At 43.7% G+C, this 576716-nt stretch overlaps 4 protein-coding genes and 1 long non-coding RNA gene across 23 annotated transcripts; 3 read left to right on the top strand and 2 right to left on the bottom strand.

Annotated features, from left to right (window-relative positions):
• The first annotated feature begins 68977 nt into the window (after nucleotides 1-68977).
• On the top strand, nucleotides 68978-164290 carry SH3GL3 (SH3 domain containing GRB2 like 3, endophilin A3). 6 transcript variants are annotated; one of them, XM_075897134.1, is made up of 11 exons: nucleotides 68990-69586; nucleotides 132514-132587; nucleotides 135965-136033; nucleotides 138734-138806; nucleotides 140842-140985; nucleotides 143821-143954; nucleotides 146417-146575; nucleotides 148173-148276; nucleotides 149778-149905; nucleotides 155234-155359; nucleotides 162599-164290. In XM_075897134.1, exons 3-11 carry the CDS (start codon nucleotides 136025-136027, stop codon nucleotides 162802-162804), a joined length of 1083 nt encoding a protein of 360 aa, XP_075753249.1. In that variant the 5' UTR covers nucleotides 68990-69586; nucleotides 132514-132587; nucleotides 135965-136024; the 3' UTR covers nucleotides 162805-164290. The 6 variants fall into 6 exon arrangements, 5 of the variants coding, with proteins under 5 accessions (XP_075753251.1, XP_075753249.1, XP_075753250.1 ...); XM_075897135.1 differs by lacking the exon at nucleotides 132514-132587 and adding an exon at nucleotides 96511-96843; XM_075897133.1 differs by lacking the exon at nucleotides 132514-132587 and having other exon boundaries at nucleotides 68995-69586; nucleotides 162599-164278.
• Nucleotides 164291-165777: 1487 nt separating this feature from the next.
• On the bottom strand, nucleotides 165778-191187 carry LOC102448632 (lamin-B3-like). 4 transcript variants are annotated; one of them, XM_014581649.3, is made up of 12 exons: nucleotides 190567-191187; nucleotides 185524-185680; nucleotides 183480-183605; nucleotides 182211-182381; nucleotides 180343-180468; nucleotides 179961-180181; nucleotides 179059-179287; nucleotides 176289-176396; nucleotides 173998-174114; nucleotides 173788-173901; nucleotides 173588-173653; nucleotides 167411-168453 (listed from the first exon to the last, which is right to left on the bottom strand). In XM_014581649.3, the coding sequence occupies exons 1-11, from the start codon at nucleotides 190932-190934 to the stop codon at nucleotides 173615-173617; spliced, it is 1776 nt and encodes a 591-aa protein (XP_014437135.1). In that variant the 5' UTR covers nucleotides 190935-191187; the 3' UTR covers nucleotides 167411-168453; nucleotides 173588-173614. The 4 variants fall into 4 exon arrangements, with proteins under 4 accessions (XP_075753246.1, XP_075753247.1, XP_014437135.1 ...); XM_075897131.1 differs by lacking the exons at nucleotides 167411-168453; nucleotides 173588-173653 and adding an exon at nucleotides 165778-165914; XM_006139250.4 differs by lacking the exon at nucleotides 173588-173653.
• An 11606-nt stretch (nucleotides 191188-202793) lies between these two features.
• Nucleotides 202794-575358, top strand: ADAMTSL3 (ADAMTS like 3). 11 transcript variants are annotated; one of them, XM_006139251.4, is made up of 31 exons: nucleotides 202794-202966; nucleotides 205504-205594; nucleotides 273607-273726; nucleotides 385508-385635; nucleotides 393636-393681; nucleotides 403478-403714; nucleotides 426647-426773; nucleotides 449588-449662; nucleotides 459185-459342; nucleotides 463212-463323; nucleotides 467462-467600; nucleotides 470174-470224; nucleotides 474532-474736; nucleotides 475635-475782; nucleotides 478320-478404; nucleotides 489796-490082; nucleotides 500311-500440; nucleotides 502651-502843; nucleotides 503509-503688; nucleotides 504529-504682; nucleotides 509106-510198; nucleotides 514136-514263; nucleotides 514580-514708; nucleotides 540867-541049; nucleotides 546684-546803; nucleotides 548232-548444; nucleotides 550244-550427; nucleotides 554727-554931; nucleotides 557004-557113; nucleotides 572669-572883; nucleotides 573416-575356. In XM_006139251.4, exons 1-31 carry the CDS (start codon nucleotides 202911-202913, stop codon nucleotides 573523-573525), a joined length of 5412 nt encoding a protein of 1803 aa, XP_006139313.2. In that variant the 5' UTR covers nucleotides 202794-202910; the 3' UTR covers nucleotides 573526-575356. The 11 variants fall into 11 exon arrangements, 9 of the variants coding, with proteins under 9 accessions (XP_006139313.2, XP_075753243.1, XP_075753242.1 ...); XR_012895741.1 differs by lacking the exons at nucleotides 202794-202966; nucleotides 573416-575356 and adding exons at nucleotides 203034-203238; nucleotides 572396-572498 and having other exon boundaries at nucleotides 572669-572806; XM_075897127.1 differs by lacking the exon at nucleotides 202794-202966 and adding an exon at nucleotides 203035-203238 and having other exon boundaries at nucleotides 478323-478404; nucleotides 573416-575358.
• On the top strand, nucleotides 256260-259436 carry LOC142818308 (uncharacterized). Its single transcript, XM_075897126.1, has 2 exons — nucleotides 256260-258452; nucleotides 258752-259436. Exons 1-2 carry the CDS (start codon nucleotides 258219-258221, stop codon nucleotides 259031-259033), a joined length of 516 nt encoding a protein of 171 aa, XP_075753241.1. The 5' UTR covers nucleotides 256260-258218; the 3' UTR covers nucleotides 259034-259436.
• LOC142818307 (uncharacterized) lies at nucleotides 319110-341288 on the bottom strand. The gene is made up of 3 exons (XR_012895740.1): nucleotides 341149-341288; nucleotides 335495-335633; nucleotides 319110-319240 (listed from the first exon to the last, which is right to left on the bottom strand). It is a non-coding gene; the product is annotated as an uncharacterized LOC142818307 (long non-coding RNA).
• Nucleotides 575359-576716: the final 1358 nt, after the last annotated feature.

Genomic DNA, 576716 nt, shown 5'->3' with positions numbered 1-576716 from the left:
CCTGCTCTGGCCCCTTCCGGCCATTTTGGAGTGCCTGCAGCTGCTGCTCCAGGCTGCTGCACTCGTCGTCCAGGACCTCGAGGCGCAGGTCACTCTGGATTCCCTCACCAGGGAGGCGGTGGTGTCCCTGTGGCATCCCCACCCCACCGTAGAGAGGCCCTTGTGGAGACTGGACACCAGTACTGACCGGTGGGACCGGCTGGTCCTGGGGCAATGGGAGAACTGCAATGGCTGACCAGCAATGGCTCTGGAACTTTCGGATGCGAAAGCAGACATTTCTGGAGCTATGTGCCTGGCTCGCCCCTGCGCTCCAGAGAACCACCGCCCAGCTGCAGGCACCCATCCCCGTGGACAAGAGGGTCGCCGTCGCAATATGGACGCTGGCCACCCCAGACAGCTACCGATCGGTGGCACACCAGTTCGGGTTGGGCAGATCGACTGTTGGTGCCGTTGTCATGCAGGTAAGTCCTGGGGGGGGAGGAAGGAGAAGGTGCTGCACTCCATGCCCAGAGGTAGGCAAGACTCCAGGCTGGGGCGATGGGGAATGCCCCATCACCAAGGGGTTTGGGCCATCCCTCCCTTGCACAGGCCTGCTGGAGGGGGGAGACCCTGGTGTGTGTGAGTGTGAGGGCAGAGGGCATCACAGGGGGGATGGGAAGCCCCCAAGGGAGCACACACTCACCCTGCCTTATGTGATGTTCTCCCCTGTGTTTCTGTGTTCTGCAGGTCGTCCATGCCATCAACGATGTCCTGCTCCAGCAAGTCATCCACCTGCGGAACATGGAGGCTACAGTGGCTGGCTTCACTGCCCTGGGGTTCCCCAACTGCGGGAGAGCCCTGGATGCAATCCACATCCCCGTCTGTGCCCCGGAGCATCGAGCGGACCATTTTATCAACCGAAAGGGGTATTTCTCCATCGTACTCAAGGCCTTTGTGGACCACTGTGGCCGCTTTCTGGACATTTATGCGGGCTGGTCCGGCAGGGCATACGACACCCGCATTCTACACAACTCCAGCCTGTTTGGCAAGCTGGAGGCGGATACTTTCTTTCCCCAGTGGGAATTTACTGTCGGGGATGTGTGCATGCCCACGTGTGTTGTGGAGAATGCGGCCTACCCCCGGCTGCCCTGGTTAATGCGGCCCTACACAGGGCGGACAGACCACAACCGGGCATAGTTCAACGACCGCCTCAACCGAGCCCGCAATCAGGTCGAGTGTGCATTCGGCTGTCTGAAAACCCGGTTTTGGTGTTTGCTCACCCATCTGGAGATGGGTGAGTGGAATGTCCCCGAGGTAGTGGCCACATAATGTGTGCTCCACAACATCGTGGAGCTGAAGGAGGAGGCCTTCCTCGCGGCATGGATGGCAGGCGAAGGCCAGGCCTTTCAATGGCCCCACACAGCTGCCATCCGCCAGGCGCACTATGATGGGGTGCGCATCCAGGAGCCCCTGACAGAGATGTTCTCCCAGGCCCCACAGTAGGGTTGCCTCTGTCTCCCTTGACATCTCCCTCCCATCCCCAACCCTTCCCTCTTCCCCTCCCCTTACCTCCCAATAAACAACAACACAGTTTTTTTTGGAACACAATGTTTAGAACTTTTTATTTACAATGGATGGGGGGATGTAAGATGGGAGGGAGGAAGAGGCTCTGAACTGGGGGGGGGAGGAGGCTCTAAACTGGGAGTAGGGAGGGGGCTCTCAACTGGGAGGGGGGAGCTACTGCTGGGAGGGGTGGCCCCTGCGAATGCCTCTGCGGGGGCAGACCTGGACATGGGGGTCAGGCCATGTTGGGGCAGGCAGCGTGGGAAGCTGGGCAGGAGGGGCAGGAGGAGGAGGGGGCATGGGCATTGCTATGGGAGGGATGGTGGGTGCATGGGTCAATGCCATGCCGTAATGTACGGCATGGCCAATATGCGCGGTGAGGGCAGTGATGGCATCTGCCATGCGGACACACTGGGCCTGGAAGGGGCCCCAGGCCTGCTGGTGCCACTCCAGGTCCGCCTCCACCGGCCGGGTGATGGCTGTCTCCACACGTTCGACGGCCTGCACATGCCACCGAAGCAGGTGGTCCCGCTGCTGGACCCGCCGGCTTGGTGCTTGGGCGGCTGGGGGTGCTGCCACAGGGCTGGAGGGTCCCCTGCTCCTGCTTGGTCCCACTGCATGGAACAGAGGAAAGGATGGGTCAGTCAGGCAGCCTGGCCACCATCCCTACACCCCATGCCCTCTGCCCCTGAGCCCAGGTGACACCACAGTAGTGTGGCTTGGGCCTCTCTCCTTCCCCCTTTGTCTCCCCCCCCCCCATATTGTATGTTTGCATACAGGACCGCCCCTGGAGTAGGGTCCTCCTTCATGTATTGTAACCACCGGTCTGTGTCCTGGCCCCTTGGGGGGTGGGAGAGCACGTGTGTTGTGTTAACCTGTGGAACTCCCTGCTGGTGGAGGCTCTGAGGCTTTGGGCCAATCAGTGATGTTTGACAGGGAGCAAGATGAATCCCCACACAGTGCCTGGAAGCACATATAGCAGATGTGGTGTGGGCGCTCAGATCCCCATCACGTGGGATGTCTCCTGGACGGAACCAGGAGAGTGACTGGGGAGTCTACCATCCTTGGAGCAAAACTCGGGTGGCCCTAGGGCCGGCCCCAGCGCTTCTCCCCTCCCCCTCCTGCTAGCCCTCACGTTCGGTAGCCCAGGGACATGTGTGGCCGCAGTGGGGACTTCCCTCGGGGGGCCCGCCAAGGCATCGGGAGCAGACGAGGGACTCAGTGGGGGCCACACTCACAGGGCTGTGACGCTGCGGTTTTCCCAGCAGCAGCTAGCTGTGCCTCACAGCGAGGCATTGGACAGTGTGCTGTTCTGTGTGCTGCACCCTTGCAGAGCTGTGGGCTGTGGCCTGAGCTCCTGGTGCCCTGGCTGGTTCCAGCCAGCAACCACCCTTCCCCCCTGGTCCAGACGTGAGTGAGCAGCACAGCCCCAGGCGTGCCCTGGAGCTGCCTGCCGCGGCCATGTGCCACTCGGTCACCAGGCTGCACGTGGCTGCACGTGCTGCATACTGCTAATGCTACACAGCGTGCAGCTCACGCTGCCTAAGTGACGCTCCCTCCTCCTCCTGTCCCCCCCGGGCACCTTGCTCCCCCCCGCCCTTGTGAGTGCAAAATGCAACACTCACCACTGGATCCTTCCCCGGCCTCCAAGGGCGCACGGGAGACATTGGGGCTGCCAGAGATGACCTCGAGCTGCAGGGTCATGCTGCTGCCCTGATCCTCCTCCTCATCTTACCTGCTGGCTGGCTCGTCTTCCTCCCCCGCCTCCCTGGGCCTGGTGACGGAGGGGCGCCTGCTCGTGTCCACGGGTACAGACGGTTCGTGGGGTGCTGCCTGGCCCTGGATGCGGTGGAGCCGCTGGTAATGGGGGCAGCTGTCAGCTCCTGCCCCCTGGCCCTCACTGGCCTGGACATAGCCCAGGCGCAGCTCTTTTACCTTAGCCCGGACCTGCTCGAGGGTCTGGGCTGGATGTCCCTGGTGTGAGAGTGCCTGGGCCATGTGGCGGAAGATATCCGCATTGCGGCGACGGGTGCCCCAGGGCCTCCTCTTCCGCCCACAGGTCCAGGAGGGCCTTGAGCTCCCCTGGGGACCAGGATGGGGCTCTCTGTTTCCTGCCTGTTGGAGCCTCCTGCGCTGGGGGTGCGGGTGGCTGTTCCCCCCCTGGAGCAGCCATCCTGGGCTGGTGGGCTGGTGGCTGTTGGGGAAGGCAGCAGAGCCGCGTGGCAGAGCTCTGGCAGAGGCAGCAGAAGGGCTTCTGCCTCATGGCCTCTGCAGGCTGTGTTTGCCTTTAAGGGGGCTCGGGTTACCAGGAAGTCCAGGAGCTGCCTGCAGGTACGGAGCATCCAAGCGGCCACTAGGGCTTTTTTCCGTTTAGACTGCTTTTGCACAAAATGTCTTGGCTGCCTGTCTACACTGGCCTCTTGCGCAAGAACACTTGCGCAAGAGGGCTTATTCCTGAGCGGGAATGTCATAGTTCTTGCACAAGAAGCCCTGATTTCATACATTAAAACGTCAGTGTTCTTGTGTAAGAACTCGTGGCCAGTGTAGACAGGCAGCAAGTTTTTGCGCAAAAGCAGCTTCTTTTGCACAAAATCTTGCCAATGTAGACGTAGCACTGTGTATAAATTCCTTAGAATGAAAAATAGCTTAAAGGAAAATGGCATTTGGGCATTAAAAGCAATTTATCCAATATCATGGTGATTTAACTCACACATAACCATGTATTCTGCTTTTGATATTTTAGTCCACCCTGCTGCCAGCAAATAAGTATCATACATGTCCATCCACAGAAGAACAACCAGTCTAATTGTACCCTTGAAAACGATGTGGTACAGCTTCACTTCTGGCTCTTCTTGTGTCTTCTTGTACCTTTATTATGGGTTTAAACTTGAAAGATTTTGATGAGCCTCAACTCAGTTTTTGATTATTCATGCCAGCCTCGCTAAAGGCTTAACGCTGCCACCCTTACTCCAGCTGAGTGGTTCCTCTTCTTGTGACACCTGGAATGTGAGTGGTGGTAGTGGCAGAATCAGGATCTATGTGTTCAAACTCTCTTTTTTTAACTAAAAGGTTGGCGGGTGGTTTCTGTGTGTTCACATAATAGGTTGTCAGGTCATATAATGTACAACATAGATACATGATATAAGGAAAGTGGTAGAAAACAAGGAAAGTGCTGCTGTTGTTAGCTAAAACTTATTGAAAGTTTGATTGTGTCTTGTAGATATTGCCCTGTATTGTGGGCAGAGCCCAGCTGCCATTCCCCCGAGGGAGCGCCAGGATGAACTCTGTGCACCCACTACTCTTCTATTTATGAAATACAGCAAGCTGCTCCACACATGGCTGGCTTGGATAGTGTGCAGGGGACGTATATATGTCTCCCTTCTTTCCCCACTGGGGATCCATGTGCCTATGGGAGTAGGGTGAGAAAAATCTGGAATTCTGCCATCACAGGCTATGCAAAAGTGTAGTAAAACTTCTTATGGCCACTTTTCTGGCCATCCACATAAGGGTCTAGCAGAATCTGGTCTTAATTTGTGAGAGATTCCTGCAAGTTGGCCAATGGTCACTATAATTCTAAAATTTAAGAGCAGACAAGAAAGTCTGAGTCACTTTGAAATACGGAATCTTTTTTTATGCAAGCCAGTACTTCTCTGCCCCTACTACAGCTGCAATGGCAGCATAACTGTGAAACCTTCCCAAATTATATGTTCTTCTGTATCATTATTTTCTTTCACTGTAAGCCTTGTTTAATAAAGTGCTTAGCATCTGGAATTACAGACCAGTTAGCTTAATTTCAGCTGTAGGGAAGATATTAGAAAGTAGTTTAACAGATTAAGAGGAGGAGTATGCAGTAAAGGCAACTTTCAGCCTGATTAAGGATAGACAACATACTTTAGGAAAAGAAAGTCACGCTTCACTACCCTTTTGGAATTCTTTGAAGATAACACTGCCAAGAGAGGGTATACAGGGGACAGTATATTCTTAGATTTTTCAGAAGCTATTTGACAATGTTTTACATGGGAGATTAATGTTTAAGGAGAAGAGGGTCAAGGTGTAGGAGAATGTTTGGCTCATTAAATTGAAAAGTAGCTATAAGGCAAGAACAATTAGTAGCTGAAAATGAAAAGCTTTATATTATAGAAGAAATATAACTTATGAGCCCTCCCCCATATATCTATGCTGAGTTAACTTATTTAAATACATTAACTAAGTGGAGGTTCAGTACTGAAACTGAAATGGCATGAGGATTATTTCTTTATAGTGCCTGGAAGTGCCAAATGAGATTGTGGTGGTCCCACCATGCTAGGCACTGTACAGACACATACTTAGGCTACACCTACAGTGTTCATTAGGGATGTGATTGCTAGCTTACACAGATATACTTGCACTAGCTCTTATCAAGGTAGTGTGCTAAAAACTGTAGTGTAACTGGGGCTGTGTTCAATGTTTCCTCTAATCTTTTCCATCCATATGTGGAATTAATTTTTTATGTGCACTGAGACATGCAAATGTGCACCTCCAATAAAAACAGAAAACCTAGCTGTGGATGCTCTGTTTTTTAGCTGGGCAGCATCTGAATTTTTTCTGAGTGGCCGCATAAGCGCACAGCTTCAGGGAACACTGGCCGCAGCAGCACAAGCTAACCATGCCATCTATATACCAATGAGTTTAGGCAGGTTTATAATCAGTGCCCCTAGCCTTTGCCAACATTTTCTACTGATCATGGTACCCTCACTACACTACTACTTTTAGTGGTCTAGCTAGATGAGAGCCAGCAGGAGTGTGTCTGTATGAGCTGGGAGTTACCCCTAGCTCCAGGTGTAAGAATACCGTAAGAGATGCTCGGAAAGGATTAGCATCTTAAGTACACAATACAGAACAAGAGTAGGAGAAAGGAAGTATTATTTCCTTCATTTACATAGGAATTTCTGAAGTGCAGAGAGTTACGTCTATACGGCTTCCTTCTTGTGCAAAAGCCTATGCAAATGAAGCACAGATTAGCATATTGCCTCACTTCACTTGCATCATTAATTAGGAGCCGTTTTTGCACAAAACCCTTCTCTTGTACAAGAGCCATTCTTCCTAATTTTTTCAGGAAGAACGGCTCTTACGCAAGTGGGGAGTTTTGCACTAAAAGGCACTGTGTAGACGGCTCCTTTTTGTGCAAAAACCTCTTGCGCAAAAATGGTTCCCAATTAATTATGCAAATGAAGTGTGGTGATATGCTAATCTGCACTTCATTTGCATAGGCTTTTGTGCAAGAAGGAAGCAGTGTAGACGTAGCCTAAGTGTCTTGTCCAAAGTTATCAGAATGAGGAATTGAACCCAGACTTCCTGAATCTCAGTCCAGTGCCTTAGTTACAAAACCATCCTCCCCCTGAATCACAGCTATTATAGTTTGCAGGTGACATTTTATAGGGAACAACAGAATATTCTGAGGAAGAGCAAAGCAGCCCAGTGGTGCTGAAACTAGAGGCGCTGGGGGTGCTGCCACACCTTTGGAATTGAAGTAGTAATAGCAAACACCAAACATATGGTTTTCTTCATCAGCATCCCCACAATAAAAATTGTTCCAGCACCCCTGGCAAAGCCATACACTGAAAGGAAAATATCCCCAGTTCAACAGATGTCAAATGTATTTCCACACAGATATTTTGAAACTTTTTTAACCAGAAAAGAGACTTGGAGTTTATTGTAAAAGAATATCTTGCAGTGTCACCTCAACATGCAGCTGCAGTTAAGTCTTTTGAATAGAGGTTAGACCTCGCTGGTCCAGCACCCTTGGGACCTAACTGGTCCCGAATGAGGGGACTTGCCAGACCAGGGGTCCCTCCCCTCATGGCCTGTGCTGCCCCTGGGCTAGAGCTCCAGCCTGCCCCTGCTTCTGCCCAAGCTCCCTTGCCCTGGGGCTCTCTAGGTGCTGCCAGCTGTGCTACTGCCAGGGCTGGAGTGCCATGGTCAGAGCTGTTCAACCCGGACAGAGGTCAGCAGCCACCTGGCTCCATGGCTGGAGCCAGAGCTCCAGGGCAAAGAGATGGGGCCAGAGCTCCGTGGCCTGGGCCAGAGCTTCCAGGCTGCTGCTGGGGCTGGGCTTGGAGCTCCCCGGCCACTGGGGCCATAATGGGGCTGGAGCACCCTTAACTGGGTTCGGAGCCCCACAGCCGCTGCCACGTTAGAGCTCTGCAGCCTCTGGAGCAGGAAGCTCCCCTGGGGCCAGCCAGACCTCCCTGTTCCTGGGCTCTGTGATCCAGGAACATCCGTCGTCCATGCCAGACCACAGATGCTGCTGGACCAGGGAGTCCCAGTTAAGGGAGGTACAACCTGTACATTGAGTAACTTGTGAGAGCACATTCAAATTAAGGATATAAAATCCCATTTAATTGGTTAACCAGTTAAACGTATTGTATAACTGGTTAACCAATTAACAGAAAGGCCGGTGGTGGGTGCTCCAGCCCTGGCCCACCATAGACAGAGGCTGCTTTGGATGCTGGAGCAGTCCCTATCTGCAGTGGGCCCTGCAGGGCTGGAGCAGCCCTCTGCCCGGCAGGCCGGGAGATGCTCTAGTCCTTACCGGTTAACCGGAACCGGTAAGCATCACCTGTTAAGCGTGATGCTTACTAGTTAACATTTCATGTCCCTAATTAAAATATGTAGTTAGCACTCTTTGGGGTTAATCATGTTGCAAAAATGATACAACGTTCGTAATTAAATCTAGCTTGAATCATATATGACTAAGTTATAACCTGAAGCCTTGTCTTAAATATCATGCCTGTACAAAGGAACCAAGTTGTACATCACTTATTTTGTTCCATTATATTATCAAACAGCACAACAAAGCAAGCAGGAATGGGAACAAATACGTCTTCAGCTTGGGTCTGCATTATAAAACCATGCAAGAGGTGAACATGACAGCACACATATTCCAAATATGTAGCTTTCCCACTTGTGCCTAACTCCTAGCACACTATGCTTGAAATCTAAATTAGGGATCCAGTTTTCTAAGTGGGTACTTAAATGAAATGTAAAAATCATGTGTTTATATGCACAAATGGATGTTTTAGATTTGGATGCATTTTACATGCCTAAGTGTCTTTTACTGCACACAGTTTAGGTGACTTGAAAATCAAGGACAGTGCCTTTGATCTAATCCTGCTTTTGTCCTGCCCTTAAGTATCCCATCCAAGAATCCTGCCTGCCTATGCAACTGGTACTGGAGCTGGCTCTCTTCTTACACTGGTATAATTCAGGAGACTTCAGATATTCCTGATTTACAATGGTATTAGTAAGATCTGATTCAAGTCTATTTTGTTTAGAATTGTTGCCACCTTCTCTGCTCTTCTGCCTGTCTTCCCCCAGAATACTGTCAGCTGTGCAAGCTATCTGACAAGGCTTTATTCAACATAGTTGATAGTTGCTGCTTTGCTACTTGCACACATATGATGGTATTCTCTAGGGCTGCATCACAGAAAGAACAGTGATCTGATACAAGGAGCAGGGAAAGGAGTTTCACTTTAATGCAAGTAGTAGAGGCCAATGTTTTGAAGCTGGGGAACAATGCTTCTAATCTCATGTGTGTGAGGGTGGGATTTGTTACATGTCAGATGAACTACCCAAATTAGCACTGCTATGGCTGACATAGGGGCCACTATAAAGCAGACAAAAACACAGTGGATTGCCATAGTTGGCACTCCAGAGAAGAGAGGGCCTGATTTATTATTCATTTACATTGGTGTAGATCAGGAGTAAGTCAGTGGAGTTACATTGGAGTGAGGGAAGGATCAGACCTGGAGATTTAATCCAAACTACAGTGAAATTTATTCTGTGTGCAAGATGTCTACATTAGAGTCTTCTAGGGGGACTTCAATATAAAGTGCAGCTGTGCTTAGGTTAGGAGTGCCACACCTCTTATGTGGCATAAGTATCTAAGCCAGCAAAGCTGCTCAGTGTGCTGTTATTGCTTGTGCTATGTCCTAAAGGAACATGAGTCAATCAATAATTAAGACATAAAGTATTATTTGTTGACATGGCAACCTGTTCACAGAAGTGATGTGAACTTAATGTCCTTCTTTCATGTCTCATATGCAAGTAAGACTCATGTGGAACAAGTTGTACAAATGGAATATATTCTGCTGGGGAAAAGGACAACATGTAAAATCAGGCAATTTCTTTTACACAGTAATCCTTGGGAGAACTGAGGTGTTTTTAACTTTTAGAGAGTTGATTTTGTAGACCCCATATGTTATTGCTAATTTCCTTTTAGAAATTTGAAAGCAGCTTCCCTCTGGATTTTTAACTGATTTTCTAAATGGCACATAAATGAACCCCACTTTTTAATTTACATCACTGTTTAGGCACCAGATGATGTCAGGAAGAATCTGCACAGCTCAGAGAATTTTAGTTGACAGTGGGTTATGCTCAGTGTTGGTGCTTAGTTCCAGATGTGGAATTGTCATCAGCAGCAGTTGTCTTTCATGCTGAAGTCTACAGATTAAGCAGGAGGGTTTTTGGAATTGTAGATTGCTAAAAGACCCCTCAATTTCCACAGGTAGCCCAGGAATACAAATTCATTTTTGTTGCTTGCATCTGCAACTCCTGTACACTCTCCGTGGATTGCCATTTATCCTCTTGTTTGTTGATTTGTTTTGCTTCCAAGCATTCTACACCAGACATTATTTTAATCCTGTGATCCAAAATGATTCATTTGCCACTGCAACTTCATACATGTTGCTATCTGTGTCGCAGTGGGCGAGGTCCTTTTTTTTTCCAGGGCATTTTTGTATTCCTGCTTGTATCAATCCCTTGATCTTTTACACAGTTAAAAAGTTTCCAGATTTTTTTTTCTTTCGGAGCCTTTTGTCCTTTATGTAAGGGACATGTCTAGTCCAGTTAAAGCTGTGCTTTTATAAGATTGCTTCAATGCTGTTTGTGCAACATCTTTGCAGAATTTTTTTATTCATGATTTTATCTTTCCACTTAATATGCATAATAACTCAAAAGTGCTGTTGATTAATTTTTTTTCCCAGAGCTTACATGTGCCAGTGCTACTGTTTCCATGTTTTCCAACTGTAAAGTAGAAATCAGTGGATCTGATTCTCCTTCAAAACTATATAAATCAGGAGTAAATCAAAGAAGTCAGTGGAGTTACATTAATTTAAAACAGTATAAAAATAAGGAGTTGTAGACACCGCATTCCAATTTGGCACACTTAAACCATGCTTTTTTAAAATTCAAGTAACAAGTTTTAATCAATAAGTCAGTTTTTGACAACATTCCTCGCAGGTAGGTGAAATGTGTTGCCTCGTAGGGTTCATCACTACTGATTGCTATACTCAGAGTAATGCATTCCCAAGATGTGGGTTGCTACACTGCCTTTGTTGTTTTCAGATTATTGGGAGAAGTCTATAAATTTTAGCTACCTAAATTTTTAATGATAAGCTCAGTTCCAATGGAATGTGTGTAACAAGAGCACTGTCATTGGCAAACGAGGGATGTAAAATTCCATGTAACCAGTGAACAAGTGAAATGTTAGGTTTAACTGGTTACCCAGGATCCTGTGGGTGGCGGGCTCCTCCAGTCCAGCTGGGCCCACCACACTGTAGCTGATTTGGTGAGGCGGGGCTGAGCTGGCCTTGAGTGGGGGCTGTTCCACCCAAGCTGGGCCTATCGCATTGCAGGTAGGTGCCTGTGTTATGGAGGGCTTGGCCAGGCTGGAGCACCCCACCACTGATTAACTGGTTACCAGTAAGCATCACTCAATTAACCGGTTTTATCCCTGCTTATAACTTCCTGTTAAGGAGGTTTCTGTGCCTTTCTGTCTGCTCAGCTTTAAAATCTTGTCAGAATGTCAAAATGTAAGAACTCCTGGCATAACCTCTCTCATCATTGATCATCGCTCCAAAGAAAAGCTATAGTGAGGGATTTGGTGCAAAACCACACTCTTCCCCAAATCTATTTTGCGTCACAAATATAGCCGATAATGTGTCGTCCATAGTTTCTATCCAGTATTCTGGTACACAGATGATGGATGAATTGTTCAAATATCTCTGAAAAGGCAAACTTTTAGGGGAATTTCTAAAATCTTAGGGCCTGATCCAGCAAAGCACTTAAGCACATGCAGAAATTTAAGCATGGGAAGAGTCTCACTGACTATGCAGATGCTTAAGAGTTTTAGTCAGCTGACAGCATGAAAAGTTTTGTTAGTCTGTGGGCCTGATTCTGATAATATGAAGTATATTTACTCAGCACTTTCAACTATAACTGTGTTTTCTTCCTGGAAGAGTTTAAAATTAAAATAAGAATAGATAACATTACAATAGCTAAGACTGTAAAATACTCAAAGCCAGGGACTATGTTCTCATGTTAAGAGCATCTCATGTCATCTTCTCGTGTTAACAGCTCCTTGCAAAACAGGGCACCAATCCCAACTGGAGACGCTTGGCACTGCTGCAGTTTAACTACTACAGATGGAACCTCTGTAGTCCAGCACTCTCTGGTCAGCAACATCTGTGATCTGGCATGATTTAAGTTTGCCAGATGTCCACTTATCATGAGTGTGTCCAAGTTTCCTGCAGTCCCATAAAGTTTGTTTACAGCCACCAGTCCTGGCTCTCAGTGTTCTGTGTGAAAGCAGATTATTTATCTCTAACTTATCCCTGAATTTCTTCTAAGAAAATAAGCAGTGGACATGGTGGTGATACCCTTAGACAATATTGACAGCCCAGGATACGTTAAATTGTCTGATTTGGCACCGGTCAGGTCCTGACTGTGCCAGACTAGAGAGGTTCAACCTGCACTACATAATAATAAAAAAATCTAGAGCAGGGGTCTCAAACTCTCAGCCTGTGGGCCATCCCCAGCTGGAGCAATTGCACAATCTGGCTTGGGAGCCCTGACAAGCCACAGAGAGGGATTCAGGCCATTACCCTCCCCCAAACTCCAATTCTTCCCACTACCGTCCTGCCCTCTCTCCACTATGGCACCCCATACCTGGAGATTTTGGGATCACTGGAGGGCCTGGCATGGGGCAGCAGCAGAGGTTGGTCCCCCCATATCGTGTGATGGCAGGAGCCACAGGAAAGCAGAGCAAGTGCACCTGCCCAGTGCTCTCTGCTTCCCCATGGCTCCTGCCACGGCAGCGTGGAGGGGTGGGGCAACCACTGCTGCCACCCCATTGCCAGCCCTCTCACCTAGAGATCCCCGAAGACCCATCCTCTGGGGACAAGGTGTGATGGGGAAGAGGAGAGGTCAATGAAGGAAAGGGGAGGGGTGTTGAGAACAGTAATGGACAGCCTCCCTCTCCTTCTGGCCTGCCAGGACTTGCAGGCTGGATTGTGCAATTAATCTGGCTTGGGATGGCCTGTGGGCTGGGAGTTTGAGAATCCTGATCTCATGGGTGCCATTTGGGGTGGGCTAAAGGATCTGCAGTGCAGTGCCCTTCCCCCCCGCAAATTTCCTGTGTAGCTAGACACTATCTCCTGCCTCCGGTGGCTGGACCTGTGTTGGTGGCCAGAGTTAAAACTACGTGGCTGGAGCTGCATGGTGGCGTCTAGGGTGGGGACTGTGTGGTGGTGGCCAGAGCTGGGGCTGGAGCTGGGGCCGGGTGGCAGTGGCTGGAGCTAAAGCAAGGTGGCTGGGGCCAGAGTTGAGGCCGTGTAGCTGGGGCTAGACCGTGGCAGCCAGAGCAGAGGCCGGAGCTGTGGTAGCAGGCTGGGATGGGGACTAGAGCAGTGTCCGGAATTAAGGCCGCGTGGCTGGGCCCAGAGCTGGGACCCCATGGCAGCAGCAGGAGCTGGGGCCGTGAGGTGGCGGCTGGAGCTGGGGCCACGTGGCAGCAGCAGAAGCTTGGGCCACAGTCGGAGATGGGGCCATGTGGCATTGGCATGTGGTGGCTGGAGCAGAGGCCAGAGCTGGGGTGGCAGCCGGAGTTAAAACCGTGTGGCTAGGGGCAAAGCTTCAGCCATGCAGCAGTGGCAGGAGGTGGGGCCGCGTGGTGACAGCAGGAGGTAGGGCCACATGGCAAGGGCTGTAGCTGGAATGGAATCATGGTTTAAGCTGCTCCTCCCAAAATTTGAAATGGCGCCCCTGCCTGATCTAGAGGGAGACTGCACTGCTATGCAGGGCAAGATGCTTATAAAGTGCATTAATATTAGTGCCTTTTCCTAGCTGGTTATAGTCTGAATCTGCATTTAAACTACCAACGAAACCCCAGTCACAGGCTGATGCACAATCTGAATCTTTTGGGGGCTATATTCCCTTGCAGTCTTCCTTTTCCTCTTCCAAACATAAGATATTTAAAGAAATAAGATACATATATCGTTTCATAAGGAAACAAGAGATTGCTAAGACAGTATGTGACGAAGTTGAGATTTTATTTGCCTTGTTATATAGCATTGTTTCTTAAACTGTATTCCGAGGCAGTCGGAGGTGTGCTGCGGAGAACAACAGAATTCAAAATGGCCGCCTTTTTCTTTGTTCAATAACTTTCCCCTGACCCCACCCCTTTTTTATTTTTATTTTTTGCTCAACAAAAAAATCCTTAGTGTTCCCCATTAAAAAAATATTGTTTGGTGTTCCTCGGTCTTAAAAAGTTTAAGAAAACACTGTTATATAGCATGTTCTGGCCTATAGTAACCCTGTGTGTGTGTGCCTCAGTTTCCCGGGGCACTGCACCAATAACTAGATGGTGATAGGAATTTTGGGTATTACTCTCACTGAGGGAGGCTACCTCAGCCTCAGCATGGACACAATGGCCAATGCCCTTTGTAACCTGAGCAGGGAAAAGGTGCAAGCAGGTATCACCTTTTGCCTGGTCAGCCGAACAAAGGCCAGAGGAGGGGCTTGGGCCCAGGCTTCTGGGTGTTATTCTCAGCTGGTCTGGGGTGCAGGAAGAGAGTCAGGCCATTGGCTGTATGTCCCCCTATCCTAAAGATGGATTGTGCTGACTGCTTCTGGTTACTGTGCTTACAAGTCTGTTCTATGCTGTGCCCTTGTTGACTAATAAACCTTCTGTTCTACCTGCTAGCTGAGAGTCGCATCTGACTGCGGAGTAGGGTGCAGGGCCTGGTGACTCCCCACTTCTTGGTGACACAACATGATTATAATAAATCCTTAGCCAGGCCACTTATGAAATTTCACATACTTCATATTCACTCCCTACTTTCATTACCCACTACTTCATATTCACTTCCTCTTTCATAAGGGAAAGCGTGTCCGATCTCTAGTTATTCACTTTCAATTGTTCACTACAGTACCTTGGCAATTTACTTCCTTGCATACTTGAACTCTTTTTAGGAAAACTTCTTACTCCTGCTATCTGTGCTGGAGTTTTGGGCACAAAGCTGCAAATTCAACTCAAAAGTAAGGTCCTCAGAATGAGGTTGAGCACTTCAGGTCCTTAGCTATATTCTTGGTTATCTGGGTATACTTCAAAAAAAAAAAAAAGACAGGAGACACTTGAAATGGGTTTTAATCAGGGCACAACTTTAATATACAGATCTCAGGGGTTAGCCGGCAGATAAAATGTACAGTATAGGTCAATTCATGTTACTTTAAATAATTACCTAGTGTAGTAAGATGAGGGCCTGAAACAAAAGTCCATGTAGCACAGACCTGGTTTGAGGCCTGAGGCCTAGCTAACAATGGACAAAACGTGGTTAATATAAGGCAAAGCTGAGCTGGGAGCAAGAGACAGGCCCCTGCTCACAGAACTTGGCATGAACACGACTGAGAGTGCAAAACACTAATTGGTAATAGGTCCAGGTATAGAATAGTAATTGGTACTAGTTACGGACTATAAAACAGAAATTGGTACTAGTCATAAGCTGAAAGTGCATTCCAGAAGGATGGTACCAACAGCTTGTGAAAAAAGACCTTGGTACCCACACTCTCCACAGCAATGAATCCAGGTTCAGGAAAGGGTCTAAAAAGACAGCATGATGGATAGAGATGTTCTTGTCGAACAACAAGGTGCAGGATGATGGTAGGCAGTGCTTTTTTTGTGATGGTACTGCCCGGTACGCAGTACCGGCACCTACAGATGCAGTACCAGCACCTCCAGACAGAGCTCAACAACTTTTCCCCCGGAGTACCGTCACTTTTTTTTTTTTTTTAAACAAAAAAAGCACTAAGTAGCATCAAAGGGTAGTAACGTGACATGTCAGGAGTGATGTGAAACTTGTTTATATCTGTATGTAAAGTGGTGTCTTAGAGGGGCAGTCTTTGTCTGACCTAGGGGGAAATGGGACTTCCCACTGTTTGAGCTGGGCCTTTGTTACAAGATTCGTATGCGTAATAGTTTGGTAGAGTCTACTGACAACTATTGTTGTACTTTGTTTAACAATAAACCTGGCTGGGCGCCTTTGATATTTATCTGATTTGTGGTCTTTGGGGGCTCTCTAGGAGTCTGCTGTGTTGACTACTTGCACAAGTCAACACTGCACACATGACTGAGCACGCATGCACACAGCTGACTGGTTATCATCATTGATGGAGCAGGAGACCTGTCAGGACACCACATCAGTAAGTCCTGACTGCTACACCCAGGGCTCCACCAGCCACGCTTACTTTCCATCCAGGTCTCCCAGCGAACCCATGGCTTAGACCTTACCATCTGCTACCCTTATTGGAGGGTTAAGGTGGGCAATGAGAACAAGAGGGGTGGGGGAGATTAGCTTCCTGCCATGTCAATCAGAGGAGCCCCAAACCACCTCCCCCTTTCTATTCCTTAATCCAGTACCTCCTTTTAAGTCTTTTATCAGGCCATTTATCTGGTCCTTGAATGCCTTCCTCTGTGGAGTACCTGCAATGAATATCTGCCGAAACTTATGACTTAAGTTGCAAAATATGGCCTACCACCTTTTCTTATCCAAAAAGAATCTCTCTGACTCTTGCTGTGGGGAAGATGAAAAAAACTTCACTCCACCAAAGCCAATCTGGTGGTGCAGGAAAAATTCCTTTCCAGTGCCCCTTAAAAAGGAGCAACTAATGTAATGCCCACAGTAAGTCCTAACCCAACCTGATGTTTGGCTCTACTAGGGGAGAGAAGTGGATGCTGGCTTTGCTTGCTGTGTGTAAGAAAGAGACTTCCCCCACCCAGTACTTGTACCTATATACCTTTTGAGACCTCACATTCATGAGAAGAAGAGTCAGTGCTGCAAACTGTCTGCAGTCCACTTCTTTGCACCAGTCTCTGACCTCATTCAACCTCTCCCCCCCCCCCCCCCCGCCCCCGTTATACTCCCTACAGTCATAAAGCAAAGCCATCTTTCTCCAGTAAGTCCAGGCAATCCCTCTCCTACTTAGTTGTGGTGCAGTCATTTTAGGTCTGGACAAGATGTGCAGTCGCATAGTGCATCTCTTGCACCCTTAATAAATAAACTGCCTCACTGGCTGCTTTGCAGACAAACTGGCAACTCTTAGGCATTGCTCATGTATCTTTGATAATGTTTGAAAGACTTCTACTGAGTTGTTTTATTAAAAAACCTAAATGTTCTATGTTATGGCAGTTATGGTATTGCTGTTCATTTAAAAATAATGTTTTAAGATGCCATACTTCTTGACGTGGAATTTTGCTCTGACTTTGAACATGTAAATCAGTATATAAACCATACAATCCCGGTAATTTATAAACACAAACTAAAGATATTTAATGGGATTTTTACAGGCACCTTATAATTACACCGGAACAACAGTATGAGGAGGGAGTGACCATAGCCACATTAGGAAAAAAGAAGCATGACTGCTTTCTATGCAAGACTTAACTTGATGGAAATCTAAAATATTCCCATGGTAATTCCAAACACCGGAATTATTTGTGTTAGTACTTAGTGCCCAATCACGAAATCTTTATTCTTGTGTGTAGTCCTTATTTGAACAAACACGACAGTGAAGTAAATGCATGAATGAGAATGACTCAAGTGCATAAACATAGCCCTGACATATTTTAACACATGCAGCCTTCTCAGACCACTCTCTCTCTGAAAAGTGTTTTTTGCTCATGATAAGCATTTTTCTACTTCATGCATGTAACGTTAATACCTAACCTAGTGGGAATAATTTAGCACATGCTTCTGAGTGGCTGTTTTAACAACATTTTTGTAAACTTTTTACTGAAGGAATTTTGGTTTCCTTCAGAGGATGGCAACCTACGGACAGATATAGCTGTCCCATAGGCATAGGGCTTACTTATTTTGTTTTTGACTTAAATGGTTGTTTACTATGCCAAATGAATGGAAGATAGGACCAATTTACCACGTGCTTTGGGACCCTTCTGGGAGGAATGTGCTGCGTAAATATAAAATACTAATAATTATTATTGACATCACAGTCAGTTACATGCATGAAATATGCTGCAGAGATCCCCTGGCTAAGAATGCAGCAATGCAGCTCTGAGAGATGTGGTGGTTTAGTGAGTGTTAAATTCTGCTAAATTCATAATAATAGAAGAAAAGGCTGCTAGACAAGACAGAATTTCCCCTTTAGCTGTTGCTCTGAATGATGTAAATGAGTGATAGTAATATGCGTTTTTAAACATGTGTTTTGCTACACATATTTATTACAGTTAAATAAAGTTCCCTACCTATGATAAATGAAAACATGTATTGTACACCATGGATTTTAACCACATGTATTCATTCTTTTTTGGGGTCTCTTCTGTAGGGATATTTTTTCTGTTAGATTCTAACATGTATCTCAAGTTTTAAAATTCCTGCAAACCAAGAAGTTCCCAGAGTCCAGACTGCAGCCTGAGCCCAAATGTCTAAACCACAATTAAACAGTCCTGCAGCCAAAGCTCCTTGACCTGGCACAGGCCAGATGCAGGTTTTTAACTGCAGTGTGGAGAGTCTCCCTTCAAATTGCAATACTGCAGGGGATTGCTGCATGCTAGCAGTAGCTTGCACATTCCAAATGAGGAGGTAATTTCCTGAATCCACAACATAATCAGAGTAATATGTGATATCAACAAGACAATCTGGTGAGGAAAACTTGAATTTGCTTAAAAGTTGCTAGGTCAAATTTCCAAAAGCCCCTAGTGAGTTAGAAGCAAGAGTTTCTATGAAAGTCAGTGACAGCTTGTGCTTCTAAGTAACAGGCACTTTTGAAAATACCACTTGTTATTCTTGCACTATAATAGCTTGCACCTGAGGCCATATGATATCTTTCTGCTGAAAATCAGGCATAATTACTAACTACAGGGGAAATGTCTAAATCACCCAAATGTACAAGATTATCATTTTCCACTAAGTAGCAGTGCTCATCTAATATCTTTGTAAGTGTATAAAAAACTTCTTTTTATTCTTCCAAATGTGTATAGCGTAGTGATTCAGGTAACTCCATCCTGGCGCAGTCATAACTTACCCTGCAGTTCTCCTTCTCCAGCAATGTTCTATAATGCATACATATTTTCTGATCATATTGGTCTAGGTGCCCTTTGCAGTACTCAGTAACCACACTAGGTGTGTGGGTTACATACTTCCCCTAGGTGAGAAAGCACTTCCCGAGCTTCCGAGACCCAGTTGAGATCCTGGACGAGCCCCCACTTGTAACCACCACCAAGGCGGAGTTGAAACTGGGACCTTGGGAGCTGACTATAGGAGCCTCTACCCTCTGAAAGCCAGCTGGTCATAGGTCGTCTACCATTTCTTGCCTCTATGCATCTCTTTATGGATCTCCCTAAGTTTTACAGGGGAAGCAGCCGTTTACATGCAGTGAAAGAATCTGATGCAGCAATGGGACTACTTAGATGCTTAATGATTACTAACATAACTAACTAAAAGTTAGCAGATCAGCATGAAAATATTACTCTTCAAAAGAGGGAGGGACCATATGAGCATTTTTTGCAATTTCAGAAGTAGTGCAGGGAATTTAGTCATGCATTAATTTTTAAATTAGTGAAAAATGTGTAGCTAAATTTCCTAATCAGTTCTGAAAATCTCAAACATCAACCAGAGTATTTTCTCGGGAGATGCACAGAGCCTCTACGAATGGTTTAACCTCCTAAATAATCATTCCACAAGGACAGATTGAGACATAGCCATCTGAATAGCAACAGTGAAAAATGGCCACTGCAGTTTAGTTGGATGTGATCTGCAGCTGAGCTAACTAGACCATTTTTACTGCTACACAAAAGTCTGGCTATCTCCTTTCCCTAGGTTAAACCATGTCCTCTTCTTCAGGAATAGTAGTGTACTCTCCTATCTCTGTGTGTTCATTTGAGGAACAGGTGGCTCAGATCAGCCAAATAATCCTGGCAGACCTTGAATTTAGTGGAATGGTATTGCTGTTTCAACCAGCTTACAAGTTCTTTTGTTTTCCTGCCATTGCTGTGGTAAATGCTCCTTCCATACACAATACATGCACACAAATTAGAATATACATAAAACAGAAAATCTAATGGGTTAAGAAAAGAGAAATGAGTCAGAAGAGCAGAAGCCATTCAAGAATTTGCTGCTTTTTTAATGTATGTGTTTGAGGGCTGGGGATGTGTATTTTTAGTTAAGGCAAAGAAGAGTTAATACTTTGGATAGTCTTGTAAGTCAGAAACAAATGCTCCTCATTATCCATTGATTAAAGGAAAAACAGTTTCCTAATCTAGATCCATGAACAGCTGGAGAAATCACAATACTTTTTAGATAAATTATTGCCAAATGTTTTGAAATGTACTATGTCCTCCCTGTCCTGAGCATTCAGACTGAATGTTTATACCATTTGATTATCTGAGATGACCAATTTGTTCTTAGACTGGGACAGAGCCTAAGACAACACATCTCTTATATCTATCCATACTCTGTAATTATTTCCAAAATCTAAACTGCCCACCATGCAGCTGGAGTGCTGAGACCACTTACAGACACTTTTCCAAATTATGACTCATTACATTAAGCCTTCTCTTCATGAAACTATGCTTAACTGTGCATGTGCTGATTGTTTTCTTTGTCATCTGACTTTCAGACTGGTTACTGATCTCCTTTGATATACTGTATATGACATCCTAACAAAACCAAGTCTTTAATCAAAATGATGAGGATTCAAATGAGTGCCACTGTCAGACGGCAGGCTAAGGCTAACATCCAGCAGATGTGTACTTGTAGGTCAGATGGAATGAATGGATTTAAGACATACAATTGGTAAAATCTTGAGATTAACCCTAGATCTGATTTTAAAACTCAGCTGGGACATTTTTGCAACGCTGTATGTTGGTTTTAAATGTCATTTAGAGAAAGACCTAACAAACATTTTATAAGTTTTGTTTGGTATAAGAAATCTTACAAGTGATAATCTATTAGGGAATGGGAATTTGTCCCTGGGAATGCAAATTCTTTAATGGCTCTGACTAAATGTCTTGATGCTAGAAATGTATGGATTGTCATAAATTAATTATTTTAGTGCTATTACAAAAATTAGTTTAGTTTTGATATAACTAGTCTACAGTATATGGAAAAGGAAAACTAGCAATCCAGGGTGGTTTATTTTTAACAGACTTTGTATGAAAACAGGTACAAAATACTAGATAGCTATAGACTTAATTTAAGCAATAACCCCAAGCATATCAGTCCCTTATTACTCACATAAGTACTTGTAAGAATCAGAAAGCACACAATGCAACTATGCCTCTATACTGCTTAGTATGATGTCATATTCACTGCCAAACTGGGTAAAAGTAAGGCATGTGGATTTCATTTTTTTTAAAATTCCTCAGTAGAACATTGCGTAATGAATCTTCTGTCCCAAGTAAACAATACATTAGGAAGGGGCCAATCCTGCCACTGTGCTAAGCACATTCTCCAACCCTAATGAGAGGTATTCTGCACATTGCAAGATCCATTCCTAAGTGACAAGTTCCAGTGTTTAAGCTTCAGTGTACTATTTCTTTTTTGAATTCCATAGGGATGCAAAGGTTAGAACTTGAGAAGAAGCTATTTAGCACAAAGTATTTCATTAAAGAAAATGCTACACGGTATTTATTTTAACAATTTTGATATGTTCCAGGGAAATACGGTAGATATAATTAAATATAATGCAGAGGAAAAAGCAGAAGAGAACTGAATATGCTATATGGATGGCTACAGCAAGATAGCAACCTGGGTAGTGACCTTCATTTCATAGTGATGAGAATGAACTCAAGAGCACCCTCTCATTGCTACTTGGCTTTGTCTACACTACATGTTTTTGGAGCAGAAAATATGTTAATGGGGGAGAGGCATAAGGATTTTGCATGAAACGGGTTTTTTTTTGCAAAATGGAAGCGACTACACTGCTTCTTTTAGTGCAAAAACCCTTTGCGCAAAAAGAAACAGCAGAAAATGCTAATGATGTTGTGACTTATGCTAATGAGTCCCTCATTAGCATATTTTCTGACGCAAAAACAAGTAGTGTAGACAAAGCCATTGTGTATGCCTACAATAGGTGAATTCAAGCTTTAATGAGCACTGGTTCATTGTAAATTCACTGAAAGTTTCCCAAGAAATACTGATGTCAATCATAAACCAAAAAAGCTTTAAGCACATCAAAACAAGATATCATGGTGAAGAGCACTGCATATATGCCCAAGACAGGGCCTAAGACAACACATGGGTAGATAGATTGTTCTTGGACTCAATTCTGACTCCTGCTACAATCCATGTTCAACTTTGGTGGCTCCAAAAGGCCAGAAACCTGGAGATTCCTCTTGAATAAGAACTATGGCATCCTCCTACACCATCCTTTCTCTGCCCCAATGCAGGAGTGTGCTAGTACAAGGAGTGGATGTGGCTAGAGCACACCGTGTTCTGGTGAACCCAGCTGATACACCAGCAACTTGGACATAATTTAGAGCAGTCCTGAGGGTATTCTTATTTATGCCAAGGAGTAGAATGGCCCCTGGGAGTTCTCAGGTTCAATTAACCCCTCAGCTGACCCCAGCATTACTGGGCATAGCTGAGAACTGAGGCTCTTCTCTTGTTCCTAATTAACAGCTCAGCCCTGTAACCATTATACAAACAGTCCTTATTCATGTAAGTCCCATTGAGGCCAATGAGACTATGCACAATGAGGCCCCACAGAAGGAATGATTGTATTCTGTCTTATTACATGGGGTATGATTTGTATGGTCATAGATTTCACTGGCTTTAGAGATAATACCACAAAGATAACATTTTTAAAAACATTTGATAAGACAAGAGCCAGTCAACTGTTCTGTTGGGTCTGCTAAACTGTGAAGCATACATTACAAAAACTATTTTTCGATTTGATTATTTTCTAGATTATTCTTACTGCTGCAAATACAAAGAAAAGCATTTGCACCATGTGTCGTCTGTGTTGAAAAGATATGGGGCCTAATTCTGATCTCATCCACCCCCCTATAAATCAGGAGTAACTCCGCTGAAGTTAGCAGAGTCACACCAGTGTAAAACCTGCGTGAGAGCAGTATGGTATGCTTCCTAGTTCCCAGCATACTCCACCCAATGAGGAACAGGCACATCAGACAATCTTGTCATGTTTCCCATCATAGGGGAAAATATTATATAAAAGTTTTTATAATTATGGAAATAAAGGATAAGAACTGAAAATGTACATTCAGACTTATGATCTTAAGTAGCACATTTTTCTTCATTATTGTTCAGCAGGCTGTGAAAACTAGCCATTTGAGGTCAAGATGAGAATATCCACTGTTGCCAAAGCAAAGCATAACATGCCAAGTACAGAATATTGTAACAGTTGAAGATATTAAATTGAATTCTCTCTGCATGAACATGACCATTGCAGTCGGTTAGTTTTGTTTACTAAAGTAAAATAAATGCTGTATAACTTATGTTGCACATTGCTAGAGAGGACTTGACTTGGATGCTTTCTACATGATATCACAAAACATCATGCTGTGTCAATGTTAATCAGTTAACTTACTCTGGTGTGTTATGAACAGTGACAACAAGAACCTATATAATTTAGTAGTTAACTTGTATCACCACTGTACATGGTGTTCACTGACAGTAAAGACTAGTGGGAAGTTTTGTGTTGCTGTTGCAAAACTCTTTGGGGCCAAATTCTGCCCTAGAATATATGCAACCACCCAGTTTTTATAAAGGTACAGCTAAGGCAGATTTTGTCACTGTAACTGGCATCATAGCATATTATCTTTTTATATTACACTGTAAACATGCTGCAGTAAAGAAACTCTTCTTAGTGATCTACACTTTCACCATTCTTGACAAGTAACTCAGAATAGCTCCAGGACTGTGAAAGACTGATACCTTTCTTTGCCCTAAAAATCAAAGAGGAGTATACTTTGTGGTCTGGTTGTCTTTCTTAAAAAAAACAACAAAACTCTCTCTTGTTGTGACAAAGAGGCTTTAGGCATCACAACAATCACAGCATGTTCTCCTCTTCACCATTCCTTCCCAAGATATACAATAGACCAGGAGACAGGGGTCTAATAAGGAAGCTTACTTTAATGTTATTAGCAAAGCTTCTCTGTATCCAGACCAGAAGGATCCAAGTTAGTATGTAAATTTCCCCTTTGATTAGCACAAGTGAAAAAGACAGCAATGTTTTCATAGTGCACTGATAACCAATACATAGACTGAGGAATTAAATACTTTCCTGATTTCCTAGTTTCCTGCACATAATGCTGCCCCAGGACTGGGCACAAAAACCCCCTCACTCATGAGCAAACACCCACAGGACAGTTCTTTCCCTGTTTTGCACCATGGCACAAGTGCTGAGTGCAGAATCAGAAGCCTTATGCACCCTTTGCTTTGCTAGACTGATGCAAACGCATGGGGAGAAATCCTGGAGATATGAGAATTTTCTTCAATAGGGCCAAGATTTCACCTTTAGTCTCTAAAGCAGGAGCGGGCAAGATCCGGCATATGGGCCAGATCCAGCCCACCAATCCTTTTGATTTGGCCCCTGGCCTGCTCCGCAGAGACCCTGAGGCAGGTTTTCAGCTTGTTGCAGCCTGAGGCTGCCCAAAACAGCTGGTCGTTCCTTTTAGGCACCTCATGGCCCTGTCATGGGGGAGACTTTACATGCTGTCTCCACCCCCAAGCCAATCATTGCAGCTTCCATTGATGGCACAGAAAGTCTCCACACCCTTCTGCCAGGGATGTGTGGTGCAGAGTGGCACCTGGAGGGAGCCTCCAGCCATTTTGAGCAGCCTGGGGCTGCGGCAGACAGGGAGCCTGCCTCAGAGTCTCTGTTGGGCTAGTGGCTGGGAGCTGTCTAAGGTAAGTGTCTTCTGACAGAGCCTGCTTCTGGCACCCCACCTCTTCTGGCTCCCCAATCTCTGCCCCAGGTCACCACCCAAATCCTCTGCACCCCCTCCTGCCCCAGGTCAGAACTCCCTCCCAGACTCTGCATCCCCTCCTACAACTCTTCCCCAGGTCAGAATCCACTCCTGAATCCCTACCCCTCCTGGACTTTGCACCCCAATCTCTTACTCCTGGTCACAACCATCGCCTTCACCCAAACTCCTTCCTAGACCCCACACCCTCTCCTTACCCCAATCTGCTACCCCAAGGTCCCTCTGCACCCAACCTCTGTCCCAGGCCCAGCACCTTCTCCATAGAAAAGTGCAACCCTTAAAATCTTGGAGTGGCCCCCATAAAAAAAATTATTGCCCACCCCTGATCCAAAGGAAGCACAATTATTTCCAAATTTGTCATCATTGTTGTTAGTTGTTCTCCTTAACTTCTTAACTATTAGTTGAACCAAGATCAGATGTGAAGCATTATACGTTTATGATCAAGTTAATTTATGAATACCCTTCTTGTAGAAAAAGCTCATGGCTTAATTTATTATAAATCCAGAAGTCTTATGTCAACAGGAAAATAGTAAATTTATGTGGACAAAATGGGTTAAATAAATCTCTGATGTAAATCTGTTGCAGTCAATGGAATTACACCAAGCATGAATTTGGTTCATTATATTCAGCCATTATTTTAGCATCTATACATTCTTTGAATCATAGTCTGAAAGTCCTCATTAAACTTCTCTTCAGTATCAACACACTAATGTAACATTCCAAGCTTAAATTAACTCAGCTATGTAAATCAATTCAAAGAGATTCCAGCTGTGAATTTCCTTATGTAACATACATTTGATGCACTAGTTCACCAATACAGGAGTTACCAGTCAATATCTGAATTACATCACTTTGTCATTATTTTAGTTTATTTTTCAAGTCTGAAAGTCAATATACAGTACAGCATTTCCAGCTGAACTACAGTGCCCTTGTGGACTTTTTTTAACAAGAGGGTTAAGAAAATAATGTTTTATGTCCTCCAATCCAAATTCAGTTTGTAGCTAATTGTATATCATTTTTACTACCTGTAGTGAACCCATACTTTAAAGTTACTTGTTTTTTGGTGAGAATTGTACTGCACCTATAAACTTAATGTTTCTATCATCTTTCATGAAAAAAGCTCTTTTCAAACTTTATTACTTAAATATCACTTGGATCAAAACAACCATAACTAAAGAAGAGCCTTGTTCTGAAAAGCTTGAGAAGATGCAAATTATTTAAGTCTAGATTGTGAACCACTTACATTCATGAGCAACTAAAAACATGGTTTACTATAATGAGGCTGAGGTTAGTTAATACTGAGGTATTTCTCTTCCTGATTGTAGTTCCTTTATTTATAGGGTTTTTATTCCAAACAGGCAGAATCTGTGGTCATGTATTTATGGGAACTTTCTGCTATCAGAATGGTTTGCTTCATATCTCCAACACCATCACTCTCAGAATATATGACTATGATCTATTTACTTATAGGCCAAAGCTTTTGATGCCCCACTATTTTGAAGGACTATGCAGCACTTTAAAGACTAACAAGATGGCATCTTGATAGTCTTTAAAGTGCTGCATAGTACTTTCTTTTGTTTCAGCAAGATCAGACTAACATGACTACATCTCTACTACTATTTTGAAGTAGACTAAGCATAACTTAGATTTTCTGTAGTCAAATTTCATTTCATTGTTTACTAGAGAAGGTAAAATTAATTAAATGACCAGATCACATAAAAACCTGAATGAAGGCAAGAATTCATCAATTCCAAATTGCTATACTTGTCTTTTAAATACATTAACGTATAATATTTGATATTTGCTGGTTGCTGCATGCTTTCACCGTCTGTCATAATATCACAAAAGAAAAATAGTAGAATGCTATTAGCTTAAAAGATTTAAATTAGTAATTAATTAGATTGGGAATAAAGAGTTTTTAAAATCTCATGCTAAGCTATCATCCTGTAATTTATAAAAACCAGTGTAATCTGTGTTACATTATCAGCGACATTCCAGCTAGGTCTGTGCTGGCTTGTTTGTTTAGTGTGTATAATGACTGTACATATATTCATCCCTTTGCCTGTGGGTCTTTAGCCTTTTGCAGTTCATCGTTCAATGAGTGTGTCTGTTTGCTTTTTTGTCTTGCTGAAAAAGAATTTCAGGCCTTGATGTTATCTTAGGGTACTTTGTCTATAAGACATTGATTATAAAAAAATTGAGATAATCATTAGGAATATAGAAAAAATGAGGTTGCACACACTGGAATTGTTAAATGCCTTTGGGGCAAGGGCATACATTTCTTTTGCTTATATTATACAGTCGCGAGGAACTAACAATGTAAGTATGGATCCAGACTTCACAACAGGTTCCTCTCTGTAGAATAAGCCAAATCAAAACTCTTGAGATGATCCAAAACTTCTGTGTTTTGGTAGGAATAATTTCCTGGATTTAAATTCAAAACGGGTTACCAGCGTGTCAGGATCTGATTTGTTTTACTGTAAACAGGAGGCCACCAACCTAGAAATCTCTCTTTTTTTGTATCTACAGCAGGGTCTGTTTGGATAACCTGTGTTACACTTCAAACCTTTAGAGCAACAAAATCCTGGGATCAGCATTACAAGGCCCACATCTGGAATTCTGTGTTGCAGAAAGAGACATTTAGAGCTGGCATCCCAGTCCTGCTAATGACTTAGAAAAGAAAAAGCTTTGTTAGTGCTGAGGCAATCGGAGTGACGCTGCACTTGCTTTAGTTTCTGCGGGGCTTTGAGTGATCTTTGGAACACGTGACTATTTTTAAAGTTTAGGAAGATTTGCTCATTATTGTGACTGAGAATGTGACAGTGAATTTAGTTGTCTATTGAAATCCATTAGCTCTGCAGCTCAAGTTAGTTTAACAGGCTACTTAGGGATTCACTGGATAAATGACTCCTATATTCCCTACCTCCTAGCTAGAGTGTAGGAGAGTAGCCGGGCAAAAGAGTGTGTGGCCAAGGAACTCCATGGCCTGCCTGATTCCCAACTTCCAGAAGAGCCCCATAGTCTGGAGCAGTCCTGAGGTTGCTCCATCATGTTATTTCCAACTCTCAAGGGTTCATAGCAAGTCTCATAATATTTGGTGTTTTTGCAAAGCCTCGGCTTTTGAAATCCTGTGTTTAGGTGAAAAATTCAGCTTTCACTTAAAAATAAAAGTTTCTAGCCTCCATGATTGCAGAGAAAAACTTGGAAATGTGACCCAAGAGTACCCTAAAGGCCAAGAAACCAGAAGGCAAATAAAAAACTAAAATTATATTTAAAAAAATAAATATTTTGATTGTTTTAAAACAATCTTGGGGACTTTGGGGAGCCTGAGTCATGTATTTCAAGCTGTTGGGGTTGACTGTGCTACGGTCTTGTGCTGAGACTTTAGAGCAGCAAAACTACATCTAGAAATGTCTGCATTGCTATTAAAAACCTGCTTCTACCAGCTGACTTGAGCTCATGGGCCCAGGCTAAGAGGCTGCTTAACTGCAATGGGGACCTTCAGGTTTGAGCTGGCATCCAGGCTCTGGTATCCTGAGGGATTGGAGGATCCCAGAACTTGAGGTGCAGCCTGAGCCCGAATGTCTACACTGCAATTAGGCATCTCCTTCACCCAAAGCCCACAAGCCAGAGTCAGCTGGCAAGGCATCCAATTGTACTGTACTGAGACCCTTAGAGCCATTACATCCTCCCCGCTTGCTCCGGGCATTCCCGTGAATCTAGGCTACAGTATTTAGGAGGATGTTTTAGTATAAAGGTGGACTGAAAAGCTCCTAAAAATAAACACCAATAAGGGTCCAAATCAGTAACAAAATATTTGCAATCTCAATATTACAAACATGTTTCTAGTCTCAAACATCACTGAAAATGAGTTTCCCCTTCACTTACCTGGCTAACTGAGTTTGATTCCATGTGTCAACAGCAGTGGTTGAGGGACACTAACTAAATATGGGATTATAAATTCCCATAGTTAGAGGGGTTTCATGTTCATATTAAGACTCCATGATGGTGTTATATAATGGTGCTGAGAATGTAGGAAATAAGCCCTGGCTTAGGACCTTGCTGCCATCATTTGTGGTAGGAAAAACAATACAAGACCGATTTATTAAACTTGTTCTCCCTTTTTGTACTTGCAGTTGGTGGGCACAAATTATTGCACTTGCATTTTGCACCCACAGCTATTTGCTCAGAGAATTAAGACCTCTGAGGACCTAAATACACCCATAAATCAAACTCTTGGGGCCTGCAAGGTCCTGGAAGTTTGGATCCAGATCCATAGGAGACCTTTAGGATATGAAGTTAAACATGTGCTTAAGTGCCATTCTGGATTGGGATCAGAGTGCAGCTCAGCCTTTGCAGGTTTGAGCCCTCCATAACTAAATGGCCTAAAGTGTGTAGTAGTTATTTGCACCCCAATATTTCAGACACAAAAAGGAAGACCCAGTTAACACTCATGTGCCAAAAAGGATGAAATTTTCAAATACTTGGTTTTAAAACATAATTAGTTCCGTGTCAGGCAGCTGGCTTAGTCCTGGGCCTCTGACCTGTGTTCAGGCCTATAAATAACAGTCCAGCGGCTCCTCTCAACCGCCAGGGCCTGAGGGCAGGGCAAACAGTAATGCAAATGCAGCTCCAGAGTCAGTGCAGCCCAGGCCCTGGTTCAGGGCAGAGCAGCCAAATAAATGCAGTTCCACAGGCACAAGCGGAGAAGGGGAGACTGGCACCCAGTAGGTGCGGTGGCAGGGGGGACACAGGCCCTCCCAGCTCCACTGCACCCTGGCACAGGGCCCTAGCAATGGCAGCCTTTGGGGTCAGCGGGGATCTGATCCGCAACACACCAACACACTTTAAAGTTTTAACTTAAAAAAAAACAACAACAAATAGTCTAGCAGCACCTTAAAGACTAACAAAATGTGTAGATGGTATCATGAGCTTTCGTGGGCAAAATCCACTTCTTCAGCTAAAGCCCATGATACCATCTACATGTTTTGTAAGTCTTTAAGGTGCTACTAGAGACTATTTCTTGTTTTTTAGACTACTCCTCTGAACACTTTAAAGTGTTATTAGATCAGCCTGACAGTCATCGGCTTCCCCTGGGCCTCTTCCTAACTCCCCCTCAGTCTCTACCTGGCTCCAGGTCAGCTGCTGATTCTTGGGGTGCTGTTGATCTGCACTCTGGGGTGGGGTGGGGTGGGGTAAAGAAAGTCTCCTCTTTGGAGCATCAGTCCCAAACCTTTGCCAAGTCCTTAGGGCCTTCCTGGCTTGGGCGCTCAGGGCAGGCCTCTGCTTCCTCTAGTGGCTGGGCCCTGACTAAGCTCCTGGGCTGGACTTTTATGCTCCCAGCCCCACCCCTTAGCTTCCGGGGCGTTAAACGAGCAGGTCCCAGCTAAGCCCACCAGGGCTCGGAAAGGGGTTCTTCCCCCTCAGGGTCAGTGAACAGCCACCCCTGCTTATTACATTCCTCTTTTTGGCTGTGTCTAGACTGGCAAGTTTTTCCACAAAAGCAGAACTTGCCAGCTGTCTACACTGTCCGCTTGAATTTCCACAAGAATACTGACTTCCTACTGTCTGAAATCAGTGCCACTTGCAAAAATACGATGCTGCTCCCGTTTGGGCAAAAGTCCTTTTGGGCAAAAGCTTTTGCGCAAAAGGGCCAGTGTAGACAGCTGAGATTTGTTTTGCGCAAAAAAGCCCCGATCGCGAAAATGGCGATCGGGGCTTTTTTGCGCAAAAGCACGTCTAGATTGACATGGATGCTTTTCCGCAAAAAGTGCTTTTGTGGAAAAGTGGCCATGCCAATCTAGACACTCTTTTCCGCAAATGCTTTTAACGGAAAACTTTTCTGTTAAAAGCATTTGCGGAAAATCATGCCAGTCTAGATGTAGCCTTTATGTTTACAAATAAATGTTATTAATTATTTAATTGAAGTAATTTAATTGTTTGAAAGCTTTTCAGTTCACATCATGTGAATTTAGGAACTCCTTCAAATGCCTATTCAAGTGTTAAAATATACTTTTATGAGGCTTAGTATGAACTCAGACCATAATGATTCTTTCAGAAAAGTTAAGGTCTATCTGGTAAATAAGTACGTAGGGATTTCTTAAAATGCCTATTATTTACTCTGTAGACTATAACTGCTTCTCTAGCACTAGCATACCAATACCTAGAGACTTATACTCCTAGGCTGTGTCTACACTGGCCCCTTCTTCCGAATAGCCATGCTAATTTAGAACTTTGGAATAGGGAAATGCGTGGGGGATTTAAATATCCCCCGCGGGATTTAAATAAACATGGCCGCCGCTTTTTTTCTGGCTTGGAGAAAAGCCGGAAAAGAGCGTCCAGACTGGCGCGATCCTCCGGAATAAAGCCCTAGTCCGGAGGATCTCTTATTCCTACTTCAAGTAGGAGAAGTAGGAATAAGAGATCCTCCGGAAAAGGGCTTTATTCCGGAGGATCGCGCCAGTCTGGACGCTCTTTTCCGGCTTTTCCCCAAGCCGGAAAAAAAGCAGCGGCCATGTTTATTTAAATCCCATGGGGGATATTTAAATCCCCCGCGCATTTCCCTATTCCAAAGTTCTATATTAGCATGGCTATTCCAAAGAAGGAGCCAGTGTAGACGTAGCCCTAGATTATTCAGCTGCCACATGTAAGAACAAAATCCATGAGTTAAAAACTTATGAAATTTTGATTTAAAAAATTGTGTATGCACTAATCAGGGGTATATCTAGACTGTCCTCTAAAATCGAAATAAGATACTCAATTTGCGCTAAGCAAATTGAGTATCCTATTTGATTTTATTTCAAAATCGGCTATTTCAAAATTTGGCATGTCTCAATGGTGCCAAATGTTGAAATAAAGCACTATTTCAAGACATCCTTTATTCCTTGTGGAACAAGGTTTACAGGGATGCCGAAATAGCATGTCCATGATTTAAAACATTATTTCAAAATGTGGACTCATTCCTTGAACACAGGGTAGCCATTTCGGGATACTTCTGGTATCCCAGAATAGCCTTGCAGTCTAGACATAACCTCATGTTGCAAGCTGGGGTATTCCACCAAATGTTTTTCTAAAATGCCAATAGGTTGTTTCCCATTATTTACTAACGACATGCAATATTTTATTTAAAACACATTACTATTTGTTGAGTTATAAGAGCACAAAACTGTAGGAGTGGTTGGCTCAGAAAATTGGTAGTGAGATATAAAGCCCTTTACTTCTGTCACCAGTATGAATTTGACTCAGTTTAGCAGTGTCCGAGAGCCATTACCAGTTGGTGACCTATGTCAATAAACTGGTGGTCTCACTCTCAATGTAACAGTTCATGGCTTTATACACAAGCACTGGTGTCCTGAACTAAAACATAGGTAGTGCCTGGAACGGCCCATGTAACTCATGACTGACTCCTTCAAAACAGAACCTGTTGCCACTTGATTCAAAAAATGCACCTGTGTTAGAAATTAATAGTGGCAAGTCTTATCCTGTGACAGCCACAGGGGACAAAACAGTCACAAATATTCAGGCAAGTCTGTTTCCTTCTGCTCGGACACTGGAATGCAAACCTACTAGCTGGAATGTTATATTGTACTACAAAAATACTAGATATACCATGTTAAGTATAGTTGTAGTTGCCAAGTAAATCCCTCACTCTGCCTAGAGTCTGTGAGCAAAAACTCAGTGAAAGAGAAACAGGGAACCAAAGTGGGGGCAAGGCTAGCTGGAGCAGTAAGATGAGGGAATGTTGCTGGAGAAGAGAGAGGAGAATATAGAAAGCAAAGGTGGCAAAACTAAGCAAATGCATTGAGGAGGAGGCTATGCTTTGAGAAATATCTGGGCCTCTTCTAGTTTTAATTCATACCCTGTAATGCAGATTCGTAGTGAACAGAAACCTGGGCCCAAGTTCAGGAAGGTACTAAAGCATGTGCCTAACTTTAAGCATGTGAGTCATCCCCTTGACTTTTGTGGGATGACTCACATGCCTCATGTCAGGTATGTACATAAATACATCAGTGGATTAGAGCCTTAGAGGTTAGTGATCTTAGTGGCCTGCCCAAACTAATGAACTTGGGTATGATTTTGAATGGTGGCTTAACTATACCACAGGATGCTTCATGACAACTAGGAAGCTGGCAAGGAGCGACAAAGGGAAATGAAAAGCCTTCCATGAACTGCAGCCTTTAAAAAGGGTGGGAAGGTTTTTAGAACTGGAACATGCTGGGTCAGGAATTTTTTCAAATTGTTTCACCCAATCTTACATTTGTTATTAAATATCTGTGACATACATGGGTTAATTCAGTAGTGAAAGGCTTAAGGATCAGGCCTTGTTGATATTTTTCTTGTAAGGCTCAATATCGTGAAAGCATTTGAAGGGTAAAGTGCTGCAGAACTGGCTAGTTTCACATGTCATACTGATGTTGTGTGGCTTGGTAAAAGAACTGATATACTTTGACGCTGTAGGCCTGAAGCAAATACAAAGCAAAGGACTTCTGAGCATGTTAAGAGACCGTGAAGCAGCAGCACAAAGTACCAGGTAAAATCAGATTCTGGCTGTCTTCCATATCTCTGTCACCCTGTGTATGCCTAATACACTGTTTTGCAATAGTGATAAGATATGACTGCCACCTGCATGATACGTAATATATATACACTATGTTGTAAGCACATTTAGCAGCTGCGAGATATTACCAGTTAAACTTAGAATATCTAGGTGTACTTTCATGAGCTTGCCGCTCTCTGAGCTGTGAAAGTGCTTAATCTGTGTGTCACTTTGTATTAATCTGCAATTTAATGTTATCAGTGGCTTGGCACAGGGGCATAACCAAGGGCAGAATCAGGCCTATCATTTTAAGTAAGATACAGTTCTTCAACCAAAAACAGTACAGGCCTATGCATGCTTATATTCTGCTTTCTTTCCACATTTCAAAATCAGTTAAGAGTGGTTCTTGCTCCTTTCAGAGCCGTAATGGCTAGTCCCTTAAAAAACCTACAAACCCATTGCTGATATATGCTAATCTATAGAGGATAAGACTATAGACTGGTTTCTGAAGAACTACAGGCAGTCCCCGGGTTATGTACAAGATAGGGACTGTAGGTTTGTTCTTAAGTTGAATTTGTATGTAAGTCGGAACTGGTACATATTGTAGGGGAAACTCTAGCCAAACATTTCTCCAGAGCTCCGTTTTATTCTCCCACACCTCACTTCCCTCAGTCCTTTATTCTCAAGCTGAAGTGTCTGCTGAGAAAAGCCACTCCGCGTCTCCCTGGTCTGCTGGGGGGGGGGGGGGCGCTAGCTTTGCGTCTCCCTGGTCTGCTGGGGGGAAGCAGCTAGTGCAGGGTTGTCTCACCCCGTTTGTAAGTAGGGATCCGATGTAAGTCGGATCCATGTAACCTGGGGACTGCCTGTATAGGAAAAATAACCAACTATAATTGGTTGTAAGCTGCTTTTTTTGTCTGACTGATATTTAGATTGCAAGCTCTTTGGATCAGGAACCCTCTTTTATTCAGTGTTTAGATGGTATCCAGCACAATGGGGCCCTAATCCTGATTATGGCCTCAAGCTATTGCCACAATAATTAATAACAGTTAAGTGTACTGTAAGGTCTTAGGCCATAAGACATTTGCTTTAGGGTGGGCTCCAAGAGACTTGTCAATGGCTCTGGTATGAAAGCTCCTTTTCTGTCCTTAATTCTTTCCTATTTTGTTATACTTTTTTGTCAGCTTCATTTGTATCACTTCATTCTTCTTTATGATTTATCCTGAAATACCAGTAAGATCTGCTTTGCTCAGAGGAAAATCTTTATACTATAGATATGCCAGAGGATTTTCTTGGTGTGTTTAACCCTTCACTGCAAACTTGTGATTTTTGTTGCTTCCTATTATCCGGTTGGCATAGCAGCCTTAAGTCTAGCTAAATTATAGCTATATTTTGTCTTTTGCATCCCACAATTGCCAATAAGAAATCTTTCAAGAGTGGGGAAAGCATCTCTCTACTTTCCAATAGGTAGCCACTGGTACTTCGTATGTAACCATTGATTTTCTACTCAGGGATATGCACAAAGAGCATGAGTAAGGATGCATCTAATAACATGTCAGACTTTTGCTGTTTCCACACTTGAATGCTCAGTCCAGAATACTGATCTACGCACCAGAGAACAACCATAGTTTACAAAGTCAATATATACTGTATGAAGTGGCTGTATAGTGATGATAGCTACCACAGGGAATGAAACCTAGAATTTTTAGATGCAAGCACAGAGCATAGGCAGGATCTGACTTTTCTCTGAAGTAGATTCAGCTAGAGGAAAAGTATTGATTTTCACCACAGCCATCCTTCTTTCAAAAGTTATTTCATGTTAGAAAGGAATATGTGAGGTTGTGGAGGAAAAGTCAAAGGGTGGGATATTATTTTAATTTTTATCATTATTTTATTTGCAGTCATTTTATTTTTGATCCTGCGTAAGAAGAAACAAATAGTGTGGAGGGTTTTCCTTTACTGAAATGCATATTGCAGTACTGTGCTGTGAGTAATGAGCATTACCAGTTACTCCAAGTAGCCTTAGCAATTAATGTGTGGGTAGACTTTAATAGTTATTTTTTCTTCCAACTAGATGCCATGGACAAAATGAAAAGCATCAATAAGCAAATCATGAATGGTTTGGGTCCATTTGGGTAAAGTCCCAAATGACGAGGTACTTCTCCAAATCATTCAAAAGTCTTGAGCCTGCAAAATAGGACAAGCATTTTTCTAAGGCTCTTTGAAATCTGCTAGTTTCAGTTCATGTGCGGTTCACAAATGAAAATCAGTATGTTTGGTCTGTAGACCTTCAGCTGATACTGACCACTGTGAGAAGCAGGATTCTGGACTAAATGGGCCACCAATCTGACCCAGAATGACAGTTCCTTCATTCCTATAGCTAGACCTGCTGTGTGAATGAGAAAAAATTATAATAAAAATTACTTATAAAAGAAACAAAGACTAATCCATGCAACTCTCACATTTTGACATCTTAAAGGGGATAACTATAATTAAATGATTACCGACGAGTTAGCGTGTACTGCCTGTGATAACATAAAAATAAAATTAAATGAGCAAGTGTACAATGCACAAATTAAAATATAGCCATGGTACATATATTCTGGTCATTTTAATTCTAATATGATTCCTGTCCCCTTTTTAAAAACCGTAACCCTGATTTTTTTTTTAAATGAAGCTGTTTCATTTTGTGTTCTCTTTGTACATTTTTCTGAAGGTCTGCCTGAAGCACTATTCCAGTATACTCAAACAAGATCTCAAGATATCAGCATTCTCCTGTATTCCAAACACTCTCTAACATTGCTGTGCAAACAGCTGAGACTGCATTTTTTGCAAAGTGAGACTTTTTATATTCTTAAAGAGTTGAAATATTTTGTAGTTCAAGAGCTCAACCCTGAACATCCTTCTTGGGTGGAACTCCAGCCAGTAGTTAAATGGGAATGGTATAGAAGGAAGGCACACAGGTTCATGCCCCAAATCTCTCAGAAATAGGTTGTAAAAAACCAAACAAACCACCAATCCACAATTCAACACCACCACCACACACCCAACAGCTTTGCCTATATTAAATGCAGCTCTTCTTTATAAAAGAGTAGATTTTTTTTTAGTGTATGGGAAATACCCGTGGGATTAAAGTACTGCAATCTAAATCAAATGCCTGATCCTGCATTCTTTGCCCACTCCAAGCTTGCACTGACTTCACACAGCAACAATACAGATTTTGGTCTATATACTATAACTATACTATCAACTTATATCAATGTAAATACATTGCTCAGGTGTGTGAATTGTCTGATCTAACTCCTAGTGTAGACAGAAGAAGCCCTCCTATTAATATAACTACCAACCCTTGGGGAGGTGGAGTAACTACACCATTGGGAGAGTGCAGGCCTGCCGATGGAGGTGGGGGACATAAAGGGGGCAATTGCATAGCAGATGGCATTTCAAAGGGGTCCGGAGCTCCAGGTTGCCACTGGTGGTACTTCGGCAGTGGCAGCAACCGGAGCACCAGGCTCTTTTGAACTTCCATGGGAACACCGCTCTGTCCAGCTTTGAGGACTGGGAGGGGCCCAGCACTGTGGTTTGGACCAGGGGCGGATATAGGGCAGGGCGAACGGGGCAGCCGCCCCGGGCCCCGCGCTTCAGAAAGCCCCGCACATGCGCCGTGGCACCGCTGCGCATGCGCCGTGGCAAAGGGGGGGGCCCCGCAGAATTATGCTGCCCGGGGCCCCGCAAAACAGTCATCTGCCCCTGGTTTGGGCAACACTAAAGGCTGGCTCCCTCCTCCCTGTTTCTTCCATGGGTGCAGAGCTAGGTCCCCCTCCCACCTTGCCCTAGGGCCTGCAATAGCTGCCATCCCCACTGGGAGAGTGTCTCCTGACTGCATAGGCAGTGTCTTCACAAGCACTATAGTGGGCAGCAGTACCAATGCAGCTGCACTGCTGCAGTGCTATAAATGTGGACAAGCCCAAATCTGTATCACTGTTATGACTGTATTTTTGTCTCCTGCAGAGACTAGCAACCATTTTGTGTTCCCTTCAGTGAACACTGTTATTACAGAAGAGAATTATGCACTAAACTTTCATGAAAACATCGTTTTTGTTTTCTGCTCTCATTTCCTCAATCCAGTCTGAAAGTTATTTAAAATGACAGTGCGTGTTTGCACTGTGTAGATGGTAATATTTACATTGTTAATTCCCAATAGAATTAATAAGAGAACATACCCTAAATGTTCTGAACATTCCTACTATATGATAAAGGGTGAAAGGTCAACTATAAAATATACAGGAAACATGATCCACATTAATGAAGTTGTTATAAGGAGTTATTTATAATCAGGTAATTATAAATCATATCAAGTGTACAATAAAAGGTTATGGACCTGAACTGAATCTACATGAAAATTGAGTGATGGTTTTTGGCAGATCCTGCTAAGGAACAGCAAGTTGCAAATTCACTGAGCCCAGCAGAGAGAATTAGATGAACTAGATACAAGATCATTCATTCCTCTCATTGACTCTGAAGTAAAACACTTCTGTATGAAATAGATATACTAAAGCTTTCAGCACTTACATATACAGTGGCTTATTTAAAATATCAGACACTGGTACATTATAGGAAAATTGGTGAAGATTTCTACTAGTTTGACAAGAAGCTTTAATACTATTACTTGTGCTCAGAAACCAGGTTCAAAAGTTTTGTATGCTGATATATGACAATGCCGTGAATGTCTGTCATTAAGCTGCATTATATAGCACATTCATAGTAAAAGCTGCAGAAATATGCCTTCAATTCTTTTATGAACAAGGTACATTTCTTCTGTCAAGCCATAGCAGTGTGTAAATTCCAAGAGAAATTGCAGATAATACAGTAGTAAAATGAGAAGGGTTTAATTACCTCATAATTTAAAATATGAATATATCTGGTATTTTACTTGCTTAGCATTGTTAAAAGAGATTTTTATAAGCAGTATTATCAGTATCCTTTAAATATACTTTAAATGAGGTTATCAGTTTGGGAGGGAAACTTTCAAAAAACAATAGGGTCCACACTCCCATTGGTTCTTACTAGGGATGTTAAAATGTGTGTAACTAATTAACCATGTAACCATGGGCAGTGGGTGAAGGTAGGGCCGAGGGAGGCAAGCCCCCAGCCCTGCCCCTTCTGCCAAGGCCTCACTCCCTATAGGAGCCAAGAAGCCTCCCTGCCCTACACCACGGGGAAGCGGGGTAGCACACTGCCCCCTTGCCACTCCAAGCACTCGGAAGGCGGGCTCATGGCCCCAACCTTCCTGGCCCCACAGCAATGGGGAGGGTGCGCAGCACATGACCCCAGCCTCCCCAGCCCCAGAGCACAGGGATGGTGGGAGCTGGGGGTAGCAACACTCTTCCCCCAGTACGCCTACAGTGGCCAATACCAGATGCCCCAGAGGGAGTAAACACAACAGGTAATCATCACATAATCTCTCTCTTGTCATCCATTTCCAGACAAATAGATGCTAAGGACACCATTCCTACCCATCCTGGCTAACAGCTATTGATGGACCTAACCTCCATGAATTTATCTAGCTCTCTAACAGGGTATTTAAAAGTCCCTAGTCTTCACAACATCCTCTGGCAAGGAGTTCCACAGGTTGACTGTGCGCTGGGTGAAGAAAAACTTCCTTTTGTTTGTTTTTAACCTGTTACCTATTAAATTCATGTGGTGACCCCTAGTTCTTATATTACGGGAACAAGTAAATAACTTTTCCTTATTCACTTTTTCCACACTAGTCATACTTTTATAGACTTCTATCATATCCCCCCTTAGTCTCCTCTTAAAAGTCCAAGTCTTTTTTAATCTCTCATCAGATGGTACCCATTCCAAACCCCTAATCATTTTTGTTGCCCTTCTCTGAACCTTTTCCAATGCCAGAATATCTTTTTTGAGATGAGGCGACCACAGCTGTATGCAGTATTCAAGATGTGGGTGTACCATGGTTTTATATAGAGGCAATAAGATATTCTCTGTCTTATTCTCTATCCCTTTTTTAATTATTCCTAATATTCTGTTTGCTTTTTTGACTGCCATTGCATACTGAGTGGATGTTTTCAAAGAACTATCCACAATGACTCCAAGTTTTTTCTCTTGAGTAGTTGTAGCTAAATTAGTCCCCATGATATTGTATGTATAGTTGAGGTTATTTTTTCCAGTGTGCATTACTTTACATTTATCAACATTAAATTTAATTTGCCATTTTGTAGCCCAATGACTTAGTTTGGTGAGATCTTTTTGAAGATCTTCGCAGTCTGCCTTGGTCTTAACTATCTCATTCCCTGCACAAATCCATTCCATATTACATGTTCATATGGCCCTTTTCTCGTCTCTTCTCTTAGGGTGCTTGGTCACAGATCCACAGTCCTGTGTTAATTTGATCCAAACCCCAGCCCTGATTATTTTCAATCCATAAGAAAATGGATGAGCCAATTTAACAAGATGTTTCTACTTAATTGGAATAAAGTGTGAGTTTCTGGAGCTGCTCAAGGGGCATTCAGAACAGAAGCAGTGTGGGAAGAAAAACATTCTCATCTGTCAAAACAGAGTAATTTCTAGTCCTACTGTATTGTTTCACAAATTGAAAGAAACCCTCACTTTTCTTAAGGCCAATGGTAACAGATTCCACAATATGATAACAAAGGACTTTTTATCTATAATTTGCAGAGAAGGCTTTCTAGTGCATGGTAGTTTCAATCCCATAATGGAACATAAGTTATCAGCTGTTGCACTAGACCTCACTAATTAAACACCGGTGACTGGGAACACAGATATAAATTACTACATTTGCAAATCAGTGAATTGGCAAAAAGTGTTGCCAACTCTTGTGATGTTATTAATCTAATGATAGTTGGTGCTTTTTCTGAAAGCCCGAATCTGGGAGTCGTGATTACATGTGTGGTGAAAGGGGGGAACAATACCTGTTTCTGGACATTTCAGTCATTCAGTTAACTACATTGTCTGTAAGTTTTAAAACCATAAACAGTGGGTCCTAGAGAGTTTACAGGAATGCTAGGGAAGCAGGAGGTGAGTTGGCAGGAAGCCAGGAGAGCCAATGACAACCAAGTGTGGGTTTTTTAATTGGAAGCAGTGACCCTCCTGTTCCAGTCTTTGTGTGACCTGAGGAGAGCAGGGAGACATGAATTAAACTAGAGAGCAGGGCATAGAGGATCCAGTGACATTCATGCCTAGGAAAGGGCAAAACATTTGAACAACAGATATGAGAGTCGAACAGGGAATGTTTAGTCAGACACAATCAGGCAACAGCATGGGGAAGGAGGGTTGCATGTAACCATGGTTAACTGTTTAAACATGTATACTAATACTAACCCATGTCTAGCTTCAGAGCAGATTGTCAAAACGCAGCACACACACCTCAAACCAGTGATATGTTCTATAATTAGATTTAATCAGTAACAAATGTGAACTCCTGAAGCACTATAATAGTCTTACTCTCGAGTCACAGACACAGAAACAGACTTAGGCACTTCAGATAATTGAATGCCTAAAGCAAAAGTTTGGGAATCAGGGAACATGTTCTACCTCCAGTTTTGTTGTCGATACTCATTGTGTTCTTGGTCTACCCAATCAATGTCTCTCTCTCTCACACCCTCATAAATCTTCATCTCCTCAACTTCTTTGGTTATCAAGGACTGTACTTGGTCTGTCACATCCATTTCACCACATTTTTTAAAAGAATTTAAAGTCAAAGTTTACTATGGAGATCTTCCTATATAAACAAATACACGCAAGGAACAGAATCTCTCTGGGCATTATTCTAAAAATACATGCTAGAATATTAAACAGAAATTTATATAGACAGAAATATAGAACTCAATAAAATTTGAGAAGCCATGTTGTTTTAATAGCTACATCTGTAGAAGGCAGCTCTATAAACCAGAAATCTATGAAAACCAATTGATTTACACTGGTAAAAACTGGTGTAAAGGAGTTCAGAAGCAGGGACCAATATGTGTTTTGTATATTATGTGCAGTTTTTCTGGTTTCTCTAAGGAATAGATGTGTCAGTCAACCAAAGAACAGGACACTCTTGCATTAGGTTTATAGGCGGGACCATCTGATATTCTTGGTACTCATCCCATTTATGGAAAGTGATTTCAGCAGAGGCATTGACTACACATTGAATATGGACTAAATTCCCAACATGGCACTCCGAAGATGCCAAAGAGGAAGGGCATTTTTAAATCATCCTGTGGGAACTGTGATTAGCCTGCCTGACTCTGGAGGTCAGAAGACATGAAAATCTCCCTTAGGTACTACAAAGGCAATTTTGTAATAAATCAAGCCTTTAAAGACAAATAGAAGGTGGAACAAGAGCAGGTACCAATGGGATTCTGACATTGTACCTTAAGTCATGTTTCATTAGTTTGCTCAGCAAACTTTCACCAAAGGTTGCCTGGAATTCTGTATATTGATTCAAGTCATGCTTCAATAAACGTTCAACATTACTTCAATGGATGAATGAGTTTATATTTGTGGCTGCTCAGTTTACTAGCAGACAATGCTTCTAATCCCTGTGGAGATGCTATTAGCCATTGGTTGACCTGAAATTCACATGAGTTGGCTCAAATTCCAACGTTGGTCTGCTCTGCATGGTTTGCCTAATTTTTTTTTGACCAGTGGCTTAAGTAAGTGATGTTTGAGTTTAAAAAAAAAAAGTGGAGAGAACCAAACATGTTTTTAAGAAGTTTCATCAGAGTCTTCACTAATGACTGGTAGCTTGATGGGGATATAGGTCTTAAAGGACACTGAAGAAGTAAATACTATGGACTTTATTTCAGACCCATGTATGCAAATCATCCCACTGGCTGGAACTGAGTTTCCTAACTCTTCCATTCAGTTTTGTAGGCTTTGCATTCAATAAAATTATTAGATACCAATATAAAACACTTTCTTTGCAAAGGGACCGAGCAAGGCAGACTTCTATTTTAAATATTGGGGACATGAGCCGATATTACACTGATGGACCACTGTCACCAACATCTCTTGTCTCCTCATTGGTCACACAGCTCACTGGGAAGAAGGCACTACTTAGACTGAGAATAATAGAGGGGTGTATTTTCCAGAAAATCTGTAGCTTTCAACATCTCTCTTTAGAGATTCATAATAACTACAACAATGATTTTTTACAGAATCCAAGATTTCCAAAAGTGACTAATGATTCTGGGTACCTCTGCTTTTGAGTGCTCAGCCTAACATGACTTCAAGAGGCTTGATTTGCAGAAAGTGCACCTGTTCTTGAAAAACAGACCCCGTTAGCTTTCTCAGATTGGGCATACCAAAAAACCCTCCAAAAACAAAACACCTTGAGACACTCAAAATTACTAGTTCCTTTCTTATCCAGAGGGAAAATTGAATTAAACAAAGGATTGTTTGGCTTAATTCCATCTAAATTTACAGTTCTTAAAAGCAAAACTAGGTAGGTCTTTTCAGCGTAGTTACAGAAAAGTAGCAGATAGGAAATTTCTTTCAGGAGATAAGCTTTCTCTGATCCTTACGGCCAGCCTCTCAGTATCATGCTGTTGTCCATATAGCAACTTCTTTGCATCCGCAGATCTTTCTTTATCAAACCCTTGTGGCTGGGTGAACTTTTGTGTTCTGTCCCAGCTCCCTTGATCTAGGGTAGCTACCTCTCACTTCCAAGTTCCCAGTTTTCTCTTGTTATTTATGCACACAATAGCATTTGGACTCACCATTTTCTGTTGGAGATGGACTACTGTAGGTAAAAAGACCAATTAACAGTGACAAATATATGACTTTTGAAGGCTTAATGAACTCTTCAATTACATTCAGGCATCTTGTTAAAATCCCCTAAACATTTTTTCCCCAAAAGGAATGTGAATTAAGGACCAAACCCTTTGTCATAACTATAAAAGTATTTAACTATATAAGTATTTAAATAGACGGCTACAGATAGATGTGGTGCTGCACTGTTAATTTGGCCTTGTAGAAGACAGTTGACAGGCAAATAGCAACAACAGCAAAAGTTGAAGTTTACCACTTCCCCAGTCTTGGTTGTTTCAAGTAGATGTAACCTTCAAAGAGATCGTCTGCACAGGAAAGTTATTGCAAAATAAACTCAGGTATGAATTTAAAGTACAATTGCTATTCTCTGCTAGCTTACATGTTATTTGGCATTTTGCACTTCAGATCAGTCCACTTTCAAAGTGGATTAATCCTGCACTAACTATTCTGGACTATCTCTCTCTGTAGATAAGCCCTCAGGGTATGTCTACACAGCAAATTTATTTCAAAATAAAAGCCATTATTTCAAAATAACTTTCTTAGCGTCTACACAGCCAAACCACTATTTCAAAATTAAATCGAAATAGCAGAGTGCTTATTTTGAATTTGGTAAACCTCATTCCACGAGGAATAACACCAAATTCGAAATAGCTAAATCGAAATAAGTGCTGTGTAGATGCTTATTTCGAAATAGGGGACCTCCAGCCCTTCCCAGAGTGCCCTGGTGGCCACTCTGGGCACAACCAGGAAAAATCTTCTGCTCCCCCCCCCCCCCCCCGAACCCTGGAGCCCTTAAAGGGGTAGACTCTGCACACAGTGCCTGTGCCAGCTGCAAGCCTGCCAGCACAGTCAGCAGTCCGTGCACCTGGCCCAGCATGAGCCAGCAACCCAGTGGCACCCAGCCCTCCATTGCTCCCCAGGAGCAGGCTGGCAGCTCCGAGAAGCCTGCCAGGGGCCGCAAAAGGCAGGCGCCTTCCTGGTCTAGTGCGGAGATCGTGGGCCGCATTGAGGTTTGGGGGGAGGCCTCCAATGTCCACAATCTCTGCACTAGATGTAGGAACGTGGCTGTCTAAAGGTGGAAGGCTGACAGCCTGGCCATCAAAGGCCACATGCGCACCCAGGAGCAGGTACACATGAAAATCAAAGAGCTGCAGCAGGCATATGCCAGGGCCTCAGGGGGCAGCTCCCAACCAAGGACTGACCCGGACCCCTGCCCCTATTATCATGCCCTGGACCACATCCTGGGGGGTCAGATGGTCCGTGCCCCCAAGGTGGTCATCGACCCTGGGGCAGAGGGCCCTGCCCATGACACGGAGGAGGAGGAAGAGGAAGAGGAAGAGGACGGCCAGGAGCTGCAGGAGCCTGGAGGGAGCATACTCCGCACCCAGGACCTCCGAGCTGTCCCAGCAAGCCTGTCGCTGGTGTCATCCGAGGCCAGGGAGGCCTTGTCATGTGAGTGCCACCACTGTCCCCTTATGCAAGGCACATGGTGATTCCAATTTTATTGTGCATGTCCATCCTAAAATGATGCATGGTTGCCTACCCCAGTGATGGACAGGAAAATAGCAGTGAATGAGAAGAAAGTCCTTTCCTCATTCATAAAATCATATTTTATAATGCATTTTATTCATGTATTGAAATTAGCAACACAGGGCTACCTTACAGTCCTGCAGAGGGGATGTGATCAGTGTTCCCTCAAAGGTGCGTGCCTGCACGGCTGCACACAAAAAATTCTAAGCCTGCCCACCTGTTTTGCAGAGCTGCGCAGCAGCACTCACCTTCCTGCTGGTCCTGGAAGGTTAGTGGCATGACTGCTCTGGTGTCTGGGGCTATGTAGCAGGTGGGGTGCTGCCAGGGGTTGGGGCCACATGGCGGGAGGGCAGCTGCTGCTAGGGGTTGGGAGTCACAGCCCTGTGGTCCTCTCCTGGACTAGGATCTCAGCACAGGCTGGCCAGGTGCCGACCTGACCTAGAGGACTTGAGTGCTGAACCCAACTGTGCTATGTGCCCCGACTGAGGGTGCACTCCCAGCATGTGCCTCAAAAAAGATCTCTTCCTCAAAAAGCTTCTTGAGCAAGAATCCTGCAGTGTAGACGTAGCCTGGATGTGGTTCTGCATAATATGTGTTTTTTTCTACTTTTTTGTACAGTTTGGAACTTTTAAAATAACTTTGAATATACCCCAAAAGTCATATAATTGGTAAGTTCCTTATTAGTAACTTGTACAAATCTTTTATAAATCTTCAATGCATGTAGTTTTCTAATTTGATTTAAGCACAGAGAGTTAGTAATAAAAAACATGAATGTTTAGACTACAAATACTGGTAAAAAAAATCATTGAGAAGAGTAAAATTGTGAAGCAATGCCAATGAATTAAAAATAATAATTATTTAATGTAGTGATAGTCAAATACAGCCATTATCTTTGCCTTGTGGTACATCTCATAACTTTAAGAAAAAAATAATCTGAACATTCAGAAGTAGTTGAACCTTTGTATCTGCTCATGGGTGACATTTTTGGAAGGTTTAACACAAAATACCTTAACACTGTGCCCCCATGTGTATACATGTCTGCTGATACTTTATTCCCTTTATCCATGCAGAGATGTGAGGGGGTCACTCACCACCATAGCGGGGGTCCATCGTCTGTCCCCCGGAATCAGTCCATTCCACCCGCACCGGCCTCCGCTTACGTGGCGTTTCCCCTCTGGAAGCTTCCAGTCGCGTTGCTCTCTTCGCCACACTGCCCTCCGGCAGTGCCCAAGTCACTCGCTCTGAGCCCCCCTTCCGGGGGTTTGGTGTCTCTCCAGCAGGCCTTGCCGTAGGCCTAGCAGGCTGGCCGGCTGTCCAAGCGCCCTGGCCCAGCCTGACTCTCTCTAGCCCGCCCTAGCTCCGGAGAGCGTCCTGCTCCCTCGGCAGCCAGGCTCACAGCCTTGCCACAGGCCTAGCAGGCTGGCCGTCCAAGCACCCTGGCCCAGCCTGACTCTCTCTAGCCCTGCCCTAGCTCCAGAGAGCGTCCTACTCCCTCGGCAGCCAGGCTCACACTCCCTTTGCTGAAGCAGCCCTTCCCTTTTATAGCTCCCAGCTGGGCCTTAATGGGCCAACGCCGCCCAGCTGGGCTGAACTCCCCGGGCCTGCTCCAGGCTGGGGTTTGGCTCTTAAAGGGGCCAGTACAGGGCAGCTGCCCTGTTACACACCCTCCCCCTTAAATATCTTCCGGGGGGGGGGGTTCCCCTGCTGCCTGCCCTGTTCCACAAGTCCCAGCCCCCATCCCGCTATGAGGCGGGGTCACAGTTCCAGGCGGGTCCATATCAAGTCCTCCTCCCGGCGTGGACCCGGGACAGCCCCGGGGGGGGAGGGGGGCGCAGGCCCACCCGTCTCACTGCGCCCCGGCCCAGGGACCCTGAGTGCAGCTGCGTTGCCGCGATTGGCTCAGTCCGGGCCTTGCTGGCCGTGGCGGCTCTCCCGCCTGAGCGATCCCTGGGCCTCTTCTTCCCCCCCTTCCCGGGTACCTGTAGCCTCTGAGGGCCCGTCAGGCTGTCGAGCTGTCCCAGTCGTCCTAGGAGGGTCCGGGCGGCCCACTCCAGGGGTCCAGGGTTGGGTCCTGCGAGGTCCCGCCGGTGGTTCAGCCACAGCGCTCCAGCACCCATCGGGGATTGAGCTGGTCCAGCCCGTCAGGCTCATCCTCAGGGTCCAGGGTCGGGTCCTGCGAGGTCCCGCCGGTGGTTCGGCCACAGCGCTCCAGCACCCATCGGGGATCGAGCTGGTCCGGCCCGTCAGGCTCGTCCTCGGGGTCCAGGGGTGCTTCTGCCGCTGGTCGGGGCCAGGCCCCCGTACCCCATTCTGGGAAGTTTCGGCCGGCCTCCAGGAACCCAGCCGGGGTCAGCCCCGCCCGGGCCTCGGCCTCCCCAGGCAGGAGTTCGGGGTCTGCCTCCCGCTCCTCCAGCGGCTGGGCCCTGACTGCCCTCTCCCGCCGTCTCCTTATCCTTCCCGCCCCGCCCTCTGGGTTCCGGTCAGGTGACGGGGTGGGGTCCGCGTCCGCCCACCCGGGTGTCCTGAGGGGTTCCTCCTCCTCTGGTTCAGTGGGCGGCCAGTCCGCCCTGCTACTTGCCCTCCCCCACAAGTCCAGGTCCCCCACCCCGGGGTTGGATCCTGGCTCCTCAGCCAGGCGGGACAATGCGTCCGCATTGGCGTTGGCCTTGCCCGCCCTGTGGCGTATGGAGAACACATAGGGTTGAAGGGCTAAATACCACCTCATGAGGCGGCTATTGGTGTCCCGCATAGTCTGTAGCCACTTTAGCGGGGCATGGTCTGTCCATAGCGTAAACTCACCCCCGAGCAGGTAGTACCTGAGGGCTTCAACCACCCATTTGATAGCCAGGGCCTCTTTTTCTATTACTGAGTACTGGCGTTCTCGGGGAAAGAGCTTACGGCTAATAAAGACCACCGGGTGCTCTTCTCCATCGACCTCCTGGGAGAGTACGGTGCCCAGTCCAGTGGCGGAGGCATCTGTTTGAAGACAAAATGGTTTATCGAAGTCTGGGCTAAGCAAAACGGGTTCGCTACACAGGGCTTCTTTAAGTTGTTGAAAGGCCGAGTCACACTCTGTGTTCCACCTCACTCTCTGAGGTTTGTCCTTTGTGAGCAGAGTGGTGAGGGGCGCCGCTATGCTAGCAAATTGGGGGACAAATCGGCGGTAATACCCCGCCAGGCCCAGGAATTGTCGGACCTTCCTTTTCGTGGTCGGTATGGGGTAATTTCGGATGGCCTCCACCTTCCCCACCAGGGGCCGGACTAAGCCGTGCCCCAAATGATAACCTAAATAGGTGGTCTCTTGCGCACCGATTTTACACTTTTTGGGGTTGGCCGTGAGACCCGCGTCGCGGAGCGTTCGTAGTACTGCTGCCACTTGGGGTATGTGGTCCTCCCAGTCGCGCCCGTAGATGACCACGTCATCCAGGTAAGCTGCGGCATATTCCAGATGCGGGGCGAGCAGGCGATCCATCATCCGCTGGAAGGTGGCGGGTGCCCCATGGAGTCCGAACGGCATGCGCACGAAATGGAAAAGCCCGGACGGGGTGGTGAAAGCTGTCTTCTCCTGGGACTCCCGATCCAGCGGGATTTGTCAATAGCCCTTAGTCAGGTCGAGGGTTGTTATGAACTTGGCTTTTCCCAGGCGCTCCAGCAGCTCATCTGTCCGCGGCATCGGATAGGCGTCAAACTTCGATATAGCGTTCACCTTTCGAAAGTCGATGCAAAACCTAATGCTTCCGTCCGGTTTAGGGACCAACACGATCGGGCTCCTCCACTCACTTCTGGATCGCACGATCACTCCCAGCTCCAACATGGTGCGGACCTCTTGTTCCACGACGTCGCGCATCCGTCGGGGAAGAGGTCTGTTTCCCTCCCTCACGACCTGACCGGGCGGAGTTCGGATGGTGTGCGTTATCGCCGAGGTTCAGCCTGGCCGCGAGGTAAAGGTCCTGGCGAAGGTTTCGACAAGCACCTGGGCTGCATGCCGTTGGTTCTGCGACAGGGTGTCCGCGAGCTGGGGTGTCACCTCCTCCTTGGCATCAGGGACCCTAGGACCTAACACGGGCTCGACGGGTAGGGCGCGACCAACATGCCTTCTCGCCCTTGCCAAGGTTTGAGGAGGTTCACATGGTAAATTTGTTTTTTTCTTCGCCGGTCCGGCTGATAAACTTCATAGGTGACTGGGCCCACTCGTCGGGAGACTTCATACGGCCCCTGCCAGCGGGCCAGCAATTTTGACTCCTCGGAGGGGAGTAACAGCAGCACCCGATCCCCGGGTTCAAACACTCTTTCCTGGGCTCCCCGGTTATACCCTCGCTCCTGCGCTCCCTGGGCCGCCTGTATGTTTTCTTGAGCCAAGGCCCCCACCTGCGTGAGTCTCTCCTGAAGTCGGAGTACGTATTGCAGGAGCCCAACCGAGGAGGAGGGGGCCCGTTCCCAGGTCTCTCTGACCAGGTCCAGGACGCCACGAGGTCGTCAGCCGTACAGGAGCTCGAAGGGGGAAAATCGCGTGGAGGCCTGTGGCACCTCCCGTACCGCCATCAAGAGCAGAGGGATGAGCTGGTCCCAGTGCTTCATGTCCGCCGGTGGAAATCTTCTCAGCATCCCCTTCAGGGTGCGGTTGAACCGCTCGACCAGCCCGTCGGTTTGGGGGTGGTAGACGGAAGTTTGCAGCTTGTGAATGCCCAGGATGTCGCAGACCTGACGCAGCAATCGGGACGTAAAGTTCGTTCCTTGGTCTGTCAGTAATTCCCGAGGTAGCCCCACCCAGGCAAAAATCCGAACCAACTCGTTCGCGATTGTGCGGGCCCGGGTGTTTCGAAGGGGGATGGCCTCGGGGAACCGGGTTGCATAGTCCATGATCGTTAAAATATATCGAAATCCAGCTGCGCTCCGCGGAAAGGGCCCCACTATGTCCAAGGCAATCCTTTCGAAGGGGGTCCCTACCACGGGCAAAGGGACGAGGGGAGCCTTCGGCACCCCGGGGGCTGCGGCGAGCAGGCAGGCTGGACATGACTGGCAATAGTCTTTGACCTCTTTGTACACCCCGGGCCAGAAGAAGCGGGCCAAGACTCAGGCCAGGGTCTTCTCATGCCCGAGGTGCCCGGCGGCAGGAAGGTCGTGCGCCAACCTCAGCACGGTTCGTCGATGGACCCGGGGTACCAACAACTGGGCCTCTTCTTCCTGCGTCTGCGGGTTCCGCCCGACCCGGTAGAGCCGGTCGGCTCGTAGCTCAAACCGGGGCCAGTGTGCTGCCCTCTGTGGATCCACCACCGTCCCATCAACACAAGCAAGCTGGACGTAGGCCTCCCATAGGGTGGGGTCCTCCCGCTGGTCGCGGGGAAAATCCGCCGAGTCCAGTGCAATCGGCACATCCTCCGTGTCTGAGCGCCCTGGGTCGGCCGGGTCAGATGCGTCGCGCTCGGCGGGGCCCTCCCGGTCGAGCGACCCCTGCGGTCGGCCTGCCTGGAGTTCCTCCCCCAGGAGTTCCACATGGGGCTCGGTCGGCGCTGGTAAGTCTGTAATGAGAGTTGTAAGATCTGGCCAGTCGCGACCCAGCACCATAGGGTATGGCAGGTGTGGCACCACGCCCACTCGCATCATTCGGGTGACCCCCCGCACCATCAAGGGGAGCCGGACCTGAGGATAGGTCTTCACATCCCCATGGACGCACCGCAGCTGCAGCTCCCCCTCGGGCGCCGCGGTGTCAGGCAGTACATCGGGGCGGATAAGCGTCTGGCTGCCTCCCGAGTCGAGGAGGGCAAACACCGCAGGGTCCCCCGCGGGTCCCCGCATGGTCAGGGATGGGGAGCTAGCCGGTGGAGTCGGGGCGGCCCCCACACCGGCCTGGTCCTGCTCCGCCACCTCCTGAAGATCCTGGCGGTACTGGGCATCCAGCTGCTGTACCAGCCTCTGCTGTTGTCGGAGCTGCGCCGCCAATCGTTGGGCTTGAAGCTTCACTGGCGGCGGTCGCCCCTTAGTCAGTCCTACGGGCATTGCCTCTCCCTCCATGGCCCTCCCGCCCGAGCTCACCGAGAGGGGAGGAGGGAACCCCGCAAACTTCTCTCTCTTTGCGTGGTTTTTTTTTTTTTTTTTTTTTTGTATTAGGGTCCACTGAGGGACACGCGGAGCCCTTACGTCAGGGCCGGGATCGCGTATCTTCAAGTGCCCACATTCTCCACCATCTGTGAGGGGGTCACTCACCACCATAGCGGGGGGCCGTCGTCTGTCCCCCGGAATCAGTCCATTCCACCCGCACCGGCCTCCGCTTACGTGGCGTTTCCCCTCTGGAAGCTTCCAGTTGCGTTGCTCTCTTCGCCACACTGCCCTCCGGCAGTGCCCAAGTCACTCGCTCTGAGCCCCCCTTCCGGGGGTTTGGTGTCTCTCCAGCAGGCCTTGCCGTAGGCCTAGCAGGCTGGCCGGCTGTCCAAGCGCCCTGGCCCAGCCTGACTCTCTCTAGCCCTGCCCTAGCTCCGGAGAGCGTCCTGCTCCCTCGGCAGCCAGGCTCACAGCCTTGCCACAGGCCTAGCAGGCTGGCCGTCCAAGCACCCTGGCCCAGCCTGACTCTCTCTAGCCCTGCCCTAGCTCCAGAGAGCGTCCTGCTCCCTCGGCAGCCAGGCTCACACTCCCTTTGCTGAAGCAGCCCTTCCCTTTTATAGCTCCCAGCTGGGCCTTAATGGGCCAACGCCGCCCAGCTGGGCTGAACTCCCCGGGCCTGCTCCAGGCTGGGGTTTGGCTCTTAAAGGGGCCAGTACAGGGCAGCTGCCCTGTTACAAGAGACAACACACGTAAGAGACTCCCTGCTGCAAATCATCAAACTACCTTGCAAGCTGTTTTTTAATTATTGTGAAGGTGTAGAATATAGCCATGCCCAGAGTCCCTACTTCCAGTGCATAGCATGGTGGCTGTGGATGTAATTATTTTAAATTATTATTTACTTGCATGACTGTAGTTTCTAGAAGACCTAGTCATGGACGAGGGCACATTGTGCTTGGTGCTTTACAAACAGAACAAAAACATGGTCCCTCCCACTAAGAACTTACAGTCTGGAGCAGTGTTTCTCAAAGACGCCCAACGTTTATCTAAAGGGTCCATAACCATGGAACTTCATGGCTCCCATTGGTTCCAGTTCACTGTTTCCAGCCAGGTGGAGCCACAGGAAGCGGTATAGCTATGGACCCTTTAAACAAAGTGTCAAATGCCATCTAGCAGCTTTCCCAAAGCAGGCCCACTGACTGCTTTGAGAAACACTGATCTGGAGCCTTGTTCCTAGTGCTCTTTATTTCAGTGGTTTAGGGCAGGCTCTGTTTGCTCTAAATTATTGTGTATTGTAACAGGAACAAACAGTTGCATGAAGCCTCAGCAGAAAGATCAAGAATTACATGTAAAAATAAATAAAGTTCTCTCTTACCTTAAGCCAGGGATGGGGAACCTTTTTAGGGTCGAAAAATCAGTCAGGGGCCACACACAAGTGAGAAGCAAAGTTAGAAGCCCCTGGATGAGAAGGAGAAAGACATTCCCCACATTCCCCTTGCACCCCAGAACCTGTGGGGGACCTAGGCTAGTAGATTGTGTGCTCCAGCCCAGTGGGTGGGTGGCAGAGGAACTGGAGTGCCAGCATGGGCTCCCCAATGCTAAGCCTCAAGGACCAGATCCAGCCCAGCCAGGGGCCACATCCAGCCCCCGGGCCTGAGGTTCCCCACCCCTTCCCTAAGCTGTCCCTGGAGGCCCCAGTTAAAATTTATTTGCAGGGTAGCATGGGGAAGTCTGCACTGATACTGTCTGGGATTGTTTTGTGGACAAACTGGAAACTTAATGCCAAACTATTCCTTAGTGCTAAATTCATCTATAAGACAACACACTTACTTGTGCAATGTCTACGGGAGGGCTTCTAAAACTTTGACACAGTTTTCCCTACAAATTGTATAGCTCCTATCCTGGTATTGTTTTATCCACTTTAGTGGGAGTTATGCATGCAGAAGGAATGCAGGCTCAGTAAGTATATCAGTTCCAAAACATACCAGGCCAGGCAGTTTGCGTCTTGAGATTGATGGTGAACTGTAGTGTCTAACAATCCTGACACATTAGCACAAAGGAAAACGATGACAGTCAGCTTCACTCCTTCTGTCCTATTTTGCAACCATATACGAAATGTAGTAATAGTACTACTGGAGATACTTGTTTGCATTAACCTTGGGTGACAAAATTCACTAGGAGACAACTGAACATGTTAATTTATGTTCCAAGAAAGCTGAATTACTTAGATATGCTTCAGGGGGTAGCCGAGTTAGTCTGTACAGGATAAACTTAAACAACAAATGGTCTGGTAGCACTTTATAGACTAACAAAACATGTAGATGGTATCATGAGCTTTCGCTGGCACAGCCCACTTCTTCAAATGACCGGAGTTTAACTTATATATGTATAAACTTAGATATGTTTACTCAAATTTATATGTTTTTTAGAACCTTGCATACCCATGGATATCTGCTTCATATCCGAGGATATCTGCATCCATGAAGGAAGGGCTACCGGGGAGGACTCTGTGCTATCGGCAGGAAAAGGATGCAAGAAGCCACATCCTAAATCATCCTAAATCTACCCCCACCTGGTGAGCACTGACCTGCAGCACCCCAGCCTACCTCCTGCCTCTTTGTTGTGCAGATACAAGTAAAATCCAGATAGCAGATTACAGATCGCATAAGAGTTGAGCCTAGCAGACACAAATCGGATAAAGATTCAATTTTTGTATCTGTACGAGGCTCTACATATTTCCTCTTCATATTTTATATGGCAGCAGGCCACCCCGAGCCACAAAGTTCTTTTAATAGAATAGAACTACATTGTTATCTATTTTCCCTACACCCCACAACTAATAAAATAAACCAGATACTCAAGTGTGCCAAGTTATCTGCATGTGGCTGTGTTTTACTGTCAATGCAGAGATGCACACACAGAGTAGGTATCTAGTCACTGGAAATTATCTACTTCATAAAAAGCAGTGTAGATGGCATAATATTGAATTTGAATAAGGTTCTTTTATTGCATTAAAAAAATCAAAAGGAAATTGGTACCTTGGTGGACCAGATCGACCACCTGCAATCCAGTGACATAACCGCTTCAGAGACAGCTTTCTAGTGTCAACAGCGATGTCTGTGGAAATGTTCAGTGTAAAACTGGATTTTCAGCTAATTACTTTTTCACTAAATGGTCTGCTTTCCACATAACACTTTATTTTTTTTAAATACCGAAGACCTGAAAACTGAAATATTTTGATCTGCAACGTTCTTGCAAAGCCTCTTGAGAAGTATAGTTTGAGTGCTTCATGTTCCTGTTTTCCCTTATGGGCTGGGCCCCCCAGTCAGACTACATCTCCCATGATGCACTGTGATCCTGTGATTGACTTGGTGCAGGATTTTCCAAGAAAGAAGACTGGTGTTATCATGGGAGCTGTAGTCAACCAGGGAGCCCCACCTATAGAGAATAACAGGAGCTTAAGACATCTAAACTACAAGTTACATAAGGCACTATGTCGGCATTTCAGAATAAAAATATAACAATTTTCAATATTTCATTGAAAAAATTCTATTTTCTGACTGGCTCTGAATATGGTGGTATGACATAGTTGAGGAAAACCATGCCCAGTGCGGGGCAAGTGCGCCCATCTCCCTTGTGGAGCACATGTGCAGTTCCCTGCTTTGTTCTTCCCAACCAGTGTCTATAGGTTCACCTTCAGTTGTGTGGTGCTATGGCCTAATAGCCCACATCAGAAAACTCACCCCAGTTCACTGGGAGGTGCGGTTCCCTGGTTAGGGTCAGGAAAGAGGGGAGGGAGTTACATCCCCCAGTAAGAGGATCCATGCCTTTCTTTTCCTCTAGACCTCAGCCCAAGGCCCTATTAGTGGCTGTAACTCCAGCCACTGAGTCAGCAGGGAAAAACTCCTACTGAAACACTCTGACTCCCCAACATCAATTCACTCACTGGTTAGCCATCACCTTCCCTTGGGCTACTTCGTGCTGCCATCCCCACAGCTGTGGGGAGGGCCTCCATCTCACCTTTCTGGTCTATAGGCTTTTCCTCTCCTTAGTGCCTGTGAACACCATGAGGCTCCTGGAAGTGTTCTATCTTCAATCTGGTTTGTGGTGTCTGTGTGCATCGGTTTGTGCAGCAGCCTGCCTGGAGTAGGCAGTGCATGTCCTCTTCCTCCAGCAGTCAACTGAGCTGCTCTCTTTTATACCCGTGCACCTGGGGCATGCCCAGTAAGGCAGAACGGGTGTGGCTTTCTGCACCCTCAATACAGGGTTAACCCTCTTTCACCCAGTGCAAGACAAGCACATAGCATCACAAGTGACCTGTTATCCTGTTACAAATGGGTAAAGAAAGGGTAACTGGAAGAAATGATAGCCTACACAACAGAAGTATCTGAAAGTCCCATTAATTCTATTGGGTTGTCCATTATCTAGAGAAGGAACCATCTCATGGAAACAAAAAAACATATTCTGATGGAGAACTGCCAAAAATGTTGGAGACTTTAAACTGTAATCTCGAAGTAGAGTGGATAATTTAGTGGTTATGGCACTAGATTGGCATTCAGATCAGAATGCAGTTCCTGGCTTGGTGAGTCACTTAATCTATTCTGTGTCTCAGTTTCCTATCTGTCACATGGCTTTGATCCTTACTTTGCAGGGATGTTACGAGGATAGAATCCATGAATTATTGTTAGGTGCTCAGATTCTACTATAAGGAGATCCATAGAAGTATTGACACAGACCAATCATGGAAGTAGAAAATGAGCTGAAGACAGTGTATATTAAAGTGTGTGTGTAAATGTATTGTCGTGGAATTAATCAGAAGAGGCAATATGAGAACAGAAATGAAAAGAGGTAGAACAGGAAAAAGGATAAACACAACTCAAGTGTGACAACAGAGAGCAGGACCAGGCACCACATAACTTTATTTGAGACTAAAAGTAATGATGTGTGTGTATATGCACGCTCATGCACATACACTTTAAGGACTCTGGTGTATTAAACAAATTATTTGAATTAAATTACATTAAGATGTTTTGCAAACTAACAAATTTACCAGATTTCCCTCTGAAACATTCACTGTGGCTAAGAGCATCTCCCAGAGATAGGACCAGCTGTTATTTCAATGCCATCTAATGTTTGTGTTTTGGGAATGTAGGAAGTTAGTTAATTGAACCTGAAAGTAAGTTCTTTCTACTAGATTAGTTTTTTAGAAATACAGGAAACAATTTGGGCACTGGCAATGGATTCACTGTGGTTTATTTTTTTGGCTAACAGCACGAGAGAGAGGGAGATTGTGTGTGTGCAATTAAAGGAGTGAAGTCTATAAAGAAAGGTCATGACTTCTCTTTTTGGAAGTCCTCCTTGGGGATTATTTGGGGAAAAGTGGTGACTATGTGTAGTACATCTAGTGAAGATTAAGAGATTGCTCCTCTGACAATTAAATGTAAGAGGTTCATTAAAAAGCACATCCATTTTTAGGAATTTACAAGGCATGTACAAACGCGGTGGGGAAGGGGAAAAAGAAGTGCTGTTCCTTTGCTTGATTTTGACTTCATATCTGCCATGTTCTTTTGTTTGTAAATGAAGGCCAAGGACATAGAGGCCTTGGATAGGCACCCTTTGGTGAGGAGTTTGCTAAGACCAAGATCTAAATAAATAAGTCCCTTGCTAGTATCATTTTTTATCCCATGTAAACGAAGCACATTAATAATAACACTGAAGTCTATACTAATAGGCTACGTCTTTACTGCGAATTTTTGAGGTAGAAAATATGCTAATGAGGGACTCATTAGCATAAGTTGCAACTTCATTAGCATATTTTCTGCCACAAAAAACTTGCAGTGAAGACAAAGCCATACAGTAATACTAATTCTGAGCTGTGTGTAACAGTGACTTCAATTGAATGACTCAGGTATTTAAAAGTTGTGCAGGAGCTTAAATGCTTTGCTGGATTGGGGCTTAAGTAAACATACTGAATCAATACAACTAATCTTCATTTCAGGAGGAATACAGAAAGAAAGTGGGAAATCCTTTCTTTGTTTTACAGTCTATAATATTTGAAAGGTATAACCAGTAAAGAAGGGGATGTTATTTAGCATAGCAAGAGGAGATGACAACTAAAAGTAACTGGATGAAATTAGGAAAAGGCAAATTTAGGTAGAGTATCAGGAAAAACCTCAAGATACTGAGACCTCTTAGGCTACCAGTAGGAGTGCTGATAGAGATGTAGCCGTGTTAGTCTGGGGTAGCTGAAGCAAAATGCAGGACAATGTAGCACTTTAAAGACTAACAAGATGGTTTATTAGATGATGAGCTTTCGTGGGCCAGACCCACTTCCTCAGATCAAACAGTGGAAGAAAGTAGTCACAACCATATATACCAAAGGATACAATTAAAAAAAATGAACAAATATGAAAAGGACAAATCACATTGCAGAACAGGAGAGGGATGCGGCGGGGGGGAGGAAGGAAGGTAAGTGTCTGTGAATTGATGATATTAGAGGCAGGGAGAGTGGGATGTTTGTGAGTTAATGGTATTAGAGGTGATAATTGGGGAAACTATCTTGGTAATGGGTGAGATAGTTCAAATGTTTGTTGAGTCCTTTTTGGAAAGTGTCGAATTTTAACATGAATGACAGTTCAGAGGATTCCCTTTCAAGTGCAGATGTAAAAGGTCTTTGTAGCAGAATGCAGGTGGTTAAGTCATTGAGAGAGTGTCCTTTCTGGTTAAAATGGCAAGAAACTGTTTTCTCTTTGTGATCTTGTCTGATATCTGTTTTGTGGGCATTAATCCTTTGGCGAAGTGTCTGAGATGTTTGTCCAATGTACATAGCAGACGGACACTTTCGGCACATGATAGCATAGATTATATTTCTGGATGCGCAGGAATATGTGTTCTTGATCTTATAACTCACTTGGTTAGGTCCAATAATGGTATCAGCAGAATGAATATGTGGACAAAGCTGGCAACGGGGTTTGTTGCAAGGGAAGGTACCAGGGTTGGTATTAGTGTGGTATGTCCTGTGGTGGTTGGTAAGAATCATCTTGAGGTTAGGTGGTTGTCTATAGGAGACTATGGGTCTGTCTCCCAGAGCCTCTTTGAGTATGGTATCCTGTTCCAATATAGGCTGTAGTTTATTGATAATGTGTTGGACAGGTTTAAGTTGGGGGTTGTAGGTGATGACAAGTGGTGTTCTATTGTTGGTTTTCTTGGGTCTGTCTTGAAGTAGATGGTTTCTAGGTATTCGTCTGGCTCTTTCAATTTGCTTTTTTATTTCTCTGGGTGGGTAGTTGAGGTTTATAAATGCTTGGTAGAGATCCTGAAGCTTCTGGTCTCTGTCAGTGGGATTAGAGCAGATGCGGTTGTATCGAAGGGCTTGGCTATAGACGATGGATCGTGTGGTGTGTTCTGGATGGGAGCTGGAAGCATGTAGGTAACTGTATGAGTCGGTGGGTTTTATGTAAAGAGTGGTGTCTAATTTTCCATTGTTGATTTGTACGGTGGTGTCCAGGAAGTGGATCTCTCGTGTAGAATGGTCCAGGCTGAGGTTGATGGTGGGGTGTAGGTTGTTGAAATCTCTGTGGAATATCTCCAGTGTTTCTTGGCCATGCGCTGGGAGACACTATTACTTCAGTAATATGAGAAATGCGAGCCCCACTCTACACTGCCTTATATTGGCTGAAATTCACCCGTGTGTAGAGTGCCAGCAAAAGTCTATGTATCATTTAACTTCCACCTAAGCACTCAAAAAATATCTTAAGTGATGCATAGATTTTATACAGGCTCTCTGTCAAAAATCCAGTTGACTGCAATGAGAGAAGTGCAGGCCCTATATCTACATCTTAGCTCTACTGACATGGCAGAGACATTGCTATGTGGACAGACAGAACAGTATAATTACTAATGACCCCGGAAGAGTCTGACTCAGTGCATACATTTTTCATGCAGTTGCTAAGGCAATAGAAATGTCTCAAAAATTACTCATCCTATGATAGCTAACACGCGTCCTGTTTAAAACCATCGTGGCCTTTTACCACTGGCTTAAAAGCCGATGGGTATTTTTTTCCTCTTTTCAGTGATAGGGCAAAACTTCCAAAAGCACGTAAGTGACTTAGGAGCCAAATTCCATATTCAAAAGTGATTTAGACACTTAGAGGGCATATTTTAAATGTCTTTAGGAGCCTAAAGATGCAGATAGGCAGCCAGTAGGATTTACAAAAATGTCTACACACAATACCAAACTCCCACAGAAGTAAATGCGAGTTCAGAATCTAACCTGCTTAAGCACTTCTGTAAGCTCTACATGCCACCTATCTGGATCTTTAGGTCCTAAATACCTTTCAAAATCTGGCCCTCAGTGCCTAAGTGAGATTCAAAAATGAAATTTAGGTGCCTGTGTTACTTAGGTACTTTTCCAAAATTTTATTGTCGGCTTTTCATGATAAGAAGCTGTATTTTACAATCCTGCAGCCAGATGGATTTCATCACTGTCATATTTTGAAAATCTTCTCAAGCAGTCATCAGGGATGGAGATCGAAGAACAAATACTGGGATGTGGGAGGAGAAAGGCACCAAAAAATGGCCCCAGGCAAGACCCAACCCCACTAAGAATTCCTAATACATGAGGCTTGAACTAAAGCTCACCGAAGTCAATGTTAAGATGGTCTTTGATTTCAGTGGGTTTAAATGCACCAGCTAATTACACTAGGAACATTATAAACTTTCAGTTTATCTTTTATCTGACTGGATACTGAAAACTAATTTATTACCAATATAATAACTATTGAGAGAAATGGCTGAAAATAAATGCAGGTGATTAGCTTCTAATTTAAAATCATTAAATCGGAGGGAGCAGAGCATCAGCAAAACACTGAACGAAATATATTTCAGTTAATAAAACAATGGCTCAGATAAACACATGAGAAGGAGATAACTCCAAATCAGGTTTCTGATAACATTAATCTACTTGTATTTCATTCTCTGGATTATGTCACCATCTTTTGATAGTCTAACTTGAAGAAATTAAATGTATAATTATTAATGGCATTATTTCTGTGGAATAAAAAGGCAATAATAATTTCCCATTTCATAAAAGAGACAGCAGATATTAGTTCTGGTATTCATTCTTCAAGTATAAAAGCTCGGTTTACAGTATTCACATTGGATCCAACATTCTTACTATATATTCATTTTTGCATGTTTTTTAACTTGCATACTTTTAAATTTGACTTGTTTTTACAAATCGATATGGCATATTTTTGAGTGTATTATTTTTCTAATCCAATAGTGGAAGGTCACTGCCACCTATGGATTGGAATTAGTATCTCAGTATTAGTATGTACTTTAATGAAAGATATGCAGCAATATAAAAGGTCTTTTGCCCAGAGATTCTGTCCCATTTCCCTCCCTGCTTCTACTCTCCCCTTCCTCTACTCAGCTGCTCCCTATCTGGAAAAAACAAAAACAAAAACTTACAATATGATTCTCCCTGTTTCCTGAAGGAACACCATCCTCGACTCAGCTTGTAGGAAAAGTGCACTGTGTTTACTGTGCCATACAGTAAAGAGCCTAGAAAACCTTGAGAAGTTTCATGCCCAGTTAAAAAGTCTCCCATGAACTTTACTGTAATATCATGTGAATAAAAGCCATTATGAATGAAATTTTCTGAAGGGCCTTTCAAATAGTGACGACAAACTTTGTGGATATTTGTATATTTGGTTGTGTAAATGGGCACCTAATTCCATAAACAAGACCCTAGCTGTATTTGCAATATGATGCACTTGCAAAATGTGGTGACAATTTTAGAAGACCTTATAAAAATCTGGAACTATAGACTGAAAGATTGCCATATTCTACCTTTTTCCCCCACCATGAAAATGCAAAGTAAATTCTGGAGTAAATTCTGGTGCATTTTTAAAATATTGCAACAGAACAGTGATGGGCAAATACCAGCCCATGGACCAGAGCTGGTTTGCCAGGGTTAACCCCTGGTGGGCTGCCTCCACTGTATATACCTGTGGCTCTACAGGTATAGGCGACTGCAACTTCCATTGGCTGCACATCACAATTCCCAGCCAATGGGAGCTGGGGGAAATGGTGTTCTTGTCTGTGCAGCTTCTCACACGTCCCGTTGGTTGTGAACAGTGATCCATGGCAAACAGGAGCTGCAAGCACCTGTACCTGCAGAGGTGCAGATAAATATAGTGGTGACAGCCCACCAGGAGCAAACTGCTGCCATCTTATTACCCACCCCTGCAATAGAACCTTACATATCTATGTCAGATAAAAGCCTATTATTCTTTAAGATAGATAAAGTCTAAAAACAATTGTACAAAAGACCAAGAGTAAAAACATAAGTATTTCCATATCCAAGGGCTTAAATATGTAGGTGGAAGGTCAGCTTATTTGTCTACAAAATATTTTTCTTACACTTTTGTATCAATTCTTTTTTGTTATCTGAATGCACATTGGTTCCCCATATTATAGTAATGACTATTTTAATCTTTTCCATTTGTATGTGGTTTCACTGATTCATTAAATTTACTGCACATCTATGTCCCAAAGTTGCACAAATATACTATATATTTGAGAGAGTTTGTGTATCTATATGTCCATCCATTTGTTCAAGAACTCCTCCTAAACTGTAAGAGCTAGGACCACCAAATTCAGTATGCAGCTTCCTCTTATCCTAACTTAAACCAAGGTCAGGGTTTGGTTGTGCCAGGACAATGGGATGTGCCTGGAATATGATTGTTTTGCTTCAAATGAAGAGGGGTGTGATAGCAGTGACAATTAAACTGACGAATGACCACAGAGGAGGCAGCAAGCTCTCCAGCCCCAGGGAACAGCCACAGGCTGGCAGCACGAACCCTGCTGCCCCAGCCTGCTCCCGGGGAGCATCTGCCTACTGTGCTACGTGACCCCTAGGCTGGCCCCAAGGAGAAGCCAGTGGGTGGGCCTTAGACCTGGGCAATGCTGAGTAAGTCTTCTAGTTTTTAAATAAATCATAGATCAGGCATATGTAAAACTGTTAAAATTTTGTATGATTGAGGTGACATGAATTGTTAGTTTAGGCCCAAATCCAACAGCATTACACACAGAAGGAGTAAGGGGAGAATGTGAAGAAAGATGGCTAAACTCTCATTGATTTTCATGAGTGGAGGATTAGGCTCATTTAAGTTATTTTTCCTTTTGTCTCAGGTTGACAATGACCATCCAATTAGGATAAGAAAAACTCAATGGAATCTGAATCAAGAATGGAATCTGATCATCTAATTAAGGATAGCTGGATAAGAAATATGTGAAATTAAAAAAGGTTAACAGAGTCTGCATGTGTTGGAGAGCTTACCTGCCCATTCACCCTCATACTCTCCTGAGTACCCATCTGCTGCTTTCCCAAGTGAGAGACGCTCCCTGGCTCTTTTCCCTTACTCCTTGTGCATCAGTATAATATATAGTAGGGTAGGATTTTGCTTTGGCAATTCATTTCACCTTGATCATACAAATATTTAATGAGCCACATTTAGTGGTACAGTCTGTCGGCAATGGGCTGCTTTGGTGGAACAAATCAGCTATAGGTCTATTATAATGCAGGGTTGCCAGAGTGCAATAGTGAATCTACCCCAACATCTTTTAAGTGGCCTGATCTGTGTATATTTTAAAATATCTTATTTTAAAGTGCTTGCAGGAACTGTTCAGCACCTTCCAGAATTAGACCTTCAAAATGGGATTTTGAAAATAATCCTAAAGGAATTAGGCACTTAAATCCTATTGCGTTGCAACAGGATTTGGGTACCTACCTCCTTAAAAACCCTTTGAAGATTCCAATCTCAATGTACAAGTACAATTCTCAAAATGTAGAGGGTGAATCTTGGCCCCATTGAAGTCAATGGCACAACTGCTATTGACGTCAGCTGAGCCAGTGTTTCACCCATAGTGTTGACTCAGCTGTAACTTTAAAGGATACGCTGCAATAGTTTCCAGGTTGTTTCTATGAAAAGTCAATGTCAGGTGTGTTTATTTTTTTAAAAGAAATTGGATAGCTTAGGAAAATAAATGTTAAGGCTTCTAAAATTCAATTTAGCAAGCTACAAAATGCATAGAAATTAGCAAAATATAAACTTTAAACTTGTGAAATATAATTTTACCAATTTTATAATCTAAAATAAATTTTAAAGAATATCTGGTAATTATTGGGTGAAGGTGCTATGATGTCTTCCAGACTTAAAATAAAAAAAAATTCTCTGTAAAGCCAGAAGGTGGCATTAATAGTTTATAAAATGCCATTTCTTCTTTGCACATTTCTGCATAGAACTCTAGTAAAAAAAAGCACATAGAAGAAAAAATAAAGTTTTTAACATAATGTAATTTACACAGCTAATACAGTGGTTACTTTCATGTGCACAGAAACTTAATATATTTTTTTCATGTTGTAAGGAATGACAGAATTATCCAATAGCAGACAGAGTCCATCACCATTTCCAATAAGCAGGGACTTGTGAAATTGTCCTAATCTCACTGTACAGATTTAATAGTAAAAGTGCTTTAGCAATATTATTTTGTTCCTCCAAATCCACATGTTTTTTAATAATTCATAAACTCCAGTAATCTCCACCACTGTCACAAAGAGGTCTTCCTTCTGCTTGTGTTGCCTACATGAACTTGATCAAGTCAAAGAAGCCTAATGAGATTTTGAAATCTGGGGTTCCCTTTTGTGATCCAGTGGGTCTGTGGAATGCTGCCATATTTAACATCTGTGATCTATCAGACCTCTCCTGTTGCCTCAATGATCAAGAGACAACATGTGATGATTCCCAGATGTTCAAACTTGGCAGCTCCCAAAAGACCTATTAAATTACACTGAAAGGAAAACAATGTCCATGCTGTAAAACTTGTTAAAAGTAAGCACATGTGAATATTCACAAACTCCTAGCAAGATGCAAAAATGTTTAAAGCATCCAGAACATGCAGCTGTCCAATTTACTTTCAGCAGCATTACAGATAAAAGAAGTTCCATTTTACATGAAGTTGCATTTATATTATACTAGAAAATTTACCCAGCTTTGACCGGGTCCTTAACTGACTTAATTTTTGTTTTTTTGGAAAATAAAATGAAAATGTACATGCTTCATTTAAATAATTGCTTTAGGGTAGGGCTGGTGACGAGGAGTTCAACATGCAGGCTGTCCCGAGAAGAGAAGACAACCCCAACCCTCTCCAACCACAGCAGCTTGGAGGTCAGGTAAGAAGTCCCTCTTCAAGGTCACTGCAGTTCCAGCAGGTATAGCCAGGGGGAGGGGTGCATATCCCCATGTCTAGAGCAGGTCCAGGTTTGTCTGCCCCTTGTGCTTCCCAGCCAATAGAAGAATGCAACAAACTGTGCACTTTCCCCTTACTCCCTGATGAAGGGGAACAGCCAGCAATGTTTCCCTATAAATTGGGGGAGAGGGAAGCTTTAAGTTAGGGAAGGCATCACAAGGAGTGTTACTCCTAGGGGAATTCTGTATCACTGTGCATGTGCAGAATTCAGGTCCTCTGCAGATTTCTTTGCTTTTCCACAGAAAAATAATTTTCTGATGGGAGAAGCAAAGGGAAGCTGCAAGAATGTTCATGCTCCCCTCCCCGACAGAGTGGGCACATTGTTTCAGGTACCCAGAGCAGCTGGTGAAGAGGTAAATCACCATAGAGAGCAGGGCTGAGGAAGCCCCATCCATTGGCTCTCACCCTGGACCAGGCCCAGTGCTAGTCCCAGCAGGGAGGACAGGACTTCCTCTCCCCTTTCAAGGAGCAGCTAGGATCAGGTAACACCCATTCCCAGAGACCTCCCCTAGCTGCAGGAAGCACTGCACCCTCCTCTCTTCCTGCCCTATTGCTGCTCAGCTGCGGGGTGGGGGAAGGGAGGATCACTACAGTAATTCCTCATTTAACACTACAGATGCGTTTCTGAAAATGTTTGTGCTAAGCGAAAACGTGCTATGCGGGGTCAATTTTCCTCTTAAAAATAATGGAAAACGTGGGGGTTGCATTTTAGGTGGTGGTGGCAAAGTCAATTTTTTGTTGGTGCTGGGTCATCAACGTCAACATTAGATATCTAGTAACACAAGTTGCTGCAGTTTGTTAAAACACAAAAATAAACACCTGAGTGAGCGGAGGAGCGCTGTGACCACATGGGTTCATCCACTCATGTGTATTACCACTGTTTTTACCAACTTATACCACCACACAAAGCAGTCTGCCACTTGATTATTTTTGTGTTATTTTGGGGAGGGTCGTGTTATTCGAAAAAATTCCCTAAAAAAAATCGTGCTATTGCAAAAACGTGTTAAGTGGGCACATGTTAAATGAGTAATTACTGTGTATGGGGAGCTGCTCCCTCTGCCTGCCACCTGTGCATCTGGAACTCACCATATCCAGATCCCTCACTTAGCCTCCCCCTCCCCCGCATCTGGTAACTCCCACCCCAGTAACCAGACCATTCCTTGCTGAACTCCCACGCTCAAACACCCAGCCCACCATGCCCCACTCCTCCAGCACCCAGATCCCTCTGCTGGTATCCTACAGTCAATTCCTCTGCAGTGGCCCATCCCTCTATACCCAGATTCTCTGCCAAGTCCCGGCCACCTTCACCTGGACCTCTTTTGCACCTGGAACCCCCCAACAAGTCACTGTATATCCAGATTCCCCCGCACCTAGATCTCCCCACTTAGCTGCCTACATACAGATTGCCCTCCACAGAACCTCCCCAAATGTTGATCCCTCCACACTTGGATCCTACTGGGATGAACATACCTGGTCCACACCTGGTGTGTTTGATGTGGAGGGGAAGGGTCCTGGAGTGTTTCTGGGACAGGCCTGGCCCTGGTGTTATGTCAGCATCAGGTGCAGCCTCGTTGCTGAGTCTGCATACTGAGGTAGGGTCACCTCCCACCTCCCTGCAGCCAGTGGCCTATGCTCTCCCCTGACATGCTGAAGCCTCCACATTTCATTATCGACAAATAAAATGTGCAGAATTCTATAATGTAAAATGTACTTTTGGGGCACAGAATTTCCTCAGAAGTAGAAGTTGGGGGGGATGAAGAATGTTGGGCAAATGTCTCTGGACATAGGTGCTGGAGCTAGGAGTGGAGGGGGGGGTGCTGCAGCAGCCCCTTGCTTGAAGTGATTTCCATTAGACCAGAGGTGGGGAACCTTTTTTGGGTTGGGGGCCACTGACACACAGGGGAAAAAAAACTACTAGGCCCAGCCCATGGTGGGGCAGTGGGGGTGGCTGGAGTGCCATCACAGGTTCCCCACTGCTGAGGAAGGGTGCTGAGCCTTGGGGGTCAGATCCAGGCAAGCCGGAGGCTGCATCTGGCCCCCTGGCTGGAGGTTGCTTACCTCTGCATTAGACAAAGGATATAGAGTTTGGTTCAATGGCACGTAGCACCCCCACAATAATAATTGTTCTAGGGCCACTGTCACTGGAGGTGAGGATCAAAGGAGAGGAGGCTAGAACTTCGCTAGCATCCATTCAGTCAGCAGTTATTAGGCTCTTGGTCCCTATTCCCAAACAATCACCACACACAGGCTGTGTCTACACTGGCCACATAACCCGTAATAGCTATGGGAATGAGAGAAGTCAGAATAGGGAAATGCGTGGGGGATTAAAATATCCCCCGCGGGATTTAAATAAACATGGCCGCCGCTTTTTTCCGGCGTGGGGAAAAGCCAGAAAAGAGCGTCCAGACTGGCGCGATCCTCCGGAATAAAGCCCTATTCCGGAGGATCTCTCTTGCAAGTAGGAATAAGAGATCCTCCGGAATAGGGCTTTATTCCGGAGGATCGCGCCAGTCTGGACGCTCTTTTTCGGCTTTTCCCCAAGCCGGAAAAAAGCGGCGGCCATGTTTATTTAAATCCCGTGGGGGATATTTAAATCCCCCGCGCATTTCCCTATTCTGACTTCTCTCATTTCCATAGCTATTACGGGTTATGTGGCCAGTGTAGACACGGCCACACAGTTCCCAACAGACCATAATGTAAACTTTAAACAAGCTAAAAAAAATACCCCAAAAGACACACAAGCTGCCCACTCATGCCAAGAATTAGTGTTCAGACCTTCAGCTTGAAATATTAAGAGCCCCGCAATAAAATTACAAGAGTTGGCAACATAAGTCTGAAGAGTAACAGGGATGGGAGGAGAATGAGGGATTTGAGAGAGAGTCTGAACAGGAGCAAAGGGAGATGGAGTGCAATGAAGGGGAATGTGGGAGCAAAAGGGAGATTGTAGATCAGGAGAAAAAGAGGACAGGCATTTAAAATGTGGGTCACCCTTTTTAGCATACTCAGAGGAAGAGGTTCCCCAGGCACTAAACCAATATCTTTATCCAGGTTTTTTAAATATTAACCTGCTCCTTACTGCTAACATATGGTGTAGTTATATTAACATTTTATTGCAACTTTGTCTTAATTAAAATTAAAATTAGGAGAAGACAGTGGGAATAGAGATTGGCAGAGCAAAAAATGTGGAGGAGTGATTGTAGGGGCTGAACTGGGAACAGGGGACTACAGGAGATCAGGGGAAGTGAATGGTGAGGAAATTAGGTGAACTAAGGAGGGGAACTGAGGGGAAGGAGACAGGATAATGATAAGGGAGGAGGCTGGAGAGGGCAGAATGGTAAATGCCCCATTCTAATAGCTAAGTCAAGAAGTTCAATTCAACAGCCAGATCCCTTCATTTGATACTTTGGTAGGTATGTTTCAGGTTGAACTTTTACTTTGAAATACACATGCCTTGGGGATGAACAGCTTTCCCCAAAAGCTCAAACACCTCAAAGCAAATTACCCCTCCCTCTGAAAAAAATATTTAAATCTCATGACTTTTAAGATAGTCTTGTGATTTTGGGGGCCTGACTCATAATCTTTGAATGCTTTAAGAAGGTAGTACTATAATCAGCACTGTCCACCCCACGCATTTGAGAATCTTGAGTCAGATCCCACCAAATTATTCCTTCACTACTGGCACTGTTAAATTAAAGAACAGTGTCATTGCCATTAGTGTTACTAATAAAGTAATAATTTCTATTATTATTACAGTGGGTTTAATTCTGAATACACCAAATCTTGAACAGATATGTTGGTTTTGGCCATTACACAGCCCTGTATACAAAGTTTGGATCCCTGACGAGTTGAAATTTGGGGGAGTTCAGGTAAGGGGTTTTGCCCATTCTTTGATCATGATTATTAACCAATTCCAAAGCACTCTGGAAATACCTTGCTTTTCCTTTACTGTAGTCATATCTTCCAAATGCCTTGTAGCAATCAAAATCCTGTGCCAAACACAACAGTGAAAGGCACTGTACGAATGACATAGGCAGGGTGGGGAGAGACATGCCAGATCCCTGGGTAAGGTGGGAGAGAGCTCGGCTCTGTGCCCTGGGAAAGGAGGGGGCCTCAAGCAGAAGGGCAGGGCTGTGGATAGCCTTCCACAACCAGCCCTTCAGGCACTCCAGCAGCACTTCAAACCCGTCAGCGCTCCAGGAACCCCAGGCCCTTTTAAATTGCCAGGCCCCCAGTACAGCTGTCCTCTTTGCCCTCCTTCCCTTCCTACACCCCATCAGCAACCCTGAACATAGGCATAGCATAGCTAGAGAGTTAAGCAAGTCTTGTGGTATCTGTAGGTAGACAGACAGACAGACAGACAGATAGATATTATCTATTTAAATAGAAAAAAATAAATTAGGTAACAAAGATGAGATAAAATATAAATATGGGGAAATAAGATTAGGCTGTTGGTGTTAAGACCAGAGCCCTTCATGCTCACTAGTAGTGTTGTCACTGTTTCTTTCTAATCTCCAAACTGTCTCTTATGCCTCGTAAAACGAGGTATACAGGATCTATCGGAAAAGGCTTTCTTTAGCGATAGGTCAGCCTCTAGACTGCCGCTTTTCTTCGACAAAGCTCCGTGCAGAAAAAAAGCGGTGGCCATTTTATGCTCCTACTTTGCTTCCCCGCTTCATTAGCAATTTTGCGCAGCCTAATCTGCCTTCCTCTGCCGGCAGACTGGTGCAGTCTAGACATACCCTCTGAGTCTACCTGTAGTCTCTTGTCTCATCCTTAGATTGTAAATGCCTTGGCACAAAGATTGTCTTTTTGTTCTGTGTTTGTACCATACCTAGCACGCTGGGGGTCCTGGTCCAAGTGCTACAATACATAATGATACTAGAGCTATGGAGCAGTGGGTGAACCTGTGGAGAAGACAGAGCTTTTAGCTGGAGATGAGGAGAGGTAAGGAAAGAGACAGATTAGGTCCAGAGGCTGAAAAGGAAGTGGATTGGGGAATGTAGGGAGCTGGACAGCCAGATGGACAGAGGGACCCGTGGCCTCTGGGGGCGTGGAGAGGTGCACAGCGTGGGCGTGATGCCCCTGCCTGTATTCAGAGGCATCCCTGAATGATGGTAGCAGCCTGGCAGGGACCTCTCCGGCAGGCTCCGCGCGTTGCTGGAACCTCTGCGCTCCCTCCTGCTGCGGTCTCCATGCAACACGGCAGCGTGGGCGTCATCTAGTTCCCCTTCTTTGCATAGTGCTCGCCATTGGCCAATCGGCAGACAGCTGTGGCTCTCTCATTTGCATAGGCCTCGCCGGGGGCCAATGGGCTGGCAGCTGTGGAGCTTGTTTGGAAGGCGATGTTTCCATCCGTGCGGGGTTCCAGCGCGGTGCTTGCCTCTGAGAGAGCCAGCGGCCGGGCTGGTACTAACTGGCCGGGCGCTCGGCCTGGGCAGCGCTAGGAGCCGCCTATTGTTCGCTGCGGTGCAGGCGGCTGAGCCCAGAGCAGGGGGCGCCGCGGGGACAGGATGTCGGTGGCGGGGCTGAAAAAGCAATTCCACAAAGCCAGCCAGGTAAGCGAAGCGGTCCCTGTGGGGCGGGGAATGGCAGTGCCCCCTCCCCCACCCGGACTGGTTTTCACTTATCTCTGCACACTCCCGTGCCCCCTCTCACGCAGGGGTTTCCCTTCGCCCTCTCTATCCAGGTGACAGCTCTACCCGTTGTCACTTAGGGGTTACCCGCTCCCAGGGAGGGTTACTCTTTAACACTTCTCCGCTGGGGGTGGTTACCCACTCACCCAGGGTGTTACCTCCAAGCGCTCCCCTTCCAGGAGAGAGTTGTCAGACTACTCTTTTTACACACACATCCTTTACCCTGAGATTCATCCCTTTTCTCCACCCCTGTGCCTTCCAGTAGGATGACCTCCTTGATCTGCCCTTCCTGAGTCAGGATTAATCCCTCCCCCCCCCCCCCCAGAACATTACCCCCGTAGGCTTCCGATGGTTTTATTCCTGTTAATTGTTTGATGACACTGCCCCCAATCAAGGATATGCTAGGTGCTGTGCACAGTCTTGTTCATCCAAGCTGTTAGTTATAGCATATCCCTCCACAGATTTCCCCTTTATTAGCCCATCTGGGGGACTACCTTGCTCTGCTGATTTTACTCTTCTACACCATGTTGTCACCCCCATGTCTCATAGAGTCTACCAAACCCCAAGGGAGCTTCCCTGTTTTCTGTGTCATATGTCATCATCCATTTCTAGGGGAACTTCAGCACTCTCCGCTTCCAAGGAACTGCCACTTCTCTTCCCCTCCCAGTGCTTCACCTTTTTCAACCATCCTTTTCTTTCCTATTTATTTTCTACCCCCTTTATGTCATGTGACTCTCATACATACTATGGCTGATTTTTCTCCAGGTTATGAAATCCCCTCTTGTGGCAGGTGAATTGATTGCAGTGTACCATGAGCCGGCATGAAAATAATGTATTTTTGCTGATAGTTTCAAGAGCCATTCTCTGTATTTGAAATCAGTTCAATGAAGAAGCTGAGGTGCCCCACACATCTGTGCTGGATAGACTGTTTGTTTGTTCAAAATCCCCAAGAGCTGTGTAATTCCATTTGCCATAATTAGTGATCATGGCAGCACTGAATTCAGCTGTAACCTGTTGAGTCTAGTTAGGCTCACTTGTTCTTGCTGTGGATAGGAAAAAATGAGGATTCAGTGCCTGATTGCCTAGCTGTCATTTTATTGAGTTGTATTGTCTTTAGTGCTAGTATCTTAGGGTATGTCTACACTACAGAGAAGATTGAAGCTGCTGCAGAGCTCGAATTAGCAGGACTAGTGAATACATGCTAATTCAATCTGAGAGGGGCACTCTGATTGATGATGGTAGTCCTGCTTCCATGAGGACTAAGGGAAGTAGAAGGGAGAGTGTTCTCCCTTTGACTTCCTGAAGTGTGGACAGTGCCCAGAGTTGAGTTAAGGTACTTCAACTTGTAACTGAAGTTGCATATCTTAATTTGACCTTATCCCATAGTGTAGACATAGTAGAGATGCCAAATTGCACTTAATCAGCTTATCAAGTAATTGATGGAATTTCCACTGACTAGTTGATTAGGGGGGAAACTGCAGAGCTTCAGCTGGGTTAGTTCCCGGTCCCTGGAGCTAACCCCACTGTGGCTCTGTCTTTTAAATGTATTAAGAGATGCCAGGCTCTTAATACATTTAAAAAGCAGAGGTGCAGCATCTGGAACTGGGCACAAGCTGATTTCCCTCCCCCCCCCCGTTGTTCCCCTGCTGCACCTCTGCCTTTTAAATATATTAAGAGCCTGGTGGCTCTTAATACATTTAAAAAGCAGATGTATAGTGTCTGAGACCCGGTGCGAAACAGGAATCAGCTGTTTCCCAGTTTGCACCAATTCCCCCACTATGCCTCTGCCTCCCCTGCTCTGCCCCCCCACCTCCCACAGACATGGTGCTGGGGGGGAATTGGTTTTTAAGCCAGCTCCCCCCCATCACTGTCGCCTGTCCCCTTGCCACCTCTCTCTGATAGAGGCAGCAAGAGGGGGGAGGAGGAATCGACTAGTTAAGTCACTATGTGACTACCTGATAAGCATATGCTAGTTGCTTACATCCCTAACACATACCCTTTACAGTTTATGAACAGTGCACATCTATCATGTTTGGGAGTCATGTTCTTATCTTTCCTTGTAATATTGTCTTTTCAAAGGATATGTATATGTTTGGATGAAACAGTGTTTCAAATCTATATGCTTAACTCTCAGCATGCCCATGACAAAAAGTGGAGCTCCCTGGGTAAAAATATACAAGGGTAACTTGAAGATCATTTGGGCTTGTTTTGTACTTTGTATGTAAGATCCCTTATGAAGATAAATGGTACAACCTTAAATATGATGCCTTCATAATACAGAGAACAAAAGGCTCATAGCCAGGAAGTTAGAGTTGTAACCACAACAAAAGCAACATATAATGTAAAATTGCTAGTGAAGGTGTGTTGCAATCTACCCAATCCTGTGGGAGATAATGAACTTAACAGAAACCAAAGTGATATATGTCTAGAACAAGCTAATAGAAATGTAGTGAGATGTGCTATTGCATTGCTTCCTGTACTCAATACAGCATATAACCAGGAAATTTAAACAGCATATCATCACCCAGAGCTTGATTTTGGACCTATTGAGGTTAATGACTAAGCTCTCATTTCTTTCCGTGGTGCATGATGGAATACATATTACGAAGTAAAGTGACTCAAGACACACCTATGATTCTCAAGGAAAAAAACAATGTAGCTGAAATTCCAAGGTGGGCTGGGATTGAGGAAAGCGTATTACACTGTATTTTTAAAATTGCTGGGGGAAAAATCCAAGGTAGTAGTTTCAGAACCATTTTTGGAAGAATTTCAGCAGAGAGTATTGGGTGAAATGGAACAGGGTAAGGTAGTAGATGGACAGCAGACAAAATAAATTTGGAGTTTATATGTGGTTAAAATGTATGTGCTATCTATCTACAGTAATATGACTAATCCCCTCTAATCCATCCTCCCCACACACATACTTCTATACTTTAAACCAATTTATAGCAGACAAACATGGAGAGCAAAAAATATGCCAGAGCAATAAAGAGGTTATACCAACTGGAAATATTATGATGGAATTAAATGTAGAGAGTTTACTTATAATAATGACAAGAGAAGCAAATAAGGAACATGAAAGGAATATTGCTTTTATGGGCTTTTTTATTTGTAAGTGCATACAGAATAAGAGATCATTGAAGGAGGCATAACTATCTCTCTGTATATGGAATGAATAAGAGATGCTGGGCTTAAAGTGCAGCAGGGGAGGTTTAGATTGGACATTAGGAAAAAATTCCTAACTGTCAGCGTGGTCAAATATTGGAATAAATTGCCAAGGGAGGTGGTGGAATCTCCCTCTCTGGAGATATTTAAGAACAGGTTAGATAGACATCTGTCAGGGATGGTGTAGACGGAGCTTGATCCTGCCTTGAGGGTGGGGGGCTGGACTCGATGACCTCTCGAGGTCCCTTCCAGTCCTATTATTCTATGATTCTATGCCAAGGATAATTATTGACAGAAGAGGTAGGAATTGCTTGGCGGGGGGGGGGGGGGGGGGGAGATTAAATTAATTCTTTGCTTTAGTGTCCTCAAAGGAGGATGGGGGCAGATGACAGAAATAGGCAAATTTCCCAGAGGACAAGAAAATACTGAAGGGAATGAGGATCATGCCAGGCATGTGATAAAGAAATGAGAACATTTAAGAACTGACAGAACTTGAAGACAAGAATCTGAAAGAAAAAAAGCAAATGAGATCAGAGAGTCTACACTTAAACAAAATGCATTCATAATGTTGAAAACACAGAGCTCTTTTTGCATTTCTTAGTCCAGTTACTACAACAGGTATGATATTCTGTTCTGAAAAGCTCTCTGTTCCAGTCTTTTTACCCTCACATTTTATTAGTATCTGTCTCCATTTATTGTAAACATAAGTTACAAAATTAGTCATTGAACTACTTGCTGCTCTTGGGTCCACTTTTTTCATTATTTTTCTGTGCTGCAGGCTTTACATCACCTTTCCATAAGCTTCTTGTTCTTTAATTTTAATTTCAAGTTCTGAATTTCAGGGAAAAAAACAATTACAAAATGTCCAGGAGCACAGAGCCAACCCTCCCCTTGCCTTGCACAGGAGCCCAGCAAGTGTGCCAGCCCTTCAGCCTGTGCATTATCCAATGTCCACCTTATATTTAGCTGTGAAACTCTGGATACAATTCCCAGACCTGAGGAAGATCTCTGAGTAAGCTCAAAAACTTGTCTCTTTCACCAACAAAAGATAGTTCAGTAAAAGATATTCCCTTCCCACCTTGTATCTCTAAAGAGAGTTTATAATTATTAACAGAAACAGAGAATGTAGTAACCAAAAAAAAAGAGGCAATTAATATGTGTGAAAGAATCACTAAGTCTCACTATTGAAATTGAGAGAGAAACTCGCTTTGATTAAATAACACTTATATTTGTGCCAAGGGGCCACAGACTATCACAGAGTCCATCAAATATGAAAACATTTCAGCCACTACTAATTTGAGTTAGATATGATGAATCAAGAACTTAAAAGGAAAGCCATTGTATCCTGTAGCCATATATCAGAGCTCAGTTTGCTATTCTCTTTTGGGTAGCAGTAAGCAGAATATTGGATAGGACAGGAGAGTGGAGAAAGGAAGTTGATTGTTTCATCTATTATTTTAGGTTTGGAGTTGTTTATAATTATGCCTGGGGGACTATTACATGTTTTGAATATTTAAAAATAGTGTTGAGGAGGTCAAAACATCAATGTCTCTTTCTTCGCCAATGTAGACATTCAATCAGGCAGTGTTTACAGTAATCTATTCCTCTTCCACTCATATTAGATTATATGTGGTTGGAGGTTTATTTTCTCGGTATCTGTAGATTAATAGGTGTAATACAGTAAGTGTAGATTTTGGCTGGATAACTTCTCATTGGCAAAAGGTTCTAGGGAGACTCTGTAGGCATCTGTATATTTAAAAAAATAATTTTTGTTGTTCTCACTAGAGAAAATGGTCCTTGGAAAATGAGATGTTCTTTCTCCATAGATTTTGTTTCAGTAGAAGAGTGTAAAGGCCTGGGAGGAAGTATGGTCCTATGGTTAAGACCTTGGACTGGGACTTAGGGACCTGTTCTTTAAAACCTTCAGGGTATGTCTACACTACCCTCCTAGTTCGCACTAGGAGGGTAATGTAGGCATACCGCACTTGCAAATGAAGCCCGGGATTTGAATTTCCCGGGCTTCATTTGCATAAGCGGGGAGCCGCCATTTTTAAAACCCCGCTGGTTCGAACCCCGTGCAGCGCGGTTACACGGGGCTCGAACTAGGTAGTTCGGAATCCTAGTCCGAACTACCTAGTTCGAGCCCTGTGTAGCCGCGCTGCACGGGGTTCGAACCAGCGGGGTTTTAAAAATGGCGGCTCCCCGCTTATGCAAATGAAGCCCGGGAAATTCAAATCCCGGGCTTCATTTGCAAGTGCGGTATGCCTACATTACCCTCCTAGTGCGAACTAGGAGGGTAGTGTAGACATACCCTCAGAGATTTTTTAACCTCCTTTGGTAACTTATTTCAGTGCTTAACTACTCTTACGGTTAGACATCAGGAAAATCTTCCTAACTTAAATCTCCCTGGGTACGTCTACACTAGCCCCCTCGTTCAAACTAGGGAGGCTAATGAGGACGACCGAAATTGCTAATGAAGCATGGGATTTAAATATCCCACGCTTAATTAGCATATTCCTGGCTGGTCGCCATTTTGGAAACTGACTAGCCCGAAGTAACTGCACACGGCAGAGAAGTGCAAGTCCTAGATGAAACCCCTTAGTTTGAATTAACAGTTAAACCTAATTTAATATGCTTCATTAGCAATTTTGGTCGCTCTCATTAGCCTCCCTAGTTCGAACTAGGGGGCTAGTGTAGACATACCCCCTTACTGCAATATAAGCTTATTGTCCTGTTCCCAAAGGTTAAGAAGAATAATGTATCACCCTCTTCTTTAGAATGATCTTTTTCGTACTTGAAGTCCCTAAGCCTACTCCTGAGTCTTCTCTTGACTAAACTAACCCAATTTTTTTCAATCTCTTCTTGTAAGTAATTTATGTTGCTTTCCTCTGGACTTTCTCCAACTTTCCCACATTGTTCATGAACTGGCCATGGGGGGAGTGGGGCTGGTGGGGGAGATCCGGGGGGAACCGGCTGGTGGGGAGCAGGGCTGGTTGGAGGAGATTGGGGGAGGGAACCAGCTGGTGGTGAACAGGGCTGGCTGGGAGGAGGTCGGGGGGAGTGGGGCTGGCAGGGGAGATTGGGGGAACCAGCTGGTGGGGAGCAGGACTGGTCGGGAGAGGGTTGTGGGGAGCAGGGCTGGCCAGGGGAGATGTGGGGGGAGGGGAGGAACCAGCCGTCAGGGAGTAGGGCTGGCCGGGAGGTTGGGGCGAGCGGGGCTGGAGGGGGCGATCGGGGGGAACTGGCCAGTGGGGAGCAGAGCTGGTCTAGAAGGGGAGAGGGGGAGCAGTGCTGGCTGGGGGAGATCGGGGGCGGGGGAGAACTGGCCAGTGGGGAGCAGGGCTGGCTGGGAGGAAATTGGGGGAAGCGGGGATGGCTGGGGGGAACTAGCTGGCAGGGAGCGGGGCTGGCCGGGCGGGAAGAGCGGGGGAAGAACCAGCTGGTGGGAAGTGAGGCAGGCCCGGGCACATGCAGATCCCGGGGCGCTGCCCGTCCTGTGCACAGTCACAGCGAGCACATGGGTGAGTCCGGTCCCAGTGAATCCATCCCACCCCAGCCCAGCCTCCCTCCTCCACTGCGTAGTTGCATGAGTGTGTCTACCAGCCAGCGAGTATGCAACTACGTACTGATACTCATGATAATAATAAAACGTATTTAATTAGAAAATATCAGACATTTATATGTCCGGTATTTTATCAATTTGTTTCCCGGACAGAAAGCTCAAATACCAGACTGTCTGGTTCAAAACTGGACACCTGGCAACCCTACATACAAGTATGGAACTCTGGGCGGAAGGTGCAGGGCTGAAGGCTAGCTTCCACCAGCCAGCCCTTCAACGCTGCACAGCGTGTGGTGCCTGGGGCTCTGGCTGCTGCCATGGTGGAAGTAGCAGTGGTGACCAGGAGCCTTCCAGGCCCTATTAAATTGCCAGGCCCTAGAGCAGCTGCCTCTTTTGACACCTTCCCAACCATCAGTTGCTCTTGGGAGGGAAGGAAGTGCCAGATCCTACCAGCATAGCTGCAGATTGCGTGGGGGGGTGGAAGAGGCAGTGATGTTAAAATGCTGTTGCCATTCGCTATTTATGGGCTGGTACTGACAGCCACTTCTTACCGGTGTGCTGTATCAGTCAGTACCATTCCACTTTTACATATGACTATTTATTTCTCTCTCAATGTAGTACTTCATATTTGTTCTTATTGAAATCCATTCTGGTTTATTTTCAGACCATTTCTCCGGTTTGTCAAAATTATTTTGAATTCTAATCCTGTTGTCCAAAGTGCTTTCAACCCCTCTCAGCTTGTTATCAGTGTGTTTTGTGAGGATAAAACTATTAACCACTGAGACACTGAAATACTGTGGGATGAGTCTTGAGGTGGCCAGGATTACTTACAGCTGCCATAAAAATGTTTATCTAGTCTGCACAAATGCCGTGTTCACAAAATGTTTGCCAGATTTGTATGTCTGTGACAGCTTCCCCCTCGCTATGCTGCAATCTCCTAATTTTTAAGGGATTCATATGCACAGCAGGAAACTATGTGAATGGTGGATGTAAACTTTAAACATTTATAACACTCGGGCCCTATTGGCAGGACGGGGTGGGCAGGAGGGTCATTTGGCCCCAGCCTTAGCAGACAAAGGGACCTCAAATGTTGACATTTTTCTACCAAGTCATTTCCATTTATTATACCATTTTATAACAACAAAAACAGCGAGATATCTGCAAAAAATTGATTTACATCATTGTGGGACCTTGGGCATTTGCCAGTTTCAGTCACATCTGAATTTTCATCTGCATGACTGGAGTAGCTTCTGTGATTAGTGAGTCTGTTATGAAACACTGTTTACAGTCTTTGCATAGTTTAGAGCAGAGGTGCGCAATTATTTTTGCCCACGGGCCACTTCAAAATTTTTTGAAGTAGCCCTGGGCCACTCTGGAAGGGGCGGGGCCTAAACAGGAAGGGGCGGGGCTACCCCACTCCCAGACCATGATTGGTCGGGGGGGGGGGAAGTCCCTTTGCCCCCCTTCCCACTAAGCACCCATGCCCTGGAAGAGGCTTGGCCCGCTCCCCCACCTCCAGGCCAATCAGCTCCTAGGGGTGGGGGAACGTGGGAAGCCTCCTCTCACTGTGCGAGGAGCTCGTGGCACTTTGAAGTGCCGTGGGCTCCTCGCAGGGCCGGGGTAGGGTGAAGGAAGCTTCATGCAGCTCCCCTGCTCCCAGGCCCTGATTGGCCTGGGAGTGGGGGAGTGCATGAAGCCTCCTCCACTCTCCCCCCGCCCTGCGAGCAGCATGCAGTGTTCCAAAGCACCACATACTTCTGGCATGGCAGGAGGAGGCTTCATGTGCTTCTCCACTCCCAGGCCCTAATTGGCCTGGGGGCAGGCAAGCAGCAGGGCCTCCATGGGCCAGATCCACCCGCTTAGCGGGCCAGATCCGTCCCATAGACGCCTTTTGCCCTCCCTTGGTTTAGAGGTTTTGGAAGTCATAATTATTTCTGTTACTGTAAAGTGATTTTTGCATGGTCTGAGGGTGAGAGTAACCTTTAAGTTAGATGTTTCTCTGCATAGGAGATTTTCATATTCCTGTTTTTTCTTATGTGTCTTCATATGCAATAATTGTATGAGGCTCATCTGTAAGTGACCTCTTCGTCCAGTTTTAGGTTCACCTTTAAAGGCTTTTTTTGTGATAAATGTTTAATTCTAGTTGTTTAATAAACTTTATATCTAATCTGGGAATAGCCTCATGTTCATAATAATGCACCAGTTATTAGAGGAATTTAATAACGGGATCATGTTAACCGATGAAATTTCAAGACTTTGAATTAAGGCTATAAAGCTGTAGTAAATAACACCCCCAAACTGTTATAATATTGAGAAGTATTTACAATTTTGTATAGCCTTTAGTGAATTAATTTGTTACTGTGATTTAAAGGAACCCCTTTATAAAAATGAAGTGAAGATTTGAAAGTGTTGCATATAAGAGATGTCAAAAGCAACAGAGCGAAGCAGCTGTTTAGAGTTTAAAGCCAACAACATAATTTTTCGTTGTAAAGACGCCTCAGCCAATAGACGGTGACTATACTGACAGTGACACTTCCAGTTCTGATGATGAAAACTTTGTACCCACCAATGATGTTTCAATGCCGCTGCCTCAAAATGGAGGAGGTTATTAATCAAGACATAGAAATGCCAACAGTAGCAATAGATGCAGAACCGATGCTCAATTTAGAGACTGTGTGGCAGAAAAGGAGGACCTGGGAGATGGTGCACAGCAGAAGCAAAAACTTATGACTAGCACAGGTCTCAGTGTAACAATAGTGGCATCAGAACCTGATATTGGACTTCTTGATAACAATGTTGCTCAAATGCAGTCATTTCTCAAAGTTAGTTGTTTTCAGATTCCAAGTAATATACCGAAAGTCATGCTTTTCCCATGCGTCTGCTGACAAAAACTCTTCTAGATGGAGAGATCTACACAAGAGACTGGCTCTGCTGGAGGATGGAAAAGCAGGCTTTGTACTGTGTACCCGGTTTCATTTTTAACAGTAATACTTCAAATGCATCAGTACTGTCTGATCCATCTGGTTGGAGATTCAGTAGAGGTCGGAGGAAGTTGAACGACCAAATACCTGCAAAGAAACTTCAGTATCCCATAAAGATAACTGTTACATGGAAATCAGCTAATAGAGCAGCACTAGTTGACAGTTCAATTAAAAACTTACTACTAAGTGAAATAAATACAGAAACTGATAACTGGAAAAAACTCCTTGAGCACATATTCAACATCATTCTTTTTCTTTCTGAATGAGGATTGACTTTGTTTGGTTCTAGTCAACGTATCGGTGACCCTACAAACGGAAATTTTCTTGGTATACTTGAGCTTCTTAGCAAGTATGACCCACTTTTAGCAGGCCAGGCTAAGCATGTTCGTGAATCACAAGAGAGTGGAAAATGCATGCAAGTCTTTTATCTGCCTACCAGAATACAAAATGAGTTTGAGCTATGTGGGACATTTGTGCAAACAGTTCTTGAAGAGATACAACATGCAAAGTACTTTTCAATTATTATTGATGCAACTCCAGACTCTTCTCAAAGAACAGATGACCTTGGTTATGTTAATTGCAGGAAGTTCAAAGGTTTCAATTGAAGAATGATTCATTTTGTTTGATAGTTACACCAAAAAAAGGAAAAGAAATTGCTGCTTGTGTATTAGAAATTCTTGGAGGCTTCAAATTAAATTTTCAAGTCTGCATTGGCCAAGCCTATGATAGTGGATCCAATATGGATGGGAAGTACAACAGAGTAAAAACAGACTTTCAGGAGCAAAATCCAAACTTATTTTCTCCAGTTGTGGCAACCACACACTAAATCTTGTCTGCATTAATTGTGCTGAATCATGCTAGGAAGCAATCGCATACTTTGGAACAATCCGGCTATTGTACAACCTATTCAGTAAGAACAGTGTTCCCTCTAAGCTGTGCAGCAGCACAGTTTCACAGGTGATTGATTAGCCCCACCTAATCAGAGGCTCAGGGCTGACTGACTGGGCAGGGCTGATTAATCACCTGTGAAGCTCTGCTGCCATACAGTTTAGAGGGAACACTGAGTAGGAGTTCTCAAAAGTGTGAAATTCCAAAGCAGCATCTGCCTGTTTCCCTTCATGGCATGTTGATAACGAGATGGTCAGCATGAATTGATGATGTTAAACCAGTTGCACAGCTTTTGGACTCTGGAAGAAATGCTTTAAGTGAGCTTGAATCTCTTACTCTCACAGCACAGGCTCACACAGAGCTTAAGTCAATTCAGAAGTATACATCCACATTTGAATGCATTTCAATGTTGCTCGTGTGGATGAAGCGGCTAAAAATGATCCACGAAACTAATCTTGTAATTGAAGCACACCGTGCCACATTAGATGTTGAGAGATAATATTGAACAACTTCTTAAAGATATTCTAAAGATTCATGATCAATTGGATGCAATCCTTTGAGTCCAAAGCAGTAGCACAGAGTATTGACATTTCATCTAGGTTTTCCGCCAGTCACAGCCTACCTTCTCAGTCTGATGCAGAAAGGTAATAGAGTCAATTTGTTATTGACTCCATCAAATCTGATCTTACACATCGATTGGAGTCACTGACAAATGTGTACCCTTTTTGGATTCTTTCGGGAGTTCAGAGAACTAAGTGATGAAGATCTATATTCAGCAGCTGAACAGTTTCAACAAAGGTACAACAATGAATTTTGAAGAGATCTGTGATGATCATCTTCCTGAAACGTATATACTACACCAACTTTAAATTTGAGCTACACAAATTGTGTATCTTACTTTGACCTTTGGTGCAGTGTAGATGCACCCTGAAAGACCTGATTACACTCACAACTCGGGGACAATAAAAGGGCTGCAATCAAGGTGACAAGAAAAAAGGTTGAACTTGTGGTTGATCACCAGACTGAAAACCAGTCTGGAATCTAGTCCCACTATTGTCATGTACTACCTCGGTAACTGAAGGCATGTTGCTTAAATTCTTTGTGTGTCAGTTTCAACATGTATAAAGTGGTGATAGTAATAGCTATTTCACAGGAATGTTGAGAGGCTCTTACCCGAACATGCAAAAGGCATTATGATACCAGATGGCTTTAGAAATGCAAATGATCACAGAATTTGATGTCTGTGCACAGCTATTTCCAGTTTTAGGACATCTTTTTAGACTAGACATTTTCTAAAAACGACCTGGTCTCTAAAATTAGGGCTACCAAGATGTTTAAATCCCTAGGCCAGAACTCCCACACGTGGGCATGTTTCCAAAGGAAGCAGTTGTGAGTGACCATGCATTCCCCTTACAGATCATGAACTAGCTAAAGATGATGATAAACATATGCATTTATGATTTCTAGAAATGGAACTTTTAAGGCATGCAGTAGGTGTGGTAACTGAGTTTGGGAGCTGAATCTAATCTGATGCAAGCTGCAGTGTGGCAGGCCTGCAGGTGTATGTTAAAAATTCCCAGAAAATCCTTATAGCAGAGAAAATTTGCAATGAGGTGAGATCTGGAACTGTCTCCCTTACGTTGTGTAGGTGGCAAAAAACTGCAGTATGACCTCCAGTTATTTTGGGTCAATGTTACTGCTACATCCCCAGTAGTATATGTCCTTCCATTGATTCTCACCAGAATTACTGCAGGGATAAATTTGGCCCTTTTCTTTAAGATCTGATTTTAAAAGGTGCCAAGTGACAATGTAAGAGCCAGGATTTTCAGACAGTGCTTAACCAGAATCTGTCTAAGATAATGTATATAGGGTATCTGTCTCAGGTTGTTGCTCTCCTTCACAATTCTGCAGTTTTTGGCAGAGGCAGAAACAGAACTTTTGAAAGGTGACTCATTCTCTGAAATCGCAGAGTGCCATCAGTACATACTTACTTTCTGACTTCAGAAGAGGATATATCACTTCTCAGTCTGGCTTCTGAGATAGTGAAGGGGGGAAGAAACCACATGAAAGTAAATTATTAATCAAAGCCTATAACTTCATCCATTTCAGCACTGGCAGTTTCATTTTGCTTTCTAGAAATCTCTTCTAAAGAAAATCATGATAAGTTTTTAAAAAAGAAAACAGGTCAAATGTTGCTGTCATATGGTACAAGTCCAAAGTAAATTGCACAGATGTCACTAGTGGAGTGTGTTGTAAACACAGGGAAAAATCTGCACACAACCTCACTCAGAACAGAATTTACTAGCTTCTCTTTTTTCAATAGCTAAATATTCTCCACTTACTAAAAAGTTAAGCAAAAATAATAAGACCATAGCTGATTTAAGCTAGATAGTGGTGCAAAAAGTATGAAATGTAGCAAAGCCAAACAAAATAGCAGCAAAACTTGGCATTTTCCTCACCATCCCAGCTACCCAACACACATAGGCTATGGCTAAATTCTGCCATCAGTTACAACGTTGCAACTCAATGGAATTGATTCCCTCTTATTATGTAATTTATGGTGATGCTAGCCTGCATCTCCATGCCTCTCTCCTTAGTGTTTCATTTCCCCTTTTTATTACATTAATGGTACACAGTTGGAAATACTGGCAAAGAAACACAAGTGATGTTGATTTTCAGCTTTACAGTAAAAAAAGATCAACTCAAAGTTGACTGAAGGGACTCTGAAGGCTATTTTTTCTCTGTGATTGAGCGGAAAGAAAAGGTTATTTTTATTGAAGCCTTAATTTTAATGCACCATCAAAATAAATTAGTTTGACATTCATTGTACCGTCACTAGTTCTAATGCACTCATATTAAATGATATTGGCCTTTCTTTTACAAGAGTTCTATGTAATTCAAATGAAATTGTGCCACATATTCAGATGAATATTGGAGACTAAGAGCTCAATGGGTCATGCTCCATTTTATTATCAAATTAAAGATGTTCCAGAGTTACTTAAAACCTAACTCTACTCCTTGCAGTTGCTTGGAAACATCCTCTGGAATGTTGCCAAGGTTATCACTCAGGCTACTGAATTAGACAAATACAAAATAAACTGGGAGAAATCTCAATTTGAGGAAAATGCAACAGAAGTCCCCCGTGCTAAATGTAAATGTCTCTAGTGGATGCTTTTGCTAGTCAGAATTGTGGAGTACAACTGACTTCTTACTTTACATATTTGCTTTGTTCCTCTGAAGACAGTTTATAGTGTAGCTTTTGCCAGGTTCAAGAGTTAGCTATAAGCAGTGCTCCTTCTAAGATTTTCCAACCATAAGCGGAGTGAGTTTTGGCTTGTGCACCAATATTGAGGTCATTTGTGCTGGTTTGGATGTGTGCCACCATGGCACCCAATTTCTTAAGACACAAACGTTCCTGGCCTACAGAGCAGAACCACCCCACCCCGTCTTCCACCATGCAGCATGTCCCGTTCCAAACTGCCAGAGCGGACCCTGCCCTCCCCAGGCAATGCAGCAGGTCTAGGGTTACCAGATGGTTTAAAAAAATACCAGACACACTTGAGCTCAGACTGGGGGAGGGAGGCAGGGGAACCGGCCAGAAGGGGAGCGGGGCTGGCTGGGAGGGAGTTGGGGGGAGTAGGGCTGGCCGGAGGAAACTCGGGGGGAACCAGCCGGTGAGAAGCAGGGCTGGCCGGGAGGGGTTGGGGGGAGTGGGGCTGGCCGGAGGAGATGGGGGGGGGAGGGAGGAACCGGCTGGCAGGGAGTGAGACTGGCCGTGGGGGAAGAGCGGGGCGGGGGGGAGAGAACCAGCTGGCGAGGAGTGGGGCTGGCCCGGGCACATGCAGATGCTGTCTGTCCCACGCACTCTCTCGGCATGGCGCATGGGCAAGTCTGGCCCCAGGGATTCCATCCTGCCCTGCCTCCACCCCTTTCCTCCCTCCTCTCTATTGCGTAGTTGCATACTGCCTGCCTGGTAGACACGCTCATGCAGCATAAGGCAGTACGCAACTATATACTGATCTTCATGATAATAAAAACGTAATTAAAAATACCAGGCATTTATATGTCCGGTATTTTCTCAATTTGTTTCCCGGACAGAAAGCTCAAATACTGGACTGTCTGGTTCAAACCCGGACATCTGGCAACCCTAGGCAAGTCCCATTCCTGGCTACCAGAGCAGACATCTGCCACTCCCACCATGCGGCAGGTCCCATTCCCAGTTGCTGCCCTATTTTGTGTTTGTTTGTTTTGGGGTTTGTTTGTTTTTTGTTTGTTTTTGTTTTCCCAGTATTCACTGCACATTAAAAGCTTAGATGAATTCATTTAGAAAAATTCATTGAAGCTGTTTGCAAGAATGACTCAAAATAACATGTCATTTTAAAGTCTTAATTAATGAAGGACAATGACAAATATTGTACAATTGTTGTCAGCCTCCACAAAAATGTCTAATACCCGATTGAATGCTACTTCTCTGTGGCTGCACAGAGATGGAGGAGTAAACAAGAATCTTTCCTACCTCCACCACTAGTCCCACAGCACAAGAGCAGTACACCACCTCAGGGACTGCTTGCTCCTGGACCCATTTCCCTCCTTCCTGAAAGCAGGATATCAAAAAGGAGGCAAAGAGATGTCGAAACAGAACCCTGGCTGAGCAATCCAGGTAAATAAGATGAAATTCAATAAGGGCAAATTCAAAGTACTCCACTTTCTTTGCCTGCAGTCCCCCATGCCCTGGGCTCAAGCTGCTCAGGCCAGGTTTACAGTATAGCTGAAGGTTGGCTTAAGGTATGTAATTCCAGCTACATAAAAAACACAGCTGAATCAGTGCTCCGTAAGCTGGGCTGTGATGCCATTCTCACAGCCGGAGGTCAACAGGAGAAATGCACCTGTTGACTTCACTTACTCCTCGCAAGGAGTAGGAGTTAATGGCGTTGATGAGGGCGCCCTCAGCATATGATTTAGCAAGTCTTTACTAGACCCAATTTCTTAAACTGTGTTCAAGACAGTCGGAGGTGTGCCGCAGAGAACAGAATTCAAAATGGCCACCCTTAAAGGGACAGGCAACTTTTTTTTTGCTCAGTAACTTTCCCCGTTTCTCCCCCCCCCACACACACTTTTTTTTGGTGTTCCTCATAAAAAAAATTGTTTAGTGTTCCTCAGTCTTAAAGTTTAAGAAATGCTGCACTAAACCAAACAGTTGATTTTCTCTATAGTCTAGATGTGGCCTAAGTCGTCCTCCTTGTAGTTGTTTCTTTTTCTGGCTGCAGGTGTTGCCTGCTGGTTACTGCAGCGTCCTAATGCTCCTCTACCTCACAAGTGCCACTCCAGCAGACAGTCTGCAAAGGACAGCCTGATCTGGCCTCACCCCACCCTTCCATGCTTTGACCTTGGTGGGACAGACCCTTCCTTTTTCTGGTGGTGAGACTATGCACTAGCCTAGGGGACCCCCTTCTAGCACAAGTGGGTGACAACAGCCAGTCTCCGTCAGGGCCCCTCGCTCATATCCTAAAATTGGTGTCCCCCAGTGCCCAACATCTCCTCCTTCCTCTGCACTTTCTCTCCTCTCCCAGCAATGTGTGTTGGTATGGGTTGGGGGTCCCTTGCCACAAGGCTCCAGGCCAGAGGAAAGCCTTTATCTTCGTGAGCCTCAGGGGTCCTCCTTGCCTTTTTCAGCTCTCCAGTAGTAGGCTCCAGCCCTGGGGTTCCCTTCCCCAAAGTACCAGGACCTAGAGACCCACAGCTCCACTGCCACCCTCCAAGACTGGCAAATTAAAGAAAAACCACAGAGGGTTTCCACCATTTTATGAGCTTTAAAACTCAACCTTTCTAAATGCTCTGAAATCTGAATAGTTCCTCTGATTGATTAGGAATCTGCCTCCTGGGGATGCAGAGTAGCACCGGAGATTCAAATTTGGGTCATTTGACCAAAGGACCCCTGAGTTACAGGCTGCTCCCCAAACCTGTCTCCTGTTCTGGTAAACAGAGAGTGAAGTTCTATGTCTGGTTTTTTCAGTCAGACATCAGTGAGATAGATGGTGAGAACTCACCCCAGTCAGTTAACATAACTAAGGATAAGCCAATCACAACCCCATTAACAAAAAGTTTTGCAACAGATGCCGGTAGGGTGCTACAATTTGTGAATCATGGGTGCTGGCAATTTGATTTTTTGACCTCCTTGGGGTGAGGAGAGGAATTAGGCATGTGGGTGCTTCCTGAGCAGGGACTAGTATTAGGTGTCAGAGTGGAGAAATTAGAGGGAGAGTGGTGTGGGGCAAGGGAAGAGGGTATTGTGGGAATGGGGGATAAATGGGGATGGCTGGGAAGGGAGAAAGATTGGGGGTTCAGGTGAGGAAGACACAGCACCACCCAACTCTTCCAGTGCACCTCCAGACCTCTGTACTCATGTCTGCACTGTGCTGCTCCTCCAGACTACAAGGCACCCCAACTCTAGACTCCAGCACACATCCCTCATTTTTTGAGGAAGACAGGATCTTTCGAAAAAGGGTTTATTTTAGAAAGATCTGTGTCTAGACTGCTGTTTTTCAAAAAACCTCCATTAAAAAAAAAAAAGCAGTGGCCATGTTTATGCTACTGAAGCACAGGATATTTAAATCCCTGCTTCATCAGCAATTTCAACATGCCTAACTTACATCTTTCTGTAGATAGAGAGGTGTAGTCTAGACACAACCCCTGAGAGAACAAGTAATGCCTAGCCCTTTGGTTTCTTAAAATACTTGACTGTGCCTCCCCAAGCACAAGAAAAGCTGTAGCTTCAAGTGAGTGAAGTTTTTCCAAATTCAAAATTATTAAGTATCAGAGGGGTAGCCATGTTAGTCTGAATCTGCAAAAGCGGTGAGGAGTCCCATGGCACCTTATAGACTAACCGAAGTGTTGGAGCATAAGTTTTTGTGGGCAAAGACCCACTTCGTCAGATGTAAATTATTAAGAACCATCTACAGCCAACTATGTCTCAAGAGAGGCTGGATGAACTTGCTATTCTGCCCATTGTGAAGGAAGTAGCATCAAATCTGAATTACCATGATCTGAATGGCAGAATTTGCTGTAAGAAAGTTCAGGAAGATGGATTTCAGAATGTAAGCGGTGTGACACTGATCTAATGAGCAAGGGTTTTTTAATTATATGAACTTCATTATAATTATATAAAAGTTACAATATAACAACTTGATAACACCCAGCTATATAATTATACATATTTAACCTGCAGACAGCAGCTGCCCATAAAGTTCACAGTAACCAGATTTTACTTGTATAAAAAAAAATACTAAGGGGGGGGGCCATCCAGGTGATTTGCTCCAGGCCCCACATCCCCCTAGAGACAGCCCTCTTTCCAGTTCTATAATTCTATGTCTGGAACCATCCACACTTATGCTTAAGAATCACAAGCCAAGCATATATGTGTGCATGTAATAAAGTTGAGACAGTTGAACCACTGGCTTGCTTTGAGGTGTAGCAATAAAATAAAGAAAGATGAAGCAGTGACTTCGTCATCTCAGTAGCAGTCATGCTTCCCAGCTGAGGTTGGACCAGGGACAGTGATGCAAACAACACGCTTTATTTGTCTGTTTTTCTTTTGTTACTGAACTGTGCTGTGGAATGAATAGTCCCCTCAACAGTCACAGTAAAGATTGAGGCTGGAGGTTTTCTTTTTGTTAAAATAATAAATGAGAATTGTAATTAGCCTTAGGGCAGCTTCTGTACAAAGCGCAAGCATCCTAGGTTCCTTTCGGATTGACCGAGGGCCTCATCCAACTCCCATTAAAGCTAGTGGTGCTGTGAGACTGCCATTGACTTCACTGGGAGTTGCATTGGGCTACTGTCAGAATGGCTCAGCTGGATTTTTACTTTCAGAATCTTTTTGCCTATAAAACAATTTACTGCATGGTAAACTCAATTATTTTGTAAAAGGGCACAAGAGCAGAAAGAAGCACTACTTTATTGTTCGAACATTGCATGCTTGAACTGCAAGGTTATTTTGGGATTCTGAAAAAGGTCAGCCATTTTAAAAAGAAACGCCAAAGTAACTTTAAGCACTTGCAAGCAAAAGAGACAAGGAAGTCTTGATAATTCAAAGGGAGGGTTGGTTCTTTCACTCTAGCAGAATAGGTCATTGCCTAGGGCAACAAAATATTAGTGTCCATATAGAATGTACAGTAACAATATGAGTAACTGAGTGGTTAGGTAAGGGATGAATGTTTTACTAATCCCCTAAAGGCAGCAGAAATCCTAATGCCAGCCCTCTTTAAAAAGTAAGAAATTACACCTAGGTACATAATTACTGCTACCTCAACCAAAATAATGGGTAATGAAAATCATTTGGGAAGGGGAATTAATAAAATGCATGAGGTAAATAAATGTTGAAACACTTTTAATCCCGCATTATGGATTAAACCACATAAAACCATTTCTTGATGTTTTTAGAAGAGCAATATAAAGTTTGCCGGATAGCTTGTCAACCGATTATAAATTTTTCATGCACACAAAATTAATTTGCTGCTTGTTGCTGAACAGAATATTGGGATAGTTCTGGGGGAGTAGTGTTTGAATAAAGAAAGAAATTAATTCAAAATCTTTCAAAACTAATCTTTTTTTCCATTCCAAATTAATTAATTCACTGTATTTACTTGTAAATAGCTGCTACAATTGAATTTGGCTAGGCTCTATAGCCGTGGTCCCCAACACGGTGCCCGCGGGCGCCATGGCACCCGCGGCGGCATTTGAATGCGCTCGCCAGGTGCTCGGGGCTGGCCTGGCCCCAGGCACATAGCGCACGGGCGCTTGCGGGGAGGGGCGCTCGGCAGGGGGGGGCGCGCGCCGGCCCCGGGCGCGCAGCGCTCGGCGGGGGGGGCGCGCACGTGTCCCTGCCCCCTGGCGCCCGGCAGGCGAACAGCCACGCCCCCTGGTGCCCGACAACCTGAAAAGGTTGGGGACCACTGCTCTATAGAATCAAAGACACTAAAAGACTGTACTAGGAATCAGACAAAGTAGCATGGACATGTTTTTGACAGTTTTGCATGGTGAAAGTGTGGCACTTCATCTGGGTATACTATACCTGACAATTTTGGAGACATTTATTCAACAGTATCACTTAAATGGATGAGATAAAGTTACCCCTTTGAGGTGCAGATTTATCAAGAAGTTTGTCTCAAATTAAAAGCATACCAGCGGCACAAGTTCACTTACACGATGACTTTCAAAATTAAAAATGTCACTCCTGATTATTTGCAATGTTGAAAAAACCTCCATGTTTTCTGTTCTGGAGTACAGACTAAATTAGGCCTTGTCTAAGCAAGGAAATTCATAAGCTCTGAGTGGAGAGGTGGAGGATAGTGTTAGAAATGTATTATCTGGTCCACAGTAGTCCTCCCACCATTGTTGTTATCAATAGAACTGTACAGATAAAGAAGAACAGCACATAAGGCATATAGGGCTCAATCCTGCTGTCTGTTATGCCATATTTACTCTGGAATTACTCCTCTGACCTTAGAGAAATTGATCCTGCTTTACTTTGACATTATGGGAAACAATTAAACTAGCTCTGCCCCCTCACCCTAGTGGGAGAAATAATTTGCTCATTCAGCTTTTATTCAGTCCTTACTCAGGCAAAGCTCCCCCTGAAGTCAGTAAGATGTGGAAAAAAAAATAGTGTGGAGGGACATTAGGGTCTGGACATGCTGGCATTGGAACATGTCTGACAAATCATGCAAAGGAAGAAAGAGTGAGCGAGCAAAGGCTTTAGGGGGTGGTCCAATATTCCCCTGTTTCTTTTTATATTTTTCTTCCTTTTAGCTGCACTATTTAGACCAGAGTGGATTTTAAATGGCTTTTTGATATTCTGTGAAAACAGTCCAGTAAATAGGAATCTCCCTGCTCATGAGTATCACAGCAGGGAAACTGGGTTTTCATGAATATTGCCACATGGTTTGGTGTATTCAGGGATCATATAGGATGCAAATATTTTAAGTATTTTAGTTGCCCATTACTCACATGGGCCCTGATACAGATGCTATGTAATATTTCAACATTTAAACTAGTTTTTTTTATTAATAAATAAAAGCCAGCTTATAAAGAAAAATATTGCAGGTTAACATTCCTAATCACAACTCTGAAGTGTCCACGTGAGACTTAATGCTACACGTAGTATTTTTGATAGATACTCAGCAATACACTGGTGCATCACTATGGCCTTGATTCGGCAAGATGCTAAAAAGTGATGTGCTTAGCTGAAATCTTGTGCCTCGCCCTACTGACATCAATGGGCTTAAAGTTAGGCTATGTCTGGATCATGATTTCTCTGCTCGTGTAGCTATATTCAATCTAGCTCTCACTGAGGACAAACAGCAATGTAGTGGCATTTGCACATGGCAACTACAGTGAGCGGCATGAGTAAAGTCATGCTGTGTACAGACCTGCCTGAAACCAGTGACTATGTACTCAACATGGCAAAGCAATATTTCCATTGGCACTGCTAGTGAAATTACAGCTATCAATAAAAACAAGTCCTTGTATGTGTATGTGAGCTCTGAATCACACACCTAGCTTGTGCTGTCGTTATAGCCTTGTCATACACCTTGCTGAAATGGGGGACCGGACCTTTAGCATTCGGTAGTGTTTTAATTAAAATGTGAAGTAGACCCTAGTAGCCACCCTGTCCTAATAAAATATGTTGCTGCCGTGTTATGGCCATGTTGGTTCCAGGATACAAGAGAGACAAGGTGGGTGAGGTAATATTTTCCATTGATGCAGGAGAGAAATTTTCAAGCTTGCATAGAGCACTTCAAGGTCTACCAAAATTGTGACTTGACATCCGCTCGTTTTTTCTAAGACAAAACAGAGAATAAATATGCAGTAGATGGAGGAGGAATTGATAGCTGCCCTGTGCCAGTGACAGAAATGTAGAAATGCTGTTCAGGTAAGGGAATATTAATTTATTTTAAGCACCAACATAAAGGAGATAAACATCTCAAAAGCAGGGGTTTAAGTTACTGTTGTGCCCAATTATTTTTACTATGCAGAAAAAGTATAGGTGTTTTGAATCAGTAAAAAATATCAGAGAGGTAGCCGTGTTAGTTTGAATCTGCAAAAGCGACGAGGAGTCCTGTGGCACCTTATAGGCTAACAAATTTATTGGAGCATAAGCTTTCATGGGCAAAGTCCCACTTCATCAGATGCATGTGGTGGAAATTCCAGAGGCAGGTATAAATATACAGGCATAAGAAAAGGGTACTAATCAAGAGTAAGGCTAGAGATAATGAGGTCAATTCAGTCAATCATGTGCCAGCAAGGCCCCTCTGCTATATACATCGGCCAAACTGGACAATCCCTACGTAAAAGAATAAAAAGACACAAATCAGATCTCAGGAATGATAATATACAAAAACCCTGTAGGAGAACACTTTAATCTCCCTGGACCCACAGTAGCAGATTTAAAGGTAGCCATCCTTCAACAAAAAAACTTCAAGAACAGACTTCAAAGAGAAACTGCTGAGCTACAGCTCATCTACAAATTTGACATCAGTTTAGGATTAAACAAAGACTGTGAATGGCTAGCCAACTACAAAAGCAGTTTCTCCTCTCTTGGTGTTCACACCTCCACATCAGCTGCTAGAAGTGGGCCTCATCCTCCTGGACTGAATTGACCTCGTTTTCTCTAGCCTTACTCTTGATTTGGTACTCTTTTCTTATGCCTGTATATTTAGTAAAAAATATGTATCCTAATTTATGAAAGACAAGAATAAAAAAAATTTTAACCCAGTCTATAAGAGGCTACAATGTCAGAATAAAACTCTGTGTAGCAGAGATGAAATAGAAATAAACTCGGCTAAAGCTCTAACAATAGACAGTAGTCAACTACTATGACTCTATTCTTGATTTTTGTGGTTGTATAACCACATGCAAGTACACAGTACTTTGCAATGCACACAGAAAGTAAAATCCCTTCTGCAAAAAGCTTACAGTTTAAAGAATATTAATATAATAACTGGAACAACAACACCCCAGACATGGGAAAATAGGGAAACATTGGTGAGAACACATGAAGGCTACATCTATACTGCAGAGGTTTTGCGCAAAAACTTGCAGAGCGGCCAAACTACAAGCGTGTTCTTGCACAAGAAAAAGTAAAGTCGTAAGAACACAGGGCTTTTTGTGCAAGAGTTATTCTTCTTTGTATGACGAATAAGCCTTTTTGTGCAAGAGCTTATGCGCAAAAGGCATGTGTGGACGGGCAACAGGGGTTTCTTCCACAAGAAACCCCTAAGGTTAAAATGGCCATCAGAGCTTTCTTGCGCAAGAGAGCGTCCACACTGCCATGGACGCTTTTGCATAAAAGCACGTATCTTGCACAAAAGCACATGGTAGTGCAGATGCACTCTTGCATAATAATGTTTTGTGCAAGAGTTCTTGCGCAAAAACTTCTTGCACAAGAAGCCTGCAGTGTATACAGGCAGTCCCCGGGTTACGTACAAGATAGGGACTGTAGGTTTGTTCTTAAGTTGAATCTGTATGTAAGTCGGAACTGGCATCCAGATTCAGCCGTTGCTGAAACTGATCAGTGGCTGATTCCAGGAAGCCCGGGGCAGGGGCTTCCTGTAGTCAGCCACTGGTCAGTTTCAGCAGCGGCTGACTTGGGGACGCCTGGGGCAGAGCAGCTGGGGTGCTGCTGGGTTGGTCCAGTAGCGCCGCCGCTCCTCGGCGCTACTGGACCAACCCAGCAGCACCCAAGCTGCTCTGCCCCAGGCGTTCTGATTCAGCCGCTGCTGAAACTGACCAGCAGTGGCTGAATCAGGACGCCTGGGGCAGAGCAGCTGGGGTGCTGCCGGGTTGGTCCAGTAGCGCCCAGAGCGGCGCTACAGGACCAACTGGCAGCGTCCCAGCTGCTGTACCACAGGTGTCTGGAGCAAAGCCGCGGAGCACTGGGGCAGCGGGACAGCCCAGACGCGCCGTGGCTGTCCTGCTGCACTCAGGCTCCGCCGCTTTGCTCTGCTTTGCTCCCCGTCCCCCTGGTCTGCAGACCAGAAGGACGGGGAGCAAAGCAGCTGAACACGCGGGCAGCAGATAGCCCAGACGCGCGTCTGGGCTGTCTGCTGCCCGCTGTTCCGCCGCTTTGCTCCCCGTCCCCCTGGAGACCAGGGAGAGGGCCCCGTTCGTAACTGCGGATCCGACATAAGTCGGATCCGCGTAACTCGGGGACTGCCTGTACTTAGCCGAAGACTTTGCAGATAGTACATTTTAAGGTGGCGTTTTGGGTCTGATCCATTGTATAAGAGGCAGCATGGAAGGAGATCATGAGCAGTTAGAACAGGGGATCTGAAGGTAGTGGTGAATGTGATGAGAGCAGAGACTTAGGTAGGGAGAGATTTGTAAAGAGACTAGAAGATAACAAAAGGGAACTGAAACTGATAATTTACTAAGAGATGCCTCCAGAATGATCAGACACACATGTATGTTCATGCAGTCTAACCTTCTCTACCCAGTTGTTGAACAAGCTACAACTTTCTGGACCTGGTCTCCCCAGGATCTGAACCCTCAGTTGATAAACCTTCTGACCAATATCCCCAAAACCCCACACTGCATATTCTCTGAAAAGTAACTGATCCTGACATCCTTTCATCCTAATGAGTGAATTTGCAACACCATGCATTGCTTCTCCAGGTCTCAGTGAGGAGTAATCTGGTCACCCTTTCAGCAGAATGTGTAATGTAGACATGTTCCTTAAATATTCTTTGCACTGAAGAATAAGCTTATTCTAGGTACTCTTGGGCTACGTCTACACTGCAGGCTTCTTATGCAAGAAGCCTTTTACTCAAGAGTTTTCGCAAAGACTGCTTGCGCAAGAGTACATCCAAACCTCAAAGTGCATTGGGAAAGTGATGTGCTTTTTCACAAGAGTGTCCACACTGCACGGATGCTCTTGTGCAAGAAACCTCTGACAGCCATTCACAGAATGGCCATCAGAGCATCTATGCTTTTTCCCATAGGGGTTTCTTGCTCATGAAATCCCTCTGGAGCGTCCACACTTGCCTTTTTGTGAAATAGTTGAAGTGCAAAAGGGAGTTATGCCTCGTAGAAGGAGGTTTACCTACACCAGCAAAAGCCCTCTGTTCTGCCGTTTTACTGCTGATTTACTTGCGCAAAAGCGCATGAGAGGTGTGGACGCTCCACAGGTTTTTGCACAAAAACGGCCATTTTTGTGCAAAAACCTTGCAGTGTAGAAGTAGCCTTGGAGTAAAATTAAATCTCTTCAGGAACCTCTGAATACTGGTTTGTTCCTGTCCATAGTCACAAGCTTCAAGCTAGCTGCTGAGAGCCTTCTCAAATGCAGGGAGATGAAGGTCAAGCAAGAGTTGGAGGAGTTACAAAGATGAAGAGTTCTTGTGTGTATGGGGAGGGGAACAGAGTGCAATGCAAGTACTCCCCTTAAATAAATGAATGTTGAGGTTTGTGTTATATCACCAAACCAGCCTCTCAGTTTTGTTAAAGGACACAAAAGAGGATGTCAGAAGAAAGAACCTACATAAGTACAAAGTACATCTTGAAAAGATATTGTTTGTTTTAAGGCCACGTTGAGAGTTAGAACCTGCAATTGTGTCCTTGCCCACTCCGTTTTTGCTTCAGTAGTTGCTCTAGTTTACAGTAAAAGGAAATATTTAATACGAACACATTTACTCTGTGATGTGGAGTCCTTAAGGAGGGACTCAAGTCAGGGAGCTGGGAATGAGGGGTGTAGGAGTTGGGGGAGTGAGGAAGGGCTCTGCGCAGGGGACTTTGTGTGTATGTACATGTATGTGGAATGTGTGTGTAAAAGGATAGGCAGGGAAGGCAGGGTGGGGAAAACTCATATCAGGACTGCTTGCTCTTCCCTTCCCTGTTCTGGTTAGGGAGCGAGAGCAAATTGCACAGATTGTCTTCTCCCCACGCTCCCCATCCACAGTGAGAAATGCAGCAAACTGTGCACTTTGTGCTCCCTGAAGAACGGAATGTCCATGTACGAATTTGCAGGCGAGGGCAGCTTCATCCCTTCCACACTCTGCCCTTCCTAAAGGGCCCCTGGGTATGGGAGGCTTAGGGCCTGGGCAGTCCCAAACGGGATTGTCCTGCCTGGTGATTGTCTCTTTTCTATATGGTTTTATGAGAAGTAATCCCATTCCAGGCACATCCTATTTTCCTGGCTTGACCAAACCATTGTATTGGTTTAAGTTATGATAAGAGGAAGCTGCATACCTAATTTGGTGGCCCTAGTTCTTACCATTTAGGAGGAGTTCTTGAATAAACGAGACAAACTCTCTCAAATATATAGTAGATACATTATATCAGAAATCTCCAATGTAATTCCTTGCCCTGTTTTCATAAATCTAACTCTTTATGTAGAAAGCATTGACCATTTATTCTACCATAAACAAGACATTTGAAAGAAGTGCAGTAAATGTAGTGCCATGCTACGTACTTAGCATTAATCTCATTCCATTCTCATCCATCGTAATAAATGCTGTGATGTACTGCATTTCAGACATGAAGCATCTTTCTCTTCATAATCGTGCTTTACTGTCAAAGTGGGTACGGTAATATCTATTATTGGGCCAGCTTCTACTGGAGAGAAAGACAAACATTTGAGCCACACAAGTCTTCTTCAGGTCTGGCAGTTGAACCTCAAACCGTTCAAAGTTAGCTGACCCTATTGAACCTCAAATTATGTTCACGATTCAGGTGACCAGCTTAAACTTATTTTATCCAAACCAGTTAACCCAATCCTCATATTAATATTCATTAGCAGTCTCTGGTACTGCTGACAAGATCTTTGCTCTCCTACACAGCTATTAATGGCGCAGCCATGTTGCTAATATCCAGCAGTGAGAACACTGTAAAAAAACCGGAGTGGTGTTCGTTTTGTCAGCAGGAGATCACCCCTGCAGACAAAGCACTGGTTACACTAGTACTTGCCACAACGTTTTTATTGTTGGAAGGAGGGGCTGCTTAAGCACCTGTGAATGACAAAAGCTTTGTCCCTCAATTTCCAGTGTAGACAAAGCCTTAGTTAGCAGGATTCTCATTTATGTAGCTCATTTTAAAATTCTACATAAAGCCTTAGAAATGAGTCCATTCCTTTCATCTTTTGGCAGAGCAAGTGGAGCAGGTGATTCCCTTGTTGAAATGGAGGTTCAGCCTCTAGTTAGATGTCAAAATAACAATAAAACCAATGGAAGTTTCCTAGTCATGATTATGTGTATCCATTCCAGGGGCAGAAAGTGGATTGCAGCTGAGGAGGGTTCTGTACAACCTAGGAGTTGGGAATGAGATTTCAAACTGCCTTCTTGATACCCTGTTCCTGGGCCATCCCAATGCTGATTGCCAAGGATCAGCTGGATATAAAGGATCCCCAGATCCAATGCTGGACCATGAACAGTAGCCAAGAAGGGGAGAACCATATGATGTCTCTGTTCCTATAAGGATTCCCCATGCCAAGTGCATCCACTTCTGCCTTGCTATGCCAACTTTTCACCAGCAGAGTTAAATGTATATGCATGCAATGTCCAGTTCCTCAGTTACAGCACAGCTACAGTTCTTAGCAGGTAGGTTGGGTATGCAGCACTTTTATAATCAGTGAAATGGGAACTGATGGGTGTGTTTTAAAATAGTCCTATGTGATTTGTTCAATTGCACATTCATCAAGATTTTAAAGAAAAATATCCGTAATGATTTGCAAACAGTACCTATGAAATAAAAAAGTACTTCTGATTTTGGGGAGCCAGTAATTTACTGTATGCTGCTGCCCTTGGGCAGGAGGAATTTCAGACAGTCTATTATAAGCGCTAAGGGCAATGTCCTTTGACTTTTGCCATTGATTTTCACCAGAGCCAGGATTTCACCCTAAAATTAGTGCTGATTCCACTTTAGAGCAGGAAACAAATTATTTTGTTTATAAGCAGAGGGACTTCAGTTCTGTTCCTTATTACGACCATGAAGACCTGAGCGGCTACTGGTACAACTCTGCAAAGGAACAACATGCCTATGTCTGAGTATATATTTTGTGTCTGATGTGTCCGATTTATTTATTAGATTTGAGGTTTTAGACGGAGACTTTCTTTTTGGGATACCTGCCATTGAATGATGATTCAAATTATTAATTCATGTGTAGGCTTCAGTGCCAATTCTTTAGGGAAGATTTGTGCAAGTCTTGAAGGTTTCGGAATACTAAGTAGCTTTTGTTGTACTATGCATACGCTTAAGAGTAGCTTTAGCAGACAGATTGGACTAGAATGCACAGTATTGCTGTGACGTGTCACTGCCTGGTGCAAAGTGACTCACTCTATACAGAAATGCAAAATCACATTGTGTAGTCCAATATCTCCTATTTCATTCACTTATGGACAAAAAGTTCCTTTGTTCATGGTGTTGTTTTGCTTCAGTAGTCGCATGCTGTTAAAGTAATCCCATGTAGAGTACTGGACTTGTGCAGGGCTAGCCTGTTATGCACATTCCAGATAGTTGCCCTGCCAGGGAAAGGGGTTTGACACTTCGTGTCATGACCAATATTAGGACCAGCATCGAGACTGGAATCTGGGTGTCTCAGCGTTGATGGAAGCTCAGCGACTGGCCCACCCATGGTATGACTGCCATTCTCTTGGAGGCCAGTGTGCAAAAAGACAAAGCTTGATTGGAAGAAGGGATGTAAAATCCAGTTTAATTGGTTACTGGTTAACATTCCCCCACGCTCCACCCTGGCTGTGGAGAAAGGCTGCTCTAGCTGGCTCGACAGCCAGAGAAGCCTCTGTCTGCAGCATGCCACCCAGGCCAGTACCGCAACAGACAGGGGCTGCACTGGCTGGCTAGCCGGAGTAGCCCCTGCCTGCAGTAGGCCCTGCAGGACTAGAGAAGCCCCCTGTCCATGGTGGGCAAGGAGCTGCTCTAGCCTCTCTTCGTTATCTGGAACTAGTAAGCCTCACCCATTAAAGGTGAGGCTAACTGGTTAACCATTCACATCCCTAATTGGAAGATGTCCCTCTGTATCTTGAGATGGAGGCCCTGTTTAAGAGTAGGCTTTACTCTGTGCATAAGGCTGACCATTGCCACACATAAGAACTTTCAAGAGGGACTCTGTCAAGCCTTGAATGCCTATGAATTATGGACTCAGGAGTCAGCTCAGACTAGGGGAGGGTGCATCTCTGGACTTCGGATTTTTTCAGAGATCTGTAACTTTGAGGTATTTTAAGTGTAAAATGGTTGGTTAAGAAACGCCTTGATTAAGCTTGTGTTCCTTGTTTTTCTGCTATGTTCTCTCAAGAAGGGTCAAATGAATGAGCCCAGACTGCCTGCAAGCCCAGCTGTAGGCCTGAGGGAGCATGATTAAGTGACTGGGAGCTTTTGGAAGACTCATGTTAGTTTCTGTTTCTAGCACTAGTGAATTGAGGTGCCCCCATCCCAAGGAAGAGCACTAGACGAGGTCTGAGTCTTGGGTGTTTGCCTGAGAATCCAGGGCTAGAATCAGTGACTAGATTTGACCCAGACCCATGGGCTTGAAAGCATTTGGAACCCAATGATTAGGTCCACTCACAACAGAAGGGTGACTTTACTCTGGGTTACAGTACTGGTTTGTAACAAGTAAACCATTACACTCAAGTAGTCCAATTAATTCCAATGGGATTTATTGGTATGTGTGATATGACTCCACATGAGTACAGGCAGGACTGGGCAAAATATGGCCCAGGGGCCGGATCTGACCTGCCAAGCCACTGGATCTGGCCCGCGGACCCTCCTCACTGCTGGGACTCTCAGGCACATGCAGCTGCTGCAGTTTAAAACAGAGTCCCTGTGGCTCACTGCTCTGCAGGGAGGGGGAGGCTTCGTGCAATCTTCCCCTGCCCAATCCTCAGTTCCTATTGGCCAGAAACAACCAGCAAATAAGAACTGACTTCAGCTAATCTCTCAGTTCCGATTGGTTGTTTTTTCCAGCCTATCAGAACTGAGAGATTGGCCTGAGAGACTGGGGTAGAGCAAGCTTCTTTCCCCACCTGGAGTGAGAGCCACGTGGAGGGAGCAGTCTGTTATTTTCAAGCCCGCTAGGGCTGCAACTGGCAGGGAGATCAGCCTGCCTTGTGGGTGCTGCAGCCTGTTGGCCAGGAGACACTTAGGTAAACTCCTCCCAGCCAGCGCCTGCCTCTGGCACCCCAGTCCCTCCTGCACCCCAACTCCTTCCCTCAGGTCATCATCCAAATCCTCTGCATCCTCTGCCCCAGGTGACAGCTCCTTCCTAGACCCTGTACCCCATCCTACACCTCTCCCCCAGGCCAGAATCCTCTCCTGCACCCACAGTCCCTCCCATATCCTACACCCCAATCCCCTGACCCAGGTCACAACCCCTTCCTCTACCCAAACACCCTTTCAGACCCCACTGTCTCCTTCACCCCAGTCCCTTACCCTGTGTGCTCTTCTGCACCCAACCTCCAACCTAGACCCCGCACACTCTACAAAGAAAGGTGCAGCCCTTGACCACTTACAAAAATCTTGGAGTGGCACCCCACCAAAAATTATTGCTCACCCCTGAGTACAGGTAATAAAATCTAGTTTAGAGGAATTGGGTTTGACTGGAAGGCTGGCCTGATGTGTTTGTGCTCAGATATTAGAAAAGGTGGGTGAAGTAATATCTTTATTGGACCACCCCCCCTCTGTCTCTAATTAATACCCTGGGACCAATGTGTCTAACAATACTGTATGCTCAAGTGCTCTCCTAATTTAATTGAAGGCAGGCTGATTCTTTTGTTTAGTGATAATATTTTCCCCCTCTTTCAAGAGAGGGATGCAAATGAAAACATTTGAAAGCGCAAATGAAGCCAGGATTTAAATATCCCGTGCTTCATTTGCATATTAGTGTTATGGCGCTATTTCAAAATAGCTGTATTTCAAAATGAAATAACAGTATCTGTTGAGAGAAAACCCTTATTCCTCATACAATGAGGTTTACTAGTTATTTCATGAGAAGAGTTCTCGTGACATAACCACGTCTTAACAGCGTCTGATTTCAAAATAGTTCCATAATGCGTATATGCAAATGAAGTGTGGATATTTAAATCCCAGCTTCACTTGCAATTTCGACTGTCTTCATTTGCATCCCTCTCTCAAAAGAGAGTGCAAGTGTAGACATACCCCCAGAGAACTGATTTTTGTACAGTTTTAGGACAGAGGAAAAGCATATAATTTTGTTCAAATAGCAAATTACTCTTTTTACCAGAGTACAACTCATGTGGCCAGAATAGATTGGATTAGCTCACCCTGACAGTCTCAACTGAGACTGGCTCTTAATTCTCTTTATTGGGAATCCAGCTTCTGCCTGATGACAGCTGATCTTTCTCATCTAGTGTATAACCCATATTTTTTCCCCATTATTCAGCAGCTAGTGTTTAAATTCTGTGATACTGTTTTAAAAAAGAATAAAGGATGTATGTAATTAGAAAGCTGGAGTCGCTGTTATGTGTTAATGGGGAAGAAATTAAAAAACAGCACTTTTACAGCTGTAGCACACTGTCTTGCCACAGATATTTATGTACTGTTACTGATTGCTTAATAGTTTGCTACAGATGCAGATGAGAAATGGAAGCATTGTGCCCCACGTACAGTGTGTAGGATAAGAAAAACATGTAATCTCTTTAAGGTACAGATGGCAGAATAGACTCCTTTAAACATGGTTAATAGTTTCATGATAGGATAACATTAAGCATTTCACATGTTCCTCAGACTGTCAATTTGTCTTGTAATCTTATCTGGCAGAATTTCAGAGCCTGACCCGCTAAGTTGAAGTAAAAAAAATTTTTTGCCATTGACTTTAGACAGAGCAGGATAAGACCCTAACAAACAAGCTTTTCATGCTCAGAGTTAAAGGTTTTGCCCATTTAATAGCTAGTGATGGTGTTTTTGTGCAAGTGAATAAACTTTATAGGAATCCTCTGCTCCTGTTAGATGGTTGAAACATGAGAATGCAATCTTTTCCTAATCCCTGTGTCAGGGGGCTCCCCCCCTCGACTGGGGTTGCTGCCCTCATCCGGGCCATAGTTCAGCCCACTTGGGCCTAGCCCCAAAGTGCAGTGCCCCTCTTTTAGGGGAAATACAGCCCACTGGCCTAGTCTCCAAATGTCCTGCCCCTGTAGTAGGGGGAATGCAGCCTCCTGGCCTAGTCCACAGGCCCTGAAGCATCTTCCCAAAGTAAGATGCCCCTTTATTAGGGGAAATATGGCCTCCTGGCCTAGTCCTCTGTACGCCGGCTCTGCAGCCTAGTCCTCTAGCCGAGCTCCCCACTCGCCGGGGTTCAGGGCAGGAGGGCCCAGGACCTCCCTCTCCACCGGGCCCCAACCCAGCACCCTATCAGTGGCAGGTGGCTCCCACCACTGGCTCAGCAGGGGTGCCTCCCTGTAACGCACCAAGCCCTTCGGGGCTTTTCCAGTTCCCTGCCCCAGGTCGCTTCCTACCCCCTTCCCATAGTGGTCCCACCTGTTGGCAGCACTTCCCCAGTCAGCATCAGGGTTGGCAGTGTCCGGTCCCGTGCCTGGGTCACAGGGGATCGGCCGGCAGCTCCATTGTTGGGGGCAAGCCTGGCAGTGGCACGTGCAGCAGTCCTGGCAACTCCCTCTCTGGCAGTTGGGCACTAGATCCAGCTCAGGCCACAGTCTGCCCCTTCTGAGCAGGCCAGCAGCCTTTTATACCTCTGCTCCCCTCGGGGCATGCCCAGTAGGGCTGTGTGGGTGGGGCTCTCTCCGGCCCCAGCACCAGGTGGTTTCCCTGGGCTTGAGTGTGGGGCGGGGCTGCCCCGTCACACCCTGCATTACAGTAACAGAATAGGCTTCCTAATAGCTAGCTGTTTCCAGCAAGCAACAAGATGGTGGTGTTAAAGTGTCAGTGTGTTTTGTGGAAAAGTGCTTTGGCAATTTCAAGTTACTAAGGCCTGAATAATCAAACAAAGAATCATAAACAGAGCATATCATTATGATAGGGATTAAAGCTTAGAGTAAGCAACTTTTCCTTATGAAGTTTTATTTCAAATCTCTTCTTGAAAGCAGAAGAGCAATATTATATTTCTTTTTTCCTTGTCTTTCCCCTCTCCCCTCATTATTATCTGCTTCTCAAAATAATAACAAGTACAGTTTCTTTTCTGGTCTGTTTGCTACAGTATTTGTCTCCTAGGACTTTTTATTCTTTCAACCTTGAGTTTCAGGCAGCATTAATCAATAGTATAAACCAGGCTCCCAGTCTGATAGAAAAGCAGAAGGGTGAGCCAATAAACATTTGCTGAACAGAGCATGAAAAAAAGCAGTGCTATATGTAACCTATTTTTATAGCCTCCGTGCAGAGAGAGGGTGTATGGGTGATTGAGAAAGAAGGCTGCACAAACTAACATCATCATAAATAGAATCACTAATTAACTCTCAGTCTCTAAAACATCACAGTTCTTGTGTGAATATAACAAAATTGCCTCCTGTAATTGCATCAACCAAATGCTCTTGGCAGTGGAGGGTTTGTTTTTCTCTTGATACTAAGGGTATGTTTACACAGAAACTTAGACTGTGGGTAAGTTTTCATTGCTGTATTGACTTCTTCTGGGCTCTGGGACTTTTTCACCTTGCAGATTCCTGGAATCCAGGCTTCAGTCCAAGCCCAAAAGTCTACACAGCAATGAAACAACCCCACAATCTGCACACCAAAAAAAAGTCCAAGTTGGTTGGGATGGGCCAACTGTGAGTGACTAGTCCTTGTGTAGACATAGTATAAGTATGAAATTCATCATCGTGCAGAGAGCCAGAAAAAAAAAAAAAGCATTGACAACATTTAGGGTGGCCTTCAAGATAGCGTATAAGTGAGACTTAAATGACACTCTGACTTTGTGCTAGTGCTTCTAAGAGAGGCCAATATTTTTTTTCTAAGTGAAGATTAATTTTGAATTGGTACTAAGCATAGTACATTCTATCGATAAAACGAAGACAGTGGTATTTGGAGATAAGGATATAGGAAGGAAGATCAGTGTAGATGGGATCGAACTAGAGAACGTAGAGAAGTTCATGTTTTGAGGAGCAACATGATGTATGATCTAGACTGTAAGAAGGAAATAGCGACTAGAATAGCAAAAGCAAGAGCGAGTTTGAAGGAGATGGATAAGATCTGGAAAAGCAAAGTGATTAGCTTAGGAACGAAGCTAAGCATCTTGAAAACGTGTATTCAGGAGCATGTTGTATGGATGTGAGACATGGGTGATAACGAAAGATTCAAAGAGAAGGATATTGGCATTTGAGAGGAGTTGTGATAGAAAGATACTGAGAATAGGAAGGATGCAGAAGGTCAGCAACAAGAAATTATATAGGAAGATGCAGCCGAAAGAGAACTTACTGCAGACGGTTATGCAGTGGAAGCTACAGCTATTCGGGCATATCTGCAGAATGAACAACAAGCGAAAAGTCAAGACCTTGGTATTTGGCATAATGGATGGTTAGAATATGAGAGGCAGACCCCGCAGAGAATGGGTAGATGATATAGTAGATTGGTGTGGAGCTAGTCTACATAATCTAAGCCATTCTGCATTGGACAGGGAAAGATGGAAGGAAATAGTGAGGGAGGCATCAGACACCAACGGGTGTTGAGCCCATGGTTATTGATGATGATGATAGTAAATTCTGACACATAGTGTCAAAGGCTAAAAGACTTGCATATGATGATCTGGGACAGTTGTTTGAACCTTGATAGAATGTAGATGGATTAGAAACTTTGGGACAATCTTTGCATGAATAATCTCTTGTTTTTTAATTGGTCTACTCTGGTTAGCAAGAAATACTGTTGTACACAAAGGCCAGAAAGCTGGGGCCCTTAGATTGGAAATCTCAAATCTATTTTGAAAGCACGTGGTTTGGATAGTTTACATCAAGCTGTAAATTAATGATGGACAATTATTGTTGATGATTGAAAGCTAGGACATTTGAAAAAATTGAAGTAATCCACATAATGTTGTGTAAATCATATCTAATTGGCTACTCTAGATTTTCCTAGTTATGTTTCTATCTCTGTGGTTGCATTTGTTTTAATTTTAATTTTAAATCTTCCTTGTGATGCCAATAAAAATGTAGTACAACTTGTATGCAGCCATAAAAATCTCATGGGACAGGAGGACAGTAATAGTCACCTGACCAAGTCTGACAGTCTGCTGGGAAGAAAAAGGGGCATGGCTTTTCTTTAGGGTAGTCATGATAGGTCTAGGGTGTTATATAGTGTTGGTTTATCAGAGGAGTATTTAATTGTTATTGGTGTTACTGTTATCCCAAGGATGAGAAGTAGGCAAGTAACTGGTGTTTGAACTAAATCTAAATTAACTCTCCCTACTAGATTTGCCTATTAGATTTGTACAAATTGACAAGACCCCTAATGCCACATAGAGGAGACCACCAATTAATACTTTGGTTATGCAGCTCCTGCTAGATATAATGGTTTACAGCTGACACAAAATGTGTGTAAACCCTAGTATTTGTAGCTTCAGAAATATCCTATTCTCATGTCATAGTCTATCGAATACGTCAGTTTCCTATGGATTTACTGAGAGCTTTTGTTGTTCTTATATGAATAATAATTCTGAGGTTTGATAGCTTGTAATATGTTATTCATATTCCCTGCTCTTGGGAATAACAGGGCTGGCACATCTAGGGCATGTCTACACAGCAGGGCTAACCTCAAAATAAGCTACGCAACTTGAACTATGCTAATTGTGTAGCTTAAGTTGAAATACCTTATTTTGACTTTTGGTGCTGTCTACACAGCAGTTATTTCAAAATAGAGCACTCTTCCCCTGACTTCCCTTACTCCTCATGAAATGAGGTTTACTTAAGTCGGAGTAATAAGCTCATTATTTCAAATGTATTTTGAAATAACAAGCTTGCTGTGTACATATGCACTACGTTATTTCAGAATAACTGATCTAATTCCGAAATAATGCTGCTGTGTAGACGTAGCCCTAGAGAACAGGTGCATTAGTTTCAGCTTCTAACACTTAATAATCATTGAAATTTTAGGTCACAAAATAATATTCTATTAAACATCTATTCTATCATACTTTGGGAAAATACATTCTACACGATGACCTTACAGTAGATAAGCTAGAACTGGCTTCATCCATTACTTCCTCCTTAGTAATCCTCTCATCAGAATTAGCCTTTCGCCTGAGTATTATAATATTGGCTTGTTTGTGTTAGCTATAACACCAGGGGATCTGTCACATAAAGGGACACCCTCAATTTGAAATGTGGTTACTTTTGAAACCGTTGTATTTATTTCTGATACTGCCACTGCCTTGGATTTCTCCTGTTAGCTTCTGTGGAATTACAGTTTTGTTGTCAAGTTAAAAAATAAACAAACAAAACTGTCCCTGCTGCTGTGTGAAATACAGGAAGAGAGGATACTGAGTAACTGACTACGAAAGGAAAACAGCAGAATTGACTAGACACAAGAAGTTGTCAGTTGCACATAAAATTGGAAAAAGAGAGATTCTGTTCTGGCTCACCAGTCAGTCCCTCCTCCGAGTTACTTAAGGCAAATATGTAATTTTGAAGTTGATATCATCCCTGTAAACTGAATCCCTCCAGGACCAGTTGGAGTCGCGGTTAAAATTGCTGTCTCAATCATAAGATAGTAAATGAAGTGTGGATAGTGTAGCAATATTTATTTTACAGAGAGAGAGACAGAGAGAGAGAGAGAGAGAGTAAGTAAGTAAGTATCTATATGTTTTGTGATAGTCACTGCTCAGGAATGGTTAATCCCAATTCTGGTTATACCAGATAAATACATATGTAAGCACATGAATGTCAGACTCTGGTACAGTGTCTATTGCAAAATGTACAGACTATGACAAACCTTGAAGGAGTCCTACAGAAAAAACTAACATTTTGTTTCCATAAGCTACAAAATGAAAATATAAGAAACCATATTTAAGGACAGTTAGGATTCATAGTGACAGTGTAATAGCAGCAAAACTAAGGGGTTTATTTTTCTTTCTTGGTTTATATAATACCCCACTATGATCACTGAGTTCTACCTGCATGTGTGGGGAAAAGAATATATCCCTAAGTTTGCAGTGTCAGTTGTACAATGAAGAAGTGACCCACAAATCAACAATAAATATGTAAAACAGTTTAGATTTAAATCCTAATTTTGCTCATTCTATGCACCCAAGAAATATTACATTTTATTTTTTTCAGTTCATGTACATTTTAAAACCCCCTACATATTCACTTGTTTCAGGATCTAAGTATTTTCAGAAACATTTTGAAAAACATAATAATTTAAAAACTAGTCATTTACAGAAACAGTGGATACAGCCACCCACACTCTTCTATGATGGAAAAAGCATGGTTTCTAGAATCAGTTTTGAAGCTTACTCTGGGGCAATGCTAAAGATGCCTATTTCCCATTCTAATTCATTCTGGAGATTTCCCTTTTGTCCAATATCTGTAGTCTCTGGGAAATCAGCAGTGTGTGTTGCTAGGATAATATGGTAGAATGGGAATATTTGGCCCATAGATGTGATGATGATGAAATTTCTGTGTAAAATATAGATAGATAAATAATAATATGATCAAGTAGCTACTCTGATGACAGTCCACACTGTTTTTTCTTACATGACATTATTATGTCACTTGCCTAGAGTACAACAGAAAGCTTTGCAATCTATACTTTTAGTTTTCTTAAGCTTTTGCAGTGCAGAGGTGCGAATACTTTTTATACTTAATGTGAATGGAAAACCATTTACATGCGCTGAAATTTAAAACCACGAGAGACTGAAAACTATATGGCTGGAAAGTCATGGGTTTTTTTTATAGTAAATTGCAGGGGCTAAGGGAAATGATCCATATGCCCAGAGCATGTCCTTTCTGACGATGTGCCATCTTATTTGCTAGTGTGCATCTCCCTCTGTTTTAGATTTGTACCAGATCTGAAATAGTGCCTTTTTGTCCAGGAACAACTTGTTGTACTCTTCAGGTGAGGAGAGGAAACTGAGACAAAAGGAAAAGAGAGAGTAAATGAAGAGGAGAGGAAAGAGACAGAGAGAGAGAGAGCACAAACCACAAGGTGTGAGGTAGCTGAGACCAGACTAAATGGAGATAAAGTGCAAGACAGAAGGCAAGGAAGTGAGAGTAAGAGGTAAATAGTCTTATTATCATGGGGCAAAAAAAAGTGTACACATCAAAAAATATGGAAATCAGATAGGAATTCTGCCTGTTTAGTTGGGGGAGGGGAAATGTGGAGCAGGTAAAATCTAACACTGGGTTAAATGATATGCCAGTATTGTAGGGTGCTTGGCAGCCATCTCACATTCTTGAAACAAAAAAAAAACCAACAACAAAAAAAGGAGAAATATCAGAAAGCTACAGAGCTTGGTAGAAACACTCAAGAGAGATCTGAGAAAGTGACAGCTCTGTGATTATGTACTACAGTGTGGTTAAGCATGCAAATGGGACTGTCAAGAAAAACGGCCATAGCTCAGCCAGTTAATTCAACTGACTGCCATTAAAATGTAGCTGAAGCTAATACAATAGCTGTCAATGATGAAGTGACTCCCTCCTTCCCTGTGTTTTTAATTAGGTTTATAAGTATTGGGCCAAATCGTGATCTCAGTTTCTCAGTTACATCAGCCCCACTGAAAGGGCGGTGGTAGAAGAGTGCAGGGTTTGTCCTAATGCATTTAAACTTGTTTGGCATCAGTTCACCTTTGATGATACAAAGGAATTTAAATTGTACTGTTCTCTTCCCCTGGGGAGCTGGGCAGTGTTTGAACAGCCTTCCCTAAGGAGTCCACTAAGGAAAGAAAGCTTGAACTGTGGCTACATAAGAACTCTGCTGCCAGAGGCTGCCTTGGGAATATGCTGAGGGCATCTCTGACTCCATCCTTTATCACTTCTGTTCACTTTTGAAACCGTATTGTCTAATTACAGGCAGTCCCCGGGTTACGTACAAGATAGGGACTGTAGGTTTGTTCTTAAGTTGAATCTGTATGTAAGTCGGCACTGGCATCCAGATTCAGCCGCTGCTGAAACTGATCAGTTTCAACAGCGGCTGAATCTGGACACCAGTTCTGACTTACATACAGATTCAGCTTAAGAACCCCAGGCGTCCCCAAGTCAGCTGCTGCTGAAACTGATCAGCAGCTGATTCCAGGAAGCCCGGGGCAGAGCAACTCTGCCTCGGGCTTCCTGTAGTCAGCCGCTGGTCAGTTTCAGCCGCGGCTAACTTGGGGACGCCTGGGGCAGAGCAGCTGGGGTGCTGCCGGGTTGGTCCAGTAGCGCCAAGGAGCGGTGCTGCGGGACCAACCGGCAGCGCCCCACCTGCTCTACCACAGGCCCTGGGCTTTGCTCCACGTCTCCCTGGTCTGCTGGGGGGGGGCACTAGCTGCGTCCCCCCCCAGCAGACCAGGGAGACGCGGAGCAAAGCGGCGGAGGACCCGGGCTGGACTGCGGCGCTGATCTGGAAGCGGCCGCGGGTCCGGCCCCGGGTCCTCCGCCACTTTGCTCAGCGTCTCCCTGGTCTGCAGACCAGGGAGACACTGAGCAAAGCCGTGGAGGACCCGGCCGGACCCGCGGCGCTTCCAGCTGATCTGGAAGCGGCCGCGGGTCCGACCCCGGGTCCTCCCCCGCTTTGCTCCCCGTCTCCCTGGTCTGCTGGCTCCCCCAGAAGACCAGGGAGACGGGGAGCAGCTTTTCTCGCCCCGGAGGAGGCGGGTGGCGGGACCAGGCGTCCCGCCGCTCCAGTCCTCCGGGGCGAGAAAATCCCTGTTCGTAACTGCGGAGTCGGATCCGCGTAACTCGGAGACTGCCTGTAATGGTCACTTGTACAGCAACAGTCCTCCTGGGGTTGGACTTCTTGCAAGCTGGTGCCCTGCCCCCTGGGTTATGCTGGCAGAAACTGATATAACTCTAGGGTGAATTGAGCCAATTATCTTTTATTTAAAAATGATAGGGCCAAGTTCTGCCTATGGAGTTGTATACATGAAATTGGAGGTAGAATTAGAGCCATGTAGGTTGAGGATAGTAAATAAATACAAGTATTAAGCCATGTATTTCAGTGTACCAACTATACTGCTCTTTCATAGTAACATTTTCCACTTCTATGATGCCATTTACATTTTTTACATTTTGCTAGTGCTGTCATTAATGATACAGACTGGAAAGTTGTCTGGGAAATCTTTCTGATTCTGAAAATATCTAGTTGATCAATCCGTACTAACATGACAGAGAATGCTAATGGTTGGGAAGTAGTAAGTCAGGAAGAAGAGAAAAATTCCTAAAAGAAATAAATGAGTCCATAATAGAAAATAATTGTTGTAGGACTTCTGTTAATAATAATAATACTAATATATAATGTTTAATTAATTATTTTTGTCTGTGCCATTTTTTTTCATTTACATTAGTTTGGATGTAAATGCTCTTTGTCCTATTCTATACAAGTTTTATCTTATGTTCATCACTGTAGTATCTGATTTGCTTTATAAAATGTTATCCAATTATAATTATTATTTTATTGCTGTAGACCAGGCCTGGGCAAAATATGACCCACGGGCCAGATCCGGCCCACCAAGCCACCAGATCTGGACCCTGGAGGCAGCAGGGAACCCCAGACAAGCTCCCCTGCTTGCCCTGCAGCCCTGCGCACCATGCAGAAACGTGGCTGCAAGGCTCCGTTTCTGTTTTAACACTGGAGGAGAGAGGGGAAGTTTCAGGAGCTGTCCCACCCCCAGCACAATCCCATTGGCCAGTTTCTGGCCAGAAACCGGCCAATGGGAGCTGCTTGTTGGAATAACAGGCAACCAAGACGAACCACACCCCCTTTCCTTGGCTCAGTTATTCAGTGAAGCACATGGCCAGGCAGGCTGGCTGGGAAACGTTTTAAGATTGAAAGTAGGTATAAGGGATCTTCCGGAAAAGGGCTTATTTTCCGCAAGATCCCGTCTAGACTGGCGCTTTTCTCCGGCAAAACCCCGAGCCGTAAAAAAGCGTCAGCCATGTTCATGCAAATGCTGCGGGGGATATTTAAATCCCCCGCGGAATTTGCAATTCCGAAGTGTCTCATTAGCATCCCTTTTCCGGAAAGGGGTGCCAATGTAGACACAGCCCAGCTGACTGTCTTCCAATTGTTTTTAAGCCTTTGTTGTGAAGGTTTATAAATACTTTCACATTTACACTGTTCCTGTTGAAGAATTGATAATTTTCTGCCTATTTGTCAATTTTGAGTATTTTACATTGCTAAAGCCAGGCAGCACAAGATTCCCTTCTCTGGAACCAGTTCTAGACAAAATGTTGAATTTGAAGGACACAAGAATATTTTCTTTCTCAAAGTGCATGTCCAACACTGTTCAAGAAAGTCTTCAGTGACTCTTGCACAAAACAGGGAGGAGAAAAATGACTCCTTGGTGAAAGAAGTTGCACTGCATATTCCTACCCTTGAATATAATTAGCATGAGGCCCAGAGGAAGATTTGTCACATCACATACAAAGACCCTGGTGTAGTCTTTGGTTGAAGGTGGAGAAATTAGGGAATAAGAATTTTACAATGCAGTCGAGATTTTTATTCAATATCTCTGAAGTAGTTTGAACACTGGAAACCGGTCTTAGAGTACACAGAAAACTTGAGTGTTTCTTCTTGAGGATACTGACGTGGGATAATGTACAAAGCTGTCTTGCCTTTGCCACACAGGAATTCCCACTGTAGATGACTTGAGAATAGATGAGAACCAATTTTTTGACAAATGGACAAATACAAACCCAATAATAGATTGTCACATGTCTGACTGGAACACTCAGAAAACCCCCATTTCTGAAAGGAGGTGGAATATTTTTGAAGAGATGCCTTATTTCGAAATAGCTATTTTGGAATAGGGGTTATTCCTCGTAGATTTCAGAATAAGTCATCTGTTATTTTGAAATTATTTAAAAATAATGGAATGGCTGTGTAGACGCTTACATTGTTATTTCAAAATAATGCTAGTTATCTCAAAATAACAGTGCAGTGTAGATGCACCCTAACTGACATAGCCATGCTGGCAAAAGCCACTATTGTAAACTCGTATAATCATAGAAATGTAGGTCTGGATGGGACCTCAAGAAGTCACCAAGTCTTTCCCCTTGCACTGAGCAAGACCACGTAAACTTAAATAATTCCTGATAGATGTTTCTCCAACCTGGTTCTTAAAAACATCCAATGATTGGGATTCCATAACCTAATGGAGTATAGTTGTTGCTGTGCTTGCAAGGTTTTGCTTTTCCAGAATAGTTTATTTTGTTCTGGGCTAGTGAAGTGAGCTATACGCGTGAAAGCACAACATTGCGGGTGTAAAATGATCATTCATAAACAGAAAAGCCTTAGCAGACAACTCGTGTACAATGTGTTTTCCACAGTGATGTCCTTACAACTCTTCTTCCTGTTACTTGTCATTAGTTTGATTCGATAGCTGCACTTTACAGATGAACATTGAGTTCAAACGTTAGTCTATTAGGGTATGTCTACACTTCCACCCTAGTTCGAACTAGGGTGGTAATGTAGGCAACCGGAGTTGCAAATGAAGCCTGGAATTTGAATTTCCCGGGCTTCATTTGCATAAAGCCGGGCGCCGCCATTTTTAAATGTCCGCTATTGCGGACTCCGTAGCCGCGCGGCACAGAGTCCGAAATAGCGGACATTTAAAAATGGCGGCGCCCGGCTTTATGCAAATGAAGCCCGGGAAATTCAAATTCCAGGCTTCATTTGCAACTCCGGTTGCCTACATTACCACCCTAGTTCGAACTAGGGTGGTAGTGTAGACATACCCTTAATTATTCCAGGATCTCAGTATGGTGCTAGTTTAAAATGGACCTTTTCATAATTACAGATGATGTTTTACTATTTTCCCCTCCTCAAATTTAAAAAAAATCAATTTGCTGTGTTGTTTGCAGTAATGAGAACACACCACGAGTTATGCTTTGGATTCTATTCAAGAACAGCCTTTTGCACTGGGTGTAGAAAGTTTATGTTCATTGTGCAGTTTCATTCATTATTTAACAGTGGCTAACAGATGAGTGGGGTTAATGTTTCAGTTGGCCACTTTTAAAATGATAACGTTTAGGTAGACATGTCTGCAAACTGTTATGCTAGACATGGAGCACAGATATTTTGATATCTCTCCCTTTCACTCCTACACCTAGCAATAAGACTCTGAGGAATTACAGACTTTGTGGTTTCAATTCTCAAAGGTATAAAAGTGGCAGGTATTAAAAAAATTCAATGCCTCCTAAGTAATTACATACTTTCTTCTGCCAAGTGTCCCGTTATAACTGTTTATTTTCTCTTTTCCTCCTTCTCCGTATGTTATTTTTGCTGTTCTCATTTTTATGCCATAGTTAAGACTTTTTTAAATATCATGTACTTATAATTTCTGGTTTCTGGTTTTACGAAAAAGGGATGCAATCTAGACGTACGTAGCCTTTGTGTTCAGCTTCCCGCAGAACAACGTGAAAGGGAATCAGGGTACATCTAGACTACAGACTTTTGTCAACAGAGGCTTTGTTGACAGATACTGTTGACAAAGCTTCTGTCGACAAAAAGCCTGTAAACTACATCCAGTTCTGTCGACAAAGCAAGCCGCTTTGTTGACATGAGAGTGTAGATGCAAAGGACAGTGTAGATGCAATAACGCCTGTCAAGAAAAGGCGTTATTCCTCGTAGAATGAGGTTTACCGCCATCAACAAAACTGCCGAGTTCTGTCGACGTTATGTTGACAGAACTTGGTGGTAGTGTAGACGCAGTTATAGTTTTGTCAACAAAAGTCCACTTTTGTCGACAAAAGCCTATAGTCTAGACACACCCTAACAGTCTAACCTCTCTTGATATTGTTCCTATGACCAAGGAAGCAGCTTCTGTAAAAAGTTACGGTACATACGTGGAATATATTAGAAAGAATATAGGTATAAAACAGAGGAAGAGCTTTAAGTACTGTTGCCAAAGAAAACAGAACTCAGCACTGATTTATTTCATAGCTATGGTGTAGAACACATTGAGTACAAATAATACTGTATTAATAGTCATTATGACTTCCATACACTGTAGGGCCATGACTAGCACAATATGGTGTTTTTACAGCTGATGAAACAATTAATGTTGGACATTTCAAGTTTTTGTGCAGTTATTGATCTTCCTTAGAGCAATCAGGAGTCAGGTCCATTGTTTCTCAGTTCAACCATTTGAAATTTCAAAAGCACCTACAGATTCTCCAAAGATATGGCAGATATTTCCAGACCTTCTGCACATTTTTGTCCTGTCCTTATTTAAAAAAAGCAGGAATCAATAATGTTTTAGACATGTGATGGTTATGTCAGAATTACTTACAAGGCTGCTAGGATTATTAAAAAGTGGTCAGATATCCACATCTCATGTATCACATACCGGTGGTGTTACCACAAAAAAACAAAAAAACAAAAAACCAACCCTCCTTATCTTTGTCAAAACAGTCTGCAGTTATATACCCTAAAACTTTATTTACAAATAATACGTGCAAAACAGAAATCCTTGGTTTTAACCATGCAAAATGTACCCGTTTTAATTATTTTTTAAAAATCTTATTAAAACAATTAAAAGAACTTCTGTCCCTAACCTAATGTAACTAACATGGGGTATGTCTACACTACAATGTTAGTTCGAACTAACAGACGTTAGTTCGAACTAACATTCATAGGCGCTACACTAGCGCTCCGCTAGTTCGAATTTAAATCGAACTAGTGGAGCGCTTAGTTCGAACTAGGAAAATCTCATTTTACGAGGATTAAGCCTAGTTCGAACTTATTAGTTCGAATTAAGGGGTGTGTAGCCCCTTAATTCGAACTAGTAGGAGGCTAGCCCTCCCCAGGTTTCCCTGGTGGCCACTCTGGCCAACACCAGGGAAACTCTATTGCCCCCCTCCCAGCCCTGGACCCCTTAAAGGGGCACGGGCTGGCTACGGTGCCCGTGCCAGGTGCAAGCCTGCCAGCACCCAGACAGTAGACCCTGCACCTGGCACGGCACAGAGCCACCCACCCGATGTCCCCCAGCCCACCCCCTCTTCCCGGGACCAGGCTGGCGGCTCCCAGGAGCTTGCCCGGGACCGCAAGAGGTGGGCACCTTCCTGGGCTAGTGCAGACATCGTGGACCTCGTCCACGATCTCCGCACTAGGCACAGGAAAGTGGCCGTCTAGGGCAGGAGAGCTGCCAGCCTGGCCATCCAGGAGCAGGTGTGCATGAAAATCAAGGGGGCCCACTGAGACCCCCCGACCCTGAGCCCTGAGCTTACAATGGCCGTCCTGGGTCAGACCAAAGGTCCATCTAGCCCAGTAGCCTGTCTGCCGACAGCGGCGAACCCTAGGGACCCTGGAGGGGATGGACCAAAGACAATGACCAAGCCATTTGTCTTGTGCTATCCCTCTCCAGCCTTCCACAAACTTTGGGCAGGGACACCACTCCTACCCCCTGGCTAAGACCACTCCATGGACCCAACCTCCATGACTTGATCTCACTTTCCTTTAAACTCTGTTCTAGTTGTAGCCTTCACAGCCTCCTGCAGCAAGGAGTTCCACAGGTTAACTCTTTGCTTTGGGAAGAAGAACAACTTTCTCTTACTAGTTTGAAGCCTGCTACCCATTCCTTTCCTTTGGTGTCCTCTAGTCCTTCTTTATGGGAACTCATGAAGAACTTTTCTCAATGCACCCTCTCCACCCAACCCCTGCTTTTAGAGACTTCTATCCTGTCCCCGCTCCATCTCCTCTTTTCTAAGCTGAACAGTCCCAGTCTCTGTAGCCTCTCTTCATCTGGGACCTGTTCCCAACCCCTGATCATGTTAGTTGCCCTTCCCTCTCCCAGCCTTTCTCTTCCCCTCTCCCACCTCCTTTTCCCAGTCTCCCCCAGTTTTGTTCAATAAAGACAGAGTCAATGTTGGAAGAAACGTTATCTTTATTTTGTACATCAGGAAGGGGGGCTAGGGAAGGGTAAGTGGAAGGAGGTGAGGGAGGAATGGGGTACGAGCCCCCGATGGGGAGGACTGGGCTGGCTCTGCGGGCTTCTGGGGGTGGAAACTCTCCTGCAGCCCCCCAATTGCCTTCTCTCCCCAGATGGCAGCCTACGGCAAGTGCAGCCGGTCTGATGGCTGAGTGCTGTGATGTGCCCAGTGTGGGCACTCCAGGCACTCCAAGCCAGGACTGCTTTGCAAGCGGGGCACCCCTGAAAACTGTCTGTCCGGGGTGGGGGTCGGGTCCCTTTAAGCGCAGCCCTCGGCTAGCCTGAGACAGCATCTCCACGCTCTAAGTCCTCCTCTGATGCCCTGCCGGCACTGCTTCCGGCCATCCTTAAGCCCTATTCAGGGTCCACTCAATGTGGACATGCTAGTTTGAATTAGCAAAACGCTAATTCGAACTAGTTTTTAGTTCTAGACGCGTTAGTTCGAATTAGCTTAGTTCGAATTAACTAATTCGAACTAAGTTAGTTCGAACTAACTCTGTAGTGTAGACATACCCATGGTGTATTTCTATTCCTAACCCAATGTGTCTCATTTCTTGAACTCCGTGTCTTTTTTCCTTTTTGTTTGATGTGACTTTTAAGCCCAGGTCACTGGTCAAAATAAATGTCAAAGCTATTATTTTAGCATTTGAATCTGCAACTCATAGTCCCCCACACTTACTGTAGCTTACTTCTAAAGGGATTCTGTACCATTGAGCATGCACAGAAGTCATGCCCACCTTCTCCACAGAAAATACATTCTGCTGGAGAGGCGCTGCAGTTATGCCTTTCATCCACCAGAGGTTGCTGAGGCATCTGCACAGAGGGGAGCCACTCCTGGGTGGGCACAGCCCTCTATGGATAGGGAGGAAAATCAGTTGTGTTCCTCACAGCACCTACCCTTGGGTCCACTGAGGTGGCACAAGACATAGGAGGAACAGATAGCATGGCCATGGGGGACTTTTGGAGAGGTCATAGACTAGGATTCAGAAGGGCTAATGTGGGGACAGATTGGGGTGAGGGTGCACAATATGTGGGATTGTGGGAGGTGGGATAGCTGAGCGAGGGTGCATGGCCATATGGTAACAGGGGCAGAAGTGCCTGACTGAATGAGAGTGGGTAGGAGTCAACCAGTGTGTGCATGGGTGAGGCTCCCAAAGGGCATGTCTACACAGCAAAGTTATTTCGAAATAACTTGACTAGCGTCTACACAAGCCAACCGCTATTTTGAAATTAATTCGAAATAGCGGAGGGCTTATTTCAAAATTGGTAAACCTCATTCCACAAGGAATAACGCCAATTGCGAAATTGCTATTTCAAAAAAGTGCTGTGTAGATGCTTATTTCAAAATAGAGGGCCTCCAGCCCTTCCCAGGATGCCCTGCTGGTCACTCTGGCCACAACCAAGAAAACTACTCTCCCCCCCCCGCCCCAGAACCCTTAAAGGGGTAGAGTCTGGCCACAGTGCCTGTGCCAGCTTCAAGCCTGCCAGCCTGACAAACAGTCTGTCTTGCCCATGACCCACTGGCCCCAATATAAGCCAGCAAGCCACCGGTAGCCAGCCCTCCACCGCTCCCCAGGAGCAGTCTGCCTGCTCCCAGGAGCCTGCCAGGAGCCTTCCTGGTCCAGTGAGGAGATCATGGACCTCATTGAGGTTTGGGGGGAATCCTCCAATGTCCATGATCTCCGCACTAGATGGAGGAATGCTGCTGTCTAAGGCAGGGTAGCTGCCAGCATGGCCAGCAAAGGCCACATCCACACCCAGGAGCAGGTGCGGATGAAAATAAAAGAGCTTTGGCAGGCATATGCCAGGGCTACAGGGGGCAGCTCCCAGCCAGGGACACAAACAGCAAGCTGCCCCTATTTTAACGCCCTGGACCGCATTCTGGGGGGTGGGATGGTCTGTGCCCCCCAGGTGGTTGTCAACCCTGGGGCAGAGAGCCCTGACCAGGGCATCAAGGAGGAGGAGAGCCAGGAGCCGCAGCAGACCAGACAGAGTGTGCTGAGCAGCCAGGACCCCTGAGCTGCCCCAGCAGACCTGTCACCGGTATCATCCAAGGCAACAACAGGTGAGTGCCATCACTGTCCCCTTATGTGGGTGGGGAGGAGGGACAGAAACCAGGGACTGCACGTGTGGGCCTTGTTGTCTAAGGATCACGCAGATACCTGTGCATGTGCAAGCATGTGCCATGCTACCACTGGGCATGTGGCCCTAGCTGGCTGCCATACAGGGGTCTTACCCTGTTAGCCACACGCATGAGTGAAGAGGCATGACATTCTCATGACTCCAAGGTGGACACAGCAGGACACCCTCCCTGCACAAGGCCAGTCTACACAGAGGCAGGGATATTCTCCCCTCCCCCACACGATATACAGCACAGGGACATTGGTGCAGTCTCGGGGCAGCTCCCACAACTGGGGATAGCTGGACATTCCGAACATGGCCTCTGTGCAAGCACATCGGCTCTGATGGTGCAGGGAACTGTCATCCTCACCTTGCAGAGGGGAACTGGGCTTCATCCACTGTATCCTGAGGGATAACTGACCACTTCTCTTTGTTTCTCCACAGCTGTACGTGCAGGGTGCACCACACCACCCAGGACATGCTCCTGCACTCGAGGGCTCTACAGGACCATCCGTGCAGTGGAGGGGTACCAACAGCAGCACCTGGGGGCACTGCAAGTCCTGCACTGCACCCTCCGGCACTAGGTGCAAGGAGACCTGCAGCTCCAGTAGGAGCAGCTTGCCCAGGGCCATGCCATCTGCCAGCACCTGCTGACCCTGGTGCAGAGCGTGCTGCCTCCTGCTGCTCCAGCACCTGCTGCCTTCCCAGCTACCACTCCTCCTCCCACTCCCGCTTCTCCCTCCTCACCCTCCATCCCCTCCCCATCCCACCGGCGATGCCGAGGCCCCCGCACCTGCGGTGCTGGGAGACAGTTGGCCCGGTGAGAACCCTAACCCTGAGCCCTGAGCTTCCCCTCCTCCTTGTTCCCCTTGCTTCCCCCTTCCAGCTCCCTCCTCTCAGGTTTCCCCCTCCCCTCTTCCATCCTCTCTCCTCCCTTCTCCCACCTCCTTTCCCCAGTCTCACCAGAGTTTCATCCCCCCCCTTTTGTTAAATAAAGAGAGTTTGTGTTTATGAAAATATGTGTATTTTATTTGACATCAGGAAGGGGGGTTAGGGAGGGGTAGGTGGAAGGACGTGAGGGAGGAATGAGGCACAAGCCTCCAGTGGGGCAGACCAGGGAGACTGTTAGTGCTCCTCAGGGTGGAAGCTCTCCCGCAGGGCCTCCTGGATACTGACAGCCCCCCGATGGACCTCCCAGATGGCAGCCTGCAGAAAGTGCAGCCAGGCTCACAGCAATGTGTCCGGGTATGTCTACACTACCCCCCTAGTTCGAACTAGGGGGGTAATGTATGCATACCGCACTTGCTAATGAAGCCCGGGATTTGAATTTCCCGGGCTTCATTAGCATAAAGCCGGCTCCGCCATTTTTAAAAGCCGGCTTGTTCGAACCCTGTGCCGCGCGGCTACACGCGGCACGGGCTAGATAGTTCGAACTATGTAGTTATTCCGAACTATCTGTACGCCTCATGGAATGAGGTGTACAGATAGATCGGAATGGCTACATAGTTCGAACTATCTAGCCCGTGCCGCGTGTAGCCGCGCGGCACGGGGTTCGAACAAGCCGGCTTTTAAAAATGGCGGAGCCGGCTTTATGCTAATGAAGCCCGGGAAATTCAAATCCCGGGCTTCATTAGCAAGTGCGGTATGCATACATTACCCCCCTAGTTCGAACTAGGGAGGTAGTGTAGACATACCCTCCAAGAGAAGCATCAGAGTGCCCAGGGGCAGCTCTGGCTCCATGTTGCAGAGTGCTGTAGTGTCCCGAGTGAGGACAACCAGAGCATGCAGAGAAGAAAATTCTTTGCTGTCCCTCATCAAGGTAGGCAAGCAAGCAGGGAAACCTGAGAACCGGCTGTCCAGGGTCGGGGGAAGTCTCTTTAAGCACAGGCCTCAGATAGCCTCAGGCAGCAGCCGCACAAGATAACTCCTGACCTAATGCCCTGTTGAAACTGGTTCCGGCCGGCCTTAAATACAATTCATTGTCCATTCAGTGTGGATGCTCTATTTCGAAATAGCCAAATGCTATTTCGAAATGCATTTTGTGTATAGACGCTTTATTTCAAAATATCTCATTTCAAAATAGCTATTTCGAAAATTAGATATTTCGAAATAACACTATAGTGTAGATGTACCAAAACATTTTCCCCACCCAAAATAACCTGTTCAATAATTATCCCACCCAGCCCAGCAACCCTACAGGTTCACTCCCAGGCTCCTTCCCAGCAATTATTTCCTTCTCCTTCATTACCCCTAAATCCTCCAAGCATTTGCACTGCTTCTGAGAGGTGTAAGAAATACATTTCTATAGAGTGGTTTAGATGAATTATTACTCAAAGTTCCGTATTAATATGCCTACTTAGGAATTGATCCATCTAAAACATTTCCTGAATCTTTGTTCTTGTCTGTATCGCTACAGACATATTTGCTGACAGGCAATTTGAAATAAACTACCAAAATAACTGAAACTGGTGGAATTGTATTGTGCTGTGACAAATCAAATAGGCAGAATTTTAAACCATGCACAGAATTTTTAATTTTTTTGGCACAGAATTCTCCCAGGGGTAGTAGTTACAAGGAACTGCCACTAAAATGAATGGGGAGCTCTGCTGAAAAATAGCACTCTGCTTACAGCATTGAAATCAGTGGGCTCCTTGGCTGAGTAGGAGCGAAACTTTAATAGACACCTCATCATGCTATTGGTTTGGAGACAGAACTCCCAATTTTTTTTTGTTAGGCAGTTTTGCTGAATGACAAATGTCATGGTAATTGCCCATGATTATCTGTTGTGAGAGTTTGCATGTGCCTGGTTTGCAAAGAAGAATTTTGCCCTCAGCTCTGCTGTTAGTGCAATACCCATGTATATAAAGGCACATACAGAGACTTAGTCAGCCCAGCATGGACTGATCAAGCAATTTGGGCTTCCTTTCTAAATAAAATCTAGCTGCCAATTCTGACTCTCTGCCAGGACTGTGCTCCTGCAGTTCAACAGCTGTAAGCTGTTCATTGTAACTACCAAGCGCAATCAGACTTAGCATTCCAAGAGCTGAACCTTTTTTCTTCTTCACATGGTAGCATACAGTGGTTGTGGTGGACTGAATCCACCCTTGTTGTTGCTGGCAGCTGTAGAATTGATTCTGATTCGTCTCAGCTGATTACCTGGCTGGACTACCTAGGTTTTGAATCATGTTTAGTTGAGAAAGATTTGCTCCTTGTTATAATGGAGGTTTAATAATAATGATTTATGTAGATCCATATGCAACCCATTATCAGTAAAAATGTTTCAGGCTAACAGTGGTATAATAGTAGCTCACACAATACAACTATACAGGAAACATTTACATGGGGACAGTCTTAGATCCCTGTTCCCAAGGCAACTGGAGACCAATCTCATTGCAAACAGATTTTCCATTTTCCTTATCATAAGGCTCATTACTGTACACCCTCTTCTAGGCCTAAATTTACCACTGACCTTTTGTGCTCTTACTTGTATTACTGTTAACTGTTTGCTTTACAAATACTGAATTAAGATATGAAGCATTTATACAGGGCGGGCAGGCTGAACCCCAGACAGGCAATACATCCAAGCTCCCTCTGTTTTTTACTGAGTGGGGGGAGGTGTCTCTCAGATTCAGAACTATCTGAGCAGAGAAGACATGTTTGAGAAAGTGTGGCCCTCAGTATTCTTTAAATAGGAGTGTTAACTTTACCAGGCTTTGGGTTAGAGTTTGCAGGTCGATCCACTGAAAAATAGAGAAAAATACCTTGGAGCACAAGCCACTTTTTCTACATTCTCAAACAGAAATACAGTATTGCTGTGGCAGATGCCTTAGGTTTTGTTACGTCCCTATGCATGTATATACACCTAAAAATTAATGTTATTGATAATAGGATCAAGTCCCTTGTGGAAATCTAAGGCCTTTTAGACGAGTAATTGGTCTTATTGTCCTTTGTATGTAGAATTGAGCTTTAGTAAATTACAAGAAGAACCATGCATTATATGACCATCCCATTGTATTCAATATTTGTTTGCCTATATCCTCATGTAGCCCTATAAAAATGTATCTCTGAACATTTTGTGTAGATCATTCTTTATACTCTTTAGCATTTAAAAAAACTGAAAAAGTTTAATATAAAATGACAAGCGGATTCCTTAAATGTCCATGTGTTTGAATCAGAAATATTTCACCCCTCATGAAAGAAGAGAGCCATATTTGATTTTGGTCCACAACTTTTTATGCCTAGGATTCCCCATCCGCAAAAGTGCTGACTGCCATAAAACAACGATTTCTGGGGGGAAAAATAGCATAGTGTGTGACACAGAAATAAAATATTTGAAGAAACTTGTGGGCAGTATAAAATTTTTTTTTAAAATAGTTACACATCTGAAGATGCTTAAGGCACCTGAATTTCAAAAACAAATGTCCTCTGCTGTGAGGCATATGTTCTAAAGTTGGATGGAGAAACTAGCACATTTAGAAATAAGAACAAATTTGGCTTCCGTGTGTTTAAACTATTAATTTTTGCAATGGCAAGCAACTTAAACAGCACAAGAGCAGGAGAACAGAAAATAGATCTATAAATGTAAAGGGACCCAGTTCAGTTGCTTGATTTTTTTTTAAACAAAAGGTTCTATTCCCTTAATATGTCAGGAAATAATGTGACTATTTCCACAAATGTTAGTGAGAGTTAGTATTACAGCTGGCCTTGTGTTTAGTGGGAGAAGGGGCTCCAACGTATTCATTATGCAGGTGATGCCCACTGGGTGTTCGGTCTGATCTAGATCCATTAAAGCTCTTAAGAACATGATTAAATGATTTAGTTGGTCAAGATCAGGACTAAAACAGGACTAAAATAGATACTGATATTGCAACAGACCCTCTCTTTTAGGAGATCTGCCCGGCAAAGCAGAAGAAATCTTGTTCAAACAAATCAAAGCATGATGGATAGCCCTGCTCTTCGTATTATTGCAGCACTTTCAGCACTGAAGTGCTTTCACTAAATTTTGGTGCTTAATCTCTACAATCCAGGTTGTTGGTTTTCTTCAGAGCCCTGGAATAACATAGGTCTTCGGTGCTGGTGATTTAAGTTAAATAAAAGAACAGCCTCAACTGCTGGTACGCTTTAATTAGACTGTTTTGCTCTCCGTTATTTATAGATGTCTCTTGGAATCTTGAAAATCTCTCTGTGTATTTTACCTATTTGCATTGCCAGATAATTATTCCCTTGTTTATATTTTCTTCCATGGAGCAAAGTTGCTGGGCGTGCAGCAGCCCTCTTAACCCCGGCTTTGAAGAAGTAATAACCAAATAAATGCTTTTGTTTTCAGTACCCCGCTACAAAAATTGTTCTAGCATCCTGCCATCGAGATTCCTATTCAACTTCTTGGTTTGTTTATTTGTTTGCATCAGCTAGTATAAACTGAAGGCCTCATCCTTGTATTCAGTGGGAGTGCATAGTCCTAGTTAGTTAATAAAGGCTGAATTTTGGCTTTGCTCATTTGATTCCTCGCCCTCTGCTGGAACTTGTGTAGCAAAGTAACATGCATCTCGCTTGCATTTAGACTGATATTTTCAAATATGCTAATTTTGGACACTCAGCTTGAGACACCCACAGCCTGATTTTCAGAGCTGAGCACACAGAATTTTCATGGAGCTCTGGAAATCAGGCTTTAGTTGTCCTAACCTGAGCACCCAAAATTAGTGAATGCTTCTGACAATGATCTGTGTAATCAGACTGAGGACAGACTTGGCCTGGCCTGAGGGAGTAGAGGTGGGGGTTGGCTCTGGGCTCTCAGGAAGAGACGGGGCCTCCGGAAAAAGGAATAGGACTGTGATCTATCCTCCCCCAGCCAGTCCTTCCATGCTGCTGGGCACCCACCACCCAGAACTTGGGGCAGGCAAATGCTTATCTGGTTTACATTGTTATAGTTCCACTAAGGATCTGCTCATTTGACCTGTATGTATATTCTAAGTTACAGCTTTTTAAGGTGAATTGCATTGAAGAGTAAACTGGTTGATAGAGGATAGTGTTCTTAGTTATACTATTATACATCTAGAGTGCCTCCCAGAACAGTTGCCCTATTTTTCCAGTACATCAACTAACCTATGTGCAATATAAGAGCTAGGAAAGAGGAAGAGCAAACCGTGGTACATCACAGCACAGTAGTGGGCAGGATGTAAATCAGAATTTTTTTACTTTGGAAGATAGTTTAGCATCTCCGACCTCCCTGAACTGAGTGACTGCTCTGTCCTCTCAGGAGGGCTTTACTTTGTAAAAAAATCTTTTTTCACTCTGAAAATCCCTTTCCCAGACTATCTACCCATAGTTTATGAATGGGCGTTAAAGGGATTCCTCAGAAAGTAATGAATATAACCTCACCGCATTAAATCCTTGATGCATATTAATTCAATGCCAAATGAAAAATATAACGTGAGGACAGGTCTACAGTTGAGAATTGTTATGCTTCCCTCTTAAAAAAAGGCTACTGGACAGTTATACTGAAAGGTAATATTTTGTATTAACTAGTGTTGAACCTAACTCTTATACCTTAGTATATGTGTGCACTATAATGTTACCTTTCCTGTGGAAGACAGAACTATGTGTGTTTAATTCCCTGACTTTCTACATTTTAATAGTTTTGAATTAGTCTATTTCCCTCCTAATTGCCTTGTTTCATTTAAGAGGTGGAGGTGAGGAAGAGAAAAGAAGAAAGAAAAATGCTGGTATATATCATTATTTGACTGTGCCAGACATTTCCCCTCTGTGCATTTTCTATGTTTTGGGTTTGTGGTTTAACATTTAACCTTATGATAGACATCTCTGAGTCTTACAATGCTTAAACTTTCAACAAATGATTTTTTCAGAATAAAGAAAATGTTGTCGTGGCTATATTCATTAAAGGCAATTCAGCCTTTGGTAAACAGTGAATTCTTTTGAGCAGCCATTAAGTATATTTAATGACAAATTAGCGAACTACACACATCAATCATATTCTTGCTGAGTAAGTAAGGGCCTGATCCCAGACTCTGACATTAGTGGAGCTGGATCAGGCCCTAATAAAGGGTTGTCAGCTGTCCAGTTTTTGACTGGCACTCCTGGCTGAACTCTGGTGCCTCTGCTTGGCACTGCCTTCTGGTCAGTGAGGGACTGGGCCTAAGGCAGGTGGACAGGAAGGCTTCACATGCTGCCCCTGATCTGAGTGCAGACTCTGCAGTTCCCATTGGCTGGGAACTGTGACCAATGGAAGCTGCAGTGGCAGTGCCTGCAGGCGTAAGGACAGCACATAGTGCCTCCGTGTGCTTCAGGGCCTCAGACCCCTGGCGGCTGCTTCCATGGTAAATGTTGCCGGGACCCCGTACCACTCACCCCCTACACCACAGCCTTGAGCCCCCTCCTGCTTCCCAAACTCCTCATCTCCACTGCAGAGCCTGCACCCCCAGCCAGAGCCCTCACCCCCTTCCAAATCCCAACACTTTAACCTCAGGCCAGTTAAAGTAAGGGGGGGTTAGGGAGAGGGAGCAATGGAGGGAAGAGGGGTGGAGCAAGTGGGGGTGAGGCTCTAAGAACAGGCAGAACAGAGGCAAAGAAGGGGTGTTTGTTTTTGTGTGATTAGAAAGTTGGCAACCCTACTCTAATAGACCAGCTGAAGGACAAAAAAATTTATTGTGATTTGATCCCAAATTAGGATTATACCACAAGAAAGCCAGTACAGTTGAAAGATAAGAATGGAGCACTGCCCATCCTGGGATTGCTTGGCTCAGATGCACAGATGCATGTTGATATGTATTATAAAATACACCATGTATGTGTGGTACTTATCTGAGGGTTTTATCAAATCTCTGTTGTTCTGGGAGATTCTTGGTGATTTCTAATGCTCAGTAATCTCTGTTAGCAGTTTGAAGTAGGATTATGCTTTGAAATTGGGTTTACTTGGTGTATCGCTGATATTATATATAATTTTTGCAAAAGAAGGTTTTCTAAAATTCACATTACAATATATATATGACAGTGGAAATGAACGGTGCCTGACTGAGACACATAGATTATAATTCCTTAGATAGTCCAGGCAAAATGTTGAAAGGAAAATTTTATATTTAAAAAGCTACATTGAAAGATGGGCCCTGTTTACTGCAAAGAGCTAACAAGCTGTAGATTTTATTGCAAATGATCAATGATCATTTTATACTCTGGCCTGAATCTGGTTTCATTTATAATGTGTATATCAGAACTCCAATGAAACTGGAAAAATTGCACTTATGTAAAACTGGTACAAGATCAGATTTGAGCCCTATGGATGTTTTAGCTTATGGAAGAGCATTTTTTCCACACAGCAAAAGCCAGAGGATGCTGAAGGGGTAAATTCTTTAGAAGATGGATGTTTACAAGTGCTGCATGAAGCTGTACTACTGAAAAGTTTTTTATATTTTCAACATTAATTGCGCGTATGAAGTTCGCTAAAGCATTACAATGTTTTGTTTCTTTTCAAATCCCAATTGAATATTTTCTGCAAATCTGTCAATCAGGCACATTCCAGAGAGAGGCTTTTAGCTTGTGTGTCTGCAACATTGTATGTAATGTTTCAGTATGAAAAAGAACAGCAGGGTCTGGGAAGTGATTGGAGCCAAGAAGTGCTTATGCATATGGAAGTGCAGTATTTCTTTATGCAGAGACTATCCCCTTGTATGCTAGAGAGAATACTGGCTCTATTATAGACTGTGAGTTGTAGCTTGCAGTAGTATGTAATTATGAATAAGAACTAATCAGAGCAGTAATAGAAATGGTAAAAAGGGTTTTACTGCAGCAGGGACATAGCAGTGGCCCACCCACTTTTCATGCAGGCCCACCCACATCATCCTGTCTGATGCTCCTGCTGGGGGGCAGGGTTGGAGCACAGGGGCTTAACCCCACACACTAGCATAGCCTAGCATACCCCACACACTAGCATAGCCCACTTACTCACCCTTCTGGCTATACCACTGTATTGCAGTCATGTAATTGGGCTCAACATTGTGCTTTAACACAGCCACTTATTTCAATCCAGCCCTTAGTATACAAGCATATATGTTGTATTGCCCAAGAGGGATCATGCTAATTTGTGGAATTTGTATGTTATAATATTACAGTTCTTCATTCATTATTTTCAGCCTACTGTATAAAAGAGAAGGGAGCAGGGAACAAGTTCTAAGCAGTGAACCCTTCTCTGCTCCCTTCCTCTAAGACAGGAGAATTATTGTGGGAAGTGAAGAAAGGCTCTTTTCACTTTGCTCCCTGACAAGCTGGAGTGGCTAGATGTGGTGCAGAGTATTCAACAGAAGTTTGAGAGGCAGCCATCTTACCCCATTGCCAAACTGCGGAGCTCCTCTCGAGTCACCAGAGTAGATTACAGCCAGATTCCTGTCCCATTTAGGTCTGGAACTGCATTAACTTGACCACCAGAATGGCCAGTGAGTCCATAGCTACAATTCAGGCCCTGAAGATGAATGTGCAGAGAGGCCTTATACAGTTTGTAAGACTCTCAGATACTGGGCTGTGTGGTGGGGTCAGGATTTCTAAATGGCTGCAGTGCACAGGACCATGTAAGTTGTAGTAGTGGGTTCTGAACCTGACTGACTCATCAAAACTGGTTGACTCATCAAAACTGGGGTGGCCAAACTGTGGCTTGCAAATTGCATGCAGCACTTTTACAGGTAAAGAGTGGCTCACGGCGCTCCTCTCTCCCCCCCCCCCCCACCAGACTTGTGGGGTTGGGACTTGGTAGCTCTATCTTGCAGCGGGAAAGATGGTCTCAGGGCTTCAGCCCTGCGGGATATGCCTGCTAGGGCTTGGAGCTTCAGCAGAAGTACAGCTGCCATGGAACTCATATATTGAACCCCTGAGCTCCTGCAGGCACCTTCCAAGGGCAAAAGTCCTGAGCCCCAACTCCAGGTGCCCTGCTTTCAAACTTCTGAAGTTTGTCGTGTGTGGCTCGGAGATAAGTTTGGCCACCCTTGATATATAGCTTTATAATTACACGGGGCTCCAGTCAACCAGGTTCCTGTTTAATTCCAAACTAAGGATGTTAATGGTTAATCAGTTAACCAGTAATCCTCACCAGTAATGGTGAGGCTTACCGGTTATGGTTAACTGGTTGGTGCTGGAGCAGCCCCATGCGTGCATTGTGGGCTGGGGGCTGCTCCAGCCCCATGGAGCTCACCACAGGTAGGGAGCACCCAACCGAGCTGGAGCAGCTCCCAGCCATGGTGAGGTTGTCCCTGGCATGCCCCGGGTAGGGATACTCCAACCTGACTGGAGCAGCTCCCAGACCAGCCAGGGAACTGCTCCAGTCCAGCTGCCGTGACCCCGCCCACCCATCCTGTTTAGTCAGTTAATCGATTAAACTTAATGTTTAGTTAACTAATGAAATGAGATTTTACAACTCTATTTGCAAACCATTGTATTGAATACATGTAAATGTTGCTTGTCAGATAACTAAAACACAGCAGCCATTTCCTGGGGCATACATTCTCAATAATTTTTTGGGTATCCCATGACTTTTCTTTGTCAGATTAGCTGTGCTGCTCTAACAACTGTTAACTTCAATCTGACCAGAGCAGGTGCCACTGTTGGAGAATTTACATTTCTTAATGTGAGAGAACTAAAACTGATGCTGAGCCAATGTGAAATTGATTATATTAGTAAAATTTAATAATAACACACCGATAACTCTGAGGGGCTCAAAGGAATGAATAAGTAGCCTCTCTGTGAGGTAACTGAGGTATTAATCACATTTTACAGCTAAGAAAACTAAGGCTCAGAGAAGCTGTATAGCTTTACCAAGGTTACACAGGTTGTTTGCAGCAAAGCCAAGAACTGCTTTACTAGTTGATGTTTGAACATCAGTTTGAAGCTGTACAACTGGATTTCTTTTTTTATTCTAGCCAATTCTTTTGCGCCTGGAATGTGTTGTGAGCATGATGTAGGTCATTAAGGGTACATCTAGACTACAGGCTTTTGTCGAGAGAAGTTTTGTCGACAGATACGGTCGACAAAGCTTCTGTCTACAAAGAGCGTCTAGACTACATCCAGTTCTGTTGACAAAGCAAGCTGCTTTGTCGACGTGACAGTGTAGACACAAAGGACAGTGTAGATGCAATAATGCCTTCTGTCGACAGAACTCTGTTGACAAAAGGCGTTATTCCTCGTACAATGAGTTTTACAGCCGTCAACAGAACTGCTGAGTTCTGTTGACATTATGTCGACAGAATTCAGCGGCAGTGTAGACGCAAGTATAGTTTTGTTGACAAAAGTGGACTTTTGTCGACAAAACCCTTTAGTCTAGACACACCCTTAGATGTGAAGTATGTGATTGTGTCTGCAACTCTAGCCTTTAGATATGAATGCAGTTTATGTAGTTTAGACACTAAATTTTGAATGCAAAATTGCTGCTTTATCATCTGTAAATAGTAGAAGTTGGGTAAATATTTCTTCAGTTGCCCACTTTGATGATGATTGCTGCAGAGAAATCACTTAACTCTTCTGCAGTGTCTTGGTCTTTCTTAATTGCTCTCACTACTCTCTGGCAGTGCAGCAGGCCTGCTGATTCCCTCACAGTCGGTGATTCATTGTCACTGTAAATTTTCAATCCTTGTATCAGTGGTGTCAAACTACCACAGTAAAAAAGAACACAGAAAAAGTTTTTAACTGTGCGTCAGAAATGATAAGCAAAATTGAACCTAAAATAGTAATATATAAGTAGAAGAATATCTGATGCATGTGTAAAATGAATCATTCAGAGTTACACTGTGTATATCTGATGGTATTGAAGATGTAAACTTCACAGACCCAGTGAAAACACATTATTTCATAAGAAGAGAGGCCAGCAGATACAACAGTCACAAAAACATCAGCTGCCTTGTAAGCCTGTAGCTTTTTATTTTTATTTACATTGACTTTGTAATGTTGTGTTACATCACCCTGCGTTTGGCTCTCGTGGCTACAATGTCAAGTTTAACAGAGTGAAAGTCACTTCTGCTACTTTCTTCAAAATTAGAGTCGCTGACAACACACAAAGACCGAAGGTAGTGACCACGCATACAATAAGTTTTATTAAAATTACAATGAAAGTTATAATTACCCAAGTGTATCGAAATTTGATACAGACCAGTGCACAAGTTACAAATAGTTCTACTCTCATCCTTGATGAGTGTCAGGGTATTATGGGTCTCTCATGGCTTGATCATCAGTAGAGGGAGGGCTTCTGATGGGGTCTCCCAGAGGGAGCTCAGTTTTTCCATTATGAGCATCCATCTTTTTGTATTGTGATTCTGTCTGCACCTATGTAAATGTGTCAGCCCTTTTTTCTCTTATTGATCTATATCTCCCAAAAAATTAAGGGAACTCAATTTCGTATAGGCTGGGAAAGTTCCCTTTATTAATACTGACATGCAACCTGTGTCCCATGATTAAGACACACGTCTAAGACAGATGCATATTTATGAGCTTTTTTATTATCAAATACAGGTTGGACCTCCTCAGTCTAGCACTGCCTGAACCTGACGATCCCAAACAAGGATGTTTTCCAGACAAGGGGGAAGGTCAATTCTGTCCCCTCTTCATGGGTCCTTCATGCTCCTGGCCCAACCGCTGGCACCTCCAGACACCCTTGCTGCTGACCCGGTTTACATAGAGCGCTGGGAGAACTCTCTCCCAGCACTTGTTCCATGGCCACACTTCCAGGTTAAAGTGCTGCCAGTAGCAGCACTGCTGCGGCTGCATTTTGAACTCTTAAATGTAGACAAAGCATAAAATGTTCTCCTAATCTGTTCAAACAACAGGAAGAGCAAGTGAAGGAAGTGTGCAGTTTTGGGAAATGAATGCCCTTGTTGACTACTTTAGGAATGAATACAGTGCATCAAAGATGGCTGGGAACTGTCAAAACTAGAGTGGCTACAAAATTTGGATTAGGATCCCTTTGGGGGCTGTTAGAGACTGGGGTTTTAGTTCAAGCCACTGTAGAGATAAAGTTCCTTTAAAAAGTTAAGGTCTGGGCTTGATTTTTGAAACAATTCCCCAACCCTCTCAAAGTCTGTATTTTTTCACTCCAATATTTAAAGCCAGGAGAGGCCATTCTGATTATCTAGTTTGAGTTCTTGCATAATACAGGGCATAGAATCTGCATCAAGCCCATGACTTCAGCTTTAGCTCTAGCATACATTTAAAAATAAAATGGCTTGATTTAAGACTCCAAATGATGGAAAAATCAACATGTACCTAGACACGTCCTCACTGTTAACAGTTTGTACCTTATTTCTAATAAAAGGAGGAGTCCCATGGCATCTTAAAGACTAACAGATTTATTAGGGCATAAGCTTTCCTGGGCAACGACCCATTTTGTCAGATGCATCTTTGCCCAGGAAAGTTTATGTCCTAATAAATCTGTTAGTCTTTAAAGTGCCACAGGACTTCTCATTGTTTTTGCAGATACAGACTAGTATGGCTACCTCTCTGGTACTTTCTAACACAGTGGTGTAAGTGGGAGTCAGATTTTTCAAGAATGCTAACTCCCATTGTGACATTTATGACTAGATTTCTCTGGCTCTTTTGAGAGTCTGGCCATATGTGGACAAAGGGCTAAATTGCAAGTGTATTTAGAGGAGAAATTGGAAACTGATGGTATGTCTGCACTGCATGCTTATTTCAAAATAAGCTATTCCAGAATAGTTATTCCAAAATAGCTTATTTTGAAATAGCATGTCTACACTGCAGGGAAGCCTCAAAATTAGTCCGAGGCAGGCTTCCCTAATGTAGATGTGCTATCTCGATTTAGATCCCCAGAAGCCACTGGGGAGATATAACTTAGAATGGCCCTGGTGAGGGGCTATTTCAAAATAGCAGCAGTGGAGCATCTACACATGGCTTAAGTCAAAATAGCTATTTTGGAATAGGCATTGTTCCTTGTATAATGAGGTTTACAGATTTCGGAATAAGACATCTGTTATTTCAAACTTATTTTGAAATAATGGAATGGCTGTGTAGATGCTCACATTGTTATTTTGAAATAACACTAGTTATCTCGAAATAACCATGCTGTGTAGTCACACCCTAAGGCTATGTCTAGACTGCAAGCCTCTTTCGAAAGAGGATTTTTCTAAAGATATTTTTGAAAAAGCCTCTTTCGAAAAAAAGCGTCTAGACTGTAAGCGGAACTTTTGAGAAAGCAAGCCGCTTTTTTGAAAGAAAGCAGAGAGAGAGTCTGGATTCTCTTTCTAAAAAGCCCTGTTGGCATTCAAGAACGCCTTTTTTCGAAAGAGCACTTTCGAAAAAAGGCGTTCTTCCTCGTGAAATGAGGTTTACCGCCGTCGAAAGAAAAGCCGCATTCTTTCGATTTAATTTCGAAAGAACGCGGCTGTAGTCTAGACGCAGGTGAAGTTTTTTTGAAAAAAGGACACAGCCTAAGGGTATTTGAAAATCAAAGAGAGGATATTGTAATGGGTGCCATATGGCATGGGAAATAAACTGTGTTTTTAAGTGCTGTACATCTAAACTTTGTTTCTTTGTAATTTTCTTCTTGAATCTGCCTCATTTATATCTTTCATTTCTGTTCCAAAGAAGAGGAAGAAATTGTATTGGGGTTTAATGGAGTGCTGTAAAAACTTGTTATGTGATGCTCTCCTTTCCCTTCTGAAGACCAAACATTCATACTCCACTACATTTCACTCCTAAAAACGTTATAGAAAATTAAAATAAAAGTATTTCCTTGTTCAAATATCTGTTGTTGATTTAACATTGTGGTGTTGAGTTTTTCTTGTACAACTTCCCAAGTGACTGGATGTGTTACATGAGTATACTGTGGGCTGCATATGTTGCTGTGCACTGACTATTTGGAAGAAGCTGCCTCTCTAGCCAGAGGACCATAGCTTCTTTAGATGATATTTTTAGTAAATCATTCTTGATCAATATTGTAAGTATCAGGAAAATCATATAGATAACAGATACAAATGTGAATTTTTCCATACGTTATTCAGTATATCAAGAAGAGTTTATCTTGTGTGGCTTGGAGCCTGTGTATGTGGATTTTTCCTTGTCCATGCAGGTGTGGGAGGAAGCTAGCCTCACCCTGTCATCTCTTACACAGATATAAGATGTTGGCACCCACCTTTGCTGAGCAAGTGATATCCGTTTTTGATTGTCCACTTGTCAAATTTTACAGTAAGCACCTTCGCGCTTTCTCTTCTCACCGCACCCCTTATCTTCTGGAGAAGCTCCCAGCAAACACCCACAAAGCCAACACATTCTCCTACTTCAAATCCTCCCTTTAAAACACTCCTCTGCCATGATACCTACAAAGAACCACAGAAAGTTTAAGCCAAGAGTCTCAAACTCATGGCCCAGGGACTATCCGTGGTCTGAGCAGTTCCACAGTCTGGCCAACACATGAGTCCCTGTACCTCTGGGGGGCACATCTGTACCCTCCCCCCAAGTCCAGCCCCTGCTCTGCCCTCACCTCACCTCTTCCTGCCCCTGCTCTTCCCTCTGCCCCACCACATCACACCCCTCTTCTAAAACCCCCTCCCCTGAGGGATGCAGCCGCAGGGATTATCAGAGGGTCTGGTATGAGGCAGCAGTCGGGGAGCTGTGGGGAAGCGGAGCAACGCAGCAGCCTTTGCCCTGTCTGAGGCCAGGCTGGGCGCTTTGCTTCACCATGGTGGCCGTAAGTGGAGCACCCTAGCCCCAGCTGGCTTGGAAGATGGCAGCAGAGCAGAGCAGGCTGCTGCATAGCTCTGTTTCCCTGCAATGAGTGCGGGGAGCCCAACCCCTGCTGCCCCCCGCCCCAGGCTAACCTGCGTATGGATGACCATCCGATCCATAGGATGGTTGGGATGCTGCTGTGGGGCGCCCCCAAAGTGTGAATTCCATGGCAGCCACACTAAACCAGCCTATGGACAGGATGGCGCTGCACGTACCTCCCTCAGGCCACCGGCTATGCCCACAGTGCCTAGAACTAACAGCTGGAAGCTGCTCTGTTGCCAGGGACCCTGGGTGGGGGTGTTATACCACCCAGGGGTAGCAGGTGGGGATGGGGAGGAGGGCCCAGTAGTATGCAGGCTGGCAGCCAGTGCCAGGAGACGTGTGGTGAATGTGTGGAGACCCTGCCCACTGGAGCCCACTAGGAGGATTTGCAGACCGGCCCTGGCCCAAAGGTAAATTGAGTTTGAGCCCCCTGGTTCAGGCAGTTGGTGCTCTGTGACTGCTGCTCTGTGACTGCTGCTGACCCGTATCATCCCGTCATAACCTTGTGCTCTCTGCTCTGTTGTATCCCTCTACTGTCCCTCAGCACTGAGATTGTAAGAGTATTAGGGCAGAGAACATCCCTGTGTGTTATTTCTTTGTACAGTGCCTGGTATAATAGCATTTGGGCCTCTAAGTGCTTCTGCAATGCATGCAAATAAACAATAATTAGCAACATAATTCTCTCTTCATCATCACTTATTTCCCTAGGCAGGCGTCTTCGGGTGCCCGCACACAGCAGCAGTTATATGAACACAGCACCAGGTTCTCCTGAGCTCCTTGTCTTGCTTCATCACTCCTTAATCTTTTGCTTATACACTCCGTACTGCACACCTGTACCATGCAGAATCAAGCCATGAACAGAGAACAGCTCCGTATCCAGTATCTGTGACCCATTTTCAGATTCTACAGCTCTCCAACGTCTGTTCTATGTTGTCAGATATATTCTAATTTGGGAGGCTTTTGGAAAAGGGAGAATAAAACACTCCACTCCATTTTGGTGCTTTCTGCATTTATTTTTCAATGGAGTACTTGATGCCCAACTTCTTATTGTGCTCTGTTTTTTAACATTGTTGCTGTTTTCAAATGGCAGCAAAGAGCTCATTTAAACAGATAAACACCTCTGAGCAAATTTCACATTAAAAAAATTTACTGTTTTTTGGGTATTATTATTAAAACACTGTCCCAAGTACAGTGACACTCGGGTATACCCTTTAACACCAGCAAAGGATCTTGCCCTTAGGGTGAATCCACACAGCACCCTTACCTTGAAATAATTTGCACTATGCAAATTGCGTAGCTTATTTCAAGGTAATTTTGAAATAAAGTGCTATTCCGAAACATCCCTTAACTCTTGTGCAATGAGGTTTACAGGGATGTTGGAATAGCGAGCCTGCTGTATTTCAATATAACGAGCCTGCTCTTAAGACACAGACTAGCTATTAGTAACAGGGGTGAGATCTTCAATTACAAGAAGCAATGACTTGTGAGATGTCATATTTTTTTAAAGCACTGAAGTGAATTAGGAGCACAAATCTCATAACTTTTTTTTTTTATGAAGACCAAAAATAATACTGATGGGCTGATGTATCTTGCATATCAAAAAAATTAGCTGACATTCCAAGTATCTTGAAATGGTTCAAGTTGCCTGGTTGGAATCCTACAAGTGAAGTTGCTTCTGTGAGATACATAGTTTTGAAGATAGTGTACCTTTTTTTCTTTAAAAAGTATAAAAGATAGTGGATTGCACAAATATGTTACTCTGCACCATTTTTGATAAGTCTGCTATCTGACCAGAGTGTGCATGCATAGGACCCATTAATGTTACTGGGAGTGTTATGAATGCACTCGCAGGAATCCAGGGCCAAAATCTAATCTCATTGTAAACTGTAGTAACATTGTTGATTTGAAGAGAATTACTCCAGTTTTGTACCAATTTAAATGTGATCTGGCTGGTTGGCCTCTATATCTGAAATCTACAGTGTAGCTTCTTAAGAGTACAAATGTCTCAAGCTTGAGAAATTTTCTGATCTTCTAGATCACTTCAGTGATTATTTAGAAACTCCAGTTTGGGCAGTTCCCCCTCCCTAGAGATCAGTGAGGAACAACCTAGGCTAGTGAGTGGGCCGCATGAGTGGTCTTCCTCATTTCAATGGACTGCAAGATTGTTGTAACCACATTGGTGTCCCCAGAGAGGGTAGTTTTGCTAATTGCCCTTGTGTACCTAAAATTTGAGGGGTGTGCCAGTTGAACCATAGCAGCTACAGATTGGATGCAGAGGGAACGAATGGTTCTCAGAGTGTTGTATGCAATAAGCATGCACCTCACTTCAAGTGCACTTGCTTTAAGTGTGTATCACTTTAGTAATATAGGTTGGACCTCCCTGGTCCGGCACTCCGGGGACCTGACTGGTCCTGGGTGAGGGATTTTGCCAGACCAAAGAAGGTACTTTCTGGTTTACCTGCCTCACGGCCCTCTATGCCCTGCTACTCCACCAGGCTTCCCACCCTCATCTCCCACCCCAATGGCAGCCTAGCTGAGCTGTGAGCCAGGCTCCCAGATCTCCTCACCTATTGCATCACACTGTGCTCCCCTCCCCCCACAGAGGGGTGGGGTTCTCTGATCCTGGAACATTGTGGTCCTGCTGGACCATGCATCTTGCCAGACCAGAGACTCTTGGTTTATAGAGATGCAATCTGCACCTACAGACACTTTACTTACATTTCTAATAACTTTCTTTAACTCTCAGGTCTACATGTTCTTTCATAAAGTAACAATGTTTTCTTTTGTTTTTGCAGTTGTTCAGTGAAAAAATTAGTGGAGCAGAAGGAACAAAACTAGATGAAGAATTTCAAGAGATGGAAAGGGTAAGGAAGCCAACATAAGTTTTTCAAGGTTATGCCATTGATTAAATACATTTTTTCATTTAATTTCTTAGTGTAATATACTAGGCAATCCAAAAATAAGTATGCAAAATATCCATATATATTATAAGATCCAATCCTGTCCTTGCTGAAGACTATAGGGAGAAAATTCTGTGTACAGTAACACAACAGTATTGAATGTAATGAAATATCAGTTTTGTAACAGAGGGAAGAATTTGACCCTGAAAGTTTTGTCTATGAGTTTATCAGGAACAACATTGGTCTCTAACAGTTTAATTTGTTAGCATGAACAGTAAAGTATTTGTTTTTCAGATATAATCTTGGTAGAAGTGTTTAAAAAAATTGTAAGAATTTTAAAACTGGTAAGAATTGCCCACTGTGAAAGCATTGCAGTATGGTAGTTGAAACAATGTTACTCTCAAGGATTTTTTGTTCCTGCTCTTTGGTTCTCAGTCCTTCACTGGGTCTTTGTCTGCTATATTGTTACATGTATAGACCCCTCTCCATAGGCATAGCTTGACTTCTGTATTTCAGGAACAGCTCCAGGCAGGCCAGTGGGGCTTTGTGTGTGGAATTCTGCCTCTGCCCAAGGCTTGCAGTTTTTTTAGGGGCAAATGGCCCCTCTTCCCCACCACAAACTACATTCATACCTCTTTGTGAGATTTTGGTATTGGTAGATTAAGAAAAATTCATTGCATACATTGTTTTTTCCAATGTTTTTCCACTTATTTTTTTAACTTCAGTTTTCTTTAGTTCCACAATAATTGTCTGATTTATAAGGAGAAAACACTGCATGAGTCACAGAAGGGAAAAGAGAAGAAATATTAGTATATTTTAGATCAGTGGTTCCCAACGTTTTTTGTACTGGGTAATGGCAAACCCATTTGGCAGATTGGTAACATTATATTTGCATATTCATTATGCAAATGAATATTCAAATATGCAAATAAAATGTTTCTGGTAGTCACTTCCCCCCTTGCTGCCTCTATCAAAAAGAGACAGCAGGGGTGGGGGGAGAAGAAGAGGTGCTTCAAAACAGCATTGCCATGTGGAGCTTGGAGCCAGAGCCTGGAGCCGGACCTTGGGCTCCATGTGGCGCTGCCACTTTAAAATACTGCATGCAGCCCAGGGCCAGCTGGGACTCCCAGGCTCTGAGTCCCCAGCTGATCCCAGGCTCCATGCGGCGCTGCCGCTTTGAAACACCACAGAAAGCACGGGGCCAGTGGTAGACTGCTTGAGTCCCCTGCTGGCCCAGTGCTCCCCGCTTTCACCTTTGAAGTGTAGCAACAGCCCTGGCTGGGGCTCTTGCTACACTTCAAAGATGGAGGCACCCTATCAACTAATCGAATAGTCAACGCAGATTGTGTCAACTATTCGATTAGCTGATTAATCTAAATTTAACATCCTTAGTCACCGGTCTGCCAAAAGTTTGTTTGTGGGTTTGCTGGTCTGTGGAATAAAAAGTCTCGGCCCCCACAGCCAGCCCTAATCCCTAGATCCCCTCACCACTCCACTACCTGCCCCAGCACCAGCCACTGACCCCAGAGTCCCCTGCACCCAGCTCCTCCAGTGCCAGCCTCTTGCTCTCAGAGTTCCCTTGTACCAGCCCCCCTCTGCCCCAAACACTTCAATGCCAGCTTCCTGTTTCCAGAGCTCCACTGCATCTCCCCAGGTCACCCTACTGAGCACTGTGGGAGCTGGGTTCACGTGGTGCTTGGTCCCAGCTTAGTGCCACCAGCTGGTCCCCTGCTGAGTAAGTGCAGCTGCAGTGCTTAGCCGGGGCCAAGCACCATGTGGATCTCAGCTGCCACAGCACTCCGCTGGGGCCAAGTGCCACGTGGAGCTGGGCTGCCACAGTGCTCACCTGGGGCCAAGTGCCATGTGGAGCTCGGTTGCTGCAGTGCTCAGCTAGGGCCGAGAGCCACATGGAACCTGGCTGCCACAGCAGCTGCGCTCCACATGGCATTTGGCCCCGGCCAAATGCTGCAGCTGCCCATCACACGGCCCCACCAGCCGGGCCACATAGCAGCCAGTGGCACTGGAATTGAGGCCACAGTGAGGCTGCCCCAGTAGAGACAGCTTCATTGCGGCCCCAGCTCCAGCTGCAGCACACCCGATTGTCTGCTGGACCATTCACCCTGCTGCTGCGTGGGGAACCCCAGTGGGCGGGGTTCATTAGCAGCTGGGGGCATGGCCTGGCAGTGTGCAGCCTGTGGCCTGCTGCGGGTTCATGGACTGGTGGTTGGGAACCGCTGTTTTAGATACTATCAACTATAGCTGCTATATGGGTTCATGCACTAAAGGGCAGAGAACATAGAACTGGGATGAAGGAATTCCTGAATCAGCTTCTCAGGTACATGGTTGATATAGTAGGGATAAAGAGGGCTGGGGAAGAAATTGCGAATCCAAAATATAGCAGTGTTTTTCACGAAGAATGACTATTAGCTCTGAGGGGTTAATTATCTTTCTACACTTTGATGCTGGCAACTGGGCTTAATACAACACTCAACTTCCTTTCTTTTCAGCATCAATAATGAAAGCTTTGGCACAACAAAAATTAAAGTGGATAATGTTTTGTACTGATTTTAATTAAAACTTCTTAGCTTGCCAGAATAATATATTGTATCTAGTCAGAGGATAAAGGGTTGTGGTATTTAATGTCCTGTTACATTTCTCTACTAGAAAATTGATGTCACCAGCAAAGCTGTAGCAGAGCTTTTGTCAAAATCCACAGAGTATCTTCAGCCAAATCCAGGTAAACTGAATTCCTACAGTTCCTTTATTATGAGCTGAACTTGAATAGCATCTGTACCAGGGATAATATTGAACTCCTGTGGGTTGCTCATATTTTCAGGGAATATGAAACAGATCAGTGAAAGATAAGCAGGCCTGTCTCTACCTTTTTTAATGGCTCAATCGCCTTTTCTGAACACTTCAACAGACACTGGGGGAGTTAATTTACAGGATTTTTCAAATTTCAGTCTGAGAACAGAGAAAGGAGGGACATTGATGCTGGCCATTGGTTTGATTTAATGTGATTAAGGCATGGGGCATTAAGAGACTGATCCACTGTCCACTCAGTTGAATGGAAAGAGTTTCATTGTCTTCATTAGAACAAAAGAAGAGAGACTGATCGCACATTCCCTATGCAATGTCAGAGAGATATCTACCCAGCGTGGGTGCATGAAATCCATGGCTGGAGGGAGATTTCAATGAGTTTCTCTTGAGTAAGTAGTGTAGGATTAGGCCTTATCAAATCTTAATGATTTTCTGGGAGGCTCCAGATAAAGCCAGTGATGACGATTGTTAATCCCATGAATGCCCAGTACAAATCCAGTATTGTATTACTTGAAGATTTACCTGGCATTGCTTGGGTCCCTACCTCAATTAATTTTTGTTTTTCTTCATTTAAATCATTGATCTGGGGTGGGTCTGGGGATGAGGGCTTCCCCAGTGAGGCTATGTCTAGACTTCAGACTTCTTTTGGAAGAAGCTTTTCCGGAAGAGATCTTCTGGAAAAATTTCTTCCGAAAGAGAGCGTCCACACTGAATGGACGCTAGCTCACATTTCAGCTGTGATTATTTTGGACAGAGTGGCCACCAGGGTACCTGCACTCTTTCCTCTTTCCTCTTCTTTTGAAAGAACTCCCTCTTCACCATCCACACACACCTTTTTCCGAAAGAGCTCGTAGAATGAGGATTACCAATGTTGGAAAAACCCTCTGTTCTTTCAATTTTCTTTCAGAAGAATGTGATTGCAGTGTGGACATAACTGAAGTTTTTTCGGAAAAACTGATGTTTTTCTGAAAAACCTCGGTAGTGTAGACAAACCTTGGTAGTGTAGCCGTCTCTCACCATAGTGTCTTGGGGCCAGGTGAGAAGTGCCTCTCCATGGCCACCACAGCTCCAGAAGGCACAGCCACAAGGTACATGTCCCCTGACTGGGGGAGAGCCAGGTTTGTCTGCCCCTTGTGCTCCCCAGCCAGAGTGAGGAATGGAGCAAACTGTGCATTTTCCTCTTGTTCCCTGAGAAAGGGGAACAGCCCGCCCCTCTCTTCTGCACAACAGAACCCTTCCCTTGCTTTAAGTTATGATAGGAGGAAGCTACATGGTCCTAGTGCTTACTCTTTAGGAAGAGTTCTTGAACAAACAGATGGACAGACTCGTTCGCTCACAAACTCTCTCAAATATATAGTAGATGAAGCTATGTTGTGATGAAAATTAAGAGTGGCGAGAGGAAAACTCTTTAGAAATAAATGTCTGCTTTTGACACTGCTTATACAGGATATGGATAAAATCAGCATTTTTCAGCATTGCAGCCAGTCTAAAAAATTAATTCCCAGTGTCTTGGCTGGTGGACCTGAGCAGATATGCCAATGGAAAGTAGTTCTCCAAACGGTAACTCAAATAAAACCATGAAGTTGACTTTGGCTACATTCATATTCCTTTTGTGTTTGCTTTCTGTAAAAACTCTTGCTAGAATTGTCATGGGAATAGTAAATATTGAAATTTATTGATAATGGTGATTATTCAACTCTTAAGTGCAGTTATGGATACCATAAACGTATTACAGCTAAGCTCATCCAATCAGGGAACAGAACATATCATAGGACCCATATGAAAACCCCTCTCACATTTTAATTATTGAATTCCCACCACAAAATGCTTACTGATCAGGCCAACAGTCACTCACTGAAATGATTTGTCAAATCATTTTATGTAACATAACAATTACAAAAAATCAGGCCATAAATGAATGGTTTTTTCATATGATTTAAAATATTTCTAAGCATACAGAGCCAAACTGGGAATGCTGAACACTATGTCGAAGATCAGAGGACAGGTTAAAACCACAGGATATCCTCAGACAGAAGGGCTATTGGGGGATTGTATGCTGCGGTATGGCCGAGAACTTGGGGAGGATTCCACATTTGGTGAGTTTGTGTAGCTCCCTTATGCATGTCGCAGCATATGTTGTATGTGAAATAACACTACTTATACATATGTGACTGTTGCTTAGAAGATGGATTGTTGCTTAGAAGTGCCTGCCTCTGGCTGGTTTTAAGAACTTTCAGCCAAAGCAGTTCAGTCATTTTTTAAAACAAGGTTGGGAAAATGTATGTTCATATTAAAAAAATCATAGCAACCTTTTTTGTGAGTTGCTGGAAGGCCCTTGTGCTTTGGAGCAGGAACCTGGAATTTATTAAGGGAGGTAGCCTTTGTTTCAGGATTGTAACTCTTGAAAATCCAACCCATATTTGGCCAAATTTTCAAGGCTTTGAAAACATTGCAATAGAGACTTGCTGAGCATGCTCAAGCTGCTAGTAGCTCCCAGGGTTGACAGATCTACGCCTGTATCACCCTACAGAGCAACTGAGCATGCTCCATCCCCTCACAACTTCTACATGTGAACAAACTGCACATGAGCTACAGAGTGACTGAGCATATTCCAACCTAAGGATATGGGGGCTCCGAAGGATTTTCATTGTAATGGCTGCTCTAGGCTGGCACTGGGGTCGGCCCTGGAACTGTCAGCAGGTAGCCTGTCTCTGCTGTGCTCTGATACCACTTCCCTGCTAGTTCCCAAGGAGTGTAGAGGGGGATGCAGACTGCACATTATGTAGGACTGTATCTGCAGTGTTGCATAAGAAGGCCTTGCTGAAAGAGCAACAGCAAGTCAGGCACTGAAGACCTAGGACTCCAGACCGGGCTTAGCTTCCCAGGCTGTGAGACACGTTGTGTAAGACATGGTTATTCTCCTGGGGGTTGTTTATTCTCTTAGGAATGAGGGAGGTGGTGCAATACCAGCCACAAGCTGTGTATATTTGTCTATTTGCAGGTGCCAAGGGGATGCAAATTGGAACCAAGGCCAAAGAAAAAGAAATGTCAAACAAAATGTTTTGCACAGGCACATTTGAACATGTTCGGTTTGCTTAACAAACAATCAAATACCCAACTAACATGCTTAGAAGTTTTTTTGTATGTGGACCATATATTAAAAAAAATAATGGTAGCAATTTTAGCCTAAGACTGGGACAAATGAAGTGGTATATTGTAAAATTACATTTTTGTGGCTAACAGATATAGACATTTGGGGGCATTTTGTATCTAAATTAGCCATTTAGTTTTATTTTAAAATAAAAGATCACTTATTGTCTTCATGTTGTTCTGTCTGTACATCTCTTGCCCTGAGACCAAAAGTTCTCACACTTGTAGGTACTAATTGTGACACACATTGGGACCATGCAGGGTATCTTTGATTATGAATGGTTTATGTATCCCTTTGGGCCAGGGACTCTATCTGACTCTGGTGTGGAGGGAGGGTTGCATTTAGCTTCTGTGGGAGCTAAAAACGGGGGCGAGGAAAGGGATGATTTGAGTGAGGTTGTGGATAGGTCCAGAGAGGCACCACTCCCTGTGGATGCTTGCCATCTTCTGAGTTTTCCAGAGACAACAAACAAAAGGCTTTTTCTTTATAAATATTTATATTTTTACCTTAAGAATAAACATGCTTGCTTGAAAGAGTTCTGTGATAACTTGCAGCAATACACTTTTCACAGCCCTCAGAGAGAAAGCAAAGTGCAGGCACTGGCCTTTAGGCAGACTGGCTTGTTGGAGGTATCACACTGTGGGTATGTCTAGACTGCATCCCTCTATCAGCAGAGGGATGCAGATTAGGCAGGACGACATTGCAAATGAGGCAGAGATTTAAATATCCCACGCCTAATTTGCATAAAAATGGCCACCGTATTTTGCCGACTCAGCACCTTGTTGGCAAAAAGTGGCAGTCTAGAGGGGATCTGTCGAGAAAGAAAGCCTTTTTCGACAGATCCCTTCTGCCTCCTACAAGGAGGTTTACAGCATCTGTTGAAAAAGGCTGTCTTTCTCGACAGATCCCCCTCTAGACTGCCACTTTTTGCCAACAAAGTGCTGAGTCGGCAAAACGCGGCAGCCATTTTTATGCAAATTAGGTGTGGGATATTTAAATCCCTGCCTCATCTACAATGTTGACCTGCCTAATCTGCATCCCTCTGCCGACAGAGAGATACAGTCGACACATACCCTGTATGGCAGGGAGCAGTGCAGCCTTCAGTCCCCCAGGGAGAAGGAAGAGGGAATCAGGTTTTCCTGCAAGAGAAGTGGCAGGTGGGAACTGGAAATTCTAATGGGGGGGTCACGTTGGGGGATACCCATTGCATTTGCCCTAAAACTGTAACACTAGTTCTGTTAAAGTGACAAACTGTATCTTTGGGCCTTGTGATGTTTCCGGAGTTCTACCAAATGGAGAAGCAGCTCTAGAAGGAACTGCATGTCCTATTTTGAATAATCCAAGATGAGAGAGAATAATGCAAGCCAATGATAGTTTTCTTGAGAGGTGGTAGAGAACGGTGGAAAACATTACGACAAAATTCTTTCTAGTTCTGGAAACTCTCTAGGCAGAGGGATTGACAGCCCTGCTCCATGCCCCGGAAGGTGTAGGGCCTCAGGCGGAAGGGGTAGGGGTTGTGCAAGGCAGCCCTCTGAACTACCGAGAGAGGGCTGTGCGGCGCTCTGGCAGCAATGTAAAGGGCCCAGGGTTCCAGCTGCTGCCATTGTCATGGCTGGGCCTGTCTCTAGGACAAAAGACTAAGGGTGTGCTCTTATATTCTGCAGTCTACATCTTAAAGGGCCTCCAGCCAACTTTTTTAAAGATTTAGCTAATAAAAATGTCTCCTATTTTTATAGAAAGTACAATATACTTTGTATAAGGATCCCGTTCTTCCCTGTAGGCATTGCACTGATAGATGCTGGTGAATGCATGAAGCAGATGGCAGAGGTGAAGGACTCTCTCGATATTAACGTCAAGCAAAACTTCATTGATCCTCTACAGTTACTACAGGACAAAGACTTAAAAGAGATTGGAGTGAGTTTTTAAGGTTAAGAATTAGCCTTATGAGTCATGAGTATGAATAAACAAAGTCATTAGAAATGTAACTAGGGTTGCTAACGGGCTAATCCTACAAACCATAGCTCCCTCGCTCTACCCCTGCCCCATCACCTCCCTGAGGGCCTGCCCCACTCCTTCCATTTCCCCTGTCTCAGTTGCTCACTCTTCCTCGCCTTCAGTCACTTTCACTGGGCAGGGCTGGGGGGTTGGGATGCAGGAGGGTGTGTGCGCAGGGCTGTGGCCAAGGGTTTCAGACTGGGGGATGGAGCTCTGGGCTGAGTCTGGGGCAGGAAATTGGGATGTAGAAGGAGGTGTGAGCCCTGGGAGGGAGCTGGATGCAGGAGTGACAGGGCCATGACAGGGCTTGGTATCTGGGAGATGGTTCAGGGCTGGGGAAGGGGTTTCAGTGGCAGGAGGGGGTGAGTGGTGCTAGAGCAGGTGTGGGGTGCTGGCTCTGGGAGAGGCTCAGGGCTGAGGTAGGGGTTGGAGTGAGGGAGGAGGTAAGAGTGTGGGCTCTGGCTGGGCAGCTCTTAGTTCTGTTGGTTCCCAGTTGGCAGTGCAGTGGGGGCTAAGGCAGGCCCTGTCCCCACACCATTCCTGGAATCAGCTGGCATGTCCCTTTGGCCCCTGGATGGGGGTAGGGGACTCTGCATGCTGCCCTTCCTGCAGGTGCTGCCCCACAGCTCCTATTGGCTGCAATTCCAAGCCAATGGGAGCTATAGAGTGGATGCTGGAAGTGGGGGGCAGTGTATGCAGGGAAATGCCAGCTGCTTCTGGAAGTAGCATTGGAGCTGGTAAGGCAGGGAGCTTGCCTTAGCCCTGCTGTATCTCCAGGGTGTTAGTGGCCTAAAATCTCCCCGTTAGGCTTTAGTAACCTCTGGAAGATAGAACCTTGTTTCAGGAGGTTTCTGGTGACAGCAGTAGGGCTGGTGACCCTATTACATTTACAGGAACCTTTTATGCAGTATATTACATCATCAAATTTTAAGCAGAACTCTCCTGTGAAATCAGTGATGAAATGTACTTAAAAAACAGTGTCAAGGATATATAGCTCATGGGCACCTATTGTATTATATTTGCAATATAATAAAATTGAATGCAGTAATGGACAGTAAAGAAAATGAATATTAATATTTTTGTTGCTTATTTTAATATAATGTGTCATTAATTTTATTAGCACGGTAGGTGCCAATTATTTTAATTTATTCTGGTTGATTTTAATTCTGTTATTGAATTGCTTGCCTCTGGCGCTGCTGTGCTGGAGTTAGCTCTAAAAAGGAGTCAAACAAGACTGCTAATAAAAAACTGTTTAGGGCAATAACAGTGTAGTGTCATATGTGCCTAAAAGCAGCATGACAAATAACATGAACCATTGTGACAAAAAATAGAAAACTGGGGAAAGAATTTTTAGCCTTCAGAAAAACGCTTCAGTACTTTTGCTTATGATAGAACAACAGTCCAGAAAACCAGGCAGAATTTAAATCTGAGCCTCTGGATTCCTGAAGACTAGGGTAATAAGGAGGTTAAAACCCTGGTGAATCACAGAAATGGAAGTTATAGTTACCTTACACAAAACGGATTGAGGAATCCATGTACAAATTAAAGAGCAGAGAGTCAGTAAATCTCCCAGTGGCTGCCAATTTCTCATGTGCCAGCTGACTATATTCTCAGTTAAGATTGTCCTAAATTGATGAAAAAAGAAGAAAAATCATTTAACTATGTTTTAATAAGCACCTTGCACAGTTGCTTTCACTCCATTTTGGGAGTCTGCAGTAATTTTGGGGACAGGAAAACTTTGTGCAATTTGTTCATCTAGGAATGTCAGATTCAGGCCTGCTGACATGGGGGCAAAAGGGGCAGTTGCCCTGGGGCCCAGCAATTCAAAAGGGCTTGGAGTGCAACAGCCCTGGGTCCTTTGGTCAGTCCTGAGGGGCTGGTGGGGGAGGCTAGGCCCAGCCCTGCACCTTCCAACTGAGGCCACACCCTTTTTCTCAGGGCCCCACTCCTTCAGTCTCCCCCACCTTGCGCAGGGGTCCAGCAATTCTGTCATTCTTCTTTCCCCCCCCAGTCAGATTAATACGTGACAAAGAATTCAGGAATGAAGGGGTTGGTTGAGTTCCACTCCTGTAATAGGAGGAAAAAATAACCCTTTAAAATTTAGCAATCACACTGCAAATAATACAACAGCTAGAACTGAATAAAGCAAAAGGACATTTACTATGGATCTTGCTTCTAATTAGACAATCTGCACTTTTGTACATTTAGGAAAGTTCATGAGGTGGGATATCTTGTACAGCAAATGTAGGTAGCCAGTTTTCAAAATGTTCATATATGAATATGTATAATTATATAAACAATCAAAACCACTTAGAATCACTAAGATGCTTGTTTTGGGTTTGTCTCCATTTGATTTAATGGGATCAAATTGTCTCATGTAGCATCATCTCAAGAAGCTAGAAGGCCGTCGTTTGGATTATGACTATAAAAAGAAGCGTTTAGGGAAGATACCAGATGAAGAAGTTAAACAAGCAGTAGAAAAGTTTGAAGAGTCAAAGGAGCTGGCAGAAAGAAGCATGTTCAACTTTTTAGAAAATGACGTAAGTCTGTCCTGCTGCTGCATGTCTGCAGGGCACAACGAAGGGGGAGTTTTTACGTGTGATAGGATATGTCATCTCCTCTCCTTCCCAGACATGTCAGGACTTAAAAGCAGAGAAATGCCCCTAGTTCTGTGGCTCAGAAAGAGACATGCTGCAGAGTCCTGAAAGGAGACTCCACTGCCCTGCACTAATATGGATCGGCACACTCCGGGGCAGTAAAAACTTTGTGGGAGAGAGGAAATTGGCAGACTCATAGCAACAACTAAGCTCCTCTTGGGTATCTTGCTGCTGATTTGGAAAAGAAGATTCTATCCCCACCTGAGCATGTCCCCTGAATGAGATTTCTTCATCCTGGCTTTACTCAGTGTCAGAGTTTGCTTAGCGTTCAGCTACATCATCAGATTTATGTCTAAGTTAAACCAGCAGCTGTAGCCACTTAGGTTAGTCACCCATTCAAACCATAATGGGAGAGACTGTCATGAATGTCTAGATATCTATTGAAATGCACACATGAAGTCTTGTAAAATGAAAAAAAATGTGCCAGTTCCTCAGCTGGTGTTGGTATCTTGACTTCAGTGGAGCTACGTCAGTTTACACCAGTTGAGATTTGGCATGTTGAATGGCAGTGTTTTGCTTCATTAGAGTTCTAGGCAAGTTTTCAGAACACTTTGAAAAGGAAAAAGCAAGTAAAATATTGCATCAAATTAAAACATAAACCAATAATCTGATCTTAACAAATCTACCAACACACACTGTCTCCTGATCAGGCCCTGTAGAGGCCTGACAGAGTGATACACTGCATTTCATTTTGTTGGGACTCAACATCAAAATGTAATGTATTCAAAAAAAGAGAGAAGAAGAAATAATGATTACTTTATCAGAGTTGCTAGTCATGGATTGGCCAGTTTGCTGTGGGACAGAGTATTTTTACCATTTTAAAAAAATCTTTTTGTGAATGTGGAAGGGAACCGAGTTCCCCTCCTTCCTCCTCCATTTCAGAATGCAGATTCTGGAACACTTAGCAGCAGTTTTAAAATCTGAGCAGAGAAATCACATTTTATTTCCGTTTATAAATGCTGCCACCTAGAGAGAGATATTTGGACTGCAGTTTGTGGTCTAATGCAATTAGAATACATTCATTGGTTGTGTAATAAGATATGGCATAACCTCATGTTGCCAGACACCACTGATCTGAAATCCACTGCTACCTGATACGGGATCTTATCTATGTCTATTTCAGGACCTTTCCCAGTTAAGAAAGGGGGAACTATAAATGTATGTGATCAAATTACTTCATTTGAATAAGTCCCATTATAGACACAAGAACAAATATTGTATTATGGTCCTGATCCTGCAATGAGCCCCACTCGGATTCAGTGTAGTCACATGGCTCTGCCCACATGGAGCTCACTGCAAGCTATGTCAAATCCTTACTGTACAGAAATATGACCCTGTAAGATCCCAAGCTCTTATAAGATACCTGGTCTATTTTGAGTGTTTTCAACTGGAGTTGTTATTGTTTTTTTAGAACGCTTATAGTTGACTCCATAGCGGATATGCAGCCTTTTTTAAAGTCATTTTCTACTTTATACTTTAGATAGAGCAAGTTAGCCAGTTGGCAGTATTTATAGAAGCAGCACTAGACTACCATAAACAGTCCACAGAAATTCTGGAGGAACTGCAGAGCACACTGCAAAACCGGTAAGAATACACCTGATCAGAGAATTCTCCCTATTGTTTAGAGCTAACATTCAGGAGTGCATGATGACATTGAATTGCAGTTCAGAGCAGCAGTGTCTCACAGGTACATCACAGATGCATCTTTTTATATTTGTGTTCATTTGTTACATCTCTGTATCTTACAGACTTAATCACCTTAAATCTCCTGTTAAATGTGACTTTTTGATGCATGGTAGGCCTGTAAGGATTTACACCCTTCTGTATAATGAAATCTGACCACAAAACTTATGATCATGTCAAGCACCACACCCACATATGCCGGAATTAATCAGGAGCATCTCCACTTACCATTGTATGTTTTGTGTGCACAAAATATTTGTATCCTTGTGCACACAAGTAAACACGGTCACACATTTTCTGAGCCACATTTTTTGAAGCTTTGTTAAAAAAAACTGACCTATTCATGATCATGTCAAGCACCACACCCACATATGCCGGAATTAATCAGGAGCATCTCCTCTTACCATTGTATGTTTTGTGTGCACAAAATATTTGTATCCTTGTGCCCACAAGTAAACATGGTCACACATTTTCTGAGCCACATTTTTTGAAGCTTTGTTAAAAAAACTGACCTATTCATTGTACCGAGTGTTGTAGACACAAAATCCTACAGTGCATGAAGAAATTGCCATTTGTCTAGGACAGTTCTGAAGTGATGTGTTGACGATTAACCATAGAGACTTTGTGTGATATGGAGCAAAAAGAAAAATAATTATCACTCGTAATTATGCTTTCTGCTCTCCGAGTTACAAGCAATAAGGATTTGAGTTCTAAAACATCATGGGTGTGTCTAGACTGGCAAGTTTTTCCGCAAAAGCAATTGCTTTTGCGCAAAAACTTGCCAGCTGTCTACACTGGCCGCTTGATTTTGCGCAAAAGCACTAATGTTCTACTGTCCAAAATCAGTGCTTCTTGCGCAGATGCTTTGACGTTCCTGTTTGGGCAAAAGCCCTTTTCCAGAAATGTTTTTGCGCAAGAGGGCCAATGTAGACAGCTCAAAACTGTTTTGCACAAAAAAACCCCGATGGCGAAAATGGCGATCTGGGCTTTCTTGCGCAAAACCGCGTCTAGATTGGCACGGACGCTTTTCTGCAAAAAGTGCTTTTGCAGAAAAGCGTCCATGCCAATCTAGACGCTCTTTTCCGCAAATGCTTTTAACGGAAAAACTTTTCCGTTAAAATCATTTGCAGAAAATCATACCAGTCTAGACGTAGCCCACTAGTTTACTGGATTTGTTTCTATGTTTGTCACTTGTGGCCCAGTCAACACAGCTATAAAACTGTATAAAAGCCAAGACTGTGAAATATTACATTGGGTTCAAGCAGATGTGGATGATTATATTGTAAAATGTTTTTAAACCATCTGCCCTTCAGTTGTTAAAGCACTAAATCCAAGCAGAAGCACTATGGCTTCTATGACATTCCAGAAATAAACGTCTTGTCAATCTTTCTCTGTGTTTCAGAATAAATGGAGCATCTAGTCGTCCTAAGCATGAATTCAAGCCAAAACCTATAATAACTTCAGCTCTGGAAGTTAGCGATAACCAGCAGCACAATGGGATCTCCTACAGTTCTTCAATAAAATTATCAGGTGAGCCCACCATTGTGGAATCAGCATGTTGATGTATGCATGTTATGGAGGAATAATAAGTATAATGCAAGTGGTAAACCCATAGGGTGCATCTACACAGCACCTTAAAGTCGAAATTAGATATGCAAGTTGCACTATTGAAATTGTGTATCTTATTTTGGATTTATTTTGAAATAGCTTATTTTGAAATTTGACATGTCTACAAAGCACCAAATTTCAAAATAACATGCCATTTTGAAACATCCTTTAACCCTCATGGAATGAGGGTTACCGGGATGCTGAAATAGTGCGCCCGTTATTTTGAAAAATATTTCAAAATAACGGGTGGCTTGTTTAGATGCGGGGTAGCTATTTCAGGATACCAGAGGTAGCCCGAAATAGCTGTGCAGTGTAGACATACCCATAGAGTCTAGCAGTTATCAATGCAACTAAGATGCCTATTGCTACAGTTAGCTACTCACAGCTGAAAATGGTCTGATGTATGTTTTTATTCACTTTTAAAACCATTAAAGTACAAAACTCTAGGTGTAACACAGACAATTAAATATGATCACAACTTTTTGCTAGCACGTAACTGCTTCTGGGGCCACAAGCCAGATCAATAACATGCAAAACTTAGCGTGTGTGGGAAATACTGCTATACTTGTTAATGTGTATCTGTCACTACTTCACATGCATAGACCCTGACCTAATGGAAAAAAAGATGGTCAGCTTTTTTTGAAATTTTCTTCAAGGTGCTTAATATTCTTATCTTGTCACTGGTCATTGGAAAAGCTAAACATTGTGGCTGTGTCTAGACTGGCCAGTTTTTCCGGAAAATCTGCCGCTTATCCAGAAAAACTTGCCAGCTTTCTACACTGTCCGCTTGAATTTCTGCAAAAGCACTGACTTCCTACTGTAAGAAATCAGTGCTTTTTGCGGAAATACTTTGCTGCTCCCATTTGGGCAAAAGTCTTTTTCCGAAAGACTTTTGTGGAAAAGGGCCAGTGTAGACAGCAGAGATTTCTTTTCCGCAAAAAAGCCCCGATCGCGAAAATGGCGATTGGAGCTTTTTTTGCGGAAAAGAGCGTCTAGATTGGCCACGGACGCTTTTCCGCAAAAAGTGATTTTGTGGAAAAGCGTCCTGCCAATCTAGATGCTCTTTTCCGAAAATGCTTTTAACGGAAAACTTTTCCGTTAAAAGCATTTCCGGAAAATCATGGCAGTCTAGACGTAGCCAATAAGTAATTTAAATGTTGGATCAGACCATCTCATCTCTCTGATGAAAGGCATTTTTCCTCTGTCTCTCTTGTATCCTTAGGGTATGTTTGCATTGCATTCCTTTTTTGAGAGAGGAATGCAAATGCAAATGAATGAAATTGCAAATGAAGCGCGGATTTGAATTTCCTGTGCTTCATTTGCATAATCACGTCCGGGCGCTATTTCAAAATACCCTATTTCAAGAAAAGCAACCCTGTCTAGACGCGGTTATTTCAAAAGAAAACCCTTTTTCAAAATTACCCTTAAACCTCATTTTTAAGGAGTAAGGGTAATTGTGAAAAAGGTTTTATTTTGAAATAACTATGTCTAGACAGCATTTTTTTTAAATAGGGTATTTTGAAATAGCGCCCGGTCATGATTATGCAAATGAAATGCAGGAAATTCAAATCCGCGCTTCGTTTGCAATTTTGTTCATCTGCATTTGCATTCCTCTCTTGAAAGAGGAATGCAGTGTAGACATACCCTTAGTAAGTCATATGCAGAGGCAAATAGCGAAACACAAGACAAACAATAATAAAGCAAAAGGGAAAGAGTAAAGGTCAAGTCTACATTATACTTGGAAGGTTGGGATAAGGTACTTTGCTCCAACAATATAAAATATGTAACTGGAGTTGGCTTACCTTAAGCCAACTGTGGCACCATCTTCATAAAGGGAGGCCAATGAGAGCAAATGCTCCCGTTGGCTTCCCTTACTCCTTTCAATTGCGAGGAGTACCAGTGCTGCCCTCAGCATTTGATTTAGCGGGTCTTAACTAGACCCGCTAAATCGAATGCCAAAAGTTTGCTCTCCAGCGTGACAAGTGAAGATGTGGCCTAAGAAGCCACCAATACTTTTTCCGTAAGCCAGGATCTGAAAGAATAGGCCAGGATCTGAAAGGAAGACACAGCGATTCATAGGTCCCATCCTTCACTTAGCTTGAGAATTAGGTGCTGGCTGGCTGTTTCTCTGAGTCAGTTACTCTCTGGGCTACTTTTCTACCCTGTGGCTTTATTCATTCTTTCCAATTTCTGTTTTCCTCTGTCTTGTTTCTTTTTTTACAGAGAACTGGGAGGGAAACAGAGAAAAAAAGAATTAGACGTGGAGGAGGATGGAAATATGGGGCTATATTTCATGCTTCCAGCTTGAAGAGAGAAAAAAGACTAAGGGTATATTTGCACTACACTGGGAATGTACATGTAGTCCATGTAAATGGACTCTCAATAGCTCAAGCAGAAATTGGAAGGTGTGAATAAAGCCAGAGGATAGAAAAGTAGCCCAGAGAATAACTGGTTGAGTCTACAGCCAGCTCCTAATTCTTCTTGAGCTAATGCCCTAAAAATAGAAATGTGGATGTTGCAACAAGCACAGTGGTTTGGGTTAGCTGCCTGAGTCCAATTCCACTCTTTAGTCCAAGCTCACAGGGAAATATTTTGTAACTGATCTATAAACTCTCTCTCTAATGGCACCAAAAACCATAATGTGGTTACCTCATCTAGCACTCAATTTTTTTTCAAAGAAGCTGGGGACTTTCAGCAGGTGTGATCATCAGTAAAGCCATGGGTGTTTCTCCTCTGTCTCCTCTTTCCTAGCATTTGGGGGATGGGAGGGGAGCATTAATACTATTGACTTCTGTGCAGCATGCCAGCGATAAATGTGGCTCTGGATGTATAATCTGGGAAGCTTGCTGTGATTATTTTATATCTAAACAAGAATAATGAAACAGATTTGACTTATCTTACTGTATATTTTAGAAATGTGCACCTGTCTGTCTGTCCATCTGTGAGTCCTTTTGTTCAAGAACTCCTAAACAGTAAGAGCTAGGGCCACCAAATGTGGTATGCAGGTAAGTGTGAAAAATATTCATTTCCATCAAAAGTAGAGGAGAGTTTTTAGGAGTGATTTGAATGAGGTGACCATGCTGAACATGCAGTCAAGCTTCCCCATTTCCTAACATCTAAAACACTCGGCACCATTTTGCATAAATTGTCTGACAGTATTTTGTAAATCATATACAGGCAGTCCCCGAATTACGTTGGATCCCTATTTACGAATGGGGCTTTTCTCGCAGCGGAGGACGCGGGTGGCGGGACCGCCCAGACGCGCTGTGGTCCCGCCGCCCGTGTCCTCCACGGCGAGAAAAGCTGCTCCGCGTCACCCTGGTCTGCTGGGGGGCCCCAGCAGACCAGGGAGACGCGGAGCAAAGCCGCGGAGTAAGTGGGCGGCGAGACCGTGGCGCGTCTGGGCGGTCCCGCCGCCTGCGTCTCCCTGGTCTGCTGGGGGGGGGGGGGGCGCACTAGCTGCGCCCCCCCCCCAGCAGACCAGGCTTTTCTCGCTGCTGGTCAGTGACCAGCGGCTGAATCAGGACGCCTGGGGCAGAGCAGCTGGGGGTCTGCCGGGTTGGTCCCACAGTGCCGAGGTGCGGCGCTACCGGACCAACCCAGCAGCACGCCAACTGCTCTGCCCCAGGCGTGTCCGATTCAGCCGCTGCTGGTCAGTTTCAACAGCGGCTGAATCTGGACGCCTGGGACAGAGCAGCTGGGGCGCTGCCGGGTTGGTCCCCGCAGCGCCGCACCTCGGCGCTGCGGGGACCAACCTGGCAGCGCCCCAGCTGCTCTACCCCAGGTGTCCCTAAGTCAGCTGCTGCTGAAACTGATCAGCAGCTGATTCCAGGAAGCCTGGGGCAAAGCAGCTCTGCCTCGGGCTTCCTGTAGTCAGCCAGTGGTCAGTTTCAACAGCGTCTGAATCGGGAACACCTGGGGTACAATATGTACCAGTTCCGACTTACATACAAATTCAACTTAAGAACAAACCTACAGTCCCTATCTTGTACATAACCCAGGGACTGCCCGTACTACTAGATGATTTGCCCGGTGATGCTCGGGTCCTTAACTCAAATAAGACCAACTCTTTGAAATATATAGTGGATAGCTGTCCCTTTCTCCATCTCTATACTCTGTTGGGCCAATGGGGCTATAGCTGTTCTGGTCCCCATCTTTGGCTCTTTGCTATCTCCTGTGGTCATTCTGCAGTATAACTGTTCTTCCTTTTCCATTAAGAACATAAAAACGTAAGAAAGGCCATACTGGGTCAGATCAAAGGTCCATCCAGCCCAGTATCCTGTCTGCTGACAGTGGCCAATGTCAGGTGCCTCAGAGGGAGTGAACCGAACAGATAATGATCAAGCGATCTCTTTCCTGCCATCCATCTCCACCATCTGACAAACAGAAGCTAGGGACACCATTCCTTACCCATCCTGGCTAATAGCCATTAATGGACTTAACCTCCATGAATTTATCTAGTTCTCTTTTAAACCCTGTTATAGTCCTAGCCTTCACAACCTCCTCAGGCAAAGAGTTCCACAAGTTGACTGTGCACTGTGTGAAGAAGAACTTCCTTTTATTTGTTTGAAATATGAAAAACTATTGAATTCCAGGCACATCCTATTGGCCTGGTGTGACCTTGCTTTAAGTTATTATAAAAAGCTGCATACCAAATTTGGTGGTCCTAGCTCTTACTGTCTAGGAGGTGGTCTTGAACAAACTGACATACAGATGGAGAGGCAGGCAGGCAGGCACGCACACACACACGCTTCTAAAATATATGAGATATTATGCATTGTACATTGTAAGCTCTTTGGAATAGGGGTGGTGTTTTCCTTTGTACAGTTCTTAACTACAGTGGGTCTACTTCCACAAGGGAAGTAGCTGACAGGCAAACAGTGCAGGATCAGCTCCTTAAAAAAATTATTGTATGGAAAAAAAGTCCTGGATGATTAACTGCTTTCCTAATGAAATATAGATGACAAATCTATGTTTTGTTCTAATTTGCTGTTGTCCTAATTAATCAGCAGAAGCTGAGAGTATCATCTGGCTCATTATGAAACAGTTTATATGCAAAGCCACATCTCGCCATTCATTCATTTTGTTCATCAAAGCAAAGTAGTTCTGGTTAGCTGCCCTAGGTTTGAATTTAATGGGACTAACTCATGGGAGTAAAGTTACTTATGTACCTAAAAATCAGGCTGCAAGAGAGGGCTAAATGAATCCTACCTGCAGTCACATCTAGATGTGATTCTTTCTTTACTACAGATTTCTGCTACTGTATGTGTGCTTCGGTGTGCAGCAAAGAGAGCAGCAATGCCTACTGGAAATTCCTTTTGGGGAAAGATGGCATAGTTAGATGGTCATCTGGCATCAGCTGGTACAGTCCCAAAAGTACACGCAGTCTCATGCTTTACAGTCTCTATGTTCTATCACTATAAATTCAGTCTGCATTTGGTTGGTCCAATAGATCAGGCCAAACAGTCTTTCGATATGTTTATTTCTTATGCATTATTTGCATTACTCTAGCACCAAGGAGCCGTGTCATGGAGCAGGATCCCTTTGTGCAAGATGCTAGACAAGCATAGAGCAAAAAGACAGTTGCTGCCCCCAAGAGCTTACCATCTCTATCCATGAACGGTTGGCTTAACGCAGCAGCTGCAGTAGGTGGCATGTTGCTTTGGCTATAATTAAAAAGAGGCAGGTGTGGTACAATAAATTAACAGAAATGCTGCTGCAATTTCCCCAGCTTCTTAAATCTCTGCAACAATCTTTAGAGAGTTTGCACAGTGGAGGATGGAGCCACGTGACCTCTTGGCGTTGTTAAATTGTGCACTTTAAAACTGGCGACCAGCGCTGCCTCTCTTCTGTTCAACAGGAATGCTTTGTTTTGCCGGACTGTACAGCAGTGACATCAGATGCAGTAGATTAGCAGCAGCTGCATTCTTCTAATGAAGACCTTGACTGATGTTAGGTTCTGGAATAGCTGTGGCCATTACTTTAAGATCCTTCCATGTTGCATTGAGATTTTCCACCCTCTCCCCACTGCCCAGATATTTGGAGGCTAAAAGGCAAAATGTTCCCTCCCCCTTCTCAATATTTTTATCCCGCCTTGTTTTAAGAAAACAAAACCAATGTGATTTGTCTTTATGATCGTAAAAGGCTCAAGCTTTTAAAACAAACACATTCTGCACCCAGTGTTAGCAGCGTAATATCACACATCTTGCTGTGAGAAATAAACTGGTTGCTGGAGTAAATGTTGTCTGTCAAGCCCCTACCAGAACAGCTGGTGAAAACAAGAAATATTTCCCATTATTCAGACAGGCTTTTTCTGCTGTTGGCACTTCAAATGACAAGATACAGCTTCCATATTCTATATTGAGGAAGCTGCTGTTTGAAAACACCTGATTATTTTTGCCACTGTTCACCCTATTTCTGTGGTAGAATAGGACCCAGATCCTGGCCTGTATGGGTGCGTCCAGACTGGCAAGATTTTGCACAAAAGCAGTTGCTTTTGTGCAAAAACTTGCCAGCTGTCTACACTGGCCGCTTGAATTTGCGCAAGAGCACTGACTTTGTAATGTACAAAATCAATGCTTCTTGTGCAAATACTTTCCCGCTCCCACTCGGGAAAAAGCCCTTTTGCGCAAGAATACTTGCCCAAGAGGGCCAGTGTAGACAAGGAAGAACTGTTTTGCGCAAAAAAGCCCCGCTGGCTAAAATGGCGATCGGGGCTTTCTTGTGCAAAGTCGCGTCTAGACTGGCCACGGATGCTTTTGTGCAAAAGCACTTTTTGCGCAAAAGCATCTGTGCCAATCTAGACGCTCTTTTGCGGAAATACTTTTAACAGAAAAGTTTTTCTGTTAAAAGTATTTCCGCAAAATCATGCCAGTCTAGATGCAGCCCAACTGAAATGGGCTTAGCACAGATCAGGTCAGGAAGAGGGTAAACAAAAGTAGATTTAAACTGTCATCTGATCTAGGGATTGCCTGATTTCTCACTGTGGAAATAGCCACAGCTCAGCACATTCTGTCTACACCCTATTCCACCTCATTATGTCCCTGAGTGCAGTGGCAGTAAAGGCAGTGGTATAAAAGCACTCCATCTTTGCTTTGCAACATATAAGATAGGGGTGGGGAACTTTTTTTGGGGTTAGAGGCTGCTGACCCACAGAAAAAAAAATCAGTCAGGGGCCACACATAAGTGAGAAGCAAAAAAACCAAACAACCCCTCACTGATGTGCCTCCTGACTGAAAAGAAGAGACAGTCCTCACATTCCCCTTGCACACCAGAACCTGAGGGTGGCAGGCTAGTAGACTATATGCGCCTCCAGCCCCACGGCAGGAGAGAGCGAGCACCATGTGGGCTCTCCAATGCTGGTGGTGGAGCCCTGAGCCTTGGGGACTAGATCCAAGCAAGCTGGGGACCACATTCGGCCCTCTAGGCCTTAGATTCCCCATCCTTGATCTAAGAGAATCCTGTTTTGCTGAGAGAATTCCACGGATGCCATTTCTGTTGGGTTGTGTTTATTGCCTTTTTATATTGATAGAGTGGTATAAATAGGCTGGGAAGAATAGAGAATCCATCTACAAAGCAGAATGTTAAGATTTTGGAGCAAAATAATTTAAAGTAATGACAAGTAGGGGCACAATGTTAAACTTCCTTGCTAGTGTTTGTCCACAGATACAAGAGCAGCATTTACTGGTTTGAGTAGTTTTGCTTGCTCGAGATGCTTGTTCTGCTTCTTTAAAAAACGAGTAGTCCCATGGCACCTTAGAGACTAGCAAAAATATATATAGTATCATGAACTTTCATGAAGAAGTGGGTTTTGCCCATGAAAGCTCATGATTCTATATGTAACCCCTTCTGCCAGGTAGCACTGGCAGCAGCCAGGGCCGGGTTCAATATCTAGGGGTCCCTTTTCATCCATCTCACACACAACCGGCTCAAGCCCCCACCCATAGCTTAGGAAATTCATATACCCCAGGGCACCTCTGAGAGGCAATGCTCCCCCATTCGCAAGCACAGAGCCTGAGCATAGATAAGAAACTTTTAATGAAAGTGAGAAAGAGTTAATGGTATTAACTTGGGAAAATACCATAACCAGAGTGCATAACCAACCCACGAGTAACCGTCCCAGCTCAAATGGATTGAGCAGTGTCCTTTGCCTTCCAGGCTCACTAGTCCAACAATGTAAGGGTCCCATTCGCCTACCCAAACTTTCTCCATACCCCACTTACAACTCTATCCAGTCAGTGCGGCCCCAGACACATCACCATGATGACTCCACTCATTGAGCCTGAGGCCATGCCGCCTTTGTGCTGCTCCTGTGGTCCACTTGCTCCTGCCAGCCGCCCCTCTGGGGCTGTGTCTAGAGTGGCCAGTTTTTCCGGAAAGTCAGCTGCTTTTCCGGAAAAACTTGCCAGCTGTCTACACTGGCTGCTTGAATTTCCGCAAAAGCACTGACTTCCTGCTGTAAGAAATCAGTGCTTTTTGCAGAAATACTATGCTGCTCCCGTTCGGGCAAAAGTCCCTTTTGCGCAAAACTTTTGCACAAAAGGGCCAGTGTAGACAGCTGAGATTTGTCTTGCGCAAAAATGGCAATCGGGGCTTTTTTGCGGAAAAGCATGTCTAGATTGGCCACGGATGCTTTTCCGCAAAAAGTGCTTTTGCAGAAAAGCATCCGTGCCAATCTAGACGCTCTTTTCCGAAAATGCTTTTAACAGAAAACTGTTCCATTAAAAGCATTTCTGGAAAATCATGCCAGTCTAGACATAGCCTGGCTGTCTGCTCTCGCCAGTTGCCCTGCTGGCCTCCTGCCAGCCGGCTAGCCAATTACTCCTGCCAGCCACCCTGCTGGCTGCCTGCCCACCAGTCACAATGGGGCTGGCTCCAGGCCAAACCAGTGACTTTAGCTCTTAGCGATTTCAACTCTGAACCACCACCTAGGCTGGCCAAAAGATTCCAGCTTCCATTGGGACAACAGAGAGACTCCTTATGGAGTCTGCTTTAGGTCTATCCTTAGAACGGGGGGGGCGGGGGGGGAGGGGAGAGGAGGGGGAAGGTAGCAGACAGGTTGAACCAGTCTTATAGCTCACACCTGGCAGGCATGAATCAGGCTGGCTCAAGCCCCTTCCCCCTCTTGCTGTCCCCCCCAATTTATCCACTCAAATCTGGAAGGGGGAGTCTTGTTCATCTGAGACCCTGTACAAAGATGGTGTCTCTCCTGCAAGTACTGGTGTCATATTTTATAGTTCCTACATTTAGGGGTAGTATGGTTTGTGACCCCACAACCACCAAATTAGTTACAATACATCACATTCCATTCCAAAAATTCACCCTCCAATCAGCCCTGGCTGAATTGGATTTACATAACCACACCCCGGATTCCTTCTCCATTCCCACCCCCCCCATTAGCTATATTTACATATCAACAGTTGATTATCTTGCAGGGCAGAATTGGTCTTACAGCTCACATCTGGCAGGCATGAAGCTGGCTGCATTGCAAACAGTCATTCAGACCATCCTGCTCTCACATATATATTTGTTAGCTCTAAGGTGCCACAGGACTACTTATTTTTAGAGTTACAGACTAACATGGCTACCCCTCAGATTTTTCTGCTTCTTGTTGCTAGAAAAGGTGAGCAGCTACTTTTTAGGGCTTTCTTTCCTTATATTTTAAAACAATAGCATTGTGATTAACATTTGTTTTTAAATCTGCCAATGTGACATGGAATTTAACAACTTTGCGTTGGTTTTGAAAATCTGCATGTGAATTACAACATTGAACAGATGTACAGACTGTTCTAGACAGAAATGATTTCTCAATCTGATTGCTTGATTAACATAAGATAGCCAAGATTAGAATATTTGAGAATGATGAAGATTGAGCAAAAAGGATATCTAGAATAATTTAATATTTAAGAGCCTCATTAGCGGTTTTGCTGTATTAAAGTGAGCATTAAAAAGTTTTGTCTTGATATAATGCACTCTGCTAAATTAGCAAGAAGCAGCATGAAACCTCTCCCTCTCCCCATTTTCCCTTTGTGAAGAGACTTATTCCAAATCATTGGATTTTTATTTTAGTAAAGTGGGTATAAGTTAAAAATCAATGGCCATACGAAAAAAAATGAACCTCAGCTAAACCCAGAGGCAGGCAATAATGTTTAAACGGAAGGGGTGGGGCCTTGGGCAGAAGGGGCAGGACTAGGAAACTTTTTGTGCTTTCCCCCCCTTCCCAATTGGCCTGGGGTGGGGGAGCAAGTCTTCCTTCTCTCTCCCCCCAGCCCTGCCAGATGTTTTAAAACAGCTGGTGTTCCCTCTAGATGCCTAGCCTGCTCTCCCTGCCCCCAGGCATATCAGGGTCTGGGGAGCACGTGAAGTTTCCTGGCCTCGCAAGAGCATGCAGTGGCTAGAGACACACGCCGGCTGTTTTAAAAGAGCCAGCATGTCTCTCTAGCCAGGGATGGGCAAAGGGCCCTCTGTGGTCCGGATCTGGCACATGGCCACCCTGCAGCTCCCCCACTCTCAAACCAATCAGAGCCTAAGAGTGGAGGAGTATGCAAAGTCTCCTCACTTCTGTGGTGGCTAGAGAGACACGCTGGCTCTTTTAAATCAGCATGTCACTCTAGCCGCTGCACACTCCTGGTAAAGCGGGGAAAGGAAGTGAGAGACTTTGAAGCTCCCCATCCCCAGGCCCTGATTCGCCTGGTGGAGGGGGAGCGGCAGGGAAGCCACAAGCCAGATCCATCAGCTTGGTGGGCCAGATCCGGCCCGCAGAAGGCCCTTTGCTCACCCCTGGCTAAACCTATGTATAGCCTCTGCCCACAGAACTGATATCTAGAATATGAATAGCTGAGTAATGCTGTCAGAATAATTTACTATTCATAGGTTGAATGAATGACTATAATAATACATGATTCACATATCTTTAGCTGGCTTGCATTTATGACAACCATCCATACATGAGAATGTCTACACTGAAAAAATTACATGTACAAAGTTAGCCATTTTGGCTAGCAGTGGAAATCTCTTGTATTTTATTAATCATACATGTGTAATAATTAGCCACGTTGACTCCCCTCCCCCCCCCCTGAAAAAAGTTTAAGTACTGGTTTTAGTATTATGTATATAATGCCACTAATATTTAAACACAAAAGAATGTTTGGAATGAACATCTTGTAGTATAACTAAGCCAATCACAACATTCTAAGGTCATAAAGAAAATCAGATACTGTGTACGTGGGACTGCAATTAATCATTATCTAAAAATAGTTTTACAAAAAACAACTTTAAGAGGCACTACTGTTCCTAATTTAACTGCTGATCTAGTTGAGGTAAAAGGCAGATGCAGTGAGTGGTTTGAACACCAGAGTTGCCATACCAGAGCAGATATCTATACATGCAGCTTTGAGATAACTCTCTCTCTGCACCTGGTGAAGAGGATAGAACCTCATGTCTGCATACGGCAATTAAAGGCCAGGTCCTGAAAACATGTTAATATGAAAGTAATGCTGCTAGAAATCAATAGGACCACTCTCAGGCAAACGTATTTTGTAGGACTGGAGCTTTAAACTGTTTATAGTTTTGGTGCATCGCGTGCTTGTTGAATTCCTGTCTGCTAGTAGAAACAAAATACAGGACTATGTAGCACTTTAAAGACTAACAAGATGGTTTATTAGATGATCTTTCGTGGGCCAGACCCACTTCCTCAGATCAAATAGTGGAAGAAAATAGTCACAACCATATATACCAAAGGATACAATTAAAAAAAGTGAACACATATGAAAAGGACAAATCACATTTCAGAACAGAAGGGGGATGGGGGGGGGGAGGGGTAGAAAGGAAGGTAAATGTCTGTGAGCTGCTAGTAGGTTTCATGCAGCCCAGATCTTAGTTTTATAGATTGAATGATTTGTTCAGCTGTTTGCCAACCTGCTCATCCACTCACCTATTTAAAAAGAATCCTCAAGCCTCCTTCCCCCAAAATATGGTAACAGAATCTTGGTCATGCCACCTGTTAAAGCCATTCAGGTTTCCCAAGGAAATTCAAAGAGCAGTAAAAATATAGCTGCTTTTAAGATCCTCTGTGCCAGGGATGGAGAACCTTTTATGGGCCAGGGGCCACTGACCCACAGAAAAATCAGTCGGGGTCCACACACGAGTGAGAAGCAAAAAAGAAAAAAAACAAATCCCCACAGACACAGCCCTCAGCTGAGAAGGAGAAAGATACTTCCCACATTCTGCTCGCACAGCAGAGCCTAGTGGGGCCCAGGCTAGCAGTTTTTGTGATCCAGCCTCATGAGACTGGGAGGTGGGGGGCTGGGATGCCAGCCCAGGCTCCCCAATGTTGGGAGGGAGTCCTGAGCCTCAGGGGTCAGATCCAGGTAAGCCAGGGGCTGGGCCTTGGGTTCCCCACCATTGCTCTATGCCATTCATCACCCTTCATGCTGTACGTGATATTACATAGCAGAAGCAGACCTGTCGGCAGAAGGGATGGAAAACTAACAGCAACCACACTATGGGCTCTTTGCTGCTTACAGCTAAGTTTGTCTCCTTATTTTCATGTTCAGCAGGTAAGTGGAATACTTAAAGCTGTGGTTAAATATTTTCTTTTTCTGTCAACCGGGGCAGGTTCTTCGGCGCACATGGATCAGCCTTGCTGTCAAGCGCTGTATGACTTTGAGCCAGAAAATGAAGGAGAGCTTGGGTTTAAGGAAGGCGACATCATTACTTTGACCAATCAAATTGATGAGAATTGGTATGAAGGCATGTTAAATGGAGAGTCTGGCTTCTTCCCCATTAATTATGTCGAAGTGATGGTACCTTTGCCTCAGTGAACACCTAATTCAAACTGCGAACATAATTTCATGATTGAAATGGATTCACAATTGTTTTATCAGTGTGGCATTCTGTGAAAGCCTTGCTATTTGACTGACTGATTTTTGTATGCATCTTTTAAAAATGTATTTATTTTGTATTCCTTTAGTTTGTATACAAAAAAAAAAAAAAACACACAATCCTTCCTTGGCTACGTGAAAATGCAAAAAAACTCAGCCTCTACTGTTTTTGCTTTGTGCCTGGAAGATTACTGTCAGGTGTTTACTGGTAGCTCACTGTTGCTCCAAAAATACATTCCCTTGCTCTTACTGTAATGGAGCCTTTTTTAATCTCCTGGCTGCAATGATTTTACTGTTAAACTATTTAAAAAAAAACTGAGTCAAGCTAACTGTAACCAGTTCTTAAGAGTTACTGATGTCACTGGGCCTTTTTCATCCATCACAATGTAACTTACTGTGAACAACCTAATCTGTGTTTCACATTGTATGTTGACAAAAGGCTAACATGTTGTTGTACTAAGTACAAAGTCTTAGAATTGAATATTCCTCTAATTTACTGACCATATTTAATAAATATTACTGTGGGGAAAGCATACAGACTGCTGCTTACTACAGCTGGATTTCTGGCATTTGTTTTCAAGCAGTGTTTTTTTATGTTTCTCTCTAGACATACCACTGTTTTCAGGTGGTGTTACAGCCAGTGAGCAAAATGAACTGTCAGGAACAATTCCCTGACTCTTCAGCTGCTGCATTTTTAACATTGTGGTCTGACTTAGAACAAAAGAGCTCACTCATTCTTTCATAATGCCTGCTAATATTATCCTTGGACAGGATAGGCAAAAGGCAGCCCCTCTCTTCATATTCATTTGAGCCCAGTACATACTAATACTAGATCATGTCTTTTGGCCAGTGCTGTATTAGATAACTTAATGGAGATGAATGGAGAAGTGTATTTCTAGAGACTGGCTTTTTGAAAGAACAGTGCTAGTTTAAGGGAAAGAGGACACAAGAGAATGTGTAGCTGTAAGCCTTTTGTAACCCGGGAAGCACAAAGCAAGGCAGGGCAGAGACTTGGCCTAATTCGGCAATAGCTTGTTTGATGAACTGCTGAGGCCGAAAGGGAAGCTCTGAGTAGCAACAGCCAAAAATCGGCTGGGGAGAACTGATGAATTTTAGCCAAAATGGCTTCTGGCTAAGACAGCAGAGACTGTGATTGATTGAAAGTAGGTAGTACAATTCAGGGATGAATTTGTACCTTGGCTCTCTTAGCCAGTCTCTGTCTGGGGCATCCTTTCCAGCCAGTCTCTGTCTGGGGCATCCTTTCCAGCCAAAGGCCTACACCTTCACTTCTTCCACTATGGCATCCTGTGTTCTACTTCTACTCTGACTAAATCACCTGCTCACAGTACTCCCTTACCAACTATATTAACTCTGCAGCCCTAACTAGGTTTGGAAGAGAGAAACTATTTAAAATAATGAATAAACCCACTCATCTAAATTTAGCATTTGCTTCATGATTAAGCAGAGGTCTAGGCACTCAGGCCCTGTCTGTTTTGCCGCAGACCTTTTTCCCCCTCTTTCCCCCTCCCCCTGGCTCAGCTTCTCTCTATTTTCCATCCATGTGTGGAATAAATTGTCTTGTGCATCACCAATACAAATGCAGGCTGGCAACTGTGGGTGCTCTGCTAAGCAGCTGGGCTGAATTTGAATCTCTCCTGGATGGCCACCCAAGCGCACAACTTCTAGGGAACACTGGTCTTCTGCTGTGGTCAACAAGCAACAGAAACTTGAGCAGCAACAGAACAGCACCAGCATGCTTCAGATGCTGAGAATTGTATAGAAAAAACCCAGGATGCACCCCCAATGATTTGTTCTAGCAAAAAGCAGCTTTCAAAATTGACAGCAAAATATCACTCCCTCCAAAGTCAAAGTGATACTTGCTTGACCTTTATGCCCACTTCAGCCAGCCAACAGCCACAACACAGTGAACATCCCTATCGCTACAGTTGATGGATGCTTTCCAGAGGTATTTCACTGGGAAACAGGGAGCTTAAACTGGAAGCTAGTTAAAGGTGTTTATATTCAGTGCCTAAGATTAGAATGTTCTTCTTAGCTTCCCTCCTAACACAGGTGGTGGTAAATACACGCAAGCAAGGAGCTCTACCAAAAGCGAGTAGGTACAGCTTCCTGAGAAGAGCACCCATGGAGCCATTATTAAACATATGTTTAGGATTTATTACTTTGCCTATACTCAGAACAAGTTATTTTTGCCCTTATTGTATACCTGGAGAACTATCAGTACAGGACCCAGTACTTTCAGAATAGGTTAACTTTACTGTCTGTTTACCAACAGTTAGCCCCAGACCTAAGGCAGAGAGCAGGATTGCTACAATTCCTTGTGAAAGCAGTGAGTGGCAGAAGACCCACTAAGGGCAGATGAGAGCTGATTTTATACTTCCTGGGAGTTATGCTTGAGAAACCCCACTAAGCAACAGCAGGGATGAGATATGTCTAAGGTTGCCTAACACAGAGCTGCTATGTTGCATTAAGCTAGTCTGGTTTACCAAACATCAGAAATTGTACAGCTCCCACAGACAAGCTGCAACTGCCTGGTTAAACCTGCCTGTGGAACTCGAATCAGGTTCTATGGCAGTGAGACCAGATTGACAGCTACAGCAGCCCCCATCTGTGCATTCCACCCTAGTAGAGGAAGGGAGTTGGCTACTGGATAGATCTGAGGGTTTTATTTTGGAATTTTTTTTTTAATTCTGAACCAATATTTTTAAAGTATTTCTTTTAAAGTGGATGTGAGCATCATGTGCAAGGTTTAACCAGTTCATTTAGCTGTTCTGTGGCTTTTCCCTCTTACATTAAAGGCTTAAATTTCCTGGCCTAGACATTGCATTTTAATTTATTCATGCAGCCCTTCAATGGAGGTACAAAGCACTGAGAATAAAGTTTAACTGTAGGTCCCAGCAAGGTACAGGTAAGATTCAGCAGCCCACTACTCCTCCTGTGAGACATAGCCATGCTGGAAGGAGGGGGGTTGTCCTGAGGGGCTCAGGAGGGGTATACATTTTCAAGCAGAGCATGGAGGCAAAGTCCTCTCTCTAGGTGGAAAGACAAGGGAGAGGGAATGTTAGAAAAAGGGCCAAAAGTGTCTGAACAAGAGATAGTTTGTCTCCCTAGCTCTGTTTTAAAAATAGGAAGACAGACAGGAGACGTGATCCTGCTTTCAGAATTTCTTCTAGACATAAGAGGGCAAAGTTCTCATTTATTTATCTTAAATATGAGCCCTTGTCTTAAAGGCTATGGTCTCTCCCCACAGCGATTAAAATAAACCAAAATATTAACTAAGTGGCAGTTTATCTAGTTACACACAAAAAGCATTTTATTCCCCTTCATGCCTTCTGTGCTCAGGGATTACCAAAATTAGGATTAACTACAATGGGACTGGAATATTTATTTTTAAAGGAGTAGACTATTAGCTTACAGTGAAAAATTAGGGTAGTTTAGTTTTTAATGGTGCTGTTTACATCTTTTGAGAAGGTGGATTTGAAAATGAAAAACAATGTACAAGATGCTAATAAAGTAGAGAAGTTGCAATAGTTTGAATTGTAGTCATTTCCAGCATTTAATCCCCAAATGCCTGTAGCCTAGTATAATAGTAACAGTTGTTACTATTTGACATACAAAACCCCACCTTTTCTTGGTACACTAGATTCATTGCAATTTCAGCTTTATCCAGAACATGTAAAAATGTGAGTTGCATGCAATAGTTTCTAAAGCAGATTAGTCTATTGTAGGCGTCTATTTGCTTAAAATAAAGGAGACAAGGTGTTTTTTTTAGGTGTTGCTTAGCTACATTTAGAACTCAAGCAATACAAATTTTCTAATGCTCACTTCACTATACAGTTATAAATTTAAACATTAAAACCTGAGAATGATAATGTATAGGGATAATCTTTAATATTAAGAAAATCAGTTGAACCACCCAAGACACACAGCAAGATCATGAATAGTTAAATTTAATTTAATTCTTTTAAAGTGACAGTGCCCCCCTCCCTCTAAAAAAAGTATGGATTTGGGTCTACTAAAATATGGAAGGCCAAATTCACCCACCATCTAGGTGTCCAGTGTCTTAAAATCCTATAATTATTCTAATTGATAGGAACTCAAAAGCATTTCAAAAAGAGCTTTGCATGAAAAAGTATGGTCCCAACATGGGCCAGATCTTAATTCAGTCATACTATATAATTGAAACTTTTGGCAAGACAAAGAAAGCTGAAAACTGTTCCAGTGTTCTGAGAGCTGCATTATCACTTAACATTTTAGCAAGGAAACACTTATGTTGCTGAACTAGGGACTCTTGGTAGGCCATCTCCCACTTTTCAGGATAACTACTAACAAGAATAAAGGTAGCGGCTTACTGTAATGGCTACCTATGACTAAGTGCTATATGTTCTAGACATTTCAAGTAGATATACAGCATAGTTACAAGGTGAATTCAGTGCTAATCAGAAACATATCTAGCTATTTTACAAAACAGAAGTTGTTCTCACCTCAATTATGAATGTAGAAGTAGTGACAGTGTAAACTGCACATCCTTATTTCACATGTTTATTAAACATCGGAACTTTCTTAAAAGATATCAAGACATGGCAATCATTGGAGTATGTGATCTCTATCTATACCAAACGGTTTAAATTCTGACTCAATGTTTTGCTATGTAAGCAATTAACTTAGCAATACGGTACTGTGGTTAAATACATTACTACCTATGTTGGCATCAGACTTTAGTTCACATTTATAATACAAAGCTACTCACCCCAAAGTTTCAAACACTTTAACTATGTACAGTAATAAATACAGAAGTTTAGGTTAACAGGTATAGTCTAGAGAAACAGTACAATGGTTGGTTTAACTAAAAGTTAAAAATACATGTTTTACAAATAGCTTGCTCAGTTTTAAAAAAAATCTTTACACCAGTAGATTATTATATCATTTGGCTTAGCCCAAGTGTTTGTACTTCAGTATCAGACTTCAAACACTAAATGACTACTGGGGTTTTTGATGTTCAAGGGTAAACCGTTTCCTCTGAATTTCAATTCAAATAGAGCTGCACAAGGTGTAAGTCAAGGTAGAATTTGGTTCACTTAAATTTTTTAAATTGGGTTTGAAACTGCTTTTCTTCTAAGTCTACTTTGGAGAAAAAAATTAAATTAGAAGTTCAGAAAACTGAAGCCATTAAGTTTGTGAGTAGTTCACCATCCTTCGCTAGGATGAGACATGCCTAGCAGTATGTTATCAAAAATTATGCACGGTCCTTTATGGCAAGTTTGTTGCAGCTGAATAAAAATCACAATACTTGTGTGTCATGGAAAGAGACTTTGAAAAGGAAATACTTTTCTCTAATTTCATTGAAGGCAGGGCTCAATATCTGCCAGAATGGGAACTTTCTATTTGTTGATAATTTTTTCAAGCAGGTCTGAGGGGGAAAAAAAAAGTCCAAAGTTCATGTATTCCAGAAGCTGCTAAAAATTCAAGCAGTCTGAACGGTCACTTTGGTTTAAGGAGTGTTGGTAGGTAGTCACTACCTTGGTTTAGTTACATGACACAACAGCTAGGATCTTCATTTTGCTGGAGACTCTATAAAGAGAAATTAAACAGGTTAAGCCTGATGAACTACTGGGTATAAACAGTATAGCACCCCTGCTGTAAATAAGATTGAGAGAGAATGCATGAGAGTACATAATTAGGGGTTTAGTTATTTAGAACCATAGAGCTGGAAGAGACCTCAGGAGGTTATCAAGCCCAGACCCCTGTCCAAGGTAGGACCAATTCCAACTAAATCAACCCAGCCAGGGCTTTGTCAAGCAGAGACTTAAAAACCTCTAGGGATGGAGATTCCACCACCTCCCTAGGTAACCCATTCCAGTATTTACCTTCTAACTAATTCCCATGTGTTTATTCTTTCTAGAGAAGAACTATTTTGAAGGTTAAGCTTTCCTTATTGCAGAAATAAATTTAAGTCATAACATAGGAGATGGTTTCTGGATTGCAAACTGCTCAAAGCAATCATGTCAATTTAATTCAAAGCTTGTCTTACATGCATGCAGCATCATGCTTTAAGATTAACTAAGGTGGCATAGGGCAGAAACAATAGGAAAAAGTTGAACGAGAGAGATGACCTCATTAAACAGCACACGTTCTTTTCATGTACACCATGCAGCAACACAAGACTTCTTACAAATCTCTTAATTACCCTTCTTGCTTCCCCCTCCCACTCCTGCCGCTTATAATACAATGGGGCCTTACCACTCTCACAGTATGAAGTCTTGCAAGTTAAGTCGGTTTTATTAAGAGGTAGCAAAATAGATTGAGTATAAAACTTTTAATGCAGACAACAGTGCATTAGGATTGTTTTAGGCTGCTTACAAAGGTGTGTGGGCATTTTAAAAGAGTCTTTAATACATGCAATACAGGTTGATCCTCTCTAGTCTGTCACTCTCTGGTCCAGCACAATTTTAGTTAGCTGGATGTCCACTTATGGGCATGGCCAAGTTTCCCGCAGTCCAATAAAGTCTATTTACAATCACCAGTCCTGGCACTCAGTGTTCTGTGCTGCTATTTACCCCTGATTTATCCCTAAATGTCTTTCAAGAGCCTAGTAAGCACTGGAAGTGTTGGTAATGCCACTGGACAGTACCGACCCCCTGTGGTTTGGCAAATTCTCTGGTTCGGCAGCAGTCAGGTCCCAAAGGTACTGAACTAGAGAGTTTCAACTTGTATTTGGATTTCATCTTTGTTTAAGAGCTTAAGCAATGCCATCTTGGCCACAGTGCTTATCTTTTCTCTAGATTATACAGCTTCTCCTCGAGTTATGAACGAATTACGGACCAAACACTTGGCCGTAAATCGAAATGTTTGTAACTCAGACCACATTGAGTTACACTGTGACCGCGCTGTTCGTAAGTGCGGGTCATGTTCGTAGCTCAGAGATCGCCTTTACGACCGCTCAATGGGAGTTTTGGTCAAATGTGAACGGCTGTAAATCGACCAGTCGCAACTCGGGGACCAGCTGTATATATAAAAAATTTTCTGCAGGATGATAGAGTGACATCATCATATCACCAGTGTTGCCTCATGCCCAGCTTCAAGCAGCTCCTCTGGCCCTTACATTGCTCCCCCCAAAGGGGCCAGGGGGGAAGAGAAGGGAGTCATCTTAGGTTGCCACCACCACAGTTGGGGGAGCCCCAAGATTACCTGTGCACTGCTGCTTCTTACCCCTCCCCTGGCTGGGGAAACAGCAGTGCAGGGACGCACTTCAGGGAGGCTTTTCTTGCTGCTGTTCCCCCTAGCTGGGGGAGGGGTAAGGGAAGTGGCAGCGCATGGGGAGCCTCAAGGCTTCTCCCCCCCCCCCCCCCACCATAGGAAGCTGGTGCTAGTGCTTCAGCCTCATGGGGTGGGCAAAGCTGGAGTGCCAGCGTGAGCTCTCATGCTCCAGCTCAGCCCCTCCCTCCGCTGCAGCAGAGGGTACTGGGTATGCGGGGTCTCAGCAGGGTGGTGACGGGGGGGGGGGTGGAGGAGCCCCCCCCTCCAAGCTGAGAACCCACAAGCCTGGAGCACTAGTGCAGGCTCTCAGCATGGCCCCATCCCCCTCACTCACTGCTCTGAGACCCTGCACTCCCTGCCCCCTCACATCTTCCACCAAGACGTCACACCCCCAGTGCGCTCCTGCCCCTACCCACTGGCCAGACTCTCGGCCCCCAGCCTGCTCCTGCACCATTCCCCCTGGCCAGACACCCTGCCCTCAGGGAGAGGGGGGTAGGCAAGCATAGTGAGCAGGGGGCACAACCTCCTAATACATCAAACACTAAACAATTTATTGATGAGCCACAGCCAATGTGCTAGATTCAAACAGACTGCAGCAGACAGATTAGTTTTCCTTCCTCAGCTTGAAGAAGGGCTAATGAAAGCAAAGTGTTGCATATTGGATGCTCAAATAATGGGAGCTAGAATTTCACACAGAGCTGGATTGAAAAAGAAATGGAGATATTTTCCCAGAAAGTTTCTATTTTGTTCAAATTTATGAAGTTTGCCAACCCAGCAGCAGATAAGTGAATCGTGGGATTGTGGATGGACGTGAAGTTGCTAGTTCACAGAGCAATAACAGATGAACAACGTTGAGTCCTTGTATCGGATTTTGCTGATCCTGTTACGAGTAACTTGGGATATAGGGTGTCATTTTAATTTTTTGACTAAGCATTAGTTTAATTATTTTAGACTGTTTCAATTTAGAGAGATTGACAGTTCTTCATAATGTCTAATACGAAGTGTAAGTAGCATTTTCCAAATAGCTTAGGAGTGTAGACTTGCACTTGTATTTGCATTCCTCTAAGGAATGGCAAAGGTGTGTTAATCCACAGTTTTTATTCAGGAGCTCACCTACATGACATCACAAGCCACTCAAAGATTAACAGATTAATTAACAGGATTGATTAAAGACGATCAACTTTACCAAGACAAGACAGTTTTATTAGATGACCAATGATTCCGTATCCATCTGCTCTTAAAAACAATCCACTCACCCAAGACACTAGTAGAGAGAAACATTATCTTCGGACTAGCTGGTGGTCAGTTTGTGCAGATGCACAGATCGTTATCTACATCAATGGTTCTGAACTGGAGGATGAGACACACACAATGAGCCCTCCTACCCATGCAGGGGTCTTGTAATGCACTTGTAATTGAGGTTTGGCCCAGCTGTCTCTCCATGACAGAGGGGAGTCTGGGTCAGGTTTCAGTAAACAGTAGTTGTGGCCAGCTGAATGGAGTCTCAATGCCCCCTCGCACTCTGGCACTGAAATGGAGAAATATTGCCCTGAAATCTTTGTGGGTATTAGTGAGCTTAAAAAGGTTGCCTGGTCTACTCAGTTAGGACAGGAGGATCAAAGCTGAGTTATTTGAAAGTAGATTCTACATTAGTTTGTTAGGGGACTTCCAAGTTAAGGAAAGCTCACAATTAATGTGCCTCTTCTCAACATGTTGTAAATCAGAAGTTCTCAACATTTGAGAGTTCTGAACCTGGGTTGTGCACTGCAATGTTGTCACCAGCTAGCATCAGGAAGAAGTTATCCTGCCAAAAGCCTAGCATTGTAGTTAGCTTGGAGCATGATATTTTCCCCTTTAAAGCACCTAATTGTATACTGAACAGAGGGACAACTGATTCATTTAATCTCAACTCCTGTATCCTTGCTTCAAGTCATACGCATGGAACTGGTTTTGTACAGCCAATGGTTTTACAGATGAAAGACTTCTGCAGCCAGGTCTCATGGGTGTCTACAGTCGGCTCCATACTAGAGCCATGTACTGGATGGTGCAACTCAAACCAGTTTTATTCTAATCTCAATCTCATCTAGGTATCCCTCCTAACACAGCTAGTATGAAAGCAGCACTTGGAGTCTAACCTCCTGGAGTCAGCACTTCCACAGTCACAACACCAAAAGGGCTGCCAACAGAACAGCAAGGCCCTTGGGTAAGGTGAAGGACCAGCTCTGGGCCCCTGGAATGAGCAGAAGGGACAGGGCTGGGGGCTAGCCTCCTGCAGCCAGCCCTTTAGCACTGCCTGGCCTGTGCTACCCAGGGCTCCAGTTGTTATTTAAAGGACCTGGGGCTCTGGCTGCTGCTGGGTACCCTGGGCGCTTTTTGAAAAGTTTCCAGGACTGAGGGCAGTTGTCCCTTTTGCTCCCTACCCTCATCAGCAGAGCTGCTGATAAGCTATTTGGAGGTATTCACAGCTGTGAGCAAGAGATGCAATAAAGAAAGTCTTGGCACCAAAATGTTTGGTTAGAATTCACTTAAGAGATTAATTTGGGCAACCAATGCAAAAGAAATAAAATACACCAATTAATCTTTATCACTCTGCGTTAGTTTGTAATCCACAACTTTAGCCCCATTTGGAGGGTGTCTTCGTGGGAGACTATGATCCTTCAAGTAGCCAAGAGACAGTACTTAAGTTGAAGCCATAACATGCTTCAGCTATAAAAGTGGGTTTACTCTAATAGCATCACTTGTATCTGTTCTCCAATCCCAGCTGGAAAGCAGAATAAGGGGAAGAGATGCTAGCGGGAGGTGAGGATTAAGCTAGACGGATATAGGCAGTGGGTAAGTTTCAAACACATCTATTAAATAATGGCCTTAGGCACCCAAGGCACTTACAAAAGGGTTATCCAGGGGGTTTTGATACATTTTAGTGGGGGGAAAAAAAGTTATATAATCCAGATTTGAAGCTTCTAATATGAAACAATAGCAAGGACACACTGAGATCAGATATGCCAAATGAAGGCAGTCACTCCCCAGTCCCTTTTCTGCTCTGTTTCCACAATCATGCAAGCAACAAAAGATTTAACTGGTTACAGTACACAAGATGTCTAGCTGCAATAAGGTAGATGTACAATGATGACAAAACACACACCAATATTCTAGTCTTGACTCTTCATGACCAGGAACTAATTCACAAGCTGACTGTAGTATGAGACCGTGATTGGTTATCTACTGGTTCAGTGTATTTTTCACTGGTCAGAGTCTTAAATAGAATGCTAGTGTCTATCACAACATTGTACTCCCAGATCAGATGTAAAGCATGGATGTCAGCACACATGCAAAGTCATGCAGACTACACAGAGACGAGATTTCAGCACTATGAGGAAGCAAACAATGCTGCAAGAAAACAAGTACAATGTGTACTCGGAAACAGGGACAACGCTCACTCCAGTCTCACCTATTTTGTGATGCTCACTGGAAACAATCATGACACCAAACAACATTTCTTTTTTCTTCTTTTGGTCTAACATATCAGGGAGAAAAATGGCAAGAATTGTAGGCTATCGATAATATTTTGGGAGCATGTTTTAAGTACTGTTTACTACAAAAGAGAAGCAACTTATTCCTAGTATGTTCTAAATTCAGAAAGATTCTTACCCGACGACGCAACTCCGTTTCACTCCCCGTTATTTCTTCTTCGTCACACTCATCTTCCCGTTCACCACCACTTTCTTCTCTGGGTACACGTATGATTTTCCGCTCAGCAGTCTCCTACAATAAGTTGCCACCCCCCCCAAAATAAGCATAAGTTTGTTCTTAAGCAAGTTGGAGACTGGAAGAGGTGCAACAGGTTATTACTTCACTTACCTCTCCATCAGCATTTATAAGTGTAACACTAATGTTATCCCCAGTTCCCCAAGACTTCTGAGATTTCCAAACTAGATCACTAGGACTTTGGTTTACACCAGCATCAGCACCCCAGATCTCGAGAGAGAGAGAGAGAGAGACATTTAACTCATGAGCTTTAAAGTCACTTTAAACAGTTAGATCAGTATTTAAACATTGAAAGCCAAATTCAGTAAGTGTGTCTAACTCCCATGTAGTATTCTATCTAAAAGTGTGTCTAGTGTAGACTCAGGCCTGTTGAGCATCTAAGTGGTAAACTAGTGCAGATTCCATTAATTGCCTTGAAGTTGGCAGAACACCTCTGCCCACTAGGGTGGCAGCATGGAAGAAGTGCAGCAGGAAAAGCTGCTAATGGGAGACTCTACCCTCTGAGCTGTGGTCTACCCTAAGACCTTATTTCAAAATATGCTCCTCCCAGTTCAGATTTTAAAGTAGTGTGTCCACACTACCAAACCCACTATTTCAAAACAACAGACTTCAGGATTCGAACTCTGTGCTCCTGGTTTTCATCAAGAGTAATGTTAACCATATATATAGTAGCCCAATGTCTGACTAACGCTGAAATGCTGGCTGCTCCCTCTGGGCAGCGCTGTTGCCTGAGTCACATCCTTCACCTCATGCCGTGGCTCTCAGCTGACTTCTGCGCTGCTCAGCCCAGCCGCTATGGGGGAACAAGTGGCGCAAGCAGCTGTTTGGGCACCGTGGTCCCCATGCAGCACACCTGCTGCATGGGAAGCACAGGGCCCAAATGGCCGCTTGTGCCTCCGCGGCAGCCTGGCTGAGCAGCACAGAAGTCAGCCAAGCGCCATGGCGGGAGGCGAAGAGGAGCAGGGCGGTGACATACATGGCCAGGGGGCAGGGCCTGGACGAGCGTGCATCTCCCATGGAAACAGAGGAGAGCAGAGAGAGAGGGAGAGGCAGGAGGTGGAAGGCGAAGAGAAAGGGAAAGAGAGGCAAAGAAAGGCAGAAGGCGGAGGAGAGCTGAGAGAGAGGGGGAGTCAGGAGGAGGAGGAGAGAGAGAGAGAGAGACGGAGCGAGAGACTGGAGGCTCAGGAGAGAAGACCGATGTGGAGAAGAGACCTGAAAATCCCGTCTTATGACGGCCTAATTGGCTAGTTCCAAAATAGTTGTTTAGAAATAACTATAGTGTTAACTCTCTAGTACTCCTATTGCGAACTATTTACTCCCACTGTTCCCTGGGGCTCCAAGTCCAAGGTAGCGTATACACATTCATGGAGCCTGCCTCTAATTTCAAGGCTTCTCTGTAGTGTGAACCCACTAGTTCAAATTCTTTACATTGGGAGTTCTTAAGCTGAATTTAATAATTTCGAAGTAGTTTCCTAGTGTGGACGTGGCCTGAATGGAGAGTTCTTATTTCTGGCAAACCATTCCTCCCTCCCCATCCCTCCATTGAGACATCAAACTTTTGGGGTCCTTAAGCTAGAGCTAGAAAATATGTTCCATGCTTAGTAGTGCCTTGTCTATGCTAGTCTAACTGCATAGTTTTTTCGTTGGACAACTAGATCTGTTCGGAGCAGGATTTAGAAGCTGCAGAGCTTAAACCTGGATTACACTTGCTTAGAATAGACCCAACAAACATTGAGCCTACCAAGGTGATGGCAGCATGGGTTTAACATTGCTACCACTAGAGCAGCTGAACCACTAGCACTAAATTGTTTTTGGCAAAAAAAGCCCAGCCACCCATGTAACAGAGCAATGCTCAGGTTCAAATTCACTATCTAGCCAGTGGCCTACATTGCTTCAACTGCCCTTGAGCAAGGGGCTAGGGAGAAGACTTGAAAAGCCTCCTTTCCAGGCCATAGAGCAATTCGACAACTGCTACTCTGGTCTGAGAGCAATCACAGCCCTTGCTCTTAGTTGTGTGGGAAGGTTACAGGAAGAATTGTACAGGTTATAAGGCAAGTTACATGCCACTTCTGTTCTCCTAGTCCATTTCCAGCTTGTAAATGAAGAAACAAACTCTTAGGCTCAGAATATGCCCCGCTTCAACAAATGCAAGTGAGGTTATTCCTCCAGGGTTGGGAATCGGGCCTCAACTATTAAAAATAATACTAAGTCACTTCATTCCTAATGTTACACTTAAGGTTTCACCAATCTGGTCATGGGTCAGCCTTGCTAAATTGTTTCCCAGCATAGGCACCAAGTATAGTTTTCTTATCATGAGGATAATAAAATGACTGTTAAAGTCAAATAGAATTACTTGCTTGGCAAGGCAGAGTTAAGATACTTACTGTGACTACTTGGCCTCCCTGAAGGACAAACCGAGCAGGGAATCTGTATATTATTTCAGACAAACTTCCAAGTCTTCGTCTTAGTACGCATCCGTTTAGAGACTGATCCTACAATTGGAAAGGGAAGATACCATTGCCAGCTTGAAACTAGAGGAGCATCCTACAGGGGTTACACCATTATGCTATCACCATTTGTAAGTATAGGTTTCTTGACATTTCCTACACTCTGGTTTTTAAAAGGTACTGTTCCTTTCAAGATGGAGGTCATTTGTGAAAGTATACATTTAGTTTAGCACTATGCTAGCACCGAAGAGTCTGGTAGCAGTGGTTGATCCCATAAGAGCTCCAGAAAATTGCTTGCAACGATGATCGGTGACTGAGTCGTAAATAACTTAAAGACTAACAAAATATGTAGAAGGTGCTACTAGACTATTTGTTGTTGAAGTTTTTCCTGTTACAGACTAACTTCGCTACCCTTCTGAAGCTTTTAAGTAGTAAGTATTAGACTTTAAGCAAGTCAGATTGGGTTATCTTCTCCCATGACAAATGACCATGCACTGTAGGATGCCACAACTATTAGGCTTCTTTATACCATTTCAGTCAGTGTTCTCAGCTAGGGTTAGGCCAACTGATTTGTGAGGTTTTATAATGCCCAATTTTTAATTCTCAACCTTATGCATAGAAGAACTCCCTTTCTGAGTTAGAAACAGAACTATGATCTGACTCTTCACACTTATGCATTCCCTTGCCCTGGGAATCATGACTCTCATTTAAGAGCCCATCCTCTGAATCATTGTACATTTCAGTTTCAAGTTACTCATGAGTTCAGAAGACAGGTCTTAACAGTCCCAATCAATAAGGCAAAGAGATTCCAACCCACTCTGAATAGTTCTAAAGTTCTCTACCTAGGGTCAGAGCTCAGACTAAGATGCTTGGTCTGGAAATCTAACCTCTATCCAATCCTGGAGTTGTGGTTTGGGGTTAACAAAATGAGACCTATCATTCCTCATATACTGAAGTCAAGCAAGCCTGTTACGAGTTTACACATTTGGACTGCTGAACTTTTCTATACTTCAGATGCCATCTTAAGAACTAAGCATCAAGTTATAACCCCTCTCAAAGTAAAAGCTACCTTTGTCTGACTGTTAGGCTAGGTCTACATTGCAGAGTTTGTGCGCAAAAAACTCAGAGCGTCCACACTACAAGCACATTTTTGCGCAAGAAAAGGTCCAGTAGATCATCAGAAGACAGGGCTTTTTTCACAAAAGTTATTCCTCTTTCAGCAAGGAATAAGCCTTTTTGCACAAGGGCTCTTGCATAAAAAGGCATGTGTGGACAGAAAAAGCACAGGAGCTCTCCAGCTGTGTCTCGGCTCAGCGCGGCAGCCATGTAAATTTAAATGAAGCGGCAATTTAAATCGCAGCTTCATTTTACTATGTCTGGTAGCCTAATCTACATGCCTCTGCCAACAGAGGCATGTAGTCTAGACGTACCCTAAGTGTCTTGGGCTCTGCAATTTTGGGATAATACCATCAAGCCACTTATTTGCAGAATCATCCCTTCAAATCTATAAGTATTACCCCTCTTTAAGATACATGTTTTTGTACATGATTTCCCGTCCACCCCACCCTAAAGCAGATAGGAAGTCTGTCCAGAGAAGGAAGACAACTGGCATTATTGTACCTTAGGAGCCAAGATCTCATGGGGGGGGGGGGGGGGAAGAGGGGGAGGAAAGAACATTGTGCCAAGACCTACAGCTCCTTTGCAAACAGATATTATCGAGTTTGTTGGGAGTCTTGTGCCCATGTTTTCCACAGGCAGAGCAGCCGTACAAGTACTGCCCATTCCACCTGACTTCTCTAGAGTGAGTATGATAGAGTCAGAAGTTGAGAGAGTTTCCTGGCCTGTCTGACCAGTGCCATCACCTAGGTATTCTGCTCTGAACCATTCCCTCACAACCCAACTCATTCCTAGCACAAGTGAAGCAGGGATTGTTTATAGCAGCCTCTCGTTCTGGTTCAGCAAGTCAAGTTTAGAATGTATGAGTGACTTAGAACTGTGAATGTTGCCAAAGGCTGGACAAGTAGTCATTCTAAAGTTAACCACTAACTGCCCAAGATTGGGAGAATTTGTTTTGGACCACTGAGGCCTAATTTGGTAGGGCATTTTGCATATTCTTAATATGCCAGTTGAACACAGGGATACCACTCATGACTGGCTTGTGCTAGTCTTCCAGCACAGCGTGTATAGAACCCTCCTACAACACCACGCAATTAGACATTTGTAGACTGTTGGACAGCTTTTACGCAGTCTAGGGCTATGGAGTAAGAACACTGCCACAGCAAAAAACTGGATGCTATAAGGGATCTAAACAGCTATTGTTATTATCCAGCACACTAGGCACCTTATGTAGCTAATCAGAAGTGCTTTTGTCCTTAATTAAGCTGGACTGATCTGTCTGTGCATGCAGAAAAACCTACAACTTTAGAGAAGTCACAGGACAGTTTGTGGGAAACACAGTCAATGAAAGGTGTACATTTCTTGAATATACCCGTCTCCATATTCAACTAAACTGGTTCTTGAGGATCAAGAGGGAACAACCAGGAGGGTAGTTAAAAGCAAAGTGCTGAATCTGCTAGGTCTTATGATGCTGGGGTCAAGAGCACTGCTTAGTTTACTGAGCCTATATTGGTTTCATGTGGGGGAGGGGGGGAGGCCGAGTTTCTGTAATGGCTGATAGCCTGTCTGACAGCAGGGAAGGAAGGAGTACCTCATCCAAGTTGTTTTTAAGCTTGACAAATTTCCCTTCTGTGTCAATTTCTTCTATGGACACATTTCCTGAGCAAGACACATGCTGAACAGTCTTGAAGCTGACACTGTGCTCTCCCTTTTGGGATTCTTTCAGTTTTCTCTTTTTTCCATGCAGGAAGCGACGCCCGTGGCTGGTTGTTGCCTGGATTGCAACACTTTGGGAAGATGGACTAGATGGCAGTTTTAGTCTAAAGAGAGCCAAGTGGTCATATTAGATAAGTAAGTTATGAAGGAGGACATCATCATTTCTCCTCCCTTTCCCCAACTCTCACACTATGCCCAGACCTAGCGTAGCTTCCCCTCTGCCCATGCCTGCTTAGTGGAGTCTGGAATGTGGTATTATCTTTCGGCAAGGAGTCGCCCAGTGAACAGTTTGGAAAGCTTAGCATTCCAAGTTTTGAATGAACAAAAAAAAATTCAGAACAAGCTATGAAACTCACCACCATCCCTCAGTTATTGCATTTTCTCTTCTCCTTATGGGCTCTTCAAGACTTAAGATCTCTAAGCAAGCTATGGTAAGTGGTTACACAGTGAAGGGACTGGAAGGCTAACATTACTATTTAAGGTTTATAGAAAAGTTTGAATCCCTTAGCTGCCATTTTGTCACTTTATAATGTTATTATTGACATTTGATTAAAAGTTGTGTATCTTTAATGCATTTTAATCATTTAGAAGAGATTGCATAGACTGAAGTACAAAGGCCTTCTTCATTATTATATACCAAGGCCATAGTGTGAGTGGTTACCAGTTGGCTACTGGAAGATGATTAACTGCATATGTTTCTCCCTCCCATTCAGCACCTAGACTTATACCATGATGTTAGAAGAAAGTCTTCCTGTATAGCACTAGATTGCATCCTACCTCTGTTCTTCTCCTTCCAGCATCTTTCTGTAGGCATTTATTTCCAGATCTAGAGCTAGTTTCACATCTAATAGATGCTCATATTCTTCCAACTGTGCTTGCATCTGCCGCCGAGTTTGTGCCATTTCTTTATCTTTTTCAGCCATATGTCTTCGATGCAGGTCACGGTCATAATCCAGGGTCTCCTGTAACTCTCTTAGTCTGTTCTCGAGTGCAGAATTCTTAGATTTAATCAAGAGGTCTAGTTATCAGTGAGCACTTTCAATAAGAGATGGCAAGAACTCAGAGCAATTGGAGGGAAGGGAAAGCAGATAATGTGTAGAATATGCTAGTATCGTTAAGGAAAAAACCCCAACAATCTCATTCAAGTATGAAGCGCTACCTGGTTTTGATAATGGTTAAGCTGGGATGTCAGACTGTCAACTCTCATCTTTGTTTCCATCAGCTCCTCCCGAGCAGCATTGGCAAAGTCACTATTTTTGGCAGCAGAAAGCTGGGCATTCTCGATCTATGAAGAAAAAGTTGTTAGGAATATCTGATTAGGATTTTGGTGACCTTTTGTTTTAGTAAAAAGCATCAAGTGATTTACAGATACATATTTAGCCAGGTATAAAGATGTAGAGTACCTGAACACAGTTTTATATAAAAACATTTTCAAGTTGCTTTCAGTGGATATTGACTTGCCAAGACAAATTCAACATCACATAACCCGAATTCAGCTCTCCCACACTGCCTAAAACTAGTGAATTGTTCCCACTACACAGACTTATAGAAAAGTTAAAGAAATGAAGCCATTAGAGAAGAAACTCAAGTTCACTAGTTGTACCATGGCTAATGGGATAGGAAGTTGCATTGGGACAGTATAGGATACTACTACAGATATGCCCCTTTGAGTGTCAGCCTCCAAATGTTTAAATACCAGTACTGATACCAGAGCTGTGTGAACAAAGGGGGCGTAGCCATGTTTAACAGTGTATTCAGGAATCAAAGTAGTCAGGTCAAGCAAAATGTTTGGGGTGCTGTTCCTTTAAGAGAAGGGAAAAGCTGGAGAAAAATGCAGTAATAGTTGCAGGACCCCGGGGGGGGGGGGGGGGGGGGGAGGGAGAAGAGAACAAAACAAAAAAAACAGGCAAAGGAGTTAATACAAACATGGTAAAGCTAAAGTAAGAGAGAGTTGAAGACAAGAAAAACAGGAAGAAAGTGACAAAACAGATCAAGGTATTGACCCAAAAGTACAAGCACATGTTTCTCCACAACTAGAACAAAGGATTTTAATATTAGAAGTGTCTTCATTAATACATTTTTGGGACGAGATTCCAATCTCTGGTATTTCAGTGACATAAGTTATTGTAACTGAACTCATTTCTGGAATGTGGGGAGAGAGGGTGACACCATTAGTATCAAGGTACTTTTAACCTGGTAGGAAGGCTGCAATTACATCAGCTACCAAAACCAGTGGATTACATTAAATGTCTTTATAACGTGTACATTAAGTTTAACCGGTTAACTGATTAAGTGCGAACCCATAGGCAGGAGGCTGCTCCAGCCCCGCTGCCATGACCCCTGGCCTCAGGGGGCTGCTGGCCTGCCCTGTTAGGGGTCTGGCAGGGCTGGAGCAGCCCTCTGATTGTGGTAGGCCACAGGCAAGGGGCTGCTCCCAGGTTTGGTTAACTGGTTACTGCAAGCACCACCCATGGTTAATTGTTCACATTCCCAATTTTAGAGGAATAGTCAGTCTTGTTGCATCTGGTCCACAGTTTCAAATTTTTACTAGTATATTTCCTAGGAACAAAGATCATATTGGAAATATAATAACTGAGCAGAAATTAATCTACCACATTAACTTTGGTAGAAAGTTTAGATATTTGTAATAAGCACTTTAGAGCCAAGATTGAAATTTGTTGATGGTATGAATTATAACTTTAAACATTCCTAAGTACTCCCGTTATGGAAGATAGTACATATTTATGCATCTCAACCAATTTTACTGGCCACAGTTAAGTCACAGCAGATAAGCTGAACTAGCAGATCTTAGAGAGACTATACAAAGATTCAATTATTAGGATAGGGGCTCCTACTACAGAACAAGCCATCAGTTTCATAAGACTACTACTTAAAGCAGATGGACCAAACTCCATGTTAAATACGTAAGTCTGCTTGTTTAAAGGAAGTGTCAAATGCTTCTGTCATATGAAGATGCAAAAACCATGACAGCTAGTCCATTGTATTTGCTACTTTTGAAGAACTTACTTTGGCACTGAATGTGCGCTCCAAGCCATCTTTGTATTCTTGAATTTGGTCTTCATGCTCCTTTCTGAGTCCTTGCAAAACATCTGAAAGTTTGCTCTCAAATTCCCTCTGACGGCCAGATTCTATTTCTGCTATCCTGCTCTCATGGAATCTTTTGGTTTCCTTGAGCTCCTAGGAGGAGGAGGAGGAGGAGTAAGTATATTGCTTAAAGATCAAGTGAAATACCACCATTTCATTTAAAGCAGTTACATAATCCCAATTAACAGTCAACCCATGTAGCAAGTCAGTCACTCAGTTTAAAAGCAGATGTTTGTGATCAAGTACTTGGTCATCTGTTTCTGAATCACAAGAGATTGACACACAAAAAGGCCCATTAAGTCATCAAGTTCATCTGACCATGCTGGGTTATTTTCTCCCCATAGTAAATTATTGCTTTCCATTCTTGTAAAGATCTCCAAGCTATGGGCTTCTCATTAGGTGAAAGCCTTTTCCTGCCTGTCAAAAAGTGCGTTGACAGCATAATCTTAGTTACCCATCTAGCTAGAAAAGATCAGAGGGTTTTTTTTTTTAAATGAAGGGTCTTAATTTGAAATTGAGAGATTTTAGCACTTAAACATTTTTGAAAATTTCGTCCTAAGAAGCTCCATTCTGAATCTGAAGCGAGACTAAACATAGTTAATTCTGTAGTATACAGAACCTGATTATATAGAAAAAAAGATACAAAAGGAAATAGGGAACATACATTCTTGTTTCTGTGAAGCTATGAAGATAATGGCTTTGTTTTTTACATTAGACATACAAGCAATATTAGGACTGTAGTTATTTTAGCAGGTGTAAGCTGAATGAGAAAGCTAAAATTGTAAAGGTTTCCAGGATTTTGCAGAAAGCCTAAAGTAAACAAACTTCATACTCCAGCAGGACACGGATTAAAAAAAATAAGCATACACCTCTCCCACATGTATTAGGAGAACTACCTAAACCTTCTCAGTCTGATTTACACTGGCATGATAAAATAACTCTGCCGATTCTGAGGAGAAAGGACAGAGACATGCTCAAACATATTAGGAGACATTGATGATACCTGAATGTGTGTACATCCCTGGAGTTTACCCACCGAGGTGGCTTTTGTTGGCTGGCAGAGGGTCATAAGATTCAGCTAGTTACCTTTTTAGGAATCAAATGCATTTTCATATAGCCCCTGGATAACCTTACAAAAATCAATGGCAATTGGCATCCAGGAAATCCTTGCTAAAATTAACTTGGACATACATCTTCATGCAGGCGTTTCTGGAATGTCATTTGTTCTTGCAGAGTTTTCATTTGGTTTTCCAGGTCCACTCTCTTCAACATTTCACTATGGAGATGCTTTTTGGTATCTTCCAATGCCAACTTAAGCTAGGAAAGGAAAAAAATTGCGTGGTAGGTCAGAGTGTGAGAAAAGTGAGTTTTACGTTAATAGCAAAAGTTACAGTACTAGGGATGTAAGTGACTAGTCAACTACCGAATAAGTATAGGCTTATCGGGTAGTCAAGTAGACTAGTCTCTCCCCCCTCCTCCTTGCCTCTCCCCCGCCCCGACTTGCTGCCTCTGAAAGCAGTCTCCATGGGAGAGGAAGGTGGCAGGTGAGGCAGTGGTGCAGCAGAAAATGGCCCCATGCGGTTCTTGTTACATTTCAAAGGTGGAAGCAGCGCAGCAGGAACCTGGAGTGAGTGGGGACTCAAGAAATCCCCACTCACCCCGGGTTCCCTGCTGCGCCACCTCTGCCTTTTAAATGTAGTAAGCGCTGTGGGCAGTTCTTACTACATTTAAAAGGCAGAGGTGCAGCTGGGATAGCAAGTGCCCTGCTCCACCCCTTATCAACCAATTGATTAGTCAATGGAAATTTCATTGACTACTTGGTTAGCTGATTAATCGAAATTTAACATCCCTATACAGTACATTAGGTTTCAGTTATTCCTACAGCCAACAGCTTTAAGGAAAGAAATCTGATTTAGATCACTATACATCAACAGGATTCAGAATATCTGTGGTGCTCTTCACACAGAAGACACTCCCAATTTTGCCCTGAAAAGCTTAATGGAACAGGGCAACTTTCTACTTCAGAAGAGATCAGATCTCTAGCATGAACAAGGCTATTGAACAGTCACATATACAGAAGCCTCATTAATCACTGACCAGCTAGAGTTGTAGAACTATTGTTTCCTAACCCTACCCCAGACAAGCAACACAGTAGTTATTTGCCCCAGTAACACTAAGTGATCCAAGCCTCTTAATTTAAGACAACTATGAAAATTCAAAGGCCTGAAACCAAATAGATTGTTTGCATTTATTGTAATTAAGTCTCTTACCTAAAGTTCAGCTACATTCTGCAAGTAGAAGTCTTACACTGGGCCACCACGTCTACATTTCATGGTAGTATTTTAAATCATTCTAGTGAAAGACACTTAATCTCATATCCAGGGCTGGTGACAGACTTTACTGTGCGCTGGAAAAAGCAGCCAGCCCCCAGTGCTGCCCAGGCTCTGGTGGTGATTTTAAGGACCCGGGGCCCTTGCTGCCTCTGCTGCGACAGTAGCAGCCTGGAGCCCTGTGCCCTTTTAGATCACTGGTCCCCATGGCAACTGCCGCCTACTCTGTTGATGGCCCTGCTCATATCTAACAAACCCCAAACTGCAGTATAGTAGTCATCTCCTCCAACCCCTGAAGAACTCAAAATTGAACTAATAGAATCCTAAATCTGAAATGTACATTTCAGGCAATCTTTACAGGAAGAGGGACATGTAACAAAACAAAAACATGCTTTAAATCAAATGGATCAAAGGTTTCCCTTAAAGTTTGGGTAAAGCACTCAGATCCTTCGATCTAGGTAAACAGGAAGACATGAATTTTCCCTCCCAAATATCTGCCATTTCAGGGTATGTAACACAGGCTTGACACTAGCATGTAACCAGAAAGTTTGGTCTTGTCCATATAGAGGAGTCTGAAGAGTGTCATTCATTTTTATCAAGTCAAACTAGATACCCACAGAGGCCATTCTAGCATGTGTGTTATGAAGCAGAATTACAAGACTTGTAATGTGGTTCTGAATGTGTTTTGATCCATGTGCTTTCATCAAAATTCCACAAGTCCTTCTCTCCCAATCCTTACCTATTAAGTAATAGAGACTTCATGAATGTTTAAACCTTTACAGACTTTTTGGGGAAAAATAATATCAAAACAGCAACAGAACCAAAGGACTCCAGTGAGGGAAGTCATTGTGACTGAACTTCAGTATCGACATCCATGAAACAACGTAGATTCTATGCAATCTTACAGTGACTATTTGATCCTTTAACTCTTGAAGGTCACCCTCCAAACTTCTTTTTCCACTCAAAGCTGTTGCTAAGTCAGCTTCCTTGGAGTTCAGCTGAGCATCAAGGTCTCTTACACGAGCCTGTGCCAGGTTCAAGTCAGCTTCTTTTTTAGTGTTCCTGAAAGTGAAAGTTTTAAATTCATAAAAATGTATAGCAGGTGAAGAGAAAAACTTGCCATTTCTTTTCTATTTAGAAAAAAGAAAAAAGAGTAATATAGGAGTATAATTCACCATCCTTCATCACCACAAGAGTAAACTAGACCAAAAAACCCCCAACCCCCCCATCCCACCAAACATTAACAGCTATATTATTCCATTAGATGCTAGACTTACCAGCTCATTCTGTACATGATCTTCCAGTCCCATTTGATACCCTCCCACCCATCTAGTAGTAGTCACAGATTTCCATATCTCCCTTTGAGTGTTTTCTGAACAGATATCAGCCAGAAATTCTTTCAGTAGTCATTATGAGGAAGGTGAGAAAGCTAGTCTTTCAAGTTGCTAGAAAAGCAATCTTTAAAGTTTGGCATTGGCTAACCAGAGAGGGCAAAATCCTTGAGTCCCATGACAAGGTTCTTTTCTCACCAATGAGTGGGCATTGCCCCTTTGACCTTCAAGTGGGACCCTCAAAATCTTTTCTTTCACACCTTCCCCTGGGCTAGGTGGCTTACATCTCTGGCTAGCACATGTCTGTTAAGTTTCAAGTCAAATTTACAGTGCTAGGACAGCAGGGGAATCTCAGTTAGCTTAGCAGTTCAGTTTCCTCAGCTGTGTTGCACCAGCACATGCTTTGCTTTACTTTACTTGGCTCTGGCAGTCTGATAGGATTAACCGGACACTAACATTACGGATATGTTGCCTCAAACTTTAGCCAGACCCCTGGTAAAACAGCACTAGGTGTCCAGGAAACGTTTCTGGAACTATCTGCTAACCCAAAAGCCAGCAACCTGTAATGGAACTTTCTGTGAGAGGGAGAAATTTTGGCCCCACCTTCCTGGCTCTGCTGAGGTTAGGGTACAACTGTACAGATAATCCCTTGAGCATGCTCACTGGCAAATAAGCTAAGGCACAGGCCTCCGGGAGCATGGGGATCAACATAGTGCAGTTACATGGAGGGGGAGGGAAAACATGAGTCAGGAGAAGGGCCCTGGATGACCAGAAGACCTCTGCCTCAGGACTAGATGGGCTGCCAGGCTCATCCACTTTATTCCGAGGGAAACTTGACCTGGCATCCAGGAAGGGATTCTGGTAAGGTGATTGTGTGGGGATGGGGGAAGAAATCAGGACACAATGGGCAGCTTGGTGAAAGCCAGGAAAATACGTATTAGAAGGTATGGCATGCCCACTTTTCCCAAACAATAGCCATTTCTGCTTTTGACCAAGCACGAAGGAAGACTCACACAGAACACAGAACTCATTCAGAGGCACTATAATGTTTCTGGCCTCAAACAGCTACAGATAAGGATGTGACATAATGGTTAATTGACTAATCGAGTAGCTGATGGAATTTCCATCAACTAGTTGATGTACATTTCAAAGGAAGAATGCAGAACTCCACATGCAGCCTGCGGCCAGCAGGCAGTCCCGCTGACTCTGGGCTGCACGCAGCATGCAAACTTTGAAATGTACAAAAGTCCCCAGTGGTGGCTCTTGTGCATTTCAAAGTGGCAGCGCAGCATGGAGTCCAGGGTCAACAGGGGACCGCTGACCCCTTTGAATGCCACCTGATAGAGGCAGCAAGAGGGAGGGGGAAATCAACTAACCGACTAGACCATAAAGCAAATGCTTATCGGATAGCCAGTCGACTAGTTGTTAACATCCCTACTACTGACATGGATCTGACACTAGAAAGTGATGTTCCTGATTATCACACAGTCCTCTGCTCAAGTTTGAGTATACAAGGAACATATCCCTTATTTTATTGTGTTGAGATAACAATCTGTGAGTGAGTGATTTGTAATTAATACACCAGTTTTCCCAGTTGGTCACTGAATTTGTCCTCTCTCCCATCCCACAGTACAGTTTAGTTGTGCATTATTGCTCTTAATACAAAAGAGAGATGACAATCATTGGTTCCCCAGATAACAGCTACTACATAAATCAGATGCTTGTAACTAGACAAACAGTAAATAAGTAAGAGGACAGATGTTGTACGTCATCTGTCCTCAGTGTGGAATTTGTGTTTTGTGGATTTGAGACCATTTCCCTTTCTGGACCTATGCTATCTCCACCTATCTAAAAGTCTATATAATCCCCTTTAAAACCAAATTAAACATTACTCATTAACACATTTGTTAAATGTGTTTATGCTAACTTTTAGACCAGCATAAGCCATTTCGTAATTAGTCAACCACTAAGCCAGTCCCACTAATACTACAGTGCAGAATTATTTTTATTCTTCCTATTGTCCTCAAACCAACGAATTGCTCATGTTGACTAGAAGAGCTTAAATCAGTATTGTCAGAGCCTCTTAAAGTTAAAAACATAGGTAAGTGCAATATTCTTCAGATCTGAGAACATCCAAAAACCATTGATTAGCTTTTGAAGCCACATTTTACAACACATTTGAGGCGGAACCATGATTTCAGAATGATTTCTCTGAAAACAGTGGTGGGCAACGTGCAATCTGCCCATTGGGGTTGCATTTGCAGGTCATGCACCTCCTCTCTCCTGCCTTCCCCCATGTCTTGCGCACACTGGGGCCCTGCACTTATTTACTCCTCCCTCCCAGAACACCATGAGTCAGGTGATTCGTGGCATTCAAGTTCTGAGAAGAGAAAGGAGAAGAAAAGGTATGGGATGAGCTTGGGAGAGGATGTGGGGGATGAGGGATTCTCTTGTAAAGTAAGTTTAAACTTTAAAAATTCTTTGAAGTTGATGACAGTTCATTAATAGATGAATGATCAAATACATTAATACAGGACATGCTGGATATTTCAGAACAAGTAGAAATGGTTTAATCTTATCCTTAAGGTCTGGGCCCATGTGCAGGAATTTTTTTGGGGGGAGGAGGGTGAGCTGTGGGAGGAGCTGATGGCTGCCCCACCCCTGCAGCTCAGCCCCCGCCCCTAGCCTCACTCCTGAGGGAGGGGGTAGGGAAATCAGACCCAGCCTTCCCCCAGCTGACTGTAGCATGAGGGGTGGGGGAGAAGGGAGACTGTGGCAATGAGCCACTCCAGCCTCATGCTTACTTGGAGGACCATGGGAGGGGGCGCTTGCACCCTTCACAGGACTATGGTTAGTGCACATGACCAATTTCAATCTTGTGACCCACTGAAACAAAGGATAGCCATTCATAAAGCCTACTTGCTAGCCTTGGCTGCCTATCACTGCTCTAAAACCAGCTAGACCAAGAACCTTTCTTTGCCCTCCTGTTCTGAACCTTCTGCAAATGTGATGAGATGATGAGTGAGCTGGCATGACTATGGCTTTGGCAGTTGAGCCATAAACAGTGTAAAGCTTCAAAGGTCCTTAATCACCTCACCCCCCCAATCTGCTCTTGCAGGGGTTGGAAGGTTTTTGTTGGCAAAAGCGTGAGCAGTGTTTACACTCTTGGACATTTAGTTACAAGACTTGTCAACACAGCCATGTCCCTAAAAGCTGTGTAGGGTAGACATCCTGCAACTAGCCAGTCAGTCTTGTCACATATCCTGCACCTAGCTTTTTTAGTTACCACTATTCATTATAGTATGCACTTCCATCTCCCTTCCTTATGCTTTAAGAGTTATACAAAACACACTTTAGTAAAACAAGTTGAACAAGTAATAGTTATTGCTTCCAGGAAGAGAGTGTGGGATACTGTTCACCCCATAAGAGTTCTAAACTATTTAAAGCATATAGCAAATTCATGACATCCAAGAAGATAAGGGCGTTTCAAGTCTGGGATAACTGCAGTTAGCCAGCACAGAAACAAGTATCTCTAAATATTGCATCTAGTACATCTTTTGCTGTATGTACAGCATACGTAAAGCACTTTAATTTTACAGCCTCCTAAAAATGGTAGTTATTTCTAAAGACTAGCTGCTCAAGAAAGGCCAAAAAAAACCACACACCACATCAATTCACAGGATTACAAATCAGCCAAGTCTACGTTCTATAAACAAAGCCTGTGGAGTTAAACACTAGAAGTAGTTGAAAATTTTAATAACTGGCACCAACCCTCTTCTTGCTCTGCAGTCACAAAATGAGAGATGTTTTTAGGAAGCTTAAACTTCTGAACCAAAACCAAGTATGCAAGACAAGCCCAAGAGTTTTAAGCAGCTGGAAGTAGGAAAGTAAAGCAAGTATTTGCTCCAGCCCTGGAACACCAGAAACTTCATTCCAAGAGAGGGCAAGAATCTATTGGTACAGGTTTGAAATAGGAACACTGCACAGACCTGCTAGTAATACAGGTAGGAATCAAGTATCAGAGGGGTAGCTATGTTAGTCTGGATCTGCAGAAGCGACCAGGAGTCCTGTGGCACCTTATAGACTAACAGATTGCCCACAAAAGCTTATGCGCCAATAAGAGACCCACTTCGTCAGATGCATGTCAGGTAGGAATGTTAGTGATACTTGGGGTAGGATTCTTAACCTAACAAGCAGCTGTGGACAGGAGTCAGTTTTGGAGGGCATCCACCCCCTCCTCTCACCCCATGGGCCCCATAAGGCCCAGCTCCTTCATAACCTGGTTGAGGCCTGTCATTTGTTGACAGGTGCACAAATCCCTGTGTTTCTGTATTAGTCCTAGGACGTGCACTAGATTTGTTTATCCCTGGTGCTAAGCACCTGCCCCAGGCCCACTTTGAGGTACTCGCAGGAGCTGGGAAGGGCCACTGAGCTCCCAGAGGGGAGGCAGGACGCCTGCCGCGGAAGAGGGCCAAGGAGACATAAGCGGGGGGGGGGGGGGGGGGAGCGGTATTAGTAGCCGCTGGAGCCAAAGGATACTCCCCCTGCCATGTGACAGGCCTTGAAAACAGCTTCTCGCCGCCCGGCTGGCGCAGAGGGAAGGGAGGGGCCACCGACCTGGCGTGCAGCTGCCGGTGCTCCTCGCTGAGCTTGCCCAGCTCCACCTGCAGCGTGGCCCGCTCGATAGCGATGCCGTCCAGCGCCTTACGAGCATCGGCCAGCTCGGTCTCATAGCGGAGCCGCAAGTTGCCCAGCTCCCGGCTGCTCCCTTCCTCCTGCTCCGCCAGCCGCAGCTGCAGCGCGGATTTATCGGCCTCCAGGGCCCGCACCCGGTCGATGTAGGCGGCCAGGCGGTCATTGAGCTGCTGCAGCTCCTCCTTCTCCTGCAGCCGGCTGAGCCGGGTCGGGCTGAGCGGGGACAGGGCGGCCGAGCGGCGCAGAGCTCGCCCGCTGCCTGCGGGAGTGGAGGACACCGCCGCGGCCATGGCAGCGTCCCTGCGGGCACGATCCTCGGGGCCACCTCAGGCTGGGGAGGCACCTTCAGGCCCCTGCTACACGCAAGGCAGGAAGGCAACGCCCCTTTGCAGGTCACCTCCAAACCCAGCCCCCGCACAACCAAGCCGGCGCCTCAAGGAGCCATGGTCTCCCAGCGCCCGCCCGCTGCCTTTTCCTGTCCCCGCTGAGAGGCACAGTCGAGCTCCCGCTGCTCCAGCCAGAGTATATAGCCTGCAGCTGGCGTTCCCGAGCCCTTCCGGCACCGGCTGCGATTTAAAGGGCTCGCGCTGCGGGTTGGAGGAGAAGGTAGCATCAGCCCGGGGGTCAGGTCTCGTTCCCGTACAAAACGGGCCGGGCAAAGTTGGTGTTTGCTTTTCAGTGGAGCACGCTTCCTGAGCAGGCTAACACACGCCATTGCTGGGAGTGCCCCTAGGTACCGTTACTCGCAGTTCTGGAGTGTGTATAGGCAACATCATAAGGGGACAGACTGAAAATTTCCTATTTAAAAAAGCGTCCTTCCTTATGTTACCCATGGCCGTGTTCGGGTGCTAGGGCTGAGACCTCCTCCCAGGTTTGGCGATTCATAGTCCCGGCAATGAATTGCTTGAGCCCCGGCACATTTTTGATTACGAATTAAGCATTACTGTGTTCAGATTATTACAAACAAAAGACTCTCTCAAAGATCCCTTACCCTTTCTGGTTGGTGTTTTTCCTTTTGTTCACTGTTATTTAATTTTACCAATTTATTGATAAATAAATTGGTTAGTGAAAATAAAAGTCCTTTTCATTGTTTGTTTCTAGCTATTTTTAGCTTCCAGATCAGGTTTTGGTTCTCCTGCACCACAATGAACAATATTTAGAATGCAAATTGTTGGGGAAGATTTTTACATGCAAACAAAAATGTCACTTAAATTTGAAGCCACTGTGAAAACAATTCTATTAATTATAGGCTTGATAAAACTGATTTTTAACATTTAAGTTTTTGGAATGTCCCTTTCATAAGGAAATTCACTGGGGATTGGTCAATTTCCTTTATTCTCATTTGAGACTGACTCTTAATTGTTTGGAGGGCAGAGCTTGTGTTCTTTGCATATTCAAACCACAGGCAAATTTCCACAGATTTTATGAGGAGTTTGAGTAACATTGCAAGGAGGATCTTAATATGTTGTTATTAATATTATGTATCATTTGTATTGCAATAGACTGTAGTATTGTAGTAGTGACTTGCCCAAAAGTCAGGGCTGGCAAATAGCAAACCTGGGACTAGAACCCAGGTCCCCTAGGCCAGTGCCCTATACATACAATGGTGCTTCCCACTAGATTGGGCCTCAAGTGCAGAAAAACAGGTAATATTTTAACACAAATAAGCGCTATTCTCTATTTTAATGTGGTTCTGTTTCTCAGACTGCACCATGTTTTCTAAAAAAAAGTATTCCTACATCTTTTTTCTTTACTAATAATATGAAATGCTTTAGGGTTAGTTTGTGACTGGTACTTTCAGCTGTGCTGGCCCATGAAGGTGTTACTTTGAATGGGGTATAATGAGCTTCTTCTTTTGCTCTTAACCAGCTCTCCTAGGCTATGTCTACACTTGCAGCTTCTTGCATGAGAAATATGCAAATGAGGCTAAGCGTGGAATATCTCTGAGCTTCACTTGCATACCTAATGAGCCGCCATTTTTGCAGAAGAGGCTCTTGCACCAGAAGGAGCTGTCTACACTGCCCCTTCATGCGCAAGAAAAACCGTCTTGCGCAATGACACTATGCCAATTATTTTCACACATGGCCTTGCTCCCAGGACATCCCCCTCCTCTGGCCTGAGGACTGTTGGTCTCTGCTCACAAAGGAGGGCATGACCTCAGGGACAGTGTCTGCATGGATGACGGACCGCCTCTCCCTCTTTGTGTTCTCCACTGCTGGACCAGCCGGGGCTGAGGGGTGAGCTACCCCACCACAGCCAGCTGCCAGAGCCCGGGGGACCCAAAAGTGCACCAGGGTCCAGGAAGACCTCATGCACTAGCATGTCAGCATCCTGTGCAACATACAGCAGACCCTGGTGCAGAAGATACGTGACAACGCTGAGTGGCAGAACTGCGCAAGGGACCAGCTCATGCAGCGGTGTGACGTGTGCCATCGTGTTATGCATGATGGCACACCCGCCTGCTGCTGCTGCTCCTGGCTTCCACCCTCCTGCCCCCCTGCTATGCCCATTCCCCCTCTGCCTGCCCCTCACATGATGCCCATGCCCCCTCCTCCTGCCTCCATTGCCAACACTGACCCTGCTCTAGCCCCCGCTCCCTGTCATCCCTGGATCCACCCGACCCCTACTCCAACGAGATCCCTGCACCCGAAGTGGCACATCTAGCTGCCCCCTTCTCCCGCCAGGTTATGAGCCCCTCTCCCCCTGCACACCTTTTTTTAATGTAATATAAATACAGACTCGTTTTGTAACAAATCAGATAGGTGTTTTTATTGAGAGGTCAGGGAAGGGGGGAAGGAAGGGAATGTGGGGGGGAAGGGACAGGGCAGCAAGCCAGAGGCCCCTATTGGGGAGGCTGTGGGAAGAGTTGCTGTGGTGCTTGGGGCTACGTCTGGACTACCTGTGGCTTCCGAAAGAAGTTATGCAAATTAGGCACGAATTTGCATATCTTCTTCCAATCCCTTTTTTGGAAGAGAGAAAAAAAGTCTAGATGGGGTTTTCACGCAAACCCCCCCCTTTTTCGAAAGAACCTTGTAAACCTCATTTTTTCAGGAAGAAGGGTTCTTTTGAAAAAGGGGGGGGTTTGCGTGAAAACCCCCATCTAGACAGCTTTTCTTCTTCGAAAAAACCTCTTCCAAAAAGGGATCGGAAGATATGCAAATTTGTGCCTAATTTGCATATCTTCTTTCGGAAGCTGCAGGTAGTCTAGACGTGCCCTGAGCAACCCTCTCCCTCAGGGCCTCCCGGATGCTCACCCTGGCAGATGGCAGCTGTCTGCAGCTACTGGAAGGCTTGTCCTTTGCTGCCAGCTTCTGCCCCCCACCCTGGGAGGAAGGCCTCCCCCTTCCTCTCCACTATGTCGCGGAGGACACAACATGCTGCGATCAACTCGGGGATGTTGTGCTCACCCACGTCCAGGTGGGTCAGCAGCCACCTGAACCGTGCCTTCAGATGCCCAAAGGCGCACTCCACTTGGATTCGGGCCTGGCTGAGGTGGGCATTAAATTGGTTCCTGCTGGGGTCCAGGTGACCTGTGTTCAGCTTCATTAGCCATGGCATCGGGGGTAAGCTGTGTCCCCCACAATGCACAATGACATATACACGTCCCCAACTGCAAAGCCATGGTGGGGGAAGAATGTGCCCACCTCCAGCTTCCCATACAGGCTTAAGTTCCTGAGACATGGGCATTGTGTGCTCTGCCCTACAAGCCAACAAAAATGCCCGTGAACTATACACGGTGGTCAACCAGGGTCTGCAGCACCATTGAGAAGTAGCTGAGGGATTTGGGCTTATTTAGTCGGCAGAAGAAAAGCGTGAGGGGGGATTTGATAGCAGCCTTCAACTTCCTGAAGGGAGGTTCCAAAGAGGATGGAGAGAGGCTGTTTTCAGTAGTGACTGATGGCAGAACAAGGAACAATGGTCTTAAGTTACAGTGGGGGAGGTCTAGGTTGTTATTAGGAAAAACTATTTCAGTAGGAGGGTGGTGAAGCATTGGAATGGATTACCAAGGGACGTGGTGGAATCTCCATCCCTATGGCTACATCTACACTGCAGGCTTCTTGCGCAAGAACTGTTTTGCACAAGAGCATCAATGGCATTGTGATTGCTCTCTTGAGGAGGAAAGCTCTGATGGCCATTTTAGTGATAGGGGTTTCTTGCGCAAGAAACCCAGTTGCCCGTCCACACTGCCTTCTTGCGCAAGAGGGCTTATTCCTTGTGGGGAGAGGAATAATTATTGCGCAAGAAGCACTCTGTTCCGACACTTTACTGTAAATTTACTTGCGCAAGAACACAAGTGCAGTGCAGACATTCTGCAAGTTTTTGCGCAAGAACAGTTGTTCTTGCACAAAAAGCCTGCAGTGTAGACGTAGCCTAAAGGTTTTTAAGTCCTGGCTTGACAAAGCCGTGGCTGGGATGATTTAGTAGAGTTAGTCCTACTTTGAGCAGGGGGTTGGACTTGACTCCTGAGGTCTCTGCCAGCCCTAGGATTCTGTGATTCTATGACCTGAGCATGTATGCATACCTGTATAATTTACGAGAACTGTTTAAACAAAAATGAGGTTTCAGACAGTACGCAGGCTGGGTTCATTAATATAAAAATAATTTTCCATTGCAGATCTCATTATAGGAGTGGATGCAGAGTTTACATTGGTTGTGAAAAACCTCCACTATCAGTAATTTCCTTTCACTTACACCTCTCCTTTTTCATGAAAGAGGCTCCTTTCCTAAACCATTTTTGCAGACAAAACAGGACAATGGACAGCCTTCCATATTGTACAGTAACAAAACAGAACAAAAAACAGTTTACAGACTACTAGTGGATGTCTTTGAATGTCCAAATAAACATTTCTTGTTTCAGTCAGTGTATGGACTAGACACCCTGAAATCAGCTTGTAAAAAACATTCGAATGTTTCTAGCTCTGGCATTAGCCCTCAATGCTTCTGTCTCTGCAGAGCCTCACTGAAGTGGAATTGTGAGACCTGGCAGCTTGATAACGGCTTGATAATGACTGTGCTAAAGTATTACTAATAATAACTGGATGGGAGATGGAAACTCCTTGAGAAAGTTGAGAGTCTCTCACTAAGAAATCAGAGCAACAACAGTTAAAAAAGTAGTGTAAATCACAGTTAAATACCAAACTAGAGGGCTACGTCTACACTAGCATGATTTTCCGAAAATGCTTTTAATGGAAAAGTTTTCCGTTAAAAGCATTTTTGGAAAAGCGTATCTAGATTGGCAGGATGCTTTTCCGCAAAAGCACTTTTTGTGGAAAAGCGTCCGTGGCCAATCTAGACGTGGTTTTCCGCAAAAAAGCTCTGATCGCCATTTTTGCGATCGGGGCTTTTTTGCGGAAAACAGTACTGTGCTGTCTACACTGGCCCTTTTGCGCAAAAGTCTTTCAGAAAAAGACTTTTGCCCAAACGGGAGCAGCATAGTATTTCCGGAAAAGCACTGACAATCTTACATGAAATCATCAGTGCTTTTCCAGAAATTCATGCGGCCAGTGTAGAAAGCTGGCAAGTTTTTCCGCAAAAGCAGATGATTTTGCGGAAAAACTTGCCAGTCTAGACACAGCTGAGCTGTTTGGCCTTTAAAATGGATTTGAAACAGGGCTGAAAAAGCATTTACTGTTTTTATGTGTCTGATTATAATTTACATAAATAAGGATTTAACTCCCTTCTTTGCCTTTAATCATGCAATATATCCATAAATGAAATATCTATGTGGTATTATATACATAATATCTGACTTGTCTTTATAAATAAATCAGGGCAAGTTTCATAATGCTTACTGTGTTTTTTGTCTTCTGTCAGCACTACTGGCTTCTTTTAAAAGACTGTCTTGTTTCGCAATGGTCAGCACTAAACAAAGAAACAGCCATATCATTTAAACTATGAAATCTATACTGACATCATGGCCAGTTCTCTTCCATTATACTGCAGAATTGATGGCTCATTGTCAACTAGACATCACATATTTTTACTAATAGATTTTAAGCAGTCTGAAAAAAAAAAGGTTTTGGAACTGAAAAATTACTAAAACATTTAAAAGTGTTTATTTTAAAATAAAATGACTTTCAAAAGTTACTTTAGGACCCAGAAATGCAGCACTTTATATTTCTACTTTATACACCCAATTATTCTTGTCTATATTTCCCCCATATCTACATGAGAAAAGTATAAAAATAAAATAATTGATTTTTTTCCCTGACAAAATCTGAAGTAGTGTGTACCCAATAGTGTTTTGTCACTGATGCCTTTCCCTCCATAAAGTGTCATTCTTTCTTTTTTTACTAGTGTATTAGACTATTTTGCTTTCATTTACAAATGCAGAATATCTCTATCCACATGATCAAAGTCTGGAAGGCCATCTACCTCCTCATGCTCCCACACCCTGACATTTGCCAAGAACACTCATAGATGTCCATACAAGAACCCCCGTGGAATAAGAAAATGGGCTGAAATTCTGCTCTCAGTTACTCCAGATTTATAACAGTACTGACTTAAGAGATACCCTGTGGATTCATTCCAGGATAACAGCAGATTTTGTCCCATAGGTCCCAGTATTAGGTCATATTTGAATCTATGTTTTCACTTTGAAGAAAAATGGCCTAGGTTATAAGGGAAAGGAAGTCCCAGTATATTGGATAATAGTGCTGGTAGGAAAATTGCTATTACAATTTTTGACAAATATATATTGGAAAGCAGTCACATTTCTTTCCCCACCAACTGCATTTGATGGACAAGTCTGAATATCCAGAATTGTCAAGTAGTCTGCTTTTAAATTTTTTAACCCTACTAAATCTCTTCTACTCACACTGCTTTTTACCCCTCACAGGTCCTACTGATCCATCAATTATTCCTCACTTCTCCTTCATTATTTCTCTCTCCCCTCTAGGTCACTCTTCATTTCCCTCTCCCCATTCCATCTGCACTTCAGTAATTTACATAGTGATAGGACAAGTAAAACTACCATACCTTTCATGCCCTTCCTATCATCCTTACTGCAGAGTATCAGTGAGCAAAAGCAAATAATACTATTTACCTACTGTTGAGTTTTGTTTATCTGCTGTTGTCCATGGCTTATGACAACACTGATGTCCTCAGAGTTCTGGGCTAGTTTATGCTTGAGGTGGCACTGATGTACTCCAGAACACTTTATTCCTGACCACTGCAGAAGTCACCCAATGAAACTTTGGAGAAATAGATCAGACACACATTTGCAGGAAGACAAACAACAAAACACATGGACTAAGAAATTAAAACTTGGCATGTTCATAGTCCTCTGTAGGGATGCATTTTTTGTGATGTTTGAAAAAAAACTGGTTAAGGAATACAGATATTATGAATAAATAAACATAACATAGTTTGTCTCTGTGGTATACTTTCCCTTTGACTTATCTGCACACAGATCTTCATCTCGGCATGTTTACATGTTTTCAATTATGCACATAATAATCTCCTCAATCCCTCTGTAAAAAGATATCCCACAAAACTACATAAACAATCATGTACATGTGTTAAAACTGAGATCCAAATGGAACTCTGACCATTAAAGAACAATAAAAAATAAATGTATGCCATCTGAATCAAATTGTACATATTTTGGAGAGGAAAGTAGTGAAATTTAAGACATCTGCTTCTACTGTACAGGATCATAAATATGCAAATGAATCACAATTTTTTTCAGTGAAGACTGAAAAGGAATTTGACTAAGAAAGATGGACAATTTTTATTAAAATACTTGAAACAATGACGCTTTGTGTTCATTGGAAGAGTTAATTATATTAATTTAGCCATAAATTAAAATGCCAAACAAAGGCACCGTTTCTCACCTGCTATTCTGGCCAATAGCACTAGATAAGGGGCAATGTGGAGCCCAATGCCTTCTGCAGCTCCTTATGATCAAAGCTATGCAACCGTTCTTGAGCTGCACCCACTTACACTAACAAAGAATTTGGTCCTTACATAGTTCTGTACACTTGGGAGGTCTGTCAGTGTATAATCCCTGCCTCAAAAAAATTTGTAATTTAAAAAGCAAACACCAGTACAAGACAAAATCCAGAACAATTTGTAGAATAGAAGTGATGTTGGTTACATGAAATATTTTTTTTAACTAGTCAATCAGATTTAGCTCCTGTTGAGATCTTAGGGCTCTGAAGCCAACATTCAGTTTCTGCAGTTGCAGCAACAAGGCCTCTGCAGGACACCTGCAGCTTGATACTCATTAAACTTAATTTTGACTTATGAGCCAAAAGCTGTTCTGCACTGTTTCAGTGGAGCTCAGACTTGTAGCTTTGCCAAACATGCCCTCACTAGTGTAGACTTTCCCTATATAGTGAAAATGGCCCTTGTGACCTCTAACTGACTCAGCTGAGCATGCTTTAAGAGAACTATGTCATGAATGGATGGATATATCTCTAAGGGTATGTCTAGACTACATCCCTCTGACGACAGAGGGATGTAAATTAGACATACCGAAATTGCTAATGAAGCGGGGATTTAAATATCCCATGCTTCATTAGCATAAAAATGGCCACCACTTTTTGTTGCCATGGAGCTTTGGCGACGAAAAGCGGCAGTCTAGACATGGATCTGTCGCTCATTAAAGCTTTGACGACAGATCCTGTATACCTTGTTGTACGAGGCATAAGGGATCTGTTGTCAAAGGCTTTAGTGAGTGACAGAGCAGCATTTAGACTGCTGCTTTTCGTCGCTAAAGCTCCGTGGTGACAAAAAGAGGCGGCCATTTTTATGCTAATGAAGCGCAGGATATTTAAATCCCTGCTTCATTAGCAATTTCAGTATGCCTAATTTACATCCCTCTGGAAACAGAGGGATGTAGTCTAGACATACCCAAAGAGAGTGATAGTTTGCTCTTGCTCTTGAATATGATGTAAAAAATATTTTTATTTTCTGTTTTAGGTTTGCACATCTTTTTGCACATACCTAGGAAGCTGAATTTTTATGGTCAAAACTCACTTAAATTGAGCTATGTAAACACCAGTAGACTAACTAAAATCATTTTTTTTATCTTTTTTTCTTTTGCCTTTGGCTATGCCCCACAAACATCTCTTTTTCTCTATATTTTTCTTATTTGCACTGTCTGATTACATTTGGAAAATTCAGTAGTCAAATCAAGCCTAAGTCAGGGTGTCAGAAAGTGTTTCATTGCTGGGATCACAGGCAGAGGCCCGTGGTCTTAAGCTAACTAAAAATAAATAAAGGATAATACTATCATAGTTCCAACCAACTTCCTTGTAAGATCATGCCAGCTGCACAGATGGAGAGGATCATAACTGCAATAGTTCAATGAAATAACAAGCATAAATATTCATATTTCACAGTTTTATGATTTGAGGCCTCACAATTGCCATGTTTAATATTAATCTAAATGATACATATTTTACAGGCCAGCAAAAAGAAAGAGTATGTATAATGAAAAATGTAACTACTGACAGCAGATTAAAAAAGAAATTGTGTGAGAGAGACTTTGGAGTTTATAAGAGTATCAGAATTGTTTCCCACTACATAGAATACATTTAAACTCCACATAGTCAATGTGGGATAACACTGAATGTAAGATTTGCGATATCGTCATCTATGCAGTTTATATTCCAAATACATTGTTGATTCAAGGGGCTTTACTGCAAGAAGCAACAGTCTAATTGGAGAGAGTCAAAAACAGAACAAAAAGGGCGGACTGGAAAGGAAAGGACAAAAAACAGTCATTTGGGTGGTTCAGGTCAGGAACACTTCCTATCAAATATGGGAGCTGCCTGCCCCCATGTGCATACCGGCTCCTGCCTGCCCCTCTGCACTGCTGCCTCTGTATCAGATACAGCAGCACCCGGGGTAGGGTGACAGGCAGCTCCCTGGAAGCCTGTTTAAAAGCTGGTGCCCTGTAAGCACTGGCTCCCACCTGTAGCCGCCACCCTCCACACTGCTGTCTCTGATGGGGCGGTGGTACATATAACCATGAAGATTAACCGATTTCAGGCTTATTGGTTAACAGTTTGCACATTTACACAAACACATCCCTAATTATAACAGATGTGTTGTTTACAAAATACCAATAGGAGACTGCACCAATCCAAGTACAAGTAGTACAATTAAGTTCATGCTTACATTGCACTAAGTGCTCTAAAAATACTGAGATAAGCATCGTTTTTCCCCCCAAACACTTTATAGTCCAAGGCCCTGCAAAGATTTTAAGCACATGTAACTTTATGCATGTGAGTAGCTTAAGCCACTGGATATACTCACTTGTATAAAACTAGGATATGGGCCTTAGAATCCACTTTTATTTTACTGCATTAAACTCTCTGCTGTAAAATGTATAATCTATTTTATAATCTATTTTACTGGTTATTTCAATACTTTTCACCCTTTTCACAACTGTGTTGCAGAAAATGAACCAACATTTCTAAGATTCATATTTGGGTTGATAATTTTCTCTGATATGCAGGTTCTCAGTGCCACTGTATCCTGTAGAAAAATGTATATTGTACTATAGCTGATTGTGCATATCAGTTTGGGAATGGGGTGTCAGAAGCAAATGATATCGTTAGGCTACGTCTACGCTGGCATGATCTTGTGCAAGAACTCTTTTTCAGAAGAGTTTTTGTGCAAAAACTCTTCCAGAAGAGAGCGTCTACACTGGCATGTGCTTTTGCGCAAGAGCATCCATGCCAGTGTAAACGCTCTCTTGCTCAAGAAAGCTCTGATGGCCATTTTAACCATAGGGCTTTCTTGCGCAAGAAATTCATGTTGCCTGTCTACACTGGCCTCTTGTGCTAGAACAGTTACGCAATAGGGCTTATTCCTGAGTGGGAGCATCAGAGTTCTTTTGCAAGAAGCCCTGATTTCATACATTAGAACATCAGTGTACTTGCGCAAGAACTCGCGGCCAGTGTCAACAGGCAGCAAGTTTTGGCACAAAAGCAGTTGCTTTTGCGCAAGATTGCACCAATGTAGACACAGCCTTAGAGAAAGGATTTGGTTGGGTTGGAAGGTCAGAGGAAGAAGACTGAGAAGCATAGTTAGAGAGGGGGAAAAAACAATTAAAAACACGCAGACAAGCACTCAAAGTAAAATATTCATTAGAACCATATCTCCAAACCTTATGTGTTTCTTCACTAATTTCAATACTCTTCACCAAAATAAGAACAAATGGGCACCACCATATCTTCATACTGCTATACTCTGCCAAAATTAGCCTATTTAGAAACAGAATTGTGTATTCAGTTATTTACTGTAGGATAGCATAGCAAAGTGTTTTTTCCTACTCTGCAACTTTTATTTTGGGAACAGAGAGATTTTGGGATCTCTAAAGTGCTACACATTTTAAACATGTAGTTCTGCTCTAAAAATGATTATGTAACAAGGGCACCTTCTTATACAGGAGATGGTGACCTATCTGCATTTAGAGTCAGATTTGCTTACTTTAGTGAAAATACACTTTTATTGTTAGCCATTCAAAAATAGCAGAGCTCTGGGACAGTGAACTATTGGTATATATTTTCCTGGCTCCTGACTCAATGGAACTGATAACTAAATTTCAATGGTGCCCCCCCCCCCCAACCTGATTGACTTCAAAGTTTATTCTTGCTACACCTGTGCAACTTCACGGAGGGAAAAAGGGCTAACTGAAAATAATAATTTAAGGACAATAATGTTGGATATTTATAACTGTTCCCTGTCTAGGGCCGGGAAAGACCAACCTCTTCATTTTAGTTATAATTCCTGGTATAATACAAGCCTATTACTGATGGTAATTCATGAAGAGGAACGGACACAGCTTTTCTCAATAGACCTGAGTTTGCAGAGCTCAGAGTTAGAGAAGCCTTCTCTTTACTTGCAAACTAAGCACCTTTAATAAGGGAATGACTGAAACACAAATAAGCCGGGATCCCACAAAACTATTTGTACAAAGTGAGTAAAGTTCAACAGAACTCTTACTATAAAATATGTTATAGTTGGATTTGAGGAGCTCCCTCAACACGGCACCTTCAATTCACCTTCCTAACTTCGCAACTTCTTTGGTTCTCTTCTCAAACTAGTTGTTTCACTAGAGGGCGCTCCGGTCCTAACCATGACAGTGAACATATTTAACTTGCTTTTGACGACTCTAAACAAAAAGTTTCCAATGCAACGGAACAAACTCTTGAACAAACCCTTCCTCGGTTGTTTAGTTCACTGGTGAATGTTTTAACTTCAGTGGCACGGATAAAACAATAGACCGCTTTGCTCTCTGTTGAATACTAATGCTATGTAACTGGAAGACTTCTTTGGCCCGGGAGAGAAAAGCAACAGGGCAAAGGTAAAAGCATTTTTACAGTGTTCCAGTTCATCATTTTCTAGTAGAGGGATAAAAAGTTACCAAAGTGCTGTTTGGGGCACACTCGTGAAAGCATCTTAAAAGACAGCGTGACTAAAATCGTCTTTGGTGTGTAAAGAAATGTGCAGCTGTATTGAGAAGTTATCAGGACTCTTGTGGTTCGGGAGTCGATTAGCGACAATTTGCTGCCTAAATTACCCTGGGGAAGAACTGCCTGCTACTGCAGATCCCTTCGCACGTGGGCTAGGCAGCGGGTGAGTGTCGGCATGTGAGGACTGGAGGAGAGGCTTCCGGAGCAGGACTAGTGTGCAACTACCTGCGCAAGCTGAGAACTCCTGTAGCGCGGGGCTCCGTCAGCCTTGGCCCGGGGGTTGCAAGTGGGGGCGCCGAGGCGGGATCTTTTGCGTTGCTGCAGGAAGCTGGGAGGCGGCCGCCCCGTGCATTGGTACGGAGGGGCTGTAGGATGGATGGGGTGGGGGAACCAGATGCGGTGGGTCCTGAGGGGGGGCTGGATACCGGGTCCCCACGCAGCGGTGCCACGGCTGCAGGTAGTTGGGAGCGGGGCTTGCAGGCCAGTGGCACCGAGTAGGGGGCGGTTGGCACCCGCGCTCTCTAGGCAGCCGCTGGGAGCTAAGCGGGCTACCCCCGTGCGGCAGGTGGAGGCGCGCGCGCGCGCTCCCGGGAGAGGGGCGGCCCGTTTCCAGCAGCCCTTGGCTAACGGGCTGCGGTGGGCTGGGGCCTGGCGCGAGGGAGGGGCAGGCGCTTTTAATGCGGGATGCTGTAACCCGCGGGCGCTGACAGGCGAGGCGCCCCCTGGCCAGGCGGTGGGAAGCAGCGCCTGCGCCGCCCGCCCCTGCACACGCCGCCCGAGCAGCCGAGGGACCCCGCAGAAGGTGGGGGGAGGTCGCGTCGGCTTCTGAGGTGAGGACGCTCCGGGGAGCAGAGCGGCGGCCGCCGCCGCCCGCTACCTTGGCGGGAAGCGCCCCTGCGGGGGAGGGACCACGTCAGTTAGTCATGAAAGTTTTGACAGGGGCGCAGGGGGGCGGTGCACCTCCCGGGTGCTACCACGAGTCACCTGCGCGCCCCTGGCTACTACGGGGCTCCGCGGCACAGAGGGAAGCTGCCGTCCAGGGGCCGCTGAAATCTGGGGGGCGCTGAAGGGGTCGGGGGTGGCTCCAGCTTCAGGGGAGCCAAGTGAGGGCTGAGAGCGGGACCCTTCCCCGCGCGCCCGGACCCAGCCCTCGGCCGCGTTGAGAGCTGGCAAATCCAGCATTTGCGGGTTCCATTAGCCCCCGTAACTCGTTCCCCAGGCTGGACAAAGCGATCCACCCGAAGAGGCAGGTCCTGTTCCGTGTCCGCAGGCCCCCGCCCCGCCGTTCGCTTGTGCATCACGGGGCTCCCTTTGCTACCCCGGCAGCTCACTTGTTTAAAATAAAACCCTCCTGGGCAGCGGTATAGACCAAAGCGTGTCAAATGCACAGCGCGGCTCAGTTGGGTCAGTCGCAGGCAGGAGCAATAACTGCAGGAGAAGGGCAGGGAAAAACCTTCATTCTTGAAATGTTGAGGTTGATTAAAACTTTTGAATGACAAAAGCATACGGCAGCCCATCTGAACGGCAAGGAAGTAAACAGCCTGATTTCCGTAAGGAATCTAAATTAGGGTTGCTTGGTTGAGCAGTGCAATAAGAACTGGCTGCTTGGATAGGTAGTTTTCTTTTGGGATATTTGGCCTATTTAAAAAGGAGAAGGGAGGGAGGTTGTTCGTTTTGTTTAAAGACTAGATTGGCGTTTAGATCATTTTGGGCTTTGCACAATGTCTCTGGAAGCAGGAGGGTGGTAGCGGGAAAGCCTGCAATATAACCTTTCTGATGAGATCTCTTTGGTCATGATTATATATCCCACTCCAGCTTTAAGTAGCAGGCAAAAAGACAGATTTCCATTTAAGGTCAGTAAAATATAGTGGGTTTATTACACGATTCCTTTGATGGGCTTAAATGAAAGTTTTCAGTAAAAATGGCCTTTTAGCTTGGAGATGATCTCTAATAAATTGATGGGTTTATTTTTCTTCTCTTGATCACTTGCTTATAACTTGTGTGGAGCTAGCAGGTTTGGAAGGGGAGTAAATGAATGGCAAAGTCCAGGGACTAGACTCCCAGCTCTGAGTGGGTGAGGATGCTGAAGAAAAAACTCATCATAAATCTTCTTCTCTGAGAATTGGGATGGGAGTGGTTGCTGATTTGATAAATTAACTTACAGGCAGGACAGAATCTAACTCACCCTCTGTGGCCAATTTCCCCAAAGGAATTTATTTCCCGTTTTGGAACTACCTCACTCTGCAGGCTGTGCCTGTGGTGTAAGCTGTAAGTCTGCTTTGCTGGCCAGCACAAACCTCGGGTGTTTAAGTTGCATCTCTTCCAAAGCCTGATTCCCTGTCCTTGCCCAATTTGTTTTAGTCATTGAGACTCTGGCAGGAGGTATTTGAATTTGTTTAATTATAACTGAAACCTTCTCTCTTGGCAGAGCCAGGGACAGGATGATGGCCAGCCCCAAAGCCAGAGGGCTCTCCTGGGAGATTACTTGGCTTGTATTTGCCATCTGTACCCATCTACAGGTAGGTGATGATCATGTTGCGGTATTAATTACCATACATTGGTTCACTGAACATTTCAGGCACTTCCATTTATTATTTTAAACAGAAAATTGTTGAGGCACCTGTGTTCCCCAGCCAGTGGTGCCAAGAACAAGAATTTCCATTGTTGAAGCTAGAATCAAAGGAATTGATGCAGCCAGTAGCATTCTACCTGTCTTTACAACTTGGGTTTCATGCTCTTATCAAATGGCTTGGTCTGCTTCAAGTTGAGGCAGCGGCCTCTTGCCCCCAGGAGACTTAGGAACAGAGAGTGCTCAGTTACTATGGTGACGAGGGCCATATAAGTACATGAAGAGAGCCAAAACCATAGAAGTCAGTGGAAGTCTTTCTATTAACTTCAGAATAAGCTTTGGATCAGGTCATTAGTGCATTCAGGATCCATGGAGAAAAGCCTTGGCTGCCGACTGATCCCTTGCCTGACACATAAGTCTAATCAGTTCCAATACATGAGTAGTTTTAAAACTTATGGAGTGCTTCCATGCAGCATAGATGTCATCACAGTATGTCATTCTCTGCACTAATATTTCCCATAGTGCAGTAAATCTGAAGTGCTCTTTGAAGTTTTACATCCCTACAAATCAAGAAATTTTAGAAGAAGAAAGCAAAGTAAGTTTGACAATTTTGCAGAAACAATATTTTTACCAGTCTTTGAAGATAATACAGTGATGAAACTTTCAAAATAAATACCTGGTGAAACAATGATCTTGAATTACACAACCACAGATAACATTGCTGTTGTTATTTATTTATTTGTATTGTGGTTGTACTGAAGGCCTATAGTCACTGATAAGAACTCCATTGTGCTGTTTACAAACACAGCTCTTGAAGAGTATGCAATCTAATTCAATAGGAGTAGTGGGACAGATAGCCTAGTTAATAATAAAATTAATAAGGCCTGGTCTACATTCAGAATTTCACTTGTTTTAGGTAGGTCATTCAGGGATGTGAAAAAATCACTTCTTAGGAGATGAAGTTAAGTAAAACTAAGCCTCAATACAGGCAGTCCCCGACTTACGTGGATCCGACATACGTCGGATCCGCAGTTACGAACGGGGATGCCCCAGAGTACACGGACTGTGGGACCTCGCGGTCCTGCCGCCTGTGTACTCTGGGGCTTTCTCTGCGTCTCCCTGCTCTGCAGACCAGGAAGACGCAGAGCAAAGCCGCGGAGGGGCTCGGGAGCCCAGGGACGCCTGGGCTGCCTGAGCCCCCCTCCCGCCCCCGCCCCCCCCACCTCCCGCGGCTTTGCAAAGCCGCGGGGGGGCTCGGGTAGCGTGGCACCCCAGGCGCGCCTGGGCTGCTCTGCTGCCGGCTTCCCCGAGGCTTTGCAAAGCTGCGGGGGGGAGGGGCTCGGGCAGCGAGGCACCCCAGGCAAACGTGGACTGCTCCGCTGCCGGCTTCCCCGCGGCTTTGCAAAGCCGCGGGGGGGCTCGGGCAGCGGGGCACCTCAGGCGTGCTTGGGCTGCTCCGCTGCCGGCTTCCCCGAGGCTTTGCAAAGCCGCGGGGGAAGCCGGCAGCGGGACAGCCCAGACGCCCCGCGGCTGTCCCGCTGCCGGTGTCCTCAGAGGCTTTGCAAAGCTGCGGGGGAAGCCGGCAGCGGGACAGCCCAGACGCCCCGCGGCTGTCCCGCTGCCGGTGTCCTCAGAGGCTTTGCTCCCCGTCTCCCTGGTCTGCTGGTCTCCAGCAGACCAGGGAGATGGGTAGCAAAGCCGCGGAGGACCCAGGCGGCGGGACTGCGGTGCATCTCGTTCCGCCGCCCGTGTCTTCCTGGTCTGCTGCGGTGTGTGGGGGGGGGCGCAGCTAGTACGCCCCCCCCAGCAGACTAGGCTTTTCTCCGGACGCCTGTGGCAGAGCAGCTGGGGTGCTGCCGGTTGGTCCCGCAGCGCCGCTCTGGGCGCTACTGGTCCAACCCAGCAGCACCCCAGCTGCTCTGGTCCTGATTCAGCCGCTGCTGGTCATTTTCAGCAGTGGCTGAATCAGGACGCCTGGGGCAGAGCAGATGGGGTGCTGCTGGGTTGGTCCAGTAGTGCCGAGGAGCGGCGCTACTGGAGCAACCCAGCAGCACCCCAGCTGCTCTGCCCCAGGCGTCCTGATTTAGCTGCTGCTGAAACTGACCAGCGCTGACTACAGGAAGCCCGAGGCAGAGTTGCTGACTTGGGGACACTTGGGGTTCTTAAGTTGATTCTGTATGTAAGTCAGAACTGGCGGTCAGTTTCAGCAGCGGCTGAATCTGGACGCCAGTTCCGACTTACATACAGATTCAACTTAAGAACAAACCTACAGTCCCTCTCTTGTACGTAACCCGGGGACTGCCTGTATAGACATTGCTAGATTGATAAGAGGAATTCCTCCATCAGCCAAGCTTGTTTCTGAAGCATCACAGTACAAATATTTGCTACAGTAGCACAGATGCAACACCATAGTTGTGCTGCTACAGTGTAGAGGAGGGATGTAAAATTTCAATTAATTGATTAATCGAATAGTCGATGCAATTTGCATTGACTATTGAATTAGTCGATAAGGGCACCCGTGCCTTTGAGGTGTAGCAACAGCCCCAGGACTGTTGCTACACTTCAAAGGTGAAAGCGCTGTAGGGAGCATGGGGCCAGCGGGGGACTCCAACAGTCCCCCACTGGCCCTGAGCTCTTCGTGGCGTTTCAAAGCGGCAGCACCACATGGAGCCAGGGTCCGCTGGGGACTCTGAGTCCCCAGCGGACCTTGGGCTCCATGCGGTGCTGCCGCTTTGAAATGCCGTGGGGAGCCCGGCATCAGGCTCCATGCAGCGCTGCCACTTTGTAACATTGCGTGCAGCTCGGGGCAAGCTGGGGACTTCCAGCTGGCTCCGGGCTACACGTGACATTTCAAAGTGGCAGACCCTGGGCTCCATGTGGTGCTGCCGCTTTTAAATGCAGCATGCAGCCTGGGCAGCTGGGGACTCCTACCTGGGTCTGGGCTCCACGTGGCAGTACAAAGTGACAGTGCTGCATGGAGCCTGGGGTCTGGCCCTGGGCTCCATGTGGTGCTGCCGCTTTGAAGCATCCCCTCCTCCCCCCCTTCTGTCTCTTTCTGGTAGAAGCAGCAAGGTGGGGGAAGCGACTAGTCGACTAGCATGTCCTATCTGATAAGCATTTGCTTATTGGATAGTTGACTAGTTGTTCACATCCCTAGTGTAGAGAAGCCCAGAGCTTGATACATTTATTAATGGTATTATAAAATGAGATTCTTCTTTGAGGAGTGTCCCTCTTGGTGTTCTGCTTCAGACTTATTTCAAGTGCATGTGGGCTTTTGATCAGAAATGTTTTACTGTAGTGCCTGTTGACTGGTGCATGCATGGTACACATCCTTGCTCACAGAAATGAGGATACATATGGGCAAACTGCCCTCAGTTCTTCATCAACTGCCTTTTGCCTAAAAAGGAGAATAGAGCATGATTGTTCTCTTCACAACTTACTTTTAGGATATATAGTATTGATCAAGTTCTTGAGACATTTCCCCTTTTTTTATGACCCCCTCAAAGAGATTGTTCTGGAGTTTGATCTGAGATATGTCAGGATCCTAGAGCTTTAAGAGATGTCTTTCCTTACAGGAAGCTATCCTGATCAGTGAGAGGCGTCCATGGTAATTCGGCTGTTTGGGAGACACTGATTTCCCTAACAAGTGAAAAATCTAAATGTAGATCTCAACTGTCCCCTCTATTGAGACATCGAGTTTAAATTATCCTTGATAATAGAGCAAGCCTTATGTCTGTCTTCTGACCTGAATGTTCTACCCCCCCCGAACATAAGCCCGTGAGTACTGCTAGTGTCCATCTGCCTCAAGAGCCTGGTCATCAAGAGCCGCCCGGGCCATATGTGTTGCTGCACCATCCATTGCAGGGTCTTAGTCACCAAAGTATCAGAACAGACAGTTTCTGCATCAATGTCCATAGTAAGGAGGGCTGTGTTATCTACATTTCTGGATATGAATCTTGTGATCATGGACAAAACCTAAGTTTTATGTTTTTTCTTTTTTTTTTAAATTCACTGTAGAATCAAAGCCATATTGGCATGGTTCCCTCATCCCCACAAATGGTTTTGGCTTTGCTTCACTTGTTTTTCTCTTTTTTCTTTTTAAACAACACACTGAAGTAATCAGTAGTCCATTGTAAGTAGCTTCATGAACATTTAAAACCAGGTCAAATTTTGGTCTTGACCATCCTTTTTTATATTCTAATATATGATTATAAGGCATGAATGCTTATCTTAGCCTTGCAGGAAGCCCTTTAAATTCCTAAATGGTAGCTATTATTAAATATAACATTTCTGGTTTGGAATAATTATTCATTATTTAATTGGTTGCGTAGGGCCATACTCTATGGGCTACACACAGCCATTCTAGCCTCATATTGAACCATAACTTACAGTTGTGGTGTTTTTGGCTGCTAAAATGCTTATGTCTGGAGCTCAGCAATTTGAAACAATTGCATGCTGGGACTGGATTACTTGTCTGTAATTGATTCATTTTATCCTAGTTGAAGCAGGTACTGAATCAGATAATGCCCAGGTTAAAAGAATCTTATGGAAAGGTGGCATGAATATGATGCAAAGAAAACTGCAGCATGAGTTGTCAGAAGAAGGTAGCTATTAAGGAAAAAATACAATTAACTTGAGTTATAGGAGCTCATTCTGATTCTTGGATGCCATGGTGATGAGCACTGCATACATGTCTAGATATATTCTAACTCTGGAATTGCATTCCACAGGTTTTCAGTTTCTCTCTCAAGTTTCAGCAAGGCTAGTTTGTCATGTGCAGATTAATGGCAGACAGTATTATTGGCAATGACTCCACCTACGCTGGATAATCCAGTAAATATTTGGCTAATGAAAACTTTAGTGTGGGCTTCCTCTTGAAGAAATCCATGTTGTGATCAAGGGTTATAGCACATATTTGACCTTTTGGGACAACAGAATTAATCAATTGATCATTCATAAACTTGAGTCTAGACCCTCCTCCCCCCAAAAAAACCAACCAACCAACCAACCAACCAACCAACCAACCAACCAACCAACAAACAAAAGAACAACAAAAACAACAATACATAGAGCTGGCTTCTTAAGTCACAGGTGACTCTAATGAATTCAGTGAAACTAAACCAGTACGACATGCATCTGACTAAGTGGGTCTTTGCCCATGAAAGCTTATGCTCCAACGCTTCGGTTAGTCTATAAGGTGCCACAGGGCTCCTCGCCGCTTTTGCGGTATGAAACTGATGTAAATCAAAGTAGAAGCAGATCTGTGCAGTTTTCTTCAGCCATTTAAAATGAAAAAGATAGCAGAAGTGTCATTAAAGTGTTAATATTTTCAAAGATTGAGGATGATGAGTCTGTATGTACAGTGACTTCAGTATTCCAACTCACCCAGAATCAGCACTTCAATTTGTGGCCATTCACTACATTTTTCTGTGGGCTCACACTTGCCATTGACTTGGTTTTAAATACTCCCCTATATGTATCTGAGCACAAAAATGATATGCTCCCTTGTGTTGCTAGATGGCAGTGGTCCAAAGGATGTGTTGCAGATATGGATGCTGAGAATATAAATAGTTTGAAAATTAGTATACATAATAGCCAGAGAGAAGTACTTGAATGCTTTTTAGTTGTTTTTATGTTTATTTCTTAAGGAGGCCTGATTCTGCATGATGATAATGGAGAGAGCGTCTCCCTTTCATCATGGAATTGATCTCCTGATTAACTTCACATGGTTCCATTTTTTTAGGTACACAGTTAGACTTTTCATGAAATATGTGATTTTTCTATTCTTAGTGGACTATCCATGGTTACTAGTGATCACTAGCAAATTCAAATGGACAACATATCCATCAATAATTTCAAACCCAAATTTTATACTATACGTTCAGTTATTCTGTGTTACTTTCAAAGCACAGATAAAATTACAGTTTAAGATGCTTCTGAGAGTTGAATCCAGAGCTCTGCTTTTGGGGACCACACAGTGGCCTGCTCCAACATGTCTATGGACAGTAGAGACCTGAGGAATTATAGTTGTAAGCAGGGCCGGCCCGAGCCATTCTTGCGCCCCGGGCGGCGGGTGCGCGGCGGGTGCACGGCGGATGCGCGGCCCGGCCCCGGATGCGCGGCACCTGATTGACGTGTACGGGGCGCTGCGCCCCCAGGCGCGCAGACCCGGGCGCATGGCGCATGCGTGGCCCTGCCCCCAGGCGGCAACCTGTGGGGGCGCCTGATGTGGCGCCCCTTACCACTTCAATCAGGCGCCCCCCCATAGGTTGGTGCTCTGGGCAGCTGCCCAGCTAGCCCCTCCCCCTTAATCCGGCCCTGGTTATAAGGGCCTAGTGAGGCAGCAGCAGGGGTTGCCTCACCCCTGTCCTTGTGCTCACTATGCAGGCAGTGGGTGCTGGAGTGGCCCATTGTTGTGCGTCTTCTCAGCAGCGACAGGAAGTAGGCTTGCCAGATGGTTTCAACTAAAATACTGGACACACTTGACATTACATCACAATCTACATTACATCTTATTTAGAAAATACCAGACATTTATATTTTCTCATTTTGTTTCCCGAACAGAAAGCTCAAATACTGGACTATCTGGTTCAAAACCCTAACAGGAAGCAGAGTGCCCTGCCCCAAAGTGCTCCGGTTCCTGGTGCTCTGGCAAAGTGAAGTGTAGTGGTCTGGAAGGGCAGTGCAGTGGGAGGGAGTAGGTTGCCATGCCACTCTGTCTCCTACTGCCTGTGAGGGGACGGGAGGGAAGGTGAACTCTGCTGCCACTGTGCCAGGCCCTCCGTAATGTCCTGGGACATGTTGCTCAGGGTGAGGCAGGAACAGAGCAGGGGCAGGACTTGAGGAAATGTGGAGTGGGAGCAGGGAAGGGCACAGGGGCGGATATAGGGCAGGGCGAACGGGGCGGCCGCCCCGGGCCCTGCGCTTCAAAAAGCCCCGCGCATGCGCCGTGGCGCCACTGCGCATGCGCCGTGGCAAAGGGGGAGCCCCGCGGAATTATGCTGCCTGGGCCTCGCAAAACGGTCATCTGCCCCTGGAAGGGCAGGGGGTGGGAACGGGGCTGTGTCCCCCAGACCTCCCTTGGGATGGTCTTGTCTGAATCTAATAACTTTATTTTCTGAGAAATGGAATTGCTGATATCTGAGGATAGGGTAGCAACAAATGCATCTTTCTAGACATTACTGGCATATTAAACCAGGCTTTCTTTGGAAAAGTGAATTTCATAGGCCACATATAATTGGAACTAGTGTTAGCCTTTGCTTTAACTTATGTTTCTGCAATCCTTACATGTATTCTGTTCTTTTTTTCTAATCTGTAATATTCTGGACTCAAAAGGTATACATGTTGAAAACATCATTTTGCTCAAATTGATTCTGCCAAAAACTACCAACATATTGAATGTCTTTAAAGTTAGGTTGATGTTGCAAGTCCAAAAATCTGATGTCCATTATATGACATAGTGAACTGGGAGATCATCTTCATGGAAAATTTTTGGAATACTGTTTTACAGTAACTGAGTTTATTGTATATTAATGTTCAGAAACTAGATTATGATCCACATACCATATGAGAGTCAGGATACTTAACCACTCAAGATTTTTAATGAAAAAATGTCATGATGAGATTTGCAAATCCTGAGCCAAAAATACACAGTTTCCATGCAGGTTTAGGCACTGTGGGTAAAATTCTGGCCCCACTAAAGTCAACAGGAGTTTGCCGTAGACCTCATTGTGTACAGGATTTCATCATGTATGTCTTGAAGATAAACCCTTACCGTTCCCCTTCCCTCAGTCAAGCAGCACTTAAGAGACTGCATAATATACTTTGTCTTTAAATATCTGTTGTCACTGACAAACTTGTTATTCAGTGACAGCCTTACCAAGAATCTTAGGTAAATTCCTTTAGTGAATTTATGACTATTAGTGATTGCTCATAGAATAGTCATAGAATTTGAACTGCTGCTGCCCTCAATTTTACAATCCAAAAGAACCAGATTGCCAGATATTTTTATATGAATTTGAGTCTGTGAGGATGAGAGCTCATTGTTTTAAAATTTACTCTAGTCAAAAATAGACTAAAATCAATATTGGAAGATGACTGAGGGACTGGGTTGTCACCAGTACCAATGAAGTGAATTCCTTTAATATTTTAGGAAGAGTTATCAAGGGTTTGCTGTTAAATTGGGAGGACGTATCTAGTAGAGTCCCTCAGGGTCATTCTGGGGACTGGTATTAGTATTTTCATTAGTGATTTGGATAATGGAGTGGAGCTCAGAACTTACAAAATGTTCAAGCTTAAGGAGGTGTAAGCAGTTTTGAGGACTGGATTAGAATTCAAAATAATAAATTGGAGAACTAGTTTGAAATCTACAACATGCAATTAAATAAATATGACTGAAGTATTTCACTTGCAGAAAGAAAAATCAAATGCACAACTGCAAAATGGGGAATAACTGGTTCATTTTGTAATACTGCTGAGGAGGATTTGGAGGTTACAGAGGATCACAAATTGAATGAGTCAACAGTGTGTTACAGAAGTGAAAAAGGCTAGTGCAGTTCTGAGGTGAATTTATGAGTGTTGTATGCAAGAAATGGGAAGTCACTGATGAGGCTGGAGTACCGTGTCCGATTGTGGGCTCCCTTATTTAGGAAAAATGTGCACAAATTGGAGAGAATCGCGAGAACAACAACAACGATCAAAGAGTTAGAAAATGTGACCTGTAGGGAAAGATTTAAAAAATTGGATTGGTTAAGTCTTGTTAAAAGAATTGTGTTAAGGGCTAGTATAAAGGAGGTGATCACTTGTCCTCCATGTTAACAGAAAGTAGGGCAGGAAGTAATGGATTTAATTTGCAGCAAGGGAGATTTACGTCCATTATTAGGAAAAGCTTTCTAACTATAAAGGCACTTAAGCTCTGGAATAGGCTTCTAAGGGAGCTTGTGGAGTCCCCAACAGTGAAAGTTTTCAGAAGCAGGTTGGTCTATATCTGTAGTCTCCAGTCTTTTAAAGCACAAGATCACTTTTTATATTTACCCACTTCTAGGAGTGGCAAAGGGCTAGGGCAGGGAGGAGTCTGCCTTAGCTCCACTGCAGACTGTCAGTGGCCAATATCCCAATTTATCTGCAAGAGCTTCCAGGCAATCAAGCCCAGTGCCAGGAGAATCCTGGCGAGTGTTCTGCATGGTGTTTGGAAAAAAATGGAATGAATTTTGTTATGTGCACCAATATCGAGGTAATGTGCATCACTACCAGCAAATAGAAACCTAGATATATTTTTTAAATTACCATGGGGATAATTACTCCAACCATGGCAAGTTAGCATTTTTAGAACTTACTACTCAGAGAATTAAATTTAAGCATAAAGATAGAAATAAAAATTATGAAATGCACAAACCAGTGAAAAACCTAAAATAACACACTTTGAAAGAAGTAAAAAGAGTAACGACAACAGCACCACAAATATGTGTTGGGTCAGGAGATGAGAATGAAAGACAGCATGTTTGTGTAAGTGACAGACACACTGTGTGAGACTAACAGAGATTTGCATTGCCTCTTTAAATATGCTGAACACACTCAGACATAGAAGCAGCTGCCAACAAGCTCTCTCTATCCCAAACCCTGTTAATATCCCCCCTGTGGAGATGAGATACAGTGGGAGGGGGTATACCTTCACATCAGTGCCCCCTCCTCTGCCCCTTCCACCATGTACAGCAAGCAGAAGGCTCCCAAAGGTCAGCTCCAACACAAAAGAAGAATGGCAGTGGGGGGGAAGGGCAACTGAAGTGCCAGCATTTATAGGCTCCTGGCCAAACCAGTCAGGATCACCTGTCAGAAGCTCCAGGATCTACCAGTAGATCCTGATCTACTGATTGGTGACCACTGGTCTAGATGGTGATTGGGTAAGGTTTAGATTTACTTGGCCCAGCCTCATTGCAAGGGTCTGAATTTCATAACTTCTCAATGTCCTTCAAGTCTTCTATTTGTATGATTCCATGATTTTATTTTTCCATTTTTTGAGTGAATATTTTTATTGGAATAGTGGTAGAAATGTAGCCGTGTTAGTCTGGTGCAGCTGAAACAAAAAACAGGACCGTGTAGCACTTTAAAGACTAACAAGATGGTTTATTAGATGATGAGCTTTTGTGGGCCAGACCCACTTCCTCAGATCAAATAGTGGAAGAAAATTATCACAACCATATATACCAAAAGATACAATTAAAAAAATGAACACATATGAAAAGGACAAATCAAATTTCAGAACAGGAGGAGGGGGGGAAGAGGGAGAGGTAAATGTCTGTGAGCTAATGATATTAGAAGTGATAATTGGGGAAGCTATCTTTGTAATGAGTAAGATAATTAGCGTCTTTATTCAAATTTGCGTGTAAAGTGTCGAATTTAAGCATGAATGACAGTTCATGTGATCCTATCTGATATGTACATCCTGTCTGATAAGTGTCCGTCTGCTATGTACATTGGGCAAATGTCTCAGACACTTCACCAAAGGATCAATGCCCACAAAACAGATATTAGACAGGATCACAAAGAAAAAACAGTTCCTTGCCATTTCAACCAGAAAGGACATTGTCTCAACAACTTGATTACCTGCATCCTGCTTCAAAGAGAATCCTCTGAACTGTCATTCATGCTTAAATTCGACACTTTACACGCACATTTGAATAAAGACGCTAATTATCTTACTCATTACAAAGATAGCTTCCCCAATTATCACCTCTAATATCATTAGCTCACAGACATTTACCTCCCCTCCCTTTCCCCCCCCTCCTTCTATTCTGAAATTTGGTCCTTTTCATATGTGTTCATTTTTTTAAATTGTATCCTTTGGTATATATGGTTGTGACAATTTTCTTCCACTATTTGATCTGAGGAAGTGGGTCTGGCCTACGAAAGCTCATCACCTATTAAAGCATCTTGTTAGTCTTTAAAGTGCTACACAGTCCTGTTTTTTACTTTTATTGAAGTGATTGTGAGCGACGTCACATACATTATGGCACAGCCCAAGCCAGTAAAGCTTATTCATACTGTCCCACAAAGGAATTTTAAACTGCCCGAGAGACACTACCTAAATGGGGAAAAGGTAATTCCATCTGCATCACCATTTTGACCTTGGAGTTTGAGACTTTCAACAACGCTAGTTAGTCCTGATTTTGTTGGTAGTTTTATGATGTGGTCACACAAAGAATTGCACAAAGATCATCCAGCTAGTTACACACTGCCTTCCTGACAACCAGAATAGTAGCTCAGCTACCAGTATATCAAAACCTAGGAACCTCAGTAAGAATACTTTTTTGTAAATGAATAACATTATCTAATTCATCTTGTCAAAGCTTACAAACATAAGAATAGGTCTGGTTTAATATTTTTCCCCTGGTTGAGGAGACATGAAGTAGGGATGTTAAGTAGCGATTAATTTGCTAGTCGAGAAGTCGATGGAATTTCCATTGACTATTTGACTAATTACGGCAGGGGTTCCCAAACTTTTTGACATGGGGACCAGTAAATCTAGTCATGAACTTTCGGAGGACCGGTAACATTCATTTGCATATTTGCATATTCATTAATCAAATGATGAATATTCAAATAAGTTGTTTCTGGTCCTCCCAAAACCCCCAGTGCCAGCTTTAGCAAAGCTTTTGAGATGGTCACCGACAATATTCTTGCCAGCAAGTTAAGGAATATGGATTGGATAAATGGAGTGTAAGACAGACAGAAAGCTGGTTAGACCAGTGTTTCCCAAACTTTTTACTTTAGTTGGAACCCTTTCTTTTCCGTTCTGTTTTTTGCAGCCCAAAAATATAAACACATAAAAAACAAACTGAGAAAATACCAGACATATAACATGTCTGGTATTTTCTCCTTAGGTAAGTTTTATTATTACTAGTGTATCAATTTGTAGTTTCGAACTGCCGGGCTGGTAAATGTGCTCAGACTGCATGAGTGTGTCTACCAGCCAGACAGTTTGCAACTACTCAAGGAGGTGTGTGGGGGGCACAGTAGAATCCCCAGGCTGGATTCACTTGTGTTTTGCGGGGGGGAAGGAGGACAGCGCCCCGAGATCCGCATATGGCCGAGTCATTCCCGCTCCCCGCTGGCCGATTCGCTCCCCCTGCTGTGCCTCCAGCCAGCCCCATTTCCCCCAATCCCCTCCCAGACAGCCAGTTCTCCCCCGCTTCTCCTCCCAATCTTCCTTGGCCAGTCCCGCTGCCCGCATCCAGCCCTGCTTCCGGCGGCTGCTTCTCCCCTCTGCCTCCATCCTCCCAGGCCAGCTCCCTGCCCCCAACCTCGTACCCCCCAGCCGCCCTGCTTCCGCCAGCCCCACAATCTCTCACGGACAGTCCCGATGTCCCAGGCAAGCCCTGCTTTCAGTGGCCTCTTCTCCCCTACTCCTCCTCCCAATCTCTGCTGGTCAGCCCCCTGCCCAGCTCTACTTCCGCCGGCTGTCCCTCCCCCAATCTCCCTGGCCCACCCCGATTCTCACTTCCAGTGCTGCTTCTGATAGCTGGGTCTCCCCTCCTCTTCCCTCCCCTCCCCCCCCGACCTCCCCAGATACACATCTGCTGGGAGCTGGAAGATCCAGCCGCAGACTCCGCCCAGGCCGGCCAAGGGCTTGGGGGATCCGGCGTCATACGGGCACTCCAGTAGCCTGGAACACCCCGGCAACCACGCTGAGGCCCAGTACTTTTTTCCTGCGGCCCGGTATCGGGCCGCGGCCCATAGTTTGGGAAACGCTGTGTTAGGGGAAGGCAGTTACAATGCTCACTTCTGGGTCTCCGCACAACCCCTCCCCTCCGCTCTGCATTCTTCAAGGGACAGAGAGGAGCTAACATGCAAAGAGGCTAGATCAATCTCTGGTCCCCCGCCGGGTCTCAGGAGAACCCCTCCCCCTCACTGCCACTCTGCATTTTGAAAAGGACAGAGCAGTGGCAGCTGGTTCCACGCGTCTTTCTCAGCACAAGCACCCCCCACCTCCTGTTGACACTTGGCAATTTTAAAAGGACAGAGCAGAAGCAGCTGCTTAAGTTGTCGCTGCTCTGTCCTTTTAAAAATGCAGCTTAGCAGCTGGGGGGCATAGGAGCTTGTGCTGAGACCCACGGGACTGGCTGCTGCTGCTCTGTACCTTTAAAAATACAGAGTGGCAAGTGGGGAGGAGGGCTTGTGCTGAGAGAGACCCGGGACTAGCTGCTCAGTCTGTCCCTTTCAGAATGCAGAGTGGCAGCAGAGGGGGGATTTGTCCTGAGACCCAGCAGGGGGACCAGAGATTGAGCTAGCATCTTTGTGAGCCTCTCTGTCCCTTTAAGAGCACAGAGCAGTGGTGGTGGAATGGAGGATGACTGAACAGTCGATAGTGCTACCCAATAATCTTCTGCTTATCGGGTAATCGACTACTCGTTCACATCCCTAATGTGAAGGGTTAATCACAGATAATTACTCATTCAGCCTATATTCTGTGCAAATGGATATTTCATCTTCCTTACCAAATCAGTACATGTAAGGAAACCGTATTGAAGCTGCAGTTTTGCAAAGCACTTCAAATTCCATTCCTGCTCATGTCCCACAGAAAATCCAAGGCCATGATTCTGCTCATATTAAAGTAGTGTTGCCAACCTCAGCTTCCAAAATCATGAGTTATGTCCCCTAAAGTAATGAGATAAGCTTAAATGTCTTGTTTTAAAAAAGTTTTATTTTAATTTTAAAAATTGCCTTCTGATCTCTGAGCCACTTTCAAGCTTTTCTATGCAAAAATGTGGCCTAAAATCTTATTTTATTTTTTAAATAATGAAAACTGAAATTCTTAAGTAGTCAGTTGCTTGTAAGTTCTGCGGCTTAAAAAACACCAGCTATCATGAAGGTTGTAATAAAATCACAAGAGTTGGCAACATTCTACAGTCAATTGCAAAACTCCCATTAACCTCAATGAGAGCAGGAGTAGGTTCTTAACTGGGCCCCTTTAAGAGTGTTGGTTTCATAAGCAGGCCTGCAGACTTGGGGGGAGGAGGGGCAACTGCCCGGGGTCCCAGTGATACAAAAGGGCATGCAGTGTCTCTCCCACTGGCATAACTAAACCACCCCCATAAGCACCGGTAGCAGAGTGTCTCCTGCTGACATAGTAATGTCCATACCAGCACTATTGTCAGTGGTGTTTAAGTCAGTCAGGGGCATGGATTTTTTTTTCTGAGTTTTACTGACAAAATTGCTAGTGTATACAAAGCCTTAGGTTGACCTAAGTTATGTTTCTCAGGAGGGCGAAAAAGCACTAATATAGACATTGCTACGTTTATGGAAGAATTCTTCCATCAAACTAGCCACCACCTCTCAGGAAGTTGGATTTATTACAATACTAAAAGAACCCCTTCCATCTTTGTAGTTAGTGACTCCACTTTAACAGTGCACCTGCAGCATTGCAGTTGTGCCACTCTAGCTTTTCGAGTGTAGACATCAAGGATGTGAAAGGTTAACATGTTAACTAATATGCATTACTCTTAATGGGTGATGCTTACCAGTTCCTGTTAACTTTTGGAGCAGCTCCCCATCCACCACAGGCAGGGGGCTGCTCCAGCCCCGCGGAGCCTGCCAAGGATGTCTACAATGGGCCTGGGTGTGTCGCAGGCAGGGGCTGCTCTGGATGTCTGGAGCAGCCCCTGCCTGCGGCAGGGGAGGGGAAGCAAGGGCACTCCAGACTAGCTGGATTGGAGTGGCCCTCCCTCTCTCACACCCTCTTCAATCGGTTAACCATAAGAACGGCCTTATTGGGTCAGACCAAAGGTCCATCTAGCCCAGTATCCTGTCTACCGACAGTGGCCAACACCAGGTGCCCCAGAGAGGGTGGACCGAAGACAATGATCAAGCAATTTGTCTCCTGCCATCCCTCTCCAGCCTCTGACAAACAGAGGCCAAGGACACCATTTTATCCCCTGGCTAATAGCCTTTTATGGACCTAACCACCATGAATTTATCCAGCTTCTTCTTCGAGTGATGTCCCCGTGGGTGCTCCACTACAGGTGTCGGGCTCATCCCGGTGCCGCAAACCGGAAAGTTTTCGGCAGCAGTAGCCCCCTCCGGAGGACCGCGCATGCGCAGTGTCCCGCGGCGTTCGCGCCTTTTCTGTGTCGCGCGGTCCGACTCGCCAGTTCCTCCTAACCGTCCACGGCCGCAGACGGATTTGGAACACGCTCCTATCCTGAGGAGAATTCGTATTGTTATTCCTTTATTCTTTCCCAGTTTGCCCCTTCCTACGTAGCGTTAGTCAGTTATTATCTTAGTTAGTTAGTTAGTAGTTAATAGTTTAAAAAAAACCCTTTTCTTCTCTTCCCGTTATAACCTCTGAGGGCCGCTTCCACGAGCTCCTCAAGTTTGCTTTCCCCTGGAGACCGCTGCACTAAACATGCCCGGCTCTCCTGGGTTTAAGAAATGCACTTCGTGCGGTGAAGCCATGCCGGTCTCCGATGGCCACTCCCGCTGTATTTACTGCCTGGGAGAGGGCCACATCCCCCAGAAATGTGGTCACTGTGCTAAGCTGACCGCACGCACTAGGCGTGACAGAGAAATGCGCCTGAAGATGCTACTCTTCAATAAGGCTCTCCAGCCCCCGTCCGTAGAAGTAGGGGAAGCTCCGGGCGCGCATAAGTCCAAGGACGGAAGAAGCTCCGCTCTGTCCAGGAGTCTAAGTGCAGGAGAGGCACGAGGCTCGTCGGGCCACCCTCCCACACGGAGTGGACAAGTTACCGAAAGCCCGTAGTACATCAGCGCCGAGCCCCGCACTCTCAGTGCTCTCGGTCCCGGCAGGTCGCCCGGAATCGGCACCATCATCTACGGCACCGAGTCTCCGAGCGGCACCTCAGCCAGATACGGTGCGGTCCTTGGCACCGAGACACTCGGCACCGTTGCCTCATGAATGCTCTCAGGCTAATCTGGCACCGGCGGTCGACCCGGCACCGAGAGTCAACCCGGCACCGAAGCCTAAGCAGGCACCGAAGACTAAGCCGCAACCAGCACAGACACTGGAGACGGCACCGAGAAAACACTCGGCGCCTGGGTCATCCCGCCCCCATTCAAGACCTGGGGATACAGCTTCAGTGCACATACAGGGCACGCCTGCACCTGCCCGCACCGACAGAGAAATGCGTGGCTGAACCGGCTCCGTCCGTTGCTTCGGAGCCGGCCCCTACGGGCCCGCAACCCAATGGCTCTGGGGATGAGACGGTACCACCATCCCCATCTTCTCCACCTCGGTCGCCATGCCTCCCGGAGGAAGTCTCTGACTTTGCCTCAGTCGTCTCCATTCTGGGTAGCCCAGTCCCCAGGCCTCCCCCATCCACGGGGGTACCGACTAAGGCTCAAAGGAAGACTCACCATCCTAGTACGCCTTCCCCCAGTCCCGATAGGGCGACGTTTTCCCCTGAACCATCGCTCTCACCTCGTCAAAGACGGCGGGATCACCATTACGGTTATTCCCCTACACACCGTTACTACAGATCCCCGAGGCGATCTATTACACCGCCCCGTTATCACCGTTCATACTACTCGAGATCGCCGTATCACTACTCATACCGCTCACGATCCCCGCGATCTCCTCCTCGCTCCTGATACTATCACCGCAGGAGCATCGCTTCTTACTCTCCGCAATATTCACACTGTGGCTCTCGCCATTGTATGTACACCTCGCCACATTCTGATCGTTCACGTTAAATCACACGACGCTCACCCTCGTCCCCAGACCGGCAGTAATTACTTTCACCACGGCCAATTACTCAGGACTCTATCCCGCCGGCTCAACGCCCACCAACGCCTACCGGGGATGCGTCAACAGCCTCTGCCCCACATGACGATATCACTCAGTCACCTGTAGCAGAGCAACAGCCCACGGCCTCTCCGACAGATGCCTCTTCCTCTTCCCCGGACGACGCGGTGTTTAATGACAAACCCTCTCTCACGGATGATTACAAACAATTCCATGAGCTTTTCAAACGGGTAGCATATTCACAAAACTTACGTACCTCCGAGGCGCCACAAAAGCAACATGCCCTCCTCAGAAACTTACAACAAGCCAACAAATCGAAACTAGCTCTCCCGTTCGATGCCACTATTCTTGAGGTAGCTAATGACATCTGGCAAACCCCGGCATCTGTGCCCCCTACCAATAAATGCACAGACAGGAAATACTTTATTGATGCCAAAGACGCAGAATTTCTTTTTACTCACCCCGTCCCTAATTCCATCGTCGTCGACGCAGCCCAGCAGAAGGCAAGGTCCGCGCAAGTGAGAAATTCTGCTGCGGACAAGGAAGCTAAGCATCTGGACCTGCTCGGCAGGAAGGTATATTCGTCGGCAACAGCCACACTAAGAATGGCAAACTACTCCGCCCAACTGGCCAACCACGACTTCGATAATTACTTGAAGTTGGTGCCGTTGATACAACTTCTACCACACTCCAAAAGGGATGTACTGAAATCCATCGTGCAGGAGGGTTATACAGCAGCCCGTAATGCACTCCAGATATCTCTGGATATTGCTGACTCGGCTTCCCGCATTACGGCGACATCGATTGTCATGCGACGTGCCTCTTGGCTCCACCTGGCTTCTGTACCAAAAGATCTACAGCCCAAGGTGGAAGACCTTCCATTCGATCGAGCCTCCCTGTTTGCCCAGAACACGGATCAAGTGTTCCATTCCGGAAAAGACTCCCGAGCCACATTAAGAACCCTCGGGATGTACACTCCGCCGTTCAGGCGTAGGAGAGCTTGGCCGTATAACAGACAAAGGCCTCCTCCTTCTTCTTCTTATTCTAACCAACGCTTTAGGCCCTACGACCAACACAGACAAAGGCAGCGCCCCCAACGTCGCCGCCAACAGCCTAACAAGAATCAGAATCAACAACAACCTCGGCAGCAAGTTTGACGGACTTGTCGAGTGTCTGAGTACCATCCCCCTATTGGAGTCCCCACCACGAGTAACCAAGCTTTTCCACCGCCGTCTGAACCCTTATTGCCTCCGTTGGTTCGCCATCACCACGGACCGTTGGGTCAGGGAGATTGTAACCTCTGGTCTCACCATTCCCTTCTCCACTCTACCTCCTTGGGCTAATTATCAGTCTACCAAAATCTTCTCTGGTCCCCGCCCAGTCCATTGTTTTCATTGGAGCCAAACTAGATTCGACAACCGCTATGGCGTATCTACCTATAGACAGAGCCTACGCCATCCGAGACCTATCGAGCATCCTGCTTACTGCCCTGACAGTCTCATACCTTACCTGCTTGAAACTGTTAGGCCACATGGCCTCTACTACATATGTCATAGCCCACGTTTGCCTTCGCATGCGGTGCCTGCAACATTGGCTTCTCACGACCTACAGACCCGGCATTACCAATATCAACAGTCTCACGCCTGTCAGTGCCTGTGTCAAGGACTCACTCACATGGTGGCTCCACCCGGCCAATACTCTTGCTGGTGTCCCTTTCCGGGATTAACCCCCGCCAATCCAGTTTACCACGGATGCGTCCCTCATAGGCTGGGGGGCACATATGCTGCACTATCGGGTCTAAGGCTTATGGTCCCACCATGAATCCCTGCTCCTCATAAACTTCCTTGAACTCAGGGCATTTTTCAACGCTTGTCGCCACTTCGTCCACCAGATACAGGGAACCACACTACAGGTCCTTACGGACAACATATGCACTGTATACTACATCAATCGACAGGGCGGAGCCAGGTCCAGGACTTTGTGCGCAGAATCAGTGCGCCTTTGGAACTGGGCGATTCGCCACAGTGTCACACTCACAGCCTCCTATCTCCCTGGCAAGGCCCATACAATTGCAGATGAACTCAGCAGATCCTTCCAATTCCAACACAAATGGGAACTCCTCCGCTCCGTAGCCCGCAATCTGTTTCAGTTATGGGGCTACCCAGAAATCGACCTCTTTGCCACTCGCAGCAACAAGAAATGTCGCTCTTACTGCTCAAGAGTGGGCATAGGCAGCCAATCGATGGGGGATGCCTTCCTGCTCAATTGGGGAACATACCATCTCCTATACGCCTTTCCCCCAATTCCACTGATACCCCGAGTAATAGGGAAAATACTATCCGACGCAGCGACAGTAATCTTGGTGGCTCCTTTCTGGCCTTGCCGGACATGGCTGACGCAACTCATGCAGATGTCGCTATCCAGACCTCAACGGCTTCCACAGCTGAGCAACTTGATCTTGCAGCAACACGGCAATCTCCTCCATCTGAACATCGACCATTTGCATCTGACAGCTTGGCTCCTAACTGGCTTCAAGGCATAGAGCTAACCTGCTCCCAAGCAGTCAAGGATGTACTGGTACAAAGCAGGCGTCACAGCACTCAGCGATCTTACCTCTACAAGAGGCATCGCTTCTTTGCTTGGTGCCAATCACAAACCATCGACCCTCTCAAGGCACATATCCAATGCATCCTAGACTATATACTCCATTTACATTCGCAAGGCTTAGCAGTCGCTTCCCTAAGAGTACATGTGGCCGCAATTTCGGCCTTCCACGCTCCAATAGAGGGTTTCTCCGTCTTCTCTCATCCACTTATGAAGAAGTTCTTTAAGGGTATTTCCAATCTCTACCCACCGCATAGGCCTATCTCAGAACCATGGGTCCTTACCCTCATACTGGACACTCTTACCCGTCCACCATTTGAACCACTTGCAACTTGTGATTTACAGACTCTCACCCTTAAAGTTACCTTTCTCCTTGTGATTACTTTAGCCTGACGAGTCTCCAAACTCGCGGCACTCTCAGCCGATCCTCCCTATACAGTATTCACTGAACAGGGCGTCTCACTGAGATGTCACCCAGCCTTCGTGCCAAAGGTTAATTCGTCATTCCACGTCAATGAGCCTGTAGTCCTTCCCACCTTCTACCCCAAGCCACATGCTACACCTGAGGAAGCTCATTGGCACACATTAGACGTCAGAAGGGCATTGGCATTCTATTTAGACAGGATGCGTCCCTTCCGAAAGTCCCCACGATTACTATTATCACTGGCGACCCGCTCTAAAGGTCATCAACTGTCGTCACAGCGTATATCGTCGCATATCGTTAACTGCATCACTCGCTGTTACACCCTCAGGGGCAGGCCCTTACCCTGTCCACCAACAGCGCACTCAACCAGGAGTATGGCTGCCTCCACAGCATTTCTAAAGAACGTACCGCTACGTGACATATGCCGTGCAGCAACATGGTCGTCCTCATCCACATTTGCTCGACATTATGCCCTTGATGGTCTCAAAGCGGCAGACATAGCAGTCGCTCAGGCAGTTCTTTCTTCCGTGCACAGATGATTCCGAAGCATGACCAGCTGTTTGGATGACTGCTTCATACTCACCTGTAGTGGAGCACCCATGGGGACATCACTCGAAGAAGAAGAATTTGTTACTCACCTTGTGCAGTAACATCTGTTCTTCGAGATGTGTGTCCCCGTGGGTGCTCCACGACCCGCCCTCCTCCCTACTTCGGAGCTCTGTTTTTCTCTATTTCAGATGTTCCAGCTAGGAGGAACTGGCGAATTGGACTTCGCGACGCAGAAAAGGCGCGAACGCCGCGGGACACTCTGCGCATGCGCGGTCCTCCGGAGGGGGCTACTGCTGGCGAAAACGTTCCGGTTTGCAGCGCCGGGACGAGCCCGACACCTGTAGTGGAGCACCCACGGGGACACACATCTCGAAGAACAGATGTTACTGCACAAGGTGAGTAACAAATTCTTCTCTTTAAACTCTATTATAGTCCTAGCCTTCACAGCCTCCTCTGGCAAGGAGTTCCACAGGTTGACTACACGCTGTGTGAAGAAGAACTTTCTTTTATTAGTTTTAAACCTGCTACCCATTAATTTCATTTGGTGTCCTCTTGTTCTTCTATTATGGGAACTAATAAATAACTTTTCTTTATCAGCCCTCTTCACACCACTCATGATTTTATATACCTCTATCATATTCCCCCTCAGTCTCCTCTTTTCTAAACTGAAAAGTCCCAGTCGCTTTAATCTCTCCTCATATGGGACCCGTTCCAAACCCCCAATCATTTTAGTTGCCCTTTTCTGAACCCTTTCCAAGGCCAAAATATCTTTTTTGAGGTGAGGAGACCACATCTGTACACAGTATTCAAGATGTGGGCGTACCATAGTTTTATACAGGGGCAGTAAGATATTCTGGGTCTTATTTTCTATCCCTTTCCTAATAATTCCTATCATCCTATTTGCCTTTTTGACCGCCGCTGCACTCTTGTGTGGAAGTTTTCAGAGAACTGTCCACGATAACTCCAAGATCTCTTTCCTGATTTGTCTTAGCCAAATTAGCCCCCATCATACTGTACTTATAGTTGGGGTTATTTTTCCCGATGTGCATTACTTTACACTTATCCACATTAAATTTCATTTGCCATTTTGTTGCCCAATCACTCAGTTTGGTGAGATCTTTTTGGAGTCCCTCACAGTCTGCTTCTGTCTTGACTATCTTAAACAGTTTGGTATCATCTGCAAACTTTACTACCTCACTGCTTACCCCTTTCTCCAGATCATTTATGAATAAGTTGAACAGGATTGGTCCCAGGACTGACCCTTGGGGTACACCACTAGTAACCCCTCTCCAATCTGAAAATTTACCATTTATTCCTACCCTTTGTTTCCTGTCTTTTAACCAGTTCTCAATCCAAGAAAGGACCTTCCCTCTTATCCCATGGCCATGTAATTTACACAAGAGCCTTTGGTGAGGGACCTTGTCAAAGGCTTTCTGAAAATCCAAGTATACTATATCTACTGGATCCCCCTTGTCCGCATGTTTGTTAACCCCTTCAAAGAACTCTAACAGATTAGTAAGACAGGATTTCCCTTTACAGAAACCATCTTGACTTTTGTCCAACAAATTATGTTCTTCTATATGCTTCACAATTTTATTCTTTACTATTGTTTCGACTAATTTGCCCGGTACTGAAGTTAGACTTACCGGTCTGTAATTGCCAGGATCGCCTCTAGAGCCCTTTTTAAATATTGGTGTCACGTTGGCTACCTTCCAGTCATTAGGTACGGAAGCTGATTTAAAGGATAGGTTACAAACCATAGATAATAGCTCAGGGTATGTCTACACTACCCCGCTAGTTCGAACTAGCGGGGTAATGTATGCATACCGAACTTGCTAATGAAGCCCGGGATTTGAATTTCCCGGGCTTCATTAGCATAAAGCCGGTGCCGCCATTTTTAAAAGCCGGCTAGTGCGAACCCCGTGCCGCGCGGCTACACGCAGCACGGGCTAGATAGTTCGGAATGGCTAGCTAGTTCGAACTATCTAGCCCGTGCTGCGTGTAGCCGTGCAGCACAGGGTTCGCACTAGCCGGCTTTTAAAAATGGCGGCGCCGGCTTTATGCTAATGAAGCCCGGGAAATTCAAATCCCGGGCTTCATTAGCAAGTTCGGTATGCATACATTACCCCGCTAGTTCGAACTAGCGGGGTAGTGTAGACATACCCTCAGCAATTTCCCATTTGAGTTCTTTTAGAACCCTTGGATGAATGCCATCCGGTCCAGGAGATTTGTTAACATTAAGTTTTTCTATTTGTTCCAAAACCTCCTCTAATGACACTTCAATCCGGGACAGTTCCTCAGATTCATCACCCATAAAGGACGGTGCAGATTCAGGAATCTCTCCAACGTCCTCAGCCGTGAAGACTGAAGCAAAGAAATCATTTAGTTTCTCCGCAATGGCTTTATCGTCCTTGATTGCTCCTTTTATAGCTCGATCATCTAGGGGACCCACAGGTTTTTTAATCAGGCTTCCTGCTTCTAATGTACTTAAAAAACATTTTGTTATTTCTTTTTGAGTTTTTGGCTAGCTGTTCCTCAAAATCTTTTTTTGCTTTTCTTATTACATGTTTACAATTGATTTGACAGTGTTTATGTTCCTTTCTATTTATCTCACTAGGATTGGACTTCCACTTCTTAAAAGATACCTTTTTGTCCCTCATATTAAACTGGTTATCCTTTTAAATGTGATTTTACATCTCTAGTAGACATATCCTTATTGTGTGTATGTGTCCTAAAAGAGGTTTTAAATCCTCATCAGTTTAGGGATAAGAGTATTGTTTCTGTTTTCTCTTTTTGCAACATTTTCTATGGGCCTTTTTTTAGAAATGGATATCAAACAGCTTATAAAATTGAAAATACGGGCTTTACTTTTGTGGATCCTCTGCACAAAAGAGAATTTCATTTGTATATGGATATTTGTACAAATACGATAAGTTGATCTAACCAACACACACAAGATTCACAGGATTCCAGTGCAGCTAAGGAATAGGCCACATTAAAAACAAATACAAGTAATGTGCACCATATAAGACCTACCCATCCTCACAGGGCTGCATGTGAATTATCTAGTTTAAGTTCCAGAAACAGGTCTATAAATACATTTTCTTCTGCACACTTCCATCACAATGAGGGTTTTCTTAAATATCTGCTAAAATCTATATATTGTTGACTGCTGTAGAATTCCAGGGCCACATTTTCAAAACAGCCTCATTCTGTTGTTATATGAAGTTTTTTCTCACTCTTTGACCACTTAACTTCATCTACAGATAGATGATGAAATTGTGTACTTAACCTGTTCAGACACTCTTGTAAATTTTACTTTATGTGCTTGATTACTATGAATGAAATAGAAGTGCAGGCCTATTGGGATTTTCAAAAACATCAATCTATATCTGTGGGCACCTAGATACTTTTGAAAATCTGGCTTTATGAGCGTAAATTGCTTTTGAGTTGAGACTTCAGCTCCTTAGTCATGTAGTCACTTCTGACAATTTTATTCTTAAATCTAAAAAATAGGTTTGTGATATGTGCAGATATCAGCTAATACTTCAAAAATTGCTTATGCAAAGGTTACATGTGCACAAAAGGAAAATTTGGAATGAAATATCACTTCCAGACATTGTGTTATATAAATATTGTTTTGGAATGGTGTTATTTCTGTTTCTAATGTATATTTATTAGTTTTAACATTATTATGGAAAGCAAATGAAAACAGTACTCCCAGTCAGTTTTGAGTAATGTGGTTTCCAGGAATTGTCAGTTTGTCATGCTTCTGGATCCACTAGAAAAACGGTGAACCAAGTCAACTTGACTGAAATGTAAAACAATGTTAAAAATGCACTTAAGGGTGTAATTACTTGATTGCTGCTGCATGCTAAATGTTGTCATTACTGTCACAGTGAGAGATCTCTATTGTTTATCAATGTAATTTTATAGGACTAAGTAAGTGAAGCTTTTGTTTATTTGGGGGAAAAATGTCTTATTTTTCCCTTTGTACAATGTTCTTTCTGTTGTTAGTTGGTTTGTCAAAAACTGAGATTTCTTAAGATTTATGGGATGCATTCTCTTGTCAGTACATGCAAGCTGCTTCTAGTATGCCTTGTGGATGCCGGATGACCTACAGTGGTTGGCTGTCTGGACCATGGCAAACTTCAGGAGAATATTATATATTTGGTCTGTATGTTTATTCCTTATTGCAATGTTCTCATTACATGCAAGTGCAGGTAAGGCAGGGTATCCCTCTGTTTGGTAAATGTTTCCTGGCCTGCACCTTTCAGCAGAAGCCCTTGCAAGTTTGCAGAAATTGGCTCCACTCCCAGCTTGCAGGTTCAGCAAGAAATTAGCTAACTCCTAAAAGAACTGCTTGTTTATGTTTTGATTGTAGTTATTTTGACTTGTGTATTTGTTTGTGGATACTGCAAACCATATCCTGGCATGCACAGGAGATGTGAATGCAAATAATGCAAATAATGGCCTGTTTTAAGGCATAATTTTGCTTCCTGACTTCTGACATGTCCCTTTTTATAAAAGGTCTTGAAGCATTCTTTGTTCATTTGGGCACTCAAACCTCTCCCCTATATAATCTTAAACTGTAATTGGTCTGACTGACATGGCTGCTGGCTGAGATCAGCAAGGTGTGTAGTACAGCCGGTCCCGGAGTTATGAATGCATTGACTTATGACCATTTGTATTTACAACCAACCTCCTGTGCAGCCGGAACCTGAGTTACGAACGAAATCCACACTTACGAATGTGAATGCAAGTGAATGCAATCCGACTTATGAACAGTGAAAGCGCGGCTGTATGTAAGTGAATGTAATCCGACTTATGAACAGATCGAATTACGACCTAGTGTTTGGTGCGTAACTTGTTCGTAAGTTGGGGACCGGGCTAAATTGTCTTTATAGACTGCTAAATAGGGCAGTTATATTCTAGTTGGCCTAATTGGGATACCTTCATCATACTGCTGACCTCATCAACACTCATTCGAAAGACAAGACAGAGAGTCTACCTTCTACCTACGTTCTGTATGTGTTGTATGGGTTCTGGACACAACTTACATTCAGTTGTACCAGGTAATTTATATTTAGTAGTACTATGTAATTCAGTAGAACTATGGGTTCAAATAAATACCAGAAGCTGACGGACCGTTTGGGTGGGCTCTGATTGTACTTAACTCAAAAGCAGTCTGATTCTGTAACCCTTGCTGACATGAGGTGTTTTAATGGAGCCAGTGAGATTCTTGATGTGGTTAATGGCTCGGCTTTCTGTCTAGGAGGTACAGCCTGTAAAGCTTTCACTCTTGAACTGTTTAAAAATTTACATTTTTGTGTTTTCAATTTCAGACTTTCATTGCCAGTTTGTACCAGATTTTTTGATTTACAAGCAACTCTTTATTTGTTTCATATCCTTTTCTCCTTCTATTCAGCTCAAAAAGTCTATAGATCTTTTAGGTTTGCAGAGAGACTGACTATGCTGATTGATTGCTGTGGTGTTCTGCCAGGCCCACACTAATATTTCCTTGCTACTGAGGGAGCCCGGCAAAGTAATGGCTACCGATATTTTACTGTATAAGTCTTGGCATAATGTCAACTTTCACCATGTGATCCTGTGAGCAAGATGCACATATTCGAGGCTCCTTCTCTAGTTGACTGTTTGTTTTGCTTATCCTCAGGGTGATACTGGGCACTCAAACTTTACATTTTCCCTTCTCACCCTTTTAAATTAGATTTAGAATACAATAGGTTGGTTTAATACCATAACTAAAGCTTCAGAATTTCATCTTAATATACGTGTAGCTGTTTGCCGTCTGCTAAGAGGAAACTATAAATGTATTTTTGATGCCAAGAGTTAGACTTAAAATGCATTACTCACCCTGTGGGAATAGCTTGAAAATTAGTAAGCAATTAGATTAGTAGGAAAACACATTTTACTTAGTTTTGTTAGTCTCATGGGCCTTTCGAATATCCTGTTAACATCACCTTTTAAAATCGCAACATTTTAAAATATAGTTTTAAATAACAGTTCTTTCAAAGAGAAAATTATCCATATTTAATGGGTCTAAGTTGCCTCATGGAAACATGATTAATATACAATAGGAAATATGATTGTCTGTGTCCTGAGCCAGCATAGGCTAAATGTCATATATAGTTTTTTTAAGTCACACAGTTTCTGTAAGGATAACAGAGGTGTATTTAGAAAAAACTAAACTTTCAGAGGTGACACAGCTTTTTGCAGAGGGCTGGCACAGGGCCTGTATATTGCTAAGGCTTCAATTAAGCTCTTTTACATAAGTAACCACTGTGCTTTACATGGTCTTGTTCTGACCCTCTGCACAGGGGAGAATGTCAATCTCAGTGGGCACATGTGAAATGTTATAACAAAAATGCTTATTTTTGTGGCAGACTTTAGAATTTTGTGAGCCAGACATCATTTAGAAACCGTTATTTAAAAAAACGTTGCACAAAAAGAATTTGTAGCCAACCTTGCTTGTTATTTCAAGTTGTAATGCCAGTATTCCATTAGGGGTAAATAGAACACAAAGGAAGTCCCTCCTCTCTTTGACTGTTATGTAGGAGTGGTAAATAAGGGCCTGATAATTCATTGTGGGCAAAATTCCCATTTATTTACTTTCACTAGTAGTTTGCCTGCATGAGGACTACAAGCCTGGCCACATAAGACCAGATACTGGAATTGGATCCATATTTGCAGAGCCCCATACACTTCAGAGGCTGTGTGCAGGCATAAATTCCACAGAAGTTCCAGGACTGGGATTTAAATGTGTAAAGTTCAGGATTTCTACTTCAGTAGGACTGTACTATGAATTCTGTGTGCAGGCAAACATGCCAGTGAAATGAATGGGAACTTTGCCTGAGACATCAGTGGGAGTTTTTTTTTTCCTGAGTAAGGCCTACCCATAATAAGCAAATCTAAGCTGAATTGCATTTGTGTTAACCAGTTAGTTATAATATCCTATTTTCTCCATTTTGCTGCAAAAAATGGATGACATTTAAAGCTGTTTCCACAGCTGGTAGTTGTCTTAGAAATTGGCACTTTTTATTCCTTTTGAAAAAAAGATCTTTAAGAAGATAATTTGCGTATTGCTTATAACTCTTGCAAAATTTGAAGTGATTCCCATTTTCTACAGTCACTTTTTATTGTGTGTCATTGAGAAGCATTTTATCAGGTGTTCCAGACAATCTCTGTTGGCTGGGATTCCCCTGAATTACTGCAGAGGGAAATATCAGAAACAGTTCTCAGTGCGTGTGTGCTATTTTTCAAAAGAATTGAAGCAGAACATGGAAATTCACTTTTAAAAATTGATGTGGCTTTGTGCCACAGAAGCTCTATTTAAAAGATTCTTTTGAACCCTTTAAGGGGGTGTACTCTGTGGTGCACAGTGCATTTCTTCTGATGTAAGTAAAGAGGAAAACATGAGTCCATCATAAATAAAGAGGTTTGATATAGAGTTGAATTCTACATATAGCATTTTTGTCCATGCATATGAAAATTGACATCATTGTGCTGGAATGTTGATCGTGTTTTGCATTTTGCAAGCTGCTTTTACTGGAAAGCATGTGTTTCAAAGGGCATTTTTGATTTTTATAAGTTTCTGTCTCCAAAATAGCTCAGTATTATTTTGAATGTGGAATTCAACTATGAATAACATTTAACTCCTGAAATAGGAGTTTGCTCTGGCATTAAATAATTTTGCATTATTTATTCATTACTAGTAATATGTATGCCCTTATCAGAAAACTCAAAGATAATAATTAACTAGATGCTTTCACCCTTACTCAAAGTTGAGTACTACTTTATTCTGACTCCTGCCATTGATTTTTTTATGGGGCTATTCATGAAAAAGAGATCTCAGTATGATTGAAGTGTAGGGCTATAATCTGGCCCCTATAATTTAGTAGTAATTGTACAGAAAAGAAGTTTGCTATGTTCTGATATTAATGCACTAGTTCAGAGTAGATGCCTTTGAGCTGTGATTGTGATTTCCATCTCAAAGTGTAGACATACCCAGAGTTATTCCCTGGCTTTTTAAATCACCTGATTTTCAGCTGAGAAGTATGTGATAAATCACAGGTGAATGTCGGTCCAGCATCCCACAAGGGGCTTGCAACCCCGTGTCTGGGTTTAAGAACCAGGTCCTCAAATGTATTTAAGCACCTAACTCCCAGACTTTATGTACTTAAATATCTCTAAGGATCTGGCTTCAATCCCAGGAACAAAGCCCTGTAGGCTGAGATCCCCAAAAATATTTAGGTGTTTAATTCTTTGTTTAATTTTAACATTTTAAAAGTGATTTATGTCCAGTAAATCACTGAGGAAAAGAGAAAGGGAGAGATGTTTCTTTGTAGTATGTGTAGTCCCCTTCTCCTCCCCCCCAAAAAAATAAGGAAAAAGAGGAGACATTTTAAAAATGGTGATTTAGAAATTAATTCTTTCTTTATTATGTCAAATTTGGAAACTGAGTTCATTACTGAAGTGTGAAACAAAGGGATTATAGTCCTGTTTATGTAGTCTCACTGCAACCTTAGCTATGGATTCAGCACTATAGCCTCTGTAATATTCTTTTCAAAATAGACAAAACAAACACAGAATCAGGTACAATGTTCACCTGAACTTTATTATAGTTTGTCTGACAGATGTGGGCATCTTGATGATAGATTTGTATCTATAGTTAAGCTTCAAGATTATTATACAAGAGCAACATATATATATGGTTTTGTGGTTACAATTTTAAATAGAGAAAGTGGACAAAATTAGATGTCTTGGCATGTTTAAACAACTGCTGCGAAAAAATGGGGATTGAGAAGGAGTTTCATGCTCCAGGCAGCTTGAATATTTGTCCTGATTTGTGGCTTCATACTGAGGAATGGCAGGTTTTGTAAGAAGATAGGCCTGCTTGCTTAACTTGAATGTTGAACTAGAAAGAGCTCTTATGGTGAACTTGTATGGGGGGGGGGAAGAAATCTCTTCACTCCAAATAATATTTTATAGCAATTTTATTAAGTTTCAGTAAAATATATTAGGAACTGGTTAGAGTAGGCATATTCTAAGAGAACTATTATATACTTAGTCCTTAGGTAGAAAGGTAATGTCTCTTTAAATATGAAATTTAGAATGCACTCAAACATATATGAGCATGACAGATGATCATGGATATTGCTTTCACAAACCTCTAATATTCTACTGGTCTTAACTTTCCATGAAAAAGGAAAAGACTTCAGCTGCCATGGCAAGTGGAAGAACGGTGTAGTGGCCACAGATCGTGCTGCACTCTTATTTTGGGTTGCAGGAATAGATTTCAACCTTCTAACCCACAGACATTTAATCTCATACAGCTTGTTGTGCTTGCTTTAGGCAGATGAATTAAATGTCATCCTAGCTGAATACAATTCTGGAAAAAATATTCAAAAGAGATAGTAAACTATTTATACAGAACTCCTAGGTTGGGCCTCAGTTCCACAAATGTTTATGTCTATGATTAACTTTATACATGTGCATACTCTCCCTGAACTCATTAGAATTTACACATCTACATCAAGTTATTCATGCATGTAAACAAATGCAGGATCAGGGCCTTTCACTATACTTTTAAATGTGTGTCTGATTTAATTAGCACTGATATCACAATCCCATTTCTGTATCCTTTTTTTAAAAAAAATCTCTTTCTTTTTCTCTTCAGTATCTGAGGAAGTGATTTGTAACTGCAAAATCTTATGCACTAACACCCTAATACATTTGTTAGTCTTTTAAGGTGCCACTGGACTTGTTGTTTTGGCTGAAACAGACTATAACATGGCTACTTCTCTGAAACCTAGAGTATCACAGAAGCATTTCATTTTCCTGCTTTGTTAAAAATAAAAAAATAAACTTGATGAATAGAGCTGAAAAATAGTGATACAGCTGATGCTTCTGTAATTGCATGAGCTCTTTTACTGCCCTCAACTGCTCTGTAAGGGTATGTCTGCACTACAGAGGAAGATCGAAGTTGCTACTGTCGATCTTCCAGGGTTTGAACTAGTGGTCTAGTTAAGACAGCTAATTCAAAGTGAGAGGGGCACTCCAGGCAATGCCAGTAACCCAGCTTTCAGGAGGACTAAGGGAAGTTGACAGAAGAGTGTTCTTCCTTTGACTTCCTGCAGTGTAGACGGTGCCAAAAGCCTACTTAAGCTTCTTCAACTTCAGCTACGCAATTAACGTAGCTGAAGTTGGGCATCTTAAATTGACTTTGTCCTGTAGTGTAGACATATCCTAAGGGACTAGGATGGTGCTCAGCTATCCCAGGATGTACAGGGCTTGTGTAACCCACTCTGTTGGACAGTTCTGCTTTGCATTTTCCCATGAAAGGTAAATTGGGGCTCTAGTTGTTTATAGAGTAATATGTGAATCTCAAAAGCGACGAGGAGTCCTGTGGCACCTTATAGACTAACTGAAAGTTAGTCTATAAGGTGCCACAGGACTCCTCGTCGTTTTTGCAGATTCAGACTAACACGGCTACCCCTCTGATATGTGAATCTCAGTATATCCTTGGGAATTTCACTCGTTGTTGATGTTTTTTTTCTTTGGATGCTCCAGTAGAGGGCTTTGAAGTAAAAGATAGGGAAATGACATACTTTTAAAAAATAAATAATATATAATTAAAATTAACTTTTATGGATGATTATTGTTTATTTTTCAATCATAACAGGTAAAACTCTACCAGTTAATTTTACATCCCCAGCGTCCAATTAAAGTTGCCGTTTTAGCTACCTAAGACTTCTTTTTATAGGTTAGTTCAAGACTCCTATTTCAAGCATAGCAAGCTTTGTGCAAGCTTTATTGTTAAGAATGAAATTTAAGCTTTATTAGGATTAAGTGTTTAATAGCATAATTTGCTGCATATGTTGCACATACAAATGGCTATGAATAGATCCTCTGTGACAAAAAGTATTTAATATGTTATATATGGACTTAAATCCAGTATGTTATCTTTAACTAAAGGAAATTTATAAAAAGACCTTTACAGAGGGGCGTTTATTCTATCAACTTTAATTTCTTTAAAACTTCAATTCAGAACTTAACTTGAATTGGGTTAGGTTATTTAGATTTTTTTTTACAGAAGTGGTGCCACTATTACTGCTATTATTTCCCGAATAATAATCCAAGTAATAGAACAAGATTGCCTGTGTTTTACATGTTTGACAAGGGGAAAATATTAGTAGGGTAATAAGTATTTGTTATCTTGGATAGCACAGAGTTTTTTCAACCTGTAACTTCATTGAGGATTTAGATATGTAACTTACTGTAATGCTAATGGGAATCGTGCATATACATTTCATATGTGTTAATGGGGTAAAAATAAATACCCCTGTATGCTGCTTATCCAGGAAACTGAAGAATGAAACTTGTTAATTAAGACTGATAGTCATTTTGGCTTGGGGCTGAGGCTTGATAATCGAAGTATTCCCCAATCTACATAAAATATTAATTAATCTAGTGCATAATGCAAGTGACAGGTTTGATTATCTCAGTGGGTTTTAAGCAAGCTGGGCTGTTTCCTTGTTTGTAAATAGTGGTGACGAATGGCTATGTCTTATTTTGTGATTTAGAAACTTTATTAGGTTATCTCAACAGAGGGCTTTGACTTCTTGCAGAGACTTAGAGATTTTATTACTGCTTCACACTTCCTTCTAAAGTCTTTTTATTCAGGAAGTTATTTTATATAGGTGGGTAACTTTCCATTTTAACTTTCTGCTTTTTGAATTTGCTATGTTATTTTATAGAACTCTAAATAATGTATGTTCCTGCTGTCGTTATGAAAGCTGAAATAAAAAAGAAGGAAAATAGAGGCATGTAGGAACCTTGAGAGAAGAGAGAAATCAGAAGTAAAGGACAAATCCAGCTCATCTGATTCTCAAAAGTACTCTGCAACATGTTGGTGGCAGATTTCAGGACCCTGTGTGTAGATGCAGGACTCTTCTGAGTCCTTTGGATGTCAAATGCTTGAATCTGCATGAAGGTGCAGTGTAGTGAGTCAGAAGAGCAGGTGGGTTTTGTATAAAATGGATTGGAATATCTCTCTGGATAGAGGGAAATAAGATCTGGACAGAGAGGACATTTGGCTGCTATTTGAATCACTAAATCCCAGGAAATGTGTATGTTTGGATTTCATTTAATGATTTACTTTTATTCAGAGTGTGGTTGGAGGTATGCTGTTTACATAGCCCCAGTGAAGTCAAAGGGATTACTTACATGATTAAGGCCAGCAGGACTTGACTGTGAAAGTAAGAGTGTTTTATATCACTTTTACTTGTACGGCAACAAAAGATGTGGAGCATTATGCAGTTAGGCAGATCAATATGGGCATCTGATGGCATGAAATTCTGGAGTTTTATTTGCAAGGATACTTATTTTACTGTACAAGTCATAGCTTCAGCAGCTTCTGATGACATGAGCTCCTCCCACATGAGGTTCGAGATAGGATTAATCAATGGTATATCTTCATTGTAGTTAAAACAGGGATGAATTTGGCTCCTTAATGTTTTCATAAGCCATCCCTTGTGTATACATTCTGGATTTTGAAAAGTCTGAGAAGGTTAAGTGATAAACATAAGAATGTGGAACCACACTAGAACTTTAGACTTGAGCTTCTGTGTTTCTCATAGTTACATTTAGCTTGTGCTAGTAAACCAAGCACTGACTATGGATAAAAAAATCTTTAGTAAGTTATTGCCTTTGGTTGATCCAGACATACTAAGGAAGAACTCTTAAGAAGTATCCTGTCAGAATTGTGGGGAATAAAACTACTTTTTGCTTAACTTTTAAAATTCATAGAATCACAGAATACTAGAACTGGAAGGGACCAGGAGAGGTCATTGAGTTCAGTCCCCTGCCCTCATGGCAGGACCAAGCACTGTCTAGATCAGTGGTTCTCAACTCGTTTCAGTCCACAGACCACCAAGCCAATCAAAAATTTTGTGTGGACCACCTCCTTTTTGAGACATGATAAAAAAAGAGCAGACAACGAACATTTTGGTTTGAAATTTATTTCTTACTAATAGATTTTTGGATTCTCTTCTCACTGACATGCTTTTCAATGTTTGGAGTGATACTTGATAATTCACAATGAATTATCCACTGCAAGCCGATTCCTCTGTTTGGACTTAACGTGCAACAAACACGAAAATCCAGTCTCACACATATGTTGATGCAAATGGCAAAAGAAATCTGACTGTGTATGCTGACAGATTTGGGTAACTCCCGGTCACGCTGGCCCAAAATTTCTCTATGGTAGACTGCTGGTACACGTCTTGAGCCACAAAATCATTTTTCAGATCCAAGAATTCCTCCTGCAGACCCTCTGGAACACTATTAACATCTGTTGTAAATGGATTCCTGATGAAAGATAATCCATTCCTTGTCCTTTCCACCTCCGGAATGTATCATTGGAATTTGTCTCGTAGCTTCTGTAAATGATCGAGAATTTGCATCTGAATGGCTTCCTTTTCCCCGAGCATGGCATCCACATATAGAAATTGAACCAAATTATTGCCTTCGACTCTTACGATCCAGAGTTCCAATTTGTCAAGAAAAGCCTTGATGATGCTTTGGTGAGAGAACAGATTTGCACCTTTCCCTTGCAGCTGAAGATTCAGTTTGTTCAAGATTCCAAAAATATCAACAAGATATGCAAGTTCTAAATTTTACTGCATCAGCATATTTTGGAATTCCTCTTTCCTTTGAGCCTGGAGAAATAAATCCAACTCCTCTCTCTCAAATGAAAAACTCTGTTGAATACCTTCCCTGCTGACAACCACCGTACAGAAGTGTAGAACAGCAACACATCAAAGTCAGAACCCATGTCCAGGCAAAATCTTTTGAACAGCCTGGTGTTCAGAGTCGATAATTTGATGTGATTCACCACTTTCACCAATCCTTTGAAAACGGCGTTCAGTTGATCAGGCAGTGTTTTTGATACCAAAGCTTCCCTATGAATGAAGCAATGAATTCTGGTTACCATTGGAGCGCGCCGTTTCACTAGCGTTTGGAAGCCCGATCTTGAGCCCAGCATGGCAGGTGCACCATCAGTGGTGACACTCACAAGATTTACCCAATCCAGACCATGTACTTCAAAGAAATTGTTAACAATTTCCATCACATCCTGAGCCTTTGTGGTGGTATCAAGAGTCTTACAAAAAAGAAACTAGTCTTTGAAGTCTCCCTCAACCATGTATCGTGCGAACACCAATAGCTGAGAGCACAGTGCGACGTCAGTCGATTAATCCAATTGTATGGCAAACAATGGAGGCTTCTTTATTTCATCCACAACTTGTTCACTGATGTTCTGTGGTATCTCATTTATCCGTCTCGAAACTGTTGTTAGAGACAGATATATCATTCAGCTCCCTTGCTGCTTCCTCGCCAAGAACAAGCTGCACCGTCTCTTTTGCACAGGGGAGCACAAGAGCTTCTTGGCCTGTGCAACTTTGTATGCAACAATGTAGGTAGTGCGCACTGCATTGCTTGTCTTATTGTAGAATGCACTTGTTGAGTTGAGGTGCTGCTGTTTCAGACCTGATAACCGCCGCTCAAAGTAATCTTCATCCTTTTTGCAACAAGTTGGGGTGACACTTTTCGAGATGGCGTTTCAGCTTAGCCGGCTTCATTAAGTTATTCCCCAAGACTTTGAAACAAATAACACGTGGCAAATCCACGCCTTCTTTTTCTTGACAAGTGAAGCCGAATTTGATGTGGTTCTCCGAATACTTGCGCTTGACATTTCTTCCTGTCATTGCCATTATAAACAAACTACACCACACCTGTAAAACAGCACATAAAGCAAAGGATGAATGACGCAGCAACCGCTCAGCACGACGGTGGCAGTTACACTGACACTCAGAGCTTCAGACGGAAGTTACTGGCAACACAATTGCATCCTAGGTGACGATATGGATGACGCACTGCATGCTTGTGAACACGGTGTAAAACAGCCTAACGGCGGTGCCTGCTCATGCCATGTGACTTTGGACAATGTTCCTGTGGACCACCGAAAAAGTCACCATGGACCACCAGTTGAGAACCACAGGTCTAGATCATCCCTGATAGATGTCTGTCTAACCTCCTCTTAAATATCTCTAGAGATGGAGATTCCACAACCTCCCTAGGCAGTTTATTCCAGTGTTTAACCACCCTGACAGATAAAGTTTTTCCTAATGTCGAACCTAAACCTCCCTTGCTGCCGTTTTAAGCCCATTGCTTCTTGTTCTATTGTCAGAAGCCAAGGAGAACTATTTTTCTCCCTCCTCCTTGTTACCCTTTTAGATACTTGAAAACCACTATCATGTCCCCTCTCAGTCTTCTCCGTTCCAAACTAAACAAGCCCAATCAATTCTTTCAGTCTTCCCTCACTGCTCATGTTCTCTAGACCTTTAATCATTCTTTTTACACTTCTCTGGACCTTCTCCATTTTCTCCACATTTTTCTTGAAATGTGGTCCCCGGAACGGGACACAGGGCTAAACTAAACTATACTATCAACAATTCTTTTTGCCCAAGCAAGAGATACTATAGGAGATGAAAGAATTACCTCTCATATGCTATTGGTTATATGTCCTGTGCATATTCATAGAATTACACAATTCCCAATACCCCTGTGGTGTTAGGGTACCAAACCTTGTAAAGTATCAGAGGGGTAGCCGTGTTAGTCTGAATCTGCAAAAGCGGCGAGGAGTCCTGTGGCACTGTGAAGGGGCGGCCCCGCCCCGCACTCAAGCCCAGGGAAACCACCTGGGGCGGAGAAGGCCCCACCCACGCAGCCCTACCGGGCATGCTCCAAAGGGAGCCAAGGTACAAAAGGTTGCTGGCCTGCTCAGAAGGGGCAGACTGTGACCCAAGCCGGAGCTAGCAACCCCTGGCCAGAGAGGGAGTCGCCAAGGGAGCTGAGGGTGCTGCTGCCGGGCCTCCGCCGGGCTCGGCCCCAACGCCGGAGCCGCCGACCGACCCCCCCCCCCCCGTGACCCGAGCACCGGACCGGACTCCGTCAACTCTGCGGCTGCCAGGGGGAGTACCACTACAGCCAGTTGACCGACGTCAACAGGTGGGACCGCGGCAGGCTGCGAGCAGGGGGTAGGAAGCGACCCAGGGCAGGGAGCTGTAGAAGTCCCTGAGGGCTCGGGGCGTTGCGGGGAGGAGCCCCCTCCGAGCCAGTGGTGGGAACCACCCGCCACTACTAGGGCCCTGGGTCGGGGCCCGGTGGAGAGGGAGGGCCCGGGCCCCCCTACCACTGCTGCCCAAGGCCCTGGCAAGTGGGTACCGGGGTAACAAACACTGAACTGTGGACTAGGCCTCTGGGCCTGCAAACTGTGGACTAGGCCGGGAGGCTGTATTTCCCTTAACACAGGGGCACTGAACTGTGGGACTAGGCCTCTGGGCCTGCAAACTGTGGACTAGGCCGGGAGGCCGTATTTCCCCTAACACAGGGGCACTGAACTGTGGACTAGGCCTCTGGGCCTGCAAACTGTGGACTAGGCCGGGAGGCCGTATTTCCCCTAACACAGGGGCACTGTACTTTGGAACTAGGCCAGTGGGCCGTATTTCCCCTAAGAGAGGGGTATTATACTTTGAGGGCTAGGTCCAGACGGGCCGAATTAGGCCCCAGATGGGGGTGGCAACCCCAAGACAGGGGCGAGCCCCCCGACAGGCACCTTATAGACTAACTGAAGTGTTGGAGCGTAAGCTTTCGTGGGCAAAGACCCACTTCGTCAGATGCATGTCATCTGACATGCATCTGACGAAGTGGGTCTTTGCCCACGAAAGCTTACGCTCCAACACTTCAGTTAGTCTATAAGGTGCCACAGGACTCCTCGCCGCTTTTGCAAACCTTTTAAAGGCAGTTGGAAGGGTATGCATTTTCATTTAGGGTATGTCTATGTTGCAATTCAACACTGGTGCTTGGCCTATGTCAACTGACTTGGGTTAGTGGGGCTCAGGCTATAGGGCTGGTCACTTAGGGTACGTCTAGACTACAGGCTTTTGTTGACAGAGGCTTTGTCGACAGGTACTGTCAACAAAGAGTGTCTAGACTACAGCCAGTTCTGTTGAAAAAGCAAGCCGCTTTTTTGACAGCAAGTCTAGAAGCTCTCTTTTGAAAAAAAGCACAGTGTGAATGCAATAGTGCCTTTTGTCGACAGAACTCTGTCAACAAAAGGTGTTATTCCTCGTAGAATGTGGTTTACCACCGTCAACAAAACTGCTGTTTTCTGTTGACTTATTGTCAACAGAATTCGGTGGTAGAGTAGATGCAGGTATAGTTTTGTCAACAAAAGTCCACTTTTGTCGACAAAACCTTGTAGTCTAGACACACCCTTGGAGAGTAGACATTTGGGTTCAGGCAGGATCTCTGAGCTTCAGCTGAGGGCGTCAAATTGCAGCACAAATACATGCACAGGGACATATGCAAAATCTTTCCAAAATACAAGAAAAGTGGGCCAATCAAAATTACATGCACTACTTTAGTGGAATGAAAGAATTAGTTAAGCTATTAGCTAGGGATGTGAACATATAACCATGTAAACAGTTAACTAATAAGCCTGGGCTTCTCACTAAACATTCACCATTACACTCAGGTTCCTGCCCCACTCCTGGGGAGCTGGCTGTTATCCCCTGCTCCATCCTCTGTATCAGAGTTTGGGGTGGCAGACGAGCTGGTATGCACCGGGAGCCAGCTTAAAGGCTGGCTCCTGAGGAGCCACCTGAGGAGCCACCTGCCAGGCCATGCTGCTGCCTCGGATACAGAGGCAGCAGTGCAGAAGAGTGAGTGCAGGTGGGCTCCACTGGAGCAGGTATGTGCGAGGAGCAGCTTTTAAATCAGCTTCCTGCATGTACTGGATCCTGTCTGCTGCTACACGATCTGATACAGAGGCAGCAGCGCGGGGCAGCAGCTGGCTCCATGGGAACAGCAAATACTGACACCCGGGGAGCTGGCTGCTGGTGCATGTAACTGTGCAACTCCTGAGTTTTATCAGCAGTTACACGTTTTCACAATTACCCACATTTTAACATCCCTACTATTATCCTCATTATATAAAACTGCTTCTGAATAGCCATCCATCAGTTAGCTGCACCTTTTGAAGCACAATTACCATCTCAATGTGGTAGAAGCACCTGAGAATGTGAAAGAAGGGATGGTGTGTAAAAGATGTAGTTCGCAACCTTGATGAAGAACAAATGTGACAGAGACCATTAGGCACACATTTCAGTACCTTGCTGTATTGAAACCTATAGTGGCTAGAAAATCTGCTATAAAGGGAGACAGGAGACAGTTTAACTTACTAGCCCTCTGACATGCCATGATAAAGTTCACTGCACTAGTCTGAAGAAGTAAAATCATATTAACATTCCTATAGAAAGACAACACTAAGGGAAAACAATGCCTGACGTATGACACGTCTTAGTTCAGTTGTTATGGGAGCTATTCATTGTCCATACACATCTGCTTCTAAACACCCACGCAGGATCAGGAGATATTCAGCAACAGGAAAGTCTTCAGTTCCCTCAACATGAAGGTTGAATATGTTGCCAGATAAGATTTTGTATATAATAACCAAGTTCCAAGGATTGAATCATGCTGTGTAGTTACTGAGGCAATATGTCCTACATTAGCTTTTGAATTGGACTAAAAAGTGGTTAGGTGATTAGTAAGTAACACAATCTGATCACTATTATTTTATTTTTTTCCAAGATCTTAACTAAGGACACCTAACTCTGTATTTTGCCATCTGCAGTTACTGTTGGTAATCCTTAATCTTTGGAGATTAAGTTTATAATATAATTTCTAATTCCCCAAACATCTACAGAGTTAAAGTATAAAGATAAAATGAGACTTATAAGATCATCACACCAGTTTTAGTACAGACTAGGGATGTTAAATATCGGTTAATTGAATGGCCGAGTAACCTCATGAATTCTAATCAGTCGACTATTCTATAGTCCCTGAGGGCGGGGCCGGCAGCCCCTGTATCAGAGACCGGAGTGTAGGGTGTTAGGAGGGAAATGGTCCACGAGGGGAGCCAATTTAAAACCCAGCTCCCCTTGTGGACCAGCTGTCTGTTGCCCAGTGCTGCTGCCTCTGATAAAAGATTCAGCAGAACAGGATGGCAGCAGCCCCTGTCTAGGGTAGGTCTGAGCTCCTGGACCTGGCATGAGCTGGAACTGAGCCAGGCTGCCTACCTGCCTGGCTCCAAATAAACTTCAAATGCAGAGCCTCAGCAGGAGTAGGTTCTGGACCTGGTATGAGCCATATCTGAGCTGGGCTGCTAGCCAGCTTGCTAAAAAATTTACTGGCAAGGGTGGAGGAAGGGAAATTATGTTGTCTATAGCATTAACCTATAAGCTTTTGCAGTGTTTTTTGGGGGAAAGTTGTTGAGCCCCCCAAAAAAGGGCACGCTGGGGGCTGAAATGTCATCGCAGCCCCTTTAAGAGCCGCGTGTCCTAAGTGGGCTTCCGTTGGGAGCCCAGCCGCCCCAGGAAAAGAAGTACTGGTACGCCCAAGGGGAATGCAATTAATTTAAGTTTTGCAGGGAAAATACGTGCCGGTACGCCGTCCCAGGGCGTACCATTACAAAAAAAGCACCGATCTTTTGCTTATCAGTTAATTGACTATACTGTTACATCCTTAGTACAGAAATCCATACTTAAAGCAGCATAGGCACTTAGATAAGTCAGGGCCCACATTCTGAACTACTCAGTTTCTTGTGAGATGTTTTGCCTGCTAATGAATAACCCATAGCATATTCTGAGATGAAGGGGAGCATTCAACTTAAGTCAGAGGTGGAAAAACTTTTTCTTTCACTCTATGGTAAATCATTAGAGATGTGAAAAGTCAGACAAAGGTAATTTGGATATAATTTTTGCAGCTAAATTCTCATCAGTATTCTACAGACATCATAAATGTAGGTATTTATCACTCACAAGAAGATCGTGCCTGCTCTCTGGACACATAGGTTCCAAAACAAATACCTTAAAATTAAATATGAGCTGGCACATCAATGTCATATGTGGACATGGGTTTCAATTGGTTTCATGTTCCATACACACTACACAGCAGACAGGACACTGGTGTATATATAGAACACAGTGAGTTCTCTGCCATGTTCTGTGGTAGCTTTTACCACTCTCCCTGGTATTGAAACACTAGATAATTGCTCATCCATGGGTTATATACTATAAGAAGGCACAGCCATGTTAATAGGTTCTACATCCTTCTTTCTCCCCATTGGTCTCATTCATTGCCATATGGCTGTCTGTAGTCATCTGGGCATCAGATTTAGAATTGATGCCTTATTAAACATTCATTGCTGGCCACAGAACAAGAGCAGCGTGATAGTTACATTCAGATCACTCTGATTATCATTCTAGTAGTCACCTTGTTTGAATCAATAGACTTTTTCCATTTTATATATAACTACTCAGCTCTTTTTACTCTTTTAAAAAAATATTCCTGTTAATTCCCAAAGTCCATTTACTTGCTCTTTTCCATAGAAGATCCAAAGAAGCTATCTTTTGCTTCCTCCTATCAGAGCCCTTCTCCCCTCGATTCTGATTGTGATTGCCTCCTGTGCTTCTGAACTGGGTTTGTGAGGCCAATTTCAAGAGCTCTGCATGGATACAAAATTGGTATCCGCATCTGAAAAAATGTTCTGCAGCTATCTGCTTCTACATATGCAGATACCTGTGGATATCTGCAAAATTGCAGGGTTCTGGATACAAAACTTGTATCTGTAAAAATGATCCAATTATATCCACATTAGGGATGTAAAATCCAGGTTAAAAAGTTAACTGGTTAAATAGATTGTTAAGTATGACATGGCATGTTGGGCCTGGCTGGGCTGGAGCGTTTCTCCTGCTCCACTGGAAGCATACCACACCTGCCGTCTACAGTACAGCACAGTGGATCCAGTCGGGCTGGAGTGTCCTCTGTCCAGCTGGGCCTCTGGTTAACTGGTTACCAATAATCATCAGCCAGTAAAGTAAACATCCCTAATCCGCATCCACATCTGCAGATACCCATAGATATTAATTTTATTACTATTTGTGTTTGCTGTATTGCCTGTTAACATGAGCAAAAAGCAGGCATTTCCCCAAGCAACTGTTACTGTTAAATCTTACCAATATGTTTGGTGCAATAAAGGACACACAAACTAAAACCAGCATTCACCCAGTAAAAGAGACACAGAGAAGAAAAGTTTCAGTGGGTGATCCAAAGGAGAGTCTTAGCATAGCTTATTTTAAAATTCACTTAATGTTTGTGAAGTTGAAGAGGAGAAGGTGTTTGATGTGGCTTAGTGCTGGCTATGCTGATGTGAGTCAGAGGGATTTATTTCCGGAGAGGGTATGGGACTAGAGCTGAGAGAATTTCACATGTGTGAGATATATGGGTCATCATGGTAGGGGAATAGAAACAAACTGGACAGGGACATGGGGTGGAGTACTGAAATTAGGGATGTAAGCAAGTAGTCTGTTGAGTAGTCAACTAACTGATATGCCTAGGTTTATTGGTTAATCTAGTCTGATCAGTGGGCCAGAAAGATACTTCTATCAGCAACAGATTTGATGGGGATTATTTGGTTGTCAGGACCAGGAGAGGAAGGCATTACTGGAAGAAAGAAAAGATGAAGGAATGGACAAACTTATGATGTTAACATAGAAAAAAATAGTTTGTAAGGAACTAGCATGCTTCATAAGTCTCTTGCTTTGTTAGTATTTTTTTGGTTTTGTTTTTTTGCATTAGCATAGTCCAAGAAAGACTAGGCGAGTGGAGTATTTGTAAATATGATTGAGATGTATAGTGGGGTTGAATGGGTAATGGGTTGCATGTTGTGCACAGAGTTTCTTTGGAAAATGTCTTTTAAAAAATCAATGCTGAAAGAGGTGTGCCTGAGTGAAGGGTGATGGCTGAGAGGCATTTTCCTTACATGCCTCATTACTTGTCTCAATCCAGCATTCTTCCAGCAGAGCCATAATCAGTTAACTTCTTTTATTGTGAAAATGTGGTTGGTTGCAGTCAGTGGGCTAGACTGCTCAGAACATAATCCCTATAAGATACTTATTGACAGTGGAACCACTGACAGACAAAGAACAAGGGGACTCTTGTTAATATGAAAATAATTATTAGAATATTTTTGTGATGGAGTATTAGGTCATGGAATATTAGGAATGGGAAAAATTGAAAATATTCCCTTTGTGTTAGAGTTAGTGATGCTTTAAGCTGCCCATCGGTTAGGAATGGAGTGAACGCTGGGTTGGGACTTTCTTGACTCCCCACTTTCTATCTGGCAAGACCAGAGATTTGCCAGAATTAGCAGGATTAGCAGAATTAGTTTAATGATGAGATTAAGAGGTAACTTGATTGTGGTCTAGAAGTAATTGCAAAGGGAAAAGATTCCTGGTTGCAGGCACTCTTTAATATAGCATACAAAGCCATAAGAAGATTCAAAGGTTGAAACAGAAGCTGGACAAAATCAGTAGAAATTAGATGAAATTTTTTTGACAAGGAAGGTAATTAACCATTGGAGCACTACTTGGCATTTGATAGATCCTTCTTTACATGGAAATCTTTCAGTCAAGATGGGATGCCTTTCTAAATGGAACACTAGAGTAAAATTAAGGGATCAATGCAGGAATAACTTGGTGAAATTCCAACATGTTGTGCACAATCATAATGGTCCTTTTTGGAATCTATAGATGAAAACCTGCCCCTTTGAAATCAGTGGAAAATTCCCAAAGTCTTCACTGGGATCAGGATTTCATTCTGTGAATCTGTGCTTACAAGCTTGTACTTTCATCAGAAGCGAACATATGCAAATAGGACTAAAGTCCATGAAGTAGATCAAGAAGCAATCTAGATTGTCCTCACTGCCTACACAGTTTAGCCTCAATGGGTTGGTCAATTTTACACCTATGCCAGAAACTTATTCTTTGGCTCCAGTTGTGAATTCACGTGGCTCGACTAAAACCACAAGTCCTAGTGACCTAAGTGCGATCATAGATGATTGTTTGCTGTCTATATTAGCTGTCATTTCCTGAAAATACCATGCTTAGTTCTTACACAAACAGCTGTAGTTCATTTGATATTTACAGGAATTACTGAAGTTATCATTTATGGAGCAATTTTGGAGCCTCTATGGCCTCAGGCATTAACTGCTCAATACTTCTTCCTTCTTGAGATCTTTAAGTTACTGTGATGCATCTGTGCAGAATTCAGGTCCCAGATTTGATTTTTTTTTTCTGTATAGAAGGTGGTGGTGTCTTTCTTGCTTCAAAGAATATTTTTTCTTTTGTGGGAGTGTCCCAGTCTTTGAGGACTGAAAGTTTGCCTTGCACGTGGGTTGATATTTTTTTATTAGAATTTAAATTCTTTCATTATAACTGTGCCACTTCATCCACTTTTCACCTACTCATTGAATCTTATTGCCAGCGATCACAATTGCCTGTGTAGTTTTGATTAAAACTGAGTAGTGTCTCTGGCTGGTCTTCTGTCAGGATTGGAATATTTGCCATCCCTCCTCCCACCCTCCTGACCATCTATAGTTGTACCCAGGAAAATTGGCATTACCTAGTTCCATAGCATCTCATGGTGACAGGACTTTTCTTTCCCTAGCTGTTGTGGTTGCAATACCATTCTCCAACCTCACACTTTTCCTTCTGTTCTTTCATTATGCAATAAGAATCCTCTTAAAAATCTGAATTCTCCAGTAGACATAGCAGGTGTTTGGCAGCAAATGCTATGGAGTTTTTGCTTATATGGCTTATGGATGAGAATTTCAGTGCCCTAGGGCATTATTTCAACCCAAGTATTGAAAAGCATATTACTGTGTCAATTCAAATTATATCACTATTAAAGAAAATTGCCAAAGGAAATTAAATACAAATAATTATACTAATGTAACATTAATAACCTTAAGGTTATAATTTAATTTAAAAATATTGTAAAATATAAGGACATTGAGTCAGGTTTCCCATGTCAACTTTAGCCAGATTTTTTACCTATTGTAAAAATGAGGATAATGACACCTTTGTTAAGTTAATTGAGATCTACTGATGAATAGCACTATTTAAGGGCTAAGTACTCATTTTGTGTGTGTGATCTGTTCTCTCTCATCTGGGGACTAGTATGTATGTTGGTAATTAATTACTTTTAAAGTGCTCAGAATTGTGCTAGGAGCTTTACAGTACTCATACTAAAAGTTACACACTCTAATCATTTAATGTTTTGTATTACATTTATACTTGCATGTAGATGTATGGCTGTTATGAACTTGAAGATATCGCTGGTTAAGCATTGGTCCTCAGTCACACCTGTGAGGGTGAGTCCCTTGCCTTCTCCAAACCCCAGTGAAATCAAGGAGTACCAAGTGAGTGCAGGAGTCTGCCTGTGCACATTTGATTTGAGAATTATGGTGTAAAATCACTAATGCTCAATACCTAACATTTGTTTACTTTTAGCTGGTTACCCAGTGCCAGCAAAGCTTTTGGATATTTAGGCATATACATATCTTTCCATTTTCCCATCTCTTCAGTGCATTGGAGCAGTTAACCTCAGCTGATTTGGTGGTGGTGCAGAATCATACAGCTAGAAAAGGGCGGGATTGCTTTTAAGACCATTTTTCCCACTAGAGATTCCCACCAGATTTTTTTGTGGTTTCTTTCTCTTTCTTGTTTCACTTAAACTACTGGGCTGTATTCATTCCAGTGCAAGTATTAATTCATAGGATTTTATTATTCATCTACCTCTGAGAGTAATCCTACATAACTTTAGCTGCTTTCTTTCCTTGCAAAAATAAATCAGCTGCTTCCCAAGTATGCTTACAGCCTCCTTCAGAATATCACAGAGCAAACTGCAGTCATGTGCCCATAGATTAACAAGCAGGATGGTCTGTTTATATTTTCTACAAATTAGTCTGTTCAATCTGTGGCAGTTTGCCAGTGTGGTAAGAAGAAATTCTTTCATCGTATAATGTTGAACATTTAAAGGGCAATTTAACAAATCTTTTAAAAATATTGTAGGTTATCCTGATTTATTCGGCTAAAGTCACTGACAAACTATCCTATTTATAATATATTTTTTCTACAGAGACTATAAAGACCCTTAGAAAATATAACTGAGTAAGAGATAAATAGATTTCCAGGAGAACATGCTGCTAATAATGCTGAAGGGGCTTGATTTATGAGAAGAATTTTGCCAATTATTAGGTTACTAAATAAATAATAAAAAGGTGGTTTCTGTTTGGAAAGGGGCTGAACATATGGTGTGGGAAGGGAAAAAAACCCTCTTCAGAACACTTTAGTTACCTCTGTCTGTGTCTCGCTCACAAGATTTTTAAAACAAGAAAATACACAGGTTTTAATGAAATAGTATTTTCTGTCTCCTTTCCAGACTTTTTACAAGAGATTTCTTCCCTTTTACTGTTTTAAGAGTTGAGGTGCTTTCCACGGAGAGAATTTTCATCCAAGACTTCGAGAAAACCTAAACTTAATCTTTTAAATGAAACTTAGCAAGAAAATAGTCTATGTGAAATTTCACTTTCCCCATCCTCTTTTTCATTCAAAATAACGTGCTCAATTACATTTTCACCGTGCAGCAGATATATACTTTATTTACAATACTTTATTTGAAAAAGATTTACACAAACCAATTTGTTTTCTTCTGTGCAGAGGACAACACAATAAAATTACATGACAGAGTAGTAAAGTGACTTTTATGGAAGATAAAAATCTGTGTTCTAGTTCCAAAGAATATACTTTTTGAACACCTTTTAGAGAAAGTTTTTTCCTCAGATGAGAAATAATAATACTTGATTCTTATATTGCACTTTATCCATAGAGCTGAAAGCGCTTTCAAATTGAGGTAAATATCACTATTCCCATTTTACATTTGAAACTTAGGCTCTATGAATATGTATGGAAATTGTGTGAATGTTTGTTTTTTTTAAGGATAGAATCTAATCCACAATAATTTATTTTCACACTGATATGAAGCGATCTGCTCCAGGGCCAGCCTTTCTCTTGGAAATTACTCTGGGGGAATTGGAACACTTTGTACAATGGGGGTGCTAAAAGCCATTGAACCAAACTGTAAATCTTGGAGATGAGGCAAATCACCGCACGTCAGAGAGTGTGGCATCACCTTCAGCACCTGGGGATGCTTACAACTTACATATTTTTCACCTTTTTTATGTGTCTAGAGTTGAAATGCATTGGGTAACCATTACCAATTACAGCAGTAACGAACATGCCATTTGTTTTATGTAATGTTGTACTACAGAAAATATGTCTACATTTAAGTCCTGATTCTGCACCACTGAAATCATTGGGAACTTTGCTAAGTGAGAGCAGGGTCAACTGAAGCCCCTCATGCCAGTGGTTTAAATATAAGCATTCAGATTTGGCCGGGACAGTCCCCCTTTTAAAGTCCTGTACCTAATATCCTGACTTCTTTGGCAAAACTAGGCATTTGTCCTGTTTGCTTTTGGCAATCTATTGTCAAAAGCAAATGGGGCACATTCCCATGTTTGCCAAAGGGGGAGGGGGCACTTGGAGGAATGTTGAAAGGGGCAAACAGCAAGTCTGGCTGATCTTGTGTCTCTGTTATACCTTGCCCCTCCAGTTGGGGAGCAGTAGGGTATCATATGTCACACAGCAACCCAGTCAGAGGGCAGTGCAATATGGGGCCTGATTCAGAGTCTTCTGACTTGTCGGCCTTGGCCCTGGCTGCAACCTGATTGTTAAGTGCCTGATCGGGTCCTGCAGCATCCTCTTATGCTGGGGTACCGAGTGTGGGATGGCCCTCTGAGCAGTCCCTGGAGTCCCCATCCCATCCTCATGCCCTTCCCATCTACTGCCCTTTGGGTCTGATCCCAGGAGTCCTCTCCAACTCCCACTCAATCCTACCCCATCCTGTTCTTTCCCTTCCCAGTCTGCCTTCCATGATCCATTTCTGTCACCTCTTGGCAGGGATACCATTTAGGGAGGGCAGTGGGGGCACCTGCCTCCCTGAGTTTCATACCACCAACTGTGAGCAATCCCTCTGTTGCTCACTTCCCTCACCAGCTGGCAGTTGCCGGCCCCTATTAACATCTAAAACAGTGACTCTGCATCCTGACCTCTCTTGGGCTGGTCTCTAGAGCAGGGCTACTCAACTTTGGAAGCCCAGGGGGCCACAATGATACTCAGTGCATGCCGAGGGCCGCAACTTAAGTGTGGCTGCATATACATGCAAATATATATGCAAATAGCTTCTTTCACACTGATGGGCATGAATACAAAGATTAAGGCAAGACTACACAACACACAGGCCACATTTAATTCTGATATTAATAAAATGCAATATTTACCGATTTCCACCCATATGACAGGCTATTCAAGGTTTGTGGGCTGAGGAGCGTGTGAAGCCTCTTATCCCTGCCTCGCCAGGGGTACGAAGTGGCTAGAGGGAATTGCCAGCTGTTTCAATCAGGTGGAGGTTCCTTCTGATACTGTGCGCTGCTGGCAGGAGAGGAGACCTCATGCGCTCCCCTGTCCCCAGATCTCGATTGGCCTGAGGGCAGGTAAGTGGCAGGGTGGCCACAGGCAGGATCAACTGGCTTGGCAGGCTGGATCGAGACTGTGGAGATTGTCTTGCCCACCCCAATCTAACACAATGTTCAGAAGCAGCTCAGCTGGGGGAAACAAATGTAAAATTCTAGACTTTATTTATTCTGGAAAAATGAAACAGAGTTGAGAGTTAGGTTGGATTTTAAAACTAAATAATATTTTGGCTAAGCACTACTGAAGCGTTTCAGTGAAATTTTAAATCTTTTAGTCAGACTATATCAAGAGAAAACACAATATAGTTGTTGATAAATATCTAAAAGCTTAATCACTAGAATAATTTTAAAAAGCACAGGAAAAATATTCAAATGCATTTGATCTACAGCCTGCAGCAAACATTCTGCCAAAGGAAATGCATTTATATTTAATCAAGATGAATTTTAAGAAAAATAGGCTTTTTAAAAGCGCCTGAAAGAATGACAGAACCATATTTTTAAAACAAAATCATGTGCAGTGTCTCTCTTCCTTTCTTTCTTTCTTTCTTTCTTTCTTTCTTTCTTTCTTTCTTTCTTCCTTTCTTTCTTTCTTTCTTTCTTTCTTTCTTTCTTTCTTTCTTTCTTTCTTTCTTTCTTTCTTTCTTTCTTTCTTTCTTTCTTTCTTTCAGTTTTGAATAGAACAAATCTAGGGCAGTGGAAAAAAATCACTCTAAGCACTCTGTGTGCTCTGGTTTTGATCTAGCGCCCATTTAAGCCAATGGAAAAGCTCCCATTGTCTTCAATGAGCTTTAGATCAGGCTGTATCTGAGCAGTTGAACTTGTATCAAATGTTGCCTTCTCACAAACATGGATCTGGCTGTAGAACTGGTTCATAGATATTTTCTTAGAAGTAGTGTCCATCTATGGGTAGAAAAATTTTATCTAACGATACCTCACTCTCTTTTCAAAACTAAATGGACTCTGAGAAATAACCCTTGGTAGTCTTTCAGATATCTACACGTGAACTTCTAGAGCCACTGGGACATTTCCCCAGGGCATGTCCTATTTATATTTGGACTAAGGGAGCCTAGAAGGAGTTAGCTGATGAGGGAAAAACATTAGGGCTTCTAGTCTGACGTTTGCTTTCAGCAAAGTCAGAGGGTACATCTACACTAGCTCGTTAGATCGAGCTAGATAGGATAATTAGGGCAAGCAGAGTTGCAAATGAAGCCTGGGATTTAAATATCCTGGGTTTCATTTGCATGTTCCCGGGCTCCGCCATTTTTAAATTCCCCTTAGTCCGAACTCCGTGCCCGCAGCTACACGTGGCACGGAGCAAGTAGTTCGAATTAAAGATCCTAATTCGAACTACCCTTACTCCTCGTGGAATTAGGATCTTTAATTTGAACTACCTGCTCTGTGCCGCGTGTAGCCGCGGGCACAGAGTTCAGACTACGGGGGATTTAAAAATGGTGGTGCCTGGGAACATGCAAATGAAACCCGGGTTATTTAAATCTCGGGCATCATTTGCACCTCCGCTTGCCCTAATTACCCTACCTAGCTCGATCTAATGAGCTAGTGTAGACGTACCCAGAGTGAGTACTAGAGAGAGTTTGGAGAGTCACACACTGGAATACTGTTGATCATGCCACTGACCATCACTGTGGTTTTTATGACCAAGAAATATTTTAGTTTCTGGTATTTTTTTTTAAATGAAAATGCTTGATCTCTGTTACTGCATTCAGCTGATAAAGAAGACTCCTCCATTAATATTTTACTGATATGGACCTATAAATATTAATTGTAGTGGATATTTATAAAGTGAACTTTCAAGGACTTAACTATTAATTAAATCTTATTCAGTATTTTAAATAAGTGGTCTTGTTTTCATAAGTGCAGTACACCTGGCAGCTCTTATGGAAAAATCAGCTCACTTTTTAGGTGCCTAAATGTGGAAGTAATGGACTAAGTTTAGGAGTGCTGTAGTAGTGTGGTGGCCATTCCATCATTCTCCCTTCTGGAAAGGAGTGGTGCAGCTGGTGAGTCCTGCCTCTTTTCCATTCACCCAGATTATAAACAAGTCTAGACAGACTTTTAAATTAAGGAGCACCTCTCTTCTAAGGGTCTTATGTTTATGACTTTTGATAATAAATAAGTAGGCATTCACTAGGAGACATCCGGAGACATCTGTAATTTCTATCTCAGTTCAACTAACGGTCTATTCTGGTTTCTTCTGTTAGGAGATTATTCTTTCCTATTCTTGTAAACAGTCTCTATTTCTGGAACCACTCCTAATATCATTTCTGAGTTACTCTTTTTCAGTCCTTCTTTAAACAGCTTTCCTTTTAGGAGTAGTGCTATACTGATTTAGTCTCTTGGGGTATGTCTACACTGCCACCCTAGTTCGAACTAGGGTGGCTAATGTAGGCATTTGAAGTTGCAAATGAAGCCCGGGATTTAAATATCCCGGGCTTCATTTGCATCTTGCCGGGCACCGCCATTTTTAAATCCCTGTTAGTGTGGACTCCGTGCCCATGGCTACACGCGGCATGGAGTAGGTAGTTCGAATTAGGCTCTCTAATTCAAACTACCGGTACACCTCGTTCCACGAGGAGTAACAGTAGTTCGAATTAGAGAGCCTAATTCGAACTACCTACTCCATGCCGCGTGTAGCCATGGGCACGGAGTCCACACTAAGGGGGATTTTAAAATGGCGGCGCCCGGCAAGATGCAAATGAAGCCCGGGATATTTAAATCCCGGGCTTCATTTGCAACTTCGAATGCCTACATTAGCCATCCTAGTTCGAACTAGGGTAGCAGTGTAGACATACCCTTGTTCTTTCCTTAAACAGGATCTTCCTTTCCACCACTCTCTTCTCTGGAGCTAGGTTCTATTGATAAAACCCTCTATTCCTTCTTAAGCAGGAACCCTTAGCTCTCCTCCCTGGAGCTGAGTTCTGGTGTAGCCCATTTTTTTCCTTCTGCTCACCCCTTTCCTTAATTAGGCTTCAGTGTTCTCACAAGGCCAGCTTTTCTCTGCTGATGTTTCCTCGTGTCTATCCTTCTATGAGAGAGGAGGCAGCCATTGTATTGGTCCCCTTCTTTCAGCTCAACCTCCAGTAGGTTGGGTGAGAGGAGAGTCTTGGTCCTAAGTTGTCAAAGAAACAGTAATAGGATTTCCTCCTGAACACTTCATACTTCTGGGACTGCTTCCCTTCATAGGCTATGTCTACACAGGCGTGATCTTGTGCAAAAACTCTTTAGTGCAAGAGTTCTTGCGTTGAAGTAGTTGTGCAAGAGAGCATCTACACTGGCCGGGACTCATTGTCAGAGAGATGCATTTTTGCGCAAGAGAGCGTCTACATTGGTGGGACGCTCTTGTGCAAAAGCATGAGCCCGGAACCACTTTGGAGAGGGAAAAAGGGCACCAGGCCTTTCCGTGGGTGGGGGCTGGAGCTCCTTTGTGACATGTGCTTAAAGGGATCTCCCTGGACAGCCGTTTCTCTCCTGCTGCTTGCTTTAGTACCTCTTGCAGGGACTGACAGCTGTAGCAGTTCTAGCTGTGGTTGCCCTCTGCCTTGTTGGACACCACAGCTTGTGCCTTAGTGTCATTTGGTGATTTTTTTGCCGTTCGCTCTTTTGTTGTGCCATGGAGCCAGTGGTGGCCTTGTGCCTGCTCTGGCCCCTTCTGGCCATTTTGGAGTGCCTGCAGCTGCTTCTCCATGCTGCTGCACTCGTCGTCCAGGACCTCGAGGCGCAGGTCGCTCTGGACTCCCTCGCCATGGAGGCGGGTGGCGTCCCTGTGGCATCCCCACCCTACCGTGGAGAGGCTATTGTGGAGACTGGACACCAGTACTGCCTGGTGGGACTGATTGGTCCTGGGGCAATGGGAGAATCATAGAATAATAGGACTGGAAGGGACCTCGAGACGTCATCGAGTCCAGCCCCCCGCCCTCAGGGCAGGACCAAGCTCTGTCTACACCATCCCTGACAGATGTCTATCCAACCTGTTCTTAAATATCTCCAGAGAGGGAGACTCCACCACTTCCCTTGGCAATTTATTCCAATATTTGACCACCTTGACAGTTAGGAATTTTTTCCTAATGTCCAATCTAAACCTCCCCTGCTGCACTTTAAGCCCATTACTCCTTGTCCTGTCCTCAGAAACCAAGAGGAACAAATTTTCTCCTTCCTCCTTGTGACACCCTTTAAGATATTTGAAAGCCGCTATCATGTCCCCCCTTAATCTTCTTTTTTTCAAACTAAACAAGCCCAGTTCATGAAGCCTGGCTTCATAGGTCATGTTCTCTAGACCTTTAATCATTCTTGTCGCTCTTCTCTGTACCCTTTCCAATTTCTCCACATCTTTCTTGAAATGTGGCGCCCAGAACTGGACACAGTACTCCAGCTGAGGCCTAACTAGTGCAGAGTAGAGTGGCAGAATGACTTCACGAGTTTTGCTTACAACACACCTGTTGATACAACCTAGAATCATATTTGCTTTTTTTGCAACAGCATCACACTGTTGACTCATATTCAACTTGTGGTCCACTATGACCCCAAGATCCCTTTCCGCCATGCTCCTTCCCAGACAGTCGCTTCCCATCTTGTATGTATGGAACTGATTGTTCCTTCCTAAGTGGAGCACTTTGCATTTCTCTTTATTAAACTTCATCCTGAGAACTGCAATGGCTGACCAGCAATGGCTCTGGAACTTTCGGATGCGAAAGCAGACGTTCCTGGAGTTATGTTCCTGGCTCGCCCCTGCACTCCAGAGAAGCACCACCCGGCTGCGGGCACCCATCCCCGTGGACAAGAGGGTCGCCATTGCCATCTGGAAGCTGGCCACCCCAGACAGCTACCGATCGGTGGCACACCAGCTCGGGATGGGCAGATTGACCGTCGGTGCCGTTGTCACGCAGGTAAGTCCTGGGAAAAGGGGGGGAGAGGGTGCTGCACTCCATGCCCAGGGGTAGGCAAGACTCCAGGCTGGGGCAATGAGGAGAGTGGGGGATGCCCCGTCACCCAGGGGTTTGGGCCATCCCTCCTTTGCACAGGCCTGTTGGTGGGGAGGAAGGGGTGGCCCATGGGGCGAGGGGGCCCTGGTGTGTATGAGGACAGAGGGCATCACGGGGAGGGGGGTGGGAACCCCCCAAGGGAGCATGCACTCACCCTGCCTTATGTGATGTGTTCCCCTGTGTTTTTGTGCACCCTTCTGCAGGTCGTCCATGCCATCAACGACATCCTGTTCCAGCAAGTCATCCGCCTGCAGGACGTGGATGCAACGGTGGCCGGCTTCAGTGTGCTGGGGTTCCCCAACTGTGGGGGAACCCTGGATGCAACCCATATCCCCATCCGTGCCCCGGAGTGTCAAGCGGCCCATTTCATAAACAGTACAGGGTACTTCTCCATCATGCTCCAGGCCCTCGTGGACCACCGTGGCCACTTCACGGACATTTATACGGGCTGGTCCGGCAGGGCACTCGACGCCCGCATTCTATGACACTCCGGCCTGTTTCGCAGGCTGGAGGCGAGCACTTTCTTCCCCCAGCAGGAATTTACTGTTGGGGACGTGCCCATGCCAACATGTATAGTGGGGGACAGGGCTGGCCTTAAGCCGATTCGTCTGAATCGGGCTCCTCACGTAAGGGGGCCCCACGCCCCTGCACCTGGAAGACGCCCGGACGTGACGTCACGCCCGGGATTTTAAAACTGGAAAGTGCCATGCCACCACCGCACATGTGGTTCACAGACCAGCCCCGCAGAAGGTAGGGGAGGGGGAGCGGTTTGTATAGAGGGGAGCGGCGGGGGGGGGGGGGGGGGAAGAGGAAGAGGCTTGTGTGGAGGGGAAGGCACCAAGAGGCAGGGTGAAGGTGAGACACATGCCAGGAGGCCAACTGCAGACAATGAGGAAAAGGGCAGGAGGGGAGGTGTCAGTGGGAGGGGGGATAGGGTGATGCTGGGAGAGGAGAGGAGGGGGGAAGGGCATTGGGGGCTAGAGGGGAAGGTGCTGGGAGAAGGCTTGAAATAAGGGGTGGGCATGAGAAAGGTGGGGATGGAGCAAGACGTGTGAGGGCACAGAGGGGCAGGAGGGGAATGGGGCAGAGGGTGGTGAGAGGGTGGGCATCAGGGAAAAAGAGGGCAGGGGCAGTGAGGGAAGGGGGAGGCACCAGGAAGGTGCAGGGCTAAGGGAAGGTGCAGGTGCCAGGGGATTCTGGGCATGAAGCAAAAGGGCAGACATCTGCAGGGGAGGGACCAGCACCAGAGGAGAGAGGCAGGGCAGGTGTGTAGAGGGAGGTATTAGAAGAGAAGTAACTCACCTGATCAGAGTGGGGCTACTGGAGGAGTGGGCACAGTGAGGAGAGAAGGTGGAGGAGAGCAGGTCGCAGGAGGGCAGTGAGAAGGGCAGGAGTCAGGATAGCAGAGGAGGGTGAGGAGTTGGGGGGCAGCAGGCACCAGAGGAAATGATGGAGCAAGGAGAGGAGACATGGCAGCAGAGAGAAAAGGTAAAGGTTTATAAAACATTTATTAATAACGTGGTATGCTGCCCACGGCCAGTTTGCTTGCGCCCCACGCTGCAGTTTGGGTTTATGTGGGGATCAACACATGGCCGGGAGCCAAAACAAAAGTAGTCAGTGTAATGATCTTCTGTTGATATGTGTTTTAGTAGTTAAATTCTTGGACTGTCATTGCTCATGAAAAGTGCTGTCACATGAGTAGAAATTGGGTAAATATTGCATTTTATTAGTATCAGCAGTTCGAATTGGGACCCACACTTCCTAAAGCAGGCTCTGATGGGGGACGCGGCCAACCCCCTGCTGCCCTGGTAGATATGGCCGTACACAGGGTGGACAGATCACGACTGGGCCCGATTCAACGACCGCCTCAACCGGGCCTGCAACCAGGTTGAGTGCTCCTTCGGCCGTCTGAAAGCCCAGTTTTGTTGTTTGCCCACCCGTCTTGAGATGGGTGAGCGGAAAATCCCTGAGGTAGTGGCCGCGTGCTGTGTGCTCCACAACATCGTGGAGCAGAAGGGGGAGGCCTTCCTCTTTGGCATGGATAACAGGCGAGGGCCAGGCCTTCAAACAGCCCCACACAGCTGCCAGGTGCACCCTGATGGGGTGCGTATATAGGAGGCCCTGATGGAGATGTTCTCCCAGGCCCCACAGTAGGGTCGCCTCTGTCTCCTTTCACATCTGCCTCCCATCTCCAACCCTTCCCTCCCGCCCTCCCCTTACCTCCCAATAAACAACACAGTTTTTTGTGGAAAACAACGCATTGAACTTTTTATTTACAATGGGGACGTAGGGTGGGAGGAGGGAAAGAGCTCTGAACTGGGAGGGGGAGAAGGGAGCTACTGCTGGGAAGGGTGGCCCCTGCGACCGCCTCTGTGGGGGCGGACAACTGCATGGCGTTCAGGCCGCATCGGGGCAGGCAGAATGGGGAGGTGGGTAGGTTGGGGTGCATCAGGAGGGGGCATGGTGGGAGCAGGAGGGGCAGCAGGAGGGGGCACGGGCATTGGCATGGGAGGGATGGCAGGTGCATGGGGCAATGCCATCCCATAGTGCACAGGGTGCCTGATGTGCGTGGTGAGGGTGGTGACAGCATCACACATGCGGTCACACTGAGCCTGGAAGCGCCCCCAGGCCTGCTGGTGCCCTCCAGGTCAGCATCAACCCGTCGTGTGATGGCCGCCTCGATCCTTTCGATGGCCTGTACGTGGCGCCGGAGGAGTTGGTCCCACTGCCAGACCTGCCGGCTTGGTGCCTGGGCAGTTGGGGGTGCTGCCGCTGTTGCAGGGCTAGAGGATCCCTCAGTCCTGGCTGGTCCCACTGCAGGGAACAGGGGAAAGGATGGGTCAGTCAGGTAGCCCTGGCCACCGTCCCCACACCCCATGCCCTCCGCCCTGAGCCCAGGTGACATCGCAGTACTGTGGCTTGGGACCACTCGGTCGCCCCCTGTGTTGTATGTTTGCATACAGGACCACCCCCGGAGTAGGGTGCTCCTGCATGTATTGTAACCACCGGTCTGTGTCCTGGCCCCTTGAGATGTGTTGTGTTAACCTGTGGAACTCCCTGCCGTGGAGGCTGTGATGCTTTGGACTAATCAATGGTGTTTGACAGGGATCAAGATGAATCCTCACACAGTGCCTGAGAGCACATATGGCAGACGTGGTCTGGGCTCTCAGATTCCCATCATGTGGATGTCTCTTGGACGGAACCAGGGGTGACTGGGGAGTGTACCATCCTTGCAGCGAAACTCAGGTGGCCCTAGGACCGGGCTGAGTGCTTCCACCTCTCCCCCTCCTGCTAGCCCTCGCACACGTAGCCCAGGGACATGTGTGGCCACAGTGTGGGACTTCCCTCGGGGGGCCAGCCAAGGCGCCGGGAGCAAGCGAGAGGCTCAGTGGGGGCCACGCTCACAGGGCTGTGTCGCTGCTTTTTTCCCAGGAGCAGCTGGCTGTGTCGCGCAGCCAGGCATGACAGTGTCCTGTCTGTGTGTTGTACTCTTCGGGACGGGTGGGCTCTGGCCTGAGCCCCTGGGGCCTTGGCTGATTCCAGCCGGCATCCACCCTTCCCCCCGGTCCGGATATGTGCGAGCAGCACCGTCCCAGGCGTGCCCTGGAGCTGCCTGCCGCGGCCACATGCCGGTTGGTCACCAGGCTGCACGTGATTGCACATGCTGCATACTGGTACACAGCGTGCAGCTCACACTGCTTGAGTGACGCTCCCTCCTCCTCCATCCTGGGCACCTGGCTCCCCCCCCCCCCGCCCTTGTTAGTGCAAAATGCAACACTCACCAGTGGATCCTTCCCCGGCCTCCGATGACACATGGGAGACGTCCGGGCTGCCTGACAGCATTTCCAGCTGCAGGATGACAGTGTTCCCCTGGTCATCCTTGTCCTCCTCTGACCCGGTGGGCAGCTCCGCCTCGTCCCCTGCCTCACTATGCCTGGTGACGGGGGCGGGGTGGGGGTGCCTGCTGGTGTCCATGGGCACTGAGGGTCCGTGGGGTGCCACCTTGCCCAGGATGGCATGGAGGCACTCATAATGGGGGCAACTGTCAGCTCCTGCCCTCTGGCCCTTGCTGGCCCGGACATAGCCCAGGCGCAGCTCCTTTACTTTAGCCCGGATCTGTTCGAGCATCCGGACTGGATGGCCCTGGTGGGAGAGCACCTGGGCCATGCAGCGGAATATGTCCGCATTCCTCCGATGGGCACAGGGTTCATGGAGGGCCTCTTCATCAGCCTAGTGATCCAGCAGGGCCTCAATCTCCACAGGGGCCAGGAAGGGGCACACCTCTTTGTGCCCCTTGGGACCTCCTGTGCTGGGGGTGCAGGTTGCTGCTGCCCCCCTGGAGCGACCATCCTGGGTGGTGCTGGTGGCTGAAGGAGCAGAGCTCTGTGGCAGAGCTTGATGGCAGAGTGCTTCTGCCTCGTGGCCTCTGCAGGCTGCCTGTGCCTTTAAGGGGTTTCGGGATACCAGGAAGTCTGGAGCGGTGACTGCGCATATGGAGTGTCCAAGTGGTTAACTAGGGCTTTTTTCCGTTTGGACGGCTCTTGCGCAAAATCCCTTGGCTACCTGTTTACATTGGCCTCTTGCACAAGAACAGTTGTGCAAAAGGGCTTATTCCTGAGTGGGAGCATCAGAGTTCTGGCGCAAGAAGCCTTGATTTCGTACATTAGAATGTCAGTTTACTTGCGCAAGAACACGCAGCCAGTGTAGACAGGCAGCAAGTTTTTGGGCAAGAGCAGCCACTTTTGCGCAAGATCGCGCCAGTGTAGACACAGCCTTACAGTGTCTCTTTGGAGACAGGTTCTTATTTGTGTGTGTGTGTGTGTGTGTGTGTGTGTGTGTGTGTGTGTGTGTGTATACACACACACACACACACACACACACACACACACACACACACACACCTTTTAGCCTCTTAAATGGCCATGCTACGTGACTGGGTGGATTGACCATTAAGACCCACTATGCATAAGAGACATCACCCCATCAAACCTATTTTTGAAAATATTGGCCCTGACACATATCTAGCTTTAGTCATGATTACTTTGATATCTTATCATAATTAATAATCATAGAAATATTGTGAAACTGCAGATCATTAGTGTAATTTTTCTTTATTTATATGATACCTCACAACTGGATGATTTATGATACAGTTTAGCAATGTAGCACACCCAAAGTTTTTGTGCTAGATTCCTTGAAAGTGCATTAATATTAGCTGCTCCTTAGCTGGCATATTTCTTCTCTAGGGCACAAATCATATGCTACAACAGTTTAACAAACTGGAAGATATTTAACTTCAAGAATCAAATCAAAAGGTGCACACTTTTTTGGTATATGATTGGACTTGCAGTGTATAGTAATCTGACAAACATGTATTTTCAAGTCAATAAGAATGTGATTCTGTTTTTTTTTCTGTTTGCCATCTGATCATTTGTCCTTTCTTGGGAAAAAAAATTCTTTGGACTCATTTTGCAGACTAATAATTTTTCTAAGTTATCCTTTCTAGCCACTGCCAGTTCAAGGCTCATTAAGCTACAGGGAACTTGCTGCTTTCTCTTAGGCTCTTGTTTTATCATAGAATTAGAGATGGAAGAGACATCTAGTTCTTTCCCTTGTTAATGAAAGATTATTTCCTACTGCACATTTTCTAGTGTTTGAGGCCATGATTCAGCAAAGTACTTCTTTATACATAAGTATTTTGCTGGCTCAGGGCCTCACTGCTATTTCAGTTGTAGACTGAATATGCTGTGTGTCTTTGCCCTCACATGTAGAGGATTAAACCATTGCCAAGAGAGTGCTGGGAAATATTTTTCTTTTATGGCATAGATCTTGGGGCTTTTTAACCTTCATTTGGAACACTGAACACCAGTTACCTATTAGACTCAGAGGGGTGTTAATGTGCATTAACACCCTTGCATGAAGGTGAGAGACGGGTGAATGTTGATGAAGCTCCCTCTATTCTGTTGCCTTTTTTTTTGTTCTTAAGTATGCTGTCCCCCTATGGTGTATCCATAGCTGAATATTATATAATCAACTTATACAATATGTGGTATAGTAGTGCTTTGAATTTGTGGTCTTCTGATTAGATCAAGATACTGGAAAGCAGGAGTATCTTGGATCTAATGATGCCTGAACCACGTAATGACTCTTTTTTGGCAAGTCACATGGTTTCCTTGTGCTTCGGTCAACCCAAATATAAATTAGGTAAATGCCAGGGCCTCTTTGAAAGTCTGATGCTACTTTTGAACTGAGCTTTTCTTGGAAAATATTGTTAACTTGTGTAATTGTGTATACTATATCTTGGTTTCCCTAACTTTTGAAGCTGCTCATGGGTGGCCAGTAATGTAGGCAAGGGAAGGCACAGCCTTCCTAAAATTGTCTACATGTCCTGGCTGCCTGGGAAGGCTGGGTGTACGGTATGACAGCCCGGCTCCCTGGCTGCCAGGGAGGGTTGGGGCTGGGGTTGGGGCTGGGGCTGCAGCATGGCAGCCCTGGCTCTCCATATGGCCAGGAAGGATCAGGCTGAGGGTGGGCGGGGCTTGACTCCAGGGCAGGGTCTTGAGCAGAAGGGGCGGGACTGGGACTTGCCTTCCCAAGCTGAGTCTTCACTGGCTGTCCATGGAGCTACTAACCTTCTTCTGGACTAAGAAGTATTTTGCCACACTCGAATCTCTAACCTCAAGCTCAAGCAGGTTATTTGTTGTAATCACACCAGATATAATTAACTATATATATTGTCAAGGCTGTTCCCCACTCTGCTATTTCAAGTGCAGAAGGTGAGGGCCAGCATGAGACTTTAAAAATACCTTTTTGCTAAAAGCTTGTGTTAAAACTCCATGAGGTCATAGATTTCCTGGCCTTAGATTAGTATTGCTGACATCCCTCAAGTACAAAAACCTTTTGAGAGCCCAGAAGTACCTTTCTGTGGGTTCTTTAAAGCTCTTTAAACCTCCCTCTGGAGAGAGCATGAAAAACTGTAATTTTTCCAAGTAGTATGGCTTGCAGACTTAGGCATGTACACATAGAACCTCCTGCTTTCTAGGACACTGGAATAAAAAAGTAGGGATGTTAACTATCGTGTAATTGTGTAAACATGTAATGGCTGGAAATTTTAGCAGTTACGTGTTTATATGCACGTGGGGGCAGACAGAAGCCAGCACCTCACAAGCACCAGCTCCCACTTTCCTCTCCCTGCTGCCTCTGATAAAGAGGCAGCAGCGTTGGGGGCAGGCAGCTTCGTGGGAGCCAATATGCATGAGAGCTGGCTTGAAAGCCGCTTCCTGCATGTACCAACTCCTGCCTTCCCCCCTCACCTCACACACTGCTTCCTGTCTAAGGCAGCCAGCTCTCCGCGCATACTGGCTCTGTTGAGCCACATGCTCCCTTTCCTCCTCCCCCATGCTGGTGCCTCTGATATAGAGGCTGCAAGGGGGGGAGTGCGCTTAGTCATTAAGGTTAACTGACAAGCCTAGGCTTATTGATTAATTGTGTAAACGATTACACACATCCCTATCAACAAAACAAAGAAAACATACTTGGTTGCTAGAGAACAACAACAAAAAGATTAAAACACAGAGGATTGCTCCTCTGGAATTCAGTTGGGAAAGTTACAGTGTGAGTGGGGTAGTTAGATATGTTCAGAATAGTGACGTGTGACAAACACCAAAATAAAGAAAATAACCTGATTGTATCTGACTAAACATTCTCTGTTCTGCTCTCATGTCCATTGTTCCAAGATTTAGTCCTTCCGTATACATGGATGTCAATGGATACTCCATGCCTGGGTCCCTGTCTTAATTCATGTCACATTGGTTCTCCTCTAGTCACACACTAACAGGAACAGGAAGAGCTTGGCTTCCAATTCAAGCTCACACACTGTTTCCATTGGCTCTCGTGGCCTCCTGCCAATTCATTTCCTGCTTCCCTAGCATTCATGGGGATTCTGTCTGTGATTTAACCCTTACAGGCAAGACACTTAGGGTTAAGTCTTAAGATTTTAGTTAACTCAATGTCTGAAATGTCCAGAAAACCCATCCATTCAACACATATGTCAAGCAGAAAACTTGAATTACTAAGATGGTACAAAATTTGAGCAGAGGCAGGGAAGTATAAATTATGTATTCCCTTGTGTGAGTTTGGGTGAATCTGACTTTTGGTCTCCAAATTGGCCTTTGTTTTTAAGCATTTAATAAGCTCCAGGAAAATGTATAGTATTTTATCTTTGAAATTTTTTAAAACCTGTTTTGATTTTTCTCATTATCTTTTCATCATTATGTAGTTCAGTTTGCTTTGAGCAGAGTATGTCTTTTCTTAGCTAACATACCACATAGGCTTAGAAGGGTAATAGCTGATTTATCTTAAGTTTGTATGACGGGCAAATGCACTATTAATGAGCGTTTAGCTCTTAGAAACCTGTGCTAAAGGTCTAGAACTTGTCACCATACTCATGTCATAAGCAATGAAAGAATTCAGTGAGTTGTGCTCAAGTCATTTTGAGGTTTTTTTTAACCTCCATTTTCTCATCTTCTTGACCTTTCATCCATAAGAATTAACAGAAGTTAAATCCTAGTGCTCCTATGTTGATCCCAAGCCTCAAACTAATATCAGAAGACATGTTTATATATACATATGAAACAATTACTTTAGATGTTCAGTGTTTATAGTAAAATAGAATGGAGGCATGTTACGTAATGTTCAGTTGAACTTTGTAATAACCTTCTTCATTTATTTGAGAGAGACGTCCTTGTGGGTGCTCCACAGCAGATGTTGTGTGTCCCAGCACCATTGACTGGAGTCTTTACAGCAGTGCCCGGGGAGCCACACGAGTGGTGCCCACGCTGCATGGATCCAGCATGCTATGACTGCACATGTGCGGCCCCCCTCTCCCTTGAGTTCCTTCTTACCGTCCTGCCTTGAGATGGAGCTCAGCAGTGCACTTACTGTCAATAGATCCTGTAGATAAGTAATTTGTTCTTACTTCTTTACTTAGTTGACTTTTTGTTCAATCCAAGTTCTCTCTCTGCCCTTAAAAAAAAAAAAAGTTCTCGATTGCTGTTGGATTTAGTTAAGTTTCAGTTTGTTATGCTCAGTTCGCTGGGATTCAAACGTTGCTCTGTCTGTAGTGATGCTACGTCTGTATTAGACGGACACTCATTGCTTCAGATGTTTATCTATTTCTCCCCTTTCTTTAAATCTTCTTGATAGGTATAGTAAACTCTTGCCTAGCCCATATGTCCTGCTTTAATGTCCATCTGACATTTATTTTAAATTTATTTGTAAAATATTTTATGTGATTGCTGTTTTTATTATGCTTGCCTACCTATATTGTCACATACCCCCTTTCCACTTCATTATAGTAATGCTTAAGGACAGCATAAAATCTGGTTTAAAATGACTGTTTTAAAACTTAAATACGTTTTTAATTCAACTGACGTTTAATTTGAAGCTAATAGTTTAATACTATCTTTTAAGTGTACTAAGAACACTAGAATGGTGTATAATTGTTTTCTGAAAGTAGAGGCACTTCAAATCTTCAGCTTTCATTTAAGTAATGAGTTTACTGCAGACTAGCCAAGTCATTAAAATTGACTAAAAATGTGACGATCTCTCACAAAGTTCTGAAATTTGAATTATATCTAAGCAAAACATTCATAATAATAAAAGCTTCACAAAGAACTCTGAAACATCCCACACTGGAAAAAATGACCCAAGGAATAAAACAGGATTTATTTATTCAAATAAATAAAGTGGAAGAATGATTGCTATTGGGGCTGTTCAAATATTATTTGTAAAACTGGTAGAAAAAATTCTAATTTTGATTATTTTGATGAAGTGTTTTGTGTTTTTTGATTAGCTGTATTTGACTTTGAGACTTTTCTTGAAATTCTTTTGAAAGCTATTAATTTTTGTGTGTGTTTTTGAGAGAACGCACTCAATTGTATCTCAGTATTGGCTTGCCATTGCAACCGACTCATATTAGATGCTAGTATAGAATTTTTTTTTAATCCAAATCTTTGCTATATATCTGTCCTTCAGTTCTATTGGATTCTTAGTTCAGCAAACTAGTTTCCACTGTAATCCCCACATTTAACTTTCTAAAACACTTACCACTTTGAAATTTTCCATGATGGTGGCCAGAGTTTGTGTGCCTTAATCTAGTAAGTAGTCTTGTATTTCACCCAGTGGCTAATTTAGCTTTTGACACTTAAATAAATGTGTGAGACACACATATCAATTTCTCTTCTATCACTTAATTGTTATTTCAGCTTCAAATGTTGGCATTTATATATCCAAGCTTAATGATATATATCTGAATGCTTTGCAGTTTAAATATTTACCTCATGAAGATGGGAAACACAAGTTAGTTAATCACTGCATATCTTTCTTGCAAACTTGTTTATGAGAAATTAAGCAACAGTATGTTATAGAACTTCTTCTGGGAAGTGTGGTGGAATAATTTGAATTCTCTTCTATGAGCTCAGTAATCAAACTGTTAGCGATTCATAACATCAACACTTAGCACAGTTCACTTTCAAAATATTGTACAGATATAAATTAACCTTCGCAACACTGTTGTAGAGTAGGTCAGTGACTGTTATCCACAGTTTAAACTTGGGGAAATGTAGGTAGAAATAAGTAATTTGTCCAAGAGCACTGTTCTTAGCTACCAATACTTTGCTCACATCACTAGATCACACTCTTCTAATTTATTCCTATTTTCTCGTATAAGGCCTGATTCATAGCTCATTGAAATCAATGGAAAATCTCCCAGCAACTTCAAAAGATTCAGGATCAGTGTCATACTAAACATGTCAAGACTGTGAAGTTCTTTGGGCATATTGGGGCTAGAACCTCCAAACATAGCTGTCTTGACAGAAGCATTACTGAAAACTGTGCTTATTTGCGTGATGGACTTTCGGGTACGGATGTTAAATATCGGCTAATTGAATAATCTAGTAATATCATGAATTCTTATCGGTTAGTCGACTAGTCTATAGTCCCTGAGGGTGAAGCCTGCAGCCAGCGTGCTCCAGCCTCACTCCCGATGAGTCCCCTGTCATGCCAGGTGACAGTTGGTCCACAAGGGGAGCCAGTTTAAAAACCAGCTCCCCTCGTGGAATGGCTGCCTGTTGCCCTGTGCTATTATCTCTGCTAAAGAGGCAGCAACGTGAGGTGGCAGAAGCTCCTGTCTGGAGGGTGTAGGGGGGTTGAACTCCCAGACCCGGCATGAGCCGGAACTGAGCTGGGCTGCCCATCCACCCAGCTCCTAATATGCTTTAAATGCAGAGCAGCAGCGGGGGAAGTCACAAGCCAGGACTGAGCTGGGCTGCTGGCCACCTGCTAAAAAATTTCCTGGCAAGTGGGAGTGGGGACTAGGAAATGCATGTAGTCTATAATATTAAGCTATAAGCTTTTGCTTATCTGTTAATCGATTAATTGACTACACTATTACATCCCTATTTTGGGGGGGACACTGTGATGAATGTGACCAGCTAACACAGGGGTGGGCAATAATTTTTGTCCAGGGCCACTTCAAAATTTTTTGAAGTAGCCCTGGGCCATTCCGGAAGGGACGGGGCCTAAATAGGAAGGGGTGGGGCTACTCCACTCCCAGACCATGATTGGTCTGGGGGTGGAGGAGCCCCTTTACCCCCCCCTTCCCACTAGGCACCCATGTCCTGGAAGAGGCTTGGCATGCTTCCCCACCCTCAGGCCAATCAGGTCCTGGGACTGGGGGAGTGCCCGAACCCTCCTCCCGCCCTGCGAGGAGCACGCTGAAGTGCCATGGGCTGCTCGCAGGGCTACTCGCAGAGCCAGGGCAGGGCGAAGGAAGCTTCACGCAGCTCCCCACACCCCCAGGCCCTGATTGGCCTGAGGGTGGAGGAGCACACAAAGCCTCCTCCCCTCTCCCCCCCGCCACACCCCTGTGAGCAGCGCGCAGTGCTTCCAAGCGCTGCGTGCTGCTCACAGGGTGGGAGGAGCGTTTGCACGCCCTCTGCCCCCAGACAGTTAAGGCCTGGGTGCGGTGGAGCGCCCAAAGCCTTCTCCATTCTGCTCCAATTAAGGCCTGGGGGCGGAGGCAGAGTGGAGAAGGCTTAGAGTGCTCCTCTGCCCCCAAGCCCTTATTGGCTTGGGGGCGGGGGAGCAGAAGAGCCTCTGCAAGTTGGAGCCACTTGCTTGGTGGGCTGGATCTGGCCCATGGAGACCCATTTGCCCACCCCATAGCTAACATCTACACCGTCATGGCTTGCCCTATTCAGGGCCAGCTCTAGGCACCAGCAAATCAAGCATGTGGTTGGGGCGGCACATTTCCAGGGGCTGCATTTCCAGGTAAGTAGCCACCCCTGGCAATGCCTGGCCCCACCGATTTTAAAGGGCTGCAGGAGCTCGGCTCTGGCTGCGTGTTCCTGGGAGTTGGCAGTGGGGCGTGGCGTGGCCAGGCTCCACCCCGCTGGCTCCAGTCCTGCTACGGTCCCAGCCCCCTTCGCTGGCGAGAGACCGCTCCTGCCCTGTGCCCCTCTGTCTCCGCGCCACCTGTTCCCTGCTCCCCGCACCCTGCTCCCCTGAACCCCGGTCCCCCTGCTCTCCCTGTTCCCTATGACTCTCTGGCTCTGCACTGCCCTTGCACCCTGCACCCTGCTCCCCCCAATCCCTGCACCCCTCTGGCTCTGTCCCCACTCTGCACCCCGCAGCCCCTTTTCACTGCACCCCTCTGGGTCTGTGCCCCCCATTCCCCGCACTGCCCCTGGACTCCGATCCTTCTGCCCCTCCCGTTCCCCACATCCCATTCCCGTGCCTCCCCTGCACCCCCCAATCCATGTGTCCCTCTGGCTCTGTGCCTCCCGTTTCCCTTGCCACTCCTCTACCCCCACACTGTTCCTGCACCTCTCTGGCTCTGTGCACCCCAGCACCCCAGTCCCCCTGCTTCTCCCGGTCCCTGTGCACCTCTGGCTCTGCACCTTCCATTCCCCACGGTGAACCCTGCTCCCCCTTTTCCCCACGCCCCTCTGGCTGGACAGGGCAGGGAAAAGTCTGTTGTGACCCAGCAGCGAGTTAAAGGGGAGGAGGAGGAGTTTACTTGAAGCGCCTTTGCCTTTATGGAAAAAAATAATTAAAATTATATTTGCTATTTATAGGGCAAAAATGCTGGGACAAAAATGAAAACAAAACAAAAAAAAATCCATTGCAAAGTGCAAACGTGTAAAAGCCAATTAAAAAAAAGGTTGGGGGGTGGCCACTTTTTTTTTTGCGTGGGGCAGCAAAAAAACTAGAGCCGGCCCTTGCCCTGTTTACCTGAGATATGAAGCCCTGTTTAAAATCCTGTTTGCTAATGCAATTTATAGACATGCTGTTTTCAAACAATTTTTAGACATATGATTCCTTAATTTAGTTGTTTTAAATTAACTTAGCACTCCTGATACATGAGCCCAGGCAACTGTCATCCCCTCTTCACTGCTGAATGGGTTCATGGAAGGCATTGTCTGGCCATACTGGAATAAGGAAAGGAGACATTGACATGGGTTTAATCAGGCTGCAACATTATTAGTAGATGCCTGGAACTACCTGATAGCTAACCATGTACGGTGCAGGGCTGTTACCATTTCTCTCTCTTTTTCTGTCCCAGTCCTTCCAGCAAATCTATTGCCAGGACCTTATCATCCACTCCTGCCTCATGGGAGAAGTAAGAGGGGCTATAAGAATAGGGGGTGGCTCCCTCCTGTATCAGTCATAGGAGCCCCAACTGCCCCCCATTTGAACCTTATAACAAACACCTCTTTTAAAGTCCTTTTCCAAGCCATTTAACCAGTCACTGTACATCTTTCCTCTGTGGTACATGCACTGGACTTTCCTCCTACACTTAAATAATGAGTTGCAACATATATGGGCTACTCTATATATGCCATGCATTTAAAAAAAACATCCTGAAACCTACTGTGGAGAAGGTGGAAAAAAAACCCAGCTGCACCCAAGCCAAGATGTTGGTAAGGGAAAAATTCCTTTCTAGCCCCCCTAAATAGGGATAGTTAGTGTAATGTCCACAGCAGGTGTTGGCCCAACCTAGTATTTTACTACTGAAAAAATGGGAGGGAGGTGGGTCCTGCCTCACTCTGGAACCTTCCCCATCCTGATCTGTGTTCTCTTAAAACCTGGCATTCCCAGGTGATGAGTCAGTGACTCATTGCCCCTTTTTACAGCAGTTTTTGTTCTCCCCACCCCAGCCATAAAGCACAGTTGCCTTCATTCAACCAGGCCAGAAACCCTCTCACCCATCACTTAAAGGTGCAAGTGGTCATGGTCATACGGAAGGGAGAAAAGACATCAACATGGGTTTAATAAGGCTACAAATTTATTATTAAATGTCTGAGACTACCTGGCAGCTAACAGCGTAGGTGCAAGTAACCTGCATCTTTATTCCATAATTACTTGGGGCAGAGGGCTTTTACCAGCCCTGCCCCTCCCTGTTCCATCCCTGTCCCTCCAGCAAATGCATTGCTGGGACCACATCTGTGGTGAGGGGCTTATACTTGCTCCTCCTGTAGCAGTGCAGGGCAGTCAGTAGCAATGTACTGTTCTTCATACCATTTTGCTAATGATGGGGTCACTGCTATGAGACAGTGTGCATTGCTATGAGACCAGTTCCAATCTTCAGCCTCTTTGTAAGGGGTCATGTCTCTCTCCCATTCAGTCCAGAGAATTAGTGTTCAAGTTGTGTGGAACATTTTTGAATGTTGTAGACCATTATTATATGCTGAATGCATGTTTCTGATAGATCATTAAGGTTATTTTCCCTATAATTGATACTTCCTTTTCAAATCAACAGCCCAAAATCAAGCAGGTAGCAACTATTGGCCTGTTTGTAACATTCTCATCACATATGCTCTAGACCAAATGTTCAAAATCCTGTGCACAAAATTGTGCATAAAATACATCACATAATTTTCTCATATGTAGGCATACAGTCACTATAATTGTGCTTGCAATTGTGTGCATGTAGTGTTTGAAAATCGTGTCACTTGTCACCAGAACACATAAAGTGACCTCTTTTAATTTCTTACAGAGCAGAGCAGAGCAGGCGCAAGGTGCATACTTCTTGCCTGAGTTTGCACTTTCTCCACAGGGGAGTTTTCTTGAAGATACAACAGGAGAACAATTCCTCACTTATCGCTATGATGATCAGGTCAGTGTGGTGTATGTAAAAACTATAGAGCTTTGTCATATTCACCCCAATGAGACACTAGGAATTGTTTGCATTTTCTTGTGAAACAAATCAGTATTTTCTGTTGCCTTCAAATGGTGCATCGGGTTGGAGTACAATGACTCAAATGGTAACACATTAAACAAGAAACAAAATTAGAGCCAGTGATGAGTAGTTGGAGAAATAATAAAACAACACTTATGGAAATGTCTTACAGAGTTTAATAGAGAGGGACTCTCTAATGTTCTGAGGCTATTTAATAGGTTTCCATAGAAAGTGCTCTAAAATACATAAAACCAATAACCATTTGTATCCTTTTTGTGGGTCATTTGTACTATCTGAAAGAATTCTATAGCAGAGAAGGCTGGTATCTATTGATATATTTAAAAAACTTATAGAAATAATATTCTATTTAACATCTATATGACTTTTTCACAGGGAAAACTAGTTTGTGTGTTAATGGTTTACACTTGTTCAGCATATAGATAACACGTGATTTTTCATAGCACCTTGACTTAGTGACAGATATCTCAGTTATTCTAAGGCTATTGTAGAGCCAACATTAGAACTCCAAAGTTTTTTACTTCTGGTTCTGTGTTTAGTCACTCAAAGCTTGTTGCCACTATTCACAGGTCACTTTAAATCAGAAATATTTATTATTTAGAAAATCTATTTTTATAAGGAACAATTAGTGAATGAGGATTAGTGAATTCTTAGGAAATATTGTATGAAGAGTGAAAGAAGAACTGTTTTCCAAATGACCAAAAGAAATGAATTAACATTATGTGCTGAATAATATTAGAATATGAAGTATTGTATCTCATACATTGTTTACTTGGTATTTTGTATTTCTAGCTTTAGAGGTCAATGACCTAACTTGTATTTAAAGTGAATTGCAACGAAACAGAGAGAACTTCATAGTGGATAAAGCAGATTACCTGGAAAGTAACAAACTTTGTATCTTAGTTTAAAAAAAAGTAATGTTTTTTCCAAACCTTATAGATAAATTATATTAAATATGGAATACACATATACATGTACAGGAAGTGACATGAAAGAAACCCTGTTAATCTTGGCAAAAGATCTAAAGTAAATCTAGGAAGTGTGTGGCATGCTGTGGAAATTTACTCATAACACAATGTATTCCAGAAGCCCATTGAGCTCCACATCCAAACTGAGTTGCATCTGTAACAGTACACTTCTTAACGTGAGCAAAATCGGAAGATTTTTTAGGAAATAATGCATGTAAAGTGAAAGAAGAACAGTTTTTGCTCTCCAATCAGGATATGTGGAATACAATTGATTGCCAGTTTTCTTTTGCTGTTTAACCTCTGACTCTAGGGCAAAGACTGAAGTGGGCTTTGTAGCCTCCTCTTGCCTAAAACTATGTATCTGCTCAAGAAGAGAAAAGAGAATAATTTAGAATTTGAAAACATGCCGAAGTACTGAAATTATTTGAATACTTTTGAAATATATGTATAGTAATTCATATTTCTGTTACCCTAGAGGCTTTTGACTGATCTGTAGAGAAGGTACTTAGATGAGAGATCCCCTGGACTAAACACCTGAGAAAGCAATAACTTATGGAATAGTAAAACACAGCTGCAGCACAGGCTGCATTTAATGACAAACTTGTAAAAACCCCAATAAGGATTATACTCTTTTGATCAAAATAGCTTTCATTGAATGGAGCAATATTTAGAGAAGAAGACAATAAATCCAAATGTAATCAAGCAAGTCAGAGACTTTGAATCAGTCACAGTATAAGGTGAAATACTATAGCTGATTTCGGAAAATGCCAGTTCCAAAGCCCGTTGGAGTTGGTGGAAAGATTGCTATTAACTTCAGTGTGGTCTGTATCAAATCCTGCATGTGAATGACCTGAGTAGTTCTTCTACAGACATCATGTAGTTCTGGAGCTTGCTTGTAGGAAAAGAGCTTGTTTTTAGAATTAGTCTGATGCTATACTACTTACAGCTCCTCCCAAAAAATGAGAATTAGTCATAATGAAAATAACTTTGGATTCCTGGAACTCTTAAAATAGTAGATCTACAAATGAAAAGCATAAAAGTAAATACAAACAAATAAGAGTACTGTTGCTTTAGAATGGAAATTAAGTCATATGAGTTTTTTTAGGTAATATCAAACTGTGGAATGCAAACAGTAATTGCGATAAGTAAGTCTCCTGTGAGTGAATTAAAAAGTCTTTCATGATTGGGAACATTCTTTGGCTGAATTGGTTGGTGATATTAATCAAAGAATTTATAATAATTAAAGCTACTTTTACTATTGCTTGTAAAAGTATAGACACCTGATATGAGATAAATGATACAACACACACACACACGCATACATTTTCCCCTATGTCTGTTGGTACACAGAAATCTTGAAAGTATTAATTCTCCATATTTCATTTTGGAATGGAAGAAACTCTAAAGCAGAATATGAAATTTGTTACAAGGTAACTCTCTGAATTCTCTTGACTAGTTCCTCAGCTGGTATAAATCAGCATCAATCAATAGAAATACCCTAGCATAGCATCTGAACCATGATTATCTTGGTCAGATTCTTCATATTGGTTACATTGTTGCCAAACTTCAGGAGCACCATTTCCCACTTTTCCCAGCTATCTACGAAATAGTCTGTATCTTGACTTGTATTTATTTTACATGGTTTTAATGTTTAAAAAACACAGAAATTTCAACATTCAGTTGTTTCATCATCATCATCATCATCATCATCATCATCATCATCATCCAAGATTAGTTTCCTTATGTTCTCCGAACACAGGAATGTTTTAAAAAAGTTTTCTTTGGCTGTTTTGTGTGATATTTTTCAAACAATGAGCCAGTTTAATCTGGACCATTCATTCCTTTGTTAGTAAGTAATCTTGGTAAAATAGAGCTGTTACTTAAATATTCAATAGTATTTGCTATCTTAAAATACAAGCTTAAAGCAAGAATTAATGGGAACACATTGTACTCTATTCTAGTCTGACAGAATTACTTATGGGTATGCAACATAGTACGTTTTGTTCTGGTTTGGTCTGGCAAGAGTGTGCTTGAATTTTTCTACAAGATTACACTAAACCTTTCACATGTTGGGTTGCTGTGATTATACTAAGGAATTATAGGTGAATGAAGTATTTTTGTTAGATGGCTTCTAAAATCACTGTTATATACTGTATATTTGTCTTAGAAAAACCAAGTGATCAATCTATGATTGCAGAAGAAACTTTGTAAGGCCTGCCTTTGTAAGATAATTTTGTGACTATAAAAATATGTAACAGTTTCTAGAACATTTTCTCTTCAGGGGAAAAATGGAAACAGTAAACTAAAACAGGTACATTCAAGGGTTCCCCAAAAGCAGAAACTAGCTCAAACATAGGAGGGTGCATTTAATAATAGCTCCTGGAATGTTAAATAAGCTACACATTGCATTTATACACCATGTACCATAGTTATAAAATTCTGTTGAATCAATGTCATATAAATCTAACTTAGTATGAAATACATTTTGATATGTGGCCAAGATTTTGCTTATTCTGAGATATGCCAGACCAGAAAGAAAACTTTACTTCTTGCCCCTCACTCTCAATCTGCTTTAAAAATACAACAACCCCACATCCCATTTTGAGATGCTAACTGTATTTTGCCACAAGGAATAATTTACTTTGCTGTTTTGTTTTTGGCTTCTCAACTTTTAATCAATTACATGGAAATAATTTTTTTTCCAAAATACTAGTAGTACTGGAAAGTTTTCTTAAATGAAATGAAGAAATAAATGTTCTTGTTTTTTGATACTGGAGGTATTGCTTCCAAGTATTAAAATTAATCCTTTTGATAGACCACCATCAAAAGGCGGCAGTGAGCACTTGGTTGGTGAAAAATTGTTTGAAGCACCTTCCCACTTTGGTTGGCAGGAGAAGACAGATTTTGAATAAAAAAGGTATCTTCTCTTGTTAAGTGAAAAAAGGCTTCGCCTTTAGTGGATGTTGCATCTTAGTGTTATATCTGTCATTTTAAACTCCTAGCAAGATATCGTGATTTTTGGCATCAGATGGGGAGCTAAACTGTCAAATCTTAGCAAGGAAATAGTGTTTCTAAACAAATCTTTTAAAACTTTAAGAAGAAAGGGTGGTAAATTTTACATTCTTGAGAAATCACTCAGTGAGAACTTTAATATACTGGTAATGTAAATCTGCACTTGAAGTGTTGAGGTGAGATGGACACCAATGTGTTTGTTCCAGTGTGTTGCAATATACTAGCTCGGGGGCAGGTAAGATATGGCTTGTGGGATGGATCTGGCCCACCAAGCCTTTGAATCTGGCCCACGGCATGGCACACGCCACCCATCTGGGATCCTCAGGCATGCAGCAGTCCCAAGCTGCTCAAAGCAGCTGGCTGCTCCATGTGTCTCTGCGCCACATGCCAGAGGGATGGGTAGAGATTTTGCGCGCTGCCCCTGCTTCTAGCATAATCTTTCATCTTCTATTGTTCTAGCCAATGGGAGCTGAGAGATTGGGCTGGGGCAGTGTGTGAATCCTTCTTCTCTCCCCCTCCTTGTGTGGCACAGAGAGGCAAAAGGAGCAGCCAGTTGCTTTGAGTGGTCTGGGGCTGTGGCAGGCAGGGAGTTGCCTGAGGGGTCCTCCTGGGCTGCTGGCTGGGAGCCAACTAAGAAAATGCCTCCCAGCCGCAGCCTACCTCTAACATCCCTCCCCCTCTGGCATCCCAACTTGCTGCCCTAGGTGACCATCCAAACCCTCTGCATTCCCTCACTTCCCCAGGTCACAATTCTCTCCTAGATCCTGCATCTCCTATAATCCTCCCCCAGGCCAGAATCCTCTCCTGCACCCATACCTCCTCCGAAGCCTTGCATCCCAATCCCCTGTCCCAGGTCACAACCCCCTCCTTTGCCCAAATTCCCTCTCAGACCCCCACACTCTCTCTTGCAACCCAGTCCCCTATCTTGAGCTTCCTTCTGCACCCAACAGCTGTCTCAATCCCCACACTCCTCCATAGAAGAGTGCAGCCCTTGACCACTTAAAATCTTTGAGTGGCCCCCCATAAAAAATTATTGCCCACCTCTGTACTAGCTGATGTAGTTATGGTAATAGCTAGACTTCTTCTGGTTTTGCCAGCAAAAGAAATCTGCCATAGGGTACAGGTCAAACTAGGGAGATGAAAATAAGCCTGTGTATGCCTGGTCCTTCAAGAGGACCCATGTCCTAGCTGTCTTGTAAAATAAAACTTTAGGAAGGTTATGAAGAAAAAGGCCCAAAAAAACCCATGCAACTCAGGACCTGGAGGATCTCAAGGATATTAAGAGAAGCTCCTTTTAGTCTTCTAAGTACGCACAGTAAAAGCTTTGTTGTCCAGTGTGTTGGGAGAATGAGGGGGGGGCCAATTAATCAAATATTCTGGTTAACTAAGAATTAAATTTTACCATTGGAATACTGGGGTAAAAAAAATTAGAACAGAATAAAGTGAATAAAGTACAAATTGATATAAAGGTTCTCACTAATCCAATAGTAGTACTGCACTGCTTTAGATGTATGCAGAACTTTACCTGTATACCATAGGATATGTAATGATACTACATATCACTGTTGGCAGTGAATGGCATACATACATGTTCCTAAACATGCATTTAATACTAACATTATTTTGAACAGAGGGGAGCCGACAGTGTCTGCGGGCCCCTGGGCAGGGTGGGATGAGGCCTGGCTCCGTATTCCTGGAAGGGATGGAGCTGGAGCAGCAAGACTTCAGCACCACCCAGAACATGGCACATCCTCCCCCTAATCCCTCAGAGCCACATAGAGTATGTGGTGCTCTCTCAACAATTTAAAGGGTCCAGAGATCCAGCTACCGCCACTCTCCTTTGAATGATTGGGTCCTGGGGCAACTGTCCCCTTTGCCCCACTCCCTGTTGGTGGGCTTGACTGAACATAATTTAATCTTTGATCATTCAGAAGGCACTTGAGGATCGTACAATGCCTCAGGGTCATCATTGTCAATATCCATTATCACTGAACATATAGAAAGTGTAGGAGATTGAGCTGAATCTGGTATGACCCTGTGACAAACCCTGGAAACTGCTTTTTTGAATAAATCCGTGATTTCAGCTTGCTTATCTTCTGCCTCTTTTGTGTCAAAGCAGAGTGCAGAATGTTGCAATTGTGGTATGTGCTGGGCAGTGTACTAGTCTCTGTTACTAGTCTGAAGATTTATATAGGGAAATATCAGAAATAATGGGCTTTCTGTTTGATGATGTACCAGATAACACAGCTTTTACTATAACTAAGTTAAGGTTCTTGTAATAACACAGTGCTCTTAAGTTGAAGAACTCACTAGTAAAACACAGAAAACAATGTGATAGGTCTCATTTACTTCATTAGAGTTATTCTGGATTTTCACAGATGTAACCAAGATCAGAATGTGAGATCTGTGACCACAGCTTGTTCAATAAGCATAAGTATATAGTTTGAAGCTAACTATATACCTTTTGATTTTCATATGAAATGTAAGGAACTGATGTAAAACCTTGCCAGCTCTTACTTCCAATGTGTCCATTGGCAGTTAGCAACATATTTACTGTGTAATGTACAACATATATTGTATGCATTATTTATGTAGCTGTGCATCCCAAAATAGTAAAGAGATGAGATGGATGAGTTAGTATCTTTTATTGGACTAACTTCTGTTGGTGAGACAAATTTTTGAGCTTACATTAAAGTTCTTCTTGTCTGGAAAACTTACTCAAAGTGTCACAGGTAAACAGATTAGTTAGCATCCCTAGTTAACACATGTTTTATGGTAAAGTGGCCTGTTATAACTCTTACCATCATTAATAGGGGAAATGAAGAAGGGTGTGTTAGAAGGTCATATATTGTAATAAACCAAAAATCCAGTGTCTCTGGTCCATGGTTTTTAGTGTCTAGCAAAATTATGAATTTAAGCTCTTACCTATCTGTAGTGTTGTCATTTCCCTATGTGAGTTCATTCAAGAGTATAGTAATTGTCTGGCTTCATTCATGTAATTGCTACTGGGAGCATTTAGACTGCTGGATGAAGTATACCATATGTTTGTGATAGGCATGAATAAGATTCAGGGAGGTGTGTCATAGTGGGGATTGATCATGGTAGCAGTGAAGATATGAAAAGTGAAAAACTTCCTAACTGCCAGGCTGTTTAAACACTGGAATAAATTGCCTAGGGAAGTTGTGGAATCTCCATCCCTGGAGATATTTAAGAGCAGGTTAGATAGACATCTGTCAGGGACAGTCTAGACGGTACTGGGTCCTGCCATGAGGGCAGGGGACTGGACTCAATGAACTCTCGAGGTCCCTTCCAGTTTAGTGTTATATGATATGTCTGTAGATTTGCATCTGTTCTTCTGGCAGGATCTAGTGCCACTTTGAGTTGTCTGTGCGGTGCTTGCATCTGATGAGGTTGAGGATTTGTTTAAAGGTCAGAGATTTAGAAAATATTTTTTTCCAGGATGGAGTACCCACTAAGTATGGGTTGCAGTTGTTTGATACCTGGTATGGGTTCCAGTTTGGGGTTATAGGTCAGAACTAAGGGTGTGCAGTTCGAAGGGGTTTGATTTCTGTACTGAAGCAGTTTGTCTAAGGGTATTTGTGTGGCTCACTCTGTGATGTAATGTGCTTCTCTGGTCGAGTGTCCTTGCTTAGTGAAGGCAGTTTTGAGAGTATAAATGTGTATATCCTGGACTTTCTTCTAAGAGCATATTCTGCGGTAGCTGACTGCCTTGCTGTAGATAATCAATCGGTTGATTTGTTTGGGGGTGGTTACTGGATCTCTGAGGATAGGTGTGGTGATCTGTGGGTTTCTTGTCTGTGGGTTGAATTGTTGAAGCTCATTGTGGTGTCCAGGAAGTTGATGCTGGTGTGGCAGTGTTCCAGAAAGTGTTTGAGTGGATAGTGGTTGCTGAAGTTGTGGTGGAAATATATGAGGGAGTTGTCTGTTCAGATGATGAAAAATTCTTCAATGTATCCCAGATATATAATTGGTTTCCTGGTGCATTTGTCCAGACATTTTTCTTCAAGGTGGCTTATGAAGATGTTGGCATATTGATGGCTTTTCAGACTTCAAAGGGAGTTTAATAAGGTCATATGTTTTTAAAGCTGTGTAAAGATGGAAGCATGAATAGGTGTTTTGTTGTTTGTGAAATTTAATTAAGGATGATGTTAGGTACTCATTTATATTGACTTCTCTTTTCCCTTTCATTTGCTTTCTGTCTTTTTAGGTTTGTTTTCTGTTTGTTGGTCTCTAATGTTTCTGTGAATTTAAAGAAAATCATTTAAATATTCAAATAAAGAAATTTAGTTCCTTAATCAGCTGAAGTGTATTTTTTATTTGGAGAGTCAGGAGTTGAGGATGGGAGGCAGCAATGAAGGATTAATGAAAATCACTTCCAGTTCCAGGCAGATCTTGTCTCACAAGTTGATTATAATATAAATTAAACATTATAGCCATGTTTGAAATGTTAGATGTGTTTACGTTTGTTTAGGCTGACTGGGTTGGCTGCATTTCAGTTAACCACTTATGGGTAGTCTATAGATAGCAGTAGTCATATATCCTTTGCATAATATATTGAGCTAAATACTATTTTAACAAATGTTAGTTCTTTTTGACAAAGTGGATTGGTATCTCCTTAAGTACTGACTAATGTGTTTAGGTTCAGGGGTTTTGTTGTACAGTTTATACTATAACTGCCACATATGGTAGATAAAGATTTGGTTTGGTTTTGTTCATGTTACTTAGGCTTGGCAGAATTCAACTGTAATTTTTAAAATGCTGATAGATTATATTGATTGTTTTTAAGCATTTATTAATTTTAAATTTTTACAGCAACAGGAAGCTAAAGGGGATCACAAGGGAGAAATTACAAACCTAGTCTCACTGTAGAAAAAGATCTGGACAGTTAGACCCTTAAGGGTGGAAGCCAGTGGGCCTCTGCACAGGTCTCTTTGCAAGAGCAGTGCTGTAATATGGCATTTGAAGATTATCATGTAATTTGATAAGGAACACCACCCTCTGCCTGTTTGAAAATACAGCTATCCAGTTATAAACGATATTACTTAAAGTTTGGTTAGTTAAACACTTGCCACAAATAGCAAATAAGAGTTTGGTCCTTTTCCCATTGAAGTCAGTTTTGGGTCAGAAACTTAATCTTATTGTGGTTGAGATAATTCTGTGTACCCAGCTAGTGGGGGAGGTACAGCATGAAGCAGCCAGAGCTGATCTTGTATTAACTTTGTCCAGGTGCTTCCCAGAAAGGGCTTGTTTGGAAAGGAAGAAGCAAGAGCAAGGCTTTTTGTAACAATTCTTGGATGCTGAAAGGGTTCATTGGGTCTCTGAGGCTGGTCCAATTTGCACAAGGGACTTACTGACTCCAGCTGATTCCAGGATTCCCCAGGGGCGGGGGGAAGGAGGAAGAGTGAGGGTCACAAATGTTAGTTTTTTCCCATATGCCGTACCTTGAACTTGGCTGAGAACATGTGGGATGTAACCCAGGATTGGGTCATTGACTTCCACAAGAATATGATCAGGCCCTAAGATGAGAAGAAGCATTTTAGTTTTGACCAGGCCCACCGATTGAGGGGGAGGGAAAAGGGGAGAACTGCCCTGGAGCTCCACAATTCTAAAGGGCCCAGGACTCCCAGCTGCCTCTTCTGCAGTAGCAGAGGCACCTGGAGTCCTACACCTTTTTAAATCACTACTGGAGTGCCATGAGATGCTCTCCTGGCAGGCCTAAGGACTGGGGGGTAGGGGAGCAGCACAGTGAGCTCCAGGTGATGCTGTGGGCTGGCTGCCCCCACCCCTTCTAGGAGCATTGAGCCAATTTCCCCCACCCCCACCTTTCCCAGGGTCCTGGCATGGCTGTCAGCTCCTCCTGGTTATGACAGATTTTGAGACAAATTTTACCTTATTTTTAATAGTGTGTAAAGGGTCCCCCAGTCAATGGGTGGGGCACTGCTGACTCCCTGGCGTGCCTACAAATCTGTGAGGCACGCCTCGGCCTCACTGTTGGCCGAGCAACAGTTTGTGAGGCCCAGCCCTGGGTCAGGGTGGGCGGACAGACGGGGGTTAACACAAATAGTCAGTAGTTCACAATTTAAGGCGCAGCCCTGGGTCACGGCGACAAGTGTCTATTACCAGTGGTTCAGCGGTTAAAGCTCTGGCTGGGTCCCAGCGGGGCAGGAGGTTGGGTCTCCTCACTCCAGGAGAGCCGACAAGTGCAGGGGGTTTTGCCCCACAGGGGGAACCTGCCACCCAAAGGGAGAGGTGGTGGGGGGATGCAGGCCCACCCACTCTACTGCCTCCCGGCCCAGGGCCCTAATAGCGGCAGCCTTGCAGCCACTGGGTGGGGGGATCCAGGCTGTTACACACCGACAAGGTTGAGGGTCAGCGGGGTTTGAGGCTGCAACATGCTGCCCACCCAACTTCCATGCCCTTAGCCACCCGGAGGTCGGCTGTCCCTGGGTTGCTTTCCAACCTCCCTGTGGGCCTATTAGTTTCTGATGATGCTCTAGGGGGTCCTCAGGTGACAGAGGGGCTAGCAGGGTATCCATGGGCTCTGGGTCAGGCAGGGGTCCAGGTGGGTCGGCTCAGTCGTTGGTGCCTGGCGAGAGTCCTGGAGGGGTCAGCATGGGTTCAGGCAGCGGCCAGTGTGTCAGCAGTCCGGGCCAGGGCTCTAGGATTGGCAGGGGTCCAGGTAGCCCAACCCAGTCCTTTGGCCAGGGGCAGTGCTTGACTCGGCTGCCCAGCTCTGACTGAGCCTGTGGCTGTTATACTCCTAGACCCGCCTCCTGGCTTCCTGTGGGTGGGTTAGGTGTGGCTGGACCCGCCCACCAAAGGATCGTAGAGGGTGCTTCCTCTTCCGGGTCAGCGGGTGGCCATGTTGCTGTCCCAGGCTCATTACATAGGGTGAACACAATCTAAATATTAAAACATATTTGTTTCTTATATTTTTGTCCATTTTAGTATTTTCCTTGTTTTGTTAAAATTTATTGTTGAAAATATAATTATTTCTGAGTTGTATTTGAGGTCTAATTTTTTTTCAAAGTATGTTTGTTTTGTGTGTGGTATTCATGTGTGTACCTCTCTCTCTTTTGCCCTGTCTCTCCATATGGATTGATCCTGCAGATCCGTACTCATGCAAGTAATCGTACTGAAAAACATGAGTATCAAAGTACATGCGTGTGCATATATACGGACTATTCTCATAAGTAGGATTTATAGTAAGATGGAACCTTCATTTCTTGTCTTTCTGTTTATCTCTCCATCCTCCTCTGTTTACTATATACTTTTACTTATTTTTTCCAGGTTCAGGGAGTGATAACTCACAAATTGTTTTAAATTCCTTGTGGTATTTTTAGATTGGTGTGTTAATTTTCTAAGAGCTCCTAGAAAATGGTTCACAGGAAAATAAATCCATCCTGAAATTTTTTGTTTCTGTTGTAATCAATTATTAGCAGAGAAAATATCTGTTCTTCTTCGGGGATGTCCCCGCGGGTGCTCCACTATGGGTGCTGGGCTTGCCCCAGCGCCGCAGATGGAAGCTTGTGATGAACAGTGTTCAGCTAGACCGCACATGTGCTGCGGGCTCGCGATTTTTCGTGCTCTTTTGTGTCTCGCACAGTCCGGCCCCCTGCCAGTTCCTCTTCACTGCCTCAGGCTGCAGACACTTGGAACCGCGCTCCTTACCTCACTCACTGAACTAGACTCCTTCTGGTTCCCCCTTGTAAATACAATCCTATTTCCTCTTTTCCCTTGTTTTTTCTTATTATTTAAAAAAAAAAAAAAAGAAAGAAAGAACTACCGGGAGTAAGAACAGAATCTGCGTATTGCTCTTACCTCCCACCTCTCAGCGGTTCTCCTGTCCGCTCCATTGTATATTGTTGCGTTCACCTGAAAAAAAACCCCCACAAGTAAAGAAAAAGAAAAAAGAGACCAAGACAACAGAACAGAGACATTATCACTAAATTAACAACATTTAAACAACTAGCCATATCTCTGCCGGCAAAATGTCTGCGACCGGCTTTAAAAAATGTGGCTCCTGCTGGGAGGCAATGCCAGCCTCCAACGGCCATTCGGAGTGCATCCGTTGCCTGGGGGTATCTCACATCCCCCAGAAGTGTACCCATTGCACAAGACTCATCTCCAGGGCTGGAAAAGATAGAGAGAGGCGCCTGCAGACGCTGCCCTTTGACAAAACCCTGCAGCCACAGCAAGCTGACTCTGATCAGCAGCCACACAAACGCCAGGCTTCCTCCCCCACTACGGGACTCCAAAAGAAGGCAAGGCTGTCCCCACGAGATCCCTGTCAGCTGCCTTTAATGGCAGGGAAAACCAGGCAGGCACACCTGGGATGTCTGACAATGTAAAGCCAGTCCCCCTGCCTCAGTGGCTCCAAAGCCTAAGCGGCCATGGGAGGCTTCTCAAATGCTGGCTTCCCAGGCAGCACCAGCTCAGTTGCTTCTCTTGACTCCGGTGCAGAGCGCAGAGCTGGCTCCGAGAGCAGCCTCGGACCTGACCATCACGGCACTGGCGCCAGCACCACCTCCGAGTCACCGCATGGTGCCGGACTACATGGCGCCAACCTGTTCCGCTACCAGCGCGGCGCCGATTGCTCCTGCTCTTGAGCTGCCAGAGCAGAGCAATCCAGCGGCTAGTGCTTCAGTGCATGCCGCCAGACAACCACTGCAGAGCCCTGCTCCTCTCCTATCTCCGCACCGCAGCTGCTCTCGCTCCCGCCTCCTATCCCCGGCACCATCCTCTCCTCTGCCGGCGCTGCGATCTCCATGCCGGTCCACTCACTGGCATGGGTCTCCCCATGCTTCTTCCAGACTGCCTTCTCCGTTTCTAGCTGCTGCATCTTCTCATCGCAGGCACTACTACAGGCAGCTCTCTGTTTCTCCTGCTTCCTCCAGGGCATCAGACATCTGCTCCTGTTTTCCCTGCTCCCCGTACCACTATCGATATTACACCTGCTCTAACTACCATGATGACCGTTCACCACGACATGGCACACACCACCGCAGCGACCACTACTCCCAAGATTCTCGCGGCGGGTATTCTTGCCGATCACAATCCGCCTTTGACTACGCTCCATGCAGGCGCACTCTCCAACTCCAGCTCCCCTTACTCCTCCGCACCATTCTCCATAACCATCTCACCATCCATTAGAGCCGGAATATACCCCTTTGCGGATCAACCATCAGGGACTTCCATCCCAGACTCGTCCCGCCAGATGAGGCAGTCACACAAGGTGACAGCTCTCCACCAGATTACCTTAGTCAGTTCCAAGAGTTGTTTAAGCGAGTAGCTATCACACAAGAGATCCCGCTGCAGGAACTCAAGGAGAAGCAACACTAACTTTTCAGGAATCTCCAACCGCAGCATAGGTCAGCCTGGCCATTCCTCTCGATGAGAGCATCCTGGAACTGGCTGATAAAGTGTGGCATGCTCTAGCGTCGGCTCTTCCGACCAACAAATGGGCCGACAGGAAATATTTTGTACCACCAAAGAGTATGGAATTCCTCTTTGCCCATCCACAACCTAACTCTCTAGTAGTCGACGCAGCTCAACAGAGGGCTAGAGTAGATAGCGTCCTACACGAGATTTTCCAGTATTGGCGTACTCTCCGAGTGGACCTCTTTGCAACTGCTGCCAATACAAAATGCTGCAAGTACTGCACCAGGGCAGGCCTAGGCCATGCATCCCTGGGGGACGCCTTCCTTACGACTTGGCGCGGAACCCTCCTCTATGCATTGTCCCCCATACCTCTGGTCCCCAAAGTCCTCCAGAAGCTGAAGGCGGACAGGGCAACGCTAATCCTCATAGCCCTGGACTGGCCTCACCAGCACTGGTTTCCCTTCCTCTACCATCTCTCTGCGCAGTCACCGATCTGCCTCTCCACAATCTCCTCACACAAGACCGAGGATGCCTGAAACACCCCCAGATAGGAACCATGCTGTTAGGTTCAGGGTTTGTAACTGGCTGACTCCATTCAAATCCCTCTGCTCTGTTCCACTCCAACACGTCCTAGTACACAGTAGACGACAAACTACGAGAAAAACTTACCTTCACAAGTGGTGCAGATTCTCCTCCTGGTGTACCTTGAACCACCACGATCCGATACATCCATCAGTCCCCTCCGTACTGGACTACGTGTTGCACCTAAAGGACAAAGGCCTCGCATTAGCCTCCATCAGGGTATACCTCGCAGCTATATCAGCATTCACATCACGATAGATGATGTTTCTGACTTGCCCATCCTACTACTAAGATTTCTCAAGGGCCTTGCCAACATGGCCCCACCGCACAACCCAGTCCCACCGGTATGGAGCCTGGATGTAGTCCTCGACACCCTAATGAGGCCGCCGTTCGAGCCTCTGGCGACTGTATCCTTGCATTTCCTTACTTTGAAAACTGTTTTCCTGCTTGCCATAACATCGGCACGCAGAGTGAGCGAGCTTTCCGCCATGATGGCCACGCCACCATATACAGTTTTCCGTAAGGAGGGAGTAGTCTTGAGACTACTCTTCATACCCAAAATCGTCTCCCATTTCCATGTCAACATCCTGCCAGCCTTTTTCCCGAAGCCCCATGCCTCACCACAAGAAGCGGCCCTACACTCCTTAGACACCCGGAGGGCCTTAGCATTCTACATAGATCACACTAAACCTTTCAGGCGTACGGACCACTTATTCGTCTCCCTGGCACAGAGGTTGAAGGGTCAACGCCTGTCTTCCCAGAGGATTTCCAATCTCGTAACCTCATGCATAACGCAATCTTACACAGTGAAAAGCTTACCCCTGCCATCCCAACCACGTGTCCACTCCACTAGAGCCATGGCCCCATCTACAGCGTTCCATAGAGGGGTATCCCTGAAGGACATCTGCAGGACGGCGACCTGGTCCTCACATGAGATCTTCACCAAACACTATTCTGTTTCTCTAGTCACTCGTTCAGATAGGGCATTGGCGACTGCGGTGTTCTCAACAGTGGATAAATATGGACTCCTTGCCCTCCTTCCATTCTGGCAACTACTGCTGTGCAGTCACTCATAGTGGAGCACCCGTGAGGACATCCTCAAAGAAGAAAGCGAAGTTACTGACCTTTGGTGCAGTAACTGTCGTTCTTCGAGGTGGTGTCCCCGCAGGTGCTCCACTACCTGCCCTCCTCCCTGCTTCAGAGTCCTCTCTCTCTCTCTCTCTCTCTCTCTCTCTCTCGGAGTCTCGAGGAGGGCACCGAAGGTGAGTAACTTCGTTTTTTTAAATTAACAGTGTATATATCAGACCTTTTATGTGACATCTTTGGAGAAAAATGAAGAGAGTGAAATGTAAAAATTGTTAAACCCACTTTAGCATTTCACAGAAGTAGTATTTTCAGGTTTGTACAAGGTAATTAGTAATTTTTTACACACTGATGCCCAAGCATCCCCTTCAATTGGCTCACATACTTATCCAAGAATGTTGATATTGATAAAGGTTTAGCGTTTACCTTCTAAATTAAGACTCTAAAAATGACTGGAGCTAGCCAAAGAGATTTCTTGCTTAAGCAGCTCTGATGCACCATTCTCATCTATCTCTGAGAGTTCATTGAAATACAGTAGAGCAGGGATGCTTCTAATTCAGAAAAGAGATTAGTTCAAGTACTACAGGAAGTGTAACCTTTGGAGTGGTTATTACAAGAGGGTTTTTAAAAAATCATTCAGATGCCTCGGGCAGTACAGGTTTTTTGGTGTGTGTGTGTGTTTTTTTTTTTTTTTCCCCAAAACAGATGGTGTGCCCAGAAATGGCCTTCTACTTGGATGGAACATGGGGTTGGATGTGAAGTAACTTTCTTGGAAACTTTTTCATTTTAGTGGCTGCGGTTATTTTAGGACTTGAGCTAGCTAATAAAAGGGTCTCAGAAGGGTAGTTGTGTTAGCGGGTATTGCAAAAACAACGAGGAGTCTGGTGGCACTTTACTGACTAACTGATTTATTAGGGCATAAGCTTTCATGGGTAAAACCCACTTCATCATAAAAGTTTGAATGGAAATTACAGAGGCAGGGATATATATAAGAACAAAAAAATAAAAGGGTACCTATCAAGTGTAGGACCGCTGTTAATGAGGCTAATCAAGTCATGGTGAATGGATCTCATTCACAGCATTTGGTGTGGAGATGTGAATATTGAGAGAGGGGAAATTGCCTTTCTAGTGTGTTAATCAGTTAAGATCCTTTAGTCCCGTGGTCCCCAACACGGTGCCCGCGGGTGCCATGGCGCCCGCGGGGGCATTTGCATGTGCCCGCCAGGTGCTCAGGGCTGGCCTGGCCCCAGGCACATGGCGCGGTGGTTGCGGGGAGCGTTGGCCCCGGGCGCGCGGCGCTTGCGAGGGGGAGGGAGCGCCGGCCCCGGGCGCGCGGCGCTTGCGGGGGGGGGGGAGGAGCGCCGGCCCTGGGCACGTGGCTATGGGGGGGCCCCGGCCAACCCCCCGGGCGCGTGGCTATGGGGGGGCCCTGGCCAACCCCCCGGGCGCGTGGCTATGGGGGGGCCCCGGCCCCCCCCGGGCAAGCGGCTATGGGGGGAGGGCCGCCCCGGGCATGCGGCTATGGGGGGGGCGCCCCTGGGCGCGCAAGTGTCCCCGCCCCCTGGCGCCCGGCGGGCGAACGGCCACGCCCCCTGGCGCCCGACAACCTCAAAAGGTTGGGGACCACTGCTTTAGTCAATCATAAATTGATTGTATTGCATTTCCAAATGAACAGTTCAACTATCACCCTTTATAATTGGATTTTACAGTTCTTTTGTAGAAGACTGGCTGCTTAAAAATCCATTAGTTAGGGCATGTCTAAACAGCAAAGTTATTTCAGAATAATGGCCATTATTCTGAAATAACTATGCGTGCGTCTACATAGAAGCAGCATTATTTCAAAATAATTTTGAAATAACGGATGGTTTATTTCGGCATTGGTAAACCTCATTCTATGAGGAATAATGTCTCTTCCGAAATAGCTATTTCAAAATAGGGGCTGTGTAGCTAGGGTAGCTGCAGTTATTTCAAAATTTAGGAGTCTCCAGCCCTTCCCAAAGTGCCCTGCTGGCCACTCTGTCCACACTCAGTCAAATTCTACAGTCCACTTTTCCCCTGGAGCCCTTAAAACTGCAGCCTCAGGGGAAAGGGCTTGTGGGAGACAGGAGGCCCTGACTGCCCTGAGCCACCTTGCAGCAGCCACAGCTTCCCTTTGGGCGACATGAGCCAGTCTGCAGCTCCCCCCCAGGCCCCAACTGCTCCCAGGGAGCAGTCAGATGGGGTGTGTCTAGACTACATGGTTCCGTCGATGGAGACATGTAGATGAGTTTACTAGACATAGCAAAATGAAGCGTGAAACGAGGCTTACAGGATCTGATGACAAAGGGTTCTGGGGTCGGCTGATCCCTGTCTAGACTACCGCGCTGTGCCAACAATCAGATGATCGGCACAGTGTGTGGCCATTTTGATGTAAATGAAGCAACGATTATTTAAATCGCTGCTTCATTTTGCTATGCCTACTAAGCTCATCTACATGGCTCCGTCGACCCATGGCTCCCAGGTGCCTGCCCAGGGCCGAAAGAGACATGCACCTTCCTGGTCTAGTGCAGAGATCCTGGACCTTATTGAGGTTTGGAGGGACGAGACCAACCTCCAGGATCTCTGCACCAGATTAGGAAGGCTGATGCCTATAGCCACATGGCCGGTAGCCTGGCCATCAAGGGGCACATCCGTACCCAGGAGCAGGTGCAGATGAAAGTCAAAGAGCTGTGCCTGGCATATGCCAGTACCAGGGAGGGCAGCTCCTACTCTGGGGCAGAACCCCACAGCTGCCCATACTACGAGGACCTGGACCGCATCCTGGGGGCAGGGCAGTCCCTTCACTCCCCCCCCCCCCGGTTGTGGACTTGGGGCTCAAGATGCCTGTTGTCGTCCTCCCACGGGACAGAGACTAGGAGGAGGAGTAGCCGGACAACACCAGCTTGATGACCATCCTAATCCTAGAGCTGGTAACTCATGCTGTGAATGTGTCCCATGCATCATCTGAAGCCAGGAAAGGCACATCATGTGAGTGCCATGATGGTCCCTTCACAGAGGGGTTAGAGGTGGAGGGCGGCAAGGCGTAGCTGGGCACTCGTCACTTAGTCCATAAAGCCTGAGGATCGCACAGCAGCCTGTGCATGTGGGAGCACATGCCGCACCACTCCTGTCCACACTGCCCCAGAAGGCTGCCACAGAGGACCGTTGTGCTATTGGCCACAGGGTGTCTGGAGGCCTGCCATACTTATGACACAGGATGGGACACCCTCTCTGCACAAATCACCTCTAGAAGAAGGCTGGGGACACACACACACACACACACACTCACTCAGCAATCCCGCACATGGGCATGCTCACCTTCCTGCAGCAGCATTACGTTTTCTATACATAGTTCAGTCAGTTTTTCGTTAGTCGTAGTATAGTTCTAGTTACTTCATTATATTAAAAATCCCCCCAAAACAGGTTTTTCTGTGTTAAACATTCCTATAAAAAATGAAAGAACACAAAAAAAGTAAGTTAGTCTGGTTATCTGCTATCAGGCAGCAGTGACTGGCTCCTTAACCATGCTGGGTTCACCTGGGTTTAAAACATGTCACATGCTGGGAGCCCATGCCAGCCACGCAGACTATATTAAATGTCTGGGTGAATCTCATGTGCCTCAAAAATACACGCACTGTGCAAAACTTATAGCGAGAGCGTGGTGTGATGGAGAAATGAGGCTCAGGAAGTTCTTATTTCATAAAGCCCTGTAGCCCGCACATTCAGACTCGTTGAGAAAAGAGAAATGGAGAGCTTCTCCTCCTACAGCTGCTCCTGTTCATATAAGAGCTTCACCAGCCCACTCTTTACCACTGGCCTCCACAAGTACAATAAGTACTGGAGAGAAGCTGGGAACATCTGGCACCGTGAAACCGCTTAAAATGGGCCATCTGCGGCACTGGTAGCTACAGTACCGACAAAATGATCAGCACCGCCAACCTTGACAATGCAAGCTGTTGTACAATCTTCATCAATAACATCAGGATTGCACATAACAATCCAGTTGACACCGGACCAATGAATGCAGACATTGGCATCGATCCATGCAGTACAAATGCTGACAACGAGTATGGTGCAGACACCGGCACTGACACAACCAGTGCAGACATTGGCACCGACGAATTCTGCACCATTATTGACACATGAATGTTTGGCACCAAAGAAGGCAACTCAAAAATCCCACAGACCATGGGATCCGAGCCCGGAACCACTTATTTTTTTGCCTGTTCCATCATCACCATCACCTTCACTTCATTCACTACTAACAATCAGTCTCTCTCATGTGGCAAAACAACCATACCAGAGATACACCTCCTTATCATCTCTTCCATCCTCGAGGGGTTCCTTTAGATCACTCCACTCTCCAACTTTTTCTTCTCGTACTTACTGTCTTGAACGCGAATTGAGTGCTGGTTCACTATGATACCACTCTTCCAACAGACAGGAGTATTGACACAATAGCCATTCATACTGCTACGGCTACTCCTCACATTGGTCACCTTGATATTACCGTCGAAGACATGGCGTACCATCCATCCTGCTGCCGGGAACACCCGCCCATGCTGGGAACACCCGCCCTGCACCGCATGGACTGGAGCCTATAACGTCCTCTTCAAAACCCCAGCCAGTACACCAGTATTTTGAACCTGAGGAGGGACAGATTTCTGAGAAGGAGGAACAACAGAAAGATGTCTTGCCAAGAGACCAATCCTCCTCATCTCCAGATGAGGCAGTTATCCCCAGTGACCAATTACCACCGAATGTCCTCAGACAATTTCAGGAGTTTTTTAAGAGGATGGCTGCCAGCCAAGAAATACAGCTCACCGAGGACCAAGAAAAACACCATCACGTTCTTAAAAATCTCCAATCCTGTCAGCGTGCAAAAATAGCCATACCTATAGATGAGGCTATTATGGAGGCTGCTGACGAGATATGGCAGACTCTGGCACCAATAACCCTAACTAACAAGCGGGGAGATAAAAGCGCAGAATTTCTCTTCTCGCACCCGCAATCAAATTATTTAGTAGCGGAGGCAGCTCAACAGAGGTCAAAGCTTCTTCACTATAAAAACAATTCGGTGGATAAAGAGAGTTGTCAGCCTTGACAACTTTGGGCATAAGATGTACTCGTCAACCCTGCTCCTTAGAATAGCTAATTATGTGGCATTACTCTCTAACCATAATTTTGATAATTATACTAAACTTGCTTCTCTCATTGAACACTTACCAGCCTCGAAAAGACCTATACTGAAAGCAGTTGTACAAGAGGGGAATGCTTCATCAAGAACCTCTCTCCAGATAGCCTTGGATGTAGCTGACACAGCAGCCCGGGCCACAACAACTTCTGGGGTCATGAGAAGAGCCTCCTGGCTTCAGGCTGCTGTAATTCCTTGGGAACTGCAGACAAAAGTGGAAGACTTCCCTTTCAATAAAGAAAGATATATTCTCAGGGAAGACAGATGAGGTCTTACATTGCAGTAAGCAGGGCTCGACAAATAATGGCGAGTAGATTACTACCTGGAAGAGCCCATGCAGAGCAATCTGCGCATGTGCAGAGCGATCTGCGCATGCGCAGAGCTCAGAACCGCATGGCTGGCAAGCTCTGGCAGTAAGGATTCAAGAACCACCCTTCGTACCTCGGGTATACACCCCACTGTATCGACATAGACGATATGTACTATGTAAATGGCACTGAGGCTTTTCATATTCCAGATATTAGCAAAGGGATTTGATCAGTCCAGATCCAGGCAGCGACCACAGAAGCAATTACCTCAACCAAACAACCATAACCCCAGCCAGCATACGAACAAACAGCGGGTTTGACTTCCAGGTTGATTGCTTGCAAGAACTTCCCTTGTTCGGTCACCATGCTCAGTCTACTCCAATCTTCCACCATTGGCTGAGACCATACTACCATCATTGGGCTGCCATCACATCAAATCGCTGGGTTCTATAGATCATATCATCAGGCTACACCATACCCTTCCTAACCCTACCTCCCACCACCCCACCATCCCCGTCCCTCTTCAGGGACCCTTCTCATGAGGATCTACTCAAAACGGAGGTCCTCCATCTCTTAGACATCGGAGTAGTAGAGAAGGCGCCCAAAGAGTTCAATGGCAGGGCTTTCTATTCCCTCTACTTTCTCACAACAAAAAAGACAGGTGTATGGAGACCTATCCTAGATCTTTGCAAATTGAATCGATACCTACGGAAGTAATGATTCAAGATGGTGACCCTAGCATCAATTATTCCAACATTGAAACAAGGAGACTGGTTTGTGGATGTTGACCTACAAGATGCCTATTTTCATGTTACCATACATCTGGCACACAGACAGTTTCTACTTTTTGTGGTCGGATCGGAGCACTATCAATACTGTGTGCTGCCCTTCGGCCTGTCATCAGCACCCAGAATGTTTTCCAAGGCACTCGCTGTCGTAGCGGCATACTTACGTTGCCAATGAGTTATGATTTTTCTCTATCTAGACGACTGTCTAATAAAAGGGCCATCAAAGGTGGACACTCTATATATGATATCCATGACCAGATGCACATTCAATTTCTTAGGCCTCATTCTCAAAGAACAGAGGTCAACGCTTCTGCCTACAAAAACCTTAGAGTTCATTGGAGCCCTTCTAGATTCAACCACAGCAAAGGCGTACCTACCATTGCAACTATTCCGAGCAATCTAAGACCTTGTTTTTACCCTCACAAACAGCCCAGAGTTTCAATATTTATTTGTCTTCAGCTCATGGGGAATATGGAAGCTACTACTTACGTGGTTGCTCTTGCAAGGCTTCACTTTCACTGTCTTCAGCTTTGTCTCGCTTCCATTTACTCTCACAGGAAACAGGACATACGCAGACAAGTGTCCCTACCTGCGGATGTCATAACATCTCTGAAGTGGTAGACCAAGCCAAACAATTTACTGGCGGGCATCCCATTCCACTGGGACCAACCTACCACACAGATTACTACCAATGCCTCCCTCATGGGATGGGGAGCTCATATGGGAGACATATCCATACAAGGTCTATGGAAGACCAAGGAATCTTGTATGCACATCAACTTATTGGAACTCAGAGCAGTTGCAAATGCATGCAGACATTTTCTGCTGCACATCCGATGAACCATAGTGAGGATACTTACCGACAGCATCTCCACAATGTATTATATAAATCAACAGCGGGGGTGCTCGTTCTAGCTCTCTGTGCAGCGAAACGGTTTGACTATGGAACTGGTGCTCCCATAATGCAGTTACCCTGACAGTTTCCTACTTACTGGGAGTCAACAATGTGTTAGCAGACTCACTCAGCAGACAGTTTGCACCAGACCATGAATGGGAGCTCCACCAACATGTCCTCCAGCCGATTTTCGATCTCTGGGGTCGTCCACACACAGACCTCTTCGCCAAATACAAAATGCCAGCAATATTGTTCCAGGGCTGGCACAGATCACGGATCTTTGGGGGACACCTTTCTCCTCCACTGGTGGAGCCCCCTCTTCTATGCTTTTTGTCCTACACCACTCATTCCCAGGGTTCTCGAGAAGATCGACAGAGATGGCGCAACAGTGATTCTGACAAATGTGGTTCTCTTAACTTTATTGGATGTCTCCTCAGTCACCTGCTCATGTATCCCGATCTCCTAACCCAGAACAATGGGACTCTAATTCATCCTCAACCCCATACGTTACGGTTGACAGCCTGGCTCGTAATTGGTTCCAAGAACACGAACTCCAGTGTTCGCATAAAGTGAGAAATGTTTTATTGCATAGTAAAAAAGGGATTGCATTCTTTATTTCCAAGCTCTCAGAAGCTGCCATGTTACCTGTTAATACTGTAATACAGTAAACTTCCGATAATCCGGCACCTTTAGGACCCAGGGGGTACCGGATTATCAGATATGCCGGGCTATCGGAAGGGGGGGGCTATGAGGGGTCTGGGGTGGGGTGGGGGGGATGCCATCCCAGACCCCTCATAGCCCCCCCCTTCCGATAGTCCGGCTCTGCCCCAGGCATCCCTGATTCAGCCACTGCTGGTCAGTTTCAGCAGCGGCTGAATCGGGGACGCCTGCAGCAGAGCAGCTGGAGTGCTGCCGGGTTGGTCAGGTAGTGCCAACCCTTGGCGCTGTGAGACCAACCTGACAGCACCCCAGCTGCTCTTGGGGATGCCTGGGGCAGAGCAGCTGGGGTGCTGCCGGGTTGGTCCCGCAGCGCCGTTCCTCGGCGCTACTGGACCAACCCGGCAGCACCCCAGCTGCTCTGCCCCAGGTGTCCCCAAGTCAGCCGCTGCTGATACTGATCAGAGGCTGACTCCAGGAAGCCCGAGGCAGAGCTGCTGTGCCCCGGGCTTCCTGGAGTCAGCCGCTGGTCAGTTTCAATATCAGCTGAATCGGGATGCCTATTGTTTAACAGTTGCCGAGAGAGAGAATCAAAAAGTCTCTTCCTGAGCAAAGGAAAATATTAGAATGTACTGTTTCCCTGCAGAGATTGTAAAGGGACCCATTCACAGGGTGGGTTGAAGGATGGGCAACTGATTTCCTAGCTTATGAAGAGCAGGCAAGATAATTTGTGACAGGTTAAGCACAACAACAAAAATTTCCTGAAATCTGATATGTGACATCTTTGTAGCTTTCAAATTAACTTATAGAGGAGATAATCATGAGTGCTATAAGAAATCTATAGGCTTCACTTGGCTTGCTGATTCAGGCCTTGATTAAAAACTCCCATTGATTTTTAATGGGCTTTTAGTTCAGGCCCTACACCATTAAAGTCATTGATTTCAGGAGGGTGAAGATCAGGTGCTTAGGTGTTGCAGGTACACCAAGAAAAATATTGTCTACATGCCTGGTTAAGCAGTTAATAGAAAATTGGATAAATAGAAGAGAACATGAACACCCCTGTTGCTTCATTACTATTCAGGGAAGGACCCTTCTCTATAATATTTTCAAATCATTTGTAATGCAAAAAGCTGTATCACATAGAAAAACCTCACTAAATTGCACCAATGATGAACAGATTAATTTAACAATAATAGAATTTTCTGAATTAGCAAGTAAGTAACCAAACCCAAAGTGAATACATGCACATAAATCATGAAATAAGTTATTAGCTAGGATAGGTAGGAATGATGTCTCTAGCCTCTGTTTGTCAGAGGTTGGAAATGGGTGTAAGGGGAGGGATCATTTGGTTACCTCTGGGCTTCTGGCGTTAGAAGACAGGATACTGGGCTAGATGGACCTTTGGTCTGACTCAGAACGGCTGTTCTTATGAAATGTACTGTGCTTCAATAATTTTTGTTCTAACAATTTGCTGCTTCGTTATCTGTATAGTACTCCACAGCACAGCATGAAGTCTTAGCAAAATGGAACTCTCTTTAGACTTCTATTACATCTTTAATGAAAATGTTTATTTTGGGTATTATTTATTTATCCTGTGGATCAGTGAAGTTCTTCTGTGTGTTTTTAATTTTGTATGTAGTTAAGCTATTGTAAAAAAACCCCACTCCCATAGCCAGTTCTTCAAACTTCAGTCTCAGGCACTATATAACAAAATGCCTCTTGTTACACTACCAACAAAAATAGACTTGCTTCACATCTTGCTTACAATACAAAAATTAAATACTTAAACTATGTCAGTATTTGTAATAGGTTGCATTGGCTTAAAAACAGTTTTTACTACTTTGGCCTTTTGGATAGTAGTAGTAGAGAATACAAATTGTGTTCTTTTATGAGTAAATATTATGGCAGAATTGGGGCTTCAGAACATCCTTTGTTGATTTGAGTGGGGCAAGGGTGGTCTACTTGCAATAGGAAAGTAATATTTTAGGTGAATATACATTACAGAATTGCCCCTAAAGAAGTAATATTACCATTTGGGCTAATTCAAAGTCTGCCCTTCTCTTTTTAAAACAAAAGGGAAAAAATTATGTAGCACTTTAAAGACTAACTAAGGGAAGGTAGAAGGGAGAACAGCAAAATAGAGACAATGGATTTCAGGAAGGCGGATTTTGGTAAGCTCAGAAAGCTGATAGGTAAGGTCCCATGGGAATCAAGACTGAGAAGAAAAACAACTGAGGAGAGTTGGCAGTTTTTCAAAGGGACAATGTTAAGGGTCCAAAAGCAAGCTATTCCGCTGCGTTGGAAAGATAGAAAATATGGCAAAAGATCGCGTTGGCTTAACCACGAGATCTTGCATGATCTAAAAATAAAAAAGGAGTCCTATAAAAAATGGAAAGTAGCTCAAAATTACAAAGAATAAATATAGGCAAACAACACAGGAATGCAGGGGCAAGATTAGAAAGGCAAAGGCACAAAATGAGCTCAAACTAGCTACAGGAATAAAGGAAAACAAGAAGACTTTTTATAAATACATTAGAAGCAAGAGGAAGACCAAGGATAGGGTAGGCCTACTGGTCAGTGTGGAGGAAGAAATAGTAACAGGAAACTTGGAAATGGCAGAGATGCTTAATGACTTCTTTGTTTTGGTCTTCACCGAGAAGTCTGAAAGAATGCCTAACATAGTGAATGCTAGTGGGAAGGGGGGAGGTTTAGAAGATAAAATAAAAAAAGAACAAGTTAAAAATCACCTAGAAAAGTTAGATGACTGCAAGTCATGGGGGCCTGATGAAATGCATCTCGAATACTCAAGGACCTGATAGAGGAAGTATCTGAGCCTCTAGCTATCATCTTTGGAAAATCATGGGAGACAGGAGAGATTCCAGAAGACTGGAAAAGGGCAAATCTAGTGCCCATTTATAAAAAGGGAAATAAGAACAATCCAGGAAACTACAGACCAGTTAGTTTAACTTCTGTGCCAGGGAAGATAATGGAGCAAGTAATTAAGGAAATCATCTGTAAACACTTGGAAGGTGGCAAGGTGATAGGGAACAGCCAGCATGGATTTGTAAAGAATAAATCATGTCAAACCAATCTGATAGCTTTTTTTGATAGGATAACGAGTCTTGTGGATAAGGGAGAAGCAGTGGATGTGCTATACCTAGACTTTAGTAAAGCATTTGATATGGTCTCGCATGATATTCTTATAAATAAACTAGGCAAATACAATTTAGATGGGGCTACTATAAGGTGGGTGCATAACTGGCTGGATAACCATACTCAGAGAGTAGTTATTAATGGTTCTCAATCCTGCTGGAAAGGTATAACAAGTGAGGTTCCGCAGGGGTCTGTTTTGGGACTGGCTCTGTTCAATATCTTCATCAACGATTTAGATATTGACATAGAATGTACGCTTATTAAGTTTGCAGATGATACCCAGCTGGGAGGGGTTGCGACTGCTCTGGAGGATAGGGTCATAATTCAAAATGATCTGGACAAATCGGAGAAATGGTCTGAGGTAAGCAGGATGAAGTTTAATGAAGACAAATGTAAAGTGCTCCACTTAGGAAGGAACAATCTGTTTCACACATACAGAATGTGAAGCGACTGTCTAGGAAGGAGTACGGCATAAAGGGATTTCGGGGTTATAGTGGACCACAAGCTGAATATGAGTCAGCAGTGTGCTGCTGTGGCAAAAAAAGCAAACATGATTCTGGGATGCATTAACAGGTGTGTTGTGAGCAAGACATGAGAAGTCATTCTTCCGCTCTACTCTGCTCTGATTAGGCCTCAGCTGGAGTATTGTGTCCAGTTCTGGGCACCGCATTTCAAGAAAGATGTGGAGAAACTGGAGAGGGTCCAGAGAAGAGCAATAAGAATGATTAAAGGTCTAGAGAACATGACCTATGAAAGAAGGTTGAAAGAATTGGGTTTGTTTAGTTTAGAAAAGAGAAGACTGAGGGGGGACATGATAGCTATTTTCAGGTAGCTAAAAGGGTGTCACAAGGAGGGTGTCATAATAAGATATATCCTCATCTTAGCCTCTGAGGATAGAACAAGAAGTAATGGGCTTAAACTACAGCAAGGGAGGTTTAGGTTGGACATTAGGAAAAAGTTCCTAACTGTCAGGGTAGTTAAACACTGGAATAAATTGCCCAGGGAGGTTGTGGAATCCCCATCTCTGGAGATATTTAAGAGTAGGTTAGATAAATGTCTATCAGGGATGGTCTAGACAGTGTTTGGTCCTGCCATGAGGGCAGGGCACTGGACTTGATGACCTCTCGAGGTCCCTTCCAGTCCTAGTATTCTATGATTCTAACAAGATAGTTTATTAGGTGATGCGCTTCTGTGAGGCAGACCTACTTCTTCAGATCATATTCTGAAAGTGAATTGGCATGAAGTTCACTCTTCTGTGCTGCCTTAAGATTAAGGTCAGAAAATATTCTGTTTTTTTTCTCATTTTCAGCAATGTGTTCCAGTGAATATGAATGAAAGGGAGCAAGTGAGAGTTTTGTCTATGCATTGCCCTGTCATGGTGATTTGAATTCTTTTAATATACTACAGCCCAGAATTTATTTAAAATAAGGGTTGCCTCCCATCCCGTTTTCACCCAGACAGGGTTTGGCTTGTGTGTCTGGAAGCCATTTAACATCCCTTGATGTCATCCTAGGTTGTGGGGGGTTTGTTTTGTTTTATATGGAAATGGTGGCAACCTAAGCAGAAGGAAGGTTTCAGTGCAACAGCAGGAACCACTGCCATCTGCATGACCAGGCTGCTTGTGAGGTTCATGGTGGCACATGGCCCTGTGCAGTCTATAGGTAGTGGGCAAGGTGGCCTTGGCTATTTTGTTTAAAACTCTGTGAGTGACAGGGACGGTACTTGAGGGAAAAGAAGCAGAGTGGGGACAGAGTTTCAGGGAAGGTGAGGTTCAGTTATCACAATTATCAGCCATTAGAAAGTTGACAACCCTGTTTAAAAGATTGGGCCGCATATTCAGGTACAGTGTAAAAGACAGTTCAGAAAGAGTATAAAAATTGTCCCAAAGTAGGGAATCTTAGATCCTAAATCCTCCTCTGAAACATGCTTCAGGGCAGATTTAAAGACCGACATAAAGCAGAAAGGTTTTGCTGAAGTCTGTCAGAATATTAATTCTGCAAGTATTTGTTAGTACTTGAGTGAGTGTGGACAGGATGCTTTTAAGGTTGTATATAGAGCATATAGAACAGTTGGCTCTTATTCCCAACATCTCAGTCTGACCTGACCCTGAAAACACTTATGCACATGTATAACTTTATTCATTGACATCAGTGGGACTACTCACATAAGTTATACACATGGATAAATGATTCAGCGATCAGGGGGCAGTTCTAAATCCATTCCTTTTGAAGTACATGGCTAAACTCCCATCATACCCAATCATCTCAGGAGGTTCTTGCTATTGTCTGGAACCAAGCACGTTCTACTTATGTTGTAGCGAAAACTGAAATAACTCATCTTGCATGATTATGTCAGTCATGCTTTCTTTTAATAATGTATGGTTATTTAAGTATTCTCATAAAGCTTATAGTGAATCACAGTCATTCTAGCATACATTTTAAATGTTATACTCCTTTTTTTTTTTTTTTTTTTTTTTTAAAGAATCAAGGATATAAATTCCTGTTTGTGACAACATCAGAGGTTTTCTCCAGCTAAATGAAAAAATCCAAATGACTGTGTAATATTTGCAAAGAACAGACTGATGAAGATTCGTCTGTTGTCAAAAAAGCACTGTCAGAATTAAGTTTACTATGTTATGATTTAATTTAAAATTAACTTATGGCAGTTGACAACATTCATATTTCATAAAATAGGTGTGGGGTGCAAGTTTTCTGTATTTCCTACCACTAAGAAAAAAACCATTAATTCTGACATCTGTTTTTAACACTTTCCCTCATATTTTTGGAAGAATGCCTGGCAAAAACTGGAAAGTGACTGAGATCAACTAAAGATGGCCTAAGGGCCTGGTCCCAGCTGGTACAACATCTGGAATGTTATGTATAATGGATAAATTCAGAGTTGTAGTTTAATAAGATTGGTATTTAAGATTTCGGCCTACAGCATAAGAAAGGACAGTGAAACTGACCATACACAAAGGTATATAATTTGCTAGATTTTTGCTTTCATTTTGGCACGTCTCATGCATTATATAAACTTTCATCTAGTATTGTTTTGGAACTTCAAAGATACTCAATGAAGTCATTTTGGTTTTATATCCAGAATCTTATCTTTGCAGTGAGCTTAAGGTATGTTGGGATTTCTTTTTTTTTTCTTTTCTTTTTTTCCCTCCTTGTTTTCTTTCAGGAAAGTGCTAAAGCCTGCCTTTCATGAGTTGACTAGAAACAACTTAAATTGCTACCTTGGCAGATTTCAGGTCGATACAGTCTCTCAGCAATAAGTTTTACTGGATAGTTAACCATCATTCCATCTTGGAATCTGGATTTGTAGATTTCTGCAGTATGGAACCATACTTTCAAAACTTACAGCACTAAATTCCCATAGTTGTTCTGCTTAAGATTTAGTTCAGTCTTTTACCCTTCTAATCTCCAAACTTTAATTAGACATGTTAGACAAGACTAACAAGGCAAAATTCAGAGCCACAGATATCAGCTGAGAAGCATCTACTAAATCCAGGTATTAATTTGGCTTAGTATGTGCAATGAAAACAGTAATTCATTTGTCAGTTCATTTCTGTTTTATCTGTTTGCACGCCTGTGATTTTGTAATTTGGAGCATTTGGATAATTCCTCACATAATCATTATAGTTTTTACATTTTTATATTATTTATTTATTACTATGCAAGGCATTGTAGATAAGGACAAGAAACTTTGAAATAGCAACAAGTAGTCCTGTGGCACCTTAGGGCATCTCTACACTAGGAAACTATTTTGAAATTACTAAAATTGACTCAATAACCCCCAATTTAACAAAATGGAAATATGTCCTCACTATGGGGAAGCCTTACAATAAGTTAAAATTAGTCCAAAATAGCACATCCACATTCAACAGAGACACTTTCTGTGGCTGCTTGGTCAAGCAAGCTGTGATGTGTGACTCCTCTCTATGGGACACAAAACAAATGCAGTGGGCACATGCCTTCTCATGTTCTGGTTGCCTGCACGGATGCCACCACACTGCCACTATGGAGCCAGAGTTGCTGCAGTACAGTGCCAGGCTCATGAGCCTTGTGCTGCGCCTCATGGTACAGTACTTCCAAACTACCCACATATTGCTCCAGCAGGGAGAGGACCTGCAGGACAAACCCCAGTGCAGACTACAGGCCCTGCTTACCCAGGTCCTGGCGCTTCTGCTGTTGCTCATGCCCCTCAGTCCCCTGGATACTGTGGAATGCTGCTTCTGGCAGAGAGAGATGAGCTTGGACTGGTGGGACCACATCGTTCTTCAGGAATGGGACGATCAGCAGTGTGTGCAAAACTTCAGTATGCGGAATGCCACTTTCCTGGAGCTCTGCAAGTGGCTGGCCCCTGGTCTCAAGTGACTGGACACCCACATGTGACCTGCCATCCCTGTGCAGAATCATGTGGCATCGCCCGCTGGAAGGTCGCCATGCCAAACATTTACTTCTCAGTCGGGAACCAGTTCAGTGTGGGGAAATTTGTAGTCGGCCAAGGCTATCAACCACGTGTTGCTATGAAGGGTCATTACTCTGGAAAACATGGACGGCATCGTTGATGGCTTTGCTACCATGGGCTTCCCCAACTGTGGGAGAGCCATAGACAGCACACACATCCCTATCCTGGACCCTGACCACTGTGCCTTGGACTTTATCAACAGGAAAGGGGCTGAGTAGGCTGACAGAAGAGTTTGCAGCCCCTCACAACCCATCGCCTGCCCCCATGTGTAGATATAGGGAAAGTTACAGAACTCCCCTGAAGTGCCCTCCCTGGGTTCCTCTGAAGCCTGGGAGACATCCTGGGAGGAAGGCACTGTCTCTAGTGAGAAGCAGCTCCTGGCTTGCGGGCATGGTCGCCTAGTTGGCTGCCGCTTCCTCGTCTTTGTTGTTGTCCTTTGCCACTCTACCCTCCCGCAGACTGACACTGGGCGTGTACTGGTTGGACTCGACGATGGCGGGGGAGGTGACTGGCCCCACTCCCAGGATGGCATCAAGTTGGTCATAATTGCTGCAGGTGTGTAGTGCCACCCAGGAGTGTCTGCTCAGCTTTCCTTCTTTGTGGTAGGCCTTTCCACAGCTCCATGATCTTCATGTGGCACTGATCCAGAGTCCTGCTGTGCCCTTTTTTGGCTAGGCTGGCAGCAATTCAGACATAGATATCAGTGTTCCTTTTCCTGGTGTGGTGATCCTGGAGGTTGTGGAGATCCTGGTGATCCTCGATGAAGTCCAGATTCTTCTTTGGGTGATGTCCCAGTGGGTGCTCCACTGTTGATGTCCCTAAGGGTGCTCTGCTGTTTTTTACTGGTGTCCCCAGAGCTGCAGATCACAGTCTTTTGAAGCAGTTATCACTTGGGCTGCATGTGCGCAAAAGGCGCCTCGTGTTCTTCGTGCCTTGGTGCCTTGCATGTGCAGCCTGACCTCCCTTCCTCAGTTCCTTGCTTACTGCCCTTGATTGCACAAAGACAAGCCTCAGTACTGTCCCCTCTGAAACCTCAAGACCCAGTACCAGCAAAGCCATCAGCACCGTGAGCCAAGCAGACTCCTCAGCGGTCATCATCAAATCATGCAGCACTGGCTTCAATGTTGGCACCAGCGCCTGCACTGCTGCAAGACCGCCCATGTGGCTAGGGATTGGCACCATCACCATGCACTCATGAATCACCGGCACTGGACAGACATGACACAAGGTACGCTTCCCTTCTGCCATCCAGGAAACACTCCCTGGTGCCATTCTCTCCCTATGTTTCGCTGCTCCATCAGATCACCGATGCTGTCTGAGCACTCTCTTTTCCAGACAATGACCAGAGGAGTGTCTTCTTCTCACAGCACTCCTCCCCGATGACGTCTAGGCATTATTAAAGCCGTCGAGAGAGGCAGCATCATCCATCATACTACTTTCTCTGGCCATATCAGCCACCTCAGTACCCACTTTATTGGGGCCCATGGGAGCACTGGGGCCCACACAGACACTGTTCTATTGTAGCATACACCCCAGCTAGGAGGCCTCCACCAACTCCGCCCTCTTGTACACTCTTGACGACAGCCAATTCGGAAGAAGAGGAAGGCCAGATCCAAGATGAGACGCATGTTCCCAGAGATTCACCTACAGCAGAGGTTCCCAAAAGTTTTGACATGGGGACCAGTAAATCCATTCACAAGCTTTTGGAGGACGGGTAGCATATATTTGCATATTCATTAAGCAAATAATGAATATGCAAATACGTTATTTCTGGTCCTCCCAACGCCCCCAGTTCCAGCTTTAGCAAAGCTTTTGATATGGTCACCCACAATATTCTTGTCAGCAAGTTAAGGGAATATGGATTGGATAAATGGACTGTAAGATGGATAGAAAGCTGACTAGACCAGGGTTTCCCAAACCTGACTGGTCTCAGATGGGGGATTTTTTTGGACCAAGGGAGATCATTTTAGGGCTCCTTGTTCCCTCCCTCCCCTCTAGCTTCTTTGCACCTCCCTCCCGTGCAACCCAACTGAGCTGCCCACCCCCATTGGTTCCCTGGACCTCCCCGAAAACCATTCCCCATAATCCAAGGGAGTGCAGCACCAATTCCCTGCAGCCCCTCACAGCCCAGCTGAGCTGCCCTTCTGTTCCCTATGCCTTCCTTCATCCACCTCAGCCCAGTTAAGTCCTGCACTGGTTTCCTGAATGTGTCCCCCACAGCATAGCTGAGCTTCGTTTCCCTGCACCTCCCCCCAAGTCCCGCAAAACTGCTGAGCTCAGCTCTGATTTCCTCCCCCTTCCTCTCCTTGCGTCTAGCCCTGGGTTCCTGGCACCTCCCTCCTTCTGCAGCCCAGATGAGCCCAGTGCAGCGCAGCGCACCTCCTCTCCCCATCCCCGCCTACAGCCCAGGCCGATGCCCCCTAGCATCCGAGGAGTAGCGAGGGTGTTATGTGCCCAGGGGAAAAGCAAAATTTGCGCTCCTTCCTCTCCCTCTCCCTTTCCCCCTCCCCCGCTGCCATGTGCAGGGCTCTGAACCTGGCGCATGGCTGAGCCAGACCCTGAGAAGAGGGGTGGAGCTTGTACTGCATCTTCTCCCACCCCGTCCAGTTTGGGGCAGGCCCCTACATGCACTATCTACAACAACACATGGAGGGAATCGATCACCTCAGTAATGCTAACTCCTTTAGAATTGAGTCCCGGATTATCCAGCACGGGTTGAGGTAGAAAGGGCACTGTGTGCACATGTCTGATATATTTTTACCAAAACTGCTACCTGCCCAACTTTCCAAAGGAGAAAGGAAACAGGGAGGCCTACAGAAATGGTTTGGAGCAGTGTTTCTCAACCTTTTTTTTTTATAAAGTACCCCCCTTAAAAAAACTATCACTAACCCCAGTGCAGCTTTCAGATACACACAAAAATTTTCTACCATTGCAACACATTTGTTTAAACAACTTAATCATAGCTGGGTGGGTGATGAAATTTTTGGGTGTAAAAAGTACAAAAATAATAAAGCGCTGAGTAACTTAAAGTAAAAATTCAGTTTTCTCCAAATTTCAGTGGTGTTGATGTACTCCCCAGACTTCTCTCGAGTACCCCAAGGGTATTCATACTACTGGTTGAGAAACACTGGTTTAGAGCAGTGTTTTTCAACTTTTTTTTTAAAGTACCCCATTTAAAAAATTATAAGTATCCCCAATGCACCCACCCCTGCCCCAGATCCAGGCATCTCCAGCCCCCCTGCTCCAACCTAATGCCCTTTCTGCCCCAGAACACCCCCCCCCCCGCTCTAATCCAATGCCCATCCCTCAGAGCCAGGCACCCCCTGCTTCCCTGCCCTAGCCCAATCCCTCTCCCCCTTCCACAGAGCGAGGCAGGCACCCAGGGTAACCCTACCTTTAAAGTGGCTGCTCCTGCTGCTTGGCCCTGCCTCAGAGGCTTGATTGCACAAGGAGCATGTGGCCTGACAGCGCTCATGTAATGTAGAAAGCTGCTACCTTTTAGGAATGTGCTACTGGTAGCATTTTCTTGTCTGTATGATTGTAAGGAAATGCCCCTATAAGAAATTGATTTCAAGAACTTTTTAAGAGAGTATTCTTTTAAACTCCAGAAGGTCAAAGAAAAGCAACACTGCCTCCTGAAGAATGTCCATCCTACCTCACAAGCAAAGATTGCAATGCCCATCGATTAGGCAATTATGGAAGTATCAGGCGAGATATGGCAAAACCCTGCTTCAATCCAACCGATATTCAAACGAGCAGACAAATTACTTTGTTCCTCCTAAGAACCTAGACTTCCTCTTTTCCCACCTGTAGCCAAATTCCCTTGTCGTTGATGTGGCAGATTACCAAGCCAAGACTCCCCTATTTAGATCAACACTCAGTGATAAGGAGCATAAAAATGATCTATTTGGAAGAAAATTATATTCCTCTGCCACACTTCAGCTCCTCATTGTGAACTATTCAGCGCTCCTAGCCAATCATGATTTTGATAATTACTCTAAGTTGGCTGACCTAATGGAGCATTTACTGGATTCTAAAAGACCCATCCTTAGGTCTGTGATACATGAGGGGCATATTATTGCGAGCATGGCCTTACAGTCCTCACTCGATGTGGCGGACACAGCTGCCAGGGCAACAGCGACAGTGGTCAGAGTCCACAGAGTGTCTTGGCTTCAAGTAGCTGGAGTACTCAAAGACCTCCAATCTAAGGTGGAGGACCTACCATTCGAGAAATTGAAGCTGTTTGCCGCCAAGATCAACCATGTCCTGCACAGTAGTAAGGACTCACACACCACACTGTGTATGCTTGGCATCTGTATGCTACCATATCCATGAAAGTGCTACAGCCCATACAGTAAGAACAGGGACAGATACTACAATCAGCTGCAACAGAGGTTTTACAACTATAATTGACCCAGGTAATGGGCCCAGAGGAGGCATCCACCCATCACACTCTTCCACTACTCAGGCGACTAAGCAACAAATTTGAAAATTTGGTCGAGGGTCTCCCCAACCTCCCCATCAATCCAATGCCAGCAAATCAGAACCATCTTTTTGCCCACAGATTATGTCCCTTTTTCCACACTGGGACTCTGTAACATCAGACCAGTGGGTCTTGGAGATTATCTGTATGGGATACACTATTCCCTTAATCTCATTTTGCCCTACTCTTTCCCCCACCCCATCCCTCTTCAGGGACCCCTCCCACAAGATTCGTCTCAGAAAAGATGTTGACCACTTTCTTTACCTAGTGGTAATAGAGAGGGTCCCCAACGCTTATTGACCCAGAAATGCACAAGTGGCTGGAGACCAATTTTAGACCTCCACAAGTTAAACAAGTTCCTACGTAAACAGCGATTCAAGATGGCTACACTGGCATCAATTATCACATCTCTAGATGAAGGGGGCTGGTTCATAGCCCTAGACCTACAGATCACCATACACCTGGCCCATAGAGGATATCTATCATTCTCTATGGGTGAAGACCATTTTTCATGCCAGCCGTCCTCCCTTTCGGCCTATCCTCCGCCTCCTGCATTTTTTCAAAGATCCTTGCAGTGGTGACAATATACCTTCAGCAACAGGGGATAGTAATATTTTCTTATTTGACCAATTGCCTCATAAAGAGTCGATCATATGCAGAGGCAGCTGACATGGTTTGCAAGACCAAACTTTTATTTCATTGCCTAGAGCTCCTAATAAATGAGCAAAAGTCCTCTCTAGAGCCTGTTCAGGACATAGAGTTCATGGGGCTTGCTTCGAGTCTCTCTGCCCAAGCTTAATTGCCACAACAATGGTTCTTGGCCCTACAGGATCTGATAGCCATGTTATTTGCAAGTTCTTCCACCGCTGTTCGTGCCTGCCTTCGGTTGATGGGTCACATGGTGGCCACTGCATACATACATACGCACAATTTGTGTGTCTCCACTTTTGCATCATTCAACATTGGCTGCTATGTTTACATGCCATCCCACCATCCACTTCACAAACCAGTTATTCTAAGGAAGGTATTGGAGTCTCTCAGACAGTGAATATTACCCAAAAACCTCCTGGTAGGTGTTTCTTTCCACCAGCCTGAGCCAATGATGCAAATTACTACCGACATCTCCATATTGGGCTGGGGTGCACACCTTCAACAGTATACTGCTCAGGACAAGTGGTTGCCCCACGAAACCAAGCTACATATCAATCTCTTTGAACCTAGAGCTGTGAAGAATGTGTGTGCACACTTCACTCCCAACCTTACCAGCTCCGTTGTCTGCATACTTACAGTCAATATGACCACTGTGTTTTATATAAACAGGCAGGGAGGCACCTGTTCCTGATTCCTTTGTGTGGAGGCCATCCATTTATGGAATTGTTGCATTCGCCACCGAGTCACCTTGAGAGCCGCGTACCTCCCGGGGATGAGCAATGTCACAGTGGGCATGTAGAGTCACAATTTTTTCACCAATCATGAGTGGGAATTATACCCTGCGGAGATCGCCCGCATGCTCCATAGATCCTTCTGTAGACCACTTCGCCACTTAGCAGAATACCAAATGTCCCCACTTCTGTTCTCAGGTCGGTCTTGGCCTTGGCTCATTGGGAGACGCTTTCCTGATACATTGGAATCAACCCCTGTACTACACATTTCTCCCAATTCCACTCATCTCCAGGGTCCTGAGCAAGATTTGCTCCAACGGTGCCTGGATCATCTTGATAGCCCTGTTGTGGTCCAGGCAGACCTGGTTCCCATATCTCGGCTGCATGGAGTCCACCACCATACCTGTTTTCTCACCGTCACAATCTCCTCTCTCAGAACCGGGGGAAACTACTCCACTCTCAGCCTCGTGCCATTCACCTGCGCGTGTGACTCTATCTGGTTCCACGGAGCTGAGTCCCAGTGTTCTGAGCAAATGAAGTCTGTTCTCCTTAATAGTAGGAGGCCATCTACTGTATATAGTTACCTGCAGAAATGGAAGCAGTTTTCTTCTGGATACCAACAAGCACACCTTGATCCCCACACTGCTCTGCTTCCCTGTGTCCTGGACTACATTTTACCTAGGGTTTAGATGTAAAATTTTACATCTAAAGACTGGAGACCTATCCTTTTCTTCTGTCAAAGTGCATCTGCCTTTCATGAACAGGTCCCAGGATTGTCTGTCTTTGCACACCCTACTACAAGGAGATTTTTTTCTGGGGTCTCCTGAATCTCAAACCCCCTGCACAAGGCCCCAAGCACTCTCGAGGGTGATTGACTGGCTTATTTGACACCCATTTGAACCTATGTCTACATGCCCTCTTCCTTTCCTTCTCACGAAGGTGCTGTTGCTGGTCGCTACCACTTCAGCCAGGTGGGTCAGTGAGATAGGAGCATTGATGGCCGATCCACCCCACAAAGTCTTACCAAAGGACAAGGTGACTTTACGGCCACATACTACATTTATGCCAAAAATTGGTACTTCATTGCACATCGATGAGCCCATAGTTTTGCCCACTTTCTTCCTGAAACCGCACGCATCCCCCCAGGGACATACTTTATACTTTAGACATTCGATGTGTGTTAGCCTTTTACATAGACAGGACGTGTGCTTTTTGTAAGTCTTCACAATTCTTCATCTCTATCGCAAAGCAATCCAGGGGCACTTTGATCTCAACCTAGCGGATCTCCAAATGGATATTGTGCTGCATAGTATGCTGTTACTCCATCTGAAACAAGTCACTGATCTCTCCACCAAGAGCACATTCCACTCGTGCTACTGCCACCTCTACTGCCTTTTTGAACAATGTGTCCCTGAAGGACATCTACTAGGCAGCCACTTGGTCATCTGACTGCACCTTTGCCAGGCATTATGCCATCATTCCTCAGCTGGCAGCTCATACAGTGGTGGCTTCAGTGATGCTGTCTTCAGCTGCCAAGGAGTGACTCTGAGTCCTACCATCCACGTTGAGTACTACTATGAAGTCTCCAACAATGGAACACCCATGGGGACATCACCAGAAGAAGAAGAGGAAATTACTTACCCTGTGCAGTAATGACTGACCTTCTGGACATGGACGGAAAAGATTAGGGGGAACATTGAGCCAGATGTGTCTTTTTTTGTCATATTTGAATGAAAAAGTCTGTATTTAAAGAGAATCTTCTTTTCCCCATAGCTCCTCTATTAACTGATTTTGATAAAATTTTAAATGGAGTCAGTTTTTTTCTTTAGAGGTCCCTCATATTGTGTGGCCCTAAACTGTAGCTTAGTTAGCTCATGCCTTAATTCAGTAATACGTTCACTATTGATTGAGATACTTCCTATGTAACTTGTGAGCCCTAAAAATTATGAGGTTGGGGTACATTTTTCAAAAGTACCTAAGTGACTTAACAATGTAAGTATAGCTGGCCAGGAAGCTTGATTTCATCTTCATGAAAATTTTTGAAATTTTGGAAATTTGTCCTTCCAAACTGGGACAAAAAGCCAAAAAAGTGAACATTTTCAAGTCATGTTAAGAAGTCCAGTCAGTTTCATCACTGCCATTAAGTGGTGAGCAGCTGTGAAATTAACAAGATTCATGTAAGTTTCAGTTATCTGTTTCTAGAGTTTTCAGTCAGCTCAGGTAAAACATTCTTCCATATCTGTGAGCTAGTTGTTCTACTCAGAATAATTTTAATTTCTTTAAAGGTTATAAATGAGGTGCATTTAGAAAAACATTTCTGCCTGAATCAAAACATCATTTTAAGGAAGAATATGTCAGCCAAATACAAGGCGTTTCCACGTGGTTTTGGGCTTAAGTAATGTATTCCTGAGCCTTAAGCAGCTATCTGTTAAGTACAAACTGAAGTGAATTATATGGAGGAAAAGCGAGGCATCAGTGGAACTGGGTGTATCAGGGATTAAAGAACTGGACGTTTTTAAAAGCAAGACAGATTCACTGTGGATTTTGGTCAGGTTACTGTGAAGGGAGGACTTGGCCCAAAGACTCTGTGCTGGAAACACCAGGCTTTTCAACATCATCCCAGGAAGGGAGCACAGGAGAAGTCCTGAAAGCAAGATAGAGTGGCTGTATGGGAGACAACCAGTCATGGCCCAGGAGGGTCATATAAAAAGGAGTAGCAGAACAGAGCAAAGGACAGCACTGGAAAGAGTTGTTGGCTGAGCTGCTAGTAGGAGCTGGGAGGAGATGGACTGGATGTCTAGCTGCCTGAGGGAGCTGCAGCACAACCACAGCTAAGTGGGGGCAGCGACTGGGGGAGCAGAGGCTTCTTACTGGCTGCTTCGTCTGGGTGAGGACTGAGCCTGGGGAGGGCCCCAGGAAAATAATGTTTCTGAGGGGGAAGTCCTGGGGATACAACTCCATGCCTGGGCTGAGATTATTTAAAGACAGAGCCCAAAGCGGGGCAAGTAAAACTGCCTGAGGACCACTACAAGGAGGTCACCAAAGGATAGAATGTGGACACACACAATCAGAAAGTGTGCTCACAAGTGAATTTTCACCATCTCAGGTTCTGATCCTATGTTTCTGGTACAGACAGAACTCCCATTTGGGACCTATGTTATCTGTACGGCACTAAATATATGAAATAAGATAAACCATATAGAACAACTTTGTTTTGTTTTGTTACTGAGACTGAGGGCTTACTTAGAAGAATAAAATAAATAAATAAATGGATGTGCTTGATTCTTGGCTGGAATTTAATAATTATGATGTACTAGGTGTAGAACCACTGGAGGAAACCTATAGTTAGTGCTTACAACTTTTCTATTAAAGACCATTTTGTATAAACATTGATAACAAATCTATAATGTCCTGTGAAAACCAGTTGTGTGCCTGAATGTATAAATTGTTTAGTTAATGAGTTTGCTTTTCTAGGGAGAAACAATCCCTTGCAGTTTGAAAGTCCGGGATAGAACACCCACAACTGTTAGTTATGTGTTAAAGTGTTTTATGGTAAATGAAGCTCTTAAAGTGGGATAGAGTAGGGGTGGGCAAATACTGGCTCATGGGAAGATGCAGTCCCCTAGGGTTAGCCCCTGGAGGGCCACTGCTACTATATTTACCTGTGCCTCCACAGGTACGGGGTGATATCAGCTCCTGTTGGCTGCGGATTGTCATTCCCAGCCAATGGGAGCTGTAGGAAGTGGTATCCCAGTCCGCGCTCCTCTCTGCTGCTCCACAGCAGTTCACAGCCCATGGGAACTGTGCTCGCCAGTACCTGGATAGGTGCAGATAAATATAGTGGCCATGGCCTGCCCTGGTGAACTACTGCTATTTTATTTCCCTCCCCTAAGGCAGAGGAATTTAATGTCTCTTTAAATGTTTTGAGCACAAATCCTTCTCCAATGCAAACTCACTTGCACGTTGGTTCCAGTTTTGCTGCCTGAACAACAAAGCAGCAGCTGTAGCAGACAGTTGTTTCTCTCTTCTTATCTGCTGTGTCCAGGTATAATACATTCTACTGTAGGTATAAAATATTGTACCCAGGAGCAAAATGATGTACTCTTTCATATTGTACTCCTCTATATTGCTGATTCAGTAGAAATGTAATACAATACATTGTGAAATCTGTTTCATAATCTGTATTTACTGTGAACACATCATTATAGAGTATTATGTAGCCCACTTTTCTGGTTATAACTTGCAGCAGTGTAATAGTTATAATTTAAAGTGGAAATATTTGCTAGTTTACTTATGCATTTAAAAATACATAATAGCTACTTATCACTTATGGTGAGGCATAAATAAGACATATTTCAGGTTTTGAAAAAAACTGATTGTAGTAATAAAACAGAATGAAAATAGTTGTGTTAAAGTGCACACTATCTAGTTTTTTTGCGTTTAGCTTGCAGCAGCATTTTACATTGTATTGTATATACATTAATTAACTGTTATTTTATGAAGAAACAATAATTTAAATAGTTTTGAGTGATCGTTATGCAGGCACCAACAAGGTGCATTATACAGTGATTCACAAAATAAATGCCCTTTTAAAAATATTTTTTTTGCAATACACATCAAATTACAAGTGGAAAAAATACACATAAAAAGTTAGATTTTAGGAACATTTGTGGATGGCTGTAGGTGATAAGCAGTGTTCCCTCTAACATTTTTTATTCTTGGGTGGACTGAATTTTCTTTTGGGCAGGTTGAAATTTTTCGTGTAATACCAATATTGAGGTAATGTGTGGATGTACACCACCAATACAAACAAACACATGCACACATATATATAATGTGACAGGACAGGTTAAAGAGCTGGATAGAAGGGGAGAGAGGCAGCTCTTCAAAAAGGAAGAGCAAGGGCCCTGGTTAATCAGGGGCAGCTAAGACAGGGCTGCTATTAATCAATTAAGGGCCAGGTGAGCTGATTCAGGTTGCCACCGGACCTCTTTAAAAACTTTCTCTGTGTGGGAGAATAGAGAGGAGAGTGGAAGAGGAGCTTGGAGGGAAGTGGAGAGGAGTTACTACTGATAAGGTTAGCCTGGAAGACACTAACAAAGAGAATGGCAGCTTTGCCAAGGGAGGGGGAAGGTGAGGCGCTCCAACATGGAGGCTGTCTCTAGATTGCATCCCTTTTTCATAAAAGGGATGCAAATTAGACATATCGCAATTGCAAATGGAGCGGGGATTTAAATCTCCCCCGCTTCATTAGCATAAAAATGGCTGCCGCTTTTTTCCGGCTCAGAGCTTTGCTAAAAAAAAGCGCCAGTCTAGACGTGGATCTTTCGGAAAATAAAGCCTTTTCCAAAAGATCCCTTATCCCTCGTCATCTCTAGCCTGATTCTGGCCTGCATATTTATACCTGCCTCTGGAAATTTCCACTACATGCATCTGATGAAGTGGGTCTTTGCCCACGAAAGCTTATGCTCCAACACTTTGGTTAGTCTATAAGGTGCCACAGGACTCCTCGCTGCTTGAGATCCAATAGTTTCGTAGCATCTCACCAGGTAGCACTTAAGTGATTCGGTCATTCAAGATTAATGGCATCAAGAAAATCTTCAACATGTTCTGGACAGAAGAGAAAAAGAGTTGTGTTGACTCTAAGTAAAATACTGGACGTTATCACAGTACACAATCAAAGATGCCATCTTCAATGTTGCTTGTGCATGGGATCCAGTTAAGAGTCAAACTTTCAGGCGATTTTGGAGAAAATTATGGCTGAATTCTATATTCGCAGAGGGGTTGTCTGATGAAGAAGAAAATGTTGAAGGCTTCAGCATCAGAAGAAGAAAGACTGAAATTACAGGTATCATCGAAGTTCTGAAGCAAGCTGAGCCTAAAAACCCACTCAAGAATCTTAAAGAAGATGAAGTCGAAGAATGGGTTAACATGGACAACAACACATAAGTGACTCACAGCACTAGTGATACTGAAATCACAGAAAAAGTTTTCAACACAGAAACATCTTTGCCACCTGAAAATGATTCTGAGGAAGAAGAGCCTGAAGATAGAACTTCCTGGGCTGATGCAAGTTCAGGTCTTTCAACTTTGATCAGGTTTGCTGAGCAGCATTCTTCTTTTTCATCTCAAGAAGTAATGCAGTTGTATAATTTTCAGAAGAACGTTGTGCACAAGAGACAGCAGGCCTGTAAGCAGGCTGATATCAGGAAGATGCTGCAGACAGCTTCTGTATCCAGAGAATGACTAAATTTTTAGTTTTAATTTATGTTACCGTGCCGTATAATAATTACAGTACTGTTTCTTTTTAATAAAATAAATTTTACTTGTTCGATTGTCCCATACGTCCGTAGCATTGTGTTTATGTTGATTACAATATAGTTTACATTTGGGTAGATACCCAAAATTTGAGTTTTACTATTATTGTCCATTAGTTTTTTCTAGGTTGATGGGACTCTCAGATAACAAGAGTTTTTAGATAACCAGAACGCCCTAATCCCCGAGCATGCCGCATAACACAGGTTTTACTATATTAACCTTTTTTTTAAGTAAAATTCTTTCAGCTAAAATGACTACATAGGTGATATGTAGTGAAGGAAACAGTTTCTGCAGATTTTTTTTGCCAATGAGCAGTAACAGAAATGCATCCAAATACTATTTGAGTTGATTTGGAAATTGTATAGGTTTCTGTGCCTTCAAATCGGATGAATCCTGCTGATTTTAAGTATTATCTAGAGGACAGATTCTTCTCCTGTGAAACCATTTGTTTTAGTATATAGTAAGTCAAAGTATTACTTATCTAGTTTCTGTTACTGCTCATATAGAATGGCAAATGGAATGCACTTCCAAATGTGCGTGATTCAGTAAAGCTCCGATCATCCTTGCAAGTTTATGTAGCAAACCAGGGTTTTGCTTTCCTGTTTAGTGACACTGGCTTTGGTTCATACAATAGGCACACAAGCTTGTTAAATCACAATAAGATTAGGATGTTTCAGGTCAGAATGAGAACCAGCTCATTGATCAATGCCCACAAAACAGATATTAGACAGGATCACAAAGAAAAAACAGTTTCTTGCTATTTCAACCAGAAAGGACATTGTCTCAACGACTTGATTACCTGCATCCTGCTTCAAAGGCCTTTTAAGACTACACTTGAAAGAGAATCCTCTGAACTATCATTCATGCTTAAATTTGACACTTTACTCCTAAGTTTGAATAAAGGCTCTAATTATCTTACCCATTACAAAGATAGCTTCCCCAGTTATCACCTCTAATATTATTAGCTCACAGACATTTACCTCCCCCCCATACCCCTTCTGTTCTGAAATTTGATTTGTCCTTTTCATATGTGTTCATTTTTTTAATTGTATACTTTGGTATATATGGTTGTGACAATTTTCTTCCACTATTTGATCTAAGGAAGTGGGTCTGGCCCACGAAAGCTCATCACCTAATAAACCATCTTGTTAGTCTTTAAAGTGCAACACGGTCCTGTTTAATATGTTGTGGCTTCTTTCATTGAGATTTTGATGTAGTTATGACTTGAGTGTACCATCAGCGAAAACTTGAGGATCAATGTGTTTTAAATTTAGGACTCAGTTATGGCTCTGAAGCTGGAACTACTCCCGGGAAGGAGGAAATATCATTAAATGGTAGTACTTGGAAGTACTGTGCCTTTTGAGAGGCCTTGTGACAAGAATGGGGAGATGTGCTTTTCTTAATAGATGTAGTGAGGTGTGGCCAGAGCTTCCTCAATATAGCCCAGGGGGCAATCATCTGCCCTCACCCAGAAATGTGGACAGTGCTAGCCTGACCCACTGCTCTCCATTGTGCTCCTGGAGACAGATTTTGCACAGGTTTGCATTCCCTCCCTCTTAGTGCTCCAATGAAGAGAGGTGTGTTGTTTCACTATTAATGTGAAACTGATGTAGAGTAGTTTTTAGTGCAGTCATTGCTTCTAGGCTTCTGTTCAGAATTCTGAGCTAAAATTTTAAATGCTAATAAAACTAAGGAAAGAAAACACTGTGGAGTGGAAAGTGTAATTTTAAATTATTGGAAGCCATGTAATTTTATTTTAAAAATTACTAAAACACAATCCAGGGAAACAGGAAATGGTTGGCCAGCTCTAACTAATATTCTGTCTTACTACCCATTTAAAGAAACCCAGATTTGAAATACTGAATTACTGATACAGGCTATTTGTGAGACTGTCTCAGGGCAGATGACTTCCACTATTTGTCCCATGGTGTGTGTTGTGTTTTTTTTTTTTTTAACATACTCTGAGTCTAGAGGACACTGTGATCAAGATTAAGCAAAATAACCAGGGCTGTTTTATTTTCAAAGAAAAAAGAAAACAATAAGCAAAACAAAAAATATACAGTCAATAAATAATAAATTATTCAGAATTCAACATGATGACAAGCAATACATAATTATTGTGAATTCACTCTTTGTATCTTATTATAGATATCTGAAAACTTTTTATGTGTGATAAAAATATTTGTTTAAGGACAAATGGAGGCCATCAAGTTATTACCAATAAATTATTAGTGAGAATAATAACTGGACAGTTGCTTTTTAAAAAAATTTAATCCTTTGGCTGTGTCATAGTAACTTTCTCTCATGAATCCATGGTGTGGTGTTGGGGCGACTTTCTCAGTCTAGTTTCTTCTTGAGTGCTTTCTGTTCTTGGCTGTTGTGGCAGCTTGATTGTAGAAATATAGGATGAGTTGTGGAATACTTGCTTTTACGAAGTTAACAGGGGGAGGGGGAGTCTGTGTGTTTGAGAGAGAGAGAGAGAGAGAGAGAGAAGCTCTTGTCAGAGGTGTTATGTTCTTCTCCTTCCTGTTTCTGTGAAATTTATAGAAAAACACTTCTCTTTCAGGCTAGTTTAGATTCATAGTTGATTGCTATTACTCTTCTATTAGAGCCATGCTTCCAGGGTTGGCCTTGGTAACACCTTCAGCTTCTGAATATGCAACACTCTTCTACAGGTTGGACCTCCCTGGTCTGGCACGGTCAGGCCCTGACCGATCCTGAATGAGAAAGTAATAATAAATATTTTGTTAGCTTCAGTAAAGACGCATATAAACTTAGTGTCAAGTTATAACAGTTTTAATAATATCTTTTGCTTTAGTATGGAGGTGTGTCTCCATCTTTCATTTTTTTGTGTTTGTTGGTATCCCAAAATAGCCATGTTGTGTTGACATACCCTTAGTGATAATACTGTTACATTTGTTGTGAAACTCAAAACTGCATCTCTTTAAATACTAGCATGTGGAGAGAACTCATTAATAAAAAATGTCTAGAAATTAGTTTAAAATTTTATCTGGGATAAATTGCAGGAGAGTGCAAACTTCAACATTTATTGAATATACAAAGACCAAGTTTTCTCAAGCTACTCACTGTGCCTTTTAAATTATTGTTTAGAATTGAAACCAGGATGTGTTTAACTCTTCTGGTATTGATATTTTAATAAAATTAAAAGTCTGACTAATGCTTTATTGTGGGCAGCATTAATGAAATCATTGCTAGATTGATACCAGTGTCAACATGAAAACAAATTGGTAAATTACAAAGAAAAAACAAATGTAAAATATTTGTACTACAATATTGATTAATTAAGGACACTCTTGAAAGTACTTGAACTGACTTTCACTTACCCTTGAAATGGGACAAAAGTGGAGGGAACTTTTCTATTGACATGTTCTTTCCAGAATTATGGTCTGAGGCTGGGTGCGGTTTGAGGTCAAAATAAAAAGGATACAATGCTAGCTACTTAAATAATGCTCTACATCTTCAGTGTGCTTGTTCAAATCTTAATTACTTTTTTCCGTTAAGGAAGCTAACATTTGAAAGAGAAGATAAAGTCAGAGACAGAAAGTTAATTATCTCAAAAGAGATAAATAATTCTCCATTACTTTTATAAAGTATATAGCTTTTATTAAAAAAGGTTTAATTAATTGAAGTAAATATTCTCCAGTTGAGGTGTCTGGCACTTAGATTGTATATCATGTGCTGCATCATATATGTGAGGCCATGTCTGCAGTAGGAAACAATTTCAAAATTACTAATGTTGGAAAGTCTGGGCTAAGCCCCGTGGGTCCTGCGCTTCCTGACGGGTTTTTTGTGTGCCTCAGAGGCTTGCGGAGTTCCTAATACTGCCATGAAGGTGAGGGTACCCCGCTACTAGAGCCCTTTTCATCATTGGCCAGTCCAGTGTCCTTTATCCATTCCCTACTGGCCCTTCCAACCAGGGGGGAGGGTTTGGGGAAACCCGGTCCCACCCACTTGCTCCGGGTTCCAGCCCAGGGCCCTATGGGTGGGGGCAGCCCCGAGCGGGCTCTGTAACTTGGCCCTTGCCCCCTTGGCCACTTCCCCAACGCTTCTTGTGGTACCTCCTCCCTAATGCCGAGGAGCAAGCCTTGATGCCGGCTGTCCTGAGTCTGTTTCCTTGCGCTGAACTGCTCTCTTCTCCTTCACCTCTTCTCTAGTCCGGCCCTTTTCTCCTCCCCCCCAGCCTTGTCTGAGGCAGGTTTTTTTTAGTGTGCTCATCCACCTTAACTGGCCACAGGTGTTCCAATTAGCCTTCCCTTCAGGCTGATGCCAGATGGGCTTCAGATGTGGCTGGCTGGGCCACAGTCTTTAGCAGCCTACTCAGGGAACATAAAATCACGTACCCAGCTCCCCGCGTATCTGTCTTCCATGAGGCCTCAGCAGCCCCCTGCTCTGACTGCCACACTAAGGGTATGTCTACACTGCCACCCTAGTTCGAACTAGGGTGGCTAATGTAGGCATTCGAAGTTGCAAATGAAGCCCGGGATTTAAATATCCCGGGCTTCATTTGCATCTTGCCGGGCGCCGCCATTTTTAAATCCCTGTTAGTGCGGACTCTGGGACCGCAGCTACACGCGTCTACACGCGGCACGGAGTAGGTAGTTCAAATTAGGCTCTCTAATTCGAACTACCGTTACTCCTCATGGAACAAGGTGTACCGGTAGTTCGAATTAGAGAGCCTAATTCGAACTACCTACTCCGTGCCGCGTGTAGCCGCGGGCATGGAGACAGCACTAACGGGGATTTAAAAATGGCGGTGCCCGGCAAGATGCAAATGAAGCCCGGGATATTTAAATCCCGGGCTTCATTTGCAACTTCGAATGCCTACATTAGCCACCCTAGTTCGAACTAGGGTGGCAGTGTAGACATACCCTAACTTACTCAATTTGACTTAACTCCCGATTTAATAAATTTGAACTAGAGTGTCCTTACTATGGGGAAGCATAGACATTAGTTTGAATTAGTCTGAAATAGTGCATCCACATTGAATAGCGCCTGCCTTGGACTTAGAACTCTCGGAAGCACTCTGGGGAGGGCACCAGGAGGGCAGATGCTTCCTGTGGCTGCTTGGTCCAGTAAGCGGCAGTGCGTACTTACACGGCTCCTCTTTACATCTACGTCTCACAAGCCACACCTCCACTGTCTCCCCCCCACTTCACAGGACAGAAAAGGGATACTGTGGGTATGTGCCTTGTAGTGCTCTGGTTGCTGGTGCAGATGCCACTGCACTCACACCATGGAGCCAGAGCTGCTGCAAAGCAGTGCCAGGTTCACAGGCCTTGTACTGCACCTCATGACACAGTACTTCCAAACTGCGCACATGTTGTGCCAGCAGGATGAGGATGAGGAGGATGAACTCTGCTCACCCAAATCCTGGTGCTCCAGCTGCTGCGCATGCCATTAATGCTCTGCACCCTGCAGAAAGCCACTTGGACTTATGGAACCACATTGTCAGGCAAGGATGGGACAATCAGCAGTGGTTGCAGAACCGCATGCAGAAAGCCACCTTCCTGGAGCTCTGTAACTGGCTCACTGCTGCCCTCAGGCGACAAGACACCTGCATGAGACCTGCCACCCCATGCAGAAGTGTGTGGCCATTGTCCTCTGGAAGCTCGCCATGCTGGACAGCTACTGCTCAGTTGGGAACCAGTTTGGCATGGCAAAATCCACAGTCGGGACTGTGCTTGTGCAGGTAGCCAAGGCCATCAACCATGTGCTGTTATGGAGGGTTGTCACTCTGGAAAACGTGGACACCATTGTTGAGGGGTTTGCTGCCATGAGTTTCCCCAACTGAGGGGGAACCATCAACAGCATGCACATCCCCATCCTGGCCCCAAAAGGGGTACTTCCCCAAGGTGCTGCAGGCCATTGTGAATAACAAGGGATGCTTCAGCGACATCGTCTTCCAGAATTCCTGCCTCTTCTGAAAGAGTCAGGGAGGTGGACATGGCCATAGTGATCCTGGGTGATGCAGCCTGCTCCTTGCTCCCCTGGCTCACGAGCCCTGTGTGGGCAGCCTGAACCTCAGCAAGGAGGAGTACAACACCAGGATGGATAGGTGCCAAATGCTGGCAGAATGTGCATTTGGGCATTTAAAGGGGCGGTTCAGGAGTCTCCTCACCTGTCTGGACCTCAGTGAGTGCAATATCCCCTGTTGTGTGCCCCACAACCTCTGCAAAAGCAAAGGGGAGACTTTTCTGCCAGGGTGGGGAGCTAAGGCTGAACGTCTGGCCAGGGAGTTTGAGCATCTGGACACACCAATGCCATCAGGAGAGCACAGCCAGAGGCTGTGCTCATCAGAGAGGCCTTGAAGGAGAGTTGGATGCAAGGCCAGTTCTGTTCCCCATGCCTCTCCACAAGGGGCCCCTGCATTCCCTGTTTGTGTCTTTCATCCCTCACCCTTCCCTTCTGTGGCCCTCCCTTTCCTCCTCCTCTGAAAAACAAACAATAAAGAGAGTGTTGTTGAAAAAATGGAGTCTTTATGGAGGGGACATACACAAGGGGAGGGACTGGGGGGAAAAAACCTGGAATGGGGAAGGGAGTTCAGGGATGGGGCAGAGTGTGGTGCTTGTCTGCGGGTTGTCTGGAGGCTTCAGCTGCGCTAGAGGTGCCAGTGCCCCGTGTTCTGGGGCCCTGGCAGCCCCTGAGGAGCCTTGGAGGGGAAGTCATGAAGTGGGTTCTGCGGTGCCTGGTGGCTCATTCCATGCATGATGCCATGCGCTCCATCACCTAGGTGAGGATGGAGAATATGGTGTCATGCTGGTATGCCAGCTTCTCCCAGGTGGCCTTTCTCTGCTCCCGAAAGGCCTGTTGCTCCTCCCGATCTATGGCCCATTCCTGGCACTGTTCCTCAAGTCCTTAAATTAGAGACTGCAGGCAGACTACCTGCTCTCTCATAAGCTTCTCCTGGTGCATTTCTGCTTGGGGATCCCGCAGAATTGGGTAGATGGATTGGGAGGTAGGGGACACGCTGTCTGGGTTGTGAAGAAAAATTAAAAGGGCAGTCCTTTATAGGAGACACTGTGTATGAAGCCTGCCCTAATCTCTGAGCTGCCACAAAAAGTCTCAGTTCAGATGATGGCAATGTGGTTCAAGCAAGGCCATGTGCTGCTTAGACAGTGGGAGCTTTCCAGCAGGGGCATGGACACCCCATGGGAGCATCACAACACCCATGACCTAGGGACAAACAGACATGGGAAGGTGCCATCTGGGCCAGGAGCTTGCGGGCAGGAGCAGGGGTGGTGGCAGCATGGCTTCCTTCTATGTCTTGCAGATGCCAGGTCCAGCACTGGTGGCATCCCGCAAAGAAAGAACTTCTATCCCTGCCTGCTGGAGGAGGGCGGATGTGTACGGGGAGGTGTGTGTGAATGGCAGATACCACTCGCCTGAGAGGGTATTAATGGGTTCCCCTCCTCTTCCTCCTACCAGCAGGTTCCCATGCATGAGATTACTTTCCTCCACATCACCATGCTTGACCAGGAGTGAATGTTGCCTGAGTGTCATGTGTGGCACTACTATGTGGTTCCATGACCCCAGAGTACTTACTGGTGGCTTGTTGTGGGAAGGTGTCCCACCATGGAGGCCAGAATAAGGCAGGCCTCTCCGGGAACCTTTTGAGAAGGTTCATGGGGTTCCTGTGTGAGAGCATCATGGAGCTGAGTGCTCTGCACTGGTTCACCATATGCACACACGAACAGGCTGATGTGTGATCCTCCAGGTCGAATAGGTCGAGAGAGGATCATGCTGTCCCTCACAGCCCATCATCTGTCCCTGCTCGTAGATAGTGAACATTAGAAAAGTCACCTGAAGTGCCCTCCTTGAGTTCCTTAGAAGCCTGGGAGACATCCTGGTGGTGCGTCTGGGTCTAAAGTGAGGAGCAGCTCCTGGCTGGTGGGCATGGTCACCTGCCTGTCTTCCTCCTCCTCGTCATTGTTGTCCTCCTCTATCACCCCACCATCCTGCAGGCTGATGCCAGACGTGTTCTGGCTGGATTCAATGACAACGGCGGGGGAGGTGACCAGCCCCTCTCCCAAGATGTCATTGAGCCGCTCGTGGTAGCGGCAGGTGTGTGGTGCTGCCCCCGAGCATCTGCTCTGGTCCCTAGTCTTGAGGTACGCCTGCCGCAGCTCTTTTATTTTCATGCGGCACTGATCTAGTATCCCAATGTGCTTCTGGCGATCCTACCATATCTATCCACGTTCCTTTTCCTTAGTGTGGATATTCTGAAGGTTGGACTCCTCCCCAGACAACTCAATGAGGTCCAGAATCTCTGCACCAGTCCAGGCCAGAGCTTTCCTGCAGCCTGGTCACTGGAGGCTGTGGGAGCAGCAGAAGTACTGACAGCTGTTGGAGGGTCTGAAGGAGCATTGGGGTGGCTCCTCTCTGCCTCGGGTCTTGGTCTCTTGCACAGGGCTCACACAGCAGGCCACATTCAAGTCTCCTATTCCCAGGACTTCAAAAGCTCTGCAGGAGGAGGAGAGTAGTGGAGACACCTGGTGTGACCAGAGTAGTCAGAGCTGCAGTTGCCAGAAGCCATTTATTTCAAAATAGCAGCACTGGTGCATCCATACTATCGTTATTTTGTAATAACTATTTCGGATTTAGCGTTATTTCTGATGAAAAGCAGGAGTACAGATTTAAAATTAAGTTTTAATTAATTTGACCTGTTGCTTTGAAATAATGGGCTTGGTAATGTGGACGCTCTATTTATAAATTCAACTGGGGGTGGGTAGTTATTTCAAAATAAAGTTCTAGTGTACAGGTAGTCCCCGACTTACGCGGATCTGACTTACGTCGGATCCGCACTTACGAACGGGGCTTTTCTCGCCCCGGAGCTCGCAGGCGGTGGGACTGCCCAGAGCGCAGCGGTCCCGCCACCGTGTCCTACGGGGCGAGAAAAGCTGCTCCGGGTCTCCCTGGTGTGCTGGGGGGGACTCCCCAGCACAGCAGGGTGACCCGAGCAAAGCCGCACAGGTGGCGGGGTCCCCTGCCTCTGCGGCTTTGCTCCTGTCTCCCTGCTGTGCTGGTGGGGACTCCCCCAGCACAGCAAGGAGACAGGAGCAAAGCCGCAGAGGCGGCGGGACCTCTGCGCCTCCGCGGCTTTGCTCGGGTCTCCTTGGTCTGCTGGGGGCAGGGGAGGGGGCGCAACTAGTGCGCCCCCGCCCCCAGCAGACCAGGCTTTTGTTGCGGGACGCCTGGGGTAGAGCAGCTGGGGTGCTGCCGGGTTGGTCCTGCTGGGACCTACCTGGCAGCGCCCCAGCTGTTCTGTCCCAGGAGTCCAGATTCAGCCACTGTTGAAACTGATCAACAGCTGATTCCAGGCAGCCAGGGGCAGAGCAACTCTGCCTAGGGCTTCCTGTAGTCAGCTGCTGATCAGTTTCAGCAGCGGCTGAATCTGGAGCCAGTTCCGACTTACATACAAATTCAACTTAAGAACAAACCTATAGTCCCTATCTTGTACGTAACCCGGGAACTACCTGTATACCAGGGCTAAGTGATTAATTGTAGCAGAGATAGCCTCTACAAGATGCTTATCATATCTGTAGCAATGAGTCTTCAGAAAAGTCTGAAGGTTCACACCCCTTTTAAAGGTTTTCTTTCCCTCCTGCAGGCAGATAAGAAATACTCTAAATGGGACAGACCTACCTTACCCCTAGTCACTCCTGTTTTTTTGAAAGAAACATTTCTTTAGTTTGTCTGCATGGTTACTGTGTGTTGTTTAGTTTGTCTGTATGGTTACTGCATGGTTATTTTGTCTGTCTCCTGTAAGCAACAAAGAGTAATTATGGCTTTGCTAGCAGAGAACATCTTCAGCAGAGCAGGGAAGCTGGATGTTTCCCCAAAGCACCTCCTGTCTCTCCAAAGGTTCTTGACATAGTTTTGGGGCCTGACAGCTTTCAGCCAGGCCCTGTTGCTTCTCTGTTTTAACTTTAGTTGAGCACTTTCAGAAAGCCCCAGAACAAACAAAAACTGCTTAGCACACCTTGCCAGAGCCATTATTCACAGGAAGGTGGATCTTGAGCCATTGGTATCAGAGACTATTCTTAACACCAATCAACTCTTGCATCTGAATCTAATATTTTTGAAAAAAATAGTTTTTCACTGAAGCAGAGGTTTACTGACTTTTGGTCTATTGGGAAAGCTATACCTGTTACCGAGAGAACAATGGAAGTTGAATGCTTTAGTACTGTAGAAAATAGTGTGGTGAAAACCAAATGTCATTATCCATCTTGAGTACCTTGCATAACCACACTTCCTAAAGATCTGTCTTTATAGAGTTTTTTTATTTACATTTTTGCAACAGCTGGATAATGAGTTGGGACTTGTACAGTTAGGCCACATTCAATCATTTGTCAGCCACTTGGATTAGTAATTTCACAAAGGCAATTTTGTAAACAACATTCACTTACAGTGGATTTGTCACCCACTAATACCAATACCAATAAGAAAAAATGGAGAAAAAAAATCTCATTATGTAGCCCTTGTATGTTTGTACAGAACAGATCAGAACATGAAAAACGTATGAATTACTAATCTCACAGTTTACACTTTGTTTTTAGCTCAGACTTCCACAGCTCTAAACAACGTTTTTGTGGTTTGGGTTTTCACCACCACTGTTCGGTACATTCTTATGTAAGGAGGGTCTAAAATCAGTGTTCACTTTATTTGAACCTATAATTGGCCTATAATTTTGGTGTAAAAATCATAATAAAAGTTGTATTCATTTTATTCAAAATTTCAGTTACATGATCTGCTTATAATTCCTTGCATTATTAAAAGAAGAAACAGTTTAAAAATCTAATTCAGTTTTCACCTTTTTTTTCTGTTTTAGTTTTTAAATTTAAATTTCTTGGAACAGAAGAAGTAAACTAAATCATTCTGTCTTATGGATTTCTTGTGCATTCACGCAATGCTTGAGTTGTAAATGTTGTGGGGGCAACAATTGCTTTTTAAAATTAAAAATCTTTAGTAAACTATGCATTAAAAAAAACCCTAAACCTAATTTTTGTTCCTCTTTTACCTTTATGCATCCCTCAGAGTTATTCTAGCTACATTTATGTTAGAAATTGTTTTGCATTGTTTTTGAAAAGTAATTTTCTCTTGATTTTCCTGACAACAAAGACAGTGTATAGTGCATGTATTTTAAAAAATCCCCCAAAGTGATGCTCCTTTTTGAAGTCTTAAGGTATCAGTAACTTGTTTTCTAATGAAGACTTTAAAAGCAATTCAGTTATTCAGCAAGAGAGAGTGTTAGGTCAGATTTCACTGGGACAACATTGCTAAAATAACAGAACAAACAGTCCATAACTGTGAACAGTGCCTTAAACATAAATGTTGTGATTGTGCCAGGGCTAATGTTTGAATTTATGAAAGAATTTAGATAAGCAATATGATGCAATGCTTTCAGTATTTAGAAGAAAATAATTGGTTCCTTTGAAGCAAGGGAAACTTTCCAGATTCTAAATCATTGGTTTTAATATATCAACAGGAGCATGTATGCAGAGTTTGCTTTACCATGAGCTAGTGTTGCAAGTTTACATATAGAGGAAATGGTGCTCATTTAATACAGTTAATGAAGTTCGCAATCTTGGATTCCATCCAGATGATGGTAGTGCCAATTGTCCAAACTTTATGGGGAAGAACGTTGCAATTGCTTTTCATGTGCATACCTCACCAGTCTTATCCAGGCCGTTGTACTAGGGATGTTAAATTTAGATTAATTGGCTAATCAAATAGTTAATGCAATTTGCATCGATTAATCGATAAGGGTGCCTCCGCCTTTGAAGTGTAGCAACAGTCTCAGGGCTGCACATGGTGCAGTCTCCATGCTCTGTGCTCTCTGCTGGCCCCATGCTGCCTGTGGCATTTCAAAGCAGCAGTGCTGCATGGAGCCCAGGGTCAGCTTGTCCCCAGCTGACCCCAGGCTTCATGCGGTGCTGCCACTTTGAAATGCTGTAGAGAGCCCGGAATCAGATTCCATACAGCATTTCAAAGCAGCAGGCTGCATGGAGCCCAGGATCAGCAGGGGAGTACCCAGCTGACTCCGGGCTCCACATGGCACTGCCGCTTTGAAACCCTGCATGCAGCCCAGGGCCAGCTGGGGACTGCACATGGCGTTTCAAAGCAGCAGCGCCACATGCAGCCTAGGGTCTGGCCAGGCTTCACACAGTTCTGCTGCTTTGAAGCATCCCCTCCTCTTGTCCCGCACTTGCTGTCTCTTTCTGATAGAAGCAGCAAGGAGGGGGAAGCAACTAATCGACTGTTGTTCATATTTCTATTTTGTACCATCCAAATTAGCTTTTAAAATATAGTTTAATATGGTAACAGGTGAGATTGGACCTGGTATCTTAGGAGCTAAAGCCGTGTGCCTTATAAAGCCATTTGTGGCTCATTTCCAGTGTAATTTAGAGTACCATCTCCTTGTGTTCCATCTAGCACCTGAGATTAACTGGGAAAGTGGTGGTGGTGTCCTTCAGTTTGCACACATAGGGGCCTGGAGTTCTCAGTGGAAGGTTTTGAAAGACTGTGCTTCTCTGGTATATTTGTGAAAGCATGGCATGAACCTGGTGCATGGTTGAAGTATTTTTTTTGAGTACTTATATTTTTGCAAATGTGCCCATAGAATATGATGGACACATTTTAGACAGGGGGAGAAAGCAGAAAAGAATGTGATAACCTAGTGCCTGTAAGTAGAACAGCAATTTTAGACTGATCAATTGAATACTTAATGTCACACTGGAAATCTTTGGAAAACCTGTGAAATTACCTGAATTTAACTCATTTCTTTTATTTTGGCAGTCATTATAATTATTTCTAATTCATTACAGAATTGGTTCTCTTCTTCCAAAGTTAGTACTAGAGTAATTATGGGTTCTGTTGAAACATGTAGATACAGTCAATGTTCTGATGGGCTATCTAGGATAAAGTAGGAGAGAGAGGGAGAAAGGTATCACCCAGCACAGACCTGGAAACACTTGCTTTCTGTGCACTTCAGACTGTATCCAGTTACATCCACTTGCACTGAAAGAAGGTTAAGTACTTGCTGCATGCAGATGGAATGCCTTTATCTAAGTTTCTATTTAAGTAGGTACTGAAAAGAGGATTAACACAGGCAGGATATAAATGTGCAGAGTATGGCATGTCTTCCTCTAAGATTAGGGAGACTGACTTCTATACAACTGGGCATGCCAGTACTACGTTTCTCAAACTGTGGGCCAAAATTCTACCATCCTTAATTGACCAAAACGTCTTTTGAAGTTAGAGTTTTGCTTGATTAAGAACTGCAGAGTACATTCCTTTGTTTTGTAGCACATTAGAATGGACAAGGCATGCCCCGAGGCAGATTGGAAGGAAGGTGATCCTTGAGGGCTTCTTCTGTTCTGAAACAGTCCACAGAATAAGAATTTGGAAACTTCTTAGTGCACAAGTAATAAAACATTGAACTAAAATACATTGGGACGTGTTCTCTCAAAATCAATGAGTTATGTGCATACATCATAATAAGTCAAAATATATATTTAATTGTATGCTTTTTTTAAAGTAGGGGTTTTTATTTCCCCCCTGCAGAGGTGTTGAAGTTCCTTTTTAAAAAAATTCATACAGAATATGGAATGGTGCTACCAGTTGGTGATAGGTGTGGAGTCTTGAGCCAATTTTGTGAAAAATCAGCATAATGAGCTTTAAATCACTTATTAAATAAATGCTCTTTGAAATGGTAATTAAAAACATACATTAACAAATGTGTGTGTGGGGCTGGTATTTGAGGAGATTGGGGTAGGTTAACTGAGCATAAAATTTTTTTCTTTAGGTCTTTTCCTTTTGAGAAGAATTTAAGGTCCGTGTCTGAGACATATAGCCATATTAGAAAGAATGATATTTGTTTCATTTGATAGAGCCCATATGCTGATACACACATTTGCTAAAGATATCATTTACCAGCTTCCCATTCAGCTACCAATTCCCATTTAGACAAAGATACACTCCCAGACACCACTATACATATCCTTAACAAGACAGACAAAAAGTCAGACTATACTTTTGAGGGACTACCTGCATATGTGTGGAAAGTTTGTGGGTCTCTTTATGACACAAAGAGTGCAAATTACTTGGTAGTCTGTGCTTTTCAGATAATCTTTTTTTGGCAGGGCTGCCAGTTGGCAAGGCTAGGTATTTTATATCACATCACAAGAACTCTGAGGATTATTTTCCCACTATTTCATTACTGCTTTGTTTTTATATATAACAATGGGCTCAACGGAGACACCAAACCATGAAACATTATCGAAATCCTCCCATCACACAGAATTCTGTAGTCAGAATTCTACAGTCTATAGTCTGTATTTTTCTTATGATAGTCAATGTTTTTAAAAATAGATTTAAAAACTGTTAAGACATTTTTCTGATGTCTGATCAGTGAAATATGACTGACTTTTAAAAAGATAGTTTATCAGCTAGTAATTATCACTATATTAACACTATATTACATTTTGCTATATAAAATTCTGAAGCAAAGGCATTCTTTATGCTTAATGGAACAAACAATTACAGTGCTGACTTGGCACGGGTTTGCTCCTTTGGCTAATCTTAAACTGCTGGCTCCTAAGCTGGCTGCAAAACAGCCTATGGGTCTGATGCATAATCAGTCGTCTGTTGGCACATGGTTCTGGACAATTTTTCCTTTGACTCATCTGTGATTGCAGGGAATTTGGTATTGGCTACAGTGTATTTGAGAATAAGGCTATATACAAATTCCTTATATGAGCTGAAGGCAAAGCTCCTTTTATGGTAAAAGCAAATTGTTTCACTAATGTATAATGTGAAAATATCCACTATCCCTGTTTACTGCATTATTACCCCCAGAGTTTTCTTCCTGAATTAAGTGTTATGCCCTTTTTCCATAGAAATGATCACTTTCTAGTGTTTGAGATCAAAAAGTCACTGAGCTGTGCCAACCAGGACATCTGTTGTGCTAGAATATCATGCTGCAATAATTAAGAATGAGCTACATTCAAGAGCATAAAAGTGCCTTATAATTACTGTTTTATGACTAAAATAGTATCAATTTCACTGAATATTTCCTGTGGAGTTGGTGCATCTGATGGATGGGAATAGAAGTGGACAGGACAGTGTCATAGCAAACTTCTTTTCATAAAGGAGATGTATAATACATTTGCATATGGGGGATCTTTTATGCACAGACACTGGAGACCTAATTTGTTGCCATTTTGGTTATTAAATGTTGGCTCGGTGCTTGGTATCAACAGTGATGAGGTTATGTAAGAGTTAGTAATGTTGCTGCTCTACAATTTAGAGAGACGAGGTGGGTCAGGTAATATCTTTATTGAACCAACTTCTGTTGGTGAGAGAGCCAAGATTTCAAGCTAACACAGAGCTCTTCTTCAGATCAAAAGCTTGACTGTCTCATCAACGAAAGTTAGTTCAATAAAAGATATTATGTCTTTAATATCCTGGGACCGACACAGCTACCACATTGTATTCAACAGTTTGAATATGAGAATATTATTTTACGATAACTTTTTAAAAGTTAGGTACTGCCTGTTAGACCAATTTATCTTTGAGCTAGTTTTGTAAATATCATCAATATAGAACATAGTTTCATTTCATGCAGATGTTCTAGCCTAAGCTTTATAGATTCTTAATATTTCAGTAATGTAGAAAATAAATGAAATGATAACTTATTGGGTGGCTTGTGACATCCAGGGCTGACATCTGGTCATGTGTTATGGCAAATGAAAGTAGACTAGCATGCCCTATATTAAATTAGAGATTGTGGCGTTTAATAGTAGAGCTTTTATCTTAATAATGAAAGGTACAATATTTTCCTTCATTTTAAAGGAAAGATGCCAAATAGAAGAATAATCTGTGTTTATGCTGAGGGAAATTGTAATACCTTTGGTGTGCACATGTAAAAAGTCTGGAACTCTGTGTCTACATTGTTAGTGATTTTATGAACTTTTTAAGGAGCTAGCCAAGGAAATAGGGTATTATTGTGAGACAGAGGGATAAATCTGTTAATGATTACTCAAACAGAATACCCAGTGACTTCGGTGAAAGGTTTGCCCGAGCAAGGCCTGCTAGATTTGCCCGTTTTGTGCATTTGAACTTGACAGTTATGCTGGGGTGCTGATAATGTTCAGAGGATTGTCTGGGTGACATCAGCTTAGAAGCAGCTCAGATATTTGCTGAGACTACCCAGGGATCAGTCCTCCTTGTTGTATTTCCATACTTGTTAATTTTTGTTAACGTTAATTATTTTTAAAAATGTTTTAATACTATTTCCTGTAGTGCTAACATGGTTAAAAGGTGTGAAATATTCTTCACCTTTTAGTTGCATTAAGTAGCTTGCCAGCTTTTTCCATTATAAAACCTGTTTTTTTCCCTTGACGTTTTCTCTTGGCTGCAGAAATACATGCTCAGAACTGAAACTTGGCCTACCACGGGTCTGGCACTATGGCTCCTTTCTTTTCTATTTTTTTTAAGACTCAGATATTAAAAATAAAATATTTGGTTTCTGTTTAAAATTATAGGAATTTAAGATGGTTTCTTTTATTTTTTTCTTTTATGATTTTAGTACAATGTAATCCCCACTCTTGTTGTTTGACAATATTCATTTAGTTTTTACTAATGCTCATCCAGAAAGTCGTCATTTAAATCAATCATTTAGAACAAAATCCTAAGACTCTGAAATCTATAATTATATTCCTAGCTTTGCCACTAATGTGCTGTCTGATACGGAGCAAGTCATTTATCCCAAAGGAAAAATGCCAGTAGAAGTCTAGTAATTTAATTAGTGAAGCCTCACAATAGTTCTGTGAATATTATGTATTTCATTATCCCTTGCTTTTAAGAGATGATATGAATGGAACATACCTACCTCCCATAGGGTTGTGAGGAAGACACTGTAAAAGGTCAAAGTGGTGATAGTCATTATTTTATTTGGACTGGACCCATTAGAATTAAAAGTGAAAATGGCCGAGTTAATCATACAATCATAGAATACTAGGACTGGAAAGACCTTGAGAAGTCATTGAGTCCAGTCCCCTTCCCCCATGTCAGGACCCAGTACTGTCTAGACCATCCCTGATAGACATTTATCTAACGTACTCTTAAATATCTCCAGAGATGGAGATTCCGCAACCTCCCTAGGCAATTTATTCCGGTGTTTAACCACCCTGACAGTTAGGAACTTTTTCTTAATGTCCAACCTAAACCTCTCTTGCTGCAGTTTAAGCCCATTGCTTCTTGTTCTATCCTCAGAGGCCAGGAAGAACATTTTTTCTCCCTCCTCCTTGTGACACCCTTTTAGCTACCTAAAAACTGCTATCATATCCCCTCTCAATCTTCTCTTTTCCAAACTAAACAAGCCCAATTATTTCAGTCTTTTTTCATAGGTCATGTTCTCTTTAATCATTCTCGTTGCTCTTCTCTGGACCTTCTCCAATTTCTCCACATCTTTCTTGAAATGTGGTGCCCAGAACTGGACATTGTACTCCAACTGAGGCCTAATCAGAGCAGAGTAGAGCGGAAGAATGAATTCTCGTGTCTTACTCACAACACACCTGTTAGTGCATCCCAGAATCATGTTTGCTTTTTTTGCAGCAGCATCACACTGCTGACTCATATTCAGCTTGTGATCCATTATAACCCCTAGATCCCTTTCTGCCGTACTGCTTCCTAGACAGTTGCTTCCCATTCTGTATGTGTGAAACTGATTCTTCCTTCCTAAGTGGAGCACTTTGCATTTGTCTTTGTTAAACTTCATCCTGTTTACCTCAGACCATTTCTCCAATTTGTCCAGATCATTTTGAATGATGACCGTATCCTCCAAAGCAATTTCAACTCCTCCCAGCTTGGTATCATCTGCAAACTTAATAAGCGTACTCTCTATGCGACTATCTAAATCGTTGATGAAGATATTGAACAGAACCAGTCCCAAAATAGACCCCTTGTTATACCTTTCCAGCAGGATTGTGAACCATTAATAACTACTCTGAGAACAGTTATCCAGCCAGTTATGCACCCACCTTATAGTAGCCCCCTCCCAGCCAGCCTGGCTTCCCACCAGCCATTCCCCCTCCCCATCAGCCCCACTCCCCCCGACTCCTCCTGACCAGCCCTGCTCCCCTTTCCACTGGCCCCCCTCCTCCCGTTCTCTCCTCTCCCTCTGTGTGTCTGATATTTTTTTGAAAGCCATTTGGTAACCCTATATGTAGACACTGGACAACTTTACTTCATTCTGTACTAGCAGACTTAACCAGCATTGCCTGGGTCTTTCAGGGCAGCGGGCTGGTGGTGTGCAGGGTGCAGGACTCAAGGCAGGGCTTTGGGAATTTGTGGGATGGTGGACGTGCAGGAGGCTAAGGGCAAAGGAGGTGAGAGAATGAGGGCTAGGTGATGAGGAGGGGTTCAGGGTGAGAGGTCCCATCTCTTTCCCCCAATCTCCTCCAGCCTCCAGGGGGCTTTTTACTCCACTTCCCCAGAGCCCTCAGGCCACCAGCAGCCTTTTTTCTCCCTGCCTCATACTATGGCCAAGAACCAGAAAGGGTCTATTCACGCATTGTGTTGGCAGGCAGCATGGTGGAACCACAGCCCTCTGGCCACTCCCTTGATGGTACGGCTACCCCCAGTGGATACTCTGCAGGATAGTTCTCCCCTGCAGACTCACTGCCCCCCAGTGGCCACTCTTATATCATGTCCCTCTGAACAGCAGCCCCTCCCTTTGCATGTGATGGAAAACAGTGCTTTTCCCAGCGCTTTAGGTTGTCCTGGCACAATCAAACCCTGACTTTGCTTTATGTTAGGAGAAGAGGAAGCTGTATACTATATTTGGTAGCCCTAACTCTTACCTTTTTAGGAGGTGTTCTTGAACAAATGCACTCTCAGACAGACACAAAAACATACTGTAAAATGTATATATATTCAGCAAGACATACCTTTTTTCCCCCATCGGGTGAAGGCTCCACTTTGTAAAATAATATCATATGATCATATCAGCATCTAATTTGTTTCCTATATTTGGTGGATGACTGCTGTATGAGAATATGGCTGTTGTTATAGGTGGAACCAGTTGCCCTAGTAGAAAGCATATATGTTACAGGATGGGTAGAAAGAGCACAGCAATTGAAGAGGGTGCAGCATATGCTCTTGTCTTCATTAGCAACAGTGCTATCTTTAAGCAGTTCTTGTGCTCCCTCTACACAAAGGTTATTGTTATATTGCACTCCTGTGCTTCTTGGATACTTCCTCTCCCCACCCCCCATCCCTCCCTTTGCAGAAGGGTTGGCTACAGACTTGCCCTGTGAATTTACTGGAAGTACCATAAACCTGGTCCTCAGAAACAGGTCAAATCTAAACAAACCAATCTTAAATCCAAATGAAGACACTAAATCAATTGAAAAGCCCAAGTAAATTTTTCTTCTTCTGGGAAAGGGAATAAACATATTTTATAACATTTTAAAATACATACAGATATATTTTTTTAAACTGGTGATTTACTTCTATTCATTGTTGGCTACTTAATAAAGAGAAACATTATTTTTTATGTCAATCATCAGGAACGTAACCCAGATCAATTTTTTAGAGCACTGTTTTTCAACAAGCTTCTGGAAGAAACATTATTTGACATCCCAGTTTGTTATTTTTATCTCATATCTCTACTTCTGGTGTTCTGTCTTATGGAAGGTTTGCATTCAACAGAATCTTTGGTTGATGGGTTTCCATAAATGGCTTAAAAAAGATTACATCCATTTATATACATTAAGGCTAAGGCTACACTATACAGGTTATAGTGACATAGCTGCACTTTTGTAAGACATATGGTATACCTCCTCTTTGTCAACGGGAGAGAGCTTTCCTGTTAACATAACTAATCCATCCCCAACAAGCAGAAGCTCTCCTTCCAACTTAGTGCTATCCACACTAGTACTATGTCAGTGTAACTTATGTCACTGAGGGTTGCATATAGTAGCCTGGTAGTATTTGAAAATCTCCTTTCACCTGATCAGATTTAAGGGTGATTTGTCCTTGATAGATGTTAATTGTCTTTTATTCTAGGGATGTTAAGTAGTGTTTAATTAGCTAATCCCGTAGCCGATGGAATTTCCATTGACTACTCAATTAGTCAATATAGGGAGGGGGCACTCGCTACTCCTGCTGTGGTTCTGCAGTTTAAATGTAGTAGGAGCCAGGTGTGCAGGCTGCCCGGCTCCTACTATCGGTACATTTAAACTGCAGAGCTGCAGCAGGGTTAGCTTCCAGGAGTGGTGCAAGCCAGGACTGAGCAGTCCCAGCTCATGCCAGCTCTGGGACCTCTGCACCTCTGGCTTTAAATGTAGTAAGAGCCACCTGGTGGGTCCCCCACTGTGCCCCTGCAATAGGTAAGTAATGGATTTGTAGCTTATAGTGCAGTCATAGATAGTATTGGTAGAGATTTTCTTAGCTGAGTCTTTTATGGGCACAATTCGAATGTAGCAGAAGAACCTCTACCTCATCTCACATGGAGATAAAATAATGACTCATCTTCCTTCCTGCAAGGCTGTTGTGGTGCACTCAATTCATACATATGCACTCAGATATGCCCTGTTTGCAGAAAGACTCGATCTATCATTCACCAAGGGCACTCAGTATGTCGCTGTCAGATCAGAATTAGAATCCATGTGTCATAACTCTGAGGGTTAGCTAGCAACCTGGGTCCTAAGGGTTAACTATGTCCCTGTACCTAGCCAGGTAGCATTCAGCGAATAGAAATGCAGGTAGGTATTTCAAACCAAGACAAAGGAATTTGGGGGTTTTCCCTCCTTTGTCTCTTGACCCAGTTTGCTCTCCAGGTACTGAGAGGGACAGAGAACATGTCTCTCTCCAAGAAAAGACTCTTCACCATCTGTAAGTAGGGCACAGCCTAGATAAATCCGTAAGGTTTTATTGTTTTCTGGTTTGGGAATTTGGATCTAACGTCTGTGTGCTAGAAATGGTTTTTTTTTTCTCCCTTCTGTAACTCAGTCCTGAGCCCATGGGAAACTCCCGTGAGTTTATTAGTTTTTGACTCGTACCATCCAGTCACCTTAATCATGTTTGCAACTATAATCTTGTTTTGGTAATAAAGGGTTATTTTCTTTTTCTAAGTAACCGGTATTGGTTCATTTTTGTGTCCTGGAAGGTCTGTGTGTATATCTACTTGCCTGACAGAAAGGCAGCCATAACAGACTGCAATTTCTATTTTCTCTTTTCTTTTCCAAGCTCTTTGGGGAAAAGAACTTGGGGTGCCCTGGGATTGGTTTCAAGTGTCCATCCCTGTTTGTGGGTTCAAAAGCACTTGGTGGTTGCAGCAGATTTTATTCTCAAAATCTACATTTTTAAGATTTTGGGGGTAAGTGTTATATATCAAAACCTGGAAAGATAAGGTTTTGGGGTTGCTTTTGTGAGCCCCCAATTCTGCATTCATTGTGCCATAGAGGGGAATCAGCCTTGGCACCTTGTCTCCTGACTCTGAATCTTGTGTTCTAACCATTAGACCATACTCTGAGTGTGATTTTGGTAGGTCGTTTTCTCCAAGATGACATTTGGGCTTTACTAAGCTTCAGTGCCATTTACTGCTCTGTTTAGTAGTGGTATTTTTATTTTTTTTTAAATATAGCCTCTTTAATTTTGTTTCACTTTTTCTTTTGGGTTTATGGCCACTGCTCTGTGAAATTCCTAGTGATAATCATAGGGGTCTCTGTATATGCAGTATGCTGAAAAACTGTTTGGTTTCCTATTCCAAGTTCTTCATTACAGTCAGCATTATGCCAGGCTCCCTGGCTTTAAAAATGCAACTCCTACAGAGACTCAGTGCCTGCCTCAGATGGGCATGCCTCATGTATAAACTGCTTAGGTGAAGGCCATGTGGCACAGAAGTGCCCACACTGTCAAAGCATGACTGCCAGGGCCAAGAAGGATTGGGAGATGAGGCTCAAAAACTTGTTCTGGCAGAAATCTCATCAGCCACCAGAAGCCAAAACAATGATCTCTTCAGAACCTGTAACAATGAGAAAAAGGGCTAGCTCCTCTCCCATGAGGGATTCATGTAAGTCCTGGTCTTCTCCAGCACATTCCTTGCCTGCCATGCCATCCATCCATCCATCTCACGTGCTGAGCGCTCACCAGTGCCATCAATATTTGGCACATTGCATAAACAAAAGATGGCACCAACCAAGGGTGCTGAGCTGGAACCCCAAAGAAAGGGCACAGCACAGGTGCCAGCACCCACAAATATGCTGCCTCTGCTGGTGCCGAAAGACACCAAGACACCACAACCACTGGACTCTCTGCATCCAACGGTATCTAAACATCCTTCGATACCATAGCCTAAACTGCACCTATTCTGAGCAAATAACAATCTCAGCACTGGACACCACCATCATTGGTGCCCTCCTCACTGGTGACAATCGAAAAGATGCCTCCCCATTCTCCTAGGCTTGTGGAACCTAGACTGCACCCGTGTTCTTCCAAAAATATTCCCTTCTCTCCTACACCATCATCCCCGGGCACTGGACCCGGCACAGGACAGGACAGTCACTTTTCCTTTCTCACCAATGGCTTCAGTGAGCTCATGGGGCTCCAAGCAGACACAGACCTTCATACCATCCACCCCAATTCCCTTGGCTCAACTACCCATGGCTATATCTGCCCCATTAATACCAATCCCAGTGGCCATCCTGGGAACTCATGGGGCCTATACCACTCTTAACCAGCTTGCAGCGGGGTACACGTACCACCACAGCGCAACCTGCCGTTGGTTCTGGGAATTAGCTTGGCGGGCAGGTGGCGGGATCCTTTTCAGGACACTGCCCTCTGGCAGTGCCCACAACAGCCTCTACGCTTCCCCCCCTTACGGGGGACTGGTTGGTTGTAAGTCAGTAGGCCTTCGGGAGGCAGTTCCTCTGCCCCTGGTACAGTGGGCGGCTAGTCCGTCCTACGGCCCTACCGTGCTTTAAAATAGTCCGAGTCTGAGTCTATTCCCAGCCTTGTTTCAGGTCAGGCCAAGAGGCAATAGTTCAGGGGCCTGGCCTTGCTTCAGGTCCGGGCCACTGGGGAAGAAGTTCTCCGTATCCTCAAGTCTCTTAACTCACAGTTATGGGCAGGGCAACAGTTCTAGTCCTGGCCCCTTTAAAAGGTCCGGACCGGATCCCGGCCGGATACCAAAATGCTGTACGGAAGCCCAGGCCCTCTGGCAGGGCGGGATGACAACCAGTACAGAAGCCCGGGCCCTCGAGCAGGGCGGGGCGGCAAAGCACAGGGTGCAAGCCCGGGCCCTCGAGCAGGGCGGGACGGCAAAGCACAGGGTGCAAGCCCGGGCCCTCGAGCAGGGCGGGGCGGCAAAGCACAGGGTGCAAGCCCGGGCCCTCGGTACAGGGCGGGGCGATACACCCTCAATAAGCTGGTCCCAGGCCCTTGGTACAGGGTGGGGCAGCTAAACATAAATGGCGGCCAGACCCTAGTGCAAGGCGTGGCCGCAAACAAGTGGCTGGCCCAGCCCTAGCTCAGGGCGGGCAATAAATGGCGGCCAGGCCCTGATGCAAGGCGTGGCCGCAAACAAACACACAGGTTTGTAGAAGCTCCTAGTGCAGGAGCTGGGCAGATAGTGCACCTGCAGCAGTGGCGAGAGGGAGACTGCCACCTGGTTAGTGGGTGGCAGGAGGGCGCAGGCCCACCCACTCCACTGCGCCCCGGCCCAGGGGCCCTGAATGCAGCAGTGCAGCTGCTACTGGCTCAGCAGGGGCTCCAGCCCGCAACTTGCTGGCCTAGGGCTGCTCTCAGCCCGTGCTACCCCCTGGGCCACTTCTCGTCTCGCCCTTCGCAGGTACCTGTTTCTTCAGCAGGCTAGGGAGCCGAGGTCAGTGTCGTCCCAGCAGGGTCTGGGCGGCCCGATCCAGGCTTTGATGGGTTGGAACCCTGCAGCGTCCAGCGGGCTCGTCAGGCTCCGGGGTTCAGGCAGCCATCGGGGTTCAAGCCGGTCCACCGGCTCTGGCAAGCCCTCAGGGTCCCCGTCAGTCCGTAGGTCCTCTAGCTCGGGCAGGACCTTAGGGTCTCCGGGTGTCCACAGGCCTCGGGGCTTAAGCAGGACCTCCATCTCAGGCATGTCCTCAAGTTCACCAGGCACCAGCAGAGCCCCGTGTTCCTCTGAGTCAGAGGGTAGTTCTGCTGGCTGGCTTGGCCAGGCCTCAGCAGCCCTGGCAGGGCCATCTTCCCTGGCTGCGTAGAAGGCAGCTGTGGGCGGCCCCAGCCAGGCCTCAGCCTCCAGGTCAGGGAGCTCAGGACAGGCCTCTGTCTCCCTCAGAGGCTGGGCCCTGACTGAGCTCTCAGCCAGGCTTTTTCTAGTCCTAGCCCCGCCCCTTGCCTTCCGGTCAGGTGACTGGACGGGGCTATACTGCATCCAAAATGGCTTCCGGAGGGGTATTTTCTCCCTTCCGGTAGTGGGGCAGGTCTCTACCCCACTACACAGCTCATCAGCACCGATCTTACCACTTGACTACGCCTACTCCAATTCACACTCCAGCAAAATCTCCCCCACAAATGGTTCAGTCCTCTCTAGCTCACCCTCCATCCTTACCTTCAGTCACGATTCAAACTGGTCCAGTAAAGGAGGATGGTGACACACCACAGGCAGACTCAGATAGCCAGTCTCCTTTCCAGCAATCTTTCTCCTCCCCAGTCAAAGAGGTGTTTCCCTCCTTTTTGTCTTCTCGAGCAGACAACCTGAAACAATTTCAGGAGTTATTCGAAAGGGTAGCACAGTCACAAAACATACCCTTACAACAGGTGCAAGAAAACCGCACAAGCTATTAAGAATTTTGCAATCAAAGGAGGCCATCATTGAGCCCTTGGGAGCCATATGGTAGACACTGGCCTCTGTTCCCCCACCAACTGCAGAGCCGACAGAAAATATTTTATCCCAGCAAAGGACATGGATTTTCTGTTTTCCCATCCACAGCCAATCTCTAGTTATCGATTCTGTCTGCCACTGATCTAGCAAGCACAATATAAATCAACTCCCCAGGATAAGGAGCCAAAAGATTAGGTATCTATGAGTATGTCTACACTACCCTCCTAATTCGAACTAGGAGGGTAATGTAGGCATACCACACTTGCAAATGAAGCCCAGGATTTGAATTTCCCGGGCTTCATTTGCATGAAGCCGTCCGGCGCCATTTTTAAATGCCGGCAGTTCGAACCCCGTGCCGCGCGGCTACACGCGGCACGGAGTAGCTAGTTCAGATTAGGCTTCCTAATCCGAACTAGCTGTATTCCTCATTCCACGAGGAGTACAGCTAGTTCGGATTAGGAAGCCTAATCTGAACTAGCTACTCCGTGCCGCGTGTAGCCGCGTGGCACGGGGTTCGAACTGCCGGCATTTAAAAATGGCGCCAGACGGCTTCATGCAAATGAAGCCCGGGAAATTCAAATCCCGGGCTTCATTTGCAAGTGCGGTATGCCTACATTACCCTCCTATTTCGAATTAGGAGGGTAGTGTAGACATACCCTGAGTGAGTAAAGTCTATTCCTCAGCTACGCTCCAGTTTAGAATTTCCAACTACCTAGCCCTCTGGATAATTACAACTGTTCCAATTACACCGGTCTTCAGGAGCTGCTCAACAACCTCCCAGAATAAAAGAGGCCACAGCTGCACTCCATCATGAAAGAGGGCCAGTCCATTGCTTGTACAGTGCTTCAAACAACAATGGACATAGCAGACGTGGCAACCCAATCAACGGCAACTGCGATCGTTATGTGCCAAGCTTCCTGGCTGCAGTCATCTGGTGTTCCCAGGGAGCTGCAAACTAAAGTAGAAGATTTGCCCTTTGACAGGGCCCAATTATATATGGCCAAAATGGATGAAGTGCTCCATTCGATGAAAGACTCATGTACAACTGTCGGAACACTTGGAATGTGTACATGTTGCGCAATAAGAGGAAGAGATACTTACCATACCAGAGGATAAAAGACATGTCCTACCAAAGGCAGCATCAGAGACCTTTGACAACAGGTCCAAACCAAGGCCAAATAGAAGAAGGGCACAGCATGCCCAGCCATCTGCCATTGCTCCCAGGCAGCAAATTTGAAGCTTAGGTTGAAGGTTTGAATGACCACCCTTCCCCCATCCTGTGCACATCGTCCATCATCGATTTGAAGCCTTTCTACCACCAATCACTGCAGACCTATGGGTCCTTGAGATGATACGAACTGGTTACACCATCCTCTTCCTGTCTATACCCCCTTCTCAACCTCCTTTCCCATCCCTCTTCAGGGACCCCTCTCACAAGCCCCTTCTACAAGCAGAGGCTCAAAAACTAATCAGCTTAGGGGCCAAAGAGTGAGTTCCACCAGAGTTTCACAGAAGAGGGTTTTATTCCAACTATTTCCTCACGTTGAAAAAGACAGGGAGATGGAGGCCAATCTTAGATCTCAAGAAGCCCTACAAGTTTGTATGCAACAAGAAGTTCAGGATGGTAACCCTGGGGACTATCATTCTGGCACTGGATGAGGGGAACTAGTTCTCATCCATCAACCTTCAATTCCCGTATTTTCATATAACAATACATCCAGCCCACAGAAGGTTCCTTCAGTTTATGGTAGGCAAAGATCATTATCAATATCTCATCCTCCCCTTTGGACTATCAACAGCACCGTGCATCTTCTCCAAGACCCTAGCAGTAGTCACTGCCTTTCTCAGAAAGCAGGGGGGAGTCATATTCCCGTATCTCAATGACTGCTTAATCAAGGGGTCCTTTTGACAACATACAATGATCCTGACAGACCTTACTTGAGAAACTTATACCTGACTTAATAAATACACAGAAATCTACTCTGGATCTGACCCAGAGAATAGAATTAATCGGAGCACTTTTAGAGTCTATGGTGGCCAGGGCGTTACTCCCTCTGAGCTGTTTCCAAACAGTGTGCAACATCGTACAAACCATTTTACAGGCCCCGGTAACAGCCATCTGAACATGTTTACAGACCATAGGACAAAGGGCAGCAATAACCTTCATGGTGTCCCTGGTCAGACTCTACATGAGATGTCTACAAGCCTGGCTGGCATCCATATATATTCCCAACTGGCACAGCCTTGCCAAGCAAATTACACCCACACCACTGGTGCTCACATCTCTGAGATGGTGGACATCCCTGCACAATCATCTCTCCAGAGTTCCCTTTCATTGCCCAGATCCCTCATGGGTAATCACTACAGATGCTTCCATTCTAGGTTGGGGAACCCACTGTGGGCCCCACACGGTGCAAAGCAGATGGTCACAATGAGAGACGAGGCTGCACATCCATGTCTTAGAACTCTGAGCAGTCAACAATGCTTGCCTCCATTTCTTACCGCTGATCTAGGGCCATACTATGTGTCCTCATGGACAACACGTCCTGTATGTATTACATCAACAGACGGGGGGGGGGGGGGGGGTTAATCATGCTCACTATGTGCTGAGGCAATCACATTCTGGAACTGGTGTGTGAAGAACAACATTACACCAACTTCAAAGTACATACCAGGCCAACAGAATACCAGAGCAGATGAGCTGAACAGAAAGTTTTCCCAACACCACGAACGGGAACTTAGACTGACAATCATTTTACCCATTTTTGATAATGGGGGGTTCCCAGGCATAGACCTCTTTGCTATGAAAATCAATCACAAATGCCATCGATTCTCTTCCCAAGGGGGCCAGGGCAAACACTCTGCAGGGGCTGTGTTCACCATACCATGGACAGCTCCTCTTTCATACACATTCCCTCCAATTCCCTTGTTCCCCAAGGTAATCTACAAGATCTGAGAGACTGAGTGAAGTTCATCCTAATAACACCACATTGGCCAAGACAACATTGTTTCCCGTACCTCCATTACCTGTTAATCGCCAAACCCATCCAACTCCCCGTCACTCCTCAATCATTAACCCAACACAATGGGTAACCATATCACCTGGACCCTCAAAAGCTGAAGCTTACAGCTTGACTTTTCCATGGCTCCAGAATGATGAACTTATTCGCTCCCAGAGAGTGAAACAGATCCTCCTCAGAAGTTGACACCCTGCCACAGGGTACTCCTATCAAAACAAACGGAAGAGGTTCCAGGAATGGTGCAATCAACACAATCTTCTATAAGCACATGCCTCCCCAATACCAACCATAATGATGGACCTCATTGATGCGGGGCTCTCCTTATTTACTGCTTCAACTTTTGTGTGATATGCAAATTTTATTCACTTTGATTTTATATTTACTTCCAGATCATCAATGAAAATACTTAAATAGTGTGGGACCTAGAACCCTGCCGAACTCCACTAGAGATACCACTCCCACCCCTGTTCAGTGATTCCTTATTGCCAGCTGCATTTTGAGATTTGTTGACTAGCCAGTTCTTAATCCATTTAATGTGTGCTTTATTGGTGTTCTTTGGGACTAATTTTTAATTGGAATGTTGTACAATGCCAAAGCCTTAAACTTTGTAAGGTTTTCCTAAGAACACTACATATATGCAGTTACTTTTGTCAATCAAACTTGTAATCTCATCCAGGAATACAATTGTGTGTTTGATTAAGACCTATTTGCCATCAGTGCATACAACAAAATGTTCTTTGATTCTATGTTCACTCTTGGCTATTTGCAGAAAGTGCATGATTTCCTCTTATCTGTATGAAACCATTAAACTAGCTCAGAAAACAAATGCAATGTATTATTTATTTTTTTAAATGTGTTGTCAGCAAATCCTGTCCTGATCACTCTTGTGAATATGATATATAAGAAAATATTTGTTCGTATATTTGTGATTAATGTAGCACAACTGATAAAAGTTACATTGTTTAAATAAGTTTATAAATCGCCCTGTCTGTATGCTTACTTCCTGTAATCTGTCATTATGTTTAAATGTAATTGTGAAAGACACAAAACTGGCTAAGACCAACAACACTCTGGAAAAAATCGTGCTTCCATTTCCTTATTCATTGAAAAGAGGCTCAGAGCAAAATTAAATTAATGGAAGATAATACATGGTATGAAAGGATACCTCTGCTTTGTGGTTTTGAATAACTAATACGTGGTTCCCCCCGCCTCCAGTGTATGAACTATTCTTTTAGCATCACTGGGATGTATGCAAGTGTACCGAGTGGAGTGTTAGAGTCTCTGCGTGACTGTAGGGATCACATGGCTTTTCAAAGTCAATTCTTGTTCTCAGGTGGAGGTTACTGCTAGGGAAGAACGGGCCTCGAGTCAGTGCTGAACAGGGGCTGTGGTTCTGCTTGACAATTACTGGACTGGTGGATCTGTAGTATGTGACAGATTTTGATGTCTTTTGCCCCATTGCCAGTCAGTTCTGAGAAGAGTAGAAGGAGCTGAAGTCCTCACTCACTAGCTACTAGGCTAGAACAATGAGTGTGGCCAAAAGTCTCTCCTTTTCCAATGCCTTATGCAGTACAAAGAATAAAGAAGATTTTTGCTGAGCATCCCCCATTCAGCTCTTAAGTAACTGGGGTGGAATAGAGGCTTCCTGCTGCTCTATTACAAAAAAAAAAACTGTTCTAGTAGCTCACCATAGTAAAGGAGCACAGAATTGTGAAAAGGGGAAACCAAACTACATTTAATAATTTTGCCAACCCTCCAGGATTGTCCTGAAGTCTTTAAAGATGATGTCAAGTGATGAAATCTCCAGGAATACATCCAGCCAAAATTGGCAACCCGCACACTTCAGGAAACAGGAATGGCCTAAGAAAATGGGGGAAATAAAAGCAAACCCTCATATTGTAGATTGGTGGTGATATCAGTTCCTTTCAGCTGTCAGTCCCAATCAGCCATCATTGCTACCTGAATTGTTGGGAGAGAGTTAAAATGAAACCTTTCCTCTAGTGTTTTGGTTCTTCCTCTCCCCCCACACAATCTGAAACACTCTCTATTTGAAAGAGTTTAGCAGGAAGATCAATTGACAGACAACAATAAAATTAAAATCTGAATGGGGAGACCTAGAGCTAAATCCTTCCTTCATGTGTGAATGGAATTTGCAGTGAAGTCTTGGAGACCATCACCTGTGTGAGGACAGGATTTGACTCCTTTTGTACTGTATGATTGGAAATCATTCTTACGTAGCATCGGTTTTAATTTTAGGCCTGACACACCCTTGTTTGTCTAGGCCCCTCCTAACCTGAAATTCATGGTAATCCTTCATTGCTGCTGCTGCCAGGTGATTGTTTCACTGTAGAAATTTTGCTGTACTGTCCAATTTTTTTAAGACTTGACCTTTAAAGAACTCTGACCTACATAATATTGCCCTGTGAAGCTGGCACTCTCTTCTCCCAACGAAACCATGCCCACTGCGTTAGTTCCCGTTTTGTTTTCATTGGCCATCTATGTACTTGACATAGAGATTGTACTCTTCCTCAACTCCATTGGATAGGATGTATTGTGCTATGGCTGTTCTTCACAGTCAGTCTGCCTGACACTTGTGTGTAGTAATGGAAATATGGGACCTGTGAATCTTTTGTGCTGTTCACTTTGCTCCTTACCCCAGAAGCAGTCTTTCATCTTTATCATTTTATAAAAAAAGACTTGTATTAACATTACAACATCTCATTAGTGTGTGTTTGTGTTTGGAGGTTACGTGCTGGTTGCCTGAAAGAAACTGTGTGCTGAGCTTGTGTTTATCTGTTTGTTTTGTTTTGTTTTGTTTTGTTTGGAGATTCATGTGCTGAGCTGTTTGTTTGAAGGACTGTGTGCTGTGGCTGGCAGTTAGAAGCTGTGAGCTTAACGAGGATTTGAAATCTGGAACCATCTGTTTATTGGTGAAGCCTTAGTCAGTGGGCAGGGCTATCAAGAATGCCAGGGCTTTATAAAGCCTGCTAGTAAGCGATCAGGAAGCTTTGGGAAGAGGGGCAGCTAACAGAGTTTCGTGAGGGTGTTGAAAGGAGGAATTGGAAGGGGGCTAGGTACACTTGACATTATTTAAAACTTTTAAACTAAACTAAAAACAAAACTGCCTAATTTAAATAAAAACCCTATCAATAATCTAATTATCTGTAGAAGAGAATGTAGGCAGATGCCCAGCAGCAGAGTGGGGGCTATCCTGTTTATTGCACCCAATGTAGCATGTATGATATCTGCCCTATGGACAGGTGGTGTTTGTGTGCATTTGATGTAAGGTGGTCCTGGCCCTCAGGAAGTACAGGCTTTGGAGACCAGGGTGGCTGAAGTGAAGGAGCTATGGGAGGAAGAAAGGTACGTAAATGAGGCTTTCCAGGACACTGTAGAACTGTCCCAATTCTGGTCAGACAGCCCCTGTGTGGTTAAGGAGGATGAAAGGCTCAGAGAAGGAGAACAGTCATTTGGAGCAGAGGGAAATTATCCCATAATTGCAACCCTACTTCCAGAGGATGTTGTGGTATCCTCTCGCACTGAGGATACCTCTCTGGGGGAGGGAACACCAGCAGTTAGGAAAAGGCAGTGTTAGTAATGGGGGATTCCATCATTAGAAGCACAGATAGCTGGGTTTGTGATGACTGGGAAAACCGTATGGTGACTTGCTTGTCTGGTGTGAAGGTTGCGGATCTCTCGAGACATCTAGACAGACTTATATGTAGTGCTGTGGAGGAGCTGGTGATCACGGTACATGTAGATACCAATGACATAGGGAAGAGTCAGAGAGAGGTTCTGAAGGCCAAATTTAGGCTGCTGAAAGAGACTGAAATCCAGGACCTCTATGGTAGCATTCTCTGAAATGCTTCCAGTTCCACATGCAGGGCCGGGTAGGCAGGCAGAGCTTCAGAGTCTCAATGTATGGATGAGATGATGGTGTAGAGAGGAAGGGTTTAGATTTATTAGGAACTGGGGAAACTTGGGATAAGGGGAGCCTATACAGGAAGGATGGGCTCCACCTAAACCAAAGTGGAGCCAGACTGCTGGCACTTAACATTAAAAAGGTCATAGAGCAGTTTTTAAACTAAGGGCTGGGGGGAAGCTGATTGGTGTGAAGGAACACATGGATCGGACAGAGACATGTCTTAGTGGAGGGTCTATTAATAGAGATTCTCTGTGTTCTTGTCAGGAGAAGAGGATGGAAGTATGATTCAGATTAGTTGAGACAGTCAAATGAAAAAGAGTCTAACACATCAAGAAATGGCAGACAGATAAATAGTGACAAATTTTAAAGTGCTTAGACTTCTAGTGTTTGGGTATAAATAATATGGGTGCCTCATTTTAAAGGAGGATATTGATATAATAAGCATCACTGAAACTTGTTGGAATGAGGACAGTCAATGGGATACAGTCATACCAGCGTACAAAATATATTGAAAGGACAGAACAGGTCATGCTGGTAGGGGAGTAGCATTGTACGTGAAAGAAAATGGAGAATCAACTGAACTAAAAAATCTTAAATGAGCTAAAATGTTCCATAGAATCTCTATGGTAGTAATTCCATGCTCCAATAATAAGAATATAGCAGTAGGGATAAATTATTGACCACCTGATCAGGACCGTGGTAGTGACTATGAAATGCAAAGGGAGATTAGAGAGGCTATCAAAATAAAAAATTCAATAATAGTACGGGATTTTAACTATCCCCATATTGATTGGGTACACGTCAGCTCAGGATGGGATGCAGAGATAAAATTTCTGGATTCCTTAAATGACTGTTTTTTGGAGCAGCTGGTTCTGGTACCCACAAGGAGAGAGGCTATTCTTGATTTAGTCCTAAGAGGAGTGCAGGATCTGGTCCAAGAGGTAAATATAACTGGATCACTTGGATATAGTGACCATAACGTAATAAAATTTAACATCCCTGTGTTGGGAAAAACACCTCAGCAGCCCAAAACTGTGGCATTTAATTTTAGGAAGGGGAACTTCACAAAAATGAGGAGGTTAATTAAACAGAAATTAAAAAGTACAGTGACAAAAGTAAAATCTCTTCAAGCTGCACGGAAACTTTTCAAAGACTCCATAATAGACGCCCTACTTAAATGTATACCCCAAATTAAAAAACATACTAAGAGAATCAAAAAAGTTCCACTGTGGCTTAACAAGTAAAAGAAGAAGTGAGAGATAAAAAGACATCTTTTAAAAAGTGTAAGTCAAATCCTAGTGAGGAAAATAGAAAGGAGCATAAGCATTGTCAAATTAAGTGTAAAACTATAATAAGAAAAGCCAAAAAGAAGCTTGAAGAACAGCTAGCCAAAAACTCAAAAAGTAATAGTAAAATGTTTTTTAAGTATACCAGAAGCAGGAAGCCTGCTAAACAACTAGTGGCGCCCTTGGATGATCGAGATGCTAAAGGAGTACTCAAAGATGATAAAGTCATTACAGAGAAGCTAAATGAAGTCTTTGCTTCAGTCTTCACAGCTGAGGCTATTGGGTAGATTCCCAAACCTGAGCTGTCCTTTGTAAATGACAAATCTGAGGAATTGTCATAGATTGAAGTGTCATTAGAGGAGGTTTTGGAACAAATCGATAAACTTAACAGTAACAAGTCACCAGATAGTGATAGAAATATAGCCGTGTTAGTCTGGGGTAGTTGAAGCAAAATGCAGGACAATGTAGCACTTTAAAGACTAACAAGATGGTTTATTAGATGATGAGCTTTCGTGGGCCAGACCCACTTCCTCAGATCAAATAGTGGAAGAAAATAGTCACAACCATATATACCAAAGGATACAATTAAAAAATGAACACATATGAAAAGGACAAATCACATTTCAGAACAGGAGGGAGATGCGGGGGGGGGGGGGAGGGAAGGAAGGAAGGTTAGTGTCTGTGAATTGATGATATTAGAGGTGGGGAGAGTGGGATGTTTGTGAGTTAATGGTATTAGAGGTGATAATTGGGGAAGCTATCTTGGTAATGGGTAAGATAGCTTGAGTGTTTGTTCATTCCTTTTTGGAGAGTGTCGAATTTTAACATGAATGACAGTTCAGAGGATTCCCTTTCAAGTGCAGATGTAAAAGGTCTTTGTAGCAGAATGCAGGTGGTTAAGTCATTGAGAGAGTGTCCTTTCTGGTTAAAATGGCAAGAAACTGTTTTTTCTTTGTGATCTTGTCTGATATCTGTTTTGTGGGCATTAATTCTTTGGTCTGAGATGTTTGTCCAATGTACATAGCAGATGGACACTTTCGGCACATGATAGCATAGATTATATTTCTGGATGCGCAGGAATATGTGTTCTTGATCTTATAACTCACTTGGTTAGGTCCAATAATGGTATCAGCAGAATGAATATGTGGACAAAGCTGGCAATGGGGTTTGTTGCAAGGGAAGGTACCAGGGTTGGTATTAGTGTGGTATGTCCTGTGGTTGTTGGTAAGAATCATCTTGAGGTTAGGTGGTTGTCTATAGGAGACTATGGGTCTGTCTCCCAGAGCCTCTTGGAGTATGGTATCCTGTCCAGTATAGGCTGTAGTTTATTGATAATGTGTTGGACAGGTTTAAGTTGGGGGTTGTAGGTGATGACAAGTGGTGTTCTATTGTTGGTTTTCTTGGGTCTGTCTTGAAGTAGATGGTTTCTAGGTATTCGTCTGGCTCTTTCAATTTGCTTTTTTATTTCTCCGGGTGGGTAGTTGAGGTTTATAAATGCTTGGTAGAGATCCTGAAGCTTCTGGTCTCTGTCAGTGGGATTAGAGCAGATGCGGTTGTATCGAAGGGCTTGGCTATAGACGATGGATCGTGTGGTGTGTTCTGGATGGGAGCTGGAAGCATGTAGGTACATTGGACAAACATCTCAGACACTTCGCCAAAGGATTAATGCCCACAAAACAGATATCAGACAAGATCACAAAGAAAAAACAGTTTCTTGCCATTTTAACCAGAAAGGACACTCTCTCAATGACTTAACCACCTGCATTCTGCTACAAAGACCTTTTACATCTGCACTTGAAAGGGAATCCTCTGAACTGTCATTCATGTTAAAATTCAACACTCTCCAAAAAGGAATGAACAAACACTCAAGCTATCTTACCCATTACCAAGATAGCTTCCCCAATTATCACCTCTAATACCATTAACTCACAAACATCCCACTCTCCCCACCTCTAATATCATCAATTCACAGACACTAACCTTCCTTCCTTCCCTCCCCCCCCCCCCCCCGCATCTCCCTCTTGTTCTGAAATGTGATTTGTCCTTTTCATATGTGTTCATTTTTTAATTGTATCCTTTGGTATATATGGTTGTGACTATTTTCTTCCACTATTTGATCTGAGGAAGTGGGTCTGGCCCACGAAAGCTCATCATCTAATAAACCATCTTGTTAGTCTTTAAAGTGCTACATTGTCCTGCATTTTGCTTAAGTCACCAGACGGCATTCACCCAAGAGTTCTGAAAGAACTCATGTGTGAAACTGAGGAACAATTAACTGCGGTTTGTAACCTATCCTTTAAATCAGCTTTAATTCCTAATGACTGGAAGATAGCTGATGTAATGCCAATATTTAAAAAGCACTCTAGAGGTGATTCTGGCAATTATAGCCTGATAAGTCTAATGTCAGTTTTGGCAAATTAGTTGAAACTGTAGTAAAGAATAAAATTGTCAAACACATAGATGAACATAATTTGTTGAGGAAAAATCAACATGGTTTCTGTAAAGGGAAATCATGCCTTACTAATCTACTAGAGTTCTTTGAGGGGGTCAACAGACATGTGAACAAGGGGGATCCAGTGAATGTAGTACACTTAGATTTCCAGAAAGCCTTTGACAAGGTCCCTCACCAAAGCCTCTTACATAAAGTAAGTTGTCATGGGATAAGAGGGAAGGTCCTTTCATGGACTGATAACTGGTTAAAAGACAGGAAACAAAGGATAGGAATAAATGGTAAGCTTTCCGAGTGGAGAGAGAGGTAACTAGTGGGTTCCCCCAAGGGTCTGTCCTGGGACCAATCTTAGATATTTATTTATAAATGTATTTATAAATTATCTAGGCAAAGGAGTAAACAGTGAGGTGTCATAATTTGCAGATGATACTAAACTGCTCAAAACAGATTGTGAAGAGCTTCTAAAAGATCTCACCAAACTAAGTGATAGGGCAACAAAATGGCAAATGAAATGTAATGTTGATAAATGTAAAGTAATGCACATTGGAAAAAATAATCCCAACTATACACAGAATACATAAAACCATGGTGCACCCACTTCTTGAATACTACATACAGATGTGGTCGCCTCATCTCAAAAAAGATATATTGGCATTGGAAAAGGTTCAGAAAAGGGCAACAAAAATGATTAGGAGTTTGGAACGGGTCCCATATGGAAAGAGATTAAAAAGACTTGGACTTTTCACTTTAGAAAAGAGGAGACCAAAGGGAGGGGGGGGGGAGAGAATATGCTAGAGGTCTATAAAATCATGACTAGTGTGGGAAAAGTGAATAAGGAAAAGTTATTTACTTATTCCCACAATATAAGAACTAGGGGTCACCAAATGAAATTAATAGGCAGTAGGTTTAAAATAAACAGGGCACTAATGTGGTAGGCATGGTTTTGTTCAGGGAAGAGAATGCAGACTTCACAAGGCAATATTCTTTAGTTTATAGTTCTTTAAAGATCAGGTCTTAAAAAATGGGACAGTACAGCAACATTTTTACAGAGAAATGATCGCCTAACTGTAGCAGCAATGGTGGATTACCATGAATATCAGCTTAGGAGGGGCTTTGCCCAGCATTGTCTCCTGCTTTCCCCTGCCTTGCTGCCTCTGATACAGAGGTAGGGGGAGTGACTAGTTGACTACTCAACTAGTCGTTTACATCCCTTCTGTGAAGCCACTTATAAAAAGGGGCAGCTGTGCCTGATGAAAGCCAAATTCTTGAGTATGTTACAGGTGGTCATATTGGCTAGCATAGTAGTCTCTTCTGGCCTTAAAATCTGTGCATCCTGGAAATTAATCCCATTTAATTTATTAACAATTTAACACAGTAGTTCCCAACCTGTGGTCCGTGGACCCCTAGTGGTCCACGACAGTAATGCAGGGGGTCTGTGGAAAGTTTAAAAATAAGATTTGGGGCCATTGTGGTAGGCCAGTCCTTTTTTCTTTTCTTTTCTTTTCTTTTCTTTTCTTTTCTTTTCTTTTCTTTTCTTTTCTTTTCTTTTCTTTTCCACCCTCAGGGTGGGGAGTCTGTGAAATTTTAATACATTGAAAAGAGGTGCGTATGCTCAAAGAGGTTGGGAACCACTGATTTAGCACATTAGTAGCGTTACCTAATGAAGGTGGTATATAAATGCAAAAGATGTATTATTTTATTATTAGACTCTGCTGCTTTTGTACCACAATCAAGGTTAATTTGACTGGATTTTGCCATGCACTTTGTTTGTCATTCTGCTTAGGAAAAGCTTTTTGTTAGCTGTAAATTTAAGGAAGCTTTTTAAAGACCATAAGGAGCTTTATTGTTAACTTAGGAAATGTATTTTATTTGGTGAAGCTATTCATTGCATGTCTTATGCCAGCAGAACCTTACTTCCCCTTGGAGCATCTTTGACTTGGCGATATTTATGTATTTTTTCCCCTGTTTGAACAGACACACTTGAAATCTGTCTTTAATTACAGGATAGGACTTACATATAAATGTGGCACAAGCACACAGTACTGTTTATCGTACTGCAGGTCACATTTAGAAAACTGTCCAGGAAAGTATTTTTAGATGTCTTACTTGTATAGACAAGTAATGCAATAATTGTGTCAGTTTTTATGAGATTATAGACACTCTTAAACTGAAAAAAAAATCTTGGATTTAGCCAAAACTATAAAAAGGCATTGTTTCCTTATTATATAATACTTTTCCTTATTCTCTTATGAGAATGAGACTTAAAAAATCCATGTGATTGCCTGTGACTAGATCTTGCAACTTGATAACTTTAGCCAAATTACACAAAATAGGTTTACTTTCCTGTCATGTTTTCATGGTTTTATTTTGAAAACCCTTTATTGACATCTTATGAATTTTGTTCCTGTACAAGTAGAACCTTGCTGGTCCGGCACCCTTGGGACCTAACTGATCTGAAACGAGGGGATTTGCCAGACCAGGGAAAGTCCCTCCCCTTATAGCTGTGCTGCTGCTGGACTAGGGCTCCAGCCTACCCCTGCTGCTGTCTCAGCCCTCCTGGGCTCTCCCTGGCCTTGCTACTGCCGGAACACTGTGGCCAGAGCTGCACAGCTGGGGCAGAGGTCTGCAGCCACCTGCCTCTGCAGCCAGGACAGAGCTCTGCAGCTTCCTGGATCCATGGCTGGGGCTGGAGCTCTGTGGATGGGGCTGGAGCTCTGTGGTCTGGGACAGAGCTCCTTGTCTGCCACTGAGGTTGGGACTGGAGTTCCGGCCTCTGGAGCCAGAATGCGGCTGGCACTCTGTGGCTGGGGATGGGGCCAGAGCTCCCTGGCTGCTGCTGGGTCAAGTTCCCTCGCCAGGGCCAGAGATCTATGGCTGTGCTAGGCTAGAGCTCCCCAGCTGCTAGGGCCACGGAGCTCCACTGGGGCCAGAATTCCCTGCCATGCCATCCAGCTCCCCTTCCCCCCCCCCCCGGGCTTCCGGCTGAGTTGCCGGTGCCCTTTACGGTGCTCCTGACCCACTGCCAGACCTCCCTCTTCCTGGGCTCTGTGGTACAGGAATATCCGTGGTCCATGCCAGACCATGGATGCTGCCAGACCAGGGAGTCCCAGTTAAGGAAGATACAACCTGTATTTGTATAGTCCTGGATAGGATATAGATGGGCAAAATTGTAGTTGCCACCCAGTTAGCTGCATATGTAATAATTAGGTGTGTAAAAAGTTGTTAAAAAAGGAACTGTGTAACCACTAAAAATCTTAGCAGTTACACAGTTACATGCGCTGCGGGCCCAGCAGTATAAAGTTTTTAAATAAGCTTTATACTACAGAGCCCTCAGTGAAGCCTCCCTGAGAGCCAGGACAGCAGAGGCTGCTGCCTCCCCAGAAGTGGGATGGCAGCCCCTGCTGGCACCGCTCCCATGAAGCTGACTGTTTTGACTTGGTGCATGGCAGGATGGAGCCTTCCGGCTCCTAGTTAAACTGCAGAACCCACAGTAGGAAGGTGGGCAGCTGACTCCAGGCAGTCAGAGCTTAATAACATTAACTGATAAGCATCAGCTTATCAGTTAAGTGGTTAATCAGTTAAATTTTATATCCTTAGTAATAACTGATAGACAGTAATTAGCAGTAGAGAGATCAATAATCTTGATTGAATGAGATGACTAAAATACACAAGAAATATGGAAGATCCTGAAGGTCAGTTACAGACTGGCTGGTTACACAGATGGGATAGTCACATCCTTCTACTTAACAATTTGCTAAAGGGGATTTTTTTCCACAAAAATTACTGCTCCTGGAACAGGCTCATCATAACTTATAGCAGTATCCACCCCTGAGATATAGAACTTGTGCAGATGTAATTAAAATGGTAAAATATAAGGATAAGGGAAACATTCCTATGGCTAACGTGACATGGATTCTGTACAAAATAATGGAAATAATTAAGTGTTTTTTCCTGAGTTCAGTGCAGGAACCCAGAGGAAGAGTTTATGCCCATGCTTCGACAGAAAAAAGAAGGGAAAAAAGCTTAACGACTTGGACACACAATTTGTACTCTAGTATCTGGTATCTAGTACTACAACTGAAGTATTATAGTTACAATAGAATGTCCAAATTCTTGACAGTGTCAGAGGAAGCCAAAACATTTCTTGACATCCTACAACAGTGATTTTCAAACTAAGGATTACGACCTATTACAGGATCACAGAATGTCAGGCATGGGGTCGCCTTGCTGTAGCGTGACCAGCAGCGTTACCTCCAAGATTTTCCATTCATGAATGGAATGCGTTTTATCTTGTGCTCCATGTCCGCTTGTTCAGATGTGTGCCACTGTGGCACCCACCGTTATTAACAAATATCTTTGATATATGTTCTGAAAGAAAGAATACCCTCAACAAGGGATAATTAACACTGTGCTACAGTTATTCTCTGACCCCTCCCCACCACCACCAGTGCCCATAGGGAGCAGATGGGGGACAAGGTATGAGATAGACCCAAGGGGCTGGCTGGGTCCAAAGTGAAGAGCACTTGGAAAGAGAACCACAGCCAGGTGAGGGAGAAGTTGCACCAACCAAGGGAAGCATGACTCTTTCCTGAAGGTATCAGAGCTCGGGTTTACAAGACCTGTATTAATGGTGCTCCCCCAGCCTCACTGGGACACATGCAGTCTGCCTATCGAGGAACTCACACTGCCTTCCTTCACTCCACTATCTGACCACCTCACAATTGCTAATGCATGTGGTTTCACACCAATACAGAGGGGAAACGGAGGCAGCACAGAGAAGCTAAATGTCTCACCTCCATATTATTGTTTGCAAAGTCCAATGGTAACACCCTCACCACTGGCCCATCCTTTCTACCAACACCTGTCCCACTGTGGAAGGACTGGGGACATGGGAATATTTTGGTAGGCAACTCTTTGTGGCAAGGCTGGCTTTTTGTTTTGGGTCTGTAGTATCTGGCACCATGTGGCCCTGGTCCTTTGGAGTGGAGCTCCATTGTGTGACTAGCATGCCACCAGTTACCACATCTACTTGTTCTCCAGCATGGATCCAACAGTACCAGGTCCTATGCTCATCCTCACATTATCCCAGTCCCTTCCAGCAGGGGCCAGAACTGCATACAGGTAAAGTCACCCTATAACTAGCTTTATTCCATTTCTGCCTTGGAAACATTCATAACGGAAAAGCATCTGAATTCTCAGCCCACAGCAAAGCAGGCATGTGTTACTGCTGCACACATGGTGGTGGTCTGATGAACAACAGTCTTGTGTCTTCAGTCTCACTCTGTGTTCATTGGCTGTATATTAGATGTGTATTAGAATACAGTAGTGCCATGTGTTAGCATGAAATCATTATATGAATAATTAAACAATATTTATAAAAAAGCAACAAAAGAAAATGAAAAGAATTGTCTTTTTCCCCTGCTTGAGTGGGGACAGCCACCCCGCAGCCCCAGGAGAAGCTGCAGCCTGGGCCCAACAAGCTGCCCTGTGGCCCATTCTAGGAGCAGCCACCACTAGGCCTTAGTGTGGTGAGTTCCTGGCTGTGCCTGCCACATAGCCCTGGCCCCGGCCACTGTAGCAGCCACCTGATACATGGCCTCTGGCCCAGCCACTGGAGGAGTCGCCTGCCCCGTGGCCCTGCCGTGGCTGCTCGTGCAGTGGTCGTCCATGTGGATCTGGCCTCGGCCACTGGAGCAGTTGCCTGAGCAGCCACCCACCATGTGGCTCCAACACCAGCCACCAGAGCAGCCATCTGCCATAGAGCTTCGGCCCTATGCCCGGCCGCTGGAGCAGCCACCAGGTACATGGCCCTGGCTACTGGAGTTGGAACCCACCTCGCCGCTCACCTTCCAGGTCCCACAGAAAAGTGAGTGGTGCTGCGCAACTCTGCAAAGGAGGTGGGCAGGCTTAGAATTTTTTGTGCACAGCTGCACACCCTAGAGGGAACTTAGATGACTAGCAGGGAAGCTATGGGAGGCTTCCTCCCTGTCCTAGCACTGCAGATCCCGCTGTGCCCCAGAAGTGGCCAGCAGCTCCTAGGCAGGGCTGAATGGAACTCCCTGCACTGTTTCTACCCTGGGCATCAGCTCTGTGGATCAGTGCTTGTGGGTGAAAGCAGCACACAGAGCCAGTTGTGCACCTCTGCCTATGAACCAGACCTGTCGCTGGCCACTTCTAGGGCACAATGCTGTCCATAGTGCCAGGACAGGGAGAAAGCCTGCCTTAGCACCCCTGCTGTAGTGCTAGCTGGGAGTGTAGGGTATGTCTACACTACCACCCTAGTTCGAACTAGGGTGGTTAATTTAGTCAATCGAAGTTGCAAATGAAGCCCGGGATTTGCATCTTGCCGGGCGCCGCCATTTTTAAATCCCCGGTAGTTCGGACTCCGTGCCCACGGCTACACAGAGTAGGTAGAACGAGGTGTAACGGTAGTTCGAATTAGCCTAATTCAAACTACCTACTCCTTGCCGCATGTAGCCGCGGGGCACGGAGTCCGAACTACCGGGGATTTAAAAATGGCGGCGCCCGGCAAGATGCAAATGAAGCCCGGGATATTTAAATCCCGGGCTTCATTTGCAACTTCGATTGACTACATTAACCACCCTAGTTCGAACTAGGGTGGTAGTGTAGACATACCCTTGCAGAGGAAAGCCCATGCCTAAACTCTAAACACCCCAACCCTGGCTTTAGAACTGAGCCTCTTAAAACCCAGAGCCCCCTATACTCCAAACACCTCATCCCTGCCCCACCCCAGAGCCTGCACCCCAGATAGGGCCTGCACCCAACTTGAAACCTACCCCTTCCCCAGCCCAGAGCTTCCTCTCACACCCTGAATCCTTCTGTCCTGTCCCTGAGCCTGGAACCCCCTATTACACTCCAAAACCCTTATCCTACCCTCCCAAAGCCTGCACACCCAGATGGAGCCCTCTCCTCTTCCCACACACCATCCCCATCCTGGCCACACCCCATAGCCCTCACCCTAATCAAAAAATATGATTATATTGGGAAACGGGCATCAACAATTTTCTTCAACTGAATCGTGAGGAAACCACTGTCCTAGAGTATGTTCATAGGCAGGGTAGCCTCACATCGAAACTAAACAACCCTGCAGGCTATGCAACAAATTTTCAATATGGCTGGCTGATAAAGTCTGAATTTACTACTGAAAGTTTCCCCTGGAGGGGAAAGAAAAAAAAGTGTTCTATTTGCTAAAAACGTTAGATTAGAAGAATGGAAAAGTCTTTAGTTATCAGTATGAGCACATGGGAAACAAAATGCGGAAAAAGGGAAAAGTTTTATTTATTTATTCTTTATTTTTATATGGATTCTGCTCATGGTGCTAGATACACAAAGAAAAAGGAGATCAGGAACACAGAGGATTCTTTTTTTTCTCTTTCACAATTCTCTCTCTCTTAAACGATAAGAGATAAGTCTCTTCTTTATGCGTAACTGAAGGAGATGTGGTGTTTCTGTTGTGTTGTGTTCTGTTGTTACTATTGCAGGCTACCAGGTTATTTCAAAATAAATTATTTGGAAATAACTCCTGAAATAACTATTTCAAAATAGCACGCCCACACTACCAATCCTCATCAAAATAGTGCAGATTTATATCCACATAGCACATCCACAGTGATTGGAAGCTGAATCGCATTTAAAGCACCCTGAAAACACTCTGGACAGGGCATCAGGAAAGCTGTCACTTCCTGTAGCTGCTTCCTGAGGCTAGCGGAAACTCATGCTTAAAGGGGCTCCTCTCTACAGCTGCATCTCACTCTCCTCATCTTCATTGCTTATCTTCTCGAGGGGCAGCAAACTTTCACCGAGTGCTCTGGTCGCCCTTGCAGATGCTACAGCACTTCCACATGGAGCTGGAGCTGCTGCAAAGCAGTGCCAGGCTTAGACCTCCTGCTGTGCCCCTTGATGCAGTTCATGAAGACTGCCCACATGGTGCTGCAGGAGCACAACGACCAACCTCAAATGGGGGACTCCTCACCCAGGTCTGGGCACTTCTCATGCGCCACATTCACTGCCATCCTCCCCTGCACATAGTGCACCACCACTTTTGGTGCAGGGAGACCAGTTCCGACTGGTCGGACCACATCATTAAAGAGTGGTGGGATGACCAGCAGTGGCTTCAGAAGTTCTGCCCTTGGAAGGCCACTTTCCTGGAGCTCTGCAAGTGGCTCGCCCCTGCTCTCCAGTGATGGGACACCTGGATGAGACCCGCCATCCCCCTCCAGGAGCATGTCACCATCACACTATGGAAGCTCGCCACTCTGGACAGCTGCCGCTCTGTCGGGAACCAATTTGGCATTGGGAGATTAACTGTCAGGGCTGTGCGCATGCAGGTTTGACTCTTTGACTGTGTTTCTAGGAGGGTGATGAAGCACTGCATTAGGTACCATAAGGAGGGGTGTGTGACGCCGCGTTGGGGGTCCCCCGTCTCCTGCACCCCGAAATGGCACAAACAGACTGCCCCAGCCGGTGGAATAGAGGAAGTTTATTGCCTCTCCAGGTTACAGCACAGCACAGATGTAGTCTGGTCACAGAGCTGGGCTAGGCTGCCTCAGGCCCCCTTGAGATGGGGGAGACTGGGCCCCTAAACTCCAGCCCCTTTCCCTAGGCTGTCTCCTCCATGCTTCCAGCCAGCAACTAACTAATTCTCTTCCAGCCCTGCCCCCCAGCCAGGGCAGCATTCCCCCTTCCTTTGTTCCTCTCCAAGGGGTTTATCTGGTTCAACAGGTTTGGCATCACCTTTGCATAGTGAGGTTTTCCCTGCTGGGTCTTGCTCCAGACAGCAGAGGTCACCACAGCCCAGCAAGTACCCCCACTACCTCACAGGGTGGAAGTGGAATCTCTGTATCTCTGTCCCAAGAGGATTTTCAGTCCCAGCTTCACAAAGCCCTGCTGGGGATGGTTTAGTTGGGTTTGGTCCTTCCCAAAGGGGCTTGGACTTGGAGACCTCCCAAGGTCTCTTGCAACCCTGCAATTCTATGTTTCTATGATTCCATAGGTGGCCAAGGCCATCAATGCCATCCTGCTGCACAGGGTCATCACCCTGGGTGATGTGGACCCCATCATTGCTGGCTTTGCCGTCATAAGCTTCCCCAACCACGGGGGAGCATTGAGGGCACTCACATCCCCAACCTGGCCCTTGAACACCAGGATTCGGACTATATAAATAGGAAGGGGTACTTTTCAGTAATGCTGCAGGCCCCCATGAGCAACTAGGGTTGGTTCACAAACATTTACAATGGGTGGTCGGGGAAGGTACACAATGCCCACATCTTCAGAAACTCCAGCCTCTTTCAGAGGATGCATGCTGGCACTTTTCCCCCCGACTGCACCATCAGGGTTTGGGCAGTGGACATGCCAATGTGCATCATGAGTGACTCAGACTTCCTCTTGTTCCCCTGACTAATAAAGCCTTACATGGAACCAGTGGATTCCACAAATGACCTTCAACAACAGGCTCAGCAGTTGCCGCATTGTTGTGGAGGGTGCCTTCAGCCACCTCAGATGGAGGTTTTGGAGCTTTCTCACCACCTGGACCTTGACAACTGGAATATCCCTCAGGTGGTACTGGCCTATTGTGTGCTTCACAACCTTTGTTAAAATAAGGGGGAGACTTTCCTACCTGGGCAGAGGTTGAGGGGCTGGCCAGGGGTTTTGAGCAGCCAGGTACCACTGCCATTTGGTGAGCCCGTCAAGGGCTGTGCTCATCAGGGAGACCCTGACGGAGAGTTTCAGCCAAGGTCAGCTATGAGATTTTTCCCTGGACTTCCCCAGAAAGAGCCTCTGCCTTACTCCTGTGTGCCTTTCCTCCCCTATGCCTTCCTTCCCCTGTCCATCCTTCCCCCATTCTCCTCCCTCTGCAGACCAAATAAAACAGACCTTTTGTTTTGAAAAACAACTGTCTTATTTTTATTTGGGGAATATATGACTAGGGAGAGACCAGAGAAATAACCTGGAAATGGGGAAAAGAAGGGAAAAGGGGCTCTTGGAAGTGGGTTAGAGCTGGTGCCTGTCTCCGGCATCCTGGGATGTTTCGGCTGCCCAACAGGTCCCACTGCTACATGTTCATAGGCCCTGGTGGCCCCTCAGAGGGGGTTAGGAGGAAAAGCCAGGGGCAGGTGCTGGGAGTTGAGGGAGCAGGTGCCGGGAGTTTGGGGGAGCAGGTGCCGGGGGACCGCTGAATAGCTACAACCAGGCGCTCCACAGTGGTGGTAATGGAGGAGCACATGGTCTCATCCTGGCAGGACCACTGCTCCCATATCGTACTACTCGGCTCCCAGTCAGCCCGACCTGCTCCTGGTGCTCCTCCTCAAAGTTTCTGTTCAAGGAACGGAGGCACTCAAGATTGGGAGGATGACACGAGAGGTGTTGGACGTGCCATGCTCGCAGTTGACCCAGCTATGAAGAAAAGTGACAAGAGCAGTCATCCCAGGAGACACTGTGTATGAAGCCTAGCCCTAGTCTCGGAGCGAACAATGAAGGTCTCAGTTCAGACAATGGCGATGTGCTTTGAGCAAGGCCATCTGCTGTCTCGACAGCAAGCACTATCCACCGGGGCCACAGATGTCCCAGTGGAGCCTCACTGCCCCTGACAGCCCGGGGATAACCAGGTATGGGAAGGTGCTGGTCAGGCCAGAAGCTTGTGGGAAGGAGGGGGCAATGGGGTGTCTTGGCTTTCCACTGTGTGTTGCACAGTCTGGGTCTGACACTGGTGGAGAGCGGGGCAGGTGTTTGGGGAGGTGTATGTGAGTGGCAGATGTTGCTTTCTAGAGAGAGTGGTAATGGGGTCCCTTCCTCTTCCTTCCCCCAGGCTGGTTCCAATGCAGGGGATCCACTGCATCGCTGTGCTTCACCGGAAGCGGATGTTGCCTGATAGTGTGGGCATGAGCCTGTGCCATTTGTGGCACTGCTGTGTGTTTCCAAGACCCCAGCCTCCTTAGTGGTGGCTTGTCGTGAGAAGGTATCCGACCATGGTGTCCGGACTAAGGCACGCCTGTGCAAGAACCTTGTGAAAAGGAGTGAGGGTATGTCTACACTACAAAGTTAGTTCGAACTAATGGACGTTAGTTCGAACTAACTTTCATAGGCGCTACACTAGCGCTCCGTTAGTTCGAATTTAATTCGAACTAACGGAGCGCTTAGTTCGAACTAGGTAATCCTCATTCCACGAGGATTAAGCCTAGTTCGAATTTACTAGTTCAAATTAAGGGCTGTGTAGACCCTTAATTTGAACTAGTGGGAGGCTAGCCCTCCCCAGGTTTCCCTGGTGGCCTCTCTGGGCACAACCAGGAAAACTCTTCTCCTCTCCCCCAGCCCCGGGCCCTTAAAGGGGTAGACTCTGGCCAGACGGCACTGGAGACAGCCAGCCCTGCCAGCAGTGTCTACCCCTGAGCCAGTGGCCCCACCATGAGCTAGGCAGCCAGTGGCAGCGAGCCGTCCCCTGCCCAGTCCCTGAGCACCCAGGGGCCAGCCAGGGGCCGTAGACGGCGCGCGGCCCCCTGGACTAGTGCGGAGGTCATGGACCTCATTGAGATTTGGGGGCAGGCCCCCAATCTCCAAGATCTCCGCAGTAGGAGGAGGAACGCAGCCGTCTACGGCCGCATAGCAGCAGCCATGGCCCGCAAGGGACACAGGCGCACCCAAGAGCAGGTGCGAATTAAACTGAAGCAGCTGCGGCAGGGGTACGCCAGGGCCACCAGGGGCGGCGCCGCTGCAGGGGATGACACCTGCCCCTACTTCCCCGCCCTCCACCAACTCTTGGGGGGAGGGGCGGTCTGTGCCAGCCCGGGGGACAGCGAGCCGGGACTGGAGGGCCCTGACCTGGGCGCACCGGAGGGGCCACCGCCAGCTGTTCCAGCAGGGTCATCCAGGGAGACCGTACCGGGTAAGTAGTTTGAATTAAGTAGTTCGGGGGGGAGGTGGGAGGGAGACCAGAGACTGCGCGCGTGGGCCATGCCTTCCACGGATCACGCAGACACCTGTGCATGTGCGAGCAGGTGGCTCCAGCTGCGTGACACCCAGGGGCCATTGCCCAATAGGCACATGCTTGTGCAAAGAGACGTGACATGCTCCCGACCCCGGGGCAGGACCCAGCAGGATGCTTTCCCTTCACATGTCCCCTCTACATGGAGGCAGGGGACATCTCCCCCTCCCCCCCACCGCCCCGGCCACACTATACATGGCACAGGGACATGGGTGCAGACTTGGGGCAGCTCCCAGTCCTGGGGAGAGCCAGACATCCTGACCATGGCCTCTGTACAAGCACAGCGGCTCTGACGGTGCAGGACATGGTCACCCTCACGTTGCGGGGTGGGGGAGGGGGCTGGGCATCATCCTCTGCGTCCCCAGGGAGAACTGACCACTTCTCTTCTTTCTCTACAGCTGCATCAGCTGCTCGTGCAGGGCACATCACCCCGCCCGGGACATACTCCCGCACCTGTGGCCTGCTCCGGACCGCCAGCACGGAGCAGGAGTACCGGGACCAGCACCTGGGGGCCCTGCGAGCCGTGCACCGCACACTGCAGGCCTGGATGCGGGAAGACCTGCAGTTCCGCCACGAGCTGCTGGCTGAGGTCCGAGGGCTGAGCACCAACCTGCAGCTCCTGCTGCAGAGCATGGTGCCCCGTGCTGGTCCTGCGCCTGCTGCCCCCCCAACTGCTGTCCCTCCTCCCACTCCTGCCCCCCCTCCCACCTCTTCCTCCTCAACCCCCACAACCTCTTCCTCAATGTCCGCACCCTCCACCCCATACCCCCGGGGACGCCGAGGCCCCCTCACTCGCCGTGCTGGGAGGCGGTTGGCCCGGCGAGACCCCCACCCCTGATCCTTGAGTTTCCCCACCCCCTCCTTTCCCTTGCTTCCCCCTTTCAGCTCCCTCCTCCCAGTTTTCCCCCTCCCCTCTCCCAGCCTCTCTCTTCCCCTCTCCCACCTCCTTTTCCCAGTTTCCCCCAGTTTTGTTAAATAAAGAGAGTTTCTAGTTTTGACCACACGGTATCTTTATTTTGTACATCAAGAAGAGGGGCTAGGGAAGGGTAAGTGGAAGGAGGTGAGGGAGGAATGGGGTACGAGCCCCCGATGGGGAGGACTGGGCTGGCTCTGCGGGCTTCTGGGGGTGGAAGCTCTCCTGCAGCCCCCCCAATTGCCTCCTCTCCCCAAATGGCAGCCTGCGGCAAGTGCAGCCGGGCTAATGGCCGAGTGCTGTGATGTGCCCAGTGTGGGTAGTCCGGGCACTCCAAGCCAGGACTGCTTTGCAAGCGGGGCACCCCTGAGAACTGTCTGTCCGGGGTGTGGGTTGGGTCCCTTTAAGCCCAGCCCTCGGCTAGCCTGAGACAGCATCTCCACGCTCTAAGTTCTCCTCTGATGCCCTGCCGGCACTGCTTCCGGCCATCCTTAAGCCCGGTTCAGGGTCCACTTAATGTGGACATGCTAGTTCGAATTAGCAAAACGCTAATTCGAACTAGTTTTTTTGTGTGGATCCGTTAGTTCGAATTAGCTTAGTTCGAATTAACTAATTCGAACTAAGTTAGTTCGAATTAACGTTGTAGTGTAGACGTACCCTGAGTGGTTTCTTTGTGAGAGTATCATGGAGCTGAGTGCTCTGGACTGGTGCTCCATGTGCACGCACATGCACAGGCTGCTGTGTGATCCCCTGGCTGAGAAGGCTGAGCAAGGAATGCACAGCCCCTTGCAACCCACCGCCTGCTCCCACGTGTGTGTTGGGAAAGTGATAGAACTCACCTGAACTGCCTTCCTCAGCTTCACCTGAATGCTGGGAAACATCCTGGGGGGAGGAGTACCTGCTCCACGCAGATGATGACCTCCAGGCTTGTGGGCATAGTGTCCAGACTGGCCTGCTCCCCCTCCTCTTTATTGTTGTCGTTCTCCTCTTCCACAGCCCCACCCTCATGGAGGCTGATGATAGGTGTGTGTTGGCCAGACTCGATGACAAGGAGGGGGAGTTGACCGTCTTTCCCTCCCACCCCTGGTTGGCATCCAGCTGCCTGTAAAAGCAGCAGGTCTGGGGTGCTACCTTGGAGTGGGAACTTTGTTCTCTGGCCATTATGTAGGCCTGCTGGAGTTCCTTAATTTTCATCTGCACCTGATCCTGGGTGCTGCTGTGCCTCTTTTGGGCCAGGCTAGCGGCTATCCGGCTGTAGACGTTGGCATTGCAGTGTCTAGTGCAGAGATTCTGGAAGTTTGAGTTCTCACCCCAAACCTCTGGGTACGTCTAGACTACATGCCTCTGGCGACAGAGGCATATAGATTAGGCTACCGGACATAGTACAATGAAGCAGCAATTTAAATAATTGCCGCTTCATTTAAATGTACATGGCTGCTGCGCTGAGCCGACAAACGGCTGATCAGCTGTTTGTCGGCTCAGCGCGATAGTCTGGACGCGCGGGTGGCGACATCAAAGGTATTTGTCGACCACCCAGGTATGCCTCCTGGGATGAGGTTTACCTGGGTGGTCGACAAATACCTTTTATGTCGGCAGGGGAGTGTCCAGACTATCACGCTGAGCCGACAAACAGCTGATCAGCTGTTTGTCGGCTCAGTGCGGCAGCCATGTAAATTTAAATGAAACGGCGATTATTTAAATCGCCGCTTCATTTTACTATGTCCGGTAGCCTAATCTACATGCCTCTGTCGCCAGAGGCATGTAGTCTAGACGTACCCCCAGTGAGATCCAGGATCTCTGTACCAGTCCAGGATGGTGCCCTCTTTCCCTCTGGCCAGGGGCTTCTGCGGTGGCTATAGGCAGGGCTCGACAAACCACTGAATCTACTCGCCCATGGTGAGTAGATTTCAGCCGGTCGCTCCGTGCATGCGCAGTGCCGGTCTGGCGCATGCGCGTTGCGGGGCTGGCGAGTAGCTCTCACCGGGGTTTGTCAAGCCCTGGCTATAGGCATACTTGCAGCAATGTGGGGGAGGAGGCCTCAAAGGGAGCACTGGGGTCTGTCATGGCTCCAACAAAAGTTGCTCTGTAGCATGGGGCTCATAGGGATGGTGTGGTGCCACCAGCCCTCTTCCTTCTGCCTGCAGCTTTAAAGACTGCAGGAAAAGGGAAGCTTTAGAGTTTTCAGGGCTGTGGCCACCAGGGTAGCTGTAAGAAACCTCTAGAGGACAATTATTTGGAAATAATAGCAGCTGAGCATCAACACTAACCCTGTTTCAAAATAACAATTTTGAAATAGGCCTTATTCCTCATCAGAAACGGGTTATTCTTTCAAAATAATAAGCCCCTAATTTCAAAATAATTTTGAAATAACAAGCTTGCTGTGTGGATGCTCACCATGTTATTTCAAGTGTAGTTATTCTCCAGTGTAGACATACCCACACAGATATTTTCTTGTAGCTATGTACGGTATGTGGCTTTGTATATAAGAGAAAAATTTGTTTGTATGAAGCACCATAACACTGTAAAGAGAAAAATTGTGGGTGTTGTTCTCTGTGCTATACTGGAGTGTGAATGTAATTTAAGTGATTTCTGTATTGATAGGGAATGAAATGCAGAGCTTTATTTGTGAGGAAAAGAGATGCATCTGAAAGCTTAGGAGGAGGAGAGTCATTTTAGGAAAGATTACATGGTACTATGATGATGATGGGTGAACTTTGGTAAATCCCTGACCTGTTGTGTTTAATAGAATGGATAGTCTAATTAAAACCTATTACCTTTGTGGAAAATCTTGATGAAGAAAAGGATTATAGGGAAGAATTTATAAAATTGAAATGATTATAGTGATCCAAAGGCCATTGGGCAAGTTTTCAAGATTTGAAAACAAAATTGTACATATTCCATTATAATGATGAAATACAAACAGGTCCAGCTGATTTTTGATCATTTAGAAAAAGAAGCACTACACGAATTTTTCTGTTAAAAGAGTGGAGAAGTCTTTTGTTAGCTTAAAATTTTAGTGTAGTGGGGTAGCTGCCCCACTCTGGCAACAGAAGGATTAAAAGGATGGTGGAAGGAGTCTGTACAAACCCAGCCAATCAGGGCGCAGCTAGAGATGGCCAAGCAGGTCCAGGATGGGTTCTATATAAAGACTGCAGGGTGGAGAGGAGAAAACTTCAACTCTCACCAACAAGGGATAAGGAGATGGATCCCAGTAGAGGAGGAACCAGCTGCACCTTGGAAAGAACCATGCTAGACAGGCTCAGAAGAGCTGAATAGAAGCTCCAGACTAATATCTGATGGCTGTAGGCAGTTATACAAGGGCCAAGAATGTGCAAGAGTGGCTCAGGGAACGGGAGCAGTCAAGGGGAGAGCTGGAGGGCAGGAGATGGCTGCCACCATAGGGTCCCCGAGTCGGGATCCAGAAGAGTCGGCTGGCCTGGTCCTCTCCTCCCCCCCCCATTCTTCCTTGCACCACACCATGAGGTATGTCCTTTACAGACTGCAGCTTGCTCTGAGGCAGGGGCTAGACTTTGGGATTACAGTTGGACATTCAGGCAGGTGTGTGAACTGAGAACAGCTGATACACCCGGAAGAGGGGAGAATGGAATGATGGGTACTGCTGGAGGGCAGTGTCCTGAAACACATACAACAGAACAAGGGAACAACATGGGTCGAGCACCCGAGGGTGGAGACAAGAAAAGTACAGGAATGATGGGTGAGACACTGAGCAGGAGGCAGTGCACTCGATCGTCAGAGCTAGTTCCCGGATGAAACAGTAGGAAGCGCTTCATGGTGAGTTGATCCTACAACATGGAGCAATACCTCTAGTTGATATGCTTTTAAGAAACTAAAAGAAATGTAGACTTCAGCTGTGAAGTTTCCAGTCACCCATTAACAATTGGAAATATCATTCTTGAGAATGTGCCATTCAGACTTTTCTGGACATGAAGATCTTTGCAAATATACTAGAAATGAGGGTTGAGATGAACCATACATTGATTAATAACTATTATTTGGGCTTTATTATTGTAAGGTCATTCCTGATAATCTGAGACATACCTTGAACCACATCAATTTGGGCTGATTAGACAACCAGTAACTGATCTTTTCTCTTGATGCAAATAAAGCATTTGACTGAGTTAAGTGTTCCTTTCTTTTTGATGTATGGAGACACATAGTTTTGAACTCAAATTTAGATAGATAAAGCAGGATCCTTATAAATGTGGGACTGGATAGGAACTATAGTGTAGGGGAACAATTAGAAGGGGTTTTCCCTACTCCCCTTTGACTTTTCTCTAGGAATACAAGTATGGAATAAAATATGAATCTCTGGTTATATGTCTGGTTCTAGCAACTGATACAACACCCTCTAAAGCCAATGAGAAGCTTTCCATTGGCTTTAGTAGGCTTTGGATCAGGCTTTATTTGCCTACTCAGAAATGTCTTGCCAACTCTTATTTCTGTTTTAAATTAATTTAGGTTAGGAAAGTAAAAAGTTTAGCTACAGCAGTTGGGAGTTTTGCTGGTAGAGTTGTCCTAAACACATGAAAGCCACAATACTAATGTCATTTTTAACTAAAAGGGGAAAAAAAACCAAACCTTCACGTACTGGCAACCAGGGAATGATCAGAGTTATATAAATAGAACTCTTACTACTGCAGTAGAAAATTCTGCGGAAGTCCTTTCTTGGAATAGGCTATTCATTAGTTGGCTTGGCAGAAGGAACTCAATCCAAATGAATAGCTTGCCAAGAGCACTTCTAGTATTATATGTTGCCCATTCAAATCTTGGAAAAATTCTTTAGAAATTGGACAAACTGACCACTCATTTTTACGGGCTTTTGCAAGACCTAGAAGTAAAAAAACCTAACTTGTAGTAAGCATCAGTTAATGGAGGTTTCAGACTACAGAACTTCAGATAATATTGCCAGGCAGCTAATATAGTAACCATAACATATTGGACTGATAATAGGAAACAGTGCTACTCAATAGGTATGGAGATAGTCTATGCTAATATTCTGTATTCCTAGTTGTTATCCTGGACTAGTACTAAAGGTGCTGTAATTAAGTACATACAGTAGTAGATATTTGGAATGAAGTATTTACTACCTATTTGAGATAGATTGTCTGTGTGTCAGTCTGTCTGTGCATGTCTCTCTCTGTTCAAGAACTTCTCCTAAATGATAAGATCAAAAGTTAAGGACTAGGACCACCAGATTTGATGCACAGCTTCCTCTTGTCATAACTTAAAGCAAGGTCAGGGTTTGGTTGTTCTAGGAAAGTGGGATGTGCCTGGAATGGGAATGCTTCTTATAAAATCATACAGAAAAGAGACAGTCTCACCAGGCAGGAGAAAAGGTGGCATCCTTGAGCCTCCCAACCCCAGGTACCCTTAGCTGAAGTTCCCACCTGTCCCTGATTGATACGAGAACATTGCTGGCTGTTCCCCTTCATCAGGTAGCAATGGAAAAGTGCACAGTTTGCTGCATTCCTCATTCTGGCTGGTGAGTGCAGGGGGCAAATGAACCTAGACCTGCCCCACCCGAGGAACATGCTCCTTTCCCCCAACTGTGTACGCTGGAGCTGCAGAGGCCATGGAGAGGGGATCTTCACCTGATCCCAAACTGCTGCCCAATACAGCCTGCAGACTGAACTCCTCATCCCCAGCCCTACCCCAGAGTAAAGATTGAAATGAAGAAAAACAATAAAATTTTCAGTTAAGGACCCAAGCAGTGCTGGGTAATTCTTCCAGTACAGGTAGTCCCCGAGTTACGCGGATCCGACTTATGTCGGATCCGCAGTTACGAACGGGGATTTCCTTGCCCCGGAGGACTCGAGCGGCGGGACGCCTGGTCCCGCCGCCCGCCTCCTCCGGGGCGAGAAAAGCTGCTCCCCGTCTCCCTGGTCTGCTGCTGATCTGGAAGCGGCCCCGGGTCCTGCGCCGCTTTGCTCAGCGCCTCCCTGGTCTGCAGACCAGGGAGGCGCTGAGCAAAGCCGCGCAGGACCTGGCCCGACCCGCGGCACTTCCAGCTGATCTGGAAGCGGCCGCGGGTCCGGCCCCGGGTCCTGCGCCGCTTTGCTCAGCGCCTCCCTAGTCTACAGACCAGGGAGACGCTGAGCAAAGCGGTGCAGGACCCGGGCCGGACCTGCGGCGCTTCCAGCTGATCTGGAAGCGCCTCGGGTCCGGCCCCGGGTCCTGCGCTGCTTTGCTCAGCGCCTCCCTGGTCTGCTGGGGGGGGACGCAGCTAGTGCCCCCCCAGCAGACCAGGGAGATGTGGAGCAAAGCCCGGGGCCTGTGGTAGAGCAGGTGGGGCGCTGCCGGTTGGTCCCGCAGCACCGCTCTTTGGTGCTACTGGACCAACCCGGCAGCACCCCAGCTGCTCAGCCCCAGGAGTACTGATTCAGCCGCTGCTGATCAGTTTCAGCAGTGGCTGAATCAGGACGCCTGGGGCAGAGCAGCTAGGGTGCTGCTGGGTTGGTCCAGTAGCGCTGAGGAGCGGCCGCGCTACTGGACCAACCCAGCAGCACCCGAGCTGCTCTACCCCAGGCGTCCCCAAGTTAGCCGCTGCTGAAACTGACCAGCGGCTGACTACAGGAAGCCCGAGGCAGAGTTGCTCTGCCCCAAGCTTCCTGGAATCAGCTGCTGATCAGTTTCAGCAGCAGCTGACTTGGGGACGCCTGGGTTTCTTAAGTTGAATCTGTATGTAAGTCAGAACTGGTGTCCAGATTCAGCGGCTGAATCTGGATGCCAGTTCCGACTTACATACAGATTCAACTTAAGAACAAACCTACAGTCCCTATCTTGTACGTAACCCGGGGACTGCCTGCATATCAATAAATAACACTGAAGATAAAAGAATCCCTCTTTCACAATCATACATAATTAGGACTAGAAATTTTTATGCTCAGGGAATAAAAACAGGAAGCTAGATACAAAATAGTATAACCTCTTGCTTACTTTCTAATTTGTTTCAGAACAGAGAATGTATTGCATTACATATAATATGCAATATGGTCTTTATCCTGCTTCAATTGAAGTCAGTGGGAGTTTTGTTAATAACTTAATTGGGAATTGAAATACACCCTAAGATTCATGTGCAGCATTTCCCACGATGCCTATTTTTGAAGTTAGGAGATAGGAAATCAGTAAAGGAAAATATTATTCTCTAGATAGCAAGTAAGTTACACTAGACTGCATTTTATTTGAAGCAATAAAATAGAAAGAAATAACAGGAGAAATATATAAATGTCACAGAGCACCAGCAGCAAGAAATCTTTGCTGCATGCTCCTTGCTACTCCTGTAACCGTTGAAATTCAACAACAAAATGGCTGCCCAGCCTTTTAATGCCACAACAAAAATAAACATTTTTTTGTGTGTACAGCTTAACAGAAAATGCAGTCAGGTTGTGAGGCACTCTCCTGGGGCCTGGGCCTTGGTTCTACTCTCCTCCCTGAATTTCACCTAGCAGTCCCACATAGGAGAAGCAAACGAGCCTTCTTATTTCATCCGGTAGGTCCAGATTGCTTATGCCTCCTTTGCCACTTCTAGCCACTGGTGGGACAGTCCTGGTGGTTCTTTTTTCCAAGAGCCCAAGTGGCTTCTCTAGGTGGTGCTTATAGGTAAAAACTCACTGTCTCTCTTTCCCAGGGGACAGTTTTCCTTCCGGTGGATGCGTTATGGTGGTACTGCCTACAGCAGTGGGCAATGAAGGTCTGCTCCACACCCCCTCACACAAGAATACTATATTTTTTAAATCCCAAAGAAGACTTTTCTGTAAAATTGTAAGATTTGGATATAGTCCTTAATTCTGCAATTTTTGCTCAGTAAATCTCCCCATTGCTAGTTACACAGAGTTGGCATCACATATCTGCCCACCAAGGACATTATTTTGCTTTGACCCTTTCATATTTTTGACTTCTCTGCCTGAGAAATAGCCAGAGATGGGTAGTTTATGCACTTAAATTACATGAAGAGTGTATGGCTGTATGCTTTGAGATAGATATGTGTGGAAATCTGAAGGAGGATGGAGACAGAATGGATGCAAGCCTTTGAGTATGTGGATAGGCACTGGCAGCGTATACAAAAGGTACATCTTTCAAGCATTATATATGCAGTGTTGTGGTAGCTGTGTCAGTCCCAGGATGTTAGAGAGACTAAATGGGTGAGTAATATATTTTATTGGACCAACTTCTGTTTGTGAGAGACTCAAAAACTTGTCTTTCTCTCTAACAGATGTTGGTCCAATACGAGATATTACCTTACCTACATTGTTTCTGAAAGCATTAAATATGTCAGTAGTAGATACATCAGCATAGACAGAAGCAATTCATACATTCATTTTCCTTGACTGAAAATCATTTGTCATTCTTGCATATTTAACCACAGATAAAGGCTGACAACACTTTTGAGTCAGAGTGCCAACATGTAAAGGGGCAACTTTAAAAAGAAGGCCCAAATGCATGCCTGGGTTAAGTAGCAGCAAATCTAATAAAGGCAGTAGCGCTCAGCATGCTTGTTTTAGAGATGCATTTGGTCCTAAAACATATGCTGCTGCCAAATGGGATTAATAATCCCATTTAGAATCCCCAAAACTATGTTTAGATTTAGAATCCCTAAAACTATGTTTAGATTCTGAATCAGTCATGCCACATTGCCCATTACACATAGGACAGTGTGCAATTAAAGTGTCAACTTCTGCTCTTTCTTAAATAATGTAAATTGAGTTACTCCACAAAAATTAGTAGTTATTCTGGGCTATACCTGGTATAAAAGGCAGTATAATAGGAATCACAGATCTAAGATTTACTTTGAGCAATATGAAATACATTCAAACAACTCCTAAAATGAAGGAAAAAATAGCATTGTTGTTTATTAATTAACAAAAGCCTCATACAATTCAGTAGTTGCCACTACAAATTAGGTCAGAGCTGCAGTTAAATAAATGATTGCCTTGAAAATCTGTAATGGATTTTCTGAAATCTAATTTTTTTTCTTACTTTTATGGAAAAGAGAATTTGATTGTTAAAATTGCTGTGAGTGAACAATATGGCTTTTTATTATTTTTCCCCAATTTATTCAATTGCCAGGAATATTTGCTATTTGTTCTATGAGCTGCTTTGCATTGTTTTTACACAAATACAATGATTAAAAATTCTATATATAGTATTAAATAGCCAGATGAGTCCGGAGACATTGGTCACATCTCTATTTAGCTCACAAATGAAGAAGAGGTTGAAAATCTCATCTGAGTGATGTGGTATAAAAAGATGTAACAAAACTATCAAAATACAGTAAAACTCCAATAGTCTGGCATCCAATTGTACGGCACTCCCGATAGTCCAGCATCAAAATGGCAAGAGCCTAGTGAGAGTTTAAGTGAATAATTTATAGACTCTATTAGTGTTGAAGTGTATAATTTTTGTGTTTGTGAATAAAGTGTTGTATTAAGTGTTTTAAGTTACTGTATTAATAGTTTCATAGTTTAAATGATTAGCCAGTGCTGCACACTACTGTACATAGTATCCCCTGCTTATAGTATCTCCTGATAGTCCGGCATATCCTATAATCTGGCACCACCTAGGTCCCAAAGGTTCCGGATTATCGGAAGTCTACAGTAATTTGGATCAGCAATCTCTGCATTAGATAGTCACTATCTCTGAACTCACCCATACAAACCCAAAGTTCCAGTGTCAAAGAACCACCCACAATTCCCAGCTCCAGCAATTTCTTCTGCACGAGAGCTACAGCTCTGAATCCTTCCCACTGCCCTCACATACCTACCCCTCAGCTGTGACTGTCGTCTTACTCTCTGGGTGCATCTACACTGCACCGTAACTTGAAATAATTTGAGCTATGCAAATTGTGGATCTTCTTTCGATGCTATTTCAAAATAGCTTATTTCGTCATTTGGCACTATCTACACAGCACCAAATTTCGAAATAAAGAGCTATTCTGAAACGTCTCTTACTCCTCGTAGAATGAGGTTTACAGGGACATCAGAATAGTGAGCCCGAAATAACAGGCTTGCTGTGAAGATGTGGGATAACTATTTCAGGATACTCTGGTATCCTGAAATAGTGTTGCAGTGTAGACGTAGCCTTTGAGGAATCATCTTAGGCTCGAAGTTCTGCAGCAGGAGCTAAGCTCTCATTCCATCCTGCAAGGTATCAGAGGATGGTAATTCTGGCTGATCTGTCCCTTCCTTTTCCCATGCCAATCCACTCGACTTTGGGGATATCTCCGCTGATTCTTGTGCTCGTGGTGGACTGGGAGTTTGGGGCAGCTTGCATTGTTACCACTGTAAGGGCCCAGCAAGTGAATCTGGCTTCTTGACTCTCTAATTTATTTTCATTTCAGTTGCACTTTCTGTGTTGTACCAATATATAAAACTATTCAGAAACTGAACGTGAGGCACAGAATAAGTTGTGTGTATATGTATGGTTAAAATTAAATTATTTCTAAAAACTGTGAAAAAACAAACGTTTAATGTACTCGGACATTTGTATTAAGAAGTTGAATCTTTGTTCCACTGAATGTTAAACAGACACATATCCAAGTCTTATGTAATGGATGTTTGAATAATACTAAAACTATATAAACTGACCTTCATTCTTTGGCACCATATCTCCTTTGAAGTCTGCATGACCAAATTCAATACAATTATGTCATTCTTCATAATGGCCAAACAAAAGTTTGGCCAAATAACCATTTTTCTGCCACATTACAGCTTTGTATTTGACACTGTAATATATGTCCATGCAGCTATTATGACTACTAGAGATAACACTTCACAACACAATATCACTTTGTTTTATGTTGATCCTCAGCCCTGGAGACTATGGGCTTTTGTTTGCTTTTACAAGGGCCTGCTTCTGTCATGCTTACTTGCTTTGAATAGCACATTACAGTGCAAGTAGTCCCATCAAAATAAGTGAGGCTGCTTTCAGGATAAGGTGCTAAGGTAACAAAAGACAAATGAGGCCCCAGAATAGCAGGGGAGAAGCTGTCTTTTCGGTCATATAAATTCATATTTAATAATGTGACACTTTCAGTAAAATTTGCCAAGGGCTAGGCCTGCTTCACCAGTAGACCCATTTTACAGGCTATACTTAACTGGACCTGCACAAAACCTGACACCCTACTCCTGTTACAGGCATGTCTTTGCTGCCATCATAGGGCGAGACCAAAGCATGGTTTGGCATACCTGAGCTAGCTTTAGGGTTGCCAACACTCCTGGACTGGACATTTTTGCTACAAAGGGTGTCTGGTTGGGACTCTTGGCAACCCTAGATAGCTTTACTCTATCTTGAGTAACGGGAGCAGTGAAGCTACGGCAGCATACGTGTTCATGAAAGCTGTAGAAACCCCTCTGGAACCATTGGTACTTACTTGCTAAACTTGTGCTGCTACCATAGCCTCACTTTTCCTCGTACCTGAGCTTGGTAGATTAAAGCTCGCTTGGGTATGTCTACAGGAGCTGCAGTCACATCTCATGATTGCCATACAGACATAGCCATAGCTTTTGGAAATGGAGGGCACTAAGCACCTCTCAGCAGTTGCTCAGAAGCTTTTAGGATTGCGGAAAGCCATGCACAGGTCCTCTGAACTGGGGTGGGTTGTTGTCTTTTTTATTATTATTATTATTATTTTTTTAAGAATTGGTTATAGATGAAGTGCAAATTTTTAGTGAAATAGTAAAAAATTAATTACTACATATAATCAGGAGTGACGTTTTGCAACACATCATACAGGTTTTTGAAATAAAATTTGGTTAAATGCAATGAACATATCCTAATCCTGATTTTTCTAAAATGAATACATCATCTAGATTAGCTGGACTAAATGCAAGTGTGATGGCATGGGACCTCATGGCTATCAAACTCTACATAAAGAACAAACAAATCACCTAGGTTTTCCATGGACTTATATTTGTCACCTTTCTCAGTTACTGTGTCTGGATTTGCTACAGCCACAGTGATCTTATTCAGTGTCTCTGTCTTTCTTGCTCACATACACATGCACATACTTCTATACATAACATCTCATCATTTTAAAAAACATTGAAAGGGAAATCACACAAAACCGTCATTACCAAAGAGCACTGGAATCATGTCTTAAACTCCCAGAAGCCTGAAAATTCAGAGTTCAGATGCAAAGTATGAATATGGTCCTTATGCACAATACAGCTCTTCTGTGCCCTAGCTCTTGACTTAATTCCTAACAAAAAGCTTCCACGCTCTTTTTTATTTAAATCATTGGTTTGATCATCTTTTCTTTCTTATGCTTGACTTTGGTACTCTACTGTAGACAAATGTAATATATAGAGCTTATGAAAACTGACAGCTAGTAAATCAACATTATTTTGCTAGTAAATTACCAGGCTAGCTCAAGCGGCTTTTAACTCTTTCCCATGGGACAAATGATTTGAACTGGCTGAAGTTTAAGTCAACACTTTGGGCACTGATTTAGCTGGTGATTATGAAGAAGGCTTTGTTGGCATAAACCTATGCTTTGATCATCAGAGTAGTTGGAGTTTTTGAGTTCTCTACAGTTCCAGACAATAGTTTTATCTAAGCCATTTAGTAAGTGAACAACTGTACATTGTTTAGGGGTCTAGATTACATTCTGTCTGCTACTATCATGTGACTGCTTTAGTACAAATAGTGAAGTTATGACTATGTCAGATGTTATCACTACACTGACCAAAAAAGCCAGTTATTGTAAAGGGGGGAGAGGAAGGCTTGGCTTGTCATCTTTTGGTATCATTAGGGTTTTCACTTCTTTTAGTTTCTTTGTAATAGTATAAACATCATTTATCTTTAGATTAGATGAGGTGCATTCTGATTTAATGCAAAGATTTAAAATATTATATGATTCTTGTGTTCCTTTTGCCTTTCATTTGATTTTTTGCTTGATCTTATGTGATTTCCTAAGAGGTTCTGAGCACCTTTTACTCTCATTGAGCCTAGAGTTAAAGGACAAAAAGGATCACCAAATCAACTAGTCCAGCCTTTCTCTCCAGTTGACTTCTTTAAGTAATTCCTAAAATTTTCCAAAGTCTTTTGAAATTAAAAAAAAAAATCTGGTTTTGGTTATCGTTCCATTTAATTTAAATTAACCAACTCATGATCACTTGATTCACAGTTATTTCTTATGGCCAGCTCATGTGTGATGTCATAGAATCAAAGAATTGTTGGACTGGAATGGACCTTGAGAGGTGGCTTGAGAGGTGACAATTCTCTTAATTGTCCTTAGATTTATTTGTTGAAGTCAAGATTATTAAATTTTTTCTCTTTGAGTATCTAGAATGCTGCTTGGTTCAACAGTAATTCCTCACGGATATGTCTACACTGCAAAGTTAATTCGGAATAACAGCCATTATTCTGAATTAACTTCCATAGCGTCTAAACTGCTATTTCGAATTAAATAGCAGGGCGCTTAATTCGAGTTTGGTAAACCTCATTCTATGAGGAGTATCGCCAAACTCGAATTAGCTAATTCGGAATAAGCGCTGTGTAGATGCTTAGTCCGAATTAGCTGGCCTCCAGCCGTTCCCAGTTCCCTCTGGTGGCCACTCTGGGCCAAACCAGGAAAACTCTACTGCTCCCCCCTGCCCAACCCCAGAGCCCTTAAAGGGGCAGAATTCGTTTGGCCACAGGGCCTGTGCCAGCTGCAGGCCTGCCAGCCCAGAGCCTGCAGGAGCTGCCCCTGACCCAGGTGCCAGCATGAGCCAGCAACCCACTGCCAGCCAGCCCTCCACTGCTCCCCAGGACCAGTCTGGCAGCTCCCAGGAGCCTGCCGGGGACGGAAAAGGCGGGCGCCATCCTTATCCAGTGCAGAGATCATGGACCTGATTGAGATTTGGGGGGATGGCTTCAACTAGACCAGGAACGTGGCCCTCTGCCGAAGGATGGTAGACAGCCTGGCCACCAAAAGCCACGTGTGCAACCAGGAGCAGGTGCGCACTAAAATTAAAGAGCTGTGGCAGGCCTATGCAAGGGCTGCAGCGGGCAGCTCCCAACCAGGGGCAGACCCAGACCCCTTCCCGTATTTTGATGCCCTGGACTGCATCCTGGGGGATCAGACTGTCCGTGCCCCCCAGGTGGTCATCGACCCTGGGGCCAAGGGCCCTGACCAGAGCACGGAGGAGGAGGAGGAGGAGGACGATGGCCACGAGTCCCAGGATCCTGGAGGGAGCGTGTCGCGCATGCCGGAACCCAGAGCCTTGCTAGCAAGCCTGTCGACTGTGTCGTCCGACACTGGGGAGGCCTCAACATGTGAGTGCCATCACTCTCCCCTTATGTGGGGTGGGAGAGGGATCCCAGGGACTGCACATGTGGGCCTTGCTGACCATGGATCATGCAGGAACCTATGTATGTACGGCACCAGCCGGTACATGTGGCCCTGGCTGCCTGCAATACAGGGGCCCTGGCCTCTTACACCCACGCATGTATGTATGAAGGCACATGACATGCTCCTGACCCCGGGGAGAGACACTGCACAATGCCCTCCCTCCAAAAGCCCCCTCTACGCAGAGGCAGGGCACATCTCCCTTTCTTCCCCTCCCCCCCACACACCCACACTATATACAGCACAGGGGCATGGGTGCAGTCCTGGGCCAGCTCTCACTCCCGGGGATAGCAGGACATGATAGTGCAGAGACCTTCCGTCCTCATCTTGCAGAGGTTGGGCTGGGTTTCACCCACTGTGTCCCCGGGGATAACAGAGCACGTCTCTGGTTTGTCCACAGGTGCACCAGCTGCGAGTGCAGGGCACACCACCCCGCCCAGGACAGCCTTCAGCACCCGGGGCAGCAGGATGACCTGCCACCTGCAGGAGTACCACCGGCAGCACCTGGCACTATATGCTAGGTAGGTCTGCTGCCAGGAGCACTGCGTGGAGGAAGACCTACAGCTGCAGCGGGAGGGCTTGAGGGAGCTGCTTGCCCAGGGCCGTGCCATATAGGATCACCTGCAGACCCTGGTGCAGAGATTGGTGCCTGCTGCTGCTCCAGCCCCTGTGGCCGCTCCAGCTATCGCTCCTCCTCCCATTCCTGCCCCCCTTCCCACTTCTTCCTCCTCACCCGCCCTCCCCCACCTGCCATACCCGCTCCCCCCCGGGAACGCCAGCGCTCCTGCACGCACAGTGCTGCAAGACAGGAGGGCCAGCAAGACCCCCAACCCTGAGCTTCTCTTCCCCTTTCCATCCTTTGCCTCCCCCTTCCAGCTCCCTCCTCCCATCCTCTCTTCTTCTGTCTCCCGCCTCCTCTCCCAAGTCTCACCAGGGTTTCATTCTCCCTCCCCAGTTTTGTGAAATAAACAGAGTTTGCGTTTATGAAAATACGTGTGTTTTATTTGACATTAGGAAGGGGGGCTAGGGAGAGGTAAGTGGAAGGATGTGAGGGAGGAATGAGGCACAAGCCCCCAAGGGGGCAGACCAGGGAGGCTCTGAGTGCTCCTCAGGGTGGATGCTCTCCCGCAGGGCTTCCTGGATACTGACAGCCCTCCCGATGGACGTCCCAGATGGCAGCCTGCAGCAGGTGCAGCCAGACTGATGGCAACGCGTCCACAAGACGCATCAGAGTGCCCAGGGGTAGCTCTGTCTCCATGTTGCAGAGTGCTACTGTGTCTCGAGTAAGGGCAACCACAGCACTCTAAGACACAAATGATTTGCTGTTCCGCAGCGAGGCAGGCAAGCAAGCAGGGACACCTGAGAATCGGCTGGCCGGGTGTGTGTGTGTGTGTGTGTCCCTTTAAGCACAAGCCTCAGATAGCCTTAGGCAACAGGCACACATAGACACTCCTGACCTGATGCCCTGCCTGACCTGGTTCTGGCTGGCCTTAAATCCGAGTCTGTGTCTAGTCAGTGTGGATGCAGTATTTCGAATTAGCAAAATGCTAATTCGAACTGCATTTTGTGTGTAGACGTGTTAATTCGAATTAGCTTAATTCAAATTAACTATTTCAAATTAAGATAACTCGAATTATCGCTGTAGTGTAGACATATCCTACAATAGCAGTGTGAGAAAAAAGGTCAATGAGGCAAAGGTAAAGTAACATAGCATTGGTTAAATATAACAGACTAGACATTTACTTACATTCTGCATTACAGAACCACTTAACATTTTATTAAGAGCAGGATGATGATCTTTTTCAACAAACTGATATCTGACAAATGGACTATTACTGGTATGGTGCTATTTTAAACAGACTTTGTTCCTTTTGGCTGATTCTTGGCCTGTGGCTAGTCCCAGACGTACCTCTTCTTTTTAAATGTATTAAGAGCTGACAGTCTCTTAATACATTTAAAAGGCTAACGTGCAGCGGGGGAACCCAGCGCAAGCCGGGACAGCTGATTCCCAGCTTGCGCTTTAGCTTCCCTCTTGATGCGCTTTAGCCTTTAGGGGTTAGCTCCCAGGCCGAGAGAAAACCCCTCTGCGGCTCTCTGCTTATTGACTAGTTGATAAGCTAGTCAATGAGTTGATTAAGCTAAATTTAACATCCCAAATCTGAGACAAACTTTAAAGTAATTGAATAAACTGAAGAAGTGCTCTTGTGGCTCTTCAGAGAACTTCCCCTAATATGCAGTTGATCTCAGAAGTTCTGTGTAAATGTACTTAGTAAAGATCCAGGAAAGTTTGTTTGATATATTAAGAAGACACATGGTTACATATTCACTAGTTTTAGTGTTAAGTCGTGGCCTGGGTTTATTAATATAGCAGGAATCAAGGTAAATATTTATTTCTGTTTTAAGTGTTTCTAAACTGGAGTGGAGGTTTATATCATTTCTAATTTGTCTCGTAGTGATTATTGGAAATTCTCTCTCTCTCTCTCCCTATCCCCCCCCCCCCGCCCCCCAGGGAGACGATGAAATGTGAGAGAAAACGAGTGATTGGTTAGGGTTTTACAGCGCCTTTTGATAAGATGCACCATTCTTATATGAGGTGGTATGTTTCTGTTTAGATATTTGAGGCCTAATTTTATGCCCACTGAAATCAGTTGGGAGTATTACCACTGACTCTGTAGAGCTCTGAACCTGATCCTTAGTTTCTAGTCCAGAGATTTAAGGATCTTAATTATATATGCGGCTTTGCAATCGGTTAATTGGTTGAAATGATCTATCATTGAGAAACCAACTGAGGTTTTGATTAATTATTTTGATAAAGCTCTGATGAATGCTTTGTGTTTGGTCAATCTGTGATTGTACTGAGGCAGATTCTGGTTCATGTTTTATGTCATCTTATGGAAGTTATATCTTTCATTTCATTTTCATCCACAATATACCTTTCATTCTTTAGTGACATTAGTATAATTACATTAAGGCTACGTCTACACTGGCATGATCTTGTGCAAAAAGTCTTTAGCGCAAGAGTTCTTGCGTTAAAGTAGTTGCGCAAGAGATCATCTACACTGGCATGTGCTTTTGCAGAAGGGCATCCCTTGCCAGTGTAGATGCTTTCTTGCGCAAGAAAGCTCTGGTGGCCATTTTAACAATAGGGCTTTCTTGCGCAAGAAATTCATGTTGCCTGTCTACACTGGCCTCTTGCACAAGAACAGTTGCGCAAAAGGGCTTATTCCTGAGCGGGAGGGTCAGAGTTCTGGTGCAAGAAGCCCTGATTTCATATATTAGAATGTCAGTTTACTTGCGCAAGAACACGCGGCCAGCATAGACAGGCAGCAAGTTTTTGCGCAAGAGTGGCCGCTTTTGCTCAAGATCGCGCCAGTGTAAACACAGCCTAAGAGTGTGCAGCAGCTTATAGCTAAACATTTGCTTTGTGGATACATACAAATCACCTGATTGTAGTGTTCTTATTTTATGTGCAACTGATGGCTGCTGTTCCTTAAAGAGTGTAGGGCTTGTTGTTGTTATTTGTTGTTTTTTAATAAAATTTCTTATTTCCTTAGGATAGCAGTCCTATCATGTAAACACATTACCAACCATGGATTTGTCATCATTTGCCTTTAGTTATAGAAAATCTGCACAGTATATTTTTTTCTTCAAGGAAACATAGAAGGATAAAAATAGGCTGTAAACAGAATAGCCTTTAAAGAATAGTACTGAAAACAGAAGGGAATTCTTGAGAAAATTGCTATGTGATTTTCCCATTCCTTCATCCTGAAACACAGGTTGGATCTAGATCCAGAATAATGAACAGAGTCACAATTCTTTTAAACAGGATACTGTTAGCCCTTAATTCTGATTATATTACATTTTAACTGTGGCATGTTTTGATTAAAGAAGTGCCATATTCCAAAATATTGCTTTTTTTGATTTTGGATAATTACGTGAAATGGAAAAGCAGCATGTTTTGTAAAGCAGGGAATAAGGAGGAACATAATTTTGCTCATTTTTCATAGGGATCAGAATTTGTTGTGGTGAAGTTCACTCTACTATTGTTGAAGTTAGTGAGAGGAGGCTCAGTCTCCCTAAGTGGTTCAGTTTCAAAGAGCTTTAAAATTACTTCTCAGGTCTTTAGTCTTGGTCCTCTTTAAAAATTACTGGAATAATTCCCAGTGATTTCAGCACAAGAAGTTTGTTATAAAACTCACAACTTGATTCACCGCCAAGGTTGCAGTGCTTTGGGATGTAATTTGCAAATGCTTATGAGGCACATGGTATTGGGGACCACATAAGTACCTCAAAAAGAGGTATACAGAGAAGCACACTGGTGTCTAAGCTCATACAACAGTTTGAAAGAATTCAGTGTGTCTAAAAAGGCAGTTCTTTCACAGGGTGCCCAATTCTTGATCTATTTATGCATTTTATTTTGTTGTTGCGATTATTACTTCTTTCCTTCTACTTCTCTCTTTCCCATTTCCTTGTTTTGGGATTGGTCATAGCACTTATGAAAGATGTGGGTCTTTCATATATTCCTGAAAATTATCAAAATCTCTGATTTCCTTTGCAAAAGTATCCCACAGCAGAGCTCGCTCCTGTCCCGCCACACCACAGAAACAGAAATGCATCCATATACTTAAACACTCTTCTAAATGACAAAAAAGTACTTGGTCTTTGGTATGCCATGTTTATTTTCAACCAGACCAAGGGACTGCTCACTCTGGTCCTGATCCTGATCTGGGCTGATGAGTGACAGATGATCCTTGTGACCTCAGTGAGAACTGTGAATAATCAGTAATTTTTGAGGTGCCTTTGTATAGGAAAAGATTATTAACCATATATGGCATTTATAATTGAATCAAAGAGAAATTGTTAAAAGTAACCAAATTAGAATGCATTCAGTAACTTATACAAAAGTAAAAAATACTGTTGTTTTGCCAACAAAACCATTTAAGATCCTTCACATATCAGCTGGAGTATTGTGCAGATTGATATATTTCTCGACAGTCTGTAGTACTTTACAGGGATTATCATTTGTGTAACCTGCTAGGACAAAATGCAATGTGTTCATCTGCAAAATTTCAGACAACGAACAACTGTTGTTAATTATGTTTTAAATTCACTTAGCAGCAGTTCCAGCTTGGGGGCTTTATTAATACTGGGCAGAGAGAGGGAGGGAGGAAACTGTGCTTGAAATTTTGAAAGGTAAGCAGGGTTTGCTGGCTTTTTCTTTTACCTTTAGATCATCTTCCACAATTCTGAAACTCTTTAACTCTGTTAATGGATATGGAAGCTTTATTTACATTGGACTACTTTACTTTTACTGTTATTATTATTATTCTAAGTTGTTATTACTATTACCTTATATTATTTATAATAAAGTATTACTATTCTGTTTCATTATAGTAGCTCTGAGAGGGCTGAGTGAAGGGCTAACTTGTATGCTTATAATTTGATCAGAAACATTCCCTTCCAGGACAGATAACAGGAGGAGCTCAGATAATGAGGGGCGGGGGGAGTTGTCAGACAATAATTTAATGACAGATGCTGAGGTTCAGTAAGTTAGTTTTATAATCACTAACATACAAATTGTTAATATTATCTATCAACTATACAAAGTCAGAATCTTTTAAATTAAACTCAAATAGCATTTTTCTTTGTCCATCTGTACATTTTGATTATAGTGTACGGAAAATTTGTCATTGGTTTATGTGTGTACAGTGATATCAACATTTGCTGATAGGAATGGAAGGATTAGAGTTCTGCGAGTACCACAGAAAATGTAGGGAATAGGATTGCGAAGAAAAACCATGTACTCTTTATTTGCACTTTCTTGAGAGCTATGTTCCAAAGCACGTGACAAAGGGAGAAGTGGATGATGGACTTCAGTGTGGGGTTGGACAGAACAACTAATAGCTGTTTAACAATGGGCCTGATATTGAGGAAACTTCACATTTAAGTGGTCTGTTTCTTTTCTCGTTGTAGCTATCATATTTTTCATTAAAATATTAACTGAAACTGAAACTTAAATTTTTGAATGTGAAACTTGTTGCCTTGTACTAGAGCAGTTATGTTGTAAAGGTAAATAATGAGTAAAAGAATGTAATTCTAAACTCCAAGCAAATTCAGTTGTTATATGTATGTTTTCCATTTACAGACCTCCAGAACTGCACGTTCTGATGAAGATAAAGAAGGGGCCTGGGATGCTTGGGGAGCGTGGAGCGATTGCTCACGGACGTGTGGGGGAGGAGCCTCATATTCTCTAAGGAGGTGTTTAAATGGCAGGTTTGTCAGTTACCTACAGCTATAGTTTTACTCCTCAACAGCTATGCTCTGATTTCCTCTCTTCCCTCTCCTCCCATGTCATGTTGTATTCTCTTTGTGAACAAATTACTGTGCATGTGTATGAAATCCAGGCGTTTATTTTATTTTATTTTTTGTACAATGTATTCCTAGGGGCAGTCAGATAAAACAAATTTAGGTCCCAAGTCAGGAAAAAAACTTAAGCACATGGTTAACTGCTGTGCTGAGTAAGGGTCTTAAATGGCTAGACTGACTCATTAATGATGTAAAAAACACAAAAAATCCCCCTCCAGCAGGAAAAGGAATATGCAAACTAGCTGTGTACCATCACCCAGTATGTAAGGGGATGATTGCCTGTGACTGTCTTATAAACAAAAACAACTCATTCCACATGCAGAAGGGGTATCAAGCTGCTTCTGTCCCTTGAGGCTCCTGTTTTCTATGCCCTGCTGGGGCCGTGAAGGGATGTTAAATTTTATTATATTATGGTCACTATTTCCAAGTGGTCAAGTTATAATTCCCTCTTGAACCAGATCCTGTGCTCTACTTAGGACTAAATCAAGAATAGCTTCTCCCATTGTGGGTTCCAGAACAAACAGTAATTTAAGGTATAAAGAAATTTTATTTCTTCATCCCATCCTGAGATGATGTTTACCTAATCAATATGGGGAAAGTTGAAATCCTCCACTGTTATCGAATTTAAAAAATTCGATAGCCTCTCTAATCTTCCTTAGCATTTCATAGTCACTATCACTGTCCTGATCAGGTGGTCGATAATATATCCCTACTGCTATATTTTTATTATCGGAGCATGGAATTACTATCCATAGAGATTCTGTGGAACATTTTGGCTCATTTAAGGTTTTTACTTCATTTGATTCTACATTTTCTTTCACGTATAGTTCTGCTCCCCCACCAGCACAACCTGTTCTGTCCTTCTGATATATTTTGTCCCTTGGTATGACTGTGTCCCACTGATTGTCCTCATTCCAACAAGTTTCCGTGATGCCTATTATACCAATATCCTCCTTTAAAACTAGGCACTGTAGTTCACCCATTTTACTTTTTACAGTTCTAGCATTGCATATAAGCACCATCCCAAAAGTTTTCCCAGATCCTAATAAATCTAAACCCCTCCTCTCTACACCATTGTCTCATCCATGCATTGAGAGTCTGAAGCTCTGCCTGCCTACCTGGCCTTGCATATGGAACTGGAAGCATTTCTAACATCTGCCTTTTCCTAATGCTGGAGTTCCCTCCCCCGGAGATGTATCCTCAGTGCGAGGAAGAAGGGTCCTAACTATGGGATCATTTCCCTCTGTTCCAGTTGCATGTTCTCCTTCTCTGAGCCTTTCATCCTCCTTAACAGCACAGGGGCTGCCTGACCGGAAGTGGGGCAGTTCTTCAGTGTCCCAGAAAGCCTCATCTGCCTATCTCTTGGCCTCCCATAGCTCCTCCAATTCAGCCACCCTGGCCTCCAAAGTCTGTACGTGGTTTTTGAGGGCCAGAAGCTCCTTGCACCAAATGCACACATACGCCACCCGCCCATGTGGCAGATAATCATACATGCTACATTGGGTGCAATAAACAGGATAGCCCCAGCTCTGCTGCTGGGCTTCTGCTTGCATTCTCTCCTATAGATAATTAGGTTATTGATAGAGTTTTTATTTAAATCAGGAAGTTTTGTTTTTAGTTTATTTTAAAAGTTTTAAAGAATGGCAAGTGTACCTCAACCCCTTCCAACTCCCCTTCTGAATTCCCTCTCGAAACTCCTGTTAGCTGCCCCTGTTTGCAAAGCTCTCTGGCCTTCCTGATAATCCCGCCCCCTGGCTAAGGCTCAGCCAATGAACTGAGGATTCTAGATTTCAAATCCTTTTTAAGAAGCTCGCAGCTTCCAACTGCCAGCCACAGCACACAGTCCTTCAAACAAACAGTTCAGCATTTGAATCTACAGACAGACAGACAAACACAAGCTTAGCACACAGTTTCTTTCAGGCAACCAGCAACTAACCCCCAACACACACTACAGACAGCCATTTACCTCAAGGGTGCCGTATTTACTCCTCCTTCACCTGGAGAGCTCCCTCTCGAAACTCCCTGTTAGCTGCCCCTGGTCACAAAGCACAAAATATTTGATTGTAACCCTTTAAATTAAATAATTCTAGAAGTATAAAGATAGATTAATTTAGGTCCGATTCCTGACCTTGTCATTCTTTCACAAATGAGTAATCCAGTCGGTGTGTTCAGTGTGTTACTATAAGAACAGATTACTGCTGTGATTAAAGGTTCCACTATTCAATTCACAATTGTTTTTGTTATGGAATTCCTGCTGATTTCATTGTTCAAAACCTTTAGCAATTGTATTTCAAGTCCCATTTTGTTATGATTGTACAGTATGAGGTATAATAGCCAGAAAGTCAATTACTCTTAATGAAGGCTGGTAATGTGATATGCCAGTCAAGTCCCCAGCAGTATGTGGCTAAAGCTGACCATTGTTAAAATAGTTCCTGTTTCTCAGTGTATTTTGCATAGGGGTCTTTGAATGCATTGACTTTGCAGGAAAAAAAGCCAAATACTTTATCAGTGTGTTAGTAACTGTGAAATGAGTGCAATAAATAGTTGCAGTATAAATTCCAGTCAGTTTTCATTAATATTTTAATATATTCCCTTGTGGGAAAAAAACACATGTTTTCTGTATCTTGAGAAATTTATAATGTCCAGGTTTTTTTGTGATTTTTTTTTATTGTTATGTTCAGGAAAAACACATTGGGAAACAACATTTTCACATTTTTATATGCTGAAACCATAATTAATATACATCATCCCTTTGCAAAGTTGGAAACTAGAGGCAGCAAATCACTACTATCTTGAGCTAGAGGAGTTGCCTCTTCAGCACAGCTGGCTTTGCTCTTGCTTGAGCCTCCACTGACTGTTTCTTTTATAGTCGTGTTTTTTCACTTTCATATACATTTTATTGGACACTTTTCTAATTAAAAATAATGGAAATGATGCAAAAGAAGGAAATCCAGTACACTATAGGCAAATGGTTAGGTATCAGTCTTTTTTTTTGTCCCTGGAAGGCAGTTCTTTGTCCACACTAAAAGTATTCTGGGTTTTAGAAATAATGTTATTTTTCAAACTAATTACCTATCAAGTCATTTAAAATGTAGGTGTATCTATTTAATGCTAGATTCAGCCACCTGAACTCATGATCAGTAGTGTCTTATTCCATGAAAACTTTTAGCCAGTGGGACTGCTTATGATTAAGTGCTCTGTCTGTGTAAGATTGACAAACCTAGCCCTTACTCAGTGGTATGTGAGCCTCCACTGATCCATATATAAATACAAATAAGTTATAGCGTTTAAATGAAAATTCAATAATGTGACAATTTCTTTTTCAAATTGGTGCCATTTCAGCTTCCAACAGAAGACTGTGCAAAAGTCTTGAATTGTCTCAGCTACATGCATTTCATTTTATGATCGCTGTAGAAATGCATACATTAATTAGATTTATAGTATTTCAGACAAAATGAAATGGGTATGGGTGTGTCTAAACTACATCCCTTTTTTGATAAAGGGATGTAAATTAGACATATCGAAATTGTAAATGAAGCTGGGATTTTAATTTCCCACGCTTCATTTATATAATGGTGGCTGCAGCTTTTTTTCGAAAAGCCGCTTTAAAAAAAAACGCGGTCAAGACGGAGCTCTTTCAACAGAAATGCCCCATTTTGAAAGATCCTATAACCCCCTTTGTCTAATAAAGATGCGGGGTGTGTGTGTGTGGGGGGGGGGGGATGTTCAAAAAAAGCCACGGATGCCATTCTGTAAATGAAGTGTGGGAAATTCAAATCCCGGCTTCATTTACAATTTTGATATGTCTGATTTATATCCCTTTATCGAAAAAGGGATGTAGTTTAGTCATATACTATGAGTCTAGAGGAAATTTTTCCAATGCATTCTGCTCATTTGACTGTGAATCAGCAGAAATGCACACACCAATGAAGAAAAATGGGAGAGAAAAGAAAGAAGTTTGTGCTGAAATGCAGGCAGCTGTTTCTTTGTAAAACACAAAAATGATCAAAATGTGCAGAATATAGATTCTTTTCTGACTTGATGCACATATATTAGACATGCTTCTGGGGGGATTCGGTGCAAAAAAATTAAAATTTGGCACAAAGAAATTTAGAATTGTGTGCATAGTATTTTAAAATTCTTCATATTTTGTCAAAATATTTAATATAATACCACAGGACTACACACTGCTTCATTTATTTTGGCAAATTATTTAAACTATAGTACAGTGGATGGAAAATTTCAGTGGGTAGCATTGAAGGAAATCACCAACTCCCCTTTGTCTAATAAAGATGGTAAGAGGCAGGTCATTGGGTAATTGTATAGTCGATACAATTTGTATCGACTACACAATTAGTTGATAAGGGAAGGTGCTCAGAAGGACCTATGCCCACTGCGACTCTGCAGTTTAAGTGTAGTAAGAGCTGGGCATGTAGGCAGCCCAGCTGATACTGCATTTAAGCTGCAGGACCACAGTTAACCAGGTTAACTCCTGGACCTAGCGTGAGCCAGGACTGAGCCAGACTTGCTTAGTCCCAGCTCACACTGGGTCCAGCAGACCCTGTCTGTGGGGAGTCTCCGTGGGGAGTTGAGCCCCCCCGTGAACAGGGGCTGCTGCGGAGCAGCCTCTGTTTGTGGCCGGCCCATCTGCACCAACTCCTGTCTGTGGGCAGTCCCAACTCCCTACTGGGACCAGGAGCGGCCCTAGACCAGCTGCTGGCGACTGGTGCCCTAGGCGAAACGCAATCGGCACCCCCACCTCCAAAGCCCTCAACAGCCATTTTCTTGGCACCCTAGGCAACCGCCTAGGTCGCCTGTACTGGCTGGGACCCCCTGTGGACAAGGGCTGCCACCGGAGCAGTGGGGGAGGAGGGGGGAGAAGGGAGAAAGTGGCTCTACAGAGATGGTGCTGTCCCTCCATGCCAAGTATGCCATGGACTACTCTTTTACATACCTATTGTCTGATAGTAATGTATCTAGATTTGACCATTTATTTCTAGTTATTACTCAAAAATATATGTAGTCATATGCTCAGTGTTCCACCATAGGCTACTGAAGAGAAAGTGAGGACTGGGGAGTCAAACTCAGAATTTATTTTGGCTAGTGACCATCTCCAGAAAGATAAGAAATGGTTAATGGATCACATTTTTCTAGGAGGGTTTTTTTTTATCCAAAAATTTAGACCAGCTCTAATCACTAAAGCATCACAAGCATTTTAAAGGACATAATGTCTTTTACAGTACTCTGTCAATGTATATGGCCTGTTTTATACTCCTGAGGAAATTGACAAAGACAGTGGGAATAGTTCACTAAGCAGTCTGGCTGCTACATTCTGCTCTGATAGAGGGGACACAGCCTGCTCCATGTCTATGTCCTCAGAAAGACCCCAAAGATCTGTCGCTCCATGACAAGTGTGCTATAATAATAGTGAACAAGGAGTACAGTGTATCTCTTTCTCACACAAGACTGCTCAGTCCCTTCTCCACCCACAGGGTATGTCTACACTACAAAGTTAGTTCGAACTAACGGATGTTAGTTTGAACTAACTTTCATAGGCGCTACACTAGCGCTCCGTTAGTTCGAACTTAATTCGAACTAACGGAGCGCTTAGTTCGAACTAGGTAATCCTCATTCCACGAGGATTAAGCCTAGTTCGAACTTGCTAGTTCAAATTAAGGGCTGTGTAGACCCTTAATTCGAACTAGTGGGAGGCTAGCCCTCCCCAGGTTTCCCTGGTGGCCACTCTGGCCAACACCAGGGAAACTCTACTGCCCCCCTCCCGGCCACGGACCCCTTAAAGGGGCACGGGCTGGCTATTGTGCCCGTGCCAGGTGCAAGCCTGCCAGCACCCAGCCAGCAGACACTGCACCTGGCACGGATCGAGCCAGCCACCCGATGCCCCCCAGCCCTCCCCCTCTTCCCGGGACCAGGCTGGCGGCTACTGGGAGCTTGCCCGGGACCGCAAGAGGCGAGCACCCGCCTGGGCTAGTGTGGACATCGTGGACCTCGTCCACGATCTCCGCACTAGGCACAGGAAAGTGGCCAGCTAGGGCAGGAGAGCTGCCAGCCTGGCCACCCAGGAGCAGGTGTGCATGAAAATCAAGGGGGTCCACTGAGACCCCCGACCCTGAGCCCTGAGCTTAGAATGGCCGTACTGGGTCAGACCAAAGGTCCATCTAGCCCAGTAGCCTGTCTGCCGACAGTGGCCAACCCTAGGGACCCTTGAGGGGATGGACCGAAGACAGTGACCAAGCCATTTGTCTCGTGCCATCCCTCTCCAGCCTTCCACAAACCTTGGGCAGGGACACCACTCCTACCCCCTGGCTAATAGCACTCCATGGACCCAACCTCCATGACTTGATCTCACTTCCCTTTAAACTCTGTTCTAGTTCTAGCCTTCACAGCCTCCTGCAGCAAGGAGTTCTACAGGTTGACTCTTTGCTTTGTGAAGAACAACTTTCTGTTACTAGTTTGAGCCTGCTACCCATTCCTTTCCTTTGGTGTCCTCTAGTCCTTCTTTATGGGAACTAATGAAGAACTTTTCTTGATGCACCCTCTCCACCCAACTCCTGCTTTTAGAGACCTCTATCCTGTCCCCCCTCTGTCTCCTCTTTTCTAAGCTGAAAAGTCCAAGTCTCTTTAGCCTCTTTTCATATGGGACCTGTTCCCAACCCCTGATCATTGTAGTAGCCCTCCCCTCTCCCAACCTCTCTCTTCCCCTCTCCCACCTCCTTTTCCCAGTCTCCCCCAGTTTTGTTCAATAAAGACAGATTCCATTTTTGAACACAATTGTCCTTTATTTTGTACATCAAGAAAAGGGGCTAGGGAAGGGTAAGTGGAAGAAGGTGAGGGAGGAATGGGGTACGAGCCCCCGATGGGGAGGACTGGGCTGGCTCTGCGGGCTTCTGTGTGTGGAAGCTCTCCTGCAGCCCCCCGATTGCCCCCTCTACCCAGATGGCAGCCTGCGGCAAGTGCAGCCGGGCTGATGGCCGAGTGCTGTGATGTGCCCAGTGTGGGTACTCCGGGCAGTCCAAGCCAGGACTGCTTTGCAAGCGGGGCACCCCTGAGAACTGTCTGTCCGGGGTGGGGGTCGGGACCCTTTAAGCACAGCCCTCGGCTAGCCTGAGACAGCATCTCCACGCTCTAAGTCCTCCTCTGATGCCCTGCCGGCACTGCTTCCGGCCATCCTTAAGCCTGGTTCAGGGTCCACTTAATGTGGACATGCTAGTTCAAATTAGCAAAACGCTAATTCGAACTAGTTTTTAGTTCTAGACGCGTTAGTTCGAATTAGCTTAGTTCGAATTAACTAATTCGAACTAAGTTAGTTCGAACTAACTCTGTAGTGTAGACATACTCACAGTGATTTACATCTCTACCAGCTATTTCAGGTACCTGAACCTATGTGCCTGAGCTGCTAGAGAGGAACACGTAACTGCTCTTGTGGCATCTTTTTGCTTTCTTATCAGAAGTAACTTTTCTCCATGGAAGCAAAGAAATCTGTAGGGAACATGAATTCTGCACATGTGCGATGATGCAGAATTCCTCCAGGAGTAATCAGAAGTAATTCTATTGAAGTCCCTTTGGTTAGGCTTAAAATGGGACATAGGGAACCTATGAAACCTCCTCACAAAGTAAATTTGTCTTTCATAAACTTTGCAATAGGTTGTGATCATAATATAAATGATACCTAACAGGAAAAGCCAAACTGTTTCATAAGGTGGACAGCAGTGTAACCTATTCAGTTCCTAAGCCATATGATGGAGGTTTGTGTTTAAACCTTGTATTTTTGGGGAGAGATTATGTAAGAACTGTACTAATAATATTCCAGCTTTCAAGAGAATAAATAGTTGTAAAACATGCTGTTATTTTAACTATTACTTCTAGTCAAAGCCCTTTTTGTTTTTCAGGAGTTGTGAAGGTCGGAATATACGATACAAAACCTGCAGCAATAACGTGAGTCTAGCCTGTAATTCAGTTTTACTACTTTTCTTATTTCTTCACATCAAATAATATGTATAGTTTCATAAACTTTCATTCTTTTTTGAAATCTAACAGAGGATAGTTTTCTTCCCATTCTGTATTATTGCCCACTGTTAGAGATTTGACTCTACCTAATTGACACCATCAGGTTTTGAATTTACATTTCCTGAATGTACATTATTTTATGGAATTATAGTGCCAACTATGATTGAGAATGTTTTATTTGAATTCCTAGACTAATCTGGTTTTATCCTGAATTAGCTAATGTCTTTCTTGGAGGAGTCATCTCTCGAATGAGGCATAAACCTGAGTTCTTGACCACTTGTGGTCATAAAAGATCCCATAGCACTTTTCACAAGAGCAAGGATGCTAACCCCAATGCCCTTTTCAAATTTCAGTTTGGGTAATTACTACCATTATTTCCTCTGCATTGTTAGGCCCAGATTTTCTTACTTATAATATACAGAATTGTATGTGTATTGCATGCATAATTCTTACAATTGTATAAGCAATTTCAGTGAATGCATATCTGAGTGGATATCTGAGTATGCTGTTGCCATAACTGCAATAACTGCATGTAGAAATGTTATGTGCATTTTTGCACACGTGTGTTAGTGCTGTTAAGTATCTGCCATGTTTCTCCCAAAATTTGCTGCATATCTTTGACTTGTAGTTAGTAAAGCACTGTATTATCCCTCTGAATAGAAGCCTATGTGTAAATGTACTGTAAATTGTTATTGGTTGGTTTCATGACAAGCAGCCAACTCCTACCCTGGTTTACCTCCCAGAGCAATATGACATTGAGGTAATCTCACTTAAGAGAGGAAGAAAGGAGACTACAAAATTAAGACAGAAGCATGTAGTTTTATTATTTAAAAAGATCTCCATTTATGTTTTATTACTGTTAACTTGATTCAGGCCCACTAGTTCTGGGGAAAGGGCAATTATTTTCACACAAATACTCCTTTACCAGTGAGCAGTGCGGTTTTACCCAGTAAAATGCAGGTGATATTTGCAACACTGTCAGCCTCAGCAGCAGGCATCAGTATAATGTGACTGAGGCCTGAAATTGGCAACTACACAGGAGATCTGTTGAATTGCTCCATAGAACCCATTAATCAGTCTACAATATCTATTTTTTCTGTGTTGCCATTTGGCTTTCAAAGTCTGTGAAAGACCAGTCCTAGCACTTGGGACTTGGGCATTCTGACCTGGTGATCAGTGTGACGTTTAGGAACCAGAAGCGACTGGATAGACCCAGAGTCAGTAGCCAGTTTTTGGAGCTGAGGTCAGACAGGAAACAGGAACCAAAGCCAAAGAGCAACCATGAGTTGGAAGCTAAAGATCCTTCATATAGAGTTGGCACCAGAGCAATTAGTCACCAAGGTGACATGGTTCAGGGACAGTACAAGGCTGAGGGCAGGAACCAAGATGTGTCAAAGAAAAAGGAATGAAGTGGGGAGTTAGGTTGCAAATGGCAGAGCTTGTGGCAGCAGCAAGCTGGATTCCTCTTGTTGCCCAGATAACTTCCTAGAGCTCTTTCTGGATTAAATAATGCACCCAGCTCAATCAGGGAGTTCAGAGATCCTCCAGTCAGGCACCACAGGCAGTACCTATAGTGGAGTTTGACGTCTTAGGGCTCCCAATTCTCCCATCACTAGTAGAGTCCAGCAAAATGGGGCTCTCAAGCAACTTGAATTATTTTGCCACCACACCCTAGCTTGTGCTAAACTTTTCACCGCTGAAGCCAGGGTGCTGCCAACAGAAGCTAGTGGACACCATTAGAGTCAACCCCAGTAAATGCAAACATTGGATCCTGGAAATAAAGCCAGTCACTCACCCTTTCGAGAGTATGTCAGTGCTCCTACACGACAGCCAAGACCCCAACAAAGAAATACCATAAGCAGTTTAAACTGTCATAAATAAAAATGCAGCCAGCAAGTATTCAGGCTTTACAATAAGCAAACCACTAAATAAATTATACATTTGGTGCATTCTTTATCTGGATAAACTCTGTGCAGTGTATAAAGAAATAATGCCTTAGCTCATTTGAGCCTCTGTACAGTAACTCTACCTACACACTAATATACAAAACCCTCATAAAATCTATGACTCATCTTGCAAAAGCGACAACAGAAGAAATACAGACACAGCACACAGAAAAGGGGAAGAAACATTTGAGATCCAAATGTGCTCATCTTTATATAATAAGTTGAGGGTTGCTTTACCAAAAGTTTAAGCAATCACAAAGTTAGAGCTATTGCAGGCACTCTGCATTTAAAGAAAGATGCGTTTAAAGGATACATTTTGAGAAGTAACTTCCTTGTTTATAAAACTGAAGGTATTAAAGATTCAGAGTGAATTCCTAGTCCCACTGAAATGAATGGGTGTTTCGGTTTTATATTTTAAAATAACAGGTGACCCAAAGCTGGAACCTTGAATCCGAATCCCTTGGAATATTGAGCTACTTCATAGTCTGATTGCAAAGTCCAAAACTGCCTTTACAATTCTGTATCTGAGCCATCATGTCTGGAAGAAGCTAGTTTCCAGTTTCAGACGTGGCCAGAATCTCTCAAGGATGCTGTTCTTCTGAGCTTTCAGCATATTTGATGGAAAACTGCTACAAAGAGTTACTATTGTGAGATTACCACTTATTTTGTGCTGAAATCTCAAGAGAAGAGCTCATGGAATTTTGGTTCCACTGAATTAACACCTGAACTCCAGTCCTCATTTTACCTTGAATGCAACCATCCAGCCTACATATAATCCAGATCTGACTTTAAAATGAATTGTTATACCAATAGCATTATTTTTAAAATAATACTTTTTATGAGTAAAATTTTAGTTTGAAAATTAGGATTTTATACCAGCTTCTTTCTGTATTAGTAGGTGTTATTGTTAACCACATGAGAAATTCAGCATATATACTACATAAAACTGATTGTCTGCAAATGTAATTTTGCTACATGATACATTACTCCACTAAAAGCTATATTGAGGAGTACAAATGAAGCACAATTTAATATGTATGTGATTTTAATGAAAAGAACAAGAATCATTTTACCAGAAAATTGGTTTCATCTGGATTGCTAATAAAATATCAGTGAATTCACAAAAGTCAAGCACAGTACAGAGGTCCCAGAGTAATATTAATGATATTTCAATGAGAAAATGAGTTCGAACAAAAATGCACGAATTATTAATCTACATTATGAATCTGCTTACTTTGGTTGATCATAACTCTGATATCAGTTACTTAATTCTTTTAAAAGTGCATGTATGTGTCAAACTTTTTTATGGATACTTCAGAGAAATGAGCTATATCACTATTCATTATATGTTACCCAGTGAGATTTTTTACTCTTTCTTAAGCCCTCTGTTTTATATTTCCATTTTCATATATACTGTTAAATTCTAATGCTATCGTGTTCTGTATGTGGAAGTGTTAAAGATAATCCCGTAGTCCTGGTCTACACTAGGGAGTTATTTTGAAATGATAAGCAGAGCATCCACACTACCAAATAACCAAGCTGGTTATTTCCAAACCTGTGCTCCTGCTTTCCTCAGGTGTGACAGGGTGTACCAACCGCGCACTGGCCAGGGGGGTGGAGGACAAGCTTATTGGGTGGAGCAGGTCCCTCCCCCAAGCTCTGCTGGGTAGGCTCGCACTGCAGCCCTAGTATAAAGGCCAGAGAAGCTAGTCAGTTGGGGCTGGCCACTGGGGGGGAAGGAGCTCCTACCCTAACCCAAGAGCAGCAGCTGTGGGAGCAGCAGCCTGATGCCAAATCACGCCCTATGCAGCTGGACAGGAGTAGGAAGCAGCCCAGGGAAGGAAGCCAAGAGGCAGCCTGGTGAGTTTGGTGCATTTCGGAAGGATTCCCTGCTGAGCTGGTGGTTGGGAATGCACCCACCACCAACAGGGTCCTGGGCTGGAGCCTGGTGGAGAGGGCAGGCCCGGAGTCCCCTACCCCTGTGACCCTAAGGAGAGGGAACACTGGTCGCTGGGCCTGACCTGGAGTGACTAAGCTGCCAGGGACTACTGGTGAGGTATCAGTTTGCAGGAGTCACCCCTCAGAAGAGGCGCAGGGCAGGAGGCCCCGTCACATCAGGGAATAACACTTATTTCAAAGTAGCTATTTTGAAACAGAGTTACTGTGGACGTTCTGGTGTGCTGCTATTTCAAAATAATTACTCCACAGAGTAATTCGAAATAATTACTCCCCCGTGCTCCCTGGGCTCTAAGCCGAGGTAGTGCATCCACAATAATAGAGCATGCCTTGGACTAATTTTGAGATTTTCCCCATAGTGGGGACACGCTATTTTGATTTTGTTATTTTGGGAGTTATTAATTCGAATGTAGTTATTTCGAAATAGTTTCCTAGTGTAGATATGCCCCTAGAGAGCTCCAGCACAGAAATTGCTAACAGCTAGGAGCATAGCTGGCCCAGAAGAACAGAGGAGCCCATGGGTACCAGAGTTGGGAAGCCAGTGGTGCGCTAGAGCCTGCGAGGCAGGGAGGCAGCGGAGCTTGCTGTGGGTCAGGAAGCTAGTGGGGCCGTCTAAGTCTGTAGAGTGGGGTGGGGAGAGCCACTGAGTCCGCAGATGGTGGAACCAGCAAGTAGGAGCTGCAGAACCCATAACTAGTGAGGCTGTGAGTGCCTGCAGGGCTGCCACAGCCAGGGGGCTAAGGGCAATGGTGCCAGGTAGCTGAGGAGAGGAGCCCTGCAGAGAGACTAGCACCCCATCCCCAATCTTCCCTGGTCCAGAAAACTCCCTTATTATCTGGGATCAGTCAGGTAACGAGGGAGCTGGACCAGCGAGGACCAACCTGTAAAAGATTTGCTCATGAAAACTCCATTATTAACTTCCATTATGCACAGATAATTCTTATACCTTTGCATTTAAATCCTTTTCTTAGCTTTCACATATTAATCACTAAGCTATGTCAATCTTATTGTACCCCACTCTGAGCATCTTGGCTGACCTTTGAGTAGTTTTAGTCCAATAATCTATCTGTATATCTCTCATCTATGTCCCTGTATCTCTAACCTGTATCTTAGCTCTACAATCATGCTACTGAGGCACTCATGACAGTAGAATCAATGACCTGGGAGCCATATGCAGCTGATTGATAGGTTCCTTTGTGCATACAAAATTTGTATCTGTATCCGCAAAAATGAACCATGGATATCTGCGTTGATATCTGCAGATGTGGATACCAGTGGATGTAAAGCAGATATCCGTAGATTTGCAGGGCTCTACTGATCAGTTGTGTACTCCTGTACTATCACTTCACTACAGACCACCTTTGATGCCTACTTTCTGAACTTCTGAATGTTTTTCTATTCATATCTCCTCTCCTTTTCTTTCTGGCTATTTAATGATCCTCTGCCCCTAAAATTGGAACTAATGTTCGCAAACCATTGTATTTTTCACAACGTATCTTATTGTTCACACTACATCTCTTTCTTCCAACTTCTAAAGTTTCAGAGAGGTAGACGAGTTAGTCTGTAACAGGAAAAACTTAAAAAACAACAAATAGTCTGGTAGCACGTTAAAAACTAACAAAACATGTAGATGGTATAGTCGGTATTTTATTTTTAGATCGTAAGCTCTGCTCTCTTTATATATTTGTACTGTGCATAGCACAATAGGGCCCTGATCTTGGTTGGACTTCAAGTGCTGCTATAATACAAATAGTAAATAATAAATATGTAGTTCTGTAGGGTCACTCATAAGGTGCTAGTTGAGTTTTTAAATTTGAGTGTTCACATTCTAAAGCTGAATGTGAAGCAGAGAGAGTGAGCAAAGAAATGAGCTGCTTTGGTCCCTCATGTCCCTCCAAGTTGCCAAGAGAGAACAGGAGAAAAAAAAGAAATATTTCTCCATTCAAGCAGCAAGAAGTGAGTGGGAGGAAAAAGTAGCTTTTGGGTAGTATTGAGGACCTGGGAGCTACAAAACAACGAGTGAGTGCTATCTTGACATTATGATGTTTATGTCCTGACATTGCATCAGCACCTGGTAATAATGAAATGTAACAACATCATGTCACAGCCCTGTCTAATGACATCACTCCCTAGTTATTTTCTGGGTGTTTGTCTATGCTTCTGGATGATGGAAAAGTGGCTCTGCAGCTAGTCAGCTTGGGTGTCACTACTCTGTAGTCCAACAGGTAACTTCTAATTTTACTCAGAATTAACTTCCATAAATTATCCTTATCCTCTAGCTACCACTCCATTTAGTATGATAGAAGATAATCATGTAGTGCCCATAAAAACTTTAGGTTCTGTCAACTCCTCTCTGCTCTTTAGCCTCTCTTCTGGGGAAGGTAAGAGAGAGTTAAATTCTGTTCTCAATTATAACAGTGAAACTCCTGTGAATTAGCAGTGCTGCACATGAGAAGAATTTGGTGCAGCGTACATATAATCTCACATTTTAGGTACCTCTGCATATTCCCATTTGTAGGAATATGCAGTGACAACTCTCTTGAAGAGTTACAGTAATTGTTAAGTAACTTCTCTTTTTCATTCACGGTGTATTTTCAAAACAAATCTGACCCATAACTGTCAAATCCAGGACTGGGCAAAATATGGCCCATGGGCTGGATCCTGCCCACCACGCTGCTGAATCCAGCCCATGGACACAGCAGGAAGCTTGCCCTGCCTCTGCACACTGCTCAGAAAAGCAGCTGCTATTCCGTTTGTCCTTCAACAGGTGTGGAGAGTCTTCACATGCTGCCCCCATCCCCAACACAATCCCATTGGCCAGTTTCTCCTCCTCCCCTTCTCTCAGGGTTGTATCTATAAACCAACACACATGGCCCTTGAAGCCTGTGCAGGGGCAGGGCATCCAGGGATCCTGCCTGAGAAACCTTCTGGGCTACTGGGTGGGAGTCACCCAAGTAAGTCTTCTGGCCAGAGCCTGCCTCTGGCACCCCAGCCCCTTCTTCCCCCATTCCACTCCCTCCCACTCCTGTCCCCAACCCCACATAATCCAAACCCGTCCTGAACCCATACCCCCTCCCAGATCCTACAGCCCAATCACCTGCCCCATGTCACAACTCCTCTTGCCCTAGGTCACAATCCAAACTCCTGCACCCCAACCCCCTGTCTAAGTTCACAGCCCAAATCCCTGCACCTTCTCCTGCATCCCAGTCTCCTGTCACAGGTCATAACCCCTCCGTAAAAGTAGGAATAAGAAACCCTCCGGAAAAGGGCTTATTTTCCGGAGAATCGTGTCTAGACTGGCGCTTTTCTCCGGCTTATCCCCAAGCCGGAAAAAAGCGGCAGCCATGTAAATGCAAATGCCGCGGGGGATATTTAAATCCCCCGCGGATTTGCAATTCCGACTCGTCTCATTAGCATCCCTTTTCCGGAAAGGGATGCCAATGTAGACGTAGCCCATGTGTTTAAGATAATAGTAAGAGACTGCCTTAAAAGGGACTCAGAAGCAGTGTGGAACTCCTACCCTTCTCCTATAAATCTCTCTTCCAGCTATTGCAAATTGTAGCCAGTGCTGTGAAATGTAGTTGTAAATGTTTTAGTGTTTTCCAAAGAGGATTTAAATCCATCAATCTGAATGGCATTGATGCATTGTTCAGGTGCTGCACTGCTAGCTGACACTTAGTAACAAGTTCCTTGAATTTAGTTTACATGTCACAGTCTTTCAGTTTTATGTCCAATGAAAATAAAATTTTGTTGGACTCCTTCTCACATATGGTATATATGTGTGGTTAGAATTCTTGGAAGAATATGCATTCAGACTAGCATAGACTTTTTGACATTGGACATATTTTTAAATTGAGTCTTTAGTGAGAGATTGCTTGACACACTAATTGTTTTGTCAGATTCTTCCCAAAGTTCTTTTCACATTAATCTATGTTTGCCTTTACAGCTGCCGCTATAATTTGGGTTAAACACTTACATGTACTAAAAATTGTTTATTTAGATGTTTGCAAATATTAAATTCCCTATATTTAATCATTCAACAGTATCTGCTTGGGGAACAAAGAAATTGAGTTCTCCCAATAAAATTTAAATTACATAATCAATAATGACAAACTTGAGGGGTCTGTTTGTTTTATTTTTAAAACTGTTTTCTCATAAAAAAAAAGCATGTCTAGGACTAGGAATCAGAAGTTCTGGTATATACTTCTGAGTGCCACTTGCTCCCTGTGTGACAGAAGGCAAGCCACCATACTTCTCTGTATTTCCCTTTCCCTATTGGTAAAATAGGGGTAGCAAGCCATACCTTACAGCAGTGGTCCCCAACCTTTATGGGCTCCTGGGTGCCCGGGGGCGGGGCCACTCACGCGCCGGGCGCCCGGGGGCGGGGCCATGCGTCCTGGGGCACGCCAGGGCCGGGGCCACCCGAGCCCCTTGTGCCGTGGGCCCGTGGCTTGCGCCGCCGCCCATGCTGCGCGCCTGGGGCTGGCACCGGCGCCGCGCGCCCGCATGTGCCCCGGGGCTGGGGCCACCCGAGCACCGCGCACCAGGCGCCAGTGAGTGTCGCGCGCCTGGGGCCGGCGCCTCCAGTGCGCCACGCGCCGGGGGGCGGGGCCAGCCCGGGTTGTCGGCGGGCGCATACAAATGCCCCGGCGGGCGCCATGGCGCCCGCGGGCACCGCGTTGGGGACCACTGCCTTACAGAGACTGTATTAATCTTCTTGAGGATTGTAAAACAATGAGATCCTTAGATGAAAGGAGCTATGGAAGTATACAGTATTAACTATATTGTAGAACTCATTGATTCAATACGTATTCTTTTAAAGCCAATATTTAACACAGAACCCAATTTAAAGAAAACATTTTATTTGCTGTATGAATCCTTGTAAAAAAGCTAGTATGAGCAGGGATATGAACTTGTGCCAGTGAGGTCACTATAGTGGACCACAAGTTGAATATGAGTCAACAGTGTGATGCTGTTGCAAAAAAAGCAAATATGATTCTAGGTTGTATCAACAGGTGTGTTGTAAGCAAAACTCGTGAAGTCATTCTGCCGCTCATTCTGCCGCACTAGTTAGGCCTCAGCTGGAGTACTGTGTCCAGTTCTGGGCGCCACATTTCAAGAAAGATGTGGAGAAATTGGAAAGGGTGCAGAGAAGAGCGACAAGAATGATTAAAGGTTTAGAGAACATGACCTATGAAGCCAGGCTTCATGAACTGGGCTTGTTTAGTTTGGAAAAAAGAAGAGTAAGGGGGGACATGATAGCAGTTTTCAAATATCTAAAAGGGTGTCACAAGGAGGAAGGAGAAAATTTGTTCCTCTTGGTTACTGAGGACAGGACAAGGAGTAATGGGCTTAAAGTGCAGCAGGGGAGGTTTAGATTGGACATTAGGAAAAAATTCCTAACTGTCAGGGTGGTCAAATATTGGAATAAATTGCCAAGGGAGGTGGTGGAATCTCCCTCTCTGGAGATATTTAAGAACGGGTTAGATAGACATCTGTCAGGGATGGTGTAGACGGAGCTTGGTCCTGCCTTGAGGGCGGGGGGCTGGACTCGATGACCTCTCGAGGTCCCTTCCAGTCCTATTATTCTATGATTCTATGTTAATGTGCTTTTAACTGTAAACTTCATAGCAAATAGTGGATTAAGTAAAATATATTGTTTTAATCCTTAAAGTAGGACCTGTATTATGGGGCTATTTGTTAGGTTAGGTTAAGCCTTCTCTAAGCCAGCTTGGGTAGTTTCTATATAATTCATCAGACACTATGATCACACATGTGAGGTGTTTTCATTTTTTAAATGATTTCCTTTGGTTTGTTTTTAGGACTGCTCTTTGGATGTTGGTGACTTCAGAGCACAACAGTGTTCAGCCTACAATGATGTAAAGTTCCAAGGACATTTTTATGAGTGGCTTCCTGTATATAATGACCCCAATGCACCATGTGCACTAAAGTGTCAAGCTTTGGGGAAACAATTGGTTGTGGAGCTTGCCCCAAAAGTGCTAGATGGTACTCGCTGTAATACTGAATCCCTGGATATGTGTATCAGTGGAATATGTCAGGTATGTCCATATTTGTCTTAAACTTCCTTTGAGGAGATATTTTTTTTCTTTTATTATAGAATTTTAAGGCATGATGGAAGGTACATATGTTTAGGTTTTGCATATAAAATTGTTCTGTTCTGTTCTTGTTTATCTTTATAGGCTAGAATATGACCACTAACATTACTGTAGGCATTGCAGCAGTTCTTAAATGCAACCCGCCATAGAAAGATTTGTCTTCTACTTTTGTACATGACCGTGGATACTGTATTGGTTAATATTTACTGTATTCAGAGCGTGGTTCTCAGTCATCTATCCAACTATGATCTATGTAATCTATCAAAACTAGCTAGTTTGCTGTTCATTAGTATGACCATCACTGTGGCAGCTGAGCAAATTAGATAAAATAGCCCTTGTTTTAAAGGAGTTTTTTCTTCACCTTACCCTTTATGAAATACAAGACTATGTCTAAACTACATCCCTCCATCAAAAGAGGGATGTAAATTAGGCAAATCAAAAGTGAAAATTAAGAGGGTATTTAAATATCCCACACTTCATTTGCATAATGGCATCCGAGCGCTTTTTCGAAAAAGGGTTTTCGATGGCGCTTTCACTTTCAAAAAACCCTTTTTCAAAAAAGTGCTCAGATGCCATTATGCATACTACATCTATCTCCATGACTAGGCCTGGATCAGCAGGCACAGCCTCCTGGCCATCCATAGATATACACATCATTTCTGGCTACTGTTATGTGCATGCCCTGAAACAGTAAGACATCAAGAAGGACTCCAGAACTTTGAGCTACCTTGACAATCCAGAGACAGATCTCTGCCATGACTTATGGATTTGGGTCCAGTGATTCATAATTTCATCCAGACTTAATACAATAGACTTCCGATAATCCGGAACCTATGGGACCTAGGTGGTGCCGGATTATCAAATATGCCGGACTATCAGGAGGTACTATTAGCTGGTTATATATATGCTGTATACATTATATACTGTATATAAAGTGTTCCTAACCCTTTTTATTGTACATACTGTATACAGTATACTGTAATGTTTTAGTTTTTTTAAGCCTTTTTTACCCTTTTTGCTCAGTTCAGCTGCTGCTGCTGGTACCTTGTGACTCATTTTTTGCCGAAGCTCACTCACTAGGCTCTTGCCATTTTGATGTCGGACTATCAGGAGTGCCGGACTATTGGATGCCGGACTATTGGAGTTTTACTGTAAACTGTTAAGACGCTTTTTCTCTGTTCCTTATAAATTGCTTGTTATTGTCAAGGTATTTGTGCACAAACATTGGATTCTTTCTTTAGCCTGCTTTTGCTGCTCAAATCCTTTTGAGATGGCACAATCCAGAATGGGCGTTTATTCCTCAGAGAGAATAAAAATCTTTGCTGAGGTATTAAATGAATAGTTCGAAAGATTTGTTAACTTTTAGTCCTCGATTCATTAGCATTTGAACTTTTTTATTCAATAAGTTTGCCTAATCGATACCATAACTTCTTAAATCTTGAATCATATTTATTGTAATAATATCAGTTGTTGTAAAAGTTGAGAGTGTAATTTTTTTTGGCGGAGGGTAAAATGCAGGTCACTATAGTAAAAGGTAATATTTGGAGACTTCCTCAGAAGCTGACATAAATGTTTCTCCATAGCTCTACTTAAGTAGAAAAAATAAACAAATTGATATATAATCTTCCCTGCAAAACGTGGTTGAATAGTCAACAGCTGTTAAGGAGAGAGACAGCACAAGTTGTGATTCTCCACAGTTGTTGCTACAAGATCAGTCTGTTGACTCCTGACATCTACTTGGCATAGACTGCAAATACCTTGGCAACTGTTTTTACAGTTAACTCATCTAAATAAATATGTCACACTGCTGATGTGGAAATCTTTGTTTTTGTGCCTGGGAGTACCAAAAAACTAGTATGAGGAGATTGGCCTGCCTGATTCTCTTCTTCAACTATTGCTGGTTTTGCTCATTTAGTGTCTTAAAATGTTGGCAAGTTTTATAAGATTTCAGCCTTGTTAACATAAGCATGATTTCACTTCCATCTGTTTTCATATTCTTGGGTTGATCTGGTTCACTAATTCTCTCATTCAACTCAGATCCTTGTATACTTTCTCTTCTTAGTATAGTATATATTTACTGTAGCATTAAATCAGTGTTGCCCAGCTTAAATTCTCATTCAGTATATGTACTTCATTTAACAGATGGATTTAAACTAAATTAAGCACTTTACCAAACAAAAATATGAGACCACAAAACTGCTCTCTGGGTAAGAGAGATTTGGTGCTTCTGAGAGATTAAAAACCTAAGAGAAAGCAAGAAGGAAATCTTCTTGGGAAAATGATTAAGATAGTATGAGGGCTGCTTAAGGCTCATCCCAGCCAAACCAGTCAATCATGTCTTAGTTTGCCACTGCCATGCTCCTGTTACCAATGAAAATTTCTGGAGCTCTTATGTTAAACAGGAATGAGTCAAAGGTTTGCTGTCAGGAGGATTTTCACACTTAACTTTGGATATTTAGCAGGTCTCTGCACATGAGCAGAGCAGCACTACTACTACCTTTTTTCTTCCTATAATGTATTCCTGCTGTGTCCATCTGGGTGCGGTAGGTCTGTGGGCAGGGAGGTTTTAAAAAAAAAAAAGAAAAACCTGCATGTCAGAAACATGTGGTCAGTATTTAACCAGTGACAATCTCTGTACAAAGGCCAACCCTTTCAGTTTAATTTTTGTGCATGTGGTTTGTTTGTCTTTTTTTTTTTTCATTCATAAAGCCCTATTTTGTCTGCCAAACACAAAATTAATTCCTTATTCATTTTACACCCAGAACTGATAATCTTCCTAACCTGAAACAGGGATTTTGGAAGCATGTATGTATAGCCAGCGCAATTTTGTCACAAACCAGTCAAAAGTGATATAAATCTCGGCTATACTTTCCAAGTGTCAACCAGTCTGTGGTCTAAAAGAAAGACAGTTACTGTGCTATATTTTGTGGCATATGGTATAAATTTAGCTGTCATGTGGAGTGCCATCAACTTCTGTCATATTAATTCTGCTGTGGGTATGTCACTACTTTGTGATGTGCCAACTAGATACCTTTCACACTTGCCACATAATAATAATAATAAAAAAATACATTCTGAGCCTGGGCGTAAAGATTTCTTGATTTGATTTTTTACATATTGAAATTATAAGCTGTTTGATGACTGTCCTGCCTGTTTACTATGCTTAATTCCTAAAAGAAGAGTGACTTAGGGTACGTCTAGACTACATGCCTCTGTCGCCAGAGGCATGTAGATTAGGCTACCAGACATAGGAAAATGAAGCGGCGATTTAAATAATCGCCGCTTCATTTAAATTTACATGCTGATCAGCTGTTTGTCGGCTCAGCGTGGCAGCCGTGTAAATTTAAATGAAGCGGCGATTATTTAAATCGCCGCTTCATTTTCCTATGTCTGGTAGCCTAATCTACATGCCTCTGGCGACACAGGCATGTAGTCTAGACGTACCCTTAGTCATCTGATCTGAACTTGAATGTTCATTCTGAATGTTATTTCTTCAGAGTTTTAGTCTGAGGCATTTTGTATATGTTCCTTCTGAGTTAGTTTGTTATTGTGCAACAAACTATCTTCATTAAGGGGTTGTCCAAGATGCCCAAGAAGTTACTGGTTCAAGAACATTTGCTCTCCCTCAGATATTACTTTGTAGATAGGCATCTTCCATCACAAAAATTATGGGAGTGGTACATTCTTCCATCTATGTTTTGCAATAAATTGCCCTCAGGAAGTGGATTTCACTTTCAGATTTAACTTTCAAAGAATATTTTGAAAAGGGGCTTGTTTCTTATTATGCTTTCTTATGATGTCTAAAGAAGTACAGAAAATATTTTTTATACAATTTATTTTAATGGAGTTTTTTTCTGATTTTTTTTAACCTTAAAATATAAAGAATCTCTAGTCTGTTTTTCTCTGGGTTTGCTAGAGGACTTGACTGCAATCTGCATATGGCTACATTTTTCTCTCACTGTAAGTGAAAGAGAAATAGTGTTGAGGTTTCACCAAAAATGTCCTTCTCCCAAATATTAATTGGTCATAGTACTTAATTACTCTCAAATTAAATAAAGTTGCTTTTGGCTTTTGTGATGCCACTGGTTCTCCAGTCCTCCTAGATACTTGTAGACTGTAGAGAAGCAGGAGTTCTCATTAGGAAAAAAAGCGGGATATAAAACATTTCAGGTCCTCTTTATGCTGCAGACAGAAGGGAAAAAAGGCACAAGTCCACTTCCCCATCCTCTTCGCTGTTCAACTTAAAACAAGTTAGTGAAGGGAAGAATTTTTTTCATCTTGCTTTGTGCTAAGAGCTTTTATGCCCAAAATCATATTCTCTTCTAGCTGCAGTGCCACGAGCTAGCCACATGTTAGTGTATAAAGACTCCTAAAGCATATTAATTAAATGGATTGATATATAACAGACCTCAGTTAAAATACGTTTCAGATGTAAGTTTATTAAAATCCGATAAGAAAATATTGCTCCTGATATGCATGACAATCATGTCTATGTACTTCTTGTCTTTGTAATATAAATACTAACAGAAACAAATAGAAGTGTCAACTGTGATTAGGATCCCTATTATTCTAAGTACTGTACATCCACATAGTAAGACAGAGTCTCTGCCCTGAAGAATTTAAGGTCTAAATAGACAAAAAAGGCAAAGGCTGGCTGCAAGTTTATTAACTTAATTTTAACGTTTGGAATCAGAGACAATTGTGTATGGCCATGTAGGAAGTCTCTGAGGGTATGTCTACACTGCATTCCTCTTTTGAGAGAGGAATGCAAATGCAGCTGAGCAAAATTGCAAATGAAGCACGGATTTGAATTTCCCGTACTTTATTTGCATAATTGCGGCTGAACGCTTTTTTGAAATACATATCCTATTTCGAGATAAAAAATGCTGTTTAGATGCGGTTATTTCGAGAAAAAACCCTTCTTTTGAAATTAGCCTTACTCCTTATAAAATGAGGTTTAAGGGTTATTTCGAAAGATGGGGTTTTTTTTTCGAAATAACCCCATCTAGACTGTGTTTTTTCTTTCAAAATAGGGTATTTTGAAAAAGCTCCCGGACACCGTTATACAAATGAAGCATGGGAAATTCAAATCCGTACTTTATTTGCAATTTCGCTCAGCTGTATTTGCATTCCTCTCTCGAAAGAGGAATGCAGAGTAGACATACCCTGACAGAGTTAAGAACTCAACCCAAATCTGTTGAATTCCAACCCAGTGCTTTAAACGCATGACCATCCTTCCTTTTGTTTCTTTCATTCTTTTCACAGTGTGTAAGGGTTTGGGGAATCTGTAATTAAGGATGTGCTGGATGCACTCGATGCACTAGGATGCACTAGAGGTGTCATTCCCAGCTCAGGTAGGTGCACACATACCAGATTTGATAAAGCTATCACTCTGAAAATAGTGGTGTAATTGCAGCAGAATAGGTGGAGGCATAGATTGGCCATTCAAATGAGAAACTAAGATCTTGGATTGTATTGCACTTAGTGCAGTTACCCTTTCCCACCATAAGAACATAAGAATGGCCATACTGGGTCAGATGAAAAGGTCCATCTAGACCAGTATCCTGTCTGCTGACAGTGGCCAATACCAGATGCCCCAGAGGGAGGGAACACAACAGGTAATCATCAAGTGATCCCTCTTCTATCACCCATTTACAGACAAAGGGTATGTCTACACTACCACCCTAGTTCGAACTAAGGTGGTAATGTAGGCAACCGGAGTTGCAAATGAAGCCCGGGATTTGAATTTCCCAGGCTTCATTTGCATAAAGCCGGGCGCCGCCATTTTTAAATGTCCGCTAGTGCGGACTCCGTGCCGCGCAGCTACACGCGGCACGGACTAGGTAGTTCGGACTAAGCTTCCTAGTCCGAACTACCGTTACTCCTCGTTTCCCCTCCTAGTAAGAGGATTCATGTTGGCACTTTTTTCCTCGACCACACATGGGGTCAGAGAAGTGGACATGCCCATCTACGTTGTGGTCGACGCAGCCTACTCCTTGCTCCCCTGGCTAATAAAGCCTTATACGGGATGTCTGAACCCCACAAAGGAACAGTTCAACAACAGGCACAGCAGGATTGTGGAAGTTGCCTTTGGCCACTTGAAGGGGAGGTTCCGGAGTCTCCTCATCCATCTTGACCTCGGCAACTAGAACATCCCCCATTATGTGGCAGCTTGCTGTGTGTTCCACAACCTTTGTTAAATAAGGGAGACCTTCCTGCGAGGGTGGGTTGCAGAACCTGAGCAGCTCACTATGGCTTTTGAGTAGCCATGCATCATTACCATCCAGCAAGCCTATTGGGGGCTATGCTTATCTGGGAAGCCCTGAGGGAGAGTTTCAGAGAAGCCTAGCCATGAGACTCTCCTCCAGCCTCCACACAAGGGGCCTCTGCATTGCCCATGTGTGTTTTTCATCCCACATCCACCTCTTCCCCTGCCCTTCCTTCCTACCTACAGGTAAAATAAACCAGACTTTTTGTTTGAAACAATAAACCCAGTATTTTTTATTTGAGGAATATGAAACTGGAAAGGGGCTTGTGAAAGAACTTGGGAGGAGGAGGAGGGGCTTAGGGCTGGGGCTGGGATTGGTGCCTGCCTTGGGTGCGTTTGGATGCCTCGGCTGCCTAAGAGGTCCCACCACCTAGTGTGCATGACCCTTGGTGGCCCTGGGGCAGGGACTAGAGGGTGGGGGCAAGGGTAGGAGTGCGTGTGGTGCTGGAGGCACTTGGGGGGAGCAGGTGCTGGAGGCACTTGTGGGAAGTGGGTGCCGGAGGGACTTGGGGAGGAGCTAGTGCTGAGAGTTCAGGAATGGCAGATGAGGGAAGGTGGTTGGTGGACTGATTGATAACCATGACCGGGCTTTCCATGGTGGTGGTGATCAAGGAGCACATTGCCTCATGCTGGCGAAAAAGCTGCTCCCAGATCGTCCACTTTAGCTCCTGGTCACCCCAGCACTTCTTGTGTTCCTCCTCAAAGTTCCTGTTCAAGGAATGGAGGTACTCGAGGTATTCCTGCACCAGGTCATCTCGGGGTCGGAAGGATGGCACAGGAGGTGGTGGACACACCATGCTCGCAGCTGGCTCAGTTGTGAAGAAAAGTGAGAAAGACAGTCATCCCAGGAGGCAGTGGGGATGAAGCCTAGCCTTCATCTGAGAGCTGATGCCAAAGGCCTCGGTCCAGATGTTAGTGATGTGCTTTGAGGAAGGCCAACTGTTGCTTATACAGTAGGCACTTTCCACCAGGGGCATAGATGTCCCAGGGGATCCTCACTACCTCCGTGTTACAGGGACAAGCAGGCATGGGAAGGTGCCAGCCATGCCAGGAGCCTGAGAACAGGAATGGAGGGATGGGGAAGCTTGGATTCCTTTCATGTCCCGCACATGCTGGGTCTGGCAGTTGTGACATCCCGCAAAGAAAGAACTTCTATCCCTGTCCACTGAAGGAGAGGGGGGGAAGGTGTTGGGGGAGGTGTGCATGAGCAGCAGATTCTGCTTGCTGGAGAGAGTGCTACTGGGGTCCCCTCCACTTTCTCCCTATGGCAGGTTCCCATGAAGGGGATTGGTGTCTGCTGCATCGCCCTGCTTGACTGGGAGTGGATGCTTCCCAAGAGTGCGGGCATGAGCCTGTGCCATGTGCGGCACTACTGTGTGTTTCCATAACCTCAGCCTCCTTAATGGTGGCTTGTCATGGGCAGGTGTCTGTCCATGGAGTCGGGAGTAAGGCAGGCCTCTCCAGAAACCTTGTGAGAAGAAGCAGTGAGTTTCTGTGTGACAGCCTCATGAGGCTGGGTGCCCCTGACTGGCACTCTATGTGCACTCATGTGCACAGGCTGTTGTGTGATCCCCAGGCCAAGAAGGCTCAGCAAAGAGTGTGCAGCGCCTCGCAGCCTGCCGCCTCCCTCCATGTGTTGATAGGGAAAGTTATGGAGCTTACCTTACAAGCTGCCTTCCCCAGCCTTGTCCGATTCCTGGGAGACATCCTAGGAGGGGAGTACCAGCTCCAGACAGATGACAGCCTCCTGGCTGGAGGGCATGGTGTCCAGGCTGACTTGCTCCTTCTGTTCGTCCTCAGCCCCGGCCTTCCTGGAAGCTGACAATGGGCATGTCCAGGCCAGAGTCATAATAATGGCAGGTCTGGGATGCCATTCCAGAGCAGAAACTTTGTTCCCTAATCTTGGTGTAGCCCTGATGTAGTTCCTTTATTTTCATCTCCACACCAGTCCAGAATAGTGCCCTCTTCCACCCTGGCCACCCCTGCCTGGGCTGCAGAGGTGGCTGCTGGCATGCTTGCAGCCCCGGTGGGCTCAGAAGGAACACTGAGATTGCTTCTGGCAGCAGGGAAGGCAGAGCAGGGTACTGCTGTGTAGCATGGTAGTAGCAGGGCTCACGTCGAACCACAAGTCTTTTCCCTTCTGCCTGCATCTTTAAACCCTGTAGGAGAAGGGAAGCTATACAGTTTTGAGGGGCATGGACAGAGTGTCCACCAGGGCAGCTGTGAGAAGCCCTGGAGGCCAATTATTTGAAAATAAGCACAGCTGAGCATCCATACTCACCTTATTTCAAAATAGCAATTTTGAAACTGATGTTATTCCTTGTAGGATGAGGGGTTATTATTTCACTATAGCAAGCATGTTATTTCAAAATCATTTAAAAATAACGTGCTTGATGTGTGGAGGCTCGCCTTGTTATTTTGAAATAATGTGACTTATTTTGAAATAACTCTGTAGTGTAGACATGCCCCTGGTGTATTTCCTGCAGGAACTTTATTTCATATCATTTTAATTCTTCTTTCTATACAGGGGTCAAACCTGTAGTGGGTTCCCTCCGATCTCTAATTTCTCTCATCCACACTTTTTTCTTATCTGAGAGTCTGCTAATACTCAGTTTGCTGGGTTTTGTTTTGTTCTGTTCTGCTTGTTTGTGAGGTTTTTGCACTAATGTGGTTGTAGGTCCCAATTTAGTGAGGTACTTAAGCATGGGGCTAGAGACATTTCCTTCAGTGGCACAACGCCGATGCTTAAAGTTAGGTACGTGCTTAAGTAGCTTGCTGGATTTGGATCTTAGTCACCTTGAAATATCTCTGGGCCAAGTTTGCCTTAATATACGGTAAAAGTGTGTCCACCCAATTAGAAAAGCAGATGATAAAGTAATCTGATTCTGTATAATTACTTACTTACTTGACAGTATTCTTACAGATTAACCACATTGGGTCCACTCCTAGTGAGTTCTATCCTATATATTTTTGAACTGGAAACACTAGTGGATAGGAAGGGGCACTTGCTCCTATAATGAGCAATCCTATAATCTCAAAACTGCACATAGTGCTTTAATACATTTTTCATAACAATTGAATGTTTTTAAACACTATCTTTTATTTGATTGAAATGTATTTGCTATTCTGGAACACATTCTTTAGCTTCTTGCCTTAATATATAAAATACTGCAAAAAATGTGGGAAATCTTTTGAGGAGTCCCTGCGTATGAAGTGGCTATTTGATCTTGCATTTCTTTTTCTTCTGTTTTCTTCATTGCTTAACATTCCTTTGCTCTATAATGAGAACAGGGGATTTGGGTATCTGGTTATGTCTCCGATGGTAAACCCTATGAATTTGATTTAAGTTATGCTTCTATTCTCCAAACCTCAAATCTCATTTTTCTTTCCCTCACTTCTTTACTCCTCATCCTCCAGCTCCCTTGCCTCATACACACGACAGACCACACTGACACTTGTGAAATTTTCTTAACGTCCCACTGCCAGTAATGCCAGTTCAGTCCCACAAGTGGAAGCCCTAGAATAGACAGCCTGTTGGTAGCTGCAGCCAAGTTAATGCTGTGCCAGGTGTTCATGCCCAAAGCAGTGTGCCTTAACTGAAGGGTGCTGATATCTGAAAGCAGAGTATATTAACCTTGTGTCTGTCACTGAGATAATTCCCAGTTAAGCCAAAACCAAATTTTTAAAATGTCTGTGGCGCTAATGAGCCATCCACGCTAGGAATAACACTGGTGAAAGTGTTCTATTTTTGATGGTGGAAAGTGGTTAGCTCTTTTCCTATATTGTATGCTGGTCTTATCTCTCCACTTTTTTGTGTGGAACTGAGTTGCTGGTCTTCAGCATGGAAAAGGAGCTTTGTGAGCCTTTTTTCTATGCTCTCCTTGACTTTTCTTTCCCCCATTTAGAGCTAAGCTATCTGCTGGCTCCATCATAATTCAGAAGGCCTGGGTTATGTTGTGTATGAAGAGACACGCTTTACATAATAGACTCTGCAATTTACAACAGGGCAAAGATACATGGGAAATGTTAAAGTAGGATGCAGCATAAATTTCCCATGATGAATTTTATAATCATGCTTTTATGGTCATAAAAAGGAATTCCCATGACCATATTTAAAATTCACTATTTACTGTATAGATGCCAAAATCCTTAACATCTGCCTATCGTGTGATTTTGTTGTTACACAAATAAGGCAGAAGAAAGTGCAGTAGGTAACTCTCATTCAAGAGCTGTGCAGTGTACGTGCATATGTGATCATAAATTCGAAATGTAGTTTTGTTTTTTAGTTGTGTTTGTGGATTTTTTAGGGATTTGACATACACGTTAAAAAAACTACATAATGTTATGAAACATTATGACCCTTTTCAGCCTATTCAATGCCTGAAGCAGAGTTAATATATTCTGCTTTTCAGCCTATTCAATGCCAGAGACTGCCGTGGAAATGTTTTCTCTTGCACAGTTTTTGGTGCCTTTTGCAATATGTAGCTATTTTTCTGAGCTCAGTTTTAATTGCTACCATAGTAAGGTTGAAGTGAGAAAATGAGATGTCATGTCTTGGTTTCCTTTCATGCAGAGCCCCATTAAAAATACTTCGGGTGGGGAAACTGGTGGGGCAGATTTTGGAAAGCTGAAAGGTTAAAGCAGCATCTCTTGCTCTTTGTGATCACCTCCTCCTGTGGGGTTTTGGGGCTTGATGGATCCATAGTGTGGGTAGATCCACTGATTGCCTCGCTTTCACTAGGGATGTAAAATACATTTTAAAAAAGTAACTGTTTTTTCCGTTAAAAATCTTAGCAGTTACATGGTTACATGCACTGTGGGCTCTGCAATATAAGCCTCTGAAGTATAAGCCTTATACTACTGAGCCCGCTGTGCAGCTGGCTCCCTGGAAGCAGGGCCAGCAGCTGGTGATTGCTGGAAGCTTGCTTATAGTGTAAGCCACTTCTCAGTGCGCACTGGCTCTGGCTGCTGGCTCTGCTCCTGGGGCTTCGCAATATCAGAGCCCACAGCATGGGGTGGCAGCCAGCTTCCCGGGAGCAGGGCCGGCAGCCAGAGCTGGTGCATGCGGGGACCCAACTTACGTGCATCAGCTACCGGCTTTGCTCCAGGGAAACTGGCTGCCATCCTGCGCTGCAAACTGCGATACTTATCAGTTGGCTCTGGTGTGTGCTGGTGCCTAGCTGTTGGCCCCACTCTCAGTGTGCCAGTTGCACTATGGGCTCTGCAGTATAAGCTTCCAGGAGCAGGGTGCCAACTAGAAGCCCGTGCATGCAGACAGAAGAATTTAACTGCAACCGGAACTGATAATCTGATGGTTATCAGTTAACTGGTAAAGTGATTAAATTCTTAGATCCCTACTTTTCACACTCTGTCTACCCAAAACAGGAACATGGAATTTGCCATTCTGCATCATACCAGTGGTCCTATACTGCATTCTTTCACCAAGTGTGGCCAGTACTAGATACTTCAGAGAAAGATTTTTTTTTAAAGCTAACAAACCCTACGATAGACAGTTGGGGGATACCTGCCACCAGAGAAAATTTATTCCTAGCCTCTAATAACTAGAGGTTGACATATGCCCTTAAAAAATGTCTTCTGCCATGGTCTCATGTACAACACTTCTGCAGAGCTCATTTGAAAGAGAATCATACAATTACCCCAGGGGTTTGCAAACGTTCTGTCATGCCCTCCCATGCCATTCATGGTAATTGTCATGCCCCTCCTCCCTTCCATTGCTTAAAATCTGAAGTAAACCCTTATGTCTGCAATGCTGCTGGTGGCAGCACTGCCTTCAGAGCTGTGGCCAGAGTACAACGGCTACTTTTGTGGGTGTTCGTGTTGCTTGCAGAGCAGGACTATTTTTTAATCCTGCCCTGCAATACCCACTCTGTTTTTATCAGAGTCCTGCTATTATGGCAGTGAATCCTGTGGGATCCACAAGTTTCCATTTTCTTCACATATCCCCACAAGAATCTCTTGCATACCCCCCAGTATGCACCACTGGACTACTCACTGTATAGCCTGTCTGTGATGTTTCTTCTCATTTAGCAGAAATGTATTTCTTTTGTATTTCAACCCTTAGGTCTAAATGGAGAGTGTCAAGACTGTTCCTCACTCTGGTATTTTGAGTGCAGAAGGTGGGCATGCACAAGAGACCTTAAAAATACCCTGCTACTAAAGGCGTTTGTCATGAGTCAGGTCGCCCCTCAGGCTTACAGCCCTGTCATCATCGGGGCATACCTGCCTACCGCTCCCCTGCACCCGTGTCCTTTTAACCAAATTCCCACCATTCCGTGTCACTATGCAAGGTCCGGAGCTTGTTCAAGGGCTCCTTTAGTCTCGTTTTCCCAGGGCACTACGGAACGCCTGCAAGGAAGGAGGGGGACCCGGGCCCGCCCTCGCTCCGGGTTCCAACCCAGGACCCTAAAGGCAGCGGCACTCGGTCGCTGCCTGGTTGGTGGGGGCTCCCCCGTAACTCACCAACCGCCCGGGTAGGGTCGAGGCGCTGACGCCGCTTGCCGTCCCCGTCCTGGGTCACTTCTTCCTTCTTGCTGTCTGATCCGCCTCGGCAAAGGTCTCCCCCGTGCCAACGGATACTGCTCCTCACTCCCTCAGCCTCCGGCTTCCCTCTCTCCCGGCCGGAGCGTCCTTCCCCCTTTGCTCTCCCAGGGTGTCTTTTAAAATGCCCGCCTCCGTTGGCCCCGCCCCGCTCGTCCGGGCGTGGAGTGATGACTTCCCCCGGGAAGGGGAATCCCCTCCAGGTGCCGACTGCGTCCCTGGCTATCCCTGTGCAGCCGGGGCATGTGAGCCGGGGCGCCATCCGTGAGCGTCCGCACTCGCGGTTTCCGGGGCAACCAGACGCCGCGGGTTGCGCTCCCGCAGCAGTGCTGGCCTCCCTCTTGCCCCCCGCGGGCTCAGGAGTGCGGGGTGCCGTCGGTTCCGGTGCGGCCGGGATCGGCACCCCTTCACAGCGTTGCTAAAAAATAAACTCCCCAAGATCACAGACTCCCTGACCTTGAGTGGTACACTGCCACCACCCAACTGCAAAAACCCATTGAAAGCCAGGAAGAAGCACTTATGAACTTCTTCCTGTTGAGTAACCCCACCCTCCTTAACCTTCCCTTAAGAGAGAGCTTGAAAAAAAGAAACTAATTTCTTAATAACAGACCTTCAGTCACAAGCACGTGCACAAAGAACTTCCAGCTTTTCTAGAACACAAGAATTAGATCATAGTCTTTAAAAAGGAAATTTTATTGACAAAACAAAGAAGACATACTTGGTAAAGCATACTTGGTTCCTAAGTATTACAAAGCAACAACAACAAAAAAGATTAAAGCACAGAGATTTTTGTTTTCCTGGGATTCAGTTTCCATTACAGTGTTCAGGGGATGTTTAAAAAAAACAAGGAAAATAACCTGATCATGTCTGTCTAAACATTTTGTGTTCTACTTACATCTGTTGCTCCAAAGTTTAGGTTTCTTTCCTTAGGCATAGATATTGCTGGAAAATCCATGCCTTATTCCTGGTTAGCCTGTTTTCTCACACATAGAGGAGGCTGAAGCAGACAAATACTTATTTCATTTCAAACTTTTCCTGCTTTCTTCCCATTGGCTCTCCTGGCTCCCTGCCAACACTTCCTATATACCCACTGTTCTAGGTTTAACCCTTAGTTACTGAATGCTGAAATTTGTAGAAAAGGATACCACTCCTCCCATCCATCACAGAGAGGAAGCCAAGACTTTCCTCTAATTTTTTTTTTTTTTTTTTTTTTTTTGCTTTGAGAGATTTTCATTGCATTTTCACTGACATTTTCATGTTTCTATTTCTCATTTCTTTACCAGTGTTTTGCATTGGTACATATCTCTGTACAGCTTTCAAAATTAGCATGGCAAGTGGAAACTCAGTGGTGCTAATGTACAAGGAGAAGATTGAAATTTGATTTCAGAATGTATTATTTGGCTTGCCATAAATCTCTAGAGAGTAGAGCAATAATTGTGTCATTGTGAAACAAAGCTGAATTGGTTTTCTATTTCGGTTGTATTAAAAATCATCATGCTAAGAAAAAGCAATAGCCGCTGACATTCACTGCCCCGTGCTGAGTTGAATATGAACTATTGGGAAGCACAATGAATTAGAGTGTCAATTTTTTAATGAAACAGAACATGAATAATTGGCAGGCACATCCATTAAACTAGGACACTATATAATATCAAAGGAAGTTCAGGGCTATAATTCTTGTTTATTGTATATAACATCTTCCATCTTCAGTCCTGGAGTGTTCTGATAAGTAAAGTTGCCCCTGTGCTAAAGGGCTTAGTCTAAGACAACACAGACCTTGAACAAATTTAGAATGGAATTAGTGCATATTAATTGCAGTGATTCATGGAATGTATGTGCTCAAGACTCTTGAGTGCCCAAGAAGCATTTGTATTCCACACAAAGAAGAGAGCATTTTCAAGTAAACCGGGTGAGTGGGAAGCTGGAGGGGAAAAATAAAATTAAAGTTCTAAGAAATACAGCTCTTTCAAATGCCCGAAGATTTGAAGCTTGGAACCTGATCCTGCACTGAGCTCAGCATGGGCAAACTGAAGTGCCTGCATGGAGCCCTGTTGACTAAAAGAGGGCTTAGCAAGCAGTTAGTCGTTTCCTTGCAGAACTGGGGCCTTAATCAGTGATGCCTTTGCTACACAGACCTATCCATGTTCTCATTATAGTAAAACCTAAGCATCTGTTTAAAAAAAATGAAGATTCTTGAATTTGGCAGGCTGTATGTTAACCTTCACAGATAAAACAATAAATATCTTGTGTTCATGTTGTTCATTTTAATCCACTTCCTTGCTTAAAACAAAAGCAGGAAGACTAAGAACCATAGAAAAAGCTCTTGAAACTTCTGAGTGACTTCTGTATTCACATTTGTGAAATATTTATGAAGTTACATAGTCAGTTCTAATATAACCATTTCTTCTACATTTATATTACTGTTTTTTGTACCCTGGCCTAATGCTTTTCTTGTGATTCCTGAACTCAGTTGCAGTATTGCCACATAAAATAGAGTAAAATAGAGTATATTTAAGTTGTATCTTTTCTAATAACAGGAACAAAACAATTTTCAGCTTATATTAAATTTTGGAAAAGCTGTTGAACATTTGAGTCTATTCACTGTTAACAAAAACACATGCCACTCTGCCGGTTTATACCAACCAAGAATCGGGGTCTCTGCATATTTCTGAAAACCTTTTTAATTGTTTGTTTTTGTTCTTTTACTCTGAGAGATTATCCTAGGTTTTCACTGACATTTTCATGTTTCTATTTCTCATTTCCTTACTAGCCTTTTGCATGGGTGCATACCTTTATGCAGCTTTCAAAATTATCATAGTAAGTGGAAACTCAATGTTGTAAATGTACAGGGAGCAGTAACAAAATAATTTATTCAGACCCAGTCCTAAAATATTTTCTGGTTGAAACATTTTCTGAAAATAATTACAGTCTGTCCAAATTCGCAGGTGCCCAATCAATGCAGATATTGTAAAAACTTTATTACATACATTGTGCACCCATTTCTCAAAACCCTCTTTATTTTAAATTTCCAGTTATGTTACATTAAATTATATATGCCACTGATTCTCTCTGAAAATATACTACTCTAGTTTATCTGTTTGCAAGAATTTAATTACAACCTAGTCATTATATTTTCATCACTTTTTATAATCGTCATGTTGTTTCTTTTATAACTTAATATTGTCCCTATTCTTACATTATACAGCTTAAATTGTCACTTATTTCATTTATGCAATCTATGTTAAAATCACCTAATATAATTATTTCTGAATATGCCCTGAAAGCCTGCAGATGTTCTCCCAGTCTACCTATAACATTTATAGTTGATCCCTTTGCTCTGTAAATCACCAACAATATGAGGTAGATTAACCCTAACAAATGCCTTAATCATTAAAATCTTCAGACCTTTCTGGCTAGCTGACAGGGAGTGTCAAGCTGAGGAAGGTAATTCATTACTGAATATTGCTGAATTGCACCCTGAACTTCTCTCCTGAAACAAAATATAACACTAACGGTTTTAACTGTTTATCCAAAATTAGAGATTTTTTTACTATTTTTCAATAAAACCCTTGAACAAAATTTTCAAATCTGGGTGTGTGAAGTTAGGCTCCAAATTCCATACTTAGTCACTCAAGTAGAAGTAGCCTGATTTTCATAATTGCCAAGCAACCTGTAGCTTCCATTGGCTTCAGTGGGAATTGTTTGAGTAGACCAGTGTTTCTTAAACTGTGTTCCATGGCACACTGGTGTGCTGTGAGGCAGTCAGAGGTGTGCCACGGAGAACAACAGAGTTCAAAATGGCTTCTCTTAAGGGAGCAGGCAACCTTTTTTTCCGCCCTTCAATAATTTTCCCCCGAACCTTTTTTTTTTTTGGTCAATAACTTTTCCCCGCCTTCCTCCCTCCCTCCTTTTTATTTTATTTATTTTATTTTATTTTGTGCTCAACAAAAAAATCCTTGGTGTTTCTCATTTAAAAAAAATATTGTATGGTGTTCCTTGGTCTTAAAAAGTTTAAGAAACAATGCAGTTAACCATTGCAGCCTGTGGCATTACTCAGGTGTTTAAAATGCTTTGCTCATTTGGTGCCTAAATGACGCCTATATTTTGTGGTTTATTTGCTGTACTGTGTTCAAATGTATCTTTGCTTGATCTTTCTACTGGCTGACACTAATGCCATTTTATGAAGCAGTTGACTGAGGATATTCTACTACAGTGGAGAGCAATCATCCATTGCCTGTAGCCCAAACATGCCAGCTTGTTGGCAGACAAACCATATCTTGGATTCAGATTTTGAGGATGGCAGCTAGTTCTTGCTTTATTTTTTTGGCATTTGTATATTGTTAAAAGATAAGCAATAATCCTGGATTGAACAATCTTCCAAAGTATTCTGCTGTTCTGAATCTCTGTCTCGCTACATACACTGCTGGACACAGTACTGACTTGTGTTTGCACAACTGGGTTTTGGTTTTGGTTTGGGGGAGGAGGGGTTGGTTATATACACTAATAGTTTATTTTCATAGTGTCCAATGCCGTATGTAATAGCTCATCTATGCACTGTTTATTATGTCACATTGGATGTTAAGTGTCTAATCCTGCAAGTACTTTGTCTGCTCAAATCCCCTTAGGATCACTCCCCCTAGGAATGTACAGCAGCTTAAACTGATAATAATAACAAATAACTACTTCCATGCAGTATATCAAGTAGATGCGGTAAACAGCTCAATATTATCTTTGAAAATTAATTCATGAATCAATGAAAACATACATTCATAACACTCAAAAAATATTTCACTATTTATAAGTAAAGGGTATTTGTGGAATTTGGGGAGACATTATACCTGGTATAATTTTAATATCTCTTCCCTCCGCCTACCCCATGCAATAGTGTTATCTTTATGTGACAAGAAAAGAAGAATCAGTTGGAGAGGTAAAAACATTTAAAAGTCGAACCCTTCATATCTATTTCTCTGTGTTGAGTATGGCTCCCAATACCAGGTTTACTATAGTGTTAATGGTGCTGTTGTGCTGAGTCCACACATGGAAGGGGATCCTTTCCATGCCCCCTCCCAACCCCATTGTGCTTTTTCTGGACCCTGCCTTGCTCCAGGCACTGACTCTTAACCTCATCCCACTGGTGTTCTTGCCCCTGTCACACTATGGGGCCCACATATATATTTGGGACTGGGCCCACAAATGGTTAATAAAGCCCTGATGGCACCCTTCACTGAGCTTCACAATCTTTAGTGTATTTATCCTCACAACATACCGGTGAAGTAGGAAAGTGGTGTAATCCTGTTTTACAGATGAAGAACTGAGACCCAAAGGGTTTGTCTTCTACACTATGGACTTGTCCAAAGTCACAGAAGTAGTCTGTGGTGGAGCAGGGTATTGAACTCAAGTGGATCATCCTTGACCACTGGATCATCCTTCTTCTCAAGAACCATACCCGTTCTCTGCCTTATAAAACATATACATATGTAACATGGTAACACACTGTGGCTCTTTTTCCCTCCCTGGTGGCTGGTCCACATATTGAGGGTTATGAGTCTGATTCTCTCTCTGAGCTAATGAACCTTTGGTAAAATTTGCAAAAGGCCTAAGGACCAGATTCAGGCACTTAGGCCTGGCCTACATAACATGGGAAGGTTGATTACGTAAATTACATAGCTGGAGTCCACGTATCTTAAATCCCTACCCACACAGCAGGAGGTTGATGGGAGCAAATACTCCCATTGGTTTCACTTCTCATGAAGAGTAGAAGTACTGGCGCTGAAAAGGGTGCCCTTCGAGTTTGATTCTAGCAGGTCTATACTACATCCACTATATTGAATCCCGGAAGATCGACTGCAGAAGTGCTGATGTTCTGTGTAGTGTAGACGTGCCCCTACAGATACAGATAAGCACTTAGTAGAATTTATAAAAGCATCTTAGGCTCATTAAAATTTTACATCTGGGCTACGTCGACACTGGCCCCAAATTCCGGAAAAGTCATGCAAAGCAGGTAAGTCAGAATAGGGAAATCCGCGGGGGATTTAAATATCCCCCGCGGATTTAAATAAACATGTCCGCCGCTTTTTTTCCGGCTTGGGGAAAAGCCGGAAAAAAGCGTCTAGACTGGCGCGATCCTCCGGAATAAAGCCCTTTTCCTGAGGATCTCTTATTCCTACTTTCCAGTAGGAAAATCTACTGAATTTTTACTGAAAAATTTCCAGTAAATCTAGCCGGGAAGGGATGACTGGCTGGGTCCAGGGGATTATTAATGCATCTTTTAGATCTGTTATGGTTCCTGCCACCTTGAAAGAGGCAGTGATAAAACTCTTACTCAAGAACCCTTCCCTGGACCCACTTGATTTAAATAACTATCGCCCAGTTTCTAATATTCCTTTATTGGGCAAGGTACTCGAGCGGGCGGTGGCATTGCAACTCCAAGCTTTCTTGGAAGAAACAGATTATTTAGATCCATTTCAGTCTGGCTTTAGGCCTGGTTTTGGAATTGAAACCACCTTTGTTGCCCTGGTAGACGACTTACACCAGGAGATAGATGGGGGAGTGCATCCCTGTTGATTCTCTTAGACCTCTTAGCAGCTTTTGATACCATCGACCTGGCAGAGTTGGGTATTGGAGGCACTGTTTTGCAATCCAGTCCTCCCTGTCAGGACATTTTCAGAAGGTGGAGCTAGGGGGCTGCTATTCAACCACGTGGCGATTGTGCTATGGGGTCCCGCAAGGTTCCATCTTGTCCCCTATGCTGTTTAATATCTGTAAGAAGCTGCTGGGAAAGGTCATAAGGAGTTTTGGAGGACGGTGCCATCAATATGCAGATGACACCCAACTCTATTTCCCTGTGACATCAGAACCAGGTATGGTGGTGACTGATCTAAACCAGTGTCTGGAGGTGGTGATAGTTTGGATGAAGTCAAAGAAACTGAAGTTGAATAAAGACTGAGGTCCTGTGGATCAGGAGGCCATCTGTTTGGGAATGTGGCATGGTACCTGTTCTAGACAGGGTTACTCTCCCCCTGAAAGAACAGGTACTTAGCTTGGGAGTCCTCTTGGACCCTTTTTTAACATTTGAAAACCAGATTTCTTCGGTGGTCAAGAGTGCTTTTGGGCAGCTTCATCTGATCCGCCAGCTGTTACCCTTCCTGAACAAGCGTGACTTGGCCACAGTGATCCATGCTCTTGTTACATCCACACTGGATTACTGTAATGCGCTTTATGTGGGGTTGCCTCTAAAGAGATTTTGGAAACTTCAACTGATCTAGAATGCGGCTGCTCGAGTCTTAACTAATACTCGTTATACAGAGCACATTATGCCAGTGCTTCGGCAGCTGCACTGGCTTCCAGTATGTTTCCGGGCACAATTTAAGGTTTCAGTTATGACCTATAAAGCCTTAAACAGGTTGGGTCCGGGGTATCTGAAGGGATTGAGGTCAGCTGGGGAGGCTCTGCTTCGTATTCCCCCCACTTGTGGAGATAAGATTAACATCTACGCAGAACAGGACCTTCTCAGCTTTTGTTCCCAGGCTGTGGAATTCTCTTCCTTGGGATATTCACGTGGCGCCAACACTAGTATTTTTTCGGCGCCAAGCTAAAGCCACCCTTTTTACTCATGCTTTTATTAATGTTTGAGTCTGTATGTGTATGTTCCCCTTCTCAATGTTTTAGCAGGTTTTGTGTCCCTCTGGGGTTTCGTATTTTAAATTTTTATATATATTTGTATTGTATTTAAAAATTTTATAAGCTGCCTCAAATATTTTAAATAGAGAGGCAGGGTAAAATATTTAAAATAAAATAAATAAAATAATCAACATTAACTTACTTTTGAAGAACAAAAACAAGTGAAAGATAACATACAGGAACTAAGGGAGAAGAAAGGATAAGGAAAAGAGGGAGGAAGCATTGTGGTGGAAAAAAAGAGAAAGGGGGAGAGTGTAGGGAGATGCAAACTTTTCAGGACAATACACATTAACTCAGCATTTTGTTGCTAACAAAGCAACAATCAGTGTTTCAGGTTTGCTATTCCTATCTCTAGGAGGCTTATCAGCCTCTTCTGAATCTCAAATCATCCACAGCTGAAAGGAAGCAGCTCCAGAAATGGAACAAAACAACAGGAAAGCAAGAAGACTTCTCAGCATTAGTGCACTAGATTCTGTCCTCAGATTGTGATTTCCAGTCCCCCTGGAACAAAGGACAATTCCCCCTAAAGTCAGTGGCAGAACTCCACCAATTCATAGAATCACAGAGCTGGAAGAGACCTCAGGAGGTCATCAAGTCCAGCCCTCTGCCCAAGGAAGGACCAATCCCAACTAAATCAACCCAGTCAGGACTTTGTCAAGCCGAGACTTAAAAACCTTTAGGGATGGAGATTCCACCACCTCCTTAGGTAACCCATTCCAGTGCTTCACCACCCTCCTAGGGTATGTCTACACTACCCTCCTAGTTTGAACTAGGAGGGTAATGTAGGCATACCGCACTTGCAAATGAAGCCCGGGATTTGAATTTCCCGAGCTTCATTTGCATAAGCGGGGAGCCGCCATTTTTAAAACCCCGCTGGTTCGAACCCGGTGCAGCGCGGCTACACGGGGCTCGAACTAGGTAGTTCGGACTAGGATTCGGAACGAGGTGTACTGGCAGTTCGAACCAGGTGCACGGGGTTCGAACCAGCGGGGTTTTAAAAATGGCGGCTCCCCGCTTATGCAAATGAAGCCTGGGAAATTCAAATCCCGGGCTTCATTTGCAAGTGCGGTATGCCTACATTACCCCGCTAGTTCGAACTAGCGGGGTAGTGTAGACATACCCCCAGTGAAATCATTGTTCCTAATATCCACACTAGACCTCTCCCACTGTAACTTGAGACTATTGCTCCTTGTTCTGCCATCCGTCACTACTGTGAACAGCCTTTCTCCATCCTCTTTGGAACCTCCCTTCAGGAAGTTGAAGGCTGCTATCAAATCCCCCCTCACTCTTCTCTTCTGCAGACTAAACAATCCCAAATCCTTCAATCCCTTCTCATATGTCATGCGCTCCAGTCCCCCTAATCATTTTGGTCACCCTCCGCTGGACCCTGTCCAATGCATCCACATCCTTTCTATGGTGGGGGGCCCAGAACTGGACACAATATTCTAGATGTGGCCTCACCAGAGCCGAATAAAGGGGAATAATCACTTCTCTGGATCTGCTGGCAATGCTCCTCCTAATGCACCCCAATATGCCATTAGTCTTCTTGGCTACAAGGGCACAGTGTTGACTCATATCCAGCTTGTCCCGCCACCCCCGTCCTCCGCGGCGAGAAAAGCCCCGTTCGTATCTAAGGATCCGACATAAGTCGGATCCACGTAACTTGGGGACTGCCTGTAACTTGTTTCACGCTTTGCTTTTCTGAAGATTCTTTTTCCATAGGTAGAATTTGCATCATTATTAAGAAGTTTAGTTTGGTGACAGTGCCACACAAAATAAACTCAAATAAAATAAGTCTCAGAGGGGTTGAAACCTTTAGAGTTTTCTAAATCTAAAGTAGCAGATGTGAAGTAACTAACTGGGGAAAAAAGACTTGAAACGGCAATTTGGGCCCATAACATTTTGAATAACCAAGATATTGAATCATGAAAACTGACAAGTGTTTCTTAAATATGGATCTAAAACCAATGTGATTCTTTAATATTTAGGTTTGGTTGTGTAAATGCTCTTCTCTGAGACTGATTTTAGCAGGTGATGAAAGGCAAATTCTAACTAAAGTAACAGTTGATCCTTGTATTTTGTAGCGAGTTACACTCTGTTTTATACGGTTGGAAAAATAGTGGTAAAGTGACTCCTGAATTTCTGTGCTTGGATATCATAACATGTTAGATTGTTGTAGCTCATCATTAAAAGCATGGAAATTGCTTTAAAGGCCCTATATAGCTTAAATTTGAAAAGCAAGATATGCTTTGAAAGAATGAGGCCAGCTCATAAAATCAAAAGGATAACATAATAAATAAAATTCCAGAAACCTGAGTATGTCTACTATAGCTTTGCCCTCCTTCTGACTGTGGTGTTGATGTTGGCAGGCAGTAGGCTGTGATCGACAACTTGGAAGTAATGCCAAGGAAGACAACTGTGGAATCTGTGCAGGAGATGGTTCAACATGCAGGCTTGTGAGGGGACAAGCTAAGGCACATGTTTCACCAGAAAAAAGTAGGTTGCAAATTGATCCTATGTTTATTTATTCTTGATTATGTTTTCTGCTTGTATATTAACATAGACCTATCACAAAGTCTGACCTTTTCACTATATACTTATTTGCAGTTATCCAAGAGTACTTATTATAAAGTCTGTGCTAGATTAGGCTACTGAAATTCCATGAGGAATACCACACGTTCGAGGATAGCTAGGAAAGAATTTGAGAGATGCTTTTTTGCTCTTTTTTTTTTTTAAAGAATAAATTGAATTTCTCCTTTTTTTTTAAATCAGGAACAGCCATCAGGATAGGCATCTTATTTTATAGGGTATCCTCATGTTGCAACATATGTGATGCTGTGGCAACATTTTCAAATCATGGAAACATCTTGTGGATGGTATTATGGAAATTGCTGCATGTGATTGAAAATGCCTGCCACCTTTATTCATGATGAGTAATACCTTACTCTCTGAATAGTTTTATGGACCTCAGTAACACTATGTTAAAGGGGTAAGGTACTTATCAGAGTGAGAAAGGGGCAGAATTGGGCCATTTGGATTAGAATAGAGGAGGGGAGAAGCAAAATATAACTTTGGAGAGACGGTGTCAGAGGAGACACAGGCAGGATTTGTAATTGAGGTACTCCTTTGACTCTCTCTCTCCACAGTCATATTTTGCTTCTCCAGTTCAACCAAGTGCTTGGATGGACAAAGTTATGGCTTTGCCTGCTCTCCAAACCTCACAACTCCCTCTCTACTTCCATTCTCACCTCCTCCTTTCCTGCTTGCTCATAGTGGGTGAGTGAAAGCTGCATGGAGCCTGTTCTCCCTTCCCACTTCACACTCACCCCAAATGTTCCTGGAATCACTATGTGGATAAATCCTGTACAGTGCTGTGGAATGAGGCCCTGTTGGCTCCTTACTCACCTGCAGAGCCGTGTAGGACAGAGTGGCAATCTAGCCTCTCTAAAATCAGTGGGATCAATGCAAATATGAACAGACATTTTAGCAATGATGAAGAGTAGAAGAACTGCCCATGTTGGAGGGCTACACCAATTGTAGCACTTTTGGGTTAATAATTGTAATTCAGCCTGCAAACCGTTCCATATCAATAAGATTTGAGTAGAACAGTTATGCATAAAGTCATATGTTGCAGTATCTCTAAATACTCTCATGCCGTTTCTGTGTCATAGCTTGGATATTGCCTTTTGCTTAAATATGAATGTACAGGCAGTCCCCGACTTACGCGGATCTGACTTACGTTGGATCCGCACTTACGAACAGGGCTTTCTCGCCCCGGAGCTCACAGGCAGCGGTCAGCCACCTCGACCTCCGGGGCGAGAAAAGCTGCTCGCGGTGTCCCTGGTCTGCTGGGGACCGTCTCCAGCAGACCAGGGGCACCGCGAGCAAACCCGCAGCAGCGACGGGTTCCCGCGCTTCTGAGGCTTTGCCAGAGCATAAGGAGGAGGAGTAACGGTAGTTCGGAATAGGAACCTAGTCCGAACTACCTAGTTCGAGCCCCGTGTAGACGCGCTGCACAGGGTTCGAACCAGCGGGGATTTAAAAATGGCGGCACCCCGCTTATGCAAATGAAGCCCGGGAAATTCAAATCCCGGGCTTCATTTGCAAGTGCGGTATGCCTACATTACCCTCCTAGTTCGAACTAGGAGGGTAGTGTAGACATACCCTATGTAAGTCAGAACTGGCGGTCAGTTTCAGCAGCGGCTGAATCTGGACGCCAATTCCGACTTACATACAGATTCAACTTAAGAACAAACCTACAGTCCCTATCTTGTACGTAACCCGGGGACTGCCTGTAATTTGAAATACGTTGCAGTTTGTCTTGGTGATGCAATAACAAAAGACGCAGTATATTGTGGTGATGTAGACTGGGCTGTAAAATTTCATGCCAGAGCTTCCCCAAACTGTGATTTACATTTCATGTTATTTGACAGTTATGTATAACTATAACATCTTAAAAGGGACAATTCTGTTGCAATACTTTTAGAGTCATTGAATCTTTTTCTACAAGACAAAAGCACACAATTTATTTGATCTACATTGGTGTTACTAATGAACAATAGTGACACAGGCATATTTCAACTTATGCTACCTTTTTAATCAGTAGTGACACAGGCATATTTCTTCGAGTGGAGGATTTTATCAAGTAATTTAGTGTTCTGAATGTGTTAATCATAAAACTTTGAACAGTGTAATTCATATTTATGTTGTGGAAAAGAGCAACTTCAATGGTGTCTACACTCATTTGACTGTTCTCTTTACACTATACACTGCACATTATGCTGAGCACTCATTTCACTAGTTGCCTATGGTAAACAGAGCAGATTCTGCTTAATTTAGCAGGAAGAAAATTGGTAATTACTACAAAACCAAATATGTTTATGTAATCAAAACAGCACATTTCAGGTGTTCCCCAAAAAAATTCTTGGGACATTTAGACATCATGTAAAAAATCAGAATGTTTGGTCTCATTGTGCATGGCCAAACTTTGTTCTCAATTGTACCTCTCCAACTCTGTTCACTTCCATGGGGTTTGCAATGGATGTAACAGGGTACATCTACACTTCACCCTTAGCTCAAAATAAGATACGCGGTTTGCACAATGTAAATCTAATTTCAATTCTTTTTCGAAATGGGCTATTTCAAAATGTGTTGGGTCTACACAGCACCAAATTTCAAAATAAAACACTATTTTGAGACATCCCTTATCCCGTGTGTAAGGAGGTTTACAGGGCTGCCGAAATAGCACATCCTCTATATTTCGCAATAACGGACACATTCAAAAGATGCGGGGTAGCTGTTTCAGGATACCGTTGGTATCCCAAAATAGCATTGCAGTGTACACATACCCTAGAATTGAATTTGGCCCAACATTTCCAGATAAAGGCTTTTTTGAGTTCTGCACTGCATCCAAGCACAGCTCCAACATAGTGAACAGTGGAAGCCACAATGCCTAGGCTTCCTGATTCCCACTCTCTTAGTTCAAGTGGAAGTCCGTGTGGCAGGAAGGCCTACTCTGCTTTCAACTGCTGGCATAAGTTCTGTAATGGTAGAGCTGGTGTAGTGGATCTCTGTTCCCCCATGACCCTTCGCACTTCAGCCTTGTGTACAACATGCCTGACTCTGCCTTATCTCCACCTGTTATGCCAGGGATGGAGAGCAGTTGGTGTAGAAAGTGGCCACACCACATTTTAACCAGCAGAGATTTCCCCACATGAGGAGAATTGTCTAGGGGTAAAACTCAAGTGATTTAAATGTACTTTGTGCCACTCAGTAGCACACAGTAAATTTATCAGACAGAGGCATGTGGCCAGTGTGTGACAATTGAAGTAGAGGTTCAGTGTATATTTAGTACTGATAATAGAGTGTGTAGATAGTAGAGCTCCAGCTTTTGGAGGTATAATGTAAGACAGTTTGCAAATTATCCATGTAAATATTAGTTCAGTACTTATGATCTTGCACCATGACTAAGGATTGGGGGGCCTGATATAAAGTCCTTATGAGGTCAATGGAAAGACTCCTCTATTGTGTTTGACAGCTTTGGATTAGACTCAAAGCTCATTGTTTTCTCTGTTCTGTTATAGCAGTTTCTTAAGAAGGATTTGATTGAGAGCAGAAGACAAACAAAAGCTTTTTTCTTTGGCTTGGTTTTATCTCTCCTACATTTTATATTTCACTGAGGTGGGTTTGGTTATAAAAATGAATATATCAGACACATAAGCAATATAATACACATACAGATCACTCTTGCCTTGGCATTTTTGCTGTGATACTAGCAGACTTAAAACATTTTTTTGGCTTTGATTGTTCACATACCATATGGAAGTAATTCCATGTAATCATCCTGTATGTGAATGAAATGTGGAAATAAAGCTGTGTTTTTTATGATAGTGTATCAGTGAAGGCATACATAATAAGTGTAGCCCTTAAAAAAAACTTTGCCAGGAAAGTGTTTGTATCTTGGAATGTAATTAAGTTAATGTTGAGATGCATAAGATTGGCATGCTGAGAAAGAGAGCATGCAAGGTTGTGAATGAGATGTAAATTCCATTATACATTGAAGCAAATTTAAGATTTGGGAAGAAAGTGAGAGCCACAGTTTTATTATGGAAAAAGAGACATTTATCCAGACACAATATTTTAAAATATTTGAAAAAAATAATTGGTTTTAAAAATTAAAGAAAAATGTCTAGATATGTTGGACATAATTTTTATTAAATTGAGACATTGATAGCAAATGGTTATCCATAAATGGACTCAATATTTTATCATCTCTGTGTATATCTTTAACAGAGGTGATTTTACTTAGGGTCATAAAGTTCAATAACTGTGGCAAAGCTCCAACTGTGCCCCATGGTCCTGTGCTTCTACGCAGTTGTTGTATGCCTCAGAGGCTCACTATGACCCTCCTCACTGCCTCTTATCTTTTCTAGAGACCTGGGTCACAGATTACTGAGCCATTCTTATCATTAGCAAAGTTAAAGGATTGGGGTGAAACCCCTCTCTAATCCCAGCCTCCCTTTCCAGGAGCAGACTTTTTAGTGGTATGGTGTGGATTGAAGGGAACCTGGGCCTGCCCACTACTACAAATTCCAGCCCAGGTAGCAGCAACTGGTGGGTTTTTCCTCTAGCCCCAATACAACAGCCATTTCCCTGGGTCTCTTCCTCAAGCACTCCCCTAGTACCTTCTCCCTGGCACTTGAGCAAATCTTTTCTGTTTCAGCACACTTTTTTCAGTTCTCCAACAATACACTTCCTCCTCTCAGTCCTTCAGTCTTCTCCTTCCCCCCTCCCTTACCTGAGAGGGAAAACCTTTTAAAGTAGCACAGCAGGCCATAATTGGCTGCAGATGCCTAATTAGCCTGCTGCTTCAGTCAAGCTCTTAACTAAACTCAGGTGTCTGCCTGTATTGATTAAGTGGCCACAGTCTCTGGCAGTTCATTCAGGAAACAAAAAACCATTCACCCAGGTATGCCTGCCCTCCACCAAACTATTGTAGCCAGCTGCCATGGGTCCTGTCACACAACACTGAAAGAAAACATACAGTTTTGCAAGTATGAAATTATCATTTTAAAAATGGTTCCAATTTTTTTCAATAACACGTTATTGTCTTTGAAAGACACATTAAATTTCTGAAAAAAAAAGTCTAATGCTAACTTTCTGGTAAACAAAGAAAATTAAATGTTTAACTATCAGTATTCAAAGAAAAAGTATAATAGGTTATAAAAGGTATCATACCTTGGGAAATAGAATAGGTTGAGTCTAGTGTGATTGTTTCTCTATGCATAGGACTGTCATTGAACTGAATGTTTGTTGTACTCATAGAAAGCTTGCAGGATTGGAGCTTTTGATTTTTTTCTTCCCAGTGACTAGAAAGAAATGATAGAGAAATATTCCGGATCTATCATCAAAGGAAAAGAAAATATTCTAGATCAGTGTTTCTCAACCTTTTTTTATAAAGTGGCCCCCTTTAAAAAAAAAAAAGTACCTCCAGTACCTACAGTTTTCAGACACACACAATTTTTTTCTACCATTGCAACACATTTGTTTAAACAACTTAATCATTGCCAGATGGGCGGTGGAATTTTGGGGTGTAAAAAGCACAAAAATAATAAATCGCTGTAAAACTTAAAACAAAAATTCAGTTTTCTCCAAATTTCAGTTGTGTTGATGTACCCCCCAGATTTCTTTCAAGTACCCCTAAGGGTACTCATACCACTGGTTGAGAAACACTATTCTAGACCAGACCCTATCAGTAAATGGACTTTGAAATGGGTTAATGAAATCTGGCCTTATTCAGTTTATGAAAATTATTTGCTAGCTGCAGATTTTTAATTTATGCCATTTCTTCACTAAACATTTTATAAAAAAGATTTTAGCTGCACATTATTATAATTTAATGTTCTTAATATTGTCAATGTGCAATTTATCATTGGCCATTTATTTTCACTTTATTATTTCATCCCAAAACAGAATTCATGTAATCACAAAACTAATTTAAATTTTACCATGCTTTAGGTTGGACCGTTAGGCATTGGCCATTATTAAGATTGTCCAATACTTCCCTTTACAATACCTTGTTTTCAGTTGCTTATAACTTTGCCAACCTTTGACAATTAGGGCTGAAATTTTCCATCCCAGTTGTCTTTGAAATGGTCTAGTTCCTCCATGCTTTGAAGCAGGCACTTTAGATAAGTGGGAGGGGGAGAGGGGGGGGCTTTGCATCAGGGATCTCTTCTGCCAGCCATGTGAAAACCTGCCCTTATTTGACAAATGCATAAGCTGCTGAAAAAATATGCAGTTTGCACATGCCCAGCAGAGAATTCTTTGATTTTAGCAGCATGGTCCACCCTAGCACTGACCCCCACCTAGCCACCTTAGCATGCTACATCTGAGGGTTTTTGCTGCTCAGAAGTATTTTCCTTATAAGTGCTGCTTCCGGGAGCCCCAGGTCAGGATGAGGCTGGGCACTAAAATTGTGAGTAGAGAGCCTGTTTCTCCTGTACTCTTAATGACCCTCTCCCTCCCCCAGGTAGACAAAAGCCTGACTGGCAGGAGGGAAAGGAGTAGAGTGGGATAAGGAGTTTTATAAAACTAGGACTGGAGAAGGAAGAGAGAAACTCTTGGGAGCCATGAGAGGGATATGGGTGGGCTGGGACCCAGTTGATTAGTTGTAGGAAGAACAATGAGACTGAATGTAGCACTGGGTGGAGAGATGGAGATTGGGGCTGGATGGACAAGAACACTGGGACTATGAACTAGTGAGAAGAGCAGGGCCAAGAGTGCAGAGGGAAAGACAGATGTGACAGAGACCTGTGCATGGCTGGGAAAAGGAGTGACAGTAGATTTGGTGGGAGATTGAGATTGGATGAGGAGCCTGGGGAGGGAGACCAGGACTGTGAGCCAGTGGGTAGGGAGGGGAGAGACAGATTGAACAAGGGGCAGGGAGGGGGGAAAAACCCTGTTTGTACAAGGAGTCTTGGTCTGGGCATGGAAACGCGGAGAAACTAGGAATTGGATAGTGAGCCTGTAGGGGAAGAAGAGAACTATCTGGGTAGAGAGCCTGGTATTGGGATGAGAAGCAAGAGGAGTGGGGATCAATGTTCCCTCTAATGTTTTCCATCCATGTGCAGAATAAAATGTGTTAGGTGCACTGAGGTATGTGCAGATATGCACCACTAATTGAAGCACATGATGCCAGCTGCAGGTGCTTTGCCAATCAGCTGGGTGGCACCTGAATCTCTCCTGGACAGCCACCCAAGCGCTCATCTTATAAGGAACACTGGTGGAGACTGAGACTGGATCATCAAGAGGACTAAGACACAAATTCAGGTCTGAGGAGTTTCCTTCATGGCAGGTTTGATTATTGTGCAGCAAATAAGACACGGAACAATGAGGAGTACACAAAACTCAATGAGCACTGTCCATTGTGTGCACTGAATGAGGAAGGGATCTTTTGGAAAAAATAGTATGTGATAATGTAATTAAACACAATATCATAATGCATATTCACAAGGGCACCAAATTAAGAAAATATTAATTCTGGCATGTCCTAACTTTTGAGTTCTTGACTCATACAAAACAAACAATTGGCTTGGAAACATTGTGTCCTGGAATTCATTATGTATTTTCATTTTATAGCTCTCAAAAATATTCAGTGCTATTTGACCAACTCTCATTACATAGTCTGTTAGGCAGAACCTTGTGTTTCTGTAAGTGGTAGTGTGTGTGTGACATTTTAGAATGTGCCTTCTGTGTAATGCATGATCTGATTTCTTCTCTTCTTTATTCCCTTCCCAAACAGAAAAAAAACCTGTAACTGTACAGGGGAGAATCTATCCAGTCTTTTCTGACCAGCTATAGCTCTCTGAAGGAAGAGCAATCTACTTCTTTCTCTTCATTGGAGTTCATTTGGGTGATTGGTTTGGAATTACTCTAGGACTTATGAGATTTGCTCGCTTTCCTGGTCTGTCTTGGCTTGTGTACGAAATCTCCAGTTTATGGACATTGGCTGTCCCACAGTGTATTGTACATTTCATTTTCCTGAGATCCATTTGCCTGATGGGCTGCTAATTGTATGTCTTTATTCATAAAAATCAGTGAAAGAGTTTTGTTGATTTAAGTGACAGCCTGAGTTGTTCTGTTCCAAATTTTAACTGGAAACAATTCTTACCGCTAAGCTAAAATTCCCTACAAAAGAGTCTGATGATATTTCTGATAGGCCTAGAACAGAACTTGATCTCAAACTCAACAGTGCCTATCCTGTTTTTAAAATGTCTATGTATTATATATTACAGTAGCTTAGTATATAATTAATTTTTTTTTTTAGTCTTAGGCAATGGGGTCAGTGAAAGCAGATCCCTGTGTCAATTAAATTAACCATTGGTGCACAGATCTGCCTATGAAGAGTTCATTGCAGGCTCAGAGTCTGACCTCATATGCCAAACTAGTTAAGTGCTACAGAACACCAGAAAGGAAGAATTCTACAGAGACCCACAGTTTAATTTTATTTGAGTATGATTAATACTGTATATTCTGTTTATAGATCAACTTTTCATAATAATAATAAAATAAACAATCTCAGAGTGAAGGTGATATCACAGAAATAATAATACAATTCATTTTCCATATCATTGGTCTTTGTTACTGTATCATTTATAATATTGAACTGATGGGTGATTATCAAATATTTTCAAATAAAAAAGAATACTGAATGATTAGTGTCTTTGAATTAAGAGCTACACCAGAAGTTGTCTGCAAATGGTAGATATCTGGTACATTGCTAGAACTGAAAATAAAGGGCCAAATCACGGCTGGCTCTTGAGAATAGTCCTACATTACTCAGTGGCACTACTCACGTGAGTTGACTGAGCAGGATATGGTCTAGAAAGTAAGTCAGATGAGGAGACGCAAACACTTCTATATTTGTCCAGCTTGCCTCTGCAAAAACATGTCATGTACTTGAGTGGTAATCAGACACAATCAGAGCTATGTAGAAGGCATCATGTAACTTGGGCTATGTCTACAGAGCTTCCGTCTTCCACAAAAGCCTATGCAGATGAAGCACAGTTTAGCATATTGCCACGCTTCATTTGCATAATTAAGTAGGAGCCGTTTTGCGCAAAAAGGCGCCGTCTACACAGAGTTTTTTTGCGCAAAAACCCCCTCTTGCGCAAGAGCCGTTCTTTCTGAAAAAATGAGGAAGAACAGCTCTTGCACGAGAGGGGAGTTTTGTGCAAAAATGGCTCCTAATTAATTATTCAAATGAAGCACAACAATATGCTAATCTGTGCTTCATTTGCATAGGCTTTTGCGGAAGAGAGAAGCTGTGTAGACGTAGCCTTGCTCTGCTAATCTAATGGCCTCACTGCCCCTCCAAAGCAAAGTGTGATCCAAGCTAGGACATTGCTTAGAATACAGGGGTGTGAGTCAGGATTGATAACAAGTTGGACAGCACCCAGCAACAGCTTGTATCAAGAGAAAGTTGTTAGGAAAGTATTGAGGGCTAGTGCATTGCATTGCAACGAGAGCTGATACGAAGCACTTACACAGCTGTTAATGTAGGTTACGGCAACTGGATTAAAACCTGCCATAAAGGGACCATTTTCTCAGTTATCTTTTGGTTTTGATTTTGGTAAGATAATGGTTCCCTAACATGCCCTAACTGACGTTGACCATGAATGTACAAAGATACAATATTTCCCTCGTTCTTTTGTTATTTATTGTTAAATAGTAGCACTGAGAGTATGTCTACACTGCATTCCTCTTTTGAGAGAGGAATGCAAATACAGCCCTGTGAAATTGCAAATGAAGCATGGATTTGAATTTCCCACACTTCATTTGCATAATAGCGTCTGGGTGCTTTTTTGAAATACCCTATTTCTTAACAACAACAAAAAGCCATGAAACGGGGTTATTTCGAAAAAATAAACCTTCTTTCAAAATAAACCTTAAACCTCATTTTTAAGGAGTAAGGGTTATTTCAAAAGAAGGGTCTTTTTTTCCAAAATAACACCATCTAGACAGTGGGTTTTTTTCAAAATAAGGTATTTTGAAAAAGTGCCCGGACACCATTATGCAAATGAAGCACGGGAAATTCAAATCTGCGCTTTATTTGCAATTTCGCTTGGCTGCATTTGCATTCCTCTCTCGAAAGAGGAATGCAGTGTAGACATACCCTGAGAGGCCTCAATCAAGTTCAGGCACCCTTAACGTGTTAGGCTCTGTACTGATGCATAGGATGACGTGGCCCCTGCCCCAGTTAGCTTTCTATCTAAGACAAGATGCAGTATGAAAGAGAAACTATGACAATAACGGTAATAAGTGCACAATAATGTGGACTGATGATGTGCACACTGAAGCATCCAGATCACTGACTAGACCCTGACTATAAATTGATTGTTGGTGGACACAACTGGCAGTGATATTGTGGGTTTTCTTTGCCTTCATACTGTACTTTCAGGGAATAATTGTGGGTGTGTTTATAGCATCAGAGGACAACATGATCTTTAAAAAGCTATAATCCGGGGTGGGGAACCCACCCAATCAGAAGCACACCATCACCTAGGGGGCCCAGCCTAGTAGATTCTGATGCTCTTCCTACACTCTAGGTTGGGGCCAAAAATGAGAAGTTCAGTGTATAGGTGGGGACTGCTAGGAAATGTGGATGTGGGGTCTGGATGGGAGGGAGAGTGCAGGAGTGAGTTGAGGAGTTGTGTGTCTGGGAGTATGGTAGGGTGCAAGAAAAGGCAGGGGGAGGAAGGGTTGAGTGGGAGAGAGGGTTCTCCCCTGCACCTCTTCCTTTGAAATGCACAGGAGCTGCCCCTGGCTCTTGTACATTTCACAGGGAGAGGTGCAGCAGGACTGAAGCAGTCCCCACTTGTGCTAGTTCCCCATTGCACCTCTTCCTTTGAAATGTACAAGAACCATGAATGGTTCATGTACATTTCAATGGAAGAGGCACAGCAATTGGGATCGGCATGATCGGGGACTACTTCAGTCCCCTCTCGCACCACTTCCTCAATGTGCCTCTGCCTCCCCTACACCACCCCTCAGAGATTGTGCTGGGGGGAGCTGGCTTTTAAGCCGGTTCCCCTCCTCCCCCCAGCACCAGCTCCTGCTCCCCACCTCTTGCTGCCTCTCTCTGATAGAGGCAGCAGGGGAGAAGTGACTAGTCGAGTCACTACTCGACTACCCGATAAGCATATGCTTATTGGATAGTTGACTAGGAACTTACATCCCTAGCCTGGATCCAGCCCCTGAGGCTTGTAGACCCCCTCCCAACATCGGGGAGTCTGCATTGGTGCTCCAGCCCCTCTGCTGTCCCACTGTGGGGCTGGAGTACACAAAATCAACTAGCCTAGTGCCCCCCCCTGTGTCCCCGCCCAGGCTCTGGTGTGCAAAGGGACTGTAAGGAGTGTCTTTCTCCTTCCCAGTCAGGGGGGACTCATCTGTGAGGGTTTGTTTTTTCTTTTTTCCTTCTCACACAGCGGTCCAGACTGATTTTTCTGTGGGTCATCGACCCTGACTCAAAAAAGGTTCCCCACTTCTTCCCTAAAGGCAGCGGTATCTAAGGATTCCCATAGTTTGGAGAGTCCTCAGATAAGGTGGAGCTAGCTGTGCTAGCTCTGTGCCATCCTCTTTCCTTCTCTGCTTATTCCCTCTGTTATTAATAATATTACTGTAGTGAAAAGCCCTAGTCGTGGATCAGGTGCTAAGTGTTGTATAAACCCACAACACACACACAAAAATGTTCCTGTTCTCAGAGAGCTTACAATCCATAAATCCACGCTGCTATACCTTGCCAGCATTATTATCCATGATCTTAATATGGAATAGGAAGCAAATTACGAAGTCCCATTTTCTGTGGGCCTTCTCTGGTTAATTCATTGTTGTCTGGATACAGGGTAACCGCTGGTGTAGGCAGGCTCCCAGTGCCAGGAAAAACAGTCCCATTTGTGCAAACAAGCACTATGTATGGTCCAATGATATCCATGTGTAGCTGAGGGCCAGCAGAGAAGCAGCAGAGGATCAGCATCATGTTCTTTCCCTTCAGTCACCACAGAAACACTGATTGTCCTTATTACGCGACCTGAAATTTGCCTCTTACCGGTAAGAGCGATCTTGCCTGTGTTTCTGAATGCGATCTCAGCCTCTCAGAGTGTTCCATTGTCAAACTCCTCCATTTTTTCTTTGGCAGCTGGAAGTATTGTTCTGAGCAATAGTGGTGGCCAGGTTGATCCAGACGCATTGTTGGACATGCCCACTTTGTCTGCCATGAGGCAAGCAAACTCCTGCTGTGGTGCCAGCCTTTCCAAATAGCATGACAGCAAACTTAGCACCCCGACCAAAATGCTGCACCACACCAGGGAACATGGCAGCGAGTGTGAAATATGTCAGAGGCTCTGCTGAGGGAATGCAAAATGGAAACTTTGTAGGACTGCTCCGATTGAGATAGGGGAAGAACTTGCAGAACTTGAACACCCTCGTCCAGGAGGCCGCAGCATGACAATTCTGCCTGTCTGTTTCCACTGTCTTTGCAAAGGAACATTATGTCTTTGTGTTTGATACAAAGCCCACCTCTGGGCATAATTTATTCACATGCACCAATGCAATACTCTTTCAAAACCAACCTGGTTGGCTGGTAGTAAAACCAATTTCCAGTAGCCACCGTAAAGAAATCTTTTTCCTGTTCTCTCTCCAAAGACATCACCAGGAAGGTACCTGCCCCAGAATCAATAGCAACACTTCTTTTCAGTTTCCTCAGTCCCATTCTCTAGGCCTCCCTGACTAAAATTGGCCACTCAACTTCCTGCTGCCTTTAACTCAAGGCTTTAGGCCTCTTCATTCTGCATTCTTCCATTTCCCCAGACCTCCCTGCCTGGGAGTCATAACTCTGGTCATGGGATCCATCCTCCTGCAACAACCCCCTTGCTTCCAGAGTTGGCTTCTTCTGACCAAGATGGATCTAGTCTTTTACCTTGGATTCACTGTCCAATCTCCTGCTCATCAGGAGGCCCAGCTTTAGTTACCAGCTAACTAGCTTCCTTCAAGCTCCTCACTGTCAGCTCAGTTACAATTCTGTTTCCAAACTCAGTCACCTGCAGTCCTCCTGGCAGATCTTCCCTTCTGCCTCTCTCCTCCTTCTGTCTCGCGCACCTGTTACCTCCCCCTTCCTTGTTCGCTTACATTTGCTAGGTCTCTGACTAATCAGGTATCCTACTTTCTCAGACCCCTAGACCCACTTTTGAGCCCCAGTTGGGGTCAGCTGACCAGTCACGGGTACACTGGCTTGTTCCCCCTTAACAATCACTGTCAGCACTGTCATCCTGTGATCACTGTCATCCTGTGATCATCCATTGTCCCTCTGAAAAGACCAGAGTTACAGTCACTCCTACTACAAAACTGTATGCATTTGCCATTTTGAGACGCTTCACAGATTGGGCCCAAAGCCCCACTGAAACCAGACTTGGTGTGCTCAGTGCTTTCCAAGATCAAACCCCTGTTAAAGGCTGTGTGCCCTGACTAGGGACTGCGGCTTAAAAGGAGAGGTATAGTCATTGATTAAGTAAGGTCAGGCAGGCCCCTGGAAATCTATCTTGTCTTCAGTGCTGGAGGTTACTTATTCTTTATTATTTATATTATCTTAGTGCCTAGTCATGAATTTGGTAGTTATTTCATTGCACTTAAAGATATAGTCATTCATTATCTGTTGGCTATTAATTGCAGTTCAGCTGATGAAAAACCAAGAAACAAAGAGATATTATGTGACTGAGTAGTTAATGTGTTTTCCAGGACTTTTTTTTGCTGAATTATAGTTTTGCACTCTGATGGAATACTCATATATGAAATTAATAAGGATCATATTACATTATGTCCAGAATAAATTTAATTTGTTATATTTAAATAACCTTCATAGAGATTGGAAGTATAAAAACTGTAATGTAAGAAGGTGATTATTTCAGAAGAAAATAATTGCAGTATTTGCTTGATGTATCCCGAACATTTGGCAGTATTTCATACTTATGCTCAGGAGTAGTGAACCAGAAGCTGATAATTTAGCACCTATAGTTAAAAGGCCTGGTTTAACATAGAAAAAATCAACTATTTTTAGTTAAAAATCGTATTCTCAAACTACCATAGGAGCATTTCTGAAGCAATGTATCACTGAACTTTAGTTCATGGGCTAAAGAAAATATTGATAACCCATTACAGTGAAACCCACCAAATAAAATTAACACATAGCATAAGCGTAGACTTGACTACTGAATCAAATGATTGAATATGTGGCTTCTCTGTTCCTATGGGCATTTGTTTGACTGTAGCTAGTTGCATGGACTGTTTGTCCTTGTGTGTGTGTTTTTAAAAAGTGTGAATTGGGATTGCTTTGTTCCAGGGGGGTTTGAGTGGTTGATTGGAGGGAAGGCTTTGAATTGGGCATACCGCTTCAAGCCAGCAGCCTTATAAAAAAGCAGTCAGTTGTGACATGAGTAAGTGGTGAACAGATGACAGTGAAACTGAGGGAGTTTGCCTGGGAGGTCACCTAGGAGAGTTCCTGCAGTAATTTTTGCCTTTTCAGGCTTCTGTAAGCAGTAAATACAACATCTGAAGAGGATCTTAGAAAGTATATGGATAGTGAGCGATCAGCTGTTGTGACCTACAAAGGATGTGCCATGTTTGTCTTGTTTCCCAGAGGACCGAATCATCTTTGTCTGTATGAAGTGCAAGCTGGTCTCCATATTGGAAAGGAAGGTTAAAGGATGAGAGACCCAAGTATCTGCCCTGCATTGCATCAGATAAAATAAAGACTTTCTGGATGGAAGTAAGTGTTTGGTACTGCAGGAACAGCGTGCTGAAGAATCAGAGAGGACAGTGCAAAACAGGAAAGAAAATTGGCAGCATGTGACCTCCATAAGAAAAGAGAGTAGAACACATGTACCTCCAGTGCAGACAGTGGTAAGAAACTGTTTTCAGGCTCTCTACACGGGACTATGACGGAGAATGGTTTACAAGAGTTATCTGAAGAAAGGGAACAGAAGGAGATCCCATTTACTGGAATACAGGATGTGACAGTGTGCCTGCCAGACTGATTAAGCCATTATTGGACCATTATCCCTTTCTGCTTCTTCACGTGGGCACCAATGAATGACTTTGAAGTGGGTCACTGCAGGTCATGTGGCTCTGGGAAGAAGGATAAAGGAGTTTGAAGTGTAAGACTTGTTTTCATCCATCCTCCCTGTTGAAGGAAAAGGCCCAGGTAGGGGCCATCAAATTGTGGCGGTTAATGTATGGGTGCACAGGAGGTGTCAGAGAGAGAGAGTGTTGGATTCTTTATGGGCTATTGTTCTGGGCACAAGGATTCCTATGAAGAGACGGGCTCTATCCAACAGAAAGAGGAAAGAGCATCCTTGCAGGCAGGGTTGCTAACCTAGTGAGGAGAGATTTAAACTAGGTTCTCTGGGGGATGGTGACCTAAGCCCTGAGATAAGTGAGGAAGTGGAAATACTAGAAGGAAACACAAGGTGCAACAGGGGAGGTCTGTCAGCTGATGGTCAGGGCAGTGTGTGTGTGTCTGTGTTACACCCAAGTCTTCAACTGCTGGGAGGCAAGGCCCTGTCGCAGCGGGCAGCCTAGGAGGCTGAAGGGCGGCCCGAGAAGTTTAACGTCCATGTCTTTACCGCTAGGACCGGGGTCCCTTCGCGGAGGACACCCCAAGGTTTATAGGAAGAGCTTCTTACATCTCAGATTTTAACTGCTAGGCTACAGGATTCCTTCGCAGTGGGCAGCCAAGGGAAGGCTGAGAGATGCCCCTATGGATCTGTCCCCTGGAAGCGACATGATTCAAATGCCCAAGCTCTCCCTATACGTGGGTATGTCTACACTACCACCCTAGTTCGAACTAGGGTGGTAATGTAGGCAACCGGAGTTGCAAATGAAGCCCGGGATTTGAATTTCCCGGGCTTCATTTGCATATAGCCGGGCGACGCCATTTTTAAATGTCCGCTAGTGCGGACTCCGTGCTGCGCGGCTACACACGGCATGGACTAGGTAGTTCAGACTAGCCTTCCTATTCCGAACTACCATTACTCCAAGTGACAGCTTAATCTTTAAAGAGCTCTAAGTTTATGTGTACACTTAAGACAAAGGACCACACTCAGGTACAATTTGTATCCCCTTCTGTGCCTTTCGACTCCAGCGGGTCAAGCCAGGGCCGGTCCCTCAATTCCTAAGAAAGATGAATACGAGGTGGGCGTCCCCGTGGAACCTCGGGAGGCCAATCACCTACCCCAACCAGCAGATAGATGGTAGATTGACACTCAAAGTAAATGTGCTGCTGGACCCATCTTTATGCCCGTAGGGGCCCGTGTCCTCTTTCTTATCTAAGATGCCAAATTGTGTTGATCTGTCTTTGTGATGCCAGTTCTTACAAGGGAGTTTCAACTTAATTTACACTCGCAAGAGAGAGAACTAAATTGTGAGTACTGGACATTTTTTTACTGGGCGGGAGAGTCCTCCTCCCGGACAGTGTGTGTTCGTATCAATATGGGTTTCAGTCAAGGGCACTCCTCGGCAACCTCTAGGTCAACAATTGCTAACCTAGCAATTGTATCTCTGTTTACAGCCATCCAGGGTCATAGCAGCCTGCATATCTGGGCCTTCTGTTCAAGGCTTTTACTGCTCTGTGTGCCCTGTGTGCTCCAGGCAAGCAAAAATGGATGTTACGGGGGGGGGGGGTTCCTGTCTGGCTACAAGGTCTCATGATTCATACTAAGAAAGTACAGCAGTCAGCTAATTATCTTGGGTACCTGTGCATGAATTCAAGAAGCCTGGGAAACAGGAAGAATTGGTAGTCCTGGCACAGTTGTCAAGGAATAATGATGTGTATATAACAGAGACTTGGTGGGGTAACTCACGACTAGAGCACTGTTAGGGATGAGTATAAATTGTTTAGAAAAGACAGGTGGGGGAAAAAAGATGGAGGAGTTGCAGTGTATGTAAGAGAGCAGGATGATTGCTCAGAGCTCCAGTATGAAACTGGAGAAAAGCCTGTTGAGAGCCTTTGAGCTAAGATTAGAGTCAAGAGCAATAATAGGTGTCATAGTGGGCATCAGTTATGGACCACCAAATCAGGAGGATGAAGTAGATGAGGCTTTGTCTGGAGTACTACCAGAAGTTTCCAGATCACAGGTCCTGGTTCTCAGTCACTTCAATCACCCTGACATCTGCTGGGAGAGCAGTGCACAGATAATTTAGGAAGTTTTTTGAGTGTTAGGGACGATGTTCTAGTGCAAGTGCGGGAGGAGCCAACTAGGTGTTATGTTCCTCTTGATCTGCTGCTCACAAACAGGGAAGAATTGGTAGGAGAAATAGAAGTAGATGGCAACCTGGGCAGCAATGATCCTGAGCTGGTTGAGTTCAAGATTCTGTCAAAAGGAAGAAAGGAGAGCAGCAGATTGCAGACTCTGAACTTGAGAAAAGCAGACTGACTCCCTCAAGGAATTGATGGGCAGGATCCCCTAGAAGACTAATATGAATTGGAAAGCAGTCCAGGAGAGCTGGCTGTATTTTAGAAAAACCTTATTGAACACACAGGCACATACCATCCCGCTGTGCAGAAAGAATAGAAAATGTGGCAGGCAACCAGCTTGGCTCAACACAGAAATCTTTGGTGAGCTTAAACACAAAAAGGAAGCTCACAAGAAGTGGAAACTTGACAAATGACTGGGGGGAGTATAAAAATACTGCTAAAACATGCAGGGGTGTAATCAGGCCAAAGTTGAAGCTAGGAAGAGATGTAAAGGATAACAAAAAGGGTATCTACAGGTATGTTAGCAACAAGAAGGTGGTCAGGGAATGTGTGGGATCTTTACTGAAATAGAGAACAATCTAGTAATAAATGATGTGGAAAAATGTGAAGTACTCAATCTTTTTTTGCCTCCGTCCTCACAGACCAGGCTTTCTTCCAGACTGCTGTGCTGGGTAGCATAGTATTTGGAGGAGGTGAGCAACCCTTGGTGAAAAAACAATTAAGGATTATTTAGAAAACCTGGCATGTAGAATAGTGATAGAAATGTAGCCGTGTTAGTCTGGTGTAGCTGAAACAAAATACAGGACTATGTTGCACTTAATCCTGTATTTTGTTTTAGAAAACCTGGACATGTATAAGTCCATGGGGCCAGATGTAACGCATCTGAGTATGCTGAAAGATATGACTGATGTGTTTGCAGAGCCATTAGTCATTATCTCTGAATACTTGTAGCAATCAGGGAAGGTCCCAGATAACTGCAAGAAGGCAAATATAGTGCCTGTCTTTAAAAAAGGGAAGAAAGAAAATCCAGGGAACTATAGACTTGTTAGCCTCATCTGAGTCCCTGGAAAAATCATGGAGTCGCTCCTCAAGGAATCCATTTTGAAACATTTGAAGGAGAGGAAGGTGATTAAGAATGATCAGCATGGGTTCATCAAAGGCAAATAATGCGTAAACAACCTAATTGCCTTCTACGATGAGATAACTGGCTCTGTGGATATGGGAAAGGAGGTAGACTTGATATACCTTGACTTTAGCAAATCTTTGGATATTGTCACTCACCGTATTCTTTGCAGCAGCTTGAAGAAGTATTGGATGAGTGGACAAGAAGGTGGATAGAAAGCTGACTAGAACATCAGTCTCAGTGGGTAGAGATCAATGGTTCAATGTCTAGGTGGCAGCCAGTACCAAGCAGAGTGCCCCAGCGGTTGGTCCTGGAGCCAGTTTTGTCCAATATTTTCATTTATGATCCAGATGATGGGAAGGATTGAACCTTCACCAAGCTGGCAGATGACACTAAGCTGGGAAGAGAGGTAGACATGCTGGAAAGTTGAGATATGGTCCAGAGTGACCTAGATGAATTGGAGGATTAGGGCAAAAGAAGTCTTATAAAGTTCAACAAGGACAAGCGCAGAGTCCTGCAATTAGGATAGAAGAATCGTATGCACTACTACAGTTTGGTGACTGACTGATGAAGCAGCAGTTCTGCAGAAAAGGACCTGTGGATCAGGTATTTTTGTTCACGGGAAAAAATATTAATTGCACGCCCCTTCTCCTTAGGTTAGCATGCATCATGCTCTTTACTTTTGCAGCTTATTATTTTTACTTATTGTATCTTTGAGCCCCTGATTATGATGCACCTGGGGTGAGCGTCCTCCTTGCCCCACCCTTGTTATGGCCCTGCTGGGGATTACAGTGGATGAGAAGTTGTACATGAGTAAACACTTCGCCCTTGTTGCCAAGAAAGCATATTGGGCTTGTGATGGGGTGAGGCAACCCCGCACTAAAGGTGCCCCCCCCAGCGAGGCAGGTAGAAGCGGCACGGCTTTTCTCGCCGCTGCCGAGGACGCGGTCGGCGGGGGAGCCGGGACGCGCCGCTCGGCAGTCGGCTTAGCCGGCGTGGCCCCAAGCAACGTGGGAGGTGACAGGGTGAGGCAACCCCGCACTGAGGGTGCCCCCCCCCAGCGGGGCAGAAAGAAGCGCCGCGGCTTTTCCCGCCGCCGCTGAGGATGTGGTCGGCGGGGCAACCATGATGCGCCGCTCGGTAGGCGGCTTCACGAATGCGGTCCCGAGCACCGCGGGGGAAGGACCCCCCACGCCGGGATCAGCAGGGGCAACGGGGGAGGAACGCCACCCCACCAGCCTCAGGGCGGGTGGCCCCACAGACGCCCCCAGTCAGCCCTATTCCCCACTGATGCCGGCGGCAAGGAGGACGCCGGGGGTGAGTAGAGACAGCTGGGGAGGAGAAGGTGGAGCCGCGGGTGAACGCAGGTGCAGGCGTTCTGGAGGGGCAGGGGCGGCACCCTCCCCAGGTATAAAACCAGCAGAGTCAGAAGAAGAAAGGGGAGGCGAGGAGGAGGACGTCAGATGAAGGGACTGAGAGGCACGAGGAGGCAGCGGAACAAGCCGGCCGGATGGTGAGCGGTCGAGCGAGGGCGTGAGGAAGCAGCCGAGAGCGGGTGTCTACTGGAGCCCGCGGGCTGATGTGTTGAGGCTCTGTGCCCCATCAGCCAGGTTGGGGGAGAGAGGATCGTCTCCCCCGCCTTAGGGCCCTGGGCTGGGGTCTGGAGAGAGGGAGGGCCCGGACCCCCCTCACCTTCTCGCTCGAGGGATCGTCTGGGCGACCGAAGGGAGGGTTGACCGGGCGCAGTTTTATGAAGACCGGGAGCATCTGGGACAGCAACCGGGGCATTGGGGTGCCCGGGGCGGGGTGAGCCTGTGGACCCCGTAACAGGGCTGCTTTTGTAGGAGCATTGCCCGCAGGTTGAGGGAAGTGATTATCTGCTTCTGTCTGGCACTGGTGAAGTGACATCTGGAGTATTGTGTCCAGTTTGGGCCCCCATTACAAAAAAGGATGTTGACAAACTGGAAAGAGTCCAGTGGAGGTCAACAAAAATGATTGGAGGACTGAGGTACATGACTTCTGAGGAGATACTGGAACAGGGGATTTCATAGCAACCTTCAACTACCTGAAAGGGGACTCCAAAGAGAATGGAAGCTGTTCTCAATGATGGCAGTTGACAGAACAAGGCACAAAGGCCTAAAGTTGCAGTGGGGGAAGTCTAGGTTGAATATTAGGAAAAACTATTGCACTAGGAGGACAGTGAAGCACTGGACTGGGTTACCTAGGGAGGTAGTGGACTCTCCATTCTTAGAGGTTTTTAAGGTTAAGCTTGACAAAGCCCTGGCTGGGATGATTTAGTTGGAGTTGGTGCTGTTTTGAGCAGGGGATTGGACAAGATGATCCCCAGAGGTTTCTATCAATCCTAATTGTTTATGATTTGGAAATACAACAGTGATTTACTAGGAGAAATGTAAGGTGTGTTTATACAACATTATGTTCCTGGTTTGTGATTACTTTCCTGCAATTTTTTTTTTTTTTTTTTTGCACTGAGGGAAAAAACTGTGTATTTTGGGGGCTCTCAATGGGAAGACAGTAGGCTAGAAAGCTTTATCAGATTTTCACCATTGCTTCAGCTACATTCAGACCTGTCAACAGGGAGAGGAAAGGGGGTAACTGCCCCAGAGCTCAGCGATTCAGAAGGGTCCATGGCTGCTAGCACTTTAAATCCCCACCAGAGCCCTAGGGGGTGAGCACGCCAACCTCTGGGTAGTGCTGAGGGCTAGCTGCCCCAAGTCCTACCTCTTCCAGAAGTGCAGACCTGCCTCCCACCCCACCTTGCCCAGAAGCCAGGTGATTCTGTTGGCCTCCAGGGCTACATTATTTTTAAGTTTCGGAAGGCATATGTCTGTTTATGTTTTATCAAATGGCAAAATTCCTATCGAATTAAATGAAAGTACAATGAGTCTTGTCTTCCATCTCTTGCTACATTTCTTCATGCACTTTTCTTGTAGTAACCTACTTCAAGGCAACATTATAGAACCTAGGGTACGTCTAGACTACGCTGAAGTTTTGAAAGAGGATATGCAAATTCTGCAGGAATTTGCATATCTTCTTCCGATCTCATTTTTGAAAGTAGAGCTTTTGAAAGTGAAAGTAGTCAGCACATGTTTTTTCTGGAAACCCCCTGCCTTTTTCGAAAAGCCGCTCTTCCTCAAAAAATGCCAAAAAAACCATCCCAACTACTTTCACTTTTGAAAGCTCTGCTTTTGAAAGTGAGATCAGAAGAAGATATTCCATGGGAATTTGCATATCCTCTTTCAAAACTTCAGCGTAGTCTAGACATGGCCCTAGGCGTTACAGTAGGCAATTTATAGGATGATTTAAAGTGTTGTGGTATCTGCCTACAAAGACCATCTCTGTGTAGATATTGGCCAGTGTGGTTGATGTGTGAAGAAGTAGGTTTGTGGCGTTATGATTTTTGGGTTGGATCATGATGAATATAGGAAAGGACAGAGTCTGGGGTATGTCAGGTCTCTGTGGTATCATGCTTTCCCTCCAAAATACCTATGGGAATTTAGAACTCAGTAGAATGCCGATAGTTTTCAATATTGTATCTCCGATTCTAAGTGTGTGACACATGATGAAGTAGAGAGGACCCATATTCAGAATCATCAGACCCATCAGACCTTGGGTAAGTCACAGGTTGTCAGTCTATAAAATGAAGGCAGTAATACCCACATTTGTAAAGCACTCTGAGATCTATAGATAAAATTAGTGATGTATTTGTTAAGTATGATTATTGTTAAGGGACATTTAAGGGAAGAAAAAGCTTTTTACATTTGGATTGTCCTGTTTGATGCTGATTTAGTTTATAATTTTAACTTAGGACTGTTCCTGGAAGTAATGATCTTATATTGTAAGTTACAAGCAGACCTTGTTATAATTTGTTCTTAACTGATTTGTATAGTGTTATGTAGATGATTTATTTCCTGTAAATCCTGCCATTTATTGAAGTTATGTTATGCTCTAGGAAATGAGGTGGGTGCAAAATGAAACTGAAGGGCTGGGGAGCGGGTTTGCAAGAGTAAAACTCCATTTAGCAAATCCCTTAAGTCTTTCATATGATTAGAATAAAAAAAAGGACAATAAAGTATAAATATGCACCTAATGTACTACTGACATTTTAATTGTTTTTATTAATATAAAATAATTTACCAATAGCAAGAAGGGTTTACAAATCCATATGTAGGTCATCATAACTACATCATTTAGCAAATACTTTATGTATTATACTTAATAAAATAACATTATTTTAATAGAAACATTGTGGGACCCATTAAATATTTTCTGAGACGTATTTGACAGTTTTCAGTCTAGTTACTTGATGTGGTAATTCCCTGGTGCAAGATCATTTCTAAAACAGTTTCTTAATTTTCCTAGGGGAAGAAATTGTGATTGCTATACCTCATGGGAGCCGCAGTGTGAGACTTACACTGAAAGGACCAGCACACCTTGGTATGAGCAGTCTTATGTATTTTTAAACAGAATAAAACCAGACCTTTTTATTTAAGTTTATCTAAACTTTCAGGCTGTGTCTAGACTGGCATGATTTTGCGGAAATACTTTTAACGGAAATTTTTTTCCGTTAAAAGTATTTCCGCAAAAGCGCATCTAGATTGGCAAGTGCCTTTGCGCAAAAGCATCCATGGCCAGTCTAGACGTGATTTTGCGCAAGAAAGCCCCGATCGCCATTTTAGCCATCAGGGCTTTTTTGCATAAAACAGTTCTTCCCTGTCTACCCTGGCCCTCTTGCTCAAGTATTCTTGCTCAAGAGAGATTTTTCCCGAGCTGGAGCATGAAAGCATTTGTGCAAGAAGCACTGATTTTGTTCATTACAAAGTCAGTGCTATTGCGCAAATTCAAGCGGCCAGTGTAGACAGCTGGCAAGATTTGTGCAAAAGAGGCTGCTTTTGTGCAAAATCTTGCCAGTCTAGACGCAGCCTCAGTGTTTTGGCAAGATCAAGGCCTTGATTCCTCTTTCCATTTTTAATTCTCAACCCAAACTATTCTTCCAGAACATTAATATTACATTGAATTTGAATTGTTTTCAAAGAGATTTGTATAAAAATCACAATTGTATGAATATATGTGTAGATATGTTTTTATAATGCTGAACTGGAATGTTTGTGCAGAATATCTAAAATAAAGTAAATTGTTCATGAGACTTGGAAAAACTTCTATAAAAACTATGTTCAGTGGAGGACTGAATGGGCTTTAGATCATTGGCACTTAGATACACCAGAGAGAGGCACTACTTACAAAGCTTTGAAGGGGAGGAGGAAGCAGCAGCAACTGGAAATCAGACTTGGAGCTCCAGTTACCAGTTTAATCCAGAAAAATCTGGTAATGACCCAATATGGGTTCCATGGCCTATGTGAAATGAGTAACGTGGTCTCAGTCTAGTTCCCCCTAGATATGTATTACAAAACCTACCATTATGACTACTGGGATTAAAAGATAACTCTCTCTGCAGTCTCAGCATAGAAGCCAAAGAATGACTGACCATGGAGATCTGAAGGTTTAATCTTGCAAAAGGTGTTGAGCCCTTTGCACTTGATTCAACCAAGTAATTATGCACATGCTTAACTCTAAGTGTATGAGCAGTGTCACAGAAATCAATCCATATATCTACTACTCAGTAAAATAAATGTATCAAAACTCAGTCTGAGTAAAGTTAAAGGATGTAAAGCAGTAAACTAACCTACAAAAAGCCTATACAGGAACAAAGCCATGGCTCCCAGGCTAGCTTTAGTCCTGGGAAATGGAGGATGCTGGCCATGAGCACCTCTTTCCCCAGCTGGCCAGAGACTCCTAGGAGGAGACATTGTCTATTACTATTTGGTAAGTGTCTCCCTCCCTTGCTACTGCAACTGTCCCTCTTTCACCACCAGTCTCCACTGTTTCCCCAACCAGCTTGTGCAGGTGGGCACTTCTTCTTTAGTCATTAGATGTGTAAAATCTTTGGGTATTTTTCCCACCTTACATCAGGAGTTTGGTGCCTTTTTGAAGCATTTATTTCCAAATGTCATCCAGGTGGTTCTTGGTTACATTTGTGGTTATTACCTAGAGTTCATTTCTTTACTAACAATCATTTTTTCCATACAGAATTTATCATTTAAATAGAAAATGTGAACATCCTCAGAGACAACAAAATAAACTTTTAAATCTGATATTTCAAACAATATTTTATTGGTGAAATTAAAAAACTTTTAGGGCTATTAGTCTAAATCATGATAATAAAAAGACTTTTATTGATGTGAGAAGTGTAAACAGCAAGAATGAAATATATTTTGGCTCCATATATCATGTGTTTGTTCTAAAACAATGTCATCATTGTTTTATTTAAAAGAATTTTAAATTACATTAGCTTTAAATTTTACAGCTGAGAATGTTAAGGGAATCCCTACATGTAACTCTGAAAGATTTTATGAATGTAATAAAATTAGCTATTCTTTCTACCATACTGTCCACAAAACAAAAACTTCTATCAACTGGCTTTTTTAAAAATGTTGCAAAGTCTAATAGTTTATAGCAGAATTATTGTTCTCTGATTTGTTTTAGCCTTTTCTAATTATTAGTATTTGTGGAAGGGAGCTAGCTGATTGTTGCCTTGGCTTCAAGGAATCAGTGTAGCCAATGTTCCCCAACTACATGGCTCCTTTTAGCACACTAGCTCCAGTAAAGCTAGCCTCGGTCTGTGTACTCGTGCTGAGAGGTACTCTCCCAGCTGCAGTCTAGATCTACCCTTATGGGAGAAAGCTTATGAGATGCTCCTTCTTTCCTCTTACCTTCAATCTCACTAATTCCTCTGCAAATCTGAGAGGAGTCAGACACATTTGAACCATTATCTAGCACTCCAGATTCACTTAACCTATAATCTTAAAAATGATAAAAGTGGGAAAAAATGAGTGTTGGCCAGAAACAACAGTTTTTCTCACTCTGTGGTCAAATATTTACAATGGAGACACTTGGAAATATGCTACTGGACCATCTGTCTGTCCCCCTTATGTGACTGAAATATGTTCATGTTGTAAAGGTCACTTAATGACAGAGCCATATGCTTCTTTTATTTTCATGCAACCCATTGACTTCAGTGAGAGTATGTCAACATATTTAGGGGTGGACTTTTAGGAAGACTTATTTAAAATACCAGATGTTCCTCTGCTTGATAAAGAGGCTCTCTTGTTGGCTTGTTTTAGGCTAGAGTGTTTCTCTCCATCTTACAGTTTGAAACTGCTACCTGTGTTGGGCACCTTCTATGTAAAATCAGTAGCAGTTGCCATGTTTCTAGTGGACTTCATAGGGTATGTCTAGATTACATCCCTTTTCTTGAAAAAGGGATGTAAATTAGATACTTTGAAATTGCAAACAGTTTTTCTCACTCTGTGGTCAAATATTTACAATGGAGACACTTGGAAATATGCTACTGGACCATCTGCCTGTCCCCCTTACGTGACTGAGTTTAAATGGGGTTTAAATTTCCCATGCTTCATTTGCATAATGGCGGCCACAGATTTTTTTTTTCAAAAAAGTGCTTTTTGAAAGAAAAATGGTTGTTCAGACAGGGATCGTTTGAAAAGAAACCCTTTTTCGAAAGATCCTGTACTCATTTTTTCAGGAGTACAAGATCTTTCGAAAAAGGGTTTTATTTTCGAACAATCCCTGTCTAAACAGTGGTTTGTTTGTTTGTTTTTTTTCAAAAAGCCCCTTTTCAAAAAAAACGTGGCCGCCATTAAGCAAATGAAGTGCAGGAACTTTAAATCCTAGCTTCATTTGCAATTTTGAAGTGTCTAATTTACATCCCTTTTTCGAGAAAGGGATGTAGTTTAGACACAGCCTAGAGTCTTCATTTATGGGGTCAGGACTCTGGGGTACATTTTTGTGCAGAGAGAGAAATAATTGTGAGAGGTTTGGAAATAAAATAGGTTTTGAATTGGGGTTGCTACTTGTGGTGGAAAGGCTTTCACAAAGAAGGAGGCTTTAAAGCATTTCATAAAGATGATCAGAATTTGGATTTGCCTGATCTTCTCTGGACGGAAGTACCACAGCTGGATCTCCTTGGCAGAGAATGCTTTGTTCCAATTTTCCCATGTTTCATCCTACTCTTTGTGATCTGCATTGTCCCAGAGAAGCACAGCTGTCATGATGATTCATAGATTAACATATAATCTTTCATGTAGCAGATAGCAGATTCCAAACTAAAAAGTGCTCCAGTTAACTGTTTTTTGCCAGTATATAATCATGTTGAGAAAGGGTCTACTTAATATATTCATTTTATGGACAATGTAAGATGTAACACATATTATTAAGCAATCAGCAAAGGGCATTGTGCTAGTCTCTTTACTAACATAAGAAATCATAGTCCCCGTCCCCAGGATCTTAAAGTTCTCATCACTTCACATTTTAATGCCTGTGTTTTGTGAATAGTGCAATAGGCAAAAGCATTGTCACTTTGCACCTAATTGAATTTTGAAACAAAGTTTTTTGTTTTGTGATAAATTATGCATTTTCTAATATTTGTTTAAAGAGCTTTAGAATCAAAAGAGAGACAGAGTCCTCAGAAAATAAGCCTCTTGCAAAAACAAAAAACCAGGAAAACCAGAAGCTAATATTTTTACAAGTGGCTAATGCTTGATAACCAAGTTCATGAACTTTGAGAGAGTGAGCTTAACTAGAAGAAACTGAACGATGCTGTATCTTTTCCCCCGTAGCAGATTTTTATTTTAGTTTATGCTATTTGCATTAGTTGAAGAATTAAGTATTTAGCCATACATACAAATACTTGTTTTTGTTCTTGGCCCGTATGAAAAGAAGTAGTATGCAGCTGATCATTGGAAAATAATAGTTGCTTTTATCCCAGCAACCCGTTTTCTCCTATGTGAGAATAATCCATGCAGGGGGAGAGGAAACTCCATGAATGTAAAATGTAGTATTTCCTGCATATTCTTATTCTGGCCATGGGATAGCCATCAATTTTTTGGATTTCCCCTCATTTAAGTCACATATTCCCATAATATCTACACAAATGATGGGAGATACACACAGGGCTTCCTTGTGAACATCCCAAGCTACTGTAGTGCTGCTGAGATCTTCTGACTCCTGCACTGCTGAGCCTGATGGACTTCAGTCTGTCTCTAAAACCATAGGAATTCATTTTTCCAGGGGATCCTTCAGCACAGCTAGTCCCACAAATTCCCTTCTGGAAAGAGAGGTTGTACATTGTAAAGAGGAAACAGCATAACATAGCTCTGGGTCCTCACCATAGTTGATGACTCCTTTAAGGCACCAGAAGAAGTTAACTCAACCATAACCTGAAGTTGTATAAACTTGGTCTGCTTTCATCAAGGGTTTGTCAATGAAAGAATCTGTAGCAGCCCAGCTGGTTTCCTACCTAGTCTCACTCTGTGAAGTTGGAATTCTGGCACACATGTGCATACACACACACCAAAAGGCTTCTATGGGTCAGGGTTGGGGAGCATGCTCTGGAGGGAAGGTTTCCCATTTCTGAAGGAGCATAGGGCTCACAGTTCTTCTGAGTGCTTGGTGGGTGGTTTAGTGAACTCTTTTTCTGTCATACCCTGTGGGCCAGGTGGTGAGCTCCTTTCTTATCTAGCAATTACTTATTGCATTGAAATCAATGGGAGCACTTGTGTGGGTCACTATTTCCTAGTAGGAATAAAGTATTCACAATACAAGTCTGTGCGGGTAATAACTTTATACACATACATGCAGCTCTCTAGATGTGAATAGTAAACATATGGTTATTTTAATTTTTTTTCTCAGAGACATTTGCTGAAGCCCCCTGGCAGGTTATCTGTAAATATTTCCAGATGCATAGATGGTAGCCTACAAACACAAAAACACAACAAAAAACAAGCAAACAAAACTCAGTGACTTATATATGTATTTTCAGAAGTAACTTTATAATGTTACATGTTAGTGATTCGATTTTGTTCTATATGGAAAGCTTATGATAACAGGCAGTGGCTTAGGCTGAGTGAGAATATATTGCTGCTAAGGTTATCTATTGTGCTGTGGAACAGTTCATCTCATTGTGTGTGACACATTTCCTTGGAAAATCTGAGTAGTTGGTTCTAAGTTCAGCAGAGACCTCCCCCTGAAATACAGACTGTCTCTGCACAGCTGTATCTTACAAATTGTTAAACACATTAAATTCCTCCCTGGTGTAGCTCTGTAGACTTTAATTACATTCGCTGGCATTGCACCAAAGATGAATTTGACCCACTATATTTTCAGATTAATTCCTAGCCAGTATGTGCAGTTTGACCTTTTTTTGTAAATTTTGTTTAATTAGTTTATTAAGAAAAGCTTATAGATTGGAAATGTTAACATATTGGTTTGGCTCAGCTCCCGGATGGATTAACCTTCACGTGTTTCACACCCTTCTCTGAAACTTAGGTGTCTTTTTTTCATGCTCTTATTGGGCCAAATTCTGAGAGGTCCTAAACACCTGCAGTTCTCATTGACTAGATCTGGAGATGCAAGTGTTCAGCAATTTCCCTTAATGAATTTCACTGTTGTAAGCCATGTACTCAGTTCCTGAAAAATAAAAGTCACTGTTGCCCATAAATATTTTTTTGTCTTTTTTCATAGCAGAAATGATCTTCTAACTGTGCCAGTATCTCTTAAACCTGTGGCATACAAAGCTTTTCGTGTAATCATTGGAAAAATAGTCAGATAAAAATAATATTAGTTTCTCTCTCATGTTTTTTCACTAAGAGTAAAAGTACTATAAAATGTTTGTTGATGTCGCTGTTGTTATTTTATTATCTGATCAGTTGTATTTCCTTAGAAAATGGGGCACTTGAATTTCTGATTGCTTTTTGATGGCTCTCAAAAGAATTTTACTCAACTTTATGCTAGATTTCCAACCCATGATCATGATGGAATTATCTTTTGTAGGAGTTTCTTTTACTGACATTTCTCTTAAAGCATGTACAGGATCCTCTCACTGTTCTATCCATTAAAAATAGAAGACGTTGTTTAGGATGCATTTGGTGGGCATTGGTTAGATTAATGCAGATTTTATACAGGTTTTTATTTTTTTTACAGTTTTACAGCTGAAGTTGTTTAAGGAAATGGCTGATCCTTCTAAAGTGACAACCATATTTTTCCTTTTTCTGGCTAGGGATAGAACAAGCTAATTTTGAGTCTAAAAAGATTTTAGAAAATGAGAGGCTGCTTCGAGAATGCATCTTTGACATGAAAAGGAGTGTCCAATAGCCATTTTCCTTACTTTTGTTTATGATCTAGGTAATTCTCTAGTGTTAACACTTCAAAAGCATCACTGCCATAGAAATTAAATTGAAATTTACAGCTAGCCTATTAGTCCTCTCCTAGTTTGGTTTCAGAAGTTTGGCTTCTGCAGGAAATTCCTCTGAGACAGTGTTGGTCACATATTCAGGGTAAGTCCGAGAAAAATAGCAACACTTTAAATTATTTGAGCATAATAAGAACAGTAATGAAAAGTTTTATTGTATGATACAGTACAGAATTTATTGCTCCAAAAGACAACACTTTCCTGCCTTGTGCCTAGATAGCCGTCAAAATTTCACATCCTATAAAATTTCCAATACTTTAGACTAATCCTTTTAGTTCTAATTTAATATAACCCCATCTTTTAAGACAATTTTAGCATCATTTCAGCTTTCTTTTCTCCCATATAGTCTCTGAGAATCATTTAACATCCTTGGATCTTATTTCAGTAATGGGATTAGGAATTGAGGCCTGCTCCTGCTCCTTTTGAGGTAAATGGCAAAACTCAAACCGTTTCAAGGGAGCAGGATCATACACTGCCTATTTTGCATATTAAAGAAAATTTTGACCAAAATGCTTGGATCTGATAATATGTTAAAGTGCCTTAACAAACTAATTCCAGTTCCTCTTGAACATAGGTATGTATTTTATAAAATAGACATTTTTGGGGAATTAGTTGTGCTATAGGCAGCCTCTGATTTAAAAAAACACCTCTTTACACCATTCTGTTTATGTACTTCATGCATAGCCTAGACATCACTGCATTCCCAGGTCGTTATAGAATAGAATCTGAAAATGGATCTGAATCAGGATTTTTTGTAACAAGAATTCATTCAGGATTTTAATCCAAGGCTCCAGATTGTTAAGGATTAGTGTATTTACTGTGCTTTATAAACTGCATCTCTTCATGAATGCTAAAAGCTTTTGTCACAAAGAGGCATTTAAAATATTATTACTTTAAAAAATTATTTTTATTGTATAATGCATATCTGCTAGGCTCCAAAGTAAACACTGAATATAATGCCTATTTCAGAATCTTGAAGCTTTTCTTCATATTCACCCAGACTCCAAAAGGGCAGATTCTATTACATCATTAAGATTTAGAATGGCTCAAAAAGCTATCTAAATTACATGAATTATTTTTAAAGAAAGCTAACCAATTATTTATATCATTAAGCAAATATTTTTTATTTTTGATGTCTGAATGTAGTGAGTCAAATTCATTGTTCTAATTCTACTCCTTTCAGTGGAGTAACGGTAGTTTGAACTAGGACGCCTAGTTCGAACTACTTTGTTTGTGCCCCGTGCAGCCGGGCTGCACGGGGTTCGAACGAGCGGGGTTTTAAAAATGGCGGCACCTCGCTTATGCAAATGAAGCCCGAGAAATTCAAATCCCGGGCTTCATTTGCAAGTGCGGTATGCCTACATTACCCTCCTAGTTCGAACTAGGGGGGTAGTGTAGACATACCCTAAGAGTGTAACCAGTCCCTCATTCCAAAGCAAGCATTCAATATTGCTTTTCAGCACTGGGCAAGTACAATGTTATGGAGTAGCCAGAAATTTACCTTTCTTAATATCTTCATCTGGTTTCAGACACTATAGGACAGTAGACATGTGGGTGATTATCTCATAACTTATTTGTTTCTACCTTTTGGAAAGTGTTGTCTACTGTTTTATTCTGTTTCCCAGGAGTACAAAATATCAGTGGAAAGGTTTTCATCACGACCTATTCTAAGACTATGACATCCCTTATGCAGAGCTGCCATTAGAGGTCTTTGTTAACACTGTAGATATTCAGACATTATAGCTCTCAGATTCTTAGAAGAGTAAAGATATTGAGGTAGTTGTCTAGTGATAGTGAAAACTTCAAGAAATAAAGGAAACAAGCTTTTGAGAGACTGAATGAGGACACTGATTGACATGGGTTGCATAATAACATGAGTACATTTTTCTTCATGTGGAGTGCACTGTCCACTGTGTATCAATACCTGCAGTTTATCATACTGAATCTATTGCTTGATACATAATATTGAATTAATTGTTTTGGGTTAAACAGTATTAATAGTACTTCTTTCTGTATCCTATGGAAAGGAATGGTGTGATCAGGCAAATAATTATTGCATCCAAAGAATGCTCAGCGAGCTACTTCATGAATGTATGTATCGTCCTACATCACAAAAGCTAGTACAGTAAAACTCCAATAGTCTGGCATCTAATTGTACGGCACTTCCAGTAGTCTGGCATCAAAATGGCAAGAGCCTAGTAAGTGAGCTTTGGCAAAAAATGAGTCACAAGGCAGCAGCTGAACTGAGCGAAACCGGACGGGACCAAGTCAGTCTGCTGCTGGGATTGTGTGATGCTGGACAGTACTTGTGCTACAATAAAAAGGGTTAAAAACACTTTATATACAGTGTGTGTGTGTGTGTGTGTGTGTGTGTGTGTGTGTGTGTGTGTGTGTGTGTGTAACCAATTTATAGTATCTCCTGATAGTCTGGCATATCCGATAATGCGGCACCGCCTAGGTCCCAAAGGTTACAGATTATCGGAAGTCTACTGTAGTGTTCTCTGCTCATGCAGTTTTCCTATGCACATGCCCAGCTACTTCTTGTATGTCATGATTTGTTCAAATTATTTTCTGGCATACTTGAAAATAAATATATATTCTGTTTAGCCTAATCAATTATATGTTTTCTTTGTTAGTTATTGAGTCAAAGACACTGCAGGGAGACCAGGGAGAACACAGCTTTAATGCCCCTGGAATATTTGTTATAGAAAACACAGCTGTTGAATTTCAGAAGAGTTCAGATAGAGAAACTATGAAGATTCAAGGACCTCTGGGAGCAGATTTCATTATCAAGGTAGGATATGTGTTTAGCCATGTTGTAAGATGCCAATATATTAGAAGTATATTGGGATGGAACATAAAGGAGATATCATCAAACTTCTAAGTTCAGGCAGATGCATACCAGGAGATTAAAGACTACATTTTTAGGAGGGTGGGCAAAGTTTTTCCTACGGGAACTAAGTGTAAAGAACATTCTACCTGTATTTGTGCATTGGGTGAAAGGGTTCCATATTTTAAATATTGGTTCAAGCAGGGAAATATGAAGACGATGATGAATCTACTACATGCATATTTTCACACATTATTTGTACATTCTTATTTGGTATGTTCAAACATATGGCCTGTATCTGTAGTTATGGACTCTGATTTTAATTGCCTATTTTGTAAATGAAAATTAGATTTTCTAAATATTTCCTCTCCACAGTGATTTGAGCTTTATGGAGTTAATTAGAAGGTCAATAACCTTAATTATTAATAGTATGCACAGTGGCTGTAGTCATGTTTGTCCCATGACATTAAAGAAAAAAGGTGGGTGAAGTTAATAAAAGATATTGACTCGCTCATCTTGTCTTCCTAATTATTAAAACATTACAAATGTAAGATAAAATACAAAATGTTTCTTCTTTTGTCTGAATTGTTTTCTTTCACCGCACCTTCAGATAATTTCTTCTTAAGTTACCATTGGTGATTGGTTATCTGGAAATTTTCTCTTTCTTTTAGGGTAACAAAATGCCTTTCTGGGTTTAAAATCTTTTATTTGAAGAAAATGCCAAAAGTTATATGTGCATAACATGTAACTCCCAGGAGAGAAACAAAATTACCAAGCTTTAATACAGTTCATTTATGGTGTCCAATTATTTTTACAGTTATTACTATGATTTTTATGCACAATGGCATATGTACATTTGGGAAAAAACAGTTTACATTAAATATCCACCAACATAAAAATGTCCTCAGGAGCCATCCATAATTAAGCAAATATCTCATATGTTCCCATGCTTTGAAGATTGTTAAACTCTGTCTTTAGTTGATCGTGCAGGATAAGGATGTTAAATTGTGATTAACTGGCTAATTGTGTAGTCGATACAATTTGTATTGACTACATGATTAGTCGATTAGGGGGCCCTCCAGAGCCGCAGCAGGAGATGGCTGGAGTCGGGACTGAAGGGTCCTGCCTTATGCCAGCTCTGGACCGCTGCAGCTCTGAATTTTAAATGTAGTGAGAACCTCCGGGCTCTTACCACATTTAAAATGCAGTAGCGCAGCATCCTAGATTGGCGTGAGCCAGGAATACTCGGTCTCAACTTGTGCTGGGTCCAGCAGCCTTTGTTCGCAACAGCCCACGCTGTCCATGGACAGGGGCTACTGTCAGAGCAGCCTCTGTTCATGATGGCCAGGGCTGGTTGTGGCCTGGGCCACCACAGAGACTGCTCCAGCAGCAGCCCTTGTTCATGGTGGCCAAAGCTGGCTGTGGACAGTTGCTGCTGCCAGAACAGCATCTACCCATAGCAAGCCTCAGCCTGCTGTGGGCAGAGGCTGCTTTGCAGAATCCTCCCCTGTCTCCCCCCGCTGCCTCTGATAGAGGCGGGGAGCAGGAGGGACAATAGGGAGACAGTGCTGGAGGGTGGGGGGGGGCGGAACCAGCTTTTAAAATGGCTTCCCCCAGCACAGGCTCCTCTCCCATCCACCCCCCTTGCTGCCTCTCATACAGAGGCAGTAAAGGGGTTGGGGGGAAGTGAATAGTTGAGAACTCCATTTGACTACAAGATAAGCATAAGCTTATTGGGTAGTCCAATAGTCGACTACTCTCTTGCATCCCTAATGCAGGGGGAACCATATCTACAAACAGGGTCCCTGCACTGAAATTTCCTTGCCTTCAGTCTTTGACTGCAGAAGGAAATTGTGTTTTTAAAGCTACTGTTCAAGAGTGGTAATATAATTAGTATAGATAATTTAGCTCTCACCATTGGTGGCAAAACCTGCCTGCTATTAGCTTGACACTTTCATTTCTTTGTGAAGATTCTGTAGGTATTATTCTTGTGTGCATATAGGCCCATATAGGATTTAGCATTTTGACCTTTCTAATGCAGTCCTAGAAAAGCATTCAGTAGCTGAAGCAAATGACTGGAACCTGTTGTATTTTAATTTATAAATAGTGTCTTTCATTTATAGGCCATGTTCCAGCCCCAAAATGCCAAAGGACATTATAAATTAAATATAGAAAGCGGAAGCTGTTCTTACAGCACATCGCAACACAACAAAAGAGTTTAAGAGGAAAAGGGAATGAGAAATACTATCTAATTAAAGCTGTTGATGTAATTTACATGGGCAGCCAAACTGAAATTTAGCCAGACCCTGAGGTTAATACCTTTACTACAGTGAAAAGTACCATGGCTTTGTGAATAACCAAAGCAACCAGGATCTCAGGTCTAAATTTCATCCAAAGGCTAGTGTTACAGTACTCCCTAGCAAAATGATGTAGCATTGGTTTAGTATTAAATCAAAGAAAAGATTGTCACCTCCTGAAGTACCAGTCCCATTTTCAGCAGCTTGCTAGGTTTCCCTTACAGTATGTTTACATTTCAATAAAAAAACATAGCACCGTTTCTCATAGCCTGGGTCAACTGATCTGAGCTTAGAGAGCTTGGGCTAAAAATTACAGTGCAGGTATGTGGGCCCGTGCAGTTTTATAGTTTGATGGCCTGAGCCTCACAAGCCCAAGTCAGCTGATTCAGGACAACTATAGTCATCATGCTATGATGACTGCGTTTATGAATTTGGATTATGAATGGCCTTTATACAGTGTTCTTTTATCAGGCATAGATGCAGCCTTTGGAGCTGTCCATTCAAGTATTGATCATAGCTCATTATTTGGTATGAGTGCAAGTCCCTTCCAGTCTTATGATTCTATGATTAGTTATTGATCTGGCCACATCACAGACTGACTCTATGCAGCTTTTAAAAGTGCACAAAATAATCAATAATTTGTCCATAGGCAAGGAAATCATAGTTTTTTTAGTTGAAAAGGACAAATTTCTGTTTATGAACGAGACAGGAAATCATAGGGTTTTTTTAGTTGAAAAGAACAAATTTCTGTTTATGAACGAGACAGGTTTTCAAGCACCACAGAATGCTTCCCCAGGTTTCTCTCATATCCTGGAACCAATATGGCTACAACAACACTGCAGCTAAATGATCTTATATCATAACTCGTTTCAATAGAAGTTATTTGTTTTGTATGTTATAGAAATCAACTGATGCACAGTATTTGACACCTCAGATAATATGTTCACATCTAACTTGATCCTGATCTTAGCTGAACAGGAATCAATATGCCTGTACTCAATTAAAGTTCTACACCCATATACAGCCTCTCCTCTACTTACGAACCGGTTACGGACCAAGCAGTTGGTCGTAATTCGGTTTGTTCGTAAGTCGGACCCCATAGAGTTACACGCGATCGCGCTGTCCGTAAGCGAGGATCATGTTTGAAACTCGGGGTCCACCATTTACGACAGCTTCGGTCGTAAGTCAACTCTTTGCAACTCAGGGACCGGCTGTATTCACAACAGAATTTTGAAAATGTAGATTGTAGTGCTATAAAGCAGCAGGGCACATCCAGGAGCTTTGCCAGCAAGAGAAAAAAAATCACCAGAGGGACTTCTCAGCACGGTTACATAATTACAGGAGACTAATTTGAAAAGGCAACATACAAATGTTTGATTATTAGAAACTTCTGTTTTTGTTGCCCCAGATTTCTTTCTGGTTTTCTGCCTATTGCCATACAGCTCTCTACATTGTTATTTCATTTGAGTTATGTTGTGAAATTTCATGAACATTGGCATACAGTATACAAATGTGTTGTAATGGAAATCTCTTTAGACCAGGTATATTGCCCCAAAAGACAGTGTGGTTCAGTTCTTTTTCTATCAGCCCATAAGTCATCAGTGGAGACAGACCGAGTTCTTCCCGTGTACTGTAACGTGTGGAGGAGGTAAGTAACAGCTGTGGCTCAGGAGAGTTTACAACTGTGGATCATGAATGGCTTTCATACATTGTTCTTTTCTAAATCAATTAAATAAATTTATGATGTTTTGCACATTTGTTGTTGCTCAACTAAATGACGGTACAAAGTAATATCTGCAATTAATATAAACATATTCATTGAATTTTATTGTTTTACATACTATTGAATGTCAGTGTACAGATCATAAATAATCTTATAAAAAGATTTAGAAAAATAAAGCGAGGAGAGTTCAAGTGACATGGGGCTAGACATGAGAGAGAATGGATTGCAATATGAAGATTACAGGAAGATCAAATGTGAAGCTAGAGATTAAGAGACAGAAGAGAGGAAGAAGACATTTTTGGATATAGATTTAAATTTTAGCATGAGAACGCTAGAGCAGTGCTAATAAATAGGAAAGTCAGTAGATTGAAGTAAAGAGAGATGAGGTAGCTAAACAATGAGGCAAAATATTCACTGTTCACAATGGACCAAGTATTGTATCGGACCAAGAGAAATGGCCAAAGTCAGGATTTTTTGGCAAACTGCCATATTCTTCTGCAGAAACGGAGGTCAGGTTGTAAGTACATGGGTTATAGTTTTGCTGTATCCAAAGTATGAAACCTGTGAGTGCGAGAAGTGCTTAGAAGGTGAAATTTCTAATGTTTAGCAACCAGCAAAACTTGCATTGCAAAAAGAAATTGAGGGTCAAGGTAACTTTAGAGTTTCTAGTGGAGCCACTTGGAAAGATAAGAATATCATAGACAATGAAAAGCTGGGAAAGAGGGAGGGATAGAAAGAGAGTGATACAAAAGAAATGACACGGTACTTAAAAGCCACTTTTAAAGCTCACTCACTTGACTACAATTTTATTTGCTTTGCCTGGATTCTCCACTACAAGCGGATGTGGTAGACAGTGGTAGCTTCAGCCTAAACCCCAGCCAGGTGGTCACGGTGAAAGTCAGAACAGAAGGGGGCCTACTCCAACTTCCACAGATGGTTTAAACTCCAGAGTTTACACGACCAGTTATAATGCCCCCAGGGATTAGGATTGCACATCTTAGTTCCTGCTTTTGCCTTGCACTTATGACATCCTGTCTTTCCCTTGCACAGAGTTGGTGGTTGGGGAAGTAATGGTCATACTAGGGCTCGACAATCTATGTAATCTACTCGCCCATGGTGAGTAGATTACATCCTGGAAGAACCGGGTTCAGGCGATCTGCGCATGTGCAGAACGCCGGACAGCACGGCTGGCGAGTGGGGCTCGCCGCAGCTCGGCAAGCCCTAGACATAGGAATAGGTGGCATAATAATTTCCTCCTTTACTCCAGTGCAGATTCATTTGACATGGGGAAATTCTCCAGGGGGCAGTCTGATAATAATGCTCCTTTACTCATTCTCTTAGGGTGTGTCTGCACAGCAAGGTTTAACTCAAAATAAGGCTACGCAAATTGAGCTACATCAGTTGTGTAGCTTATTTTGAAATAGCTCAATTCAAAATTGGGAAAATCTTACACAGTGCTTATTTCGAAACAGAGCATTCTTCCTCCAACTTCCCTTACTCCTCATAAAATGAGGGTTACAGGAGTCGGAGTAAGAAGTCCTCCAGCTTGGCAGTATTCCAACACTATTTCAAAATAACTGCCTGCTGTGTAGACGCAGACTACGTTATTTTGAAATAATGTTGCTTTGTAGATATGCCTTAAGAGACTACACTACAGGTTAAACTTCTCTAGTCCATCACCCTCATGACCTGACCAGTGTCAAACTGGAGAATTTGCTGAATCATGGAAGGTCAGTGTTGTCTAGAGGCATTACCAACACTTCTACTGCTTACTATGCTGTTAGAGAACATTTGGGGTAAATTAGAGCAAAATAACAGCACTGAACACTGAGAACCAGGACCGGTGGCTGTAACCAAACTTTGTGGGACTTCAGGAAACTTGACCACACCCATGATAAGTGTACATCTGGCTAACTGAAGTCTTGCTGGACCACTGATGTTGCCAGACCAAAGAGTGACAGATTAAAGAGGTTCAACCCTGTAGTTTTACTCATGTAGACTTTAAAAATAAAAAAATATATAAAATTGTGCGCATTGCAAACAGGGAAAGCTCATCGAATACCTTACTTGCTAGGTTTATGGCTCACATCCAATCTAAGACAATGTTGTTTTGAAATTTACTACCTGATGGCTGCTTGTTCTCTTTGAAATTAGCTGGTGGCTTCAGTGCATTTCCTTGTGGATGGATATCTATATTAAGAAATCAACATCTTTATCAACGAAGTTTGGTGTTTCTGTTGGCAGTTCTGAGAGAGAGGCCAATGAATAAATGAGCTTGGAGACTGAGCCACACTACATACTGACCCCAGATAAAAGCAGTGTTGAGAACTACATGTTACTGGGGAAATTTGTACTGCTGCTGCCAAACCTATTATATTATATGGAAGATTTGGTCTCCATCTGAGCTCTTTTACCAGCACTACAATGACTCCAACATTTCAGATAGAAACAGTTCCACACACCAAAAAATTAGAAACAGCTGCATCACCAGAATATCATTTCTCAGTTGGATCACTCCATATTCAGTTCAGTAATCTTTGTGTAGGGGAAGTACGGGCTTCGGAGAGCAGAGAGGAGAGGTATGTAATTGGGAATGGCTCGTAAAATACAGTCAAATACAGATAAAAGGGAAATCTTTAAAAACATGAATGAATTTTGTTTGCACCTTGTAATTCTTCTGTGTCTCTGGATGCTTACAAGAACTGGTACCTGCAGGCTTTAAAGTGCTGGAATTAGTTAGCATTTCTTAATGGTTATCACTGTCATGCATGATGACACTTGGATCAGCCAAGAGACACATAAGTGTCACTATTGATATGTGATACTTTAGCATTTTCAGTAGACATATTTATGGTATTCGTTTGTTCACTCCATTTGGTTATTCATTCTTGTGGTTTCATCCTTTTTCTTTATATAGCACATACCAGAACATCCTTCTTGTCTTCTCTGTTTCAGTCAAAGATAATTTCTGTGAATGAGTCCTTTTTTTCTTAGCCAAAAAAGCAGCCTAGTGGTTTATTAAACTCAGTGGTTTATTAAATTCAGATCTTTTCTGTTAACCAGTGGTTTACGCAGATATTTGCACCAAGTCATTACTTCAGATTTTTTTCTTGGCTCTTTAACTAGGAATGTTCTTGAAAATATTTTTTGGTTTTCTACAGTTTAACTTAACAATGTCTTTGGACCTCATCTTCAATTCCTCTGGCTTTCTGTTTTAAGTATTTTTCTTCCCACAAATAACCACCTAATATACCTCTCAGTAGTGCACTTAGTAAACCTTTCTGTGTGGGCTTTATAAGTGTGGACGTACAACACACCAATCCACTTGTGCTCCTCAAGAAAGTGACAAGTGAAGTGTCCCTATAGATGTTTAACTTCATCTGTTAAGAATGTAGGTTATTTTGAATTTCTTCCTAAAACACTATGGGTATGTCTACACTACCCCGCTAGTTCGAACTAGCGGGGTAATGTATGCATACCGCACTTGCTAATGAAGCCCGGGATTTGAATTTCCCGGGCTTCATTAGCATAAGCGGGGAGCCGCCATTTTTAAATCCCCGCTGCTTCGAACCCCGTGTAGCGCGGCTACACGGGGCTCGAACTAGGTAGTTCGGAATAGGCACCCTAGTCCGAACTACCTAGTTCGAGCCCCGTGTAGCCGCGCTACACGGGGTTCGAAGCAGCGGGGATTTAAAAATGGCGGCTCCCCGCTTATGCTAATGAAGCCCGGGAAATTCAAATCCCGGGCTTCATTAGCAAGTGCGATATGCATACATTACCCCCCTAGTTCGAACTAGGAGGGTAGTGTAGACATACCCTATCAGAATAAAGGTCAAGAGTCTATTGATGTTAATCAGTACAGCTATCTTGACATCAGTTGCTTACGCCAGGTGACGATATGGCACTGTATGTCTGAGTACAGCTTGTCCTCATTTAAAAGAAAAATACAAATATCACTGCATTTAATTGTATGTATAATTCAGTATTTGAGAAAAGAAAGCTGTTTGAATCTATCTCCCTTCATCACAAGCATTAGCATATTCATCTTTTGCTCCCATGTTAGGTTATCAGCTTAATTCTGCTGAATGTGTGGATATTCGTTTGAAGCGAGTTGTTGCTGATCACTACTGTCACTATTATCCAGAAAATAAAAAACCAAAGCCTAAACTAAAGGAATGCAATATGGATCCCTGTCCTTCTAGGTTTGTATGACAAATATGTAAGTTGGATGTTATTTTTAGTTAATAAGGAGTAGGTAAAATCACATTTATTTGACTTTTGACACATTTTCATCTTCAAGACTGCTTAATCGTAGCTGTTCAGGAGATTAAAGAAAGTCTGGCAGTTGGCAGCAACATGAACAGACTTGTAACAACTTCCTCGGTCTTTTACAGTAGAATGGCAATGTATGATTTATGGAGATGGTTTCAGTAGTCCATTTGTTTTTGTTCATGGCTTACCTCTGCTGCAGATTTCTTGGAGAGCACTATGGATATGTTTACCCTACCATTAGAACAGCACATGTAAAACTACTCAAGATAGCTTTGGTTGAACTAGCTCACCAAACATAGCAGTATGGCTGCTGTGGCCCAGACAACAGTATGGGCTAGCCACCCCCAAAAAAGCACTTAGGGTCCTAGGTGAAATTGTACTCATGTGGCTAGTCAGAACTACTGCAGTTACATTACTGTTTTAAAAAGCTATCTTAATCAAAGCTAGCTTGGATATATTTATTCAGGCTGCATTTGTGCTTCTTGATTGTGATGCAGACATACACTATGGCTACGTCTAGACTGCAAGCCTCATTTGAAAGAGGCTTTTTTGAAAAATATTTTCAAAAAAGCCTCTTTCGAAAAAGAGCATCTAGATTACAACCAGTACTTTCGAAAAAGCAAGCCACTTTTTCGAAAGAGAGCACCCAGGCAGTCTGGATGCTCTCTTTCAAAAAAGCACAGTTTGCATTACATAGCTTCTTTTTTCGAAAGAGCACTTTCATAAAAAGGCATTCTTCCTCATAAAACAATGTTTTCTGCGGTCGAAAAAACTGCCACGTTCTTTCGATTTACTTTTGAAAGAACGCGGTGGCAGTGTAGACACAGGGGAAGTTTTTTTAAAAAAAGGCCACATTTTTCAAAAAGACCCTGTAGTCTAGACACACCCTATGACACTAGTGCATACATTTTGTAGGATTATGTGAACATGAGGCACTATATGTCTGCTTTTGGATTTAACAATGCTGTCATATGCTATTCAGGATTTCTCATTAAAGGCAGCTCCATTCCTCATTCAGCATAAGGTTCTTGCACGTGGTTTATCCTGGTTTATCCATCTGTCAGCTAAAAAAATTTCATTCACCATTTTCACTCTGTAGTTGGTCACATAAAAGAATCCCCCAAAAACTTCAATTACCATTACAAGATAGTTAGAAAAAGATAATTGAAAGTAAAGGTACTTCTGATGCAAATGCCACTGAATGTTATTGCCAAATTGTGAAAGCTACAGTATATATGAATTGTACAGTTATATTTAAAACTAACTTTTGGATTGTCTGGTGATGTTTCCTGGCTGTGCTGAAGTATCTTAAAATAACTTCACAGTGTCAAGTCTCAGAACCTAACATTAATATGCCATCTGTCTGGACTAGCATTATATATAAAAAGAGAGAGAAACATTCTCAATGGATTTAATTTCCTATAACTAAACTGTCCATTTCCTTTAATCCATGTTAAACATAATCATTGATGGTGACCTTCACTAAATATAGATGCACAGATTTTAAAGTTCTTTTCTAAAATGCCAGTTGATAAGCAGAATAGCAAGACTTTAATACAGTTTTGTCTGAAAAAGTTGTGGTATATAACAGGTAGAAAAGTATCATATAATCATAGAGGGCTAGAAGGAGGTCATCAGATCCAGCCCCCTGTCCAAAGCAAGACCAACCCTAACTAAATCATCCCAGCCAGGGCTTTGTCAAGCTGGGACTTAAAAACCTTTAGGGATGGAAATTCCACCACCTCCCTAGGTCACCCATTCCAGTGCTTCCCCACCCTCCTAGTGAAATAGTTTTTCCTAATATCCAACCTGGATCTCCCCAACTGTAACTTGAGATCATTGCTCCTAGTTCTGCCATCTGTCACTACTAAGAACTGCTTCTCTTCATCCTCTTTGAAACCTCCCTTCAGGAAGTTGAAAGCTGCTGTCAAATCCCCCCTCATTCTTCCCTTCTTCAGACTACATAAGCCCAAATCCCTCAGCCTCTCCTTGTAAGTCATTGCAGACTTGAGGAATATACCTCCCTTAACCTCAAAGCCCACTCCCTCTAGGTGCTCAGCAACAAGTAATTCAAGTAAGCAGCAGACGAGGGTGTTGAGCACTTTCCAGGAAGTGCTCAACGCTTCCATGGATTGAACCCTTACCATGCGTTTTTTTCATTTGCATGCACCTTCCACAGATCCCTTCATTACAGATTTCTTGGTAGTGTCCATTTCTTTGTTAAGAAATGACTGTACATCTCAGGGAAGTAGCACCACCTGGGAGGAGTCACACACAAAATGATTATTTAGAACTGTTTAGTGATCATTCCTTTTGAGCTTTTTCCATTTTTGTGGAATGAATTAAGGAGTTTCTAGACTGAGTGTTTTTCGGCATCTTCCGCAGGAAGATTCTGATCTCATCGTGGGATTTGTTCACGTTTTAACATCATTGTGCATAACATATAGGGCAAATAACATCTAGGATATGAGATATAATGATGCTATATTTGTTTTATTGACAGTGATGGATTTAAAGAAATCATGCCCTATGATCACTTCCAGCCTCTGCCTCGGTATGTATGGAGACTATATAACATGTAGGTCAGCATTAGGATGAGATTTTCACCAGAAATTCAATATTCAATTGCAAAGACTTATCACTGCATAACTTGGAATGTTATCTACTGTCTTTGCATACTGTCATGGTAGTTGATTTTCTAATTTATGCATTAGAGAGCAAATCAGAGAGTGACTTGAATGGTGCTGTTCCTACATAAAGCACTTTACATTTGTAATGTAAATGCTTGTAGGATTGGAACCTCTGTTATTGCAATAAAAACCCGTTAAGTGCATAACCGCTTAGTGAGGAAGTAATAGCTTGGCAAAATTTCCTCTAAAATGCATATATTTATTCATACAGTTCTATGTGAAGATATATTTTGGTTTAACAAAATATGTGTTACGTATGTAACACTATGTAACTATTCATGTAACGTGGCACTCTGGAAATTGATTATTTGCTTTTTAAACTATATTGCTTTTCTGTTCTTTTTGTTGTTTATTCCTACATACTGTATGTTCATACACACACTGCTTTAGTGGAACTCCCAGGATTCCATTAACTGGGGTAAATTGTCATAGCTCCATTGACTTGATAATTTACTGAGGATATGCTGTTCTCTGATGGTTTTTGGCTTTGTCAGATAGGTGGAAATGTGTTCCCCTGTGACTTAGTACTGAAGTTTTGTGATTATCCTGCTCCTATCTTTTCCCCTTTCCTCTTTTCCTTCTGCTTCAAGACTCTGCAGATGTCCCTGTGTTAACTGTGACACAATTTCATTACATCAGTGCTTTGTGTTCTGAGTTGCTCAGAATTAGGAAACCAGTTGGAATTAAGATTTAGTTTCCTTTCTGTGCTGTACTGTGCCTGTAGAGCTTGTTCAGCACTGTCCTTTGAGGTCATAACAAGGGTGAAAGCATGGACAATTGTTCTCATTTGAAGCATGAAAAACTGCACATAAAGCAGGAGTGGGCAAAAGGGCCATGGCCCGGATTTAACTCGCCAAGTGGGTGGATCTGGCCCGCAGAGGCCCTGCGGTTCCGCCGCTCCCAGCACAATTAGGGCCTGGGGGCTGGAGGAGTGCACAAAGTTTCCTCCACTCTGGCAGGAGTGCATGGCGCTTTTAAGCGCTGTGCAGGGCAGGGACAGAGCGGAGGAAACTTTGCACACTTCCCCGCCCCCAGGTCCTGATTGACCTCCCAGTCTCCTCCCAGTCAGCGGCATGGGCACCTAGGGAGAAGAGGGGGCAGGCAGGTAAAGGCGCTGCCCCACCCCCAGACCAATTATGGTCTGTGGGTGAGGAACCTGGAAGTATCCCAGCCCCGACCCTTCTGCTTGGGGCCCCGCCCCTTCCAGTGCGGCCCATGGCCACTTCAGAAATTTTTTAATTGTCCCCCAGCAAAAAATTATTGCCCACCCCTGACATAAGGGCTCACATCACTCTAGGTCAGTGCCAGCACATGCTGTCCCGATCCCTGTGTGTGACAGCTCACTGGAGGTTTTGTTGGTTTAAGGCAGTCACGACCACTCAGAGAGCAGCAAGCAGCCAGCACACACCCAAAAGTTGGTGGTATTGACTAAAGAAGGGGTGAGAACAAGGCTAGTTCAGGCTGATTCAATGTATCACTTCTCTAGCCTTCATTGGAAGCGCTCTTAAAGAGCCACAGTGGGAGAGGAAAGCTGCCCTTCTATAACAGAACTTAAGGAGGGCACGGGTGGAAACATCTGGCAACTTTGCACAGTCTTGCACCAGCTGGTAAATCTGGCCCAATCAGGAGCTAAATAATGTAGCAATTGTATCATTTGTGCACTCTGTACTTATTGCCTGTAAAGTCATTGCAGATGTTCCTCATTAATTATGCTTTTCACCTGAGCGGAGCATGTGCTGAGCATGGCTGTTCACACATCACAGGTATAAAACAAAGTGCTCTAGATGCTCTTCCCTAAAGCTTTACTGGCTTCCTCTTCTTGAGCTACAGTCACCTCCCAAGTAATGCAAAGGCCACATGCAGGGCTGCTTTGCAGTCCTGTGACATTCACCAACGTTTTCTCATTCAAATGAGAAAGTTGTGGGAAAGTCACGATGCCTGCAAGCTCTTGAAAGAGTTATTTTGCGGCTAAAGCTGTAAATGTCCTACTGAAATATTTCTACAGATGGAGATCTTTGAAATAAACAGAAAAATTTCCCAGGATAAAAATTTTCTTTTAAGGTTTTTGGAACACCTCCATATATCTCAGACTTGTTGGACTGTTGAGGATCCCTTGACAGTTGCGGGTTCTGGAAAGTGTCTCCTTGACTGCCTGCCCACGGCACTTCCCCTCCTCCCCCCAGTAGCCCTGGACCTCACTCCATCTTCAAAATGCTCATGAGAATATGGGAATTGGAGTGTGTTTGAAACTGATGAGATAAAGAAAAACAACTATAAAACTTTATGCTATAAACACTTCTAAGAGTAGTATTACATCTAGTACAGTCAGCCTTGTGCCTATGAATCTATGAGCTGCTAACTCATTGAAGAGCTAATTGCTCTTTAGTTCCTGATATTTTCAAATAAAATGAGTTGATTTTAACAATGGCCATTTGTTTAGGTAAAACAGTAAAAAGTATAACTGTGACTTTCTAAATGTTTTTTCCCCTCAGGTAATGTGAAATGAGGATTTAATCAGTCAGCTATATTTTCTCCATTTTTGAGCATGTATCCAACATTTAAAGTTCAAAGGAGGTTTTTGTATGTTTAAAATTGAGTCTGTGCTCTAGTGTTTGAACTTGATTGATATGTTTCTTGTAGACAGTTTAATGAATTATTTAAAAATAGGAAGTGTTCTTGAGTTACCTTCTGTATAGTAGGGAGTAGGTAGTACTTAACTAACGTCTGCCTTTGATTTATAGGCTTCTCCTCCATCTACTCTGATATTATGACTTCCTTTACAAAACCTATGTTACTCTTGATGAATTGATTTAGGTGGGATACTGCTGTACTTGCTGAGTCTATCATTCATAAATGATGTAATTTTTCACAGTTCTTTTCTGAGCCACTGCAGTTGTGATATTTAAAGGTTTTAGACTGGCCATAGGAAAATCTTTTCACTTATTTGCTGCCTTGATTTGCCAAAACCAAGATGTGTGATGAGCTTTAAGACAAGATGCAGGACCAAACCCTTTCCCCAGGTTTCTTTGTGGAGGTGAGTGGGTGGGGAAATGAAGGGTTGAGCAAGGCTGTGTAAGAGCCACAGGAAGAGCCCAAGATTGCGGTCTTGTGGCATGTAATTCATAGAGTATGATGCACTTAAATCAGGAATATCCTTGAATATGTCTTCAAGATTTGTTCACTGTCTTTTATGAAAGAGTAGATGCTTAAATGTGTATTTTGTGCTTTGATTATGAGAGAAAACCAATGAAAATTTTTAACTTTATTGTCATCCCCACTTCATATGTCACAGCAAATTCAGTCTTCAGTATGTTTATCTAGGCCTGTTAAATTTTCAGAGCAGGGCCTGTCTTTTATTTTTTTTATACAGATTCAAACACATGGGTGGGTAATAAGCAGCCCACAGGCCAGACACATTTCACCAGGGTTAGTCCCTGGCAGATTGCCAGATGCTTTATTTTCCTGCACATCTGCTGGTACGGCTGCTCATAGCCCCCATTGACCATAGTTCACCATTCCCAGCCACTGGGAGCTGTGGGAAGTAGTATGGTCTGGGCTAGGCCACTCCTTCCCACAGCTGCCATTGGCCAGGAATAGGAAACCATGACCAGCAGGGGCTGCGAGTGGCCATGCTTGCAGAAATTCAGGTAAGTAATGTACCTGGTGGCCTGCCAGGTGCTAATCTTGTTGAACCACAAAGCCGCTTATTGCCCACCCCTGCTCAAGCACATTGTTGGTACTAACCAAATAATAATAATGAAAAATTCCATATAATCCTGTACAGTAGAAGACTAAGTGTGGAACATGTTTTGTTATGCTGTTTCATAATAGATAATAATTCAAATAATCAAATACATGGTATTCCTGCTTTAACAATTCATAGGTGCAAACACTTCAGAAAACTTACCTGGTCATGTCAGTTCATTTCTTTGTGTTTTCTTTTTGTCACATAGGACAAAGGGAGCCTGAAATAAGGGCAAAATAGGTTTCTGATGCTATATACATTTTTGTACAAATGTGAGAAAATAGATCTGATTCTGCCCCCTTTTGAAATCAGTGGCAAAATTTCCATTCATCTTAGTGGAAGTAAGACTGGCTTCAATATTTCGCAGTGCTTTATAGATGGCTTTCTTTTTAACGTATTTGGGTTTTGGTTGTTGTTTTCTCCTAGCTGGGAACATAATCCTTGGACTGCATGTTCTGTTTCCTGTGGAGGTGGAATTCAGCGGAGGAGCTTTGTTTGTGTAGAGGAGACCATACATGGAGAGATACTACAAGTAGAAGAATGGAAATGCATGTATGCCCCCAAACCCAAAGTCATGCAAACTTGTAATCTATTTGATTGTCCTAAGTGGGTAGCTATGGAATGGTCTCAGGTAATTTGAAAAATTATTTGTACCTAATTTTGAAAGGCAGTCTCTAATTTTGTGCAGTCATAATTATAGGCAAAAATAATCACAGGCATATTTTGTAGCACTTGGAAGTATATAGTGTCTACCTGATTTAGCTTACAATTCCTGAAGTATGATATCTCTGTAGAATAAAATGCATGCATGTTTTTGTGCCTGCAAAACTGTGCTTGCAACTTTATGTGGAGGCAAAATAATAGCCAAAACATCAGAGTGAGCATCTCATTACAAATCAAGACTTTTGTCTCCCACTGTTTGATGGACATAATCTACCACAGCAGATAATTTACCAAAAGCATGGCTGTTTGGGAATTGAGAGGTGACTTATGGATGATTTTCCAAGCGCCCTTCTCACTTTTCGTTATGGTAACAGGAATATAGAGCCAATTTATCTTGGCTCTAGTTATCTGACATGGTCACTGCAATATAGTTGGAGAAACATTCTAATGTTTTTTCTGACTCAGTTTAAACCAAAAACCACTAAACATGTGAGCGAGCTTATTCTCAGTAGATTCCCAGCTCCTTTATAAACCATAGCTGTCCTGATAAAGCTTTGCAGAACCGAGAAAGACACCCTCCCAAGTCTTTACAGGTATAAGCTATCCATTCCTAGCCATTACTAATATACTTTGGTCACTTGACAAAGCAAGGTTAGATTTAAATAATGTTTATTTGAAATCTGATGGAACAGCTATTATAGTTTTTTCACTTAAGGCATGATGCCACATCCACTGAAGTCAAGGAAAAGAGTCCACTTTAGTTCAGTGGGCTTTGGGTAAGATCTTAAAGGTTCAGAATTAATATTTATGAATGGCAATATTTTAAAAATATTTTAAAAGTAAGATTATTATATCATCTCTCTTAGTGCACGGTGACCTGTGGCCGAGGCTTACGTTACCGAGTGGTATTATGTATTGACCACCATGGCCAGCACGTTGGGGGCTGTAATCCACAACTTAAGCTACACATAAAGGAAGAGTGTATCGTACCAGTACCATGTTGCAAGCCAAAAGGTAACTGGAACTTTATCTTCGTGTGTTGTTTTGCATTTTGGTTAACAGAAGTAAAGAGCCCCTGATAACCTCCCTGAGAAGCGTCAGAAGCTCACATTTATCGTGAATTGTTTCAGTGCTAGCAAAAGGAAATGATGTTGACATTGGTGATAGAACAGGTATCTGAGTGATATTTTTACCTGATGACATGTAATGAAAATAACAAGCTCACTAAATTTAAATACATAAGTTAAATAGGTAGAAGTGGGAGCAGTATATTAGGTGCTGGAGGATTGTCAATAACATTTTAAATGAGGAGAGTAGTTTGTTCATAGAGTTTATAGCTAAGGCTGTGTTTTAGTCACAGGTATTTTTAGCTAAAGTCATGGATTGGTCATGGGCAGTAAACAAAAATTCATGGCCCGTGACCTGTCCATGACTTGTACTATAAACCCTGGGAGGTGCCATACATGCTGTTTGAGGTGTCCTACGGGGCACTTTGGTACTGGAGGTGGATGGCTATGTGTGGGCTTGGATCCCCACTGGTGCTGAACAGGGAAAGGTTGGTGGAGCTGGCATGCTCCCTTTCTGGCTCTGCACCTCCCTGGAAGAGGCAACAACCTCCTTGCACAGCTCCTTGGCAGAGACATAGCCAGAGGGATCTGTACACTGCCTCTACACTGAACACCAGCTCTGCACCTCCCATTGGCAGGGAACCATGGCAAATGGGAGCTGCAGGGGCAGTGTGTGTAGTTAGAGGCAGTGTGCAGAACTTCCTGTTAATGCTTCTGCCCAGGAGCTAAGGAAGAGGGATATTGCTGCTTCTAGGGAGCTCCCCAGGTAAGTACTTCCCAGAGCCCTCACCCCCTCCTGAGCCCTAACACCCCCTCCCACACCCCACACACACACACAAACTCTTGTGGCTGCTGGGGGAGGGGAACATGGTGGCCCATGACTCCCCCAGCAGCATCCAGTACGACTGGCCCAGGAGCTGCCGGAGCTGCTCAGACAGTGCCTAGACCAGCTGCATTGGCTGCTGAAGTCACAAAGGTCCTGGAAGGTCACAGAATTTGTGACTTTGATAACCTACATGACAAGCTCACAGATTTATTTGTGGCATGTAATCATGACACTTGTTCCTCTGTGTCTACAGCTTGTGCTACAGAATTCTGCATGCAACATGGAAGAGCCTTAAATAATGTTCATGCTGATTTCTCTTTCCTCTTCCTTTCTTTTCCACTTTATTTTTTTAATAATCTTAAAATGCTTAATGACATGAGTTAATGAATTTCCTTTAAAAATTAATTGAGGAATGAAATGTAGAAAAGATGGCACAGAGAAATAAGAGAAAATGAAAAGCAAGAGGTCTGAGAAGATATAAAAGTAATGTTTCCTATTCTATTCCTATTTCATAAGAACAGTAGATAAGTAGGTAAATATATTGGTAAGTTTCTTTGTGCCCTATACCAATCCTCAACCCTGAACGTTAGGATTGGAAGTATTTTGTCTTTTCATATTTATTTGAAAACCTTGTTGGGAGTATGCATAACTCAACAGTAAGCTTTACATAGTAAAATGAACAGTAAGTGCAGTGACGTGCTATTGAAACTCAGTGACTTGTGTGATAGACCCAGGGCAGATGGCTACTATAGTTTGGTGGAGGGTGCTGGCCCCCAGCTGGAGTTAGTGCGGTGAGGGGCTGGTGGCAGGGCACACATATCCTGCTGGCAGCAGTGCCTACATCTTGATGGGCAGCCTCGACCTCCTCTAGTCTGGCAAACTCCATGTTCGGGACCAGGGAGATCCCACCTGTAGTATTCATTTCCAAAATCACAGTGTGGGATAACAGAAGAAAAAGTGGCGAGGAGTCCTGTGGCACCTTGTGTGTCAAACTTGAAGATGAACTGTAGCTCAGCAGTTTCTCTTTGAAGTCTGGTCCTGAAGTTTTTTTGCTGCAGGATGGCTACCAGACTTCAAAGAGAAACTGCTGAGCTACAGTTCATCTTCAAGTTTGACACAATCAACTCTGGATTAAACAAAGACTGTGAATGGCTCGCTAACTACAAAAGCAGCTTCTCCTCTCTTGGAATTCACACCACCAGATCAGCTACTAGAAGTGGGCCTCATCCTCCCTGATTGGATCCACCTCATCATCTCCAGCCTGATTCTGGCCTGCATATTTATACCTGCCTCTGGAAATTTCCACTACATGCATCTGACGAAGTGGGTCTTTGCCCACGAAAGCTTATGCTCTAACACTTCAGTTAGTCTATAAGGTGCCACAGGACTCCTCACCGCTTTTGAAGATTCAGACTAACACGGCTACCCCTCTGATAGAAGAAAAAGTGGCTTGAATTGCAGAGATGGACCTATGGGCAGATTCAGTTGCAAACTTCTCTAGAGTTTGAAAAAGCAATTTTGCGTCTGGGCTTTTGTTTTGGGCCCATCTTCATTCAATGTACTGTGTAAAAACCAATATGATGAAGTGACTAATGCAATATATATTAAATGCTTCTGAATCTGATGGAATGAATTGTGCTTTTTGTTTCCCGTACTAGAAGAAAGTCCTATAGAAGCTAGACTGCCCTGGTTCAAACAAGCTCAAGAAATAGAAGAGACTAGAACAGCATCAGAAGAACCAATGTAAGTTTCTCTTCTGGGTGGGAAAAAACTGTTTCTGTTATGTTGTAAAAGTCATTTGGAAATCCTGTTATCATGCAGATGGATTTGGCATTTGATGCTCTTTGGGACTAGGCTATGGTGGGTTATTATTCCTAGTTTTATATCTTGACAGTTTAGCTTTTGGAACAGCTGTCCTGAGTGGTATAGACTATATGGATCATATTGATGGCTTGCTATCAACAGAACAATTAAAGGAGACCTTAATTTGGCTTTGAAAGCTGTTCAGGATTTCCCCGTTGTGGAAGAGTCATCAGATGATGTAAAGCAAATGTAGCCTGTTTTAAGCTAACTATTCCTTCACTCTCAGTAAGGTAATGATTGTGTTGGAGGTGGAGAAGGGCATGTTGCTGGAAAGGAACATGTTCCCTTGACCCTCCGCACCAAAATATTACAAACCATGCTAGTGATTTGAGGTCAGTTAACTATAATTGTCTGAGTCGTTCAAAATATGTTATTTGGGCCATCCACCACTTCGACCCTGGGGCTGAGAAATAGTTTTGTTCACTGTATGTGCATAACTGACATTCCCTGGAGTCCAGCTCTGTTCACACCCCTATATTCCAATTCATATCTCAGATGCAATGAACATTCATAGAATCATCTGTATACAGAATAACTGTGGGTGGTGCTTATCTCCTTCATATTTTTTAATTCCAGCAGGTATTTACATAAAGCGTTCACTCTAATGTTTTGTGTTTGGGTCAAATTCTGCTCTTACTTATAATTTATGTAAATCTTAAATTGCTCAGATGAGCTCAAGCTTTTACACCACTGCACGTGAGAACAGAATATGGGCCCCTGACTTATTTTTCTTCTGTTGCTTAACTATTCTTCTACTGCTTATCTATTCTTTCTTTTGGCTCATACATATTAACAGGTGCCATCAAGAGTAATAAAGTATTTTGACACGTGCACTGGCTCAGAAAGGAAAACTTCTGCCGAACAGTTGTTAACATGCAGTAGTATACTGGTTGCCATTAGAAAATTTTCATTGACTGACATATATGCCCAAGTGTTTACTACATGTGAGTGGTTACCCTGCTCTCTAAATTGGTGGCCATGAATGCAGAGGTTATGTCTGTGTGTGAACTATGATTATTTAAGGTAGTAATGATAGCTGAATGAGCCTCTTCATGTTCAGCATCTACATCTGGGAATATGGACAGGTGTGAAATTGTCTCTGAAGAGGATTCAGCCTGAAAAAATAAAGAATTGCTTCTTTGGCCATGCATAATCAGGTGTGGTGGAATACGCTGATAAGAACTAATGTACTCTCCAGGTCCTTAGGTTTCTCACTGTGATATCCCTACAGAACAAGCAAAGAACACATTACAGGCAGTCGCCGAGTTACACGGATCCGACTTATGTCGGATCCGCACTTACGAACGGGGCTTTCTCGCCCCGGAGCTCGCAGGCAGCGGGACCGCCCAGAGCACAGCGGTCCTGCCACCTCGACCTCTGGGGCGAGAAAAGCTGCTCTGGGTGCCCCAGGTCTGCTGGGGACCGTCTCCAGCAGACCAGGGACACCTGGAGCAAAGCCGGGGAGGCGGAGGGGTCCCCAGCAGACCAGAGGCACCGGGAGCAAAGCGGCAGCGGCGGCGGGGTGCCGCGCCTCTGAGGCTTTGCTCTGGCAAAACCTCAGAGGCGTGGGACTCCGCCGCCGCTGCGGCTTTGCTCCCCGTGTCCCTGGTCTGCTGGAGACGGTCCCCAGCAGACCAGAGGCACCGGGAGCAAAGCCGCAGCGGCGGTGGGGTCCCGCGCTCTGAGGTTTTGCGAGAGGAAAGCCTCAGAGGCGCAGCACCCCGCCGCCGCTGCGGCTTTGCTCCCCGTGTCCCTGGTCTGCTGGGGGGGGGCGCCCCCCCCCAGCAGACCAGGCTTTTGTTGTGGACCCTGGGGTAGAGCAGCTGGGGTGCTGCCGGGTTGGTCCTGCAGGGACCTACCTGGCAGCCCAGCTGTTCTGTCCCAGGCTCAAGATTCAGCTGCTGTTGAAACTGATCAGTGGCTGATTCCAGGAAGCTGGGGGCAGAGCAATTCTGCCTCCAGCTTCCTGTAGTCTGCCCCTGGTCAGTTTCAGCAGCAGTGGCTGAATCTGGAGCCAGTTCCGACTTACATACAAATTCAACTTAAGAACAAACCTATAGTCCCTATCTTGTACGTAACCCGGGGACTGCCTGTAGTGGGAACAAGTCATCTCAGCTTAGAGATCTCAATATCCTCTGAGTTACCCCGCCTTCTAAAATACACTATGGCTGCGTCTACACAGGCAAGATTTTGCCGCCTGTTTACACTGGCCGCGATTATTTGCGAAAGAACACTGACGTTCTACTGTATGAAATCAGTGCTTCTTGCGCAAATAGCCTGATGCTCACGCTCACGGATAAGTCCTCTTGCGCAAGTGTTCTTGCACAAGAGGCCAGTGTAGACAGGTAACATCAATTTCTTGCGCAAGAAAGCCCGATGGCTAAAATGGCCATGGGAGCTTTATTACGCAAGAGAGCGTCTACACTGGCACGGATGCTTTTGCGCAAAAGCAAGTATTTTGCGCAAAGGCACATGCCAGTATAGACGCTGTCTTGCGCAAATACTTTTAACGGAAAAACTTTTCCGTTAAAAGTATTTGCGCGAAATCATGCCAGTGAAGATGCAGCCTATGCATTTACCTAGGTTTTCAGTGCATCCTCATTCTCCTGCCTTTGATCTTCCCTTCTGAGTAATCTTTATTCCTATCTTGGAGACCTAACTCCCACTCATCTTTAAACCACTTTACCATACCTCATCTAAAAGGATCTGACCACCATCGTCACAGCAAAAATGTCTGGATCTGTGTCCAAATGGCCATGTTAGCCCCTAACCACTAGTGACACCTCTTTACTAATTTTCCTGGTGTCGTCAGGAAAATTACTCTGAATACTCTATGCTCTCCTGGGACCCAGCTCTACTAACCCAGTCAGATCCCCCGTTCATCTACTTATTTTGCTGCTGTTTTCTCCTACCAACGCTAGGATGCTAGACCTGTTCTTGCCGTATTCTTCTGAGGAGGCTGGCAGGTAAGCAGAACTCACAAGCCATTAAATAGATCACAAGTAAAGCTGAGCTTGAACTAAAGTAGTTAACTGTAGTAGGCCACTTCCCAGTTATCCTCCTTATTTTAAAGAGACTACTATATGTAGTACTGCATTGTAACAGTTAAGTATGGGCTCAAATTCCTAACAGTCCTTGAGACTGGCTACTGCGGCTTCCTTTTCCAGCAAAATGGAATGATTCTGCCTTCGTTCTCTTTCAGCTTGCCCTTCAGTCACATGAAAAGTGTCTTGCCATCACAACAAACTGCAGCACCTTCTGAATTTTGTATTCTATCTGATCTCATCCTTTCCAGCTGGAATAAGCTTTTGGAGAAAGGGGGTGTCAAAGCATAGGGTCTAAAGGAAAATTGTAATACATGGTTGTTACTTCCCCCACAGTGAATAGTAACAATTATTCCCTCCTGCATAGTGTGTTTAACTTTGCTTTTGTAGTTTATATGTGACACAGTATGACAACTTCTAACTAGCATAGGGTTTACAATTTCCTTGATACATGGCCACATTTAATATTATTTATTCTTTTGACATCCAAATTAAAACCACAACATGAAATCTCAGCTCCTAGTTCATCCTTTTATTACAGTTGTCTTTTGTGTCTTCAGGCGATATTTTAGTTGATAATGAATAAGAGAATAAATGCAGCTGTGTTTTCAAATCCGACAAATAGGGGATGTGCCAAACCAGGAAGACAAATATCTCTGCTGCTGTGGTCTGCCACGACTGGTGTCCTGAATTTACATAGAGGGTGAATGTTCAAAAGCTTTTTTATTATTATTATTAGGAAAATTTAAAAATGACTGCTTATAAAGCAAGGCCAAGAAAAATGTAGGTTTGACCTTTTTAGTTTTTAGTTGTGGAATGTGATGACAGTTGATACCCATCATTATTTTAAATGTTTCTCCCATGAGCCTTCTTAGTTACAGTAGGATTCGCAGTGAGGCTTCAGCAAGATTTCACAGCCTTTTGTTTTAATAATATGTTAGAGAAATAGACACCTCTGCTGCCTTTTCTTTTAATAACTTAGAGAAATAGAGGATAAATTTAGAAAGCTTTCAAAAGCTGGTATGTTTTCTTAGCAACATGAGATCATCAAAAATAATTGTACTCTAGGTTTGTATAGAATTGCACTTACTAAAACTAAAATGTGATGAGGTCCTTGAAGGTTTGTATTCATTGCATTTAAAAAATCTCCCATTTGCATCCTTTTTATTGTAAGAATATGTATTTCAGACTTTCTTACAGCCTCTTCAGAGTAAGCTGGTCATGTACTTTGACTAGTATGTAACCACTCAACAAGATAGAATCTGTAGCTCTGGATTTTAAAGAGTGTTTCACTGATGTGCAGGAGTTCCATGTTTTAAAGATTATATTCAGATAAGCACCTAAATCATAGAATCATAGAAGTGGAAGGGATCTCCAGAGGTCATCGAGTCCAGTCTCCTGCCCTCACAGCAGGACCAATCACTGTCTAGATCAGGGGTGGGCAATAATTTTTGGTGGGGGCCACTAGGAAAGGTTTTGGAAAAATGGTCAAGGGCGGCACTTTCCTGTGGAGGAGATGCAGGGTCTAGGTTGGAGGTTGGGTGTAGAAGAGCAGGTGGGGTAAGGGGCTGGGATTCAGGAGATGGTGTGGGGTCCAGGGGTGGATATACGGCAGGGCGAGCGGGGCGGCTGCCCCGGGCCCCGCGCTTCAAAAAGCCCCGCACATGCGCTGTGGCAAAGGGGGGGCCCCGCAAGATTATTCTGCCCTGGGCCCCGCAAAATGGTCAACTGTCCCTGGTGGGGTCTGAGAGGTTGTTTGGGTGGAGGAGGGCATTGTGACCTGGGTCAAGGGATTGGGGTGTGGGGTCAGGGAGGGGGTGTAGGTGCAGAGGATTTGGATGGTGTTGGGGTTCAGGAGGGATTGGGGTGCCAGAGGCAGGCGCTGCCTGGGAGGAGTTTACCTAAGTGTTTCCTGGCCAGCAGCTGTAGCACCCCCAACGCAGGCTGGGCTCCCTGCCTGCTACAGCCCCAGCCTGCTTGAAAATGCAGGCAGCTCCCTCCATGTGGCTCTCAACTCTGGCTTGCACTGCCCCAGTCCCTCAGGCCAATCTCTCAGCTCCGATTAGCTGGCTATTTCCAGATAATAGTAGCTAAGCAATTGACTGAGGTCAGTTCTTATTGGCAGGTTGTTTCTGGCCAATAGCTGAGGATTGGGCAGGAAGGGGGGAGATAGCATGAATCCCACCCCCCTACCTGCAGAGCAGAGAGCTTCAGAGTCAGTGTTTGAAACCGTGGCAGCTACTACTTGAGGGTCCTGGCAGGGTGGTCTGCGGGCTGGATCCGGTGGCTTGGTGGGCCGGATCCGGCCCCCAGGCCATATTTTGCCCAGAGCTGGTCTAGATCATCCCTGGCAGATGTCTATCCAACCTGCTCTTAAATATCTCCACTGATGGAGATTCCACAACCTCCCTAGGGAATTTATTCCAGTGTTTAACCACTCTGACACTGAGGAAGTTTTTCCTAATGTCCAACCCAGGGACGAATATAGGGCAGGGCGAACGGGGCGGCCGCCCCGGGCCCCGCACTTAAAAAAGCCCCGTGCATGCGCTGTGGCACCACCGCGCATGCGCCGTGGCAAAGGGGGGGCCCCGTGGAGTTACGCTGCCTGGGGCCCCACAAAACAGTCATCTGCCCCTGGTCCAACCTATAGGGTTGCCAGATGGTTTAACCAAAAATACCGAACGCCCTCCCCCCTCAGAAAAAAAACACCGGGAAAAAAATTCTGTTGAGGGGGGAAAAAAGGGGGGGAGACCAAAGTTATTGACCCCCCCCAAAAAAGGACACCGACAACAGTTATTGAGCAAAAAAAAAAAAAAATCATCATGGCCCCTTTAAGAAGAGGCTTTCTTTTGCTGGTGGCTATCTTGTTTTTCTGCTCCAGCCACAAGACAAGCCTCTGCGGAACCAGCTAAGCAGGGGCATGCCAGGGGGCCTGGCGGGAGGGCCGGGGGCTGGACCCAGTTGCTGAGTGTGTCATAGAGTTGTCAGGCATCCGGTATTTTTGCCTCCTAGTAGGGGGGAAAAATCAGAAAATACTGGACATTTTAGGTGTCCGATATTTTCTGAATTTTTTTACCGGACAGGAAGCAAAAATACCGGATTGTCTGGGTCAATACCAGACACCTGGCAACCCTACCAATCTAAACCTCCCTTGCTGCAATTTAAGCCCATTGCTTGTCCTATCCTCAGAGACCAAGGAGAACAATTTTTCTCCCTCCTCCTTTTGACATCCTTTTATATACTTGAAAACTGCTATCATGTGCCCCCTCAATCTTCTCTTTTCTTAACTAAATAAGCCCAATTCTTTCAGTCTTCTCTCATAGGCCATGTTTTCTAGATCTTCATCATTTTTGTTGCTCTTCTCTGGACCTTCTCCAATTTCTCCACATCTTTCTTGAAATGTGGTGCCCAGAACCACAAATGTTTGGATGCTTCTGCAAACTTTATCCAGTCTCGTTGGAGCTGCAAAATTGGGCTAGAAATTTCAAAGGAAGATCCTTTCTTAAGGGATTTTGGTGTTCCTGGTCCCAACCCAAATTAGAAAGTGCAGGCATGGGAAAACGTAAAGTGAGAGAAGTCAGTTTTTCCAAGTCTTCTGAGACACAGAGAAGATTGAGTATGGACAACTAGTTTTCTCATCAGTAGTTTAGATCAGTGTTTCTCAACCCAGTAGTACAAGTACTCTTAGGGGTACCCGGGAGAAGTCTGGGGGGTATGTCAACACAACTGAAATTTGGAGAAAACTGAATTTTTATTTTAAGTTTTGCAGCGCTTTATTATTTTTGTACTTTTTACACCCAAAAATTTCATCACCCGCCTGGCTATGATTAAGTTGTTTAAACAAATGTGTTGCAATGGTAGAAAAAAAAATGTGTGTCTGAAAACTGTAGGTATTGGGGGTACTTTTTTTTTTTAAAGGAGTACTTTATAAAAAAGTTGAGAAACACTGATTTAGATCACAGCTTCTTTTTCCCAGCCATCCCAAGGTGGCGCTGCTGAACACCCCGTTTCCTCCATATTAGAACATGATTGATGGGCTGGATCTCCACTGCCTTGCAGTTTGCATTTGGTCATTTACATTTGTGTAAGGTGTGCCAAATAATAATAATAGCATTTATCCCCCTTGTGATTGCACAAGACGGCAAGGCAATGGAAAACGAGGCCTCCCATGTCTTGTATAAGTAGATTTTTCAGTGTGATTTGGCAGAATTTTTTTTTTAAATATTCATGTAAAACACTATGGCTGTGTCTAGACTGCATCCCTTTTCCGTAAAAGGGATGCAAATTAGACACATCGCAATTGCAAATTAAGCGGGGATTTAAATCCCCTCCGCTTCATTTGCATAAACATGGCTGCTGCTTTTTTCCGGCTTGGAGCTTTGCTGGAAAAAAGCGCCAGTCTAGACGCGGATCTTTCAGAAAATAAAGCCTTTTCCGAAAGATCCCTTATTCCTTATTTTAAGAGGACACAGCCTATGAATGTATATTAAAAACTGGAGCTTTGTCAATGAAATTCATTAATGACCTCAAAAAAACCCTTCAGAATCCTAAGCATTCCATTGTAAACTACCTGATGGCTTGTAAGGGACAATAACTTGAGAGGGGCTTTGATGCTACTTAATCCTCATCTAAACTCAGTCTTTTCATGTTACCTATGAAGTCAAAGGCAAAGTTGCCATTAACTTCAGTGGAGATGTAGTATTGGGCTCAATATGTTGCACATGCTACACAGTGCATATGCTACACAGTGAAAAATATAGGTCCTCTGATGTTGGTGGATTATTCCTTTTTACAACCTCAGTCAGACATTGAAAGCAAATGACCATAATTCCACTTCAGGCTGTGAATTTAGCTAATTAATACAAAACTGGTACCTGATCCAAATTCAAGATCTAGACAGAGTACTGTCCTGTTTCCAGAACTCTACATGCTGCCCAGTCAGCTATATGCACTCATTTTGTACTAGTAGTTTCCATTAGCAATCACTTCATTTTAGTTATTTCTACTACAACTTGCCTTTTATGAGGTCATCCACTTGATAAGAATTGCTGTAATATGGTATTGTTCTCAGTAACTGTACAATCATGGGATTTGGGTTAACAAATGACAAGGTAGAATTTTAAAACCCATGTTTTAAATTTTTATCTTGAACCTTATGAAATCCCATGCACTAATATTCAACAAGAAACCTATAGTACAATATAGGCCTGACATAAGTCCTTAGAATAATTTCTTAGAATATTCTGAGGGTTTTTGTGTGTGTGTGTGTGTGTGTGTGTGTGTGTGTGTGTGTGTGTGTGTGTGTGTGTGTGTGTGTGTAAATTCTACATATATGTAACATTACACAGCTATGGTTCTTTTTATGAAAGATGAGATCAGAATTTTGTCAAAGTATTATGCACAATTGCCTTGATACAACAAAGCGCATAAGCACCTGTTTAACTCTAAACATGTTATAGTCATGCTGATTTCAAGGGACAACTAAAGTGCTAGAAGTTAACCACATGCTTTATTGTTTTGGAGGAACAAGGCCATTTTTGACATAAGTATCTAGATCAGGTATGGGCCAGATCCGGTCTGCCAGGATTAGCCCTTGGTGGGTCCCCACATCACCATATTTATCTGTGCCTCTGCAGATATGGGATATCACAGCTCTCATTGGCTGGGGATCAGTATTCTTGGCCAATGGAAGCTGTGAATACCTGTACCTGTAGAAGTGCAGTTAAATGTAGTGACCGCGGTCCACGAAGGGCTAACTCTGATGAATCATCTCCATTTTATTGCCACCCTGATATAGATATTTTATATGGCTTCCTTTGGACTGTAAATTAGCTGTTGAGGTTATGGAGAAATGCTTTGTTAGCAGGTTTTCCCATTGCTGCGTATTAAAGCATTTCTCACTTATAAATAGGTGGCTGCTGTCAAGACAACTTGCTGGACTGGATGGACAACTAATCTGTGTCTGTATATGTGTCACTGCAGTATATGAGCACCTGTAACTGGTTTCTGGCAATACTCTTCAGTTGTAGAAGATTATTAGTGCACTTAAAATTTGTCAAACTTGTGATGTGCTGAACACATTCCATTCCTGTTGACTTCGATTGGAGCCGAAGGTGTTCCACACCTGTCTGCCTGCACCTAGCATCCTAAAGATCAGGCTAAAGTTTGAGGTGGTTCTAGTCAGAAAAATCCCCTCTCCCCCCCCAAAAAAGCCACCTAATTTCTTAACAACTTTGAAAAATCATTTTAAGGTAGGCAGCAGGGATGATCAGTTTCTTCCTAACTCTTATTAGCCAGTGCTTTTCAGAGAAGGGGAAAGACTCACTCCGCTGTCTTTTCCACAGCATTTGCTCTTTGGAAAATAGCCCAGAGGCCTAGTGAGACAATGTCTACAGAATAACTACTATGTTCTCTTGCCTCTCTCAGCAGTGGCAGAAGGCAGATGGATTCACATAGTAATCTGTCCACAAACTCTACTCTTCAAAGTTAGCAACACTGAGTTTGAGCACCAGTATCAATGAGGCTGTGTAGATGTTGTTTACACTTAGGCTACATCTAGACTGCATCCCACTGCCGGTAGAGGGATGCAAATCAAGCACTTCGGAAGTGCAAATGAGCCTGGGATTTAAATATTCTGGGCTTCATTTGCATACTCACGCTTGGGCGCTGTGCCGATCACGTGCCCTTTTGAAAGCGAAAGTAAAGTGTAGCCACGGCTCTGCTGACAAAGGAGAGCTTTTTCCGGCAGATCCTGTACTCCTCAAAAAATAAAGAGTACAGAGTTTGCTGAAAAAGCCCCCCCGCTGTTGACAGAACCGCAGCTACACTTTACTTTCACTTTCAAAAGAGTACGTGATTGGCACAGCGCCTAAGTGTGAGTATGCAAATGAAGCCCAGGATATTTAAACCCCGGGCTCATTTGCACTTCCGAAGTGCTTGATTTGCATCCTCCTGTTGGCAGAGGGATGCAGTCTACACACAGCCTTAGAGTAAACACATCAATGATTTTGTCTCAGTCTTCTATAACTAGATGCTTTTAAATTTAAAAAAAAAAAAATTCTCTGCGACAGGGCAATGGATTTTTTTTAACTAAAGAAAGAGGAGGAAAAGCTTTTGGAGAAAACAGATGTCTAATTTGGATCCTCCTGATATTTTAGATTATGATAAATAAATGTTTTTATTTCTCGTCACTGTTTCATGTAGACCTTCTCCAGTTGGAAACATTTTTTTTAAATCTGTATATTTTGTTCAAGTGTTTCAACCCTTTAAAAATGGCCTATGCTATTATGTATTTAACTTGTCAAATAATCCACAAATCCAGCCAAGATGATTTGTGGAATTCAGACCTGTTGTAATGGTCTAGTTTTGAACATTAGTATCTGATATAACGTCCCCTGAAGTAATGGAAGATTACATATTTTTACACTCTAGTCCATATATTAATGAGATGTGTACAATAAAATGTAATTATAGTTAATCAGGAGCACAAAGACACACTGAGGAAAGTGATAGTCCACAGAGCAAGTTAATCACTTCATCAAAGTTGGACCTAGTACAAGCTGAAATCTTAAGTAGTATCCTGTAATGTTCTGAACTGGAGGTGGAAATATTTGAAAAAGTACCTTTTACTTTATCTATTAAATCTCATTACAATTATGTCCTTTGGTAATCCTTCTTGGAGATGTGAATACAATGCATATGTGCTTTTGGCATATGTATGACATTGTATGCCTTGAGAGCTACTGTACCTCAACATATGAACCTAGATATCCAGCTTACCCTTTGGAGTACTCCAGGAATTTTGAGCTACCCTTTTAGGTATTGTCTTTTTTTTAAAATTCTATGTATGTTTAATATTACCCAAATATTATTCTTTTTATGAAAAGACTGTAAAGAACATGCTTCATGTGATTTTTTTTCTTCTCCCCTGCAATCTTTTCTGTTGTCTTTAGATTAGTTATGTGGAATTGTGAGCAGGCAGAAAATGAAGAGGATGTATTCCTGGAGTTTAATGATAAGTTTTGGATCTATTATGAAACTGTATCTCAGTATAACCCATATTATTCATCATATCCTTTATTAGCGTTTGGCCATATTTATGTTGTTGCATTTTATATTAATTTTTTGTAGCAGTATTTGAACTCTCTGCATACATGTGCACACACATATCAAGTGCCAATTTTTCCTTCAGTTTTCTTCTAAATTGTGGCATTATGATTCTTTGCAGGTTTATTCCAGAGCCTTGGTCTCCATGCAGTACTACTTGTGGCCAAGGCATTCAGGTGCGAGATGTGAAGTGCCGTGTTCTTCTCACGTTTACTCAAACTGAAATGGATCTCCCCGATGAGGAATGTGAAGACCCCAAACCTGAAACAGAACGAATATGTCACCAGGCATCCTGTGACAGTGATCCTGTCCCATTCACCCCAGAATTTTCTCGGGTGGAAGACAGCAGTTTGATTTATGATTGGGAATACATTGGTTTTACTCCATGTTCAGCCACATGTGTTGGAGGTAATTTAAACATATTTAACTATGGTGTTTAAATTTGACATTGTCAATAGCTTGATATTATTCCAAATTAGTTACATTGATGTTTAAAAGCAAAATCTGAATGTTCAAATTATGTTAATTCTTTTTACCTTTGATAGCATCTATATGTCCCTTACTTCTACATGCCTCATAAGGTTATAATAGAGATAAAATTGGTTTTCTTTCTGTAAACCTGAGAAACTGGGCTGTATTCAGTCAACCAAGTTACAGAAATTTTCTGTCAAAGTTGATGAAGCAGTTAGTCTTGTGTTATTAAAAGCTAAGTTACAAGGAATTACTTCAGTTGTCAGCCGGTATATGGGTTTAGATAAATGAAAATATATGTAACAAATCAATGCCAAATACGCCTAAACGCTCATTTTCCCCTATAAATTTGTGTATCGTTTCTGAACTGAAATTTGCATATTAACTATTCACTGTTTTCAAAATGCTGCCATTTACGGTACTACAAATGTGTGATGGGATAGCATAAGGAGACATCTATCCAGAAATGGCTGGGATGGAGCTCCAATAGGATGTTGTTTAGGATTTGATACAGCATATTTCTTAGTAGGAAGTCTGTGCCATACATCGGTCTCCAACTAGTTAGGCAAATTCCTCCTTTAGACATAATCTAATCTCTCAGCCATCTGAAGTACATATTGCTAGACAATGTTGCTAGTGTTGCTACTACATACTGTACTTTGGAACTGACCGTAGAAGTGAGTTAAGAAGTGCGGAGTGGAAGCAGTGGAATTGTGAACACACCTGTATATGAAAAGAATGATGACATCAGTGGGACATGAAGATAGTTGTACCCACAGAAGAAATAGAATAAGTAGAAAAGGGCTGAGCTGCAACAGTTTGGAAGTCAAGAGCCAATCTAGAGCTCATAGAAAGTGGCCTCCTTTGTAGTGTTCACCATCTGGAAGTTTGAACACAAGAGATGTTGGGAAAGATGCTCAGATCATTATCAGCATGATGGTAAGTGACCAATATAAAAGCCTCCCTTATCATTGAACATTCTTGTTTTTTTTTAATGGCATTGATCCCTAATAGTGACAAAATGTACCTTAAGGAAAGTGCTGCTTCCTGACAGCCCTAATTTGTTTCATTGGCCATAACACGAGTTTAGACCCAGAAGGATATAACTTGTAAGTATGGGAGTATGATTATTTTGCAGTTTTGACAATGAATATTATGATCTATTGTTTTATGTGCCTGATTTAAAAAAAATGAGAAAATATTTTAAAACATTAAGAAAAATGGTATTTTAAAATAGGAACAAAGCCTTTATTATCTATAAGGCTTTTTCAATTCCCTTGATTTTACTATCTCAATTTAATTTTGTAGCATATAATCATTTTATCTCCACCTTTAATCCATTTTGCTAATGCTTCTGGAGGGCTTCTCAACCAACATGTTTTCAAAAGGTATTGAATTCTCTCTGGTTTTGCATTTTGAGCACAGAGTGAAAAAACTTCTTCTTGAATTTTATATATCCTCTATATACTTTGTCAGTGTAAAAAACCTGCATGTGAAATAACCTACAAGTTAACGATTAAATTTTGGAGGCTGTGTTGAGGCCTACAATTTCACACATCAGAAAGAAAAAGGTTTTTTTAATGGGTAATAATCATTAGAATCAGATTCAGGGCCTGTTGTAGCCCAATGGAAATTTGGGAATTGACTTTATTGAGAGCAATACTGGTCTTCTGTGATTTAAAGAGGTGGTTCGACCAAACATTTGCCTCTCAACAGTCATGAATTGAAACCATTTCTTTGATGTAATGTAGAATTCTTGAAATGAAGAGGTTTTTCATATGTGTTCTCGAGATTTCAGAAATACCTCTAGCACCACATGTCTAGAGGTTCATACATGCTACTTCCAGGAAATGTGGGAAGTTTTGAGATTATTTTATCGAAGTTGAACAGCCTCAGCCATACCATTGCAGTTACTCTAGATAGACAGTCATGAGTTTGCTGTCCTATCAATGCTATGCTGATAGTTTAGCTGCCTTGGTAAATACTTTCAAACAGATCAAAATTAACCTGTGGATAAATTATTTTAAAGAAGCCAACCTTCTGTTTCCAACTTATTGCAGTGTGCTAACTAATGATCTCACTGTCTATTTTTTTCCATTTGTGTAGTTCAATGGATCTGGTCAATTTCAGTTCACTTTTAAATCCATATCTCATTTCAGTATGATGAACTTTTTAGTTAGGAATATCAAAATGTAATGTAAAGCATGAGAGCTTCTCGGCGCTAACATGCATGTATCTACCAAAGGCTTTTAAAATACATTCCTGAGGATTTCTATAGCCTTGGAACTTTTCTCTCGGTTTCTTAATGCTTGCTTTTCCCTGACCTAGAGAAGGTCTGCTCAGTCTAAGCCAAATGCAGACTTTATTATCACTATGTCATATGCCATTTGATCAAGGAATGAATCTTGGGTTTTAGTGCTTGTCATATTTATTATACCTCCCCTCCTCCCCGAAATCCTCATGTAGACCATGCTTTAATGTAAACGCTCTCAGCCCCTATCCTAAAGAGAGACAAAAATACAGGCTGTAGCATTATTTTTATTAGATATTTGAAGAAAGACCACTCTGCTACTCTCTTCCAATTAATTCTTTTAGCAAGGCTTTTTATTTTGTAAGGGCAGATGTATTGCCAAGAGGCAATGTTTCTTCCCTTAAGGGATTCGGAGGCAATAAGCACACAAATTGGGTGAAAGCTTAAAGATTTTACTAAGCAAATATTAGGGTAAAATACAATGCTTAATATTAAAGTAAAATACAATGAAGCAATCCTAGAATAAAATTGAATACTTATTAAGCCTAAGCAAATCTCAAAATAAAAAGCAATATTTACTAAAATAATACTATGCTTATTAAGCCTAAGCAAACCTTAGAATAAAATGCAATGCTTATTAAGAAAGTACAATACTTATTAAGTCTAAGCATATCTTAGAATAAAATGCAATACCTATGTGCCTTCTGCTGCTGGGAACCCCCTGGAGAAGGACAGCGGACAGATCCCAGTGGCCAGTGCATAGCACTGTCTGCTGCTTTGGTCTACGCCGAGATTCCAATGTTAGGAATATCCCTGGCACTTATATAGTGTTGGATCTACAGTAATCACCCCTGTTGTTTTTAGAACTTAACAAGATCGTTGATACATTGCATATTTTCCCACATCCAGTAATTAGCTTGTTGATACTTTGCATATTTTCCCTGGCCTGATAATTAGCATTATCAGGTGTAAAACATTCATCAAAGATAGCTATGTGATCTTTCCAAGCCCTCCTGCACTCCCATATCAGGTGTATGGCCTTGGGACCTGTCCCAGAACTTGTTGAAAGTCAACAGTGTATTCCTACACTGTACTATCTTGAGCAAACAGCTAACTCTTTGAGAATAACAAAAGAATAATAAGCCTAAATGTCTGCCTAGAGCATCCAGGCCTGAAGGAGATGCAGGCATAAAAGAAATGATTGTGGTACACCACCTAACTTCCTCGACTTCACAATAGTCTTCCGTATTTCCGCTACAGCAGGTCTACACTACCAGGACAGGTTGAGCTAAGCTACACAATTTGAGTTATGTTAGTAGCATAACTCAAATTGATGTAGGTTACAGCAGGGTCCACACTGTGTGGGATCGACAGAAAAAACTCTCCTCTCAACTCTTCTTACTCATCTCATTCTTTTGGAGTACCCGAGTTGACAGTGATCAGTGGTCAGTTTATTGGGTCGTTACTAGAGTCACTGAATCAATCACTGGTTGATCTGTTGCTTTATCAATCAGTTAATACAGTAATTACTCGCTTAACACGTGCCCGCTTAACACGTTTTCGCAATAGCACTATTTTTGGTGGGGGAATGTTTTTGAACAACACAATTGTCCCCAAAATAACACGGTTTCCCCAGACGGCCAGTCGCTGGCAGCTGTGCGGTGCTTCCCTGCAAAGTGGCGGAAGATTTGCCGCACTGTTCCCCGGCAACTCACTCTCGCTGGATGCCTTGCTCCTTCTCCTCCACCCAGCTTGCAAGCCGGCAGCTGGGTTTCCCCAGCTGGCCAGTCACCAGCGGCTGCACGGGGCTTCTCCCGCCTCCCTTCAAAGCAGTGGAGGGTTCACTGCTCGCCACGCCGTTCCCCAGAGACCCCCTCTTGCTGGACGCCTTGCTCCCTTACCTCCGACCCAGATAGCAGGCCGACAGCTGGGTTTCCCCATTCCCCACCGCTTGAAAAGCAACCTCCACCTTTTCCATTATTTTCAATGGGAAAATTGACCTCGCATAACACGTTTTCACTTAGCACAATCATGTTCTGAAATGTATCTACCGTGTTAAAGGAGGAATTACTGTACTCCCTTTTAAAAGACACCATCAGCTTAAGAATCTTGCTTGTCTCTGAAATTGTTTTACCTAATGTCTATGAATGGTGAAAGAACATTTCACAGTAGCAGGAGAGAGAGAAACATAGAGGGACAGACTTTGAACCTCTTTGCCAGCTTAGACACCTGAACACCTGGAGTCAAGCCCCCTAAAATCATGAGACTGGTTTAAAAAATACTGCGATAATATTGATAATTTGTATGTTAGTGATTAAACCAAAGTGGAAATATTTGCTTTTTGGATCTTGACTTTAAAGTACACTTAGGTTACATTTTTTAAGCTTTTCTCTGCAATCATGAGGGCTAGAAATGTATTATTTTATGAAACATGAGATTCTTACAAAATTACAGGCTTCCCAGCGTTGGGACTTTAAGTAAAGCACCAAGTATTACAGGATTCACAATAAAGTGATGAGAGTTCGCAATACTGTGCTCATGTTGGTGAGCAATTACTTCCATGAGTAGTCCCATTGGCTTCATTGAGAATACTTTAAAAAAAAAAACCTGTGCACTGTTGAGTGAACAATTTGCAATCTGTCCCTTAACAGAGGAAAATATGACTCTACATCTACAACTGGCAGAGAAACTCAGGCATGTGTAATATATGAAATTTCTTGAAACTCATTTTTAATTGACTGTATTTTAAAATGATTTCTCTTTAAGTTGACAGCAAAGCAAGAGTAATCTGAAATAAGTAAACTTTTTTCCCTTTTCTAGGTGTATGGTTGAGTGAAGAGACCATCCTTCTAGCACTTTATTTTTACTCCAAAAAGGGAAAATCACAAAGTTTGTATTTTGTAAATACTTTTAACACAACTTTGTGCACTGTATATTTCTTCTCACAGTAAAAAGTCAAAAACTGAGTTTGTAAGGGTTGTATGCTGGGTTAATATAGAAAATATTCAGTTGCACTGGTTAGTAGAATAATTACAATAATACTGTAGTACATCAAAATACTGCAAAATGCTTACTGTTTCATTGCAATCTACACAAGTATGCTTACCTTATGCTTTTGGGAGATTTTTTTTGGTTAAATGTTCTACTATGTTGTCATCACAGGACAAGAACTTTACATATGTGACAATTTGTTTGCCTGAAGATTTTATCACTTTTATGGTTTGCAAGATATTTCCCAAATCCTGCAATATGAGAAGTTTGTCACTGATTCACATTATAAGGCAATATTAAATTGCGGTTGCCAACAAATTAATAATTAATTACTCTCTTGCAGCATTTCAGTGGAGTGTAACTGTTTATTGGACAGCACCATAATTTACAACACCAAAACATTACAGCTTTTATTTTCTTATTTTCTTAAAGCAGTTGAAATAGAGAATTGCAGAAGTCTATGGCACTTGGAGGCTATGGTTACACTGCATTTGCATATCTTCTTCCGATTCTTTTTGCTAAAGAGGTTTTTCCAATAAAAACCCCCATGTGGACGGGGCCATTTGTCGGAAAAAAAACCCTCTTTCTCAAGACCCTGTAAACCTCAATTTATGAGGAATAAGTAGTCTTGTGAAAGAGGGGTTTGGGTTTTTTTTCGACAAATGGCCCCGTCTACACGAAATGAAAGACATCTTATACGCTAACCAAACAAACAGGGCATGTCACCACCAAAAGAAATTAAAAGGTGGATATGTTCACCACAACATTTTAATACAAACTGCTGTAAGGACAAAATTAGGCCTAAAATAATGACTGAGAAGCCAATTTTGTGTTGCTACACAGAACAAAGCATTTGAAGCAGAAACAAACCCCTAACGCTATCCTCTGTGCAGGCATGGGCTTAGCAACTGGATGAACAATCAATGTGTGATTGAGTGTTCATCTGAACACCTCTTCCATAGCTCTCAGAAAAACTGTGCATCTAGATCTTTTTTTCTGAGTTGTACATTGGAAGCAACATATTTTTTATTCAGGGAAATTGAAGGAAACCAAAATGTATGTTTCTTCTGAAGGTGCATGTATTCCACCATTCAGGAAGGTTCTGTAGTGTCCATGATTCTCTGGGATAGACCCTTAGAGCTCTGTAAAAACTCATGGTGTGCAGGGATTTGCTTTGACATGGTATTTTTCACCCTTGGATCATATTCTGAGGTCATTTGATGTAAAGAGTATTATGTAGCCCCTAGTGCGAAAGAACTTTTTAAATATATATATGCATTACAGGTAACCCCATTTTCAACACTTAATGACTTTTATTTAATAGAAGTGACTAGGCGGTCAGTTATGCACAAGGTCAGTGCTCCTGTTACATAAAAACTCAGCACTGTGCAGACCTAGTCAAAACAATTGCACAGAAAAGGCTTCCTGGAAAGAAAATCATCCACAAAAGGGATTAAGATGGAAACCACGGAAGGCCTAAAAGAAAGCTAGAATCCATGGTGTTGTGTACATCCATTCCTGCTACAGATTGAACCTTTCTAGTCCAGCAACTTTTGGACGTCATGGGTGCCAAACTAGAGAATTTGCAGAACCATGGGAGGTCAATATTGTATAGCATAGAGTGGGCAATAATTTTTGCCGGGGGGCCACTTAATTAATTTTGATATGTGGTCATGGGCCGGCTCCATACCCAGAAGAGGAGGGTCTTTGGCAGAAGAGGCAGGACTGGGGACTAGCCTCCCCCCAGAGTTCTGATAAAAACACAGCAAAGAGCTCACAGCTCTTGGCTCTGCTGCTACCGTATTGCTTGGCAGCCACTTCGGACTGCTACAGCTATTTAAAAGGCCCATGGCTCCAGCTCCTGCACAGGTAGTGTTACGACTGTGAGCTGAGAACCAGTCTAAACAGGATTCTGCTTCCTGAGCCACCACCTGGAAATATGGTGGCAGAGGAACAGGATATAAATAGAAAGCAGCCAAATGCAATCTGTGGGCCAGAACAGAGTGTTAGGTGGACCGGATTAGGTGTTAGGTGGCCCTGGGCTAGCAGAATTACCAACACTTCCACTGCTTACTGGGCTCATAGAAGATGTTTTAGGGGTAAAGTAGAGCTAAATAACAGCACAGAACACTGAGAGCCAGAACTTTATGGGACCACTTAAAATTTGGCCACACCTATGATAAGTGGATGTCCTGCTAACTAAAATCATGCTGGACTATGGATGGTGCTAGACCAAAGAGAATGCCAGATTAGAGAGGTTCTTTCTGTACATGTATGGTTTGTATTATGCTTGAAATTGTTAGATTGGTACCAGTATTGTCACAATGGTCTTGAAAGAATAAATATGCTGGACTGTGTTAAGACAATTCAGAGATGAGGCAATATTGGCTTGTGATAGGAATTGTCATTCTTCAGGAATTGATTGTATTAGTTCTTGACAGAACAATAATTGCAATAATGATTAACAGAGTAACTGGTCATCTGGTAGCAAAATATAATATTGAAGAAAAATAAGTCTTCTGCCTAACGTGCGTGATTCAGTTCATTTGCTCGTCTGTACCATTATGATGGCCAGTGATGGTACAAGTGCAAAATCTGAGATGAGAGTGGCAAATGAAAACATTTGAGAGCACATTATAAAATCATTTGTTACTCTTGCTAGGAAATAAAAAGACCAGCTCATAGACTCATAGACTTTAAGGTCAGAAGGGACCATTATGATCATCTAGTCTGACCCCCTGCACAGTGCAGGCCACAAAATCTCAACCACCCCTCCTAGAATAATCCTCTCACCTATATCTCAGATATTGAAGCCTTCAAATACTTTGAAGACCCCAAGATGCAGAGAATCCTCTAGCTGTGATCTGTACCCCATGCTACAGAGGAAGGCGAAAAATCTCCAGGGCCTCTGCCAATCTACCTTGGAGGAAAATTCCTTCCCGACCCCAAATATGGCGATCAGCTAAACCCTGAGCATGTGGGCAAGACTCATCAGCCAGACACTCAGCTGTTACCTGAAAGTCATAAAACATGCACCACTAACCTTAGGCAGAAATTTTTTCAACACAAAATATTTCATAGAGTCAGTTGTAATCATTTAGACTGTGATATAACTAACAAGTGTCAAGAAAAAATTAATGATATATGCATTTACGTAGAATCAAGGTTATTTATAACGATCATTGTCTAATGGTCATAAAATAAAACAGAAAAATGTGTGATGGTTTAATGTACTGTACATAAATAAAAAGAAGAATTCCAGTTAGAAGTACAAACATATTAGAAACCTTTCAAGATTTTACACTTAAGACAATGAATGTAATCTACCATGTAAAACAGATTTGTAGCTCTGGTAGATATCTTGGGAGGAAAGTAAATTAAAAGTAAATTTAGAAGGAAGGAAACAGATTCTCTGAACTGTGAATGTTAGCTGTTGAGTATTACATTATCCATTTCCATATGGTACTAACAAGAGTGCATATTAGAATGCATTTCATTGCTGCTGTATTCAGTAGGTTAATGATAATGACTGTTGTTTTCATTTCATAGACACAGAAAATTTCCACAGCACCTTACTAAGTTTTGTGTCCTTTATTTGTATGTGCATTTCTGCATTAAGTGAATAGGGTCTCCTTATTGAAGACATAATACTGTCTTGCAGAATAATCTAATATGTGAAACAGAATACACCATACAATTTTAAAATAAACAATGAAGCTCATTAATGGACAAGTGTTCACCAAGTTGTGTTAATCTAAACCAGATTTATCTGACATTTTTTCTGACTGGTAACATTTTAATTATTAATGTTCTTTTCATGCCTCAGCATAACTATGATTGTATCTACACTTTGAGGAGAAGCTGAGGGAGACTCTGTGTAAGGGAATGTTTTATGCACTTGGCCCAAGCAGAGAATATCGATGTAAGATACTTAATTCCAGCTACAACAGTTGTTGTAGGCTGGAGTTGACGTACATCAGATTTTTTTCTGGGATAGCCCTACAGTGGGAAGTTGATGGGAGAGTTTCTCCCTGCAACTTCCCTTATTTCTCGTGACTGAGAGGAGTCCCGTGATTGATGAGGGTGCCCTCATCATTTAGTTTAGTGAGTCTTTACTAAACCTGCTAAATCAAACCCTGGAAGATTGATCGCTGAAGCATCGATCTTCTGGTAAGTATAGAAGAGTCCTGGGCGTAGATCCTTAGCTGGAGCTGAGAGTCCGTTTGCCTTAATGGAGCTATAACTGAATCCATCAGTGACCTGCTGAGTTGGCTATTTTCTTTGCAGTAGTTTAGAAAGATGTATGAAATTTTTATCTTTTCAAATACTTAGCTCTTTGAAATCCCATTGAAATCAGTAGGAATGAAACAGTGTTCTGCTGCTAAAGGGTGAGTCAAGCTCTATGAAAAGGCATTTATTATACATTGACTACACTCTAATTGCCTTACAGTAGCACTATTAAATACAAGGGGCTTTCCAGAAGCAGATCATTAGGGTGCCAGTCATGGTGTCTTGGTTTCTTGGTATTATTGAGAGACACAAAATCTCTACAAACCAATTTTATGTTTTTCAGAGGGTCACAATAACAAACTGGCATCTATAAATATTGTTTATTTGTATCCTCTCAATGAGCTGATTTGAATCTAGAAAAAAAATCCTAAATTGGGACATTGCTGATTGTGAATAGGAAATCCCAGAAATGCCACACTGGAATTAACTTTTTAATTACAAAATGTCTTCTAGTTTCAAACATATTCTAAAATATTTCCAACATGTTTGAGTCAAATTGTTAATTTGGCATCCAGAATTAGTGTAGGTTGAGACTTGGGGGTGGGGGGGAGAGATAGGGCTATAAAAATTACTTTTCTGTCTATAGAACATCTCATGTGTGATTTTTTTTATTATTCTTATTTTTCAATCCAGGGACACAAGAAGCTATTGCAGTGTGTCTGCATGTGCAGACGAAACAAGCTGTCAATGATACCTTGTGTGACAGTGCCATGCGACCACCAGCAATGATTCACACTTGCAACATGAAATTGTGCCCACCAAGGTATGCCCTTAATAATAAAATAGCATTGTGGAAAAGAAATGGCTTAAATGTGGCTTAGAAACCATACATTGTTTACTGACGTTCTCGGACAAAGATCAGGTTGTACGATTGGGGCCTGGATTTTTGACGCAGTTTTACCATTTCTGTCAATGGAAGTTTTGTGTTACTTGTGTTATTCTGTTTGCTAAAATAGCAAAATTCATCACTGAAACAAATCACTATCTTCACCAGGTAAAAAAGTAACATCTTCTCAGTCAAAACAGCACAATACACAAGAATAACACTACATTACAAAATAAATTGTCCTTCATTTTTATAGAGAGAAATATTTTTTCAAACAGTGTTTCTTTTTTCTTAACCTGCTACATCCTCATGTACAAGGACTGACTGTTTATCCTTTCACTTGCAGAAATTAAAAACTCAAATGAAATCCTCTTTTTGATTAAATGTTATACTCCTGTTATAATGCTGTTTTCAGGAGCCATATAGTAGTTACAGTTTAATTTCTTTAACTGATCTGAGTTAGTCTTCTGAGGGAATACGGTGGAAAGAAAAAAAGACTTATGCCTTGAAAATACTGTGTGCATGCAAAATCTATTCAGGTTGTGTCTTATCTTATTTACTGTTTATTCCTAAAGTAGATCTGTTTGTTGGATTATTTTTCTTATTTTCAAACAGTACAATTTACTGTATGGAAAATACAGTCATCTCAGAAAGACTGGACAGGATTTAACAACTATATCAGATGAAGATATGATTATATACTGTGGCATACATTTTTAGCTTCACAAAGCAGAGGTCTTTGTGGAAACAACTTTTATACAAAGCTCTTCAGTAGACCTTGCATGTAAACTTTTTGGAGAAACTTTTCCCAAGAACCCAATTAAATAATAATTCCTTAGAGTTAAAAAGCTTACCCTAAGGCTACGTCTACATTGCTCTTTCTTGAGCAAGAACATATGGAAATGAGCTGCCATTTTTGCTCAAGGGGCTTTTGCACAAGAAGAAGCAGTCTACACTGTGAAAATAAGTGGCAGAATGGCTCTTGCACAAAAGCCCCTTGTGTGAAATTGGTGGCTCATTAAATATGCAAATGAGGCGTGGCAGTATTAATCGCCGTGGCTCATTTGCATATGTTCTTGCACAAGAAAGTGCAATGTAGATATAGCCTAAGGGTATGTCTCCACTGCATTCCTCTTTTGAGAGAGGAAGACAAATGCAGCCGAGAAAAATTGAAAATGAAACACGGATTTTAATTTCCCATGCTTCATTTGTATAATGGCGTCTGGGCATTTTTTTGAAATACTCTATTTTGAAAGAAAAAACGCAGTCTAGACGGGATTATTTCGAGAAAAAATCCTTCTTTCAAAATAACCCTTAAACCTCGTTTTTTAAGGAGTAAGGATTATTTCAAAAGAAGGGTTTTTTTTCTTGAAATAACCCCGTCTAGACTGCGTTTTTAATTTCAAAATAGACTATTTCGAAAAAGTGCCCAGACGCCATTATGCAAAGGAAGCACAGGAAAATCAAACCTGCACTTCATTTGCAATTTTGCTCGGCTGCATTTGCATTCCTCTTTAAAAAGAGGAATGCAGTGTAGACATACCCTTAGTTCAGAAAGTGATACATGTTTTGTGAAGGGGGAACTCTGATGCTCCCTTTAAATTATAAAATATAATTAAACTATCAAAAATTTGGAATATTGCATTAAATAAGAAAATTATGATTTAGAGGAAAAGGTCAAAGCCAAAGCAACAAACTTTCTCCTGCAAAACGTGGATTGGAAGTTAACCGGAGCAGAATGTGTGATGGAAAATGTATATAAATGTAATAACAATTCATACCCATAAGAAAAGTCCCCTAAAGCCATATAAATTTCAGCATGAAGCTAACAGGAAGCTGATTATCTTATGAGGAATGTTTAAATGTGAATACATACATTTATTTGGATTAGCTCTTAATATAGTATTTATAGTAAATAACATACACATTTTCCTTATGTTCAAGATTATACATACAATTTGTATTTTTTCATTATGGCAAATGTACTTGATTGGCTGACCCTTACTATATCAATATGCTTACGCTTCTACTTTCTTTTGCTTTGGATTGTGAGTATAAATTGTGCCTAGATAATCCCTCCCTCACGCACCGTTCTTGTGCATTGTTTAATTAGCGTGGATTTTTTTTGCCGTGTGTTTTTGGCACAGTTGGGAAACTGGCCCCTGGAGACAGTGTTCTGCTACTTGCGGCGTTGGGATACAGACAAGAACTGTGTACTGCCAGCAATCTGAGGGATCCATTGTTGCTAATGAAGAATGCAAAAATGAAAAGCCTCATGCTTTACAAGCTTGTAATCAGATTGACTGCCCCCCTGCTTGGCATGCTGAAGAATGGCAACAGGTACAACAGATTATGGAAATAGTTTAGTTGTGAGCATGTTTCTTCTGGTTAGTTACCTAATGTGCTCTAATTGGAGTAACCTGGAAGGTCACGCCGAAGTTTGTTGTTGTACCATGGTTTCAGCTGGACATAAAACATATTACACCTTGTATTCTCCCTTTTTCACTAGCTAGCAGTTTACTTCTGAGTGAAATTAAAGCTGTTAGTTAACAGAAGTCATGAATGGTCTAGATCCCAGTTAATCCAGTTAACTCCTCTCTCGGTTCCCCACAAGTGAGAGAACCTGCATTTGGAAGCAATGCTTAACTTATCTCTCCCAAAGGTGACATTTCCTGAGCTCCCAGCAACTGTGCACCTGAGCTTTGATTTGGCCGGTTCTACATGTAAAGTGCACATCTTTTTCTAGGCTTTCCACTAACTACTTGCACTGCAGTTGTCTGGCACTATGCTCATTAGTTAGGTTTTCCTGGCTTCTGGCCCATTAGCTAAATGAGTGCTACCAGGATTTTGGAAAACACTGCTCACTTTTTAATCTAAACCAGTAAAGTGTTCAAAGAAAACATGGCGATGGCTGCCTTATATATGACTGTATAAAATAACAGTATAAATGATTGAGGACAGGTGTGTGTGCAGTTATGCTTTTCACATTCTTATCTTTGTCTTAGTGTTCTCATACCTGTGGTGGAGGGACTCAGAGTCGCAAAGTTCATTGTAAGCAGTTGTTGACAGATGGAAGCTTTCTGAAACTCTCTGATGAAATCTGCCAGGAGCCTAGATTGCCTGCTCGTAAATCATGTGCCAAAGTTGATTGTCCTCCTCAGCTAGTTGCAGGTGAATGGTCCAAGGTGAGTGGCCCAGAGTAAGAGTTCACCAGACCTGCCAATACAGAGGGAACTCAAAGGATAAGTAGGTGGGAGACTACCAGATAATCATACCAGTACCTAGTGTGGGCTCCACAGGGAATGCAATTAGGCTAAAGGCACTGCCCACCCAAAGCAATTCTTGCAGTTCTTGGGAGGAAGAAGGTAAAATGCTCCTAGAGGTCTGGAACAACAACCCCAAAATATAGCTCTCTATCTGAGACCCAGCTAACCACATCTCCTTTCTGCACTCATGTTTAAAATAATAAATGAGAGGCCATAATGCTTCTTGTTCATTTTCAGTATGGTTGCATCTTGTTGAAGCATGTTAAGCTTCTAACCATTCTGATTTATTCCCTAGTTGGAATTTCTAAAGGCAAAATACTGCATTGATGCTATCTTTCACCTCCCCTTTAATCCAAGCCTCTCACCCTCCTCCTAAAAATGATGCAGATCCACTAAAAGGCATAAACATAGATAAAAGTTACAATTAAAAATCCTGCCCTAATTCAGTATGAACATGCAGAGTGACTTCAGATGCTTGGCCCTGGCAATTTAGAACTTGTTGAATTATACATCTGAGTCTCATTCCGCATTACACCCACAGTGGGACAGTGAGAAATACTCTCATTTTCCTATAATTGTTTCTGAACAAGAAAGAGTTAGCTACTTTATGTTCATATTGACTTAATGTCTGGGGAGCGCTTAGAGTTTTGGGTAGCAAAGGGATCCATATAAAACAGCAGCCTTTAAAAATTTACTTTAAAAGTAACATAAATGAGACAGGACACAAAATTCACTCTGACTACATCCTTCCTTTTGCAGTGCTCTCTCAGCTGTGGTGTTGGAATCCAGAGAAGGAAACTTGCCTGCCAAAAGCTAACAGCAAAGGGCCAAAATGTCACATTAAATGTATCAATGTGTAGCAGTCTCCCTACTTCCTCACTTGTAAGGTCCTGTCACATGAATGACTGTAACAGTAAGTGTGTTACTTTACCTAGTGCCCTGCTGATTTAACATGATGAAGTAAAACCTGGATATGTTCTGCTAACTTAAGTCATTTCTCTATCCTCACTACATTTCATAATGTTGACTGATCTGACAGCAACTTAGGCACTGTGGTCACAAGACAGACAATAATAGAATTCAGAGGGGTAGCCGAGTTAGTCTGTAACTGGAAAATCTTAAAAAACAACAAATAGTCTTGCAGCACCTTAAATACTAACAAAACATATAGATGGTATCATGAGCTTTCGTGGGCACAACGCTCTTCTTCAGATGAATGGTGTTATTAAAGGTCCAGTTTCTAAATAAGGGATGTGGGGGGGAGAGAAGGAAAAAAAGAGAAAGAAATAGTGTCTTCATGCTACATGAAGCTGATAGAGAAGTTGCAAATTGTTCTTAAGTACCCGTTGTTTGGCTCATTACTTCAAGAAATGTTCCCACAAAAATGCATGTGTTATAATTTGAGCATGGTCTTGTAAAAATAATTATTGTAACTGTGCTAATAGCACATGTGAAATCACCAGGTATATGTCTCTTTAGGTACAGGTACAGTAAATACATGTGTGACCATTCCCTCAATGTGGGTCTCTGTTTTGCTTCCATTAATAAGGAGGATATATATTTCTGTCTTTGAAAAGAAGGTTTTTATGAATAGCCTTATGTCAGAGCAGTGACACCCATTCAATTGAAAACATTCTTTCTAGATTTGAAAGAATTAAAACGTTTGCATTGTACAGATCTGTAAATATCTGATAACATATGCAGGCTTTTTGGTTTTGATCCAGTTAATGATCTTGTCCAGAAATAGCTACTTCGTTATGTTTTTTCTAGCATTGTATAAATGGTTATTCACAAAATAAAATAATAGAGTAATTACTGATTCATACATAATATGAAACTTCTTTTCCTGGACTTCATTTCAGATTAACATGCCAGAATCCTGAGGTTCAAAACACCACTTAAATAAAGCCCCATGGACTTTCAGGAATGTCCTTGGCGTAAGGTTTAATAAAATAGTTTGAGCTGCATATCTATCTGAATTTAATTAATTGTGGATAGTTGAATGGCAATGTGATCTGCAAATTGCTTAGTGGAGAGTGATGTTAAAGTAACATTGTGAGCTTCCATTGTTGGGAGAAGAGAGCAGCACATGATGACATACAGTAGTTAGTAGGGCAGGCAATGGGGTGCAGACCAAAATGATGAAAGGGGGCTAGTGACCAGCCTCTCCCTTCAAGTTCTCAAAGTATTCAGGACTAGGGGTTTTAAATTCATTAGTCTCTAGCCTCCCAATGCAGGATTCTGCCTGGCATCTATATGACTACATCAGGAGTGAGATAGGGACACACTAGATTCTCACTTTGGGCATATCTAGACTACGCTGAACAGTTGAAAGAGGACGTGCAAATTCCGCGGGAGTTTGCATATCTTCTTCCAATCGCATTTTCGAAAGCTGAGCTTTCAAAAGTGAAAGTAATTAAGATGCAGCTTTTTCGGTGAGCCGCCCCCTTCGTCAAAAAGTCACTCTTCCTTAAAAAAAGGAGGTTTACGTGGCTTTTCGACAATGTGGGGGGTTCGCCAAAAAAGCCGCATCTTAATTACTTTCACTTTCGAAAGCTCTACTTTTGAAGGTGCAATTGGAAGAAGATATGCAAATTCCTGTGGAATTTGCATATCCTCTTTGGACCGTTCAGTGTAGTCTAGATACGCCCAAATTTGCTTCTTGCTTCAGGGGCCTCCACGTACAATATCAATCATTGGATTCAAAAGAACATGCAAAGACTGTTCCCTGCTCCTACATCCAGAAACTCCACTCTGATCACCCCAAAAGGAGTGCATGGGAGACAAGAACATGGTATCACCCCAGAAAGTAAAGCCAAAGTCTGTACTGTTGTAAGGGGTGGTGCATCATGCACAATCTGTTGCCACGCTGGTTGTTTGAGAGAGGTGGTATCTCCCACAGCTTGCACAGAAGTGGCATTCTTCAATACCTTCTTGTATCAGGACTCAGTCTTCAGGGCATAATTGAGCCCTTAATTTTTACTAGCTGCTTATAGTGATGGGGCATATCTGGGCATGCTCTTTATGAAGGCTCAATCCAATCAGAAATATTTCTGACTTCTTAAATCCTGGGAAATAGCAGTCGATAAGCCAAAACTCTAGCTGATAAAAATGTGTGCAGCTCTGTTGGAGATAACAAAGCTAAACCAGTTTACGCCAGTTGAGGCCCTGTTATATCAGGGCAGGCTAATGTATTCAGCTTGTGTCATGAAAGCTTTCCCAAAAAGACCACCCCATTCAAAGCTACAAATTGTCCTGCTACCAGTAATCCAGATTGTTCATTGAGCCCTAATTTTCTGCAGCCAAGAAAACTGAATTCTATATCACTTTTAACCCTTCCACCAGTATGTACGTCAACCCCCCTACACACACACACACGTGCCCTCAGCTGCTGCACTCATAAGAAGAAATGATGTAATCTTTCTTTTTAAAAAAGTGAAATTGATCAGTCAGACTTGAATGTATTTATAAACATGAACTGTGTTTAATTCTGTATTGGAATAACTAGTGTAAACATAGCCTAGCACAAAGTATTTTGTGGGCATAAAGTTACACTTATTGTGCATGTATTCTGGGGTTTGGAAATTGATGATTTAATACTGGAACATTTTCATTAAAACAGATATTTTGAGCCCAATAGTTATTAAAAACAGGACAATATTTTAATAATCATAGCTCACTGCCTGAAACAGTTTATTTGTTGTACAATACAAAATAGTTGGTGAAGGAAATCATGTATCTGGAAAACAAATACTGACTTAAGAGCTATGTAATTATAAAACCATGATATCCACTTTGGTCAGAACTCATTAGCCAAAAAAAGGATAAAAACTATTCTGTTTTATAACTATAAAATATACTCTGGGGGAGTGTTTGAAGCATTTAGCTTTTTACCTCTTCCTTTACAACATATCCAAAGCATATGTATATGATATCTGAAGCATTCAAATTTTTTGCAATAACTTGCTGTCAAGGTTTGTCATTTTATTTATGTTCTCACCAAATGGCAGATTAGTAATGATTTTAGATTCAACCACATGCAGGATTGTTTTATTAATTTGTCTGTTTCTCTGGCTCATTCAAGTCATTCTTCAGCTTGCTGGGTTTTGTTCTCTGTCACATACCAACAGAATGGGTCAACGGTATAAACGGAATGTTCTCTAATACCTCTGTAGAAAGTTTTCTGATTCCTGTGGCTGTCCAGTTTCACCTTGCCTGACACAAAGTGAATGCCAGGCTGTATGCTTCTGCTACTGTCTTTCCGTATTGTTCTGTGTCTCAGCTACCTAATGTGTTCAGAGTAAGATTAGTTCTGCTGATCAGAAAGGGCCACAATAGTTGCCATTAATGAGTCAACAGAACGGAATCTAAAATACTGCAGTCATTTTTACAGTGTTCCTGTGTCTATCCAGCCACAGCTGGATTTAATTCTACCACTAGGAAGGCCTGTCTTTGGTTCTAGACATGGAGACAGCTCTTCAGAAACCTTTTCGGGTTTAAATTCCTGCTATGTAATGCAGGAGGTGTCTCACCATACTCATTCTGCCTCTGTATCTTCCTGCATGAAGTTCTGCTCAGTTTTCTCTTCAGCTTGGCAGTGGGCATCATCTGACTTACCAACCCTTTCAGGGATCTGACTTTTTCTCTCTTCACCTTCCATCTTGTTTCCATGACCCCCGCCAAAAGCAGGACTCTGTGACCAAAGTTTGTCCACTCCAGCCAAGGAAAATGACCGCCAGTCCAATGATAGATAGCATGGCCATTTCTGTTCCCTTACTGCACATTCATTGACTCCTGTTCTCATCTCTTGACCTGCTGTCAACTTGATCTCAATTTGCCTGCCAGCCAGTAAGGCTTTTCTAATGGATTTGGTGTTAACTAGGTTCCCTTGAGTTGCTGCAGTGTCCAAATGTAGGAAAAGTGATGTTGCATTGCACCTTTTATTTACTTTTTACACTCTTTACCCCCTTTCTTTTTTTCGCTTCAGCTGGGAGCAATAAGAATAGCATATATAAGCAAGCTTATCTTATTGCTGTCCTCCCGTTCTTTCAGATATTGTCCTCTCTACAGATATGTTATAAGTGTTTTCCCATTGATATGACAAAAGCTGCAGGAGATTTAGAGAGAAGCAGAATAATGCCTAAATTGGGGGCAGAAAATTTGACCATAGCATTGTTCCTGTGTGTGTCTATGTAACATAGATAAAAAGTCAGCAAGTTGTGAGCTGCCTTAACCAAGTTAGAGAAAATGCAATGACCAGCATTCTCAGAAAAACAGAATTTCTTAGGGAGAGTGCAAGTGATTCAGTCTTTTTCAACACTTGATTGCTGTTTCAGAGATTAAACAAGAAATTAAATCCAAGCTTCCAGAGAAATATGCTGCCCATGGACCTCAGATTGTCAGCATCCATCGAGTCTACATACAGACACGGCAAGAGAAACGCATTAATTTTACCATTGGAAGCCGAGCCTATCTGCTTCCAAAAACATCTGTTGTAATTAAGTGCCCAGTACGAAGATTTCAGAAGTCACTTATCCAATGGGAGAAAGATGGACAACGTCTACAAAATTCTAAGAGACTTGGCATCACTAAATCGGGATCATTGAAAATACATAGCCTCAGGGCTATAGATATTGGCATGTACAGGTGTATTGCAGGCTCTGTGCATGAAACATTTGTTCTCAAACTTATCGGCACTGACAATCGGCTAATAGAACCTCTAACTTTTAGAAAACATGCAAACGAGAATAGTGGTACAGATCACAATGAAGCCAACCGTTTTGGAGCCAAATGGCATAAAATGAGCAAAATGTGGCAAATATGGAGTAAAAAGAATGAGCTGTATCTGGGTGATGGACAAGTTAATGATCAACCTTTTCTGAGAAATTTTGGAACCCGTGTGAGTAATTCAGCAGAAGAATATAACTCTCATGAGTTCAAGAACAAACGTCTGGAGGCAGCAGTTCTTCAGAGTGCTTACAGCATGGATACTATACAGTTTGAAGAACTGATAAGGAACATGAGTAAGCTCATTGAAACTGGAGAGATCAGTGATGATTTGGCATCCCAAGTCATATATCGGTTAGTTGCTGAATTATCTAGACCATTACAACCTACCACTGAAAAATTGAAAGGTTTGCGTGAAGAAAAGTTAGCTTCAAAGATCACTGGTAAATCACCAAACATATCTGAAGATTTCAACACAAAACCCCTAGACAAGTTGATGTTTAGCCAAAAGAGACCTGGTATTATAAGGCAAAAACAAGTTCCCAGAATTTCCTTTAATAAAACAGTCACTGTACGAATTGGAAATACAGTTTTTCTGACTAAGAGTACTAGCACTGTCAATTTATTGTGTGAAACTACAGGCATTAGTGAGCCTAAATACACTTGGACAAAAGATGGTGAAGCATTAAAATCCTCTGAGAAGTAAGTAAATACGGGTTCTTTGGGTTTTATGTGTCTCTTGTTATGTTATTGGAAAATACTGAAATATGTTTTGCTGTGTAATGTTAAAAATGTATGGTGAGAATGAAGTAAATGTGAGCACTGTGATTTTCATTTTTTATTACAAAATTTATACTCTTACGTAAAATGTGTGCCCCATTGTCTCAAATCATTAAAAAAACACAGTGTGCATTTAGTTACATAATATTATATGGCAGGATTGATTTTTATAATACAAATGAGGCTATCCTGTATGTGTTTTATACTTTCAGTCAAAAGTAATTTATCTGCATTAGAGAATAAATAGGTATATACTAAACTAAATACAAGAGGGGAAAGTGTGAGAACAGAGTAGAGAGAATAATTTCCACAGAGATTATCAGTCAGTCAAGTTGGAAGGGCATAACAGTGAGATCCCTTAGAGTGTGTCTATACAGCAAAGTTATTTCGGAATAACAGCCATTATTCCAAAATAACTATGCAAGCATCTACACAGCAGTTCCGTTATTTTGAAATTTCTAAATAAGACAGGTTATTCTGACTTCTGTAAATCTCGTTCTACGAAGAATAACGCTTATTTTGAAATAGCTATTTCGAAATATGGCGTGTGTAGATTCTCCACTTCTCCTGTTTTGAAATAGCCCCTCATCAGGGCCATTCTAAGTTATTCCTTCTGGGGCTCTAAATTGAGATAGGACATCTACATTAGGGAAGCCTGTCTCCTTAATTTTTAGGCTTCGCTGCACTATAGACATGTTATTTTGAAATAAGCTATTTCAGAATAACTATTCGGGAATGGCTTATTCTGAAATAACTGTGCAGTGTAGACATAGCCTTAGAGATCAGTTCTTCTGGGCCTAGTGCTATTCAATATTTTCATCAGGGATTTAGATGATAGCATAGAGAGTACACTTGCAAAGTCTGTGGATGATACCAAGCTGAAAAGTGCTTTGGAATATAGCATTAAAATTTAAAAAGATCTGGAGAAATGGTCTGAAGTAAATAGGATGAAATTCAGTAAGGGCAAATGCAAAGTATTACACTTTAGGAAGCAACACTCAGTTGCAGTCATACAAAATGGGAAATGACTTCTTAGGAAGGTGTATTGCAGAAAGGGATCTGGGGATAATAGTAGATCCCTAGCTAAATATGAATTAACAATATAACACTGCTATACATAAAGCAAACATTAATTCTGGGATGTTGTAAATAAAAAGTAATTCTTCTGCTTCACTCAGCATTAATTAATCTCAACTGGAGTATTGTGTCCAATTCTGGGCATGTGTTTCAGGAAAGATGTGAACAAATTGGAGAAAGTTCAGAGAAGAGCAACAAAAATGATTAAAGGTCTAAAAGACATGACCTATGAGGGAATATTGGGGGAATTGGGTTCGTTTAGTATGGAGAAGAGAATACTGAGAGACAACATAAGTTTTGAAGTACGTAAAAAGTACATAAGGTGAAGGGAAAATATTGCTCCTTTTAATCTCCAAGGATAGGACAAGAAGCAGTGGGTTTAAATTGCAGCAAGAGCTAGACCATTGAACATTAGGAAAAACGTCCTAACTGTCAGGGTAGTTAAGCACTGGAATAAATTGCCTAGGGAAGCTGTGGAATTTCCATCTTTGGAAATTTTTAAAAGCAGGTTAGACAAATACCTGTTGGGGTGATCTAAATAACACTTATACCTGTCATAAGTGCAGGGGACTAGACTAGATAAGCTATCAAGGTCTCTTCCAGTCATATGATTCTATACCAGATGGGGATCACTTAGAAAGTTCCTTCCAGTTCTAGAGCTATTATCAATTCTAGTATTATTCACCATTTTATAGATAGGATATATCTCCTAAAATTTTACTTTCCCTAAAACTAGCATGAACTTTTAGATGTCTCCATTGGCCATAATTTGTAAAACATAATATTGTGTCTAAAAGAAACCACAAATCCTTACGAATGTTTTACTCCTTCATTACTTACATATTCTTCTATTAAAGATAATAGAATGCCAAAATTTAAAAGGACCTTATATTACAACCACAATATATACATTGGGGCTATGTCTAGACTGGCATGATTTTCCGCAAATGCTTTTAACGGAAAAGTTTTCCGTTAAAAGCATTTTCGGAACAGAGCGTCTAGATTGGCATGGATGCTTTTCCGCAAAAGCACTTTTTGCGGAAAAGCATCCGTGGCCAATCTAGACACGCTTTTCCGCAAAAAAGCCCCGATCGCCATTTTCGCGATCGGGGCTTTTTTGCGGAAAACGAATCTCAGGTGTCTACACTGGCCCTTTTGCGCAAAAGTTTTGCGCAAAAGGGACTTTTGCCCCTTGGTAATACACTTTTCTCTACATTTTCTCGGAATATATTATCTGATATTTGTTCAGTTTTGAGCAAATAGTATTACTCCACTGATGGTAATTGAGAAACTCACCTGATAATGTTAATATTAGCTTTATGATTTAGCCTGCTGGAATTATAACTATCCTTTGAGTAATGAAGAAATTATTCTGAAATGATAAAGGCATTTTGGATATTTCTCAACATATATGTAACTGATTTACCCCACTGCCAAGAAAATACAGTTCTATGAGCCAATCAAAGCAGGGATGTCAAATATAAGGTTATATTTTAAGAATGAAAATGTGTTGCGTCTGATGTTTTCATTTTTAGCATGTTTTGTTGATATAGCATGTTTTTGTTCTAACATAGAGACCCTTACCATTTTATGGTTTCAGTAACAACTGGGTCTCCAGCCCCCTCCTTTTTGTAGTAAGAAAAATAGCATATATATACTCAGAAATGTATGAGACGAATACTAATGTATTTGCACAATATGCTGTTGGGATGCGTGCTGCACTATACAAATATTAATTTGCCAGTAGATCGGGGGAGGCCAGTTTTTCTGCCATACATGAATTACACTTTTTTGTTTTCCACATAACATAGCTTTATTTTTTAAGTTTAGACAGGCAAGTAGGATGTCAGATCAGCAATTTATTTATATATGCATTGGTATACATTAGTATTAAACTTCCTAGCTGCTTGGAACTCTAACAAGGGGGAAAAGTATAAATACATCAGGCTAGCATTTTCAGACTCTTCCCACATGGTTTTAGGTCATGTACCTTGCTATTGAGATACTAGAAAAAAAGGTACAGATGGCATACAGTATTTTGTGGAAAGGCTGTAGCTTTATGATGAATTGGAAATATAATTACAAACTGTATCAGTATTCAAAGTGAAGTAGCCCTTACAATTGTAAATCCTTGATCCTTATTTCCTCCCCGTTCTGAGAACCGAAGGTCCCACCACTTGCCAGGCCTAAGCTTTCCATAAGTCACACCCTAGCCACCACACATTGTTCCCAAAACTGCTGGTTTAAGGTGACAAGCCAGCTATGCTCTACAGTGCTAAAGTAAATTGGGGTCTAAAGTAAATTGCTCATTTTTATTATTGTCCCACAAAAACTTGTTCATTTCAGGTCAAATTCTGCCCATTCCCCAATGATCATGGAGGGTTTCTTAGCAACAGAACCAGTGTTGTTCTGCTACACAGTAAGGAAGAAAGGTCTGGTGAGAACATGCAGATGCTGTCCATTTCCTGCATGGCGCAGACTGCATCTCCACTTTGCTGTTTGAGAGGAGAGGATGAGTTGGGGGAGCTATATCTTCACATGCTCTTTCATTGCTTCTCCTTGCCATCATAGAGGGGGCACACTTCAAGCATGGAGGGTTCTCTACTTATTGGACTAGGATAGTTTCTTCAGTGCGGTTCTGCTGCTGATCTTCAACATTGTTGGGAAGGTTCTTCCTCTTATATTCTTAAAGAGAGACTTGGTTTACAGCTGAGATGTGAGCTGGGCACAGGATTTGCTCTGACATGAATAACCCCTTTTCCCCTCTTTAACTATTCTTCAGAATGATTTTGGATAGCACTGGAAAAGTACAGATTCTCAATCCTACCCAAAAGGAGCTTGGCATGTATGGATGTGTGGTGGTTAACGACTTTGGGTCCGATATGGCAAATTCTTCGCTGTTGTATGCAGGTAACACTGATCATGGCATCTGTCATATCATGAATCATCTCTTTTCTTTAGCACTAACACCCACCCTCCACTTCCAAATCTGAATTAAATGTGATTAAGGTAGTAAATAGACTATAAGGTCTTCTGATTGCTGTTAAATTGTATTTCAACTAAAACCACACTATCCATAAGCCAAATTGGCTGATCCTTCCTACTTATCTGTACGTTTCTTTTCAAACTTATTTCTGCTTAAATTATGGTAATATAAAATATAAGGTCTATACAGCACATCAAATTTAAATATATTTTAAAATGATAATTTCCTTTTCTTTTGAAGAGGCTCCTGTCATTTTGTCCTCTGGAATAAATGTCACAAATCTGGAAGTTAGTAATCTCTCCATAATTGTTGGAGGTGTGATAGAGGCGAGAATTGGAGCAAACATTACAATTGAATGTCCAGTGACAGGTAAGCAAGAACATGAAAAATTCCTAACTGTCAGGGTGGTCAAATATTGGAATAAATTGCCAAGGGAGGTGGTGGAATCTCCCTCTCTGGAGATATTTAAGAACAGGTTAGATAGACATCTGTCAGGGATGGTGTAGATGGAGCTTGGTCCTGCCTTGAGGGCGGGGGGCTGGACTTGATGACCTCTTGAGGTCCCTTCCAGTCCTATTATTCTATGATTCTAGGATTCTATGATTGAAGTTCCTTGTATTGTTGGAATAAAAAAGCTCACCTTGAGTCTCCCAAGACACCTGTAGCAATGGAACATTATTCCTTTTTACTAGGCATGTCATTTTGCTCTTTTCTCTTAGACATACATACATACACAAACTCTCTGTCTCTCACTTTGTAAATTCCGAGAGATGGGTTGTGACTCATCACAGTGTTTAAGGACCACCAAATCTGATAACCATCTTACGTACTGGCTCGATAGCCCGCTGACTTGCCCATCATATATTTTGCAGCACTATTATAGTCTCTTGCCATTGTAGGAAATGCTCATGTGTGTGGACCATATAGAACTGCAAATAAAATCTCCAGTCTCATTTCCACATAACTGTAAAGTTGATGGCAAAATAAGTTTACCTCTTTCAACCAGCATTTTGCAGCTGCAAGACAGAGGCAAACAGGATGAGGCTCTTTAGATTCTATGACACACAAATGTATAGAGCTTCTTTAGTTCAACATCTCTGGAGTAGCATTCAAGTAGAAGCTACAGGTGTTAAGTAATTCAGTGTCTCATCTTACTTTTCTATGGGTAGATATTTTACCTATTAATCTCTTTATTACTTTGTTTTAAATTTAATCACCTTAAAAGTTAATTTGCCATAACCATAGTATAAGTATTTTTAATTTATTATTTTAATAAAGCATGGGCCAATATTTTGGAGTCTTGTTTAATTACAATCATAGCTGAATATTCAGCTAGCACATTGTCAATTACTTTGCACTAGTACTTGGAAACAACGAAAGTTACAGCTGATTGAAAATAAATTGTTAGGCAAGTCAGTGTGCCATTTCCATTTTTATTGTTTTTGGGAAACTATTTGCAGTTATCCAGAGAAAGATGTTGATATTAGACCAAAATAATAGTAGAAATATATGAATTTAAATAGTTCTACAAATAGCTTTAAATAATAGCGGTGCCAGACTGATGGATATTGGGACATGTAGCTCTGTTATTTGCTATTTATACCAAGTCTATTGCTTTGGGGAAGTAATATTTTCCAGCTATACTTTGGCAACTCTTTGTACAACTGACCTGCGTCTCAGTTTCAGCAGAGTTCAAGTCACACTGTTAGTATTAATTTTGTTAAGATGTGTGAGCATTAGTAATCTAAATATAAATTAATAGTCACACCAGAGACTTTTGATTCCCACACACTTTAGAGTTGTGTGTGTTAGAGGGGCAGGCTAAAACATATACCACTGTTGACTTTAAAATGATTTATCTCATTGCCTTATTTCCTGTAATTGCTGAGGAAGTAGAAGTTATTTGTGAATTAGAAATGTAGCCTGCCCTTTTTAAACTTCCATCAAACTAATAGCAGAAAAATGAGCTGAAAAATGAGGTAAAGGCACTTTTTCTGTCTTCCTTTCATTAATCAAAAATTGTATGCCACTGAATTGCTCCATCAGTAGAGTTAAAAAGCCTTATTAATCTGTGTTATTAAAAGAGAGGGGAACAAACCTGCTAGAATTTGCTTTATAACAAAAATGAAGACTTTTGTTTAAAAAGTTAGTAACACGTTATTTAGATTTCTTCAAACCCTGGTGAAAATGCAGGACACTTTAGTGCTTGGTCTCTGACAAAGTGCACTTGAAAAGAATTGACAGGCTACATCTAGACTGGCCCCTAATTCCAGAAAAGTCATGCAAAGCAGGTAAATCAGAATAGGGAAATCCACGGGGGATTTAAATATCCCCCACGGGATTTAAATAAACATGTCCGCCGCTTTTTTTCCGGCTTGGGGAAAAGCCGGAAAAAAGCGTCTAGACTGGCGCGATCCTCCGGAATAAAGCCCTTTCCTTGAAAGTAGGAATAAGAGATCCTCTGGAAAAGGGCTTTATTCCGGAAGATCGCGCCAGTCTAGACGCTTTTTTCCAGCTTTTCCCCAAGCCGGAAAAAAAGTGGCGGACATGTTTATTTAAATCCCGCGGGGGATATTTAAATCCCCCGCGGATTTCCCTATTCTGACTTACCTGCTTTGCATGACTTTTCTGGAATTAGGGGCCAATCTAGACGTAACCAGCATGTCTCTGTACTCTATAAGGATAGCACATTTAAATCTAGATCCTCCAGAGACTTATGTATGTGCATAACTTTGCTTATGTGAGTGGTCCCCATGGGGTACATCATGTGCTTAAAGTTGAGCATGTCCTAAGTGCTGTGTTGAATTTTTTACTAAAATTGCATTTCCCAAAGTGCTTTGTCCATTGGTGGGCAACCTGCAGCCCACTGAAGTTCTATGTTTGGCCTGCCAGACATTTTGTTTACTATTGTCCATGAGGGTTGGCAGATTTTTTTTTCCTACCGGTATTACTAAATTTACATTCATGTAAAGCTAGGGCATGTGAAGTGAGGTGTGCATGCTGATTACACACGAAATTGATAGTGAGAGCCTGGCACTCTCTCTGCAATCAAAGCACTGCATCCAATCAGCACATCCTGCAAATTCTAGGTACTCAAGTGCAGTTAGTAAAACTACCCTATCCCAGAAGACCATCTTGGTCACACCAACTTTGCATCCACTGAGGTGAAGGAGGACCCCATTCACTAGTTTAGGTTGAACATTGCATGCTTAGACAATATATGCAGAAAAAGGAAATATAGTGTATTGTCTTACGTTATTGACTGCATCTTTCATATCTCCTTGTGAATGGTTCAACTGAAGCTCATGTTGTAAATAAAACATATTCAATAATTTGATCCTTCATGTAGAATCTTCATGAGTACAAGTGAACTGGCCAGGAGACCTGAATTTATTCCTGATTCTGCCATTCACTTGTTAGGGGATTAATATGTGTCTGAAATTATTTTACCTTTTACTGGGATTGTCAATATCTTCTCATCTTTGCAAAGTGGTTCTTTGTCAAGAGGCATCCCTGGGGGTGCTCCAAATCAGGTGTTGAGCGCCCCAGCGCTTCTCGACAGATTTTTCTCAGCAATGTATCGGGGGCCGTGCATGCGCGGCGCGTGGTGCGCACAAGCCTCTCTCAGTACTATTGTGCATGCCCAACCCCTCCCCCTTCAGTTCCTTTCTACCACCCCCCGGCTTCCGACGGAACTCTCCTGCTCTCACAAAGATTTCTCCTCACAAACTTCTTTCTTCAAGTAGTGGTTTAGAGTTAGTTTATTTCCACAGTTCCTGTTAGTAGTTAGCTAATTTACTTGTTTAGAGTTAGTTTAAAAAAAAAACTGTCTGCAGTCTTGAACTGCGATCTCCAGCCACCTGGCTTTGAAAGCTGCGGGCTCTGCAAGAATTTAATGCCTGTCACCAATTGCGCTAAGCCAGACATGCGCAAAGACAGACAGCTGCGACTTAAAATGTCATTTTCTGACAAGGACAAACGCCATAGGAGATCTTCCCATTTCTGTCACAGCATGGAGGAATCCCCTCACAGACCAACCACTGGGTGCTAGCCCCTCTCTGCCATTACCAGGGGCAAACCTCAGAGGAGCGCAGCCTCAGCAGCTCAGGCAACTTGTTTACAGTCAGCAGAGTTATCCATGCTGCATACTCCCCTCATTAGCCACAAGGACCACAAAGACCAAGCAATCTCTCCCACTTTACATTCGCATAATTTGACTGATAACATACATCCTCAATCTCCATTCTCTGATTACTCTGACTTTCCCTCCCCCCACTCTGAGGACAAGGAGGAATGTTTACCGGTTTTTTCACCTCAGCCATATATGGAGGGCTCTACATGGTCTGCTTATCAGCAACAACCAGATTTTCTTAGAACACAAATGGCTGCCTGGGCTCTTTATTTTTGGATGCCACCGCCTATGCTTTGCCTCCCATAGTGGCAAATGTTCTATCAACCACCTCAACAATATAAAAAGAGACCATGTAAGACAAAGAATATGGTGAAACCCTGCTCTCCTTTAAACGTGTCACCGCACACCTCTATGAGGGGAACTGACAGTGAAAGCCATTGCTCTCTGATGTTGGTTTCTACATCTATATTACATTCATATGCAGCCTCAGCCATAGAGCGAGCAGGCATTGTTACCACCTGCTACTCATACCACCGATGATCTCTCCTCTTTCCAAGATTTATTTAAAAGAGTTGTTATTGATTTCAATATATCTATGGAAGAAGTTCAGGTTTCTCAGCATGAACTTACTAACAGCCACCAGCCCAGTACAGCAACAAAGATGGCACTTCCTATTAATCCAGCCATCTTGGAGCCCACTAAAACCCTATGGCAAACACCTGCATCCATCCCACCAACATGCAGGAAAGCCGATTGAAAATACTATGTTCCTTCCAAGGATTCTCAATTCCTCTTTTCTCACACTCCACCCAACTCCCTCATAGTAGATGCTGCACAGCAGAGAAACAAACAACAAAATCGTTCCACCGCATCCGAAAAGGACAATAAACGTCTGGACACTTTCAGAAAGAAGGTTTATGCCTCTGCCGCTCTTCAGATGAGAGTGGCAAACTATGCTGCTTTATTAAGTAAATACGACTTCAATAATTATACAAAATTCAATACTTTTATTGAAGATATCCCTGACAACAAAAAGGCACAGTTTCAGGCGCTTGTTTCAGAAAACCAGATAATATCACGAATAGCCCTGCAAGCCACACTTGACGCAGAAGACAGAGCTATAAGGACTATGGCAACAGCAGTCACTATGAAACGAGCCTCTTGATTCAACTCTTCTGCTTTTCTCCGCCAAGTGCAACCATCGGTAGAAGACCTTCCGTTTGATGGAGAAAAGCTATTTTCTGCAAAGATCAATGAACTGCTCCAATCGATGAAAGATTCCAGAGCCATATTGCGGTCACTCAGTATCTAAACCCCTGTGATGAGACAGAGACAGTACAGGTACCATCCATATCAGAGACCTAGGTACCCACAATTCACTTACCAGTACCAGAGACAAGACCATGCCCATACCAACAGAGGGGGTGCAGCAGGCAACACAGATGGCGCCCTCAGACTAATAACCCCAACCGCTCATCCCAACCCAGCAAACAAATTTGAAACAACAGTCGAGAGATGTAAAACTACATCACATGCACCAGAGCTTAAGATTGGTTCCAAATCTTTCCTATTTTGTTTATTACTTTTCCTTTCAAATTGGGTATCTATTACCACTGATAAGTGGGTAACTCAAACCATCTCCCTAGATTATACCATCCCTTTTCTCTCCCCCCTCCCAACCATCCACCCCGTCCCTCTTCAAGGATCCCTCTCACAAAATCATTTTACAACAAGAAATTGACCATCTTCTCGAATTAGGAGCCATAGAATCAGTAACCCAAGAGTTCCACGGAACCGGTTTCTATTCACATTATTTTCTTGTAGAGAAGAAGACAGGTGGTTGGAGGCAGATCCTTGATCTTCGGTTACTAAATAAATACATAAGGAAACAGAAATTCAAAATGGTCACCCTAAATACTATTATCCCAGCTCTGGGGTCTGGTGACTGGTTTTCTTCCCTCGACCTTCAGGATGCATATTTTTATGTATCCATTCGCCCCTCTCATAAATGTTTTCATTTCACCAAAGGTCTCCAACACTACCAGTATACGGTACTGCCCTTTGGTCTCTGCACTGCACCATGGATATTCACAAAGATGCTAGCAGCTATCGCTGCTCACCTCAGAAAACAAGGAATTACAATTTACCTGTACTTAGACGACTGCCTTATCAAAGCAAGGACCTGTCAAGACTGTTATCAAGATACCATCACTGTGATAACCTGCCTTCAGTCATAAGGCTTCCTAATAAATTACGGCAAATCAACACTCATGCCAACCCAAACAATCCAATTCATCGGCGCTTAGCTCAATTCGATCACAGCCAGAGCCTCTCTACCAACAGATTCACTCACATCAGTCAACTCGCAAAATTGCTTCAAGAGATGCCAGTAGTAAGGGTTTATGACTGCCCTCCACTATTAGGTCACATGGCATCATGCAATCCTGTGGTCCCAAATGCACGTCTCTTTATGAGATGCCTCCAAGGTTGGCTCCAACAGAAGCACAAGCCACATGTCCGTCATATGAACAAAATGCTCACACTACCACACCCAGTGAAAGCATCCCTACACTGGTGGACAAAATCATGCAACCTGTGCATAGGCATCCCCTTTCAAATCCTGGACCTCTCTGTAGTTGTCACCACAGATGAATCCCTTATGAGCTGGGGTGCCCATACAGAAAGCCGCACAGCACACAGCATATGGTGTCCGGCAGACCGCATGCTCCGTATCAGTGCCCTCGAACTCAGGGCAGTTCACCTGGCATGCCAAGAACTGTTACCCAATGTCACAGGAATACACGTAAAAAATATACACAGACAACACCACATGCATACATGAGCAAATGGGCTTGATTTGTTCACTGGGCAACCTCTCGTAACATATGACCACAAGACGCTCCACTTCCTGATATACTGTTCTATATAAGCAGGCAGGGCAGTGCCCGATAACACACTGTATGCCTGGAAATGATAGCCCTTTGGAATTGGTGTCTAGCCAGAGACATTCTCACATCCGCTTGCCACCTTCCTGGGGTCCTCAATTCAACAGCAGATGCCCTCAGCAGAGCCCTGCCACAAGAGCACGAATGGGAACTCAACTATGCACTCCTCACCGACATTTTCAACCAATGGGGTTTCCCAGATATAGATTTATTTGCCACCTCTATCAACAAAAAATTCCCAGGTTATTGCTCCAGGGTGGGGAGAGTTCTCCGAGGATGATCTTGTTATAACCTGGCATGCACTCCTACATTACACTTTTCCCCCGTTTCCTCTCCTCAGCAGAGTCCTCGTAAAGATTCTGAACAGCAAAGCAAAAGGTATTCTCATTGCACCCTGTTGGCCCCAATAGCCGTGGTTCCCCTCCTACATAGGCTAGCAATACATCAGTCATGCTTCCGAACGATCCCAACATTCTCTGTCAACCAGGGATCATGTATCCTCACCCATGATTTCACACACTCCATCTCAAGGTTCCTAGATGGTTCACAGGCATAGAACTGCAGTGCTCTCAACAAGTCCGTGATGTCCTCTTACAAAGCAGAGCACCGGCAACAAGAAAAATATACATGAGCAAATGGGCTCGATTTGTTCACTAGGCAACCTCTCGTAACATATGACCACAAGACGTTCCACTTCCTGATATACTGGAATACCTGCTATACCTCAAACACTCAGCTCAATCAGGGTCCACCTAGTAGCCATTGCAACCTTCCATGTAACAGTGGAAGACGCTACAGTCTTCGCACACCCAGTAACCAAGCAATTTTTGAAAGGTCTCCAGGCTCTATACCCAAAGGTGCCCCCCCCAAGAGCCTTGGGACTTACACTTGGTATTAACAACCCTCACAAAACCACCATTTGAACCCATAGTGACATGTTCCCTATGCCATTTATCCTTAAAGACGGCATTCTTGATAGCAATAACATCAGCCTGCAGAGTGAGCGAAATGGCTGCTCTGATGGCAGAACCACCTTTCACAATATTTTTTAAGGGCAAGGTCATGATGCGACTGCACCCAAAATTCCTCCCCAAGGTGTGCTCCCCTTTCCACTTGAATCAGACAGTATACTTATCAGTATACTTTCCAAAACCCCAGGTTAATGCATTTGAAGCCCAGATGCACACCCTAGATATCAGGAGGGCTCTTTCCTTCTACATTGAAAGAACAAAATCTTTCAGATCCTCTTCTCGACTTTTCGTCTCCATTGCAGGTCATAGTAAAGGAAAACAAATTTCACCACAGAGATTGTCACATTGGATCTCAGAATGCATTGCTACTTGTTATTCGCTAAACGACCTACGTTCACCAGTTCCGATTCGGGCACAATCCACAAGGGTAGTCACCACGTCCGTTGCTTACCTGAGGAAAATCCCACTGCATGATTTATGCGCAGCAACCATGTGGTCATCAGAAAACACCTTTGAAAAACATTATGCACTTACCTCAGGACCCCTCTAGCATATTAAACTAGCAAAAGCTGTACTACAAACGGCATACTTACCTGATCTGAAGTCCCTGCCTCCATAAGAAAATATTGCTTGTAGTCACCTGATGTGGTGCACCCCCAGGGATGCCTCTCGATGAAGAAAAGGCGGTTACTCACCTTCCTGTAACTGATTTTCTTCAAGATGAGCGTCCCTGGGGGTGCTCCGCTACCCTCCTTTCCTCCCCTCTACTTCAGAATGCCCTTATGATAACATCTTAATATATTATTTGCTGGGTTCCAGATAGAGAAGAAACTGAAGGGAGGGAGACTGCGCATGTGCGATAGTACTGAGGGAGGCTCCCGTGTGCCGTGTATGCGCGACCCCCAATACATTGCTGAGAAAAATCCATCAAGAAGCTCTGGGGTTCTCAACACCTGGTGTGGAGCACCCCCAGGGACACTCATCTTGAAGAACGTCAGTTACAGGAAGATGAGTAACCTCTTTTCTGAGACTTGAAGATGAAAAGTGATAAGCACATGTTGAGCTAGATAAATTCATGGAGGTCCATCAATGGCTATTAGTCAGGATGCGTAGGAATGGTGTCCCTAGCCTGTGTTTGTCTGGAAATGGATGACAGGAAAGGGATTACTTGATGATTATCTGTTGTGTTCCCTCCCTCTGGGGCATCTGGTATTGGCCACTGTCAGCAGACAGGATATTGGGCTAAATGGACCTTTGGTCTGACTCAGTCTGGCTGTTCTTATGTTTTATGTTCTTATGATGTTGTTGTTGTTGTTACCTTTGTATTTATTTATTTATTCATCCCCCAGGAATTCATTGGAGAAATATCAAATATAGGTCTGTGAGATTTGTGGGTTTACGGATTCTTTCTCCTCCTCATCAGTATCTACAGATAATGTTGATTAGAAGGTAGGCTTCTTCTTTTAGTATCTAGGAGACCCTGACTAGACCCATGGGCATTTTCCCGCATTGTCCTTTGTTGTAAGTAGGCTAAAAGAAGGATTTATTTGCTCTGCTGCAATGTCTGACTTCTTTTCTGTGAATGACAGCCTGCCTGTTTTGGCACATTATGTATTACCACACAAAGCTCAGCAAGATACGTTGAGGAGCGCTCAGCAAGGCCTAATCCTGCATGTAGGGTTGCCACGCGTCCGGTTTTGAACCGGACAGTCCAGTATTTTAGCTTTCTGTTTGGGAATCAAATTGAGAAAATATAAATGTCCGGTATTTTCTAAATAAGATGTAATGTAGATTGTGATGTAATGTCAGGTGTGTCTGGTTTTTTTTGTTGAAACCATCTGGCAACCCTACCTGCATGCTTTATTCATGCAGCTGAGTGACTATGGTTGCATGCAGGCCATTTATTTGCTTGCCATGCCACACAAAAAAAGGATGTATGAGGGAACAGAAAGTGTCTGTGTGCACACTATGGCATATTTCATGGTGCCATGTTCTTGGCAGAATCTTTAAATGCCTACACATTTTCTTGGCTTTGGTATTTTTTATGTTGAACCAGATTCTATATTCAGCTACAGCTGTGCAACCCAGGGATTTCTTTCTGGGAAATTCTTTACATACTGTACTTTTGCACTCTCTGTTTCACTCACTGTGCACACACTTGCCTCTCTCTTGGCAGTACAGTCCATGTGGATGAGCATGTAATAATTTTCTTACTGCACCATACAGAAAATATTAGTTATGGATCCGTACAAAAATTGACACCTTAGTGGCTCATTCAGCAGAACATTGTTCAACAGTGCAGAAGAGCTAGAGCTAGGAATGGCCTGCCATGCAAACTGGCAGAGATTATGTTGAGATGTGCAGCTATGAGGATGGAGGGAAGGGGAGTGTGAACTTTCAAGCATCCCCTAGTGGCTAGCTAGTGACTGTACAGTGTGCTCTTTCATTGAATGACTGGTGTCCAAAAAGCCTACAAAAATAATGTCTCTAGTCTGAACAGAATGCTTTGGGATTCTAGATTTATTAGACTGTATTACATGGAACAATTTAAGTCACCATTAACATCATCAAACAAAAAAGTTTTAATATGACATTTGTTATGTGCAGTTGAACATATTTTTCCTGTCTCACTATTTCATTAATTTCATTTTCTCTCTCTCTCTCTCTCCAAAACACTTTCTCTCATGTTCTAATCATCAGTTTCAAATTACAAAAATGGAGCTATATCATGTAAAGCATATACTCTAATAAGTAACAGACCATCAGGGCAATGGCTATGAAAATTATTTTTACTAGTTTGCTGAAGCTAATACTATAGATTTCTATTTTCCTTTCAATTTATAATAAGAATATTTTCCCTCAAATTGTAACAAACTCACTTTTATAGGTCCCAGAACACATATGTTAGGAGATATTCATAACATTCTGGAAAGATTCATATTCCACTGTTTTAGCCAACTATTTTTCAATCAACACATGTGGTATAAATATCAATAGCACTTGCTCCAGATTGCTCCTGGATAACATTTATTGTATTTGCAGAAAGGATCTTTTGTGATTATTACACAAAATAAACTAAACCTGTCAGACTCTATTTATTCTAAAAGGCTGAAAGTTCTAAGCTGAAGTAAAATGAGGCGGGATGTGTGTGTGTGTGTGTGTGTGTGTGTGTGTGTGTGTGTGTGTGTGTGTGTGGAAATGGACAAATATGTATAAACTGTGCATTGTGTGCCACCTTCTGGTGATAAAAGAGAACCACTGTGTTTAAATTGTATACATCACATACATCTTATTGCACTTCTGAATTTATTATGTAATGGAACCTTCTCAGAGTTAAGGGGCTGCCTTTTGATCCATATTTTGTATAGCACTGAACATACTTTTGCTCCTCTACGTATAGTAATATACTGTTAAAATCCATTAAGGATGCAAAATATTGACTCATTGTTAGCTTGTTAGATGTTCTCTTATTTATACACATTTAACAGATATGAACCACTTATGTACCATCAGTATCAGAGAAGCAGTTTTACACAGTTGAAATTGTTGCAAATGAAGCCAACAATTTGATCTTCCCTCAGTCCTTTTCATTTACTTACACTGTTCCAGATGTGCTTTTGATATTGTCATTCTGTCCTTTATATCCTAATTTTCACGTCAGAGAAACGTTATAATGGTAAAATCCCTGGTCTTAGGGTCATTCATGTTGTTTAGCTTCCCTTTTGTGCTTCTAAATGCGAATTAATAGTGGGTTTCAAAAGTCGGTAGAGGGCAACACTGTCGTATTTTGTAAAAGTATCAAACATATTAGCAGGAATACAGGACAGAATGTTGCTATTCTTAATTAACTTAATGAAGGGAAAGTGTCTTAGTCTTATTTTTCTTTCCTTTATATGAACTGATTATAAAAAGTTATCTGTTCTCATTGTTGGCTTTTTCTTTTTTGTGTGTCCTCCCCTGCCTCATTTGCCTCAACTTCTTTCAGAGACAACATTCTCCAATTAAGGAATCTAATTTCTGGTCTATTTCTCTTTTCATATTCTTTATATTTACTGTAGATAAATTGGTCATAAGTGATTGAGATATTAGCCTCTCCTACTGAAAAATCCGCTGCAGGGTACAAGGGATGAAAAAGTCTCTTAGGTTTTTCACAGTTAAATTGCTGTAATTATTCTGCAGTAACAGAGGGACTTGGGCAGAGGACTTGCCTTCCACCACTATCTGTACCTCCCCCAAAGAATGGCTGAAAACTCATAACACACCGATCCCCAGAAATCTGCCTGGATCTTGGAGGATCTACTGGATCCTCATCATGCCCAGATTTATGCTGACTCTGGACACATGGCTCACCAGTACCCTCCACCTCCTTCGGACAGGGCACCTCCTGCAGGCCATTGCCTCTGGAGACTCCCTAAAAAAGGGCCTCGAGGAATTGATCCATGACACTAGGGGATCTCCATCCTGAAGCTGCATTAACTTTTTAAGAGAGAAGAAATATGAATAGAGGCAATATAGAGGCAATATTGATCAAGGAGGAGGAGTCCCAGTGAGTGACAAGGATATTTTAGAAAATAAAAGCCATTGATGTGGACACAAAGGCAAAATTAGGACAGACAAATAATTGGCTGGATAACCGTAGTCAGAGAGTTGTTGTTAACGGTTCTAAATCCTGCTGGAAAGGGATAACAAGTGGAGTTCCTCAAGGGTCTGTTTTGGGACCCGTACTGTTCAATATCTTCATCAATGATGTAGATATTGGGATAGAGAGTACACTTATTAAGTTTGCAGATGATACCAAACTGGGTGGGGTTGCGACTTCTTTGGAGGATAGAGACATAATTCAAAATGACCTTAGCAAGTTAGAGAAATGGTCAGAGGTAAACAGGTTGAGGTTTAATAAAGAGAAATGCAAAGTGCTCCACTTAGGAAGGAACAATCAGTTCCATACATACAAGATGGGAAGCAACTGTCTAGGAAGGAGCATGGCGGAAAGAGATCTAGGGGTCATAGTGGACCACAAGTTGAATATGAGTCAACAGTGTGATGCTGTTGCAAAAAAAGCAAATATGATTCTAGGTTGTATCAACAGGTGTGTTGTAAGCAAAACTCGTGAAGTCATTCTGCCGCTCTACTCTGCGCTAGTTAGGCCTCAGCTGGAGTACTGTGTCCAGTTCTGGGCGCCACATTTCAAGAAAGATGTGGAGAAATTGGAAAGGGTACAGAGAAGAGCGACAAGAATGATTAAAGGTTTAGAGAACAGGACCTATGAAGCCAGGCTTCATGAACTGGGCTTGTTTAGTTTGGAAAAAAGAAGATTAAGGGGGGACATGATAGCGGTTTTCAAATATCTAAAAGGGTGTCACAAGGAGGAAGGAGAAAATTTGTTCCTCTTGGTTTCTGAGGACAGGACAAGGAGTAATGGGCTTAAAGTGCAGCAGGGGATGTTTAGATTGGACATTAGGAAAAAATTCCTAACTGTCAGGGTGGTCAAATATTGGAATAAATTGCCAAGGGAGGTGGTGGAATCTCCCTCTCTGGAGATATTTAAGAACAGGTTGGATAGACATCTGTCAGGGATGGTGTAGACGGAGCTTGGTCCTGCCTTGAGGGCGGGGGGCTGGACTCGATGACCTCTTGAGGTCCCTTCCAGTCCTATTATTCTATGATTCTAAATTAAGTGGCAGGCCACAACTTTATATTAAAGTCTAACCTGGGAGGGATGCTACTTATCCATCACCAATATTTTTTAATATCTATCACCAAGCATTTAATTGGCTCCAGTGTGGGGCTACAGGCTTCCTTACAATATAACCTGTAATTGGCACCAGGTTCCAGGGCTCCTAAGCATACAACTCATAATGTGGGGATGGCTCTCTCCACAGTGTACCCCCAGGACTTATTAATGGAGATTGCCTATCTCCTGGAGCTGGAAGGGACCTTGAAAGGTCATCAAGTCCAGTCCCCTGCCTTCACAGGAGGACCAAGTACTGTCCCTGACAAATTTTTGCCCCAAATCCCTAAATGGCCTCCACAAGGATTGAACTCACAACCCTGGGTTTTAGCAGGCCAATGCTCAAACCACTGAGCTATCCCTCCCCCAATACCATCTGTCCCTTAATCCTAACACCCTTCCCCATGCAGCACAGTGGGGCTCTTAGGGCTTGTCTACATTTCAAAATATAATTTCAAAATAGCAAGGCGAGCATCCACACTACCACGCCTGTTATTTTGAAATAATGGGCTTGTTGTTTAATAACTCCTGCTTGTGAAGAGGAATAAGCTTATTTTGAAATAGTTATTTGGGGAGTTATTATTTCAAAATAACTTATTTTGAAATAACCTAGTAGTGTAGATTCAGCCTTAGGGTGAGACCTTACAACCTTCATAGGCCCGTGGTCCCCAACACGGTGCCCGCGGGCGCCATGGCGCCCGCGGGGGCATTTCAATGCGCCCGCCAGGTGCTCGGGGCTGGCCTGGCCCCGGGCACATGACGCACGGGCGCTTGCGGGGGGAGCACGCTTGGCGGGGGGAGCGCCGGGCGCGCGGCACTCGGTGGGGGGGGCAGAGGCGGGCGCCGGCCCCGGGCACGCGGCGGGGGGGAGCGCCAGCCCCGGGCGCGCGGCGGGGGGGAGCACCGGCCCCGGGCGCGCGGCACTCGGTGGGAGGGGGGGAGCGCCGGGCGCGCGGCACTCGGTGGGAGGGGGGGAGCGCCGGGCGCGCGGCACTCAGCAGGAGGGGGGGAGCGCCGGGCGCGCAGCACTCAGCAGGAGGGGGGGAGCGCCGGGCGCGGGCGCATGGCACTCGGCGGGGGTTGGGAGGGAGCGCCGGGCGCGCGGCACTCGGCGGGAGGGGGGGAGTGCGCGGCACTCGGCGGGAGGGGGAGAGCGCCGGCACCGGGCGCGCGGCACTCGGCGGGGGGGGGGAGCACCGGCCCCGGGCGTGCGGCCCTTGGAGGGGGCCCTGCCCCCGGGAGCGTGGCTATGGGGGGGCCCCGCCCCCGGACGCGCAGCTGGGGGGGCCACCCCCGGGCGCGCAGCTGGGGGGAGCGAGCGGCAAGGGGGGACCCGCCCCCAGGCACGCTAGTGTCCCCGCCCCCTGGCGCCCGGCGGGCAAACGGCCAAGCCCCCTGGCGCCCGACAACCTCAAAAGGTTGGGGACCACTGTCATAGGCTATGATATCAACCCATGATCCATCACTGAAATCCCAGGTCTTTTATCTCTGGGAATTTACTCTTAACCACACTAGAAACTAGCCACAAGTTGCAACAAATAAACATCACTGCCTAATACTTCAGGTGCTAAGCGCATTTCTACTTAACCCACTCTGGCTTGGTGCTGTGAGGAAGGCAAAAAAACTCCTGAGTCCTTTGCCATTTGCCCAGTGGGAGAAAAAAATCCTACTGATCCCCTGAAAAATCACATAATTGGCTCAGCCCACAGAATCTGTCAGGCCCGGTTCCATTCCTAGCTCAAGTGAGTAGTGTAGGTGCTGGAACAAAGCTCAGAAAGCTCCACGTGATCACTTCACTGGGCTGAATCCAATACAGGCCAATTGGCACCCCTCTCATCCAGCTGGATGCTAGAGACACCTATGGGAAGGAACTTCCCTTGGCAAGTGCCTCCCTCCCTTGCTACTAAGTCACTGATCCTTTCACCACATGCCCCATTAATTTTCCCTGTACATTGATGCATGTGGATGGCATTTTCCCCCTGTAGTTTTTTGCTCAGGCAAAACTCTCTGAAGTCAATGGTATGTTGCATGATTGCAGTGTTGGGTTACACCAAAATCTTTATCAGTACCTCTGCTTGCACTAGCACAGACAAAATAATCCAACAATTGTCTGAATTACTGTTGCTGTGATCATTTTGGTTTGTAGGGACACAGTCCTATATTATGAATGCTTATATTGCCTCTTTAGAAATAGGTCATGATTTCAAAAATAACATTACACTCCTATATTATTATTTAGGTGTCTAAATAAGTGGCCTGACCTAAAGAAAACCCCACTGACTTCAGAGGGAGCTAATGAAAACTTAAGCACTAATGAACGTCTACTTATTTGGATGCCTATAAAAGGATTTTAACATCTATTTTTAAAACCTATTTTTAGAAATCTTGGCCTTAAATTTCAGTAGGTGGCACTGAAATTGAGTTATCTGTGAGTGGCTGCTAGAGAATCAAAAAGTGGGACAGATTTTGCTCCTTGTGAAGTTGGTGCTGGTTTGCAATGACCTACAATAAGATCAGTTACAGGACATCCCCGCTATAATGTGCCCCAGTATACATCTGTTCTGCACTAAATTCATTAATGCTTGTAAGAACTGATGCATTGTAAGTCCTCCCATTCCCTGCTCTTAAGTCACGCAAAAAATCCCCAATTTGCAAAAATGAAAGTCAGCCACAGGGAAGAAAATTCCCCACTTTAAGTTGTTTCGCTGTAAGTCCGAGTTTTTTGGAACATATCTTGGACTTATAGCAAGAACGGCCTGTATTGGGTCTAAAGAAGATTTGTGACCCAGCATTGATCACTGTGGGATAATTCAGGTGAGTACAGAAAGATTTAAGCCACTTCTGCTAGAGAAAAGAATGTTTGAAGTGAGCGCAGAAAGTTTCTTAGAAATAAAGTTTAACTCTGCTATAAATATGTGTTTGTAGGACAAGCAATATTCAGATGACTTTCATGGAGTAAGTTACTCAATCCATAATATTTCCTTCTTAACTTTAGAAGCTAAACTACCATGTCTTCTTTAAGTAAACTTTTGGGAAAAGAAAGTGTTCGGCAAAAAGTGATTTGTGCCAACAGAATTCTGCCTTGCTTTTGAATGAGAAATGCAGGATACTTTATGAGATTCTACATTGCCAGGGAAAAAAGTTCTGAAGAAATATCTAATGTTTTAGAGTCACCATTTAGTAAGCCAAGATTTTTTATAGTGTGTAATAATTCATAGGGCTTTCAAGATTGGGGAAAATTTATTTTTGAGCACTGAATATATTAAAGACACTCCATAGTAGAAAGTTTTTTGTAAAACCCACTTGTTTCACAGTCCCTCCAGAACTGGAATATTTTCCATAATATTTGCTGTCCTGGGGCCACTAATTGTAATTAAAAAAAAAAGAAAAAATAACTTTCTTTTCCTTCCATGGAACATTGAGTATTTTAGAGCTGCTCTGGTAATGGTGGAAAATAATCTCTGTTTGATGTCAGAGAAATAGTTTAAATTTTAAATTTAGTTTTATAGCTCCTTAGGTCTATAGGTCTAAATTTAGGTCTATAGCAGATAGTTTTAACATCAGAAGGTTTAGATCCATGCAGGATTAAAATTCTGGTTTTAAAAGTTTTAAAAGCTCATCAGGCCCCAGTTCAGGAAAGCATCTCTGTTCAGGAAGGGCAGTAATGCACATGCTGAACTTTTAGCATGGGCTTAATTTGTTTATTTAGCATATGCACAGTCGTTTATCCAAGTGATGTCATCTTCAGTGGCATGATGCAGTTCTTCTAGATCTCCACTGATCCTAGTCAGCAGGATTCATTGACAATGGGTGTCATCATCAGTGTTGCACTGCAGCTGCACAAAGGGCCATCATGAAGGCTCCAGCAATACTGGTTGGTTGCACAGAGGCCTTGCCCAGTCTGGGACCTGTTCAACAGGGACCATTGGCAATGGGACAACCAGGGGATTATAACAGCTATCCATTCTTCTTGCCAGTGTTTCCGCCCTAGCATCCTGACATAGAGGATGAGACCATAATTGGCAAGGTGACAGCAAACAAGCAGCTGGTGATTTTAAAAGGTCGTTGTTCAGGGGCTGGCTTAGGTGGCCGCATACTTTTTCCACTAACTTGCTAGTGGCAGCCTCTCATCTGTTATGAGGAGAAGCAGTGTTGCTCAGAACTAGAAGCCATGGCAATGAAGTCAAATAAATGGTGCGGGAGATGTTGTGCATGACGACATGTAACTACATATCCACTAGCTTGGTGTGTGACAAATCCATACTGTTGCACAGTACTTCACCACCAAATACGAGGTTGCAGAAGCTGACATCAATAGAGATGGAACACAATCCCCTTCTTCCCCCTCCCCCCCCACCCTATAACAAACCTGTCAGTTTGCTAAGAAGATTATTGCATGTCTTAGCTTTAGCTTATGTCTTCTTAAGTTGAGCATGGTAACTCAGTGTGCAGTCTATGGTCATGCCTAGGTCAAATTGTTCTCTTTCGCCTCTGGTGATAGGACAAGAAGCAATGGGCTTACATTGCAGCAAAGGAGGTTTAGGTTGGACATTAGGAAAAGCTTCCTAAGTGTCAGGGTGGTTAAACACTGAAATCAGTTGCTCTAGGAAGGTTGCATAATCTCCATCACTGGAGATATTTAAGAGTAGGTTGGATAGACATCTATCAGGGATGATCTAGATAGTGTTAAGCACTGGACTTGATGACCTCTCAAGGCCCCTTCCAGTTCTGGTATTCTATGATTAGTGTTATGCTTGACTTGGGTCCATTGCAGGCTTTGGGAGGTCAATGGCTTTTTTGGGGTGCCATATCTTCGGAAGCCTGCCTTCACTGATGATCATACTGAAGAACTGCGCAAGCCAAGATTTTTTGGGAATTCTGGAGATATGTTGTCATAGCCTACAGCCGTTCCATGCTTGATGCTATCCAGTATTTATTCTGCTCTGTTACAGTGAGGCTACATCTACACTGGCACGTTCTCACGCAAAAACTCTTTTGCGGAAGAGTTCTTCTGCAAAAACTTCCAGAAGAGAGCGTCTACACTGGCATGTGCTTTTGCGCAAGAGCATCCATGCCAGTGTAGATGCTCTCTTGTGCAAGAAAGCTCTGATGGCCATTTTAACCATAGGGCTTTCTTGTGCAAGAAATTCATGTTGCCTATCTACACTGGCCTCTTCTGGAAGAGCTCTTGCACAAGAGGGCTTATTCCTGAGCGGGAGTGTCAGAGTTCTCGCGCAAGAAGCCCTGATTTCATACATTAGAATGTCAGCTTACTTGTGCAAGAACACGTGGATAGTGTAGACAGGCAGCAAGTTTTTGCGCAAGAGCAGCTGCTTTTGAGTGGGATCGAGCCAGTGTAGACACAGCCTGAATGTTTCTCAGCCGCTTCTGATCTGGTGAACACATTTAAACATAAACTATTAATTCCTCACTTGTCTTAATTGCTTTCCTTCACAAGGATGGATTTAATAATATGTTTATGTAGTTTCTTCAGTTGAACCATAGAGTGGGATGACAGAACTCCCAAGAACATCAGTGGGAACTGGAATGTGCCCAAACTTTCACAGCCTTATGATTGTTTGTTTGGAGAAGAATGTGTGTTCCTGAGCTGCACTAGTCCCAGGGACAGTGATGGCAAGCTACTGCCTCCCTAAGATAAAGCAGTCACAGGGCCATTGATTCAGAAAGATTGCAGATTAGCCATGGGTAGTATGAGTGGTGATGCAAATTAACTGCACAAATATGTGCCCAAGCTATCTGGGCAAATTTGCATCCAGTTGGCTAGCCTGAGCTGCCACCCAGCTACTCCCAGCTATACAGCATGCTTGGTTGAGCAGAACTTGCATGCGTCTGTCTGCTCAAGCTGAAAAGCACACATCCAGCTGCAGTGCAGACATACGCTTAGACACTTTACACAACTCTGGTAGTGTAAAGAGGCCCTAAAATGGGAGTCGATATAATTCGTGCTTTTTTATGGCCCAATGTTAACAGTCCTTCATGGAAATGAGAATTAGGCCCACAGGGTGAAATTCACTCTAGGTACCATTTAAGTCCTACATAAGCAAATAGGATTAAATAACATTTTGGCTTCTGTTCAGTTTGCCGCTGCTAAGAGGTGAAAACTCCACATAGTCCTATTGCTAATTTGTTCTCTGTTTGGCAAATGAAGTTTAATGTTCATAAGAAAGCTTATTTATGTGAGCATTTAGAGGGTAAAACATAAGCCTTATCTATCCTTTCTATGAAAATCAGTTCTCGATTTGTGTGACATGCTGTGTACCACATCGTGAGTTTGTGAGCAAGTCCTCTGGGCAGCTGATTCAGTGCTTCTTAAAATAGTAGCATAAGAGCCATAGAATCATAGAACACTAGAACTGGAAGGGACCTTGAGAGGTCATCGAGTCCAGTCCCCTGCCCTCATAGCAGGACTCAGTACCGTCTAGACCTGCCCTCATAGCAGGACTCAGTACCGTCTAGACCTTCCCTGATGTCATGAGAGGAATGGGAGAAATAAGTATGCTTTGCCCTGCTGCGTAGATCATTTTGCAGCAAAAAAACAAAAATAAAGGCAGTATCTCAGCTAGTATTAATTAGCCTGAGTAGTTTTTAAAGTCAAATTAAATGGAAGCTGCATAATGAAAGGCTAATCAACTAAAGTGTAAAATTGTGGTTTGTGAATTGGCTCTGGCACTATGTAATCTTAAGAAAAGGAGTTGAATGTGACGCACTGTTCAAGGTTGGTAACGTACAAAACATAAATACACTTGTAAACATTGTTTTTCTAGAGTATTTTCCAAAAGTCAGAGTTTCTATTGGAAGGAATTTTGGAAAATACAGTGTGTGCAAGAACTTGATGTCTTGAGGGAGAGGCAGGGCAGAAATAGATCTGTCGTTGGAAGTATAAACAAATAAAGATGATGGAATCAGCTTGAATTGTGCATGCTTCCATATCCAAGAGCAAAGCCTGGTCAAGGGACAATATGAGAAAGTAAAGGAGCTGTTCAAAGGTTGCTTTACATTTTTCTTCTGACTTTTTTAAATTCATTTGTAGGATGCATCTCTCCACACCTTAAAACACCATAAACAAAAACCAAGTTCTGGACAGACTGCTTCATATCTCTGGATTCACACCTTATAAGGCACAGCCTGGAAATCTTTATGGTACTTTATGCTTCCCAGGTTCTGGGCTACTCTGGATGGTGAAGCACAGCAGCATGCAGCATACACTGGCCCTCTACTGCCCTGTCCCCACCCACTATCCTCTATGGCCTCTGTTCACTGCCAGAGTGGAGTAAGAGACACGTTGCAGGATCCTAGAGCCTGGACACCAGTCTTATCCCAGAAATATACATAGCAATGAAACAGTCCCTCAGCCTGAGCCCACGTTGGCTAGCATAGGCCAGCTCTAGCTTTTACTTTGCTGTGAGATGTACCGTAAGGCAGTGATTCTCAGCCTATTTACCATTGTAGACCATATTTACAGTTCTCTTGTGGGCCACATTCACACACTATATAGACCACCTGTATGGCCTTGAGGATGTCATATGAGCCACAGCTGTGTGCTGATTGAGTTGCTGTTGCCTGGGGATTGAGAATCAGTGTGTTGACTGTCATTAGTTTGGCTGTAATCCAGGTGTTGCCACTCAGTGGTTAAACTAAGGAAGAACAAGAAAGATAGCCCAAGGGCAAATTCGACCACCCTTAGCCAAATAGCCCAGTAGCATTCAGGGCCCTCCCTACACACACAAAATGATATTTTTTCAGCCAATAAAATGCTGCACTGTAGTGATTCCATACAATTACCATATAATTATGATTAGTGCATAATAGCATTCATTGTCTCACATTAGATTACATTTTTAAAGACATATTAGATTTTTTTTCAGAGAAGAATCCCTTGCACTTCATGGCATTTCCACATCCACCGCAAATGGCAAAATTCATGAATACTGGGAGCCCTGGCTGCCAGCCCATGTGGTTAGCTCCCCACGGCTCCTGAACTCGCCATAGCTGCTGGGAGCTAGAGTGAGTTCCCCTATGGTTCCCAGCCTCTGCTGCCTCCAGGACAGGACAGGAGACCTGTGAATATGCAGAACCACAAATAGCATTCCCGGGAATTGCAAGGGTCTCCTGTATTTTCCCTCTTGTGGTGACACTGCATAGTAGATTTAAGATTTATTGTGCATTTCTATTGGGAGTAAACTGCAAAACAGCCACATGCAGTTCTGTTTATTCCTTAGACCCATCTCCCTTCTGAGGGGCAGGGTTTGAAAAATCAGTGCTTCAATCTTTATTCCTGTGAGGTACTTGGCCTGCCTTTCACTCTGGGCAGTATTGCTTGCTTGTCTTCAACAAGGAGAAATTCACAGAGGCTGTTGACATAAAAAAAAAGATTATTTGCTAATAATTCAAACAGACTTTAAAGGGGAGTATGACAGGTGGCAGGATTTGTGACCTGCAGGGACAGGAAGAGCTATCCTTTAAACTCCTTGTTTATTCTGGAGCCCAGGCCAGAGAGCTCACTAGCTCCCGTATAGGCCCTAAAAGGCTTAGATGTTGTGGTTTGAGCTCTGAACACACAAACCTCTGGGCTTCAAAGCCCATGCCTCAACAAATACGCAGCTGTTTTTAGCATGGTAGCCCAAGCCCTGGCAACCCAAGTCTGTCAACCCGGCTCTGAGCTTTGCTGCCACAGACTACCACTCCCTGTGTAAATGTATCCAAAGAGGGTCAGAAGGAACAAGAAGCGGGGACAGAGCAACATTACAGAGAGAATCCCTAAGAGAGGGTAGTCAGTAGGCCGACTGCAGGCCAAATCCAGACTGCCAGATGCTTTTGAATGGATCACAAATAGGGTTGCCTGATAGTTTAACAAAAAGTAACGAATACATACACCCCCCGTCAAAAAAAAAAAGCACGGGGGAATAAAAAGGGGGGAAGACCAAAGTTGTTAAGCAAAAAAAAAAAGGGGGGGGGGAGCCAAAGTTGTTAAGCAAAAGTTCCACCACTTCCTCCAGTTTGAGACCACACACTATCCACCAATGCACCCACCCTTACCTCTGAGCCAGCCCCCCAGTCTCCTTATCCCAATGCACTCACCCCTGCCTCAGACCTAGGCTCCCCACAGTGTCCCCCATCCCAATGCACTCACCCTGCCTCAGATCCAGGCCACCCTAGTGCCCCCCCATCCTAATGCACTCACCCCTGCCTCAGACCCAGATCCCCCTAGTGTCCCCCCATCCTAATTCACTCACCCCTGCCTCAGAACCAGACCCTCCTAGTGCCCCCCCATCCCAGTGCACTCCCCCCTCCCCCTGAGGGAGGCATCCCCAGCGTTGGGAGCCCCCACTCCAATCAAATCTCCCCCCTCCCCCTCCACAGTGCCAGGCACGGAGGAACAATCTGACTTTTAACGTGGCTGCTCCTGCCGCCTGGCCCGGCAGCCTCGGCTCGCATTATAGGGAGAGAGAGGCATCACGTGGCTAGCTCCCCGTCTCTGCTGGTCACGTGAACCAGAGCAGCATGCGCTCCCCTTCCACCCCACCCTGGCGCCCCCCTAGCATGGCGCCCGGCAATTGCCCCCCTTTGTTAGACTCTGCCACACTCCTCATTTCCTGCCCCTGCCAGATGCGGCAGAGGAAAATTGTCCCCACCAGGCTTCCAGCCTAGGGAAACCGGAAATACCAGACATTGCACATGTCCGGTATTTCCTGGGTTTTTTTACAGGACGGAGTCTGCAAATATCGGACTGTCCAGGTGAAAACCAGACACCTGGCAACCCTAACCACAAAATCCTATTATTTTCATTATTGTTATTGTTATTAAAAAATAATTGACTGCCCCTGCCTAGGAACAAGACAACCTTGTAAGAATGTGTAGCCTATGCTTGATAGCTTATATTTAATTTAAGTTAAGAATACAGATAAACACATTTTGGACATTATTTGTGCATGTGTGTGCTGTTTTTAAAGCAGCGTCCCATAGGGCTTAGTGAACCAAACAAATAGGGCTCTCTGTGATATTAATAGGCCCATTGCTATCTGAGAAGGATTCATGTTAGCCAAAAAGATTAAATTAATTACAAGAGATGCTTAAAACAAAAGCTCTTCCTAAGTCCACCAGGATTTCTCAAAATAGTGTAAAGCTTCTTCTGGACAAGTTGAAAGATATCTTCTGATTTTGGAAACTTGTGCACTCTACAGACCATAGCTTGTTTTTGTGCTATTTTGTTCAGTGGTACACAGTCTTTTCTTTTTCTCTCTCTCTCTCTCTCTCTCTCTCTCTCTCTCTCTCTCTCTCTCTCTCTCTATGTATATATATATATATATATATATATATATATATATAAAGTTTTCCTGTGGGACAACAGAGTGACATCATCACATCACTCTGTGTCCTGCCTGCCTCCTCCCTCCCTCCCCTTTGCCAGTGTTTGGCTGCTCTGTAGGGTCTGGGGAGGCCCCAGAGCAGCCTCTCTCCCCAGAGGGGGCCAAAGTCACGAAGACCTTTCCTCTCCCCCAGCCCCTGGTGTTCTGGGAGACAGGGGGGCCGAAGCTGGAGCTCCGTGGCTTTTCCCCTCCACCCCCCAGTGCTCTGGTGGCCAGGTGGCCTTTCTCCTCCTCCTCCCTCTCCTCCTCCCCCCCCCCCAGTGCTCAGTGGATGGAAGCCGCAAGCCCCATGGCCTCTCCCCTGCCCCCCTTCCCGGTGCTCGGGGGTGAGCCATGCACCCTCTCCCCCTCCTCACCCCAGTGCTCCTGGCAGCCAGGGGGAGGAAAGAGCCAAGGGTTGGGTGGGAGTGGAAAGGGCCAGGGGGGGCAAGAGCCGGCGTGGCCTCAGGGCCAGGAGCAGTGGAGGGAAAAGCCAGGGCTGGGGTAGGCTCAGCCCCTACTTCAGCAGGGGAGAGCCTTGGCCTTGTCCCAACCCCGCAGCAGTCAGGGGGAGAGAGCCAGGTCAGCCTCCACCTGGCCCTACCCCCGGCAGCCGGGGGGGGGGGGGGGGGAGAAGTGCTGGGGTTGACTGGCCTTGGGCAGACCTGGTGCCCCAGGAGAGAGAGCTGGGACAGGCCAGAGCTGCCACACCTCAGCCTGGCCCTCCCCAGAGGAGATGGGGCTGCCTAGCCCCAAAGAGTGGGATGGCAAGCATAGCAAGCAAGGGACATCACTCCCTAGTGAACTTAAAAACAGTTACTAGTTACTAGTTTGTCTAGTTTAAATCTTTGATAATTTTATAGAGTGTTTCTGTCGGATTGCTTTCTAGAGAAATTGGTATGAGGAATATTTTCCTTCAGTGAAATAGCTGAATCCAAAAAATGTATCTGGTTCCTATTATACTGAAGGAAAAATGTGAGGTGTGCATTGAAAGTACTAAGCCAGTGATGGAATTGTTAAAGTTCTTCTTAAGGGCCATTCCACATCATGAAGACATAATTTGTAAGGCAATACTGCACAATGTTCTGTGAAGAAAGGGGTCTGAATTAGTATTCAAAATGGTTAGTATTTCCAAATGTTCTAATAATCAGATAGCTCTACCCATTATAATATCCTTAAATGACCAACAATAAGTGTTTTTAGTCAAGAAAACACAGTGTAGAATACAAAATAACTTTTTTCATGCCTGCTTCATGTGAATCATGCATAGTGCCTCTTTAAGCATGGCCTTGTGCCAGATATGACAAGAGTGATGCAGAGTGATTTCCCTGAACCTTTGGGACTTCAGAAGAATGCCACTGATCCAGCAGCTGGCGTGAAGGGTTGATAATAAAGTACTTTTAACGTGCTGGCATTAGTGGCTTGCAAAATTTTGATTTCAAGGCAGATGTTTGGGGATAAGATCAAGTTTAGAAAGTAGTGATAATGCTGTTTGATTAACAAATATCGCTCCTTTAAAAGAAAAAAGAATCCTAGTTTGACACTTGAGATGTTAAGTATCAGACAAGAGTGAATTCTTGGAAGTTAATGGTTTAATAGAAAAGATGACAGAATTTCACTTAAAGAGCAATTATAATACAGTTTGCCTTCTGCAGCACAATGAAAAAGAGTGTTGTGCGTTAGACTGTTCCTCTCCCTATCCCTTCATCTGCTGTAGAATTGTCTCTCCAGATCCCATCATGTGGAACAGCCTTCTTATACTCGGGGCACACACCAACTCCCTGCTCTATTCTCAAATCCCATATATGTGTGTATTTCTCCCACAAGTGAAAGCACAGTTGTCTATTGTGCCTCCTAATTACTCTGTCTTTCTCTGCTTCTATTTTAAGAATTTTGTAATTTTATTTTAGCCCGGGATTTAGTTTGTATAAAAGGTGCTATTTGAAATGGCCTGATCCTGCAAACATTTACATGAGTTGTCCTTATTCATCTGAGCAATCTCATGCATCCAGTGGAATAAATTATTTGAACATCGATTTGCAAAATAGGCTCTTGTTACTTTCTGAGAATTAATGGTCATTTGTAAAGCTATTCTGTTAGGTTTCCATGGAGTGTTTAACTTTTTATTACTGATTTGTGCTGAAGTACTGCTGAAACTGAGTGTTATAAATGGGAATTATCAATTTGAGGATATTTTGTTGTGAATGTAGAAATGTGCTTACATTGTTAAGGCTGCTATTGCTTTAGATTGCAATGTCAGCACAATATTACAACAACTCTATGCACTCTGATATTACAGTGATGGGCAACAGTGGAAAACCCTACGAGATAAAACCTAAGTTGTATTTAAAGTAATCATTGTTCTTATTTGCCTTTTTAAGGTGTTCCCCACCCGAAGGTAACTTGGCTTAAGAAGAAAGAATCCTTACGAAACAATTCTTTCTTGCTTTTGAATGAGTCCTTATTTCTGCAGAATGTTTCATTTGAAAATGCAGGCACATATAGTTGCACAGCAACCAGTGTTCTTGGGAAAGCAGTATCCACATCTGTCCTCCACTTATTTGGTGAGTGTAAAATCATAGTTCATCATTCCTAAGCAATGACAAACCATTTGGGTTATCAAGTGTTGTTCTTAGAATCGATAGGGATGTGTTTAGATAAATATTTAATCCTCTAATTGGCATGGATTTGGAATTTCCTGATGGAAACTGGCCCTTTTGAAGTATGTTTTTTCATTCTGTACTGTCTGTTTATGCTGACTTTGAGCACAGAGAATTTGAGTTCTGATGCTTCTTTCTTGGTGCTCCACCCACTTGCTACTAAGCAACTACAGGCAGTCCCCGACTTATGCAGATCCGACTTATGTCGGATCCGCACTTACGAATGGGGCATTTCTCGCCCCAGAGCTCACGGGCGGCGGGTCGCCACCCGTGTCCTCCGGGGCGAGAAAAGCTTCTCCCGGTCTCCCTGGTCTGCTGGGGGGGTCCAGCAAAGCCGCTGGACCCCCCCAGCAGACCAGGGACACCCGAGCAAAGCTGCCGCCTGGGCGGCTTTGCTCGTTTGCCCGGGAGCAAAGCCGCCCGGGCGGAGGGACCCCGCTGCCTGTGCGGCTTTGCTCCTGTCCCTGGTCTGCTGGGGGGGTCCAGCGGCTTTGCTGGACCCCCCCAGCAGACCAGGGGGACAGGAGCAAAGCCGCACAGGCAGCGGGGTCCCTCCACCTGTGCGGCTTTGCTCGGGTCTCCCTGGTCTGCTGGGGGGGAGGGGACGCAGCTAGTGCGCCCCCCCCCCAGCAGACCAGGCTTTTGTTGCGGGACGCCTCGGGTAGAGCAGCTGGGCTGCTGCCGGGTTGGTCCTGTGGGAACCTACCGGCAGCGCCCCAGCTGTTCTGTCCCAGGCTCCGGATTCAGCAGCTGTTGAAACTGATCAGGCTGATTCCAGGAAGCTGGGGGCAGAGCAACTCTGCCTCCGGCTTCCTGTAGTCAGCCCCTGGTCAGTTTCAGTGGCAGCAGCTGAATCTGGAGCCAGTTCCCACTTACATACAAATTCAACTTAAGAACAAACCTATAGTCCCTATCTTGTACGTAACCCGGGGACTGCCTGTATTCCATCTTTTGGACAGCAGCCTATAGTCTTTAAGCAAGATGCCTGGGTCTTTGGGAGCCTTGTTAACACTCTGTAGGAGATAAGCCCAGATTAAAGAATGCTTGGTGCGCTGACCTGGAGACAGAGGGCAGGCTTCCCAAGGAAATGCAGAGCAACCCACTTAAACTAGTGGAAGTTCTAATTTCAGAAGCTAATAAAACATACACAAGTGAAAAATAAAAATTACAAAACATGGGAAACCCACTCCAAGTGTCTTTATCTAACTCAGTAAGAAATAAGAAACTGAAAATGAAAAGCAAAAAATGGCTAGTTAATCAATTCAACTGAGAATATACTAGTCATGTTAAATCCCACAATGCAAGCTTGGCCCCTAATGTAAGCGGGGGAATGATCCCGCTATTGTGGGGAACTTTCCTGGCTTCTATACCACCCCGGTGAAATGAACCAGCGAAAGGATCTGAGTCCCCGCTCCCACTTCCTTTACCCCACAGCTCCCTGATCCTGAGGGCTCCCCCTCCACTCTCCTGAGTAGCAGAGCCCTTGAAACCCCAACAAGGCTGGGCCCAGGTTTCCTGGGGCTTAATCCCTGACCTTGTAGTCACTAGGGGCAGGAGTTAGGGTGTCCCCACTCCGAGGTGCTCTCTTTACACTGCAGGCCTTCTTGGCCCAGTGATCACTTCATAAGGTTCAAAGCAAATACAATTTATTAAACAACAACTGATTAAAGAGAAAAGAATAAGACAAAATGAGAATGGTTAAATGAGAACACACAGCCCTGCTCTGTAGCACAGGGACATCAAAACAGCAGCCTGCAGAGTGTAAGGACAGTCCACAGTCTCTTCCTTAGAGGCCCCTTAGAGGCCTTGGATGTGCTGCAGGGGGCTGCAGGCTGGACACGCTTGCTCTGGCAGTGACCACACAGCCTCAAGCTCTAAGTGGCCAGACCCCTCTCCCAGTCCAGAGCCTCTCCCCACACTTTGCAGTTCCCAGCTGCTCACCACATCCAGCTGCAGGCTGTGCTGTGTGGCCAGTCTCTAGCTTCTTGCGTTGCTTCTCTGTTCCTTTTGGCTCTCTGAGCACTGCCAGTCTGCTGCTCAACACAGGGTCTGCGCTCTTGAGCTCTGTGTGTCAGGCTCAGCTGCTGCAAACACTGCCCCTCAGCACACAGCTTGCTTTGCTAGTCTCTCAGCTCCCTGTTTTTGCAGGACTTCTTCACACAGCTTGTCCTCCTATTTCAGCTCTCTGTCTTTGCAGGACCTCTTCTGCACACAGCTTGTTTGTTCAGAGAGAGAGCCAGAACAATCCCAGCTCACAGGGAGGATGGGGCCTGGCCTCTCCCCTTCCTCACTGGCCTGTCCAACCTGTCAATCAGGCTGAGCTGGAGTGTTGACTGCTTTCCATTGTCTCTGGGGTCAGTCAGTCTCATGAACTCTTCCCCTTCAGATACTGTGAGCTGGCAAACCAAAAACTCCCACAGAGTTTTAGTGAGGGGTAACAGTCCCCTTACACGAAGTACCTCCCGTGCATTGATCTTCCATCTGTAAAAACTACCTCCCCAAACACTGTGGTCTGAGTTCTGTTACAAACCCTCATTGTTAAGCACACAAGTATTGGTTGGCTTAGAGATGGTGAGGGAGTGTTTCTGCAGGTAAAAAATTTGAGGGGATATGAGTCTCTGCATAAGAGCGGGATTGTGGAGCATACAGTAAACAGTGGCAAGAGGATACACACATGGTTTCCACCTCCCTCACTGAAGCAAAGGAGCCAGGTGTTTCTGAGGAGGATAGTATAATAAAAGATGTGTCGCAGGGCTGCTGGTTAGAGCCTCATCTCTATTTGTTTCCCAGTCACCTGATGCTGATTCAAATGAATTTGAAGTAGGTAATAGGGGCCAAATACTGCAATTCTTAGTCCATGTTCAGGCAAAATTCCAACTGATTTTAATGGAAAGGAACTTTTGTCAGTGTCAGGACTTGAAGATTGGGCTATATTGAGTCTTTGAACCCCCTACCAGTATTAGAGGGGCTATGAATGATCAGGAGCCTTAAAAAGCATTGTAGGTCAGACAGTAGTTCTGCCCCTCTCTGGCAAGTTATGTGACAGCATAAAATGTACATAGTCTTCACATTCATGGAGTAAAAGGACTAAAGATCTAGCTGGCCCCTGCTGAGGAGGGATGGAAATGAGTGTACTCCGTCTCCTCTTTGTGTCAGTGCAGGGTTAGCCATAATCAGGCCTTAAGTTGGTGTACATACCACCATGCACATAAATGCTTCAGTAGATACTTTGTTATACTGCAAAATAAAAAATGCAGAAGAGTTCAGCTAATAGGAGCAGCCTAAGAAAGTAGTAAAAAGCAATAAAAAAAACTAAACCAAAGGAGGAGGCAGAACCATGTATAATATGTACATTCATTAAAAATAAACTTGGATAAAGTAGTAAGAACTAAGTATGTTACTGACCTATTGACCATGTTTTTGGCAGTTACCGTATATACTCGAGTATAAGCCGAGTTTTTCAGCACATTTTTGTGCTGAAAAATGCCCCCCCCCCTTGGGCTTATACTCGAGTCAGCGTCTCGAGAACTGAGGCGGGCGGGCTCAGCGCGTCTCTGCCGCCGGCCGGGTCTAGCCGCGTGAGCCCGGAGCTCCAGCTCCGGTAACCGAGGCGCTCGGGGCGGGGGGCGCTGCCGGGAGTGGGCTGGGCTCCATGTGTCGGGGGCCATCGCTGCGCGGGGCGCTCGGAGCCTCTGCCGGCCGCTTGGGTTGCGGGTGCGCCCGCAGATGCTGCTCGGAGCCAGCGGCCTCGCCCCAGGGCCGCCGGCAGGGAGGCTCGGGGAGCAGCCGAGAGGGGCTCTGGCCTGGGAAAGGTCCGGGCGGGGGCAGCAGGGGCGGAGCTGGTTGGACCGAGTGTCCGAGCGTCTGTTCCCCTGTGTGACTGGTGCTGGCGCTGGGCGCTTTCTTGCAGGCGGCCCTTCAGGGGCTCATTGGATTGGCGGGAGGACTTTGAGCGGGAGTTACGGTATTTTTGATACCATATTGTTTTTGTTGACCCCCTTTTCCACTTACAGAGCTAGGTTATTGTTTTTCTTTGAAATAAATATTCATGTAATTTTATTGGTATCTATCTTCATTTTTTACATTTAGCAGTAGCTGCCTCATTTCCTACCCTAGGCTTATACTCGAGTCAATATTTTTTCCCAGTTCTTCGTGGTAAAATTAGGTGCCTCGGCTTATATTCGGGTCGGCTTATACTCGAGTATATACGGTATTCTGGCATTAATGTGAAAAAAAGATATTACTGTAGTGACAAACATGATTCCATCCATATTATGCAGCCACTACCATACAGAGCAGATTTTTAATAGATGTCTTATTATTATTTTAGCTATTTCTCATATTTCCATCAGAAGGAACCAAGTGATTAAGCTGACTCCAATGAGAGGATTTTAAAAATTGCTGCATATGACTATCTGATAATGAAAAGTTAAATGACATTGTCTTGAGAAACATTAAACAAGATCAAAGATTTACATAATATTTTATTGCACTGGATGGATAACAGGGTTGTTTTGTTAAGATGAAATTTCGAATGATGTTCAGTTACAAATGTTCCTCTAAAAAAACTTCTAAAAGAAGGAGGGTGTGTGTGTGTGTGTGTGTGTGTGTGTGTGTGTGTTTCAGTGCATTCATGCAGAGGTTTTCTACACTGGGTCATGGCTAGCTGGCCATGAGATGTTTTGTTTACTTGAGGCTATGTCTAGACTGCAAGCTTCTTTTGAAAGAAGCTTTTTCGGAAGAGATCTTCCAAAAAAACTTCTTCCGAAAGAGAGTGTTCACACTTCAAAAGCGCATTGAAAAAGCGATCTTTTTCGACAGAGAGTGTCCGCACTCATTGGACACTCTCTCGCATATAAGCTGTGATTACTATGGATGGAATAGCCACCAGGGCACCTGTGATTTTTCCTGGAGGCCTCTTCTTTCGAAAAAACTCCCTCTTCTGCGTCCACACATACCTTTTTCCAAAAGAGCTCTTTCAGAAAAGGCGTTCTTCCTCGTAGATTGAGGTTTACCAATATCGGAAAAAAACCTGCATTCTTTTGATTTTCTTTTGAAAGAACGCAATTGCAGTGTGGATGTAGTTAACGGTTTTTGGAAAACGGCCGTTTTTCCAAAAAAACCCTGTAGTCTAGATGCACCCTGAGTGTTCATAGGTATGCCTTCTTGCAGCCTCCAGAGGCTGTGGTTCACCATTCCTGGCCAATAGGAGCTGCAGGAAGTAATGGCTCAGCCCGCACCACTTTCTGCAGCTCCCATTGGCCAGGAATGGTATACTGCAGCCACTGAGAGCTGCAAGTGACCATACTTACAGATGCTCAGATTAAAAAAAAAGCATCTTGCAGCTAGCTAGCGGCTTATCCTTACAAGCTGTGACCCAAAGTTTGAAAACCCCTTCATTAATATACAAGACAATGTTCCTAAAGAATTCCAAAACATGGTAATCCTTCCGTTTCATGAATAGAATATTGGACAGTTTGATCAAAATCATCCTTGTAAGTATCTTTTTATCATGTATTTCAATGCATTGTTTTCCAGAAAAAATGGTTCCAGAGACTAACACAGTATCAATAAAAGGTAGCAGGAGGAAGCGTGTCCTGATGGCATCTGGAATTGGCACAAATATTAGTGTAATGCCTGGTGATCTATTAAGAATAGGTATGCTGCTTTGGCTTTGTTCTCAAAATTAAAAATTGTGTTAGTAATAACGGCTTTAAAATGGAAAGGACAGTATTAGGATGGTCATACAACAAAGATTAAAGCCCTAGGAATATCTGTTTTATCGCTAGAGAAACATCTGTAATCAGAAACTGGAAGATGTCCCAAAATTCTGCCTAGTCATCACATTCTAGCAGCTATGGTCCATTGTAATAGAACAAGCAAGAGTGCTATGTTATGGTCATCACTGAATTCTCCTGAATTATCATTAACTGCTGTTAAAAACTATCATCTGACAAACAAATGCATATAAATAAATATAGCTCTGCCAATATATCATGATTGCATGCTAAACTGATCTTTTGTTTTCAGCCTGATTTGGTCATTTGGAGACATTCACAACATTTCCTGTTGAAATATGGAGGGTTTTTCCTTTTTCTTATGGGTCTTCATCTCTTCTTCTGCTTTGATTTATCATAGCCCTGATTTGTCACCCATCAGAACATGCTATCTTCTCTCAAAGATTTTTACTGAAGAGGGAGAAAGAAGTGATGGAGTGTAATTTTTATATAAGGAATTATTTTAAAACAATTAAAAAATGGTAACTCTATATATCACATGGTCTATCTCAGTGTTTCTCAACCCTTTTTTGCTCATGGCCCCCTTCTGAGCCTCGTTTACCTCTGTGGCCCCCCTCATAGCCACTGTTAGTTGGAAAAAAAGGTACATAATTTACCTAATGTTCTGTTTTTTCCATGTGGCCCCCTAGAGGTAGGGCATGGCCCCTGGGGAGAAACTAATATTTCTGTTTCCATTTTTAAAGCTGGGGACCTCTGGCAGGAGGAATTGAATCTGTGACCTTAGGGGCCAATGCCATGTCCCTCTACAGCATGAGCTAAAAGCCACCTGGCTCCCAAAGCAATAGAGCAGATTTCACTCCCCCTTGTCAGTTATCTTTGTGCTTCTCGGTTACACATTCATGTCTGTTACTATAAAGTAATATGCAGTGATCTCTATCAGGACATGTATGTCCTTTTAAAAAAGGAATCCATATTTAAACATTATTCACAATCTTGGAATGAAATCCTGACTTTGTTAAAGTCAATGGGAGTTTTACAATTCATTTCAATGGAGTCAGGATTTCACTATAAAGAATATAGTAAACTCTTATTAAAGTGGAGGGAGAATGTAAAGAATTGTGGCAGCTGTACAACAGAGCCTCCACTTTAGCTTTAGTGGAAGGTAGCTTATCTGAGAGTACTCAGGACTCATTTTGCCTTACCTCAGATTTCTGTAAATTAATACAGACCCCTCTTTTTACTTACATGGAAGGAAGGTTCCACATACCTGTACACAAATAGAAAACACAGATACCACAATATATCCATTCAGCTTAGAAAAAAATACTAAAATGCCATTGATTTCTAGGTTGTCCAGTGCATCCTAATCAGAGAAACATGATTCACTGGTTCTTCAGAAATCATCCAATTGAGGAAGTTAAAGGCTTAGTATATAGAGCCCTGATTGGAGGACGCATCCTAGAGGTGAACACTATGGCTGGTCATTTTGATGGACAATACAAATGTCGGACTTCGACTAGTGTAAAACCATTGTCTGTTTGGGTAAATGTCAAGAAGGAAGGTTTGTGGAAAATTCTATGACAAATTCTTATTTTTAATCACGTTTCTCCTGAATGTTTTGAGAACTTTATTGCTCTTGTTGCTAATTTTCACCTATAAAGTATTAAGTCCCCACTTCTGTAAACACTAATGTGACACTCAACTTTAATTATGTGAGTTAAACAGATGTATTTGCAGGATCAAGACCTTGAATTTTATGTGAATGCTCATTTTATTCATTTATTTTATAATATATCAACGAGAAGCTACTCAATTCATTGTCTTGATATGTTACACAGAGATTAAATCAGGCAGGCAAACAGCCCAGCTCCTACTACATTTAAACTGCAGAGATGCAGCTGGGATAGGTTCCAGACCAGGTGTGAGCTGGGACTGAGCCAGGATTGCTCAGTCCTAGTTCATATCGGGTTCAGTAGCCCCTGTCCACAGGGGGTCCCAGTGCACGCACCACTCCTACCCTCCGCTTTCCCTCCCCTCCCACCGTGGACAGGGGCTGCTGCTAGAGCAATCTCTGTTCATGGTGCCGACGGGTGGTCACAAACAGGGCTGCTGCCAGAGCAGCCGCTGCCTATGGTGGGCCCTGTCCCCCCCCCCCACACACACACACACGCTGCTGCATCTGATAGAGGCAGCAGAATGGGAAGGGGGGAGAGAGTAGGTGGCACCGCATAGACAGTGCTGAGGGGAACCAGCTTTTAAGCTGGCTCCCCGCAGTACCAGCTCCTGCTTCTTGCTGATACAGAGGCAGCAAGGCAGGGAAGTGAGTAACCTAGGCTTCTCAGGTAATCGACAACTACTCACTTACATCCCTAGCCCAAACATTTTAAAAAATGCAAGAACTTCTTTGTTTTTTGTTGTGGTTTTTTTTGTACAGCAGGCAAATTAAGGCCACTGCTGCACAGTGTCATCATAGTTACACAAACAATACAGTCTCTCCATCACAGTTGCAGTCAGTAAATTTAACCATTTCTGCTTTGTAAAAAGCCCTTTGTATTATTTTAAGAAACCCAGAAGTAAGTAGGAAACACTGAAAAACAATAAATTAAAGAATTCAGTATATGCTGTAGCATTGAGACTGTGGATGCAGATGGTAGCTATCAATTATTTTTGATTATTACAGAAAAATCTGACTCCTTCTATAGTCACATAAAAATCTGTCAACATAGTACTTACTCTTTTACCATGTGTCAAAAAAAGGGAGGGCAGAGTGTGTGGAAAGGAAATCATTCGGATTTGTGATCAAATATAAGGGCTATAATTGTTGGAGATGATTGGTCTTTTATATAGTGGGTTCTTTTTTTAAAAAAAAATCCTTTTTCATCTTGTCAGGTGTTTTAGTGGCTAATTATTTATGCATTAGATGCATTTTCTATTGTTTATACCAGGCAAGATTATCTTAAATCCTGAAATGCAAGGAATCTGGAGTAATGATTAGTTCTATATAGAGCAGGCTTTTTACAGAACAGCAAGAAACATGAAGAGCATTATGTTACAGTTTTCTTTTTTTAATGCTCTCTGTATAAAGATTGCTATAAAAGCCTTTAAAGAAGTTCATCAGTTCCTACTATGAGCAGTTTCTGTCTTCTTGCACACATGCTAATCCTGTTGACTTCTTGGGAGGTCCATGTGAATACTTGAGGGCAAAATTTGACCTGTTAGACAGGAACTAAGATTATTTTTCCATGAGCATAGTAGCTGTCTGTCTTATGGAAACTGCTGTATCACAATACATTTGCTAAACAATTACTATCTATAATGGTTTCTCTCACTAATTTTTATTTGCATTTGTTCTATTAAAAGACTATAAATGGGAATATGCTGGCAATAGTCCTTGTTCTGCTACCTGTGGGAATTCAGGAACCCACTACAGAAGGCTACAGTGTGTGAATTCAGAACAACAAAAAGTGAATGAATCATTATGTGAAAACCATCAGAAGCCAGTGGTTAGTTATCAGTCCTGCAATGTACATGACTGTCCTGCCAGGTAAATCCCTTCCACTTGCGTTTCAATCTCTATTAATACTTTCTTTCAATATATGCTCACAGACCCCAGAAATTGTTTCCATTTCTTCTACTGTGACTCTGTAATATACTAGCTTTTGTGCAGTGATTGGTCCTAAGCCAAGGGAGATGTGAAGAGCAGCCATCAGCAACTATAGAAATACGAATTCTACTACACACAGGGCAGCATTCAGTCAGAATTTTAAGCAACTTGACATTGGAACAGCATGGTTCAGAGCTCTAAAGCAGAGGGGTTACCCTGGAGTCATTTTTAACTCCAAAGTGGACTCTCAAGATTGAATTGGTTTATATTTGTGGAATGGATGGTAAAAACCTTGTAAAACGTACTTGCTAAGGAAGTGTATTAATGGTAATACATCAAACAGCTGAAATATCAGTGTACTTGCTTATTACATTTAGATATAGTTGGGCCATGCATCCTGCCCTAGATAAATTTGTGGCCTTCCCAAAATTTCTGCCAGTTTCTGAGTGGAGTAGGGCCATCCCCAGGAGCTGACTAATCTGTTTATGAAGTAGACTCCACCTAGCTCTGCTCAGGTTCACAGGGTGTTTAGAAGCATGTGGTGCAAGATGTGCTTTTTTTTCTCTTTGTGCACTTGCACAAGAGCCAGAGCCTTGGTCTTTGGACTTGCATAGAGCAAAGTTAGAGTGTGTTTAGCATCAGCAGTGGTGCTAGACAGCCGAGTGCCATGGGCCATTGTTACACACTGGCTAGCAGAAAAAGGCTGATGCAGAGGTGGAATACTGACTGTAACTGCTTAGCTATATGATCAAACTATCACATTCCTATAGGATCTATCACCATAGTGTCTCAGCTTTTCAGATTGTGTTTCAGCTCCCTTTCAGCATACAGTTCCTCACTAATCTTGTTGACCTTCTGGTTAAAACAGTCCTGGGCAAAACTCCTTCAGTGGGCCAGTTCTGGCCCGCCAAGCCACCAGATCTGGCCTGTGGATGCAGCAGGGAGCCTCAGGGAGATCTTTGCCTACCCTGCACTGAGAGGTGCTGCTGTGGAGCTGTTAGAACAGATGTGAGCTTGCGGGAGGAAGGAGATGCTTCATGTGTTGCTTCCGCCTGCAGCACAATTCCATTGGCTGGTATCCAGCCAATGGGAACTGCCTGTTTTCAACACGGAGCTTGTGAATCATCCTCTTCCCCTCCCCTCAGGCTCCGACCTGTTCAAAAATCACATGACCCCTGCAGCCAGTGTGGGGGTGGGGCAGGCAGGGAGTCTACCTCAGAAGGCTGCCAGCTAGGAGTCACGCATGTAAATCTCCCAGCTAGAGCCTGCCTCTTACCCCCCACCCCACATAACCCAAACACTCTGCCCCCCCCTTCTGCCCCATATCCACTCCCAGATCCTGCACACCTGTCCACTGCCCCAGGTCACAGCCCAAACCCCTCCACCCTCTCCTGCACTCTCATCCCCTAACCCAGGTCACAACTGCTTCCTTCACTCAAACTCCCTCCCAGACCCCGCAGCTCCTCCATTAATATGGAAGAGTTCAATCCTTGATGATTTTACAAATTCTTGGAGTGGGCCCCCATCAAAAATTGTCCAACCTTTGGTCAAATCAACTGGAATGCCTACGGATTGCTCTTGGGCCATTATGTCTGTGCATATGTTCCAGAAAGACCAAAACACTATTGCAAAAAAAGCAAACCTGATTCTGGGATGCATTAACAAGAGCTTTGTGAGCAAAACATGAGAAGTCATTCTTCCGCTCTACTCTAAATTGATTAGGCCTCAGTTGGAGTATTGTGTCCAGTTCTGGGCACCACATTTCAAGAAAGATGTGGAGAAATTGGAGAAGGTCCAGAGAAGAGCAACAAAAATCATTAAATATCTAGAAAACATGACCTATGAGGGAATACTGAAAGAATTGGGCTTGTCTAGTTTAGAAAAGAGAAGACCAAGGGTATGTCTACACTAGCCCCCTAGTTTGAACTAGGGTGGCTAATGTAGGCATTCGAACTTGCAAATGAAGTCCGGGATTTAAATATCCCGGGATTCATTTGCATGTTCCCAGGCGGACGCCATTTTTAAATGCCCTTAGTTCGAACTGACTGCCCACGGTTACACGCAGCATTCAGAAGTTAATCCAAACTAAGTCCTTAATTCGGATTAACTGTTACTCCTCCTGCAATGAGGTATAACAGCTAATCCAAATCAAGGACTTAGTTCGGATTAACTTCTGACTGCCACGTGTAGCCGCGGGCAGTCATTTCGAACTTAGGGGATTTAAAAATGGTGCCGGCCCAGGAACATGCAAATGAAGCCCAGGATATTTAAATCCCGGGCTTCATTTACAAGTTCGAATGCCTACATTAGCCACCCTAGTTCGAACTGGGGGCTAGTGTAGACATATCCCAAGAGAGGACATGATAGCAGTTTTCAAGTACCTAGAAGGATGTGACAAGGAGGAGGAAGAAAATTGTTCTCTTTGGCCTCTGATGGTAGGACAAGAAACAATGGGCTTAAATTGCAGCAAGGGAGATTTAGGTTGGACATTAGGAAAAACTTCCCAAGTGTCAGGGTGGTTAAACACTGGAATAAGTTGCCTAGGGAGGTTATGGAATCTCCGTCACTGGAGATATTTAAGAGCAAGTTGGATATACATCTATCAGGAGTGATGTAGATGGTGCTTGGTCCTGCTGTGAGGGCAGGGGACTGGACTGAATGATCTGTGAGGTCCCTTCCAGTTCTAGTATCTATGATTCTATGAAAAGCTTTAGCTGTTACAGCCAAGAACTCAATTCCAGTTTCACTCTTCACTTCCTACTGCTTGTGAGGAACTTTCCTCTCTGTCATGGTTCTGTTCCCAGCCTACAACAGGAATACCTACAGCCACATGAATACAAGCACTTGGCATCTCCTGTCAGGAAAGAACATCTAACTGCCAGCAATGTAAAATTCACAAGGGAAGGAAAACTCATGCTTTGGAGTTTGCTGGCCATTGGAAAATTGTTGGAGGGAAGTGTTAAGTCCTTAACTGACATTGTGGAAGTATAATTGCCAGTGTGTGGAAGTACAATTGTCAGTGTGTTTTAAACTTTGTGTTCTAAATATATAAAAAATATAAAACATAGCAACAAATGAATACAAGTTGAACCTCTCTAGTCTGGCACTCTCTAGTCCAGTAACATCCATTGTCTGGCATGATTTTAATTAGTTGCGTCTCCACTTATCATGGGTGTGGCCAAGTTTCTCATGGTCCCATAAAGTTTGTTTACAGCCACCAGTCCTGGTTCTCAGTGTTCTGTGCTGTTATTTAGCTCTACATTACCCCTAAATATCATCTAACAGGCTAGTAAGGAGTTGAAGCATTGGTAATACTGCTAGACAATATTGGCCTCCCATGGTTCGCCAAATTCTCTGGTTCAGCACCGTTCAGATCTCAAGGGTGCCAGACGAGAGGTTCAACCTGTATAAGAAGAAATGTGTTTATATTTCAGTACTGAGAGCCAAAAATCAGATCACTCTAAATTGTGAGTCTGAACTCAGGCCATCCCATAACAAGTGGTTTTCCTGCCAATGGAAACACACTAAGAAAAAAGAGATAATAATCTAAAAGAGTTTGAGACACGTGGTCTCCACTGCAGGTTTCTTCTAAAATCTGGCCAGTTAACTCAGGTGAAAGAAAGGAAAGAGTAATGTAAATACATTGGGCAATAATGCGCCTCTGAGCACCATTTCAAACAGTGAACTCTCACACACAAGTTGGCAAACTGTGCTAAACTGGTCTCAGAGTATTACATCAAAACTCTCGCAGTATAATTCAGTTAATTCATCTGACAAAATATACAAAACATACTCAGCCAAGGTTAGGGGTCTATTTATTATAGGAGTGGGAGCATGGGGTTCTATGGCATGTAGGTCAGACTAAATTATCATGATAGTCCCTTCTCACCTTAAGTCTGTGAGTCTGTGAGAGCCATGTAGCCTGACCTCTGGGATAATACAGGCCAAATACATTCACACAGTAAGTTTCTGCATAAAGTCCATAACTTCTGTAAGGGCATATATTCTTAAAAGGATGTCTTCTGAAAATCATCCCTTTCAGTCCTGTCTTAGAAGAAACATTGCCTAGGAGGTCATAATACTGGCTCATGTTTTTCTCATGTTAAGGAGCTGAATTTGGGCAAACTTGCAGCTACAATATTAAGTTTCTGTAGTTTTTATTTTTAGAGAAGTTGCTGTAAGATACTATTGCGTTTGTATTACTTTCATATTTACTGTCCATTTATTCTACATCCTCAGTTGGGTGACTAGTCCATGGTCTGAGTGTTCTGCTTCCTGTGGTAATGGATTTCGCCAACGACAAGTAACTTGTCAACAAGCAAAAGCAAATGGCACTACATTGAGGTTGTCACCAGATGCCTGTGTCAGCAAGGATAGTCCATTGGAGAAAAAGAGATGTATAGTTCATTCATGTACAGAGTGGATAATTCATTCCTGGGGACAGGTAATATATCATCTGAAAACCTTGACTGGAAATACGCTGTAAATAAAGCTGTGCCATCATATCACAGTCTTCAGATTTATGTTCCCACCTCCATGCTTACTGTTGGAAATCTTTGTGGGTGTTCCTTTATATTCCCAAAGTTAATATTATTTGTTTTGTGGTGGTACCTAGAGAGCCTTAATTGGCATTAGGACTTGTTGTGCTAGTGCCTGCACACAGGCACAACGAAAGAATCCCAAAGGTATAGTCATTGTTCGCTGTCAGACAGTGTTTTACAAGTCTTGCTGCCTTTATTTTGCCATAGAAATAGAAAGTTTACTTTACCAGTCAAAGAAAAGATATTCTATGGAGACATAGGCAAGGTATATGCAGGTTTTAGCAGACAAGTGAGCCCTGCACAGAAAGCAAACATATGCTTTGAAATCCTAACATCAGCATTGTTTTATTTTACAACCTGGTTTGTTTTCTCTCCTTCCCTCCCCAGTTTTGGTACATTTGCGTTTATTTAACTTGTACTGGGAACCATAGCTGTCTCTCTAAAATCCACCAAAGGCAAGCATATGTGGATGTGCTTTATAAATAGATGATACGATATTTTAAGAGGAATTGTGATTTTTTTTACATTTGTGTTACAATGAATTAATAGCAAATTGCAATAACTTTTGAATTTACTTTTAAGAGAACTGGTATGGTGTTTACTGTTTGACGATAATAAACATTTCAGAAACATTTCCATAAATGCTTAAATATTAGCTCATATAAAATTGGCTTGGGTTCAGTTATGATGCTTTCCCTTTTATGTCCATCTCAGCAGCTCTTTTTTCAAGGGCATTTACCAGAAGAATTTGCTTGAAGAAATCATTAATTTTAAGTGAATTTTAGAAACTATTTGTAAAAAGAAAATTTTGAACTTGCATATGCAAATATTCATAATGGAAGTCTGATTCTGAGAGATGCATATAGTATAACCAATCCTGGAACAGATTCTCTTCAATGTGTCCTATGTGCCCAATCAAAATTCATTATTAATTATTTTCTTAACTGTGTTTACTACTGTATAACAACGACCACCCTGGACCTTTAAACAGGCTAATTAATGGGTTGGCTGGCTGTCCAAATGAAGGTAACAGTGCTTCAGGACTAGGGTGGTAAAGGAGCGGGTGGGGAAGGAGGAGAGAGATAAAAGCTACTGAAAAAGGCACTGGCATGATCACTGACTCTCATGCTCTAGGAAAGCAGGATTAAAAGGGACAATCCTACACCTGAAGCCTCCTTTTTCCAAGCAGCAGGCTGAAGCAGGTCCCATCCTCTCCCCCCTTATATGCTAAAACACCAAGTTTTGTCAGGAGCTGCTGTGAGCATTATACAACTTTCCCCCTTTTGCGGGGTGGGGAGATTGACACAGAATTTTTCCCTTACCACTAAATAGCTTGAGTGCAATTGGGTTTTTCGCCTTCCCCACAGGGTTCAGGAAGGATTTTGTTCATGCATCAATGAAGGGCAGTAGGACATATGTCACAACTCATTAGTTAAGTGTAGCATGGATGTCAGGTGCAGGTACTCCATTGGAAAGGTATACAGTGACCTGATAAATGGCTTAGAAAAGGACTTAAAAGATATTCATTAAAGGAATAAATGGGGGTGGTTGGGGATTCTTATGGCTGGTATGGAAGGAAACCAACCCTCCCCCCCATTCGCATAGCCCACCTTAACCCTCTTACTGGGAGGGTTGGATGGTAAGTTTCTAGCAATGGATTTGCTGGAGGAACTTGGATGGGAAAAGTGGAGGAGCTGATAAAGGCCCCTTGGGTAACTACAGAATAACATGGGTTCACCAGCACTAAACACTTTTGTCTGCCAGACAGCCCTAGACATCTATGAATAAAGTGGCCTGATTAAACCTGTGTTAAATGTCTTTCATCCTCCTTTTGGTATAAACATACAAAGAAACAATATTTTAATGGACCATGCTCTAGGATATCAAAGCAAGCAGATAACTTATATTTTAAGTGGACCTACATAAAGGTTATGTTTTCTAACATAAGGTATTTTTTATATTTTATTTTTTTTAGTGTTCTGGTCGCTGTGTAGGCCGTGCTGTGGGTTTGCAGCACCGCCATGTTATATGTCAACATCGCAATGGATCTCTTGTTCCAGACTCTTACTGTGATGAAACAAAGAGGTACGAAGTTTGAAGCAGGGCAGAAATTGTTCTGACACGTTAAATGCTTTAGATAATACTTTTTACATTATAATATCTGTTGTATATTGGGTTGTAGATATAGATCTTGTTGTTATGGTAACTGAGTAGGTCACTGGGGTCAGCCCAGCTAGTCTGGGCTTGTTCTAGTGAGTTCTGTGCTATGCAATAAAATGGACACTTGCACCTACTCCAGCTCTCTGCCTTTCCACTGATTTCTTCCTATACTCTGAAACTCCCCACGACATAACAAGTGGCGACGAGGATGGGATACCTGTGCTGCCTCCAGCAACAAAAGAAGTAGAAGTCAATGTAAGAAAACAAACTCTTTCTGGCTGTTCTGGAAGGTGGGGGTAAGAACTGACTGCTACCCTGTGCAAACTGAAACTAAGATCAAGGAGCCCAGAGACTGGAAAAGAAAAAAAAAGGGGGGAGTGCAGCAGCCATGGCTACACTTACAGGGCCACTGGGACCTTTTGAGGAGACTGTAGAGCAATGGCACGTATATACTGAGCGTTTTGAACTTTTTGTTATTGCAAATGACATTAAAGAAGAGAAGAAGGTGCCAATATTTTTAAGTGTTGTAGGGGCTAAGACCTATTCTCTGCTACGCAGTTTGCTGCTCCCTGTTAAGCCAGAGACCAAATCTTACAGTGACATTGTGGAAATCCTGGGGTCACATTATGCTCCAAAACCACTGGTAATTGCAGAAAGGTACAGGTTCCATAGCAGAGACCAAAAAGAAAGTGAAACCATTGTACAATTTGTAGCCAATTTGAAAAAGCTTGCTGAACACTGTGAATTTAAGGAGATGTTAAATGATGCCATATGTGACAGGTTAGTGTGTGGCCTGCACAGTGAAGCTATACGGAGGCGTCTGTTAACAGAAGCTCAGCTCACCTTACAGAAGGCCATTGATATTGCGGTCTCCCTGGAACTGGCCACACAGGAGGCACAATACCTTAGTGCACCCCCTGGGGTGCATAAAATGTCCCAAGAACCTACTCACAAAACAGTGGGGAGCCAGGAATGTTACTGCTGTGGTAAGACAGATCACCATGCCGCAGAATGCTGGTGTAAGAACCTAGTGTGTCGACAGTGTGGAAAAAAAGGACACATTGAGCGTGCCTGTAAACAAAAGAAAAAGAGGCCTGTGGCCTGGCGGAACAAAAAGGAAAATCTGCATACCATCGAGCAGATGCCTGATGATCAAAGCGACACCTTGTCTGAAGAAGAAGTGCCCTGCTATGTTTTGTCTTTGAAAGGGGGCTCCCATGAATACTGGGTAACCCCACTGTTGGATGGCAAACCGGTACGCATGGAAGTGGACACTGGTGCAGCAGTTTCATTGGTCTCAGACTCGGTGTATAAGGAAAAGTTGAAGCATCTTCCACTTAAGGCAACAAAGATCATTCTGAAGACATATACAGGAGAAGCAGTACCCCTATTGGGCACTACTGATGTTAAGGTGGAACTAAATGGACGGACTGCAGAATTACCACTGTTTGTGGTGAAAGGCCATTACCCAGCCTTAATGGGGAGATCATGGCTTAGGAAGATCCCACTGGACTGGGCAGAAGTGCACCGGATGACTAAAGAAGAAACAGGTCTGACTGATATATTAAAGAGACATGCTGCTGTTTTTGGAGAGGATCTGGGAAGTATGAGGGGAATCACCGTGAAACTGAACATTAAACCTGGTAGCCAACCAAAATATCTGAAGGCCAGAACTGTGCCATATGCTATCAGACCAAAAGTTGAAGCAGACCTGGAGCGCCTAGTCAAAAATAGAGTCCTAATACCAGTTACCCATAGTACATGGGCAACTCCAATAGTTCCAATATTGAAGAAAGATGGTTCTATTCGGATTTGTGGGGATTTTAAGGTCACTGTTAACCCTGTTTTATGTGCAGAGCAATACCCCCTTCCTCGCATCGATGACATCTTTGCGGGCCTGGCTGGGGGACAAAGGTTCAGCAAGATTGATCTGAGTCAAGCATATTTACAGATGCAAGTTGAGGAGGAATCCCAAGAGCTGTTGACTATTGTGATTCATAAAGGACTTTATCGTTACTGTTGCTTACCCTTTGGAATAACTTCTGCTCCAGCCTTGTTCCAGAGAGCTATGGACCAGATCTTGTGTGGCTTGCCAGGAGTTCAGTGCTATCTTGACGACATCCTGGTCACGGGTGGGAATGAGGAGGATCACCTTAAGAACTTAGAGGCTACCCTACAAAGACTGGAAGAGTATGGCCTACGAGTCCGTAAAGATAAGTGTGCATTCTTTCAGCCCTCTGTTGAATATTTGGGACACATCATTGATGCTACTGGTCTTCATAAGTCCCCTTCAAAAGTTAAGGCTATTGTGGAAGCTCCACCCCCTCAAAATGTTAGTCAACTTCGCTCATTTCTAGGACTATTGAACTATTATGGAAGGTTTATTTCACAGCTAGCCACACTATTAAAACCACTTCACGAGCTCCTTGGCCAGAACAAGGTCTGGAAGTGGACTGACGCCTGTGATGTTGCATTTAACAAGGCTAAACATGCATTGCTAAATGCAGAGCTCCTGACGCATTTTGATCCATCCTTACCTTTACAGTTGGCTTGTGATGCCTCCCCATATGGAGTGGGCACGGTCTTGTCACATGTTATGCCCTCAGGAGAGGAGAAACCAATTGCTTTTGCTTTACGCACCTTAAGCACAGCTGAAACTAACTATGCACAAATTGAACGTGACGCATTGGGAATCGTTTTTGGAATTCGGAAATTTCACCAGTACCTGTTTGGACGGAAGTTTACACTTCTCACTGACCATCGACCTCTGATGGCAATTTTTGGTCCACACTCAGGTATTCCACCAATGGCTGCTAGTCGTATGCAACGATGGGCATTGTGGCTTTCAGGACACACATATGAGATCAGATATCGGAAAGCCACTCTACATGGCAATGCAGATGGTCTCTCTAGGCTGCCTTTGCCAGTCAAACATCAAGATAGTGGCCAGAAGGAAATCTTTTACTTTGAGCAGGTAGAGAACAGGCCCATCACTGCTGCACAAGTTAAGAGAGCAACTCGTGTTGACCCAGTACTCTCCCAAGTAATAGAACTAGTGATGCGTGGAACATCTCTACGGAACTCTCAGGTCTCATCTGACCTTGTCCCTTACATGTCCAGGAGAACGGAGTTATCAACCCGTTCGGGGTGCTTGTTGTGGGGAATGCGTGTCATTATTCCAAAAATACTGAGACAACAGATGTTAGAGCAACTGCATTCAGGTCACTGTGGAATGGTGCGCATGAAAGAAATTGCACAAAGCTATTTTTGGTGGCCTGGTTTGGACAGTGACATTGAAAAGAAGGCAAGAGCTTGTATTTCTTGCCAGGGTGTGAGGAATGCACCTCAATTGGCACCTCTGCACCCATGGGACTGGCCTGAAAAACCATGGCAACGTATTCATGTTGATTTTGCTGGCCCATTTGAAGGTAACATGTTTTTGGTGGTGGTAGATGCTCATTCCAAATGGCCAGAAGTCTGTATAATGCCTTCCACTACTGCTGAGAGTACTATCCAAAAATTACGGGGAATCTTCTGTCATTTGGGTATTCCTGAACAACTTGTGAGTGACAACGGTCCACAGTTTGTGTCTCAGGAGTTTGGAAATTTTATGAAAGCAAACGGGATCCATCACATCACTTCAGCACCATATCACCCGGCCACAAATGGATTGGCTGAAAGGTTTGTCCAGACAAGGAAACAAGCTTTGAAATCGGTTAGAGAACATTCACACGTACAAAAGAGTCTGGACACCTTCTTACTATCCTACAGAAACACTCCTCACGCTACAACCAAAGTGTCCCCGGCTTTTCTAATGATGGGACGTCAGCTACGCACGTGCTTTGATTTGCTGAAACCTTCAGAACCACGACAAATTGTGCAACGTCAGCAGGAAGGTCAAGTTATCAGGCGTGCATCCAGAGCAAAAGACCGAACCTTTAGTCCAGGACAGACAGTTTTGGCTCGGAACTATGTTCCTGGAGCTAAATGGGTCCCTGCCACTATTATTGCTCAAACAGGACCTGTTTCCTATACTGTCCGGACTGCGAAAGATCTCATCTGGCGGCGGCATGTAGATCAGTTATTGACAGGTTATTCCTGCCCCCGAGGCACATCTCCAGTTGAGTTGCCCATCCTTCCCACTGCTGGTGAGCTACCATGTCAAGAATCACCTGCTCCTGACTCTCCTCCTCCATCACCACCAGCAGCGAACAATAACCTCCTCCCTGAGCAGGCTGATCCAACAGCCTCACCTGTTCCCACTTCAAGTTCCCAGCCCAGTGTCAGGCCTGCACCCATAACATCTTCGGGTGCGAGAACTCCGGATGTCCGCTGTAATCCACCTAGAGAAAGGAGGCCTCCTCAACGGCTGGACCTTTAGTTGAAATTAACTCACAGCTGGGAACTTGAGGCGTTCTACCCTCATTTCATAGTTAGTTTTTGTTTTCTTAAAGGGACATTTTTATTAAGGGGGGAGGAATATGTTGTATATTGGGTTGTAGATATAGATCTTGTTGTTATGGTAACTGAGTAGGTCACTGGGGTCAGCCCAGCTAGTCTGGGCTTGTTCTAGTGAGTTCTGTGCTATGCAATAAAATGGACACTTGCACCTACTCCAGCTCTCTGCCTTTCCACTGATTTCTTCCTATACTCTGAAACTCCCCACGACATAACAATATCTGTCATCCAATATCTTAATGCCCTTTTATAAACAAGGAATTAAGCCAATTCCCCAGGGAATTGGCAATTATTCGTATTCCAGTGCTACAGACCTAGTAATTTCAAGGCCTAGAGAAGTTAACTGACTACCTACCCAAGAGCACTCAGCATGTTAGTGGCAATGCCTGGAATAGACCCATGGAGTCTTGATTCCCAGTCCCTTGTTCAAAGCACAACATTTAACCACACAATAGGCAACATTATTCTGAGATAGGGGGCAGAGTCCAGAAATATCTAAGGATGATGGACAGGAAAGAGGAATGGCGAGAAAATATAGATGCAAACTTCTTAATTTAAGGTTAAAGATTGTATACAAGTTTTTCTTTTCAGGTATCACTTTAATTAACTATAACTGTTAATTGTAATGGAAGCTGAAAATCTCAGATATAAAACACGCCCCCTTCATTGTTTCTGAGTTGGTAAGGTAACAACAGCCTGTCAGACACCACGATACGATTCAAGCCCTACCTTCCTCTGGAACAGTAACAATGCCTTTTCACTATTTGAGTCCTAAATGGACTAACATAGGCCACACTGCATGGCTCTACCTTAGAATAACTTACTGACTAAATAGGCCGAGAGAAATGGGGACTTTTTTGCACTGGGCCACACATGTATTGTACATGATAGATTTTTACTTATCCTACTGTATGTTTGTGTCCAGAAAAAAATTAAAATCAACTAAGTCTACCTTCTGGCCTAAGTCCTGTGCTGAAGACTAAATTTTATAAAATTACAAAACTTTTCTGGGCATCAAAATATGCAGCAGATGGATCAATTTTTGTAAGCACTGAAATACGGCAGGTGTTTCTTTGAAAATACACACTATGGGTATGTCTACACCACAAAGTTAATTCGAACTAACGGACGTTAGTTCGAATTAACTTTCATAGGCGCTACACTAGCGCTCCGCTAGTTCGAACTTAATTCGAACTAGCGGAGCGCTTAGTTCGAACTAGGAAAACCTCATTTTACGAGGATTAAGCCTAGTTCGAACTAGCTAGTTCGAATTAAGGGGTGTGTAGCCCCTTAATTCGAACTAGTGGGAGGCTAGCCCTCCCCAGGTTTCCCTGGTGGCCACTCTGGCCAACACCAGGGAAACTCGTCTGCCCCCCTCCCGGCCCCGGGCCCCTTAAAGGGGCACGGGCTGGCTATGGTGCCCGTGCCAGATGCAAGCCTGCCAGCACCCAGCCAGCAGACCCTGCACCTGGCACGGATCGAGCCACCCACCCGATGCCCCCCAGCCCTCCCCCTCTTCCCGGGACCAGGCTGGTGGCTCCCGGGAGCTTGCCCGGAACCTCAAGAGGCGGGCACCCGCCTGGGCTAGTGCGGACATCGTGGACCTCGTCCACGATCTCCGCACTAGGCACAGGAAAGTGGCCGTCTAGGGCAGGAGAGCTGCCAGCCTGGCCACCCAGGAGCAGGTGTGCAAGAGAATCAAGGGGGTCCACTGAGACCCCCGACCCTGAGCCCTGAGTTTACAATGGCCGTCCTGGGTCAGACCAAAGGTCTATCTAGCCCAGTAGCCTGTCTGCCGACAGCGGCCAACCCTAGGGACCCTGGAGGGGATGGATCGAAGACAGTGACCAAGGCATTTGTCTCGTGCCATCCCTCTCCAGCCTTCCACAAACCTTGGCCAGGGACACCACTCCTACCCCCTGGCTAATAGCACTCCATGGACCCAACCTCCATCACTTGATCTCACTTCCCTTTAAACTCTGTTGTAGTTCTAGCCTTCACAGCCTCCTGCAGCAAGGAGTTCCACAGGTTGACTCTTTGCTTTGTGAAGAACAACTTTCTCTTACTAGTTTGAAGCCTGCTACCCATTCCTGTCCTTTGGTGTCCTCTAGTCCTTCTTTATGGGAACTAATGAAGAACTTTTCTGTATGCACCCTCTCTACCCAACTCCTGCTTTTAGAGACCTCTATCCTGTCCCCCCTCCGTCTCCTCTTTTCTAAACTGAAAAGTCCCAGTCTCTTTAGCCTCTCTTCATATGGGACCTGTTCCCAACCCCTCATCATTTTAGTTGCCCTCCCCTCTCCCAGCCTCTCTCTTCCCCTCTCCCACCTCCTTTTCCCAGTCTCCCCCAGTTTTGTTCAATAAAGACAGATTCCATTTTGGAAGACACGTTATCTTTATTTTGTACATCAAGAAGAGGGGCTAGGGAAGGGTAAGTGGAAGGAGGGGAGGGAGGAATGGGGCACGAGCCCCCGATGGGGAGGACTGGGCTGGCTCTGCGGGCTTCTGGGGATTGAAGCTCTCCTGCAGCCCCCCAATTGCCCCCTCTCCCCAGATGGCAGCCTGCGGCAAGTGCAGCCGGGCTGATGGCCGAGTGCTGTGATGTGCCCAGTGTGGGTAGTCCGGGCACTCCAAGCCATGACTGCTTTGCAAGCGAGGCACCCCTGAGAACTGTCTGTCCGGGGTGGGGGTCGGGACCCTTTAAGCGCAGCCCTCGGCTAGTCTGAGACAGCATCTCCACGCTCTAAGTCCTCCTCTGATGCTCTGCCGGCACTGCTTCCGGCCATCCTTAAGCCCGGTTCAGGGTCCACTTAATGTGGACATGCTAGTTCGAATTAGCAAAACGCTAATTCGAACTAGTTTTTTAGTCTGGATGCGTTAGTTCGAATTAGCTTAGTTCGAATTAACTAATTCGAACTATGTTAGTTCGAATTAACGTTGTAGTGTAGACATACCCTATGTTTCCTCTAAGTCAGTGGTTCCCAACCTTTTTGATCATATAAAATGACCTTTTCAATCTATTAAAATTTCACTGACTTCCCCCTCCCTGGAGGAGGAAAAAAGAAAAGAAAAATAAATAAAGAAAAATAAAAGAAAAAAAGTAAGGATTGAGCCCGCCTTATTTTTAAATTTTCCATGGACCCCCTGCAGTACCACCATGAACCACCAGGGGTCCACGGACCACAGGTTGAGAACCACTGCTCTAAGTACATGATGCCAAAACGGTACATGCTTTTACATTTAGGCTAAGTTAGAAAATTGAATAAAGAAGAGGTTGTAACTTTGATGATCTGTTCTCTAGAGTTATGTTCTCTCTAGGCATCCTTTTGTTTTGTTTTTAGCTTCTAAGTAGCTCCTAGCTTCTAAGTAGGAAAAGTACAGGTTTGACACACAACGAGATCTTAATTCCAGTAGATTATGTTGCCATATGTGGGATTTTTTCAAATGTGTTTAAGAGTTTTACTGAATGAGGGCATACATAGAGTGGACATAACCTCAAAAATTAATAAAACAATTTGCCCAGTATTAAAGACTGACTTAAATTGACCAGTGGGATGAAAAGTCTGTCCCACATGATATCAAATGTCTAGGTGGGTATGTGAACCCAATAATCAAAGGTATGGGAAGAATATGTAATCTGCACATACATGTTTTTATCATGTTTTCAGGTTAACGAGACCCAACGGTGAATATTTCTTTCGTAAAAATATTGTAGCCATGTTGTCCAGGGCTATTAGGGTATGTCAGTACTATCCTCCGGATCAATGGGCAACAATTGATCCAGTCAATTTTTCACATCTAATAAAGACCCAATAAATTGATTGTCATATCCTCTGCCATCTACCCAACTACTTCATCAGAATGAGAAGTGTAGTCAGAGTCAAGAGGAGAGCATCTGCCATTGACTCACTGCAGTGAAGACCCCATTATATGTAGATGTTAGTACATCAACTTCAGCTACATTATTCATGTAGCTGAAGTAGCATAATTAAGATCGATGCTCTTGGTAGTGTAGACCAGGCCTTAAAAAGACAAAGTGGGTGCTATAATATGCACTATCTTTTATTGGACCAACTTCTTTGGTGAGAGACAAGCTTCATTCAGTAAAAGAAATAACCTCACCCACCTTGTCCTTCTAAATTGTGAGCATTTAAAAAGCATTTTCACTAAATATTAGGGCTGAAATCTTTGCCCCATAAAGTAAATGTCAAAGCTCACATCCCTCTTTTAGATATTCAGTTTAGACACAATTCCTCCCTGGGGACCACGCCCGTGGATGCCACTGCCCATGCCATACAGTGCACAGTGGCAGTACTGGAGCCCATGGGCATGTAATTATAGGAGAAAGCACATCAAAAAGATGGACAAACAGCATGTGTCCTCCCCTCCACCTCAGTCTCCATCTCCTCAGAGGCACCAGAAAAATGCACAATATCAGCAAACCCGTGAATCAGGATCAGGATACTTCTCCTGATACCTACCAAATGAAGCAATAATGCCACCACCTCCGGCAATAGCCAATGACTTCATGTCCTTCCAGGACCTTTTTAAAAGGGTGGCAGTGGATTTAAATATTGCCACGAAGGAATTCTCCAACACTCAACATGAGCTTATGAACATACTAGAGGTCTCCCCTACTGCAAATATTGCTCTGCCCATAAATCCTGCTATCATAGACCCTGTGAATATAATTTGGCAGACCCCTGCAACCATACTGCCCACCTGCAAGAGAGCTGATAGAAAATATTACATTCCCCCAAAGGGTTCTGTATTTCTGTTCACCTACCCCCACCTAGCTCTTTGGTAGTCGATATGGCCACTAGGTCAACAGCCACTGCGGTAGTTATGAGGAGAGCCTCTTGGTTTAACTCTGCAGTGTTTCCCAGGGAAATACAGTCCACAGTGGAGGATCACGGGCAAGACGCTCTTCTCAACAGAAACCAAAAAGGTCCTCCATTCCATGAAGGACTCAAGGGTGACTCTGCACTCCCTGGGTATTCATACGCCTAAAACCAGAAGGAGAAAATATAGGTACTAATTATACCCAAGACCAGATATCCGTCATGCACTTACTACCAACAGATAGAAGATCACCAGGCTCAACAACAACATGGTCGGAGCAGGCAGCAGCACGGACATGATCAAACCAGTGCTATGAACCACTCACCTTAACAAAACAGGCAAAGTTGAGGCATTGGTCAAGGAACTGAAAACATCTTCCCCTGCTCCAGAGTCACTACCTTCTGACAAAATATTCAGTCGTTGGCTTCTGACCTTTCACACCGCATGGCAGGGCATAACATCTGACAATTGGGTGCTACAATCAATCTGTACAGGATATACTATCCCCTTTATTTTCTTTCCTCTCTCCACCTACCCCGTCCCCGTCTTCATGGACCACGCTCATAATTTTAGACTTTAGAGTCCTTAACATTCATCCTGTTCATAGGCACTTTCTCCGCTTTGTCCTAGATACGCGCCACTACCAATACACTGTCCTGCCATTTGGACTCTCCACAGCACCTAGGATCTTCTCCAAGATGCTCACTGTAATCACCACCTTCCTAAGGAAACTTGATGTCATCATTTTTTCCTGTCTCAATGACTGCCTGATCAATTGCAAATCAGAGGCACAGTCCCATCATGATATCCATTCTGTCATGACTTGCTTCCACTACTTGGGCCTACTAATAAATGAAACAAAGTCAGTGCTTACACCAGTAAAGCCCATACAGTTGAGAGGGGCACAACTCGACTCAAGGGTCAAGAGGCGTCTTTGCCTCTTGAAAGATTTGAGAAGATCAGGGACCTGGTTCAAAAGCTACGCATGATGGCGTAGGTCACGGCACATGATTGCCTTCAGCTGTTCAGCCACATGGTGATATGCATCCCAGTTGTCCCCAATGCATGCCTATTCATGAGGTGCCTACGAGGTTGGCTCAGTTTGGTCTACAGGCCAAATTACCATCCCCTCACCAGAGCTCTCTCCATTCCAGCCATGATAAAAAATGCATTACTATAGTGGACAAAGACACAGAACCTGTGCATAGGAATCCCATTTCAAGCACCAGAGTCCTCCCTCCATTGTTATCACAACAGACACCTCCCTCATGGGCTGGGGAGCACCCATGGAAAATTCAACAACACAGTGCCTCTAGACACAAAAAGAAAATGTCCTCCATATAAATGTATTTGAATGAAGAGCCATAAAACTAGCTTGCCAACACTTACTTCCAACAATAGCCTACAAGCATGTCAAGATATACACTGGGGCTATGTCTAGACTGCAGGCTTCTTTCGAAAGAGGCTCTTTCGAAAGCATCTTTCGAAAGAGCCTCTTTCGAAAGATCGCGTCTAGACTGCAGGCGGATCTTTCGAAAGAGAAATCCGCTTTTTCAAAAGAGAGCACCCAGTGAGTCTGGATGCTCTCTTTCGAAGACGGCCTCTTTACATTGAAGAACGCCTTCTTTCGAAAGAGGAACTTTCGAAAGAAGGCGTTCTTCCTCGTGAAACGAGGTTTACCGCCATCGAAAGAAAAGCCGCGTTCTTTCGAAATAATTTCGAAAGAACGCAGCTTGAGTCTGGACGCAGGGGAAGTTCTTTCGAAAAAAGGCTACTTTTTTCGAAAGAACCCCTGAGTCTGGACACGGCCTGACAGTGTTGCCAGCATGTTTTACATAAACAGACAGGAGGCATCCATTCCCACACCCTCTGTACAGAAGCTATTGCCCTGTGGAACTGGTGCCTCTCCCATGGCATCACTGTAAGTGCATGTTACCTATCAGGCGCTTTTACCATCACAGCTGATGTGTTGAGCAGATCATTACTTCAACAGCACGAGTGGCAGATAAATGAGGGGTTACTAGTGTTGCCTGGTCCAAGATTACATGTTAATTTCTAATGACCACATTTAGGGTTGACAGGTTTTTTGTCCCAGGATCAAGCCCAGTATTCAATTATTCTGTGGTTGGGAACCCTGATGTGCATGGTTGCAACTCTCACGCTATAGAAACTCTTATATATTTACAAATTTAGTTTATTAATACAGTTAGCACAATCAAGAACACCCCAATTTCATAAGACAGATAGGGAATGTACGTCCATATTTCCATACCATATACTTACATAATTCCTTCTAGAACAATCTTAGGTGTTAGCCCATCATCTTTCTCATTATCGTCACCTTCCCTCACCCCCAGTGGCCATCATTCTGGCCCTTCCCAGGACTACATCTTCTTCTCCTTATCGCCCCTTGGCTGGGGTCCCACTTTTATATGTTACGCTGATGCTGACATGTTTGATACATATTCTGTAGAGGATATTTCTAATGTTGAAGAGTCCTTTTTCTATAGGTCAGTGTATCATTGCTATCAACTTATTATCATATACATCAATTCATTACCATGGTCCTTTGTGGTCATCTATCACATGCCGTGTGCTGATTACTCAGTTCAGCCTGAACTAGTTATTATGGGACTTTTTATATAATGATGCATCTGCTGAGTATTTTCCTACCACCATCCTATTTGGGTGAAAGGTCCTAGACATAAGTTCCCCTTTGCAGTCCAGGAAAGCTACAAATAAGCTATGACCTGTGTCTGGGAGAGACCCATGTCTCAGCCACAGAAATCTGCTAACCTTAGCTTCTGCTATCTTGCAAACAGCCTGTTACAGCCTTTGGAAAATTTCTTGCGTTACGGCTCTTAACCATTACCTCTATACTATATTAATGAATTAATCTAAATCAACACAATCATATTATTAGCATGATAGGCAAGCAACTTAATAGGCTACACTAGACGTGATCATCATGTGATGGGGACACCCTCTAATAGACCTTTTCACCACAAGTGCCAACAAAAAGTGCCCTCTATCCTGTTCCAGTCACCGCCTCCTTTACGCCTTTCCCCTGTTTCCTCTCCTCCACCGCACAAGACTCAAGATATGGTGAGACAAGGTGAGAGTTATTCTCATAGCCCTAAATCGGCCCAGGTAGCTGTGGTTCCCCTTCCTCAACAAAATGGCACTGTTTCTGCCTATTTCCCTGCCATGCAACCCCAGGATGATATACCAGCCACGTCTACAGACCCAACACCAGTGGTTCCTCAGGCTCCATCTAAAGGCCTGGTCTGTGGCTGGGTCTCAGGCATAGAGTTACAGTGCTCTGACCAAGTACACAATGTGCTCTTACACGGCTGAGCAGCCTCAATGTGTAAAACATGTTCTGATAAATGAACACGTTTAACACACTGGGCTCTCCCTCACAGCATCTCTCCTGAGACTGCCCCATTACCTGTCATCCTTGACTACATCCTGTACTTAAAGCAGTCCAACCTTTCTGTCAGTTCTGTCAAGGTGCACCTAGCTGCTATAACCACATTGCATACAAAAATATACGATAACACAATCTTCACTCATCCTATAACAAACCACTTTATGAAGGGCCTCCAATCTCTATATCCTGACATAACTCCACTGAAGGAGCATGACAGACCCACCAAACCCCTCCCCCCCGCTTTTAGAAATGGATTTTTGGACATGAATATACATATCTCAAAAGTGTTTTGAGCGAATCATTTTGTGTAACCCATCAATCTTCATGTCATAATCCACTGGTTCTCTTTATCTTACTCTGTTGTATGTATCATTTGTGTGTGTAAAATTAGACATGTGGCGTGGGGAATACTTTGTGGGTTTCAAATGTATGAATGAGAGATATGGAGGGTGTTACCCTCAACTGTTAAATTATCTCTTTTTTCTTCAGCCTGAGCAGTGGTTGGTAGGGAGTGGCCTCAGTCCTTTAACAAAAAGAATAGGAGAGCAGAGGCCTGGGGGTCTTTTGGCTGGGCTGCACCTGAAGAAAGGAGCCTGAGACCCCAGGGTGGGGAAGAGAGCCCTGGGTTTAGACTGGCAGCTGGAAAAGAGGCGTTAGGGTGAGTTTAAATTTGCACTGAGGTTTCAGCATAGAATTAGCCAAGCGGTTTTGTTTCTTTTGATTTGTAACCTACTTTGCTCTACCTGTTTTCACTTATTACTACTTAAATCCTACTGCTTCAACTTAATGAAACCATTTTTATTTTCTATCAAACCCAGTGTAAGCGATTGTTACCCGGGGGGAGGGGTAACCAGTGTGCACATTCCCTCTTTCATTGTTAAAGGTGGCTTACCTAGTTCTTTGAGGTTTGATCCCATCTGGGGGAGTGATATCCCTGGAGGCTGGGCCCTAAACTGCACTCTCCTTGGACCTGAAGAGGTTCAGTGTCTGTACTGCTTCTTGGTGGGGGCAGGGACCTCAGCTCGGGGCCTTGGCTGGGGGAGACCAGAGGAGCTGGCCCAGCAGGACCGGGAGGTGAGGAGCCCCAGAGAGCGGGAAGGCAAGTGGCAGTGGCCGTGTCAGCACCCCGGGACGCACCCCCGAGGGGTTGTCTGTGACCTCACCCTGTCACACTATAACAAACCACTTTATGAAGGGCCTCCAGTCTCTATATCCTGACATAACTCCACTGAAGGAGCCATGGGACCTGCATTTGGTTCTCAACTCTCTCACCAAGCCCCCATTTGAACCCATGGCCACTTGCTCACTTATTCGTCTCTCTATGAAAACTGCATTTTAGTGGCAATTATATCCACCTGGCAGATGGGAGAAATGGCTGCCCTGTTGGCAGATCCTCCATACATCACCTTTTTCAAGAATAAAGTCACAGTATATACCCATCACAAGTTCCTCCCCAAAGTGTGCTCCTCATTCCACATAAACCAGACCATTCACTTACGTGTGTTTTTCCCCAAACCTCATGCCAATACTTTGGATGCAAGGATGCAGTCCCTTGATGTTTGCAGGGCGCTCTCATTCTACATTCACAGAACAAGGCCTTTCAGAGTTTCGCCCACATTCTTTATATCCACACTAGAATGCAAGAAAGTACAAAAGATATCCTCTCAAAGACTATCTCATTGGATCTCTGACTGCATAGCCCTATGCTACCAGCTCAACCAACTCACACCACGTACCTCCATTTGAGCCCATGCAGTCTGTGGCTCACCCAGTGGTGTAGCTCGGGGCACAGTTGCCCCTGGGCGCCACACTATGGGGTGCCAATTTAGCTGCTGGGCCACTTGCTCCCTGCAGACAAGCCGCCAAGGCAGGGCCAGGCGGCGGGAGTGGGCACTTCAAAGGGTCTGCCCGGGAGCCCAGCACCCCGGCTCGGGAGCCACAGCCGCCCCTATTGCACAGTTTGGCACAGTTTTGCCTTTGTCCTTCCCCCTCCGGACGCATAACACTCTCGCTATACCACGGGGCTTACCTCCGCGAGATCCCTCTGAGGACACATGCTCTGCAGCCACATGGGCTTCTGACCAAATGTTTGCAAAGCTCTGTGCACTTTCTTATGGACCACTGTCCTCAGTAAGAGTTGCCAAGGCTGTGTTATGTACAGCTTACCTGCCAGATCTGAAGTCCCTGCCTCCTTAGGACATATTGCTTTGCAGTCACCTGCTGCTGTGGAGCACCCACAGGAACATCTCGAAGAAGAAGAAGTTACTCACCTTTGGCAGTAACTGACGTTCTTTAAGATGAGCGTCCCTGTGAGTGTTCCACTACCCTCCCCTCCTCCTCTCTACTTCGGAGACCTTTTCTACAAGCAGAGTTTCTGGGTGGGGAAGGAACTGAAGGGAGACTGGCTCTATATGCGCGGTTGCACCATGTGGCACTCGCACACCCTGCTCACTGCGCGTATGTGGCCCTCCTAGGCACTGCTGTGAAGAATCCAGTCTGTGGCTCTAGACCAGCTGACACTGGCTGTGGAGCACCCACAGAGATGCTCATCTTGAAGGACATCAGTTACTGCCAAAAGTGAGTAACCTCCTCTTCCGGCCCAAGGTAATGGAGCAGCAGTTAAAATAAACTAGAATGTATTTCTTCTCATTGGTTGATGACTGATGCATAACAAATAACTCTAAGCTAAGAAGGAGCAAGCACAGAAATAAAAATTAACTGTCGTGTGTGTTTTTTTTTCTCCATAGATCAGCTGTCAGAAGAAACTGTTTTTCTGAGATGTGCAATGTGTATTGGCAGACAGGTCCATGGAGGCCCTGCAGTGTAGACTGTGGAAGTGGATTCCAGTCACGGCGAGTAAACTGTATACACAGGAAGAATAACAAACCTGTGGCTGATCAGTATTGCGGGTGGAGGAAGAGACCAATGACCTGGCAACATTGCAATGTCACTTCCTGTGGCAGTACGTAAACATTTATTTATATCTGAGCACGGAGATATTTGTAGTAGTTATATTTAGAGAGCAACTCAAACAGTACCCTAATGATTTTACAAGCATCTGATTGCACATCAAAGGTAAAGCCATTTTCTCCAACAAACATTTTATTGTCCCTGCTATACTTTTCTCTAGTTCTGAATCACTTTGATATTTAAGAATTAAAAGCACCAGTTAGAATCTGCCATGTTATAAGTTAGTCATATATAGGTTTCCCTACGCAGCCAGGCCAGCACAATTCATATATGAGACTCTGAACACATTGCTGATTTTACCAAATTGTGGAATAGCTTTGTGAAATGGAAAACAGATAAGTGGATATGATAAGATCACCAGTCATATTATCTGTGATCGCATTTGAACCCCTATTGCTAGATGGAAAATACCTTGCATGGCAAGAGTTACCATCAAACCATTGTTTGTGTAACTATGATGATTGTTTTTACTATTTATCCCTTATTCATTATAAAGCCTTTTAATGTTTAACTATATTTTTCAGAAGGCGAATGCAAGGATACAACTCACTACTGTACATTTGTAAAACATCTAAAGTTATGCTTAATAGATCTCTACAAACAAAGGTGCTGTCAGTCATGTCAAGAAGTATAATTCTTCTATGGAAAATTCATGATGGTGCAGTGAAGAGATGAGAAAACAGGTTCATTAAATCTAGACTGTTCAGAGAATATACTTGTAAATAAGACAGTAGGCGTAATAGTTAAATGGATACATGGGGCTGATGAAAACAGCATTGACAGCATTGTGGATTGATGTGTTTGAGGGGAAACTTTGCTGGAAACTCGTATTGTCCACTTCACTGCAAAGAAACTTTTAATCTTTTATACATTTTCATGTCTGGATTAAGAGGAGAATATCATGGTACATCATCTATAGAACTTCATAGGTCATTATAGTTCAATTTTATTGGGGGAAGAAGAACATTATCTAAAAAGGACCAGATAATGCTTACTGTCCTTTACTTATAAGAAAGCCAAAGTCACTAAATTATTTTCAAGAATTTTGGAATGCAGCAACTGACTTCCTTTTTTATTTTCATTGTGTTATCAAATTTAATAAGATATTTAAATGTATAGAAGCAGTGGCTTGTAGCTATAAAGATTTTGGCAGTGACTGCATTTTCATAAGCAGCCTGATCTTCAACTATGAATAAGGGTCAATCTCACAGCTAATAAGATTAGCTGTTAGTACATACACCACAGTACATTTAATTTTTCATTCCTATATGTATATGTATGCATTATAGATGCTGTCATTATTTTCAAAACAGCAATAGATCTGCTTTTGAATAAATGAGGTGTTGTTTTCCTTTGCTCCTATTGATTCTCACTGAAATATGATCAAAGTTGTGGCATGATTTTAAATTAGACTCAGGATTTCCTTATAAGAGCTGGAAATGAAATATTCATGAGTGCTATTCTCTTGCACATAGTCAAATAAGGAACAAAGCCAATAACTGGCCAAATGTGCCTGTCCGACTTTATCTCTTCAATAAATATTTTTATTTTTCCAGACATGAAAAAAGTAAGAGGAAAGAGTTGAAAATATGAAGATAGAAGCATAAGAAATCAATTTCATTTAACTTAATTTTTGTCGTGACCATTATCCATTCAAGGGTGGGGTTTTTTTTTTTTTTTGTGCATTAGTAAATTCTGACCATGACATCCTTAATTAAATCTTTTTCTGGACTGCAAATTATATGCTTGATAGGTCTAAACATTTGGCTTTACTCTGGAGAAGCCTGCACAAGGCTGAAGATGGCATCTCACTTTTGCACATTCCAACCATAGCACAAATTGGAAGCCTGAATGCATATTTTTAATTGGACCCTGCATTAGTAGACTAGACTGCATTGAATTGTAATTAGTAAACATATTGTAAAAACAATTTTAGTAATCGTATTCCTACACAATGGGTTCTCATCACTGAAAATCAGACTATCACTACTGTATAAAAAGTGTTTGACGTGGTCAGTTGTGTCCTAGATGACTGCAAAAGGAGGATATTCCTGATCATTATCTTTTTAATCAATAATGGGTTTTAATTGATTAAGCAGTTTTTTAAATTAAAACAACTGTAAAATAATTTTGTATATATTTATTGTCTGATTTAAAAGTGCAATATTTTGTTTTGTACAGTGTGTAATAAAGATTTTGGGACATATATTTTTCTTATTACCAAAATTTCTGTCATAGTTTTTTTGTTGTATTTAAAGTTTTCAAATGTTAACACATAACACTCCTTTGTTGCTTTTATTTTATCTTCGGTTAAATGTGCATGCTATTTTGAGATGGTGCTATAAATGGTTGCTATTGCAATTGGCAAGACATTCCTTTACTTTATTTTTACTGCCACTCCAGTAACCAAAGATGACTAACATTTATCTTTCACTGATATTTCTGAAATAAACTCTACTTGAGTTATTCAACTGCATTATTATACGGAGATTATTTATTAAGGTCATTTCCATAGAACCCATGTTATGGTCACTAGTATTATGTTACCATTCTGTTTCTTCGCTAGTTTTAATTTTTCCAAAAAATGGCAATATTTCTCATTTTTCTGGTTTCCGGAACAGATCTTCAGCCCCACTGTAATATGCCTGGCATTGATCTAGAGGTGTAATGCAGACTTAAAACTGGCTTACGTAAATTTCCATTACCAAAAACATTCATATCACCAGCTCTATAACACACTCACATGCTCCCATTCACACCTTGTAACTCCTGGTATATGGAACATGTCTGGGGTAAAGGGCAGGAGAGAGCAGGAATGTCACTCTGCTAGCAATGCCAGCGGCTGAAACAGCTCTTTGGATACTATTGCAGATGGGTGGGAATTAGAACAAACTTGAGTCTGCTGTAAATTGCACTGAGCATTGAACCAGAATGAGTCAGAATTGCATGTAAACGTGGTGTAGAGCCCTTCTGCTCTCCTCTGCACTGCTGAGGAAATAATGGTGTTTAAAGAGTAACCCTAGATGCTAATAATGAAATACTGTACATGGTCTGTGCCACCTACTAGCTCTTTTTCTGAATATCCTTTAGAAAGAAGGAATTCTACATAGCCATTGTACTGATCGTTATGGTGGTATGGTGTATAAAAGGTGTTCTAGAATTGTGACAGAACCTTTTAACACTCCCCTTTCCCATTTTTTTATTTCAGTGTGCAACTGTATTGAGCTTTTCCTGATTTCATAGAATCTCCCCATTGACTTGTAATTAAATTAGAACCTGGTAACACCACGAAAATCATGGTGAGATTTTATTATTGGGTCTGAGCTGTGCAATAGTGTTTGCATAAACCCAAGGTGGATGTTTCATTACAATTTTTTTCCAGTGGAGCTAAAGTTAATGTAGATATTTTGACCAGTTTGTGTAACATTCCGTTCTGCAGGCAGTACTCTGTAAATTTGCACCCATTTATTTAGCATCTCCCTGGGAACAGCACTAGCTACTGTGGCTAGCACATCCAACATAAAACTACAACTTCCAGTTTCACCATTGGTTGTGTTTAGTAGAGCACTACTAAGACAAAGCAAAATTATGTGAAGCCTTGTAGGACGACAATATAATTTACATTTGATACCAGCTACTCTCAAGGTTAATAAAACAAGACACTAACATGCTGATATATTAGATTAACTGTATTAAGATCCAGAGGGTAGCTGTGTCTAGTCTGTTTCAACAAAACAATGAGGAGTCCTGTGGCCCCTTTAAAAACAAACACATTTTATTTGGGCATAAGCTTTTGTGGGCTGGAGCCCACTTGCAGGTGATGAA

The sequence above is a fragment of the Pelodiscus sinensis genome, chromosome 14 (assembly GCF_049634645.1).
Source record: "Pelodiscus sinensis isolate JC-2024 chromosome 14, ASM4963464v1, whole genome shotgun sequence".
Lineage (NCBI taxonomy): Eukaryota > Metazoa > Chordata > Testudines > Trionychidae > Pelodiscus > Pelodiscus sinensis.
The sequence above is the reverse complement of the archived record's forward strand: the minus strand, read 5'-3'. Positions and strand labels throughout refer to the sequence as shown.

What these genes read in the sequence shown, in the direction of transcription:
- SH3GL3 (XM_075897133.1), top strand. Translation starts at nt 69,542, where the DNA reads ATGTCGGTGGCGGGGCTGAAAAAGCAATTCCACAAAGCCAGCCAG. An exon ending in AATTTCAAGAGATGGAAAGG is followed by an intron (nt 136,034 to 138,733) that starts GTAAGGAAGCCA and finishes TTTCTCTACTAG; the next exon opens with AAAATTGATGTCACCAGCAA. An exon ending in TGGGGAGGATTCCACATTTG is followed by an intron (nt 140,986 to 143,820) that starts GTGAGTTTGTGT and finishes TCTTCCCTGTAG; the next exon opens with GCATTGCACTGATAGATGCT.
- LOC102448632 (XM_075897131.1), bottom strand. Translation starts at nt 190,934, where the DNA reads ATGGCCGCGGCGGTGTCCTCCACTCCCGCAGGCAGCGGGCGAGCTCTG. An exon ending in AGAAACGCCTGCATGAAGAT is followed by an intron (nt 182,382 to 183,479) that starts GTATGTCCAAGT and finishes TCCTCCTCCTAG; the next exon opens with GAGCTCAAGGAAACCAAAAG. An exon ending in TTATAAATGCTGATGGAGAG is followed by an intron (nt 173,902 to 173,997) that starts GTAAGTGAAGTA and finishes AACTTATTGTAG; the next exon opens with GAGACTGCTGAGCGGAAAAT.
- ADAMTSL3 (XM_014581638.3), top strand. Translation starts at nt 203,105, where the DNA reads ATGTGCAGCTGTATTGAGAAGTTATCAGGACTCTTGTGGTTCGGGAGT. An exon ending in TAGCTATGGAATGGTCTCAG is followed by an intron (nt 474,737 to 475,634) that starts GTAATTTGAAAA and finishes CATCTCTCTTAG; the next exon opens with TGCACGGTGACCTGTGGCCG. An exon ending in TGGTGATCTATTAAGAATAG is followed by an intron (nt 546,804 to 548,231) that starts GTATGCTGCTTT and finishes ATTGATTTCTAG; the next exon opens with GTTGTCCAGTGCATCCTAAT.
- LOC142818308 (XM_075897126.1), top strand. Translation starts at nt 258,219, where the DNA reads ATGGCTGACCAGCAATGGCTCTGGAACTTTCGGATGCGAAAGCAGACG. An exon ending in TCGGTGCCGTTGTCACGCAG is followed by an intron (nt 258,453 to 258,751) that starts GTAAGTCCTGGG and finishes ACCCTTCTGCAG; the next exon opens with GTCGTCCATGCCATCAACGA.